Here is a 576,716-nt window from a genome sequence, read left to right on the forward strand (position 1 = left end):
TGACCTAATTAGGTGAGTCCTTTTAGGGTTTGAAATTTGATGTAGAGAGAAATTCTCTTGCTAACCTTGAAGAGTATATTGTGAACTGTCTATGGTGGTAAGGACAGTGTTCTAGTGTTGAAAGCAGTCCTTTTTCATCAGTTGCCAAGAAAATGGGAACTAACTTTCTTTCTACTGGGAAAATGGAAACTTCAGTCATATAAAAGCAAGGGAATGAATATGCCAACATACCAAAGGAGCTTAGAAGCCAGAACTTTCCCTAGCTGAGCCTCTAGATGAGGGTCCAGCTGTCCCTACATTACAGTCTTGTGGGTTCCTGAACTGAGAACCTGGTTTAGTCCATTTTGGACTCCTAACCCTGTGCTGTTTTAAGCTGCTAGATTGGTGATGATTTATTAAAATGAACATTGGGGCTAATCCAAAATGCAGTAAGTCATGGATGGAGAAATTATATCTAGAAAAATCTGTGAAAACATGTTTTCTCTTACTGGTGGGGTTTTCACAGGTGTCAAAATCTTTTCCAACACAATCTGATGAATGGAGGTAGGTGCGCCAATATGAAAACTGCCTGGGATATAGATTCATCTCCAGAGAAAATGTATTGATGAGTAGTCTTCCCCTCTTACCTTGATACCCAGCAGTACTGCCAAGGACATTTCCTAATGCCTTGCAAAGTTTGTCTTTAGGATGTGATGATGTTGATGCAAAACAATGAAAAAAATTAAATCAGTGGTGATGATTTGGGTTTGTTCTCCAATGTGTGCTCATTCCTGTTGGAACCATATGTAATACAATATTTCATCTGTTTCTTTGCATTTCAGTTTGGATTTTTATTAAAGGTGAACTGAATTTCCCAAGGGCCATACTGTGTTATGAGTCTTAATAACTGAAGTGGTATGGATTTTTTCTTTATTTTTTACCAGAAGGAACTCTTCTGAAATTACATTCTGGATCAGGTTGCTAAGAAACTGGTTTCTTATTCAAAGCCTAAACCAATGCTTTGTCCAACCCCTAGGTCAGAAGTTCCTAGAAAGAAGTGATTCCTTTTCTCTGATATCTTAGAGAATACCAGCTAATTAAAGTTATTTGTGCATAACTGGAAAGGCAGTGGTGTTGAGGATGAAGCTCAAGGTCTGTCCTCATCTTCTCTACATGTCTTCCCTTCTTTGACACTGTTGGCTGTTGGGGGCTGCAGACCCCATCCTAGCCTGGCTTTCAGGATTTCAGTGTGGCCCTAATGCCGAGACAGTGGATTGCAACATCAAGGACTTCAGTGCGGAGTCTGGCACTAAGCCGGGGCAACCTGGCGCTGAGCCGGGGCGGCCTGGTTTGCAACATCAAGGACTTCAGTGCGGAACCTGGCACTAAGCGGGGGCAACCTGGTTTGCAACAAACAGCTGACAAGGACTTCCACACTGGCACTAAGCCGGGGCAACCTGGTTTGCAACAAACTGCTAACACTGCTTAAGGAAGTTGCCCCGGCACTAAGCCAGTACCAAAAAGAATTGCTCTGATTGGACGAGGTGACCCATGCCCATCATGAACTCTCTTGATACATTAAATTGAAATCTTGTTCTTCCGTGTACCCTCTTTTTACCCCGTTTTATACTACATTGTAATCTTGCTCTCCCCACATCCTCTGTAACCTGATTGGCTCATGATTCATATAAATATGACTGAAACTGCCTTGTAAGATCATCAGAGGATGATCAGAGGAGGAAGAGAGAAGAATAAAGAGCTCTGATGAACAACTGATGTGTCGTGTCTCTCTCTGCGGGCAGAAGGAACGCGACAGTTGGCCAGCCCTACTGTGCTCAGCCTCTTCTGGACCAGTGGATACTGATGTACCTGGCCGTGTGCTGACCATCATTTTACAGTGATGACTCAGCTGCTCTTGTGAGGTGCTGGGTCATTATTATGGACTCTGTAATAGTTCTCTAACAACTATTAATAATGGCTATTACCAAGGTATATAAAAGTTATTATATAACTTGTAATAAAATGGTACTGGTGACATCCAGTGGTATACTAATCAAAGCAGTTTCTTCAACAGTTCTGCAATTTTTAAAAATATTTTTAGGTGTAGAGGGACACAATACCTTTATTTTACTTTATTTATTTGGTGCTGAGGGTCAAACCCAGGTCCTCACACGAATGAGGCAAGTGCTCCATCACTAAACCACAACCCCAGCCCAACAGCACTGTAATTTTAGAAAGAATTTCAGGGCAACATAGTTGAAAGTATAAGAAATGTTGCCTAAGCCACATTTGGGATTTCTTGAGATCTGGCAGCCATTGCCGATGTTATAATATTATCGCCTCTGACTTGAGTCATATCTCTTTGAAAGAAGTGACTGAACTTAGCACTTCTGTAGAACAGTGCCAGGGAGTCCCCCTTCAACGTATTCAGTGTACAGTGCACCCCTGCCCCACCCCACCTTCATTTTTGATCATCTCCCCGTTAGACGTCTCCTGGTCTGCTTTGCTGAATGTATACTCTGTCAAATGTAACTTCCACAAGCTGTGTCAGATTGCTTATTTTCTCTAAGCCTCTACCCAGGTCACTGTTGAGCTATTTTGTCAATTTAAAACCGTTTTTTTTTTTTTTGAGGCCAAGGAAGTATCAGAAATGCACTGATTCTCAACTCAGCCAGGAAGGGGTTCGTGCTGATGCAGGATCAGAGTGGGTCTCTTGGTTCCAGGGAGAGGGGACTTATTCTTCTGAGTAGAGGAAGATTTGGACTCCAGACTCCATGGTTTTGAGAGAGCTGAAACAGGTCTGGGGATATGTATCATGTACTGTCCTGAGAGTTGTGAGGAGGGGGCTTGGCCCCTAGCCCATTGGAAGGCAGATCACAAAGTGCTATTTTTTAATTTTTGAGTACTGGGGATTAAAACCAGGGGCAGTTTATCACTGAGCCAGTGACATAGGAAATAGCTAGTTTCTGTAGCAGCCAGTGATTGGGGAAGTGGTCAGGAGCCCTCCAACCTCAAGGGAACATGTTAAAAAGCCAAAGGAATAGTGGAGGTCACCATGCCTTGCTTCCTCTGTGTGACTCCAGCTTTCACACAACTGCCTCCATCTTTTCTTCAGTTTCAGCAACTGTTAGTGTATTACGTTTGAAGCTGTTGAAAGGGTGCCCCTTTGGAAGAATGTGGTGATGGGCCAATTACCCCTCAGTACCTCTGGTGAGTGGGTACTGGTGGGAGGGCCATTTTGGGGAGAACTGCTTTCACAAACTAGCCCATAAGCAGAGTTGGTAAGGCTCCTCTCTAGGGGTCTAGTGAAGAGTGTGAGGGCTGTGGATTGGGCAAAGTGACCTTACACTTAGGGCTTTCAGCTGCAAGGTCCCCTCCAAATTCAGATTCTGACTCAGTAGATCTGGGGTGGGGCCTGAGGTCTTGCCTTCCTGAGAGTCTCCAGGTGATGCTATGCAGCAGGTCCATGGGCCTTTCTAAGAGGTGAGGAGGCTCAGGGCTTTTGGCTTTTGGACTATCAGATTGCTTCTCCATGAAGCCAGGAACAGCATCATCAGGAACTTGTCAGGAATGAAAATTCTCTAACCCTATCCTATCAGACCCTCTGAGAGTGAGGCCCAGGAGTTTCTGATAGATACTGAAACTGGAGAACCATTGGTTTTACACAAACTCTGTATTTACTGGTCATAGTGTTTGTTTGACTAGCAAATACAGATTATTGGTTAGTATAGTCTTTGCTCAGTTAACTGGGAAAATCTGTCATTTAGGTCATTGCCTTCAGACCTATTAGTGATATATTTAGTGTTTATAACAATGAATCGTTCATTAAGGATAGATCTGTGTTTACAAGCACTGTAGAAAACGCTTAGTTTGGTACTAGCTGTAAGTATTGTGCACTGGGCTTAGGGTTTGTGGGGAGGTAAAAAAAAAAAAAGTATTAGAGTGTCCACTCACTAAAAAGCATCTCCAGCAGGTGGAGGGGTTTATCAAAAGACAGATTGCTGGGCTGCACCCCTCAGATTATAACTCAGTCGGTCTAGAGTGGGGAATGAGAATGTGAATCTTCAATAAATCTCCAGGTGCTGCTGCTGCTGGTGGTGGTCCAGGGACATTTGAGAGACCCACTTCTTTTGAGCATTCATCCCCCAGTGGCCATCTGCTTTCACACCTCCTCCCTCTCTTGCAGGGAGAGCTGCAGAGGATGAGAAGTGGGAGGAGGTGGAGGCAGAAGGTCCCTTAGTCAAAGGTGTGTGTGCAGAAGCAAGTCTGCTCCAGGGCCAGTCTTTTTTTTTTTTTTACATATTTTTTTAAAGATGTTGATAGACCTTTATTTTATTAACTTATTTATATGTGGTGCTGAGAATCGAACCCAGGGCCTCACACATGCCAGGCAAGTGCTCTACCACTGAGCCACAACCCCAGCCCCTCCAGGGCCAGTCTTTAACGATCTTTATTTCAACACGTGGCACACTGACAGGTAGGTGGTCTATGAATACATACTGCAAGACCCTGGGGAAGAGGTGGCTGTGGAGTCAGGTCTCTGCGCTGAGACACGTCCCAGGACTCGTTGGAAGTGGAGCTTCCAGAGTAGTGCTGGAGAAAGGCACTGGCCTACATGGTCAGACACACAGAAAAGTTTCGTTTTCAACACATCTACCTGGGATGTGGTCCTTCCCCTGGATGGAATTCCTGACTCAGTTGTAGCACAAATGATTGGGGGCATGTTGCTCAGGATCCCTGGTGCTCAACTCTGCAGTACAAGTTACATATATAAAAAGAGGTGCCCGTGGGTCTCCACAGAGCAATGAAGTTGGAATTTGGGGAGGGTTGGATTCTGGGTGGGAATTAAATGACTCGAGGTGCAGATAGCTGAAGAACCACTGCCTTCCAGTTAATTGCTGTGTCCAGGGCTGGGGAAGGGTTGGGGAGCTAGATTTCTGGTAGGACATGGCCTCCAGCAAAACCTTTCTGCAAGGCAACAGGAAATTCAGAGGCTGATATATAAAAATCTAAGAGAAAACGTGAATGAGAGCATTCCTAGGTTGCCTTCATGTTGTCTGCTCATCACTTTGAAAAGAGTTGCTTCTTTGGCTTTTATGTGCAAGCAGAATAAAACATCACATCAAAATAGAATCAGATCTATGGACCTTTAGTTTTTTAGAAGAAACTCCAGTGCCCTCGTGTCAGACACTGTGAAGTGTTGTGTGGCGAGTGTGACACCGTATCTTGTTAAAATGGGGATCCTTACAGAGTGCTTGAGCCAAGAAACAGAATTCAGGGAATTGCAAGGATTTACTTATCTCAAGTGTAGGTCTTTTGAACATGGCTATAGAGTTTAATATGGAATATATATTTCATGTCTACATTTGGAAAACATAAGATACAGAAATAACTGCCCCTATAATTAAATGAGAACAATTCCTTTAGAATTCCTATTTTCTTCTCTATTCTGTATCAGGCTAGGACAATGTGTGACTCTTCAGACTGAGATGATAGCTTTTGGTTGGTGCAGGGAACCCTGGATGTCACTAAGGGGTGATCCCCTTCAGATAATAGACCCATTTAATTCCAGTTTCATTGCCTTCACTGGGAGGGCAGGACACAGTCAGCTTGGTGGTGATGGGGATTTTGCTGCCTGATGGGTTTCCTTCAAAGAAAACTGTGATGTTGTTGATCTTCTTGGGCCGCACGGAGTCTAGAGCCCGGACAATGAAGGCCGGGCTGTCCACGATGTAGGAGAAGCTCACCGTGTGGAAGAAGACATTCTTGAAGGGAATGATCATGCTGTAGCCAGCTCGGATCAGGAAGGGGCCTTGGGGCTTGGGGTACAGGGCCATCCCAAAGAGTGGGATGGTGTATTCCCCGCCCATCAGTGACGCTAGCATCAGGATGCACTTGGTCTCACCCAGGTGACTGGGCTCAAAGTATACTTCCACACTGACTTCGGTGCCCCCCTGGGCTCCTGGGGGTGCGGTGACCACTCTCTCCGTGTGGAAGTCTGAACAGTCTGTCTGAAAGGGGAACAAATAAACTCAGCTCACAGAGGATTCTAAAGAGCATCCCAGGACCCACGCCCACCCCCACCCCTCCACTCACAAACATTGAGCAACTAATGCTTGTGTGAGGATGGGCAGGCTCTAAAACAGTGTCCTCATAACCTGTAGAGCTGAGGTCTTTGCAGGGTAGGTATACCTATTATTATTCCTATTTTGCTACCAAGAAATGGAGGTAAAGAGACACTAGCGACATGCCGTAATATACACACTAGATCACGTTGGCGGTGCAGTCATTGAGATAGTCAGGACCACCATGGTGGGACAAAAGGCTGGGACTATGGTCTAGATATTAGGTGTACCCAAATCTCATGTGCGAGGCAATGCAAGATAATTCAGAGGTGAAATGAATGGGTGATACGAGTTTTAACCTAATCAGTGTATTAATCCACTTGAATGGATTAACTGGGTGGTAACTGTAGGCAGGTTGGGTGTGACTGGACGGGGTAGGTCACAGGGAACCTGCCTTTGGGGTATATATTTTGTTCCTGGTGAGCAGAATCTCTCTCCCTGCTTCCTGATGACCATGTTCTGAGTTACTCTTCATCTCCATGCCCTTCCACCATGATGTCCTGCCTTACCTTAGGCCCAGAGCAAAAGGGTCAGCCATCTATGGATAGAGACCTCTGAAATTATGAGCCCCAGGTAAACTTTTCCTCCTCTAAGTTTTTCTTGTTGGGTCTTTTAGTCTCATCAGTGAGACGCTTACTACACAGTCCCTGCCCCTGGGGTGCAGTAACCTCTGACCCTTTGTACCCTGGCCTGCTGCTTCCTTGATCTTGTGCTCTTCTCAAAAGGTCTTTCATGAGACCCCGATGAAACCACAAAAGCAGAATGTTTATACAAGATGAAACTGTTATGGGGAAAACCCTAAATAAACCCTGTAGTTTCACCTGTTCTTAGTCAACTTAAAGATCATTAATTTGGGAGGTCACACAGCTGGGTAGTATGTTATCGGTTTCTCACTAGCTCTGCTGTAGATAACATCTCTGATGTGTGGGTTATGATGATAACCGGTTGCCTAGGTTACTTTGCAGGGACTTGAAGGCTATTTTTGCTGGAAACACTAACTTCCCACTTGGGCCTGCAGGTATCTGATGGGTGACTGGAATGGGATGAAAAGGCTCTGTCTTCGTGTTACATCTGTCCCCTTTGCAGCCTGAACTTTTGGGTCAGATTCTCCTCAGCTCTGCGTGTCGACACCTTGATTGCCAGTGGGAGCTGTTACATGTTTTCTTCTGCTGCACCCTCGTGCTGTCAGCAGCCGCAGCAGCTCAAGCACCTACAGTCTTTCAGCACAGGGTGATGGCAACCAGCACCAACAGTAACTGAGCAGTCCCCAGAGCAAGTTGACCATGGCCATCGGGGGTCCAAGACTCATGCAAGAAGAAACATCTTTTGGAACTTGCCCCTGGTCAGTGGAAAATTACTAGACTTTAGCCCATCCCCAAATTAATAAAAGCGTACATCTCTCTTTGTTGGGAGAGCCACCTGATTTCCCTCTCCCTCAGTGTTGTCTCCCTTCAGCTCCATTCCCAGTGAAAGCCTTGCCTGTGTGTATGTTTGTGCTCAATCCGCTCAATTCCATTTCTACCATCACTAAGTCAGAAGTTGCCATCTTTGGTAACAATTGTGGCTGTTCCCCCATATCCAGTTTTTCTTTCCTTCCATGCACATTGAGGATGATACATTCTGGCTCTTTGTGAATGGGTGGAACTGCTTTGGGGACTATTAGCTGTGAGCGGAAGTGAAAGGCGTCACTTCCGCCCTGCAGCATTTAATTGCTCATCTAAGTCCTGACAGGGTCTTTCAACCCTCTGGTTCTTTAACTGGAAACATTTGAGAGTGTGGTTTTTCTTCAGTTAGATCCCCCAAACCCCCGTAGACCCTCATGGGATGACAGTATAAGTGAGAAACAAACCTCTGTTCTTTTAAGTGATGAAATCTCAGGGTTATTTCAGCATAACCCAACCTCTCTTGACTGATACAATTGATCAATAGCACATGCATCTTGACAATAGCCATGTCACCCCTGGTTTTCACTAGGCATGTGACCACTTAGTGTAAAGGCTACTTTTCCTAGTTCCTCTTGTTGGTAGGGGTGGTCCTGTGAAGCTTTGTTCAATAGAATACTAGCAGAAGTTATATAAGCAACTCCCCCTCTACATCCTTGTTGCTGACTAGACTGTGGATGTCATGGTCCACATGACTCATGTGGACCAAAGCAACTCTCTGCAGAGGACACAATATCAGCACAGAAGGAATCTGGGTACCTGTTGTCATGGAGCTACAATTCTTCTGACTCACACTGCTCATGCCTAGACTGTTATTTGTGCAAGGAAAAAGCTTCTATTTTGCTGTTATTGTGGGTTTCAGTTTTTAGCCCTATATTCCAATTGCTATAATAGCTAATGTATGTGGAGTAATTACTGAAGGCTAGGCACTAAGAAAATGGCTTTATATACATAACTTAAAGTGCTTATAGCAGCTGTGAAGTTGGGGTTTGCTATGGTTTGAATATCTCACTAAAATTCAGGTTGAGATTTAATTCCCATTGTGAGGTAGAAAGAGTTGGGACCAGGTGGGATAAGAGGTAACTGAGTCTTTAAGGCAGTCCTCATGAATGGATCAGACCAATTATGGATTAAAAGACTGCTAGAAAAGCCAGTTTAACTCTTTCCCTTAGATACACTTGTCTCACCATGGATGCCCACCTCAGGATTGCAGAGTACTCACCAGCAAGAGGTCTTCACCAGCCCCAGGCCCTTGACCTTGGAGCATTCAGCCTCCAGAATCATGGGCTGAATAAACCTATATTATTTAGAAATTACCAATTCTTGCTGGGCGTGGTGGCACATGCCTGTAATCTCAGTGACTCAGGAGGCTGAGGCAGGAGGATCGCAAGTTCAAAGCCAGCCTCAGCAACTTAGTGGGGCCCTATGCAACCTAGTGAGACTCTGGGCTCAAAGTAAAAAATAAAAAGGACTGGGAGGTAGCTCAGGGGTAAAGCATCATTCCTGGATCACTGGGTTCAATCTTAGTACCAAAAAAAAAAAAAAAATTACCCAGGGGTAATTGCAGCAATAAAAGCAATAAAAATATACTAAGCAATAAAAAATGTATTAAGGGGGTATCTTCTCAATTTATAATTTAGAGAACTTAAGTAAATTATTTATACAATGAGTAAGTGGTGAAGCCAGGATTCAAATCCATGTCTGTTGGTCTACAGACTAGACTCATGACCACCAAGTGATACTGTTTCCCTTTATTGATCCCTGGGCATGATATAGGAATCAACTACTCTGCCACAAACCCAGCTTGTTAAGATAGAAAGTCTGTAAAGGAATCACCTAACCTGGTGCTATTTGTTTCTAGCTGGGAGTTTCCAGGCTAGATTCAGGCCTCCAAGATGGGGGTTGCTATGACAGCAAAGCATTGGACTGTCTCTGAGTTTCATCTTTCTACCCCCTTGGTGTCCTCCTCATTATTGTTTTTGAACCCAGACTTCTGGCAAGGGAAGAGTCTGCTCACCCTGCAGTAGTACTCTGTTTTCAGCCGTGTATAGTTGGTGAACTTCACGAACATGCTTTGGCTGCTGCCGAGAACTGCCTGGAAGTGGACGGGTTTTTCAGGAGGTGCTGGCACGGCCTTCAGATTGAGCTCATATTGATAGTAACCCAGATCAAATTGGTGCAAGGTTAGTTTCCCAATGGTTTCTCCAGCTTTCAGGGGCTGGAATTCAAATGAGAATGTACCCTGGAAGAGAAGATGGAGGCTCTTGTCATACAGGAAGTCTGACCCACTCTTTGCCACCCAGGGACCTGCCCAAGACCTCACAAGAAGGCTGGTGGCAGAAATGGTGCTTCATATGAAAATGCTGTGAATACACTGATCCTGAGTCCAGTGTAATACTGAGTTGATGCCAACCAGTAGAACCCTCATACCAAAGTTCAACAGGGGTAAGGGGAGAAAGAGAAATTGAATGCCAGACTCTGGCCAAGTCAGCCCATGCTCCCTCCTCTGTACCCCTTTCTAGCTTTCTTTAGCCCTAGTATTTCCATATCTGAAATATCTTTGAACTAAAAAATGAGTGCTGGATCCTCTCTGGAGAAGGACATTTATGGAGACTGTGGTGTAAGCTGAAGGGTGAGGTCAGGCAGTTCCTTCTTTGCACAAAGTCAATCTCAGAACAGCTTCCTGGGTTCTGCCTTTACTGGAGGGAGATTTCTCCTTCCTCCATGGTTACCCATAGCAAAACAAAACGAGAAGTGAAGAGTATTACTTGTAATAACAAAACAGGGAGAATAATTCAAATGTTCCAGCAGTAGGAGGTTGGTTAAATAATGTGGTTTTCCCACTTCAAAGGAATATCAGGTAGCCATAAAAAGCCTGAAATAGCACTATAGGCATTGAAATGAAAGGTGTTGATAATATTGTTATGTGACTAAGGAAGTTCCAAACATGCATACAAAGTTTAAGTTCATTTTTGTGGAGAATATGTCTAGTGTATATAGAAAAGAGCTTGTATGGATATATGCCTAATTGCCACTGGCAGCTATATAAGGGTGGGAGAGATGGGATTGTGTGAACTTTTACTATTTCCTATACTTCTGTAGAGTTGAAAATTTGTTTTTTTTTGAGTAGGTATTTTTTAAACTACCTTTTGGTGAAAAACAGGATAAAAAGAGGATCTCACTAAAGTTGTAGATGTTAAACAGAAAAGAACATAAAATAAAAATTTAGATGGTTTTTCAATCAAATTAGATAAGATAGACAATTCTACTTAAAATATAACTTAAAAAAAAGACTAAAGAAGACAGAAAACCTCTGTCATCCTATAACCATTAAAGAAATTGAATCAGTAGTAAAAAACATTTTCCTTAGAGAAATTTCATGATCATAAAGTTTTATTTGTAAATTATTCCAAAAAATCAAGAATGAAAGAATTCTAGTATTCCACAAATTTTTTTCTAGAGAAAACACAACCAGTATCACCTGATACCAAAGTTCAGCAGGAGTAAGAGGAAAAAGAAATTGAATGCCAGACTCCCTCCTAAACATAGATATAAAATGCGCAGTAAAAATACTCTCTAACAATATTAGAAGTAGATACTACAGGACAAAGTTGGGTTTATTCCATGAATGCAAAGATGGTTTAACTTTAGAAAACCAATCAATCACCACATTGATAGATTAAAAGGAGAATAATCACATAGGCATCTCAATTGGTGCAGAAAAAAAAGAGAGGAGAAGATCCTTTCTTCTCCAGAGAGGATCCAGCACTCATTTTTTAATTCAAAGACATTTCATGTATTTTTTTTCCCTATTCTTTTTTTTTTATTGTAAACAAATGGGATACATGTTGTTTCTCTGTCTGTACATGGCGTAAAGGCATACCATTTGTGTAATCATAAATTTACATAGGGTAATGTTGTTTGATTCAGACATTTCATGTATTAAAAAATCTCCTAGCAAACTAGGAATAGAAGGGGAAATCCTCAATCTGATAAATGGTATCTATAAAAAAATCTGAGAAAAATAACAGTGATACTTTGAATGCTTTCCTTTCAAGATCAGGAACAAAAGAAAGATACTTTCTATCACCATTTCTATTCAGCATTGTTCTGAACATCCTAGATGGTGATACAGAGCATGAAAAAGAAATGAAGGAAAAGGTTTAGAAAGGAAAAAAGTAAAATTATAATTATTTTCATATTATATGATTGCATGTATAGAAAATAAAAAATCTATGCTTAAAACAATTATTAATGAGTGAATTTTATAAGATGATTAGATATTGAGGCAATATACATAAACTATATTTCTTTATGCTTGTGACAAATAGTGACATTTTAAAGATACAATTTATAATAACATTATAATAGGAGCTCCCTTGAACTTGTCCTTCACTACCCCCCTTACCTCTCCCTAATTCTTTGGCCAAAGAGAAGCCCTACCTAGATGTTAACTGCCAAACCTTTGTTCAGGTTCACAGAACCTAGGTGGCCTTTGCAACACCCTCCCTTAGTAACTAACAGCAGGAAGTGGGAATCCATTGAGATGTTCTAGAAAATGACTCATGCCCTTGCTGAGGAAGAACCCATCCAGTCTGCAGCCTCATTGCCGGCTCCCGTAGCCTAAGAGCCCTTCATGTGTCTGAGTCCAGGAAGACAAAGCTCTGAGGAGCTCTCTCCTTTTCTCTTCAGGGTTGGCCTTGAATAATCCTGATTCCTTCCTACTAAGACCTGTCTCTGGAATATTGGTCCTAGAGTGATGGGCAGCCTGGATACTTGACATTTGAGGTTTCAAATGTATGAAACCTAAAAATAAATCTAGTGAACGATGAATAAATTTCTACGTAGCCAAAAAAACAGTATTGAGAGAAATAAAAAAGCCTTAATTATGTGGAGACTTGCCAATGGATTGGAAACCTCAATATTGTAAAGATTTGAATCCTCCTTAATGGTAGATAGGTTCTAGACGGTCACAAATATTCCCCACCTCCCGGTATCCATACCCTCTCCCACAATGCTCCAGGGTTGGTCTGTGTGACCACTGCTACATGGCAGAAGAGATGGCATTGTCATTCCTGAGAGTAAGTTGTAAAAGACTACTTCTGTACACTTCTGTCTTGTGAACTCTTTTCTCCTTCGTGGTCTCTTTTTCTCTTAGATCTCTCATTGTAGGGGAAGTGAGCAGCCATGTTGTAGTGAGCTCTAGGGAGAAGTTCAGATGGGGAGGAACTGAAGCCTCCAGTCAAGAGAGAGTAAAGAGCTAAACCCCTTCTGGCAAACACGTGCCTGAGTTTAGAAGTGCATTACTTGGCCCCTGTCATCTTGGGATGACTACAGTCCTGGCTGACTGCTTGACTCAGTCACACGAGAGACTCTGAGCTGAAACCACTCAGTCAAGCTGCTGCTCTTGGATTCTTGATCCTCAGAACAGTGCAGAAAGCAAATGTATGCAGTTTTAAGTTCCTAAATTGGGGCTAATTTGTTATGGATCAACAGATAACCAATATATTCTTAGAATAATCTATAGATTCAATGTAATTTCATTTGAAATCCCAACAAGTTCTTTTATTTATTTATTTTTTTGAGGAAGCTGACAAGGTGGTTTCAAAATTTATATAGAAATGCAAAGAGCCAGATGGGTGTGTTGGATCACACGCCTGTGATCCCAGCCATTGGGGAGACCGAGGCAGGAGGATCACAAGTTTGCTGTTACTGTTGGCAATTTAGGGAGACCGTGTATCAAAATAAAATAATTAAAGGGTTGGGGATGTAGCTCAGTGGTAGAACATCCCTGGGTTCAATCCCCAGTACCAAAAAAACCAAAAAACCAGAAAACCAAAAACAAAACCCCCCAAACAACAACAACAACGACAAAGCAAAGAGCCAAGAATAGCAAAGATACTTTTGAAGAGCAAAAATATAAGAGGTTAGCTAGGTGTGGTGGTGCATGCCTATAATCCTAGTAGCTTGAGAAACTGAGGCAGGAGGATCATGAGTTCAAAGCCAGCCTCAGCAACTTAGCAAGGCCCTAAGCAACTTAAGTAGAATAGTCTGAGGTGATTTTTACAGACTTGGAATAAAAGGAATTGACTTCTTACACTATACATAAAAACCAATTCCAGGCTTTGGGCAAGATGATAGCAGCAAGCTGGGCAAGGTGGTGCATGCCTGTAATCCCAGTGGCTCAGGAGGCTGAGGCAGGAGGATCGTGAGTTCAGTCAGCCTCAGCAATGGCGAGGCACTAAGCAACAGTGAAACCCTGTCTCTAAATAAAATACAAAACAGGGCTGGGGATGTGGCTCAGTGGTTGGGTGCCCCTGAGTTCAATCCCTGGTACAAAAAAAAAAAAAAAAAGATAGCAGCAGTTACAGCATGGTTTGAAATCTGCCTCAAACCCCCACAAAACACCTAGACCACTAACAATAACAACAAGAACACATGGCCGACATGACATCTACAGCAAAACTAAGTGGAAAGGTAACCCCTAAATCCACACAATAAGAGTGGGCTGGGCCAAGCTACTAATAGCCACAAGACTGGTGCAGTACTAACCCCATGTGGGAGGAAGTGGAAGGAAAGGAAAGGAACATCAGATCCGAGGGTCAGAGGATCCAAAAACCACCCGAGTTGAAGCGTCCCACTTGACCTGGAAAACGTGATGTGCAATCTGACATCAGCAGCCTAAGCTGGAGGGGTGGCTTCAGGCTGGTTTATTTTTGTTGCTAGCCTCTGCAGTACTGTCGGAACTTGTGGGGGCTGTAGGCCATTTGAATGTTCAAAGCCAAGTGACCGAAGTGCCTTTCTAAGACAAGATCTGGTGCTGAGAGAAATCTGTGCGAGTACAATCGACTTGATCATTTAAGAGACACTAAAGGCGAAGGACAGGTAAAACCCAGATAAAAATGGGTAAGAGAGCAGAGAAAACAAATCTGGACTCTCGAGTCTTCCTGTGAAGGAAGAGCTTGGGTTGGAGGGAAGGGATTTTGATGACGTCTGGGCAGTAAGAGTCAAGAGGGATACATTGATGGGAAGGGTCAACATGAAAGCTGGTCTTCCTCCTGGTGCATAATTCTGGGTCATGTCCTCCCAATCCCTGTGAAAGGTTTTTTGGGCCTCTGTCCTGCATTGGTCTGTGCATAGACAAACATAGGCATAACAACATCTGTGTTGGACTAGGAGTGTAGTTCAGTGGTAGAGCACTTGCTAGCAATTCCTGGCATTGCAAAAAAGGAAAAAAAAAATGTGTCTGTTGATGTGCTATTATGTGTCTTGCTTTTCACCACAGATAGTCCATGCCACTACAGCTCCTCCTCCTCCCCTCCTCCTCCTCCTTCTCCTCCTCCTCCTCTTCCCCCTCCTCCTCCTCCTCCCTCTCCTCCTCCTCCTCCTCCTCCTCCTCCTCCTCCTCCTCCTCCTCTTCCCTCTCCTCCTCCTCCTCCTCCTCCTCCTCCTCCTCCTCCTCCTTTTCCTCCTCCTCCTCTTCCCTCTCCTCCTCCTCCTCCTCCTCCTCCTCCTCCTCCTCCTCCTCCTTTTCCTCCTCTTCCCTCTCCTCCTCCTCCTCCTCCTCCTCCTCCTCCTCCTCCTCCTTTTCCTCCTCCTCCTCTTCCCTCTCTTCCTCCTCCTCCTCCTCCTCCTCCTCCTCCTCCTCCTCCTCCTCCTCCTCCTCCTCTTCCCTCTCCTCCTCCTCCTCCTCCTCCTCCTCCTCCTCCTCCTCCTCCTTTTCCTCCTCTTCCCTCTCCTCCTCCTCCTCCTCCTCCTCCTCCTCCTCCTCCTCCTTTTCCTCCTCCTCCTCTTCCCTCTCTTCCTCCTCCTCCTCCTCTTCCCTCTCCTCCTCCTCCTCCTCCTCCTCCTCCTCCTCCTCCTCTTCCCTCTCCTCCTCCTCCTCCTCCTCCTCCTCCTCCTCCTCCTCCTTTTCCTCCTCCTCCTCTTCCCCCTCCTCCTCCTCCTCCCTCTCCTCTTCCTCCTCTTCCTCCTCCTCCTCCTCTTCCTCCTCCTCCTCTTCCCTCTCCTCCTCCTCCTCCTCCTCCTCCTCCTCCTCCTTTTCCTCCTCTTCCCTCTCCTCCTCCTCCTCCTCCTCCTCCTCCTCCTCCTTTTCCTCCTCTTCCCTCTCTTCCTCCTCCTTTACAGAGCTGGTGATTGAATCCAGTGCCTTACATATCATCCTAGACACTCTATCACTGAGTCACAACCCAGCCCTATACTACCTTTACAATTCGCTAAATAAATACATAAATAAATGTTTATCCTGAACAAGGCCAACAAAAAATAAAGGTGAGGTTCACGACAAAGAAGTCCTTTACTTGTCCAAACCAAACCTAAGTAAGGACTTTGGCAGTCGAGGAAAGGAACTTGAAGGTGATCGTCCTCTGCTTTCCTGACCACTGCTAGGGCTGGCCCACCCTCAGGGACCCTGTGGGCGGAAGCCTGTGTGACAGCCCTCGAGAGGCCCCTGGCAGCCAGGGTTGTACCTCAGAGTTGGCAGGCACGACAAACTGGGAAGGCAGGCTGATGTCCGGCACCCTGCATTCTGCGGAGAAGGTCACTGAGTAGGGCAAGGGGTTTTCCACCTTGATGGAGGCTGACGTACTCTGCCGGACCAGGCTCGTCATGTCGATGGTTTTGATGACGCCGGAGGGGGTGACCTTGAAACTCACCATGTAGTACAGGAACTCATTGGTGGACTCGTTCCTGAAGATCACCTGCGTTCACAGGGAGGAAGCAGGGCAGAGTAGGGGTCAGCCAAAGGTCCTGGTGAGAGGGCTCCCATTCTCTGTTAGCCTGGCCTGGGCACAGGAGGCACAGGTGGTGGGGCCTGCAGCCTGTCTGGATCCCAGCCAGCCTACCTTCCTCTTTAAGCATCCTGGTCTTAACTAGCCTGGGCTTGCTTTAGAAGAGGCCAGAGCAGCTCGTTCCAGTGCCCGCACCTCTCTAGTGCCTTGTCACTGCACTGCACTGTCCCCTTACTCCTGGGATCACCATTTAAAGTTCTTTCTCCAGGTGAGTGAGGATGTTGACCTTGTGTGCTTATCGGTCATTCACGTAGCTCCTTCAGGGAAATCTTTTACCCATTTTAATACATTGTGTTTTTTTATATTTTAATTTTTATTTGTTCTAATTAGTTATACGTGACAGTAGAATGTATTTATGCATTTTGAGAGATCATACATAGAGTATAATTTCTCATTTTCTCTGATAGTACATACTGTAGGATCACATCAGTCATGCAGTTATATATATACATGAGGTAATAATGTCTGTTTCACTCTACAATCCTTCCTAGCCCCATACTCCTTCACCTCCCTTCACTCCCCTCTACCTAATCTAAAGTAACTCTATTCTTCCTTAGTACTCCCTGCCTTATTGTGAATTAACATTTGCATATCAGAGAAAGCAGTTGGCCTTTGGTTTTTTGGGTTTGGCTTATTTCGCTTAGCATGATATTCTCCAACTCCATCCATTTACCAGCAAATGCCATAATTTCATTCTTCTTTAAGGAAGAGTAATATTCCATTGTATACATATACCACATAATTTCATTCTTCTTTAAAGCTGAATAATATTCCATTTTATAAATATACCACATTTTCTTTATCTATTCATCTGTTGAAGGGCACCTAGGTTGGTTCTATAGTTTAGCTATTGTGAGTTGAACTGCTATAATTATTGATGTGACTGTGTCACTGTAATATGCTGATTTACAGTCCTTTGGGTATAAACCAAGGAGTGGGATAGCTGGGTCAAATGATGGTTCCATTCGGAAGTTTCTGAGGAATCTCCACACTGCTTTCTGTAATGGTTGCACCAATTTGCAGCCCCACCAGCAACATATACCTTTTTCCCCACATCCTTGCCAACATTTATTGTTGCTTGTATTCTTGGTCATTGCCATTCTGACTGGAGTGAGATAAAATCTTAGAGTACTTTTGATTTGCATTTCTCTAATTGCTAGAGATGTTGAACATTTTTTTCATATATTTGTTGATCAATTGTATTTCTTTTTCTGTAAAGTGTCTGTTCAGTTCCTTTACCCATTTATTGATTGGGCTTTTTTTTTAGTGTTAAGTTTCTTTGAGTTCCTTATACATCCTACAGATTAATGCTTTATCTGAGATGCATGTGGTAAAGATTTTCTCCCATACTGTAAGTTCTCTCTTCACATCATTGATTGTTTCTTTTGCTGAGAAGAAGCTTTTTAGTTTGAATTCATCTCATTTATTGGTTCTTGATTTAACTTCTTGTGCTTTAGGTGTCTTGTTAAGGAAGTCAGATCCTAGGCCAACATGGTGAAGATTTGGGCCTACTTTTTCTTCTAGTAGGTACAGGGTCTCTGTTCTAAATGCCTAAGAGTTTGGTATCTTATTATTTGGAGACACTAGTTATTATATAGTCTGGCTTTTATATATGTTCTCTTAAAATATTGTCTTTACACTTTAAAAATCCTTCTCTTGGTGATTCCATCACCTATTATAGCTTTAGCTACTACGTATAAATGGATAACTCCCAAATATTACCTTCCATCCCTGACCTCTCCCACGATCCATACATGCTCCTTTTCTTCAAAGCACTTATCTCATTCTGTAACAATACATTCACGGTGCAGTTATTTGAATAGTGTCCACCTCCTACCAGTAGAAGGTGCATTCATTGAGAAGGAAGACTGTGCCTGTATTTGACCACTGCTGTGTTGCCAGCACTTAGTACAGAGTATGTTCGATAGACACTCATTAAACAAATGAATGAATTAGGCAAAATAGCTCCTGTGTGAAAGACTTCATGGCATCTTGGATTAGTGACTCTGGGAGGACACCTGACACTTCCTAATACCAGGATTGTCAACCTCAGGGTCAAACCTCCAGAGTTTCAGGGTGGTACCTTCCGTGTGCAGATACCTTTGCATTGTACAGCCCCTCCTTGTGGGAAAAGAAGTTGAGCTTGTAGTCCTTCTTGGAGCCAGATAGTACGTCAATGTAATCAAGGCCTTTCATGGTGATGCTGGGGTCTGGCTTCTCTGGCTTCAGCATTTCCACAATGGCCCGGAACCTGGAGCAGCAGAAGAGCATGGGAGGAGAGGAGAGAGAGAATGAGACTGCTTGTCCAAAGGAAAGAAGGGAAGGCACTATGTCTACTCTTGGTTTTTTGGAGAGCATGTGGGTCTAGGGTTACAGTCTTATTCTGTTACTAGCAGTAACAATGACTGTCATTTATTGACCACCTATTACATACCAGATACTGAGTCCTGTGTCATAGGCATTTAATTTCTGTACTGTCTATAGGAGATGTATATCACTAACATCTCCACTTTACTAATGAGGAGATAGAACTCAAAAGAAGCAAGGTTACATGCTCAGGTAACATGACTAGTTATTGGCAAGATGGGGTCTTTATCCCCATGCAAAGCAGGTGGCCTCCAGCAAGTTACACCTCTTATCCCAGTCTTTAGTTCTTCTCTGTAAGAGGAGGGGACCATGTTGGTTGACCTTGAGTGCCTCTACTCCTTGCATTCCATTCTACTTCTACAACGGACTTCCTTCTCTGGCCAGTGGCTTTGGTAATAAGACAGAGTGGTCAATAATAACAGAGGTGATTATCATTATGATAGTAACAGAACATTTGTGGGGATTTATTTTGTGCTAGGCATTGTTCTAGGAGATTTATAAGAAACAGCACTGAACAGGAGAATCTCTCTAGAAGTTTAGAGTTCAGGATGCCTGGCCACATCAGGCAAGTGTGTGTTTGACTCCTTGGGTCCCATCCATTCTCTACAGGCACTGAGCAAGGGCCAAACTGGATGGTGGAAGTTGTCCCTCCATCTTCCCAGCCTGACCCCTTGCTCCATTCCCTCACCTCTGGGGCTTGTTCAGCCAGTTGGTGACCGGCAGGAGCTCTGTGTAGGGTGTCTTACATGGCACTTCACGGCTGATATTGGCTACAGCTTTGGGAATGTCAGAAGTCCCATGCAAAGCATAGAGCCAGCCAGTCCCATCCGGGAGGGGAAAGAAGAGAGTGCCCTGGGGAGAAGCAGAAGTGTGATCAGAATGACACAGAGGGTCCTTCAGAGAGCTCAATCAGGCATGGTGGGAACACAGGATGAACGGAGGCCCTGCAAAGAAACACGACACTTGCGGAAAGCAGCTTGGCAATATGTTCAAAGAAATACAGAAATGTTCACATGCATTTGAACTGGGAATCCTACTCCAGGGAGAGCACAAGAAAAATCCCTGCAAAGGAAAAAGTCACGTACACGTCACACACACAAGAGGCACTTAAATGTTGATGGGAATATAGAGATAAATGTTCAACGAAAGGGAAATGTTAAATAAATTATGGGACTTTCATGCAATGAAATATTAGGCAGCCATTAAAATGGCTATCACAAAACTGCACAGTTAAATAGGAAAAAATGCTCTAAGTGAAAATAAATCAAATACAAGATCAGGTATGCTATGGTGACATGGTGGCTGCATCTGCATGGGCCTTGGTAGCAAAGATAGAAGAAAAATTCCATTTTTTATAGGGTGGAAGATTGTGGTTACTTTCCTTTTCTTTTTCGATTTTTCTACAGTCATCAGGATGCTATTTGTGCAATTAAGCTAAAAAGTTATTGCTCAGGGCTCAGTCTAGGACTTCATTTCAGAACGGAGCCCTTGGCTCTGAGAGCATCCCCTCCATATGAAAGGTGGACCCAAAGAGAAGCCAAAGCTCTACAATCTGCATGACTTCCCCTCTGGTCTGATCTGGAGACTCTGTCTTGTCTCTGAGCTCTGGGCTCTGAGCTCCAAACCTCTCTCCTTCCTGCAACTACGCCAGGGATCTGATGGAGGGGCCTCGGTCTACCTGGTGCTTGCGATTTTCCACGTTCATGGTGCGGGGCCGGTAGGTGATCTCATAGGGCTTGTTCTGCTGATGGGCCTCCAAGGTGATGAACTCAGGCCCCTCCCAGTGCTCACCCTCAAAGATGGGGTGCAGATGCCAGGTCTGGTTGGTGCGATTTGACAGCAGGATGGTCTGCGTGTGCTTGGAGCGTACCTGGCAGTTGAAATTCACTACCTGGAAGAAAGCAGGCAGCTCACCTTCCATGGCACTTGCCCCTGGTCTGTGTGCAGGTGTTGGGGGAGCAGAATGAATGCAGGGGAAGACTGAGTTTAACAGTGCTTCCCATCAGCAGATTTTGTGGATCATTTTTTTCTTTCATTTTTTTTCCCAACAAATATTTATTTTGTTCCACAAAATGTGCCAGGCATTGGTTTTGGTTGTGGAGTTAAAGCAATGAACAAAAGAACAAAAGACCTCTATCCTGGAAGAGATCACACTCTGGTGTGTAGGTAGGGGAGGGGGCTGGAGGGTGGGAGTGAGTGCCGGGGGTGGGGCAGATGAAGCCAAGCAAGGGTGTAGGGAAGAGGGCACAGGATTAAAGATCAGTAAGGACAAGATCAGGGGAGAACCGAGGGAAAAGAGCCTCCAAGCAGAAGAAACATTGACTGTACAGGTCCTGAATTTTGACAAATGACAAGGGGGCCTTTCTGGCAAATGTGGGATAAGGAGGAGATAGTTGGGGAAGAAGAGCGTTGTAGGGCCTTGGGAGTCCTGGAAGAGACTTTTACTTCTGTTGAAGTAGTACTTTATTTTGAAACCTGGTCTCAGTTGCCCAGACTGACCTTGAACTTGTGATCTTCCTGCCTCACTCTACCAAACTGCTGAGACTACAGGAGTGAACCGTCAAGTCCAGCTAGTATTTTCTGATGTATGGGATCTTAAGTAAAAGTGGAAGAAGGTTCAGGAATGATCCTCATTTTTTTTTAACCCGAGCAACAAGAAGAATGGTGATGTTGACTGTGGGAGGAGCAGGTTTGGGGGGAGAGATTCAGGAACTCAGTTCTGTCCATGTTACATTTGAGAAGATTATTTGTCGAGCAGGAAGTGGAATTTACAAACATGGAGTTAAAGGGAAAAGTCCAGGTGGGAGATGTAGATTTGGGAGTTGTCAGTATGGCAATGTTATTTTTAAGACCAAGAAACTGGATGAGATCAAAGAGGAAGAAATGTCTTTCCAAAAAAGAAGGAATCTAAGGATTGACTCCTGATGGAAACACTCCAGTGTTAAGAAGAATCAGAGAAAATGTGAAGTGGCAGCCAGTGAGGTGGGAAGAAACCAGGAGAGGGTGGTGTCCTGGACTTAAGAGAAGGAGTGTTTGAAGGATGAGGAACTGGTTTATGGTGTCACGCACTAGCTACAGGTCAAGTCAGAAAATGGGTGAGCATCAGTCACTGCGTTTATCAGCATGGAGAGTGTGATACTGGAATAAAGATAGATTACATGAATGGTGTGACTCTACGTCGTGTACAAGCATAGAAATGAAAGGTTGTACCCCTTTGTGTACAATGAATCAAAATGCAATCGTAAAAATTAAAAAAAAGATAGATCGAGGGATAAGTATAGAGCTCAGCAACAGACCTACACATACCTGATCAACTGATTTTTGTCAAATTCAATGGAGAAAGGACCATCTTAACAAATGGTGGTAGAATAATCAGATATTTGTATACAAATATGAGTTTTGATCCATATCTTGCACTATGTACAAAAATTAACTCCAAACAGATTGAAGACCTAAATGGAAACCTTGTGCCCAGAATATATAAAGAGTTCTTGAAACTTTGAGAACCAACGATCTAATTAAAAACAGAAGATTTGAAAAGATGCTTCAACAAAAAGACATATGGATGGTAAATGAGTACCTGAAAAGATGCTCCATATCTTTAGTCATTAGGGAAATGCAAATTAAAGCCTTAATGAGATACTACTACCTACCTAGTAGAGTGGCCAAAACTGGGAAAAAAAAAAAAAAAAACTGAGCACATCAAATATTGACAAGGATGTGGAGCAAGTGGCAATGTCAGACCTTGGTGGTGGGAACATAACCGGTCACGAGAGGAAAACTGGAACAGGAAAAGGATATAGAAGGGAAACGGTTTGACAGCTTCTTAGAGGGTGAACAAGGACCCAGCCATTCCATGACTAGGTATTTACCCAAGAGAGAAAAGAATTGGTTCTTGCTGAGACTTGTTGATAGCATTCTGTATGATTCCATCCATAGAATATTCTTGAAATAACAAAATTGTGTCATCTTTACTGTAAGCGATATTGTCAGAAACAGATTTGAAAGCAGCTGGGTTCACCCAAGGCCATTTTTTTAAACCATAGAGAAGGTGTTATAACAGAATTCGATCTAGAAGGGGCATCAATGCAAGGTTCCTTGAGAATGTGATTTTGGAGTCTAGAGCCAAGGGATGAACAGGAGTTAACTAAATGGAAGGGAAGAAAAGAACATTCTAGCAGTGGGCATGGCTTGTTCAAAGCCCCTGTGGTGGTGAGGGAGCAGGTCGAAGGGTGGACATGTGTGCTGAGGACTGAGTTCCCTTGTGGGGCTCACTTCTACCCCTGGGGAGCACCTACTCACCTCTTTCACTGAAGGTAGTCCCACACAGACTCCAGACAGGGTGAGGCACAGAGGATGGCCTCCCTGGATGAAGCACGGAATGTTTTTATAGAGACTCTCCTTTCCCACCTCTGTGGGATGGTAGGTCACTTCGAAAGAGACCTCCATGCCCGAGGTGATATAGCCTTCTTCTGGGATGATGGAGAAATGAGGCTCATATTTCTTCACATCCCATTTAAACCTTTTAAGACAAAAGAAGACAAGGAAGACAGTTTGCTAGTACTCCAAGGGTGTTCTCAGTGCACCCGATTTTGCCTGGGCTTTTGGTGGCTGGGTTTCTCTCTCTGGCCTGTTCCCTGGGACCTAGGAGGAGAAAGATCTGCCAGACAGAGCAGTTTGGGGACATAGGGCAAGATCATGCCCTGAGTAAGGCAACTGGACTCCTTATGAGCTGAGTCAAGAGGGGAAGTGGCCACATCTTATCTTAATATCCACAATTGACACATCAGCAGTCATGTGCACGATCATGTGTACACGTGTTCCCAAGGTCAGAGAGCTGGCAAGAGGCTGGGCTAGTGAAGCCCTCCTGAGGTCATGGTCTTTACCATTTCCGGCACTGCCTCTCAGTTTAGATCCAGCAGGGTGCTGACAATCTCTTTATATCAGATCGTGCCTGTCGTTGGTGGTGCTGGAATCTGATGGCCCTGTGTGGTCAGGTGCTTGGTCCGGGCAGGAGCCAGGAGGGATGGTGCAGATCAGTGCCTCCAGGGCCAGGACCGTCAATCACATCACACCTCTCAGGGTCTGAGTGTCTCTGTGATGGGTGCCCCTGGGGTGTGTGGCATGAAGCCTGCACTGCTATGTCAGCATTGGCAAGAGACAAGAGGGAACAATCTGGAAAGAAAAACTGTCACAGATATACTTGGATTCCATGCCTGGCTGTGTGATCCTGGGCAAGTTACTGACCATTTTAGGCTTCACTTCACCTGTGAAATTGAGACACTGTGGTACCCTTGAGGGTCCTGGGATAATTAAATGGGAGATTATATGCATGAATGCTCAGCACTCAGCATTGCACCTGGACTTAGTAACTTTTTGCTACATGCAATCTCTTTGTACCTCAGTTTCCTCATCTGTAAAACAGATTAATTGTTGAGATTGGATCCAAGATGGCAGACTAGAGGGCGGCTATGTTCCTTGTTGCTCCATAACTCGGGTAGGGAGGGGTCTCTTAGGCTTGTGGCTGGGATTAAATGAGATGAGCCATGTCAAAAGGGCATTTAACAGGACAGAGCAGATGTTCTCCGTCATGTCAACTTCAGAGATCATGGCAGCAGCAGCCACTGGTGAGCCACTGCTGTCACATCCTGAGGTAAGAGTGTGTCTAGAAGGGAGAGGACAGAAATGAGAAGTAGCTGCACTCACAAAAAGACAATGTCTGGCAATCTAGGCACAGAGCTGTCTGCTGCAGCCTCGGGTAGGAGGCCCTGTTCCCTACCTTGCACCCACATCACCCGAGTTCAACATGAGGATGCGGCGTGTGACTTGCGTCTGATACACGACTGGTCCAAATGCAAGATGTTCCTGGTCCAGGGAGATCTCCAGGGCCTGGCAGCTCCCACTGAGGAGGAAGAGGGGGCGCAGGAGTCCCATGCATTCCATGAGCACCTCTTCGGAGAAGGCAGGGACACGCTTCTTTGGGGCGAAGGTGACTTCCACTTTACAGACTTCTTTGGGCTTCAGGGTGATGTTCTGGAAGGGCACCAAGGTGATGACCTGGACAAAGTGACACTTGGACTCAGTAGCTGAAGGCGGTAGGGAGGTTCCTGAGGCCTCCGTTTCCTGAGCTCCCAGCCCAGGCGTCAAAGCTCACATCTGCTCTTAGCAGCCGTGTACTCTGGTAAATTACTTAAAACTCCTGTGACTTGCCCTAGGGTGAAGGTTAAGATCATGTACATAAAATGTGTGGCACAGAATAGGCATCCGATAAATGCCAGTTCCCTTTTCTGTTTCCTTTGCAACTTATCTTGGGCATTTCAATTGTTTCCTCCCCCTGGGGAGGAAAAGAAGAAATAGTAATGGGAAAGAGGAAATAGCACTCTGGTGTTTCCCAGTGCTCCCTGGGATTATTATTGTTATTACTGGTACTGGGGACTGAACCAGGGGTGCTTTACCATGGAGCTACGTCCCCAGTCCTTTTGTCCTTTGTATTTTTTATTTTTAAATTTTTTTGAGATGAGGTCTTACCAGGCTGCCCTGGCTGAACTTGAACTTGTGATCCTTCTGTCTCAGTCTCCCAAGATGCTGGGATTACAGATGTGTACCACTGTGCCTCACAGTCCCTGGGATTATGAAAATGCACATTCTGCCCCAGGTCAACAAAATCAGTGTTCCTGGGAGAGCTTGAAACCTGCATTTTCAAAGTTGCCCAGGTGCCTCCTGTATTCTAAAGTTCAAGAGCCACTGCACAAATTTGGAAGACTTTCACATTCCCCTCAGTCCTGGTGAAAAACAAATTCAAATGAGCCTTAAGGAAGTCAATTCCCTTTGGATCCTTAAGCTCCCTTGGGTAGGGTGTTGAGCAGTCACCCACAAGGGGACTGTGGCCACAGGGAGTGAGGTGAGAGGTGGAGGAGCAATTACTGGAAAGTAATCCTAGAGACCTCTCAAACAAGATGGTGTTGGGAGTTAGACTCAGGGTGGTGGGACCAGCACAGGTAATTCTGACAGCTTTGGTCTGACCACCCATGAGGCAGAATTGGGATGGCCAAACTGTTTGGGGCCCCACCCCACTGGTACTCTAATTTGAATTAGTGGAGTAGTGGGTGACGTGTGGTCCTGGGAGGAGAAGCCCACTGGGTCTCTTGTTCTGGCTGGTCTCTTACAGCCCATTTTTCTGTGTCCTGACACCCCTGGGTAGTCTGTGGCACTTGTTCTACACTGATTCAGACCTGTTTTTCCAGAAGCATGGCGCCATTGGAGCGTATACACCTTTGCCCTCCTATGGCCACCCCTCCCCAGCCCATCAGACTGGGAGACAGCTGTTCATCCTATAAACCACTGCAGGCCCCTGAACTCTGAGGCCTTCTGTAGTCCCCTGAACCCTTCTTTGAGCAGCCCTGTTTCTGATTCCCATGCTGCTTCTGCAGTTTCCATGATGTCCTGGTGGTGTTTATGTATCTGTGACCCCCAAAGACTGAATTTCACCAGACCAAGGTCTATCATAGTCATCTTTATATTCCCCACACCTAGCCTGTATTCATTGAGCAAATATAAGAAAGAACTGAATGAAGGAATGAATGCAGTCCATCCTCAGAATGAACACATTGGTCCATGTCTGAAGGGCCATCCAAATACTGATGATGGTAAACTGTGCAGCAGGCCGCCTGAGCTGGAAGTTCCTCTATCCAGAGACCTAGTGGGAGTGGATTTAATAACAAGCATGCTATTTTTCCCACCGCTGAGGAGAGAGAGTTGGCCAGGCTTTCAGGGAGCAGATCGGCAACACTTATTCAAATACACTTTGCCTTTTGACCCAACAAGCCCACGTGTAGGAACTTGTCCTAAGCAGAAAATCATGACTGCACACAAAAGTCTTAGATACATGGGCATTTCAATGTTAATAATATAAAAAAGCTGAAACACCTCTAATGAACAGAAAGAGAGAATTGGTTCATACCTAGTACAGGCACAGATGAACAATGATACTGAATGATGTGGAAAATGATATGAAAATGTAAAATGAGACTAATAAGAGCGCTAATCCCACACTGTTTTGGGGAAATGATCAGAGATAGCACATGAAAATGCTTCATACGGTCTGGCACATTTTAGGTGCACAAGAAATATGAGCTGCTGGTGTGGCTGGCATGGTCGTTCTGACCATCAGGAAACAGGAAGAGGCCCCTGGAAGTCCACTGAGCACCAACCTTGGGTTCCTGGAGTTCTGGAACAGAGAACAGGATTGACTGGTTAAATGTGAGCTGGGCAAGGCTGTTGTTTATGATGGAAACGGTTTTTCTCACAACATTTCCTGGCAAGACAGCTCCTAACTTCACCATCTTATTGGCTGGATCTAGGACTGAAAGCTGTGGAATGAGAAAGAGGGTAGGAGAGAGGGCTCACTGGTTAATGGGAATATCCATAAAATACGTCGGTCCTGTTTCAGTGCTCTAACTTCTTGATATGGTGAGGCATTCATTCACTCCCTCAATATTTACAAGCATAAAATGTGCACTACACTCATCACAAAATCATATAATGCAACTGGGTTAAGAGAGATGGAGGAAAAGCACATGGCAGGGAGTTGACACTAGACTGGGGCCGAGGGAGGCCTTCCGGAAGTGAGCGTGTGTGCACTGAGTGCTAAAGCGGAGCAGGGTCTAGTCAGTGTGGGCCGAGGAGCACTCGGGGAAGGCGATGGGCTGTGCAAGGCCCTGGGCCTGAGAACATGGCCTCGCCAAGGCCTGTGGAGCTGCCAGACTAGAGCAGTCTGGAGAAGTGGTCAGGTCTTGCCAGGCCTTGTAGGATATTGTAGGTGGTGAAAGGAGAGTGGGCTTTATGCTGGAAGAAATGGGAAGCCAGAGAAGCATGTGGTGACCGACCCAATGTGTGTCTGTGAGAGTGCTCTGGCTTGCTCCTCTGTGGAGAATGGACTTAGGAAGGGGAGAGAGAAAGCTTGAGGGGCACAGGATGGTGATTTGGCTAGAATGGTGGCAGCAGAGTTGTAGAGAAGCTGATACACTTCAAAGTCCTCCTCTAAGGCATCGATCAAAATGTTGACCTGGGGCTGGGGAGATAGCTCAGTCGGTAGAGTGCTTGCCTTGCAAGCACAAGGCTCTGGGTTCGATCCCCAGCACCACACACACACACACAAAATGTTGATCTGGATCAGGCCCAGTCTTGCCCTCCAGGAGGACATTGAGCCACAGTAAGTACCAACTACTGGCTACTCTCACTTGATCAGTTACTAAACTGTGTCCCTCCCTCCAAATATCTTTATCTTTCAGTTCACATGTTTCCATTTTGTCTAAAAAGGCAAGAGGATCCCCCTGACTGACCAGTCAGCACCTGGTGGTCTGAGAACATGTTTAGGTTACCAGCATCCAGTGGGTGCTGAATAAGCAAATGAAAGGACCAGGGAATGAAGAAGCCAGTGGATTAGGAAGAGATCCTGTCTCTGTCCTGGGTTCAGATACACCAGGTGACAACATGCTGCTTCTCCCATGGCTTCAGGGGAAGGCTACTGGGATCATATCCCCTCCCAATTCCCTGTTGATTAAATGCACCATACATTCTTAAGACTCTTGGAAGGTTTCCATCTTCCCAAACGCTCCCACCAGACAAGCACCTTAAACTTTACCAACACACTGAGAAGAAATGAATGGGCAGCAGGACAGACAATTTCCTTTCTATCTGGGAAGCCTGAATAGAAGGAATCCTTGACCACAGGTAATCCTAGGACCCATGACTCGCTGAAGAATGTTAATCAATGGGGGTGTTAAAGATACTTCATAACTGAAACGTATGTTTGCATATGTTGCCTAAAAATGTTGTCTATTAAGCCTAAAAGAAAACACACTCCAAGGTGGGTGCTTGGGATGCAGCATCTGATAATCTCCAAGAAGATAAAGAGAGTTTCTCTAGTATCTGTGATTACCAGAATCCTTTGATACAGTGATGTTTGGAATTAAGTAGGAGGTATGATTCCTCTTTGTGTGATTAGGGACATTATCTCAGTGGGACAGGTAGACCTCTGAGAGAGCAACCCTGGGGGCTCCCCCAGAGATGTGGAAGGGGAGGAGAGATGTGTGGAATCAGGTGGGCAAAGGAGGCTGTGGAGGGTGGAAGGCGGGGTGAAGCCCAAGGACCCCCCTCAGCATCTCTTACCTTCATTTCAGTGCCTTTCCCTTTGATTTCCACAATTTGCTGGGAGAGCCCATTGATCTCGAAGGGGATGTGTTCCCGATAGCTGATACTTTCTCGAGGATAAAAGATAATTGGAATCTCCAGAATATTTCCTGGCTTCATCACATCCACACGGAAGTTCACCTCCAGGTGGGGGGTGTTGGTGTACAAACAGTCTATGCTGGTGAAAACCAAGAGGAAGGGGTGCCAGCTCTGAGAAGGCTGACCGAGAGGGACTGGCATGTCTCTGTGTCTCTGGGTTGGATGCTGATGCATTTTCTACCCTGCTGTCCTAGAGTCAGAGATGTGATTAGAGAACTGGAAGTGACCACAGCAACTACCAGCCCACAATCTCAAAGTTGCATTCTGAGACGCTGCAGAACCAAGCCTCAGACTCAGAGACTCATGACCCCTTGCCCAGCACCCTTTAACTCTGCTGAGCCCCTGTTTGGTGATAATGCATCTCAAGGCTGGAGGGGAGTATACAGTTCTAGAGTCAGACAGATAAGAGTTTGGATCTGGGCTCTATCACTAGTTAGCCATGTGACCTAGAAAAAGTTACTTAGATTTCTTGGATCTAAGTTACTTGGATAACTGTTACTGTCTCCTTATCTGTACAATGGGGGAAGTGATAGCTATTTCATAGGACTGTTGTGAGGATTAAATGAGATAAAGTGGCTAAAGTAGTCACTAAACTGGACACAGAGGCAATATATCCCATAAAGATGAGCTATTATTATTATAACTCATTGATCAAGTTGAAGGGATCCTGAAAGATCATGTCTACCCACTCCACCTGTGAGTAGGAAGGCACTTAGACCTGACCATTACAGTCCCTCCTCATCTGCCTGACTGGCATTTAGAGAAGGTGACTAGTGAGGCCAATGTATAGAGCTCAATGCTTTAAACAAAGCAAGAGTGAGATTACATTAAATGACATTAGTAGCATATAGGTAGTTAAGTTTTAAATTGATATTTAAATAAACTATATGAAACTCTTGTAATTTAATATTCTGGATATTAATTACAACATCATCATCAGCAACAGTAATGGCAGCAGCAACTAATGAGAACTGAATACTTTCTACACTTTGGGCACTGTTATAAGTACTATCTCCAGAAGGACTTTTTTAGTCTTCCTAATAGTCCTATATAGTTGCTACTGATTACTCCATTTCAGGTAAGGAGACAGAGACACAAATAGTTAAAAAAATTTGGCCTTAAGCTGGTGGTGTAGCTCAGTGATATAGTGCTTGCCTAGTATATGCAAGGTCCTGGGATCAAGTCCAGAACCACACACACACACACACACACACAAAATGTGGCCAAGGTCACACAAGCTAAGGAACAGTTGAAACTTGAACTTATATCTGTGCTATTCAGTATGGTAGCCTCTAGACACATATGACTATTGAAATTAAAATTAATTAAAATTAAATTAAATAACATTCAGTTTTATTTAATTTATAAATGTTACACTAGCCACATTTCAAGTGCTTTAGAGCCACATCTAGCTCTAGGTCACCACATTGAATGGTGCAGATAAGAAGTATTTTCATCACTGTGTAAAGTTCTCTAAAATTCTGATTTAGAGAACTTTGAGTGACCACAGGTCTCTGGGCCTGATGAGATTCTGTCTAGGTCTGAAATGGGGCCTAGAAATCTGCACTGGAATGTTCCACTGGGATTCTTCAGAGAGGTTGGATTTGAATCAGAAGACTTAGGCTCAGTACAGCTCTGCTCTGTTCTGCAGAGAGACTCACTATTTAACTCTCTAAACCTCCGTTTCTACATCTATTACATTAAGAAAATAAACAGATGTCCCAAATCTTCTCACTGGGTCATTTGGCATTGACCTCTGCACAGGAAGAGGGTTTTGAGCAGAGTGGTTCATAGCTACCCAGGGACCAGCATTAGTGGTGGGGATGGGGACCTAGGATTCATATCTACCTGAAAGGGTTCGACTCTGACCCATAATGGTTCCTTTTTGGTCTTGGCAAGACTATATCAGCATGGAGTCTGTAGGACCCACAAGGAGCTTAGGAATCATTTGGATGCTCTGGGAAGCCCTACTCACCTCACGGATGTTTCTTCCTTGTTGGTGACAACCAGGGTTTGTTTGTATGGGGGCATCCCAGCTTGGTAGATGAAGCAAGTCCCAAAGTTATAGCTGGTAAAGGAGAAATGGATGGCTGGACTCACAGCAGAGCCTGAGATGCTACATGTAAATGTTGGGCCATGGATGATCTGTGGAGAGGGAAGATAGGGGGATTACCGTTAGGAGAAACTGGAAGAGAGCGTACTTATATCCTCAGGGTAAGGAGCAAAGTGGTTGGTGTTTTAAAAAAATACAAGTCTCAGGGCTCCAACTACAGAGATTCTGATTCAGTAAGCTAGAGTTTGTATTTAGACAAGCTCCTCTGTAACCAGACTCTACACTGACTCTTTAAAAAATTTTTTAATTTGTTCTAATTTGTTATATATGACAGTAGAATGCATTTTGACATATTGTATATAAATAGAATATAACTTCTCCTTTTTCTAGTTGAACTGATGTAGATTCACACCAGATGTATAGTCATAGATGCACATATGTCTGATTAATTCTACTGTCCTTCTTACCCCCTTACCCACTCCTCTCCCTTCACTACCCTCTGCCTAATCCAAAGTACTTTATTCTTCTCTAGCCACCCCACCCTCACTGTAAGTTAGCATCCACATATCAGAGAAAACATATGACCTTTGGTTTTTTTTGGGATTGGCTTACTTTGCCTGGCATGATGTTCTCCAGTTCCATCCATTTATGGGCAAATACCATGATATCATTCTTTAAGGCTGAATAATATTTCATTGTGAATAGACACCACATTAAAAAAATCTATTCATCTGTTGAGGGGTACCTATGTTGGTTCCATAGTTTAGCAATTGTGAGTTGAGTTGAACTGCTATAAACATTGATGTGGCTGTGTCACTGTAGCATGCTGATTTTAAGTCCTTTGGGTATAACAAGGAGTGGGATAACTGGGTCAAATGGTGGATCCATTCCAAGTTTTCTGAGGAATCTCCTTACTGCTTTCCATAATGGTTGCACCAATTTGCAGTCCCACTAGCAATGTATGAGTGTACCATTTTCCCCATATCCTTGCCAACATTTATTTTTATTTTTCACTTTTTTTTTTATTATTGTACACAAATGGGATACATGTTGTTTCTCTGTTTGTACATGGCGTAAAGGCATACCATTTGTGTAATCATAAATTTACATAGGGTAATGTTTGATTCATTCTGTTATTTTTTTCCCTTCCCCCCACCCCTCCCACCCCTCTTTTCCCTCTATACAGTCCTTCCTTCCTCCATTCTTGCCCCCCTCCCTAAACCTAACTCTAAACCTAACACTAACTCTTCCCACCCCACATTATGTGTCCTCATCCACTTATTAGCGATATCATTCTTCCTTTGGTTTTTTGAGATTGGCTTATCTCACTTAGCATGATATTCTCCAGTTTCATCCATTTGCCTGCAAATGCCATAATTTTATCATTCTTTATGGCAGAGTAATATTCCATTGTATATATATACCACAGTTTCTTTATCCATTCATCAATTGAAGGACATCTAGGTTGGTTCCACAATCTGGCTATTGTGAACTGAGCAGCTATGAACATTGATGTGGCTGTATCTCTGTAATATGCTGATTTTAAATCCTTTTGGTATAGGCCAAGGAGTGGGATAGCTGGGTCAAATGGTGGTTCCATTCCAAGTTTTCTAAGGAGTCTCCATACTGCTTTCCAGAGTGGCTGCACTAATTTGCAGCCCCACCAGCAATGTATGAGTGTACCTTTCTCCCCACACCCTCGCCAACACCTGTTGTTGCTTGTATTCTTGATAATTGCCATTCTAATTGGGGTGAGATGGAATCGTAGGGTGGTTTTGATTTGCATTTCTCTTATTACTAGAGATGTTGAACATTTTTCCATATGTTTGTTGATTGCTTGTAGATCTTCTTCTGTGAAGTGTCTATTCATTTCCTTAGCCCATTTGTCGATTGGATTACTTGCATTCTTGGTGTAGAGTTTTTTGAGTTCTTTATAGATTCTGGAGATTAGCGCTCTATCTGAAGTATGATTGGCAAAGATTTTCTCCCACTCTGTAGGCTCTTTCTTCGCATTGCTGATAGTTTCCTTTGCTGAGAGGAAGCTTTTTAGTTTGAATCTATCCCAGTTATTAATTCTTGCTTTTATTTCTTGTGCTATGGGAGTCCTGTTGAGGAAGTCTGGTCCTAAGCCGACATGTTGAAGCTCTGGACCTACTTTTTCTTCTATAAGATGCAAGGTCTCTGGTCTGATTCCGAGATCCTTAATCCATTTTGAGTTTAGTTTCGTGCATGGTGAGAGATATGGGTTTAGTTTCATTCTGTTATATATGGATTTCCAATTCTCCCAGCACCATTTGTTGAAGAGGCTATCTTTTCTCCATTGCATATTTTTGGCCCCTTTGTCTAGTATGAGAAAATTGTATTTATTTGGGTTTGTGTCTGTGTCCTCTATTCTGTACCATTGATCCACCTTTCTATTTTGGTACCAATACCATGCCGTTTTTGTTACTATTGCTTTGTAGTAGAATTGAAGATCTGGTATTGCGGTACCCCCTGCTTCACTCTTTCTGCCAAGGATTGCTTTAGCTATTCTGGGTTTTTTATTCTTCCAGATGAATTTCATAATTTCTTGCTCTATTTCTGTAAGGTACATCATTGGGATTTTAATTGGAATTGCATTGAATCTGTATAGCACTTTTGGTAGTATGGCCATTTTGACAATATTAATTCTTCCTATCCAAGAACATGGGAGATCTTTCCATCTTCTAAGGTTTTCTTTAATTTCTTTCTTTAGTGTTCTGTAGTTCTCATTGTGGAGGTCTTCCACCTCTTTTGTGAGATTGATTCCCAAGTATTTTATTTTTTTCGAAGCTATTGCGAATGGGGTAGTTTTCCTAATTTCTCTTTCTGAAGATTCATCGCTTATGTATAGAAATGCCTTAGATTTATGTGCATTGATCTTATATCCCGCTACTTTACTGAATTCACTTATGAGATCTAACAGTTTTCTGGTGGAATTTCCTGGTTCCTCTAAGTATACAATCATATCATCAGCAAATAGGGATAGTTTGAGTTCTTCTTTTCCTATTTGTATCCCTTTAATTTCTTTGGTTTGTCTAATTGCTCTGGCTAGAGTTTCAAGGACGATATTGAATAGAAGTGGTGAAAGAGGGCATCCCTGCCTTGTTCCAGTTTTTAGAGGGAATGCTTTCAGTTTTTCACCATTTAGAATAATATTAGCCATGGGCTTAGCGTAGATGGCCTTTACAATGTTAAGGAATGTTCCCACTATCCCTATTTTTTCTAGTGTTTTGAGCATGAAGGGATGCTGTATTTTATCAAATGCTTTTTCTGCATCTATCAAAATAATCATGTGATTCTTGACTTTAAGTCTATTGATATGGTGAATGACATTTATTGATTTCCTGATGTTGAACCAACCTTGCAACCCTGGGATGAAACCCACTTGATCATGGTGCACTATCTTTTTAATATGTTTTTGTATGCGATTTGCTAAAATTTTGTTGAGAATTTTTGCGTCGATGTTCATTAAGGATATTGGTCTGAAATTTTCTTTCCTCGATGTGTCTCTGTCTGGTTTAGGTATCAGGGTAATATTGGCTTCATAGAATGAGTTTGGGAGGGTTCCCTCCTCTTCTATTTTATGGAATACTTTGAGAAGTATTGGAATGAGCTCTTCTTTAAAAGTTTTGTAGAACTCGGCTGAGAACCCATCTGGTCCTGGACTTTTCTTTGTTGGTAGGCTTTTGATGATTTCTTCTATTTCATTACTTGAAATTGGTCTATTTAAATTGTGTATGTCCTCCTCGTTTAGTTTAGGCAATTCATATGTCTCTAGAAACCTGTTGATGTCTTCGAAATTTTCTATTTTGTTGGAGTATAGATTTTCAAAATAGCTTCTAATTATGTTTTATATTTCAGTCATGTCTGTTGTGATATTTCCTTGTTCATTCCGAATTTTAGTGATTTGGGTTTTCTCTTGTCTTCTCTTTGTTAGTGTGGCTAAAGGTTTATCAATTTTGTTTATTTTTTCGAAGAACCAACTATTTATTTTGTCAATTTTTTGTATTGTTTCTTTTGTTTCAATTTCGTTGATTTCAGCTCTGAATTTGACTATTTCCTGTCTTCTACTACTTTTGGTGTTGGTCTGTTCTTCTTTTTCTAGGGCTTTGAGCTGTAGTGTTAGGTCGTTTATTTTTTGAGTTTTACTTCTTTTATTAAATGCGCTCCATGAAATAAATCTTCCTCTAAGTACCGCTTTCATAGTGTCCCAGAGATTTTGATATGATGTTTCTTTGTTCTTGTTTACCTCTAAGAATTTTTTAATTTCCAACCTAATATCTTCTGTTATCCATTCATCATATAATAGCATATTGTTTAATCTCCAGGTGTTGGAGTAGTTTCTGTTTTTTACTCTTTCATTTATTTCTAACTTCAATCCATTATGATCTGATAGAATACAAGGTAGTGTCTCTATCTTCTTGTATTTGCTGACATTAGCTTTGTTTGCCAACATTTATTGTTGCCTGTATTCTTGATAATTGCCATTCTGATTGGAGTGAGATGAAATCTTAGAGTAGTTTTGATTTGCATTTCTTTAATTGCTGGAGATATTGAACATTTTTCACATATTTGTTCATTGATTGTATTTCTTATTCTGTGAAGTGTCTGTTCAGTTCCTTTGCCCATTTATTGATTGGGTTATTTGTTCTTTTGCTGTTACGTTTTTGAGTTCTTTAGATATCCTGGAGATTAATGCTCTTTCTGAAGTGCATGTGGTAAAGATTTTCTCCCATACGTAGATTCTTTCTTCACATTATTGATTGTTTCTTTTGCTGAGAAGAAGATTTTTAGTTTGAACCCATCCTATTTATTGATTCTTGATTTTACTTCTTGCACTTTAGGAATCTTGCTAAGGAAGTCAAATCCTAAGCTGATAGGGTGAAGATTTGGGCCTACTTTTCTATTAGGTGCAGAGTCTCTGTTCTAGTGCCTAAGTTTTTGATCCACTTTGAGTTGTTTCATGCAGGATGAGAAACAGGGGTTTAATTTCATTTTGCTACATATGGATTTCCAGTTTTCCCAGTACCATTTGTTGAAGAGGCTATCTTTTCTCCAATGAATGTTTTAGGTGCCTTTGTCTAGTATGAGATAACTGTATTTAATGAGGGTTTGTCTCTGTGTCTTCTATTCTGTACCATTGGTCTACATGTCTGTTTTGGTGCCAATACCATGCTGTTTTTATTACTATGGTTCTCTAGTAAAGTTTACGATCTGGGGTTGTGATGCTTCCTGCTTCACTTTTCTTGCTAAGGATTGCCTTGGCTATTCTGGGTCTCTTATTTTTCCAAATGAATTTCATTTCATAATTGCCTTTTCTAGTTCTGCGAAGACTGTCATTGGGATTTTAATAGGAATTGCATTAAAACTATATGATGCTTTTGGTAGTATGGCCATTTTGACAATATTAATTCTTCCTATCCAGGAGCATGGGAGATCTTTTCATATTCTAAGATCCTCTTCAGTTTTTTTTCTTTAGTGTTCTGTAGTTTTCATCATAGAGTTCTTTCACCTCTTTTGTTAGGTTGATTCGCAAGTATTTTATTTTTTTGAGGCGATTGTGAATGGGGTGGTTTTCCTAATTTCTTTTAGTAGATTTGTTGTTACTCTTTGTTTAGTAACTTTTTTGGTAAAGTCTATACAGTAGTCTTTATCTGCACCATATAGTAGTTTGTATCAAGAGTCTCTGAGGGATGTCTGAAACCACAGAGAATACTGAACACTGTTTACCCTGTTTTTTTCATATAATAATGTTTGATTTAAAAATTAGGCACACTAAATTAACAATAACTCATAATAAAATAGAACAATTTAACAATACACTAAAATAATGTTATGTGAGAGTGGTCTCTCTCAAGGTATTTTTCTATACCATATTCAACCTTCTTGTGGTGTGTGAGAGGATACTAAAATGAAGCACTTTAAGGCTTTTCATTGGTATGACTGAATTGCAAGTATCACTACCCTTGTGTTTTGGAGCCATTATTAAGTAAAATAGGGCTACTTAAATATAAGCACTGCATGACTCAACCATGAATCTGATAACTAAAAAAGCAACTAAGTGACTAATTGTTGGGTAATGTATACAGTGTGGATACACTAGACAAAGGGCGGATTCATTGCCTGGGAAAGATGAAATGAGATAATATGAGATTTCTTCACATTGCTCAAAATAACACATCATTTAAAATTTATCAGTTGTTTATTTCTGGAATTTTCCATTAAGTATTTTCAGGCTGTGGTAGAACATGGGTAACTAAAACCATGGAAACCAAATTGTGAATAAGTGAGGAGGTGCTGCTGTATTTATACTTGTACATGGCCACTGAATTCTCTGCTGAGTTATGTCAGTGGTACGTTAATGGTTGGACAGAGGTTTCCTTAAATGCCTGTACAGTAAGTCTCTGATCATTCACCAAGGGGCTGTGTGTGTGTGTGATTGCAGCCTGACATCCAGGTGGGCAGCTGCCAATTCTACTTTATCTTTTACTTTTTGCTTTCACAGCCTAAATGTTAGCTAGAGGTAAGAACTTAAGGCCTTCTCAACAGTATCACAAGCCTGAGATACTCATGTGTTGCATGTGCAATACATGGCTGTCTAGATTCCAGGGAATATATTGGAACTTTTCAAGTCCCCTATGAACATCTCCTTCTCTAGCTTTTCCTTTTCCATTTTTGGGTCAGCATCTCGTTTGCTCAGGTAGCCACAATGTTAAACAATTGCTACTGATTATTTTTGACAAATATCTCATGAGAAAAGGCTGCTCACATTGGGCAAGCTCTGAGTCAGGTCGAATAAAAGAAAACTCTATCAGTGGACTTGCTTGACTGGAAGTTTCCACTGAAATTCTAGACAGGGAAAATGAGGACAGTTGTTTTACAATGGGACCTTTGGGGAGTTAAGAAGCTAGTCTGCCCTCTTCAGTGGCTGACAGGTTGTGGTTTGCACTTGGATTTCAGAATGGTGGGTTTTCAAGGCTCCTGCAGAGCTGGGGTAGAGACTAGGAATTGGGCAAAAAGTTCTCAACGCTCACTATTCTTATGGATATTCAGTCATTTTTCTTGAATAAATGTTCCTAGGATTACTGCAAATTTATGGTTTGTGAGTGCTTTCAGAATTTGGGTAGTGTTAAATGGTCACCTTAATTCTGAGTTCCAGGCCCTTCAAGACACACTTCTGAAGTGGATGGAAAGACAGGAAGGCGTGTTCACTCTGCCCCACATCCACAGTGCTGTCAGTAGGCAAAAATTCAAAGTATTTCAACAGGGTTTTGGGCCCAGAAAGCTCTGCCTGGAAGCTGAAGTTGAACTTTCCAGTGTTGATAAAGTTGAATTCACACTGGACACATTCATTTAAATCCACCTGCAAGACAGAAAACAGAGCAATGAATGAAGATCTTAGTTCCCCTCTCTGAGAAAATATCCTTTTGGAAATAGGGATGGCAGATGATGCTGTCAAGCTGACGATTATTAGCTTAATGAAGTCAGGTATTCCAACAAGTGCTACTAGGTTTGGGTTCCCTTTTTTTTTTGATGGTGCTAGAGATGGAACCCAGGGCCTCATGCATGCTAGGCAAGTACTTTATCATTGAGATACATCCTCAATACTTTAAAATTTCTTATTTTGAAATGGGGTCTTGTTAAGTTGCTTAGGCTTGCCTCAAAGTTGTAGTCCTCATGGCTCAGTCTCCCAAGTGTCTGGGATTATAGGCATGTGCCATATGGCTTGTGGTCCTCTCATATCTCAAATGTAAGTTGTCAATTTAATTTTCCCTTAGAACTCAAACATCTTTCTTTTTATCCCTCCCCATTGCCTGAAAAAGAAAAGCATTCTGAAAGAAAAAGCATTCTCATAATAACTACGTACATTCTGAGGATGCAGCTGTTTCTGGCATGTTTTTGTTCTTCTGGTCTCTTGGCATTTGAGACAGGCTCAGCTCATATTCTCTTTTTAAAATTTATTTTTAATTTTTATTTTATTTGTTCTTTTTAGTTACACATGACAGTAGGATATATTTTGACACATCATACATATATGGAGTACAACGTCCCATTCTTCTGGTTGTACATGATGTGGAATTACATTGGTCATGAATATATATGAACATAGGAAAGTAAGGTCTGATTCATTCTACTGTCTTTCCTATTTCCATCCTCCCTTCCCCTCCCTTCATTCCCCTTTGTGTAATCTAAAGTACTTCTATTCTCCCTATACCCCCCACCCACTTATTGTGAGTTAGCATCTGCATATCAGAGAGAACATTTGGCCTTTGGTTTTTGGGGATTGGCTTATTTCGTGTAGCCTGATAGTCTCCACTTCCATCCATTTACCAGCAAATGCCTTAATTTCATTCTTCTTTTTGGACAGTAATAGTCCCTTGTTTATATATACCACGTTTCTTTATCCATTCATCTGTTAAGGGCACCTAGGCTGGTCCTATAGTTTAGCTATTGTGAATTGTCAGCTCATATTCTCTTGGACCACTTTCCTGCATTAATCGTGGAGACTGAGAGTGATGGTTAGGCCCTCGCACACCTTTACCTCATAGAAGTTGATGATGTTGGTCTGGTTGGGTGTCAAGAGAGTGATGGAGCCAGTCCTGTCCTTGCACTTGACCTCTGCATTCATAGTGTATCCCTCAGCTTTGACATTTAATGTCAGAGGGTGGACTTTCTTGTTCACATTGCAGATCAAATTAAAGTTCACATCTCCTTCATTCTTTGGTGTGAAGAAAATTTCAACTGATACCCTGGATGGAAAATAAGACAGAAGATTTGTCAACAAAGTCAACCAGTTAAAACTTGCTAAAAATATGAGCAGTGGATTAGCAGATACTATAAGCAAAAGGCACCAAGAAGTCACTCCAAATCACAATGAAGTTTTACGATTTTCCAGGCAAGTCTAGACATTTCTCTGTAGATTCATAAGTGTAAGACAGCAAGGAAACAATTGCAAACGTGAGTGAAAATATTGAGGACTAGGACTTAAAATTCTCAATGCTCCTTAATTCATCAGGAAAACAAATGCCAGGGAGTCAGTAGGACACAGATGGAATTGTTAATATCTAAATCTTAGAGTTGGAAGAGGTTTTATAAATGGGAATCTCTAATGCATTCTCCTGGCTGTCAGGCCCTAATCCCTGCCATGCTGGGAGGGTGCAGCCCGAGGTATTAATTTTTCTTTACCTGGACAGTGGTGGAATCCAGCCTTCCGTGGGACAAACGACCAGGCTGTTGCTGAAACCTTCAGAATATCGGGAGTTGTCCTGAAAGGCAAAATTGAAGCCCTGCTCCTCCTTGTTGATGATCTGCACAGTCTCCCGGGCTTCTCTGCCTGGGGAGGAAACGACAAACCTCAGGGGAGGCCTCCTGTCTGCTTGCTGAAGTATCTCAGCAGACAGTGCCCTGCAGGCAGGATAGACCCTTTTTAGAAGGAATCCCCAAGTACTATTCCCCCACCCTCCTGCCACTGTCTCAATTCCTCATCCCTGACTACTACTCTTTCCTTTTGCCCTTCAAGTGACCTTCCTACCTTGGGGGATTCCATGATTTCCTTCTAGAACTTCACTTCATCAGTCCCCTGGGCCTGCTGGGGGCTCCGCTGACCTGGATGCAGCTGTCCTGGGATTCTGGCAACACCATTTTCTTCCTTTGCTCCCTCAGTCCCAGGAGTTGCAATCCTTCCTGAATCTGCTAACGGGACCTCACTCTCTCTTATCAGCCCCTAACTGTCCATATCTCTGTGAGTAATTCCTGAAATGAATTCTTTTGAATTAGACTTTGGGTGTGGCAGGAGTTTCCTTTCCAGGGCCCCGACTAATATATCCCCTCTCATTATTTTTGCCCCTTGGCTATTGTTGAAAATTTGTTTTCCTGCATAAACTTCAGGATCATTTTATCTAATTCCCTTCCCTCCCCAATCCTTCTGGGGCTAAACTGTTAGAGTTAGAAACCATTTTTTAGTATAAGTATGTCCCAAATATTGCATGGGATATACTTACACTAAAATATTTATTATCTGAAAGTAAAATTTAACTGCATCCTGTATTTTATGTGGAACTGAAATTGTGATTCTAAGAGAATTTAATGAGATTTGCATTTAATTTTGGGAGAGTTGATAAATATTTAGATCTTGTTTGGAAACATTTTGATTTAATCATTTTATTCATATGGATCTGGTGCTTTTCTTGTATTTATCCTTAGATATTTTATGTTTGGTCAGTATTTTATGGAATTTTTTTGTTTCTTTTTATAAGGTGCTTTTTGCTAAAAGGGAAGAAACTATTGATTTTTGCATGTTTGTCTTGCATCCACCCACCTTATCAAATTATCTTGATTCTAGTAGTTTTCCTTTTCTTTTTGCTTTTATTGGTGCATTATAGTTGTATATAAAAGTTGGGTTCGTTCATTTTGACATAATCATGCATGAATAGAATTTATATTACTACACTTCAGTTCCCAGTTTGCACTTCTTCTTTCCCTCCTGTCTCCCCCTATTCTTTTTTTACTCCACTGGTCTAACTTCCATTCATTTTTATATTTTTAATTGGTACTTTATATATATATAAACATATATATACAAAGGTGGAATTTACTGTGATGTATTTATACATGCACATAGTATAATTTGTCAAATTAATTCTGCATATTCTGCATTTCCATCCCTCTCCTGTCCTCTCTCCCTGTCAATCTTCTTCTACTCCACTGATCTACCCTCTGTCTTTATGATATACAATCCTTTTCCTTTATCCCTAAATTTGTTCTGGTTTCCACAAATGAAAGAGAACATTCGATCCGTGATTTTGAGTCTGGCTTATTTCACTTAGCATCATGTTCTCCAGTTCCATCTATTTACCAGAAAATGTCAAAATGCCTTTCTTCTTTGTGGCTGAGTAAAACTCCATTCATATATACCACACTTTCTTAATCCATTCATCTACTGATAGGCACCTGGTTCATAACTTGGCTATTGTGAGATGCACTGCTACAAACATTGGTGTGGCTGTACCACTACAGTATGCTTACTTTAGTTCTTTTGGATAGATACTGAGTGGGATAGCTGGGACATATGATGGTTCCATTCCTAGCATATTGAAGAACCTCCATACTGCTTTCCAGAGTGGTTGTACTAATTTACAGCCCTATTAGCAATATATGAGTGCATCTTTCCCCCCACATCCTCACCAGCATTTGTTATTATTTGTATTCTTGATATAATTGCCATTCTAATTGGAGTGAGAGGAAATTTCAGTTTGTTTTGATTTTTCATTTCCTTGATTGCTAGGGATTTTGAATATTTTTTCATGTATTTGTTGGCCATTTGTGTTTCTTCTTTTGAGAAATAGCTGTTTAGTTCTTTTGCCCATTTTAAATTGGGTTATTTGATTTTTTGGTGTAAAATGTTTTGAACTCTTTATATATATTTTATAGATATTAATCCTCTGTTAGAAGGGTAGCTAGCAAATATTTTACAAATATTACATAGGTTTTCTCTTCCTATTCCTAATTGTTTCCTTTGCTATGCAGAAGCTTTAAAATTCAATCATGTCCCATTTATTCATTCTTGGCTTTATTTCCTGAGCTTTAAGGGTCTAATCGAGAAAATCATTGCCTGTGTCTAAAAGCTGGAGTGTTGACTCTATGTTTTCTTCTAGGAGTTGCACTTCTCTGGTTTTGGTATGAGTGTGGTACTAGCTTCATAGAATAAATTTGGAAGTCTTCCATCCCTTTCTATTTCATGGAATAATTTGAGGAGTATTGGTATCAGTTCTTCTCAAAAAGTTTGGTAGAGTTCAGCTCAGAATCCATCTGGTCCTGGGCTTTTCTTTGTTGCAAGGCTTTTTATTACTGCTTGTATCTCATTACCAGTTATTGGTATGTTTAGGTTTTTTATTTCCTCTTGGTTCAGTTTTGTCAGATCACATTTGTCTAGAAATGAATCTGATTCTTCTAGATTTTCCAATTTAATCCAGTATGAGTTTTCAAAATAGCCTCTAATGATCTGCTGGGTTTCTGTCTGTGGTGATTTCTCCTTTTCCACATCTAATTTTATTGATTTGGTGTCCTCTCTTTTTCTTTTGGTTATTTTGGCTAAGGGCTTATCAATGTGGTTAATATTATCAAATAACCAACTGTTTGTTTCATTGATCCTTTGAATTGTTTTTAATTCTCAAGTTCATTGATTTTGGCTCTGATTTTAATTATCTCCTTCCTTCTACTGGTTTTGGAATTAGTTCATTCTTCATTTTCAAGGACTTTGAAATGCATCATTAGGTGTTTATTTGGGATCTTTCTGATTTCCTCATAGGCACTCACAGTTATAAACTTTCCTCTTAGAACTGCCTTCATAGTGTCCCAGAGGTTCTGGTATATTGTATCACTATTCTCACTTGAGTATAAGAATTTTAAAATTTCTCCTTTGATTTCTTCTATCATCCATTCATCATTCAAAAGAGCTTTGTTCCATCTCCATGTGTTTATATAGTTCCTGTAGGGTTTTGTTGTGTTGATTTCTAATTTCACTCCATTATGATCTGATAAGATGCAAGGTATTACATCATTTATTTTTGTATTTGCTAAGAGTTGCTTTGTATCTTAAAATATGGTCTATTTTGGAGATGGTTCCATGAGCTACTGAGAAGAAAGTGTATTCAGCTGTTGTTGGGTGAAATATTGTATAGATGTCTATTAGGTCCATTTGATTTATAATATTTTTCAGGCCCAAAGAGACTTTACTGAGTTTATGTCTGAATGACCTATCTAATGATGACAAAGGTGTGTTGAAATCATCCAGTATTATTGTACTGGGGTCTATATCTGAGGCTTAAATTTGAGTAGTGTCTCTTTTATGTAATTATTTGTACCTACACTTGGGGCATAAAATTTATTGTTATATCTTCTTGTTGGATTGTTCCCTTTACCAAGTTGAAGTATCATTCTTTGTCTCTTTTAATTTTCATGGGAAATCTGCTTTGTCAGTTATGAAGAGTAGCTACTCCTGCTTGTTTTTATGCTCCATTCACATGGTATATCAATTTCCACCTGTTCACTTTCAGTCCATGGCTGTCTTTGCCTGTAGGTCTCTTGTAAACAACATGTAGTTGGGTCTTGATTTTAAATCCATTCTGGCAGCCTATGTCTTTTTTTTTTTTTTTTGGTACTGGAGATTGAACCCAGGGGCACTTCACTACTGGGTCATATTCCCAGCCCTTTTTTATATTTTATTTAGAGTCAGGGTCTTGCTAAGTTTCTTAGGGTCTTGCTAAGTTGCTGAGACTGGTTTTGAATTTGCAATCCTTTTGCCTAAGCCTCCTAAGCTCTGGGGTTACAGGCACTGGTTGGTCTATGTCTTTCAATTGGAGAGTTGAGATCATTTACATGCAATGTTATTATAGAGGGATGTTTATTAATTCTTGCCACTGATTTATTTATTATGCTTAATTTGGTCCTGTTTCTCATTTGCTTAGCTGCTCTTCAAATGTTTTGTTCTTTTGTGAGTTCTGAGGTTTGTTTCTTTGCGTATGCTAGGTGAGTGCTTTCCAAGAGGAGCCACCGCTTCAGCTTCTGAGGTTTGTTTCTTATTTCTTCTGTGTGCAGTATTTCTTTAAGTAGATTCTTTAGTGCCAGTCTAGTAGTCATGAATTCTTTTTGTTTGGCTTATCTTGGAAGGTTTTATATTTCATCTTCAATTTTGAATGATAGTTTTGCTGGATATAGCAGTTTTGGTTGACAGTTATTTTCTTTCAGAACTTGGAACACATCATCCCAAGCCCGACTTGTAGAGTTTGTCCTGAGAAATCAGAAGTGATTCTGATTGGCTTGCCTCTAGATGTGACCTGGTGCTTTTCCTCTAGAGGCTTTTAAAATTCTATCCTCGTTCTTTATGTTAACATTTTAACTATAATGTATCATAAAGAGGTTCTTTTTTGATCTGGTCTATTTTGGTGTGTGAATGCCTCCTGTATCTGGATGTTCATCTCATTCTGAAGGTTTGGAAAATTTTGTTATTTCCCTGAAGAGTTTATCCATTCCATTAGCCTGCATCTCACAGTGCTTCTTAATTCCAATGGTTCTTAAATTTGATTTCTTCATGTTGTCCCAGAGGTTTTTTTTTTTTTTTTTTTTTTTGTACTGGGGATTGAACTCAGGGGCATTTGACCACTGAGTCACATCCCCAGACATATTCTGTATTTTATTTAGAGACAGGGTCTCACTGAGTTGCTTTGCAACTCACTTTTTGCTGAGGCTGACTTTGAACTTATGATCCTCCTGTCTCAGCCTCTGAGCTGCTGGGAGTACAGGCATGCACCACCACATCCGGCTCAGAGTTTTTGCATATTCTGATCATGGTTACTTTTTTCTTCAATACCTAAATGTTCAAAGTTGGTCACTTTGTCTTTCAGCTCTGGGATTCTGTCTTCAACATTATCTAGGCTATCAGAGAGACTTTCAACTGAACATTTTATTGATTTATTGTGTCTTTCATTCCCAAGATTTCTGTTTGGTCTTTTTTTAATATTTCTATCTCCTTAACAAATTTATCATTCATATTCTGTATGAACTTCCTTAATTAATTCAGTTGTTTTTCTGTGTTCTCTTGGAATTCATTGATCATTTTTATAATGATTTTTAAAAATTTCATCCCAAAAATTTCAACATTTTTGGGGTCATTATGAATGGTGAATTATGAATTTTAGGAGGTGTTGTGTTAGCTTGTTTTTTCATATTTCTTATATTACTGTGTTGGGTTTTATGTATCTGTCGGAAGGGAGTTTTCTTCCACTCTATGTGTAAGGCCTTTTTAGGGCACAACCTTCATTTGCCAAAGTGTCGAAGTGTGATTGCCTCATTGGTGTGGTGTCCATAGCCTTTGTATTGTATCTCTATGTTTTTGCTATAGCAATGGATGTCTATAGGTAGGGCCTGGGTGCCCACCCCTAGCCATTTCTACTTGAAGCCTGGTTATTAGTTTGGGGTTTTGTCTCTTCTTTTCTTTGTATTAAAGTAAAGTTGAAGATTAAGTCTCATTAATTTATGTGTGGAGCAAGGTATACTGTGTTCTGGTTGAGTTTTGTTTAGTAGCAGAGTTTCTACTCTGTGAACTTGTAGTATCCCTGTAGCTTCCCAGCACCTCACGGAACAGGGAAGGAACACAATAGCAATAAGCAATGTAAATGATATAAATCATTAAATTAAATATTTGGTTTCTACTATGACATGTACAAGGTTAGTTGCCAAAAAACCCCAAAATGGTAGGGTCAGCAATTGCCAACAGCAAAAACAATGAGTAACTATGAACTAAATCTGGCACTAAAGCAAACAACAGGTGTCAATTATGTCATCCACAGCAGTAATAATTGCAACAGCATTAATGGTGGGAGCAAGAATTATATAAATCAATTAGTGCTATAAGATGATAAGAATACAGTTAATTAAGAGAAAAGAAGGGCTGGGGAGATAGCTCAGTCAGTAGAGTGCTTGCCTTGCAAGCACAAGGCCCTGGGTTCAATCCCCAGCATGAAAAAAAAAAAAAAAAAAAAAAAAGAGAGAGAAAAGAAAATATGATAGGAAGGTAGAAATGAGTTTACAATTTCAAAAAGTGATCAGAGAGATGTAACATATGATGGTTATAAGGAAGGAAGAGAAAAATCGAAAGTAACAAGTAGAGGGAGAGTGAAAGCAAGAACAAGAGAATTTGGCTGTTAGCAGGAGAAGAAAAGAAAAACGAGAGAAATAGACAAATGAAAAAATATAAACTAAAACCAAAGTATAGTAATAAAAATTTCTAACCCTCAAAAGAAAGACAAGGCAAGGAAAAGTAACTATGTTAAAAATGCTAAAAGTGAGAAAAAAAGAATCTGTGTGTACATATGTATGTCTATAAGCCAATCAGCACAGAAAACACACACACACACACACACACACAAGACCAAAAAACAAACCAATGGCAACAAAATAGAGTATTAATGAAAAATGAAAGAATTGTCTCCACTGAGGCAGTCAAAATAGTCAATGAGAATAGATGATCACTGTCTTTACCCAACAGTCTTTCTATTTCTTCCTGAGCTCTGTACTGAGAGTGAGAGCAAGGGCTGGGGTTTGTTAACACATTCCCCTTCATGTGTTGTTCACCAAGCTGCCAATTGGAGTGCCTAAGACTGAAGCTGGTTCAAATAATTCTCAGCTTCTTTTCTCAGCAGTATGAGGTAGAATGGGATGGGAAGTACTGTCAGTGGAGTTTTGTCTGTAAAGACCAGGTGGATGCACTCCCAGGGTGGGGCCACTGCAGAGTTCTATGGGTGTAGTTCCAGCAGGTGGGGTTTAGGTCTAATCAGCCCTCGGGAGATTTGGTGGGTGGTGTCTGCTCTGGGGAGATTAGATCAACACACCCCGAGGGTCTGGCACTTGCTGATCTTTGGAGCCTCTCAAAGATTCTACTCATGGGACAGGGGAGCCAATCCTTCACGCCCTCTGCTGCCCACGAGCACAGACTTCCCAGGCTTCCCAGGCTTAGTCCCTGAGTGTATTCACATCTTCCTGTTCAGATTCCCGACCTGCTTCGGCTAGTTGTGAGAGCTGCCAGACTCAAAGGGGAAAGAAAGTAGGGCTCTCCTTCTCTTTTCTAACTTTAATCCCCCTGGATAAAATATTTTGTGTGCCTGTTTTACTCCTATTCTTCTGGGTGCGCCCAAGGCCACATGGTAGGCTCTTGCTGGGACAGAGTGGCAGTGTTTGCTCTGCTCTGGCTGTGCGGCAGCAGTGGCAGTACGGCCACTTCAAGATGGTTCCCTCCTCAGCGCTCCATGGCCAATTGGGAAACGTGGGGCATTTTTCAAGCACCAGTGTGCAGTGCAGCCTCTGGGTCAACTAAGGTTAGCTGCTTTCCTGTACTTATTTCTGAGTCTCCACGACATTCTGTATGATATTGAGTTTTAGTGAAGGCCCTCTTTTACCCACCTTGCAGAGAAGTAGTATTCCTGCTGCTTGGATCCTGAGCCATAGAGCAACTAGGAATGCAGTCTTATTCTAACCTGCCATCTTGAATCTCATCCTAATTCCTAAATCTATCCACCTTGATTTGATTTTTGTGCAGAATGAAACATAGGGATTATAGTTTTATTTTTCTATATGTGGACATCCAGTTTTCCTAGTACCATTTGTTATAAGGACATCTTTTCTCCAATATATATTTTTGGCAACTTGTCAAGTATCAGATGACTATATATATATATATACTTGGTCTCTGTGTTGTCTATTCTGTTTCACTGGTCTTCTTTTCTATTTTTAATGTCAATGGAATGCTATTTTATTACCATAGTTCTGTAATATTTGAGATCAGGTATTTTGATGCCTCCAGCATCACTCTTCTTGCTCAAGATTTCTTTGTCCATTTTGGGTCTTTTATTCTTCAAAATGAATTTTGACACTTTTTATTCTAGTGAAGAACATCATCATTATTTTGAACAAGTTTGCATCGAATCTGTATATTGTTTTTAGTAGCATGGTCATTTGATAATATTAATTCTGCCTATCCATGAACATGGGAGTTCTTTCCATTTTCTAAGATCTTCTTCAATTTCTTTCCTCAGTGTTCTATAGCTTTCATTGTAGAGGTCTTTCACTTCCCTGGTCAGATTAATTACCAGGTTCTTTATTTTTTGAGTTTATTGTTAATGAGATAGTTTTCCTGGTTTCTTTTTCAGCAAAACCTCTACTGGAGTATAGGAAAGCTATTGATTTGTGAATGTTAATTTGTATCCTGATACTTTATTTATCAGCTCTAGAAATCTTCTAGTGGAGTTTTTTGGGTCTTCTAGATATAGGATCATGTCATTAGCAAACAGAGATAATTTGGCTTCTTCTTTTTCTATTACTATCCCTTTAGTTTCCTTTGCTTTCCTGATTGCTCTGCTAGATTTTCAAGGACTATACTGAATAGGAGTATTAAGAGTGGATATCTTGGCGGTGGCCCTCGGTCCCGGCCGCGGCGGGGCTGGAGGTCGTCCTGGGTAGGTTTATCTCAGCGCCCGGGTGGAGGAGGCGGCTGGCACTGCAGCAGCCCCGGATGCTCGCACTTCCCACTGGACGGCGACGGTGGCCGCGCGAGCGCTGGAGGGAGCGGCCTGTGTTGGGGTGTGAGCCAAGGTTCCTGGGGCCGAATCGCCGAGGGGAAGTGGCGCAGCCCGCGTGCCGGCTGGGGCTGAAGTACTCTGCCAGTAAAGTTTAAAACTTTAAATGGGAATAAAGGGTTGTATTTACGAGGAAATGAGAATGAATAAATCATCCCTGGTTTTCCAGAGAGAGACCATATTAAACTTACATATGTGAAGACTGCATCCTCTTGCCTCAGTACCAGCAGTTTCTCTGTTCTGTGATCAATGTGATTCACAGGAGCTTCTTAAGTGACAAACGAAATGAGCCCAGGGCGTGGAAAATATGATTTCTATATTGGTTTGGGATTGGCTATGACCTCCAGCATTTTCATAGGAGGGAGTTTCATTTTGAAAAAAAAAGGCCTTCTGCGACTTGCCAGAAAAGTCTCCATGAGAGCAGGTCAAGGTGGCCATGCATATCTTAAAGAATGGTTGTGGTGGGCTGGACTACTGTCAATGGGGGCAGGCGAGGTGGCCAACTTTGCTGCATATGCCTTTGCACCAGCCACACTAGTGACGCCACTGGGAACTCTCAGCGTCCTCGTAAGTGCCATTCTGTCTTCATACTTTCTAAATGAAAGACTTAATCTTCATGGGAAAATTGGATGTTTGCTAAGCATTCTAGGGTCTACAGTTATGGTCATCCATGCTCCAAAGGAAGAGGAGATTGAGACCTTAAATGAAATGTCACACAAGTTAAGTGATCCAGGTTTTGTGGTATTTGCAACACTTGTGGTCATTGTGTTCTTGATATTAATCTTTGTGGTGGGACCTCGCCACGGACAGACAAATATTCTTGTGTACATAACAATCTGCTCTGTGATTGGAGCATTTTCAGTCTCCTGTGTGAAGGGCTTGGGTATCGCCATCAAAGAACTGTTGGCTGGAAAGCCTGTGCTGCGGCATCCCCTGGCCTGGATTCTGCTGCTGAGCCTCGTAGTCTGTGTGAGCACACAGATCAATTACCTAAACCGGGCCCTGGACATATTCAACACTTCCATCGTGACGCCAATATATTACGTTTTCTTTACAACCTCAGTTTTAACTTGTTCAGATATTCTTTTTAAGAAGTGGCAAGATATGCCTGCTGATGATATCATTGGGACTCTGAGTGGCTTCTTCACAATCATTGTGGGGATATTCTTGTTGCATGCCTTTAAAGACGTCAGCTTTAGTCTAGCAAGTCTGCCTGTGTCTTTTCGAAAAGATGATAAAGCAATGAATGGCAATCTCTCTACTATGTATGAAGTTCTTAATAATAACGAAGAAAGCTTATCCTGTGGAATTGAACAACACACTGGTGAGAATATCTCCCGGAGAAATGGAAATCTGACGGCTTTTTAAAAAGAAAGACGCGACTTAAAGGTTAATTCATAATTATGTTATAAAGTGATTTTGAATATCAGAATCTGTCTGAAAAAGCATTGTCCTCAAATAATGTTCTCTAAAGACAATCTTTTTTAAGTTTTCACTAATTTGAACCAAGAAGTTACTTTTCTTATATTTAAACAATGGTAGCTCACTAAAATGGCCTCAGTATGTGGCCGATTTCTATTAACATTGTATTATTGTAGAGGTATTTTACATTTTGATTCTTCAAAATCTAAATGCACTAATGACAAGTTTTAAGTCTATAAAAATGCTTTATTTTTTCATTGGTGATGAAGGTCTGAAATGTACATTTGTCATGCCCACTCCCGTCAATCCCTGATCATATAAGGCTTTTTGATTGTAAACAAGAACAAAACTATCCCAATACATTATCCTCTGATTTACCTTACCTATAAAAGTGGCTTCTGTTTGGATGAAAAAAAAAAAAAAGAGTGGATATCTTTACCTTGTTTCTGATTTTAGAAGAAGTGCTTTCAGTTTTTCTCCATTCAGTATGACATTTGCTTTGGGTTTGTCATATATAGCTTTTAAAATGTTGAGATAAGTTCCTTACATTCCTAGTTTCTCAGACGTTTTTAAACATGAATGGGTGTTGGATTCTATCAAAGGTCTTTTCTGTATCTATCGAGATGGTTATATTATTCTTGTCCTTGATTTTGTTTAAGTGGTGATTTAGGTTTATTGATTTGCATATGTTCAACTAACCTTGCATTCCTGGGATGACACTCACTTGATCATGATATACTTTCCGAATGTGTTTTTGAGTGTGATTTGTTAACATTTTGTTAGGGAGTTTTGCATCTATGTTCATCAGTGATATTGGTCTGTCATTTTCTTCTGTTGATGTGTCTTTCTCTGGTTTTGGTATTAGGGTTATATTGGCTTCATAGAATGTTTTTGGGAGTGTTACTGCCCTTTAAATTTCTTGAAATAATTTCAGGAAGAATGGTGTTAGTTCTTATTTAAAGGTCTCAGAGAACTCAGCTGAGCATCCATTCAGTTCTGGGCTTTTCTTTGTTGGAAGGCTTTTAATTGCTGTTTCAATTTCATTGCTTGATATGAGTTTATGTAGATTTTCTCAATCTTACTTGTTCAATCAAGTAAGCAAGGTTACATGTGTTTAGAAATCTGTCAATGTATTCTAGGTTTTCCAGTTTATTGAAGTCTAAATTTTTGGAATAATTTCTAATGATCCTCTGGATTTCAGAAGTGTCTGTGGTGATATTTCCCTTTTCATCTCTAATTTTGTTAATGTGAATTATCTCTTTCTTTTGATGAGTTCGGCTGGGGGTTTATCAATCTTAAATATTTTCAAAGAACTAACTATGTTATATTGATTCTGTATATTTTCTATTCCAAATTTCATTAATTTTGGCTCTGATCTTATTTCCTGTCTTCTACTGATCTTGGTATTAGTATGTTTTTTCTTTTCTAAGACCTTTAAGTATAGATTTTTATTATTTGGGATTTTCCTATTTTTTAACATAGACACTCTATGAACTTTCCTACTATAACTGTCTTCATGCTGTTCCAGAGATTTTGACATGTTGTATCTCTGTTCTCATTTGTTTCTAAGAATTTCTTGATTTCTGCTCATATCTTCTTTGATCCATTCCTCATTTAAAAGAGTGTTGTTCATTCTCCATGTGGTTTTCTTTTCTTTTGGTATTGAGGATTGAACCCAGGGAGTGTTACCACTGACCTATATCCCCAGTACTTTATATTTTTAATTTCAGATAGCATCTCACTAAGTTGCTTAGGGCCTCACTATGTTGCTGAGTCTGGCCTTGCACTTGCAATCTTTCTGCCTCACCCTCCCAATTCACTGGGATTTCAGGTTTGTGCCACCATGTCTGACTGTTTATGTGGTTTCTCTAATTTTTCTTGTTGCTGTTTTCTAGTTTCATGCCATCATGATCTGATAGGATACATGGCATTATATCAATTTTTTGGTGTTCACAAGACTTGCACTTGTAACCTAGCACATGGTCTATTTTTGAAAAGGTTCCACGAACTGTTGAGAAGGAAGTATATTCAGATGTTTTTGTATAAAAATATCCTGTAGATGTAGATGTTTGATAGGTTCATTTGATTTTATTGGTATTTAGGTCAGCAATCTCTTTATAGATTTTATGTTATGATTATCTGTCTATTGGTGAGAGGTGTGTATTGAAATTGGCCACTATTATTGTATTGAGGACTAGCTGGGATTTAATGTCAAGTTTTTTAAAAAACTGTTATTAGGTGCACTGAAATTTGGGACATAAATATTCACTACTGCCATATCTTCTTGTTGGATTCTTCCCTTTACCAATATGCAGTGAACTTTGTCTCTTCAAATTAATTTTTGCTTGAAATCTACTTTGTCAGAAGTGTGAATAGTTATTCCTGCTGGTCTTTGGACTTCATCTGCATGGAATATTTTTCCATCCTTTAAATTTTAGTCTATGACTAAATATCTTTGCCTATGAGATGAGTCTCTTGCAAACAGTATATGGTTGGGTCTTGTTTTTAAATCCATTTTATCAATCTTGTCTTTTTTTAAAATTTATTTTTATTGTAAACAAATGTGATACATGTTGTTTCTGTTTGTACATGAAGTAAAGACATACCATATATTTAATCATACATTTACATAGGGTAATGGTGTTTGATTCATTCTGTTATTTTTTCCTTCCCCCCACCCCTCCCAACCCCTCTTTTCCCTCTATACAGTCCCTCCTTCCTCCATTCTTGCCCCCCTCCCACCCCCCATTATGTGTCATCATCCGCTTATCAGTGAGATCATTCATCCTTTGGTTTTTTGAGATTGGCTTATCTCACTTAGCCTGATATTTTCCAATTTCATCCATTTGCCTGCAAATGCCATAATTTTATTCTTCTTCTTTATGGCTGAGTAATATTCCATTGTGTGTGTGTGTGTGTATATATATATATATATATATATATATATATATATATATATACATACAAATACCACAGTTTCTTTATTCATTCATCAATTGAAGGACATCTAGGTTGGTTCCACAGTCTGGCTATTGTGAATTGAGCAGCTATGAACATTGATGTGGCTGTATCTCTGTAGTATACTGATTTTAAGTCCTTTGGGTATAGGCCAAGGAGTGGGATAGCTGGGTCAAATGGCGGTTCCTTTCCAAGCTTTCTGAGGAATCTCCACACTGCTTTCCAGAGTGGCTGCACTAATTTGCAACCCCACCAGCAATGTATTAGTGTACCTTTTCCCCCAATCCTCACCAACACCTACTGTTGTTAGTATTCTTGATAATCGTCATTCTAATTGGGGTGAGATGGAATCTTAGGGTAGTTTTGATTTGCATTTCTCTTATTACTAAAGATGTTGAACATTTTTTCATATATCTGTTGATTGCTTGTAGATCTTCTGTGAAGTGTCTATTCATTTCCTTAGCACATTTGTTGATTGGATTATTTATGTTCTTGGTGTAGAGTTTTTTTTATATATTCTGGAAATTAGTGCTCTATCTGAAGTATGAGTGGCAAAGATTTTCTCCTAGTTTGTAGGTCCTCTCTTCACATTGTTGATAGTTTCCTTTGCTGAGAGAAAGCTTTTTAGTTTGAATCTATCCCAGTTATTTATTCTTGCTTTTATTTCTTGTGCTATGGGAGACCTGTTAAGGAAGTCTGATCCTAAACTGACATGTTGAAGATTTGGACCTACTTTTTATTCTATAAGATAAGATGAAGGCTCTCTGGTCTGATTCCGAGGTCCCTGATCCGTTTTGAGTTGAGTTTTGTGCAGGGTGAGAGATAGGGGTTTAGTTTCATTCTGTTGCATATGGATTTCCAGTTTTCCCAGCACCATTTGTTGAAGAAGCTATCTTTTCTCCATTGCATATTTTTGGCACCTTTGTCTAGTATTAGAAAATTGTATTTATTTGGGTTTGTGTCCATGTCCTCTATTCTGTACCATTGATCTACCTGTCTATTTTGGTACCAATACCATGTCATTTTTGTTACTATTGCTTTGTAGTATAGTTGAAGTTCTGGTATTGCGATACCCCCTGTTTCACTCTTCCTGCTAAGGATTGCTTTAGCTATTCTGGGTTTCTTATTCTTCCAGATGAATTTCATGATTGCTTGCTCTATTTATGTAAGGTACATCATTGGGATTTTAATTGGAATTGCATTGAATCTGTATAGCACTTTTGGTAGTATGACCATTTTGACAATATTAATTCTGCCTATCCAAGAACATGGGAGGTCTTTCCATCTTCTAAGGTCTTCCTCAATTTCTTTCTTCAATGTTTGGTAGTTTTCATTGTAGAGATCTTTTACCTCTTTGGTTAGATTGATTCCCAAGTATTTTATTTTATTTTTTTTTTGAGGCTATTGCAAATGGAGTTGTTTTCCTCATTTTCCTTTTAGCTGTTTCGTCACTTGCATATAAAAATGCTTTAGATTTATGCATGTTGATTTTATAGCCTGCTATTTTGCTGAATTCATTGATGAGGTCTAGAAGTTTTCTGGAGGAGGTTTTTGTATCCTCTAAATATAGAATCATGTCATCAGCAAAAAGTGACAGCTTAAGTTTGTCTTTTCCTATTTGTATCCCTTTAATTTCTTTAGTCTGCCTAATTGCTCTGGCTAGAGTTCGAGGACAATGTTGAATAAAAGTAGTGTAAGAGGGCATCCCTGTCTTGTTCCTGATTTTAAAGGGAATGGTTTCAGTTTTTCTCCATTAAGAATGATGTTGGCCATGGGCTTCGTATAAATAGCCTTTACAATGTTCAGGTATGTTCCTATTATCCCTATTTTTTCTAGTGTTTTGAGCATGAAGGGGTGTTGTATTTTGTCAAACGCTTTTTCTGCATCAATTGAAATAACCATATGATTCTTATCCTTAAATCTATTGACATGATGGATTATGTTTATTGATTTAGGGATGTTAAACTATCCTTGCATTCCAGGAATGAACCCCACTTGATCATGGTGCACGATTTTCTTAATATGCTTTTTGATACTGTTTGCCAGTATTTTGTTAAGGATCTTTGCATCTATAATCATCGAGGATATTGGTCTAAAATTTTCTTTCCTTGATGTGTCTTTGCCTAGTTTTGGTATGAGGGTGATATTAGCTTCATAGAATGAGTTTGGTAGGGTACCCTCCTTTTCTATTTCCTGGAATACTTTGAGAAGTATTGGAATGAGTTCTTCTTTGAAGGTATTATAGAACTCAGCTGAGAATCTGTCTGGTCCTGGGCTTTTCTTGGACGTTAGGTTTTTAATGACTTCTTCTATTTCATTGCTTGATATTGATCTGTTTAAATTGTGTATGTCCTCCTGGTTCAGTTTGGGAGGAGCATATGTCTCTAGAAATTTGTCAATGTCTTCAGTAGTTTGTATTTTGTTGAAATACAGATTTTCAAAGTAGCTTCTCATTATGTTCTGTATCTCAGTGGTGTCTGTCATGATATTTCCTTTTTCATCATGAATTTTAGTAATTTGAGTTTTCTCTCTTCTTCTCTTTGTTAGAGTGGCTAAGGGTTTGTCTATTTTGTTTACTTTCTCAGAGTTTCTCAAAGTTTTGTTTACTTTCTCAAACAAAAACTTTTTGTTTGGTCAATTTTTTGAATTGTTTCTTTTGTTTCAATTTCATTGATTTCAGCTCTGATTTTAATTATTTCCTGTCTTCTACTACTTTTGCTGTTATTCTGTTCTTCTTTTTCTAGGGCTTTGAGCTGTAATGTTAGGTCATTTAGTTGTTGACTTTTCATTCTTTTCTTGAATGCGCTCCATGAAATGAATTTTCCTCTGATTACCACTTTCATAGTGTCCCAGAGATTTTGATATGTTATATCATCATTCTCATTGACCTCTAAGAACTTTTTTTTATCTCCTCCCTGATGTTTTCTGTTATCCATGTTTCATTCAATAGCATATTATTTAGTCTCCAGGTGTTGGAGTAATTTCTGTTTTTTATCTTGTCATTGATTTCTACTCTCGTTCCATTATGATCTGATAGAACACAAGGCAGTGTCTCTATTTTTTTGCATTTCCTAAGGGCTGCTTTGTGGCATAACATATAGTCTATTTTCGAGAAGGTTCCATGTGCTGCTGAGAAGAAAGTGAATCCGCTCGTTGATGGATGGAATATTCTATATATGTCTATTAAGTCTAGGTTATTGATTGTGTTATTGAGTTCTATGGTTTCTTTGTTTGGTTTTTGTTTGGAAGATCTATCCAGTGGTGACAGCGGTATGTTAAAGTCACCCAAAATTATTGTGTTGTGGTCTATATGATTCCTGAGATTGATAAGGATTTGTTTGATGCACCATTGTTTGGGGCATAAATATTTACGATTGTTATGTCTTCCTGATTTATGGTTCCCTTAAGCAGTATGAAATGTCCTTCATTATCCCTTCTGACTAACTTTGGCTTGAAGTCCACTTTATCTGATATAAGGATGGAAATCCTCACTTCTTTACTGAGTTCATGTGCATGGTAGGTTTTTTCCCATCCTTTCACCTTAAGTCTGTGGATGTCTTTTTCTATGAGATGAGTCTCTTGCAGGCAGCATATTGTTGGTTCTTTCTTTTTAATCCATTCTGCCAGTCTATGTCTTTTGATTGATGAGTTTAGGGCCATTAATGTTCAGGATTGTTATTATTATTATTATTATTATTATTATTATTATTATTATTATTATTATTTTGCAGTGCTGGGGATTGAACCCAGGGCCTTGGTTGTGAGGCAAGCACTCTACCAACTGAGCTAACTCCCCAGCCCCAGGGTTATTATTGAGATATGATTTGTATTCCCAGTCATTTGGGCTTATTTTTGGTTTTTAACTTGGCTTGGTTTCTCCTTTGAGTGGTTTTTCCTAAGGTAGTTCCTCCCTTTGCTGACCTACATTGTTGTTTTTCATTTCCTCCTCATGGAATATTTTGTTGAGACATTATGTAGCACAGGCTTTCTATTTGTAAATTCTTTTAACTTTTGTTTATCATGGAAGGAATTTATTTCATCTTCAAATCTGAAGGTTAGTTTTGCTGGGTATAGGATTCTTGGTTGGCAACCATGTTCTTTCAGAGCTTGAAATATGTTGTTCCAGGCCCTTCTAGCTTTTAGAGTCTGGGTTGAGAAGTCTGCTGCTATTCATATTGGTTTCCCCCTATGTGTAATCTGATGCTTTTCTCTCACAGCCTTCAAAATCCTATCTTTATTTTGAATGTTAGGCATTTTCATTATAATGTGCCTTCGTGTGGATCTGTTGTGATTTTGTGCATTTGGTGTTCTGTAAGCCTCTTGTATTTGATTTTCTATTTCATTCTTCAGGTTTGGGAAATTTTCTGATATTATTTCATTGAATAGGTTGTTCATTCCTTTGGTTTGTTTCTCTGTGCCTTCCTCAATTCCAATAATTCTTAAATTTGGTCTTTTCATGATGTCCCATAGTTCTTGGAGATTCTGTTCATGATTTGTTACCATCTTCTCTATTTGGGCAACTTTATTTTCAAGATTAAATATTTTGTCTTCATTGTCTGAGATTCTGTCTTCCAAGTGTTCTAGTCTTTTGGTGATGCTTTCCATTGAGTTTTTTATTTGGTTTCTTGTTTCCTTCATTTCAAGGATTTCCATTTTTTTTTGAGAATCTCTATCTCTTTTTTGAAATGATCTTTTGCTTCCTGCAGTTGTTCTTTCAACTGCTTATTGGTATGATCATTCACTGCCTGCATTTGCTCTCTTATCTCATCCTTTGCTTTGCGAATCGTCTTAATCATGTATAATCTAAAGTTCTTTTCTGACATTTCTTCTACCACACTGTCATTGGATTCTACTAATTCATTTTCTTCCCTTGTTTTTTCATGTTGTTCCTATATCTTCACCTCTAGCAGTGCAGATCTGGGGTATTGCAGATTCTCCCCTTATAGTGGCCCTATAGGTTTCCAAAATCTTTTCTTTGAGGGGAGATCAATATTAGCAGTGCCCAATTCAGACAGTATGCAATCCTAGACCAAATAGCCCCTATGTGGACATTAACAATATTGTCATAATAAAAAGAATGAGTTCAAATATTATCTTCACTATAACAAACTGATTTGCAATAAGGTCTGCAGTTTCTAATGGAGGACAAAGAGGATGCAGAGGGATGTAGGATGTAGCTGTTAATGGGATAAGAAAAGAATACACAGAAGTTCTAGATAATAGAAAGGGTGAGAGTATAATCAAAAGAAATTGGATGTTAGCATGCAAAAAGGGAGAAAGAAACTCTGAGAGAACAGGTAAACAAAAGGAAAAGAGAGCAAGAAATGTAAAGAAATAAAAACTTAAAATTGTTCAATAAGGAGAAAAAAGAAAATCTACACTAAAACAGTCATATAGTATTCAAACCTCCCAGTCTTCAGTAGCCTGATGCATGAGAGGTACCTGACAATAAGCTTCAAGTCTCCAGCGGCATCTCAGGATGGGATTTACCCCACCTAAAGATTGGAGCTATGGCTTCCAGGATTATCCAAGATAGCCTCTCTGGTTTCCAAATGTGTTGGCAAATGGGGAGCTGCAGGTCGGAGAGTGGATGTAGTTGGTTGGAGGTCCTGGAGGCAGGGTGCAGTTGGTCAGGCAGGGGTCCTGTAGGTCAGGTGTGTTTGGTGTGGTTGTGGGATCCTGGAGGCGGGGTGCAATCAGTTGGTCTGGGGACCCAGTGATAGGGCTCAGTCAGTCCAGCCTGGAGTCCTACAGGGCCTGGTTGTTGTCTCAAAATGGTGGCAGCCAAGTGTAATCAAACCTGCAGGTACTGTTACAGTGAACTTCCAAGCAACAGCAGGCAGCTGGTGCTCCACTGGTGGTTGGCGATCAGTTTGCTGACTGTTGTTGGAGGATCGGGAAGTGAACCTCATGCAGTGGGTGATGGAAAGGTGTAAGGCAAGCGATGGACAGGCCAGAGGCAGGCAAATGGTGGATGATAGGTGCCTGACAGTGAGCAATCTGCACTCAAAAAAAACGTCGATATGCTGGAAGACTGCAGGTGCTCACAGTAGACAAATGGGGTGAACAGCAGGGGATCAATAAGCAGCAAAAACTGCCTCACCAAGAAACAGATATCCTCCACTTGAAACCGGAGTTACGGAGTGACAAAGAATGCAACCTCCCTCTAGTCTGCCATCTTGGATCCTCAATCTTGTCTTTTAATTGAGGAATTGAGACCATTTACATTCAGTATTATTATGGATAGATGATTGTTATTTCATGACAATTTGGTTAGTTCCCATATTTAATTCTGTCCTGATTTTCATTTTATTAGTTGCTGTTCTAGTTAGTTCCACCTATTTGGAAACTTTAGGGTTTGTTTTTGGGATTCCTCTGTGCAATATATCTTTATGTTTTGCTTTTCTCTAGAGCCTCTTGAGGTTTTAAGTGTATAAAGTCATCAGCAACATGAAATGAGATCATTTTGTTTTATTTCCCCTAATACTTGTGTAAATTATTTAATTTTCTTATTTTATCACATTTACTAAAATTTCTAAGAATATGTTCAGTAGCAATAATGCTAAGTATTCTTGCCTAATTCCTCATTTTGATAGAAATATTTTTAGTGGTTTACTATAGGATAATATTTGGCTCTTGATTTTGGTTAATCTATGTTTTTCCATCAATTCCTATATTGAAATTTTTTTCTTTTGGGTGGGTGAATGCTGAATTTTAGCTAAATTTTAGCAATGCTTTATATTAACATGATCAGATGGTGGTTGTTCTTCATTTTACTGATGTAATGATTGTATGGAAATGCACATCATTGCATCCATGGGTTAAATTCTTTGTCTTACTGTTATTATTCTTGTGTTACATGGTTAATTCATTTCTTCAAAACCTTAATAAATGACACTCCCACCTACTTGTGTCTATCAGTATAAGAAGTGTTTAGAAATAGTACATCTATTATACTAACTAGTATACATTGGTTTCCTTTGGTGAAAAGGGAAGGATAAAAAGAAGATGGGGAGATATTAAAATGTTTCTCATATGACTTACTATAAAGAGCATATTTTATAAATAAAAATCTAATAAAGTAATTAAAAAGCATATAGTTGTCAGAATCAGAAAGTTAAGGGCCAAATATTTTCCCTCATTTGTAGAAGCTAGAGAGAAAGAAGGAAAAAATGGGGAGGGATATCACAAAAATAAAAATGAGAACAATGGAACAGAGGAAGGGAATTCAAGGGGAGGAGAGAATGAGTAAGGGGAGCAACTGAGTCATGAAATCGACCAATGTGTGGGGTATGCTTGTATGAATACATGACAGTGATTTCCACTTTTATGTTTATCTATAATGCACAGTTCATAACGATAAATAAATAGAAGAAAAAGTTGAAGAAGTAGAGTTGAGGAAGTGGATCAGGGGAGGGAGGAGAGGAGGAAGAAAAGGTAAGACTGGGAATTGAGAATGAGTAAACGGTTACATGCATTTATAATTATGCCAAAATGAAGCCCACTATTATGCACATCTATGATGCACTAATAAAAGCATTTAAAAGCTAGAAAAAATCATCAGACTTTAGTATATTTTACACATACACCCCCCACCATATTTATGTGAAAGCTGAACAGGGTTATATAAGAGACCCAACAATTACTTTCATATTCTTTGGGTCTCTGTTCAAGGCCACCTTCCCACTGCCGACTGCATTATTCTCTGAATTCTTCTTGAAAGTACACACCTGACATGCTCTACATTTTGCTAGATTTATTTATTTGGTAGTCCACTTCATATTACTAGAAATAAAAACAGCATGAGGGCAAGGACTTTTTGCTACATCGAAGGGCATTCCCAGTCCATAGAAGAGTGTATGGGCCAGACGAGGGGTTCCATAGTATTTGTTAAAACCATGAAAGGAGGGCAGAGAAATCTGACCTCTGTGGCACAGACCAAGAAACAAACAACTACAAGGAGGATGGGCTGACTCGAGGCTCTGCAGCTGAAGAGAATCAGTCCAGGCCCTAAGGAGTCTGCCCAGCAGGACTTTTGTTTCCTTAGGTTATTAGTGTGTGACTTTAAAAGATATTTGATGGAAATGAGATAGGTAAATATTTTGTGGCTTTCTGAAAACTGATTAATGTTCCTGACATGTTTCTAGAAGATGCCAGGAGAAGTTCCCCAAAGTCTACTCCTTGATGGCCTTGCCCAGGTCAAACCAACTCTAAATATAACAATAAGGCATCCTTACCAATGAGGAGAGAACTGAAGTTGATGTGTGACTGGTCCAGAAAGATGAGAGGGTCAGTAGCTTTGCCCACCAGAAGGAAGGGGACTGAGATATTGTGTTCAGGGATTAGGAAAGTCCAGAATGCTTCCGTGATATCCAGATGGGAAGGTGTGAACTGGAACACAATCTAAGAAGACAAGTGAGAACACAGTGGTGAAAGGCACTTCCGTTTGCTTACTCCTCTGCCCTTGGAGATTTCTTGGCACCAAAGTCATGACAGTTAACATTCTCAGGTCATCTCTACCTTTCTACAATCTCTGAGAGGACTTGTAGGTCTGGCTGTACCAGTGACATCAATGTCTTTGCCCTACCCATGTGTCCTTAAGGGAATGTATCCTATCCGCAGCTTCTTCTGGTTAAGTTGTTACACTTTGTCCTGTCTTTGGATGGCATGGTTGTACCTTGGTTGACTGGACCAAAGAGCTGACACCCATTTCAAAGAAAGAGAATATATGTATTTATTGATAGCCTGCCACATAGCCCAACTCTAATTGCAGGGACAACCATATTTTTCTCTCCGAAGTTCAGAATTAGAAGACAAGCGACTAGGCTAGCTGGCAATGGAACTGATGGTAAAAGATGCTGTGAGGGTGAAGTGGGCCATGACATGCCATAGGGGAAGAAACTAGTTGTGGAGAGAGAATGGATTAGATGGATAAGGAGAAGAAAAAAGACCTAGAAGGAAAGTTCGATCTCAAAACCTGACCTGGTCCTTTTATTCTTTAACTTAACTTGAGCGAGTCTCTTTGCAATTGATTAGTCAGGAGTAAATGGGAGAACGATGGAATGTGGCCAGAAAGGAAACAGACAGGTTAATGTGCATGGTTCATGCCAATGCCAGGACAGTACAGAGGAAGTGTTCTATAGACGTGTCACTTCAGTGACACTACTGTCATCCAGAGGCCAGAATGACTCTGTATGATGGATTCTACAACTTGCCTCTCCAGGAATTGGGCAGCATCTTTGACATATTTCTAGGTTGTAGTTGGGGCTATCCAAGTAGGACCATGTCCAAGGTGGACCCAGCTCTTGGATCCTGTCATGCTGATGGCTGGGTATTGACAATATGCAAGGACAAAACCAGTTAGAGTCAACAAATACATTTCATTTAGTTTGGGAAGTGTTAAAAATATTGAACTAGCTACCAACATGTAGAACAGGGACATTTACATAGCAAAATATAGAATTCTGACTTCTCCAGAAAAATTCTGGGAAAATAGGCTGCCCTGGGTCTGCTTGTCTATGTGGTGGTCATCTACCATAGAAGAGCTGGGGCCAGCAGGCATTGGTGTCTGGCATGTCCTGTTATTGTCCTCTTGACCTGTTTCATTCATTTGAGTGACCTTCCTGAAGGTATTTTAACTTGTAATGTTTGTTCCACAGATTTATTTCTGCCTCTAAGATTCTCTACAGAACTTCTTGGGTAGGGCCCCACAGTGAGTTCATATTTATGCCTGACACCTGACCTATGTCACTGTGGAGTTATTTAGGACTAAGCCCCAGGATATGCCTCCACTTTTCTGTTTTTTCCTTTGACCTGACTTAGTAAAAACACATCATCGTCCTTTCACTATTATCAGACCCTCGGTCAGTGACAACTTTTCTTCCTGCTACTGTATGAGTTTTGGAGTCCCTAGTTATTTGTGTCTGGTTCCCTTTTGCTGCTTGAATATTCTCAATTAAACAACAACAACAACAAACTACAAATAATGAGAGCTCTTTCTTTCACTCTGGTTAGACAAGAGAGTTCAACTTTGTCTTGTTCATTAGGCCCAATGTGCATGGTAGCCACTCAATAAACGCTCGTTGACTGACGCCCCTTAGGTGGTCCTCCCTAACACTACCTAACCTCTACGCACGCTTGCTATTCACAGATGGCTGCAATGATCTAAGCTCTCTGTTGAGGGTTCCCCATCCACACACACCTCAGCTTTCTTTTCAGGGTGGATGCAGCCCTTCTCTGTAAGGCATGTGAAGGCTGGAGGGTTCTGGAGACTTTCAATTTCTTCAGATTTCCAGGAGTAGGAGTAGGCACTATTGGTCGGGTTCAGGATTGTAAAGGTCCTGATCAAAGGGAAAAATTGACAGCAGAAAGTGAGGGAGGGGATTGAAAATTAAGAGAACTTTCCTAGAACCTGGCCCTAGTACAGTCTCCATTGGGATCCTAACTGTTCTGAGCACTTAATTATTATAGAAATAAAAACTCCATCTCATCTAGGGATCCAAAGTGAGGCTAGGGTTCTGGACTTGGAGTAAAAATGCTGCCAATGCCACATCTGTGATGTTCTGTGGTCAAGGTGGTGGTCAGGGATCATACCTTTATATAGATAGATATAAGCCAACTTCCCTTCACTGTCAAAGCTAAGGAGACAGAATTTAGCTTCCTTCTTGTAACAGTTCTCTAAAGTCAAACTTCGAAAACTCAGGTCAAACCCCAGGATATCAGGACTGCTTCTAGAAGTCAGTCTAGCTAGTTTCTCTGAATTCTTTTTCTGAGTTCTTCAGAAGAAAAGACTGATATAAATTCAACCAATGCAAACAAAAGCAACTCACTGGAGATTCTTTCCTCCTATGCCCACACTGCTGAACTCGATCACCCGGGTGTTTTTATCCAGCGGTCCTGAATCTGACCCTCGGAGCTCTGGGTTGCGCCGATGACCACTGATATAGTCCGAGTCTTTCAGGTCAAAATGGCAGAAGGGCAAGAAGCTCCGTCCTTTCACTACCAGGACTGGAGCGTGCTCTCCAGCTGGCAGGTTGGGAATCCTAAGAGGATAAGGTTATTTTTATTCATGTTTTATTTTGTAATTAGCTGTTGCTTTCTTCGTTGGTTGGAAACGAATATTTTATCCATGAGAATGTGAGTTATGTGAAAGCAGAGGGTAGGTTGGTTTTGGTGTTGATTAGTACATGATACATAGTATTCATTCATTAAATGTTAAATGGATGAATGGGCTGAGTATGAGGAGCCTGATTTGGGGTTCCTTCTGTTTACTTAGATATGGCTGCAAGTTATTACTCTATCAGTGGTAAGAAAATCTTCCTGCTGAAAAAGTAGCAATCTTACCCTTTGGGCCCTCTCATAGACATTTAGTGGGGTACAAAGAAGGACCTGGAACTTCTTAAAAAGTATCTTGAGCTTCTTGAAGAAGGTTAAATCCATGTGAACAGACTCTCAGCCCCAGGATCAAGCTGAGGTGGCCTTAGTGTGGGCAGGGTCTCTGTGGTGGGACTGCAGAGGCTCCAGGAGGCTCTAGTGGCTCACATAAGTCTCTGCCACGCTAGACCATGATTCATAGAATTCCTCTGTAAGGTAGGTGTTCTCCTCGAAGCTTTTCTGGATGTGGCACCACACCAGGGACTTTCATTGTCAGATGCATCTGGGCACCATGTTTTCCTCAACTACAATGTAACAAAATTACCAACTGCAGGACCCCCTTTCACCACCTAGGGTTTACTGTGTGCCAGGCACTGTTCTAAGTTCTTTGCCTAAATTAACTCATTTAATCTTCCCAATCATTCTACAAGGTGGACATTGTTATTTGCATGTTATATGAGAGGAAACTGAGACTCAGAGAAGGTATGAGAAAACTTGCCCAGTTCATGATTGCCCAAAGGCTGAAACCCACCTGGCTGCCAGTCATTCTGTTACTTAGTGGGATACTATATGCGGCTGGGAAGGGGGAAGTAGATAGAGGGAAGCATCTGGAGAGGGTTGATGCGCAGGACCAAGACCAAATTCTCCTTGCTCTCCAAACGTTGGTCCCTTTCAATTCTTCCATAAGGAAAAGTGGTAATGTGGAACTGTGAAGGGGTCAGGGTTGGAAAGAACGGTGGCAGTAGTGGGATGCAAGGGGACATAAGAGCCAGAGAGACACAGAGGTGCACCCCTGCAAAGATGGAGGTTCTGGACAGCACATTTCCTTACTGGCAGAAAAGGTTGCTCTCGAAGTCTCCAATGTCCAGTGGGGAGAATTTCACTTTGAGCTTTTGAGTCTTTCCCACAGGCACGATGCCGGAGGAGGGCTCCACAGAGAAGGCAGAGGGGGAGCCTTCATTCCAGTGGTCTATGCCGCTGTCCAGGGTGCTGCCCGTGCCCTGACTAAGTTGATCTTTTAGAGCGGAACCTGCGGGCAGAGAGGGTGGGCGGCAGTCCTCAGTTGCAGTGAGACGTAGCTCATTCACTAGTCTTTCGGGACCCTCTGTGAAGTCTGAGGGATCCACCTCCTGTAGCAGGTATACTTAACCTTGAGCACTAAAGCTAAGGAGCCAGCTCATTTATCTCCCAGAGTACATGTGAGAAATAGTTATATTAATTCCATAATGTTTTCAAATTTTCCTTTTAGTGCAAGAGGGGGTGGGTGGGTCAAGAAGGTGTCTGTGGGTTTTTTGCCCTAGAGTAATGGACTGTGAACATAATTTCAGGGGTGGATTAGTGTCCTAAAGTAGAGGTTTACAATCTAGGGACCCATTTGAAATGTCTGTTAATCTCCAAAATTGAAATGATAATGAATTCCATATTTGCCTACAAAGTGTTGGGGCCTTTTCTAGTACTTCATATATAACAACTATAAACTTGGGCATGGGTGTGTATTTTCCTGGGACAGCAGGTCACAGCTCTCATTGGTTTCTCTAAGGGGTATGTAATCTCCCAGAAGGACAAATACTAAAAGACAAGATTCTTAGTGACCTATAAGATGGGGCATTGTCCTAGTGAGGGGTCAGGGAGGAGTCCAAGAAGGCAGAGATCAGCTCTTCAGTGTCTCAGGACCATTTGGTGTTTGCTCTGATTTTCCTCAGCTACTTAGAAGGCTGTCTGAATAGTGCTGGTTTCTCTGTGCACAGGCTTTTATACTAACTGGTAACTCAGATCAGGCCCTGGGTTTGGCGTGTTATTGCATTTACCTTGCTGTCCTGGCATAATGAAGCTGACAGCCTTTGCAGTATCTTCTGAGGTCCAGCTGAATTCAAGCTGCACATGTCCTGAATTAACCAGGTCGAACCTATGTATTGATAAGGGACAGATTTCAGAAATATGCTGCAGATAATTTTTGTTCTGCCTTCATATCATCTATACTGCTTCTTAAAAGCAAAGACTCTATTTCTTAAATACTTTTAATGGTAGAATAATATTCCATTGTGTATATTTGCCACTTTATTTTTAGCCATTCATCTGCTTGTGGACACCTAGGTTGATTCTATATCTAGGCTATTGTGAATAGCACCTGAATAAATATGGAAATACAAGTATTTCCTTAATATGCCGATTTCATTTCTTTTGGATAAATACCTAGAAGTGGGATAACTGGATCTATTTTTAGGTTTTTGAGGAATCTCCACACAGGTCGAGGTTTTGAGGACTCCATTGTCCCGTCATTTGTGGTAAAAGGGATGGAACTGGAGGACATGTGTTAAGTGATAGAAGTCAAGTGTAGGCAAATACTGAATGTCCTCTCTCATATACAGAAGCTAAAAAAAGTTCAGCTCAAAATAGAAGACAGTAGAATAGTAATTACTAGAGGCTGGGAAAGGTAGAGGGGAAGTCGGAGGTCGGATGACAGGTACCAAAAACCCAGTTAGCTAGGAGGAATACGTTCTAGTGTTTTATACCACAGTGGGGTGACTGGTTCACAAGGACCTAGTAGATATTTTATGAAGAACTAGAAGAGAGGCATTTGGAGTCTCTGTACACATGGAAATGTCAATTATCTTGATCTTATCGTTCCACATTGTATCATGTACTGAAATAACCACACTGTACCTCATGTATCTGCACCAGGATTACATGTTAACGAAAAAGAAAAAAAAAATACGAAGATAAAGAATAAAAACTATTTTAAAAGGAAAGTTTTAATCAATTTACCTGAACTCATACATTTGATATACTAGTTTTATTTCTTTCTAAAGTATGTAAAAATAAAACTCTTAAAAATAAAAATGCAAACATTCAGTCCTTAAGATCAAAATGTTTAAATGCGTTCTACAGTCATGTACAACTAATTAGAACAAAAAAAAAATTTTGCATTGTTGGTAAACACCCTATGCGATGAACTCTCAGTCCCATCATAGTAATGAAAATTCCCACGAGAGGAAACAAAACCTACCTCACAGGAAGTACCTCTCTCAGGAACAAATTCCACACACCCTCCTTTGTCCATCATCTCCCACTAGAAATGGTGTCTCTGTGGGCAGACGCCATTTGACCCCTGCCTGTGACACCTTCCCAGACTGAGATACAAATTAGAATTTCAGTTGTTTTGAACTCAAATTCTGAATCAGCAGAGACTTTTCTTGCCTCAGTTTCCCTGCTCTAAAACAAAATCGGAGAGCAGAAGCTTTTTTTCTGGAATCACTATTAGATTTGATCACCATTACTGTTGGAAGACTTTGATACAAGAAAATGGGACTGGGGATATAGCTCAGTGGGTAGAGTGCTTGCCTTGCAAGCACAAGGCCCTGGGTTCAATCCCCAGCACCACAAAAAAAACAAAAACAACAACAACAACAAAAAACCAACCAAACAAAAAAATAAGAAATCAGTAGTGTCTGAGAAATAAAATCACATGCTTTTCTTAGTTTTAGGGAATTAATAAGAGTAGGAGTTTGGGGCCAGGGTTGTGGCTCAGTGGTTGAGGGCTTGCCTAGCACATATGAGGCACTGGGTTCCATCTTCAGCACCACATGAAAAATAAATAAATAAATAAAATAAAGTTAAAAAAAAGATTCCTGTTAAAAAAAAGAGTTGAAGTTTGAATGGGAGTGGTAGGTCTGGGGTGAGGTTATTCAACCCAAGTAGACCATGCAGGTGTGCTCAAAATCAAGTTGACCCCAAGGGCCTGTGTTTATTGTGTGAATTCATGACACAGGTTTTTATCCTAAAGATAATTTTTATACAGTGGAGAAATCTCAGGGGCACAGAGAACTTTTCACAACAAGAGATCTTGATTTAGGTTGAGTTGGCAACCATTTTTACAGAAGGCCTGGTAGTAAGATTTTCTTGCGCTGTGTGCCACATGGTCTCTGCAGCAACCCCTCAGTTCTGCTTTGGTAGTGAAGAAGCAGCTGTAGACAATATATAAATGCATGGGCATGGTTGTGTGCCAGTAAAACTTTTTTTAAAACAAAAATTGGCACTGGGTCATTGTTATCTCTGTTTTAGGTGAAATGGCCATTAGGTGATTATACTCCTGCTTTCTATGTTTGGGATCTATAATAATTTGAGAAGACATTTAAAGTGCAATTAATGCAAAATGAGTTGAATGAGTTAGTTGCTAATTTCTACACAGTAGGAATATCAGAAGTTTATATTTTTGTCTTTGTATATGTTGATCTCTCTGCTTTGAAGACCTTTTATTCCCTCTTCTTCACCTGGCTATCCTGTTTGTCCTCCAAAATTTAGCTGGGCACCACCTTATCTGGGAAGTCTTCCTGACATTCTGTCTCTTGAGCCTTGGGGTGCTCTTTGCTACATGCACTTGACACTATGCTGCAAAAGATAATTCACCTGGTTCTAGCCTTCCTCCACCCCCACCTCCAGACTGTGAGCTTTTGGAGGGCAGGGCTGATGCTGTCCTTGGATCCCTGCAGTTGAGTGTGGGTGAAGATTTCAAATAATCTTTTCTCCTTCTCAAAGACAAATTTGACCCTGAATTAACTTTCTAGTTCTCCTCCCCTAGAAACCTGATAAAAGAGAAAGATCAACTGTACTATTAGGCAACATTGTTTGCCTAATCACATAGGAACTAGGAGAAACCATGACTGGAAAGAAGCCATAGCTTCAGGGTTCTCTGAGTGTAGAGATTCTTGGAACTGGGCATCTTCCCTGCAGGGATCCTAGAAGCTAATTTTAGTTTAAGAGAAAAGTTGACCTCTGTTGGGCATGGGGCTTCTAAACTAGGATGAATCCATACCCACTAGTGCGGATATTATCTGAGGTGTCACCTGAGGGGTCAATAGCATAGGAACCCAGGGTGACTGTGTAGACTGCTGTAAGGACAATTCTCACTGAAGTGGATTGCTGGATGCCACCTTTCTGGCAGACTGTTTTCTGATCTATATCTTGATTTCAAGTGTGAATGTCAACAGCTTTGTGGGTCTGAACATTTCATTGGACCTCGGATAGTACTCTGGTGCATACTACAGATAGGATGCCTGGTATCAATTGTTGCAGATGCTACATAAATGTACAATAAATGAGCGAATGATGGAATGAAAGGCTTTCTCTATGAGGTGTTATGAGGCTTTGGATGACTCACTCAAACACTCGGGTCTGGTAAACCAGTGTATCCTTAAAGTTCACATCATTCGTTTGGCACTGGTATGAAGCGTAGTTCACGTTGGCACTGATCTGAATCTGTAGTTCTCGGTAGTTTTCTTCTAGCACTGAGTGGGCAGGCTCAGGATCCGTCTCTATCACCTGTAACAAAAGGCAGCTGTGTCCTCAGTGATTCAAAGCCAGCTGACCTGCAGGAATAATGGGAGGATAGCACAGCACTGGATTCTACCCACACCAGTCAACACCAATCCGCAAACTCAGGTTCCAGAGTAAACAATAAGGTGCACCTACAAAGAACTGTAGAATGAAAAGGAAGAAACTGAAAAATGAGGAATTACTAAAAACATCAGGGGTGTAGGGGAATGAGTTTATCAGATGGATGCCAAAGAAGGTAGAAGAAAGAGAATCACAGAGACCCAAACACAGGTAGATCAATGGTACAGAATGGAGGACACAGAGACAAACCCACATAAATACAGTTTTCTCATACTAGACAAAGGTGCCAAAAACAAACAATGGAGAAAAGATAGCCTCTTCAACAAATGGTGCTGGGAAAACTGGAAATCCATATGCAGCAAAATTAAACTAAACCCCTATCTCTCACCCTGCACAAAACTCAACTCAAAATGGATCAAGGACCTTGGAATCTGACAAGAGACCCTGTACTTTATAGAAGAAAAAGTAGGTCCAAATCTTCATCATGTTGGTTTAGGACCAGGCTCCCTTAACATGACTCCCAAAGCACAAGAAATAAAAGCAGAAATCAATAAAAACCTAGGAAGTTTTTTCTCAGCAAAGGAAACTATCAACATTGTGAAGAGAGAGCCTACAGAGTGGGAGAAAATCTTTGCCACACATATTTCAGATAGAGCACTAATTTCCAGAATCTATAAAGAAAAACTTTACACCAAGAATACAAATAACCCAATCAATAAATGGGCTAAGGAAATGAGCAGACACTTCAAAGAAGAAGATCTACAAGCAATCAACAGATATATGAAAAAAATGTTCAACATCTCTAGTAATAAGAGAAATGCAAATCAAAACTACCCTAAGATTCCATCTCACCCCAATTAGAATGCTATTAACAAGAACAAAAGCAACAATAGGTGTTGGCAAGGATGTGGGGAAAAAGGCACACTCACACATTGCTGGTGGAGTTGCAAATTAGTGCAGCCACTCTGGAAAGCAGTGTGGAGATTCCTTAGAAAACTTGGCATGGAACCATCATTTGACCCAGCTAATCCACTCCTGGCCTATACCCAAAGGACTTAAAATCAGCATACTACAGTGATGCAGCCATATTAATGTTCATATCTGCTCAATTCACAATAGCTAGATTGTGGAACCAACCTAGATGCCCTTCAACTGAATGGATAAAGAAACTGTGGTATATATACACAATGGAATACTACTCAACCATAGAGAAGAATAAAATTATGGCATTTGCAGGTAAATGGATGCAGTTAGAGAATATCATGCTAAGTGAGATAAGCCAATCCCCAAAAACCAGGGGCCAAATGATTTCTCTGATAAGCTAATGATGATACATAATGGAGGGGGGAGGGAGGGAGGCAAGAATGGAGGAAGGATGGATTGTATAGAGGAAAAAGAGGGGTGGGGCAGGGATAGGGGGAAGGAAAAATAACAGAATGAGTCAAACTTCATTACTCAATGTACATGTATGATTACACAAATGGTATAACTCTACTTCGTGTACAACCAGAGAAACAATAGTTGTACCCTAATTGTGTACAATGAATCAAAATAAATAATTAATTAATTAAAAAAAACAAAGACCAGAACAGAATAACAGAATGAATCAAACATCACTACCCTATGTAAATGTATGATTACACACATGGTATGCTTCTACTTCATGTACAACCAGAGAAATAAGTTGTACCCCATTTGTTTACAATTAAAAAAAGAAATAAAAAAGGGTATCATTACCAGTCCTACATATTTAAAAATGATCAGGAAATATTGTCAATTATTCCATGAAATTACAAATGAAAACATAGGTAGATGGTAAATTTCTAGAAAAATGATTTAATAAAATCAATGCAAAAACAAATAAAAATCTTGAAGAATCCTATTAATATCAAAAAATAGTAAAACAAGTCTTGAAAACCTGAAGAGCCTTATTATTATAAAGAACTGAACAGTAAAAAATGTTTAAAAAAACCTAAATAGAGAAATATACCTTGTTAATGGAAAGGACAAGTTAACATAAAATTGTCAGTTTTTCCTGAACTGACTTAAAGCTTCGATCCCAATCAAGTTTCCATCAGGGGTTTTCAAACATTTCAGAACTTTTCTACAGATAGAGGCTGATTATGAAGATACAGAAATTTAGGCAGTGTAAACTGGCACAGAGATAGACAAAGTGACAGAGGAATTATACAGAGAGTCCTGAGATGATGTGGGCATAATATGTTTTAGATATCAACAGAATCCTGGGAGATCACTAGATGAAAAAAAAAAAAAGGAATTGATGAGACTGTTATCCAGATTATGAAATTGGATCCTTGCCTCAAATCATATATAAATCCAAGTGTGCCAAAGAATTTTAAATTTAAGCACATATGTGTGTGTACACGTTCGTGTGCGCATGCACACGCACACACACGAGAGGTGGGCATGGTGGGGGAAAGGGAGGGAAAGAGGGAGGGAGAGAGTGAGCGAGCGAGCACGTGGGAGGGAGGGAGGGGGTAATATCTTTCTGGGAAGGAAGGGTTATTAAAAATAAGACACAAGTAATATACAAGACTTATACATTTGAGTGGATCTTGCACATGTCTAGGAGCAGAAGGCCCACACACAGAAAAGGGCTTCCTGCAACCAAGCCTTTCTCACCAAGGCCATATGTACACAAGGGGAAAAATGCAGAGTCAATGCCCCAGGGCCCTTGAATTCTGTTACCTTCAGTTTTCTTTATGACAGGAAGAGCCATGGGTTCATACAGCCCAACAGAATAATAGAGGCACAAACTGAGAATCCACAAAAGAAAAAATACGAATGGTATACACATACAAAAAAATACAAATGGGTGAAAATATATTCATCCATGAATCAAATGAATATAAATTATAACCATAGTAAGATACTATGTTTCAGAAGGAGAGATGCTGGGGGCTGAATTAGAACAAGATGTATTCCATGCTTTTATAATTATGTCAAAATGGACTCGACTGTCATGTATAACTATAAAGAACCAATAAAATATTTTTTTAAATTGCAAAAAAAAGATAAAATAAAAATTAAGTTATAAATTTGGTGAGGATATTTGCAGACAAATGATATATACAGGAGAGTTTATTAAAAATAAAACAGTTCATACAAAGGACGAGCATCATAATTGAAAAATGGGTGAAAGGCGTGAGAAGGCATTCATGTAAGAGAGAACTTGCATGGTCAATAATCACATGGACAAATAAATACTCAGTCTTATTAGTGACTAGAGGAATGCAAGTTAGGCCCATAACTAGGCTACTTCCATTTCCCACTCATTCAATGATGAACATAAAAATGTCAGATAATGCCAAGTGTTGGAGAAGATGTGGATCCTTAAGACCTCTTTGTTGTAAGAATATAAATTGGTACTTTGGAAGACATTTGGAGATTATCCTGGAAATTTTACCATTCACGTACCCTATCACTTAATTCCATTTCTAGAAATAGAAACTCATGCAAGTGAACAAACACAGGACATGAACATTAATGCTCATAGAAACACTATCTGTAACAGTGATATTCCAAATAATTTTCAAAAGAATAAATAATAATGGGATTTTATGTAACAGTGAAATGAATATACTAGAGCCATATACAACAATACAGATGATCACATCAATAACCTTTAAAAAAATAGAAAGTTAAAAACTACAACTGAACCAGACAAGATTCAAGACAGTGATTACCTCTGGGAGGGAAGCAGAGAGAGAGAATGACTAGAACCACAAAGGTAGTTGGGTTCTATTTCCTTCATTGGGTAAGTGCTCATTTCTTAAGGACATTATTGAAAAAAATAGCTGAGAATAAATGAAAGAGGGGCATGCATAGACCAAAGATGAGATCCTCCACGAGGGAGAGATTATGACTACCTTAATTCTGGGCACCTGATGGAAAAAGGAAGCAACTAAAAAACCAGTGATTGCATTTTTGAAGAAGAAAAAGATGGGTGAACTTGCCTAACTTGCCAAGACTTAAGCTATATCTCTAACGGTGAAGATGTGTGGTGTGTGTAGTATGGATGGCAGGTGGGTGTGTGGAAGTGCAGATTGTCTCCTGAAATCAAGGTCAAGTAGAATGGGAAACTTCTCTGTTTCCATGAAAGAAGGAAATGATGGGACGCTGAGCTGGAGAACAGCAACCCTCCAAGCAGGCAGGCCAAGTCAGATCTGAGCTTGATGTCCCTGCTCACCTTTCGCTTTGTAGTCAAAGTTCCAGGAGTGTTTCTAGATGCGTCCACCCACTTGACAGTGCGCATGCGGTCATCCCAGTCAGGGACCTGCTCTGCAGGTAGCTGAAACATGATCCTAGAAAGCTTGCACTTGACCCCCATCTTTTTCAGGTGGATGGGCACATCTGACTTCATGGTCACCACTATGTCCTTGGTACAGCCAGGATGGAGGTGGCCTATCTAGGGAAGAGCATGGCATTAGTGTTTTGGGGGAACTCAAACTTGAGGACTCTTGATGCCTTGTGGTGAGATTCTAGAGAAGGGGTAGAGAGCCACAAGACTTGGCAAAAATGAATCATCCAGGGCAAGGATTGTGGCTCCAGGTAGAGCACTTGCCTAGCCTATGGGTTTGATCCTTAGCACCACTTAAAATACATAAATAAAATAAAGTTATTATGTCCATCTATAACTAAAAAATAAAAAAGTACATCATCCAAGTCTGTGTAGGTAGATTGACTTCAATAGGTACAAAGGTGCTTAGAAATGTAATCACAATAACAAAGCAACCAGTATTTATCCAACTGTTACTTGCAGTGCTATTGTAAACTCTTACACAGGCTCTTCTACCAGACTTCACAATAACCCCAGGAGAGGTGTAGCTATTACTCCCTTTTTACAGACAATGAAACTTGCAAATTGCTAAAGGTCATTAACAATGGGAGAGTTGGGTTTAAACCCAGGGAGCGTGACTTCAAACGCTATAAGCAAACCACCTTATACTTTCAATCAATATGATCCATATAAATATAGAGTGATGAATTCAGTATGCTAGCAGTTGTCAGAATGTGGTCTAGTGACCCTGGGGATCCCCAAGACCTTTTCAGGGAGTCCACGTGGTAATCACTTCATCATAACACAAAGATGTTCTTTGACTTTTTCACTCTCCTTTTCTCACGAGCGAATGATGGAACTTTCTAAAGACTGCATGTGATATTACATTAGATTGAAGGTAAAAGCGGATAGGAGAAGCCACATGACTTCTATTAAGCCAGATTTTAGAAAGATTTATAAAAATGTAAAATAATGCCACCCTTCTCACTTAATTTTTTGAAAATACAAATACTTTCGTAAAATATGGTATTTATATTAACATGTAGTAGGTTTATTATTATGTTTTAAAATGAAAAAAATACTTTTCCCAAAATATTCTGTTTTAATTTATAATATGGTAAATATTGATAGCTATAATTCAATGAACAAAAATTCTTTTGAGGGTTCTCAATAATATTTAATAATATAAAGAAGTCCTGAGACCAAGAAACTGGATTGCTGAACTATACTATTTACAAGGGAAATCCAATGTGATCTAAAACAAAATACATTATGAATGATCATACACAAGCACACACATATATACCACATATATACCAGGTATACTTCCACATATGTGCCAGTTTTATGTTTCTGGCAGGTAAAACATTCTCCCACTTCTGGAGAGTGAAGGGAACAGGCTTAGTATTTCCCCAGGAATGTGTGTGTGCCTGTGTGTGTGTGTGTGTGTGTGTGTGTGTGTACATAAATGGACAGTTAGATTATCTCTGCCTTCTTTGACTAACCCATTGTTAACACAGACAATGCTCCGTATTAGATTATACTGTGTCCATTTCCTCATAAGTCAAATGCAGATGATAGTAGCATTTGCCTTGTAGCGTTATGGTGACAATTAGGTAAATTAACCAGGGTCTTGGAGCTGGGACTGGAATATAGTATGCACTCAGTTTACAGAGGCTTCTATTCAGGCCTCTGTAAACTGGGCCATGCTGGGGCTGGAATCTGTTAGGAGGATTTGATTAAATTTTATGTTCCTCCAGGAAATAAAGCTTATTCCTGATAGCACTCAAAGATTTAAAGGGGATAAGGATGAGTCCCCAAACCTCCAGCTCTATCCTCCTAGAGTTCTAGGCTTGAGCAGACTCAGAGGTTGCAGTGCATACACCTGGGTGTCCCCGTCGCCTTGGAACTGAGGAGTGAACTGTCTCTGAAAAGCAACTGCTGGCCAGAGGCAAGAACCTGTGACAGTACTGTCCTGAGTCTCATTCAATGTTGAGCTTGGGTCAGCATTTCACAAAATGTGCACTGTAAGATACTAAAAGAATTTTAAAAATTCCAAGAAAAGTAAAGTTAACTAGGTTAACTTTATTCCTGAAGGACTCTAGGAATCTTTAAGAGACAGATTAACTTGCAACATTTCCTAAATCTCAGTTGTCCACAGGACCCACTTAGCTTTTGATGAACCACTTCTGAGGGACTAATGTGCTACAGAACACACATGTGGGGATGTAGTCCACAAAGTGGGGTGAGAAGGGAAGGCTGTGACCCGTATCCATCCATTCAAGCCTCCACAGGTTCTTCGTCTTTAGCAACAGTCCTGTTAGACTGCATCTCTGCTCTTCTCCTTTTAGACCATGGTGCCGTGGTGGATGTGATGAATACAGCGTGTCCTATGGGACCAGGTCTGAGTGTAGGATGGCTAGTGAGCACTCTCCCAGCTTGAGATACCTCCATCCCATTCCATGTATCCATGGAAATGGGCTGATCATCAGACTGGGGTTGGTTTAGACCTAAGGTAGTCCCGAACACAATGAATTGCTTTCACTTACCTGTGGGGAGAAAGATATTGTAGCTAAGAGGGGCCATTCGAACCGTATCACATTCACTTGGCTGTGATTAGTGATTGTGAAGCTCACGTTATAGCTGTTTCCAATGTGACAGTCTCCAAACTGGATGTGGTCCATCAGTGCAGCTAGGGGTTAGAAGCAGAGAGCAGTGAGTCCTCCCTAGAGGCCGGTTTCCTGTTGCAGGCAGGGCCTGACAGACTGCTTCACTCTCTCAGGCAACTCTTTCCTACTTGGATAATTATATTTGAGAAACTGGGAATCCCTGGGTAGCAAGACCCCCTCTTCCAGGGGAATCCATCCATCTATCCATCCATCCATCTGTCCATCCATTTATCTACCCATCCATTCACCCACATGCATTGGCCCTCACCTCCACTGGATGGGAGAAAACATAGGTCTCCAACTCCATTTCTTTGGTGAGACAATACAATTCAGGGTTAGATTGCCATGTAAAATAGGGAGACCCAGTTAAATTTGAATTACAGATAAACAATGAGTAATTGCTAAGATTAACATGTCCTATGCAATATTTTAGGGCACACTTATGCTAAAAACTATTTACTATTTATCTGAAATTTAAATTTGTTGGGAGCTCCTGTATCCTGATATATTAAATCTGGCAACCCTACAATTGGTATGAAATTTAATTTCTGAACTTGTGTTTGCTGCTGGCTCCTGTTTGACTCCTGACAAGTGAGAGGCCACCACGTAGTTTCAAAGACAGGTGAAAGACCAAATACGTATGGAGTGCCAATTTCAATATATATTGTATAGACTCCCTAATTGTACATTCCAGGAATAATTAAGCTCCTGGGAAAACATTGAAACTGTGCCTATAACTCACTCTACAACCTTCAACCACATAATGAGGGTGCTGAACAAAGACTTTTTGGTAATAATCATGAAGTCATTTTTTCCCTACTCCAAAGAATATGGCCACTAACTGGAAGGTTCAGTACTTGAGAGACTTCAGAGTGGCCTGAAACCTTAACATACTAACATACTAATAAATCCTCTGGGGATCTGGTTAAAATGCAGATTCTGATTCAGTAGGTCAGGGTGGGCCTGAAAATCCCATTTCTAGTGATACTGATGCTGTAGGTTCTTGGGTCACTCACTGAGGAGTGAGGCTGTGGAAAATAATGTTCTAGAGGTGGCGCAAACCTCTAGGATTCACGTTTCAGATGAAACAGACAGTGCCAACACAAGCCAGCCGAAAGATAAACGGAAAACTGCAAGGAGGCATTTGTTCACTTATTGCTGAACCGGAATTTGAATATCAAACTATCAGTTCTCTAAAAGCTGGAATCTTTCTTACTGATCTTGGCAACACCCGGGCTCATTATGGTGCCTAGCATGAGCACACCGATGCTTGGTAAAGGATCACTGATTGAATATGAATACGGGGAAAGGCAGAGGAAGTGACTGAGCTAGGCATGAAAGAACACATGGTAATAAAGAGGAGATTCATTCCTAAATCCTCAATCTGTTGTTTAAATGTCATTCTCATTTAAAATGACCAAGTACACAATTCTCGACACCTCACTGTTGCTGCTCCCACCTGCCACCAAGTCTTCCGTGGCATTGTTCTCAGCCATCTCTAAGACCTCTGGGACAGGCAAGGCCTCCTGGCGCGCGGAAGGCACCAGCCCATGGATGTTGTCCAAGGTGATGTCATCCTCATAGCCTTCTCCCACCATGTGGATGAGGATCTCCTCATACTGGTTGTTGATGACTGACAAGTGGATGATGCCGGTCATTCTCCCAGCCTTCTGGGAGTGGAAAAAGACGTCAAATTCAGCTGTCTCTCCAGGAGAAACAACCAGGGAGGCTGTGTGGGGTTTTTTTGCTGCAAAGAGAAGAAAGAAAATACAATTTAGAATCTGTTCAGAGAAATATGTACCCATAAAGACCCTGGAAGCAACCCTATGGTGGGAATGAACTTCGGCTGGAGGCTCTTGGTGACAAGACTGGGCATCCAATTCTGGCTGGGTCCTAAGAAGTTCCCAACAACCCTGCCACTGAAATCCATTGCCCTCCAGAGGCACGGGACCCCACTTACCCTTTTCATTTGGTTTGTTTTCCTCTGTGATGTAGATGAAAGAGGTGTTGGGCCTCCCTTTTAGGGAGAAGACGCCTAGCTGATCCCGCAGGTCCACATGCAGCTGGAAGGAGGAAGGCAGGGTTGAGTGCTGAACTTATAAGAAGGCTGCTCACGAGTTTTGATCTGAGGTGTGATACTGTGCTGTGGATGGGCAGGACAGCAAAAGGTGCCATATTCACTTTTTCTGAGTTTCTTATTAATAGAGAGATATGATCAATGTTAGGCCCCAAGGGAACACAATAAATTCAGTCAGGTCAGACCTTATTGTGTAAGTGAGGAACTGGAGGACCAGAGAGTATAGGTGACCTTTAGATCACAATGGCTAGATGGTAACAAAATGGCATTGCTCACACTGGTGTTCCAGGGAGTGGCAGTTGTAAGGTCTGTACTAGACTGATAAAATGGAAACGAACATGCAGAAGTCTGTGAGGGCCTGTACGAATGTGAATTCCTAGAAGCCAGCACCTCTAAGGCACTATGCTTTTGTTGCCTGGAGTCATGGTGAGCATCGTGCCAGAGGAAGACAAGATGGGCCCCTGACCTACTCTGGGAAAATAAGTAGTTTCCAGCCTAGTGGAAGCAAAATTAGATAAAAGTCACATATCTGATTTTGGGTATGAGAAATCAGTGACATTTTTAGAAGACAGTAATATGGACACCATCATAAGCAAGACCGAGCGCTAGAAAAAAATGTGGCATGTAGAAGGAAGACATAGAGACATGGTCTGGGAAGCTTCTGAGATGAGAGGTTCTCTGTTCAGAAATAAATTACCAAGAAAGTATGTGGAGGAATTGTTTGGAAAATTATTGACATGAAAGACTGGAATACATGGGTGGGAATCCTGAACGTTGCTCTTGGTGGAGAGTCTACTCTGAAAAAGTAGAGATTCTTCCCCAAGTTTTTCTGTGAGATTAATAAACAAAAATTGTTACAAATAATTACAGAAACAGGGAGTAAGTGGGCAGGAATACCCTGAACTAGATGCTATACTTTTAAGAACCCACAATAATGGAAACAATGCAGGGTAATGGCAAACCTGGTAGACTAAACTCAAGATGACTAAAAAATCCTAGACTAAATATAAAAAAATTGAAAGCATCAGAGAGCTAAGAAGACAATGAAGAGAAACCAGATGAAGACCTGTGGCAGAATGAGAATCCAGAATGTTCTACTCAACTCCCTGTGCTGTTTTTGACCTGAGGCATCTGTCAATCTGGAAGGGGTAGATGGGTGGGGCACTTATCTGCACTTCTGACAGTCTGTTGGTCTTTGCAAAGAGGGCAAAGGTCCAAAGTCTGTGAAAGTTGGGGTTTTATCTTTGGGCTGGGACTTCAAAGGTTATCACCATACGACAAAAGGTGAGCTGGGTATAAGCCAGCTCTCCTAACAATAGCAATCCTGCTCTGAGTCCTCCGGGCAATCCAAAAAAAATCTCAAGTCCTAAAACTAGTTTTAGGTGATCTTGAATTTTTAGTGCCCCCAACTACTAGGCAAAAGCAAATAAAATTTGTTTCCGAAGAAAAAGAACAGAACACCATTCTTAAGTCTAGTTATTTTAAAATAATTTTATAAATATAATACCAAATATTTCCATTCAAAAGATAACCAGGTATGTGAGACAGGACAATATGGGCAAGATTGAGCAGAAATAGCAGATCAAGAAACCTGCATAGGGACTTTGAATTTTGGAAGTATCACATACAGACTGTAAAACTGCTATAATTACTGTATTCAAGAAATAAAAGCCAAGTCTGACAATTTCAGCATGAAACTGGAAATCATAACAGCTGATTATACAGATTGGAAAAAACCCCCAATAGAAATTCTAGAGCTGGAATATAAGATCATTAAAGAACTTGATGTAAAGGTTTAACAGAAGGATTGGAATAGCTCAAGGGAGAGTTAATGAACTGAAGATAGATGTGCTAGTCATCTTTCCATCACTATAATATAATACCTGACATAGGAGACTTGTGAAATGAAGAGAGGTTTATTTTGACTCATAGTTCTGAAGGCTCAAGTCCAAGATTAGATGGCCACATTTATTTGGGCCTGTGGAGAGGGGTAGCACATCATGATCAGAGAGCATGTCAGAGCAGGCAGTTATATCTCAAGTCAGAAAAGAGAGAGAGGGAGGGAGGGAGCACGAGAGAGAGAGAGAGAGAGAGAGAGAGAGAGAGAGAGATAGAAAGAGAGAGAGAGGACTGGAAGGGTCTCACAGTCCCTTTTGAGGATATCCCCAATAACCTGAGGACCCCCGACTAGGCTAGGTCTATAGCACCTCCTCTACCACCACCCTGGCCCAAACCTTTACATATTCAACCATAGCAACAGATCAAAAGAAATCATGCAGAATGAAGCCTAGAGAAAAATGAATGAAAAATTCAATAAGGATGAGAGACATGGAAGATGAGCGAGAAGGTCCTCAATGCATTTAACTCGCATCCCAGAAGGAGTGATGAGAGAGAATGGAATAGAAACACTGGAAGTTTCCCAAGTTAATTTGACAACAAGTCACAGAATCAAGAAGCCTGGTGAATTAAAAGAAAGGTTAAATGAAAAGAAACTCATTGGGCTGGGGTTGTGGCTCAGTGGTAGAGCACTTGCCTAGCATGTGTGAGGCATTGGGTTTGATTCTCAGCACCACATATAAATAGATGAATAAAATAAAGGTTCATCAACATCTAAAAAAGATTTAAAAAATAAACTCATAGCTGGACATATCATAGTGGAACTGTAGAAAACAAATGAAAAGTGAAAATGTTAAAGGCAGTTGGAGAGAGTTGCCTTAAAAGAAATTTTCAACTCTTGGTTGACCTTTTCAGCACAAACAACAGAAATCAGAATGTGTTGGCGAAAGAAGACAATGACTAAACCAAAATTACACAGTCATTAAAAATTCCATTAAAAGTGAAAGAAACTGACTGGGGTGGCACACATCTCTAATCCCAACAGCTAGGAAGGCTGAAGCAGGAGGATCACAAGTTCAAGTCAAGCCTGAGCAACTTCAGAGAGACCCTGTCTCAAAATAGAAAATAAAAAGATGAGGAGATAGTTCAGTGGTAAAGCATCTCTGGTTCAATTCCTAAAATTATCCCCGAAGTCCTTTAGATATTGCATCTCTCACCCTAATAAAGTTTCCTTTCTTGTTTTTTCTCATTACAAATGCAATATTCATTACAGAAAAAATGAAAACATAAAGAAGACAATAAGGATGTGCCTAATCCCACCTCTTCAACTTGGTGGACATCATCATGTACTACCTAACCCAGTAGTTATTAGTGTCCTGTGTCATTTGATTTCCTATGTGCCATGAGGGCAGAGAACATGGCAGATTCCCCTCTGTATGCCCCATGTCTCACGCACAGGTTAATGCTCGGGGACTGTCAGAGAAGCAGATGGCAGAGACCCCAATGTCTAAAGTCTAACTTCTGAATGACTCTTCCCCTTTCCACCCCTCACTTCACCCTCAAGTATTACCTGGGCAGGGATGGTGCCGTTGTTCTTGAGGATGAGAGGCAGTTTCTCTGAATGCCCCAGCAGCAGCCTCTTAAAGAGGAGCAAGGGGTTTCCATATTGGTTGTAGAGAACTGGCCGCACAACGGTCACTCGTGGGAGGGTTCCCTCGCCAACAACATCAAACGTGAGGCCTCGGTTCCTCGCCAGATGGCTGCAGGAAACAGGAAGATCAAGGACTGGCATCCAGGCCTGGCAAGAATGACACTTCACAGAGCATGTGGGCTACAGGTCTGCTGCAGGAAGGGACCTGGGAGCCGTACCTGGGCAAGCCATCCAAGGTAGCCTCAAAGATGCACTGGTAGGTCTGCATGGTCTGTGGGGTGAAGAACACTGTGGCAAAGGCATGTGAGCGACTGGCAACGCACATCTTGTTGGGTTCCACTTCAAAGATGTCGGTGATGCGTGCGGTGACCTGGTGAGGGGGAGCAGAGGCCAGAGTGTGTTGGCTGCTCTGCATTTACATTGGGGCTTGCTGCTCATGTCTCCCACCTTGCTGTGCACTCCCCCTCATCAAAGCTCGGTGCTCACAAAGCTCCATTGCCTACAGCGTCATGGGCCCTGGAAGGAGCCACCTAAGACATTGGGTCCTCTCCTAAGCAATATCTAGTTGCATTCAAGTTTTGACTCAAATAAATGAACCAAGTCAGTCAAGCAGATATTCTTCCACCACCCTACCCTCTGTCACCTACATCAAGATGCCTCAAGATTGTTGTTAGTGGCTACTGAGCTGGAACCACATACAGGATGAGGAAACCAGACTATAGGAAGGAGCAACGGAAACAACCTGAGAGACATGTGGCCTTTAAAAGATGGATGGAGTATCTGCTGGTCTTCTGAAGGGTGGATTTTGAATGCTAGTTCCAGTCCCAATGAGTTATGGTTCTATGACATGTTCTGACCCATGTCTGAGGTCTTGGGTTCATTGCTGTAAATCTTGCACTATTTGGGTTAACTCGTGTGGGGTTCTGCTTCTCGTAACTCCAAGGGTCTTGGCTAGAGCAACCCCGCACAGCATTTCATCTGTTCTAACCTCTGGTGGTGTTTGGGGGGCTGTGGGAACTTCTGTCATGGCTTTGAACCAATTTTTCATTCTCATGGGAAGTAGGTGGGAACTACTCCTTATTCTTAAGCTGAGGACATTAAGGTGTCTTTGGTCTTTGCGGGGATTCCCTTCAGATCTGTACACTGGGGAGGAGGAGAACGGTCTCCTCCTCCTGCAAATCCCCCGTTACAGTCTCTGGATAGAAACCAGGCTTGTACATTTTTAGAACAGATAAGGAGAAAGCTGTCCCTTAGGATTACAACTAAGATGGGAGAATAAAGGCTGGATGTCATCAGTGCCTGAGGGAAGTCATAAAGAAGATTAGATGGTCTTCCTGACTCTCCCTCTCGGGTCAGGGAGTCCTCTGAGAATGCACACTATCTATGAGGCGCTAAGTAGAGACCCCTTGGAGACGTCCCCACTCCCATTAGCCACAAACAATGCTAATTCTGGGGCATGAGGACCACTTGGGCGCACAGTCCACTTTTGGGCAGAGAACTGAGGTAGCCTAAGACTAGGCAGTATTTGCAGTACATGTAATTGGAAACCAGTGGTGGCAGAAACCCTTCGCTTAAGTCCTTCTTGATGCCTGCTGTCCTAGATTTTTTGTTCCTCTGTGAGGAAAAGGAACTCAGTACACTCCCCCTTAGAGAGAGCAGGCAGTTTAGAGTCTAACAGACCCTGAGATGGGCAATTATTATTTGCTTGAACAAGGGTAAAGTTGGACTCTAAGTCTAGCTGTGCATTTCTAGGCCCTGTAACCCAGGGGGATAATTTAGCTTTTCTGAGCCTCAATTTCCCTAACTAAATAAGGGATAATAACACAAAGTCTGGAAGAGTCACGGTGAGTGTGAAATGAGGTAAATCTTTCAGTATAGTTGCTGTCACAAGGCGCTGGGGGCAGGGGGCTCAGTAAACGTTTGCCACTTCACCTTATCCTTAAGAACTGACACCCTCCAAATCTCTCTGACCAGGAGAACATGCAGTTTGAGGCAGACCTATCTCAAGCTTGGACTCCCTTAATGCTCTGTCTGTCTCAGGCACACAGTGTGAGTTTTATGGATAAATGAACTGCTCATTAGTGTATCTCAGTTTATCCCAGAGGTGCCAAGTGGACACACACCTGCTGGGACAAAAGTATGGCCCTTGGCCAAGGAGAGGTGACTCTGTGACCTCAGAGAACTTCTAGCAGGGCTTAGAGCCATCCAGATACAGAGGCTCTAGAGCAGGAGCTTCCCAGAGCCCCTTCCCTGACTCTGCCAACATGGTGGGCCAGGCCTTTGGAGCCCTTTACCTTATTGGAGGTGGGCTTAACTACGATGTTGACATCACAGGCGATCTTTCCCAGGTTGCTGATCTTGAACCGAGCCTTGGCCTGATGGCCCACCAGGACATTGCAAAAAATGAACTTGTTCTCATCCTCCACAAACAGTCCCCCGCTCTCTATGGTCTGCAGGATGTGGTATAGGTTGGGGCTGGTACAGATCTGGTGCTCTTCAAATATCAAAGCACTGTTGTCTGTCACAAAGGCTGGGAAAGGGAGGAAGACTGTTAGATGATGCCTGGGTGCAGATTCCTGGCTCTCTGTCATGTCTGGATGTTCTGGTTCTGACAAAGGCAAGTCGCAGAGGAGATGTAGGGAAATCTACACAAGGGCTGAGTGATGGGACAAATTCTACCATCTCTTCCTCTTTTGTTCTGTCCTTGCTGGTCGCCACATCTTGATCAGTCTTTTCCTGCCAATGGCAAGGAGGGGTGAGACCGAGGTCTGGGGTGGGCCTGGGAAGAAGGAGGCACTTGGGCCACTTGGGCTCAAGGCTCCAGCAAAGAGGAATTCTCTCAATTCTCTCTGTGCTTACTCTGAGCTCTTGCTGGGTTGGAATTTTAGCATTATTCTCTGGGCATGTGTCACATGCAGGGAGGGAGTGACCCAAGCAGAGTGGCACTTGTGTTCCCAGGAGTCACCCTTCGTCACCATGATTCTCAGATAACGATACTTACTTGAGAATCCGGGGCTAGACTCGGGGAGGCAAGAGCTGAAGCATTATGTCCTCTCCCATCTATGCACACACTTGTGAGGCTTTAAGGGAAAGAAAGTATGACTTCCTAGAGGAAGTGCTGAGGTCCCAAAGAAGGTGGTCCTGCCTCATCTGCTGGGCATCTTAAAGGAATTTTCCTGAAGAGGGAGGGGGTTGTCCAATCCAAGTGGCGGTACCTGGCATACATGCTTCGGCAAGCAGCGTGTAAGGAATGCCACCCGGATATTCTCGAGGGTCTCGGTCGGTGATATCAATGGCTATGAACTCCTCGCACCTTCCCACGGGGTCAGCCACGCAATCAACGGTGATGACCTGCTGCCCTCCAGGAGGAACAGAGCCGTACCCCGGGTACACAGTGAACATGCCATGAGAGAAGCGGGCCTGCTGTACAGGGTGGGAGGGACAGAGGCAGAGTGGGGGACAGAGCCTGAGGTCTTCCACCAGAGTCAGGAGGGGTGGAAGGCCTCGTCTCTCCCTGTGGTCACTGCTTGGTCCCCACCCCTCTCCTCGTGGAGGAATGGACGGCCAGGGGCTCCTCACGGATGGGCTCCCAGTGCCTTCTCCTCTGCACATTCCTCCCAACCAGCCATGCCCAAAGCAAAGGCTTAATGAAGCAGACCATCCACGTCATATAACACTTATCTGGGCGGGGGTCTCAAAGCAGAGGGGTACGGAATGGAGCAGGGGTTAAGCTTAGGAGGTTTGAGTCGGATACACCTGGGTCAGAACCCCAGCCTTGCTATGTATTAACTATTTGACCTTGGACAAGTGACTTCTCTGTTTTTCAGTTTATGGATGTATGAAATGGGGCAAAACTCCCTCTATCCCCTGGGGATCACTGTAGGTTGAGGCGAAAAGAATATGTTTGAAGCAAACAACATAGCATCTGGCATAGAATTAGGGCTCACAAAAGGGGGGATGTTAGTTGAGGAGGAGTCCCTGGATGACCTTGGGGTGCCCAGCGCTCCCCTGCCCTGTCACGGCTCTCAGGAGGACTGTAGACTGTGCTGAGACTGCAGTGCCCTAAGATAAGGGACAGCCCTGGCTTGGTCCTCGATCCTCCTAGAAGAGGGTGTCCTGCAATGTGTAGCTCAGAGATCCAAGTTTCTCCAGGGGTATAAGACCTACAGCAGAATGCTTTTGGGGTCCCTCAGCCTGGGAGCGGGGCAGGCTGGCACACGGGACTCCTTTGGTGGGTGCTCTTCACACAGGGTGTCTGTAGGGACGAGGCCCCCGGTTTGGAGAGGTGGGACTGTATTGTGATATGTGGAGGCTGCTGTTGGCCTGACTTGGTCCCTGCCTTGAACCTGAGCTGTGTGCTGGGCTTCCCCATTGAGGTAGAGAAGCACTTCTTTCCAGGCTTCCATTTCTTGTAAACAAATGATTCTCGATTAAACTACATAAGAAAAGTTGGAGTAGGTTTAAGACACCGGCAAGCCAACAAAGGCTTTAAAGCAAAAGAGGATATCCAAAGGAAAGGCTGTCCACCATTGCTTAAGATGAAAGTGAGATTTTAAAACTTAATATTCCTGCCATGGTGGATTCAAATCCCATTCTCTTAGGCAGGTGTTCTGTGGCAAGAACTGGTTGAAAGAAGGCCTTACCTGGCTTCTGTGGACAAGGAAGGTCACTTACCTGGTTTGTGAGGGTCACGTCTTTCTGAAGTGAGTCTGAGAACTTGGCTGTTTTGGAAGCGCCAGTCTTGAAGAAACTCTCACTTTCCCGGGTTCTTGTATGTCGACTGTGGCCGGCTCTGAATGAGGAGGAAGAGTGCACTCTCAGGTTTGGGGGTGGCATTGTAAGATCTTTCCTCCTAGGCATGTAGGGTGGTGTTTCTTTGCCCAAGAGGGTAGCAGAGTGGCATGGTTAGCTTGGTATGCACGGACCAAACTCATGGACAATTTTAAGGAAACTATGTAGTAATCACACTTATTCATAAGAACACTGGAAATTACTGTAAAGAAAAGTGCTATTGTCCTCAGAAAACTTGGAATGGACCCACCATTTGACCCAGTTATCCCACTCCTCGTTTTATACGCAAAGGACTTAAAATTAGCACACTACAGTGACACAATCACATCAATGTTTATAACTGTTCAATTCACAATAGATAGATTGTGGAACCAACCTAGATGCCCTTCAATTGATGAATGGATAAAGAAACTGTGGTATAAATACACAATGGACTACAACTCAGTGATAAAGAATAATAAAATTAGGGCATTTACAGGTAAATGCTAAGTGAAATAAGCCAAGCCCAAAAAACCCAAGGCTGAATGTTTTCTCTGATAAATGGATATGATGATACATAATGGGGGGTGGGGTGGGGGCAGGTAAGAGAAGAATGGAGGTACTTTGGATTGTGTAGAGGCAAATGGGGCGAGAGTGGGTGGGGGAAGGAAAGATAGTGGACTGATACAGGTATTATGACCCTATGCACATGTATGATTAAAAAAAATAAATCTAAAAAAAAGAAAAATAAAAGTGCTATTGTTTGGATAAATGTCCCCTAAAGGTCCATGTCTTAAAGACCTTGTCCCCAGAGTGGTGCTTTTGGGAGTTATTTAGGTCATTGGAGATGTGCCCTTGAAGAGGATTGGGGGACCCAGGCCCCTTTCTCTTCCTCTCTCTTTTGCTTCCTGACTTTAAGGGGAGAAGTTTTGCTCTGTCACATGCACAGGCCCAAAGCAACAGGGCCAACTGATTCTAGACGGGAACCTACAAAACTGTGAGCCAAAATGAACTTTTTCTCTTTATAATTTGATTATCCAAGGTATTTTTTCATAGTGGTGGAAAGCTGACTACCAAAGACAAAAAAGAATAATTTTTAAAAATGCTTAAATTAACTGGAAAGCAGTATGTGGGAAATTATTTGTGCACATCAGATATTTTACCTGATCTCATTAAACAATATCATTTAAAAATGAAGAGACATGGGCTGGGGTTGTAGCTCAGTGGTAGAGCACTTGCTTAGCCTGTGTGAGGCACTGGGTTTGACTCTCAGTACTTCATATAAATAAATAAAAATGAAGGTCCACCGACAACCAAAAAAGTATTTTAAATAAAATGAAAAGACATATATAAAGAAGTCAAAAAACACCAAAAAACTAAATAACCCAATCAATAAGTGGGCAAAGGAACTGAACAGACACTTCACAGAAGACAAAATACAATCGATTAATAGATACACGAAAAAAATGTTCAACTTCTCTAGCAATTAGAGAAATGCAAATCAAAACTGCACTAGATTCCATTTCATTCCAGTCAGAATAGCAGTTATCAAGAATACAAGCAACAATAAATGTTGGTGGGGATGTGGGGAAAAAGCACACTCACACATTGCTGGTGGGACTGCAAATTGGAGCAACCACTCTGGAAAGCTGTATGGAGATTCCTTAGAAAACTTAGAATGGAACCACCATTTGGCTCCTGCAGTTCCACGGCTCCTTGGTTATCCCACTCCTTGGTTTATACGCGAAGGACTTAAAAGCAGCATACTACAGTGACGTAGTCACATCAATGTTTATAGCAGCTCAATTCACAATATCTAAACTATGGAACCAACCTTCAACAGAAGAATAGGTACTGAAAAGGTGGTATAAATACCCAATGAAATATTACTTGGACTTGAAGAAGAATGAAATTATGACATTTGCCAGTAAATGGATGGAGCTGGAGAATATCATGCTAAGTGAAATAAACTAATCCCAAAGAACCAAAGGTCGAATGTTTTCTCTGATATGTGAATGCTAATTCACAATGCGGGGGTGGCTACAGGAGAATAAAGTCACTTTGGATTAGAAGGGGGAGTGAAGTGAGGAGAGGGGGTGTGGGGATAGAAGGATAGTAGGATGAACTGGACACTATTACCCTGTGTGCATATATGCATGTAAATCTACACCATGTACACCAGAAGAATGAGAAGTTATACTCCACTTATGTATGATGTGTCAAAATGCATTCTACTGTCATGTATAACTAATTAGAACAAAAAATGAAGAGAGAACTAGATTGTTTTGTCTCCTTTCTTCACATTTCAAAGTCTGTAAGGCTTAGTATAACTAACAGTTTCAATATGCCCCCCATTATGAAGTACAGTTACAATTTCTTTTGAGTTAGCTTGTTGTTACAGTAGTCCCCTGACATTCTATAGAGTGATAAGGCAATAACTTCGTAGTAAGTCTTTCAGCACACCAGAAGCACCAGGACAACAAAATCCCACCTTAATACTTCACCTTAATACTTCTTTGACAGTAGTTGGGACATGTGTGAAATCTGGCATTGGGTGACATGTGACATCACTTTGTAAAACATAAAGCTCTAACTACTGGAATGGCCTGAGTTAAGTGAATACTTGTCTTACATTTTCTTCTGGTGCATGTGGCTTTCCCCCGTCAGCCTGTAGAGGGCGTACTTAAAGTCGATAATGCCTTGGTTTTCTATGGTGAAGGTGGTACTCCTGCGAGTGCCGCAGATCAAAGCCCCAAAGTTGATGATGGAGGAGGGGCTGATGTGGTATTTGGAATGCACTGCATTCACAGAACACTTAATTGGGATGCTGGCAATGATCTCACTTCCTTCTGCAAGATTGGGCTCAATGATCTGGAAAGGGAAGAAGGTTGGGTTGATGTCAGCCATCTGCGTAGCTACAGAACCCCCTCCATTGTCTTTTTCATTCCCCGCTCTTGGCATTTCACTCTGTATTATTGTGTTGACTGTAATATCAACAGACACCAGCGTGGGGCTTGCTGTGTACTGGCCAGAGGTCAACAGGGAGCAACTGTGACTTCCGTGTTCAGTTCCCCACTCTTGTGCTTGAGGGTAGAATGCAGCTTCCTTGTCTCTCATGCTCCCCAAAGACTTGGAGACACATTTTTCTCTCTTGTTCCATTTTGATGACTCTGTACATCTCCTGCTACCCTGCCACTGCCCCGTGCCTACGGTTGGGACCAAACTCTGTTGCATTCTACCTGGTTGCCATCCAGACACTCTCCCTTCACCTCTGGGGCATGGATTAGATCACCCACGTACCCATTTTTCAGCAAGACACATCCTGTCACTGAGCAGCCCCCACTCTAAGCTTTCTCACCTGACAGCGCAGAATGGGCTGGTGCTCGACCTTCACTTCCCTTCTGGCTCGAAAGAACACTTGGACATTTGTGGGCTTTTCTGATGCAGTCAGTGAGCCCTTTTTGGGCTGGACTGTGATCAAGGAATTCATATTGACGGAAGAAATCCCTACGGAGTCCACAGTAAAGCTGGAAGACAGATTAGAGAGTCAGTTTAAGTCATTACCAGGAAACTGAAAATACTAGAGAGGAGAATATAGGCTGCTAAGGACCCTGTCATGTCTTTGGCCCTGTTTAACTGCTATGCCAGGAATGTCAACGGTGCTTTGTGCAGTAGATTGCAGGATTGACTGGACCAGGGATTGATGCATGAGGCAAAGAGTGCTATCCTTTCTCCCGTGGTCAATAGGTGCCCTTGCAGGAGATCTCTGTTCAATAGGGACACTTGCTATCGGAAAGTATCAGCTAAATTAACTCTCTTCTCCTTCCTGTCTGTCTGTCTTTGTCTCTTTTTACTTCTCTCTCTTAGAGTGGATACAGCACACACAGATGGAAGCCAGGGGACCTAAGGGGAGAAGGCAGAGGCAGAAGTCATGCAACAGAGGAACAGAGAGCAAAGTCCATGGCCCAACAGGGATGAGGTGAGGACCAGAGAGAGGAGCTGACTCAGAACAATGGTGCAGGGACTGGACAGATACAAGGAACTTAGGTAAAAGTGGGACACCTGGAGTTGCTGTGGGGGTCTGATTGTCACTCCATGCTTCAGGGACCAACTGGCTCAATTGCCTCATGCGCAGTGTCTCTGCTTTCTATTCCCTGCATTGCAGGAAGCCACCCATGGCTTGTATGCAAACCAAGCTTGGTTGAGCTGTTAGACAGGAGGATCTGGCCTCAGGAACTGCTTGAGTCATGTGGTAATCCTGCGTTGGTTCACTGCCGAAGTTCAAATGCAAGCCCTCTATGTGGGAGTGACCTGCTAGAGTCAAATGGCTTGCTTACCTCTACCCCCCACCCTGTTTTTCTCAAAGAAGCTCCTACCAGTTCCTTTAGATCTGTACTGCTATAAATAAACCAAGTGTGGGCTCCTTCCTTTGTTAGAGCCAGACCTTTATGGATGGCTCAATCGGTCATGCCCCTGCCTTTAAGATAATTCTGTCTTCTGTTGTTATTTCTGATAAATAAATTTCATAGCTTTTATTTCACAGCCAGCCCATCCCTCCTACAGGAACCTTTCCCTTGCCCACAAGGGACATGTGGTGAGACTGCATATTCAACGAATCCTGATCATCTTTCCAAACAAAGGGTGACTCTGTTCCATGCAATAAAAAAGAGCAGAGCTAAAGTCCCTCTCATGATCTAATCTGGAACTCATAATCAGGCAAGAGCCATCCTGTACTAATTCCAAGCTGACAAAGGCTTTCCTCTAGGTTTGTTTGGCTTTGATTTATATTCATTAAATCCAGTTTGTTCACTGCTTCTAATGGATGGTGCACTGAGGCTGGACCTCTCTACTTTCAGTGTTATTTTAGCTGAAATGAAATGATTGTAAATGATCATGAACATGCTGAATTTCTCCCAATTCTGCAAGGGAAGTCCTTCTGACAGATGTGAGTTCCTCTGGGAGAAGGATACCTTTCCATAGCCATTGCCTGGCTTGAGTGCTGGCACGACCTGCCTGAGCAACCTCTTTCCTTTCCCTCACCCCAAGCCACCTTTCTTCTCTGAGACCTGCCCTACCCAGTGTTTCCTTGTCAATCTCAGGGGATGAGCACAGCCTGGAGCTGTATTCTCCCAAGCCAGTATTTGGATTCGATAATACAGTGGTTCTTAAAACTTTGAAAAAGTTGGAAAAACCTATCTTCACATGAAATCTTAGGTAGAGGGCCACCCCGCAGAGCAGATGGGAGCTGGAAGTCAGGTAGGACAGCTTGAAGCTGGGCTCTAGTCTCCACCCTCAGGACTCCTGCCCAGATCTCCCTCTCCCATTCTCTTCCTTCCTCCATCCCCAGACCCTTGTGGATCCAGGTGCACTCAGAGGCCCTGAAGGTCCCTTTTAAACTGCAGAGTTAAGAACAGGGTAAATATCTCTGCTCTCATGTTGGAATTCCATTCATTTGAAGCCAATGGAGGCAAAAAGCAGAGATGGTTCTTCCAATTTCCTTGATTCACCTTTTTTTAAAAAAAAATTCCTAGACAATACCCTTCTTGCCACGCGTGTACATGATGGCCACATACCCAATGTGGTTCAGATTACCTGAACATGATCTCGTATTTCCCACGGTTCTTCAGTTGAAGGGGCTGCTTTGTCTCCTCCATGACCCTCACGGTCCCAAAGTCGAGGCCTCCTTCAGCACCTGCAGAGAGGCAGGGACCCAGGTTGGGGTAAGTGGGCATGGGAGCCAGAGCAGGGGAACTTCCCACTGAAATTCACATGGGAAACCATGGTGACGAGCCTTGGCAAACAAAGAATTGGTGCTGTCCTTGCCCTCAGTTCATCTGGGCACCTCCTTCTGGATTCCACCCTAGTGCACTGTCTCTTCATGTCTACCATCAGCTAAAACTCAAGTATTTTTAAAAATTTTATACAACTTACAGAGTTGTGATATTACACATACATTTGTGTTGTTTTACTTAGCATTACATCATAAGCATTTCCCCAAATTAGTCAAACTCCTCAGATGTGATCCTAGAGGCTGCATGAACTTCTGTGTCATAATTGACGAACTTACTCCTACAGGAACATCATTCCATTATTCATAGGCTCTTAGGTTCCCTGCAACTTCTCACAATTATAAATAATGCTGCAGTAGAGATCTTTGCACATAGGACTAATGATGTCTAGGGTAAGGTGTAGTTCCAGTATTCTATAATGTTCTCTGAATCTTGTTAAGAGATTTAGCAGAGAGAGGAGGGATAACGGAGCATTCCATGCTTGAGGGAGAGACATAACTCAGGCATTAGACAGCATGGTGTGCAGAACAATACTCCTCTTTCCCAAGATATCCGTCCTGATCCCTGGAATCTGGGAACATGCTACTTTCCATGGTAAAGGGGAATAAGGTAGCAGATGTAATAAAGGCTACTAATCAACTATCTTCAGAATATGGAGATTAACATCATGGCACAGTGTAATCACGCAGGTCCTTAAAAGTAGAAGAGCATTGCAGAAGTGGGGGAACAAGAAAGATAGCAGCCTGAGAAGGACTTGGCTCAACACTGCTGGATTTGAAGATTTAAGAAGGGGACATGAGTTGAGGAATGTGGGCAGCCTCTGGAAGCTGCATAAGCTTAGGAAATAGATTCTTACAAGAGTTTTCAGGGACACAGTCCAATTGACACCTTGATGACAGCTTAGTAAGACCCATTTTGAACTTCTGACCTCAGAACTGTAAGATAATAAATTTGTGTTGTCTGAAACCAGGAGTTTGTGGTCACTCTGTTGTGGCAGTAATAGAAAACTAATGTGGACAGGAAGAGATGTGTTTACTGCAAAGTGCTCAGAAAAGAGTTCTGCAAATTTTATATTTATGACTACTCCTTGCTCTCTGTGGTTGGAGAAATCAGAATTTGTAGTAATATTGCTAACGTTGCTCAAGACATGCTTTACCAATTACCCAGAACTGCCCCTCTGGCACCAAAGACCACCAGGATACTAACAACACAACAGCTTTCCTCTACACGGGACTATGCCACATAGAAAAAGGTAACTTCCAAACATATTTTCCTTGAAGGGCTCAACAGACCTTTGGGGAAGGTGATGTCCAAGGCAATGTCATATGCTTCTGCAAAGATCAGAATGTTTTCAATCTGAACAACACCAACAAGATTTTCTGCATCTAAAACCTGTTGGAATAAGAGACAGTTTTCAGTAAAAGCAAGACATGCGAGGTGCTGAGAGCCTGGCTATGTACCACGCAAATGGGAATCCCGAAGGGCAGATGGGTGGGGATGGTCTTGAGATGTATTTAACCAGAGTCTTTCATTGTCTCTAAGCACTTGGTAGGACAAGTCCTTTCAAAACACTCTCTGGACAATTCTGGTGTGAACAATGCAGGGATGGGGAGCTCTGTCTTTACCTGCCCTTTTGTGATGTTTAAATTAACTGGATTATCATGGCTACATTCCTGTAGTTTGGGCTGAGAGGACATTGCAGGAAGGTGCTTTCTGGAACTTTTAAATCAAATAAACCAGAAGAGCATTTCCCAGTACTTGCTATGGAAGGCCTCCATGTTTTATCATCCTGTCACTTAGAGATCTGAATTACGCTGGGCATGGTGGCCACACCTGTAATCCCAATGGCCTGGGAGGGTGAGGTAGGAGGATCAGGAGTTCAAAGCCAGCCTCAGTCTCAACCTCAGCAACTTAGTGAGGTTTGTTCTCATCATAAAATATAAAAAAGGGACTGGGGATGTAGCTCAGTGGTTAAATGCCCCTGGGTTCAACCTCTAGTCCAAAAGAAAAAAGAAATCTGAATGATTCTGTTCTCAAACTATGGAGAAGGGCTAGATTTTTATACCAAATAAGAGTGTTTAATGTTTCTCTATTAGAAACTTCAAGTGTTTTATTGATGTGAACATGGTTGCCACTGGCTCCAGTTGCTCACTGACCCTGCTATTGCCTTACCTGTTGGGAATCCCTCTCTCGTTGTCCTAAGGAGCCTCTGACCTGTGGCAGGCTGTCAGCCCCACCTGCCGTCGACCCCAGAGACTAACCAGGAGGTGAACGAGGGTTCAGCTGCCAGGGAGAGAGCTGCTGGGTGGTAGGCAGAGTTCCTGCGTCTGCATGGAGACCACCTGCTCCCTGTGGAAACCTCCAACTGGTAAACTAACTGGCCAGCTTGCCATTCTGTGTGCTTTGGGTGCCAAGGGGAAGTTGAGGACTGTCCCCAAACTCAGGTTTTAAATTAGAATTTTCATCTTTTCTTTCAACACACATTGCCGACATTGCACTGAGCAAACTGGATCGCCCTGAGTTTTGCCTCCTTTTCGCTGCTCACCCTGACAGAGCTGTGAGGGGGATGACAGAGTGCACTCAGGGCGTCATCTGATAGATATCCAGTTCCCTGAGCATTCTGAATGCTTTGCTTCTCCACTGGGGGAAGTAAGATTAAATTTTGCAATTGAGGACAACAGGAAGGAATTTAAGAGTTACACAAATAAAGCCAATCTGCCAGACTATTTTCCAAAGGGATGAGAAAGTAAGGCATTTTCTTTTCTAGAAGTTGGAGGGTGCAAGGGAGACCCCGCTCTCCCTTGTACTGGGCCCCGATCCAGCTGCTATTTGGCTGGGATACACAGGGATTGTCACAAGAGTCATAAGGATACAGAAGTGTTTCTGTACCACTTGGTGAAAAGCTGACATAACCTTTCTGAAGTCCTTACTGCTGCCTCCTGCACCCCCTGGTCATGGGAGTCCCTGGACTCCCCATGACCCAGCAACTACAGGATAAAGCTGACACAGCCAGGGGACACTGGGCTTTTACACTGGCCATGTGGCCTGCACAGAGACCTGATAAAAATGTTGACAATCACTGCTGGGCTTCATGTATTTTGGGGGATTGAATGAATCTGTCAATGCCTGTTCTTAATGATCTGAAAAGCTGTCACAGGAAGGGGTTAGGAGAGGAGTAGTAGATCCATTGACTGGCTCCAAAAGGTAGAAAGAGAATTAATTTATGTAAGTTATAGAGAGAAGCTGGAGCTCAACTTGAGGAAGAATTAGCACATCTGTTTAAAGGGAGATCAGGCTGTTGGAATGGCAGGAGGTTTTCCATCCCTGGAGGTATTCATAGAGAAGTCACCCTTTGAAAGCCACAGAATAAACTCAGAATTAAAAGTCAGTGGCATTCATTCATTCATCAGATTCTACTGAGCATCCACTACTCCCAGGCCTGTGTGAGACACTGGCAATATGATGGAAAGGCAGACAGAAGGATGACTTCCCCAAAGGTATGTCTTCTTAATCCTGGGACCTGTTAACATGACCTTATTTGGAAAAAAAGGAGAGGTCTTTGCAGATGAAATTAAGTCAAAGATCTCAAGATGAGGTCATCCTGAATTATCTGGATCTTAAACTTAGTGACATCGTCCCTTGGTATCCACAGAGGATTGGTTTTAGGACCACTCTCCACTTCTGTCATTCGCAGATGACAAAATCTGTGAACATACATAATGTACATGCCCCTTATATAAAAGGCTGTAGCATGTGTATAAAATCTAAAAATTCTCCCATATATTTGAAATCATCTGTAAATTACTGATAATACCTAGTATGATGTAAATGCAGTATAAATAGTTGTTATACTACAGAGATTAGGGAATAATGACAAGAGAAAAGGTCTGTCTATGTTCAGTACATAAACAAATTTTTCTCCAAATGTTTTCAAAAATAGTTGGTTGAATCCATGGATGCAGACGCCATGGATACAGAGGGTCGACTATCCTTATAAGAGAGGACAGGAGAAGACAGGAGAAGGCCTTGTGAAGATAGGGGCAAGATTAGAGCCACGCAGTCACAGCTGAGAAGCACCAGCAGACACCAGCGGCTGGAGGAGGTGAGGAAGGATCCCTCCCTAGACCCGTAGAGGGAGCACCACCCTGCAGACATCTTTATTTCTGATTTCCAGTCTTTAGAACTGTGAGAGAGTAAGGTCTGTCCTTCCAAGTCACCCAGTTTGTGGCAAATTGTTACAGGAACCCTTGAAAACCAACACAGATGGGGAATAAGTCAGGTGAAATTCTGCCCTGATGGAATTCATATAACAAAACAGAGAAATAGAATAATGTCAGATAGGGGTCACCACCATCTGAAGGATACATGCTCGGTGGGATGATTAGGGAAGCCCAGCTGAAGCAGCAGTGTTCAGATCTTAGAGCAGGTATCAACTCCCCGTAGGGCACAGGAACAGAATCCCATCAAAGTTGCAGCAATGTCAGGGTCTGAGGCAGGAAAGAGCTTCAACAGCAAGATGGGAGCCAATGAGCAAGGACCAGGGTGGAGCAAGATGTGGCCCAAGTCAGGTCGGGTCTCAGGAGCAGGTGAGGACACAGGGCTTTATTCTTACTACAGTGGGAAGCCGGTGAAATGCTTTAGGAAGGTAGGAGTGGGTAACCCGATCTGAAGGATGTTGTGAAGATACCTCTGGACATTCTGGAATTCCAAGAGGGAGATAAGTTAGGAAGCCTCTGCTGCAGTCTAGGTGAGATGCCATAAGTGGCCGGGATGAGGGTGGTGGCAGCAGTGTAGACAGAGAAGTGGGTGGAAGGAGATACACTGAGGGGCAAAGTTGGATTGGAGGGGGGAATCTGTCAGGAGAAATGGGGGATTAAGGATGATTCCCGGGTGTTTGCTGAGATAGGAATCTGATAGGTGACTGGGCTTGGGGTATGAAATTGGGACTCTAATGCTCACCTGGCAATGGTAACTCCATCCATTCATTCATTCCACATTGATTGAGTACTCTGCTCTTGGCAGTAAGAAATCATCTCTGGGCAGTACTGCATTTATGGAGCTTGCAGTTGTGTGCAGAGCAAGATATTGTGGGCTGGGGATACCAGTCAAGGATCAAATGGGGGCATGCAACAGGGAGATCTGTCTTTTGTGTGTATACCCAACATGCACGTAGTTTGGTACCCAAGCACATGGCTGTGTGATGCCTCACCTCCAACCGAATGGCCTTCTTGAGGTTGACAGGCTTGGAGGGCTGGAAGTGCACGTGCAGGCTGTACTTCCCCTTGGGTGGGATGGTGCCCTGCATCATGGACACGGAGAAGTCGTCACCCAGGTGCTCCAGGCTGGTAATCCGCCAGGCCACAGACAGGGGCGTGACATTGTGGAGAAGAACTACCTTGGATTCTTTTCTGCAGAGACCAAAAGAAATGTCAGTTTAAAACGAATTTTTAAAAATCACTGTTTTTCTTTTTTAGTGTAGGTGTTTAAAAATTTCCTTAACCCCTCTTTTCCTGCTCGTTTTATTTAAGTCTCTTAGCTTATGGGGCTCGGTTAATTTGCATGGCTTTAATTTTTTTTTTTCATGTATAAATCAGTCCAAATTATCCCAAGTCAAAGCTCATAGGAAACCCTGTAAGAATTGCTCTCTACCCTTTATCCAGATTCACCAGTGGTTTTCATTTTACACTCTTTGCTTTGTGTTCACATTCTCACTCTTGCATCTATATTATTTTTGTCAGAACCCTCTGAAATTAAAAATTGGAAATAAATGTGTTCCCTTATCTTTATACAGTTTGGTATATATTTCCTAAGGACAAGAACATTTATTAAACCAAGAGGATCTGAAGTTGATATAAGATGGTTACTTAATCCATAGTCCATATTCAAATTTTATCCTTGTTCTAATAATGTCTTATAGCTGTTTATATTTTTTCCCAGTCAAGGATTCAATCTAGGGTCAGGTATTGTATTTACTTGTCAAATCTCTTTAGATTCCTTTAATTTGGAAACTTTCTTTTGCCTTTCTTTGTATTTCTTGACACTGGCATTTTGAAGAGCAAAGAGCCAGTTTATTTGTAGTCTCTCTCTCTCTCTCTCTCTCTCCCCTCCCCTCTCCTCCCCTCCCCTCCTCTTCCCCGCTGCCACACTAGGAATTGAACCCAGGGGTGATGTACCACTGAGCTACATCCCAGCCCTTTTCATGTTTTATTTTGAGACAGGGTCTCACTACGTTGTTGATGCTGGCCTTGAACTTGCAATCCCCTTGCCTCAGCCTCCTGAGTCTCTGGGATTACAGGAGTGTGCTACCTCAACTGGCCTTTGTAGGCTGTTTCTTAATTTGAGTTTATGTGATGCTTCTTCATGTTTGGATCTAGGATACTCATTTTTGGCAGGTACTGCAAAGTTGCTAATGTGTATCCTCAGTGCATCTTATTAGGAGTCCCATGATATCAGTTTGTCTTAATATTAATGATGTTAAGTTTGATGACTTGGTTAAGATAATGCCCACCAGATTTCTCCATTGTCAATTTACTACTTTTTCCTTTATAAGTAATAGGTAGTTTGTGGGGAGATACTTTGAGACTATGCAAATATCCTATTCCTGGTCAAACATCCACCCACTAGTTTAAGCATTCACTGATTGTTATCTAACTTCAGCAATCTTCCCATGTTTATTAGTTGGTATTCTGTTGTCAAGAACATTCCATTCTCTGTCATATATTTATTTATTCATCTACTTATTTATAGTAGTAGCTTCATGAGTCTTAGTTGATACGCTACAATCCATTACCATCATTATTTGTCTTGACACTCAAATTGTCTCATAGTTAGCTGGTCAGAGTTCCTTTGAGTTGGCTCTTCTGCCCTTCTGCTGTATCTCCATGATTCTTTAAGTACTTCTTTACCTTCTGGTGCAACAAAAAGTTTCCAGCTCATCTGGTGCTTCCTGTACTTTCCCTGCCCTAGCCTGGGAAGACATCTTTTCCCATGGAGCCCCTGTTTGGAGGAGAATGATGGTAGAAACCAGGATCTGGATGTTTGTGTACTCCTTGCACTGAGAGAGCTAGGAAGTTTGTGTGTGTGCACGTGTGCTTGTGTGTGTGTGTGTGTGTGTATCTGTGTATTAAAAATCATGACTTCACACTGAGAACTTCAATTCTAATTCAATACCACAAGGTACATTTTAGTCTCCCTTTCTATATCCGTAGCGCCTTCTGATTACAATTTAAATATATGGTGGTCAGAAAACATATTAGGTTTTGATCAACTGAAATTTAATGAGACATGTTTTATGGCTCAGTACTCTATTGCTTATCTAGGGATGCTTGAAATAAATATAGTTGATGGGTGTAATGTTACTTAAATTTTAATTAGGTCAAGATAATTAACAGTGTTGTTTAGACCTTTTTTCTGTGCTGATCTTTTCGACTAGTTTTTCTCTTAGTCTTTCAGAGAAGGGTATTCATATTTCCAACCGTGATTATGGAATTCCTAATTGTCCCCTTAGTTCTATTGGTTTTTGCCTCAAGTGTTTTGAAGCTCTGTTATTAGATACACATACTTCTTTTCAATGTACTTTTTGGTTGTAGATGGACACAATACCTCTCTCTTATTTATTTTTATGTGGTGCTGAGGATCAAACCCAGAGCCTCACATGTGCTAGGCAAGTGCTTTACCACTGAGCTACAACCCCACCCCATATACATACATTTTTGATAATTATGTCTGCTTTATGAATTTATCTTTTTTACCATTGTTAAATGTATCTCTTTTTATCAGTGACAACATTTCTCAACATCTCAATCTGTTCTGTCTGGTATTTTCTTTTGTCTCTCTGCTTTCATTTCATTCTTCCTTCTTGCCTGTATTCTTTTGTTTCATTTTCTTTGGTTTAATATACTATTTTAATTATTTTAATTGATCTTTAGGTATACTGCTGGGGTGACTTTTAGGTATACTGCTGGTTTCTGATCCATTTCTTTCCTGAGGAGATGATCCTGGGAAAAGAAAGAAGACAGGCAACCAGCTCTAATCTCCTTGTAAACCTGTTAGCTGGATCCCATGGTAAATGGACCAATGACATTTTCTAGGAAAATAATCCTTATGTTTGGAATATGAGCAGATGTTTCTGGTTTAGGATTGCTTGTGCAAATAAATTTGGAATCTGTCTTTATGGAAATGGACTCCCTGGATAATGTCACATAAGCTAGGTGACCACCTAACATACACAATTGCACGTTTCATAATTAATTATTCCTACGGACAGAAGTTATCCCCAGACCTCACTTCTAGTTTGAGTTGTTAATTTGGGTCAGAAAGCACAGGCCTGATGTGGAAAGGAAAGACCTGGGGAGTCATAAGAGGTGCCCTAGACATCTTTATTCTTCATCTGAAACTTTGGATTGTTTGAATCTTTGAAATTGCTAGAAAAACTTGATACCAGATAGGATCTCTTGTTTCTGTGGGTCTGATTTACTAATCTAATCCTTTCTTTTAGCTAAACTGCTTTGCATTATTTTTATTTTACTGGTTGCTCTAGTGATTATCATATATTTATTTTTATATAGGTATATATATTTAATTTCTCAATTTTCAGAGTCTACTTGGAATTAATATTATGCCTTTTAATATGAAATGGTGGATCCTTGCAATACTATCAATTTCTTTAATCCTCACCACACATTGTATGTGGTATTATTGATGCACATCTATATCTACATACACATTTTTATCTATGTACTTTGTAAGTCCTACAACACAGTGTTAAGATTTTTGTTTGTCATTAAATTGTCTTTTAATTAAATCAAGAAAAGTAAAATGTTTTATATTTAGTCACATATTTAAAAATTTCTGTATTCTTCATTACTTCCTTTAGCTCTGAGTTTCTCTGATGTCATTTTTATTCCAACTTGAAAATCTTCCTTTAGAACTTCTGGCAATATAGGAATGGTGGCAACAAGTGATCTCAATTTTATTTACCCAGAAACGTGTTTACTTTTCACTTTTGAAGGATATGTTTGTTATAGATTTTTGGCTTGATAATATTTTCTTTGAAAATAACATTTTAAAAATTGTTATTCCATAGTCTGCCAGTTTCCATCTTTAAGATGAGAAGTCAGTCATAATGTATCTCTTCCCTTGGCTGCTTTTAAGATTTTCTCTTTATCTCTGATTTTAAGGAGCTGTTCTATACTTTGCTGTGGCTTGGTTTTCTTTTCTGGTTACTAATCTATCATGGGAAGTAGATGAAGTTGATATTATTAACCCCAAGTGACTCCTAAAGAAATGGAAGCTTAGGTTAATTGATGTCTCCAAAGTCACAGATTTAGAGGCAACACTTGGCTATAACTATGTTTACCCATCTTAGAGTTGGCTGAACTTCTTAGAACTGTGAAGTTTATGCTTTTCCATGAAAATATGGGGAAGTTTCATCTACTTTTCAATTTTTTTCTGCCCCATTATTTCTTTCTTTTCCTTCTGAGACTCCAATTATAAAAATTTTAGACTGCTTGACCCACCATTTACTGGGATCCTGGTTATGTTTTCTATTTTTCTCTCTATCCGTAAATTGAATAATTATATTGAATTTATCTTAAAATTCATTGATTCTTCTGCTGTTCCATCAGCTGATTAGCTCATTCTGTAAACTTTTCAGTTCACACATTGTACTTTACAAATCTAAAATATTCACTTTATGCTTTTAAACAATTGTTTCCATTCCTCTGATGAGATTCTCAAACTATTCATTCATCGAGTCCATGTTTCACCATGAACTTGAACATATTTATAATAGTTGGTTTCACTATGAACTTGAATATATTTATAATAGTTGTTTTAATGTCATTGTGTTTGCTAATTGCAATGTTCTGGTTATCTTTGGGTCAGTTTCTATTGATTGCTGGACTTTAATATGCCTAAAATGGTTTGCTTTGTATTATATTCTTACTTGTTCTTAGTTGTTTACCTGCTTTTTCTATTTACCAGACTAGAAACACCTGGCTGAGATGGTTCCCTCAACACTGTGACAGGTGTGCCCCCAAAACCCACAGAAAAGGACTGAATCAAAGCCAAGCATTTCTGATTTTATCCAGAAAAAGCAGCATTCTCTTTCCTCATTCTTTTCTAGAAGATAGGGCCCTATTTTGACCATCTGCTCTTCCTGCTTGCCTTTCTGTTGAAGCTTCACTCTCAGCAGTCACACACTCCTGCTAAATATCAACTTTTATACTTCAAAAGGGAAATATGCCTTAAAGGGGTGGGGCTTTGCAATGTGTAAACCTAAAATCACTAATAGTGGAGTTTCAGGTGGGATTCTGTACTAGGCTGGTTAGGTGGTTGGCAGAAAACTCTTACCCACTCAGAGTTGCCACAATTAAGACTGTCATTTGGTTTCTGAATATGACCTAATAATCATCCTTTTTAAGAGGGAGACACTGAGGCAATTGGCTGCAATTTCCTGATAATAATGTTATATTACTAAAATGTAATAGTAATTATTGTTAATCTCATGTGAGCTATGAAGAAACTGAAACATAGAGAAATTAATTGTTGGCCTCACAGCCACAGATATACTGCCAATCTTGGACTATGATTTAGGCTACCTATTTGACAGTCAGAATTATGAACTTCTAATATGGACTTCTCTTTGGGGATTAGAAACGTACTTCTTGTCACTTCAGTTCTTATTTAGTTCAACAGTCAATATTTATCAGGAAAATGAAATATATATCAGGAATACTTCAACAGTTTTCCTTGGTCTTCACCAAGTAATGCAGGATACACAACAATATTATCTTTCCCAGAAATAAACATTTTTTACTTAGAATAATACAATTCCAATAAATGAAGATGTAAGTTCTAGATTTGCTCTAGTGTTCTCTGTTTGAGCCCTAATTTCTTGAACGAAGAATTGTATTTAGGTACACCTTGAGAAGGTGGAAAAAAGCTAGTCCTTCTGAGAAAAATGAAAATATGAACATACTTTGTCAGTTGATCTTAAGGGAGTCCAGTTCATCTTAGGGGAATTTTGTTGAAGCCAATCTACTCAACCCAAGTTACCCTGTGACCTAAATAGGGTTTCTGGCCATTCTGACTTGCACAGGATCAAGGAGTTTCCCAGGATACAGGACTTTCAGTGCTGAAGCCGGGAAAGTCCAGAGTAAATTAGGATGAGTTGACCACTCTAGAACTAAATGTTTAAAAAATTCCATTCCAGTCTTGGCATCATTTAGAGCTCTGACCTGTGAAGCAAGAGCCGGTCAAAATGTATTTGCTTGGGGTCTAGCTCGAGTTCTGGACGGATCCCCTGGCAGGTTAATTTGAAGACAGCTGGTTCTGGGTTCTCCTTGATGCAGCAGACAATACTGTCTTCAATGGTGCCAACCGAAGTAGGGTAGGCCCACACATTCAGCATCTGACAGAAGAGTCAAAAGAAAGTACGTTTATACTGAGGATGCCAAGGTCTCAAACTTCCCAAGAAAGCCTTGTCATGGTGGACTTTATCTAGGTGATTCTACCTGTTTCTCATTGGGTTTCAGAGTCATGTTGACAGGCTCCAGAAAGTAGGTGCTTGCTTTGGTATCATTCTGAAAACAGAAGAACGCCTCCACCACCATTGGGGAACTATTCAGGATGGTCAGGATCTCCATGTTGCCTGGGAACAAGGATGACTTGTATCTGGAAACAAACAGGAATGGGGATGAGATTGTGAGGATGGAATGAGAATTCAGGTGGAGAAGGAGCCTGTGTAGCGCAAGACAATTCAAAAGGACAGTATGATCTGCGGGGGCAGCGGCACGGTGACTGAGAACACAAGCTCTACTGTGCACACTTGCTTTTGAGAACACTATGCTTCAATCAGATGCCCCCTAAGCCTTGGAATCCTGATCTCTGAGATGGGATGATAATGCCTCTTAAGACTGCTGAATATTAAGTGAGATTGTATACTTGAAGCTTTTAGGAGAGCTGGAGAGATCAAATGCCCATCAAACAGTAGTTATTATTCCAAAGAATTCTGAGAAATATGCTGATCTACCCTTCCATGTGCTTTATCCCCAGGAGAGATTATTTGAGTCACTTGCTATTTCACTTCTGTCTTAGAGATAACCTCATTCACCTCCTTTTACCACACCCTCACAGAATGTTATTGTTTTGGCATGGATTCATCTGGTTTTGTTTACTGTTACCAGGCTGTTTCTGTGCCTTTGTGTTTTAAGGAGTGATCCAAAGAGTTGAGTACCCTTGACCACTGGAAGATGTTATGCTAATGGTAAGGAGCAGAAAAGGAACCATAAGAGAAGGTTCAAGAAATAAAGATGTACATCATCAGATCAGAGCATAGACCAGGAAAACAAAAACGGCTATAAAACTATTTGGGCAGGCTATCATGGAAGATGGCTGAAGAGAATGACAGAAACCAAATCGGTGTCAGAGAGAGAAAGAGAGAGTTCTCTGTGTGAATAACTGCAAAAGGGGCAGTGGCCTGCATCTAACTGATCATCACCACTACCCAGCACTGAGCTGAAAGGTTTCATGTGCATTACCCAGTTCAGTTTCCCAAAATCTGTGAGGTGGTGCTATAATATTCTCATTTTGCAGAGAAAGACATTCAGGTATTATTGAACAGCGCCATTTGCACTGGGCTTTGTTTTGGACCTCTGTAATCACATTCTTCCTAGACTACTGTTGTCTGGCTCAACATCCTGGCTAATGTCAATGCTGCCTCAAACACATGAATAGTCAGAATTCCCCTGATTCCCACTCCTGGACTTCTCTATGTTATGCTCATCAACCTTCCCAAATCTTCCCACTGGGCCTCGAATGCCCTCTCTTTCGTCAGTAAACCCTCTTCACCTTCACTTCCTAGTCCGGCATCTCAGGAAGTAAACCAGAGGTAGAAAGGGAACAGAGGGCAAAAATGGTCCCTCAGCTCTACCAAGGAAACACAAAGCCAATGCTCTCTACTTGCCACAGCAAATAACTGACTGAATGGAGAGTTAAGTTCCATTTCCCATCTCGCCTCCTTGCCTACATAAGAAATGTGCATAAACTAAAAAAAAAAAAAACTAGTATCATTACAAATTTATTATAACTAGGCCCCTGGAAATTTTAATCTATTTCTCTAATCTGCTCTCTCTTTCCACAAAAATGCTTTTCTTATCTTCTCCATTTCCTCAACATGTTTAAACTTCCTCCAATTTCTTTACTTTTGGGAGGGTGACCTCACATCATTCGTTATGTTGAAAATAGACACAGTTGCATAGGAACCTCCTCACCATTCTCACCAAATCTGCGACCACCCTTTCTCCCAAAGCCATCTCACCTTTCTCCTTCCTACTATGAGATGATGGTGCCTCCTCCTGGCAAAGGCCAGCATCCCCCATTCTGTTGTGCTATGTCATTGAGGGTCATGACATTCCCCTGAAACTCCAGCTTGTTCCTGCCTACCTACCCTCTGCAGACAGCCACCAGGAGAACAAAAGTCCATAACCAGACTTCCCTAGCCTCATCTCTCTCTCTCTCCACCTTGACTCTCTCCTATCTCCTCTCACAGCCAAGTTATTCCAAAGAGTTTTCTTCACACCCTGTCTTCCTTCTTTCAATGTTCACTGATTCCTCATCCTACTTAACTTGGGCTTCATTTTCAAAAGTCCCCCAAAAGGACTCTTACTACAGGCCTTGGTGATCTCCATGTTGTTAAACACTGTGAATGTCTATGCCTTCATCTTTCTGTCCTCTCTGTGCATTCAGCATAAATGACCCTTCTCTCTTCTCAAGGATCCATGACACTACCCTTTCCTGGTCTCTCCTAATATTTCTGACCCTCTTTCTTATCTCCTTTGTGGCTCCTTTTGTGCATGGTGAGGTTCTCTGGGGTTCCATCTTTGGTCCTTCTCTTCTAATATGCTCTCTTCTTAGGCCATCTCACCTACGCCTATGGCTTTTGCTGTCTTGAAGACTGAGCTCTCCTTTGAGAATCCAAATCATATATCCTATTCTCTGCTTTATGTGACTTCTAGAGATATCTTCCAAGCACCTCAAACTTGACAGATCCCAAAGCAAACTCTTGATCCTACCCTTCAAAACTTGGTGCTCTCTCAGAATTTCTCATTTGGGAAAGTGGTGTTCAATCAGGAGAACTGGGTGTTTAAGCAAAACCCAGTTCTCCTGATTTGTGATTTGGTTCTAACTGAGGCAGCATCAGTTAAAGCTATGTCTACATAAAAAATCTTCTTGTACTATTTGTAAGCCCAACCCAGGAGTCTGAAATCTATTTTGAAATAAGGGAAGACTTACTTATCTCTTGATTTTCCACAAAGGAGTGGTCCAAAGGAAAACTTCCCCAAGCTCGTAACATACTTCTTAAAGATGACCTCATTTGGTTTCATGTCCTTCTTCAGCTGAGGGAATACCACTCTGAACACAGGGGAGGAAGAAATAAGGTGAGCTGCTTGAACTGAAGTTCAACACCACCACTTGATATGTGCAGAACCTAGCGCTCCCTGTTCTACAAAGGGTTCAAGAGTCTGAAGACCGTACAGGTAATTTGAGGAACTTTGTCAAGGCTTTCTTTCCACCCTCCCACCCCAAGGGAGGAAAGTAAGGTTTGAACTTCAGAAAAAAGATTCCAGTGGTATCTGCCATAATAAGGGCTGATGATAGAGCTGAACTGGACATTCTGTTCCAGTGAGTCCAACTAGAGAAATTCCCAAGAATCTTTATGGAAAACTAGTTCTGGTGGATATTCTGAGTTCCTTGGTTCAAGGGGGCACTTTGGTGAGAATTGCAAAAAAGCTCCTCTGGATGGACATGTATAAAGGTCCCTTATCTCCAGGGGAGTAGCCCTGTGAGTTTGCTCAGCCAGGTGCCTCTATGTGGTCCATAAACTGCACAGAAAACATCTGGCCCATGGAGATTCGCATGCATGTTTGCATTATAAGATGAAAAACTCTAGAGCAAATATGAAATCAGTTTAAATTTTCTTAACAATTAAATAAACAAACTAATTTGCCCTTCCCTTTTACGCTTGATCTGCCTCAGTCTGGAACTACCCTGTGGCATCAGGGCATCTCTGATGCTCTTGGTCAATGTGTGAGACCCTGAAGGCTTAGACAACAAGAGGGTCAGGAATGCTGTCCCAATTCCACATTGTTATTAAGAGCTACCTTGTGTAAAGTACCATGGAGGAGAACTAAAATGTACCTCTCAAACTTTTCTTTTGAAATAAAAGACACTTACTTTGGGTCTTGGCAAATGTATGGGTAAGTGCAGACACCTCGGCAATAGAGCTGGTATTGGCGGCGGGTTCCGAGTATCTCAAAGTTAAAGGTTTGGTCAAAGTTCCCAAGATCATTAGAAGAGAAGTGCACTCGTATTGTCACCTCTCCATTGGCTGGCACGATCCACCGGAAGTGATTCAGCCTGAAATGACCACACAGGCTTTAAAGTGAGAAAGCTTCCTTCTGGCAAGAGAGGGTAGGAGAGCTACCTGGGGGGAACCCTGTCCTGCTGGGGTCAGCACGGTGGGTCACAGGGCCCCACAGCCAGCACAGCCCTGCTCCCCTCTGGTGCTGTGATGGCCGCACCCTCAAGGTGGGGCTTCGGCATCCCCATCCCTTGGGTAGCTGGGAGGCCCACCTGACGAACTTCTCCTGAGAGTGCTGCCCACTGAAGCTGTTCTGGTCTATGTCGGTCAGGGGAGTGATGATTCCAGCAGGCCCCCCAGGAAGGCCCTTCTTGTTGAGGGCTGTGCGACGTTTTTCCTTCTGAGTCTCACGGGTTTGTTCTGGTTTTTCTTTCGTCTTCTGTCTTCCCCCCTTAGAGGAGGTGGGCTGCTCCTCCTGGACCTTCATTGAACATGAGCACAGGGTCTTAAGTTTGCATCTCAGGCACACGCCAGCAAAGGCAGAGGGTCCCCACGCGCGTCTGCAGACTGGGGCAGTGGTGCTGCGGGCGCCTCTGCTGCAAAGGTGGGGTCCAGTCTGCCTGCCAGTAATAAGGCCATGCTCCCCGAAGAGGAGGGAAACCCCAGAGAAAACCTGAAGTTGGCAGGGGGTGTGTGGCAGCAGGATCTCAGCTCCGGGCAGTACTCACCCCACCACAGCCAGCTTCCTCGGCATCGTGAGGCCAGTCGCCCTGTCCACTCGACATTTCATCTCCAATATTTTGTTGGCATATTTTAGTCCCCATCATCTCCTTTCCCCTTCTCTTTGTTTTTAGGATTTATGATCTTTTAAAAAATCTCTTACTATTTTTGGGAAGTAGTAGAATAAACACGTTTGCTATGTCATGTTTAATAAGAAGTTTCTATTTTTCTAGGGGTATTTTCATGTTTCTTGACTGATTTTTTTTTCTTTTATTTTTGGCCTTTTAATTTATTTATCATTTCTACCTTTTTATTTTAGAAAACTTTCAAAGTTGAAGGCCTAGTACAGTAATAAACTAGTTTTAATAATTGGTAATTTACTTATCTATCTATCTATCTATCTATCTATTTATTTATTTATTTTTGGTGCTGGGGATTGAACTCAGGGGCACTCGATCACTGAGCCACATCCCCAGTCCTATTTTGTATTTTATTTAGAGACGGGGGCTCACTGAGTTGCTTAGCGCCTTGCTTTTGCTGAGGCTGGCTTTGAACTTGCAATCTTTCTGCCTCAGCTTCCTGAGCTGCTAGGATTACAGGTGTGCACCACTGCACCTGGCTGTTAATATTTATTTATCTTTTTTCATTCATTGTTTTTCCCTCGAAACCAATGAAGGTGAGCTGCAGATGGTAACTCTGCCTCTATTTAGACTGTGCCTCAGAGCAACGACTTGCCCTAGACTAACACAATACTGTCACAACACCTAAGAAAGTGAACAACAATTCCATACTATCATTCTGTACACACCTCATATTAAAATTTTCCTATTTGTCCCAGGCATTTCTTTTCATAACCGTTTGTTCCTGTTATGGTTTGGATCTGAGGTGTCCCCCAAAAGCTCACGTGTGAGACAATGCAAGAATGTTCAGTGGAGAAATGATTGGGTTGTAAGAGCTTTAACCCAAACAGTGATTTAATCCCCTGATAGGGATTAACTGGTGGTAACTGAAGTGGTGGGGTGTGGATGGAGGAGGCAGGAATTGGGGCATAACTTTGGGTATATATTTATATCTGACAAGTGGAGTCTCTCTCTACTTTCTGATCATGATGTGAGTTCCACCACACTGTCCCACCATGATGTTCAGCCTCACCTCCAGCCCCAGGAAATGGAGCCGGCCTTCTATGGAACTGTGAACCCATGAGTCCTCAAATAAATTTTCCTCCTCTATAGTTGTTCTGGAAGGGTCCTTTAGTCACAACAGTGAAAAAGCTGACTAAAACAGTTCCTATATTGTTTTTGGTATTATATCTATTTAGTATCTTTTTTTGTTTGTTTGTTTTTGTGTTAGAGATTGAACCTGAAGTTTAGTGTCTTTTACTCTCCAGCCTCCTACCTTGTCCCAAGCGCATTGACTCTTTGGAGAGACCAGATCTATGTTCTTATGGCATATTCCATACTCTGAATTGTTCTGACTTTTCTCACAGTGCCACTGAACTTACTCCTTTCCTCCTTGTATTTCCTTTAAATTGAAAATTAGGCTTAAAAGCTTGATTTGACTCATAGATGGTACAGGCACTTCATGCATTGACACGAGGGACACATAATGGCGGGCTGACCCCTGGTTATAGATGCACAACCTGTTCACCTGGCTAGGATGGTGCTGCCCCATCTGTTCTCTGTAAAGAACAGTGTCCCTTTGCAGTTGGCCCTCACCTGTGTGATGATGTCTTGGCTGGTGTGTCTTATCCTCCAGCGACCTTTCTGCTCACTGCTTCCCATCATTTCCATTGATGATCCTTAATCAATTATTTTACTGGGGATAGTAAAGTAGTGATTTCCTAGTTCTACCATTATTTCTACAATTTCGAGATGCTATTTTTTCTCAAATGAAAAGCTTTCCTTTGTCAGTTGCAGAACTAGCATGCCTACTAAAATGACAGGTTAAAGTTGCTTCATTCTTTTCTTTACCTGAACAATTTTCAGAATAAGAGGTTGGTGCAGTGGTGGCCTCTGATGATGGGGACAGATTTTTCCTCTTTGTCTTTTTATTTGGAATTTCACTATGGGTGCTGTACTCTGGTGAGATGCATATATCCACCCATGCAGCTGGCCTTGGGTGCCAATTTCCCACTTACCTTTATGTTAAAGTTGGGGTGATCTGTACTGCCTCTGAGTGAGGCAGAGTCTACAGGTAATTTATTTGTTCTTTTTGCAAAGGTACAAGGTTTGTGGGAGCATGTGTGGAGGGATTAAAATTTTGGGTCAGTGTTTTCTAGGTATAAAAAACACCCTTTATGATTTTGATGGCATATTATTGCTCAACTTTATTTCTCTTTATGATTTATTCTAGTAATTGCATATAACTTTCTCCTATTTTTACATGATTCTATTTTGATTACATCTATTTTTAGTCCAACTAGAATTTATTTTACTAGAGTGTTAGGTAAGGAGATAAAAAGTAACTTTACTCAAAATATCCAATCTTCCTATCTTAATCTCTTTAATAACCAATTCTTTTCCTGGCTGTGTTCCCTGAACTGACTCTGTGGATCCTTGTATTTTTATGCACTATGTGAATCACCTTAGCTTCATAATATATTCTTTGTATCTTTTTAAAAGAGCTAGTTTTGCTTTTTTCTTGCAGCTGAGCTTCAGAGTGATGTGACCAGTTCCTTAGACCCACCCCTGGGGACTGGAAAGGTTGGAAGGTGAGAAGCCATCGTTTTCAGCCTCCTCTTGGGAAGCAGAGTGAGTCATGTGCAGGGAAGGTGCAGCCTGGGGAGGTTTGCACAGGATGGCAGAGGGGAGAGGGAGGGTCAGGTTTTGGCGACCTTCCTTCTGCCCTCTGAAGCCCTGCCAAGGCCAGGAGGACCAGCAGCAGATACTTTACCTTCGTAGAGATGGTGCTGGTGCCAAGTTCAGATTCTACGTCCACGTCTTTCTTTTCTTCTGTCACGGAGAGCTCATCCGTTGGTGGGATCACAAACACAAAGTGTTTCAGGATGTCTGTGGGGGTGATGGGCAGCCTCTTCACAGGGTAGGAGATGACAGAGAACAAGGCAGAAGGTGGGATGGGTGGTCCAGAGGACCCCAGACCCAAGTTGTCCAGGATCTAAAAGAAAGGCTAGGAGTTAATTTCCTGTGCAGAGGCCAGGTGAACCCCAAGCACCTCCTTGAGAGAGCTGACACCCTCCACACCCCACGTCCAACATTCTTGATGAACACTCCTGCAACAAGAATGTTTCAAGAAAGGGTGTCAAGGGCCTCTGACCAGCTCTGCAGGGCTTTACAGACTGCTGCACCCTAGACAGACTGTGGGCTCCCTGTACTTCCTATAGTCTTTCATGCTGTTGTGACTTTTTAATGGTCTGTCTTTGCAATTTGACTGTAAATTCCATTAGAACAAGAACCAGGTTGATATGGCACAAAGCCTAGCACTCCACAAATCTGTTTAAACACACCAGTTAGTCAGGTTCTAATGTCCATAGTGTAGAGTTGTTCCAGCCTTTTTTTTTGCTTTAAATTCTCTTTTCTTTCAAAGGTGAAAGAAAGTTAGATGGGAGCAGGTCAAATACAGCAAAAAACAAAGCAAAACAAAACAAAAATGAAAAACGAAAACCCCCAAGGATTCTAAGAATGGGATAAAAAATGGGAATGGAGAGGGAAGTCAAGAAGAACCTCAAGAGAGAAAATTTACTCCTACTGCATCCCATTCAGCTCTGATACATAACATACGAGCAATGTCCAGAGTGGATGAGTTGAACTGCCTTCTCAGCAAGCAAAGATCATCAGAATAAGCATGCTACACCCATACCAATTGTTTCAGTCCCAATAATAAATGCTATTGAGTGCCCAATCTGTGGACCAAGTGGCCTGTCAGGCCTAGCAAGTACCCACTGTTATATAATCATCTGCGTCTCTCATCCAATGGGCCAGCAGATAGAGGCATTATGACAGGTAGCTGGAATTACCCCCCAGCATTTAGAATGTCGGTGAGGAAAGAGTTGAATTGTTGGTACCAGTTATTAAACTACCAGAGCCAGGAGGTTCTTCAAGCAATAGTCTAACCTATGCCTTGGGATGTTAAGGGTACAAAGAAAGACAAGGAGATGTTCTTGGCTGCAGGTATTTTAAAAAAAGCATGTTTTTGCAAAAAAAAAAAAAAAAAATCACAATTCTTTACATAAGACCGGCTTTACATAGCTGTGAACAGAGTAGAGCTGCGAGGGTTTGTCCTCTGCTGCCCTCTCCTCTTTCAGCCCTACCCTGGAGCACTATGGTGAGACTCATGGTGAGGCGATATCACTTCCAAGTCTGCCCTCCTGGGAATTTCCCACCACCAGCCCTTACTGTGCATGTAACCCTCACAGGCTCCATTCTCTACTTCGAAACGTTTTGCCTAGTTTCTGATAAACTAACCGGAGGTCAGCCAAGTATAGGCTCTTCCTCCCCACAGCCAACTCTGGCCTGCTACTTGTTTTTTTAAATAAAGTTATCTTGGAACATTGCTACACTCTTCTGGTTACATATTGTTGATGGTTATTTTCACCATCCCAAGGCTCAGGTGAATGGTTGTGATATAGAGCATGTGACCTACACCCTAAAATTTTGCTTCTTGGTCCTTTCCAGAAGAAAGTCCATCCCTATGAGATAGGGATTAGGATAAAGAGGGAGATATACTGAATCTTAAAGAAACAGTCCATGAGCCATTGAGATGCAGAAAGTACAGGTGGAAATCTAGAGCAACAGGCCCTTGGCCCACGCTCTTGTAAAATGAGGGAAGCACAGGTGTTCAGGGAAAATTGACATGAACTTGTGCAGCTCCAGCCTGGACTCATCTCCAGTCTGGTCCCTGATACAGCCCTTCTATAAATATTGGATCCCCAGCCCAAGGGGGCTTCTCACTCTCTAGACAGCCTGCATTCTCTCTTGAATGTGTATCTATGTTCCTAAATAAACCTCTGTCTATGCCTTTGTCTGGCTCGTGCTGAAATTCTTTTCTATCACGTATTGTCAAGAACTGCTGGTCCTACCTTGAATTTCCTAACCCCTCTGGGAACTCCTTAGGTCCTTGTTCAGAGACATCTCTTCTCCCAGGACACCTGCCTCTGCCCTCCATTGACCAGGGTGGCTTTCCCAAGTGCAAGAGGGAAAGGGTATCTAATAGGATAATTTCTGCCACTGTGGGAGGCTTGTGGGAAAGATATTTTGGAGTAAACAAGTCACTTGCCTTGCCAACCCATAACACTAGCTCAAAGAATAGCTGTTCGGGTGGCTATTTATGAGGTTTGATAGAATACTAAGATTGGTGGAACTTTCTATGGATTTTATTTTGCCAAGTGCACAAAGGTCCCTCTAGTCATTATTGTCTTTTATCCCAAGGGGCATCGGAAATTAATCAAATTAAGGGATGTGGATTTACAATAGAAAGGAGGTCTCAGTGGTGAGAGAGGCAGGGCGGCTGCCTCCTTTGTTTCCACTCCACCCTGGAGAGCGGCTCCTACCTGGTCTCCTTTGGGAAGCCTGTCGTTCTCCAGGGCCTGCTTCCAGTTCAAGCCTTCTAGGTCCGGAGTCTGGATGTTGATGAAGGGCACCCCCAGATCCTTCTTGCCCTCGTGTTCCTCCTCCCCCTCCCCCTCCCCGTCGCTCCGCTCCTCCAGGGCCCGCAGCTTCTCCAGCCGCTCCCTCTCGGCCTTCTCCCTCTCCAGGCGCTCCTTCTCCGCCCGCTCCTTCTCCAGCCGCTCCCTCTCCCGGTCCTTGCGGCCCCGCCGCCCAGAGGGAGCCTGGCGCTGGTCATCGGGCTCGTGCGGCACCTCCTCCATCCCTCCGTGAGGCAGCTGAACTCCTTGCTTCCGATCCCAGTACAGCAGGATGGCCTGGATATCCTTCAAGGTCAACTCGTAGGCCTTGAACTTCAGGGCCAATTGCTTGTCAGTGTCCTTTGGGAAGTCCCCTTCACTGTCCTCTTGCTCCTGGGTAAAAGGAACCCCAGACAAGTTGATATCGGTCATGTTTTTCTTTTTCTTGCTTGGGTCTTCCTTCTCAAGCGTTAGTTGCTCCCTGACAGAAATTTTCCTTTCCAGCGACTCCAGCTTGATATCTGGTTTGCTGGAAGTAACACCCTAGAAGGTAAAACACAGAAGTTAGGCTTTAAAAGCTTACTAAGCATGAGAACAGCAAGAAGAGAGACATTTTGTTTCAAAAGGTTGCCTCATAGGATCCAGGCACAACCGGGTCCAAGGACCACTGTGGGGGGATTTTATTTAAATACCGGTCCCATGGCTCTTTCCCCACTGTAGATTTGGCTGGGATCTGGCTGTCTGCACTTTGAGAAGGGTACATAGTGACTTGAATGTGCGCTCCTGGCTGACAGCTGCTGTTCTGAAGGATCAACAGGAAAAGACCTGCAAACTAAGCCTTCTGCATCTGCTACAGGTGCTCTGGAATAGGCCGGAGAGGGTTCTGTCGAGTCCTAGTTGTACTGCCTGCTAGCCGTGTTCAGTCTCAGTTGTATTCCCAGGCAAGGACTTAACTTCTCTCTGCCTCATCCATATAATGGGGAGAGTAGTATTGATCTTAATAACCATGCCAGAGAATTGTTGAAGATTAAATGTGTGAATCCATATGAGCAGCTTGTCAGTGCCTGCCATGGAGTGAGGATTCTATTTAGCATGAAGTTATTAAAATTACACAGGTCTTGTGTATGATGGGTATCGTTGGGAACAAATGGGAGTTTAGAATCTGGCTATACCCCAGGCTTTTGTAAAACATTTATTTATTTAATGAACTGGGAATATAGAAACCAACTTTAACCTTTTTCTTACTGCCCTTTCAAATTTGTTTTGTGGGCTCTGATTTTTTTCATCCCTGGGGTCATTATTTGGTGATGTCCAGTCTAGTCCAGTCTACTGGTCATGACCTGCAGTATAACCCAGTGTCCCCCTTCCCAGTTACAGCCCTTCTCCCTCTAAGTTCAGGCCTGTTGCAGGCTTCAGTCCTGCATGTCCTGGGGCTGGCTTTGCACCTCCTCCTACTCTACTTCTCTGCCATGAACACAGCCCAGCAACACAGCAGTGCTGGCAAAGCCATCTTGGGGAATAAGAGCTCTGGCACCTTACGGCAGCTTGCGTCAGGATGGGAAGGGTGTGGCTTCTACTGCATCCATTTTGGTCTGGAGAACCACCGCCAAGACATGGGTTGGTACACAGGGTGGTGCCCAGTGAGGGTAGGACCTGTACTTGGAAAATTGTAGGAGCCCAGCATAGAGCAGCAGGAGGCTGACAATAAATTACTTCAGAATAGGGAAGAATTTAATAACATGATTAATGAACTTGAATGAATGGGTGTAGAAAACATACACATTATTCCAACACATGGAATATCGACAAAAACTAATCACATGTCAGAGCTCAACAAATGTGAAGAACCAACACGACACAGAACATGTTCTATGAGGATGCTATTCTAGAAGCAGAAATTTAAGTAATCCAAAATGAAGCCATTCACTTGGAAATTAGAAAATACGCTTTGAAATAGTCCATGGGTTGAAGAAGCAGCCATAAAGAATTGTAGAACATGTCTTTAGAAAGGAAGAGCAATGAAAACACTGGATATCAACCATGGAGGAGTATGTCTAAAAATGATATTTGGAAGTTTACATATATCTTTAAATGCTTTTACAACTTTTAATAAATTAGAAAATCAAAATGATTCAAAATTAATAAGATAAGCATCCATCTTAAGAAGTGAGAAAAGGAACTGAAAATAACCAAGTGGAAAAGAAGAAAATTATAAAAAAGTCAGAACTAGAAACTACTTAGATAGAAAACAAACATATAATGGGGTACTTTGAGTTCCAGGCAAAAGCTGTTACTTTGGAAAGATCATAAAAATGACAAAGTCCCAGCAAGATTGGTCAAGAAAAAAGAGAGAAGGGTCCAAATAAGCATCAAGAGAGGGTGACAACAAGATGTAACCACAGATACAGAATAGATTAGAAGGAGAGTAAGATAGCACCATGAATTACCCTACACCAACAAACTTGAAAATATGATAAGGTGGCTAGTTTTTAAGAAAATTATGAAAGACCAAATTGACTCTGAAAGTAAAGCCTAAATGAACCTTTGGTCCTAAAGCAAATTAATTTGATAATTAGTATGTAACCTACTGTGTGAATTGATTGAAGAAGAAGAACAAACATGTCATATAATTCAACACCCAGGAGTAGGAAATCTGCATAAAACATTTAAAAATCTCAAGTGCCTAAAGGCATGGGCAGCCAGGCAGGCAGTCAAGAGCCGCAGGCCACGTTCTGAGAGAGGAACGTGTTTGTAGCTGGAAGAGTGGCTGAGAAGCTGACCAAAGCTTCTTTTGCCTTTTTGGTGGTGCTGGGGATTGAACCCAGGGCCCATTTCATGTGAGGCAAGCACTCTACCAACTGAGTTATATCCCCAGCCTGACCAAAACTTTTGACAGACTCATGGAGCTGGGGTTCAGGAATTAGCCAAGGAAAAGAGATCTTGGTAGATCCCCTACCCTTTGGGTTAGGACTCTGAAAGGCTCCATCTTAGGAGTAAGTCTGGACCAGAGTAAGCCCAGCCCTGCCAGAGAACGAAGCTCGGTTCCAGATGATCCGAATCCTGGTTGAAATAAGATGGCTAGTGCTCCTCGGCGAGCTGTCAGTCAGAATCAAAGAGCGTTTCTCTCTGGAGGTAGACAGCATCATCCAGGGCCTTGAATTATTTCTATTTTCCTGTTCCGTAAAAAATAACCTGGTGCCCAAAGAGAAAAGACCACATAACCAGAAACCAAAAACAAATGACAGACGACAGGAGAGACTACCCATGGCTGTGCATTGGCACTGTTGGAAAGGACCTCCAAAAACATGTTGAATACGTTGGGGGGATTACAAGATAAGATGGAGAATTCTGAAGAGGACTAGAAGAGACAAGAGTTAGTGGCTTTCTAAAACAAAATCAAAATTAAGAACTGAAAGGAGGTTTAAGCCACAGAGCCGATCTCATTGAGGAAAGTGAACTAGATGATATGTCAGAAGGACATGTCCAGGGGAAGCAGAAGGAGACAAAGCATGCTGAACACAGACAGCACGAGAGACAAAAGGGAATACTGTGGAAAGGTCCCAAGAGATGGAGCACGTGTGCACCTGGAGGGAGCCCAGAGAAAATGGAGGAGAAGCAAGTGGTTTGAGAGTTGCCTGCCCACAGATTCAAGAATCATTAGCAGCGCTATGCAGGATCAAATATTTGGAAAACCACAAGTAGGAAAATCATAGTGAATTATTGAACAAAAGAGACAACCTCTTAAAAACGAAGCAAAGGCATCTTAGAGACAGAAGAGTCAGGCTAACATCGGAGGATCAGGGTGATGCTGCAAATTACATTTGACAGTCACAGGAGACAGAAGGCACCTGCCTTCTTCTCCACTCCATCCAGAGCACCCATCCTTTCCCTTCAGAACCTGCAGGTTCTTCCTGACTCCCTCCCTCTCCCCCACCACATCAGGTGAGGCCAGTAAATAGCACTGAAGCCACGTGTGGGGTGGGACCAAAGTGCCTAATGGCTAGAGAAGGCTAGGATTGGAAATCTGCAGAATGACTAAGGATGGATGGAGGTAGAAGCCAGAAAGAAGCTGAGGAGACGGAGAAAGGAAACCAGAAAACAGGGCTTTCAGTGGAAACAAGAGTTCAAAGGATGGTAGTCAACTGTGTAAGTTCCCCCAGAGAAGGAAGCTGAGCAAGCCAAGGACGGGGCTGTGAGCCTTGAGCTGGACGTGAAGAGGCTGCCAGAGCCTTTGATGGAAGGGAGTGATGGTGATCCAGTCAGCTTAGGAAAGGCTGGGCATGCATGGGAGGCCAGCGGGGGGAGCCGGCGAGTCAGGCAGTTCTTAATTCTTGTGGAGGAAAGAGAGGAACAGGGTGCTGGTTAGTGGGCTACGAGGTTAAAGGAGATTTTTTTTTTCTTTTTAAAGGAAGATGATTCTTGAACGTGAGAAATCTTAAATCAAGAGGCCTGTGAGAAGAAAGACTGAGGCCAGAGCAGAGAGGGAACTGGACAGTGCTGATGACCTGAGACCTGGAGCAATCCTTTTGATGAGGAAGCAGGAAAGTCTTCAGTTCTTCCTTTTCACCTGGGATCTTCTCTCACTTCGTGAGGACAAATCCAGTCTCAGCGGACTTTCCTGAGCTACTGTTTTCATGCCAGGCAACTGTGTTAGTCCAAGAAGGGGCTCCAGAAGTTCCCCCGGGGAGTATGGTCAATTGTGTTTTGAGCTAAGCTCAGATGATACCCAGGCTTGCCCCCAAATGAATGGCTGTGACGCTGCCCCTCCCACCCCACCCAAGGTCAGCAAAGCATATGCAAAGGACATGCCCTGTACCTGGTAGTGGGGACATGAGCAGGGGTGCTCAAGACGTAGTCACTTGAGCTGAGAGGAAGACGGGAAACCCACATACCCTTATTGAAGTTCCAACAGATTCTAGATGGAGAGACTGGCAATGAAGTTAGTGGGCATAATTTGAGGTTAACTCTTTTCTAAATAGTTTTTCTTTTAATAATGAATTAAATGCTGCCTTTTATAAGCAAGTTTAGGAAGATAACTTCTGCACAGTTAATGCTTAACTTTTTTCAAATAAAAAAAATGGGCATTGTTAATTCCAAAAAGAATGACTGACAAGACACAGTGACTAAATTCTTCCACCCGGCTTCACGAGCAACATCATGCAAGAGAGGTCGGAGTCTGTCCCTGGAATTCTCCCCTGGGAACCCTGTTTTGTCCTCAACCTGAGAGGTCGTGTGCTTCTCTCCTGTGAGTGACATCCAGCTTCCTGGATCTGTGCCCACTGTGCTTCCTCCTCAGCTCTGGGTCTGAGAGCCACATGCCTCTCCTCCTCTCTCTTCCCCTTTCTGCTGTGCATTCTGTGTGTTCGGCCACGCCTGCCCTGCTGCTCACCCCTGGACGCTGACTCTTCTGCCCTGGGTCTGCCGGGCTGTGCTCACTGCTCGCACTCATCCTCTTGGCAGACCGACAGCCCGGTGGCTGTCGCCTGCAAGGCATGTGCTGGAATATCTTCCTTGACTGTTGTCAAGGGACACACGGGCCTTGTGGGCTTCCTCAAGGCAGATCTTGACTGCAAGCCTGTTTAGCCCCACTCAGGGTCCCCTCGGGCAGCGGAAAGAGCAGGGCTGTGGTCAGACATAAGTGCCAGGTCCCGGGACTGGGACTTCACCTCGGAACTGGGGACGGAGTTCATCCCTCTGACCCTTGCAGGGTGGGTGGGATGCAAAAATGGAGGGACAAGGTGAAGTACAAGCCCAGTGGTCCCCCAGCCTCTGTCTGCCAAGCCAGACATGGGTGGTCTGCTTTCCAGAGGGCTGGGCTGGGCGGAGGGTCACACGCTGCTGCTCTGGCTAGGAGCAGGGAGGCCACTACCTGCTTGTTTGCTGCTGGCAGTTTCTTCAGCGGGGGCTCTTCCTTCCCTGGGGCGCCCGGCTTGGGCTTCTTGATCTTCCGCTTCAGCTCGTCCTCCTCCTTTTGTCGCTCAAGCTCCTGCTGTAGCTTCTTTTCCTGCATCTCCTTGGCCAGCCTCTCCAGCTCCCTTCACGGAACCAGGCAGAGGAAACAGAGTTTAGGGTCACCTGCCAGGTGGAGGGTCCCTGGGCAGAGCTTTCTTGGGCATGAGAAGAAAGAATGAACAAAAATTGCTGGGCAAATAGGAAGGAAGGGAGGGAGGAAGAGAGGAGGGAGGGAAAGAAAGGCTCACATCTACCTTTGAATGCTCACGTGGTAAATCTCTGATCAATTAAACACAACTGGGAGGAATGTTTGATTAATCTGTTTTCTATTTCAATCTCCTTTCATAGGAGAGTGAGGCAAGAACTGGATTAAACTAGACATTATTATTTTTAAGTTTTGAGAGGGAGGGCCTTACTTAGTTGCCCATGTTGGCCTCAAACTCACGATCCTCCTGCTTCAGCTTCCTGAGTAGCTGGATTACCCGGTGCCCTCCACTGTGCCTGGGCGAGCTTGGTCTTTGAAAACAACTTTCGAGGATCATTCTGGCATTGGTATGGCTGTGGCCTGGCCTCCTATACTGTTGCATTTGATGTTGACACCACAGGAATGGTGCTTTTTATGGCAGTCCCTGCCATGGCTAACTTGGAGCCATGCTGCTGGGTCTGAAAGCCACATTCCTCTCCTCCTCTTTCTTTGACTTCCTGCTGTGCATTCTATGTGTCAATCTTGCCTGTCCCCTTGGCTAAGCACCACGGAGAGGACACCACACACACACAAGTGGGGGGACAGCACTTCGGACAGTATCTAACCCTTCTCTTTTCATTTCCAGGAATCTCTAGTTGTTCCTGGTTGCTGTGGCTCTCTGCCCACTAAGGCGTCCTCCATAGTGTGTATGGGGGGTGGGGAGGGGAAACTCATTGCTGAGCTTTGCAGATCAAATTTGCATTTCCCAAGTTCCCCATAAGATGACTCTCTGAAAGCAGCAGCCCTGTGAGCTGGAGAGTTTCCTTTGGAGTGGGCTTGTCATTTCTCTGGAGGCCTGGCATTTCTACAATGGACCATGCGAGAGAAAGGAGAAGGGTATACTGAAGCGGCAGGGGGCCACAGCAGCTCTTCGGGAGTTATGGGAGGAGGTGGAGGGAGAGGAGAGGAGAGTTATACTGAATCTTGGCTCTGCCCCTCCATCGTTAGAAACCCCTGGGAGTAGGTAGAATCACCTCGCCTTGCAGCTTTTGAAGATCTGAGGGCAGAAATGACATGTGTCCTTGTGTCCGCCTATTCTGGGATACTGTGAGCTGGCAGCCCTGAGTCTCATAGGTGGTATGAAGGGATCTAGTTATTCCCCTGTGGTCCCCAGTGAGGGGCACAGAAGGTGGCTGAGCTCACTGGCTGTGAGCTGCTGGGCTTCAGGGGAGGATCATGTGGGGAGGCAGCTAGACCTCAAGGATGGGCAGCAGAACTGTAGGCCAAGACGGGGGTGTAGGAAGTAGGAGAAACGACTGAGTTCTGGGGAGCAGCCACCGTGCTCACAGAGAATCCTGGGTTAACTGCTAGGGACACCTAGGCTCAAGGCTGATAAACCACACCCAGAACTGCCAGGGGAGCTAGCAGGGGCCCTGAGATGGCACAGGGGCCAGAAGCCCCTCCACCAGGACATTACAGAAACTTTCTGCTGACCCCAAACATACCCAGGAGAGTAGAAGAAGGAAAGAGAGGAGAGCGGGAGAGACCCCAAAAGGCTGCAGCAACCAGTGTCCCCAAGGGCCAGATGGACTCCCCTGCTTCTCCCAGTCTCCTCCCGGGTCTTCTGTGGTAGCTGCTGCACTCCCAGAAAATGACCCAGAACTGAGAAGGTACCACAGCAGCCCTGTTCTCCCTACGAGTTCATCCCTGGGGACAGCCAGCCCTGATTCCCACCTCTTCTTTCTCTCCCGAAGTGCGTTCAGAATCTCTCTGTCAAACGCGATTTTCTCCTCCTCTGTCAAGGCGTCATATTCTTCCTCATCCATGTTTTGGAGACGCTCCTTCTCTTTCTCAAGAGCTTCCCTGCGTTTGTTTTCTGTGGGGGACGGGCAGAGAGAAGAGGGAGGTCAAGTTCTTTAGCAGCTCAGGTCCTGGTCTACACAGGTGGTGTACAGTGACGGGTGGCAGGTGCTATGGCTGGCACTCCTGATCCCTGCTGGGACTTCATTCCCACAGTGTCAAATTTAGGTCCCACCTGGGGGGGGGGTAGAAAAGTGGCCCCCAAAGATGCCTTGTCCTGATTCTAGGAATCGGCTCTCCAAAACAGAAGGGATTTTGCAGATGTGATTGAATTAAGACTCTTGAGATAGGTGAGTTATCTTGGGTTTTCTGGGTGGGCCCAAACTAACACGAGGGTCATATCACCTCCAGAGCTGGAGGTGACATGACAGCCGAAGGAGAATGAGATATAGCAATGGAAGCAGCAGTCAGAGGGCTACAAGGAAGGGACCTTCTCCCAAGACATGGAAAAGGTTCTTCCGTACCATAGCCTCTGAAGGAACATAGTTCTGCTACACCTTGACTTTAGGACTTTTGACCCCAGAACTGTAAGGTAATAAATCCGTGTTGTTTTATGTCACCAAGTTTGTGGTTGCTATGGCTTGATATTTGCATTCCCCCATGTTCATGTGCGGAAAGCTAATCCCCAAGGGGGCAGTGTTGAGAGATGGGGTCTTTAGGAGGTGATGAGGTCATGAGAGTAGAACCCTAACAAATGGATTTAGCATCCTTATAAAAGAGACCGGGGGAGCTTGTTTGTCCTGCTACCCTGTGAGGACTCAGCAAGAAGACACCTTCTGTGGCCAGAAGATGGCCTTCTCCAGACATTGAATCTGCTAGCACCTTCATCTTGGACTTCCCAGACTCCAGAAATGTAAAAAATAAGCTACCCAGTCTATGGTATTTTGTCATTGCAGCCTGAATGGACTAAGACAGTGTCATCTGTCACAGCAGGGATGGGAAACTAATGAACCCCCCATTGACTGCACCTACTCTGAGCATATGCCACCAAAGTGCTCAGAGTGACATGGCTATTTGCGAACCAAGAGCCAGGCCCAGGACTCCACAGGGCACGGGAAGGCACTTGGCTCCTGTCACACTTTCCTAGCACAGGATTTCACCTTATGCCTGTGCAGTTTTGAGCTTTGGCCCCTGAGACCTGCATTTGAGTTCTTTTCTCTGCAACTTACCAAGGGATAAAAACATATATGAATAATAATTCCTCGTTCCTAAGGCTGTGGGCGATTAAACAAGCTAGTCTAGTGCCTAGCCCATTCATAAGTGTTCGATAAACACTCAATTTTAATAATATTGTTATGTAAGCAGCCTTAGGGCTTTTTCAAATGTCAATACTGCAGGGAGAGGATTAGGTTGAAATGCTGCTCAGGGCTGCCTGGTCACTGTTCCTGGTTTTTCTCTGATGAAAATATGAGGAACAGACTTGGAGTTCTGTTTGAGAACTAAGACAGCCCCATGTTTGTAAATATTTCCTTAGTCAGAAAAGCATTATGATTTGTGTAGATTGTGCCAGAAGAAAGAGGAAGGCCCAAGTGAAGGGCAGTAGTGTGGCAGGAAGAAAGTCTTTTGGGGGCAGGGCCCTGCCTCCGGGGCTGTGTTGCTAATAGCGGTCCCCAAGCCCTTCCCACACCGCAAAGCTTTGCTGGGTCTTCTTCAGGCTGAAGTGGGAATTTAAGCTAACTTCACTGTGTGTGTGTATCAGGTCCTGGGTTTAATGACAGAAAAAGTAGAGTTACCGGGATCTGGTTTTCCTATTGACATGCAATGTGATTTCACAGTGTTGGGCACTCAGAGGGCTAATATGTAGAGGTTGTTTTGTAAACATTAGCAACCCCCACCATTTTAAAGGAAAGACACAATTGGTTTTGACCAAAGCAGCAAACAAATTGCCACCTGATGTCCCAGGGGTGCTTGCCTCCAGCTGTTTGAGGTTAGAGGGGAGGTGACAGGGTGTGGTGTGATATGGAGGGGAGAGAAAGGCGCCAGGGAGTGGGTTCAGCCTTCTCCACATACCCTCCGCCAGGGTGCTTCTGCCTTAGTCCCCTCGTATTGAAGGACAAATATGAGCCCCAGGTCACCCTGAGGTGCCCCTGTGAGACTGCGATGTAAACATTTCATTTCAAACCTAGCAGATTATCACATCAGGGGAAAGGCTGGAAAAGCCTCAAGCCCTCTGGCAAGGAAAGACCCTCTGGGGCTGGGAAGGACGGCCCTGGAAGGCCGGCGGTCTTGCCTTCTAGCTCCTTTTTGGCCTTCTCCTGGGCCTTCATGGCGGTGTAATCCTGGGCCATGTTGAGAACGTATATGTGCTCCCGGCTGCCGAGGGCCTTCAGCAGGCAGAGGAGGGCGGCAGGCGCGCTGCGAGCGAAGAGCGTGTCCAGGCCATCGAACACCACCCCTCGGAAGCAGTCACTCAGCTGAAACCAGAGAGAGCCAGACAGTTACCGCGGCCTGGAGATGCCTGCTCCACGTGGAGAAAGCTGCTGTGCTTTGGCTGGTGTTTCCCTGGTGCCTCCGGGCTCTGCAGACCCACTAGGCCCCGAGGAAACACCAGGAGCCACTCTCTGTTCACTAAATCCAAGGTGCTGTCTAATCAGTCACAAAAGATCTTTGCAGCACACTACTGTAGAGAGCAAAGGATTTATTCTGTCTCTATAGAATAAAAGAACAAACAAGATGTTAAAGTAAGGGTCTGGGAAGATCCATGAGGTGTATGAAAATAAGACCCAAAGGACAGATGTTCCCATGCACCCAACGAACAACAGGCAGCAAAAGCAGCAGCAGGTGGGCTCTTCCTGTTTTTCTCAGAGGTCTCACTGCCTTGGGGTACAATTTTTGTGATACTAACTTTTTTTTTTTTTTTTCCGTATCAGGGATTGAACCCAGGGGTCTTAACCACTGAGCCACATCCCCAGTCCTTTTTAATTTTTGGAGACAGGGTCTCACTAGGTTGCTTAGGGCCTTGCTACGTTGTTAAGGCTGGCCTTGAACTTGAGATCTTCCTGCCTCAGTTTCCTGAGCCAAAGGGATAACAGACATGAGCCACCATGCCCTGTGGTAATTACTGACCTTTGAAGGACAGCCTCTACTGCACTGCAGTGTTACTCAAAGTGTGGCCCAGAGACTGGCCACCACTGTCTAGGAACTGAACTTTATACTTTTGATGAGACAAAAAGCTTGTGTCACAACATAAATCAATTATATCATTGAAAACATGAGTTCAGCTGGCAGTTTTTTCTTTATAGCAAGACTCTGTTGATGAGGTGTGATCTCCACGTCTTATCAAAGACCAGCTCTCTGAGCAGTGCAGTGCCACTGGGTTCACCATTTCTCACCTCTAATCTGGGTGCACAAAGCACTTGCACACCTATTAGAGCACTTTGCTCAAACCAGTGGAGGGAAAAAGGAAACTTGAATGCAGTAGCAGCCCAAACCTTGGCATGCACCGTTTCTGGTGTGTGATGTTCTTATTCTGTTATGTTTAAATGTGCAGTTAGTACAGTGGCCCAGTTGAGAAACCAAGGCAAACACAACTCCAGGGCCTGGTGAGCAATTTAGCTCTCTGCCTAAAAACCATGGAGCATCAAACCAGCTAAAGTGCCTCCCTCTCAAATCCTGATGATCTTGTTTTCTTTCACTGCAAACACTTATGGAAAACATTAAAAAAAAAATGGAAATAGTGCTGGGTTCCCAATTTTCAAAGCAATATATCATTGTAAAACAATTCATAAATGTGAAAGACTGCAAATCTGGAATTCTGCTACCCAAAGATAACCACTTAACATGTACTTCGAGAGTTTTTACTAGGTGTGAGATATACATTTATAAATACTTATACAGAAATGCAATTTCTGTTTATATACTATCTCATAATCTACTTTTTTCACTTAATAACATTGAAAATGTATTTTCACAGCAATTAGCATAGCTCCAAATTCTAACTTTTAAGGGTGTCACATCATAATGGTGCCGAATTACAATTTGTAACACATCACTCTTAAGTGTGTAATTTTTTTGCTCTCTGGTTCTAAAGGAGAGGGGCTTCAGGCTGTACCCTGGCTGTGGACACGAGCTGACGAGACCTGTCAGAAGGTCCAGTAAATGACTGTTGGGGGTCGAAGAAACTTATCTTTCCTCCTCAAGGTCCCTGGGTTCTGAGCTGCTGCAGGTGGCTGGTGGCCCAGATTCTCAGCTCCTAGGGAGAGTGTGTGCGTGGTAAGTCTTGCAGTGTGATGCGGGTGGGCACGGACCCACCTGCATCCGCTCGGCCAGGATCTGCGTGAGAAGTTCATCAGGGAGCGTGCAGCTCATCAGCCCGGTCTCACCTCCGATGCTGGCGCTGACGCTGAGCCGGCGCTGGATGGGCCCCAGGAGAGGGCTGGAGGAAATCTGTTGAGTGGCAGAGGGGCAGGAGTCAGAATCCAGCCTGGTGTCTCGGCAGGTCCTGCAGTGGCAAGCCATACGACCCCAAGAAAATCATGATCTCTCCAGGCTCCTCATCTGTAAAATGGGGCTTGCTGTGCAGGCTCCTATCTTCCTTAAAGAATTGCTGGCAGCTTTGAGTGGGAGTATTGTGAGAGGGTCTGATGTGTGTGCTGAACTGCATCCACTTGTTTATTCACTCAGTTGATATTTACTGAACACCCGTCATGCACCAGGCCCTCTGCAGGTACCAGGGTTCCAACAAGAAGCCTGGCTGGCAACAGTGCTGCCATTCTCCTGGGAGTGAGAGAACACTGCAGGAATTTAGCCCTTGATGAGGGAGTAGGGGTGGGGACCAGCTCTGGATGACAGCGGGGGCAGGCGCACAGCTGCAGGGCAGCGCGGGCACCGGGTGAGGGAGGAGGTGGGCTGGGGGGTCGGTGGTGGCCGACGAGGTATCAGCCCTGCGCTTGCTGCTGCTGCTGCTTTCCCCAGGAAATCAGCAGAGATCATAAGCTGGGAAGGAGGAAGAAGAAACCTATCTGAGAGGTCAGGAGAGTGAGGACAGCCATGGATTAGTCATCTTGAATGGAGGACACGTTTACTAGGGCAGACCAAAGAGGCCACTTGAGATTTGTGGTCTTCAATTTAAATTAGACCATTTAGGGAAGGTGTTTTCTCCATCTATATTCAGCTGCTCTGGTAGAGTAGGAGGAGAATTGGATTAAGCAGGGATGGGGTTCTGCCTGGAGGGTGTGATGAAGGGGAAGGCCCAGGGAGTGCCCACGGCGACTGACCAAGGCATCCAAATGCGGGAAGGTGGTGGTAAGCAGAGAGAATGTGGATTGGAGGTTTTGGTGGGGTGGCTTACTTACCAGAGCAAATCATCTGGAAAGTTAGTTAGAAGAAGGTTGTCAGAAAGTAGGATGTGCAACATAGGGACCTTGGAGTTAATGGGTATTGACGAACAATGTCTAGGAATGTGATCGTGGGGGCAAGTAGCTGAGGGGGCCGTGGGATTGAGAGGCAAGAATGTTGGATTAAATATGGTTCAAAACCTCAGGATTTCTAACTGGTGCTTTCCAGGAAAAAAGGTGACATAAATAAAGTCCATATCTTCATTAAATGCCATATCACACATTTCTCCACATCTGTGACATGACTAAACTTGCAGTTGTTGGAGGGTTCGTGCTTTACGAGAGCCTCAGGAAGGCCAAGCAGCCACATCCCTGGGTAAAGCACTCTGATGGGGAATTTTGTTGTCCAAATTCTTTGAGTCCTGTCACCTTAGAGCAGTGCAGGCAGTCATTTGTCAGGGGCTGGAGTTGGGGAGGGTTGTTTATGAGCTCTGATTTCTGTTCTGGCCTTTAAGTTTCCTATTTATCGAAAGGTGACTGGAGTCAGAATTGGGATTTTCTACTACCTTTGAAGTATTCTAAAAAGCCTTATTTTACTTCTAGATAGATAGAACAAAACCAAAGAAAAACCAAAGAAAATGACTCACCATCTTACCCTATTTGTACCAGATACATGAGTTTTAGATCCTGGAATAGAGTGTTAAAGAGACGGTGCTCGGAAAGAAAATGAGAAAATGGTTTTGGTTTTCAAGGTGTTAGAAGAAGGTGAAATTGAAGTGAAGATCAGGGACACTATCTGGCACAAATTCAGCCCTGTGGGATGCTCCTCCAACCTGCAGGTCACTTCTCCCACGAAGACCTTCACTGGGGCTCCATCCCCTCACCCCCACTAACATTCAGGCCTCCTCTCTCTGCCTCTGAATCAGAGCTGCCAGGGCCACGTGGAGAAATCTTACAATGGTGGAGATCCAGTCTCCGGTCTTGGGTGGGCCATTATCATTCTCACCTACACTCTCTTTGCCCATCACCCATTTCTGGTTCTATTCACCACAGAAGAGACTCTGGAGCTTTGTCGCTCCTTTCAGCATGCTCTACAACCCTGGCCTCCTTCGTGCTTCCTGCAAAAGTCCTCGCCTCCTGCACAAATAACAGAGTCATCACAAGATCATCTCCAACCTCCAGTCTTCACCTTGCTTCACCTGCCCTTAGCTGTGTCTGTTTTTTACCCTTGCTGGCCCCAAAAGAGGCTAGCTCCCTTCTCCTTAGCTGCTTAATCTGGCCCTCCTACCTTCTCCGGGAATTCCATCCCCTATCAGGTGTGTGACCATCTTATACCTCCCCAGAAGCTCTTTTCTTTGGAGACTGTTGTGCCTCTACTTCTTTATTGACCTTGTTTGCTCCTCTTGTAATGACAACTCTTTTTCTTCTTTCTGTCAAACATCTTAAACTTGACTTCACTTTATCCATAACTCGTTAACTCATCTCACCCCACTCTAACTGGCTTTGGCACCTGCAGGTTGCCAAGAATGTTCTCTAAGTCTTTTGGCATGTCGATCAAACTCTGTGACATCTTTGTGACTTTCCAAGACTCCTTCTGCAGCAATTCCATCACTTCAATGGTTTCATCCTTAATATTTATTTGGTACTCGGTTAAACCATAGGGAATTGCTGTTATGGGTTTAAAAATGATTCCTTTAATCAGGGTTCAACCTGATTCCTTTTATGCTCCTCTTTTGTCACTAATCTCTTTTTATTGAAAATATTTGCAAGTGCGATTGCCTCCCTCATCAGACTCTTCATTGGTGCAAACTGAGTGCAGGGACTTTGCTTTATCTTTATCAACACCCAACCCAGTGCCTCTAATGTAAATGGTCCTTGCTGGGCACTATTCCTATTTCAGAAGAAGTGGTGCCGGAAAAGACAGTGTTCAGGGTGACCTACCAAGGACCCCCATAGAAATGAAGGGTGGCAGTCTGGATGCAGCGTGCTGAGGAGGAGGAGAAGGAAGGACCCCACCCCTCCTTGCAGAGAGCCCTGATTCGTACCTGTGGTGTTTCGGACTGGTGCTGGTGATGCTGCTTCTGCGACGCAGAGCCGTGACTCTCCGCCTTGCTTTTGGGGAGCAGCAGACTCCCACGCACGCTCTTTGCAGGTTTAAATTCTGGGTTCGCCAGCATGATTTCTGAAGTAAGTTTCCCCAGGTTCTCACTGCTCAGTCGTGCTGCTAAGGCATTCTGGTTTACAGAAGCCTCCTGGGCTGTAAGGAGAAGGTGAGTTTTTATTAAAAGCCACCTTAGGATTAGAAGTAATTGACGGTGGGGATGGCACCCTGGAATTCGCCATTCTCTTGGGAATGCAAAGCCATCGCTGTATACAGCCGACCAGGCTGGGAGAAGAAGCTGTGCCCACCAAGGACTGGAGGATGAGTGAGTGGAGAGCTGGTCCCGGGACCCATGCTCTTTACTGCTCATCCTGATGACAGGTCCAGCTCTGTGCCCACTTCCCCTTCCAGCCTAGAGGGTAATAATTTCCCAAACGGCTGACATACTTCAGCATTGCTGGGAATCATGACACCTGACCTTTTGAGGTTTTAGGCAATGGTGATGTCAACTGATAGTGAGGGTAAGGCATTCTCTGACCTCCTTCCCAGCAGAACCACCCAAATGAACACATGATAATAAAATAACAAACATGTGACTATTGGCAGTCAAGGCTTCAAGATTAATTTCTTCCTTTCACTCAGTCCTCCTTCCAACCAGACTGCCACTCTTCCAAACCTCCACCACCAAGAACCTCCCTTGCCAAATTCCAAGGTTTAAAAAGCTATTTGGAAAAACTCTTGCTGGAGTACCTTTGACCTTTGATAAGCTCCTGTCACCTCTGAGTCTCCAAGTCTCTAGACACCCATTACCTGCCATTACCCTGGTCTTCTCATTGTGTCTCTTAAGCTTCCAACTTCAAGGATGGCTGTATGTCCCCGAGGGAGAACAGGAGTGCAGTGCGGCAGACGCTCTTGCCCTCCCTAGGTGGGGCAGTGGAGGTGTTGCCAGGGGGCATCTGCATTTCAGCAGCTCTGAAGTGCAGTAGACATGTTAAGATTCATCTCGGCTGTTGACCATTTCAGCAAATACCTCTCCAGAGTTCCCTTGAGATTTGTCACTGCAATTAACTCTGCCTTTTCTTTCTGGGCCACTCCCTCCATCCTTCCCCCAGGAGCTGATCGCAGGTACAAGGACTCTATTGCATCTGGGGTGGGGGTGGGGCACTAAGGAAGCTGAAGCCCCCACTGAAGCAGCTGCACCAAAACACTGCCCAATTGTAGGTCCCATGTGTGCGCATGCCCCGTCGCCCCCACGCCCCCCAGGCTCTGCCTGCCTCCTTCAGAAGGCAAGACTGCCCAGCCTCCTGCATCCTGGCACCTGCCACTTCACTGTGTTTCTGCTCCTCCCTGCCCAGCCCTGCCTTTCTCCAACTGCTGTGCAATCTCTTCTGTGGTCTCCATATGCCTTTAGCCTTCCCCTGTCCACAGCATCCTTCAGGACAAAAAGCAGTTCCAATATAATTCTAATAAAATTTCTCATTCGATGCTGGATTTCTCGCACGCCATCGTCATTTGCCTCTTTTTCCTTCACTGCTCAGCTTCTCAAAACGGCAGTCTAGACCAGCTCTGTCTAATAGACAAATCAAGTGAGCCACACACGTATTTTTTAGTGTGGTTAAAATTTTCTAGTAGCTCCATAAGAGTAAAAATTAATTTTAATGATATATTTTATTTAACTCAATATATGGGGAAAAAAAACCCCTGACTATTTCAATGTGTGAACATGTAAAAACTCTCATGGCGTTACCTCCCAGTCACACTACTTCTTCAGAGTCCCAGTGTGTTCTGCACGCCTGGGTTTGAACTAGCCACGCTCAAGTGCTCAGCAGCCCCTATGGCTGGTGGCTTGTTTGTCACAGGCAGGTCTGGACTTGCCACTTCATTATGGCCTGTTGACTCTACAGCAGTGAATGTCGGGTAGAGCCCAACCTCCCCACTGAAGGGACTCCCAGAGGCACCAGGGACCTCCAGACCGTCAAGTCCAGTGGGTTCTACTCTGGGTTCCTGGCATTGGAGCTTTTGGTGGTTTCTGACTCTGTTCCTTTGTTGATTCCATACCTTTTCGTAAATCTTAGTTCTATGTTGATTGTTGATTGTGTGCCTGGCCCTGGCCCTGGTGCTGGGAACATAGCAGGGAGGAAAATTAACACAAATCCCTGCCCTGCAACCCTGCAAAGTGGATTCTTTTTTGGGGGTAGTGGGAACAGATAATAACATAAAATAAGTAAAATAAATTGTGTTACTAGAGATAAGGGCTGTGAGAACAATAAAACAGGAAGCTGTAGGAGCCCCTTCTGCTCGCCCTCTGAAGCTCTAGGGCTGTCTCCTTCACTTCCCTGGTGTGCTTCAGAGACCTCTGCTGCTTGGAACTTCACTCTGCCATCTCAGCCTCCCCTGGATTTCCCCCAGGGTCCTCCTCTCGTTCTGGGCTGATTCCATCCACTCCAGAGCTGTGCCTCTTACGTCCCTCAAGAGGCTCCCTCAACTCTGTCTCTGGCTTGATGTTATTTTTGCAGATCAGGAGCTCAAATTTGCTATTTGGCCCCAGACGTTCACACAGCCCCACAGATCATGACCAAGTGTAATTTATTTCACAGAAAAGAAAACAAAACTGAAACTAGAATCATGACATAGCTGGGGATTCCCACTAAGAGCTATTTCTTTTATGTTCCCAGCAGGGAAACTTCCATTTCCATGAGCATCCCAAGCAGAGGAGTTGCAGGAGAAGACACCACTGAAAGCCCAGCCACGGGTTGGGGCACAATGGAACACGTTGTTCGCATATTGAAATAGTCACACTCTTCACGTTCTTTCCAATCTGCGGGTGTGGCAGCACTATTAGGGATCACGTCATGTTGCTGTGACCGTATAAAGGGTCCACTCCAAGCAGGTGCTCTTGCTTCATTGTCAATATATTTTCCCATTGAGCAGCTGCTTTCTTGCCCTGCAGGTCCCTAGATGACCTGATACGCCAGGCTTCACTACCATGGGATCCAAAATCTCAATTCGTGTCCTGTCCAGCAAACTTCCTCTTCCTCCCACGTTCCCTATCTTGGTAAATGACATCACTGTCCTGCTAGCTCCTGTGACTAGGAGTCTAGTGTCACCATCTTGCCTCCCGCTCCTCGGATTCTCCACCAGGCAGCTAGACATCAGGCCAGCTGCCAGGGCCTGCTCGTCTTCAGCTTCACTTCATAAGACATGATAACAACAACGTTCCTTTATGACTTTCTGACTGCTGGGAGACTCTAGGGCAAAAACCTCCCCGGTCCCTCTTTTCCTTCAATAAAGTCCAAATTCTCAATTAAGGTCAGTTATGATTGGCCTCGACCAGCCTCCCCACCCTCGATTTATCACTTTCCCTGTTTTCTTGTCATGAATGTTCTCGTCCCTATGTTTGCCTACTAAGAACTTCTTGTTTCTTCAAAGCCCATTTCCATGAAATCACCCATGTTGGAACCCACTCATCCCAAACTTGCTCCTCCAGAGAAGCTGAAACTTCTGTTGCAACATTATTTCCTCTGTCCTGAACAAGGGAAGAGTGGTTCCCTTCCAGGCCTTGTTCTCTTCCCTATAATGCCGGGTGCACAGCTGTGTGGGGCAGGCCAGGAGACCTGTACGTGCTTGGTGGAGAGAGAATTCTCCTCTGGGCTGAGTGACCAGCTGTGGGAGGAAAGCTCAGTGGAGGGGTGCACAGTGAAGACAGGCATTGCCTGGAGGGTGCCACAGAGAAGGGGGTCTTACCAGAGTCCTCTCCTTCCTTCATGGACTGCTCGATGGCAGCCCTGATACACAGCTCCCGGGCCCGGATGCCTGGGATGTTGTTGCCATCAGATATGGCCTCCAGCACAATGGAGTCGATGTTCAAGTAGGCCGCGTTGTAGTATTTGGCTATGTTGACAGCGTTGGCTGTCTTTCCTATAAAGAGAAAAAGAGGAAAAAAAAAAAAAAAAAAAGGACACTGAATTTCATGGTTCTCATTTGTTCTATGTCCTAGACCCCTCTGTAAAGTGATCTGAGTACTCCGCCTCCCAGTCTTTTGGGTGGCCAGAGGGGGCAGCAGCAAAAAGAGGGAAGATCAGAGCCAGGCCTAAGGGCAGTGGGTCTGATCCTAATCCTATGACTAAGGTACCGTGCATGGCAACTCATGTCCTCTCTGGGGTTTCTCCTCTGTTTAAAAAAGGTTCTACCAGATATCTTCAAATACCTTGTAGCTCCTACTGTCTCTAACAGGAAGACTTTTTTTTTTTTTTTTGGTTTAAAGAATAACCTGTGTTGACTATTTTTTCTGATTTTCAAGTAGTTTTCTTAAAAAGTAAGCAGAAAATTCAAAAATAACAGATAAGAGCAAAGAAAAATAATCCATAATCCAATCATGTAGAGATATTATAGTTAACCTATGGTTGCTACATTTGCCTATGTAACTGTGTTATTAATGTTTCTTATAAAAAATAAATATGTCACACAGGAGGCAGAATAATAACCCCCACAAAGATGTCTGTGTCCTAATCCCTGGAACCTGCAAATATGTTGCCTAACATGGCAAAAGAGTCTTTGCAAATGTGATCAGTTTACAGATCTAAATATTATCCTGGATTATCAGCGTGGGCTCAGTCTAATCACCAGAGTCCTTATGAGACAACAGGAGAGTTGGATTTGGAGCAGGTGATGTGGTGACAGAAGCAGAGACTGGAAGACACTATGCTGTGAAGATGGAGGCAAGGGCCCTGAGCCAGGAATGCAGGTGACATTTCTAGAAGCTTCAAAAGACAAGGGAACGAATTGTCACCTAGAGCCTCCAGAAGAAAAGTGGCCCTGCTGACCCATTTCAGACCTATGACTCAAGGACTGTAAGAGTATAAATCTCTGTTGTTTTAAGTCACTAAGTTTGTGGCTATTGTCACAGAAGACAGAGCAAATGCATTCAAATTATAAATCAGAAGCATGACATTTCTTCTCATATAAAATGATAGATACATCATGAATATCTTTCTATTCATTGGCGACACCTGTATGACACCATTTTTTAAAAATTGTGGTAAAATGAGCACAAGAAAACATCATTTTAAGTGCACAGTTCATTACCCATGTTTAAATGTGGAGAGTTCATCTACTGTTCATCTCCAGTGCCTTTTCATGTTCCCAAAGTGCAGCTGGACGCACTAACCCCTAACTCTCCACCCCCCTTGCTCTGGTCATTCCCACTGTACTTCCTGTTTCTATGGATTTGACTACAGCTGGAACTTCACATAAGTGAAAGCATAATATTTGTTCATTTGTGTCTGATTTATTTCACTTAGCATAAGGTCTTCAGGGTTTATCCATGTTGAGGGATATGTCAGAATTTAATTTCTTTTTGAGGTTGAATAATATCCCATATTTTGTTTATTTGTGCATTTATCAATGATGTTTGGATAATTTCCACCTTTTGGCTATTGTGAACAGGGACGTAAAAGACATTTTTTTTTTTTTGTGGTGCTGGGGATTGAATCCAGGGCCTTGTGCTTGACACTCTATGAACTGAGCTATATTCCCAGCTCCAAGACATTGTTTTTAATGGCAAGATAGTTCACTGCACTAATGTACCATGACTTAATTAACCAGTACCCCATAGTGAATGATTCAATTGGCCCCAATTTTTATGAAGGTACACAGTACTGCAGTGAACACTGATGCAGCTAAACTTTGTCCACACTGATAACTGTTTTCCTAGGAAATGCTTAGAAGTAACAATGCCAAAGGGTTTGCACATATTATTCTCTCTCTTATATAATACTCTAATGTCCTGGATTTTTCTCTAGTATCTTAAAATTATTAAAATAATAAAGGCTCAAACAATTCAGAGATGTATCAATTCAAAATGAGGTGTCTTTCCTCTCCTTCTTAACCTCATGTCTCTGAGACCAGCAATTTAAGAGTTTGGGGTTAATTCTTTAGTATATAAATGATAAGCTAAAGAGTCTTTCATTGCCTTCAAAAATTACATTGGCTAATCTTACCATACACACCAAAGGGGCAAAATCCCCAACACTGAACAATCTGCAACTAAAACTATTTTGCTTGAAGATTTTTTGAAAACTGTAACACTCTATGAAACGTGAGAATTGCTGTTGCTGTGGTTGACATTCCCCCTAATAGTGCTTGTCTCTCTAGATGGAGATGTGCCTGGACCCTCCTCTGGAAGGAGGCTAATGTCTCCTTCCAGGTCTGTGCATTTTCAGGATTGACTCTTCAGCTGTCTTGGATTTCTTCATCATCTCTCCCCCAACACTTCTTCCAGAGCAACACAAAAATGGCCACAAGTGGCTCTGGGCAGTGGAGTCTTCAAAACATTTTCAATCACATTCTTAATTGTCTTGTTCTACCTGTTGCTCCCAAATCTGGCCTCAGAACTTTTAAACTCTGGGTTGTGATGTCTCAAGGAAAGGTTCTTCAAAGGAAGGGGTAATGGACTGTTACTGTTTGTAAATATTCCTGGAGCATCTCACTGTTGAGAACAAAGATGTTCCAGAAACATAGTTTGAGTGACAATAATTAGATCATGAAATGTAACCTCGTTCTCCCCTTTAAGGGAGCTGAAGCTAAGAGAGCTTCCAGGACCATCCTCCCAAGGTCCTACTACTCTGCCATTACTAGCTGGGGGATCTTGGGAGGATGTCCTAAAGTTTCTTTGAACATTAACTTCTTGTGAGGTAGAGGCAATCTAACTCTCTTCTCCAGGTGATTGTGAAGTTATGTAGAGAAATGAATGGGAAGGAGCTCTGCAAACTGGAATCCACTACCCGAGTTTAAGATCTTGTTCAATGTAGGTGATTTTGCTCACTTGGGTTTATAGTGACGTCGTCATGTGTAATTTGGAGGCAATAAAGGATCCTTGTTAAAGAATGGCTCACTCTTTGATGGTGTTATGATTAATAAAATATTCCTCGAGATTATTTAGTGTGTGAGTGGAGTGTTTTTTCAGTGGTGATTTAAACTCCAGATAGAGTGATAGTTATGGATGATAACAATCATTGTAGTAATAGTAATGGTAATATCATCAATTCTTTCAGTATTTATTATGTGCTAAATGCTAAGATAAGCATTTTATATAAATGCTCTCCTTTCTTCTCCCAATCATCCTATAAAAGAAATTCTACTAACACCATTTTATAGATGAAGACACTGAGCACAGGGAACTTCAGGAACATGCTAAAGGCACACAGCTATAAATGGCAGGACTGAACATAGGGCTGTTTGGCTCTGGGGTACATCTAGTAATTACTCTGGTAAACTGTTCCTCAAATGACATTGTTAGTATTCACCCTAACCACACAGTGGACATCGCCATCCTGGAAGCCACCAGGTTTATGGAGGAGACGTGGCTTCCTTGGTCTTCACCTCCCTTCAGAGTTGTCACATACCTGACAAGGGTGTCCCATGGATGATAATGGCAATGCCTTTCCGGTTCTTGCCCAGGCGGCCTTCGGCAGAAATGTCAATGCCCAGGTGACGTGCGATCGCCTTGTTCACTGGGTTGTTTTCCACCTCTCCGACTTCTTCTGCAGAGTGACTGTCAATGCTCTGAATCTTTTCATCTGCAAAATAAAAATACATGTGGTATCTGCACATGTGTATGCAAGTATAATACACCCAGAATGTACATGGGGGTAGGAGGCAGTGGGATGAATTTTTCTTTTTAAATGCTGTTGTTTTAAGATGGCACACATTACAGCAGTCCCCACCTGGAATGTAAGAGAACATGCTTTCTGGCTTATAATTTGCCCATACCTATTAAAATTTAAAAACACAGACACTCTCTGATTTGAATTCTATATCTGGGAATCTCCCCTGCTGAAAAATAACAAGCATATTTATATGAAGAGAAGGACTGTTTATTGTGACAAAATATTAGAGACTAGCTAAATTTCCAACATCAAGGGACATTAAATGATAGTATATTCATAGCATAGCATTAATAAGTAGTAGTTGTAGCAGTAATGACCTAGACAACAGAGATTTGTCAACTATAGCCCCTAGGCCAAATCTGTCCTGATCCTTGTTTTTGTAAACAAAGATCCCCTGGAACAAGGCCACAGCCCTCTGGGTTGTGCTGTCTCAGGCTACTTCCATGCTCAGAGGCAGAGCTGAAAGCTGCAGCAGAGACTGCATGACCTACAGAACCCAGGATATTACAGTCAAACCAAACCCTGATTTAGATCAAAAACATTGGTCTGGAGGGACATCTACAATGGAGAAAAGCAAGCTGCAGATCCATACATATGGTATGCAGGGCAGTATGTAGCCAAATACTTGTAGTTACCCAAACATACTCAGTGTTTTAATGACAACTAGGATTGTACTCTAAATTTTGTTCTGTGGCTTGTTTTTTCACATAATATATCTTTAATATTTTTCTATTTATTAAAATACAGATCTTATTCTTTTAAAATAGCCTCTAAATACATTCCATTGTATGGATTTATCATAATTTAACTATTTCCCTACTGACAAGCATCTAGATGGTTTCCAGGTTTTTCCACCCTGAGCACGGTGGTGTGCTTCTGTCTCCACTGGGTACCTGGCATGGCCTCTGGAAGAACCAGGTGTGGAAGATGGGGGCACAGCCAGGATGTGTGGGGTGGGGAAAAGCTGCCAAGGGAGGCTGGGAGGCACTTAGGGGCAGGTCAGCTGGTCCTGGTGGGATTAATCATGAGGCATGGAGCCAAGAACTTCGGTCTTTATCCATTTCGCCACTGCATTTTTCCACTTTAATTTATTCACCTTGCAAATTTGATGAGGGCCAAGAATAACAATTTAACTCTTTCAAGATCTTATGAGCCATGCTCATGGTTCCTATTCCCTGAGGTAGGCAGCTGACAAAGTGGTGTGTGCTTCATCCTGGCTTACCGTGACAGGCGACAGACAGCCCTCATGAACCCAGTTTTACTGAAACAAATTTTCTGAATATGGGTTCAATATCTTGTGTGCTTTGGGGAAAATAAATGCCAGAAAATGGGGCCCTCAAAGCCGGGAGGTCAAGAGGAGGGTTCCTCCATGGTCCAATTAGAGGGACTCTGGAAAGAATGTTCTCCAGTCTCCCGGAATTCTAGCATAAAGATTCAGTCCTTCACGTTAATACTTAGTCTAATTAAAATGCAATTAACTGTGGCAAGAAGAATGTACCATATGCCAGCTCTCCAGCAGACTTCTGTGCTTGTAGTACGGGGTGAGGGTGGACGGGGGCTTTTCCAGAAGGCAGGGAGCCAGTTCTAGGGGGCCCAGGGCTTAGAGAGAACAGGTTCCCCAACATTAAAATGCTCTATTACTTTGAAACACTATCTTTTCCAGGCTTTCCTCATCCTCCTCTTCATCTGGGTAGGGTTTGGAGTCGGGCAAAGGGTGCCGCTCTTCCAGGTTGGATGTGACAGAGATCCCTCTGCTAAGTGATGTCCGCTTCGTGCTGCCAGAGGTCCCCTGGTCTGACGTGGTTATATCTTCGTCTTCTGCAGGAGGACAAAGGGTGCAAACACAGGGGGAGGAGCTGGGAGGGGCCCGGGGGAGACGGGGGCCCAGAAGACCACAAAGGAGAGAATCTTTGTATTGGCCATGGTCACCCGGGGCTGTGCAGTCCCAGCAAACTGGAGCTGCAGACAGAGTTAGCGGCTTTGAAGCTTCTCTGCACATAGTGTTTCTATATTTTAACATTTGTTTAGATACCAAAATTATACGCTTGCTCAGAAAATTTGGAAAATTCAGAAGAGTCAAGAATTATGAAGTTAGCTATAAAAATATATCCAGAAAGTCAAAGAAATGGTGAAAGGAATCATAGCTGAGTTTTACAATACCAGTTACAGGAGCGCGGCAGCCTCTCAGACTTTTAATTTGTAATTCAGAAATCTACTTGGGATCATATTGTACATTCCCATCTGTGACCCGCTTTCTCCCCGGAACTTCTCATGGGCGTTTCCCATGTTGCCATTGAGTACACCTGCCATTTTGTCAGGCCAGCACCCTCCTGTCCCCTCGTTCACAGAGTCTCAGTGGGTAGGACTGTATGAAGGTGGGTCCCTTAACCCAGGGTAAGATATCTTCTTTGTTCAGAATTGAGATTTAAACCTCAGGGCCTTCTTGTGAATGAGGACGACAGGACTTGGGAGAGCTGGCCTTCCCTGGAGGGGTCAGGGAAGCAGAGAAGGATGGTCTACAGCATGAGAGCCGAGAAGTGCTGTGGGAAGCAGAGGGTGCCCCTCCCTGGAGTCACTACGGACCCCTCAGCCCTAGCTCCAGACCACTTTCCACTGGGCCAAATGGAAAACTGCACCCATAACTGTGGCATTTATAGACCATGAAAACAGGCCCTTCTCTGCCCTCCTGACGTCCTTTGTACACTGCAGCCCCTTGTAGCCCCCTGCCTCAGGCTGGGGGGCACTTCCTCTAAATTCAACTCTCTCCTTCTGTCCCCTTACTGACTGTGAGCTCTCAAAGTCAGGGGCCGTTCGTCATTGATTATTTCCCCCAGCACTTCAACTCAGTGTTTGCAAGACCGTGGGTGCCTGCTATGGGTTTGTGTCCCTCCAAATTTATGTGCTGAAGTCCTAACTCCTCAGCCCTAGCACCTCAGAACATGACTGCATTGGAAGGCAAGGCCTTCGGATAGGCCACTGAGGTAGAACGAGGCCACACGGGTGGGCCCTGGTCCAATCTGACAGATGTCAGCATGAGAAGAGGACATCAGGACACAAGCGCCCACCGTGGGAGGCCAGTGTGAGGCCAGTGTGAGGACAGGAGGATGAGAGCCACCCACAAGAATGGTTTCAGAAGAAACGGAAACTATCGATTCCTTGACCCTGGAATTTTAGCCTCCAGGATTGTGAGAAAGTCAATTTGTTGGTTAAGCCACTGGCTGGTATTTCTTAGGGCAGCTCTAGCAAACTACCACAGTGCTCAACAAACATGACCGGGTGAGGAGCAGCCTTCTTCTCTGCCAAAGGAGTATTTACTAGCCTCACTTTCCTTGAGGGACTACAGGGCAGGACAGAGGGCAGTTCATTCCCTCAAACAACACACATTTGTTGGGCACTGTAGGGTAATGGCTGCTGTTCTGTGTGCTGGGTTTACAAGTGAGGAACACATCACCGCCCACATGGGGGCTACTTCTTCTTTCTCTCTTTTTTTGACTGGGGATCAAACCCAGAGATATTTTAACCACTGAGCCACATCCCCAACCCATTTTTTGTATTTTATTTAGAGACAGGATTGCTTAGGGTTGCTGAGGCTGGCTTTGAACTTGCCATCCTCTTGCCTCAGCCTCCTGAGCTGCTGGGATTATAGGCATGTGCCACTGTATTTAGCCCATATGGGGGCTTCTTCTCTAGAGGGGAGGTATGAGGGTATGAAGGGAGTAATCACACATGTGATGGCAGTCACACAAGAGACAGCAAGTCAGAACGGGCTGGAGACGTATCCAGGATGAAGGCCAGAGAGGCAGGAAGGCCACACATCATCAGCCACAGTCCTACAAGCCAGCAAGGGAATTTCCTGCTCCAGCACACCAGAGGCCCTGAGCAGATGATGGGATGACTCAGGGTGCTGGACCAGAAAAGGCAAGATTATTAAGAGTGCAGACCACTGGCTTTGAGGACATGGGTGGGCTGGCCTCTTTCTGGTGTGAATTTCCCCACTACCTCTTTCAGGACACCAATTTCTAACTTGCTCAACACATTACTCTGTGTTACCTATACCCCTAGGAGGCAGTGGAGTGGGTATCAGTTATGGACAACACAGTCAAAAAGATGGGGCTGGTTCTGCCACTTAAAACCATGGACTTAGTCTTTCTGTACTTTAGTTTCTCATCTGTAGGTGCAAAGCCCTGAGTGGACTGTCTAGCAAATACTCTTCTATCTGTTAGCTCTTTTTAAATCTCAATACTGCACTGGACTCTAGTGAGAGCAGAATTTACCCAGTCTTTGCATCCGTGACATGGGGATGACAGGACCCATTTTGTAAGGGTTAGAAAAAAGATACAGAAGGCACCTGGCAGGTACTCCGTAATTGGTTGTCCCACAGCAGCGGAATTCAGAAGGGCCACGGCAGTGGTTGGGGCCATTCTCCACAGTGAGTGCTCACCGATCTCCTGTGTCTTCATCTGCTCTTCCTTTGACTTCTTCACCTCCTTAAAGTATTCATACACTTCTGGGGGCAGCTTCTCCCCGGGCATGCGGGGTGGCAGCAGCAGGGTATTGTAGGAATCATAGCCCTTCAATTGTCGCAGGATCTGTTCAAGGAGAGAATGGGAGCTGCTGTTGGTGGCACTGAAATTTCCTTTCTGTTCTTTGGTCTTGTGAAATCTTTGCTCCAACCTGAGGCTGAAATTTGTAGAATTACTTCCTGGATTTCACAGGGTGGGGCCCTTTGGAGAGATCTAAAAAGTAGGGCTGAACCCTGAACCTGTGGGAATTCAAGAGCTTTATTTTGCTCCATGTCTGTCTGGACATTTCTCATGTGGAAAATAATTTTCTTCTTGCTTTGAAAATAACGAATACTGTTTTTCCTTTTTTTTTTTTTTTCCAATGACAAATGTACAGAAATCTGGTATCCACTTTGTGGACACATTCATAAAAAATAGTCATACACGGCTTAAGGATGGGGACTTGAGAAATGTGTTAGGGGATTTTGTTGTACTAATATCACACAGTGGACTCACAAACTAAGATACCAGTAGGCAATACAACCTTATGGGACCACTGATATATATGTGGTCCATTGTTGACTGAAATGTCCTTATGTGGCACATGACTACATGGGGTGAGCAATATTACACTATGGTTTTCATAAATAGAGGATCCAGGGGAAAACAGGTTAAATGGTATTAAATGGTGTGTGTGTGTGTGTGTGTGTGTGTGTGTGAACACGTATTAGGGCTGCCAGATAAAACACACAATGCCCAATTAAAGTTATATTTCAGATATACCGCAAATACTTTCTTTCAGTGTAAATATACTACTTGGTATTTGAATATGCTTATACTTTGAAAAAAACATTTGTTGTTTATCTAAAATTAAAATTTAATTGGAAAGCCTGGGTTTTTTTCCCTTATAAATCTTTTAATTCTAGTGTACATGTATATTTATAAAACACAGTAAAATGAAGTGACAAAAACATGTACTTCCTCTTCAACTTGATTTGTTGGTGTGGGAGTTTGCTTTGTTAGGTAACCCTTCTCCAAGATCACCATGTTTAGTTGTTTGAAGGTCCCTGATAAGAAGTTCATTCTAAAATTTTTATAGAAGAACAAAGGACCAAGAACAGTTAAAACACTGGTGAAGGAGAATAAAAGGGAAGGCTTGCCCTGCCAGGTACCAGAACTTATTATAAAGCCACGGTGAAAGATGGTGGCATTGATGGGCTGAAAAATGACCAGTGAGAAAGAAGAAAGAGTTCAGAGTAGATCCATTCGCACTGGAAATTTATACAGGACAGAGGTTGCATCGACCAGTGGGGGAAGGAAGGACCATGCCAGAATGGTGGGTGTAGGGATACAAAGGTGGCAGCTTGTGTCCAGTGGGTAACAAGGAGGGCTCCCCCAGTTCCAGAGATCCTGTGCAGTTATCTCAGTTCTCCACTGAAATCTCCTCATACTCATCATCTCTTTCTGTCCAATTCTGGTTTCCTATTCTCCCTGAATAGGCGTTGTTCCTGAGAGTGCACCCAGTACTTCTTCCAGAGGCAAGTCTCAGAGCCTGAGATTGGGCTTTCCATGGAACCTGACCCACCACAGAGGGTTCTGTACCCACATAAGCCACCGAGGATCTCATAAATACCTAATAAAAAGATTCCCTTCCAGAAGGGCAGATTCTGTTTCTGAGAAAACTTCTGGGGGCAAAATCCACATGAGGTAGGGTATGAACATTGGTAACGAGGCAGACAGAAGATTCAAAGGCTGAGTAGGGGGAGAGTCTACAGGAAACACAAACCCCTTCACTAAATCATCTCCAAATACTGACCCACTGGAACCATGAGATAGCAAATGCTTATCATTTTGAGATTCTGATTTTTAGGCTAATGTGTTACACAGCAAAGATAACTAGTATAACATCAGACTTCACGTACAGTCACATCTCACCAGAACGCAATGCAGAAGCATGTTTAGGATACTCAAGTGAAGAAAATGAGAGCTAAGGATATAATCAAACTGAGTTGCAACTGTGAGCTATAACAAAAGACCTGACATTAGTACTGTAGGATTCCTGGAAGGGGAGTAGAAGGAGAGTAGGACTTAAAAAGTTCTCAAATAAGTAATGGTTAAAATTTTCAAATTGGGAAGATAAAGATCTATAGATTCAAGAAAATGACAAGTCCCAAACTGAATAAACCATAATAAATATATGCCCAGATGGATTATAGTCAAACCTCTATAAATTAAGGCACAGAAAAACTCTTGAAGGCAGTGAGAGAGAAAACTTCACACATACACACACACACACACATATAAATATGTATGTATATATACATATATATAAAATAGATAGTATATATAGAATAATATGTACAACACAACTACAGAAGTTATGTAAAGAGATATACTCAAACACACTCCAGGTAAATAAAAATGGAATTTTACTGATAGGAAGGCAGGAAAAAGTAAACATAAAACAAAAACCAAAAAACGATAAACTGGGAGATTTAAGCCCTAAGATATAAATAATTTCATTAAATGTAAATGGCCTAAATAAATCAACTAAGGACAGAGATGGCAGAATATATTTTTTAAAATGTCCCAAATACAGGTTGTCTACAAATAACTCACTTCAAATATACTGACACAGGAAGGTTGCTGCATATCATTTTTTACTGTTTGAATCAGAACAATTAATATGCTTTAGTTTTTTGATTACTTGTTTAAAATGCATATTGGAATCACAAAAAAGCAATGAATTCTGCTCATACAAAGGAAACAGGTCAGGAAAAGTTACAGCAAAGTGATGAGTAAATTGACAAGAAAGTCCTCCAGGGAATGAGAGGGTAAAGATCAGGAGGAAGTTATTCCATGCAGAGAGAACACAAGTACGTGGCAGGGCCCAGCAGGTATAGGGAAATTGAGTTTGGTTGTGGGCTATGCTTACCTTTTCTTCCATGAGATATTGCTGGTCAAACTCTAAGGAGTAAAACTCGATTGGAAAGCTGCAGGGATTCTTCACTATCACCTCAGCCTCATCCCCAGAGGTATAAGGCAGCAGAGGTCCCAGTTCCAGAACGGAAGGATTAAATTCCAGGCGTGGCTCGAGACCCTGCCCGGATGTCAGCAGCGTGAGCTTCTGAGTGCTCTGACCAATCTGGAAAAACAGGGTTTGGCTGTAGAATTTCTGGAAAACAAAAACAAAACAAACATCTGAATTTTCTTTTATATGTCATGTAAAACTGAAAACTGCTAAGGGGACGAAACTTATCCTATTTAGATAAGGAGAGAAAACTTTTCATAAAGTGGCGTTATTATCACTGGGTATTTATATGTTGGTGTCTAGCACGTCAGGCACAGTACCGAGAACTTCGTCACTTGTAACAGGCCCTTGAGTGTCATCTTCATATCCCTCAGAACTTCCTACGTACTCAGACTTGCACTGCCACCATCTTCGCCTCTGGGTCCGAAGGCTGTCATTTTTGGACCCTGCTGCATACGGAGAGCAGAAGGCATGGAGGAAGTGCTAAGGACACTACATTGGTAATTCTCAGAAGTCCTGTATAAGTATCCCAGCACCCTTGCTCCCAGCGAGGGATGATTCTGAAGGGTGCACTTTGTATTTTCCCCCAGAATTTGGTGGAATGCCAGAGCTATGGCACTCAGCCCATCTGACGGAATTACAATCAGATGCCAGGTGACAGTCATACATACCTACTCACACTTTCACAAAATGGCACAGAAATCTACTTTCCATTCAGTAGTTCCTAATCTTATCACACTGGGGAACCTATTAATAATTCAGATTCATAGGGCCATCCCTAGCGATTCTGACTCCATGAGAGCAGAGCCAGGCTGGAGATTCTGCATTTTAAAACAGATACCAGGCCATTCTGACATATCTGGGCTCACGGGTTGGGTTTGGGGCTGTGAGTGGCTTCACAATTTGAAGAACACTTAACTATGTTAGCTTAAGGACAGAAATGAGAAGAAAGGAATATATACAGACTTATCTATACACTGGGGAAAAAATCCATGGAGAACGAATTGTTGGCTAAGGGGGTTTCTATGTAGTTATGAACTTAGCACCTTTTGACCCAAACTTCCATATTTTAATTGCTGTTTATGACAATCTTTCTAAAACATTTCAATCACTTCCTTGTTTTCTAACATGGAGTATTCTGAATACATGTTTCAATGCATCAGAACTGCTAGTGTGGACACCACACAATTTCTCTGTGCTTTTGGTGGTGATGGAGATGCAGATGTAGATTATACTGGTTTCAAGGTCAACTGATTCCTTGACTGCACCCAAAAAGTTCTCCCAATCAGTAGAAACACTTTATTAATTTTGACCAATTCCAATTCAACATTTATGAAACTGCCTAAACAAATCTATTTTTTACAGTTACTGATATTTCCCTCATTCAGGATTGAGAAAAAAAATCCAAAATCTTGAATAAATTCCTTTACAATTTTAAGACTCTCTGAGATAATAAGCATATTATTCATTTTCTTCTAGAAGGGCTAGAAGAATTTTGATAATGACAGGAATCTAGGCTTCATATTCTTTATTTATTTAAAAAAATTTTTTTAGTTGTCAATGGACCTTTATTTTATTCATTTATTTATATGTGGTGCCAAGAATCAAACCCAGTGCCTCACACATGCTGGGCAAGCTCTCCACCACTGAGCCACCACCCCTGCTCTGGTCTTCATTTTAGAATGAGATATGAAGTCACATCCTTTTCTTCTTTCTCACTGTAGATCATTAAGCATTTCCTTAAAGCCACTACCAAGAATGAGCGTTCACATAGGTGTTCACACTGATTTGTCTTTTAAAAGAATAGAATAGAGGAAAACATCTCTCAAATGCCTTGGACTTTGAATGAGTCTTTACAGTGTAACTTCTTGAGACTATTTCTGGTTCTAGGATTTTATTACTTTTCTGTATTCTTGGTCAGGAGTAGTTTTGTGCTGATGGTCTTTATGAAAGAAATGTTTGTGAGGCTCAGGGAGACTATTCACCAGGACGGTCTTACTATCATGATTGCTGATGGTAAGAGTTAATAGTTACGAAGACTTTTACTGTTGTTTTAGTCAGTTTTTTCACTGCTGTGACTATAGGGCCTGACCAGAACAACTGTAGAGGAAGAAAAGTTTATTTGGGGGCTCATGGTTTCAGAGGTCTCAGTGCATAGACAGCAGACTCCATTCCTTGGGCTCAAGGTGAGGTTGAACATCATGGAGGAAGAGTGGCAGAGGGAAGCAGCTCGCAAGATGATCAGGAAGCAGAAAGAGACTCCACTCTCCAGATACAAAGTATATATCCCTCAGTCATTCCCCCAATGCCCACTTCCTCCAGCCACACTGGAGAAAATCCCATCAGGGATCAATCCACCAATTAGGTTAAGCTATAATCCAATCGTTTCTCCTTCAAACCTTCTTGCATTGTCTCACACTTGAGCTTTTGGGAGACACCACATCTGAACCATAAGAACTGTATATAGAGTACTTTGATGCCTATTTCATTCAATCTGTTAGTCTTTGAATTAACCCTAAGAGAGAGCTGTTGCAGGTCAGTAATAACTTATTGGGAACCCCAGGGGCCAGATGCTTTCAAATTCAGCTTTTAAAAAGTTAAACACAGTACACAGACACGGTGTCACCCAGCGCCCTCAGCAGAGTGCCAGGAAAGTCCTCTGTAACCAAACAGTAATATTTCTGTAATGTTTGACTCTGAAAACTAAGTGAGAAAAATCAAATCAAATCAAAATAGTCTTCTGTCACTTCAGATGAGTTTTTTTTTTTTCCCAAATAAGTTTTGATATGAAACTAATGAAACCACCCTCCACCTTGCTTTTTGGAGCTTATTGGATTTCAGAATTGCATTTTTTTTTTTTAACCATTGAGCTATATCCCCAGATCTTTTTAGTTTTGCTTTAAGACAAGTTCTCACTAAATTGCTTAGAGCCTCGCTAAGTTGCTGAGGCTGGTCTCAAACTTGTGATCCTCCTGCCTCAGCCTCTGGAGTCACTGGGATTGCAGGTATGTGCCACAGTGCCCAGCAGCAATAAAGGATTTTTTTTTTCTTTTTTTTTTTTAATTGTAAACAAATGGGATACATGTTGTTTCTCTGTTTGTACATGGAGTCAAGGCTTACCATTTGTGTAATCATAAATTTACATAGGGTAATGCTGTTTGAGTTATTCTGTTACTTTTTCCCTTCCCCCCACCCCTCCCACCCCTCTTTCCCCTCTATACAGTCCTTCCTTCCTCCATTCTTGCCCCCCTTCCTAACCCTAACTCTAACCCTAACCCCTCCCACCTCCCATTATGTGTCATCATCCACTTATTAGCGATATCATTCATCCTTTGGTTTTTTGAGATTGGCTTATCTCGCTTAGCATGATATTCTCCAATTTCATCCATTTGCCTGCAAATGCCATAATTTTATCCTTCTTTATGGCTGAGTAATATTCCATTGTATATATATACCACAGTTTCTTTATCCATTCATCAATTGAAGGACATCTAGGTTGGTTCCACAATTTGGCTATTGTGAATTGAGCAGCTATGAACAAGGATTTTTTGATATGTAATAGTATTACTTTTTATTTTATCTATGAACAAACTGAGGTTTAGTAAGGCTATGTGATTGGCTCAAGACTCACAGCCTATAAGGGCAAAGGCAGAAGTCCACTAGCCACGTCTTCTGATAAAAGTTGATATGTTGGTTCGATCTGCCAATTCCAGACCACCAAGCCATACAGCTCCTATGTGAATCAGAAGCACTTGAGAAGCCAATCAGAAAAATGAGGCACGAGTCAGTTTCCCTTGAGACTCAAGCAAGCATGGGCTCTGAGTAAAGCTCAAAAAGCTCCAGAAAATCTCAGTGAAGGCACATTTCTTTCCAGCTCACCTCTTCTTTCGGCATGAATTTCACCTGCACGTTGAACTTCTCACCAGGAACCAAGACCCCAGAGATGGGCTGTATTTCAAAGATCCGAGACTTTGGCTTTAATTCAGCATGCAGTTTCCTTCTTAAGTACTTTGGCATGTGTCTCTCCAGCTGGTTTATAAATATTAGATAATTAGATAATCTTTCATGGAAAAGGACTCATTCTGTTATCTACTCACTCAACCTACATTTCCCAAGTACCTCCCAGGTGTTGGAGAACGTGTCAACTCCAGAAGTACAAAGATGAATAGAACATCTGACCTGATATCATGGTCTGATGGAGCCTTCAATGCAGGGCTTAGGGCCCAGGCACTGGCGACCACAGAATGTCTCTGAGCAGGAGATTGAAATTAGCAGAAGAAGGGCTGAGAATTACAAATCTGGCTATGATGGAGATGGAGAAAAGGGGACCAATGGTCACAACTCATTTACCTTGCTTATAGGATATTGGCTCTGGATGAACCATTCACAAGGGACTTGGAGATGATTGGAAAGCTGAACAGTTTCTATGATGCACTGTCCACACTGAACTGTGGCAAACTCCACTTTTCCGCAAGACAGTGTCATAGTTGGAATGGTCACCTTGGCTCGGAGACAGATGTGAACTGTTGGCCCTCCAACCACCTGGAGTGGACAAAAGATTGCTGTTTGCCATGTGGCATGGGGTTGGGGAAAGAATCACAGCTTTGCTATAATAACTGGATCATCCAGAGCAGGAAGTGTGGAGGGTCAGGTGGGCCCATTTTACCTTGATGGGCAGAAGGACCTCTTTGTTTCCCACAGGAAGATTAGCCCCTTGTGGGTCAAATCTCACTTCAAATGTTTCCGTTTCACAATAAGGCAGATTTTTTATACGATCTAGCTGAGTACTGAAGCCTGGACCAAGACAAACAAAATTTCTTTGTGAGAAAGGGAAATGACAAACAGTCCGTACTCTAGAGACACCCCTCTGGGGCAGAATGACCACTCCAAGTATCACAGAGTGGCCCAGCCAGTCCTTCTGCCGATCCCAGAAGGAGCATATGTGCCGCTCCAGAAGGACAGGGCAGACCGGGTGGGTTCCTTTTTGGAAATGACAAAGTGCAGCAAGAGAGGGTCTCCCCAGCCTGGTTACCTGTGTCATGAAGGACACGCTTTTCTGCATGGAAGGACACTGGAAAATGACTGGTGTTGGTGATCTTGATGATGTGGGTTCGGATGTCACCAATGACAATGTAGCCAAAGTCCAGGATATACTCCGGCAGCTGGACTCTGAAACAGTAAACATGCTCTCCTTACCAGTCACTTTCAAAGTGAGAGGTTCTCTCCTATCTCCTGTGCACAGTTCTGTTTTCCAGGGTGGAGAACAACTGAAGGACTCTAGAATGGAAACTAGAAACACCACAGTTCCTCCAGAACTCCACGCTGGTTAGCCATTACCTCAGGACACGTTCGGCATGGCTCCTCATGGTCTGGAACAGGGCCTGTCTACGAGACATGGCTGGAGTCTTTTGGCTTGAGGAGGCAGGAACCTGCCGGATCGACTTGATGCAAGGGGACAGCAGATAACATGAGGCGAGTGGATTTCATTCCTAGATGATCACTCACTATTTCAGGGGACACTGCGTGTTTTCTCTGCCACGCTGTCCATCAGATGCAACACAGTAGGGCACTCACTTGGCTAGTTTGCGGCAACTCCAGTGGATGAAGTAGGTGTCATCTGCTGCATCGGGGGTAACCGTTTTCTGATGTTCTAGGGCATAACTTTGGACTATAAGTCGCTCTACTTCCATCTGGATTTGAGCATTTAACTGGAGCAAGAGAGAAGAGCAATTCAGAAAGTTGTTCTAGAACATGCATATTCTCTCTCTTTCTCTTTCTCACTCTTTTTTGGTGGTGCCCCAACCTGATCCTAGCAAGCACTCTACCACCGAGCTATATCTCCAGACCTGAAGCATGCATTTTCAGTGGAGAATAAAATGGGGATTAAAATGGGTTCTTATTGGGGTTGGAAAATCTTAGTTATTACAATGGGTTGTGATCATACAAAGGGCTATAGGGCACGGATACGCAGTCAACCTAGGTTATTCAAATTTTCACTTGGGTGGGTGGGGGAGAGAAAAACAAACTGGTTCATCTATACCCTGGAATACAACTCAGCCATTAAAAGGAATGAACTAACAATGCGTACAACTCAGATGAATCTCAAGAACCAGTCTCACAAGATTACAAACAATGTGATTCCATTCATATGACATTCTTGAAATAATAACAGTATAGCAACGGGGAACAGACTGTGAGGCCAGGGGTGAGGGATGTGGGGAGAGGAGAGTGTAGGGCTTGTAATGGGCAAGCACGGATTTATAAACACGAGGCTTAGATCTACCTGTTGAAAACATAAAGGAAAAGACTGCCCTCCTGCCCCTTCTTTGTAGGGCATTTATTTTGGAAAAGTTGTAATTTTAAGTCATTTCTATCTCTTTGAAATCATACATTTTAAAAGAAGCTAAGTAAGCCTTCTGCCAGACTCTGAAAAATCCTTTCTCAGTCATGTTCTTGAACACCAGGGAGCCACATCTTTAGATGCCCATCATCAAGGAAGATGGAGACCTTACCTCCCAGGTTCTGTGGGAGGATGGCAGTCTAGCTTTAGGGGGACCCAGATAAAAGAAGTCAGTATCTCCTTTGGGTAAAGTCGATTAGCTACCACAGACGGTTACTGCAAACACCACGTTAGTTTGGGATAAACCACGTGGAATGCACGAGGACACACATGTGATGGCTTGAATCTGACTGGCTGTATAAGAAGGTAAGACCTTTTCCCACCTGTGTCACCTCTCAGCAGATGAGGTGCAGTGTGATACGAATCACATTCTGGTTTAATCCTCATTGAATAAGAAAATTGTTTTGTCTTTGTGGAGAGAATTTCTGAGTCAGAAGGAGATTTTGTTTTTAATTTTATTTCTCCAAGACGCATAAGGAATCCTTGTGGTGAAGGAATAGTTCTGAATTTTAATTGTCATGGTGGTTAAATAAATCTATGCAGGTGATGTAATTGCGTACAATTACATACACACTGTTATGGTTTGGATGTGAGGTGTCCCCCAAAAGCTCACCTGTGAGACAGTGCAAGAAGGTTCAGAGGAGAAATGATGGGGTTGTAAGAGTCTTAACCCAATAAGTGATTTAATCCCCCTGATAGGGATTAACTGAGTGGTAACTGAAGTGGTAACTGAAGTGGTAACTGAAGTGGTAGGGTGTGGCTAGAGGAGACTGGAATTTTTGGGGTATATATTTTGTATCTGGAGAGTGGAGACTGAGTCTCTCTCTCTCTCTCTCTCTCTCTCTCTCTCGTTTCTTGATGATGTGAGCTACTTCCCTCTGCCACACTCTTCCACCATGATGTTCAGCTTCGCCTCGAACCCCAAGGAATGGAGCCGGCCTTCTATGGACTAAGACCTCTGAAACCATGAGCCCTCAAATAAACTTTTCCTCCTTTAAAATTGTTCTGGTCAAATCATTTAGTCACGGCAGCGGAAAAACTGACTAAGACATACACAAACACACACGAACACATAAAACTGGTAAAATCTGAATAAGCTCTGTATCAACATCCATTTCCTGGTTTAGATATTTTACTAGAGTTATGTAAGGATGTTACTCTGGGGAATTTTTTTTTTTTTTTTTTGCAACTCCCTGTGAATCTATAATTCTATTTTTTAAAATACCAAACTATTCAAAGAGGATTTCGTTTTACATGTAATAAAAATATTTCATTGGGGAAACATTAGGAAAAAGTCTCTGAGTGATTTTTATGGGGGTGACAGTGATAAAGGCTGATAACTGCTGTCCGGGAAGGGCCCAGTTGGGAGGGGCAGCCTGCGGCTTGACCCACAATGAGACAACAGGGGAGAAGAGGAGCGCGACTGGGGACAGCGTTCCAGCTTGTCTGGATTCTAGAACAGCAAAGCCCACTCTGGGCTGGCTCAAGAGCCAGGAGTAGTCCACCCTGCCATATTCAGGAGGACCAGCTTGGCTCTGCAGATGCCATCAGATTCACAGGAAGCCCACTCCGTGGGAGAGACTGACAGAGACAACTGTCCTGGGCTTTGGTAGGGAGCAGCCCAGGAAGGCAGTTAGGAACACTGCTGTTGCCCCCTGGGGTCAGCCGGGGATCTGTCAGGGGAGGGTGGAAGCTACGAGGCCCGCCCGACTTGGCAGCTGGGCAGGCTCCATTCAAGTCTGAGCTCTGTGCTTCCCTTGGGACTGGGACTTCAGGTCTGTGAACTCCATACGGCTGTCAGATTAGGCGATGGTGGTAGCACACTCCCCGCCTCTGCTGGGAGAGGATTTAATGAGATAATAATGCAGGTTAACAGTGGCACAGGCCTCATGCAAGAGTTCAGTAAATGCCAGCAGTGATATAAATCACGATCGTCCTTGGTGCCAAGGTTCACTTTTAGCGTTTTATGCCGAACAGGATTCTGCAAAATAAGTCATCCCTGGTGGCCTTTGGGGCATCTGATCTTCCCCACAACACCCTCTCCCCCATTTTAGAACCCCTTTCAGCCAGTCTAAGGGCTTTCTAGCCAACATGTATAACCCTTCCATGGCCAATAGTCCCGTGAGCCCAGGGGAAAGCAGCCCTCCTGACCAGGAGAGGAATTTCAGGGGTGGTGAGGGAGGACCTTCAGGATTTTGCAGCCTGTTTATAAGCTGGGCCACTTCCTCCTTCGGAGGCCACTGTTGGCTTGGCTCCCTCTCTGTGACACCAGGCACGGCTGACTTTCCCGGAACCTCCGGCGGCCCTTCTCCCCGACTCGGGGGTGGTGTGCTCCAGGGCTGCATTCTTTCATTTTTCTTGAGGCACTACAGATGGAACCCAGCGGTGCTCCACCAACCAGCTACATCCCCAGTCCTGCTTTTCTATTTTAAATTTTGAGACAGGGTTTTGCCCAGTGCCCCAGGCTGCTCTTGAACTTAGTCTCCCCGGGATTACAGGTTTAATCTTGAGGTAAATCCACTTGTCTGTTTCAGGAGGGCTCCTTTCTGAATCCACCCTTTTCCCTGCTCATTCTGCACATTTCCACTACTTCCTGTGATGGGAGTGACCACCGCTGACTCTCAAATCACTTTCGCCAACCTCTCTCTCTGCCCCAGGTCCCCGGCAGTGGTTCTGACTCTCTACTGGATGATGAAGAGGAATCTCAAGCTCAGTAATGGACCATCGTCCAAGCGAGATAGCTGGATGTCACGCTCACCTCACTCCATATCCAATTAGTTCCTAATCCCTGACTATTCTGGAATATTCCTTGCACTTAGTTCTCCCTATCCCTATTCTCATCACTACTATCTCTTAACTCAAAATGCCAGCTTTTAGAAAAGCCTCCTGTATCTACCCTCATCCTCTCAAGCCCCAGCCCCTTGGAGTTCCAAAAGGCAGCCAGAGGCAGCTTTTAAAGACGCAAACCCAACTCTGCCACCCACCTGGCTGGAACGCTTCAGTGGCTTCCTGGGGCCCTCAGGATACAGTCCGAACCCTCACCATGTTCTCCAGGAGACGGCTCCACTCTGGGGGCTCATCCCATCTTCCCTGCCCACCTGCTTCACCTCGGCTCTTATCTTTCTTCTCTCTGTTCCCAGAGATGCCCCTGAACCTGTGCACACCCACGCTCCCTCTCTGCACACCTCCTGCGCAGGGTGCAGCCAGCCTTACCTCCGAAGATTCGTCCTCAGGTATTTCATCAGTTACCGTCTCAAGGTGATCCAGAGTTTCATATTTGTTGAACTCTTTTTCCAGGTTTTTTCTAGCCTGATCCAAGAAGATTTCATACTTTTCATTGCCTGTGGAGGTTGGAAGGGGAAGGGAATTAGGATGGTCAGAAAAACATGACTTAAGCCCCCAACACAGGCTGTCAGCTCAGGGTGAAGTGAGAAAAGAAGGGAACTTTCTGATACTGCACCTGCCATGTTTTCCTCTACTTCGGAGGGCGAGGTAATTTGAGTTGGTTGAATTTGTACCTGACTTCTCTAAGTTTAATGAGACTGGACATGAGTGAGTTACTAGCTGGTTCTCAAGAACTTCTAGCACTGAAATCCCTATATTCTGGAACCCCCTTCAGAGCTGGATGATGGGGATAGCTGGTCACTCAAGTCAATTTTCATGTGTATTAAGTCTTCGGTTAATAAGAAGAATATATTTAGGTCAGGTTGCTGTAACTAAATCTAAGTAAGTCATAATATCCTGAATAAGGGAGGCTAGGCAACTGGTGGAGAAATTTCAGGCTCCCAAATTCACTATTAAGCCAGTGCAAATTCAAATGCTTTGAGGGGTAAGGCAGCAGAGTAATTAAAGTGCCTACTGTAAGAAAACAGGAAATGCTGAGACCGTGGTGAACTGTAGCACAACTAATGACATTCAAATTTAAATCACTTAAAGCCCTTAGGGTCAAACCGTGTCTACTGCCCTGATGAATATAGCTGGGTGCCCAGTCTTCCAGGTGGCAAAGGCTTTCTTTCCTGACAATTACAGTTTGTCCTCTGCATTTGCAGTCTCTGCATCTGCAGATTCAAAAAACTATGGATCAAAAATATTTGAAAAAAACTTGCGTCTGTACTGAACATGTACAGAACGTCCTTTCTTCTTGTCATTATCCCTTAGACAACACAGTTCAATAGCCATTTAGATGGCATGTGCACTGTATTAGGTATTAAAATAAATCTAGAGAGAGTTAAAAGCATACGGGAAGATGTGCATGGGTTATACAGAATTACTGTGCCTTTTTATATAAGGGTCTTGAGCAACCATGGATTTTGGCATCCAAAGGAGATCCTGGAGCCAATACCCCCTGGATGCTCGGGGACAACGATATATGTGCTGCTGCAGTTTTGTTCCCTGAGCTGGAACTCTAGATATTAGAGTATAATGTAGTCTTAGCTTTATTAACACTTATGTTCATGTTTTCAGAGAGCAGACATTTAGAATTCAATGAAGGATCATAAACAGGGGTACTAGTGACTTTAGGGAATGGGGTAGGAGGAAAGCTGGGGAATGAGGACTTAGTCTGAAACTTTATAGGGAAAGTGGATTCCAAGGATTCCAAGGAAAGTGAATTCTCCCAGTTTATGACAGTGAGAGGCTTCTCTGACCCCTGGTCCTGTACCCGGTGTCAGGAAGACAGAGCGGGACAGAGTCCACGGATAAGAGAACAGTTCAGCTGAGTTTTGGGATCTACCAGGACTGAATTATCAGTCTTCTTACAGAAGGGTAGCTCTGGGGGTCACATATGACCAGAAAAGTCTGGGTCAGGCACGTGGGCAAACAACTAATAATGTCTAATCTAGCCTTCAAACCATGTAATGTCAAAATAAGGCCGTGGTTGCTGCCTTCCTGTGCTGTTTCTGTTTTGAGGCTTCTATACCTGGCGGGACCTCGGCCACCCCCTCAATCCAGAAGACACCTGTGCACATGCTTTTGGGAAAGGAAATTCAAGGAGAGGTCATGGCTGGAAGGGATACGTATTGGACTGCCAGGCCTTTGAAGGTGATTTCCTGATTCTTCTGTAAGTAATTCAGCGATGGCCAGATCGTCCAGGGGTCTTTGTTTGGAACTGCCAGAGGCTATATCTTGTCTCATTAAACTCAGGTCACCAAGTCGGACTCAACTGTCATGCTCCCCCTTGTCTGGACATTGAATAACACATAAGGGAACTAAGGGGGAGTGCCATGCAAATAACGTGAGCAGTCACCAACCTTCGAGGAAGCAGAGCTCATATGTACCTTTAGTCCCCACTGTGGGGGAAATACCATAATGGGCAGTAGTACCTTGAATATTCCTGGGGAGATCCAGGCAGATCCGGGGAAAGATGCCCTCTCCACTCAGGGTAATATTTTCTGGGACCAGGTGAGCGATCTGTATCTGGAAGCTCCTTTCGAAGATCTCGGGTATTCCAGGTAAGTAGTAAACCTTCAGCACCTGCTCCTTACTCGAACCGATAAAACCCTGTGTAGCAGGAAGAGCAGAGGGAACTTTCAAAGACGCGAGTGGACTTCTGCTTCTGGAGGTGTGAGCTACTAGAGTCCCAGAGGCTGACTGTGCTGGTTATTCTGTGCTCACACGCCTCCCCTAAGATCTGTTCCAGGGATGCCCTAAGAAATCGTCAAGAAAGCCAAGCAAAATAGGCAGCAGACATATCATGAAGGGGAAACAGTGAGTGAATAAAAATAGCAAAAAAAAAAACCAAAAAAAAAAAAAAAACCTCGAAAAAACAACAGAAACAAACTCATTTTTCTCAGACATCAGGGAAATTCCAGCAAAAATCAGATAAAAAAGTCTTAAACTAGTCTTGATGAGAATGTATATCACAGGAAACTTACTTTATAAACCTGTGGTGGGGTGATCAATGGGGTAAGCACCCAGAAAACCACTTTAACACCATCTTATGAAGTTGGACATATACACAGGCCATGACCCAGCGATTCCACCCTGGAAAAAATTCCCTAGGAAAACTCTTCCACCTGTGGACCAGGAGACATGGGAATATTCATGGCAGGATTATTTCTAATAGCAAATTGTTGGGGGAAAATGTGCTTCCTGTCTCCCACATTTTATGGAACATTGTGTGTGCGCCTGTGTGTGTGTGTGCGTGTGTGCACATGTATGCGTAAGGGAACACAGGACATAGTCAAATTGCAAAGTAGACTGGGTTTTCTGTCTCCAGGATTCACCTTCACGTCCCCATTCTCTCTTCTTTCCCATCCTTGGGTAATCCACAAAATTCTCGTTTCCCACGGGCAGTTCTTCCTGCACTCAGTGTCCTGGGGTGAGGGGGCGTCTCAGCTTTTATGTCAAGCTCTCAGCAATGAATTTCTCCAACAAAAGCAGTTCTGTCATGGAATTCTGGTGGGGAGACCTCCCCCGCCCATTTTGTTCTGTCACACATACTGTTGAGCTCTGTGAATGTTTGTCTGCATGATAAGAATTTGACTTCACGATAGGAAAGCTGGTATACAGAAGAGGAAAAGCATGCTGAGAAAAATCCCACTTGGACTCATAAAAAGAAGACCCAGTTCAAAAGCAGGAGACTGCAGACGAGTTCACAAGGCGGCCCTGGACTGCTGTTCTCAGGAAGGCCTGCTGGCAAGGGAGGTGCTGGGTTGGCATCTGGCATCTGACTGTCTCACTGTGCCTACGCTGCAACAGGATGGTTTATGTCGAATAGCTGCTTTCTTTTCTTTTGGGTTCTTTCTAGTTACACACGACCGTAGAATCCATTTTTGACATGATTATCCAAGTGTGCCATGCATCTTGTTCTGATTCGGACCCCAGGACCTCCCGTCCCTTTCCCTCTCCTCACCCCTGCTCCCCTGGAATGCTGCTTTCTTTCTGGGTGTCTGGAATTGGTATGTGCCAGGCTGAGTGCCCACTGTGACTGGCCCCAGTGAGAGTCCTGGGCAGGAGTTAATGAGCTTCCCTGGCAGCCCTCACATGTGGTCACGACTCATGGGGGTGCTTCGGAGTGCTCCCAGGGAGCCACCAGGAGGAGACCCTTGGCAGCTCGAGCCTGGTTTCCTCTGGACTTTGCCCCATGAGCCTTCCCCTTTGCTGATTTTACTTTGTGTCCTTTGGCTATAATAAATCATAGCTGTGAGTGTAACTTATTGCTGAGTCCCAAGAATCCTCCTGGAGAAAAAGGAACATATGACATTAGGACAAGCTCTGCTGACCTTCAAAAAATAAATAACCATGTTAGTTAACAAACCATTTCAGAAAACAGAAATGAGAAATTCTCCTTTCTTCTTGTGATATCCAAATTGGCCAAGCACGGTATGAAAGAGTAAGTTTATGGGCCATTTATCACTTATAAACGAAGATGCAAAAATAGCAAATAAAATATTAGTTAACTGAATCCAGATTTTATACACACACACAAATTTAAAATGCAGATGACAGCAAGTAATACACAATGTTTTTCGCATTTTCTTTCCATTTTACTTAACAATATATTTTAGAATTAATTGAATATTAGTACATCTAGAGCTGTTTCATCCTTTTAAACTGCTGTATATTATTCCACTACATAGCTTTAATACATTTTAAAAACTAGTTCCCCACTGATAGACATTTAATTGGTTTCTGGTCTTTTGCTATTGCCATTACAGCTATGTAGGAAATACTCTATTATATATAATATTTTGCAAATGTAGGAACTTGTATGTATGACAATTAGAAATGAAATAAAATTTCTGATTCAAAGAGTAATTTTAAGAGATATTGCCAAATTGTTCTCTACAGAGTTGTATAAATTGTACTAATAGCAGCAGTATAAATGTGAATGCTTAAAAAGAAAAACAGAGGATTAAAGGCAAGGAAAGGGTAGCAACTGTGATAAAAAGATAGAACAAAAAGAAATCATTACAGAAACTTTTATAATAGGGAAAATAATAATGAATTACTTCCAGTCTACTGATGATAAGGTTTTTGTCAAATCTCCCTACCAAAACCTAAGACATTCTGGTAAGTTTAAAAAATAAAATCCAACCATCATGTTTCATGAATGATAAACCTAAGACGAAATCAAATAGATGTAAGGCGGAGGGAAGCAGGAAGCACAACCCGGAGATCAAAGTGGAGTTCAGAGCAAACTCATTAAAAGGGAACAAAAATGCAATTTAAAATAGGAAGCAAGGGCTGGGGAGATAGCTCAGTTGGTAGAGTGCTTGCCTTGTAAGCCTGAGGCCGTGGGTTCAATCCCCAGCACCGCAAAAAAAAAAAAGTTAGGAAGTAACACAGTCCACAATAGACACCTAGTAGTCACAAAGTCCACACAGAAAATGTATAAATGCAATTTTTTCTGCAGACCTTGCTTTAGCTGACATTTCTGCTGACCAGATGATCTCAGAAGGCTGAGCTGACTGTCCCAGCCGCCCATCTCCTGGGGTGTTACCTCACTGCCACGGCCCTGAAAACTGGAGCACCTCTTAATTCCTAATTTTCTAGTGGGGCTTAAAGCACAATTTTTTTTATATATTTGTAGAGAACAAAAGATGGAGTAATGCATAAGGCTTTCTATACCACTCCTACCCTTAGAAAAATGAGACAGAAAACGATGGAGGAGATTTGAATGCTGTAAGTATTCAGGTAATTTAATAGAGTTTCATGATAATCTGCGTTCTGTAGCCTTGGAAACATTAATTTCAAGCATTGACAAGTACTGAAGATCATTTTAGCCACTAAATCACATGAATGAATTCACTCAGTAGGAACTGAGAGAGCCATAGTATCTGGCCATGTTACAAAAAACTCAATGTGAACATTAATGAGTTTAAATGACAAAAGCAAAAATCTTAGTCATTTGAAAATAAAAATATACTTTAAAATTATGCTTGTAAATAAAACTAATTTTAAGAGAACTCAGAAATGATGAGAATTATGATATTCATTTGTATGAAATATACAAAATTGACTTCTACTTTTTAATCTGTCATTTTCTTAACATCTATGGGGTGAGGCAAGGTATACTCAACCAGATAAACAGCCTTACATTTTTACACTATTAGTTAGAAAGAAAAGTAGCCATTTATTTTGAGAAGTTAGAGAGCCTGGCACAGTGGCACATGCCTGTAATCCCAGCGGCTCGGGAGGCTGAGGCAGGAGGATCACAAGTTCAAAGCCAACTTCAGCAACTTAGTGAGGCACTAAGCAACTCAGTGAGACCCTGCCTCTAAATAAAATACAAAACAGGGCTGGGGATGTGGCTCAGTGGTTAAGCACCCCTGGGCTTAATCTCCGATACTAAAATAGAAGTCAGAGAAACAAAATGTAAGAATAAGTTCAAAAGAATAGCTAAGATAAATTGGAAAAAGAAGAAGAAAACGGGGTTGACCTAACAGGTATTAAGATTTATTTTAAAGAAATGGTAATTATTTTTCACTGCATTTTCTTTTCTTTTTTTTTTTTTGCGGTGCTGGGGATCGAACCCAGGGCCTTGTGCTTGCAAGGCAAGCACTCTACCGACTGAGCTATCTCCCCAGCCCACTTACCTCAGATAGAGCGCTAATTTCCAGAATCTATAAAGAACTCAAAAAACTCTACACCAAGAATACAAATAATCCAATCAACAAATGGGCTAAGGAAATGAACAGACACTTCACAGAAGAAGATGTACAAGTAATCAACAGATATATGAAAAAATGTTCAACATCCCTAGTAATAAGGGAAATGCAAATCAAAACTACCCTAAGATTTCATCTCACCCCAATTAGAATGGCGATTATCAAGAACACAAGCAACAATAGGTGTTGGCGAGGATGTGGTGAAAAAGGAACACTCATACATTGCTGGTGGGGTTGCAAATTAGTGCAGCCACTCTGGAAAGCAGTGTGGAGATTCCTCAGAAAGCTTGGAATGGAAACACCATTTGACCCAGCTATCCCACTCCTTGGCCTATACCCAAAGGACTTAAAATCAGCATACTACAGAGATACAGCCACATCAATGTTCATTGCTGCTCAATTCACCATAGCCAGATTGTGGAACCAACCTAGATGCCCTTCAGTTGATGAATGGATAAAGAAACTGTGGCATATTTATACAATGGAATATTACTCCGCAATGAAGAATGATAAAATTATGGCATTTGTAGGCAAATGGTCGAAATTGGAGAATATCATGCTAAGTGAGATAAGCCAATCTCAAAAAACTAAAGGACGAATGATCTCGCTGATAAGCGGATGAGGACATATATTGGGGGTTGGGAGGGGTTAGCATTAGGTTTAGGGTTAGGTTTAGAGTTAGGCTAAGGAGAGCGGTAAGAATGAAGGAAAGAAGGACTGTATAGAGGGAAAAGAGGGGTGGGAGGGGTGGGAGGGGTGGGGGGGAGGGAAAAAATAAACATCATTACCCTATGTAAATGTAAAAAATAAAAAAAGAAAAAAAAAGAAATGGTAATTAAAATAGTGTAATATTAATATAGAGACAGGCAAATAGATCCATGAGGACTAGGGAGCTTAGCAATAACCTGAGTAATCTAGGGGAAGGACAAGATGAAAATACTCATTATTTGTGGAATGTAAGTTTGTTAGTATATCACTTATGCTGTTTAAAATTTTATAATTTTTATAACAATGATGTGCAATTTCATAATGAGAAACATTCAAAGTTCCTGACAACTCGTGGATCAACATAATAGGGACAAGGAACCACATCCCTGTTTGCTTTCTTTCTAAAATCTACATGGTTCGTTACCATCTGCAGGAGTTTTCGAGACTGCTAGTGAGAAACCGCCACTATTTGGTGTAGTCAGTGGAGAGGAAGCTCTTGGAAAGGACAGGGTGAGTGTGAAGACGTCCATGGAAATAAAGTTGATTTTATTATCACGGGGAAGAAATTCCACGGGTGGTAGCTGTCTGGTTCCCAGCTGCATCTTCCTGCCTGGAAACTGGCTAAAGTTGGGCTCACTCGATAAATACTTGTTTGATAAATAGGCGACCTGGATTTCTTTATCTTTCTGCATTCTGAGAGTTCTTTAGTTTTAATTTTAAAAAAGAAGTCACCCCCCACCACCCCAATCCTGGTAATGAATGCTAACCCGACTGGGGTGTGGGCAGGGGTTGGAACGTGGGTCCCTCCCACCGTCTGCTCACCGAGAGGGGCACAATCAGTGGAACCCCGGGGAGAAGGTTGTCCGGTGAAGTCAGGGGGTCAGCCAGGACCTTGAACTCGAAGCCAACTTTCCCGGTGTTCTTCAGTGTGATTTCACGCTCCGTGATGTGGTTGAACAGCTTGAGAGGAGGAGAAGGAAGAGTGACCCTCCTTCCCAGACCATGGGGTGCTGCTCTCACCCTGAGGAAGGGGAAGGGCCAGCTTGCCTCACAGACCCAGACTTTACTTTGTTTGAAAGAGACACTGCTCAATCCCTATATCCGCATCTCAAAAGGGTGCCTCTTGGGGCAGGCGGACTGCGACCCCCTGGATACCTGGCTTAGTTCTTCTTGCTACCAGCTCAGTCAGCTTGGACTGTGGGCATGAGCACCCAATCTCCGTGCCTCAGTTTCTTTATCAGCAGGAACTTAGCAGATCTTGAAGTAAGTTTTCTATACTGAGAAGATTTGCCTTCTGGATTCTGTCTCATAAGAAAACTGTAAGATTTGAATTCAGAATATTCTGGAATAAATTTTCCATTTGTTTAAGGAACCATGGCTATAATGGACCAGCCAGTTCTTTTTTCCTGAGATTTTGATAACATAATTCACCAGCTGATAAAGTAGGCCTAATAACCACAAATGGAGGTCACTTTGGGGGTTTTTAGGACAAATTAGGACAAGGTCCGGCTGCTTCAAAGAATACATTCAGAGATGAGCCGAAACCAATTGCCCAGAGGACTCTGAAGATAAGAAAGGAAGTGGGGGGAATTCTATCTGGGCAACACAGTGGAGGAAGTCGCAATCAGTGCTGGGTAATATGATTTCAGATACAATGTTTAATCTATAAACACACAATTCAGTCGTTAACACATGCAGAAGCTAATCATTAAAATTTGGTTGAAGATATGATCTCTGAGTGTATAATACAGATTCTAATTGGGGATAGGAGAACAGAATTAACTAACAATTATTCCAAAATAAAAATTAGAAAGTATATTATATCCTGGCAAAGGCTTTACCTAAGTGCCAAGGGAATATCGAGTAAGAAAAGGTAACTGTGGGATGGAGCTGAGCTGAATCTTGCAGGATGCATGGTCTGGGGTTGGCAGAGTGGAGGAAGAGGGGACATTGTGTGGGAAGATGTGGCGGCAGGAGGGGCTGGGGTGCATTGGGGCCAGTGGGAAAACCAGCTTGGCCACAATTATATGAGTGGGTTATAAAGGGGAATTACGGACAACGAACCCTCTGTGTAAGGAGTACGTTAATAGAGGGGCTCACCATATCCTCACCCAGGTGGAGGAACCCAGCCCTGGTTGACTGGGGGACAGAGGAAGGAGCTCACAAAGACTGAGGTTCTACTCTGACCCATGCACAGCACTGGCCAGACGCTTCACTTATGTAACCACAGCCTCCTGGTGAGACAGGCACTTGCTCTCCCACTTGCATATCAGGAATACTGAGGCCTGGAGAAGTTAGGTGGTGTGCCTGTGGTAACACAGTCAGGAGGAAGCAACACAGGATATAAAACCATGCTCTCAGTGCTACGTTGCTTTTCCAAATGCTGCTGGGATTAGCTGGTCACAGACCAATGGGATGAAAGTGAAATTTGTGGAAAATTTATCTGGCAACGATGTTTAGGTGGGTTAATGACAGGAGCCATGAATGTACTGTGACCCCTTGCAGCAGTGTTGGCATCACCTGGGAACTTGCTGGACAAGTGAATTCTCAGGCCACCTCCCGACCTACTGAATGCAGAAGGCAGTGAGGAAGGAGCAGCTGCCATCATTTAGGCTCGGCTTGATGAGGCCTTGTAGTGTGATCGCAGTGTGGGGGACAGGAAAAGGGACGCGGAGCAGGACCCTGGTGAGTGAAGTAGCAACCACTGGAGGCTGAAAGGATGTGGGTGCGGGGGAGATTGTAAGCCTGGGAGATTGTAAGCTGAGGGCATGAGGAAATGGTAGTGCCCACGAAAGAAACAGGTCGGAAGAGACTTGTGATTCCGGCGGGTGTCTAGCATACTGAGTTTCAGGAGATGGTGAGAAAAGTAAGTGGAAATGTCAGGCACACGGTTGGGAGCAGGAGAATGACTGACTGGGGTCAGAGAAGCAGATTAGGGACCCGGGACAGGGATGATGGTGAAGTTTGGGAGAGATTCAAGGACAAGAACTAAGATTCATGCATAAGGAAAAACCAGGAAATCTCCACCCGGGGCTTGTAGTACCTGTAATCCGTAGTTAATATCCTTGGTGTCAAAGGAGTAGTTGACCAGGGAGGCCTCTCCCTTCAGGATTATTTCATAGGTGGGCCCTCCTTCCACTTCACACAGTGCTTTGGCTTGGGCAGCGATGTCAGTGTGTCCAAAGAAGGTGAACGATACCTGGTGGTGGCTGTGTGGCTGCAGAACTCCATAGAGGGGCAAAATGTCAAACACCTGTGGAAAGAGTCATCCTTCCTGAGGACGCGCTCAGGACGAGGGGCCTGCGTGGATGGTAGAGTCCCGCCAACTGGACAAACTCCCAACTTTTCACTTGCTTGACTCCGTGAGAGGTGACTAAGCCAGCACCCTGAACACATATGATGGTAACGGTGGGAAAAGTGCTCTGGTGAGACCCAGGAGGTAGCAAAGCCAAGCCATTGTCCTGGAGCAAGATCAGATGAGCTGGAGTGTGGGTACATCCCTGTGAAGCCCACCACGCCGGCAGGCCTGAGGCACGGCGAGCCAGGGCTCACTGACCTGGTGCTCTGCAGCAGCCCAACCTGAGCCCGCTGCAGATGCCCACTCCACACAGTGCATGGCCCAACCCGGGGCACCCGTGATCCACTGACCTCAATCTCCTGCTTCCCAGAATGTGGGAAAATGGAAGTCAGGAAGACTTGAATGGAGATTAGCAAAAATTTGAACCAATGGTGTGGGTACTTTGCCAAACCCTGATTAGCATAAATTTGGACTAATAGTGGTTGATCCAAGTGCTGTATAAACTCCTAGACTAGCACACTCAAGTGGCAACCCCTATTGGGTCCCCTCTCATCCTGTTAGAGGTCTCTTCTCTTCCCACGTGAATAAATCTTACTCTTTTACACTCACTCTTCTTTGCCTGTAGATTTTATTTGAATTTGCAAGACAAGGACCCAGAAGAAGAACTGGTAGTGAGCTGGCTGGGTTTGCTGCAGCATTGGAGGGCATGGCCTGCCATTGAGAGCTTCAACACGCCACCCTCCAGCTTTGCCAACCGCAATCCTCAGAGCTGACATCTGTGGGCATTCCCTTCCTTGATTAGCTGTGAACATTGAGATGGGATTTTTCTGCTGCAGAGGCCTACAGCTTACACAGACCCCACCTGCCAGCAGAAACAAAGAATCTAGTTTCATCCCAAACTCTGTTTTCAGTAGGACTTACTTCTTCTATCCCAATGGTAAGCATTTCCTCCTGTTCAAAGATCCACGGGGATTCCCGAAACTCCACCTGACTCTGACTTCTTTCTGTTTCAGTAGAATTATTTTTTATTCCCTATAAATTAAAGATATGGGAAAAATCTAGTAAGTGATCATAATGGAGCATAGATATGCACCTCCTCATCACTGACAGAGAAAGGAAACATGTTGTATATGATTATAAAAATAGTATGTTTTCCCCAGGGAGATAACTGGACAGTGTCCAAAATGTGCATAATGTACATAACACTGATGTTTACTTCAGTGTTATTTATAATCGCATAACTCTGGAAGCAAACTAGCTGCCCATCAATAGAAGTTCATCTTAAATAAAGTGTATGTGGTCCCTCTCTCTATGGAAAGGGTACAGAGTATATTTATGGACCAAGAGTGATGTGCACAACATATTATGGAGTAGAACATCAGTTCCATTCATATTAAATCACGTAGGCTCCATGGGTCTGAAGGTGTGAGTGGGTGTAAATGCATTTTGAGACTTGCATATGCAAACAGATATCTGGGAGTTTGTTTGCTAGAAATTACAGTAGTATTTTTCCATAAATGATGGGATTTTGAGAATTTTTTTCTTTAACTTTTTTGTGTTTTTAAATTTCCTGTGGCAAACATCTTTAAAAATAGAAAAAAACATTTAAAAGACAAGTGTTCTATATACGCATACTAAAAAATATACTAAAAGCTCCAAGAAAGAAAAATCAAGCAATAGGTTATACTATAAATACAGGTATGTGTGTATTTATATTCTGTATATATATCTATATCTATATTTGCATTCTGATTTTTTTAGTTGAAATTATGAGTGGTACCTTCCTGTGTGACTGAATATTCTTCACAAGCATCATTTAAAATATTAAAAAATAGCTATTCTGGGCCTCTTATTTTTCTAAATGAATTTCACAACTGCCTTTTCTATTGCTATGAAGAACATCACTGGAATTTTAATAGGAATTGCATTAAATCTGTATAGCACCTTTGGCACTATAGCCATTTTGACAATATGAATTCTGCTAAGAGGCATATCTAGAGAATCATGTTTTAGACAAGGAACTATACAATTTAAATTTTGCCACACTTGCCAAGCTGCATGCTGTAGAGGGTATGCCAATCCAAATTCCTACTTGCCAGGTACAAAAATGCCTGCTCATGTCCACTCTTCACCATGACTGCTACAAACACTATTTTAAAAGATTGTATGTCATCCTGGACACATAGTCATTTATTTCATTATTTTTTCAATGCTTTGCTCTTTCTAAAGTTCTATGACAAACATGTTTGTATGCAAATCTTTGTGTGTCTGATGCATATATATGCGTGTGTGTGTGTGTGTGTGTGTGTGTGTGTATGTGTGTGTATAATTTTTTTTTTTTGGAACTGGAGATTATTTTATCCAGTAACCACTGAGCCATACCCCCAGTCTGTTAAAATTTTCTTTTTTAAGTTTTGAAACAGGATCTTACTGAGTTGCTGAGGGCCTCACTAAGTTACTGAGGCTGGCCTAGAACTTGCAATCCTCCTGTCTCAGTCTCTTAAGTTGCTGGGATTATAGGCATGTGCCACTGTACCTGGCTAGGGGTATGCATCTTTAAAATCTCTCAGTCTTTGCTTTGTTTTTTCTATGAGATCACTGAGAATATTACTCCTTTGGGAACCTCTATCCCAGGGGTAGGAAGAGCATAAGATCACCAGGTGCGGAGGTAACTGGCTTCTCCATTTTAGAGCTCTCTGTCCTGAGGTATCCTGGGGTGTTGGCTCTGGGGTGTGATTGGAGAGTGATCCGGATAAAGCCACAAAGCCTCATCCCAGCTCGACCCCTGCTCCTGCTTTGTTTTATGGGAAAGACCTTCTATTTATCAACTCTCTTCAGGGCAAAGGAACCTTACATCTGAGATCATAGTGGATGCTGTCATTTTTTTGGCTTCTCGATCTTCAAACCCCATATCTTCATCCATAATGATAGTCCTGGGAAATTTAATAAAATGGAGAGAATCACTGAGTCTGCAGTCATCACCACATAGACTCATTTGCATCTTTCCTCTACTGTCTTTCTCTTCCCCTCTGCCACACCCCAGAAAGTAAGGAGAAGGTCTTACTCAAGGGTCTTAAGAAGTCAGTGAGCCCTCTGTCCCCAAATGTGAAGTCTAGGTCACTAAACTGGTGAGTTTTTTCCTAGGGCCCAACCTCTCTTTCCTGGAGCATGGAACCCATGCCTGACAAAAAGTCCTAGGAAGCTACAGAAATTCTTCAGACAACTTGAATGTGTCCTCAGTGCTCAATGTTAAGTTTCGTAATTGTTGGAGCATTTTATTATGAGGATAAAATGTTTGGCATATTCTTATACCCTTTTGCTACCCTGGACCCAGTCCTGGCTGCAAGCCTTAGCCCTATAGAAGGACTCAGTCTCCCAGGGCTCAGGACTTTAATGGCGTTCTGAGAGCAGAGATAACTCTCAGCTCCAAAAAGTGCCATCCAGGGTCTAGCACAAAGACTGGTGAATGACTGAATGAAGAAATAAGGAATGAGTATAGAGTATGTAAGTCAGATTAGAGATAGGAATGCTGTTAGAGACAAATCCATGCTGGTTTTGCATTTGTGCTTACTTAACAGAATCACTAAAATCCATCTCAGGAGACTCTACTATAGCTGGGACTGCTGGAGAGCTGGCAGATGCTGAGGTTGCTGGAATAGACTCCATCTGGGACATGGGGGTACTTTCAGGCTTCTTTGCCCATGTCTCAAACCTACAAAGGCATAGAAGGGAGAGGGGTGATACAAATGCACATCAGTTTTTGAAAATTGGTGCCCTGTGGCCATGTTCCAAATCCTAGACCAGGCAGTTCTGGAAGGACCACCCTGTACGCTCCCTTGGACTTGCCTTCTTCAAGTCTTAGCTAAGGTTTCATTTGCTCCTAAAGTCTTCTGACCATCTGTTCTAGTCTGGGTCCAGTATCTCTACTCTGAGTGTCCACAGGTCTCTGGATTTCTCCTATCATACCTGCCTTTAGCTTTTTGAGGACTTGTCTCAACAGGGTACCTGATATAGTGCCTGGCCAGGAGTACACAGGCAGGCCCGGCTACAGATGAGTGGGGGATCTGCTCCCAGATAATCAGAAAGCAGGATCAGGACTAGGGTGAGGTAGGCAAGGAACTCATCTTCAGGGTCCTGGAAGTGCAGGCTCAGGCTTTTTGCATGACTTTGCTTCCTATAATGTGGCATCCCTAGTGCCTTGCTTGCCATACCTCAGTCCTGGTCCCACTGGTGAGTTTGCTGCCATTTAAGTTCTCTGCGCAAGGGGAAAATCGGTGGCTGCTCAGCTAGTGCTGAGCCTGTATGTCCAGGTTTCACTGATTAGAAAGACCTTTGAATGCCAAGGTGGTGGGTTAACCCCTATTCTTCCTTCCTTTCAAGGTGCAGGTGACTTTTTCTGAACTTTTCCCTTTCCATTCCTGTCCCATCTCAAGCCCTCAATATTAATTTCAGCCCAAATTCACTTATATATTCATTTTGGCCTCATATGCACTCCGAGGTTCAGCAGAGCTGTCATCTGCTCTCTGAAGCTCCCATTACTGTCCCATTATTCCTTGCAAGTGCCACAGCATTTCATTATCACTTCTTGCAGGGTGTTGTCCACTGTTTACCATGTCCTGGAGTACCATTTCCTAAGTTTCAGGCACTCCATGCCACTTTCATAATTTTTGCCATATGGGGTATTACCTAATAAAGCAATTTATTGAGGAATAACTTATGCACAAATTGGATCCACAGCATACAGTTTGATGAATTTTTTACAAAATATGTACCTGAGTAACTAACTACTACTGCATTAACAGAGACAATGCCAATCATCCTAAAAAGTACCCTTGTGTAAACTCATTTGCTTTATGTCTCTATGGATTAGCTTTGCCGACAGTTTCAGAGAAATGTACTCTTACATGACTGATTTCTTTTGTTCAGCATGATGTTTCTGAGAGTTATCATGTCATATGGACTGGTAGTTTTTTTCTCAACTGAACAGTACTCTGGAGTATGGATCCTTGTCCATCTTGTGGATGGACACCTAGACTGTTTCCAGATTTTGGATACTATTAGTGAAGCTGCTATAGATATTTGTGTATGTCTTTAAAGTGAGGACACATGTTTTCATTGGGATCTGGATTGCCCCTCAGGGACCCATATGGTTAAAGACTTGGACCCCAGGTTGTTGCTATTGGAGGTGGGACCTAAGTGGGAGGTCTTAAGGTCATGGCAGGCATGTCCTCAAAAGGGATAGTGGGACCCTGGCTCCTTTTACTTCCTCTCTCCATCCTGCTTCACGATGAGGTGAGTGGTTGTTTTAAAAAAACTATTTACTTATTTATTTTTTCATTATAAATATTAACTCATATTAATTGTACATACTAATGGGTTTCACTGTGACATTTTCATAATGCATATATTGTGTTTTATTCATATTCACCTTCCCTACAACCCTCTCTTGCTTTTACATCTTTCCCTCTTCCCACCTGATCCCATTCCCTTCCCTTTCCCTCATAGCTCCTATTTTACTTTCATCTCACTTTCTCTCTCCTGCCTTCCTTCCCTCTCCCTCCCTTTCTCCCTCTCTCCCTAGTTTCCACATGACAGAAAACATGTGATACTTGTCTTTCCATGTCTGACTTGTTTCGTTTAACATGATGATCCCAAGTTCTATCCATTTTTCTGCAAATGACATGATTTCAATTTCCTGGCTGAAGAATATTCCATTGTGTATATAAACTACATCTATCCATTCATCTGTTGATGGGCACCTGGGTCAATTCCATAACTGGCTATTGTGAACAGTGCTGCAATATGCAGGCATCTCTTTTGTATGCTGCCTTCATTTCCTTGGGGTATGATTGGATCATATGGTAGTTCTACTTTAAGTTTTTGGAGGAACCTCCATATTGTTTTCCATAGTGGCTGTACTATTTTACATTCCTATCAACAGTCTATAAGGGTTCCCTTTTCTCTACATCCTTGCCAGCATTTGTCTTTTTTTTTTTTTTTTTTTAATAGCAGACTTTCTGACTGGGGTGAGGAAGAATCTCAATGTTGTTTTAATTTGCAATTCCCTGATGGCTAAAAATGTCGTACACTTGCTTGTGTATTTATTGACCATTTGTACTTCTTCTTTTGAGAACTGGATATTCAGATCACTTGTCCATTTTGATTGGATTACTGCCTCTTTGGATGTTAAGTTGTTTTTTTGAGTTCTTTATATATTCTGGCACTTAATCCTCAGCTGGATGAATTATGAGCAAAGATTTTTCTCCCTCCCATTCTGTAGATTGTCTCTTCACTTTGTTTATTGTTTTCTTTCTGGTGCAGAAACTTTTTAATTGGATGTAATACCATTTGTCAGTTCTTGCTTTTATTTCCTGAGCTACTGTAATTCTATGTGGGAAATTGTTGCTGTGTCTATAACTTGAAGTGTTATCCCTACATTTCCCTCTAATAGTTTCAAAGTTTTGGTCTTATAGTACAGCATTTGACCCATTTTAGTAGATTTTTATACAGGGTGAGAGATAAAGATATAGTTTCAATCTTCTACGGGCAGATGTTCAGTCTTTTCAGCACCATTTGTTGAAGAGGCTGTCTTTTCTACAACACATGTTTTTTGCACCTTTATTAGGAATCACATGGCTGTAAATGCATGGGTTTATTTCTGGGTCTTCTATTCCTTTGGCCTATGTGTCTGTTTTTAAGTCAATACCACCCTATTTTTGTTACTATGGCTCCATAGTAGATTTTGAAATCAGGTATTGGGATGCCTCCAGCATTGCTCTTTTGGCTCAGGATTGCTTTAGCTATTTGGGGTCTTTTGTGGTTCCAAATAAAATATGAGAATAGTTTCTTTCTAGTTCTGTGAAAAATGGACACGGGTATTTTGATGGAGATTGCACTGAATCTGTAGATCACACCTGGTAGCATGGCCATTTTAACAGTATAGTTCTCCCAATCCATAAACATGGGAGTTCTTTCTATCTAGTGCCTTCAATTTCTTCCCTTGGTGTTCTATGTTTTTTATTGTTGAGATCCTTTACTTCCTTGGTTAGGATTTTTCTTGAGTCTTTCTTTTGAGGCTATTCTGAGTGAGATTGTTTTTCTGATTTTTTTCTCATCAAATTTGTTATTGATGTGTAGGAAAAATACTGATTTTTGAATGTTGATTTTGTATATTGCTACTTTGCTGAATTTGTTTATCATTCTGAATCTTTTTGTAGACTCTTTAGGGTCTTCTAAGTATAGAACCATATAATCTGTAAATAGAAAATCTGACTTGTTCCTTCCCTGTTTGTATCACTTTTATTTTTCCTGTCTGATTGCTATGGCTAAAATTTTGAAGTCTAGATTGAATAAAAGTGGTAAGAGTGAACACCCTTGTCTTGTTCCTGATTTTAGGGTAAATGCTTTCAGGTTTTTCTCATTCAGTATGATGTTGGCTGTAAGTTTGTTACATACAGCCTTTGTTATATTGTGGTATGATCCTCCTATATCTAGAGGTGAGCAGTTTTCCTCTGCCACATACCTCTGCCATATGCTGTTTTACCACAGGCCCACTCCGAAAGAAAAGGGGACAATGGATATTGTACAAAAATATCTAAGGTGAATCAAATAAACATTTTCCTTATAAGTTGAATATCTCAGGTGTTTGTTATATAATGGAAAGCTGACTAACCCATTCTTCTTGGGTAAACTCATAGGGAAAGAATTCCTGGATTGTATAATATATGTATGTTTAACATTATAGGAAACTGCCAAATGGTTTTCCAAAGTATATGTACCATTTTATACCACCATCCATAGTGTCTGAAAGTTCTACTTAGTCACATCCTCATCCATACTTAGTATTCAGTCTTTTTAAGTTTATCCATCCAATAACTATATAGTGATAGCACACTGTGGTGTTTATTAATAAGTTTGTTTTATTTATCATTTTTTAAAAGATAGCTTTATTTTTTAAGGAAAATCTTATATAATTACTATAAATGAAACCCTAGCATAACCTCCCATTGAAAAATCAATGGGGAAAAAAAAATCCATGCTAGGTTCTTGCCTGGTGAAGGCTCTGAGCTGAGCTTTGCTTGCTCTGTTTAAGAAGGAAGATCAGATCCTAGTGGCTCGGGAGGCTGAGGCAAGAGGATGGGGAATTCAAAGCCAGGCTCAGCAAAAGTGAGGTGCTAAGCAACTCAGTGAGACCCTGTCTCTAAATAAAATACAATATAGGGATGGGGATGTGGCTCAGTGGTTGAGTGCCCCTGACTTCAATTGCTGCCCTGCTCCATGTCAAAAAAAAAAAAAAAAAAAAAAAAAAAAAAAAAAAGAGAGAGAGAGAGAGAGAGAAGGAGAGTTTATTCTCCCCTTGGGAAAACATGGGGCTAGCAACATCCATGGCTAGGCTTCCTACTCCACAGAACTATGAACTCTTGAAAGGCAAGATCTGGGTCGTTTCCTCTTTACAGACCCATAGCACATGATCTAGTATACAGTGCATGAGCTCAACACACGTCTGATAGAATGGGTGTATGGAAGGGCTGGTGGGTGGTTGAATAAGGGCAGTTGAACAGCGTGTAGGTCATTTGGCTATTGTGCACCCATGCCTCCATCTGGGATGGCCTTGGAGAAGCGTGGGAAAGCTCTTTTCCTCTTCTTTCATGAGCTTCCATTTGGTTTGCTCCAGACCAGATGTCTCTAGTTGACTTTACCTTAAGCTGATGTATCATCCTGGGCAGAGGATCTATGTTGCACTTGGTGCTGGAAAATCTCCTGGGACACTTGTTACAATAAAGATTATTGTGCTTCATCCTTGGGTAGATTCTGTTCTCATCTGACAGGTCAGATTTTTGAGTTAGATATTTGAGTCTCCCTGGGTTCTCCTAATGGACAGCCAGATTGAAGAGCCACCATGGGTGGGAAGGCAACATGACAGCTCAGGAGGCAACTGATAATTAATGTGGGGTTTGCACTGTAGCCTTACCAGCTTGGGACAGGGAAAAGCACCAAGGACAATTCTGAGCACTTATTAAATCACCCCAGGTCAGGTCAGCAGAGGTGCCTGGGGGAGAACCTTTGTCTGATCACTGTGCACATCCAACATTTGCACCCCCTAGGATGTTGAGCTCAGTGAAAAGAGAACATGTGGGAATACCCGTAAAGGAAAAAGTACAAAGCTGTAGAGTCTGCGCACCTGAGGAAAAACAACACTTCAGTTAACAGTGATACCTGGCTACGTGGGAAGTGAGAGGTGTCTTTGGAAACAGAGAGGAGAGCTAACCCCAGCCCTTCTTGCTGGTAGGCAGAGCCACAGGAGACGGTGAAACCTGTAGCAGAATAAAAGCTTTAACTCATTAAAATCAGAAAACTTCCTTCAAAAAATTGAAACAAAACATGGGTAGAGGTTTTTTTTGGATCGGATTTCACTTTATCCTAAGATATAGATGATTACTTTCCCACTATGCTGACCCAAACAGGAGTAGATTCAGTTATTTTTAAAAGAGAGAGTGTAGCAAACAAGGAAAATCAATACTGCTCCAATTCCAGAGCTACGCATCTGAAAATCAGTGCCAGAGCCAGAAAGGGACAAGAAAGGAACACCTTTCCTTTGTCACTTTGGCTGTGACAGAATTGTGTGAATGTCAAGCATATGCTGATCAGCAACACCAGCTTGGGCGCAGCAGCTTCCCTCTTCGTGTTTTATTTTGAACTCTTGGGTAAGGATCAGTGCAATCTTTTGTGCTGCAAACTACAAAACCAAAACCAAAAACAACTACCATACTTATTTCTTGTTCTCCCTTCATTGCAAGCAGTATTGTGCCAAAATAAAACCCCAAAGGACAAACTTGTGTTTTAGTTAATACTCTGGGTCAGTGTCACATGAAGTTTGCAGATGGAAGGTGTATGTGGGGCATCCACTGAAGTCTGTGCAGAGTGGTCCAGGGGCTGGGCAGTCTTGTAGGGGACACACTGATTCCCTGATTCCTTAGACTTGGAATCCACGAGTGTCCATTACCAAGGGTGAAAATGGTCACTGGCTGTATAAAAACAGCTTGCAGATGTACTTTGTTTGACTGAAGAAAGAGGGCCTTCATCCCTGTTTTTCAAATTAATGACTGCAACAGATGCTGTTGGTGCACTGTCCAGATCTTTACTAGGAGGATGCACCCTCACCTGCATGCCGTGGGTGTTGGCTGCACCTTTATCTGCAGCATCACCCTGTCCTTTTGGGAACTGCTTCCCCCACCCTGAGCTGCCTGGCAGGTTACATCTTGCCCCCAGTTAGGGCCTGACATGTAAGCAAAGGGCTGGTAGATGCGGGTAGTGCTCTCAGAGTCCAGTGGACAAACTCTGAGGCAACCCACTCTCCAGGGCGCCCCCGGCATCAGGCAGAGGTTGGAAGGAAATCACACCTCCCCCAGCTCCCTGAGTCCTCTCTCGCTTCCCTTACTCTCCTACAGTTTCTCCTGAGAGCCCTCCCCTGACAAGTCACCTTGAGGGTCATCAGCTCAGGCCCTGCCTTGAGGGAACCCACTGTCACAGTGTATGACTCCAAAGATAAGGAACTCAGAAGTCAGCAGGTCAGAGCGGAGATGCAGGAGTGGTTATAGTTCAGGGGTCAAGAGAATTCAAGTGAATTTCCAATCCATGGAAATGGAAAGCATCCCGACTGGGCATAGTGGTGCACACCTGTAATTCCAGCTACTTGGGAGGCTGAGGCTGGAGGGTCATGTGTTTGAGACCAGCCAGGACAACACGGTCAAAAAAGAAGAAAAAGAAGGAAAAAAAAAAAAAAAAAAACAGAAAGAAAGAAAAAGGAAACACCTCACTGGATCTTGTTTTCCATTACTGTTCATAGCATGATTCAGAGTTTTGATCATTCTAGAGTTTTCCCTTTTTAATCCACATTCCATTCTGAAGCCCCAGTGAACTTTCCGATCATGTCACTCTCCATTTAAATTTTTTTAGAAGACGCCCCCATCTTCCTAAGGACAAATTCCAAGCTCCTTAGCAAGGCTCACAAAGACCTTCACCGACAAGCTTCCTACTCTTTCCCCATTGCCACAGGGCCTTTCTGTTCTCAACTCTTGGCTTCTCATCTGTCTACGTCTGCACTAAGCTTTTTTAAGTCCCAGGAAGGCTTGAAATACGCCGTTACTCTAAAATCTTCTCTCCATCTTCTTGGTCCTGTTAATGTCTACTTAACCTTTAAGACTTAGCTTAGTTGTTACTTTCACTGGGACATCTTTCCTGACCACTGAGTCCCGGCTAAGGGTCCATATATCTATGTTTCCACAGATCCTGTATAATAATTCACTCATCAGCAGGGTCAGGAGCCATGTCTGCCTCTTCACCACTGTCCCCAGCACCTGGTAGTATACCAAGCTTCAAGTAGATACTCAATATTTGCTGAATGAACAGTTCTAGTCAAAAGTACTGTTGTTATCTTTCTCTATTAAAAGGGTTATAAAGATCTTGTTTTGTCCAAATGTTACATTGGATGGTATTAAAATCGTCCCAATAATCTCTCCAATTCCAATGAGCATAACCCTTTGCAATACAACTTTGTCTCTCCTCCCATCAACAGGTAGAGTCTATTTTATTCCAACATTCAATCTCGGTTTGGCTTAACTTGTCTGGCCAATGGGGCATTAGAAAATATGATGCAAATAGCAACTTTATAATCTGGTGCCAGTAGATGGATTTTACATTCCTAATCTTACTCTCAGCTATCAAGCTTTCACTTCTCTCATTTTATAAATCCTTCCTTCCTTCCTTCCTTCTCTTCTTCAAGTACCTTCCCTTCATCCCTTCCTTGCTTCCATCTTCCCTCCCTTGTTCCCTCTTTCCTTCTGAACCTAATCTGTTCCAGATTATGTAGGCCCCTAGGTAACTAAAGAGTGCAGATTATAACCATTGCTTCAAAACTGAATTAAAAGTGGGCACATTCCTGAGACTCCCCCAGGCACAACACAAGGTCTCTGCCATGTTTCAACATTCATTGCCTGGATTTATGGTCTTATATTTGCTGGTTCTCTCACATTGGGAAGCAAATGACAGACAGGAACAGGTCTTTCTTGCCTTGCCTACCGGTATGTCCATTTTAGCTCTGCCACATGAGAAAGGAAAACCAACTACAGACACATACCTGTTATGGAAAGCAGTCCCCTGACATCATTATGCTCCATAATGCTTCCAGTAGGCCACCTGTGCTAAGGTGAGGTTGGTAAAAGGTAACTGAATAGCTGGAACTCAAGTTACTCAGACTTTAGGTGATGAAAACCATATTTTTGAAGGTTCTTGGGAGAAGTTGCAATTGAAGCTTCTAGAACAATGGTCCTTGCTGTTGGTTGTCCACTGGGATCACCTCAAGAAAGACAGGTGACTGAGACCCAATCAGAGATCTTGATTTAGGTGGCATCCACCTGTTTCAAATCCGACATGATTCGGAGGTGCCCTCGAGGTGGGGAACCAATGGCTAGAAGATGGTGGTGAGAAGGCTACAGGGAAAATGGTGGCGGGTCGTGCTGCTGATTAAATGCCTGCAGCCAAGCTATTCGGCATTTGCTCCACACCAGGCCCTACTAAGCACGGCCTATCTGATCATCACAACAGGATCCCTTGACAATCCACATCTCCAAGGGCAAAACCAGGGCTCGGACAGCAAGTTAGTGGCTGAGCGAAGACAGACTGACACCAAAGTTCTCACCCCCGGCAACTGTGCTGGAGACTCTGCCCCATCAACAGGTGGCAGCTCTCCTGGGTTGCCTTGTGCACGTGACAGCAACTCATAAAGCAGGCCACTTCATACCAAAAGTAACGGGGGCCCACAACACAAGGGCTGCGTGATGCACCCTCTAGGGCCTTTGCTTGAGTAGGGACCCAGTCTACTGCAGTCTGGATGTGACAAGACACTGTTGCCCTGGCCTTGAAGGGACTTCCTGGGAGCGCTGCTGTGAGGATAGTGGCAGGGGACTGTGGTCAGAATCTGCCTTGAGGCTCTGGGGTGGGATTTCTGTGTGAAATGGTCACTTCTACAAAGCTCCAGAAGGTGTCCCCACTGCTACATGCTCTTGGAAAGGCCACCAAGCAGGTAGACTGAAATCGTCCTTCTAATCTGATCAGCTTCAAAGCTCTCGAGACAGACTTTTGAAACAGGATGGTTTAAAAAGTCAATTTCTTTTAATGTCTGGCCTCCCATAGATGAAGCTTGCTTTGGGGGAATTTTAATTAATATGAACTTGTAGATAAATTGAACAGATTCTTTACAAATCACATCAGTAAGTGAACCAACCAGACAACCCTGACTCCAAGGTGCCAATAGGCATGAATGCTTTCCACTGCTTTCCTCAGAGGCCCGTTTGGCTCCTGGTGAGTCTCTAAATGGCTATGTCCTCCACTGACGTTAGAGGCAGTGGGAAAAAGCCTTTAAAAGAATTAATCTGTAATAAAGTGACCAGATTTCTTCTCTGATAATATAAGAGCAGAACAAACTTTTATAACAGTCAGAATTGAAATGGAAAAACAACCCCACTCATTTATCTACGGGGTAACTGATCTGGTATCTCAGGAAATTGGACTAAATGGAATTACAAATAGAATCAGACCACACAGACCACAGGATGAGGGTAATTTTCAAGTTCGATGTTAAGGGGCTAAAGTTCTACCTACTCTGTAGGTCTCCCTCTGCTTTGTCTTGAGTCACTTGCAGGTGGACCACCAAGGCAAGGTATTTACTTCTGGAAGCTCTGATTTGAGTGATGCTTTATAGCGCTCTCATTAGCTAATCTGATCTCCTGGTCCGATAACCTAGCTAATCTATCACAGCAGGAGAGGAGATTCTTGGTGGTTGGGCTACAGGGGGCCTGGAGGGCCCTGGGAAGGCTCTGGGGAGGGAGTGCCACGCAGTCTACTGTTCTCAAGGGGGTCTTCAACTTACTAACAACTGCATATTTGCAACAGGGGTGATGAGATAGCAACATTCATTTTATTATTAAACTAAGCACACAGGTTACACGAACTCTCGCATATATCATGTGATTTCTCACTAAAACGGGAGTGGGGTCAAGGAATATGTGGAGTCAGAAAGGGCCTCCCAGCTTAGTGAAATCATCACTGACCTCGAGGAGAGGCAGTTTCAGTTTAGTGAGGGGTCAAAAGCCAGCTGAACTTGGGGTGGGAGTTAGTAGGGGCCGTAAGTGCATTCCCTGTTCTTAGCACTGCCTGCTACAGAGCTGGCAATTAACAGGAGGGCTTTCTCCAACGCGGTGCCTTTGTGCTGAAGGTACAGGGACAGACAGCACAGCCCTATTGAGAGCTAGAGGAGATATTGATAGAAGCAGACAAGGTTTGGCTTTAAAAAGTAGTAAGATGCTATTTTCTATGAAAACATTCATGCATTTTACAAAAAGTGAAGGGCTTAGCTTCCTCTTGAGTCAGAGGGAAAGAAATGAGCTGATGAAAGCCCAGCCTAAAGAAAAGCCATCTTTGGTCTGGGCTGCAGCCAGGGGAGGCCAGAGGGAAGAAAGCTGTTCAGCCCAGTGTAGGAGGAATCCTGCAGGGAGGATCCTGGGCAGGACGAGGGTAGGGAGAGCTGGAAGGAAGGGTCAGTCCAGGAAGCACGGCTGAGCAGGACCTGGGGGATGTAGTGACCAAGTGGGTCCTGGGCAGAGGGAAGCAGAACCCAGGAAAGATGACACAAACCCAGAAAGGCCGGGAGGCAGGGCAGGGCCAGGGGACGGTCCCCATCAGCTTTGCCAGTTGCTTTCCAGAGTGACTGTGTCTAAACTCCCATCAGCAGTGACAGAGCTGCTGTTCCTCCTGTCCCCAACAGCACTTGGTACCATCATCTAATTTTATCCAATCTGGTGGGTATGTAATCGTGTCTGGTGGTTGTTTTAATTTCCATTTTCAAGATTACTAATGAGGTGGAACATCTCTTTATTCTTTATTGGTCACTCATATTTCTTCTTCTGTGAAATAACTGCGCATCATGTTCTCTCATTTTAAAAATTCAATTATGTCTTTTCTTTCAAAGGCACTCTTTATATACTATGCACACTGATCATTTGAAGATAATGCTAAAAATTTCTCTCAGTTTGTGACTCGTCTTTTCACCCTCTTTCTGGTATCTTTTGATGAATAAAAGCTCTCGGATTTAATGCTGAAGTTATGAATAGTTTCACTGTGGTTTTGTGCTTTTTGTATTTTATTTAAGAGATTCTTCCTTACTCAGAGATCATGAGGCATTATCCTACATTTTCTCCAAATTAAAAAAATTTTTGACTTTCACATTTTTATCTTTAACCCACAAGGAATTAATTTTTTTGTATCGTCCAGGTTTAGGGATCTGTTTTTGCCCTTTTTTGTATAGAAAATGGACCATTCCTGGGTCACTTACTGAATAGGTCATCCTATTTCCTTCCTTCAACAATTTCAATTTTCGTCATGTTTCCATACATTATGGGTCTGTTTCTAGGTTCTCAGTTCTGTTCCTTTGTTTTGTTTGCCAACCTGTGCACAAATGCACTTTTAACATTATATTTTTACATTTTGAAGGGGTTTGGATCGTCTCATCCCTTTCCTCTTTCATATAAATTTCAGAATCAACCTGTCAGGATTTTGATTGGAATTACATTGCAGCTATAAATCATTTGGGGAAGAAATGACATTTTTACTAAATCAAGTCTTTTAAATCAGCAAAAAAGTATGTCTTACTATTTATTAAGATGTTCTTTAGTGACTTCATGAAATTATTTTACATATAAATGCTTTGTTTTTTGGTCAGATGTACTCCTAAGTACTCTTTTTAAATTGCATTCTATTTTCTTTTCTTTTCTTTTCTTTTCTTTTTTTTTGGCTATACAGAAATGTGGTAGATTTTTATAACTTTGTTTAAATTTTTGGTGCTGAGGATCAAATCCAGGGCCTTGCACATGCTAGGCAAGCACTCTGCTACTGTGCTGAATCCCTAATCTTGATTTTTTAAAAAACTTAATATCAATCTATCCACCTTACTAAATTGTTATACTAGTTCTAATAATTTGTAGAATATTTTGGGGTTTCTATGTAGACAACCATATAAGATAGCTTCAGTTCTAACTCTCAGTAATTCAGAATACAGCTATATTTGGAGGTAGTCTATTCAGAAGTAAATTACATCCCAATGAGGCCACTTTAGAGTGGGCCCTAACCCAGTATATTCGGACCCAGGGACAAGATGCTTATCTACGGCCAGGAGACAGGCCTGGAACAGATCTTTTCTTTTTAGCCCTTAGAAGGCACCAGCCCTGCCACACCTTCATCTCAGGCTTCCAGCCTCCAGAGCTGTGAGAAAACAAATTTCTGTCATTTAAGCCACTGAATCTGTGATGCCTTGTCATGGCAGCCGGAGCAAATGAATCCAAACACTCAGATTCCTAGGAGCTTTTCTGTGAGAAACCTTGTCAGCTCATCCATGCCTTAAAAAGTGAAAAAAAAATTGTTTTTGTATATTGGTCCACCATATTACTGGAAGATGTTCCCTCTGATGTTCTCCCCCTTGAAAAAATTCCTTCTTCTCAATTTATGTGGCTGCTTTCTTCTGATTCTCTTATCATGCCTTTTTCTTGGCCTCCCTGGCTGAGTCCTCTAATTTTGCCTACCCTTTAAATAGAAGTTCCATTCTTAATCTTCTTCTTAGAATCACAGAATGCTAACACGAGAAAGCACATTATCCTGACACCTCTAACTCCTCCTCTGTGAAAAGGACCGACACTGAGGAAGCCAAGACCACACACACGGCCACTGGCTTCTCACATGTCCTCACTGGACCAAGCAGGACTCAGGTTTCCATCCTCATTGTGGCCATTTCCTGTTCCTTTCAGAAGTTCTTAAGTGAACAGGTCATGGGGCTATACTGTGTCATGAGAAGCCAAGTTGGGCCATGGAGACTTGGAAATCTATGTAAAAAATAATCAAATGCATCCCTGAAGTCCTGTTCGCTGGGAATGATTTCTATTGTTAATCTGGTGTCACACGGCACCTTCCTACACACCATGCCTCCTGCCGAAGAAGCCCAAGTTTCTATTTTCTACATTAATTCTTACTCCGTGGGGAGGGGGAGTACCAGTTATTTGTGGAGCTTTAGTGTGATCTTTTCCAGTCACAGACCTTTGTTCTCCATCTACCACCAATCCTAGTCTGTCCCCCTCCTCAACCATCACCTACCTAGTTCCTTGCACCAAAAGTCCAGGCACCAACCTTGATGCACCCTTTCCTAGCCCACCCTTTCCTAACCCACCTCCAGCCTCTCAGGAAGTCCCGTCCATTCCTCCTCTACAATACCTCCCAGCTGGTCATAGACTACAGTGATTTTCTTAAGTTACCAGGGTCACTGGTGGTCTAGAGCCTTGTCCATTCAGCCCAACTTCAGGGTCATTACTTGTTGATTTCTCCTTCACAATCCTCTTGAAGTGAACACAAGGGATATTCCAGCTTGCTTGTTCTTGCTCAGATAACTTGATTCTTAATGAGGCCAATAAGGTTCTCCTCCAGTGTTTAGAAGGGATTAAAAGTGAGGTTCTACAGTGGTTCTCTGGTAAACACTGTGGTTACCACCACCTCTGTGTGGGGCCCTCACTTTCCAAACTCAGGGAAATAGGTGGGCCATGTAGTCTGCCTCTCTTTTTCTCAGCTCATGGGACATGTTTTATTCATACATGTCCTTTCAGAGCCTTTGGTGGTGAGTGGGGATGAGAATATACAAGATAAACTGGAGAAGTTAGACCATCACCACCAACACACCACCATAAGCTTTACTACCATTTTTGAATATTAATTATGTAATGGGCATTTAATTTGATAACTCTATGAAAAGCACACATGTTCCCTGGTATCTGTGTTTCCAACAACTCCAACATCTTGCATTAATAACCACGGTAGGCAGAAAATGGCACTCCCAAAGACAATCCATGTCCTAATGCCCGGAACCTGTGAATATGTTAACTTATGTGGCAGAGCTTTTAGCAGATGTGATTAAGTTAAGAGAATTTGGATGGGGACACTATCCTGGACTATTCAGGTGGGCCCAATGCAATCAGAGATCTTAAAGGTGGCAAAGTCAGGTAGAAGAAGAGTGTCAGAGAAAGACACGATGACAGAAGCAGGGCCAGAGAGATGCTATGTTGGTGGCGCTGAGGATGAGGAATGTTGATAGCCCCGCGATGCCAGTGAGGAAATGGATTCTCTCACGTCTTCAGAAAGGAAGGCAACCCTGCCCACACCCTGTTCTCAGTCCAGTGAAGCTCATTCTGGATTTCCGATCTTGAGAACTGTAAGATGATCAGCTTGTACTGCTTTAAGCCACTAAATTTGTGGTAATCTGCTATAGCAGAAAACTAACAACAACTGACTTGCACTGAGGATTTGCTATGTGTCCAGTATTTTGTCTGCAGGAGCCCAGGACTGTCAGTGCCCAGAAGTATGGTGGATGAAACAATGACAAGATTTTTCCTGGAATTTAAGAGTCAGGTAAGGAGTTACTGACACAGTTTTTAATATAGTGTGTGCCCCAGCTCTCCATTCATATGTTGAATTCCTAATCCCCAGCACCGTGGTCTTTGGAGGGCCTTAGATGAGGTCATGAGGGCAGGGTCCTCAAAAAGGGATAAGTGCCCTTTTAAGAAAAGACAACAGTGTGTTTTCTCTTTCTCTGCTACGTGAGCACAATGAGAAATAGCTGTTTACGAGCCACAAAGACAGCCCTCTCCAGAACCCACCATGCTGATGTCCAGACCCCAGACTTCCAGCCCCCAGAAATGAGAAAATAAATGCCTATTGTTTAAGCCACCCTATGATATTTTGTTATGGCAGCTTGTGCTGGTGCTGACTAACACAGTGTGTGCTAGTGTAGGAATTTCTTTCAACACTGCTTTGTAAGCTTAAATAGACTTAATGTAAATTTAAATAGTAATTCGAGATTAGCCAACTCAGCCCCAGTCCCGAGGGTTCCTAGAGGAAGTCCAGGAACTGCTGGGGAGACAGAGAGGAGGAAGGAGGACTCTTCTGTCCCCTCTTTCACTCAGCATCTCTGCTCTTAGGTGATTTACATAGAGAGTTCTGCTGTAGAGTTTGCACACCAAGTTAAATAATATGCAGGTGTATAAATTATGCTTATTTAAAGACACTTACTAAATAGCAATCTTTATTTAATAAATCATATGTAACATAAATATTATTTTTAATTATAATCATAGGCTACATAAATTTCAAGCCTAATTAAGTAAATGGTGCTCTTAAGAAGCAAAATAACCTCTGAGATCTTAGGTTTTGTGAGCAGCCCCTCCCCTCAGTCAGGCATCATTACTTCCCTTGGTGGCAGTGAACCAAGCTGTAGGAATCATACCCAGAAGGAAAAACAATTCAGTCCCTGCATGGGGCAGAACTTGAATTTCCAAACCTGTTAACAGCAGGATGGTGTCAGAGATTCAGGCCCTTCTGAGTAGGAGCAGGATGGCTTCTTCTAGAACTTCCAAGGAAAGGGATACTGGCAGTGGTGCTGTGGGCAGGATCCCAAGACAAGACTACAGCCCCACAGTGACACTCAGTCCATGGCTGCAACTCTAGAATGCTTGGCCTTCGTGTGATGGCGTCATAGCCCAGAAGAGAGAGCGAAGGAGATCAGGAAGCCTGCTCTGCTGCCAGCGTGCTCTCTGGGGACCCTGTGTGGTACATGAGCTGAAGGGACACACAAGGTTTCTGACTCGTGTGCAGCCAGGTCAAGGAACTCCTCAGTTTCTGTCTGAAGCAGGAACCAGCTGCCTATCAGTCAGCTGGGGTGTGCGTGTCGCTAAAAAGTGGCACAGCCTCAGTGTAGGAGGTCCCACTTCTCGCAGCTCTGTCACTGAGCCAGGGGCTCAGGATCAGTCTGGGAACCTTCATCCAGAGGCTCCTTCTCTCCACTGGGCACTCGGCCCCCAGGGGCAGCAGGTGTCTCCTCATCCTGCTGGGGTCAACTGACCAACTTCTACCCGACCCCAGGAGACCTGGTGAGCATTCCCACCAGATTTCTCCACTGTGTAATATTTGAAATATGGAGAAGCAGAGGGCAGTGTGGTTTCAAATTGTGGCATGAACCAGCTGTGGGTTTTTATGAGCCTTTTGTTTTCCCATGTAGTTCATGAACTCTTCATGGGCAAAGACTGCCTTCTACTTAAACTCTCTCTTCTTCCCTCTCTCCCTCCTTCCTTCTTTACTTCTTGTCCTTTGAGCTTATTCTGGATACTTCTGTGTCTCCCTTTCCCTACTTGTAAAATCACAATAACAATAGTTTTCTAAATAAGTATTGCATATGAGGCTTGGGGAAGATGAAATGAAGCCATCTTTGAAAATGCTTGGTGTAGACTAAGTGCTTATCCATCCAACCTGAGCCCCACAAGTAGTTTCTGTGCTTATTTCTGCTGGTTCCTCAGCTCCCATAGACTAGGGTGGGTCTCAGTTATCTTTGTCAACACCACAGAACAAAGCACAAGGTCAGGAAGGTTCATTTAAGCAAAAATTGGACGTACAGTAATAAAATAGAAAAATGTGCTATGATATGTTAGAAGACAATGGTTAAGGTGGAGGCTTTGTAGTCAGTGCAGAAACAGGGTGGGGCTATTGTGTGGGCCCAGGCACTGGGGCCTCAGCTTCAAAGGGGGATGCTCACCCCCACTCTCCAAGTTAGAGTTGTGCCTAGCACATGGTAAGTACTGTTATTGTTATTGCTGCTGGTCAACTGCAGAGCCTTCTCTCATTGCTCCCCAAATCTCCATATTAAGGATTTGGCTTCGTCCACCTGTCTACAGAAAAGACTTCCTGCTTGAGAGATTTTTCTTTGTGCTCTGGAAAGCAGTTAAAAGAGCTTTTTCTCATAATAAAGATGTGAACTCGTTCGTACTGTATCGGTGGTCTTGCCCTAAGGCCTCAAAAGCAGGCATGTTACCTTTCATTTCAAAGATCAAAACTGCAGAACCAGGAAATGTAAAGGCGCCTACACAGCTGGTGCTCAGGGCTCCGTGGTGACAGGGCTTCCTTCTCCAGGGTCTGAGGCATGGGCCAGGTTGCCGAGTCTCTGGGATACGATGAAGGTGGTCTTGCCCCTCAAACACCCTTCCAAGCAGCTGGAACCCCTTTCATAATCAGAGGCCCTTCTCTTTGGCTTAAGACTAGCCAGGGAAATACCATGGGCCTTATCAGTTACTATGGGGGCATCTTTGTTCTTTGCTGCCTGGAGTCCATTCTATCCTTCTCTGGTCAGGTGCCTTCCGTATTCCTCTAGGAGCCAGCCTGTCTCAGGGATAACACTGAGCTCCAGGTTGTAGCTGGAGATACAGGAGTCCCTCAGAGCCAATGAGTTACTGCAAACCATTCATCAGGACTTACATGGAGGAAAGAGCCTCTACCTCTTCCCAGACTTAGAGAGGCATATGGAGAACTGGAGCTGCTGAGTCATCCTGAACCATGTGTGCAGGCCCTGGCTGAGAATGGAGCCAGCCTGGCAGAGGGCAGAGCCAAGAGGTGGTGGAGGAGACACCAGGTACAGGTGACATTGTCCCTGCCCTGGGTCAAGATGTGTCTGACACCTCAGTTACATGTTTTTATGTCAGTTTGAGTCAGGCTCACTATTGCTTACAAACCAAAGATTCCTTATGATACAGTAATAAAGCTGAGTTATAAAGTGAACCCAGTTTCAAAGCAGAGTTGGACTGGAAGACCATGAAGGGTACATAAGCACTCAAGTTGGCTGAGTCAGGGGTCTAGGAGATTGAATGATGGGTGTTGTCAAGATGTCCATGTTTCAATCCCTGGGACCTGTGACTGCTATCTGGTATGGCAGAAGGGACTTTACAGATGAGACTGCATGAAGGCTCTCAGGAAGTGGAGATTATCCTGGACTATCTGGGTGAGTCCACTGATAAAATAACAGAAGGAAGCAGAGGATGGTACCACTCCAGAGAAAGGAGAGAGACAGAGTGAGATCAGAAGACTCTAGGCTTTGGGCTTTGAAGATGGAGAAGAGGCTACGAGCCAAGAAATGCAGCTCTAGGAGCTGGGAAAGGCAAGGAGAGGGATTTTCCCTAGAGCTTCTGAGGGAGCAGAGGTGGCGGCCCTGGGAATACCCTGGCTTCAGGCCAGTGACACTGATTTTAGACTTTCGACCTGCAGAACTGGAAGAGAATAAATCTGTGCTGCTTTAAACTGCCCTGTTTGTAATTTGTTACAACAGCCAAAGGAAATGAATATGGGGGATGGGGTAGTCCCTGTTCCTATTGGGCTCGTTCTTCGGGCTGTGAAATCCATCATCCTGGCTGAGACACAAGCAGGGAGAGGGTTAGGCAAAACACAGGACCTGGAGGGGCAATAAAAACCTGCTTTGAGTTTTGCCTAAGGCCAATGTGGCCGCTGTCCTGATTCCGCCTGGGACTCCTCTGGTCCCTCGTCTGGGCTGCCTCTCCTCAGCCTCAGTGCTCATGCTTGTTGTTCTCTCCAATCCAGACTGTTCTCTGGGAGGTGAAAAAGAGAAAACTTTGAGGGCATAAGCTTAAAGTGTTTTAGAGGTGCAGGGCTGGTGGGAAAGGGAGGGATATTTATGGAAGGGACTTTCAGAAGAGGGGCACCTGCAGCCCTTGGATCCTGTGAGGCCTCCCCACATGCTCAAACTGATTTCAGGAGGAAATATCTCAAAACTGAATCCTGAAGCCATTCCCAAGGCTCAAGGAGGCTCAGTCACCTGTTAAGGTCATACAGGGCAGGTGGGTTTGGGTGTGATGAGTGGTGGAGTGTGTGCTTAGCATGCATGAGGCCCTGGTTTGATTCCTAGCACTGCTAAAAAAACAAAACAAAACAAAATGACAAGCCCCCCAAACTGAAACAAAACACACTGAGGAGAGGCGGGAAGTGAGACCGACTCGGTGGCCCCACCCTTAGGCAGCACACTGTAGTGTCTGGGGACAGCTGTGGTTTAGGGACACCCAGTGCCTACTCCTGTGGGATTCAGTAAAGCTATGTTTCTTTTGAAAGAAAAATAAAGAACCACATGTCCCCTAAACATTTGTTTTCTTTTTAGGTTGATGGGCAAAGCAAGGAACTACCCCCACAATGGGTCTGGGCTCATCTGGCTTTAGGGAGGAGTTGAGAGGAAGACTGGCGGCAGCCTGGACCCAATCTTCCTGAGCCACACAAGGGCCACGGCCAGCCTCTGACCTTGATGAATGAAGCCTGGTATAAGAAAGGGATTTTCTGTATTTTGTCAGAAGGAAGGGGAGTCTGGGTTGCTCATCTTGTTGTCCAAACACTCTGTAGTTCCAATACTTTAGGATTCTTGCAATGAGGGAATGAAGAAGAGCACAGGACCCCTGGAGGACCTAGAAAGAGCCATCAATTTGGGAGTGCTCAGCAAATCTTGGGGACAGCTGCACTTTACAGACATACCTCATCTAACCCTGACAACTCTTAGGCTTCCACACTGTCCACAGTTTACAGGTGAGTAAACCAGGGCACAGGGTCACGTGGACAGGAGGACAGAGCGTGGATTCCAACCTTCCACGTCTGAGTCCACCATCCAGGATCTCAACTACCACGAACACATCACCTCTTAGACAAGTTCCACTTGCGGAGCAACAGGCTGAGGGAAGATGAAGTCGCAGACTGAAGCACCAGAAAATGAGGCTCCCTCCACCCTCCTGGAGGCCCTTCCATCTCTTCTTCCAATCAACACAGGCAACTGGTGCTCATCACAGAAAAATCAATGTGAGAGCATGTTCTTTTGTTGCAGGGCTTGGCTCCCCTAGGCCTTTGCATTTAATTTATTTATAATCTGATTTGGAAATGAGGAGCTGAAGCAGTCCTTGGAGATTTCTTGGGCCCTGCATTCTGGGCTGCAGCAGCGTCTTGGTGCTGAGGCTCCCTGAGGGCTGGATCTCCAGTCTGGCCTCTTAAAGGTAAAGGCTGGTTCAAGTCCAGGCATTTCCTTGTGCTCCTCTCTTACTGAGGTGCCGTGAAGCATCATGTTCTTGTCAAGCTTCCTGGCTACACTGAAGAGACAGACCCCGTGGAGGCTGAGTCCTGTGTGACAGCTCTGCCAACAGGCATGGCCAGCCCTTGCTGTTCACACCAACATCCTTGTCACATGGTGTATGTGAGGGGGACGGACTGCCGTCTGACCACAGCCTGTCTAGAATCCTGCCTTGGACATGAACCCAACGTGGATCAGTATGTCTTTAGGGCTTTTCTCCCCTTTCTGAGGACTTCCTTAGCAGGCTTGTCCATTTAACTCTTCCGCTGTTCTTATGTGGGATATGAGGGCCAACTTGGATGTGACACATGCAGGCTGGCAGGCATATGTGTTGTGACAGGAGTACTCAGAATGTCCTGGCACCCTTTTACCCGACCAATACAAGGAAAATAAACCCCTCTCTTATGCTTTTGGTTCTTTTATGGACTGTAAGGTTTAGAAGAATTCTAACTGGAAAAGAAAGGTTAGTGTTGATGTAACTGATAAAAGTGACCTTTAGCCAGTGTTTTTATGTTTTTCTGATACACACAGAAAGAGCCTGGAGGGCACGTGGCTTTTTTCTTTTTCTTTTTTCTTTTCTTTCTTTCTTTTTTTTTTTTTTTTTGTCTATCCTAGATGCCATTTATGCCCTGAACCTTTCCATTTGGCAGATACTAGAAAGTTGACAGAAAAGAATCTTAAACTGGTTATGAAGCCACACCTTTTTCTACAAATTCCCAGAAAGGAGCAGATGATGAACTAAGAAATACTCTGGGAAGACCTAGTCTGTTCTAAGGATGGCAGTAGGTTCTGGGGCTCTGGGACTCTAGAGGTGACAGGACAGATGTGCTCCGGGCCTTACAGGAGTTGAGAGCCCACTGGGAAGATGGACAGTGAACAGTAAGTACAGGTGTGATGCACACCTCCAAGGAGGCGGAGCGGCCAGTGCCCACAGCAGGGCATCCGGCCTGGGCAAGGTCTCAGAGAAGGCCTCCCCGGAGGAAGGATGTGGAAGCTGAGACTCGAGGAGGGGGCAGGAGGTGTCTTGGAGGGAGTGGGGAAGAACTTCCAGCTCTTCCAGAGGGTGCAGCTGGACAGAAACAACACTGGATGGGACCGAGGCTGGCAGGTTAGATAAAGAGAAAGAAGATGAATGTGGTGTGTGTTGAGGAGAGAGCCAAGTAGGAAGGAACTGGAGAAGAACTCAGGCACCAGCATCTGCAAAACCTGGTAGAATGGCATCCTGTTTTGTACCTGATTCTAAGAAGCCTGGGTACTTGTTAAAGACTTAAATCAGGGCAGCCACATGCTTGTCACTTGATGTTTATGTGGAACATGTTGGACATGAATCACCTGGGAGGCATCCAAGAGAAGAATTCAGGAATGCAATGCACTTGGAAGTCTAGTGTAGGGTGGAGGGTAGATACACATTTGGAAGCCTCAGGAAGAGATTGACTAAAGCCACAGGGGCCAGTCAATCACCTGGAAGAGAAGAGGCCTAGTCCTATGACTTTGGTGCAGTTGTTACTGGCAGAGAGCTGAGAAGAAGTCAAATGGATAAAAGGAAAAGCAGGAGAAGACGGCATTCTACAGGTTGAGAAAGGAATCTGTGGTCAACTGTGCTGAAGGCTGCTGAGAGTTGTTTTGTTGAAAACCTTGACTCTTATTCTCTTGATTACAAGTCTCGCCCCTGCCTCCAACAGAGTCTAAATTCCTCATGAAATTCCAGGCCCCTCACACAGTACTGCCAAAGCACCTCCTCGCCACACTCCTCTCCCATAATGTCCTCCAGTTGAGTGAGTCTGAGTTCCCACCATGTGAATGTGCTCTCTGGTAGCACTGTGGTTAGGTAGGTACCTGGAATTTGCTCTCTAGCATCCCGTTTCTCACCTGTCAGTGTTGGCTGGAGATCTTTCCCCTCACACCTGCTCCAGCCTCAGTCCTCCAGAGACCACCATCTGTAGCCCCTGGTGTGGAGCATGTGGCCAGGCCAACGAGGATTAGTGCATCCCCTTTCCAATTAGGGGTGGGGACAGGAAATGTGATTTGTCTACTCAGAGTGAATCTCCTAGAAGTTCTGGGACAAATTGCTTATGCTCTTTCTAGAGGTTCAGGGTTTGGAAAGACATGGTCCCAATAATGCTGGCAGCCGTTTGGTGACTATGAGAGAAAAGCTAGTCTGAGAATGAGCTCAACACACCAAAGCAAGTAGAGTCTAGAGACAGAGAACCTGGCTCTGATGATGGTATTGTTAGAATTGCTTCAGGCCAGGCCAGAAGCCAGGATGAAGCTGGGCTTTTGAGTTTGGGAATCGATGCCTTTCCTTTTAATTTTCGTTTAGGGTCAGGTTTTCAGTGATTTGCAACGAAATGAATCCATGAATTCTAAATAACATGGACCTGCTGTTCTGTTCCTTAGAATACTTTTCTGCCTCTCTGGAATATGTAACCATGACTCTTAAGTGCAGACTCTACTGACTCTGCTGGGCAGGGGCACCCCCTTCCTCAGAGCCTGACATTGCAATGGTCCACCACGGTCTCTACATTGCTTCCCTCACTAGCCTCGGGACAGGGGTCATGTCTTGTTCACTTTTATGTCCCTGATGCCTCACACAATATTCAGTCCATAAGAGCTATTTATCAAATATTTTCTAAGTGAAGCTCTGATTGAATGAATGAACAAATGAATTATAAGCAGAGATATCAAGAGATAGGAAGATACTGCAGAAAGGAAAAATGGTTTCTTAAATCAACGAAAAATAAGTATATCATTTTCAGTATTGGCCAAGTAAATTTTCAAAATATCATTTTAATTATGGAAATGGTCTCTCAAAAATGAAAATAAAAAAAAGGATCTTCTTGCTCCCAGATGGAATAAATTCATTTAGCAGTGTTACATCAGAATAATTTCTTGAAATCTGGTATTTGAAGTGCATTAGGTCAGGTTGACTGATTTTTCCTTAATTATTTTAAATGTTCGCCATCTACAGAATTTCATTCCAAACCTAAACAGTCCATGGCATTTAATGAGCAGGCTCTGATGCTCAGGCCCAGGACTGGCTGCCAGCTTCAATGTTACAGTGGGTTATCATTAGATGTCTACGGAAGACATCCAGAGGAAGCCGGCGTTACCGTGGTAACAAGCACAGGAAAGAAAAGGGTGGCTGTCATATATGAGATGAGGATTATGTACAGGAAACACTGACAAGCCACCAAGGAAATAGTACAAGGTCTCCTCAGGAATGGCCAAGCAACATCCACATGCAAAACAGTGAGCTGTCAAAAAAATCCAGTAAGGAAATATATGAAGCCCATCAGTCCTGGCTGCCAACCAAGAAGAAAAGCATGGCTTACCACCGCCCATTATTTTATAACCCTGTATGTGTCTGTACATATAACGACTAGGAACCAGAACAGAAATCCACTGAACTATTCAGAACAGGCTGTATAGCTCAGAGGGGCACATACTTAATGTATGGCACTACTAAACCCATATTTTGTTTTGAAATGTTTTTTGTTTGAAATGCTTATGACAATTCTACAAGCAACAATATAAATAAATAAATAAATAGATAGATAGATAGATAGATAATCAGACCTATATCAAACTAAAGAGATTTTTCATAGCAAAGAAAATATCTACAGAGTGAAAAGGCAACCTATGGAGTGGGAGAAAACATTTGCAAACTATAAACCTGGCAAGGGGTTAATCTCCAAAATATATATAAAAAAAACTCCTACCACTCAAGAGCAAACTCAAATCCAAACCCAAACCCAAAAAACTAATTTCCCAATTAAAAAACAGCTAAGGACTGAAATGGACATTTCTTCAAAGAAGATATATGCATGGAAAATAGGTATATATTAAGAAATGCTCAGTGTCACTAATCATCAGGGCAATGCAAATCAAAAACACAACGAGCTGTCACCCTGTTAGGGTGGTGTTAGCCACCAAAAAAAAAAAAAAAAAAGAAACAAAGAAAGAAAGAAAGTGTGGAGACACTGAAGCTCTTGTACACTATTGCTTCTGAATATTTATGTAAAAGAATTGAAATTAGGATCTCAAAGAGATACTCATACTGCCATGTTTATTACAGCAATATTCACAATAGCCAAGATGTTGAAACAACCTAAATGCCCATCACCAAACAAATAGATACATAAAATGTGGCATTTAGGAACAGTAGGATAGAATAATTCAGTCTTAAAATGAAGGAAATTCTGCAATATGTGGCAACCTGGGTAAACCTTGGGGACGTTATGTTCAGGAAATAAGCCAGTCCCACAAAGACAGATACTGCATGAGTCTTGTTATTTGAGTTTTTTAAAAACAGTCAAATCCATAAATGAAAGAGTGGAAGAATGGTGGTTACAGAGGCTGAGAGGAGGGGAAATGGATTTCAGTTAAGCAAGAGAACTAAGTTCTACAGATCTTAACGTTACACCTACAAGTGAACAAAACTGTATAGTTACACTTAAAATGTGTTGAGGTAGATCTCGTGTTGTGTTCTTATCCCAACCAAATAATAAGTTAAGAAACTCTACAACTTTATTTTTAGTGATAGATTTCTCATGATCTAACCACTAGACTCAAAATGAAAAAAGGCATATGGATATTGCTTTGCTAATATGGTGGTGACTGGGACCTTCAAAGATGTCATACATGCTTTTCCTGTTTGGAAATCTAGGATGGACCATGACTTCAGATCTTGGTCACTTCTGTCAGTAATCAGTTGTTAGAGCTAAAAGTATTCATGAAAGGCCAGTATGAACACAGGAAAGAAGAACACAGGAAACCCAGTACAATGCCTGAAAGAGGAAATGAACAAACAGCAGAGGTCCAGGATTTCTGTACCTTATCTTATTTTCCTCATCGTCCACAAGGAAGAACCAGCGGAACTTCACAATCAAGGGGCTGCTGTTCGTGACTGTAATATAGCGCATGACTTCGGTGTCATTCAGGATACAGCCAAAATCTACCTCCATGGTCTCGAAGCTGAGGTTGGGGTAATGTACTTCCCCACGCAGGTTCAGGCTATCGACCTGAGGGTGTTCCAGGTACCTAATTGCCAGCACTTCTTCTGCAACCCAGTTGTTGAAATCGTTTCTGAAGAAAGGGTCGAATCTGATCAGCAGGTTTTTTTCTTCATCCGTGTTCAGTTTAATAGGCTACAATCAAGATAATGGGGAATGATCAACTTTTGTACTATGAATTTCCAATACAATACATGAAATAGGACAACTGAGGTCATTTATATATTTGTATACAAACATACATATTAGTGTATCTAACACACATGTATTACATGTAATTAAACAGCCAGTTCTATGGTTTTCTCCAAAACTCAGGTTGAGGTTTGATTGCCATTGGGGCAACGCCAGGAGGCGGGACCTAGTGGGGAGTTCAGTTCACGGGGGTGAAGCACTCAGTAATAGATTAATACCTTTCTTGCAGGAGTGAGTCCTGCTCTCCTGGGACGGGATCAATACTGGGAGAGTGCACTGTGATAAACTGAGGTTGCCTCTTGGGTCCTCTCTTCTATACATGCCCGCATGCCCTTCTGCTTACCACCAAGATTTGAAGTAACACAGGGCCTTCACTAATGTCTTGCTTTCAGACTCCCAGATTCCGAGCAGTGTACTCAAATAAATGCAACAAACCCCTATCCTTTATAAATCACCCACTTTCACTTAATTCTGTTATACCAACTGAAAGCAGACTAAGACAGCTAGTATACAGAGTTTTGGACCCACACGTACATTCGTTAAAAATGACAGCAGAGAAAATTTGGAGAGGGATTATTTGGAGGAAAAGATTTTGATAAGAGTTGTGGGATCGGAAGGATTGAGGGATTGTAAAAGGCCAAGTCTACAAAGAATAATGATTGTTAAATATTCTTAACAGAAAATAAATTAGATTGTGAAATGTTCTTGCTAGACAAGTGGGAAAGTTCTTTGCTTAAGAAATTTTAAAAAGCCTTTTGAAATCACTGGGTTGGAGGGTCTGTACAGAGTGACCCAGAAACTGACAGATTAGCTAATTTAATTCCTTTCCAATGTCTGCAATCCTGACTCTTAAGCACAGTGTTATCCACCGTTCGATGTTTTCTATTCAACACAAAGTCACACTCTGGAGAAGTAGAGTTTGTTTGGTAGGTTTTATTTGTTCTTTTCTCTTTTTGATTCAAATTTCCAAGTGTTCCTTAATGTTCCTGTCTGCAGTAACACCTTCCCACAGAAAGGCTGGCCCTGAGTTGGGTTTTTTAGACATTGCTCAATTTCCACATTTAATTGCCTCTAGAGCCACCTCATGATATGGCAGGAAGGGCCTGAGGCATGGAGAAGAATGAATGTGTCCAGTACCCCTCACCTCTCCACTGGGTTCAAACAGTTCAGGTATTTAACTGTGTACATTAGTGACAGGGTTAGATGGTTTCCACCAATAAAGTCAAACACCTGATCCAACAATGAGAGAGAGGGAGAGAAAGAGAAGCGGGGAGAGAGAGAGAGGCCCAATTCCATCTGAAAATCACACTGGCCACCTATCTTTTGATCTTACCATGGACACACAAGGCTGGGCACACTTTAGAACCTACCCTTGTAAACCATGACATCTACACATTTGGTATTGTAAAGTTCAGTGTTTAAATATCTTTGAAGATTGAAAATAAAATTTTTCCCTCAGTGGAATGATTTTGTTGTTTTACAGAAACATCTATTAAATTTATATTTTATATATAAAAATACAAAATTAAATTAGAAATTCATCAAAATTTCACCATGTATTATTTCTCAGAGTTAATATTTGGTAATATTTGGTTAATCCAGACAAGATGTATGAATAATAGAATTTTATACAACTGGCATTACATATACTCTACTACTTTTATTAAAAATACATGTTTGAATTAAAAAAGACTTAAGACATTTTTCCTAGTCAAGGAATATTAATTTCCAAGATTAAGGACTCTGGAGTCAGATTGCTTGATCCAGGTTCTGCTAGTTGCTAGCTGTGTGGCCTTGGCAAAGTATTGGGTCTTAGTTCCTCTATCTGTAAGACAGGCATAACAACAGTACCTACCACTTTTTAAGAGGATGAAATGAGTTATTATGGATGTAAGGTGACTGAGGTACAGTGCAAGTGCTATGTCACTCTTAGTTATTACTATTATCCCCTTACAATCAAGCAAAGATGGTTCAATATTAAATAGTTTTTATTGACTCCTGGCTGTAAAATGGGATGGAATCAGCACACTTATGCTTTGCCTTGCTCTCAATTTTTCCTTGGTTGCAGTGATTTTTAAAAATGGAGGTTGAAAAACCCTCTGCCCTGAAAGCCCAGCTGCCAAAGTTGTGTAATTTCAGTTAAATGGACTGAGGGCTTCCTAGCAGTCTTCCTCAGAGTCTTTTTTTAATCATCCCTCAGTGCCTTATTTGATTCTTCTGGACATTTGTGTTTCATTGGCAAATTGGTTTGTCATCAGATTGGTTATTCATCAGCATGAATGCTTTTTCAATGAGTCCTTGTATCGGGAAAGTGCCTGTTTGTTGAGTATTCTCAGAGGATACTTTGGCTGGTTATAAAACTCATGGGTCACACTTCCCCTCAAAACTGCAGTCTTTGCTTCATTGTCATTTTGCATTCAGTTATTGAAGTCTGACGTTAATATAAAATATCCCTTTGATGGGTTGTTCCTGCTTCAATGTCATAGAATTCCTTGAGTCCTGTGATTCTGCTAAGATATATCTCACTCTTGAATGTTCTATGTCATTTTGTCCCAGGCCTTAATTTTAAAAATATTTAAAACACATTTCATTTATATTTTGAATAAGAACAATGAAAAGCAAATCACTTTGTGCCCAATGCTCCACCTCTTACCTTCCTGTGAGGTTAACAAGCTTACAAGTGTCTTATCTATTGTTGTAGACATAGTCTGGGGACATAAAATCACATTTACGTGTTTCTTTTTATCTTTCACACATGAGAATATAATAGGTACCCTGTTCTGCATTTTATTTCTCTCACGGGGAGAGAGGGAGCTGCCTCAATCTTTTTAGTAGTTGCATTTAATTCCATCACATAATTCTGCCATCACTTAATAAACTAATCTCCTGCTGAAGGATGTTGGCTTCCAATCTTTTACCCTTATAATCAATTTTGCTGTGAATACCCCTGTATATATGTCATCTTGTATGTTGGGTCTATTGCACAGCATTCCATTCCTAGGTGTGGAATTACCAGTCAAAATGCATGGACATTTAAAATCTAGATACCTATTGCCATATTACCTTCCAGGGTACACTGCCCCACATTGTACAAGAGTGTCTGCTTCTACATGCTTTCCCTAACACTAAACTCTATCCAAGTTTTATTGTTTGCCAATCTGATAGGTTAGAATGTATTTCATAGTAATTTTAATTTGCATTTCCTCAAATATGAACAAAGTTGAGCATATTTGAGAGCCAGGCACAGTGGTGCATGTCTGCGATCCCAGCAACTTGGTAGGCTGAGGCAGGTGGGTCACAAGTTCAAAGACAGCCTTGGGAACTTAATGAGGCCCTAAGCAATGTAACAGGACCTTATCTCAAAGTAAAAAAAAAATACAAAGGGCTGAGGAGATGACTCATTAGTTAAACACCCCTAGATTCAATCCCTGGTACCAAAAATAAAAAAAAATCCATTTTATTTTTCTTTCTGTGAACTCTATGTTCATTTCCTTTGCCCATTTTTCTACTGAATTGTTGGTATTTTTCATCTCGATTTATAAAAGCTCTTTATTTTTTAATTACATGTGTGTTTTTATTAAGGTTATATGTGCAAATAATATGAGGCGGAATTGTATATAAGAAACTAGTTCCTGATCCACCCTGACATCTCAACAAGTCAGAGGCTTCCATTTCTTAATTTTGTCATAAAATTAGTCTACTGAAAGTTTCCTTGGTCATGATCAAGCTAGATACCAGAATGGGAAATGAGGGGGGGTCTTACTCTGGGGTACCAATGCTGATGACATCAGAGGCATGAGGTTTCCTCAAACAATTCGATCAATATCTCTGGGGAAAAACCCACTATTTTTGTCTTGGGGGTAAAAGCCCCTTTCTGGGTGGGGTCTGGTACACACAGAATCCCCGCACAAGTGTTACGTTTTCTTGTCTTCTTGCTTAGGATCATTTCCTCTTCTCTGAATCTTTCAGAGGTGTTAGCTGGCTTTCTCCTTATACTTGAACAAGACCCACTCTTTTACAGAATCTGTTGGGGGCTATGCCGTGCTGACGGCGCTGGGATGGTGCTTGGCAGCCAGCCAGAGGTTGCTTTGATCACATGATGGTGAGGAGGTTGATTGGCATAAGCACACCCAGGTTATTTGTCATTGGCTGTATCCAATTAAGTCCACGCACACAACGTGTGCACAGGTGCTCCTTCTTGTGCCTGCTCGTTTTGACCTTTACCATGATTGAGCAGCTAGCTCTCACCTAATCTTTGCATGATTGGCGTCAGCCCTACCCTTCGCCTCCTGGAGGGAATATAAGCTGGCTCTGGAGGTTTGAGGGGGTTTTTGAGAGGTTCGAGGTTGGAGGTTCCAGGTTGGAGGTTCCAGGGTTTCCTGATTCATCAATAAACCGTTCCGAATTCAAGAGCCTCGCTACTTTTTTGTCCCCCGCGTCAAATTGACTGCTGGACGGCGTCAAGAATCCCTGGGGAGGAGCAGAGGAGGGCACAGTGCCATGCAATCCACAGCCATGCAGGAGGACTGTCTGGGGCGCCCTCTCGCTAAGTGTTCTGTCCCCACTCTTCCCAAAGATCCATCTCTCATGGGGCTGCCGAAAAGTCTCCTGAAGTCTCAGGCGCCCTCTTCTGAGCTCTCTCGAGTGCGCCTGCTCGGGCCTTGCTCCTTCACACCACTTCTCCACCAGCTGACTCCCCTGAGGGCAGGGCGGAGCAAAATGGTGTGTGAGGACTGATTCCCCTTGGGTCCTCCTTTCCCACAGCTCTGCAGTGTCACTTGGCCATGGCAAACCATTCTCACTGGCGTCTGCCTGTCCCGCAAAGGACTCTGGGGACTGTCTTGCAGGACTGTTTAGAGAATGCGGCCTCTTGTCCCAGAGGAGGCAGCAGTGAGCTCACCGCCTCCTCCCTCAGCCTGGTTCTGATTTCTCAGTGTGTGGACATAGGCTTGCTGGACTGAGGACTGGGCGTGGCTACTTCTTCATTTTCTCGAGTATGGGGTTTTGGTTGGATTTGAAGGAGAACTAAAAGCTCTTTATTATCACTAGCAGGAAGTCACTGCTTTCTGTTGAATGGTTTCATTATGGCGGGGGAAGGATTATCACAGTGAGCTGAAGTTCTTGCACCATTAATGATGGCTCTCCTACTGACTGATGTTGGAGTTTATTTATTTTATTCTCTGTACCTTTCTCTGTTCATTTCCCAGATCCTTTATGTATTTTTTTTTCTGAACAAGTTAGGCAGTGTATCATTATTATTCTCTTCCTTTTCACATACACAACCCCTATCAAGTTACCTCAGAAGTTGCAGGCAACAGGGATTTATCAGTCTCACATATAAAGAAGGGTCCAGTTGTTGAAAGCAGCATGGTCACAGGCAGGGTGGAAATGTTCTTTATGGCCAAGGGCTGGTAATCAGGTTCCAGGGCAGTGTTTGGTTTCTGTGGAAAAGGAAAAAAAAAAAAGAAGCAAATCAAGTTGTGGTAAGTATGATAAGCCTCTGGCAACATTCATTGGTAAAAAGCTTAGTGTTCCCCCCTTATATATTTATGTCTTCCCTGGTAGAAGTTTAGATAAATCATGTGGAATGATACACAGTGGACCCCTGGAAGAGAGAACCTGCATAACCCAGAAAACAGGGATGAGATTTCTGACTTCTGTTGCCCACTTGAAAATACCTGGAGAAGCCCTGCTTTAGATGGAACTATTACACAGAACTTTCCACAGTGTCACAAAATAAAGTCTAACACCCTAGTGATATCTTGTGAAAGGATCCAGATATCGCTGCAGCAGCTAACCATTTTGCCCTTATGTAATTCTTTTTCAAAGCTTAAAATACCCAATCTGCAAACATACTTATCTTGCTATATTGACAAATGCTTATAACTATTTCCTGTAAAATTTTCCTGATAGCAGCAGGATAGTTGATTTAGAAGCATCTCCTCACTTTGTTCGTCTATAAAATTTATTTTATTTTTAGCCAGAGAAAGCATCTGAAATGGATCTTAAGCTAGATGTTTCTACTCAGACTGGATTGTTCTCATTCAGACGTTGCCACATTATTCCTCCTGTGCTCTGGAAAGGGGGCCCTTCAGTATCAGCTGGAGGAGACCAGAAACCTTAGTATCTGGCCTCCGAAGAGTACTTGCCTCCAACCATTCCTGCCTCTTCCTGTAACTGTATCCTGCTTTTCCAGGCCTCTGTGACTTGACTTGCCTTTTCACCTTGTTCTAATTTTAGTTAAGTCCCATTTTCTTACTGAGATCTGACTCCATCTTCCAGTGTTTGTCCAGGAAAGTCTTCCTTCTATAGTGGTTCCTGGGTCCTCTAGCCTTGGCTGAGCTTGGGTGGCTGGCATCTTCTGCCTTGAGTCTCCTTCCTCAGTGGAACCCCACTACCTCCTGTGTATACCCCGGGTTACTTCAGGGGTCTGGCCTAGCATTTGCCATGCGAGGCCAGCTGTTGATTCCTCCCTCTACTACTGTACCATGGACACCACGTGGACTCAGCATTTGCAGGTTGCATACTGCCATCTAGAGGGGGACGAAGCAGCACATTTGGGCCTACTGAGTAACAGGCTACATGGAGAACTGTCTACCCAGTGACCTTCCCTGAAGGCTGCTGTGTCACTGCAGATGGCTTTGAAGTGAAGAAGCCACACTTGGTTGGTTTGGCGAGAGGCCATTCAGAGGTTAGTGATGAGACGGAGCTGAAGCCCAGAGAAGCCGATCTATTTTAAAATGACCCCTTCTCTCTGGGTTGTTTGTCTCCCCGAATATCAGCCGACAGAATTTGCTGCTAGAACTTCATGAAGCAAACAGGGCTGAAAGTTTCAATTGACCTTTTCAATCTCACTGAGATGTGGTCTCATCTCCGTGGCTTGTGAATGGTACAGTCATTATAAAGTAGATCAGACCTGAGGAAGCAGTTATAGAAAAGCCCTTTTCTGAGACAGGGCTCAGATCATTATATTCTAAATCAGATGCCCTGCCTCAAGCCGACAACACAGAGGCAGAACAGATAATTGGGTGTTAGACAATTAAACCAGAATACCAAGGCCTAACAGGTCCCCTTGCCCACTTGGGGTAATGAAGCCGCATTTCCTCCCCATCGCTGATGTAGATTAAATCTGAGCAGGAAATGAACGATGAAAAATACGGTGGTAGGAGAGATTTCAAACGTCTGCTGTTGGGGGAAGGAGAGAAGGATCAAAACAAACAGCAGGGGGCTGTGGCTCAATTCCCTTTTTAATTCAACAAGAAGTTACTGCAGTATTCAGAATATTTGCATATTTTAATATAGCGATAAACTCAAACGATGACATTTAAGCAAAATATGCTACCCTCCCCCCCGCCAAAAGGTATAAGGATATAAAGAGAAGAAAAGGAGCATTACTCCCATTTTTTATGTTTATGGATTGAAAGTTCTAGCAGCAAGAAACTAAGCTGAATATTTAACATACACTGTCTTACACAGAATAGCTATTCAATAATATTCACTGAATTCTCTCTGAATAGCTGCATTCAGAGAAAATATGGTGCCACCAAATTCGGGGCAGTTGTTGCCAATAAATATCTTTCTTGATTACTTACACAGGAAGAATTCAACACAGAGCCGTGAAACTTCATAACCGCAGTGGGAACCTCATAGTATTCCTTCCTACGTGGCTCACGGAGCTTGTTAGCTTCATGTGTCCCTGTGCTGACACTGAGAGCCTGATTCGACTTCCTCAGTGCCCACCTTCCCCCAGGTCTGCCAAGCCAGGGTCTTTGCTGAGTCTTTCTGCCCTGTACATTGTAAGTGTCTAATACACTTGGCAAGCATTGCTGATATGAACTGAATGAGTACCTCTCAACTCTCCTATTGTCTCCTAGCAGAGCACCTCAGCCATGGTGGTGCTCAGTAGACTTTTATTTTAATGAACAAAATATCTGCTATCAGGATAACTGGCCTTGAACACCCTCCTGCAAACCTCCAGGTAATGAAGGAACCCCAGGGCATTCCCCCATGACCCGTTAGACACTGCCAAACCCAGCACTTTTGTATGACGGTGTAGAGCACATGGTGGAACGGTGGCTTCCGTAACGCGAGGTCTTCCCAGTAGGCGGGGCGCATGGTCGGGGAAGGACTATTGGCATTGCTGTCTCTCTAGCTCCTAACAAAATGTCCAACACGTGAGAGGCCTGGTAACATTCCCTCAGCCGCCAGCATGACTATCTCAATGAATAAATCTCACGGTGTCATTCTCCTCTGGGAAGCCCTCCGGTGGCCACCAGAACGAAGCCCAAAGGCCTGAGCGTGCCTCCCAGGTGCCACACACACCTGGACCCTGCCTTCCCTCCAGAGACCTCCCACCATTTTGGCATCTTCTCTGTCCAGGGTGGCCTTTCAGTTCCTCATGCTCACTAGGCCCTTTCCCAGGTCCTTCTCACGATTTGTCCCTTCTGCTCATAATTCTTTCCCCCTTCCTCGTCACCAGATGAACTTCTAGTTTTACTTCAAGTCTCAACTTGAGGCACTTGCTCAAGGAAGCTGCCATATGGACAAATAAGGCCACGTCCCTACTCCGTAGGCTCACGGCGCCTCACAGCTCTTCTGCACAGCAATGTTCATAACTAGAACCAAAACAATTACATTTTGACAATCCATTTACAGTCTATGACCTCGACAAGGCTCTTAGCTTGGGTGATGTAGTCTTGTTTAACAGATTTTCAGCACCAGCACAGTCCCTGACTCAGAACCGACATTTCATAAATGCCTGTTTTTAGTGGTAAGTTATTCTAGGGTGGAAACTTGCCTAGGAGTAGGTCAAGTGTACTGTGATATCTCCTCCACCCCTTCACCATCTGGAGCCCTGCCCTGGGCAGCAGCCATTCCCATAACTCCCCTGGCCCCTGACTCTCACGTTTATTGCCTGACCTTAATGGCCATAAGTCATGGACACACATGGCCATATAAATTGAAGAGGCTGAATCAGATAATTTAAGCTGATTGTTCTTCAGCCGTGTTAGAGGCTCCACATAGCTTAACCTGTATGAGAATGAAAATAGAGTCTACAGTGTAGGGATTCTGTGAGGGACGATTGGGAAAATACAAATAATGAACATGACTCAATGCCTGATCAAAAAGTGGTAGCTATTCTTACTGATTATTATAATTATTGATGATTATATTCCAACCCTTTCTCTACTGCGACAGTCATCTTACCCCAAGTAAAATGAACATTCATTCAACAGAAAAGCATGTTCAGTGCGTTGGAATACCCTTCACTTTAGTCTTAAGCACCAGGAACGAGGGAAGTAGGATATCCATCGCAAAGGATTGCAGGTTTAGATTCAGAATTTTTAGTTGAACACATACTGGCTTCTGAAGCTTAAAAAACATCGGACGGATAGTGGCTGGAATGGGATTCCATTAATTTAGCTTCCCAAATGAAAATGTGAACATGTTGAGCCCCGAGCGGAGCCCCCAGCCCTCCCTAGCACAGTCCTGCTGACCTTCTCCAGTCGGTATGTGAGCTGCTTGGTGGAAAACTGGATGAGAGGTGCTATAAATTCACAGATGACAGTCACGGCCATCACCAGGCTCTTCCCCTTCTGGGCTCCAATGATGGCATGGCACACCAGCTTTTCTTTGACTATCTGCAGACGAGATACACGGGCCTTTTCAGAACAACCGTAACTCAGAAAACTTAGTGACCCATCAAGAGCAAACAGATTCCAAACTATCTGCCCAAGGACACAGGGGAAGAGCACATTTCCTTGAATAGTGTATTTAGGGATTGCTCTCTGTCACATAATTATGTTCTGGTTGGTTAAATATGGCTGTGATGAATTCTGTTTATTTTTGACTACCCCTTAGGACACAATTTACATATATACATATATTATTATCACTATGATTGTCATTATTATTATGCAACAGGAGCTATTTTATGAGCTATTTGTCCAAAACAGATAAAAAATTCTTCATGGGCAGCAACTTTGTGAAGCCCAAAGCAACTCGGTGAGACTCTAAGTAAAGTATTAAAAAAGGTTGAGGATGTGACTCGGTGATTAAGCACCCCTGAGTTCAATCCCCAGTAGCAGAAAACAAAACAAAACCAAAAACAAATCTTCATGGGGCTTATAGTTCAATGGTGGTTATAAGATCTCTTACCAAACGAGTTGGAAACTGCGGTTGGATTAATTCTGCCTTTCGTACTTATGTATTTAAACATCATGCATTAGAAACTAACATTTCTTTGGACCCAAGGTGTACAGATTTTTATAAAGTAGAAGGGACCCAAATTGAATTTCAATCATGAAATTGTACCAAAGAATGCTCAGGTTTGGGATATTAATGAATTCAACTACCTGGTATGATTTGGAAGCTTTCAGCAAATCTTAAACTGAATTTAGTCCTCCAGTAGCTCAGATGTAATCCCTTTTAAAAACATGCTTAACTCTTGGCAGCCACATTGTAACCATCCTCCTGCTCCAGGCAGGAGTGTCCTGAGATAAGCGGCTGTGTTCTATTCACTTCTGCATCCTCACTGCCCAGCGCAGTGTTTGTCACATGACACGTATTCTAAACGTTGGCTGATACCCCAAACGACAGAGAGGAGGAGTGTATTACAGACTTCATGCTGACAGATAATTTTTTTTTCTTTTTTGTACCTGGGATGTAGTCTACCTGAAAATGTTCTCTGAAAAAATAATGTAAATGAAATAAAATGAAACATGTGACCCTAGCAATGGACCAAGCAAGAGACCCAGTTTTCTCATATTGTCTCTGGGAGACAAATTTCTTATTGCTTCCTATTTTATGAGGATAAAATTCAGTGTTACCTCCTACTATGGTGACACAGGCAGGAGCTTAAATAAGCATCATTTCTCATTTATAAAACCTGCATTTGTAGGACAGGAGAAACTTTTTCCCCCAGAGTTGGGGAATGAACCCAGGGCCTTGTAAATCCTAGGCAAGTGATCTATTACTGAGCTACATCTCCAGCCTGGGAGAGACTCTTAAGTGACTTCAAAATTCTTTCTTTTAAGTTTTTGGTGGTTTCTAAACCTGCTGAGGTGATATAATAAAAAGACAGAAGGTTTGGAACTGCTTGAATGTGTGGTGATAATGTAAATAAGAACAAAATATTATGAACTGCTGCAAAATAAACATGGTTGTTTCATTGATATATAAAATACTATAGTTTTAAATGTGATAGTCAGACAGGAAGGGAGAAAACCAGGGAGGTTGTCATACCTGGATAGAGGGGGCAGCCCAGAGTATCTGTGAAACTTTTTTTGAATAAATGTTAAATTCATACTGCTATGTTAATAGGAAAAAACTGCTTTGGATGAAAACTAGATATTCCTCTATCAGAGATTTTTCTGGCTATTCACTATTTACCCTGGGAATGAGAACCTGCTTTCACTGGTCCTTTGAGGTTGGGTTCATGGTAGCTATAGAAACAAGCAGAACACAGAGCAGAGCTGAACCTTGAAAGCAACAGACACTGCCTTGGTAAGCAACTTAGTGCTGGACATGATCCTTGAGGAACCACAACCTTTTTCAGATAAATGTCAAGGGATTCTCCTAAGAAATAGATACAGTATAGTCAAGGTTTATTTAGGAGAAAAACAGCTTCTGAATGTTCTGTCCTCTTACCCTGGGAGTAGCAGAGTAGCCTTCAATGATCACATCTATTGTCTGGCCTGGGTAGAGTTCCATCCGGACAGGGTGGAGCTGAAACGCTGGGCTTCCTAGATCCCTTAGCTCCTGGGAGTCCTTGGGCTGGCGACGACCACCAGTCCGTCTCTTCTTAATCTGTCCCTTCTTGTACAGCTTCTCCTGGGGACAGAAATCATCATTCATCCAAAACAACTGTTGGATCCGACGTCCCTTATTGGTCAACTTGAAGCGGTAATAGTGGGTGTCCAGGCTGAAAAAGAGGCAGGTGTTGAGGAGGCACAGTTTAGGGATGTTCTGCTCAGCTCTAAACCCTTGGGATTGACTCCTCCAGAAGTACTTAAAGAGTGAGAACCAAAAAAGACGTTCCTTTTAAATTAAATGTAGGACACTACTAGCAGCTATTGCAGTGATGGAACAAGGTGGTATCTACTAAAGGGCCCCCAGACCTCGGAATGGGAACCTTAGTCTGATCCCAGAGTTGCAACCATTAGGTGTGGGTCTGTGGGAAAGTGGCCCCACCCATCCCCGGTCTTCCGCAGCGAGCTGAGCACTCACAGGGCATGTGGAAGCAGTTCTTGTGGAAAGCACTCTAATTAATGAGAAACGGTTCTGAGGAGTGAAGGAAAATGAAATACTGACTGAAGGAGAAGCATATTTCAAAATATGTTGAGTAAATTTCCACTGAATGAGTGAAGTGTCTCATGCTGATGGGCTTATGTCCAGAGCACTTTGAAGAGAAGCAACGCATATTCTTTAGACCTTAGCAGAGGTCGGGGGGGACCGGACAAAAGTGGGCCAGTACCCTCTCTAGACAGGGCACTCTCCTCAGACTAACATACTTTCAACATGCTTTCTTTTCCTTCTTTCTTTTCTCTTCTCTCCTTCCCTCCCTCCCTCCCTCCCTCCCTTCTTTCCTTCCTTCCTTCCTTCCTTCCTTTCTTCCTTCCTTCCTTCCTTCCCTCTCTTTCTCTCTCTCTTTCATTATCTATTCCTCAACAACTTTTTTTAAAGGACCTCCTGATGGTCTGGCTCTATACAGAAACTGAGATTTCTAAGATCTTGGAGCTGATTCAAATGTGTTTTATTTGAGATTTAAAAAAATTGATGCATAGACTTCTTTACTTTTTTCAGGGAAGAAAACTCATCATAAGACTGTTTTTATTCTTTAAATTTTATTAGGCTTGGAGATTTCATCCTGTCCCCTCCTCCTTAGGAAATGACATCTAATAAGTAAGTTGAAGCATCAAATAAATAATCGGAAGAAATATTATCAGTTGTCAGGTAAAACCACGTCTCTCTCAGTATGTGTCCACGGGATATGCTCAATGGAATATGTTTACCTGGAAGTCTAACTTTGTGGGTAATGGTATAATAAGTAATATACACTGTTTATAAACTAGGTAGGGCTTCTGTTAGTTATTCACAGTATATCTTTCAATAATCACAGAAACACGGGTATTATATTAGCTCTTGTTGTATAAAGAAATAGAAGATCTGAAAATTTAAGGGAGCTGCCCCCAAAAATGCAATTAGAAGGGATAGCCTATGGGTATTTCTTTAGACCATGGGTTGGCCAAAATTTTTGGTAAAAGGGCTGAATAATCATCATAATATTTTAGACCTCTGAAGCCACATGGTCTTGATCACAATTACTCAGCTCCTACAGTGTGCAAGCTAGGAACATTTGGCTGTGTGCCAATAAAACTTTATTTATAGAAGAAGGTCGTGGGCTGCAGTTTACCCTTTTTACTTTTGAGGATTCTTTTGGCTATTGCTGGTATGATAAGTTTATGTCAAAAAAAATACAATAGGGTTTAGGCAGAGGGGAAATCAGCAGCTAACCACCACAATGTGCTTGTATATTCATAGCAAATGGTTAACTAACCCTCTGATTCCAGTCAAGTATTGGAATATCCTTTGGGGGGCTATTTGACACTATTTGTAGATTAAAAAGAACATGTAATTAGATCTAGTTTGCAGTATACTGTTTTTTGTAATTAGATTTGAGTGTACTTGAAGGGATTTAAAAACAGAAGTATGGGAATACAAGGACAAAATGCCCTAGCTTATGGCCAATAAGCAAAGAAAGAGAGAGAGCGAGAGCGAGAGAGCGAGAGAGCGAGCGAGAGAGAGCGAGAGAGCGAGCGAGAGAGAGAGAGAGAGAGAGAGAGAGAGAGAGAGAGAGAGATTTTCAAATCTACTTTACTCAAAAAATACAACTGTTCCCAGTAATGTGTTCACAGTAATGTAACAGACAGGTACCAGCCCAGGAGTCAAGTACTGATAAATGCACACACCTCCCTTGAGGAGCCAGAAATAAAATCCCCACACATACCCTCTCCCTCAGGATTCAAGCCTCATTCTTCTTGTATCCATACTAGATTGTTCTGCTTAAAGGTGTCTACACTTTACCATCTTTTACTTAGATATTTAGACCCTCTAGCTTTCCCTGGGTGAAGTCAATTGTAGCCATCTCAATCGTTGGCACTATAGTGGGGAGGCACGTGGGAGAAATAATACCAAAAAAGCTATGGCTTTGCAAACCTGATAAGATATAGTCGTAATAACTTTTTTCCTTTCCAGATATGCTTTATTTAGTTTACCACTAAGATGAATCTGTATGCAGAAGGATTAGTAGTATATTGGAATCAAAGAGGAGAAATCATGTTTGAAAGTCCAAATTCATCACAGAGTAGTCCCTTGTGAGTTTGAGAGAAGAGTGCACTTCCTACAAACAATCCCTTTCTCTAGGGTAGAGGGACACAGCTTGGAGAATAGAACCAACTTATGACTAGGAAATGCCTTCTTGTGGCCAAGGTATCCTACAGGATGGGGGAAAGTGAGGATGGGACAGAAGAGGGACCGAGGAGGTCAGTTCTAGTTACCAATTTTCCAAAGTAGGGGTGATGTTCAGCTGATGCAACAAATGTAGATCTATAAAAACTGGTTCATGATATTTCCTTACCTAAAATGTGCTCCCAAGTTGAGTTCTGGCGCAAAGGGCTTATCTGAAACAATGGTAGAGCCAATTCCTGAAGCCTGGACAGGAATCCGATACGTGCTGCTGTTTTCAATTTCCAAAATGACTGTATCTTTGAATGTCACGATGTCATTCAGGTTGGCAGTCAACGTCAGTGGAAAATCTGCTTCTGCGGGAACCGTGCCTCCTTGGGGTTCAATGGTCCAAAGGGACTTTTCGTGTGCCTGCAACACAAGACTACAAGTTAACAGGGAAGATATTCTTGGCAGTTCATTCTGCACATGTCAAAGTCCTCTGTACTTCAAATGGCTGGTACCACAGAATTCAACATCAGAGGCAAACATTATTTTTTTTTTTTGGAATCAAAGCAGCTGAATGTTTGTTGGCTTTTCTTTTTTCAAAAAGCAATATGATTCTGAGGAGTAAACCTCTGATTCTACTTTTGAATGCTCTGTGAAGATTCTTCACATCTTTTCCCCCTGATGACAACCCAGTTCACTAACAAGCTTAGATTAATTATCTGCTCTAATCTCCAAATTCTGAGACAGCAATAGAAATTTTTAAGGAATTTAGAATTTTAAAAGAAACATTTTCAAATGTAAAGCTTCTAGTATTATAGTGAAGATGAAAAGCTTTTGTTCTACTTCATAATAATTAATAGAATTTCATTCACTAAAATTCCAAACAATTTGAAATACATGGTGTGCCTGAATTGTGGAGTTGGAAGTGACACCTACCAACCTACCCCTTTTAACTGCTTGGTTCTTCAAAGCTCACTCCTTTCCTTTCTGAAGGTCATTGTTAAAACAATTCCTCTCAATAACAGTGACTGTGACCTCCACATTTTAAACTGCATACCCACCCCCAGAAAATCTGGCCACTTTCACTTCGCTCTACTTTTCTCCTTAGCACTTACCATCTTCTAACATGAATTACTTACCATGGGCACTGTCTGTCTCCTTGTACAACAATATAATCCCTACTTAGAAGGAGCTTTGAACTTTTGTTTGTGTTTACTTGCTCACAGATACATCCCCAGCAGTTATAGCTATGCCTGGTACATAATAGGTATTTAATAAATATTTGACAAAGGAATGAATGCATTAGCCTTTTAATCAAATTCTTTGATGACAGATAACTCACTTATTTATCAAGGTAATTTGACTAACAACTCAAATCATTAGATGTTTCTTTTTTATATGAGGTAGAAATGTGCTTCTTTGGACCTTCTACACACTGGGTTTTAGTCCACTTCTTTGGACCTATATAGGTTAAACTGAATCTACCCCTTTTGCTTAACAGCCTTTCAAATCCTGCATCCCACTTTTGGAAGAAAACCTCCTATATCACAAATAAGACTCCAAAGTAAGGTTGTAGTATCAAATCAGAAAAAAGACTTATGCCATAAGCATTTTATTAAATTTTAAAACAACTGCTTCATTGATGATTATCTATTTTCTCACCGTTTTAACAACATTGTCCTTGTCTTAGAATGTTTATAGTGGAGGTTCACTGCGATAGATCTAGGTCTGAATTTATTTTCATATTCTGCTTGGAATGTGCTATCTTTCCAGAGTCTTTGGTTTGAGATCTTTTGTTTCTGGAATATTATCAGTCATTGTCTGTTTAAATATTGCTTCTGACTCATTCTCTTCCTCCAATCTTCACAGGGCTCCATTTATACATGTATGTGGCTTCCTGATATTCTCTCTCCTATCTGCTTATCTGCATTTTGCTCTCTGTGCTTCATTTTGGATGGTTTCTTCTGAGCTATTTTCCAGTTCACTAATTCCTTCTTCAGCTGTGTTTATTACATTGTTAAACACATACATTATGTTCTTAATTTTGGTTTTTGTATTTTAGGGTTCATGTCTGGTATTTTACATTTCTTCTTACAAGGTTTATAGCCTTTGAGGAGATTTTACAATTATGATTGTGACATTCACCTTACTAGCTGTTCCTCCCAGTTCCTTGAGGTATCTACAGATTTAATGAGCAAATTGTTTTTAGGACTTTTCAAGTAAATAGAACAAATGCATATTCAATGACCCTGTGGTGCATTTTTGTATTTCCCACAACACAAAAATGTCCAAAGCACATCATCTTCCCTTAAGGAACTGACAGTGATGACATTCAAGGAAACCAACACCTAAACAACAAAAATACAAGCCAGAAGGAGGTTGGGGCCACAGTGCCTCTGGGACATCTAAAGAACAAGCTGCTTTTCAGAGTAGAGGATGCTGGAACCCTTTGATTATGACAAATATACCACATGCATTTTCATTTTCCACCAAATGTGAAATTAGACTTAATTACCAAGTGGTGTGTTCTAATTACATTATGCTATTGATTAAAAACTCTAATTTACTCTACTATGATTGTATATATAAACAATTATCTCAAAATTAATAAGAAACATCCTTTCCCTATTTTGATTGCTATTTTCTCTAAATCAATTCTGACAGTTCTGTTTAATTTGGGGAACACATTAATCTATGATTAATCATCATAGAAAATATTTAGTGATTACCAATTTGCATTGGGAAAAAGCTAAAAAATAAGAGCTGCAGAGATCATCTAAAAATTTCCAGGATAATGACTCAGAGGAAAATCCAAACTCTCCAGTTCACTGGAGAAGAGCTCAATGGTTGCCTGGTATATCCTCCTTGGCTTCCCATTTAGCTTAATGACTCAGAAGAAGCCCTTTAAAATAAAGCATATGGAGGAAAACAATGTATTTAAAAACAAATGTAAAATTTACTTCTGAGCTCAACTTTAGAGGACACTCCAGGCTAAAATAATCCTCCTTCCATTTAATTTCTATGGTGTATTTCTAGTGAAAGGAACTAAAGGAGAAACGTGAGACCACATGTAACTGGATGGGGGTTCAGGTGCCATGGAGGCTGTAAACCAGACACTTCCTGACAGGCGTGGGTTGGATTTCGAATAGAGCTGCATAGTGATCTCTGTGCCTGATAAGAATGCACATTGCAGATTGTAGTAACGTATTAGAGACTGCAGCTGGGCAGAATCTCACAGGGTGACATTCCAGTTGCCTTGGAACATTATCGAAATCCAGGTCTGGCTCCAGTGCAGATTCAGAAACTGAATTTGGTCAAGGGGCCCCAATCAATGGTCATTCTCTTAGGAACTGGCTCATAGATACTTATTTGAGGAGAATCTAATACTTAAATAAAAATGCCAATTTCCCAATTTGCAATGAAGGATAAATTGTATTAGACCAGAATGCTAGTTACATTTCCTTCTGGTTTGAAAGTCTACATGGGAAATAAGTAAATTGCATTTTAAAATTTAAATGAATTAAGTATAGCAAAGAAGAATTTTTCAAGATTATAAATTGTACATAATGAGGATGTTGATGAATGATGGGAGGAAATTTTATTTTAATTTCAGTAATAATGGAAATTATAGATTTAACTGTAAGTCAAGAGTCTTATTATTACTCAGGATCTTTGAATCCCTTGGGGGATAGAAATAGAGGAACACAATTAAACATCACATACTATACTAGATAAACTAGGACCTGGATGGAGGTACTTGTATGATAATTGTCCATATTTGAAGGGCACTTGTGGAAAAAATCCTAAACCTTGCATGACTCAATATGTTTTTCAAAAATTTCTCTGTGACTTTCCCACTCAAAGAAACTTAGTCCTAGCAGAGTATTAAAATATAAAGAAAGAAGTAAGCAAAGTCTATCTTTCTAGAACATGAAAATGCATTTGTTTATAACTGTATGGTAACATATGAGTAAAAGATAATAATCATCATAAATTTAATTTTCAGGAGTGTAGGTCAATTATTATTGGCAGGAGAAACTATAAGAACTAATGCTACAATATTCTTTTCATATTTAGGTTCAAAGACATAATTTCTAACATATCTTCTTAATTTATTCTCCCCAATTTTTTAAAAGTCCCAAAGTAGAAACACTAAAGTGAATTCTAAAAGAGCTATAAATGCAAATTCAATTTTCTATAGATATTTTTTAAATGGATAAAGTAGCTTCATTTCATCTAAAGTTTTTATTACAGTAGATAGGAGTTCTTGACTTCTATCATTTTCAGTCTGACCTACACAATCAAAGCAATACAGGGAAATAGATTTTTCATGCCTGAGTAACCAGCCCTTCTCCTTTCTTACTTACAGTCTTTATATTCCAAGCAGCTATTTTAGATAAGGTGATGATAGCTGCTATAACAGAAAGACCTCTGATGCTCGATGGCTTAATATAATTGAAGCTTATTTCTTATAGCTGCTCTGGAAAGAAGACCTGAAGTTGCTTTCCAGGGCTGAGTTGGTGAGTTTCCTTCTTGATGAAGTTTATTAATCAAGCTTGGCACAAAAACCGACAGTAAAATATATCACAGATTCCAAAGAACAAGACACATTAAAATGAATTCCAATTGGTGGGTGAGGATAGGCTTCTGTTCCAGTCAGTCAGTCATTCAAGGACCTCAGCTAAAAAGATTCTGACATTTTTAATTAACTTGTGGCTTCCCAGGATACTCTGGACATTGGCTCACTGCTGGCCAACGGGTAGAGAAGGAGAATGGAGGGTGATGTGCTAGGATTTGGTGTACCAAGCCTGGAAGTGGAACATATCACTTGTGTCCACTTCCACTGACCAGAACTCAGTCAAGTAGCCACACCCAACCTCCAAGGAGGATGAGAAATGTAGTCTAATTCTGGGTCCAGAGCACTCTCCCAATTCCAACTTTCCTAAATATCAACTTTTGAAAAGCAAAGGGCTCAAGTGGGAGAATAACTTGGTGTTTCAAATCTTATGAGAATCCTGGGCGCAGAGTTCACATCCATCTGTTGTTAGGACAAATAGAAGGACAGCTATGAGAAAAAATAAGAACATTCGAGGCAAAAGGAGCTCAATTCATTGGGCTTTCTCCCCAAATTTTGGGCCTGAGAGTGTTCTACATAGTTTTGCTTATTTTTGAGATTCAGCTTATAATTAATACATAACTTTCCTATGTTCATATATGAATCCACCACCAGTGAAACTCCACATCATGTGCCACCATGAGACTGGGATCCTAATTAGGATAAGTTATACTCCACGTACTTGTAATATGTCAAAATACACTCCACTGTCATGTATATCTAAAAAAGAACAAATTTTTAAAAAATGACATAAATCAATGTCATTTTCCTTCTTTTTTTAAATCAAAAATGAGGTGCATTTCAGAGAGGGTATCGTCAATGTCATTTTCCCCACTCCAACCATTTGTTTTCGTCTTCCAGTCAGTCGCACAGGTCGGTCCTCTATTCACGATGCAGCGAGGATGTCACGGCATGAGTGCCGTGTCACGTCAGGGGGTGTGTACCATTGCTATTCTGGTTCCTGCTGACACAGGTTACCGCTTTGGAAAGAAGACCTGAAGCTGCTTTCCAGGGCTGAATTGGTGAGTTTCCTTTTTGATGAAGCTTATTAATCAATGCTTGGCACAAAATCAGACAGAAAAATACATCACAGAACTCGAAGAACAAGGCACACTACGATGCTAATGCTGAGGCCCTGGGCCATCCCTACAAGTCAGGCTATAAACTTCTAGATCTGTTTGTCCATTTGGTATTTGACTTTTAGGTGTGTCCTTTGCTTTTAGGGAGGACTTATTCTACGTGACGTTTTCTGTTATCAGCAGGACATTTTAGGCTGAAGAAGACATAGATGAATGGTTGTCATCAGAGTGCTGGAGGACATTTCATAACCTTTTAAAACCCACAATACAGCAAGACAGCAACGAATGGAATTAGGTTAGAAAAGAGAGCTCTGAAAGGAGAGGGATGTGGGTTCGATCCCTGCTCTGCTGTTTCCCAGACTGGACTGTGGGCATGTCACTTAGCCACGTCCAGTTGCAGTTTTCTCCTCTGTAGCTCAGGAGACTGACTGTGTCTTCTACATGAGTTTTGGTGACAGCTAAAGGAGGAAAACTCAGCATCGTATCTGGAACGGAGCGAGTCCTCACGAATGATAGCTATCATTTTGGTGATTTTATCACCAAAGTCTAAAGTGCCCCATGTCATATCTAATGATGGGCTCAATAGTGTTTGCTGAAAAATAAAAGATTACAATATTTGTTGGATGAGAACCATGTTGGGGTGTGTGGTAGGCAGAATTCTAAGATGGCCCAGAAGATAATCCATCTCCCGGGGTACAATTGTCTTGTAGTCAAAAACACAAATCTAGGCACTGCTGGGAAGGGATTTTTAGATGTAGTTATGATCCCAAATCAGTTGGCTTTAACATGCTGACTTTAATCAGACTGGGCTATTCCTAGTGAGGCTATGCCAAGCAAAAGAAGGCCTATGGGAGGGGCCCTGTTGTAGGGAGCAGTGCGTGGCTCAGAAACAGCTGGAAACAGTCCTTGCTGAGAGCCAGCAAGAAAAGGGGCTTCCATCATTCAACTGCAAAGAAATTAATTCTGCCAGGAACCTGAAGAGGCTAGTCATGGGCCTCTCCCTAATCAAGCCTCTGGTAAAAAAATTCAGCTCAGTCAATATTCTTATTTCAGCCTTTTAAAATCCTAAGGAGAGGATCCAGCTAGTCCACACCTGGATTCCTAACGTATATAGACACACAGTAAATTAGAATTGTTTTAAGCCCCTAAATTTGTGGTAATTTGTTGTCCAGAAATAGAAAAGTAGCACAAGGTTCCATATATATTTTTTTGAAGATGATAAAAACAAGCCTTCTACAAAAGCTTCAGCAATACCTGCCTCTGTTTTTTTTTTTTTTTTTTTTTTGAGGACAGGGGCTAGAAAGCCAGTCATTTCAGCAGACCATGAATAACACACCAGGAGATGTGTGTGTGCATGCAGGTGCATGACGCTGTGAAGATGGAAAATTCGTGCTCTTTGGCAATTTAGAATTCTGTGCCCACTGGTGATTAGTGCTGAGCCCTTCCCTCTGAGGTTTCACATATCTGAAGATAACATTTGCTTTTTATTTGGCAATAGGGCATCAGCACAGTACTTAGGCAGTGCTCGGCTCCCAAGGTAAATAGGCCAGAGCTTTTATGAGTTTCCTTATTGTGTATTTAATATTTACCATGAAAGGCAGACGTGAAGGCTATTGTTTGCACATGTCACATCAACAATAACCGAGATTGTGAATATGCTCAGACGGACCTGTTTTTCTGTACTGCTAGCAACTACGAAGCCTGAACAAAGTAGCACTCTGCACTTTTCTTCAAAATAATTCATTTGCCAATTGAAATCTGCAAGAATTTCCTCCCATGGAATGAGAGGAAGCAAATAATAACAGGAACTAACATACAGAGTGAGGGATCTCTTTGGATTTATACTATTAACTCAGTGGATGATCAATTTTTTTTTTTTTCTGCGAAAGGAGAACAATGAAGAGTCACCAAGGCCTGTCTCCTTTTTGTCATCTAAATGGTATCTCTAGTCATATAGTTCTCACTGAAGTGAGTCACTTTGCTGCTTAAAATAAGTAACAGGTAATTCAGAGATGAGGTTCAGAAGAATCCATGCTAGAGCTTAACAAGGGAGGCAGTTCAGGGTCACAATTAAAAGTGTGGGTCTTAAGAGTCACATGGCCTGGTGGTCAGCTCTGGGCTCTGCCATTTGTGGTCCAAAAACTTTGAGCTAATTTTAAAAATCTAGACTTTGGTTTCCTTATCTGTTAAATGTGCTACTTGAAGATGAAATAAAGTGGGTACCAAGCATCTAGCACCTTGTTTAGCACATGTGTGTTATCTTCCGAAACTTCACGTCCAGTTCTCCTTCCTGCTGGCACCCTCCCCAGCCCACATTGTGACAGGGGTGTCCTTTACAGATCTGACTCAGTGCTCTTCTGCTGTAGATTATGGATGGCTCCCCACTATCTGGCTCAGTGGTAGTATCTTTTATCGACTTTGAGAACGCCACAAACCTCTCTACAGAAAAATGCACATATATACCCTCACTCCGAACTTTACAGACTGGTCCCAGAGTTCATAGATCTCCAAAGGGGTGGACATTTGTCACATTTTTTTGTTTGATCCATCTATGAGCTCACTTTTAATGTCTGAGGTATATATCATTTTGTGTGAATCCTGGTAGGGGAGAGAATCTTACTTCCTTTTGAGAAGTCACGCAGGCCCTCTGCAAACATGGCAGCCTGCAATCAAGACTGGTGTGCCAGATAGGCCTGATTTGGAAGATGTAGCCACAGTCTTCATACAAGGGCCCCTATGCCTTTTCCAGACTTGTTTCCCGGGACACCAGGTCATTTCCCTTCCCCAATATGCCGAGCATCATCACTGTGTCTAAAGGTGCTGCTCTGAGGAATGTGCTCCATTTCTCTGTCCTTCATAGCCTTCAAGTCACCACTCGAATGTTCTCAACGGTGATGAGTTTGCATTTGACAGAACTCATCACTTTCTCCTCTGTGCTTACACATTTTAACCTGACTATCTGTGTGCTCTTTTCTTTTGTGAGATTGTGAACTCCAAAGAAATAGACATTCTATTTACCTTTATTCTCTCCCCTTGGTCAGCACAGTACCAGGAATGGGGACAGGGCTCAAAAATAATACTTGTTGGCCAACAAATATAGGAAAAACGCCCAGCTTCACTAGAAAGCTAAAGAAACACAAACTTAAATAACAATAAAACTTTTTGAAAGTTTTGCTAGATTTGGCAAAAACAAAAATGTTGGCAATGGTCTGGGAGGGAAGGAGGACAGAGAGACTGGGGGAGATGTTCTTTAACACTGTTGGGGGTTAGGATATAAATTGGTACAGTTTTCTGGGAGATAATTCACAAGATGCACTGAGACTTTTAGTTGTGTTTGTATCCTTTGACAACAGCAATAGTGTTTCTAGGAATTTAGTCAAAGGAAACAGTTAAGGATGTGAGTTGTAATTAAGACAAACATTGTTTATAGCAAGTGAAACACTGGGATAGGGTTAGTTAAATCAATTGTGCTGGAGTAAGATGAGGCAATAAAATCAGTCAGTAAAGATGATCTGTAGAGGAACGGTCCTTAATAACTCATATTAAAAGGGATAATGATACATCTTGAGTGAAAATAGCTGACAAAAGGGTAGAAATACACACATAGACCTCGTTCACAGGAAAAATTTCAGAAGTTGCACACCAAAAATTTGACTAAGATTTTTCTTTGCTTTGCCTTTTTTCTTTATAAGGATAATATTATGTGTGTAATAAGACACATGCATACAACACACAACACACACACACACACACACACACACACACACACACACACATACACACTTAAATTTAGCAAATAAAGTATTTCTCCTAAAAGGATAAGGTCACTCTTTCTCTTTAGGGTCTATTTAATTTTAACTCTGCCCTCCTGCCTCAAAAGCATTCCAATTTTTATCTTTCTCAGAAATCCTTTTTAAAGTCAAGAATGCATGTACATGGTGTGAAACTCTTCAGAGGGCGAGGTCTCTCTCTCATGCCTGTGCGTGGTCACTGGTCCCCATCCCCAGAGGGAGCTGCGTTCATGATTTTCTATGTTGCCTTCCAGATACACTTTGTGACAGAAAGAAAAAATTAACATATCTGCATATATACCTGTCCTTCCATGAATGGTAGCACACTATGTAGACTTTAATGTTTTTGTTTTACTTTTTATCAAATGTATATATATATGTAATTCAATATGTCAAATGGTTCCAGAAAATGCACACTGTGGAAAACAGTCGTCCTTTGAACCCACTCTATTTTGCCAAGACGCTGATTCTTGGACTTGAACACAATCAGTCACTGCTAGTTCCTTGAGCATCCCCCTCCCACCAACTCCCGCCCTGGTACTGGCTGCTCTAGCTAATCTGCTTCTCCTCCTTCATTGTTTTAGTTTGGACATTAAATAGGTACTTCTCCCCTTTGGAAGATAATAGTAATTCTATTCTATTTCTCTTTGTTTTCTTTCTCTGTCCTTTACTCTCTTCCCCCTGTCCTCCAAATATAGCTAAAACTTACTTTTTGGTGAGATACATATTTGCATTTACATTATTATGAGAGTATGCAAATACTATTCATGGATGAGCCATAAAAAATGTTCTATGGCTACATTTCCTGTTTTTTCCCCCCACAATTTATGAGTTCCCAGAAATTATTATCTTCCCTTGGTTTTCAGTCTATCATGGTCTCATCCCCAGACTCCACCAAAGGGGCAAACTGCCTCTTGATATTTCTCTATCAGTTCCATTTTCCTGGAGACAGATCTACCCTGGAGCCACGTGTTCCCCAGTTCCTCTGCACAGGCTGCTCTCTGGCCCGAGACATGGCTGGCGTCCCCTAGGACGCCATGCAGGGCCATCCTGTGCCTTCCTGCAGGTCGCCTCTGTGACTCCAGCTCCCTGAATGAACCCCACGCCTTTTTCAGTGTGGTAGAGTTTTCTTCAGTAGCCTTCTGAGGGAGGAAGTGTGGATTGTAAATTTCTTGAGGACTTGTGTGTCTAAAATGTATTTTAAATGTTTTATTAGTTCATTCTAGTTACACATAATAGTAGGGCTCCTTGTGACCTAATCATACATGCATGGAATATAGTTTGCTCCACTTCAGTGCCCAGCACTTTCTCTTTCCCTCGTCCTGTTCCCCTGCCTCTACTCTACCAGTCTTCCTTCTATTTATTTATAGTTTTATTAATTGGTGCTTTATAGATACACATAAAGGTGAAATTCACTGTGGCATATTCATGTATGTACATGACAATCTTGTCAATTTTATTTTGTAGTTCTTCCCTTTCCCCATCCCTTCTCCCTCTCCTTTATTCCTGTTCTTTCTTTTCTTTCTTTTTTTTTTAAATTTTGTGGTGCTGGGAATTGAACCCAGGGCCCTGTGCATGCGAGGCAGGCACTCTACCAACTGAGCTATATCCCCAGCCCCTATTCCCTTTCTTTACTCCACTGACTTCCTTCTATGGAATCTTTTTCCCCTTATTTTGCTCTAGCTTCCAGGTATGAGAAAAAACTTCCAACCCTTGACCTTCTGAGTCTGGCTGGTTTCACTTAGCAAGATATTCCCCAGTTCTATCCATTGCCATAATTTCATTTTTCTTGATTGCCAAGTAAAATTCTATGGTGTATACATACCATATTTTCTTTATCTGTTCATCTGCTATAGGGCACTGAGGCTGGTTCTGTAGTTTGGTTATTGTGAATTGTTGTGAATGCTGATGTGGCTGCATTCCTACAGAATGCTGATTTTAGATCTTTGGGATAAATACTGAGGAGTGGGATAGCTAAGTCATATGGTGGTTCCATTCTTAGCTTTTTGAGGACTCTCCATACTGCTTTCCATTGTGGTTCTATTAAATGTTGGGAGTTTACCTTTTCCCTCATATCCTCGCCAGCATTTATTTTATTTGTAGTCCTGCTGATTGCCATTCTAACTGGAGTGAGATGAAATTTCAATGTAGTTTTGATTTGCATTTGCCTGACTGATAGGAACGTTGAACATGTTTCATGTATTTGTTGGCCATTTGTAATTTCTTCTTCTGAGAAATGTCTGTTTAGTTATTTTGCCCATTTTTTGATTGAGTTATTTGTTTTTTCTTTGGTGTTGAATTTTTTGAGTTCTTTATATATTCTGGATGTTAATCCCCTGTTGGAGGAGTTGCTGGCAAATATTTTCTACTATTCTGTAAGTTCTTTCTTCACACGCTTGTTTCCTTTGCTGTGCAGAAGTATTTTTAAATTTGATGCCATCCCACTTATTGATTCTTGATTTTATTTCTTGAGTTTTAGGGGTCTTGTTAAGGAAGTCAGTAATATTGAGCCAATAATATTAGAGGGTTGAACCCATGTTTTCTTTTAATAGTTGCAAAGTTAATTCCCACATCTTTGATCCACTTTGAGCTGATTTATGTGCAGTATGAAAGATAGGGATGAGTTTCATTCTTCTACATATGAATATCCAGTTTTCCCAGAACCATTTGTTAAAAAAGCTATCTTTTCTCCAATGTATGTTTTTGGCACATTTTTAGTATATTTTTTATTTGTTCTTTTCAGTTACACATGACAGTGTCAATTTTGACATGTTTACACAAACATGTATAAGTATATCTTATTCTAATTAAGATCCAAGTCTTGTGGATGTACATGATGTGAAGCTTCACTATGGTATATTCATATATGTACACAGGAAAGTTATGTCCGATTCATTCCACTGTCTTTCCTATTCCTATCCCCCTCTCCGTTACCCTTTGCCTAATCCATTGAACATCTACCCCCTCACCCCTTATGTGTTAGCATCCACATATTAGAGAGAACATTTGACCTCTGGTTTTGGCACCTTTGCTGAGTATCAGATGACTGTATCTATGTGGATTTATCTCTGTGTCTTCTACTCTCTCTCACTGGTCTTCACGTCTGTTTTGATGTCAATACCACATTGTTTTTGTTACTGTAGTTCTATAGTATAGTTTGAGATCAGGTATTGTGATGTCATTGGTATTACTCTTCTTGCTCATTATTGCTTTCAATATTCTTTATCTTTCTTTCTTTCAAATAGATTGTAGGACTGTTATTTTTCTAGTTCTGTACAGAACATCATGGTATTTTGATGGAGATTATGTTGAATATGTATAACACTTTGGGTAGTGTGGCATTTTTGATAATATTAATTCTGCCTTTCCAAGAACATGGGAGGTCTTTCCATCTTATAAGGATTTCTTTCTTCAGTATTCTATAGTTTTCATTGTAGTTGTCTTTTACCTCCTTGGTTAGATTCATTCCAAGCAATTTTTTTGAGGTTATTATGACTGGGATAGATTTCCTGAGTATAGGAAAGCAATTGATTTATGTTTGATGATCTTGTCTCCTGCTGCTTTCCTAAATTTTTAATATCAGCTCTGGAAATCTTCTGGTAGTTTTTGGATCGTCTGGAAATGGGATCGTGTCATCAGCAAACAGACAATTTGACTTTTTCCCCTATTTGTAACCCTTTAATTTCTTTTTCTTGCCCAGTTATTCTGGTTAGAGTTTTAAGAACTATGTTGAAAAGGAGTAGCAAGAGGGGAAAACATTTCTAGAGGAAATGCTTTCAGCTTTCCTTTGTTCAGTATGATGTTGGTCTTGGGTTTGTTGTATATAGGGTTTACAATGTTGAGGTAATTTCCTTCTATCCCTAGTTTCTCCTGTGTTTTTAACATTAATGGGTACTATATTTTGCCAAAGATTTTTTTTTTCTGTATCTATTGAGATGATCATTGGACTCTTCCTTCACTCTATTTCTGTGGTGAATTTTAGTTACTGATTTGTGTTTGCTGGGTTCACTGCTGGACACCATATGTACATATTCTAGAGATACCTTCAGGCCCAGAGTGTTTTCCTCCTCCAGTGCTGATATATGTTTGCTTCTGGGAAAGCTGTGAGGGAACTGGCCGTGCTGGATTCCCTGCATCTGGGCAGAGACTGAAATGATTTGAGTTGAAGGTTCTATTCTACTTTACCCCTTTTCCTAGTGTGTGGCCTTCTGGAGTCCTGACTTAAAGTCTGGGAGTTGTACCCCACATCCTCCTCTGGATTTCTTCACCTTTTTTAAAAAAATCACAGAGTTTCTTCACATTTAAAAAAAAATCTCCCTAGATCTTTAAGTGTTTTGGAATCTCTTTTCGACTTTGTAACCGTTTCTGGAGTCATGCAGGGAAAGTTGTCCCAAATGCTGAGCAGACTTCTCCTGGTTTCTTTTTCCTCTTGACTTGTCACTAGACTGGTTGCTCTCTGATTCCCTCAGACTCACAATTTTCACATTTTGCCCCAGTTTCCCATTGTTCCCAGAAGGAAAGAGTTTGAAATGATAGATTGAGTAGCAAAGGTTGGTCACTGATATGCTGAGAGTCCCTGCTGGTCAGACATGATCTACCTCTTGATTTTCCTGTCTATGGAGAAAAAGGTCTGCAGGAACTATAAAGCCAACTGACTTTGTGCCAGGAAAGCAGGTATATGTAATTCACATTGCTCTCAAATAGTACATATCAATAATCATTTTAGATTACTAGGTTACCACCCCCAAATAAAGACCAAAATGTTCTTTCTGAAAATCACTGCCGTCTCAGATTTAGTGAGAGGTGTCAGATCAAACACAAGGCACACAATTGTCAAATAAAGGGAAACAGGACAGCCCCTGAGCACGTGGACATGATGTACAGTGCTGGGGGCATCTGTACAAGCAAATAAGCACCAAGAAGATAATCGAAAAGACAACGAACCTAAAAACCTATTTTCTTTCATATGAAAGGACACACAGACATTCATCAACACAATTCTTTTTTTGTATTTTATAAAATGGCTTCACTGCCAAAAATTTAGGGAAACAAGGGAAAGGTGAAAAAGAGAGCATCAGAGAGCCCATTTGGGCCCCACATGGATCAGTTAGTTCAGGATCTTAGGGTCCTTCTCAGTGTCCCTCATTTCTTTTCCTTCAGAGACATTTCCACAAATAGTTATGCCTGCCTACAAGCCCTTTGACCTGGTTGTTTTCATTTGTTAACATTAATAATTCAAACTTATTGAATGCTTAGTTTTCAACAGGCACTTTCTACATGTTATCATGTTTAATCTTCTAGATACCATTTTTAGTTACATTTAAAGAGAAGGAATCAAAGGCCCCAAAAGGTTAAGTAACTTGCCTGGAGTTACGCAGAATTCGAACCTGACCCCAGAACTGTTGGAATGCAGCACCTGCACTCTTGACGGAACAGCACCCTGTCTCACGCTCACACAAACAACTCCTGGACCCTGTCTTTCCTCAGATGATGTCACCCTTTCCTCCAAGATCATCCCAGTCGAAGGTCCTAACATCTAAGAGAGTTTTTTTTTTTTCCTTCCAAAGCATAAAACTTAATGTTGTCCACAAAAATTTCATTGTAACTCACACTTTAAGAAATGAAAGAAAAGAAACACTCTAAGTGCCATCCTATGGAAAGTTCTATTGTGACAGAGAAGAGGAAATGGAACTGAGGAGGACTGTGATTTTATCCTTGGGGAACAGCATGGAATCTTGATAGGTATATGTCAGGGATTTCATACCATGAAGAACCTCTGCACCATGCTACTTTAACGCATTTCTTGTTTTTGTTCATTATACAAAAGTGGTTATTTTGTTTTCTACTGGTTTAATGTTGAATTATGACTATTATCATTCATGCACAGAACTGGCAGAGTATATGCTGTAGTTGACAATGACAGCGACTCTTGAAAGTGACATGAGCTGGGTATGGGGAAGGAGACACATGATTTTACGGAAAAAGGAAGATGAGATTTGAGGAAAAAGACATATTTGACCCATAGGAAGGAGATTTTACCTTAAACTCCTTCTGTGTTGATAGGTATTAGCTGTATGCTTGAAAAATAATTAGAAAAAAAACAATTTTCTAAAACTAATTAAGATCAGAGACAGAATAAAGATGGACAGGCTTGCAAAGCACGCAAGAAACCAAGATGCTTTTGGATTTTTGGACAGCTCCCTCGTGACAATCGAGCCAATCCCCCTCTTTTCATTTTGGCTTTAGCTTATACTCAAACTAATCATATTCGACCGGTAGAGCTGTCATTCTAGATTCAGGGAAGATGCTGACCCATCATGTTATCTGACCTTCAGTCAATAGCTTTCCTTCTCTGTACAGTTTATAATCAATGTGACCTGCTAGACTCTACCTTCTGGGTTTCATATTCAGCTCTCCCAAAGTGAAAGAGGTCTCAGGCGGGGGGAGAGGGTCTCAGGTGGGGGGAGAGGGTCTCAGTTCTCGTCAAGCACAAACCTTTGCTTCTGGAAGCCTCTTGATGTTATTGCCACTGGCATTCTCTTGTCACTAAATGGGTCACTTTGGGATGGCTCAGGAAGAGCCTAAACCATTTTGGAATGGCCATGAATTTTATGTGACAAAATATGCCCATCAGGACACAGTGGAATTTTATTCTTATTTCCTTATTCCTATTTCTTTTACAGATTTTTCACAATGAAGGCAAAGATAAAAGAACTCAGCTCTTATTTCAGTTGAAAACACATGACACCCTCCTTCTGTAAGTGCCTGTATATTAACACGTAAAAGACTAGAAAAGTAGTTAAGAAGACTGCAAGTCAATAAGCTTAAACTTTAAAACATGTTTTTCTAACACAGAGAAAATTAAGATGAATTTTGGAAAAAATGAAGAGCGAGGCACGGTTATATTCAAAAACAAGACAAGCGTCACATGGCCCACGAGGAAAACGGGAACAAGGAGAGAGGACTGACTGAAGCCGCCACCTAGGAGGCTCCAGCTTCTTAAATCAGTGGAAGTGTTTTGAGGAATAAAAATAGAAACCAAAAAGACCCTTGGGAGATTACACTCCATTTATGTGTGATCTATCAAAATGTATAACTGCATTCTACTGTCATGTACAATAAATTAGAATAAAAAATTAATTAAAAAAAAAAGATCCTGCTGGAAGCAATGCATGAGGGCCAGTCCCTAGCCATGGCAACTTTCCTGTGTGTGCAGGAAGACTGGCGGAAGCCGGAAAGTTCCGACACACACACTCATGCCAGGGAGGTGGACGTGGTCGTCATGAAATAGTGACTGACATGGAGACAGACCACAGGCTAAGCCTGGGCTGTCCAATGACCAATCTGATTCCCCAATACCCCCATGAGCAAGGAGGTTGAAGACTTGATTTTGGACTACTGAGTTGTCTAGGGTGAAGCCAAACATTAAAGTTCTAGAAAGGGAGCTGTAGGCATAGAGGATGAGAGAAAAACCATACTCTAGGCCAGACTGATTTATTATTTAAAATTCCAAATGCTCAGAAAAACAGCTGCAGACAACCAGGTCATGGATTTATTCTTGAGCAATCAATAGCTCAAACTGATGTTGATCAGAAAGTGCATCTGAGATCCTTGAAGGGATGCAGAATTGGATAATATACATAAAACAAAGATCGTGAAACAATGACAGCTAAGAATCAAAATCCCCCCCCAGCCTGAGTGGCAATTATCAAGAACACAAATCATAATAAACAAATGTTGGGGAAGATGTGGGGAAAATTCATATACTGTTTGTGGGACTGCAAATTAGTACAACCACTCTGAAAAGCAGTATGGAGATTCCTCAGAATAGGAATAAAACCACCATATGACCCAGCTATCCCACTCCTTGGTATTTATCCAAAAGATCTAAAATCAGACTACTATGGTAATATAGCCACATCAATGTTTACAGAAGTACAACTCACAATGGCCAGGTTATGGAACCAGCCTTGGTGTCTGTCAGCAGAACAATGGATAAAGAAAACGCGGTCCATATACACAATGGAGCTTTACTCAGTCATAAAGAAGAATGACATTATGGCATCTGCAGGTAAATGAGTGGAACTGGAGAACATTATGCTAAGTGAAATAAGCCAGACTTGGAAAGTTAAGGGTCAAATGTTTCCTGTCATATGTAGAAGTTAGACCAAAGTACGAAACAGGAAAATTGGCAAAGAGGAACCATTTGAAGAGATAATGGCTAAAACACTTTCCAGAATTTAAGACTCACATCCTCTGACACATTGAAGAGAAATCTAAGAAAATGAAGGATAAAAACACAGTCTTAAAAACAACTAGTGAGAAAAGACAAGTTACCCATGTAGGAACAACAATCAGGTAACAGTGGAATATTTATCTGCAACAATTGAAAATTGAAAGGAAAAAAACAATCTGTCAAATGGGATCTTATATTTGGCTGGACTGAAAGATAAAAGGGGAGTCTCATCAACTAGGAGACCGTCATCCAAGAACATAGGAGGATATATGAGTTAGCAACAAACAAACCAAGCCAGGTGTGGTGGCACATGCCTGTAGTCCCAGCTGCTCAGGAGGCTGAGGCAGAAGGATCGCTTGAGGCCATGAGTTTGACCCTGGCAACCGGGACCCTGTCTTAGATATAAAAGAAAAAAAAAAAAAAAAAAACCAGGAAGTAGAGAAATAAGAAAAGAAAAACGAGGGAGAGCAACAGTATATAGGAAATATAAAATGATAAGGTAGAAATAACCCAACACACACCATAACCACACTAGGGTTAGAAAGCTAAATTTTGATGTGAGAGGTTGATTGATGGCCCTCCCCAAACTACATCTTAATCCCTGATACCTGTGAACGTGGTGCCTCACACATCAGCAGGATTTTCAGACACGATTAATGATCTTGAGATGAAGAGATTGCCCTGGATTATGGGCCTGGGCCCAGTGGAGTCACCAAGGTCTTTTTAAGAGGGAGGCAGGAGAGTGAGTCAGAGAGAGACGAAAGAGGTACAGATGAAAGTCGAGGTCAGAGAGCGAGAAGACGCTGCTGGCTCTGAGCAGGGGGAAAACGGCCACGGGAAGGGATGCAGGTGACCTCCCGCAGCTGGGAAGGCAGGGAAACAGGCTCGTCCCGGAGTCCTAGGAAGGCGTGCAGCCTTCTAGACACACTTCCTGTTGCTCCCCGTCAGAACTTTGTGAAGAGAGGAAGTCAAGACCTTGCTTATGAAAAGATGGACTCTGTCATGAGCTTCGAAAAATCCATCCTATGATATTTAAAATAGATTCATCTGAACCAATTACGAAAAATTGAAAATAAAGGAATGAAAAGATATACCAAGTTGGTGGCAATTGGGAAAAAAAAAAAAAAAGCTGATGTGGCAATACTATTACCAGGCAAAATAGAATCTAAGTCAGAAACCGCAAAGTGGGATTAAAATAAATAATGCATTATGAAAAAAGGAATGATATACCAAGAAGTAATTAGGCTGTAGAAGTTTGAACAATATAATTAATAAGATTGATTTAACACAAACATACAGATGATTAGTCTGTTGCACTAAATAATGGGAGAATATATATTCTATTATGGTCATGTAGAATATTTATAAAAACCAATCATATGCTGTGTTTCTCCAAAATCAAATTCAGAACATGTATCATACACACCATGTGCTCCAACTTCAATATAATTAAAAGTTTTGCTATAAAGCTATAAAAGCAAAAATGCTACACATTAAACTATATACCCATATTTAAATCACATATTAAAAAGATGATCATGGTAGTCTCATATTTATAACAATAACCGAATTATTGCAAATAAAAATGTGTGTGGATTCACATACATTGTGTGTGTGTGTGCGTGTAATGTGTGTTCCACAAAGAAAATATTTATAAACTGAATGCACTAAGATGTTGAAAGTATATTAGTTCTAATGAAGGTGCTTAAAAAGGAGCAAAATAATTATTAAAATTAGAAAAAATATAAGACTAAGCGGAAGTTAGTAGATGAATTTTTTAGATCAACGAACTTTATTTTTAGGGCAGTTGAGATTCATAGGAAATTTGAATGGAAAGTCTGGAGAATTTGGCTATCATACTGTACACCATATGTGTTCTACCTCCCCCATCAGTCCATCTCCTACCAGAGGGATGCATGTGCTACAATCAGTGAACCTATGTTGATGGACCTCATTATGGCTCAATATTAACAATACTAGCAGATTAAAGGAAAAATCATAATCACCTGAATGTATGCAAGAAATGCATTATGTTTCAGCATGTGTTCATAACAGAATAGGAATGGATGAAAACTTCTGTAATGTCACATAAACCTTAAGGCTTACTTTTTGTGCTGTACAATTCTATGGTTTTGAGAAATGCAAAATGACATGTATCCATCACTGTATTACCACACAGAATGGTTTCACTGACCTAAAAATCCTCTGTGCTCCATTCCCTCCTCTGCACCCCTGGAAACCACTGATTTTTTTTTAACTTTACTGACTGCAAAGTTTTGCCTCTTCCAGAATGTAATATATTTGGAATCATACAGTAGGCAGTCACATAGTTAATATGCGCTTAAGCTTCATCTATGTCTTTTGGCATTTTAAAATCATAAGAAAATATTTTAAATAATTTTTATGTCAATATATTTATAAACAGATAAAAACATTTCTAGAAAAATTTAAATCTGAATAATCATTATAGAAAATAAATCAATACTTAAATTTTTCTTACAACTATCACCTCCCACCATCAATAAACACACCAAAGGACTTAAAATCAGCATACTGCAGTGATATAACCACCTCAATGTTTATAGCAGCTCAATTCACAATAGCCAAACTATGGAATCAACCTAGGTGCCCTACAACAGATGAATTGGTAAAGAAAATGTAGTGTGTGTGTGTGTGTGTGTATCTGTGTGTATTTCAACACGTACATATACAGTGGAATATTACTCATCCATAAAGAAGAATAAAATTATGGCATTTGCCAGTAAATGGATGGAACTGAAGAATATCATGCTAAGTGAAACAATCCAGTCCCAAAAAACCAAAGGCAGAATGTTCTCTTTAACATGTGAATGCTAACCCACAACAGGGGAGGGGAAGATTAGAAATTCATTGGACTAGACAAAGGGGAATGAAGGGAAGGGAGTGGGGATAGGAATAGAAAAGACAGTAGGATGAATCACACATATATTTCCTATCCTTACATATGAATACACGACCAATGTAACTCCACATCATATACATCCACAAAAATTGGATCCTAATTGGAACAAGTTATACTTATTATATGTGTGTATAATGTGTCAAAATACACTCTACTGTTATGTATGTCTAGAAAGAACAAAAATAAGATCCTGTGATTAAATGATTTTGTCATCAAGAAAAGGATCTTACTTTCTATAGAGATTACATAAATATCTTTGCCAAAAATTAGAAAAAATATAAAAACTAACTCATTATAAGAATGCAATGAATATTCTTAATATTAAAATCAGAAAAGTGCATTGTAAAAAATTATAAAATGACAGATGCAAAATCTAAATAAAATGATGGTCATTTTATCAGCAATGTGCTTGAATAATATTACAACTAATTGAATTAATTCAAAGAATGCAGGCGACTCACAACCACAAAATCTACTAATTTAATTCAACAACTTAACAGATTAAAGGAAAAAATCATAATCATCTGAATGTATGCAAGAAATGCACTGTATTTCAGCACATGTTCATGAAAGCAGAATAGGAGTGGATGGAAACTTCTGTAATATCACATAAATATCTACCAAAACCTCCTGTAGGAGATGCTATGTTTAGAATTAAACATTTGGAACTTTTTTAATTGAAGGGAATAAGGCAGAGATGTTCACTCTAACTTCTCCTATTCAACACTGTATATGGATCCTATTCATTGCAGTGAATTAACAAAAAGCAGCAAGATTTGAGGATTTGAAAGAAAACCAGCAACTGAGAGCCTACAATTATAACTAATTAAGAGATGTGTGGCAAGGCTAAAAGCTGATACAAGAAAATTCAATAGTGTTCCAATATGTTATTAATATGATATTAGAGAATACGATACATAAAAGTACACGTTGCACATAGTAAGTTAGGAGAGATGACAAAGGGTGCAAGACCTTTATGAAAACAATTATAATATTTTATTACAGAACGTAAAATAAATCCTAATGAATATTCGTAGTCAGCTCCAGCATTCATTTTCTAGCTGTGTAAATTTGGGCCACTTTTCATTATTCCTGTGCCTCATATTCTTGTGTAAAATAAAGGTAAAAATAAAACCCACTTAATCAGGTTATTGATGAGTATATAAAGTAATACACATAAAGGACTTAGTGCCTTGTACATAACAAGTGCTAGTTATTATTGTTATTATTAAGTTGTAGCGTTTAAGACAGTAGGGGTATTAACAGTGAGGTAGATAAACTGAATAAAACGGAAGGCTCAGAGCATACCGAGGCACATATTAGATCTGGAGAATCTAAGCCAGAGTAATAGAAGAGGCCTTAAAAACTAGTGTAAAAAGAAAAGACTATTCAATAACTGGTTATAGGACAACTGACTTTCTTTATAAGAAAAAGCAGATATTATTTGCATTGTACATAAAAATAAACTTAGCTGGACTAAAGATATGTGAAAAACACGAGTCTAAACTATTTAAATAGAATAATGAGGATAGACTTCTTAAATCATACATAGAAAACAGGTACCAGAAAGGAAAAGACTCATAAAACTGGCATCAAAATTAAGAGCATCTTTAAGAAAGATCCAAATCTTCTTTATAAACAATAGATTAGTATTATCAATACATAAAGAACATCTACAAATACATAATTGATAATAGATAATTATTACAGGAGAGGGTACCCAAATAAATCATTCTGAACCTCAAGAGTATTAAGGGAAACCAATTATAACTACAGTGAGTTACCATTTCATGTTCAGACTAGCAAGAACTTAAGAGCCCGACCATACTAAGTTTTAGTCATCAGAGAAACAGCTCAAATGCACCTAGAAGGACACATTGATATAATAACTTTGGAAAGTAATTTGGAAATGTCTAGTGAAGCTGAAGGTCCACCTGTCTTCTGTCTCACAACCCAACAATTCCCCTCTTAGATATCTGTCACCCTCTATGTACCTCAAACCCTGTTCACTGCAGCATTGTTATAATAACTCAAATGTCAACTAGTAGGCAAAGAAATAACGTAATACTGGCAAACTGAGTGCATACAGCAGCTAAGGATAGTTTACATCCATTAACATGGATAGATGTTGGAAACACAATCACGCGTCTAAAAAACAAGTTGCAAGATGTCAAAGCAAGAGCTATGACTTAGATACACTTTAAGAGCAATGAAATGCCATGATATAGTATTTATGAATACATATATTATATAATAAAATAGAAAAATGTGGCTTGGACACATCAAATTTATGATATGGTTGCCCCTGGGCAGAAAGGAAGATAATGGAACTGACTGGGAGAATATATGGACTTTAACATAAATGAAGAATGGGGGATAAATGGGGGAACAGGGTAACATGTGAGGTTCTAGTGTCAAGTATAACTCTTGAATTTTTCTGCATTAAAAATATAGTTCTTGATCTCCTAGAATCAAATAATTCTGTGGTGAAAAGGAACTAGACTAAAATTCATAAAATACAATCCCTCATGTAACCTTGGACAGATTTTTTTAACCAAGAGAAACTCAAGTTATCCGATCTTCTAAATGGGGACACTGAAAACCTAAAGGCACTGGGTATGTGTTGAGACTAAAGAAAAGTGCTATCTGTGGCATAAATCATATCCAATGCAAGAGTTTAGTTCTGAGCTGAAAAACATACATTTTATTGAAAACATATGGTCTTAGTAATCAAAGATATTATTTTGTAAAATCCATCAGCAACAAAAAAATATTAAAAGGTATAGTAACTGTGGTTGGTCTCTGATTCATGCTCATTTCTTTCTTTTTTTCCTTATGCCTATTTCCTTTCACGTTTCTTGAGCCATTTCCTTCCATAGACAGGTTGAGGACAGAGCTCATCTACCTCTTAAGAGGCCGAGAAGCAGCTCATTCTACCTTCTCTTCCATCACATATTATGGGGTGAACATCTTAATGACGTCATCTGTCAGAAGACTGTTTGCCCATTAAAATCTCTCTAGCATGAATCCCTTAACCTAGTAAATTCCACAGAGGACTAAATCCCAGGTCTAGAGAGCAAGTTCAGGTGTGCAGGGATGGGGAGGGTGTGATGCATAGCCACGGTTTTCTACAGACTTGTTTAAAACAAGCACTCTGGCAGTGGCGATAATTTTCACCACCTCCTAAAATGGACAGAGTCTAGCACCAAAAATCTCACTGGATCTAAAATGCTTGCCTGCCATTCTCCTTCTGGGTTTGTTTACTTCTTTTGTTAAAACAGGGGTCTCATTTTGAACTTTAAACCTCTTTTAAGAACTACAACAGTGAAGAATTTTTATACACATCTACATATGTGAACCTAATGTTTTATTATACATTGCAAAGGATCAAAAATGAAAGGGAAAAGATAAGTTGTGTGTCTTCATTTCAGGAATATAATGAAGGAATTATGGTTGGTAGGAAAATGACAGTGGAAATGCTTTGCATATACACATCTCTATGCATCTCTGATAAAAGAAAGCATATTCAGTTCTTTGGTCTATTTCAGATGCTCACTTATTGTTCTGCCCTTTTTAGCAAATCCTACACTTCTAAATCTAAGGTTGTTAAAGAACAGAACATAAAACCAAAATATTTTTGCCATTTCCAGGTCCATTTTCATAAACACTCATTAGGTAAAGCCAGGCAGTACAGAAGCTCAGTGGAAAAGGTCAAAAGTCTGCGGTCAGTCCACTGGGACCAGAGCAAGATCACTCTCTGCCGGAAATGGCAAGTTACTTAATCGGTCTCTACCTGTTTCCACCTCCTTATAATGGGATTACAACAGTATTTTTCTCGTGGGGTTTTATTAAATGCAATACTATATATAAAGTGGCCAAAAGAACTAAATGTTAGTAATAATCTAATAGCATCATATCGTCATTATCATAATTGCCAAGCTTGCCAATAGGTACTCAGAATTCAGTGCAAAGCTATTGTCATTAAAAGGAAACAGATATCTAAACAAAAAAATACAGAAAGGGGGTCCCTGCTGAAGTGAGGAGATGACCCAGTGGGCTGAGGTTCTGAAGATGATGTGGAAGTAAGTACAGTACTTCCCTTGCTGGCCCATCACTGTACGGTTATGGTAAGGGGTCAAAAAAAAATACCAATGTTTTAAAAGAAGAGTGCTTGAATGAGTATCAGACTTCCTGTTTCTAGGGTCCAGGGAGTCTAAATATCAAACTATAATGGCCTCTCCCTGAGATCGTGGAGGCAGAGGCCACGGCAAAGATGCTTCAGTGCCAGCCGACGCCCAGGGTACACTGGTACCTGAACACAAGGCTCTGAGCTAACTGAACCAAGTCCAAACTAACAGTACAAGGAACAGGGCTGCGGATGCTTCCAAACAAGTCCTGAGCGATGCACATCCTCCACCCGGTCAGGGACACCCACGGGAAGAAGGCATCCATCCTCCAGCCCAGCGCTGAGGTCCTCAGGGCCCCTGCCACATTCTCACCCCCATTTCTGCTCTTTACCAGAGACAGGGAGAGCTCTCTTCCTGAGAAAGCCCTCCGTGTGCAAGCAGAGACACACACTCTGCCACAAGGGTCTTTGTATGCCCTGTTCTCACATTTGGATGTGAGAGTTTTTACCCCTCCCAACCAGCGGGAGCTTAGGCCATTGTCCCCCTTACTAAGCTTCTCCCTGGGAAAGGTCAAGATGTGCTGGTGTTCCAGGCACTACCAAACTCTTGTCCTGTGCTAATCAAAATTTGTTTTTTTTTTTTTTTTTTTTTTACACTAAGGATAAGTTGGGCTTTAATGGAATACATGTGTGATATTTAATTTATATAGACAGATTTTATAATCTATACATATAATTATATATAGGTTATAGCCTATATATAATGTATATATATGTATAATCTCTATGTGCTTTACCTACATATATAATCTATCTATATAATCATATGTATAGATTATCTATGTATAATTTTCACTGTTTCTTCACTTCATTACTATATAAAGTGGACTCTTTTTTAAAAAATCTTTTTCTTTTTGGTATAGCATTTATTTCTGAGAAACTCAAAATAGATCCGAGTCCCTGATCTTCCCAACGTTACTGGAAAGGTGGGCATCCGGCCTCTCATCTCCTGACCTCTGAATGAGACAAACAGGTGTTCCTTGCTCAGGGCGAACTTAATCATAGTGGTTGCCATGATGTGTGGCCGCACATGAGGCTCAGCAGGGCAGGCGGCTGACGGTGGGGGCTGCACCTGAGGAGGGATGACATGCACAGGTGGCCAAGAGAGGAGAAAGGAAGACTTCATGTCAGGGTAGACAGCAAGAAGAGAGCAGAGCATCCAGCACCTGACTCTGTGGTCGGCTTAGTTAGGGAACAAGCAACTACCCACTGACACGTTTTCCTAATGCTTAATCATTTCTGTGAGAATTGGTACTGTACATCAAGTTGAAATTCAATAAATGGTATTTTGGTTTCTTTCTACTCTAATTTCTAAGCTAGCATAATTCAGTGTCTATAACGTTAATACACATTTATTAGAAAAGCAAACAAAACTTCCAGCTGAAATGTGAAGAGTGCAATTTTCACCTGGGAGAACTGCAGTTGAAACTACTTTTGTTCTATAACTCAATAACCATCAGTTTCCCAGAGCAATGGAGGTAAAACGCCTCCTACAGCAGATCATTTGTGTCACAGGTCTGGCTCCTTGGAACCGGAGCTCGCTGATTTAAGGAAACATTAAGGAATTGAAAGATGGAATCAGGAAATGAAAAAGTCCCGTACAAGCCAACAGGGCCTTTCAGTATAAACAACAGAGCTTTCTGCTTTTTTGAAATGTACCGAAAGTCGCCATAAGCATTGAAATCTGGAATTTGAAATTGAAAGGGATGGCGCTGCATGGGCACGTAAGCCGTGGGGGTTGCCATCTTCTCCCTGGGCAGCCCACACCGGCCCTCATGGATCCGGGACGGGGGTCGCTGACTCTTCCTCTCCCACTGTCAACTTGGCGCTGGGCACTTCCTAAGCAATGCTTGTGATGCGACCACGTGCCACAACTGGCCAACTGGACCAAGTCCAGAGAAAGTGTCCTCTCTATAGGATTTTTACCATCACTAAGCAATATCCTCTGCACAGGATCCATAAGGTTCTGGCACCAGGTTGGGGTTGTGTCTGAAGCTCAATTTGAATGGAATAGGGACTGGATGTGAAAATGCCTGCCTTTCCAGGGAGTAAGGAAAAATGAAAATCAAAACAAACCATGATAATGAGAGTGGCTGCCAGCTGGGGCCCCATGTCTGTCACGAGTCAGCAGCAAACTATAATCCTGTTCCTTCTGACTGCGGTTTTAAGAAAATTAGTAATATTCGATCCTTCAGAAGTATCTGGCAAATGCTGGAACTAAAGGTTATTCAAGTGACAATAATTTGGGGGTAGGAAGAGGGCTACACCAGATAAAAGTAATTGAGAAAACTATTTCTAAAACTAAGAACACTTTCAGTTGAAAAGTCCTAAATTCTGCAGAACAAACAAAAAAACCCCCAAACCTGCCCTACTATATGATGTCTGTTCTTGTGCAAAAAAATAAAAATCAGTTTATAGGAGGCCAGTAGGTCTAAATGTCGTTGTGACACACACTGAAACAATGCACTCATTTACAAAACATACCTCTTATTGTCTTTGCCTTGCTGTTTTCTTTAATTTCCATTTTTGGCAAATAGCAGGCTGTATTTCATACATTCTCATAAACTACCTTAAAATGCTCTCGGAAGGAAGGGAGAATAGAAAATAGAATAAACACACTAACGAATTTGTCGCAAAGGATTCAAATTAAAGGAAAGACTTCGGGTCGCAGAGACGTTTTAGGAAGAGTTTTTCCAGAGCTGGAACCAGGCTTAGGATCCTTCGCTAGGAGAGCTGGGGCCTCTAAGCCTCTTCCCAAGCTAGGATGATATGAAATGTGCTTGATTATTTGCCAAATGACTTGCATATTGTATTTCTTCATCAACAAAAGGATTATAACCAAGGGGAACTGGGGATGGGGATGACGTGGTTCGATGCAGCTTAACCCCGCAAATCCGTTTCTGTGCTCATTTTCAAAGACATGCTGCAAAAATCAGGCCACTGCCTATGAGCCGCAGCTGGGTTTTCATCACATGATGACCCAAGGCCTACTCACCATGCGTGCCCGAAACAATGCGGGAATGAAGGACTGGTTAGATAGGGTGAGGATTCTGGAAGAGTCCTTTAGGACGTAGATGTTGCCGAAATCAACTTGAGTTGGGTGTACATGAATGACAGGGCCTTCTCCGATGCTCTTTAAAAGACACACCTGGGTTTGAAGTGAGAGAAAAAAAGGACCAGCTGAAAAGGCTAGCTTTAAAAATCAGCTCATCAGAAGCTCATAACCACCCCTTTTATAAGAAGCAGGGATAAAGGAGTGCTTATGGGAACTGTCTTCCCTTCCTACTGGTCACAGGGACAGCCATGCTGGCTCAGACCTCTGGGTTCAGCCCAGAATTCCCATGCACTGAGGCAAAAGCAGACTCTTGGGCCTCTAAGACCCACGCAGCACTCCAGCCCCGAGAGCACTGAGCATGCAGCTCAGGGATGCCTCTTTAGAGCGAGGAGTGGCTGGTTTTGAGTCCCATTTGCTGTCATTTCAATAGCAGTGACAGGAAAGGGCCACTGCACATAGCTGTGCCGGTTGATGGCTGAAATCCACTTTCAATATGCCTGCCCCGTGCCTTTTTCTTTTGTAAAGCACTGGCTACCCTCTTGTGAGTCGCGTCTGTGCAGGACCACGGGGTGTCCCAGTGAGCCCAGCAGGGGACGTGGACTGGTGGCATGTTTTGGGGGTGGTCTGCCTTGGTGATGCCATTTCATAACTCAGGTTGCTTATCTATGGCATCTCTTATGGAAGGTATAAAGCAAAATCCTACTTTATTATACTCTCTAAGCAATCAGAATCACTTCAAGCAAATGTAAGCTGACATCATCTAACATCCAAGTACTCCAAATGCCTAGGGACACACAGCCTGAGCAACTTCCTTCAAGACTTATTCTTCAGTTCAGCCCAAGCAGCAGAGAGCTTTCCATGTTCTCCCTCTTACCTCCCCTGGAGAGACAACACTTCTTATTTCTTTCTTTCTTTCTTTCTTTCTTTTTTTTTTTTTTTTTTTTTTTGGTGCTGGGGTTTGAACCCAAGGGAGCTTAACCACTTAGCTGAACTATATCCCCAGTCTTTTAAAATTTATTTATTTATTTATTTTTATTTTGATACAGGATCTGTTGCTGAGACTAGTCTTGAATTTGGGATCCTCCTGCCTCAGCCTCCTGAGTTGCTGGGATTTTTTACAGGCATGTACCACGGTGCCTGGGAAGACTACTACATCTCTTAACAGCTTTAGTAGGTTAATCTGGGCTATGGTTCGTATGGTGAATATACAGGAGAAGATGTGGTGAGCAGTGAATGAAACTGATCTCTCATTTCACATATGACAAACTAGTGATGCTTGAACCCAGGTTTTTACCAAGAACAACCAAGGAGCTTATTAAATACACAGGTGTGCTGGTCTGGAGTGGGGTCATATGTGTACGTGTGCATGTACGTCAAACTTCTGTGTCTTAAAACAACTGCTGTGGAACAATACTGCTTTGTGTGTGTTGGGGGTGGGGTACTGGGAATTAAACCTAGGAGTGTTTTACACTGAGTTACATCCCCAGTCCTTTTTTTGAGACAGGGTCTCACGAAGTAGCTGAGGATCTTGCCAAGAATCTAGTCCTTGAACTTGCAAACCTTCATCCTCGGCCTCCAGAGTCACTGGGATAACAGGCATGCACCAACATGCCCGGCAAATACTACTACTTTTTGATACATCTGCAAATAGATTCCCCAAGTAATGCCACGTTTGTATTTTGCCAATGCAGAGTGAAAACGTAAAACCCTGAAACTACAAATGCCTAGAGGATGTGTGAATATGGCATGAGCCCTAAATGGAGCAGCCTGACTGTCTGACAAGAAGCACGGCGATGAAAATTTTGGTTTTGAAAACTGGCTCTCACCATAGGAGGGTTCAGGCTCCCAAAGACGGAGATGTAGACTGTGGACCTGTGTTCTCCAGTGACCTGGGTCTTCAGGCCCAGTGGCAGGTGCACAGTGCTGTGGGGGTGGATGATCCCACGGGGGTTGGGGCTGCAAAGCAGCACAGCAGGCGGGTCCTCACACACCTGGGGAGACAAGCCAGGGGGATAAGCAAGCCGTGCACGATGAGAAACAAAGAGCATAATGATTTATTTTGAAACGAATGTTGTCCTGAGTCTATGGAGGTTCTTTAGAAATGTCTCATTGCTCAGGCAAGTCAATGGGCACCATCACCCCAATTAGGCCAAAAGGAAGTTTGGCTAAGGGCAGTGTGCATATGGCCAAAAATCCAAAGTGTCCAGCACAGCAAAAATGGTCCATAACATGGAGGAGCTCAGGACAACAGTCTTCCATGACCAAGTGCCTTAACCTGGCTCCCCACCTTGCCCTGCTGCACTCCAGTGGCTGGGGCACTCCTCTGGTACTTCCTGAACACATGACGCTGCTTCTCACCGCCAACCCTTTGACCTACCTGCTATACTCTTCTTGAATTTCTCCCAGGTGCCCCCACACTCTAGGGTCATCCTATAAAGTCCTTTTCCACAGCCTACACTGGACAGCAGTAACCATCAGCATATCCATCTTCTCCAGGGGTTGAAGACCTCGAAGGGCACGGCCTGGGTCCTTACCCTCACTGTATGGCTACTTTCTGGCCCCAAGTATATACTCAGCCTGTCTTTTTAAAAAGAGGAATGAATTACTATCACCCAGCATTCACCTATATGCATTCCTTACAAGTCTTTTTACAGCAATCACTAGCTTGTATGCAACGACAAAGCTGTAAAAATCCCATGGTCAGGCAAGTTTGGGTAATTCTGAGAAATACTTCTGAGGGCCTCAGCTCCCTGGGAGGAAGAGGGCACAGGTTTCACCTTCTGAAGCATCCCATAGTCCTTCCACCTCTGGCCTGGCCTAGCACAGCCCAGTGCAGCCCACTTCCCTGTGCAGCCATGCTTGGCTGAGCCCATCGGAGTCCAGCGCAAAAGGGAAATCCTCAGTACTGTTCCTGTATTTATCCAAGTGTTGATATTTTGCTCATTTATTGGTTTTTAAAATTAATTTTGATTTCTTAGAACATGGCATAAAAACATTATGTATCTACATGTCTGTTTGGCTCCCCTTACATTTTATGCCCAAGGCTACTGTCCTACCCTACTCTCAGCCCCGCTGTGCAGAGATTGCTTCCCCGAGCCCAGGTCAGGATCTTCTCTGAGTTCTTGAGATGGCCGTACTGCACAGGGCCAGCTGTTCTGCTGCTGAATATCTCAGTGTCGATGTGTCCAATGACCCCACCCTTGGCTTCTGTTTTTGTCTCAGAGATGCCCACATAATTCTAATTCCCTCTTCTGTGTAACAGTCCAAGGGCTAGTGAGAGGTAGCTCTCTTATCCTAGCTAAGTCCTTACTGTTCCAGACTAAACACTTGAGATGGCTCCTCTCATGACTTAGATGTGCAGATGATAAGGGTCACATTTTTGATTACTCCAAACATGACACATTTTTTTCAAGTTCCCATTAAAAATACAAGGATAAGATCAAAGGCAAATTCTTGGTTGTGTTTTGACCAGTGGCTATTGACTTCCTTCAGCTGTAGCCCAAACCTGCATTGGTTTTACGGCTCCCTTACCTCTCTATTAACTCATATTGAACTGGCAGACATTAAACCCATTTGACTCTTTTGCATGAATTTATATTTGAATACTGTACTTATACTAATGAGGTACTAATGAGGGGTTTTTTGGGGGGATAGGGTGGGGTGGATACTGGGGATCGAACCCAAGGATGCTTAACCACTGAGCAACATCCGCAGCACTTTTTGTTTTTTATTTTGAGACAAGAGTCTCACTAAGTTGCTTAGGCCTTGCTAAGTTGCTGAGGCTGGGTTTGAATTTGTGATCCTCCTGCCTCAGCCTCCAGAGCCAATAGGATTACAGGTATGTGCCACCCCACCTGGCTATACTACTAAAGTCAAATGCATTCTTGATAAACTGTATGTCATTAGCAATCTTCCATTACTCTAGTCTGTACAGATCTTTCATCCATATGTGAACTGCTTAGTCAACGTGGTCAGGTGTAGTGTCATGTGAACAGACATGTTTCCTAAGTCATTAAGAGACAATTTCTCCTCCTTTATCTTCCTATATTACCTCTATTACTCCGGTTCAACAAGTCCATTTATAAATATTGCCTTGCTTTATCTCGGTGATGATGTTCAAACCACAGCCCTGGGCATAAATGAAAACTTCTAGTTCATTTCCCATGCTCAGTTAGTTTATAGGCAATTATTTGCAGGTGCACTTCTGCATGTTGGCTTAATTGACACTTTCCCTTCTTTATCAAGGGCAATTTCCCTGGGAAATTAACAACTGTTTACACCTGCAGCTGCTCACTCATGCAGATGGCAATCCAGCTGTGGCTTTATAACCCCATCCCCAACTTATCCGAGGGTTAAAAATCAGAATTACATAAGGGCATGTGCTCAGGATTATGGCTGACAGAAGGATGTCTCTTTCTCATCCAGAAATCCAGTGGAAGAAAAACAAACAACAAGGAAGGATAAAGTAACTCACCTGAGGCAGGATCTCATAGCATCCTGGGAGGTCATCAGGATTGACAAGCTGGATCACTTTCTCGTAGGGGTAATTCAGGAAGCAGCGCCCAAAGTCCACCTCTGTATTCACCAATTGGAGGTCAGGTACAACACACCTGCTTGGAAAACAACAACAACAACAACAACAACACATTAAACAATTCAAAATAGCTTGTTTACATACAGAAAATGCAGAGTCCTAAGTTAAATGCATTTGTCACTGTCACAAATGTAGTAGTTTTACTCTAATAAATACATTAATCATTTTCAAATTTTCTCTACTGTCACCCATCTCTCTTTGCTCCCAGTCACTATTTTCTAATCAAAAAAGGAATAGAAGCAGAAGTCTTTAGACTGCTGTCTTTGATGGGTAATGACTCACATTTCCATTGTTTTTCAATTTGGCCTTCCTTTGGTAAAGGCCCCATGGAACAAGTTCCAAAGAGTAGTGGGTCTGTTCCCATGTCAAGCAGGGCTAATGCCACCAGCATGGGGTCCTAACTAGCTGTGACACTTTGGACCAGGCAGAAAGTCCCCCAAGGACTAGCAACATCTCACATTATCTAAATAATGGTGATCATTTTAATTCCTATGCAGAACAGCTGTCTGGGGTGAGTAGGCTCAGGCAGCTGCTCAGCCCAGAGCAGGCGCAGTGACAGTGGTTCTGATGTGGAGGGGTTGGGCTGGGGAGGGAGGGAGGGCTGCATGTAGCAGAGAGAGGAAATGAAGCCCTGTTTTTGTAGTTGGTCTGTTATTAGGCGACCTGGGTTTATTTCGTGTCTGTAGCTCTCAGAGTCTGACGTGCCTTGTGTCATTATGGTAACACGCAGTGCGACGGTGAAGAGTGCTGGCTTCTCAACTAGACAGAGCCAGGCTCACTGCTGACCTCACTGCACACAGCCCGGCTCTCTCTCTCGTGGAGTTCCACGTCTCTCACAGGCAGAATGAAGGTCATTCGAGGGATGGACGGTGGTGTCTTTGGTGTCATGGGGAATGCGGGAGGAAATGTGAGTGGAGGGCAGAGCCCAGTGCCAGGGAAGTACGCAGTGAGGGAAGGGCACCCCTGGTATTGGCGTGGCAAGCTGCCATGCTGGCTCTCTCAGAGAGTCACTTTGGGGAACAAGTTCTGAAAGCAACTCTTCTGGCAGAGTCAGAGAGCAGTTCCTGCAGATTACACCAAAAGTAACGACATGAAAGCGCCTTTCTTTAACCCCGAAGCTTGTGATGTAGCATGAGACGAGTGTTCACTTTTAGCTGGGATGGAAGTTGTCAGGTGACCCAATGACTCTCTTAAAGTTGAGCCTTTGCACCTAAAACGCTGTGACTCAGAGGGTTGATAATATTTCACTTGGGTCACAGAGTATATGTTAGTAGGAAATTCATAACCTCTTTAGACTTTTTTTTTTTTTGATTCTGGATTTCCTATTGAGAGCTGTAGGGAAATGGATCTGGAGAGTGTGAGAACAAGCCCACACAGAAAACGAATGCAAACTGGACTAACAGGTAAACTCAAGTACAGAAAGAACCACATCAAAGAGTTTTTGCTGTTTTTAATCAATCAAACAAAAAAGGTTAGGTCTTGAAGGAATACTAAGTAGGCCAAGGCACCACAGTGGTTCCTTCTACCCAGAGGAAAAGTCTCATTCGAGTTCTTTCAGGATTGGGATTTGTCTTGAATTATGTCCAAGACACACGAAATGGTGCCACTTAATTTCTCCCCAATGACCTGTCATCCGCACCTTCTTTGTGGTGTATCTTCCAAGATATCTAAATTCTAGAGATTGACAGATTAGCATCATTGGTTTAAACTGAGTCAATTTCTCTATTCTGTATGCACAGCATTGCATTCGTATACTTAAATTCCCCAATCTGGACCCTTAGGCTTTGGGTACAGTGAAATCTCATGAGTTATTTAGAACCATGTCATCATCAGCAGGTGACACGAGCTCCCTGGAACTGGGTCAGGAAGACGGAGTCAACAAATGGCAGAGCCAGGGTTTTAACCTGACTCCAGAGCCCCTTGCTGGGAGAAGCTGGTGAAGGTCCTGAGCAGTTTCCATCTTAAGAGATGAGCTTACTGGGGGGCTCACTCACAGCCTGCAAGTCAATCATGGTTAATGATGACCTGGAGCAGGGCACGTTGGCTAAACCTATCTTCCACTGCAGGATAGAGAACGGTGCCTTCCAGCTGTCTGATTCTGGAACACTAAATTGAAAGGTGACAGTGAAACCAGCAAATCATCATCCCTTCCTGCTAAGCCCTTTTTGCTTACACTATTTTGAACCATTGGAGAGCACCGTTTATTTATTTTCTTTAACAGTGTAGAACACATGCAACTTTTGTATCCCTATCAAAGGAGCTTTAGAAACATTTACTCTTCTAAAGTTTTGCCATTTAAGTTCGGTTTTCCCTTCCTGGGAAGGCAGAACAAATCCAGCATCCGCTAGCTGGCAGGCCAGCTGCCTTCTGGGAGCCAGCCCCTTACTGGGCTAGGGGGCTCTCTGGAAGAGAGGAAGCCGTAAGTGATACCTGGCTGTAATTAAGAGGGCCAGCACTTCTTCCCCAATGCCCTCCACATCCACCACCAGCGCCAGCTCATATTTCTTCACAGTGTTGGAGCATAAGGTCACCTGGAAAGGAAAGGTGAAAAGTTGTTGCACCTCCATGGCGGCGATAGGAGCCCGGGTGGGGAGGACTATGCTCATCATGGGGGCGGGAGGGGGTTCTAAGTGCTTTATAACTGTATAGCATTTTACGTTTTTAGTCAAAAATGTTACCTTGCTGGGTCAGGGCATGATGGGTATTTTCAAAGGCCAGGTTAGAAACCACATGGCTTTCAGTACAATAGGTCTGTGCGTTTCTGAGCTGTTTTATCAAAGAAGCTGCTTATCCGTGCAAGAAAAACGATGACCATGAAGCATGAGAAACGCCAAACAAACTGATCATCGAGATCAAAAGTCTTCCTTATACCTCTTGGTTATATGGATTATGAAAATTAAATATACTGAAGTTATACAATGAAATTTCTCTTAAATCACGATAAATGAAAATATTATATAAGTTCCAGAAACTGGCATAGGAAATCAGCCCCTGCCCCTGGCAATATTCACTACAAGAGCAGAAATTGGGAAGTTCTGAAGAAAGGTCCGTGTGAGGACCATATCTGACCAGAGCATGTTACCCTATGTTTTGATTTACGGCTGTCAAACTTTATATTTAGGCTTTGAAAGCCTTGTTACAACTTCTAATTGCTTTAAAATGATTTGCCTGGAAGAGATCCTTGTACATCTAGAGGACAGCATCTTACAAGGGTTAAGGCTTTTCCATCTATAAATTATGTATCGAGTACTAATTAAAAGTTTTTCTCTTGCAGAGGGAATCAAATCTGAGTCCACACAGACCTGGCTGAAGTGCAGATCAGAAGGGAAAAGTGAAGTATAGAGAAAGCTTTTCTGGACATAAAGGAGAAATAGATGAAGATGAAGTGACTGATTGGAAAGAGAACCTGCTGGATTTGGAGAGTAACAGAGCATCGTGGGGGCGGCTATAACCCCTTGTTGATGCTTCTGGACTGTGGTGAGAAGGAAGAAGAGCAAGAGCTTGTGGCAGAGACTGCTAGAGACATGAGGCATTGTTGCATTGTTAAAAATCTTCCTGTCCATAAGGAAAGATAGGTAATACATGGGCTGAGCTTTATTAAGTAACACATAAATCAATCCATTGCAGCAATATTTTTTTTAAACCAGGAACACCATAGTTAGCGATCCTGAGAAATTACAATGATGGGTGATACCATCAAACTTTACTTGATCTGTGAAGAAGCCCATGAAAGAACTGAAAACTCCCAGAAAAGATTCAGAATGAGTAGATTTGAAGTGAGATATTTAAGAGGCATTAAAAAACAAGTGTGGTGGTGCACGTCTGTAATCCCAGCAGCTCGGGAGGCTGAGGCAGGAGGATCTCAAGTTCAAAGCCAGCCTCAGCAATTCAGTGAGGCCCTAAGCAACTCAGTGAGACCCTGTTTCTAAATAAAATATTAAAAAGGGCTGGAGATGTGACTCAGTGGTTAAGTGATTCTTGGTTTGATCCCTGGTACCAAACAAAAACAAAAACAAAAAAACCAACCAAGTTTGGGGGATAAAATGATAGTTCAATTAAATATTCAAAGGTATGAATTGAAGAGAAAATTACCATATTTAGCTGTGAAGTCTTATCTTTTTTCTTCTCAAGCAAGTATAAAATCATTTCAATTTAGCAGCCTTTAATATTTCTAGACCTCACTGGAGAAGTGACCCTGAGGGAAGACAGCTGAAACCTTTCTCAGTGACCGTGAATGAATTCTGCTGTTGGCACTGTGAGGCCACAACCAAGACACTGCGCTGTCCCGATTTCATGGGGAAATCAGGGGTGAACCACCAGCCTCCTCACTGCTCTTGCTGTGGGTCTACATCCTCAGCACTGATGGCAACATCACACACATGTTCACCGTGAAGCCCAGATTTGTGTTACGGATCTGAATAAGCTGGCTACCATCTTTGGCATAAGTCTGGATATTTATTGGTAGAAAGTCTGAAGGAAAGAAGCACCTAGCTATTGATGAGTTCTTCAAAGGTTTCTCATTAGTACTGATGGGTATGCTATCTATATAGAGCAGTGGTTTCACTAGAAATACCTAGAAGTCACTGTACTAGCAAAGGATCTAGATTAACCCCAATCTCCTGGAGCAGAGTCGATTTCTTTGCCCAAGGCATTTGTGTCTGCCTTCTTTTGTCAATGGTTCACTTCCCCAGGGCCTGCTTTCCACATGACTTGACAGGCACACCCTCCCACTGCCGCTGATACCACAGAAAGCCCTTGGTGAGGTCCTGACAGCTGCTGGAAGTTTGGCAGCTTGTCTGCGTGTGCTGGAAGGCTGTGCGCTTTACCCTGATAGCCGCAAATCCCTGGGAGCGGATGGTGCCACAGTTGGGGATGATGGTGAATTCTTTCGGTTTCACTGTGAGTATTTCTTCATCGGCCCCAGATGGTCTGTTGACTAAATCCTTCTCACAAAATGCAGTGCTTTTGGGACCAAGTCCATCTTCAGGGACACGCAGTTTGAAGGTCATGGGGATCAAAGATGTATTATTGAGGGAACATGTCAAAGTATGAGGAAATCCTGGAAAACAAAATACGAGGTAACAGATAAAAAAGACCCCAGTAGTCTCCTTTGGCTGTCCACCTCCCCTAGCAACAGCTCAATTTCTATGATGAATCAGTCACAATTCATAGCTACTTAACTCTACCTTGCCCTAAATATTGTTTTCATTCACACAATCAACATGTTTCATTCATTCATTCATTTACTCATTCATTCCTTCAACAAATATTTATTATGCATTTCCTATGTAGCCGGTTAAACAGAAGATACAAAAGAAATCCCTTGATTGGCACCCCGGCCCCTCCAAAGAGGCAACCTCTATTATTCGTTTTCTGAGCTGTCTTACAGAAGTATATTTATTTTTTGCATGAATACATACTTTTAACATAGAATCACGTTTGTTCTTTTCATTTGCAAATGTGTGAAAGGAGAAAGTGGGTCTTGCCTGCTGTGTGACCCAGAGCCTGCTAAAACATGGTAGAATCAGTTCTAGACCTGTCTGGGGAGCATGCTCTGTTAAATAATAGCCTCTCTCCAGACAGGCTCGAGGATCTGCTCTGGAGTCTGTCAGAGGCTAGCACCTGACTTGGCACTCTCCCGGACAAAGCCACTTTGTCCTGTTACACCCAGCTCTTATATGTGCAGTTCAGAGACTCAGGTCAGGAATCTTCCTCGCCAGCAAGCAATAAAGTGAGCTCTGATTCTGGATTCCCTGGTGGCCACTGTATCTGTGATCACTTTCAGAATGATATGAATTTTCTATAATCCCAGGAGAACACAGTGCTTGCCTCTACTAGATACAAACCCTGCTCTTCTACCTAGAACATGACTACCAAAAAATACAATGGGTCTCTTGAAGATCTTCTCTTGGAACTTCCAGAGGAACTGCTAGAAGTCAGTTTCACAGTGGTAATTACTACATGACCATGACTTTTCTGAACTTGCCCAGTAATGACGCTTGAAACTAGACATCCTATGTTACCTGACCAGCTAGGGGTTAAATGCTCTACAAATATAGGGTGGACTATGAAAAGAGGGTCCTATAAGGAGTCAGATGGGTCTTCCGAATCCCTACCTAGTCTATTCCTTGGAGTCAGAAGTTTTTCATAGAATAAAGCCAATTATAGCCTCCTAGTTAGAACAATTCCTGGTATTAGTATCTGGAATACCCCACACTACTGGTCAAGAATCCTAAAGAAAGGACATCAAGGACAGCATGGTTGTTAATAAGAATGCTATTGTAGGCTTCTGGTTGCACCCAATTCTAACACCATTTTATCTCTAGTTCCACCTCAGCTGTCGACTGCTAGTTAATGTCTACTAGATCAAAAGTCAATGTTTATTTGCCTATTCTCGGAGTAATTAACAACATGACTGGACAGAATGTTCAAGAATTCACAGAGGGAAATCATACTCCTCCCAGTACTTAAATAATAACTTGAAGGACAGCATTCTCAACAGGTTCAATTCTCCTACCACAGACATATTTTACCTGACTAAAAGGCCCTAAGAAGACTTCTTGAAAGAAACTAGCAGGGTTGGGGATAACTGGTAGAGTGCTTGCCTGGCATGTGTGAGGTACTGATTCTCTGCACTGAAAGTAAGTAAATAAATAAAATAAAGGTCTACTGACAATGAAAAAATATTTTAAAAAACCTAGCAGATGAAGATCATAAGGCTGCACACATACACACAAAAGAACAAAATATAATTCTTTAGGAAGATGGTACATCTTTTGGAACATGATCTCATATTCAAGAATGGATCCTATCTGAAATAAAGTATTTAACTGATGCAGCCATATGTGAGATGAAAAATTAAATCACAGTGTAGAGACTTTTGGGATCCATGGAGTATTTTGGACAATGATTCCTAATATTACTAACAAAATAAAAATCTCCACAAAGTGAAGGAAAATGTGTGGGCAGATCATTATGCAAATCAGATAGCACTAGTAGTTGCTCACTGAAATAATTCAGAATTTGGGAGATCAATAAACACATATACGCAACCCAGTTTGGACATATAAGATGCACCCCTCAGGTTTAGAAAACCAGTATTGCCAACGATGGGGATCTTCTGATCACACCTGTGGTCTCTGACACTCCAACTATGCCACCAAATCTGAGATGATCTTTGGTCAAAATGTTGTACCACACACCCCAGGATAAAAAGGATAAGATAATCTCTGCCTAAGAATCAACGGGAAACTTTCTCCTTTGGAGCTGGGGACAAAGCTTGGCAATGACTGGCTGCTACCTACCTTGCACCCTATGAAACTGTGTAAGTGAGACGTGTATTTTGAGAATGGAGATGGACAGTGCCCAAACCACAAAGTACAGAATATGCGCTTTTGTTCCTTTTTTTTTTTGCGGTGCTGGGGATTGAACCCAGGGCCTTGTGCTTGTAAGGAAGACACTCTACTGACTGAGCTATCTCCCCAGCCCCAGAATATGTGCTTTTGATTGTCTATAAATACTTCAATGGGTTTGAACCTTCCTATGCAGAAAGATGACTGCTACAACTGGGACTGAGAGATTTCAGGTTATAATTTTCCTGCCTGGGAATATCATCTTATACTAGAAGAATTACAAAGAATCTTACTGTTTGCTAACCATTTGACCCCAAATTTCACAATTTACAATCTTTGAGAAATGTAGAGCACAAAAAGAGTATTATGGATTTTAAATTAGCCAGGATCTCTGAGGCCCTTGGTGAAGTCTTGTCTTTCCTTCTGACGGGCCTTGGGTCAAGCGAACTTCCTCTGGAACTCACGGTGGTCTATTCACTTTAGGAGATCATACCAAGAATGCAAGTCTTTCACTGATTTGAGGCAATCTTGCTTCATGTGGCCATAACTAAAGATTGTAAAGTACCCACTCATCTATCAGTTCAAGAAGGCTTCCCCCCAAAACCTACCCTTAGAATCTCTCCCCTCTTTCATTCAACCTGAAGAACAAGTACTCTGAAAATTACGCTGATGAAAGTCTTTAGAGCTTTCTAACAATTGACCCTGAAGTCACTAGGTGGACTTTTGAGTAAAAGGAAGCTCACAGAAGCTCATTTATTGGCACAGAATTCTAGGCCAACCATTAGTGTCTCTCAATAACTTGAAAACCTTACTGCCCTATCTTCCAGTCCATTGCTGCTATAAGATATCTGCTGTTAGTCAAATGATTTTTTTAATAGATAATTTTTCTCTCCAGTAGCTTTTAAGATTTTATCTTTATTTTTAATGTTCTTCAGTTTCACCATGATGTTTCTATGTTTGGATTTACTGTATCTGGCTATATACTCTAAGTACAAATATTTGTCTTTAGTTTAAAATTTCTCAGCTATCAGCTCTCCAAATATTGCTTTTGGGCTATTTTCATTCTTTCTCCTAAAACTCCCATTAGATTCATGTTGGAAATTTTAAATCAATGTATTTTTCTTGTTTCCTTATTTCCCCTTCATATATGTTAACTATTTTGCTGTTAGTGCTATGTTCTGCATGAATTTCTCAACTAACCAGTGAATTGTTAATAGACAAGTTTTATGTCTGACTGCCAGAGTTTTAGGAGTTCAAGTGGAGGGGAAGGGAAGAGGGTGGAGGATTCTCAAAATTCAGTGTGTTGAGTTGTGCTTAATTCCTTGATATCTATACAATACTCCTATTCTCAGCTACACCTGATGTGCACAAATCCATAAATTCTTTTGTTCATCTACTTCAAAGGAAATTCTTATGCCAGCTGCCAAGCTGTGTGGAATGCAGTTAGGTTTGGGTGGAGGGTTTAATTGCTGCGTCTAGAATGTACTACCCATGTTGTATCTAGAACGCAAAAGGAGCATTATTGAATGTCTTTAAAAAGTGCATTTATTTTTAAATTAAAAAAAAAAAAACACCATAAAAGCCTTTGGCCAGTGATGATAATTTCTCATAAACAAAATCTGTCTCATGGGTATATTAGGGAGAACGCCTGCACTCTGCTAGAGACACACTGCTTCGAGTATCTTTACCATTCTTTATTCAGTTATTGTCTGGCTTCTGCTACCACCTGTTCCTGGGACAGACTAGTGGCCTCCACTCAACTTAGTGTACACTAACATTAATCTACCTATTCATGTTAAAAGTTACTCCATTAAAAATCACCTGTTTTGTGATGTATTTGTAGGTTTTGATACTCACTGCAAACTGTAAAGACTTGAAAGTAAATGTAGTATTTTGAGGAAGTCAGTGTGTGTGTGTGTGCGTGTGTGTGTGTGTGTGTGTGTTTTCAATATCGTTAGACCCCACTGGAGAAGCAAAAGTGAGGGAATACGGCTAAAATTTTTCTCAGTTAACCATAAAATAATCCTGCTGAGCCTATATATGCATATGTGAATGTATGTATATGTGTGTCTGTGTATATATATGCATATATTTCCCCTTTGTCATATTCTGTTGAAACGCAATATATAAGGGACCTTGGTGTTTTTAAGAATTTGAAGTCTAGATAAAAGAATTTCAGATATTCTTTGGGCTCAGTAATTGGCTTGCCATTTTAGAGCTGCACAATAGACTAGATTGCAGAGAAAGCAGCAGTGTGAGCTTTCTTGGAGTAACTGACTTGAACTGCTTGTCTGGATTCTGTTTCTTCCCTCCAGGTGACATGATACGGGGCACTTGGTGTCTCGGTGCCGTGAGGGGTGTGCTGTGTCATGCTGCAGCTTCCCTGCCCTCTCCCTGCGCACAGGAAGCACGGTTTGGAGGACAGCGGCACAGGCCTTCACGAATGCCAATGTGCCTCCCGCTGCGTACCAGTCAGCCACACCACCCCCCTAGAGACGACGCCTCTAGTCATTGGCTGCTAGATGATTTTTGAGTTGAACATCATTTTCATTTTCCTTCAGAAGAGTCTCAAATACATCATAAGCATTCACAGAAATCACATGGCCATTTTATTATGCTATAGTAATAGGCATACTATTTCATTTATACAGATTTTCCTACTATGGTGTATGGTCTATGGTGTATGCACTAAAATGTACATGGGGGAACTGAGTAATAAAGCTGTCATGACCCCCACGTGTTAAACTGATGAAGAGATTATAAAGTTTTTCTATAGAACTCTTTTTTCCTCTCGTAGACGGGTCCACTCAAAATAAAGCAAGACAAAGTGGCAGGCACCGAAGCAAAACAGGGAAGATTATGACATACGGATTAAAACTAGCACTGTTCAACCAGTTTTTTCTATTATCACTTCCTAAAAAGAAGGATAAGTTAATTTCTTAATCAAAGAAAATCAATTAATTAAATGTGATTTGAATTGGATTTAAGTTCTCCCTGATAAGAACAATTAAGCACGAAGGAATAAAATTCTGTTGAGTAGGACTGAATTTGGGAAGACTCTATGCCATTGTTAAAAGTAAGTTTTGGGGTTTTAAAAATTTTACCACCCAAGGACCAATTCTTGTATCCATCCCTGTTGATGGTGCAGGAATTTAGACAGATCTCAACTGAAATACGAGTTCTGCTCCTGCTGTGTGATCTGAGGAAGTTGTTTGTTTCAAGGTTCAGTGCTTCCTCCTCTTAATTGGAGAGATTAAGTAGTAACTCTGTGCAGGATTGCTAAAAGGTTTAAATGCCTTGCTGCATGTAATCCATTTAGCAGTGACTAAAGCTCAAGACAACCAGTAAGAGGAGCTGCTGCTGCTGCTGCTGCTGCTATCACTGTTTTTATTAGCAGGGAAGCTTAGGGAGAAACGGCTCAGTGAGGCGACTGAGTGAGACATAACACAAAAATATAGAAGAGCCTTCAACTTGGAGTGATAGGACACCTGAATCAAAACACACTGAGTTCACCTTGAACCTGAGAGCAACTCTGCAAAGAGGCTGCTGGACAGCTGGCAAGTCAGAGTCTGCATTTAAATAGAGCACAGAATGTTCAGATAAAGAGGGCACTGGCTCCCCATCATCCCACTGCTAGAAGAGGGAGACAGCGGCAGCCTGACGGCTCTCAGTGCCCAGGACACAGCTACCACTTTCACATAAGCTAGGAAATGTCACCAAAATGCCTCTGCTGCAGAGGAAGGAAGGGTCAGTTCTACAGCTTCCTGACTGTTGCCCAATTAAAAAATGGTAAGAGAGGTGCTTTCTAAGCCCCTCTTCTCCTATGTAGAGACAAAAGAAATTCTATCTAATCTCTAGGATTAAAATGGAAAATTACTCACCATAGGACACATCCCCAAAGTGTAGAGCAGGAACATTAAAATGGAAGGTGGGTCCAATGACACAGCCTCTGAAAGCAGAGGAGTAGGGAGAGAATCCAATGAATGCAAAGTAACCATTAGGCACCGCAGAGAGGACAAGTACTAAACACCATAACCTGGCGTTACATCAATTATGGAGTCCCGGGAACTATGAGATGATGGTCTGTCACAGTGGCCTTAAAATTATTATGGGTTTTAGCAAATGATGCTTGGTTAATTTATGACCCCATTCCTACCAGTGAATGGGACAGAAGCAGAGTAGACAGATCACCCAACCAATATCCCTGAATGAGGTTAATCTGGATGAGACTCATATGTAAGGTGATTAACTCATCAAGAAATATAATCATGTTTGTTAATCATGTAACAAACATCAAAGATACTACCAATCCCTGTCCCATGCTTCGTAAAACTGTTTCAATTCCATTCTTACCACCGCTTCATTGTGACCTTGGCCAGTCACTTCACCTCTATTAGCTTCGTTTCTCCGACTCCAGTAGACAAGAAAGGACTAGACTACGTGAACTTGAAGGACCCTTTTATTCCAAATGCTGATCTTTTTCTTTCAGAGCAAAGCTCCATGATCCGGGAGAGACGTTCTAGCTTCAAGTAAGTAATAAAGAGATCCTGCAATTTCTAGCTTATTTCAGGTGGTAGGTAGAATAATAGTTCCAAAAATTTAGGTTTCATGGCAAAGGGAAATCAAGGTGGCAGATGGACTTATGGTTGCTAGTGAACTGAATTTAAGGTGCAGAGATTATTCTGTGCTATCCTGGTTGGCTCAGTGTAGTCACAAGTCTTTTTTTAAGAGGAGGAAGACAGAAGAGGAGGGAAGAGTGATGCACTGTGAGAAAAACTCAGCGGCTGCTCTGCCTTTGATGACAGAGAGACCATGAGCCAAGGACAATGGGCAGCCTTGAGATGCAGGGAAAACTTTGGGAATGGATTCTCCCTTAGAGCCTCCAGAAAGAAACAGCCCTGCTGACACCTTGATTTTAGGCCCCCAAAACCCTCATTGTACTTCTAGTCTATAGAATTATAACAAATCTGTGTTAAGATACCAACTTTTGCTAATCTGTTGCAGCAGCAAAAGAAAACTAACATATCCAGTATTTATTCTTGTTTCCTTCAGAGTAATAATCATTTTTCTCCACAATCTTTATCTTTTAAAATCTCTAGATCAAAGGTAAGAACAGAAAAGCCCCCGAGTCAGATATCAAAGCTTGAAATGTTATAGCCACATGAAAGCTAGAAAGCACTCGAAGGTACGAATCTCCAAATCTGCCAAGGTCCAGATGTTGCTCACGTGGGCAGGGCACACATGGGGAATGTACTGGTCCCTTAGTGAAATCTGTGGCTGCTCCAGTTCTCATCATAATGTGGTTAGAGGCTGTTGCAAGCCTGGGAAGAGTGACCACAGCAAAGAACTCAACGCAGCAATTTCGAGTCTAAAGGACATTCTTAGGACCATCGATTCTATTTCATGCTAATGATCAGAAGTGGTTTCAAAGGAGGGACTGGTACTCTGCACGGAATTAGGATTGAGTTGAGAATGAACTAGCGGTTACATACTTGACTTGGAAAAGAAGCTTCTGGGGGCCAGAGTAACAAATAAATGATAGAGCGGTGAAATGCACAAGAGGTTGAGGAAGTAGGGAAGGAGCTCACGAAATTGCAAAAAGCAGACATGTCATCTGCACAGAAGTTGGAAGAACCAGAGATAAATCATGTTTGTTTAATGACACTTATAACTGAGGGAACTGTGGTTGAATAATACCATCTGGATTTAGATAGAGTCCCATGAATTCTAACAGGGATATTCTTTTGAATATTAAGAGTGTCTATGCCAAGATTTTGCCATATATCAATGCAAAGATCTGTTAAAATAATAAAGACTGAGAGACTGATTGATTGAACTATGATATGTCATATGAAACGAATTGATACAAAATATATCTATGATATGGTTAAAACTCTAGAAAATTACATATGCAAAAATAGGAGGGAATAAAGCTGCTCCTGGGAAATTTTTTTAAAAATTACATTAATTTTAAATGATGATGATGTTCATCCAACCACTTGAAATATTGTGTTATGTAACCAGAAGGACAAATAGAAATAGCAAAAGTATATTATTTGTTCTGATCTCACAAGGCATCCTAGCCAAGATTATGTGGTACTGGGGAAGAACACCTGGAAATAAAAGAATAAGAAACAAAATTCTAGAATACAACATTAACTTCATAGACATCTCTTGGGCCATGAGGCCCGAGAAAGTTCTTTTGATGAAGTCATAAGTAAAGTTAGTGCTAATGTGAGTATTTTTAGTCTTTATAATTAGACATTTACTCATGACATCGGATACCTACCAGGTTTTCAAAGCTGCTGTTCGAGGCATGAAGTCTTAGGACAATTTTGGACACATGAAATACTGAACCCTAAAAGAAGTGAAGTGGTGAAGGAAATCTAGGTAAGTCTATTTCTCTTGGAAATGGGTGGTTAATTTGAGGATAAAGCCTCATAAACAGCCTTTCTGCAGTCAGAGTCTCCTTCCCATTGAAGGAAAGCAGAGATGAACAACAAAAAAAAAAAAAAAGAAAAAAAAAAAGAAAAAAAAAAAGAAGTGGCATGTGAATTTGGGTAATGGTAAAGTTCAGAAGAGAGAATGGGAGATGCATTCGCCACAGAGCAACCAGAACACCACCTAGTCCACCCAGATAGTGAGATTGCTGGATCCTACTACTTACAACGGAAGGTTCAAGTGCACCTGAACCTGTTCAGACATTGCTAGATAGGCACTACTACTCTGGGAGCTTAAGAAGAGATTTTTTTTTTTAAACAAATTCATCCAGGAGATGACAGAACTATTATTCAACATTATATTTCCTGGAAATTTTTTAAATAACAGTTTCATTGAGTTATAATTCACATACAATACAATTAACTCAATTAAAGTGCACAAAATATTTGAATATTTGAATATTCACAGACGTGGGCAAGCACCACAAATTTTGAACATTTTCATTATCTAAAGAAAAAGCAAAAAACAAAAAAAAACCCCCAAACCCATGCCCTTCAGCTATCACCCTCTATCCCTTCCAACCACTAAGCCACCCCACTAATCTACTGATTTACACAGATCTGCCTGTTGTGAACGTTTCCTGTAAGTGCAATCATGTAATGTATGGGTTTTGGTGACCAGCTTCTTTCACACACCAAGATGTTCTTAAGGTTCATCCACTGTATCATGCTGGAGCATGTATCTGTGTTTCATTCTTTTTTTTTACATTTCTTTTTATGGTCAAATAACATCCAATTGTTTGAATCTACCACATTTTGTTTATCTTAGGCTACTATGAATAATGTTGCTATAACATTCATGTTCAAGTTTTTATGTGGGCATAGTGATAGGGAACAGACAGAGAGGAGTTGTGGGAATGTGAGGTTAAGTGAATCATTCTATACACTGGGCCAACCCTCACATACTTTCTTTTTTAAAATTACTTATTTATTTTTGGCACTGGGGATTAAATTCAGGGGTACTTAACCACTGAGCCACATCACCAGCTTTTTTGTTTCTTCAAGGTATGTTTTATATAGAGGCAGGTTCTTGCTAAGTTGCTTAGGGCCTTGCTAAATTCCTGAGGCTGGCTTTGAACCTGTGATCCTCCTGCCTCAGCCTCCTGAGCTGCTGGGATTACAGGCATGCGCCACTGTGCCCAACTGCCTTCTTTTTTATAAAAGCAATTTACCTGCAGCTCTGCCTGGCTTAAGTTGACAGGATATGTTACATTCCTCAGCAAGCAACCTATAATTACAGGAGAAATGCAGGCCTGAAATGCTGATAAGAAGAATACTGGTTACCCTGAAGGGGGAGACTTTTGTGACCCTTACACAAAAGGAGATAAGAATAATTCCCCCAACCATAAAATCTGTAAGAACAGGTTCTAATTAGAACCCGTTAGCACAAGTCAAAGTGACGTAGAGCTGGTATAACAGTAGGGATTTGAAAGTCTGATGTCACCTGCTGTCAGTCAAAAGTGAAGAGTGGACCAGGATGGGACTCCGGAAACTTCCCTGGCACCCCCAATAAAACTGGAGAGCAGGAGAGGTGCACTGTCCCTCTCCTCTCTGAGAGGAACCACTCTGAGTGGAATTGCTGGGTCATGTGGTAACTCAACATTTACCTGTTTGCAGTGCTGTCAGACTGTTTTCTGAAGTGGCTACAATAGCTTACATTTCCACCATCAGTATGAGTATTCTTATTCCTCCATATTTTCACCCAAAATATTTTCCATTTTGTTTTATTATAGTCACCCAAGGAGGTGTGAAGTGGTATCTCACTGTGGTTTTGATATGCCTTTCCTTGATGATTAATGATATTGAGAGCATTCAGGTTACTGGCTATTTGTACATCTTTTTTGGAGAAATGTCTGCCTAGAAACTTTGTCTATTTTTAAATTGGGTTATTTTTGTTTTTATTGTTATGTCATAACTGTTCTTTATATATTAGATACAAGTTCCTTATCAAATACATGAGTTGTAAATACCTTCTCCATTCTGTAGGTTGTCTCTTTACTTTCTTGATAGTGTCCTTTGAAGCACACATCTTTTTACATTTTAATGAAGTCCAGTCTATTTTTCTCTGGCTGCTTTATTTAAGAAATTACTACCTAATTCAGTCATATGTATGAATGGCTTTATTTTTTCTAACAACATTATAGGTTTAACTTTTATATTTAGGTCTTTGATGCTGAGGAAATTCCCTTCTATTCCTACTTTGTTGAATTTTTACATTTTAAAATCATGATGGCTGCTGAATTTGAGGGAATGATGTTTTTGTACTTATTGAGATGATCATGTGGTCTTTTACTTCATTCCATTAATACTGCATGATATTAATGTTGTATTACATTGATTGATTTTCATAAGTTGAGTCAGTTTTGCATTCCTGGGATAAATCCCAATTAGTTATAATGTACAATCCTTTTTATATGTTGTTGGATTTTGTTTGCTAGTGTTTTGTTAAGGATTTTTGTGTCTATTTCATAAAGGTTATTGTTTATTTATCTTAAATAGTCATCAGAGAAGAGATTTAAGGTTTTACCTTCCCCATTTTTGTATGGAGACTAATTTATGTGCTAAATGTTGTAGAGGGTACTCAAGATTCTGAGCAAGAAGTCAGAAAGCCTGAATGGTTTAAGAGTTGATCTGCTAGAGCTTATGGAGAACCCTTAAGGGACCAGACAAATTGCTTATCATGAAATGTCAGTTGTTATGGAGGCAGAAAGTGGGTTGACTTTCATGTAATGTGAAGGTTTACTTATGTCTTTCCCATATTGTACACATACCTGAAGGATGCCAATCAGGGGGCAGGATACATATGGTGTGCCTTCTTAAAGAGTCAATGTTATTCAAATATTTAGAAAACAACCCCAATTTTTAATATAATAACAAACACAGATGTTTTATAGAATAGAAGAGCCTATAGAATTCTTGGGTATATTTCAGATAAACCTTCAGGCTTAAAAAAATAAAAGATTATGATTGTGATGGGCTGCCTGGGCCATGCTACAGAAGCCTTAAGACATATCCATTCACTCTTCTCAGTTTTTGGGGTTGTTATTAGTCTCCTAGGGCTGCCATAACAAAATACCACAGACTGTGCAGCTTAAACAACAGAACTTTATTGCTGCTGTGTTGAAAGGTGGGTGTTGGTAGGGTTGCTTGTTTTTCCCAAGGGCTCCCTCTTCAGCTTGTAAATGGACATCTCGTGTCCTCATCTGACCTTTTTCTAGATGTGTGTGTCTGTGTCCCAATCCCTTCCTCTTGAAAGGATATCAGTCACTTGATTAGAACCCAACCATATGACCTCATATTCACTTACTTACCTACTTTCAGGCCCTCTCTCCAAGAACCACCACATTCTAAGATACTGGGTGTTGGGACTTCAGCGTTTGAGTTTTGAGGGGACACAATTCAGCCCACGACAGGGACACTTAGGTAGAATTTTAGAACAAATGAAAATCACCTTTGAACTGACCTTGAGATTCTGAATTTCCTGTAGATATCATGAAATCAATAAATTTTCTAGGATCCTTTAGGCCACAAGTGTCTGTCACTTTTCTATGTTACACCAGACCTCAAGAGGTACCTCCGCTTGCAGATGGGAGTGGAGGGAAGGGCTAGCAGCAACCACACTAAGAGGTTGTTAATGGTAATTAACAACCTGTTGCTGGGAGAATTCAAATGGAGTCATATCAATATGTCCTGAAGATATGATCTTTCTATTTGAAGATGCGGCCTTTTCAAGCACCAGGAATCAAAGTTGTGTATCTGCCTAATGGGTTGGTGACAGAGAACTTCTTTTCAAAACCTGAGGACAAACTCTGCTATTAATGACTTTCAATTATCACAAGCAGCTGGAAAAGCCATCAAAAGACTTCTAGCATAAAAGCTGGGCTGAAGGACATTGTATGTGGATTCTTTTACAATGCTTGGAGGTGTTCTAGGTAAGATCATTCAAAGATTTCCACTAAAATCAAAATGAAGATGAAGGTTTAAAGAAACTATTACAACATCCAAGCTTAGTCAAGAAGATGATTTTATCAGGTGTTACTGTAATAACTCATTTTATCTAAACATCCCAACACATAGTAACTGGACACTAGTGTTTAACTCCTTATTCTAAAAGGTTAAAATTTACAGAAAAACTAGATCTCCAAATAGGACCTGTATTCCTCTTATAATAGCTCACACATGCTCCTTAGGGAAGCATCAGGGAAATCGGACACTCTCCATTACGCTGAGGTATTTACATCGACAAGGACAGATATAGGTTTCTAAGACGTGATCTAGTTTTTAAGTTCAAGAAGGCAGAAGGTAAAAACTTCAGTTAGTTTCCACATGGTCATAAATGTAGCTTACCTAATGGTCAGTTTCACAGGCTCCAGTGACCCGTGGACATTGATCAGGAACTTCTCTTCAAAGTGCCCCAGGATGGTGGAACTGAAGCAGATCTGGATAGCTTGGACTCCTCTGGGTTGAATGATACCCTCTTTGGGACTGAAAACAAAGCAGGCCCCCAAGGGCGAAGTGGAAGGGGTCACATTGAAGAGGGCATCGATGCTGCCTTTGTTGGACAGTATCGCCTGTGTCAGTAAAAGGCAAAGGTGAAAAGGTCAGGGGACCTGAGATCAACTTTCAAGGAAGCGTGTGGCTGTATCACTTAACACCTACACAGAGAAAGTTGCAGCAATTAGAACCAAAGGAAAACTCTCAGGGGGAAAAGAAGAGTTTGATGTTTTCAATGTTTGAAGAGAGGATTCTTAGACCAGAAAGTAATTTTATGTTTTTAGTGTCCTCTTTAAAATGAAGTCATTCATATTACACTCATGCTATAAAGACGGATTATGATCACTTTTATTGATGAAGTCTTAAAATGCACCTTTTGGTTGATATTCTCCATATGTGGCCAAGGGAAGGAAGATATTTTCCTTTAAGTGCATGAGAAGGCTGAAGTCAAATGATACACTGAAAAGCAAAAAGCAAGCAGGACACCCTGAGCCTGTGCTTCTAATGCAGCTTGAAGAACATAAATCAGACCTTATGGACTCCAGACGACAGGGATTCTCTTGCACCGTCAGTGATTGCTTTGGTCTCCTATGCAAGCAATGCTTTTGCTACAGAAGAGTTTTATCCCTCTATGATAGTGTTCTTGGAACCAGGTTGCCACCCATAGTTGACTGCAAACTAGGTTTTGTGGGGCAGAAGCTCGTGCCTGGCATTCTGCATCCCCCGCAGCTAGCCTTCATCTGCTGCCACTCATCACAGCCGCAACATTCTATCCCCAGTATCCAAAGACACCAGCTCCACTCCTCGTCAATGCTGTCCTTACACCTGCAAGGGTGAACGGGCCCTCAGCCTACACCTAAGGCATTGAGGACGAAGGGCACAGAGACATTAAGAAGGTTAGCAGGAAAGTCAGGAACCTGGAGTCTAGGGAGGAGGATTCTCAGAAGAGGTCAAATGTGGACAGAGGTCAGCAGTAGAAGCTGACCTCGAAGAAGACAGTATTTGCAATGGGGTGAGTGGGTGCCGAGGAAGCAGTGGTTGACTGGTGTAGATTCCTGCTTGGGAAGATGAGTGCTGAAAAGTGAGAATGGGAGTGGCAAAGTGGTGGGAAAATATTTTAGAGGCACCTGGGTGCTTTTGTATTAAATGAGATAATGCACACTCAGTGACCAGCCTAGGAAAAGCCCCATCAAGTAAGGCCAATTGTTGTCAGCAGAGAAGAGAGCTATGTGACCAAGGCAAAGGAAGGGGCTTTGTGACCCGGGATGCGGACTGAGGAGAAAGAGTTCAGGGGCTCAAGCTGCCTCTCAAGAAGAGCAGGTAGCTTAGAAAGGGTCGGTGGTGCACACCTGTAATCCGGAGGCTTGGGAGGCTGAGGCAGGAGGATTGTTGAGTTCAAAGCCAGCCTCAGCAATTTAGCAAGGCCATAAGCAACTCAGAAAGATCCTGTCTCTAAATAAAATATTAAAAAGGGCTGGGGATGTAGCTTAGTGGATAAGTGCCCCTGGGTTCAATCCTCAGTACACCGCCCCCCCAAAAAAAAAGGGAAAAAAAAAGAAAAGGGCAGAGGCCTCTGCAGAGGGAGACGGCCACTTCTGCCAAGAGAAGGGGACAGTGTGCTAAAGCAGATCTATAACTTCTCTTTTTATGTTTGTTTCCTATCTCCCTTGCTCCAAGTTCCCTGCTAGAATATTGCTTCACCCTTCAACCCTTTCAGAGAGACCACATAGAAAAGTGATTATGGCCAGGTACTCTGAAGCCAAACTGCCTGAGTTCAAATCCCAATTTTGCCATTAACTTACTGGCTGTGTAACTTTGGACCATCTCCTTATCTTCTATGTGCCTCAGTTTCTCCATCTGTGCTATTAACTTCTCACACTGCTAGAAGATTAGATTTATTAATTTGCATAATTTGTAGACTAGTGCCTGGCAAATGATGCTTGTAAGTGATAGTGGCTATTATTTATATCCCCAGTACCAAGCACAATGGGTACAGAATTTACCTGCGCTTAAGAACTGACAGACATATGCGAGTGGTAACTTGGATACCCCCTGTTCTCTCTAAGAAAATGTACAAATTGTCTTTTTGTTTATTTCCATTTTTGTTTCATGATTTTTGGGGGGTTAAAAGTTAAAAATAAAAGTCCTATTTCACCCAGTTTTTATAGTCATAGTTCAGAATTCTTCCATTTTCAAAAATTTGCATGTCATTCTCCTACCCCTGACAAAGGAGCCCCTATTTATGAACACAGAATCCAGCAAATAGTTCAGAATGTGATTCTGGTGATACTCTTCAGCTTATGGTCCAACTCCTGGGAGAAGGGAACATTCATAAGAAAACTTCATCTCCCATTTGTTTTCCTTCTTAATTACACTGGGGAAGAGTGTATACTCTTGGGGTTACGGTTTATTCTTTATGTTTCTGCTAAGCTCAGCAATGACTAAGGGCAATAGATAGTTATTCAAATTCGTCTCTAGCAGGTAATGTAATAAATTGAAAGAGAGACGCAATGAGGTATCAGCATTAAATGCGCATAGAGTGCAAAATACTCCCATGGGAGGCACCTCACCATGTCCTTCCTGGCCCTGCTCCCCTCTCCGAGCTGTCTGATCTGATGCATCACCTCACCTAGCACTTTAGCTGGCTGTGGTTTGCTTTACTGCTAAAATCTGGCAGGCAGCGGGGCTGGTGGGGTGGGGGAGCAGCGGTCTAAAGTACACTCCTGTTAAACTTGTAAGAAATTGTCATTATGCTCAGGGAAACCCTAGCTATTCTGCATCAGAACTAAAGGTCCTTTTCTGGTCTGGTTTCTATAAAGATGAAAGGGAAATTCACACTGGAAGAATTAGGGAGGAATACCAATTAATGAGAACTATTGCACTATTTCCCCTCTACCTAAGGGACTCTTCTCTCAAGTGCAACATAGAACAATGCAGAATATAGCTGAGCCACTTTTCAGTTTTTGACACTCGAACGACCGACTTCTTCATTCAAATCATATTCCCAGGCACGCTCCATTTCCTCATGACATTAACATCTCTGCTTACCTTTTGCATCACCCCATTTAGGCTGTAATTACCCTAGAGAATGAGGAGATGAAGGACACTGTCCCCACACCAGGTTAGGGCAGGGTTTAGAGCTGAGCTGGCTGGAGGCTGGATTTTACCCAGGGTAGAGAGTGGGATGCTGAGATCCTGACAGATTGAAAGGCCAGCAAAGGGCCTTCTCTTCCCAGAACAGGACAGAGGGTGCTAGCAACATGGGGGTCACAACATTTACAAGCTGTGTGACTGGACAACTCAATGCCTCCGGCAGTCAGGTTTGCTGTGTCCTGATCCCATGTGCTCTTTTTTGCTGACAGCCTGACCACATTCCCCAGTCTCTGTGAAGTCACATACAGATAACGGAATGTGAATAAAAGTGCCACGTGTCGCCTCCTATAAATATCTCATGCACATTCCTGTATGCTCTTTCCCCTCCTGCCGGCATGATACAGGTGAGGCTGCAATCTTGCAGGCACACAGCAGGGAAGAAGAGCACCTGCTGAGCTTTGCTTTGGATCTATCCAGCATTATCTTAACCGGTAAAACTTCCCTAAACCTCAACTTACTCAACTGTAAAATAGGAACTAACTGAACCTACTCTGTAGGGTTCTGTGAGGACTAAATGCATGTCAAAGCAGGTTATGGTTTGGACATGAGGTGTCCCCCAAAAGCTAATGTGTGAGATAATGCAGGAAGGTTCAGAGGAGAAATGATTGGGTTGTAAGAGTTTTAACTGAAGGGATTAATTGAAGTGGCAGGGTGTGGCTGGAGGAGGTGGGAATTGGAGAGTGAAGGCTTGCTCTCTCTGCTTCCTAATGATGCAAGCTGCCTCCCTCTGCCACACTCTTCCACCATGATGTCCTGCCTCACCTCGAGCCCCAAGGAATGGAGCCTGCCTTCCATGGACTAGGATCTCTGAAACCCTGAGCCCTCAGATAAACTCTTCCTACTCTCTAGTTGTGCTGGTCAGATCATTTAATCACAGTGGCAAAACAGCAGACTAAAACTAAGCACTAGAACTATCTCAACACACATTAAGAGCCACATTGTTGAGGGTGTTAACCTCTACATGCCTTATATTTCTCAGTGTAAAATAGGTATGATAAAGCCTTTCTTTCATAGCTTTGTAAGGCAACTTTTAGAAATTAAACACGCACACACACACACACACACACACATTCATGGAACACTACTTACCATTCATTAAGTAACTGCTTTTATAACTTCTTTAAATATAAACACACATGATTTAGGAAATTTCTAAAACAAGTTTCAATGGGTATAGTTTAATACAGTGTAAAAATGTGCTTTGGAAACAAATTTAAAGATGAGGTGACACTGGAGTGACTTTGACCCTGAAAGACCCAGGAATCTACCTTGTAAAATTCCATTTTCTATTCAGCTGGAAAGAAAAAGCAGGGAGGTCTTCTCCAGTAACCACGATGACTGTTTTTTAAAACAAGGATTGGAGACTAGGCATTCAGAGAAACTTCTGTGTGAGAAAACAGCTAGCCTCATTAAGACATTCTGGAAAATGTAAAAAGTTCTCTCTCCTCTGATCTGTAGGATTTATGTTGTCAGGGAACAAGCATTAAACAGATGGGAAGATGTATTTATGGTTTCCCCCTTTGAAATCTACAAAACGAAGAGGATAAAACCAATTAAATGATGGGTTTGATGCTTTTTAGCTTTTAGTGAAGTTCAAGGGCATTGATGAGGCTGGGAAAGTTGCTTCCCTCAACAGGGTGAGGGGGGAGGAGTCAGCATTTTGGATCTGAGTAAGAATGAGTGGTGGATTTATATTAGGTAGAGGGGCATGAAGGGAGGGGAAGGAGTATGGGGAAAGGAATGATAGTAGAGCAAAACAGACATTATTACCTCGTGTATATGTATGACTGCATGACTGATGTGATCATGCAATATGTATAATCAGAAAAATGAGAGATTACGCTCTTTATGTATGATTTATCAAAAGGTATAAATGCATTCTACTGTCATACACAACTAATTAGAATAAATATTTTTTTAAAAAAAAAGAGTAATGGAAAAAGGATGTGACTGAACAAACTTTCTATCAAATAAAAATTTTAAAACTAAGTATTATTTGAAGTCTCAATGAAAGATTGTAGTGCTCACCTCATAACAGTGTACAGATCCAATGAAAACTTTCCCAATATCCAGCAGTTCAAAGTTGAAGTGAATTTTAGGGCCCATTCCTTCCCCTTTGATTCGGAGGGGCAGACGGATCTCTCGGCCTATAAAAATAATTTAGACTTGTTACCCCAAATGGTGCTTTATTGCCCCAAATTACCCACAACTTCTCACCTGGGTAAAAAATCACGTGTCCTGACTCCCTGCACTACACTGAGGGAACTGAAATCTAACCAATGCAGAAGGTTTATCTTTAGGAAACAGGAGTACTGCTGGCTTCTTACCTTTAGGGAACAGCCTATATTGCAATTTAGACTGACATTTTAGAAGGAAAAAGGCAATTAAAAAAATTTAACCTCCAGGTACAGCAAGATAAATATCACATTTTCACTCACGGGCAGAAGCCGAAGAATTGGATCTCATAGAAGTAGAGAGTAGAATAGTGATTATCAGAAGCTGGCAAGGTAGAGGAAGAGGCTGGGAAGGACTGGTTAACAGTACAAAGTACAACTTGGCAGGAAGATTAAATCGTAGTGTTCTGTAGCACAGCAGGGTGACGAGAGTTGGCAATAATTTATGGTATATTTAAAAATAGCTAGAAGAGAGGTTTTTAAATGTTCCCAACACAGAAAAGAGTGATAAATGTTTGAGACGATGGATATACTAAGTACCCTGATTTGATCACACCTTGCATACATATACCAAAATGCCACACTGTCACCCATACCTATGAACAATTATTATGTCAATTAAAAATAAGATAAAAAAAATTAACCCAGTTCTTAACATGATTCTGAAGTTTCTTATAAAGGATTGTACTTTGTTTAAATCAGAGAAGGGTGGCCACATACTGATGCTGCTCATAAAATGACAGCCCCATGAGGCTCCAAGGGACATTGCTCACGTTGGTCTTCCTTAGATACAGGAAGCAGAATTTGGGACTCGAGTCTGAGGGTCCCACCTGGATGCTTACTTTGCAAAGTTTCTTCCACATACAGGTAATGAAATGCACTTAACAACAGCTATAACACATCTACAATGGACCCAGGGTCAACACAGAGCATAAAACTGAGTGGTTTTGTGTTTTAGTCTTTTTTATTCATGGAAAAACTTCATTAGATAATACATGATCATTATTTGTACAAATTATATGGAAATTTGTACAAATTTTGTGGAAATTTTCTCATAATTCCATCCCCCAAAGATAACTATTACTAACATCTTGGTGCCTATACTTCTATGCTTAATTATATAAAAATACTATAATATAAATGAGAGCATATGCTATATATTATTTGGTAACCTGCTTTTTAATTTTTTTGATATTTATAAATATATTGGGGCTTAATATTTATCAAGTTTAAAAAATAAATGTATAATTAGGATAGAGAGTATGATATTTTGAGATACAATTTAAATAATAAAAAGATTATTATAATAACCTGCTTTTTTCACTTAAAATATATATTTGGAACATCTTAATATGCTATTATCTAAACATCTCACTCCAATCAGAATGGCAATTATTAAGAAAACAGGTAGCAATAAATATTGGCAAGGATGTGGGGGAAAAAGGTACCTTCATACATTGCTGGTGGGACTGAAAATTGGTGCAACCATTATGAAAGCAGTATGGAGATTCCTCAGAAAACTCGGAATGGAACCACCATTTGACCCAGCCATCCCACTCCTTGGTTTATACCCAAAGGATTTAAAATCAGCATACTACAGTGATGAAGTCACAGCAATGTTTATAGCAGCTCATCTATGGAACCAACCTAGGTGTCCTTCAACAGATGAATGGATAAAGAAAATGTGATATATATATATATATATATATATATATATATATATATATATATAATACACACACATATATACACAATAGAATATCATTTAGCTTTAAATAAGAATGAAATTATGGCATTTGCTGGTAAATGGATAGAGTTGGAGACTATCATGCTAAAGTAAAATAAGCCAAATCCAAAAAAACCAAAGGCCGAATGCTTTCTCTGCAATGTGAATGCTAATTTGCAATGGGGGAGGGGGAGTGCTAGAGAACAGTTACTTTATATTAGGTAGAGGGGAGTGAAAGGAGAGGAAGGTGTAGGGGGTAGGAAGGACAGTGAAGTGAAACAGACATTATTACCTCATGTACATATATGACTGCATGACTGATGTGATCCTACAATATGTACAATCAGAAAAATTAGAAATTACACTCCATTTATGATTTTTCAAAATGTATAAATGCATTCTACTGTCATGTATAACTAATTAGAACAAATTTAAAATTTTTAAAATATCAGGTTTTTTAACTATTAAAAAAAAGACATTTTACCCTTCTTAATAGTTACACGGTTAACTACAGGAATGTAAACATTTCTAAACCTTGTGTTGATGTGTAAGTCATTTTCAACAGTGTAATTACTGTCCCTGAACATCTATCTGTGGATAACCTTCCCATATTTTCTTCAATTACTTTGAAAATACCCTATCATTTCACCGTTTCTGCTGAGAAGTCAGCTCGTAGTCTTATTCATCCGGGATAATGTGGTCATATCTTCTGATTCACTTTTGCCTTTGGTTTTCAGCAGTTTTGCTACGTTTTCAGGCATGTTGGGCTCATCCTTCTTGGGGTTTGTAGCATTTCCTGACTATGTGACTGAATGCCTACCATCAGTTTTGGAAACTTTCCAGTCCTTACCCCACACACATGCCCTTTTGGCCACATTCCATTAGACTTTTGTTCCCTTTTATGTATTTTGCCTCTACATGCTTTAGTATTTTCTGATATTTTCTTTTGATTTTTCTGATTTCCAGTTTATAAAGAAAACTGTCTCTGGCTATACCTAACAGGCTGTCAGAGTCATCTACTAAGTTCTTAATTTGTTGTTATAATTTTTAGTTCTAGGCTTTCCATTAGATTTTTTGAAATAGTTTTCAGGTATCTGCTTACTTCTGTCTGATAAAAAATTAAAAACCTGTGTGTGATAATTACATTACCTGATTCATTGTAGGTTTGTTTTTATTGTTTATCTTAGTTTTCTATCCCATCATCTTACCTCCATATGCTTGGCTATTTATTGGCTGAATACTGATTAGGGTCTATAAAAAATTATAGAAATAATTTGAAGCCCTGAGAAGATATCTCCCTCCAGCTTCTGACTGGTAACTAGGAAAAATTTACAATCCCAGAAAATCCAATCTAACTGTTCTCAACTAAGATTTTGCTGGAGAATTCATCCATGCAGCAAATCATTTGAGTGACTTTTAATTCTCCAAAGAAGGGTATGTAGCAAGTATGATCCTTGATATAAAATAGAGGACCTAATTCCTTATAAACAGTAGATATCTTTGAACATTAGGGATTTATTATTTTTTAGAACCTCAATGGAGAACTGTCTTAATCAAGTCAACAGGTTAAACATGATTCAGAACCAAGCTTCAGTCTTGGTAAGGGCTAGTCCATCTCCAGCTCCTGCTGCACTGGGTCCTACTTGAAGGTCTGGGTGTGGGGATTACCAGGATCCTTCCTCCTTGGACATCCCATGGATGTCTATGCTTTCTCCCTTAACCCAACTTTTCTGTGTCTCTAAAGTTTCTACCAAAAAGGCAGTGTCTTTAAGAAGAAAGTAGCCCTCAAAGTCTGATGGTCTTGATTTCCTTCTGGATCTTGGCCCCATGATTCTTAATTGTCTTCTTTTGCCTTTAAAACAGATTTTAAAATATACTTGGCCTTGATTTTCTAATTGTTCTTAGAGACTGTTGATCCAAACAACCCAGCAACCATTATTGGAAGTAGGATTTCCAGAACTTGACATTTTGATAGTTACAGCCATATTGTACTACAAACCCACAAACATCAGAGGTTCCTATCTCCACATCCTCCCCAGCAGTGGGGATAACACTTGAGAGTCTGATGGTTTTCCTTAAATTTCTACCATTTAAGTTTTAAGTTATTTAGGGAAAAGGAGTCTATAACATTCAAAATACTTTTGATGCTCTGTTAGGTGTAATTTTCAGGATTAAGGTAAATATATTTAGAACCACCATGTGGTATTTCTAGTTTATTATCAACAGGATAATGCTGGGTGGAGCTTTATCCCCTACTATCTTCTGTTGCTACTTAGCTGGTTCATCTCTAAAACTTTCTACTCATGACATCTAAGACAGGAATACTGTCCTTTTGCCTCTCTCGTCCCGTGGCAACATAGTGGTCATTAAGTGAGTATTGCTTTGATTATAAGAAATAAGAGCAATCCTAGCAATATTTGGGACAGTTGATTTAGTCACAGGTTTCCCTGGAAGAGATTCCTGGTGTTAGTGACAATACTCTAGAATAGGAACAAAGCTTCCAGAAGGCCCAAACACTGTCACCCTACTCCACCAAGCTAGAGTTCTAATCTATTGGCAATAATGTGTACTCCTTGGTTGAGATCCAGCTTTCAGAATGGCAAAGAAAATTGCAAATATATCATGGAATCAACTGCAGGACTATTTATAACTGTCAGGCCCAAAACTTTCTCCATCTGTTACCTTGACTGCCTTCCTTTAAATAAATGGAGATGTGTTATAATAAAGCAGTGGGCCAATGTTTCTTTGGGAATTATTAATTACTTCAAAGGAGCTTGTCTTATTTGTGGCTGCCTTCTTCCTTCAACCAGCACAGAACAGGCATGCAAGTAATAACCAGTCTTGCATTCTAAGAGTTTATCTAAATTTTAGGGTCACATTATCAATGTTACTTTTCCACAAGATATTTTAAGTAGACATTTTTTTTGTCTTGGAAAAAGGCAGCAAAAGGGATAAACATGAAGGAGCTGGTGGTTTCAAGGACAGATTCCTTATTAAAGGAGCAAAATATTAAAGTATTTTTTTTAAAGAAGCAATTTCTCATCTATGATTACAGTGTCCTGGTTTCACATATAAGAAGAAGAGCAATGTGCTACAGAACCCCTTTAATAAACCTGAAATCACTGCATGCAGTGCACACTAATAAATGCCAGAAAATGCAAACCAGGGGCTTTTGAAAATTTGCCATCTGCTAAGATCTGTTTCTGTTCCACCCCCAACTCCTTGCCAAATTCTCATATTCAAACCCTAATCTCCAAAGTGATGGTATTAAGAAGGGGGGCTGTTGGAAAGTGATTAATAATGAGGGTGGAGCCTTCATGAACAGGATTAGGGCTTTATGAAGGAGACCTGAAAGAGCTTGTTCATCCTTTCCACTAGGACTCAGCAAAAAGGTGCTGTGTTAGTTAGTTTTCTGTTACTGTAACGAATCTGAACTGAAGCAACTTTTAAGGAGAAGAGGGTTTATCTGGCTGGTGGTTTCAGTCCAAGGCTGCTTGGCCCTGTTGCTTTGGACCTGTGGCACCAAAGTACATCATGGTGGAGCACATGGCAGAGAAGGCCTGTTACCTCATGGTGTGTGGGAAGCAGAAAGAGAAGAGGAGCAGGAGGAGGAGGAGGAAGAGAAGGAACAGGAGGAGGAGCCCTCCCCCCCCCGCAACAATATCTTCTTTAAGAGCAAGCCTGCAGAGACCTAACTTCCTCTCACTACACCCTGCCTCCTAAAGATTCTACCACCTCTCAATGGTATCACAGGTAACCAAGCCTTTAAACACATAGGCCTTTGGGAGACATTTAAAATCCAAATCATAGCAGGCGGTATGAGGAATGGACCTTCACCAGGTGCTAAATCTGCTGGTTCCTTATCTTGGACTTTCCAGCCCCGTGGACAGTGAGAAACAAATGTCTGATGTTCATAAAGTACCTGGTATATGGCATTTTGTTACAGCAGCCTGAACAGATATCTTAGCTATTCCATATTTTACTTATTCATGAGCAGTGAGATAAGACAAATAGGGGTGAGACATAACAACAGGAAGAATAAACTACCATTATTTACACAGGTTAGCATGGTCTACTTGGAAAATCCAACAGAATCTGTAAACACATTTTAAAAATTAATAAGACAGAGTAAGGTTGAGGGTTAACCAAATCAATATACAAAAGTCAACTGCATTTCTACACTCAGCAACAGTCAGAAAAATTTAATTTTCAAGATACTATTTATAATAGCAACAAAAATACAAGGTACCTAGGAATAAATCAACAAAATACACCTAACACCTTTAAGGAGAAAATTGTAAAACTTTATAAAAAGACATTCACAAAGGCCTAAATAAATGGAAAACCAGATTTACAGCATTCTTTTTTTTTTTTTTTTTCCAGTACTGGGGCCTGAACCCAGGGCCTTGTGCTCGCAAGGCAAGCACTCTACCAACTGAGCTATATCCCCAGCCCAGATTTACAGCATTCTTGAAAAGGAAGACTCAATATCATAATAAGGCTGATTTTTCCCCAAATGATCTATATCTATAAATGCACTATTCTGTTAAAGAAAACCCCAGGGGATTCTAAAATTTAAATGTAAAATTAAAGGTCCAATAATAAAGACATTTCTAAAGAAGAAAACATTGGGGACTTGCTCTTCATACACCAAAATCTAATATAAAGCTACTGTAATTAAGGTAACAGTCTGGGGGAAGAAAGTGCAAAATGGCAAAGTGAAGAGAAGAGAAAACTGAGAATAGATACACTTGTATGTGAATCTGACTTATGACAGAGCAGGTGCTGAGTATCATGAGGAGAGGTGATATATGTATTCAAGGAGGTGAAACGGCTGGATATCTCCAATAGGACCTATAGAAGACTGAATCATGGTACCCAATGACACCCTAATACCCGAGTCTGCAAATACCACCTTATATGGCAAGAGGTGTGATTAAGGTAAACATTTTGGATGGGGAAATCATCCTGGATTATCTGTGTCTTAAAAATTGTCTTGAAACCAGGTGTAGTAACTCTCCAATGTTATCATTTTTTTCAAAAGTTGTTTCAGCTAGTCTAGGTTCTCTGCATTTTCACACGAAGTTTTGTATCAGTGTGTCAATTTTTCTATTTTAAAAAGCACTAAATCTATAGATAAACTGGGGAGAGAAATAACATTTTAGCATTATTGAATTTACCAACCTATGGCCAAGGTACAGTTTTCCGTTTGTTTAGATCTTTAAATACTCTCACCAATGTTTCTCAGTTTGTGATCTTGCACACATTTTGTCAAATTTATCTCTAAGCACTTCATACTTCTTAATGCTATTGAAAATTATACGATTTTTTAAAATTCCAATTTCCCATTGTTCATTGTTAGTAAGAGAAATAGATTCACTCTATATGAATCTCATATCCTGCAACTTTGCTTTTCTAAAATCCTCATTTAAAATGAATATTCTCTAGCACCACTTCCACAGATTTTAATTCAACAAAACATAGATGAAACCCAAGAACCTACATTTTTAATGAACAGTCAGTGTAATTGTGGGGCAGATTCTCTAAGGACTTTACTTTGAAAAACATTAAAATTGTTAACTACATTAACTTCTGACTACATGGCAGAGTTAGCCCACTCAATCCATTCTTCCACTCCAAATACAAAAAGAAAAAAATGCTGATCAAAACATGATATACATTTCTAATACTTATCCAAGCTCAAAATAAAGAAAGGAAAATACCAGGTATCAGAAATCAAAAGGGAACTTAGTAATCAACTAGCCAGGTGACCCAAAGAATGTCCACACTTGTAAGGTAGATATAAACCTAATGGTCTAGTGCCTTAGGCTAGAGAGGACATGTGTCGTTCCTACCTGGGAATGGAGAATTGAACTGAGATCTCAGCATACATTCAGGACCCTGAAAAGGCTACCTCTTTCCCAAAAGGAAACTATAAAAATTCTATTATTGGCCCAGGGAAGCAACAATAAAGCTTGACTTCTAGCTAGCACTCTGAATAGGGAAAAGAGGCTCCTAGGGAAATCAAATTCCTATGCACAGGTTTGCAACTCAAATTGACACTATGTGATAGGTGTAAGAATCAGGTGAGAAAATAAAAATCATAGAACCCATGGCAGATGACATTAAAAAAAAAACACCCTCTGAGGGGGTGTTTTCATAATCCATCCCCATGCTAAAAACAGTTCATAATATGAATATCTTAAACCATCTGAAGAAACAATCCAGCATGAGGAAAATCAGTCATTACCACAAACATGTGAGTTAGCACCCCAGGAATTTGAGATAATAGAAAACTTCTGTGGAAACTCTAACAAAGTGCTCTCAAAATCTTTGTGGAGATGAATAAAGAGTTAGAAAACATAATGAAGGAAGAAAATATGAAAATACTCAAACTGCATGTAATTTCTAAAAATGAAAAGCCAAGTCAATGAAATTAAAAGCTGAATAGATGAATACATCAAAGAGTAGAGATAGCTGAAGAGCTCATTAGTCAACTAGAAGAAAGTTCTTTGGAAAATACCCAGAATGCATCACAGAGAGACAAAGAGACTGGAAAGGTAAAGAAGAGGTTAAGAGAAGCAATAACTCCAGAATGAGAAAATTGAGATAATGAGAGGAAAACAACATTAAAGAAATAATTGCTTTGATGGCAAATTCTTGATCTGAATTCATGCTTCTAAAGAAGCATGTCAAGTACCAAGTAGGATAAATAAAGGCAAATTCATCCCAATGATATTCTTAATATCAATCTGAAAGAACAGATAATACAAAGAAATTACAGTTAGATTGCAGTAAACTTCTCGTGTCAATAATATAGTTCATTGTCCACACTGTGAGAAAGCAAGCCACCACAGGAGATGCCCAGGTAGGGTTCTGGCAAACAGCTCCAGGACAGGCCCCTGTGAACAGCCAGCATTGATTGCTGGATACATAGTAAGTCAGCTATAGCTCCCTTCAGGTGGCTTCAGCTGACACCACGGGCAACAATGAGGAACAACACTTGCTGAGACCTGACCAAATTGCAGAGCTTTGATCCAAATCAATGACTGCTGATTGGTTTAAACCACTACATTTAGGGTGGTTTATTGTGCAGCAATAGATAAATGGAACAAGGTGACAAACAAATCAGGGTTTTTAATTTCACTCACATATCAAGGACATTGGGATATAGGGATTAGGACAGGATGATGCTGCTGATTTGCTAAAGATGAAGAGAAGATGAATACAATTGTATTTACTACAGCTTTTTAATAATCTTTAATACAGGACGGGCTAGTCCTTCACATTATTCTTGTTTTATGAACTTTTTAGGCAATCCTAATTCATCGATTTACCTCATAAAATATTTATAGATCAACTTGACTAATTAACAAGAATGAACATTGATATCATCACTGAGAATGCATTACATTTATAGGGAGAATTGACCTATTTATGACATTCATCTTCCTGACCAAAAACATAGTCTTCTTAAATCTGGCTTATGTATACATAGATATTAATCATTCTCTATATTTGAAATATTTGGCAACTGAAAATACAGTTTAAAGAGTAAATAATTAAGAAACAATTTGTTACTCATAGGACCAAGAAACTTCATCTTATTTTGAGTTTTGAGAAAGTGTTATTTACTTAACTGTTCTGAAAACCCCCATTTTTTTTTTTTTTTAATGAATGGGGTGATTTAGTTTTCTCTTCCCTAAATCTGGCTCAATCTTTATTCTTTATTTCAAGTAAAATAAAAATCAAAAGTCCTGAATTGTCTTGAAAATTCAGATGTCTCCCTCTTATAATGTACAGAATGGAAGTGGATCATGAGGTTTCATCTCGCTTGGGTCTTTAAAGCTGGTGGGTGTTTCTGGACTCATTCCCGCCAGGCAGCATCTTCTGCTTTTGAGTCTGCAACACCAGGGACCCTGCTACCTAGCAAAACATTTCACGGTTTAAATCAGACAGCGTTGCTTCCTGTTACATTTCCATTAGGCTGATCCTCACCCAGCAAGCGTGGTCTCCCTTTGCGTTTCAGAAAAGAGGTGATCGTTGTGTTTAAGAGTTTCCATTTTCCACTGGAAAGTCAGGATAGATGAAAGATCCGTTTCAAGGCTCAGATCAAACCATGAGCAAGTCTTTATAAATATCTAACGAACAGATTTAACAACTTCTGAGAAAAATCTGATGATTTAAAATGTAGAAAATTATCCAGTTTCAGATGAACTGACAAAATTTTAATGATGTTCTATTTGCCGTGGTCAGAGCCAAGCAGGCTCCTTCCCAGCTCTGAGCTCCTTGGTGACTCTGACCACACGCAGCATCAGGCCCAGAGTTCAGTCTGGCTTCAAGGGCAGCCCTCCACCAGCTGGATCCTTCTCTGTTTCTCCAGCAGCCACACCCCTAAGTACTTATGATTCTTTGCCATTTTATGTTCAAAGCGTTTCTCTTTTGTTTCATATAGTGTTGCCCTACTTGATAAGCCCAGTCTTTGGGGGGTTTGTTTGCTTCTTTTCCACTTGACTGTCAGTCAATACTCAAGGGTCACTTTCTCTGGGAGCCTTCCTTGACACCCAAGACAGCCTTGAACGCTCTTCTATTATTCATTCAATTGCCGTGTAGAGTTGCAATGTCACTGTTGATTTGGGTGAGTTTCCCCCACTCATTTCTATGCCTTCTGAAGGCAGGAATTGTCATTTTATACATCTCTGTATTCATAGTGCCTAGATATATATTCTCAAAAGAAAGGAGCTGCAGTTGGAGATGTGGGTTAAGTCTCATGCATCCCAAGAGGTCCCCTGACTCCAGACCAGGGCCTTCCCTGCTATTCCCGGGTCTAAACAGATGTTCACAAACTGGAACGTTGCCCAGCAGTGAAAATGCAGCACAACCAGAGCAAAAGCAGCAACAGGGAGGAGATGTGTAGAATGATCCCATTTCAAAACAGGCGATGCAAAACTGGATTGTTTAGAGGTGCCTACGTATGGATAAAAACCACAAATGAGATCAAGGAAATGATGGTCCTAAGGACAGAATGGTGATTACCCTAGGGTGTATGTGTGTGTGTGTGTGTGTGTGTGTGTGTGTGTGTGTGTAGAGGGCAGCTGGGAAGGGACACAGGGGCTTCCAGAAGGCTGAAACTGTTCCACTTTGATCTGTATGGCAATTACTTGGCGTGTGCCTACTCTGATTTGTTATGATGTATATGTATTAGTTTCCTATTGCTGCTACTACAAGTTGCCATAAACACAGTGGCTTATCATACAAATTTATTATCCTAAAGTTCTGGAAGTCAGAAGTCCAAAGTGGGTCTCGCTAGGCTAAAATCAAGGTATTGTCAGGGCTGTCTTTCTAGATGCTTTGAGGGAAAAAATTCATTTTCTTGTTTTTTCCAGTTACTACAGGCTAAATTCCTCGCCGCTTCCTTCTTCAAAGTCAGAAACAGCTCGTTGAGATTTTCTGACATAACATCACAAGGGCACTGTGATGGCTACTTAAGGACTCTCAAATATCCATTACATGGAGTATCCATTATATGATTATATGGAGTGACCCACATGAACCAGGATAATCCCCTACCTTAAGGGCAGCTCATTAGTAACCTTAGTTCATCTGCTGCTATAATTCTTCTATGCCATGTAAAGTAACATATCCATAGTTACGCATTCACAGGTTCTGAGCATTAGGACATGGGTGTTTTTAGGAGGCTCTCAATATATATTAAGAAAATTTCTGAAACTTTTTTAAATTTAATGACGCAAGGTTAAAAACTAAATTTTGGTATAGAAATACAAAATTTTTACCCAATGTGTAAAAAGAATCACACTTTTTATTGAGCATTGTGAAATAACCTCCAAGTCATACTTAAAAAGCAATGTTACAATAATGTAAAGTATGCTATCATTTATGTAAAACACTGCAGGGAGAAGCAAGCCTCTGAATTTGCTTCTGAATGCCATATATAAAAAAGCACAAGGCAAAATGAAACAAAAGAAGGGAAGGAGGGTCTTTATTTGCCTAAGAAGTATTTCTTAGTGACTTAAGACCAGGTTTTGCCAACTCACTGAAGATAACAGTAAGGAATCGTCACCAGCTCTTGAAAAGATACATAGAATTGCATGGAATTTACAGGAAAGATAATATGGAATTACTAGGCGAACAAAGCACTTTCTTGGCAATTGTATCTTTTAATAAACCACCAATGAAATAAAGAAAAATGTCATGCAGATGGAAAATTATACTATTCAGTTTACCCAGGATGTGAATTATGTGGCAGAATTCAGAATTGCAAAGGACACAATAGATGAACAGCACCAGTTGTGCAGTGTTTGGAAACCTCCTGGAGAGCAGCCAACCCCCTGGAGTACAGCCCAGCTTGATGCCCCTGGGGAGCTGCAGATGGGAGGGAGGTCCTACCACCTGTGGCATGGGGGCCACTGGCACACTTCCAACTCGTGTCTAAACACTGCTGTGCCAACATTTCCTCCAGATCCTTCAGGAAGTCTAGTTGAGGGGATGCTGGTCTGAAGTGTGGGTACGGACTTATGTCAATCCAGAAACTTCTAGTCTACTTTGCATTCACCCTGGAACTGTCTTGAGAATCTACATTAATGCTCAAGGAATAGGCAAAACTCAAACTAGGATTCTTTTATTCATTTTTTCCAATTATTTGCTCATTCATTTAATCGATTATCGCATAACTTCATGTTCTTGGTGGTAGCAATATAAGATATACTATACAATTCTAATATATAAATTTCAAAACCAGGAAAAAACTATACTATTTTGCTTAAAGATTTGTACATTGGTGGTAAAACATTATATAAAAGCAAGAAAATGACTCTTTGTAAAACCAAAGGGGTTAGTAATATCCAGGAAGGTGAGGGAAACACCATCAGGAAGGGACATATTCTGGGAGGGGGACGGTAGCACAGCCTCAGGTCAGGCAGCTTCCTTTCGCATGTTCTTAGACTGCTGCCCCTTTCTAGGCAGAAGAAAGTTACTGCGTAGATATCATCAAAAACATGCAGGACATGGTACTGGCATAAAAAGAGATACCTAGACCCATGGTACAGAATAGAAGACACAGAGATAAACCCACACAGATACAGTCATCAGATCCTTGACAAAGATACCAAAAACATCACTGGAGAAAAGACAGCCTTTTAAACAAAAGGGGCTGGGAAAACTGGTTATCCCTATGTAGAAGAATGAGACTAGATCCTTATCTCTCATGCTGCAAAAAGTCAACTCAAAATGTATCAAAGACAAAGAAATTAGACCAGAAACTATGCAAGTTCTAGGGAAAAAAAAATGTAGGGTCAATCCTCCAATATGTAGGCATACGCAACAACTTTGTCAATAGGACCCTTAAAGCTCAGGGAAAATGCCAAGAGTTAAAAAATGGATAGTATCAAATTAAAAAATCTTATGCACAGCCGAAGAAACAAGAGTGTGAAGAGAGAGCCTATAGAAGGGGAAAAATCTTTGCCAGCTACTTTTTGGACAGAAGATTAATATTCAGAATATATTAAGAATACAAAAAACACCAAGAAAACAAGTAACCCAGTTAATAAATGGGAAAATGAACTAAGTAGACATTTCTCAATGGAAGAAATACGAATGGCCAACAAATACATGAAAAAATGTTCAACATTATTAGCAATTAGGGAAATGCAAATCAAGACTATACTGAGATTTCATTTCACTCCAGATCGAATGGCAGTCATCAAGAATACAAACAATAATAAATGCCAGAGAGAATGTGGGAAAAAGGAACAATTTTTCACTCTTAGTGGGACTGTAAATTAGTACAACTGCTATGAAAATCAGAATGGAGGTTCCTTAAAAGACTAGGAATGGATGACCCAGCTATATCACCCCTGGGTTTCTATACTAAAGAATTAAAGTCATCATACTACAGTGATATGTGCATACCCACGTTTATAGCAGCACAATTCACAATAACCAAACTATGGAACCAGCCTAGGTACCCATCAATAAATGAATAGATAAAGAAAATGTGGCAAATATATACAAAGGAGTTTTATTCAGACATAAAAAGAATTAAATTATGTCATTTGCAGGAAAATGAATGGAACTTGAGACTATTATGTTAAGTGAAATAAGTCAAACTCAGGTCAAGGGTGGTATGTTTTCTCTGATATATTGAATACAGAAAAAAGTAAAAGGAAGGTGGCGGATAGGAATCTTATGAAAATCAAAGGGAGATCAATGGAGGAAAGGAATCTGGGGGAAGAAGAGGAGAGAGAAGGGGGAAATACTGGAGAATTACACTGGTCAAATTATATTGTTATATTGTGTGCATGTATGGATATATAATAAATCCCATCACTATGTACAACTATAACGCACCAATCAAAATCTGGGAAAACATGCAGGATATGACAGAATAGTGGAATTTTGGCAATTGAAGGAACTTCAATGATTGTGCAGTCTTACTACTCAACCTCTAGGTTTAAAACAACCACACACACATACTTTACTGGGAAACCTAGATGTAAGTATTATTGTACTACTTGTGAAATCAACCCCATTTTCTCACTCTTGTATATGAATTGACAACTATAGACCCAAAGGCATTGGGAGGAACCCCATAAATGAATGAAGAACAAACATAACTGACATTACAGGTAGTCCACAGAACATACAACATTCTTTTTTATGATAGATTAGAGTTCAAGTTGTTATCCCCAGATCAATGAGGACACATTGCATCCATAAAAGAACAGTTAGTTATATAAAAGGAGCAAGAACAAAGGGTCTATAAAGTTAACAATATGACTGCAGAAATAAAAGATGACTAGGAAGTATGTCAGAAAAATGAGAGCTCAGTTTCTTGCAAAGCAATTGGCAAATACTGAAGTTTAGCACTTGACCCTGCTTCATCTGACTGTGGAGTAAAGAAAAAGAAAACCAGAAATATTCTAAGTTTTTGAGTAACATGAACTTGTAACTTTGCAAAAAATTCAAGATACAGCTGACCATACATAGAAAATGGTAAGAAATCATGAATAGAACTCCAAAAATTATGGGATAGCATGAAAAGACCAAATTTAAGAAATATCAAGATAGAGGAAGGCTTGGAGATATGAACCAAAGGAATGAACAATCTATTCAATGAAATAAGATCAGAAAATTTCTTGAACTTGAAGAATGAAATGGAAAATAAAATACAAGAGGCTTACAAGACACAAAATGTACAAAATTACAACAGATCCACACCAAGGCACATTATAATGAAAATGCCCAGAAAACAAAATAAAGGTAGAATTGTAAAGGCAGCAAGAGAGAAGTATCAGATTACATATAGGGGGAAACCAATTCGGATATCAGCAGATTTCTCAACCCAGACCCTAAAAGCTAGAAGGGCCTGGAATAACCTATACCAAGCTCTAAAAGAAAATGGATGCCAACCAAGAATCTTATATCCAGCAAAACTAAGCTTCAGATTTGATGATGAAATAAAAATATTTCATAATAAACAAGATTAAAAGAATTTACAAATAGAAATCCTGCACTATAGAACATTCTCAGCAAAATATTCTATGAGGAGGAAATTGGAAAATAACAATGCAAGTCAGCAAAGGGAGGAACTACACTAAAGGAAAAGTTAATCAAAGGAGAAACCAAGTCAAGTTAAAAAGCAAAAATAAGCCAAAATGACTAGGAATACAAATTATATCTCAATAATAACCCTGAATATTAATGGCCTAACCTTATTAATCAAAAGACACAGACTGGCAGACTGGATTTTTTAAAAAGACCCAAAAATACGCTGTCACTCACCTCCCAGGAAAAGACACTCACAGACTGAAGGTGAAAGGTTGGGGAAAAACATGTCACTCACATGGACTGCATAAACAAGCAGGGGTTTCCATCCTCATATCAGACTAAGTGAACTTTGAACCAAAGTTAGTCAGAAGGGATAAAGAAGGACATTTTATACTGCTTAAGGGAATTAATACATCAGCAAGACATAATAATCGTAAATATACATGCCCCAAACAAAGGAGCATCTATGTACATCAAGCAAACCCTTCTCAATTTCAAGTATCAAATAGACCACAACGCAATAATAGTAGGTGACTTTAACAGACCTGTCTCATCATTGGATAGATCTCCCAGACAAAAACTAAACAAAGAAACTACAGAACTAAATTATATAAGCAATGATTTAGATTTTCCAAACATATATAGATTATTTCATCCATCATCGAGCAAGTATACTTTCTTCTCAGCAGCACATGAATCCTTCACTAAAATAGACCCTATCTTAGGCCACAAAGAAACTCCCAACAAATACAAAAAATAGAAATACTACCCTACATTCTATCAGATCATAATGGAATGAAACTAGAAATCAATGAAAAAATAAAATTAGAAGCTACTCCAACAACTGAAGACTAAATAATACACTATTGAATGATGCATGGATAGTAAGTAGAAGACTTCAGGGAGGAGATAAAAAAAAATCTTAGAAGTAAATGAGAACAATGATACAACATATCAAAATCTCTGGGACACTATGAAAGCAGTACTAAGAAGAAAATTCACTGCATTTCACTCATTCACTAAAAGAATAAAAAGCCAACAAATAAATGAGCTAACATTACTTCTCAAAGTCCTAGAAAAAGAAGAACAGATCAACACCAAAAGCAGTAGAAGACAGGAAATAATTAAAATCAGAGCTGAAATCAATGAAATTAAACAAAAGAAACTGAAAAAATTGACAAAACAAAAGTTGGTTCTTCAAAAACATAAATAAAATTGATAAACCCTTGGCCACACTAACAAAGAGAAGGAGAAAGAAAACTCAAATTACTAAAATTCATGATGAAAAAGGAAGTATCAAGATGGACACTATTTTAATACAAAAGATAATTAGAAACTATTTTGAAAATCTGTACTCCAACAAAATAGAAAATCTCAAAGACATTGACAAATTTCTAGAGACATATGATCTATCCAAACTGAATCAGGAGGACATACATAATTTAAACAGATCAATTTCAAGAAATGAAATGAATAGAAGATGCCATCAAAAGCCTACCAACAAAGAAAAGCCCCAGACCAAACAGAGTTCTACGAGACCTTCAAAGAAGAACTAATACCAATATTCCTCAATGTATTCTATGAAATTGAAAAGGAGGGAACCCTTCCAAACTCATTCTATGAAGCTAGTATCACCCTGATACCAAAACCAGACAAAGATGCATCAAAGAAAGAAAACTTCAGACCGATATCCCTAATGAACATAGATACAAAAATTCCTAACAAAATTCTGGCAAACTGCATACAAAAACATATTAAAAAGATAGTGCACCATGAACAGTGGGATTCATCCCTGGGATGCAAGGTTGGTTCAACATCCAGATATCGATAACTGTAATTCATTTACATCCTATCAATGACATAAAGTTGAGTATCATATGATCATTTCAATAGATGCAGAAAAAGCATTTGATAAAATATAGCACCCCTACATTCTCAAAACACTAGAAAAACTAGGTATAGCAGGAACATATGTCAACCTTGTAAAGGCTGTCTATGCTAAGCCCACAGCCAATATCATTATGCATGGAGGAAAACTAAAAACATTCCCTATAAAATATGGAACAAGATAGGGATGCCCTCTTTCACCACTTCTATTCAACATTGTCCTTGAAATTCTAGCCAGAGCAATTAGACAGATGAAAGAAATTAAAGGGATACAACTAGGAAAAGAAGAACTCAAACTATAACTATTTGCCAACATGATTCTATATTTAGAGGATGCAAAAAAATTCCACCTGAAAACTTCTAGAACTAATAAATGAATTTAGCAAAATAGCAGGATATAAAGTCAAGACCCATAAATGTAATGCATTTCTATACATAAGTGATGAATCCTCTGAAAGATAAATTAGGAAAAATACCCATTTGCAATAGCCTCAAAAAAAATACTTGGGAATCAATCTAACAAAAGAGGTAAAAGTCCTTCACAATGAAAACTACAGAACACTAAAGAAAGAAATTAAAGAAAACTTTAGAAGATGGAAAGATCTCCCATGTTCTTGGATAGGCAGAATTAATATTGTCAAAATGGCCATACTACCTAAAGCATTATACAGATTCAATGCAATTCCAATTAAAATTCCAATGACATTTGTCACAGAACTAGAAAAAGCAATCATAAAATTACTTTTGGAAAAATAAGAGATCCAGAATAGCCAAGGGATTACTTAGCAAGAAGAGTGAAGCAGGGAGCATCACAATACCAGACTTCAAACTATCCTATAGAGCTATAGTAACAAAAAAAGGCATGGTATTGGCACCAAAACAGGTACACCAAAGGTACAGAATAGAAGACACAGAGACAAACCCATATAAGAACAGTTATCTCATACTAGACAAAGGTGCCAAAAACATACAATGGAAAAAAAGAGCTTCTTCAACAAGTAGGGCTGGGAAAACTGGAAATCCATATGCAGCAAAATGAAATTAAACCCCTATCTCTCACCCTGCACAAAACTCAACTCTAAATGGATCAAGGACCTAGGAATTAGACCAGAGACCCTGCTCCAAATAGAAGAAAAAGTAGGTCCAAATCTTCATCATGTTGTCTTAGGAGCAGGCTGCCTGAACGAGACTCCTAAGCACAAGAAATTAAGAATCAATAAATGGGATGGATTCAAACTAAAAAGCTTTTTCTCAGCAAAGGAAACAATTAATAATGTGAAAGGAGAGCCTACAGAGTGGGAAAAAAATCTTTACCACATGTACTTCGGATAGAGTACTAATCTCCAAGATTTATAAAGAACTCCAAAACTTAACCAAAAAACCAAATAACTCAATCAATAAATGGGCTAAGTAACTGAGCAGACACTTCACAGAAGAAAAAATACAATCGATCAAAACGTGAAAAAAATGTTCAACATCACTAGTAATCAGAAAAATGCAAATCAAAATTAAGATTTCATTTCACTCCAGTCAGAATAGCAATTATCACGAATACAGGCAACAATATGTGTCAGCAAGGATGTGGGGAAAAAGGCACACTCAGACACTGCTAGTGGGAATGCAAATTGGTGTAACCCTCTGGAAGGCGGTATGGAGATTCCTTAGAAAACTTGGAATGGAACCACCATTTGACCCAGCCATCCCACTCCTCAGTTATACCCAAAGGACTTAAAATCACTTTGTATAGTGACACAGTCACTTGACTATTTATAGCAGCTCAATTCACAATAGCTCAACTATGGAACCAACTTGGATATCCTTCAATAGATCAATGGATACATAGATACAGAAACTATGGTATATATACACAATGGAATATTACTCAGCCTTAAAGAAGAATAAAATTATGGAATTTGCAGGTAAATGGATGGAGCTGGAGAATATCATGCTAAGCAAGATAAGCTAATCCCCAAAAACCAAAGTCTGAATGTTTTCTCTGATAAGTAGATGCTGATACATAATGGTGGTGGTGGGGTAAGGGAAGATTGGAGGAACTCTGGATTGGATGGAGGGGAGTGAAAGGGGGAGAGAGGGCAGGGGTGTGGCAAAGACAATGGAATGAGATGGACTTCATTATCCTGTGTACATGTACGATTGCAGGAATGGTGTGAATCTACATCCTGTACAACCAGGGCTCCATTTGTGTACAATGAATCAAAATGCATTCTGCTGTCATGTATAACTAAATAGAACAAATTAAAAAAATAAAAAATTATAAAAATTTTAAAAAAGGTTTGCAAATGCCACTGATTCCCATGGCAATGTCTATTCCCTGATACTTATTTTTGTTATTCAGACTAGTCCAGTATGTCCATTTAAAGTCTCTCTCTTGTGGGAAAAAGGAATAATCATGTAGTTTAAATGTCCTACTTTTATTGAAGAAATAGTCAAGCTTTTTATTTTATTTCACATTTCCACAGTGCAACCCAGAAATGCCAGCATGAACTCACATAGGTATAAGGCAAACAAGGTGAAAACGCACAATAGTCTGGTCGAGAAGCATCAAGGTGTTCCTTTATAGCCTGGTGCTGTTGCTATGTGGACATTTATGTAAACAGAAAATAATCCGAGTGTGAGACCAACTACCACCATTTGTAGGTGAAGAAAAATCCAATTTCCTGCTATATTACCACTCTTTAGCAGTCATTTCATCATGCATACAAAAATCTTACTTATAAAAATAAAATATACTGGTTTAGGGTAAAAAAAATGCAAGATGCCCCGAAACTGTTATGGCATCACGTTTTCTTGAACCTGCTCAAGACAGGCAGGGAAAGCCTCAACTGCAAAGAGAAAAAAAACTCAAGTTGAAGAATAACATGGGTTTGTGGTCATTTGTATAAAAGGGGAAATTGCCGGTGTGAATAAGCAAAGGGCAGCAATATACCAAAGGCACGACTGAGGCCGGGGGAAGAAACTCCACCACCGGACGACCCCATCCAAGGTCTGCTGGGGCTGGGGACGCTGCAGTGCCTGCCGTCCCCGCGCTTCCTGACTAGGAAACATCGGCACTTCTCCAGGCGCCCTTTTAAAGCAGCTCTGAGTCATATTTAATGTCACTTCTCGGTAGTGTTTGGTGGTTAAGATCTTCTTATGTGACGACGGATCTTTCAGGTCTAACCCTGGATGGTAAGTTTTTCTGAAGAATAAAAGGATCTCAACTTGTAATTCTATCCCCCACCCTTATTGGACAAAGGGGAATGAAGGGAAGGGAGAAGGGATGGGAAGAGGAAAGACAGTGGAATGAATAAGACACAACTTTCCTATGTTTATATATGAATATGCAACCAGTGGAACTCCATCCTAATTAGAATAAGTGATACTCCATGTATTTATAATACGTCAAAATACACTCTATTGTCATATATATCTAAAAGAACAAATAAAAAATAAATAATAACAGGAAAAAAAAATAGAAGGGAGACCAGATTAGAGGAAGGGGATTTGGGGAGGGAAGGGGGGAGAGAAAAGGGATGGTACCAGGGAACTAAATTAACCAAACTATATTATTATATTGAATGCATGTATGAATATATAACAAGGAATCCCACTATTATATATAATTACAATGCATCAATAAAAAATAAAAACGAAAAAATAAATGGAAGAAAAACTATTTAAAGAAATAAAATAGAATTCCCAGAGCTGAAGTGACATGTGAGTCATCAGACTCCAATGGCTCATAGAAAGCTGAGGAGGATGAACGAGAAAAACCCACTCCTGGTCAGGGCTCCATCACCTCTCAGGCCCCAAGTACAAAAAGAAAACTAAAAACATCCAAAGAGAAATTACAGGGCACCTAACAAAAATGAGAATTGGATGATATCCATGCCTCTGAATATTTATAATAAAGACAGCACAATGTCTTCAGTGTTCCAAGGAGAAATTGCTTTGGACTTAGGATTCTGTAGTCAGCTGAACTCTCAGGCAAGTATGAGGACCAAAGTGGACACTCTCAGGAAATTAAGGATCAGTTCCTACTGCCACACACCTTCCCCAAGGAAGTGAGTGGACCAGAGTGAGAATCAAAAGATATGATGGAACACACATATAAATAACTTGTTAAAATTCCCAGATAACCACTACTTGGGAGATGTTGAATCTGAATTAGAATAAGAAGCTGGTAGGCTCTGAGAATAATGTCTCCAAAGAGAAGAGAATGAATTCTAAATTAGATAGGAGTAAAAAATAAATACATAAGGAATTAGAAGCCACAGGGGAAGAACCCAAAAGCTGTACAAAACAGCCACGTGAATTATGAAGCAAACTACCATGAGGCATAATTATGAGCAACTGAAGGATTGCAGAGAAAGAGCATCTGTTGGATACAGACCTCAGGCATATTCTTTGCGTAACGAAGGGTCAGAACTTTGGACTAACAGGATAAAAGGTAAACAGATGACTTGGCTCATCAGCGACTAAGATTTATGTAGAGCAAACAGAAAAATGTAAGTACAGTATATAGAAGATAGCGCTATGGGTATTGATAATGATATTGTAAAGTGGAACAACTCACAGAAGCTGCTGGGAAAAGGGTAGTGGAATAGTGGTGGGCAGGATAGCCAATGTCCTTACACATCAAGAGATTCTACAAAGTTGAGGGAACTCAAGATTTGGGTGTACGTATGTTATTTAAGGCTGCAAATAAAATATATGAAGGAAAATATAATAAAAATAATTGGGTTGCCAGGGCTATGGTGGGGGATCGGGCTGCCTGCAAAGGGGCCTGAAGGAACTTTATGGGATGATGGAGATTTTATGTATCTTGAGTTTAAAAAAAAAAAAGAGGTTACATGACTGTTTGGGTTTGTCAAAATCCACAGAACTGTACTCCAAGAAAGGGTGAATTTCACTGCATGTAGTTTATAACAATAACCCAGGAGAGACAGGAAAAGAGATAAATATACTAAATACTCATCTTTCATACTAGAGGTTAAAATGAAATAAGTGAGGTTAACAAATCGACAAATAGCATAAGAGTGAATAGAAACTGGCATCCCAATAAATAGCTAAAGTGTTTCTTCTTAGAAGCGGTACTAGAGAAATAGCCCACTATCTAGCTTAACAATTTTACTCTCTACATGTTTTACTTATTTATTGGTATTGGCACTTTTTAAAATTCTGAAACATTTTTGAAAGAAGAAACATCTTTGAAATACTTCCAGAGAAGTACAAAGAACTTTCCTACATCCTTTGCCCAATAATTTCCATCACAGCAAAGGATCCAAGCCAGGATCGCATGTGCACCCAGTTGCTACCCTGGAAGCTTCCTCGGTCTAGAACAGTTCTTCTGTCCTTTCTTGACTTTCACGTGGTTGGTATTTGTGAAGATTATAGGCTGGCCATTTCATTTCGTTCTTCAGTTTGGTTAGCATGAGGTTTCCTTTTGATTAAACCCAATTAGGTAGTTTGGTCCTAACATCATTGGATTCTAGTGGGCTAATCCAAGAGATGGATGGGTTCTGTTACTGCTGGTGTTAGCTAAGCCAGCATCTACCAGGTGTCTTCATTGTGAAGTGAGTTTTCTCTACTCTGTCATTGGTAAGTATTTTGAGGGAAGATATTCTGAGCTCACACCCCACTCTCACCCCCTATGTGAAGATCCACTGATGTGTTTGAATGAATTGGTCATTCACTGTGATGATTGCCAAACGGTACATTGTAATTAAGTGGATCCCCAGGTTTCTATTCATTCAGGAGGCTATATTTATTTTGATTCTCAACTTGTTCCAGTGTTGGCAGTGGAGACCCTTTGCTGGTTTCTGTGTCATTTTGACATGTCCCCAACATTCTTTGAGCCCTTCCTTACTTTCTGGCACAAGAGGATGTTCCAGGCTCACCTTGTTCTTTCCCTGTCTCAGTCCCGGAATCAGCCTGCTCCTTTTAGTGGAGAGTGGTACTTTGAAACCAAGCAACTTTTAGGACCAGTCAGTGGGCACTGCTAGGACACATCTGTATGTATGAACATATGCACATAGATGTGCTTACGTACGAACTTACTCTGTATCTAGCTAAGTTCACCAACAGCCTGACAAATCCGCTTCCATCCCAAGAGCAAAGGATTTATCTTAGTCTTCTTTTTCATATTAGTATCTCCCTCCTCTCTAGCACCCATCATCCTCCATATATTCACTCTTTCGCTTAATTCTTCTGCATTTATCCAATTTACTGACGCTATCAGACTGTGTATTCTCCTTGTGGCCTTTGGCCTCTGCCAGACTGCCAACCCCTTGAAAAGAAGAAAATTATAACAAGGAACTAAAAAATGAACAAAAAATTGTGAGACTTTGTCACAGGTAATAATCTTACTGCTCTAAACACCAAGGGGAAACCTAAATCCATGGGTTCTCTAGTCCCCTCTCCCACCACCATGGTTGTAAGGCACTTCAAAGTCTGATCTTTTCTAGGAGGAAGTGAGCAGGGCACATCTTGAATCTAATACCCCTCCACAGATACTGTGCAGTGCTCATGGCCTGAACACACACACACACACACACACACACACACACACACAGCTGCCCCACTTCATGCTCGGGGCACCTGGTAACCTTAATTTTCCACATAGAGGAAGTCTGTACCTGAAATATCACAATAAATGGTCTGTTGATAGAACTTGGCCTCTAGAGGGTTAAAGCACACAGCGATTTCAGTTGATGAGTTTGGCCAGACATCACCTTCCTGAAAAACATGAAAGAATCGTTAAAAAAAAAAAAAAAAGCATAATACAACAAAAAGTAAGCTAATATGCTAATATTGTTATGTTAGAATTCCATGAATTTTTTTTTTTTTTTTTTTTTGTGGTGCTGGGGATTGAACCCAGGGCCTTGTGCATGCTAGGCAAGCACTCTACAAACTGAGCTATATCGCCAGCCCCCTCCATGAAAACTTTTTATAAAACTTGTACTTGAGCACATGTTTTGAGTTACATGCAGATAGTGAAATGACAACTAATGCCAGGCAAACGGACATGTCCCTCTCCTCCCAGTTACCCTTTGTGTGTCACGAGAGCACCTCAGGCCTGCTCCTCCCACATTTCCAGCATGCAGCAGTCTTTACAGTCTCCACTCTGTACGTTAGGTCTCCACAAGTTACTCACCTTGTAACAGCAAGTTTATACCCCTTGACCAATAGCTCATTTCCCCCAGCACCTGTCCCCTGGGAACCAACATTTTACTCACTTTTTCTATGAGTTCTGCCTTTAAATTCCACACATAAGTGGGATCATGCAGTTTAGTATTTGTTTTCTAAGTGTCTGTTTTATTTCACTAAATGTCCTCCAGGCTCATCCAAGTTGTTGCAAATGCCAAGATCCCCTTTTTAAGGCTGAGTAATATTCCATCACATGCATGTATCACAGTCTCTTTATCTGATTATCTGTTCACAGGCACTAGGCTGCTTCCATAGCTTAGCTATTTGAATAGTCTGCAATGAACATGGGAGTACACAAGTCTCTTCAAGGTCCTGATTTCACTTCCTTTAGGGATACCCTCATGAGAAGAATTGCTGGAATAGATGGCAGTTCTATTTTTAATTTTTTGAGGAGATTCTATGCTGTTTTCCTTAATGGCAATATCAATTTACATTCCACCAACAGCACACAAGGGTTCAATTCCAGGAAATGTGTAGAAATTACTTTTGCAACAAATAGAAGAAAGCACTACTTTACCTAGCACATAGCAAATTTATACCGTTTGTTAACTTATGAAGCGGTACAAGTGAGGAACAAGCCTCGAGGATAATTTCAGTGAGTCTATGAATACATAATGAGCTACTAAAGGAAATGAGGATGGATAGGGCATTTTCAAAATATGTATATTCAGTGAACATTTTTGGTATCTGCCTCACATGTGCTCAGCCCCAGGGTATCAAAGAAAAACAAACACAGCATGATGATAAATATGAACAAAATAGTTCATAATATATATGACAAGTGCTGGGCCCATAAAAATAAAGGGGCCACAGAGAAGAAGTACCTGACTCCCTTGGTGGAGCATCACCTCCCTCTTTGGAGGTGACAGCAAAAGGAAAGAAGCACTCTTATTCTGCAAGAACAGAACAATGGCCCAAGGCAGAACAATGGCCAGATCACACCCTGCTTCTGACCCAGTATGATAAGCTCACTTTAGCTCGAAACATGCAAGAGTCATAATAAGGAAGCCAAGTTTCCATAATGTAATGCAACAGGCTGCATATCCGAATGTCCCTGTTAGGTATAATATGCTTAAAAAATTTTTGTACTGACTGTATAACCTGAGGACTCTTCATTAACTTCTGAGCACTGCAAAAGGAGATGTTCCTAGCACCTGCCTCCAACCATTTCCCAAGGCCTGAGCAAGTCCTGCAGCCCATGCTTTGCCCCACACTCAGTGCACAGTGAGAGAATCCATTCCCTTGCCATTATTCTGCCTCTTAGACTGAGATGGATTATTGAGAAATGGCGGAGACGTGTGTGTGCTTTCCTATGGTTTTTATAAATAGGACCGGCTGAGCATAAGTGATAAACACATCCAAAATACTATAAGCAGTTCCACTAGCTCAATAGAAAACCAAGGCAAGACAAGTTGAGAAATAATTAGGCTCCAGTTTCAGACAGTCTCTAGAGCATACTCTCTTTAGTCTGGTCATATGAACATATTTCTAAAATAAAGAGTTGAGAAGAAAGTGAAGTGGCTTAAAAGTCAGACATCAAACAAGAGGGGAAGACAGAAAACTAGAGCTGATGTGGGTTTATTTACGAGAGCAACCAGTTCAATCAGAGTATACTTCTCAGGCAGCATCGTTCCGACTTCAGAATGAGGAAGGACACAGAGGCTTTAAGAAGTGTTGTGGGACTGTGAAGGTCATATGGGTCTTGGGGGCTATTTCATCCCCAGATTGGTCCCAGAGAATGATAGTTCCCTGGGGTAGGTGCCGCTCTTGCCCCTAAACCAGAGGTGTTTGTTAGATATTTGTTGAGTCAACTGCACTGAGTTTGTACACTGTGTAGCTATTATCAAGCACATGTTTATCTCTGCAACATATTTCTGCTGTTTTCTTTTCTTCTGGAACTCTCAACAGCATAAAATTTTAGAGCCAAAAGAGACCTTTGCGATTATATAAGGAATAGAGAAGTTTTAAGTACTTTCATATATTTAGGTATTTCACTGTGGTGCTTTTCTAAACCTTGAAGCAAGTGTCTTTTCCCTCCTGATAAATGGCAAATACTGGTCCCCTTTTGACTGGAGGAGTTTTCATGATATGGAGTGTGAGATACACTCACGGCTGGAACAGGCTGAGAGGTCAGACACAGAAGGTGGCTCATCCTCTCAGGCTGTCAACCAGTCAATGGAACATCAGTGGGTTTTCCATCTCAAAACTAATGAAGGCCTGGGTTCTTTCCTAATTCGCAAGACTACTGTAAGCCTGGAGGGGACAGACTGTTCCACGGGGATGGAACTAAACTACTCCTACCCAAACTGACTGCCCAGTGGGCCAGGGGCCATCTTGGATCCTGAGAGAGTCCATGCTAGAAAGGTCTCACCAGAATAGAGTGAGGTAACCCCCCAGAAGATACAGTGGAAGTCAGATAAACTCAGTACATGTGAGCAAGTCATAGGCCCTGTGGTTGGGTGGGCCAGACCCCTTTCCAACCAACAGCTGAGCAAGAGAATGTGTGGACAAGAAGGCAGCACGCTTCAGTTCTACCCAGCCATCATTAAAGGCGCATCAGAACTGGGGGGGCTGGCGAAATGACACACACACTCCAGACAGAAGAGGGGACTCTCCCTAGAGCCAGGGTATCCGTGTTCAGGTGGGATCAGAGACAGGATCACCTGATGCAGAGGCTCCCTGGGGTCGGGAAGCCCTTCTGCTTGGTGAGGGAAGGCCAGCACAAGGAAGTCTGAATCTACAGGGTTCAGACGGATTGGACGCAGCGGAAGGCTCAGTGCTTTCTTACCCAGGGCTGCAGCTGCTCTAGTATGCCTGAGGCATCCACTAGCAACTTTCAGCCTTTTCTGAGCTTAAGAGATAATTAATTCAAGGACAAACGATATTTTAAAGCCCTCTCCTGGTACTGTGTATTAAGAGGTACTGTATATTCAGAGGGCTGTATGTATCTGTAAAAACAGAAGCATAATCTGTTTCCTTTCTCAGAAGGATGCTGTCGATGTTAGGTCACTGGTAGGAGTTAGGAACACGTTAGGGGGATACTTCTAGTTTTCAGTTGGGATTCAAATAAAGTTAAAGAACTTCTACCTCTTTAGAGCAAAAGTTCAATATTAAAAAAAAAAAAACTCAATAGAGCATTTTCTAGCAAATGAGAGAACAAACCTTAGAAAAAAAGGCAATAAGCCTAAAATGACCCGATATTTACTTATAGGTCTTTGGAACATTTCACATTACTTCTCCAAGCCTGCTGAAATTAACTTCCCTGTCATTCATGTCTCTGAAAAAAATTTATTCCCTTATTGCTCAGTTCTAAAGATTCTGAAAATGAAAACGTTCAGAAATTTTCCTACGGGCTCTGACATCAACATCCTTCTTCCTGGTGCTAGGGAAGCTGCCGTCGCTCAGAGCCCCCACTGTCCTGCCCTGCTCTCCTCCTGTGGCTGGCCCTTCTCCCATCACTGCCCACCTTCCTGCTACCAACCAGCGCCTGAGCGTGCAGGGCATAGTCTGTGGCTAGTTCCTTGGCGTCAAAAATAACTGTCAAAATGCCCCTCAGTTACATTACCTTCCTTCTTGGTCTTCGTGTTTTGCTTTTCCCTCAGATTTTTAGTGAATCAAGGGATGGTGTTTTACTCACCAACCAAGTGACCCACTAGAAAAACCCGACTTTGAATTCTTAGACATAAAGCTAGTTTCCATTCTATGTTTTTTGCTCCAATATTGAATACCTCTAGATTAGGGACCTCATTTTTCCTTCTGAACAAGAACAATCAACCGTGTGGCTTGATGGCCACAAGAGAGACTTTCTGAAAGCTACCTATGAATATACAGTCACTGGATCATGATAGGTGATCAATATGACCATATATTTAACATCTTTTAAAAGTAATGGTATTTAAAGAATTATATTGGCAATGATTCAAGGGGCTTGAAAAAACTCCTTAAAAAACTCTTAAATAAAAAGAATTCTTTAAAAAAATCTTCTTCCTTTCCTCCTTCTCTCCTTCCTTCCCTCCTTTCTTTACCTTCTTCTCTTCTTTGAAGGATTTTTTCTTGAAAATGTTGCCAAATCAAAATCCAGAGTACAGAAACAGAGTGACATATGTATTTAATTTACTTGGTTTATGTGGAAAGCAATATGGCTCAAAGTTTATAATATGACCCAGTCCTACATTTATCAAATAAAATACTTGGATTTAAACTACCAGCTTATACTTACACAGTAATCCAAATTTTCTCAAATATTATAATTTCTAATCATATTTCTAATCATAGAGACTAGGGCATATATTTCCAGATCATAATTCTGCAAGTATTTACTGAAAGTTCATGTTCTTACCATTGTGTTATGTATATATATTATCTATTCAATCTTTTTTTTTTATTATTGTAAACAAATGGGATACATGTTGTTTCTCTGTTTGTACATGGAGTCAAGGCATACCATTTGTGTAATCATAAATTTACATAGGGCAATGTTGTTTGATTCATTCTGTTTTTTTTCCCTTCCCCCCCATCCCTCCCACCCCTCCCACCCTCTTTTCCCTCTATACAATCCTTCCTTCCTCCATTCTTACCACCCTCCTTATCCCTAACCCTAAACCTAACCCTAACCCTAACGCTAACCCTCCCACCCCCCATTATATGTCCTCATCTGCTTATTGGCGAGATCATTTGTCCTTTAGTTTTTTGAGATTGGCTTATCTCACTTAGCATGATATTCTCCAATTTCATCCATTTGCCTGCAAATGCCATAATTTTATCATTCTTCATGGCGGAGTAATATTCCATTGTATATATAAGCCACAGTTTCTTTATCCATTCATCAACTGAAGGGCATCTAGGTTGGTACCACAATCTGGCTATGGTGAATTGAGCAGCTATGAACATTGATATGGCTGTATCTCTGTAGTATGCTGATTTTAAGTCCTTTGGGTATAGGCCAAGGAGTGGGATAGCTGGGTCAAATGGTGGTTCCATTCCAAGTTTTCTGAGGAATCTCCATACTACTTTCCAGAGTGGCTGCACTAATTTGCAACCCCACCAGCAATGTATGAGTGTACCTTTTTCCCCACATCCTCTCCAACGCCTATTGTTGCTTGTGTTCTTGATAATCGCCATTCTAATTGGGGTGAGATGGAATCTTAGGGTAGTTTTGATTTGCATTTCTCTTATTACTAGAATGTTGAACATTTTTTCATATATCTGTTGACTGCTTGTAGATCTTCTGTGAAGTGTCTGTTCATTTCCTTAGCCCATTTGTTGATTGGATTATTTGTATTCTTGGTGTAGAGTTTTTTGAGTTCTTTATATATTCTGGAAATTAGCGCTCTATCTGAAGTATGAGTGGCAAGGATTTTCTCCCACTCTGTAGGCTCTCTCTTCACATTACTGATAGTTTCCTTTGCTGAGAGAAAGCTTTTTAGTTTGAATCTATTCCAGTTGTTGACTCTTGCTTTTATTTCTTGTGCTATGGGAGTCCTGTTAAGGAAGTCTAATCCTAAGCCAACAAGTTGAAGATTTGGACCTACTTTTTCTTCTATAAGATGCAGGGCCTCTGGTCTGATTCCAAGGTCCTTGATCCACTTTGAGTTGAGTTTTGTGCAGGGTGAGAGATAAGGGTTTAATTTCATTCTGTTGCATATGGTTTTCCAGTTTTCCCAGCACCATTTGTTGAAGAGGCTATCTTTTCTCCATTGCATGTTTTTGGCACCTTTGTCTAGTATGAGAAAATTGTATTTATTTGGGTTTGCGTCCATGTCCTCTATTCTGTACCATTGATCTACCTGTCTATTTTGGTACCAATACCATGCCATTTTTTGTTACTATTGCTTTGTAGTATAGTTGAAGATCTGGTATTGTGATACACCCTGCTTCGCTCTGTCTGCTAAGGATTGCTTTAGCTATTCTGGGTTTTTTATTCTTCCAGATGAATTTAATAATTGCTTGCTCTATTTCTGCAAGGCACATCATTGGGATTTTAATTGGAATTGCATTGAATCTGTATAGCACTTTTGGTAGTATGGCCATTTTGACAATATTAATTCTGCCTATCCAAGAACATGGGAGATCTTTCCATCTTCTAAGGTTTTCTTTAATTTCTTTCTTTAGTGTTCTCTAGTTCTCAACGTAGAGGTCTTTCACCTCTTCTGTGAGATTGATTCCCAAGTATTTTATTTTTTCGATGCTATTGTGAATGGGGTAGTTTTCCTAATTTCTCTTTCTGAAGATTCATCACTTATGTATAAAAATGCATTGGATTTATGAGCATTGATCTTGTAACCTGCTACTTTACTGAATTCACTTATGAGTTCTAAAAGTTTTCTGGTGCAATTTCCAGGTTCCTCTAAATATATAATCATGTCATCAGTGAACAGGGATAGTTTTAGTTCTTCTTTTCCAATTCGTATCCCTTTAATTTCTTTGGTTTATCTAATTGCTCTGGCTAGAGTCTCAAGGACGATGTTGAATAGAAGTGGTGAAAGAGGGCATCCCTGCCTTGTTCCAGTTTTTAGGGGGAATGCTGTCAGTTTTTCACCATTTAGAATGATATTGGCTATGGGCTTAGTGTAGATGGCCTTTATAATGTTAAGGAATGTTCCCACTACCCCAATTTTTTCTAGTGTTTTGAGCATGAAGGGATGCTATATTTTATCGAATGCTTTTTCTGCATCTATTGAAATAATCATGTGATTCTTAACTTTAAGTCTGTTGATATGGTGAATGACATTTATTGATTTCCGGACGTTGAACCAACCTTGCATCCCTGGGATAAAACCCACTTGATCGTGGTGCACTATCTTTTTAATATTTTTTTTATGTGATTTGCTAAAATTTTGTTGAGAATTTTGCGTCAATGTTCATTAAGGATATTGGTCTGAAATTTTCTTTCCTCAATGTGTCTCTGTCTGGTTTAGGTATCAGGGTAATATTGGCTTCATAGAATGAGTTTGGGAGGGTTCCCTCCTCTTCTATTTCATGGAATACTTTGAGGAGTATTGGAATGAGCTCTTCTTTAAAGGTTTTGTAGAACTCGGCTGAGAACCCATCTGGTCCCGGACTTTTCTTTGTTGGTAGACTTTTGATGACCTCTTCTATTTCATTGCTTGAAATTGATTTATTTAAGTTGTGTATGTCCTCCTCGTTCAGTTTAGGTAATTCATATGTCTCTAGAAACTTGTTGATGTCTTTGAGGTTTTCTGTTTTGTTGGAGTATAGATTTTCAAAATAGCTTCTAATTATGTTTTGTATTTCACTCGTGTCTGTTGTGATATTTCCTTGTTCATTCCAAATTTCAGTAATTTGAGTTTTCTCCCTCTTTCTCTTTTTTAGCGTGCCTAAGGGTTTATCAATTTTGTTTAGTTTTTCAAAGAACCAACTATTTATTTTGTTAATTTTTCCGATTGTTTCTTTTGTTTCAATTTCATTGATTTCGGCTCTGATTTTAACTATTTCCTGTTTTCTACTACTTTTGGTGTTGGTCTGCTCTTCTTTTTCTAGGGCTTTGAGCTGTAGTGTTAAGTCGTTTATTTGTTGATTTCTACTTCTTTTGTTGAATGCACCCCATGAAATAAATCTTCCTCGAAGTACTGCTTTCATAGTGTCCCAGAGATTTTGATATGATGTGTCTTTGTTCTCGTTTACTTCTAAGAATTTTTTTATTTCCCTCCTGATGTCTTCTGTTATCCAGTCATCATATAATAGTGTATTATTTAATCTCCAGGTATTGGAGGAGTTTCTGTTTTTATTCTGTCATTTATTTCTAATTTCAATCCATTATGATCTGATAGAGTACAAGGTAGTATCTCTATCTTCTTGTATTTGCTAACAGTAGCTTTGTGGCATAAAATATGGTCTATTTTAGAGAAGGATCCATGTGCTGCTGAGAAGAAAGTGTATTCGTTCTTTGTTGGATGGTATATTCTATATATGTCGGTTAAGTCTAAATTGTTGATTGTGTTATTGAGATCTATGGTTTCTTTATTCAATTTTTGTTTGGAAGATCTATCCAGTGGTGAGAGAGGTATGTTAAAATCGCCTAGTATTATTGTGTTGTGGTCTATATGATTTCTGGAATTGAGAAGGATTTGTTTGATGTACATGGATGAGCCAATGTTCGGGGCATAGATATTTATGATTGTTATGTCTTGCTGATTTATGCTTCCCTTAAGCAGCATGTAATGTCCTTCTTTATCCCTTCTGACTAGTTTTGCCTTGAAGTCCACATTATCTGAAATGAGGATGGATACTCCAGCTTTTTTGCTGTGTCCATGTGCATGGTATGTTTTTTCCCATCCTTTCACCTTTAGTCTATGGGAATCTCTTTCTATGAGATGAGTCTCTTGCAGGCAGCATATTGTTGGATTTTTCTTTTTAATCCAATCTGCCAGTCTATGTCTTTTGATTGATGAGTTCAGGCCATTAACATTCAGGGTTATTATTGTGATATGATTTGTATTCCCAGTCATTTGACTCATTTTTGTTTTTTGACATGATTTGTTTTCTCCTTTATTTGGCTATTCCTTTAGGCTAGTTCCTCCCGTTGCTGATTTGCATCGTTGTTTTTCATCTCTTCCTCATGGAATATTTTGCTGAGAATATTCTGTAATGCGGGCTTTCTTCTTGTAAATTCCTTTAGCTTTTATTTATCATGGAATGATCTTATCTCATTGTCAAATCTGAAAGTAAGTTTTGCTGGGTATAAGATTCTTGGTTGGCATTCGTTTTCTTTTAGAGCTTGGTAAATGTTGTTCCAGGCCCTTCTAGCTTTTAGGGTCTGGATTGAAAAATCTGCTGATATTCTTATTGGTTTCCCCCTGAATGTAATTTGATTCTTTTCTCTCGTGGCCTTTAAAATTCTGTCTTTATTTTGTATGTTAGGTATTTTCATAATAATGTGCCTTGGTGTGGGTCTGTTGTAATTTTGTATGTTTGGAGTCCTATAAGCCTCTTGTACTTGGTTTTCCATTTCATTCTTCAGAGTTGGGAAATTTTCTGATATACTTCATTGAATAGATTGTTCATTTCTTTGGTTTGTTTCTCTAAGCCTTCCTCAATCCCAATAACTCTTAAATTTGGCCTTTTCATGATATCTCATAATTCTTGTAGATTCTGTTCATGATTTCTTACCATCTTCTCTGTTTGGCCAACTTTGTTTTCAAGATTAAATATTTTTTCTTCAATGTCTGAAGTTCTGTCTTCCAGGTGTTCTATCCTATTGGTTATGCTTTCTATGGAGTTTTTAACTTGGTTTATTGTTTCCTTCATTTCAAGGGTTTCTGTTTGTTTTTTTTTTCAGTATCTCTAACTCTTTATTGAAATGATCTCTTGCTTCCCATATTTGCTCTTTTAACTGTTGATTGGTGTGATCATTTAATGCCTGCATTTGCTCTTTCATCTCCTCCTTCAATGCCTGCATTTGCTCTTTCATCTCCTTGTTTGCTTCCCTGATTGTTTTAATTATGTACATTCTGAACTCCCTTTCTGACATTTCTTCTGCTGTGCTGTCATTGGGTTTTATTGATATAGTATCTAGGTTTGTTTGGGACATTTTCTTCCCTTGTTTTCTCATATTGGTCAGATGTCAGTGGGACTGTGAGATATTGCAGATTTCCTCTATTGGCTTATAGTGTCCCTTTAGATTTCCAGTGTATCACCTCCCAACCTTCAGTAGCCTGAAGTCTTGGAGGAACCTGAAAATGCAGTGCTTCCGAAGAAAGCTGCCCCTAGACCGCTACTGGTTCCAGGGCTTGGAGCTGGCTCTGGGCGGAAAGGCTCTCACTAGGGGGCCTGCTCCGAGAAGCTAGCTGTGTGGGAGGAGCCCACCGCTGGAGTGTGCAGGGCTACCTGGGGAAGACTCTAGCTGCCCTGCCCTGCTCTGATAAGCTGCCCCTATCTGTGCCTGCCGCCCAGGCCGAGCTTCACCCGGTGGGGGAGACTCACCCTGTGGCTCTATTTTAGTCTGAGTCTCTCAATGCCTCCCCTTCTTGAATCCTGGGTTCTGGAGCGACTGGAGATGCAGTCACCCTCTAGTCCACCATCTTGGATCGCCCCGTGGAAAGAGCCTGCGGCTGGAGGGGGCAGGGCTGCCTGGAGAAGTCTCTGGCTGCCCTGCCCTGATCCCAGAAGCTGCTTGCAGGTCAGAGCTCTCCGTTGGCTCAGGGACTTGTGGCTGGCTCTGTGTAGAAAGGCTCTCACTGGGCGGTCTGCTCCGAGAAGCTAGCCTTGAAAGGCGACTCCCACGGGAGGGGGCCGGGCTGCTTGGGGAAGTCCCTGGCTGCCCTGTCTTGGTCCCTGAAGCTACTTGCGGGCTGGAGCTCACCTCACTGGCTCCGGGACTTGGAGCTGGTTCTGTTCAGAAAGTCTCTCACTGGGGGGCCTGCTCTGAGAAGCTGGAGAAGCTGGCCGTGTGGGAGGAGCCCACCACCGGAGTGTGCAGGGCTACCTGGGGAAGACTCTAGCTGCCCTGCCCTGCTCTGATAAGCTGCCCCTACCCGTACCTGCCACCCAGGCTGAGCTTCACCCGGTGGGGGAGACTCACCCATGGCTCTATTTTAGTCTGAGTCTCTCAATGCCTCCCCTTCTTGAATCCTGGGTTCTAGAGCAACTGGAGATGCAGTCACCCTCTAGTCCACCATCTTGGATCACCCCGTGGAAAGAGCCTGCGGCTGGAGGGGGCAGGGCCACCTGGAGAAGTCTCTGGCTGCCCTGCCCTGATCCCAGAAGCTGTTTGCGGGTCGGAGCTCTCTGTTGGCTTGGGGACTTGTGGCTGGCTCTGTGTAGAAAGGCTCTCACTGGGCAGTCTGCTCCGAGAAGCTAGCCTTGAAAGGCACCTCCTGCCGGAGGGGGCCAGGCTGCTTGGGGAAGTCCTATCTATTCAATCTTGACAACCTTATGAAGCAGTATTATCTGCACTTTATGGATGATAAAACCAAGGCAAAAAGAAGTTAAATATTTTATCCAAGGCCAAACCAATAGTAAATGGCAAAGCTAAGAAATATTTTCACCTAACTTCTCTTCTCCTAATTATAGCAATGGATCAGGCTCGCTTTTCTCACAAGATTATGAAAAAATTCCAGAAGAAATTTAGAATCACTATAACTGAGATGCAGGCTTAGGTGAAACCAACATGATCTGATGACACACCTGTCCCTGCATGCTCATATGTTCAGGGACCTCTGGAAGGTGACTCAGGGGGTTCTTTGGGATGACAAAGTTGACATTGTCAGTATGTAGCAGTTCCTGAGAAACGCACTGATGGATCTTTACCAAGCTATCCCTATTTGGGTGAAGGTCAGGGCCCAGTCAGTTCAGAACAGGGTAGGGGAACAATGATGTCAAGAGCAGCTACAGTACGTGATGAATTACATCACGCTTCACCCAAATGGAAATGTTCTTGATGACATAAACAAAAATTTCAGGTACCTTATTATTTCTCTTAAAGTATCAGAGAAATATCTGGATAGAGACTTTTCATGGGAAGTAAAAACATGCTCTTAAACTCAAATTTGTATCAAATAATAATAATAATAATAATAATTAGAAAAGAACCATCCATAAGAAGCTATACCTGGGGCTGGGGTGTAGCTCAGTGGTAGAGCGCTTGCCTAGTATGCATGAGGCTCTGGGTTCATTCCCCAGTACCGAATGAGAGAAGAGAGCAAATTGATACAAGACATGCAAAGAGATTTTTCTGCTTCACATTTCTGCTGGGAGAAGAAAATGTGAATCAAGTGAAGTATGATTCTCAACATAATGACCATAAAGTTTCTCAGAAGGGGCCCAGATTTGGCCATCTGTCAGAGGAAGCCTCACAAAAGGCACATTCTATCTTGATCTCTCTCCAACCCAAACATGATAATTCCATTGGAGGTTTCTTTATAGAGAGGTGGCAGCGAGTGTGACACCCCAGCCTTTCTCTCGGGATGAGAGAACTCTGTCTCCTCCAGTCAGGCAGGATGAGAACTTACCTAATGAGCCACTAGGATTCGGGCATTTCTAAGATTTCTCTAGGCCTCCCTCCACCTACACTGATTCTCCAGTACAAAGGAGAATGTTCCAGCACAACTACACAGAGTGTGGCTGAGCACAGAAACTGGAAAGGAGAGTCCTAATGATCAGAGGCTGGAGAATGGGAAAGCCATGCCGGCAGAGCGGCTGTGACTTGTCAAGGACACTCTGTGTCTCAGCAGATCCTCGTCCTCTGTACTCCCTCCTGGTGTCCATTTCCAAGGAGTCAGCTCCACGTGTTTGCAGCGTGTCACGGGACCACAAGTGCAAAGACTCTGCAGTCAAACGCTGCATCTTTCTTCTTTGGGAGCCGTCTGGGCTTCCACCCAACCTGGTTCTGCTGAGCTCACCGGCTGTGCCAATTGGGGAAAAATAAAGTCAACTAAATTTGAGCTGCGCTGTCCAAGTCTGAATTGCTAGAACAGCACGTTTGTGGCAGGCTTAGATGACAACAAAGCATGGTTTACTATTACTTACTTGGGAATGAAAAGATAATCAAGTTTCTTTCCCTTCCTAAGGCTCAGTTAAATGCAGCTTAAATGAAGTTTTCTTTGATGGAGGAGATGCTTCTTAAAAGAAGCAGAAATGTGTTCCCAGCTCACTGATGTTAGCCAATCAGTAAGGGCCAGTTTGAGCCACTACCTTCACATTTTCAGAAGTTTCCTTTCGAAAAATATCCCAGTGTTCAACATTCAGAAACTTGCTGCATCTTAAAAGTGTGACCTGAGCCAGCAGGACCACAGTTCAGAGACAAGGCAGGCAAATCTGTGCTGTGATTTCTCAGAGGGCTTCTAGATACCCATGGAAAGCAAAAACTTAATTCTTTCTTTTTGCCCTGTGATATTCCTTGGCCTGGCAATTTTCAGAACTATGATTTTGTCTTTGAATCTCTCTCTTTCAGGGTACCCAAGAGATCTGAGTAGAGGAAATAACAATGAAACCGTCAAAATTCTGTACAGCCAGGGTCCATCTAGTACAATAGAATATTATGTTTCTGAAAGTAGCCAATTCCACTTGTTTTTCTGGAAGGCACAAAACATGCATAATAGACTCAATTTTGCTGTTTCTTTCCAAAGGGGAAAACCCTGCATGGAAGCAGGTGGTTTGACAAATGATCAGAACTCTACAGAATTCAGTGTCTTCCCTAGATAAGGAGTACATGGAAAAACTTAGGCTAACAACATTAATACTCTATGACATTATCAGAAGAATTGACATGAGAAACTTTATATAAATAGTAGTAACATACCATCTGCTCTAAACACAAAACAACAATTCATATTACTTTTAGAATATCAATAAATTGCTAAGTAAAGCTGAAAAAACATTCCATCCAGCTCTCTGACCACAGTGTCCTGTGGTCACTCTGGGTCCCTGCTTCCTCCCTTTTTCCGCCAATGAGCACTTCTGCAGTCTCTCAAAAGAGAAATCTCCTCCTCCGTGCCTGTGGAGAGCTGCCAGCTGCCCTCTGTTCAGATCACAAGGAAGTGAGACAAGAAGGAGGCCAAGGACACTGGCCACATCAATAGCCAAGATGCCCAAGCCTAACTCCATAGAGTTTGAGCAACAGACCCAATGGTCACTTTAATGGCCACACTCCATGATGAAGTGTTAAGAACGTTTCCTAAGACAATGGAAGTAACCTGTATCCAAGTGGTGAGCTGTGGTGAAACAGTAAGAACCTGCAGTTCTAGGGCTTGGGGTCTGTTATTCCTACAGCAGTGAGTCCAGTTACTTTTCACATGATAATATCAGTAAAATGTGATTTAAATTCAAACCCATCACTACCCCTGGGTAACTCAGGGAAAGGATTGGTCTCTTGATCTTGAATCTCCTTGCTTCAAATTGGAAGGACTGCTAACATTGGAGCAATGTTCCCTAAAATACTTAATATTCAGAGAACACAGCCAGGGCTAAACTTTTTACTTTGGCTGATGCATTTGAAGAATGGAGCTATATAGATTGTAGGTCTGAGAAAATAAGCACATATTTCTTTTTTCTTTTCAGACCCTAAGGTAATAGTTTGCTTCTTTTTTTAGGTTTACCTCATTTAAATACAATGTTCTTCCTCAGTAGATGCTGAGACCGAGAGCAAGGTGGCCTCTAAGCCTCTGCATCAATTAGAAGTAAGAGTTCAACTTGCTATTGACTATTTGACCAGTCGGTGACACTTCTTCCTTCTAATCTTCCCTGCTTCTCCTGTGAATTCAACTCAGCAAGAAGCTGATTCAAAGGAATTGGAACCTAGGAAGACACTAATCGCTGATGCATAGCTTAACTGTCAGACATTGAGAAGTGGACATTTGGCCTAAGTGGCCCGAAATGTGAGCAAGATTCAGAAAAGACCTTCAGGACAAAATGGTGCAGAGAGGCAGGCACCGCAGGCATGGAAGAGTCTCAGCAGCATGCTCTCTTGTGACATGCTTCTTGTGAAGTTCCAGACCCTTTTCTCTTCCTTGGGCATTCAAAGGTGGGTGCTGGGAGGCCCTCTTGTGACCTTCTGCACTTCTTTTTTGCTCTGCTCTTATACTTTTAATCTATTTTTCATGACTCCAGTGAAGACCTTTGTAGGATGCTCTTAAATCTTGCCTCTAGTCTTGAATTTCCTCCCACAAATTTTAGCCCTGCATTTCCAAAGTTTTTGGGGCATCTTCATTCATTTCAAAATTAATTGATTGATATTTGTTTATTCATTCATTCATTCACTTACTAACACTGGCCTGGGTACTGGCACAGTTGAGTATAAGGTATTCCTTGGTTTTAAGGATCTCAGACTCTGATCTCAAATTGAATAATCAGAATTTATTATTCCAGAAAGAAGACAGTGAGCCCCTCACAATTCTCTTGGTCTGTGAGTATAAGACTCCTTTAAAGTCAAGGAAGTTCAAATGGCTGGTTTAAGACTTATTTGCTATTGGTAAGTCCAAAATCCTGACTTGCCAATTTCTATCAAAGACATCGAGATTTTCCCAGTCATTGCAGCTGAGGTCTGAGGACTCAGGTAATTCCTTACCATGTCTCACCCTCCATGACCAGTCGTGAAAAGCACTTAGTGTCTTCCTTCTGAACGTCTCTCACATCAACGACTTCCTTTCCTTTTTGGACGGCTCTCAGACCATTCCAGATCAGTGTCACCCTCCTACCTCCCCCTGATCATGGCTGCAGAGATGTTCACTCTCCACGCTCCTCCTGTACCCAGGCATTTCCTCTGCCTGCCCTGCACTACCCACCTCACTCGGTCCATCATCCTCCAACTCAACTCCCACAAGAGTATCAAAGTAAACATTCCCAAATCCCCTGGGCACATTGTGCTCCTCCTCTGAACCCTACAATGAGTCTCAGGTACCCTCAGCACCATCAACCAAATTAGAACACCAATACCAATGGGTGCTTTGGGGACGAGAGGTCTGTGGCCATAACAAAATGCTGCTTGCATTTTGCCATGGGGAGAGTCACCTTCCCTTGAAACAGTTTTCCCCAAATTTATTTTTCCACAAAACTCCCTTTTTGTAAAGAACACACATTACCACCTCTCAGATCCAGGGTCTCTAGAAAAACATGGTGGGAGGTGATGGACCATAGACTAAGTCTGGTAGCCTGTATTTCCTTTACTCTCCAGCCCAGTCAGAAAAACTGTTCTACTAGTTGTTATTCAACCTTATGTGAACCTAAGAGTTCCTTTTTTTTTTCCATAATTTACCCAACTGGAAACATTCTCCTCCATTTTCATTTAATTAAATCTTACCCTTCCTCCAATATTTAGGTCAGATCTCCCTCCTATAAATCCTTTCCCAAATCTCTCAGCTGAGACTACTGTAGCTTTTATTTACCTGTATCAAAAAAAACAACCAAGATCTCTCCGCAATAAAAAATACCTTGTGCTGAGAAACCAGAGAAATAGCAAAACTTTCCCATCAAACACCTTCAAAAGCAATTTACAAGGTAAGATTATATAACACTCATGAATCAGAACTGTATTTATATAAAATGATCAGGATCTTTAAGTTGGGAAAAAGGGAGCTTTAACATCAATAATGTAATTCATTACATCTGACATTGAAATCTTCAGAATAACTAGAGGAAGACATTAGGAAAATTTCATATCTTCATTTTCATTTAGCAAAAATTGTCAAAAAATAGATAATAAATATAAGAATAAAAACTGAATAATGTATAGAAAAGACAAAAATCCTTATATATGCTATAATGACCATTTATATTCGAAGTGAATTTTACACCTTTCCTATTTCTGGCAAGCTTTATTCTACACAATATAAACAAGTTAGCCTCATTCATTTAAAAATTACCATTTCTATGTATTACTATTTAAAAAACAAGTTTTTCTTCCTAATGGGGAAAAAATGGCTTGTGAAGAGAATGCCCAATTCAGTTCCTATCTGGAATTCAAAAGCACATTGAAGACCAAGTTTTAATATGCATGCATCTCCATCATGAAGCATTGGATTATGGGAGAAAGCATGAGGAGAGTAAAGTGAGATGAGTCCAGTCTTTCTACTTCTGTCTTAGAAAGGGACAGAAGCCACCTGTAGGCCTCCACCTCTCTCCTCCTGACACAGCCATCCACTCCCAGAAGGCAGCAAGAAACAGGATGAGCCAGCATCAGCCTGGTTCTCCACCATTAGCTTGGAGGAATCTCAGGCTGTGTGGACCTTGGTATGTCTGAGATTATCCTGACTGGCTGCTCTTCCCTGGCTCTGCCCAGCTCAACATTTTGCTTGCTTGCTCCAATTATTCCTCCTGATCTTTTCCATATATTTGTACTTGACCTATTTTTACTTTTGGTCCTCATCTCAATCTAACCTCTTGCTGGTCTGACTCATTATATCTGGAGATCCCTTTGTTCAGTTGAGCCCTGAAGAGTCTTCAACATGACCGAAGATTCAGCCTCAATCCATATCTCCAACCTTATCTCTCTACTTGAACCCTTTGCTTTGAGCAAACTGGTCTACTCTTAGAGCCTTAGATACACACCCACGATGCTGTTCTCCAAAAGTCCTGCCCTGAAAGACCCAGTTCAAGGCACTTCTCTCAACAAGCCTTCTCTAATGATTTAGCCTGTGAGAGTGACTTCAGCCTTTGAACTAGCGTACTATTCTTATTCTCTTCACCAGTGAGTCACACAGTGGGTTCCATAAGACATCAGTCTCAGATGATATCTCTGAGGTAAAAGCTCCCTCTTGGAGATTTACAGCACACATTAGCATACTTGAGTTTTTTTGAAGAGTTATAGTAAAGAAACCTTCCAAACGATATTGAACCTAGTGTTTCTCAAACTTACTTAGCCACAGAACCTCTTTTTCCTGTCATATGCTATAGTAACGATTTGGAAATGCAGATGTAAGTCAGTGGCGTTTCCCACAGGTGACCTTGCTACTCTAAGATGTTTAGTTGTCCAGTGCTTGGTACACACACAGTGCCGGGTACAGACCATGCAGTCAATAAGCATCTATTGAGTGAATTAAGGACAACCCAGTTCTCGACCCTGGTGATATCGCCCTCCAGGAGCCACCTAACAGAGTCTGGGGACAGTTTGGGCTATCCGCTAGGTGACATTGAAATCTTCAGAATAACTGGAGGTAAAAAGTGGTAAAAAGTAAGGGATGTGTATGAACATTCTCTGATGTACAGGATAAAGAATTATCCAGCCACAAATGTCAATAGTGCTGAGGTTGAGAACTCCTGCTGTGTGATCAGACTAATCTGGGATGACTTTCTAACTCTTGACACTAGTTGCTAAAGCTTAAGCAAGTTTTGGGATTTCTCTAAGTCTTAATTTCCTTATTTATAGACTGGGGTTTCAATGATATACTGGAGGGTTGTTGTAAGATAACATACACATATATGAGACAAACTGGGTTAATCCATATAAAGCATTTAACAGTAATTGGTGCCTAGAAGGTGTGACCTAGGAACATTCTTGCCATAGCTTTCAACCAAAGCCCCACACTGATGATGAGCACCTTCGGGCAGAATGTTTACTCTCTCAGAACTCATGATGGGAAGACTCTCGTCAAACAGGCCCTGGATTCCCACGTGGGTTTACTGGACAGTCAGTTTTATGCACTCACCAGGGGCTCGATGGTGAAAATGCTGTTAAAAATGAGCATACGGTCTCCTCGAACCAGCCTCCTCTGATGCTCGAAGGTGCGGGAGATGATGGAAAGACGCTGTCGCAGTGAAGGATCGAGGATACACTCTTCCATAAATTCGTCAGTCTCGTCTTTTTCCTCCTTGGTCAGGTCATCACAGACTCTAAAGAAGATCAGAAAATGTGAGCTGCATGTTGGTACTCCCATGAAGAACTTTTTATAGGGCTCCCCTCAGGCCCCCCTCCTGGAACTGTCCTCATTTGTCACCCTGGGATGGTCCCTCCTTGCCCTGAGTCTAACATAGTGGCTGAGTGGCCTTTCCTTCAGTTCTCAACCTTTCAGAGGCTCACTTGGCTCACCTTCAGTCACTTCCTTTGAGAAGTCCTCTTGGGATTTCTTTCCTACCCAAGACCCATTTGTTTACTTCTGAGCCCTCGTGTATCTGGACAAATACTCTCCTTTAGGTAACTGTTTTCTAAGCTGCTTTTAAAATATTTAACATCTATCCTGCCTTTCACACTGCAAGAATGATTTAGTTTCTGTTAAACTTGTTTAGCTTTACTTATTTCTTAGCTACTAGTTACCTTGGGAATAAAATCTGGAGCCAGTGAGGTCTAGGTTTGGATACCGATTTTACGATCTATTTACTAGTTCTGTGACTTTGGGATTTACCCAATTTCTCTAAGCCTTGGTGTCTGCCCCTGTGAAATACAGACAATAGAAGCAGAACTCTTTCTTCAAAGAAGTGAGGGTTAAATGTGACATAGGGCCTGGTGCAGCTCCTGGGGCGAAGCAGATGCTCCATCAATTTTAGTTTTCTCCTTGTGTCAACCATAGGCAAACCACACTGCCCAGCTTATGAAATGCTGAAGCTACACCTGCAGATAGCTCCTTTCCTCTCCTTCCAGCTCTTACCATCCATCATGGCCCGTCAGAAAAGCAACCCCAGCCTTCCACTACTCTCATCACAGCGGGCCTCACCCGCCACCTGAATTCTGCAGACTGGATCTCCTTGCTGGACACAAACCATATTCCCAAGAATGCACTGCTACTACCAGTGGCAGAGACAGATGCTTAGCAGGTGAGTGTTGAGTGGGATCCTGGGGTCACTGAAGTCCTGTCCCAATCCCAGCTTATTTTCTAAATGACTTCATGAAAACTACAGGCTCAGTATTGTCAAATAGCCCTGTTCAATAACTTCGGTGCTCAGAGTAGTTGCATAGCTTAAAGAAGCCCAAGAAATGGGTTCAGTGAGTTCTGATTCCAATCAAGAAAGCATCCTGTGCTTCCTCTGTAAAGCCAGGAGGGAAGCAGTGTCCAAGGCGACCAGCTGCAGTCCTACCATACCGCTGGGCACAGCAGGGCAAATTAAAGACAGCTCAGAAAGACAGGAATCCATTCCCTTTTATTTTGCTACTTGATACCTATCTGAGAGACATAAACTGCATACCCTTTGAAACAATAAATTCCACTTGCAGGAATAAGTCCCAAAGAAACAATCGTGGCTGTATACGAGGATACAGTTATAAAGGTGTTCATTAAAGCACTGAAATAATGCCAAGCAAAATGACTAAATTTGACATAAGATACTGAAAGATTGGTTAAACAGAGATAATGGGAATCATAAACATTACTGTTACTGAATACATGCCAAACTCTTCACAAGCATCATGTAATTTAGTACTCATAATTATTATATGAGACAATTATTACAATAATCACCATTTCCATTTTATAGATGGTGAATCTGGGGCTCAGAAAGGTTAAGAATCTTGCCTTAGGTCACACAGCTGAAAGATGAAGGCTGAAATTCAAACTGACTCTTCAGCAGTTTGAATGCCCTTGTGTTAGACAATAGTTACACTGCCTGCTATGCTATATTTTTATCAATGGAATAGTAAGCTGCTGTTAAAATAGTATTAAAGAAGACTATTTAATAGCATTTGCATAGGTTGGAACTCTATTAAAAATGAAAATGCAGGTTATAAAATGTAACATACAAAGTAATCCCAATTTCATTATAAAAGAGCACAAGAATAGAAAATGGGAACATACTGAAAAAAATAGATTTAGAGACAGTAAAATATTCATGGGGTTTATCTGTAAGATTAGAAGTGACTTTTACCTTCATTTTGTTTATCCATTTTATATTTTATTAGTTCACAATGTATTTCTTTTTAAAATACAAAAGTCATTTTTAAAATCAAATGTTAACCCTTTTGCAGGTTGAAGCACTAGACTGTTCCACGGTTGCCTAAGATGCAAACGTTGCCTGAGCCTATGCTGCCATCACCGGAAGAGGCACAGGTGACGTGCGGGGGCTGTGCAGCAGGGTCAGTCTGCAGCGTCCAGGAGCACTGGGTGGACACACTTAGCAACACGAATGGGTCTTAAAACAGAGCCTGGTGAAAAAGAAAACCTGCCTATCTTCCAAAGCAGTATATATTGTGCAAAAACGAATTCACATGAAAAGACACATTAACATACTAGAATGGTATCTTTGACTGGGGGTGGTTAATGGGAGCAGGATAGGGTATGTAAAAGAATAAACAAAATGCCTCATATAGACCAAGGCTAGTAATGCTCCATGAATACAGGAGTATGATTAACTCAACTCTCATATTAGAAAACAAAAAGCACACACACACAAAAAAATTCCCCAAAGTTGTTCTTCTCATGCCATTCAGAACTCTTAATCAGGAGCAGCCCGCATAAGGTGACAGGGAGGATAGGGAAATGTAATCCTCTTTGCCCTCTGACAGAGAATTGGAGCCGCAGCTGAGAGTCTGGAGAGGGGATGTGCAGCAACACCTTCAGTGGGCTTGACTCCAACAAGGGTTGCCACATACCTCAGTCTATGGATTTGCCATCTTGTCTGGCTGATAATCGTGGTTTCTTGCACTCAGGTGTGGTACTGATGAGGACACCTCTCATCAAGAGCATGAAAAAGACCAGCCTTATCTTTCAGTAAAATCCTAAACTTAACTATTTTACAAAAAGTAAAATGTAAAAAATGTAAAAGTACTTTTAAAAGTAAAAAATGGGTGCCACCAACACCCATAGCTTCAGGTGTCGAGTACAGGCTAGTCCTTGGACCCTTATCAATGGAGAACACTTGTGTCTTGGGGGTAGTAGGGTTGAACCAGTCATATTCCCTCATCTGGATGTGCTTGAGATGCACCTGGCTTCCTTGCAGCACCCACAAGAGGTGGTAACTGGATGTTGAGGCAATAATAAACGAAGAGCTGTAGACGTCAGAGTTGCGAAGAATATTCCCATGTCCACACTTGGCATGGAAAAAATGGAGCCATTCACCTTCCAATGGACCAGGTGAGCCTGGACCAAGAGTAACTCTATGAGACTGTTATAAACTGAGGCCTGGAGTTCCTCTTCCTGTTTACCAGGTATCACTCAGATCTTTATGTTTTTGTATAATCCTAGGGAAGTGAAGGGGCCTCCAAACAACTGAGACTGAATTTATTATGAACCGGGTAATAGACAAAGCCCAGTTAAAATTGATTAATCTAGAGAACAGTGTCATTCTCTATACCTTGATGTTGTGGAATAAATACATGTGGACACTTTGTGGGGGCTCCATTCTCCTACGGAACAAATCTAGAATTAGAGCCACCTGCTCTTAAGACAATGGCTATGACCTTGCTGCAGAAATGGGGAGCAGAAAACCCATGCTGAGTCGTGAAACACAGCAAACGTGATGAGAATGAGTGTGAAAGAATCTTGCAGAGTGTTTTTAAATCCCTCAGGACAGGTTGAGGAAGGAAGGGTGAATGCAGTCTCCATTTCTGAAGAGATTAATTTCTTTGCCAGTTCCAGAAAAACATTGAGAAAGAAAGAGGACAAAAAGGTAATTTTTATAAAAGGTCCCTATTTCTGATTCCAAAGTTAAAAAAAAAAAAAAGAATAAAGGCAATTTTAAAGCTCAGAACTTCTTCTTAGAGGGGGGACATCTCCACTGCCAGAGTCTAGAGCCTAGGAAGAGCCCCATATCCCCAAGTCTGGACATGTTTCCTAAGATTTGTACCAACACAATGAGATAGGTGGAGAGGAAGATCTTTCTTCCTAGGATGAAAATGCCAGAAAGGAATAGGCTTCTTTGGGCTAAAATTCTTCTGCTAGAGGAAGTGATACCCAAATCTTTCCTCACCAAGATGCCCATGAACCAGAAACCATGGTGGTTAGGAGTTGAGGGTGTCCATTAAAACCACTAACATGCTCCAAGTGACCTCTGAGCAAGTTTTGGTACCTGTATATGAATGCCTCAGGACAATATTTAAGCCACATCATAACTGGAGAGCAGTGGAAAGGCTCTTGAGTTTCCTCTGAACTTCTACACTGAAGTTAGATCTTAGGTCCTTGGGGTGCAGCAAAGGGAAATTTTGGTTTCTGGAAAGATGCATCAGCTCATTTATAACAGGTTCTCTCTGTTCTCAGCTCAGAACTAATGTGGACCTTTCCCTCTACACTTTTAACTACAGAAGCTGCTGAAAGAAGGGGAGAAAAGGAAGATGCTGTTTACCATCATGAACAAGAGTAACACACACAAAGGATTGTGCCAGGGATACCTGCTCAGGCCTTATCAGGGAGCTCATTCCGTTGGCTAAAAATATTGCTGCTGCTTTTCAGGGATGGACAGAGCTGTCAAAGAGCATTCTGCTTTGTGTGTTGCTGGGACACAACCTGGGAATTTGTGATGGGGAGGAAGAGAAGGCCTACAGTCACTGCGGGAGCACCCCACCACCTACAGAGGGGCAGCTACGCAGACACTCGAATCCAGTGTTCTAGGAAGGTTCAAGCCGCTCTGTATGCACCTTGCTTTGATGGAGAATGGCCATTTCATGGCAATTCCTTCAAAGACAAGAATCCATGGGCAACGATACGAAAGTTAAGGCACGCTTGGGGATGTGTCAAGGATCAAGAGAGGGAAGAGAGAAGAGGGCTTTGTTGGTCAGATAAGAGGAAGGCCAGCACATTCAATTTACTCTTTAGTTGGATAAACCAATCCAGTGCTGGGAAGCATGAGTTATGTTGCTTAAGAGAGGGACATGATCCTAGATGATAATGTTAGGTTTCCAATTATGGTTAAAAAACCTATACTAAATTGTCGCCTTGCTTCACAAAAATTACCAGAAGAAACAATAGAAAAAGCAAGAGAGATAGTAAAAGAAAATACAAGAAAAAAAAAAAAAGGAAGAATAAAAGACAATATTAAAGAGTTAGGGTGTGTTAGGGGGAGTGAAGTGAGGAAAAGGGCCCACACATATGTGGATGTGATGAAATTATACCCTCCATAGTCCAGCATCTCTGATAACAATCAGTCTTAATTTTTCTTAAGTTTAGTTGTTGAAATTTATTTCCTTAAAATACTTCTTAGAAGGAAATAGAAATGGCCAATAGCTATGTGAAAAAATGTTCAACTTCCCTAGCAAACAGGGAAATGCAAATCAAAACTGCATTGAGATTTCATCTCACTCCAGTCAGAATGGCAATATTCAAGAATACAAATAATAATAAATTCTGGCAAAAATACAGGGTAGATTCATACATTGTGGGTGGGGCTGCAAATTAGTACAACTACTTTGGAGAGCAGTGCAGAGATCCCTCAAAAGACTAGAAATGGAACCACCACATGACCCAGCTATCTAACTCCTCTGTACTTATCCAAAAGAACTAAAATCAGCATATTATATGACACAGGCACATCAATGTTTACAGCAGTACAACTCACAATAGCCAAACTATGAAACCAGCCTTGGTGTCCATCAACAGATGAATGGATAAAGAAAAAGTGTTATATATACACAAAGGAGTTTTACTCAGCCATAAAAAAGAATGAAATTATGGCATTTGCTGATAAATGGATGAAAATGGAGAACATCACGCTAAGTGAAATAAGCCAGACTCAGAAAATCAAGGGTCAAATGTTTTCTCTCATATGTGGAAGCTAGAGCAAAGTAAGGGGGCAGAGGTGGAGGGGGAATTGAATGTTATAAAGACAGAGGAAAGATCAGTGGAGTAGAAGGAGATTGGTGAGGAGGAGCCGCTGGGGAAGGACGGAAATGAGAAATGAAAATTACGCTAGGTACGTGTATAAATATGCCACAGTGAATTCCGTATATATATATATATATCACCAACTAAAAATAGATAAATAAAGAGAAGGAAGACCAGTAGAGTAGAGGAAGGGGAATAGGGAAAGGGAGAAGGAGAGGGAAAGGCAGTGGGTATCAGGTACTGAAATGGAGCTGAATTAAATTTCATGCATGTGTTATGCCAAAACGAACCCAACTGTCATGTGTAACCATAATGCGTTAAAAACACTTCTTAGACCTTGGTGTGGCATCAATCACACACTACATACACAGTCAAACGTGGTTGAAATTAAAGCTGACTTTCCCTCTTAAAATGGGCTCTCATTCTCCCCAGAAGGCTATGCCCATAGGACAAGCATGATATTAAAACACTACTTTTGCTGCTGTTTCTCTTTCTTGATTCGCACCCACTGTCTCCCTTTATCTTTAAACGTGTCTGGGCCATTCTGATTGCTGGTGAAAACAGTAAAGGAGCCGTTTCCTCCTGATTTTTAAACCACTGACGTTTCTACACCATGAGGCCAAATGGAGTTTTTAGCCAGGAAAGGCTTTTCTTTTCTCATATTTTAAAGATGGCACAGTGGCGACTCTGTGATTAAAGTCCTTTGTTTGAATGACAAAGCTTCTGGCCCACTGTGTCCTGTCATTGTCACAGCTCCTTCTGATTCAATTAGGGACAGCACACTGGGGGATTTCTGCCTGGTTTCCATGGACCTAAGACTTTTATTTTTATTCCATACTAACTTGGTTTTAAACAGAGCTTTGAAGCTTCCCAGGGCTAATCTTTAATGAAAATGGAGAGGCAAATAAAACAGGCTGAAATAAATTCCGATGAAAGCTGCAAAAGTGTTAATTCTGGGAGGTTGGAAAGAGATAAAAAATGAAAATGTAGTCTCAAAGAGGCAAGGATGGATTCAGGAAAAAGGAATATTCAAAATTTAGCAGTGATGAGATTAGTCAAAGCAGTTTGGTTGCACACTGTGTTAACATTTTCCGCTGCACAAAGTATCATTTTTTAAAAGCAGAATATTAAATAAGAAACCATTATTAAATTACATGGTTTGCAGGGGTTGAGCTATGCTACCAAAACCAAGAATATAAAAGTCCTTCTTCTTCAATCTTCCCATTTTCTGGAAATATTTTTTCACTGAAAACAAAAGTTCACATCAATGTCAACACATAATACATCATTTTTAGAAACTCTATAATGGAAACTGATCAGCTGGTTAGGGTTATGAAGAGGAATTCAGACAAGTGCAACAGTTTTGAAAGAACAGTGAAGAATGATATATTTGGTCTATAAAATCTAGGAATTTCATCACCACTAAACTATAACTAGGTTAAGATTAGCTGAGAATGGACAACATTCTGTTCCACATAGCTCAGCTCAGATTCTTTAAATGAGCAATTCCAATGCTCCAACAAAGAGCATTGCACACTGGCACACTGGAACCAAATTATAAAACTTGACATTGCTTGAGTCGGTTAAAAACTTACCACAAAAAGTCACGATTTTTCAGGACTGAGTTTTACAGCCACCCCCCCCACGACCCCCAACAGCTGCAGACAGATGAATTTTGTTACACACCTATACTTTTCTGTGTCCTCCTCTTCCTGGGTGGCAAACACCTTCCACTGGAAATGGGCAATAATGTTACTGCGATTATGGATGGTCACAGTCCGCTGATTGGCCAGAGATATGTAGGTTTTCTCAATGATCAAGGAATTTTTGTCCAGTCTTATATTCATGTCTACAGCAGCTCCATAAAGAGACACATATATCCTTTCACCTAGGATTAACAAAGCACAAACACACTCTAAGATTTATTCTAGAATGACACCACTAGCCTTTACTTTAACTGAAGTTAAGGGATATATCACAAGCATTAGACACTGCACATATCCCACCCCACCCTACTCCATCAGTCCAGAGAGTAGACATGATCAGAAAATGCAAACACTGTGCTTGGTGCAGTTAGAGAAAATCGAACCATCATTCTTGGTCATCTTAAAAAATAGATAAAACATGAATTGTTGCCATGGGCATTCCAAGACATTCTCTTTTTCAGAAATGGTTTCAGTCTGACTGGGAGGGCAACTAGGTTCTAGAATTATGATCATATGCCTCATCTTTAGTTCATGCATGAGCTGCCTTTCTGGCTCTAAGTGATCACACCAAGCACACCTGGGAAGAATTGCTCTGCAGGAGAAGTTTTAAGTGCAATCAAGAACAGGGTTAGGAAAGAAGATCTGGTAACTGCAGAAACAGAAAATTGAACATTTAAAAGGAATCTCATCCCTAAACAACAGCAATGAAAACTAAACACACACACATAAACACACACACACACATACACTTGCCTTATCTGGTACTGGTTATATAGAAAATAAAAAATTAACAAAAGCAATACTTAATTTTCAGTATTAATTTTTAAGTATTAGGAATACTATCTTTCAGCACAGCAGTAAATCTGACTTCATTCAAGATGCACCAATATCACCTTGATTCTAGTGTACAAGTGAGACCCCTGGGCTTTCAAGAAGATACCAACCTACAAACTACATTGTGTTTGACCTCTGCAATGGGACAGCAGGTATATCACTCTATGTCAAATAGAAAAAGGAAGAAAATACTGTCAATGGTCTGTTGGCCTCTGCTGCTAAAGTTTTAATTAGAACCAGAGAACACCTTCACTTTCAGCAAACATTTCTGCTTTGTTTATTATGGTATAAATCAAATGCCCATTCAGTGGCCCTTTGTGCATTTTGAAGTGTTTTGGACTCTATCACTTTGAATATGGTAAAACACCCTAAGGTTTAAAGAAAAAGAAAGTATTAAGGCTTTGATGCTAAAAGTTTAAAAAGAAATTTACTAAAAAAGGTATACATGAAGTCTAAATTTCAGATACTACAAAAATCATATACAATGAAACTAAAATGTTTTCTCCCCTTCATGAAATCCCAGGTGAATACTGTTTAGAGGTTAAAAACCACCAATATTTTCAAGCACAGCCTTCCCCAAAAACACTTTTACATTTATAATGAGTGAAATTTAATGATCTTATAAGTGAAAACTCATTGTTGCTTTAATTTGCATGCTCTTAATTATGAAAGCTATTGAATACCTTTTTCATAAAATAAATGACTTGAGCCAAAAAGAAGACTCTCCCCAAACAGACTGACACTCAAAGGGTTATGCCTTCAAGATAATTGGAAGTACATTAACCTTAAATATCAGAGTTAACTATCATTCTGGAATTGCCTATATTGCAGAGAATTTTAAGCTCTGAGTTTGGCAGTCATTGGCTAGTTATTCCCCAAACTACCTGGAAAAAGAAACTCATTTCTCTTCAGAGGGAAATATCTGCATTCAAAGTTTCAAAATTGTCAACCTTTTTTTTTTTTTCTCAAATCAGATAGCCAAACATAATGAGACATGCAAAGAATTAAAACTCCATGTGTTAGAATCAGTGACACAAGACAAACAAATAGGCTCACAAAGAACCAGATACCAGAAGTTATCAGATATAGACCATGCACAAGTTCTTAGGTTGAATTTGTTTAAAGAAACAATTGGATGTGCTTGATGCTATATTCAGGGAACAGGAAATCAAATAAACTAAAAACATTTGAAAAGAACCATACTCTAGGACTTATAGGGGAAAATGAAAAATTCTAAATTTAAAAAAGAAAAACTACAAAGGAAAAACTCAAAGGCATACTTAATATGAGAATTTTATTAATCTTAATGAAAAAATAATAAAATGGAAAATAGCCCAAAAAATATAAAATGAAATATGAGGAAATAAAAGCATATGGAAAATAAACATGAATGGATAAGACAACATGAGAATGTCTAAAAAGTACCTAAGTGGAAACTAAGAGGGAGAGAGGAAAGATAATGAAGCAAAGGCAGTATTTCAAGAGATGATGGCTAAGAATTTTCTAGAATCAACTAAAAACATCAATTCACAATTCAAAAAGCCAAATGAAAGTCCATGGGATAAATTTTTAATTCATACCTAAACACATTGCAGTAAAACTAAAGAAGAGCAAAGACAGAGAAAATCCTGAAAGTAGTGAGAGAAAAGAGAAATGATCTTGAAAGGATCCACAGTTGGCATTATGTCTGACTTTTCAACTGAAACCAGGAAAACTAAGACAACAGAATAACATTATGTTGCCTTTGATGAAGGTGAAAAAATGACAACCAACAATTCTACAAAAATGTCTATCTTTTTTGTCTACAAGTGTCTTGGGTTAAAATATTCTTTTTAAGAATATTTTGAATGATAAAAGATTCTAAATTAGCATTGTTTTCTTTAAGCATTTAATAATTCCATTTTGTTATCTTCTTTCATAATTTCAGCTGGAAAGTTTGCCATTAGTATTATTGGAGTTTCTCTTAGGGTGATATGCCTTTTTTTTCCTCTGGGTGTTTTTATAATGTTCTTTGCTTTCATTTTCAGCATTTTAACATTAAGTTTGGTTTTCTTTGTTTTTGTACCACTGCAGGTTTGCTCAGTTTTATGAACATGTGCATTAATGTCATTGTCATTTTGGGAAAATTCTCAGTCCATATCTCAAAATATTCTTTTAGTTCTGTTCATTCTCTCCTCTACTTCTGAGACTAGTGATAGTTATATTGACTTTCTGACTATGTCCCACATGGTCTTTGCTTTCTGGGTTTTTTTTTTTCTTCTTCTTCTTCCATTCACATTTGTTTCTCTCTCTGTACTTCAGTTTGAGTATATTTATTGACCGTCTTCAGGTTCATAAGTCATATCCTACTGTATCTATTCTTCTGTTAAATTTATATAATTAACAGTTAATTTTCAACACTATTTTCCAGCATAAAATTGTTATTAAATTCTGAGGACCATAAAACACGTAGGCCAATCTGTAAGCTAACTGCTCTTCTGAATATCAATGTAAAAATTCTAAATACAATCGGATATCATAATTCATGACCCCATTAAAAGAACCATACTTCATAACCATGTGGAGCTTATTTAGGAATGCAATAGTGACTCACTATTAAAAAGTGTATCTTCATTGATGCTGAAAAGAATTTGACAAAATTCAAAGCATATTTTTAAAAGTCTGTAAAAGAGGAACTGATAGAATGAAATAAAATATAGTAAGTCTCAGTAACTAAAACAGCCTGGTACAGTGCAACACAAAGATATAGACCAATGGACTAGAATAAAAAATCAAAATGGACCCAAATTCATAATGAAATTTAGTTCATTAGAAAGGCAGCATCTTAAATCACTGGTGTAAATATAAACTTTGTTTGGAAATTTTCCATTGGAACAACTTTTTAGACAAAGTCGAGGAAAAATTTATCTCGTATATGGGAATAAATGTCAAGTAACTCAAATATTTAAATGTTCACTATGAAGCCATAAAAGTAGAACAATACACAAGAGAATTTCCTTATACCTTCAGAGAGGGGAAATCTTTCTAACTTTGACTCCAAATACAGATCCCTCTAAAAATGATTGAGAAATCTGATTACCTAAAAATGAAAGAAAGGAATTCTGCATGACTCAAAACACCGTAATCAAAGACATATTCAAGACATATCCCTATTTACAACTCATATCCAAGACAAAGGGATTAAATCCCTGACTATATAAACAACTCTCAGAAATCAGTAAGGCAGTCTAACACAAATAAAAATACCTATTCAAATCACAAAACTATTTGCTTCCAGGAATTTATTCCATAGATGAGCCAGGAAAATATCAGTGGTATTATTCTTAAAAATAGTAGAATGGAAAAAGCCAAAGTACCCACCAAGAGAAGGCTAGTTAAATAATTTGTGCTTCATCTAAAAGCAGATATGGTATAAGTAAGTGTGAAAGGTACACAGTTAGGAAAGATCTCCAGGATTCAGGACTAAGTGGAAAAGGGAATGCATAGAGCAATTTATGTAGAAGGTTATTTTGTACCAGGAAAATAAGTGTATGTATTCATGTTTGCATCTATTTGCCATAAACCATTGGAGGGACACCCAAGAAACTAATGAAATGAGAGTGGGATTGGGTGAATGCCAGTGTGGAAGCAAGATCTTTCAATATGTAATTTTAAACATTGTTTTATTTTTGAACATCACCCATCCAAAAACTAAAACAAAAAAGGATTGAAAGTCCACCAATAAACATGTAAAACTGCTAAACAGCACTAGCAGTGCAAGAAGTATAGAGTAAATTAATATGCTGTCTCATAACCATCAAATTAACAAACAAAAAAAATATCAAGCAATTTGACAATACAGTTTTGGCAACATATCAGCAAGGATATATAAAAATAAGAATGTTCATATACTGCTGCTAATAGCATAAATTGGTATAGTCACTTGACAAAACAACTTAGTATTCAGTAAATCTCAGGATAAATTTTCCCTGTAACTCAACAATAGCCCTTGTAGGTATTTACCCCAAGAGAAACTCTCACACAACTGCAGAAGGATATTGTACAAGGATGCGCAATGCAGTGTTGTTAAGAGAACAAAACAAAACATAACAAAAAACCAGCAACAGCCTATGTAGTTAATGGGAGAATAGAAAATTGTAGTATTTTTGCATCTTGTAATGTGGCACTTAGTCAAAATAAATCAGAACAATGTGTATCTGTGTATTTAAATTTAAAACATGATGTTCAGTGAAAAAAAAAAAGCAAGTCAGAGAATGGTGTCTGCAGTATAATACCATTTATGTGAAGTTTAAAAATGATCAAGACAATACTACTTATTGTTTATGGATAAGTAAACTTATAGAAATAGCATAAAAATGCATCCAATGCAGCTCTTCTAAGGAGTATTCGGAACTGGATCAGGAAAGAGTAACATTAGCTTCAACTCAATAATCGGTTGAATTATCCCCCAAAATGAAAACCCTGAAAGAACTGTGTACGGCAAAGCGTTGACACGAGTGAAATAAAACAGGTGTCGATTTTATTATTCTCTATACTTTTGAGATTATTTGAAATATTTTATTGTTTGAAAATTTAATCAAGAGGGAAAAAAGATCCAAGGGCTTATTTCACAAATCTAGGGGTCAGAGAGACTAATGTCATCAATTTGAGTTGGTCATAGCAAGAATACTCCTTCCCAGAAATACAGCAAGAGCTATTATATTTTTTTCAAGAACCATCTAATATCAATTTTTCCGCTGCTATTTCCCCTAAATCATCAGATCCACCAAGAGAAGGAAGCAATGACTCTTCTCCTGTCCCCAAAGCTGTTGAGGTACTTGCTTTTTACAACTACTTGCATAAAGACAACCTTAAAAAGGGCACCCCATCCCCAGCTACGTGGAAGAATAATAGGATGGAGACTGAGTTGCACCTGTGGGAATGGAGAGACCTGCAGTGCCTCAGTATTATCATTTTTTTGAGCCCTTGGAGAGCTGTTCCCATTCTGGTTTGGTTTCTGGAGTTGAATGCTACAATCACTGTAGATGGGGTTAGCCGCAGTCATTTATTATGTCCCAGTAAAGATACATTTTGTGGAAGGTCTCATTACCTTCTTGCCGGTTTTGCTACTATCAATCAAGCAAAAACAAATATGAACAAAACTAAATTTTACAAAAATAAATGTGAAGCTGGCAATATACACGATATATCTCATACTGTAGTCTCAGGACTTTCAGACAACAGAGGACACTAAATAAAATGTATGAGTGGAGCCACAGATTCTCTAGGGAACAGGTTCATGGAAAGAGTGCTTCTCATCTCTTGGTTGCGGCAGGGTCAAATTCACCACCGCAGTGTATTGCTGAACCAAATTTCCTTGGTAGTGCTCTTTTCCTTGTTCAGGAAACTGAAATTAAGCAACTGGACTGAGTTCACACAGTACATCATTGGCAAAGCCAAAATCGGTATCTGCAGAGGCAATGTAGATCTGTAAGGAGTACATGAGCTTCAGAGGATCCCGAATACTTGGGTCATTGAACTCAGTATACTCATCTCAAAAAATGGAGTTTAAAAATTGTACTTTAATGTCCCTCTAAATACTTACACCTAATGATTGGACAGTCTTGCCTTGTTAAGTAATTCACAGAAACTCCATCCTACCTCCTAAACAGTGCCCAACAACCAGAGATTGTCCTAACTTCTAGTCCCTACCCTAAGACATGGAATAAGGAATGAAGAAAAGAAAACTAGGTCAAGGAAGGTTTCCACAGTCTCTAAAGCTGTGTTAAAACATTTGCTTCTTTTACAACTATGTTTTGCTAGATTTTTTCTAATTATAATGGCACACATTCATAATTAATTTTAATAACCACATAATTGAAACAAAGTTCATGCAGGCAATTTTACACAGATATATTTAGATATTATTTAGTAGTTTCAACTTGCAAAGTATATCACACTCAATTAGTTACTATGGTATGCTTTATTATTCCTTTTATTGGCCTTTACGAGGAAAAAAAAAGAAATTCTTTATGGTTTTAGAAAGTATTCTAAAATAAAATGCATAAATGACCATAAAGCTACCCTGTGAAGTAGTAATATTATGATTGCTTATATATTTAATAATAACACATCACACCTTTGGTGGAAAAAGCCAACCAGCCAGCTTCTGATTCCTAAACTGAAATATCTCCTCTTCAGTAAGAGGCATAATACCTTAAAAAGTGCTGAATAAGCACATCAGCTCTATTTCCCGATTATGCCAGTGGTTAATGTCCTCTAAGGGGACAGTAACCTCACCAGGCACTGAAGAAAAAACTGCTGCACTATTTCCTTAGTACTCATTCAAGTCACCAAACGTTCGGGAAGAATGCCACTTTCAAAGCTTGCTCTGAATACTAATATCTGCATGAACTCTTAAAATTATGTAGTTCCTCAATGCTCATTTGAAAATCGAAAGACTTAAGCGATTAACCATTTGTTTAAGAGTCAAATGCCTTCCCTTTTCTGTTTTACTGAAGGACAGAGCTATGCACATGTTCTGTTTTTGTTTTCACTGTGTTGTCACCGACATAGCCTAGAGTAGTTGTAGCTTTAATCTCTTCTGGGGATGGATTTGCTAAAGGTACCACATTGCTTCAGTTCTTTCACGGTTTTAGACTATAATTCAAAGGTAACAGAATCATGTCTGGGGCAAACTTCGTGGCCTAAACGAACTTGACTATACCACACAGGCACCCACAGGGAGAAAGAGGGAAGAATTCTAGTTAATGAGTGAAGAATTAGATATTAATGGAGACCTTAAGTGCTCAGGCACTGGTTTGAACTCTTATCAGAAAAAGCAAAGAAATCTCCCAGCTGATTTTATCAGGTGTATATTCAGAGAAGGACATGATGGAACAGACACAGCTGTTAGAAACGTGCCTGACTACTTCTTGCTGCTGAGTACATCAAGGAAGTCTGAAGAAGAAACATTCAACAATAATCCATATCAAATTTCCCTCCTCCAATCAATTCATACTTCTAACAGTGGCAGAAAGTTCAATCGATGCTTATTTAATGAAATGGGAAGCCGATGATCATGGCTGCTTGGAAAAGCTCCACAATTAATTGCGTTGAGGCATTCATTACTGTTTTTCACTAACAGAAGGTTATAGGCTCTGGTCATTGATGACCCACAACACGGACCAAAAAGTATATTCTTATTAGTGGTTCACTTCATGTAAGGAAAAATGCTACAGGGCAATTCACCTCTGTCTTCAACCTTCAGGGGAAAAAAAAATTCATTCATTTACCAAACTTAACATCAGAACCTAAGGGTGAGGAGACCAATTTCTGCAAGCAATTAAATTTTAATATACAAGTATTCATTGTTGTTAACCTACCTTTCCTTTAGCAGGAGACTATAAAAAGTGTGATTCCAAATACTTATTTAAAAGTAAAATTCAGATCCAGGACCTCTGGGAGAATACAACTGTCTTTCAAAGTCAACAGACAGAGGGAGTAAAAATATAGACCAGGGAGACATCCGGGACAGTGGCAAGGGCAGCGCCCAGGAGTGAAGAGCCAGTCGGAGCTCTAACTGTGCTTTGGACTAGTCCTGTGACCTTGGGCAAGCTGCTTAATTTCACAGGGTTTCAGTTTTTCATCTGTAAAATCTAAGGACTGAATTCGACATATCATTGGAGTTCTCTCTCAAGATTTCATGAGCTAAGCTCTAACCTATTTGGTCTCAAAAATCTAACCAAATAAAATTTCTTAAAATTATATCCCCAGCATATGAAGATTTATTTATAAATTATATCCAACCATATGTCAAATGTATTAAAATACACTGAAACTATTCAAAAGGATGAGATAAAGAGGAAATAAAGAATAGTTTAAAGGTGATTTGTTTAATATATTTTTCAACAATTATTTTAGTAAAAGGGTTGACTGTTCTTTTTCAAGCTCCTGCTTTGCAACCTGTGATATAATGACTCAAGGTGATTCACATTTTTTTCTGATACTTAGTTTTAGGGGACTGACATAAACAAGTTTTTCCTCACAAAGATGTGGAGATACAGATGGAAAAAAATTTTATCACTGACTGAGTTTATTAACACTCATTATTTTTCAACTTCATACACTATCAACACTAATAACACAAAGCTCCTAGTTGGAACTCACCTAATACTCTTCCCATTGTGGTAACAATTCCTTAATAGTCCGTTAGAAACTTCAAACTTCAAACTTTTTATTCAACATAAAAGGACTGGTTGAATGGTGCAATTATAAGGATAAAGATTTTTTTAGAATGGATTAAAAAAAAACCACCTGGTGATACTTCCAAATGTCAGACTTTAAATATGAAGACACAGAGGAGTTGAAAGTAAAAGGATGAACAGAATATACTATGTCCACACTAATCAAAAGAGAGTTCTACACTACGAAAATGTCAGATCAAGTAGACTTTACTGTCAGAAATGTTACTGAAGATTAAGAGATATTTCACAATGGTAAATGGCTAATTCAACAGGAAGTCCTACTAATCCTAAATGTGTACATACCAATTATCATAGTCTCCAAGTATATTAAATGGAAATTAATAGCAAGAAAGAGACACACTAGACCCATTATCATAGTTGTGGATTTTAATAGCATATTCTAGTAATAGGTAAAACAAGGAGACAGAAGTTTAGTGCAGATATTATGAATGGCTATTTTGAAATTATTTTATGCTGAGGAATTTAAGATTTTTAGATTATATGGACATTTCCTTGGAAAAATAGTATAAGAATTTGAATTAAGGAAGTCTGATCCTAAGCTGACATGTTGAAGATTTGGACCTACTTTTTCTTCTATAAGATGAAGGGTCTCTGGTCTGATTCCGAGGTCCTTGATCCATTTTGAGTTGTTTTGTGTAGAGTGAGAGATAGGGGTTTAGTTTCATTCTGTTGCATATGGATTTCCAGTTTTCCCAGCACCATTTGTTGAAGAGGCTATCTTTTCTCCATTGCATGTTTTTGGCACCTTTGTCTAGTATGAGAAAATTTTATTTATTTGGGTTTGTGTCTGTGTCCTCTATTCTGTACCATTGATCTACCTGTCTATTTTGGTGCCAATACCATGCTGTTTTTGTTACTATTGCTTTGTAGTATAGTTGAAGTTCTGGTATTGTGATACCCCCTGCTTCACTCTGTCTGCTAAGGATTGCTTTAGCTATTCTGGGTTTCTTATTCTTCCAGATGAATTTCATGATTCCTTGCTCTATTTCTGTAAGGTATATCATTGAGATTTTAATTGGAATTGCATTGAATCTGTATAGCACTTTTGGTAGTATGACCATTTTGACAATATTAATTCTGCCTATCCAGGAACATGGGGGATCTTTCCATCTTCTAAGATTTTCTTTAATTTCTTTCTTTAGTAGTTCTCATTGTAGCGGTCTTTCACCTCTTTTGTTAGATTAATTCCGAAGTATTTTATTTTTTTCGAGGCTATTGTGAATGGGGTAGTTTTCCTAACTTCTCTTTCTGAAGATTCATCACTTATGTATAAAAATGCATTGGATTTATGAGCATTGATCTTGTAACCTGCTACTTTACTGAATTCACTTATGAGTTCTAAAAGTTTTCTGGTGCAATTTCCAGGTTCCTCTAAATATATAATCATGTCATCAGTGAACAGGGATAGTTTTAGTTCTTCTTTTCCAATTCGTATCCCTTTAATTTCTTTGGTTTGTCTAATTGCTCTGGCTAGAGTTTCAAGGACGATGTTGAATAGAAGTGGTGAAAGAGGGCATCCCTGCCTTGTTCCAGTTTTTAGGGGGAATGCTTTCAGTTTTTCTCCATTTAGAATGATATTGGCCATGGGCTTAGCATAGATGGCCTTTAAAATGTTTAGACTTCCTTAACAGGACTCCCATAGCATAAGAAATAAAAGCAAGAATCAACAACTGGGATAGATTCAAACTAAAAAGCTTTCTCTCAGCAAAGGAAACTATCAGTAATGTGAAGAGAGAGCCTACAGAGTGGAGAAAATCTTTGCCACTCATACTTCAGATAGAGCACTAATTTCCAGAATATATAAAGAACTCAAAAAACTCTACACCAAGAATACAAATAATCCAATCAACAAATGGGCTAAGGAAATGAACAGACACTTCACAGAAGATCTATAAGCAATCAACAGATATATGAAAAAATGTTCAACATCTCTAGTAATAAGAGAAATGCAAATCAAAACTACCCTAAGATTTCATCTCACCCCAATTAGAATATCAATTATCAAGAACACAAGCAACAATAGGTGTTGGAGAGGATGTGGGGAAAAAGGTACACTCATACATTGCTGGTGGGGTTGCAAATTAGTGCAGCCACTCTGGAAAGCAGTATGGAGATTCCTCAGAAAGCTTGGAATGGAACCACCAGCTATCCTACTCCTTGGCCTATACCCAAAATCAGCATACTACAGAGATACAGCCACATCAATGTTCATAGCTGCTCAATTCACCATAGCCAGATTGTGGAACTAACCTAAATGCCCTTCAGTTGATGAATGGATAAAGAAACTGTGGTATATATATACAATGGAATATTAGTCATAAAGAATGACAAAATTATGGCATTTGCAGGCAAATGGATGAAATTGGAGAATATCATGCTAAGTGAGATAGGTCAATCTCAAAAAACCAAAGGATGAATGATCTCACTGATAAGCGGATGATGACACATAATGGGGGGTGGGAAGGTAGTGTTAGGGTTAGGGTTAGGGAGGGGGCAAGAATGGAGGAAGGAAAGACTGTATAGAGGGAAAAGAGGGGTAGGAGGGGTGGGGGGGAGGGAAAAATAACAGAATGAATCAAACGACATTACCCGATGTAAATTTATGATTACACAAATGGAAATGGTATGCCTTTACTCCATATACAGAGAAACACCATGTATCCCATTTGTTTACAAGAAAAAAAGAAAAAAAAAGAATTTGAATTAATTATTAAATCCTGCGCTTCTTAAGAAAAAAGGTGGTTTGAGCAATGAATATTTCAATCATTTAAAAAGTAATAACACAAATCTTTAAAAAAAAAAAAAGTTTTCCCAGAGAATAAAATCAGAGACTAACTCCCAGCTTCTTGTTTTATAAGACCAATTTGTTTGTCAGACCAAAATCTGACAAGGTCATTACATGAAAAGAAAATTATAGGTCAATTTTTCTCATGGATGCCACGTTCTCAAATAAAATGTTAGCAAATATAATCCAGTGATTTGTTAAGTAATAATAATATTTAAAAATTGAGTTCATCCCATAATGTAGCATTTCAAAACCAGTCAGTGAGTTAGAAGAATAAAAGTGTAACAATGTATGACAATGTCAACAAAAAAAGTATTTGGTAAAACTTCAATACCCATCCAAGATTAAAAGATTTAGAAACCTAGAGAGTGAAGGGAATTTTCTAATCTGATACAGAATCTACTAAAAATCCCAACATCAAATATCAAACTGGAATAAACTCTAGTCAGTATTCCAGAACCAGATAATGGGAACCGAGAAGAGCCAGTAACATATGTGAGGAAAAAGAAAAAAAGACATATGCCCCCTCCTCATGCAGGCACATCAGGCAGTCAGACTGATGACTGACTTAAATACAGACACTAAAACTATAACTTTTGAAGAAGTAAACACAAAAGAAAATGTTCATGATCTTGGAGAAGGCAAACCCATTTTAACAAGGAAGCAAAAAGCGTTAATCTGAAAAGAAAAAAATTGACAACATGGATTTAGTCAAAATTTAAAAGTTAGTGATCATCAAGAAATATCATTAAGGAAATGAAAAGGCAAGCTACAGACTGGGAGAAAAGATTAATAATACATATATCTAACAAATGACTAGTACCCAATTATACCGGACACTTAGAAATTATTAGCAGAGGGAAAAAAGGAGGAGTCTTACATGGACACTTAAAAAGATGCAGGAATATGTTTCCTTCCTGTGCTCAGAAGCACATAGAAAGGTGTTCGACATCATTAATCACTGGGAAAATGAAAATTAAAACCACTGTTAGACATCACTTCACATCCCTAGTACGCCTAAAGTTAAGAAAACACCAATGTTTGTCGGCAAGAATGGGAAGCAGCTGAAACACTCACACTTCATTGGTGGAAATGCAAAATGACCCAAGTACCTTGGACAACTGCTATCCCTGATGTGTTATGAGCTGTGCTTTTATATGTCTACAAGGGTCAAAAGTGTCCTCTTTCATCTGAGTTAGTTTAAATCAGCTCCTCTCACTGGCAGCCAGTGAACGGTGGCTAACACCAGCAGGTGAAAACAGACTGTGCCACAGGTTACATGCTGTGATACTGGGCCACCAGCAGCCAGGACCACTGAGGCAGGGGCTTGAGCTGTCCTGCTCAGATGTGCACCACAAAACCAACCACTCTGAACTGTCGCCTAGATGTCATTTGTAACTTTTTCCTTGACTGTGTACTTCTGTTTTCTCTCTACAAAGCAGATGCTCTGCATAGATCAACAACAAATGTTAAGGAAATGAGAAACAAATGAGAAAAATCATAAAGTAAGAAAAGGTAGCGACAAAATATTAATTTGAAAACCAGGTTTTATAAAAAATATTTTTTAGTTGTAGATGGATGCGATACCTTTATTTATTTTCATGTGGTGCTGAGGATCGAATCCAGTGCCTCGCACGTGCCAGGCAAGCGCTCTACCACTGAGCCACAACCTAACCGCAAATCAGGTTTTCAGATGGCACAGTACCCATGCAGGCTACATGATTATAAGTTAAACAATTTCAAAAATAATGTGGAATTTCATGGTCACACAGGGTCTGGGCCTCAAGAAAATGCTAGTTGTGATGGTTACTGTCCTACATTCCTGTTAAGTAAGATTATTTGCATGTTCTAAAGATTAAAGTAACTGGATCTTACATAGGTGACTAGTGGGCGTATAAAACATTCTGAGCTTGGAGATATATTTTTTAAATGTTAGACAAATACAACCGTCAGTCAAATGGAAAACCCATGGGGGTATTCATTACTTCCAGTGTTCATTCCCATGTAAATAACCCCGGCCCACCTGTGTAACTTCTGGGTCTAGTTTCCTTCCTGGGCACAGTCTCCCTTGGCTTTCAAGCACTGGGGAAGGCAGCCAGGTGAGAGTTACATCCAGCTCAACATCTTTTCCAATGAAGGCATTCGTTCTGTTCTTTACCTCGTGGATCTTAGCTTACTCTGACACAGTCAAAACACCATTTCTGACGGATCTTCATCATACCTCCCAACTGACCTTTCTTAATGTGTTGAATTCTAAACAGAGAATAAAACATACCTGTGTCGTAAGACACGATAAACCTCCCACTGTGATTGCCAGTGGTCTGTGGCTCAAACTCTACTTCCAGTTGCATGGACTCCCCCATGTTAAGAGTTCCATCCGTGGGCTTCACAGAGAAAGGCCTGCAACAGGTATGGAGATACAGCATGAGAGCACACATCTAACCAGCCTGAGAGGAGGAGGAGAGGGGACCCACGTCAGACCTGATGCAGCAGCTTCATGGTCCAGGAGCGAAGTATGCTCTTCTCCCTAAAGTGGAAGAACTTCAGTTTTAATGTTAAAACAACAGTAATAGATCAGCGAACGTAAGAGAAACTTAAATGATGCGATAGTATTCTCGATTGCATCCTTGCTGTTCAGACCTTCTTTTAACATTCATTGAGTATTCCTGCTGGGCTCTCGCACGGGGTTAGGGTGACAGCAAACGAATAAAATCCAGTCTATGTCCTCAAGACCCTGAGATTTCATTAGGGGACAGATTTAAAATGTGTATGCAAAGTTGTGGCTTCCTAGGGGTAAAACATCAAGTTTCATGAAGTCCTGTGGAATGAGGGTATCGAAGTGTAAAACTAGATCAGAGACCCAAAAGGAAAGTGGTGGTCTACTCACATTAGGAAATTCCAAGGACAGTTTAACAAAGATCTATTTTAAGGAGGTGAGAGAAGTAGAGGGAACTACGAGCCCAAGGTTAGTAGCAGTTGAGTTGTTACCATCTCTAGGCCCAAAGAACCATGGAGAAGCAGTGGTTTTGAAACCCACATAGAGTTCTTAAGTGAAGCTGCCTTGTGAGGAGCAAGGAACCTTAGTCAAAAGAGATGGCCAGCCCGGGTGGTCACACAGACAACACAGTGGGGTAGCAAACAGCCTGCCCAAATGCCTGTGGGGACTCACTGGCTGAGCCCATCCAGAAGCCAGAAGGCACCTGGGCCTGCTGACCCTGCCTCAGAGGTCAGCTTCGGGGATAAGAGCAGGCAGCGGGAAGGCAGAGAAGAGAACCTTGGAAAGACAGCAGGATGAGGTGTATGTTTTCAAAATAGAATATGGGGACGCATTGTGGGGGGTGCGTGTGGTTTGGGGAACAGCAGATGGTTTCGTCTAATTGTCCTGGAAGGGACGATCAAGAGAGGAGCCGGATCTGATCGTGAAGTACCTTAAATAACTTATGGAGTTCTTCCTTCTAAATAGGAAACTCGGGCCATTTAATTATTTTCACGGTCCATTTCACTTCTTTAAATTGCTAGTTTTTCAAAGTAATGTGTTGTACGATCTATCTGGCAGGCAAGGCTGTTTCTGATTATTTACTTCTATCACAACAGTTTTCAGAGTCATCCTTCCTTAAATATTCGCTTAGATAATGAACTCAACTCCAGAAAACCTAGGCTTTCTGCTATGAGGTACAGAGCTTCTGGCCAAGGTAGCGCTGGGTGGTCCCTGAGATCACTCTTGCAGGACCCCTGGAGCCTCTTGGCACTGGCACCTCAGGGGCAGCTTTGTACTTTCTCTGGAGCTCTCTACTCCAATTTCCTTCCCTTTCGCTTCTTGACACCCCCCTTCTTTTTCCTGTAATCACTACGCCAAGTCTCCAGCGGGCTCTGGGCTTTGCTGTAGAGGCCCCTTGGAGGGGTGGTTCCAGCCTGGCCTCTGGAACCAGTGCTGAGAGTTCCCGACCCTGTTCTGCCATGACCTTCAACTTCTTCATCTGCAGAGCGAGGCTGATGATGCGCCTACTTCATAGGGTCATGGTGGGACTGAAGGGACCAGCAAGGTAAAGCGCTTGGAATGATGCCTGGCGTTTAGGAGACGCTGCGTAAGGGCTTATTATTACTTTTGTTATTGCTCTTTTATCTCCCTCGCTGGCAGCCCTGAGGTGCTGGAAGACAAGCCCGAGGATGAATTTGGGTGTTAAGGCAAGTTCAGGCTTATCATTCTCCCCTCTGTCCTTCACACAGCTCTAGAGACGCTGTGAACCACGCCTACAACACATCAGTCTGCTCAGCCACCTTCAGTAGTCCCCACAGTCCTTGATATCCACTTAGATAAATACACCTTTAATAACAACTTTATTGTTTTATAATAAAGTTCAAATCCTAGGCTTCCAAGGTCCCACACAATCTGCTCTGGACCAGATGGCGCGTTCTGATTACATCTGCCCGATATCCCAGGCAGCTGCGGTGGGATGAGTGGGAGGCCGTGGCCTCTCTGTCCACAAGCTCCCCTGGCACTGCACCTGTTCTGCTGTCCAAGTAGATTGTGCCCCTTGTAACAACCCAGAACCGCTAGGGTCGAATCAGAACACCCAGTCCTTCCCCATGCCATCCTCCTTCCAAAGTGGCCGACCACATTCCAGACTCAGTCCCCTCTTCAACGGAACCCTGCTTCTGTAAAGCACCTGGTGCGGCGCACACAGCATTCCTTCTCATGGAATTCTGGGTTTTCTCTCCTCTTCTTCCAATAGCTTTTAGCCACTGCACAAGGCAGGCACGGAAGGTAACATGAGAAACTAACACAGGGGCTGGGGTTGTGGCTCAGTGGTAGAGCACTTGACTAGCAGTGTGAGGCACTGGGTTCGATTCTCAGCACCACATATTTACAAGTAAAGTAAAGGTCCATTGACGATTTAAGAATACTGTATAGAGGGATAAAAGGGGTGGGAGAGGTGGGGGGAAGAAAAAAAACCCAACAGAATGAATCAAAAACTATTACCCTAGGTAAATGTATGATTACGAAAACGGTACGCCTCTACTCCATGTACAAACAGAGAAACAAGATGTATCCCATTCGTTTACAATAAAAATGAATTAAAAAAAAAGAAACTAACACAGAAGTTAGAAGAAACATAGCCTCTGAGAGGAAGGAGACCTGATTCACGAGCACAGACTCTATTCTGGGGGCTATTTTACATATGTCAGTTTATTTTAATCCTCCAGAATATCTTTATAAAGCAGGTATTGGTGTTTGTGTTTTAGACATGAATATATAGATGAACTCAAAGTCGGGCAACTTTCTCAGGGTTGCTCAGCCAGAGCTGGGAGGGAAGCTGCCTTCAGGTCCCTGTCCTGTCTGCCCACCCCAGCCACCCCTGAACATGGAACTCATAATTGTACCCCACACACACTTCTTTATTCCCAGGAGCCTCTCAGGAGAGGTTGTTGAATTGAATTACAATCAAATCTTAAAGGGAAATAAAAATATTTCCATTCATTCTTTAACTTTTATAACATCTTGGTGAAACAGAAAAGGACTAAATTCTCAGTAGCTCCAGAATCTCTGCTTCATGGAGCTGGTGAGTCTCCCAGTGTCAACGTTCTGTCCTTCCTTCTGGCCTCAGTAAGAATCTGAAGAGCTGAGAGCAGGGCCAGTTTCCTGGCTTGGGGAACACATGGCAGTCGCTTCCTCTTTCTTTGCCTCTCCACTTCCTGAAACTTTCCTTCCAGCACTGTGGTTACACTTTACTTTTCAAGTATTTCTTGGTAGCAAAAGAGCAGATTTGAAGTGACTTGGATATTATTACATAGCAGAACCCAAGGTGATTTTCCACAGAGAAGGTGACGCTTAACATCATGCCTCCAGGACCTGACGGAGTCCAAATTCCAAAGAGTGGGAATGGATCCTTTCCTTTGTGCTAATTGTTAGGCTTAGATTATGCTCAACTTCTTAAGTGGTTAGAAAATTGCCTGGGATCTCCGTTGCCGCTTGGAGCTGCCTAAGCTTTCTCAATAAATCAGTGTTAATTGGGTACAGTGTGTTAAGTTCGGGTGCCTAAACGCTGTCTGTAATTTGATTTGGTACTTTGTTTTATTTGCAATGGACTGAACCAGCTAGAAAATATCAAGTTTCAGAAAATGCACTTACAAAGATGTTACAAGTATCGTTCCTCAAGGGCATAAGGCTGGCTCTATCAAAATGTCTGGTCTTGATATCAGCCCTCATTAATACCAAATACTCAATTATGGAGGGAATTCAGTCTTATGAAAAATCATGAGTCACGATGAGAAAGATGTTTTGTTCCATCATGAGCTGTTCTTAAGAACTGAAACTATTCCATACAAATATATTCGATATTATAACAGAAGTCTAAATATTGGTCCTACTATATGAAACATTAGTATTTTTCTTCAGGTAATCTTTCTTATTTAATTCCTAACTTGAGGCTTTAGAGTTTGAAATTGCTTCTTAATACTCACTCTGTCACCTTCTGATATTAATCCTACTTTAATAGTCAAAGTTATTCTGGGATCTACTAGAGTTTTAGGTCAAATTTGTAATAAAGTTGAATGGTAATTGTTTATGTTCTCCGTATATTTTATAGAACACTGCTGCTCCTTTTATTAGTGTAAAAAGCATCATGCCCATTTTATAGTACTTGGAGCATGTCTTTTTTTATTTTGAATTATTGTAGAGCTTTATAGTTGTGCTTTGCCCTTGTGATATATTGTTGGTTGGGAATCCTATAAACATTTATTGAACACTTATTTATTCTCGACACTTTGCTAGATGCTGGGGAATACAAATGAAAAGATATACAATCCTTGCATTTGAGAAGCTCACATTCTAATGGGGTCAACAGATGTATAAAGAAAGTTTTATTTTTACAATTTATATAATAAACCTAACCACCATATCAACTTAACCATTAATTAAATCATCGTCATTCCAGTCAATATATCAACCTTACAAGTGGAAGGACCAAGAACAGACCCTGAGTTTTTGACTCCAAATTCCCAAACTATAACCACTGCTCTACCAAGTCTATTAATAATCACAATAATCTAAGAACACTCTCTAGGAAACAGAATGGCCCGTGCAGTTTTTAGAACATTATTAGGGAAATCTCCCCAGAGATTCCGATTCAATATGTTCTGACCACAAATGCAGCCACATTCTTCCTCTTTGTAACTATTAGGGATCTCAGTTGCAAACAACAAAACCCAACTGAGGCTAATTCAGAAAGGGGACTGATTGAAAGGGTTTGAGGCAGCTCACAGAACTAATGAATTGGTTGGAAAATATGCATTTTGTGGAAAAAGCATAAAATACTATTTCATGAAAAATCTAAACAGGAAAACAAAAATATTTGAAAATGGCAATTTAATTGAGCGACTTGGTTATACAGAAAATGTGAGAGATGAGAAGCCCAACTTAAGATGGTGAAGTAACTCTTGGATTGTTAACAGCGTTGAGCCATTTCCACCCCTAGACTGGAGATTAAAGGAAAGGAGGAAGTGTCATCACATCCTGGGGACTAGAGTTACCTGGAATAATTTGGAACCAGGGCAGGCCAGTCTGACGGCACCTTAGAAATTAGAAGATGCATCTTCTCCGTGGTCTTTGCTGCAGCTACCGCTGGGGACTCTGCTAAAGATTGAGAGGAAGGAGGAGAAATATCCCATCTCTTTTCTTTCTTCTTTCTTTCCTCCTATTCTCCAGTCTCTTCTCAGTGTCCCCACTGGTCCAACTCAGTTGGAATCCTGCTGCAGCAGTGGGTGGGGGAAGGTTAACTCAACCCCACAGTGATACTGGGCAGAGCAGGGACAGGGCAAAAAGTGGATCTGACAGCAAATAATCCCAGAACTGGCTCACGATTTTTCTAATCCAGGTTTTGACATTAGTTTACTGGAGAGGCCTGGGTAGGTTATTTCTGTCTTCCTGCCTTCCTTCCTTTACCTATAAAATGGGAATGTTGAATGAGAGTATCCAATGTCATTATGGTATCTGGCTAGTCTTTGAGTTGGCTCTCCATTTTACCTTAGAATTATTTCTATATTAAGAAAATATGATTTACATTCATTGTCAAATGGATAGAATAATTTTAGATTGCTTCCTGACACTTCACATTATTAAATGTAATTTTGCTTCACTTTTACATGAATCTACTATGTAAGAAATTGCCATTTATGTGTAATTTTTAATATTCAGAAAAACAGTCCAGGAAGATATATTTTCTGCATTTTTCTTTCAAATTAGATGGATTATTTTTTTCAAACATAAAAATATCAGTGCAATAGAAAAATTTTAATGTATATTATGGATGGTGGTTGTGTTTTGTTTAGTTGAAAAAAAAAAGATGGGTTCTTCCTAAGTCATGGCAAGACTATTGTACAATCTGCTTCCTTCCCTCTCAATCAAAATATGTGAGGCTTGCCATGAGATCACAAAGCCTTTACAAGTTTGATGAATGATGTCCAAAAGAACTTTGCCTTTGATTTATTTAAGATAGTTCAGAGAGTCTTGCTGTCCTCTAAGATGCAGAAAGGAGAAAAGTGTTTCTCTCACACTAATGATGGGAAAAAACAAAACAAAACGGGGAGAACAACAAAATCCCAACTTTTCTAGAACCTATCAGAAAGCTGAAGTTGCAGAGCAAACTGCCTGGAATCTAAAGACAGGCAAACCCCCTTCTCCCTGGGAGATGGAACATGTGCAGATTGTTTCACCAGTAATTTTCACCTGTGGCAGACAGAACTTCCCTCTCCAAGTGGAAGAAAAGGTGAGATGAGATGGAGCAGAAGGAATATTTGAAGAGGTAATGACTGAGGACCTCAACAGGATTAAATAAAAACAAAACTAAAGCAAAACAAAATCCTTAAAACAAAAAGCCAAATGAAAACAAAACCAAAATTTATACATCATATTTATAGTTACATCATATTCAAACTACTAAAAACCAAATATAAAGTCAAAATCTTCAAAACAGCCCAAGGGAAAAACAACTACCTGTGGAGGAACAAAGATAAGAATGACAACAGACATATTAGGAAAATATAAAACAACAGACAATTGAGTGGCTTCTTTAAAATACTGGGAAGATATGTGTGTATATAATTGTTGGCCAAAAATTCTATATAGTAGAGAAAGTGTCTTACAGAAATAAAGGAAAAATACTTTTTTTCCAGATAGACATAAACAGAATTTATAGTAAACTTATTCTACAAGAAATATTAAAGGTAGCTTTTATGACAGGAGAAATGGGATCTACATGAAATGATTCAGTGATACTCTTTGGAAGAAAAAAAAATACAAATTTCCTCCCAAAGGATGTGTCCTCAATCTGCACTATGGCAACAGTACTACCTACAATATGCAGACTGGTAGCTTGAAAACTCCTCCACCAGAAAATATCTAGGAAGATTGGATAAAATAAAACATAAATGTAGAGCTGAGGTTGAACAAAAATAAGGAAAACTCACAGTCTTCCAAAACAAAGAGGAAACTAAGAACCAGAGGAGTAAGTCACTGAGCCAAAGCTAGGTCAGTCCTGGTTCCCCCAAATGTAGAAGCCTAGGTTTTTAACAGCCCTGCTGGAATAGGAGACAAGACTTTAAGATGGTCGAGTCAGAGGACTGGTACCAAATCCCTGCATAAACCTGGAAAACTTGGAGACCCACAAACATATTCTCCCATCAATAAGAGGAAAAATGTCTATCTTAGTTTTGGGTGAGGGAAATAAAGTTTCCCTAGGAAATTCATAACTTTGGGTTTTGCATCTTATTCAGGTTTGGAGTTCAAATATACTCCACCAGTCCAGAAAACCATCAGGCAAGAAATTGCCAGAAGAGTGCTCTATAGCGATCTAAACTTTGGGAACCAGAGAAGCAGATGCTAATCCTTTCTGGAGAGATGTGTCCTTAACCAGCAAAGGATTCCCCGAAAAAGAGCAGTCTGGAAAATGAACTCATAATCTAGATCAATATACACACCATTTTTTTTTAAAAGACAAAGAAAAAAATTTGACTCCCTGGCTCCTTTTCCCAAGCTGGTTGCTCTTGTTAAGGCCCCACCCATCGACCACCATTCTCACATCCCATTAAAAACTGTCCTTTTCCATCTTATAAGAGAGTTCCTTTATAGCAGATATTGTCTTACCAGACTTTATATCATCCCAAGGTGTCTACATTATAGCTACTCCATCCAAGCGCTTCACTTACTACCCCCTTGATACACCCTCTTAATCTCACGGTATTCTCATCATCAAAGCCAGCAACAGCAGGCTGAATCCTTCTCAAATCTCATCACTCTGAAATTCTCTTCTTCCCTGTTCTGTTATTAAGAAATCTTGTGATTACTTTGGGCTCACCCAGAGAATCCAGTATAATCTCCCCGTTCTAAGGTCAGCCGGTTAGCAAACTCACTCATACCTGCAACTTTAGCCCCCTTTTACCATCTAACATTACACACAGGTTCTGGGGATTATAATGCTGACATATTTGGGAAACTATTATTCTGCCTGCCAAATGGCTTTGGCTCATTTTAAGAAAAAAATAAATAAAAGAGCAAACACTATTATGGCACTTACTTTTTTTCTCATAATGACCCCATGTTATGAGGTCACTATACTTTCCCGTATTTTTCAGATGGGAAAACTGAGGGCCTTGAGCCAAGGAAGGTAGACAGCCCCTAGAAGCTGGAAAAGGCAAGGAAATAGAGTCTTCCATGATTCCAAAAGGACCACAGCCCTACCGACATTTTGGTTTTAGCCCAATGGGGGATATGCCCTACTGAAATGTAAAATGATGATCTTGTGTTGCTCTAAGTTTGTGATGATTTATTATAATAGAAACAATCCAGTCAATTACAAAACTTCTCAATCAAAATAAATATGTTTACTTATAAATTCCCATGGGTCATTCTTTATATTCAAAGGACTTTTATCCAGCATTTCAAAAAAACAAACAGGTGAGAGGTTTGGCTAGAAATGGATATAAATAAGAATTTTAGTTTCCTCTTAGGTTGAAGAGGAAGTCTAATCTATATTGGTGAGGTTTCCCAGCTTTGCAGTTGGAGATAACAAGCAGCTCCGTCCCAAATGTTAGTCTAGCAAATTACTTGTGCTGACCTGCTTTAGCTATACTCAAAAACAGAGCCAAAGGAATACATACCTATGAGTTGTGATGTGAAACACAGCGTCTCTGTTGCCAATGTTTCGTACCAGTAGAATCTTCTGGGTGCTGTATTTGACAGGGCAATTGGAAAAATTCAGCTCATCAGGAAAATCCAGGATGGCCCGAGCACCTCTAGCTTTGATGGGTACAATAAACTTTTCTCTTTCGGTAACACAGGTCAACATATGGGAATAATCCTACAAGGGAAGAGTACATTCATCATTTGTGGATAAACCAACATGATCAAGAAAAACAGTGGTCATATGCAAAGAGCAACTTGGTGTATTGCCATGAAAATGTCCCCCAGACAATTACAGATGTGTTTTCAATGAGATTCTCTTTTCTGAGAAGAGTACAGTTCAAGCGTCATAACCTACAAACCAATAGAGAAGCTCAGGCTTCAAGGCACATTTTTCTTTAGATCAAAGGAGATTCACACCAGTTCCTTCACATCCTCCTTGTAACCCCGGTATATCCTTCTAGCCCATGTATTGGATTGACAATTCTAAAGAATGATCTTCATACCTACACTTTGCAGATTCTCCATCAGAGGTAGGGTTCGTTTCTCTACTTCTTGCTGCTTTGAGCAATAGACGGAGGCAGAAGTTAGGCTCAAGTTCAAAATGAGGCCTCCAAAGGCTTTTGGCCTTTCTAGTCCTGGTCTTGGAACACTGCCGCTGCCATGTGAACAAGTTTAGTGTGACCTGCCACAGGGTCAAAGTCCAGATGTTCCAGTAAGGGTCACACCAGACTAGCTTCCGCCAGACAATCCCCAGATATCAGAGAGAGCCAGCCAAGCTGAGCAGAGCTGTTGCTCCAACATGAAAGTAGGCTCAATCAACACCGGAAGAGTCACACAGCTTAACCATGGTCTTGTTAATTACAATAAATTCTTATTACTTAAGCAACTAAATTCTGGGATGCTCTATTGTTATGCAGCAATAACTAACTGGTACACACCCCAAGTCCGAAACACCCCTCTTGGGCAAAGCCATTACTGACCATTCCAAACAAAAATGCTGAGGCCCTAGGCACCCATCTTTCCCACTCTTGGATCTCAATGCAACAGAAACACTGAACTCTTCATGTCGTCTCATTAGTTAGAAATAGAATTCTTGTCGGCTACACAGCAATGTAAAAAGTGAACCCTCAGCAATAAGCAAGGTTAAGTGTAAGGGGAAAATTAACAGTCCCCTCAAGAATTGGCCAGAAGCTTAGAAGTCCACCGTGAAAGGAATGTATTATCTAATTCGAGTTTATTTTTCTTCATTTTCAGTTTCCCCATCATGTTGGTGTGTTTTAGCTGCAAGGCAATCTTAATAAATGGAAAATCATTTTGAACTTAAATCTCCTTTCAGTAGTCATGTATAAATGGTGCTAACTGGTGGAGGGTTTTCTGGTTTGTTTATTTTGTGGTACTGGGAATTAAACCCAGGGCTTTGTGCACACTAGGCAACTACTCTACCACACTCTATGTACCCAGACTGGACAACCAAAACAAAACTCTCCTTGGGCTTTAGGAGAAGAGTAGAAACAGGAACAAAGGACATAGATGGACATGTAGACCTGCCATGCACTCAGCTTCATGAAGCCACAGAACAGTAGGAAACTGTGATATTCCCAATTAATCTATTCAGTTAATTGTGTTTATTAAGTGTCCAGGTGCCAGGCATTCGGCCAGACCTAGGAATACAATGACTAGGAAACAGACGTGGCCACAGCCCACTTCCTCTTACATGAGGATGGATGAGACAATGAACAAGTGAAAAAAAAAGATATGTAATACGCAATGCCATCCATGTATAAATGAGGGTAAAGGAAAGATTTGTGTGAAGGCTCTGTAGCCTTAACACCTGCAGTTCTCTCTGCAAACCCCAGACTTCAAACTCACACCCAGCTACCCAGATGGCATATCACTGGCTGTGAACATATCATGTCTCAAACCAAAGCCCTTGATTAATGCTTCTGCCTGCAATCGTGCATAAAGATGTCCTGCTGAGGGGCAGAATTGGGGCTTGACATCCAGCCCATTCTGCTGTCCCCAACTGCATCAGGCCAGAGCGGGGATCTCTGGTTAGCACTCAAAAGGCTCCACAAAGCCATTCAAGGTCATCTTCTTCTCTCCATACCAAACCCATCCCTGAACAGCCTTCTGGTCTCAGTACTGGGATCTTTGTCCTTCCAATGGCCTGTATTTAAAACCTTGGAATAACAGGGTAAGATAGGTTCAGAAAGTGAGAGGGGCTTTGAAGAAAATAACACATGGTCAAGTGATACTATGGGAAGGGGTTTTAGGTTGGAACAACCAAGATGACCTCCCTTAGGAGGTAACCTCTGCATGGAGACCTGAACAGGAGACGGAGCCAGCCAGGAGAGATCCAGGAACAGAGTGTTCCTGGCAATGGGACTTGTAAACATAAAAGCACCGTGGTAGGAGCAAGCAATAAAAATTAATGAACAGACTCATGAAATTTATTAAAATTGAGTTGTTGCACTCTTAGCTTTATAGTTGATTCTGGTTTCTAAATGGTAATGCCAGACTCAGAAATTATGGCATCCAAACAAAAGGAAGTACAAATTACACTAAGATATTTGATCTTAGGAAACCCCACAGAATTCAACACTATAGTCTAGTCTGATTACAACAGAATCCTAAAGAAATAAGCACTGTTTTCATTTTTTCTGAGGAGATCAAACCCAGCCAGCAAAGAATTTGTGGAGAATTATAAACTGGAGAGCAGCTGGCACATGTGGAAACTTAATATTAATTGAGGCTTTGAGAAAAAAACAAAACAACGAAAACAAAAGATGCTGCTGAAGCCAGGATTAGAGGAGATCCTGAAGTGTTCTGTCTCATTTTATTCCATATCCACAAATCTTCTTCCTTGTTCCATAAGGAATTTAAGACCATGGGGAAAAGTTTACAAAGCTGGTTGGGATATTAAAGGGAATATTTTCAAATCTTTTCAAGTTCCCAAATGAGGAATGTTTGAAATTGGATCAGAATTATTCGTTTTTCAAAATCAATTCATACATCCATAAAAGAACATGGAGAAAGTTCTTTAAGAAATTCCTTTAAGGGGAAGACTGACGCAAGGGTTAGAGTGAAAATAGATTGATGCCTCATTTTCCAGGTGAGGAGGTCTAAGTGTAATAATGTCTCCAATATGTAAATCAAGCAAGGCAGGCAGCACTGGGGTTGTGGCTCAGCAGCAGAGCGCTCACCTCGCATGTATGAAGGCACTGGCTTTGATCCTCAGCTCCACATAAAAATAAATAAAATATTTATTTAAAAAAAAAAGAAGGAAACAGAGTTAAAAGCATATTACTTAGAGAAATGGAGCTCACCCCAGAAGAACTAAACTAAAACAATTTTCTTGTTTTAATTATAAGTTGTTCTCTAAGGAAACAGGACTGGGAGAGGGGAGACATGGGAAAGAAGACTACTGCTATCAAATACAAAATAATTTCAGTACTATTTCCTTTTATATGTATTCAGTTGTAGATGGGCACTACACCTTCATTTTGTTTGTTTATTTTTTTAATATGGTGCTGAGGATTGTACCCAGGGCCTCACACACGCTAGGCAAGTGTTCTACCACTGAGCTACAACCCCACGCCCACCATTTCCATTTTTAACTAAAAAAAAAAAAAAAAAGAAAAGAAATTCCTTTAAAACGTATTTCAATACTGAAGTTATGCATTTAGTATGACTGTGTCAAATTATGTAATATACTCTTATGTATTGCTTTGCTGGTTTAGAATTAATTCAGACGTGATGACTTGGGCGGCTCTGTCAGCCTGCAAGCTAAGCAATCGCTTCAGTTGATGTACTCCCTTTCACCGTACTTAGATCCAGAGCAATCAGGCCACCATTCAGAGTCAAAATATTTATTCTGAGCTCTTTCCCCTCTACTATGAGAGACTTAGCCACAAATTACTCTATATCCTAAAGTGCTATCCTATATAACAATGCTCTCCAGATGAAACTTCCAAATCACTTTTTATCGTTAGTCTTCCTTCCAACCTGCCCAGCCTCTGCACTTAAAAAAAAAAAAAAAAAGCAGACTATGAAAATGGCAGATATGACTTTTCCAGAAATGAAGAGAATGAGTTGTGTTTTCTATCAGTCCCATGACAGAATGCAGACATGGCAATAATTCTTTCAAGGTTTCAGCAAAGGGAAATGATGTCTTCTACTGCAGTGAGTGCCTGTGAGGCGGCAGGGCCGGCGTGGCTACGACCCCGCCTCCTGCTCTGGCCTTTTCTCTACTCCAGCACTGGACGGAGGGATGGCAACACAGCAGAGCCAGGCCTGACCAGGCCTCAGTGGACGTCCCATGCTGTATCCCCTGGAGAACGTTCTACATTCTTTAGTCAGTTAGAAGTCCTTGTCATATGGTATCTTCTCAACCCGAAACTCATCCCTCAAAACAAAAGAATCAGTTCCGAAGCCTCAGTCAGTTCAAAACGGAGATGGATGGCGTATCCTGGGCTCTAGCTCTAGGGTCTCAGCCTCCTGGGGTCATCCTCATTCCCCCAACTCTTAGAATGACTTCTGACCTTTCACTTGAAAAGAGACCTGGGGTTTACCAATTTATCTGCACTATTTTGTGCTTATCATGCAATGATAACGTGGCTTACTTCAGGACTCAGGAATAAATCGTCCACTTGGGGTAACTGAGTCCCTCTTCAGCTTCTCTGCTTGGGGTAACCGAGTCCCTCTTCTGCTTCTCTGCTCGCCTCGGTGCCCTTACGTCTACCAGCGCGCCGGCCTCTGTAGTGTGCTCTGCCTCCCACTCCCTCTCTGGTCTAAGACCAACTCCGCACCTAGGTACTGGGTACGTACCCCGCTTTTCGGTTACTCCAGACTTTCCTGAATCATCAGGTTTCCTTCCTTGCTGAACACTCACACGTCAGCTCATAACTCATGCTTGAATGGACTCATCTTAACTATGAAAAAACCCACCTGTGACTCCAACGTCCACCTCCAGCCACTTCATTTTTCCAATCACCTTCCAGAGCAAAACAGGTGTTATTTACGTTGCCTTTTGCCCTCCCCTCGTTTCCATTCCCTCTTTAACCCACCCAATCAGGCTTCCACACCCAGCATTCCACAGAGACTCTTCACGCCAATGTCACTAAAATGGCTTTGCCAAATCCAATGGTCAAGCCCACGTTCTCATTTTATTCCTGATTCCCCGCTCTCCCCACACAGGGCCCTTGCAAACCTGCTTCCTCCCCTCTTCCCTATCTCAGTAATGACAGCGGCCACATTTTCAGTTGCTGACCAAACTCCAACACTAGACTCCTTTCTTTCTCACACCCCCTCACCCAGTCCATCAACAATCCTGACAGCTTACTCTTTCCCTGCCACTTCCCCCGTGCAAAGCCTCTTTTTCCTATCTTCATCAGGGTTCAGTTCAGTTACACACAGTGGGGAAAGAACAAAAAAGAGCAGCTTTCGCCAGATAGGAGTTCATTTCTCTTACATAAGGAAGTTCAGAATTATGAGAGCGAGGCTGGTAAGGTGGCCAGCACTGTGATCCAGCACCCACATTCCCAACTCCTGCTGTGCTGCTCTAGCACACAGCTCTGTCCTCAATCATCTCAGGAGTGAGGAAGTCCAGGGACACCACTCTCTCTCACAGCCAAGCCTGAGGCCAGGAGGAGGAAGGCAGAAGGACCAAACAGGGGCCTTCCTGCCGGGGCAGCTCCCTGAAGTAGGAACCTCATCTCACAGGCCAGCCTTCAGGTAGACGCAGCTGCAAAGCAGGCTGGGAAAGGTAACGATCTCTTCTTTTAGGCAGCAATGAGTCCAGTCAAAATCTATGCTTCTCCCTGTACATTGTTGGTAGGAATGTAAATTAGTACAGCTGTTGTGGAAAACAGCATGGAGGTGCATACGCTGTGTTTCTCTTACCAATGAGGAGAGAGAAAACAGATGTCAAGAGTAGACAACTAGCTGTTAGGTCAGAGTGAACCTGAACCTAAGCCAGATGACACAATTCGTAATCAAAATCCACCAGCAGAGGTAAAGGGGGAGGATCAAGCATGATTACATCTGTCCTGTGTGGACTGTACTTCTGCTAAAAAGTTGATGAGGGAAGGTTTTGTTATTGTTTTTAGAAGAATTCCAACCAATAAATGCAAACCAATTGTAGAATTAGGAACCTAAACCTCAATGATCTAAATAATGATCCTCACTGTATCATTATTAAAACAAAACGTAACAGACCTTTTACATCTCTTGGTGTGATACAATAGGAAGTACCGCATCATCTATGAAAGAGTCTTGCCAAAAAAAAAAAAAATTAAACATTTATCTAACCAAGGCTCTATACCTAACCACCAGTGTGCAAGCAACAGGGGTCAAAAGATCATTGTAAGCAATCTGCAGAGGATCAATCAGCAAATCTTATCTGCATCCCAATTTAAGCAAACCAACTTAAAAAAATTATGACTCAAATGGTGAAACCTAAATACGGACTGAATATCTGATGCTATTAAGGAACTATGGTTATTTTTTAGGTGTGCTTATGGTATTGTGGTTAACTTTTAAAGAGGTTCTTATGATTTTGAGACAAACAATAAAGTATTTACAGTTGAAATAATCCGATGTATGGGTTCCAAACCCACCAAGGACAAGGGCAGACTGATGGATCGTGCGCTGAGAATGGGAAAGCCCGGGCAATGACAGTTCACCTCACTACACTCTCAACTTTTACATGACAGTAAAAGCTTTCATAATAAAAATATTTTAAGTGCTTCATGGTGACTTCCTATCCCTTTATGAATGACTTCTGAGACTCTCCATGGTCTCACCTTCTGCAACCTCATCCTCTGCCTTTTTCCAAAGGCTTCCTCTGCTTCAGCCCCCCTGGTCATTATGCACCCCACTGAGCCTGCGGCCAAGCATGTTTCTGCCACAGGGTCTTTGTACTTACTGTTCCCTCTCCCAGGGGCTCCTCCCTCTAATGTTTGTATGCCTTAAGTTAGTTTTTTGCTCCAATGTTATCTCAACAGAGAGGTCTTTCCTGGTCCTCCTATGGAAGGGGAAAGATCTTCATTTATCATACTCTTCCTTTTATCAAAGAGTATCATTTATCATGTCACCACCTGACATTAATTATATATTTGTCAATTTACTGTGTACCATAAGTTTTGTGAAGGCCAAAGTGTTGGATTGTAGCTCAAAGAATGCACACAGTGAGTCAAAGAATATTGGTCCTTCGTAATATCTTCACCGGGGTACAAAAGTATCAGGAGTTCTTCATAAAGAGAATTCCTAAGATCCTCATTAGCCCAATTATCCAATTATATTTATCAAGTTCAGAAAGCTAAAAAGTAGTGGAATGACTCACTGAAGACATGAAGGAAAATGGAAACATCTTTCCTAGACAAGACTTCCTAGACATCTTTCTCCTGTTAAAATGAGAAAGAAAGTTAACTTTGAAAACATTTAGGACGCAAAAAAGATAATCGTGTCCTTTCATATGCTTTTCCTATTATTATCCGTAGGCAGTGTTCCAAGTTGAAGAAACTTTATTATGTCTTACTGGGAATAACTTTTTACTTATTTTTCTCACTCAACAAATATTTACTGTGTACTTCCTAAGTGCCAGGCACTGTGCTAGGCCCTAGGATTACAAGGGGGTCCAGACAGAACTGGGCAGGGCTCATTCCATGCAGGAAGGAAATAAAATCCCTACTATTATTTTTGCCAACAAGAATTATTGATTGTGGAAAATTTTGTGACATCTACACTTTGATTCAAAATGCTGGCAACGTAGTTTATGATTATTATACACCTAGAACACATAAAATATGTTAAGATTTTCTATTCTCCTTGGGACATGGATTTTATATTTCATAGTAACAAAGAAGGAAAACCATTCTGACAACAAATTAGACATTTTCTTAAAATGTAACTGCATAAGAAAATTGTGTCCCTGGATACTCTCTTCAAACACTGTGGCCATTTCCATGTGATGCTTGTATAAACAGATACAACTTGTATCAACAGAGGCTTTATTTAAGTTTGAAGAAGTGCTGTTTTGCTTTCTGACAAAATCTTAATATTTTTCACACCCTTTTTAAATACTGAAGATTCAAATTTAAGAGATCAAGAAAAATGCCAGGTTCCAGAATTTTATAATGTTATTTTATGATAACATTGACTATTATGTTTTAACAGTACATGATATATACTCTAGGATTATTAGACTAATAACAAATCCAATGGTTTATTTTTTTTTTTTTAATCTGTGTGGGGAGAGATAAAGAAGGTCAAAGTGAATCTGCTGCACCTGTTATCTGGATTTTTGGCATTCTTAACAAGTTCTATCCCCCAGAAGTCAGATTAATAGATGAGAGGAAAAAAAATGTAAATTGCATTATCATCTTCAAGTGCTAATATACATGGGGACTGAAAATCCAATTGAAAGGGGACTGGCTTATTAACTGTGGCATGCTGCAATTTATATATCTCACACTCCAGATGTGAGGAGGGTAAATGAGAATGGAGAGGCTGCAGATCGGCAGGGGATAAGGAGGAAAAATACATATGCACGCTGGCTATCAATGTGACCAACTGAAGAAACAGTGACACTCAGTGAAATGATTGACTCTCTCCTAAAATAAATCTGGCTCTAGTTACTCCTCGGCTGCATTCTGGAACAACCTAAAAGACAGCGACCCTAAACCTAGCTAGTCATTCCAAGCACGCCCGTCACTTTCCAGCTGCGAGGGTGGATGGAGATACTAAATACACATCATCAACCTGAGCCCCGGCGACAGGAGAAAACAACTCTGTCTTTAGAAAAATGAGTTCTGTAAACTATGCGATTTTTTAGAGTCCAAGTCCAGCACAAAATCTCAATGTATCCAAAAGTCGATAGTTAAATATCACACAGGTAACCATTAGTCTATGTCTTGTCATGCACGCATGTAGCCTTTGACGACTTTTAAATATTTAGAAGAAAAACAGCAATAACAACATTCAACTTGTTAATTTTTTTTTAATTAGGAGTTTCCCAATACCATGTGATATTGGATGAATTGAATGGTATAAGGGTATGAGAGCTAGGAGTAAGATAAGTGGCCACCAATAGCCAAGTATACTAATCTTCAATGAGAATATTAGCATTTAATATTTATAAAGAACCAATAAGCTTAAAATGTTTCAACTATTATGTACTGTATAGGTAAGCAGTATAAGCAGTAACAAAATCTCTTTTCTTTTAGCTTTTGAATATGGAAATTTTCAAACATGCACAAAGAAAACAGAAGAGTATAAGAAACCCCAATGTACCCATCACTCATATTTCACAGTTATTGACATTCTGTTACTCTGGTCTCACCTATACCCCCGCCCACTCCCCTCTATTATTGTAATATAGCTTCCACGGTAAAATCCATAGATCTATTTGAAAGCACAAATATTAAATGTACAGATTTAACAAAAGAAATCATCAAGTAATTCACATGCCCATCACAGTATAGAACATTCCACCTCCTCAAAGGGTCCCATTGTCCCCTTCTCAGTCAGACAACCTGCAGGTGGAATACCACTTACACAACAGAAGACATTTTCTCCAACATGAAAACCTTTAAGGAAAGCTTTGTATTTCAAGCCCCACAAAGGCTTTTACAACCAGCTTCCTGCAGAAATGACCCGAGTGGGAAGCTGACACCTAAACTAAATCCGGGCTGTGTTCTCTTCACAGATAGCATTCAGATAGAAAACAAAATCAAATAAACAACAGTAATATATAGCAAAAAGCCCGACAGCTGGGGTTATTTATCTTTCCATTTATTTTAATAGCACTCCAAACAAAAATTATAGCTCCATAAACACAACCCAAGAAGTAACAGTAACACTACAAAGTAGTAAAGTAGCAACAGCACAATTATTATAAGGGAATTTTGAACCACGAACCATGCACTATAGCCAGCACACGCTTGGCAGACCACATGAAATTTTCTATCCCTGCTCTCCAAAAAAGCAGTAATAATCATATTAGCAGGAGGGATACTGGTAATGACATTAGCAATTTACAGTAAGTGTGAGTGGTGGAGAAGCAGAGGTTCAGAGCTAGCTCTGCTCAATTCCCTGGGCCCCACTGCTTCCAACCACAATGGCACCGTACAGATAAGTATGTATGCTGTTAGCATCACATGTAACTCAGCATTTCACTACACCTGCTTAAGTCTTGTTTTCAGTCCTTGTTCTTTCAGTCATGCTGGCAAAACCCCTTTCCTCCTCCCCAAGAGTCTCCACTTAGACTCACAGGGAAGAAAACTTCCCAACAGTTCTGCGCTGTTGGAGAAGGGCTGAGGAGGAGGCTGGCATGCTCAGTCCTGCTTACCTGCTCCTTCCCTTCCAGGAGGAACTAGCGTTTCCTCTGTGACTGAGGAAAGGCTGACCAAAGAGGAGAGTCTGGTGATGAGCTGATGGCTGGTAGCTGGGGGTCGGGTGGTCCTCCTTTTGAATGCAAAGTTCCAGCCTGCCTATGGGCCAACGGGGTAGGCAGACCAGGTCTCTGCTCTTAGCTGTAGCTTGTCTGCTTGTGTTTGGGTGGGAACATGGCATAGATCATACCTTTACTGAGGATCAGTTATCTACTAGTCACTGGGGAGTAGCAAACACCCTTGGGGCAACATTCTTTACCAGGTTGCTAACTGTGATGGACATTTGGCTCTCGTGTCTCTGTCCTGAACAAGTTAGAATCTGGAGAGGAGAGCTATTACCAACTAGGATCACAAACTTCCAAAAAGGCATAATCTATATGCTTTGTCTCTACTCAGTGCCTCTTGTCTACATCTTTTCTCTTTGGTGTCCTGCTACCTATAGAGTCAAGTATAAATATGCTGGGTTAGGGGCTGTGGGGAGGCACATCCAGCAGGATTAACCATCCTTACGCCCTACTTACAGCTCACGTAAGCCCTCCATACTGTGTGGCAATTATTTTCTCATCCCCAGGGGTACTCTACCCCCTCCTCTCATCATCGCCACCATCAGCAACAGTTCCATCCGTACCACCATTGCCAACACCAACGTCACTGCTATGGTTTGGATGTGGTTTGTCCCCTGAGTTCATGTGTTGGAGCATGGTCTTCAACACATTGGGAGGGTGTGGACCTTCAAGAGATGGAGTCTCTCTAAGCTCTGGCTTCCCATCTCATCATTCCATCTCTAACTTCCATACATGCTCTCTCCATAACACCATCCACCATGAAGTGGTGGCCCTTACTAGAATTGAAGCTACGCTGTTTAGAGTTCAGCCTCCAAAACTGTGAACTAAAGAAATCTCTTTCTTATATGTACCTACCATCAGGTATTTCATTATAGTAGCAAAAAACTGATTAATACAACTACCCTCAATGACAAATATACCACCACCAAACACCAAAATCACTACCAATGCCCACCAATACCAACACCAGTTCTACCAACTCCACCAATAACACGGCACTCACCTCCATGAGTGTCTGAAACTGAATTGCAAACTTCTAGTGACAGGTATTCTGTTTCCTGTCAGTGTTGCTATTACCTTGTTTTCTTCTGGAGTGAAGAGGATTCGGAATATGGATGGCACTCCTGGTGCTACCTTGTAGCCAGTGTCTTTGGGGCCGATTACTTTAAAGTAAGGTGAACTTTCCTCAACAATTTTCACCATCCTTGGAATCTGCAGGAAAAACACATGATGAAGGACATTGTACATGTAAAAAACAAGAAAAAGCACAAAACCTGGAGTCAAGGGTAGACTGAAATTTCCATCCACTACTTATGAGGCATGTGCCCTTGGTCTGGTCTGAACTTTCATTTCTTCAACTGCAAAGAGATGACAGTACTTACCTTATCCCAATACCTCACACAAAACAAGCCCTTGATACATTTTAACTTTAATTTTTATTAACATCACTGTTACTTGTTTTTATTATTATTGCAAGTCTATGTTTGCTTTATTATTTAACTGCTTAATCAGCTAAGACCTCACCACACAGCAGAGGGAAGCTGGATCTCCCAGCACTGCAGAGCGACTCCAGAGGAAATCCCATTTACTGGATTCCCTCTGTGGACCATCCAAGGGACATGACATGACTGGTCGCTCCATCCTCACAATAGCCTTGTGCTTCCTCATGGGGCTTGCGTTCTACAGATGAATCCCTGCAGGACTGACCCAAGAAAAGCACCACTAGGAAGCAAGAGCAAACAGCACAGCAGTGCCCCAAACCAGCTGCAGCAGCTTCAAACAGCTAGACTCTTCAGAGGTTTGCTCCTTTGCTTGGTCAGCCTGGCCCAGAGCTACATCTCTACCTCAGTCAGCCCTAGCAATCAAAGAAATGAAATCAGAGGAGAATGGGTGGTCAAGGCTGAGAACTCTGTACATCAAAAAAAAAAAAAAAAAAAAAAAAAAAAAAAAAAAAACAGAAAGGCAGTCAACAGCAGCACTATCAATAATAATATCTCCATACAGGGTTAGTACTATTTTGGTTTGGGGCACTGCTGTGCTGTTTGCTCTTGTTTCCTAGTGGTGCTTTTCTTGGGACAGTCCCGCAGGGATTCATCTGTAGAATGCAAGCCCCATGAGGAAGCACAAGGCTATTGTGAGGATGGAGTGACCAGTCATGTAATGTCCCTTGGATGGTCCACAGAGGGAACCCAGTAAATGGCATTTCCTCTGGAGTCGCTCTGCAGTGACAATGTGACAACCACTTGGCCAAATGCATTTATTATCTCATTTAATATTCAAAACACTCTACTGAAATAGGTACTGTTATTATCCCCACAGCTTGGAGAAGTGAGGTGATGCGCCCCAGGTCTCCAGCTAGAGAAAACGCAGCTGGAATGTGAGCTCAGATTAGTTCTGGAGTCTGGGTGCTTATAACTGTATCCCTAATAGAATCGTGTTTTATAGTGTTTACAGCTTACTCTCACTCAGGCGTATATATAAGAGACAAAGAAATAATGTACAAACAGGCTCTGTTTTTTTGCACTCCCTGTCAATAAGAAAGCAAAGGGTAAATGGGGCACATTTCTCTGGGTCTGAAGTCTCTCCCAGTGGCTCCTTATAAGACCATGAACTGAAGAAGCAGAGAAGCGGCTAACATCAGCCACTCTGTTCAAAGGTTCTGATGTAGCCTGCCCAGCCTGAAGAAGTCTGCTTGTTGGGAGCTGTTTTCCCTGCGTGGGGACCCTTTTTATGTGGGGCCTACACTGGCTGCACCCTACCAAGAGGTGTTGGATTATCCACGAGAATTGAGTTCTGACAAAACTTACACAGTCCCTTCCCCCTTGACTTGCTTATATATAAACCCACTGATAATCATTTATTATTTAGAGCCAAGGAGGATTGCCCAATGGACCCTTTGAACTAGCTCCTCGCTGCCTTTAATAGCCTAAGAATAACTGAGAAAGAATTTTAAAAGTAATAAAGGAAAAAGAGAAGTCAAAGTGAGAAACTGAATTGGTTGGAAGCCCTACATGAAAAGAAAAGTCTCGGTGTCTGTGTAACGTTCCTCTTATCGAGGTCTAGGGACACAACCCAGAGTACCTCAGATTCTTTTTCATCTCTTAGCTTACTCTTTTAGTTTCTGTCCCATGAGCTTTTCTTGCTAACAATACTTGCAGCAAAGAACTAAATATACCATTTTCTTTGGAGTCGGACTTCGCTGTCGCTAAATCACCCTATTGATCTCTGAAAGGCATCACTGATTCCTTTAATGAGCTACTGTACCAAATATAACTGCAAGTCTTCCCACTTGATTTGGATTCCTACATAGACTTATTTCTCATTTTTCTTATTGCTCAAATGTTTTTGTCTCCACATTCTTGGGCACTTGAGGTCAGCCATGTCTCACCTGCCTTCCTCCCACTCTGATCGCTTTTCATTCTTCACTGTGCTTCATGCTGAACTTCCACATTATTCCTTCTTGCCCTATAGTCAGATGTCAAGGAAATCCTCAGGCATTTCATGCCTTTTCTTGAAATAAACCCTAATTTACCTCCGAAGACAAAGACATAAGACTGGAGAAGAAATCCTCAGTCGCAATCACACAGAGACAAGACCTAGACAGCAAGAGAAGCCTTCCCAAACTATCTGTAGACAAAAATCTGAAACCTATTTGAAATAGAAGGGAATATGCAAGAAACTTTTTAGACATATAAGTCAAAGAATAAAAATGCATTATAGAATATAAATATAAATGCTCAATAGTTTTAATCCATATGTGTCTATGCATAGAGTCTACACGTTGAACTGAGAAAATGGTGTCTATCATGCAGAATACATGAACACTAACAATCACTGCTCTGTCTGAAATGAAAATTCAGCCCAGATGAGTTCTCAGACGTGAGAACTCCACGCCATTCACCAAATCAATCCTTCTTTCAACAAGTTAGTTCACTTGCTGGGAGTTCATTATTCTTTTGGCATTGCACTGGGACTGAAAGTATAGCAGCACTTGAACAGACCTAGCCTTGTCCCCATTAAGCTTACAGCCAAAAGGCACATCTTCCTAAGTCTGTCCAATTAAAGAACTCATCCAAGATCCTACAGGATCCAAGTTTACTGAAACCCTATTCATATGTCCTGGAGAAGTTCACGTACCGCAGCAGACATACTTACCTTGTCATTGTTCCTCAGTACCAGTGGGACCTCATAGACTTCACAGGGAGTGTAGTTCTGGAATACAATCTCTGATGGAAAGGGCTGGAATAATGCCTGATCCAGGTCAATTCCTGAAAACTGCAGTCGAAACAATAAATTATTCATGCAGTCACACGGTGGCAAAAATTACTGGGAAAGATAAGAAAATACCAAATAGACCTTCGGATACTAAAACTAATAACATGGTAAACACTAAAAAAGGGGTAACCACTATAAACATTCATGGTTATAATTTGTGAGGTTATTGTCATCAACTCCTGTGATACGAAAGAAGGTAAAAATTTGGGTTCTCAGTTAAAGAAAACAGGCTAATAAGAATTAGATTTCCATGTCTAGTAATGGTGAATGAGGTCACTTGAACTAACTGCCCCCTGAGAATAACCCAAAAAGTTATTTCAACAAATATCTGTTTGGAAGCACTGGAGAGCTAACAAGATAGTAAAGAATTACTGATCATATTCCAGGAGAAAACAGATAAATGGGGGTAAAGGTTGGAGTAAATAGAGAACATCTGGCTGTTTTTCCTCCTACATTAGAATGGGCAGCTGATATATGCACAGTACTTCGGAACATGAATCAGGGCTAGAGAGACTGAGAAAAGAATTCTAAGGCTTGTCAAGGTAAGGACCCTGATAGTCTTTCGCTTCATTGAGGTGCAACACAAAATAAGGAGGAACTATGGTCTCTCCATCCTTCAACATGAATGAAGGCAGTGATTCTGGATTGCTGGTGCTTATAGATGTCTGGAGGAAGAGAACATTATCACAGGGCAGAAATAATTTCTATGATTTCTAATTATGGAAGCTTCCATTTTCCAAGAAAAATGTTTCACAACTTCAAAAAAGTGCAGCTTATAAAATGACCAAAAACATGAGGAAGTAAAATGTCATTAATGAAAACCAGCAGAAATATGAGACAAAAGGGACAGGATATGATTCATGATTATTCTTTATGAGAAATTTTTTTAATAAATTGGCAGAGAACTGGACATGATAAAAATAATCAAATGTAAATTATACAACTTAAAGTTATAACAGCTGATATTAAGAATTCAATGTAAGTGCTGAATGCAGATCAGTGTTAACTGAAGTAAGAGTGACTGAAATGGGAAATAGGTTAGAAGAATATTCAGAACTAAGAAGACTGATTAAAATGATAAAACATTCAGAAGATAGAGTAAAATATATAGTTAATATAGCAAAAAAACATGAAAGAGGTATAATTGGAGTCCCAAAAAGAGAGAATAAGGCAAAAACAATATTGATAAAATAATGATAGAGAATTCTCTATGATTGAAAAAAAGAGGAGCCTTATAAACTCAAGCAGCATTTTGAAAATGGCCCATAAGAAGGTACATAATTTTTAAACCACTGAAAACAAAGTCCAAAAATGTGCAAAAGAAACTGAAGGGGAAAAAAGAAAATGTAACTTTCAAGAACAAAACACAAACAAAAAACTGTTGACTTTTCAACTTAACACAAATCAAAAGACAGAATAACAAAATCTTTTAATCCTGAGGGGCTGGGGGCAGAGCTCAGTGGTAGAGTGCTTCTTGGTACACAGGAGGCCCTGAATTTGATTTCTAGAACTGTAAACCAAGCAAACAAAAATGGAAGTAAATTCTTTTTTTTTTTTTTATTATAAAATTGTAAACAAATGGGATACATGTTGTTTCTCTGTCTGTACATGGCGTAAAGGCATACCATTTGTGTAATCATAAATCTACATAGGGTAATGTTGTTTGATTCATTCTGCCATTTTTTCCCTTCCCCCCCTCCCCTCCCACCCTTCCCCTCCATCTATACAGTCCTTCCTTCCTCCATTCCTGCCCCCCTCCCTAAACCCAACTCCAACCCCAACACTAACCCTTCCCACCCCCCATTATGTGTCATCATCCACTTATTAGCGATATCATTCTTCCTTTGGTTTTTTGAGATTGGCTTATCTCACTTAGCATGATATTCTCCAGTTTAAAAAAAAAAAAAAAAAAAAACCCTACAGACATATTATTGTCTACCCTGGAAAATTCCCTTCAAGAATGAAGATCACACAGGGACATTTTCACAGAGATAAAAAATGCAAGCTGTTGTCAAAAACTTCTAAAGGAAATACCAAAATGTATTCTTTATGGAGAAGGAATTTATCTTGGAACTTCAGAAACATAGGAAGAAAAGAAAAGCAATAAATATGTGGTAAATATGTGGTTAGTCCAGATGAATTCTGGTCATAAAAGACAATGATAATAACTTGCTTACTAATGAGGTAAAAGTGGTTACAAAATAGAAAAGGACCAAGAATAGACAAGATACATTTAAAAAACAATAGAGGAGGACTAGCTACATCAGGTAGGAGGGCATTATAATGATGTTACTATAAATCATACACTGTTTCTTATCATAGTAATTAAGATAACAAGATATTAGGACCAGATTGACCATAAAAGCAAATGTAACATATTTGAAAGCTCATAAATTGATGGTTAAATATATGGTCACTTGATTATTGACAAAAACAACAATAAAAAGCATCAGGAAAGGGGACAGTCTCTTCAATATGTGGTGTTAACTGGATAATCACTATGAAAAAATTAACTCCTATTAATACCATTCCAGGATACAAAAGCACTGAGCTTACCAAAGCACCCAAAGGTTAAAAAGACAAAACTTTTAAAGAAAATCTAGAAGAATTTTTTATCATGTCTTTTTTATCATGATCTTAGAGAATAAAAAGTTTCCTCTAATGGGACACAAAAAATAAAAACATAAAGCCAAGATATATTAAGCCATATTGAAATATAAAACATATTCATCAAAAGTTACCTTCTGGGAAATAAAAGAAAGTCAAGAAGTGGTAGATTATTTATAATACATATAACTGATAAAGGATTAGTCTCCAGAATATAGGAAGAACTGCCATGAATTAGTAATAAATGTACAAAAAAATCAAGAAATGTATAAAAAGAGGATAGCCAAGTGGTTAATAGACATGAAAAGATGCTCAATCTCATTATAAAGAAATTGCAAATTAAAGCACAGGGTAACAGCACCACATTCCCAATAAAACAATTCAAATTAAAGACATTGACAATACTAGGTTTTATCAAGGAAGTAGTGCAACTGAAATTCTCAAACACAGCTAGTGAGAATGTAAATTGGTATACTTTGGAAAACTGACCATTACCTACAAAAACCAAACCATATGCTTCACCTGTGACCTAGAAATTCCACTTCTATATATATGCCCAATGGCAATATGTACATGTGCATTAAAATGTATGTATGAGTGGTCATAACAGCATCATTTATAACAGTCAAAAGGTGAAAACAGCCAAATGCTTATCAGCAGTAAAACATGTAAACAAATTGTGTTATTGTCATATATGGAATATATTACAGCAAAAAATGAACAAATCACTGCTAAACACAATAAATAAATCTCAAACCATAATATTAAGTGAAGTGAGTCAGAAATTAAAGAGAATATACAGTATTATTTTACTTATGTAAAGGAAAAATTAACTTATAAAGTAAGAAGTAGATCAACATTCCTTTTTGGGAATAGGGAGAGATGTGCTCAAGGAGGCCAATAATGTTACATTACTTTTCTTAATATGTCAAGTAGATATATGAGCACATTTATTTTGTTAAATTCATCAAACTGTATGTTCATATTACACAGAAATGCAATAGTTTTTAAAAAATAAAATCATCCTCCTTACAAATAAGTACACATACACTCAGTGCTCTTTCATAAAAAGTTACACTGTGAATCATGGAGAATCCCTGCTGGTCTGGGACAGTACTCAACATTAACTGCCTTCAAACCAGCAAGTCCCAGAATAATTCCCTTCTTTCAAAAAGTAGTAGTAGTAATAGTAGTAGTAGTAATAGTAACAATATTCATGAAAAATAAAGCCAAGATATATTAAAATAATTAAGAAAACAATATTGTCAGATAAACCAATGAGGCTCATTTCTGACTTCTCAACTCAGATACTAAACTCAAGGAGACTCTGGAATGAGACATTCCAGGTTCTAAAAGAAAACAATTGCAAGTCACAATTGCAAGTCACGATCCATCAAATATCTTGCAAAATTTAAGAAGAAACAAAACTTTCCATGACAATAATAAACTAAAATAATTCATGACTAAGCTAGCGCTACAGAGTATACTCAACAATATACTATACACAGAGGAAACTAAAAACAAACTCCAAAGTTCCCAAATAGAAGACAATCACTAGAAGAGCAATTAACTAAATGAAAATCAAGACAGAATTAAACATAGCAAACAAACCAAAAATGGCAGGAAACAAGAAAATATCTATGAATAATAACACTGAATGTAAATGGTATCAACTCCCCAATTAAAAGATATAGACTGGCAGAATGGATTAAAAAATAATATCCAACTGTATACTGTTTGAAAAAGACTCATCTAATAGGCAAAGACACTATAGGCTAAAAGTAAAAGGATAGAAAAAATATTCCACATAAAAGGAGTCTGAAAAAAAGCAGGAGTAGCTATTCACTTATCTGATAAAGCAATTTCAAGTAAAAATTAATCAGAAGAGACAAAGATGGTCACTACATAGTGGTAACAGGAACAATCCAACAAGAAAATATAACAATAGTAAAGATATATACCACAAATGTAAGTGCACCTAATAACATAAAAAAAAAAAAAAAAACTTCTTGATATTGAAGCCTAGATAGACCCCAGTACAATAACTGGGTAATTTCAACACACCCCTATCAACAGACAGGTCATTCAAATATAAAATCAATAAGGATATTTCTTATTTGGGCTATAAACTGAATGAACCTAATAGACATATACATAATATTTCATCCCAAAACAGCAGAATTTACTTTCTTTTCAGCAGTTCATGGAACCTTTTCCAAAATAGACCACATTCTAGGTCACAATGCAAGTCTTATTAAATACCAAAAAATGTATATAATCCTGTGCATTCTATCAGATCATAATGGAATGAAAGTAGAAATCAAAAGGAAGAAAAATCATAAAACCTACCTAAAAACATAGAAATGTAATAATATTCTTTTAAATGAAGAATGGATCATAAATGAAATGAAAAAAGAAATCAAGAAATTCTTGAAAACAAATGAGACCAGAGATACAGTAAATCAAAATCTCTGGGAAAGTAGGAAGGCAGTTCTAAGAGGAAAATTTATAGTATTGAGTGCCTCCATTAAAAAAATAGATTCCAAATAAATAATCTAATGAGTCACCTCAAGGCCGTAGAAAAGAACAAACTAATTACAAAATCAGTAGAACCAAATTGAACCAGGAAGATACAGAAAACCTAAACAAATCAGTATAAAGTAATAAAATTGAAATAGAAATTTAGAGCATTCCAACAAAGAAAACAGCAGTTTTTTCTCAAATTATTCCACAAAATTGAAAGGGAGGGACCATCTAAACACATTCTATGAAGTTAGTATAACCCTGATGCTAAAACCAGACAAGACTCATCAAAGAACAAATACTACAGACCAATATCCCCTATAAATACTTAATACAATATTAACAAACTGCCTTCAAAACACATCAAGTAGATAGCATATGCCATGATCAAGGGAGTTTCATCCCAGGGATGCCAGGTCAGTTCAACATATGTAAATCAAATGTAATTCACCACTTAAATAAAATTAAGGATAAGAACCAAATGATCATCTCAATATTCAGAAAAGGTCTTTAATAAAACCCAACACCCATTCATATTAAAATACAGGAGAAACTAGAGATGGAAGGAACTTACCTCAACATTATAAAGACCATTATAAAACCATATGCAACAAACCCAAAGTCAACATCATAATGAAAAGAAAAAACTGAAAGCATTTCCTCTAAAATCAGGAACAAGGCAAGGATGTCCACTCCTACCATGTCCATTCAATATAGTTCTTGAGCAAGCAGACAAGAGAAGGAAATTAAAGAGGTACAAATATGAAAAGTCAATCTGTTTGCTGATGACACAATCCTTTATCTAGAAGACACCCCCTTCAAAAAAAATACCAGAAGACTTCCAGAGTTGATAAATGAATTCATAAAGTAAAAGGACACAAGATCAAAATTCATAAATCAATAGCTCTCCTATACCCTATACTCCAACACTGATTCTGCAGAGAAAAAAATCAGGAAAACTATCCCGTTCACGACACACACACACACACACACACACACACGCACACACAAAATTAATCTAATCAAGGAGACAAAATATCACTACAATTAAAATTAAAGAACAATAAAGAAAGAAATTGAAGAAAACCTTAGAAAATGGTAAGATCGTCCATGTTCTTGGATAGGTAGAAATAACATTGTCCAAATGACCATATTATTAAAAGTGTTATAGATTTAATGCAATCCCCATCAAAATACCAATGGCATTCTTTGTAGAACTAGAAAATACATCCTAAAATTCATTTGGAAGAATAAGAGACCCAGAAGAGTCAAAGCAACCCTGAGTGAGAAGAATGATGCAGGAGGTTTCACAATACCGAATCTCAAATTATACTACAGAGTGATAGTAACAAAACAGCATAGTATTGGCATCAAAATAGACATGAAAACCAATGGAATAGAAGACATAGAGACAAATTCACATACTTACATACCATGACCAGCACGGCCAAACTTGCAGTTCCAGTGAGGGGTGAAGGGGGATTAGAAAATAAAGACTCATAAACACAGATTTTCAAGATTAAGCTGGGATCAGGTGGAGTTCTGCTCTCTGATGGAGCTGCAGATCTAAAGAGTTAAGACAGCAATCTTTATTTATATATGTCTCACTATCAGGTTAAAGACTATGCAAGCATTATTCTTTGTAGTCAGGAAAGTTACATGAACTAGGACATCTATGTAGCTTTTCCACAGTTGTAATCCACAGTTGCAAAGTGCAATGTTAGGAGCTTTGTGTAGCTCTCAAGGAAGTCCATTGTTCAAAGTTACTGTAAAGCAGGCAGGAACAGGAAAAGTGGAGCTGGCGAAACATTGTGTTTGTCTAGCGTAACAGTTCCTTCAATCCCAGGAGCTGTGTGCCTGAGATCAAGGTCAGAGCTGATAGGACTCTTGCACAGAGCCTCCTCAAACAGGGCATTGCCACAGCAGCTAAGCATCCTGTGCCCTCTGCATAGAAACATTCCCAGGCACCCGGCAAGCCACAGCCATGAGGTCATCAGAGACCCCAATCTCAGTCACTGCTCTCCCATCCTCTGCCACCACTCTCCACACTTATAGTAATCTGATACTTGACAAAGGTACCAAAAATATAAGTTGGAGAACAGAAAGCCTTTTAAACAAATGGTGCTGGGAAAACTGAATATCCATATGTAGAAGAATGAAACTAGGCCCCTATCTCTTGCCCTGTACAAAAATCAAAGTGGATCAGACTTAGGAATTAGACCAGAGATTTTGTAATTGCTAGAGGAAAATATAGGGCCAATACTCAACCATATTGGTTTCTTCACAAGATCTCTTAAGCTCAAGAAATAAAACCAAGAATTAGTAAGTGGAATGCAATAAAATTTAAAAACCTTCTATATAGCAAAGAAAATGATTAAAAGTGTGAAGAGAGAGCCTACAAAAGGGGAAAAATCTTTGCCAGCCAGTCCCCTGACAGGGAATTAATATCTAGAATATATAAAGAACTTAAAAAACTTAACCCAAAAAACAAATAACCCAATAAATAAATGGGCAAAAGAATAAAACAGAAATTTCTGAAGGAGGAGGAACAGAAGAAGGAGGAGGAGGAGGAGGAGAAACAGTACAATGGCCTATAAGTAAATGAAAAAATGTTCAACATCTCTAGCAATCGGGGAAATGCAAAACAAAATTACACTAATATTTCATCTCACTCCAGTCAGAATGGCAATGATCAAGAAAATAAACTATAATAAATGTTGGTGAGGATGTGGGGAAAAGGGACACTCATACATCGTTGGTGGACTGCAGATTAGTACAGTTTGAAAAGCAGTATGGAGATTCCTCAAAAGAATAGGAATGGATCCACCATATGACCCAGTCCTTCCACTCCTCAGTGTTTATGCAAAAGAACTAAAGTCAGCACACTACAGTATATAGCCACATCAATATTTATAGCAGCACAACTCACAACAGACAAACTATGGTAACAGACCTTGGTGCCCTTCAATAAATGAATGGATAAAGAAAAGTGGTATATATACACAATGGAGTTTTACTCAGCCATAAATAAGTATGAAATTATGACATTCACTGGCAAATGGATGGAACTGGAGAATCATGCTAAGTGAAATAAGCCAGACTCAGAAAAATCAAGGGATGAAGGGGGGTTGAATATCATAAATATATAGGGAAGATCAGTGGAGTAGAAGGAGATTGAGGGGTGGGGAGCAGGGATAAGAAGAGGAGAAAATGTGTAATGAATTCATCAAAATCACACTATGTGTATGTATAAAAGTACCAAAGAGAATTCCACTTTTATGTATATGTAAAAAGCACCAAACAAATAAATAAATAAACAAGTGAAATGAAGAGCAGTAGAGTAAAGGAAGAATATGGGGAGAGTGGGGAATTGGGGTGGGGCAGTGGTGGCACCAGGGACGGAAATGGAGTAAAACAAATTCCATGCATGTATGACTTTGTCAAAATGAACCCAAATATTACGTATAAATATAATGCGCCAGTAAAAGAGAAAAAAGAATATTTGTGAGAAAATTGTTGCAATTGTTGCAACAAAGCAATGAAAATCTTAACTGCACCATTTCACCATAGATTCAAATGCAAAGAATATAATGGGAAAATAAATCAAAGAACACAAAGCAAATATTCAAGAATGTAGGAAGGATATAAGCAGTTAGAAGAGTAAATCAGTGGTTTTAGTCAATAAATACTGAATTTCCAAGATGTGCCAGGTTCCTTCCCAGGTGCTGAACATAAGGCAGGAATCAAGCCCAGGAAGCTCCCACCCTCTTGGAGCAGATGTCCTCACCCCAAGGACTGTGCACTTGCTCTTCCTCCTGACTGGAATGCTCTTCCCTCAGATCTCTGCTAGGCGTCCACTCCTCAGATAGGCTTTCCCTTGGCTACCTGTCTTAAAGAGCAACCACCCCTCCTTCACTCAGGGGAGTTATCGTCACATTGTAAGGAGCAACAAGAGGCAAGTGCAGTTAGTAGACAAGGAGCTGGACACAGCAGTGGATGGAAGGGGTCCCGTGAAGGAGGCCAGGTTATGAGACACGGCACTTGAGAGTCCTGGGTACTGAGTTCAGATATTGTTTATGATAGGAATGGGAGGTTACCGGGTGGTTTTAGACATGTTTTAGACATGTTTTGATTTAATGGTTACAAATCGCTCTGTTTTGTGGAGAATTGATAAAGGAGTGTTGGACAAAAGCAGGGAGGGAGTTTCTGTGGTCTAGATGGTGGCTTGAACTGGAATGGTGGTGGGGGAGGTGGAGAAAAGTGGTTTGATTAAAGATATATTTGCAAAGGCAGAATTTATGGCACTTGCTACTGAACTATAAGATGGGAAAGACCATATTCCCTCCCCTCAGATGTGGAAGGTGGTTGTAGGAAAGAGGTGACACAACTAATAATTAAAGTTAGCAATACTCAGAACAGCAAGTTGTATCTGAACTCTAGATGGGGAGTCAATGGTGTGCAAAATTCTTGGAGCAGCAAGAGCAAAGGAACTTCAGAGACTCCTTTCCATGTGGCATACAGCTCAAAACTCTCAGGAAGAGCTGGGGAATCCTTCTAAAAGAGGCTGATCTCCAGAATTCCAATTGATGGAATTCAACCACAATTCGTGCATAAATTATGCTTAAAATGAAGCATTTAACTTAAGAAATTAATTAAAAAGTAGGAAATGAGAACTTATTTTATAATTCTAAACTCCTAAAACCTAGTGCATATGGCTTGCATTAGAATACACTAACAAGTTAAATACTATTTTTAGACTAAAATGATATAATTGTTATTGGAAATAAACCAAAATAGACAATAAGTGCCTACTTTAATAAACAAGACCAACAACTTCTTTCCTACTAGACAGTCACCACAAAAGAGAATGGTTGATTTTGCATTTCTAATTGGAATACAACTTGAGATTAATTTTTAAATGTAGTGAATACTATTCCCAACACTTTGTTTTTATTAATATTTTCTATACTGTGCAGTTCATAATTCAGTTCTCAACAAATCATTACTACTAGACATTCCTACTAGACAGTTTGTTATCCTAAAAGGATAACTTAATTGGGCTTGGCTAACATAGTTCTTGGAATAACTCCTAACCTGTAAGCAATAGTTTCAAACAGTGTCCAGAAGTATCTAAAGAAGGACTAATCAAAAAAAGTTATATATTTATTATTACACATATTAATTGTGGCTCTCACCACACCAAATCAAGAAATCAGGATAACCCAAAGGACTGGGTAGCCAGAGATAATCATTTTCATTTAGTCGCTGTTCTGGAATGTTCACAAGATCTAGGTGCAGGCTCATCTACCTTTTGATGCGTGGTCTCCCCCATGTCTAAGAGTTCCACGATCTGTGGCCGGTACATCACACGTGTATTTGCCAGTCTCTGCTCTGTGGTGAGGGACATTTCCTTCAGGAACTCTGAGGGTGTCAGCTAGGATTCAAAACAACAAGCGCCAAAGAGTCATAAGTGGTTACAGTAGAGAAGAGTTTCCATAAGTGCCAGCAATGAATAATTTGTATTTGCAGCTCTCAGGATAATTCTGGAATGCCACTAAGTTCCCTTATAAAATATTTAAAATAACTGAATTATACAAGAGAGTGCCCTATGCACTTTTGAGGTCTTTGCACAATAATTTAAAGTGACATGTGGTTGCCTTTCCCTTACAATTTTGAAGGAATTGCACAAAGCAACCCTCGAGAAAAGAAAGTCAAGAAATTGTACAGGAACCTGTCCAAAGAACTTAACGTTTTATGCTCAGAAAAAGCATCTGAGTGTAAAACTCTTAGTTTGTAAAATCACTTACAGGCTTCAGAGCTAAGGAGTTTGAAGTACTTCTATTTCTCAGCTGAAGATACATGCAAGCAAAGCTTTTGGGGGGTGTTTAACTATCATGTTATATCATCTTAAAGGGAAACCTTATAAAATGTGAAGAATCTTGAAGTGTGGTTCCACTATTTAGAAAGGAGTTTGAACTTTTTAGAAATCACAAGAGCCCATTTAGACTAATTAGAAAGAGCTCTGAGTCAATCACCAGACCCATCACCAGTCAAATTCACACACCCCAAAAAACAACACTAATATTGTGAGAAGGAAGTGTAGCCTCTTATTTAATAAAAATAACTTTTTTAAATCATGGATTGGTTAGTCAGAACCAACTAATATTACTCAGTTGTTTTTGTTCTGAAATGTTCACATGGTTCCAGGGCCTACTTGATATGCAAGGAGATTTGCAATCCCTGGCAGCAACCTAATGCCAAAGTGTATGCCAAGGCTTTTGAAAATATTCCGGAGAATATAATTAAGCTGATTAATTTTGCCCTGGGTTAAAGTCAGTGCTCTTCAAAAGTGCCTGTCTTCTTACAAATTTGATTTCTGTGATTGAATTCACTTAAATGGAGGCATATTTCTAACACAGTTTTTAACTTGGTTTTTAAGTTCTTTTTGATTGGAACACAGATTAGAGTAATAGAGTGTTGAGGTATCAGCTATATTGCGATTCAAATTAAAATAATGAAGACTTAAAAGCAGAGTCAGAAGTTTCTATAAATATGTACCAACAGTCACCACAAAAGAGAATGGTTGATTTTGCATTTCTAATTGGAATACAACTTGAGATTAATTTTTAAATGTAGTGAATACTATTCCCAACACTTTGTTTTTATTAATATTTTCTATACTGTGCAGTTCATAATTCAGTTCTCAACAAATCATTATACTTAAAGTTATAATTTTTTTATTTTAAAAGACAGAAAAATTATGCATTTTTCCTAGATATCATTTAGTCATTATTTTAATGTTCAGTGTTCTACAAATATGTAAACAAAAATAATTCTTGCCAACGTAGAAATAATAAATTATGAGCTTGAATCCTGTGAAATTCTGATATTTGACTGCTACTGAATTAAACAAAAGACAATTTTATCTAGTTACACCTGATATTAAGAAAATCTTAAGTTTGTGTATACAGAGCTATGGTTTGAGTGTGTCCTCCAAATTCATGTGTTAGAACCTTCCTTCATCATGTTAGCGGCCTCGTGAATAAAATAACACTTTTCTCAGAGTCCACTTCCCTTTTCTCATTTCTGTACATGCCTGCTTGTTTTTCCAGTTTCCTGCCATGCTATGATGCAACACAAGGCCCTCACCAGATTCAGCCACCCAATCTTGGACTTTCTAGGCTCCAGAACCATAAGCTGAAATAAACCTCTTTTCTTTATAAATTATCTAATTTTAGGTGTTCTGTTAGAGCAATAGAAAATGGACTAAGACAGACAGTCTTAACCCCAACTGATGAATTTAAGCAATTCAAGCCTGCACTTTGAAGTCTGTATGTAATTTCAAAATTTCTCAAGTTTTAAAAGATAATTAAGCTCTGCAACGAGCTACTATTCTAACTAAATGAATACTAGTCAGTCAGTAACTCTGTTTGATAGTCTGAGAATGCCATGACCTGAAGAGGCTGCATTAACTACTTTATATACAATTTCTCTGATACGTTACCATTTGGTTTACTTCCTCTTCTGTGACCACCCTGGGATTCAGGGGTGGCAAAACCTTGCTGTGGAACCCTTTGAACATTTTGACTAAGCCCAGCTGAACAGCCCCCATGGGCTCCTCAAGTCTTCTACTTGTCATTTTTAGATCTTTTCTTTGATCACCTAAGAGTGAAAAACAAATTTTAGAAAAAATACAGTTAATTCCTGAATGTAGGTCACAATTTCCTAAAGAATTTTCAAATACAGGAAGGTTTAGAAAATACTGACCTTCAAAAAAAAAAAATACATTCAGTGCTTGAACCAAATATTTTAACTAAAGGCTTTTACTCTACGTGACTAGTCTCTATTTATCCTTATCCCAAAGTCTAGAATCCACGTTAGGCTCCAAGGGATTCTAAACGAAGCTCAGGAAGACATGGGAACACAAGCTGCTCCTACATGTTGCCACTTTTTGCTTCCCAATGTGATAAACAAGCACTGCCCAATAAATACACTAAATCATTTGCTATTTATCGGCTTATTTGAAAGTTCTTTCTCATGACAAGAAACCCTTCAAACAGACCAACATAAGTCTGTAGGTCTTGGTAGTTTTGCAGAGATTCAAAAACAAACATCAGCATAAGATACACAGGGAAGAGGAAATTTCAAAGTTAAAGTTTATAGTCATAAATAAACTATTAAGCAGTCACTCAGTCTCTCCAAATCAAAGACATATGACACCTCCTTATTGTATATCCTTCCTTAGACTTTTGGGAAGATATTTGGAAATTTAGGAATACATCTCTGATTGAGTAAGGTTGCTGTTTTTATTAACAGCAGGCTAGGTTATTCAACCCTGTGCTAAATGACAAAAACAAAACGAAAAACAGCCTAAAATTTCTTAGTGATATGTCAAATTAAAAAAAAACTTAAAACCATTTAAAAGCTCACGAGACATTAAGGCATACAGTAAGGCAGTCCCACACCAAAACACAGGGGAGAGAGATACACACAGGAAAACAGATATGAATGAAAATATAATAAATTACACTGAAATAAAGCAGTAAAACTCCCAAGAAAATGAATATAAAACTTTCAAAAGGGAAAATCATTCATTTTGATAGAAAGCCTCCAAAATGGCAGCCAATGCCATCACAGATATCCACTGTGTAATATTTTCATCAATGATGCACCACATTTACAAAAGATTCTAAAGCCTAGTGATATGTCAGCCATCTTAATTTGTGTAATAAAGCTGTATGATGCTTACAAGATGACACAATTGCCTAACAATGCATTGAGAATGTGACTCTCAAAGGCAGTCAAAGAAGGCCCAATGCGTTATAATTGGAGCTTATGAAGAAGAAAAGTAGCCTCTTCAACAAATGGTGCTGAGAAAACTAGAAATTCATATGTAATAAAATGAAATTAAACCTCTATCTCTCACCCTGCACAAAAATCAACTTAAAGTGGATCAAAGACTTGGGCACTAGAACAGAGACCCTGTACTCAATAGAAAAAAAAGTAGGCCCAAATCTCCACCATGTCGGCTTTGGAATTCACTTCCTAAACAAGACTCCTAAGGTGCAAGAATTAAAATCAAGGATCAATAAATGGGATAGATTCAAACTAAAAATCTTCTTCTCAGACGCAATTAAAATACAAAACATAATTAGAAGCTATTTTTAAAATCTATGCTCCAACAAAATAGAAAATCTCGAAGACATCAACAGGTTTCTAGAGACATATGATTTACCCAAACTGAACCAGGAGGACATACGCAATTTAAATAGATCAATTTCAAGTAATGAAATAGAAGAAGTCATCAAAAGCCCAGCAACAAAGAAAAGTCCAGGACCAGATGGATTCTCAGCCGAGTTCTACAAAACCTTTAAAGAAGAGCTCATCCCAATACTCCTCAAAGTAGTCCATGAAATAGAAGAGGGAACCCTTCCAAACTCATTCCATGAAGCCAATATCACCCTGATACCTAAACCAGACAGAGACACATTGAAGAAAGAAAATTTCAGACCAATATCCTTAATAAGCATCAATGCAAAAATTCTCAACAAAATCTTAGCAAATCACATACAAAAATATATTGAAAGGAGTGCACCACAATCAAGTGGGTTTTATCCCGGGGATGCAAGGTTGGATTAACATCCAGAAATCAATAAATGTAATTCACCATATCAACAGACTTAAAGTCAAGAATCACATGATTATTTTGATAGATGCAGAAAAAGCATTTGATAAAATACAGCACCCCTTCATGCTCAAAACACTAGAAAAAATAGGGATAGTGGAACATTCCTTAACATTGTAAAGGCCATCTACGCTAAGCCCATGGCTAATATCATTCTAAATGGTGAAAAACTGAAAGCATTCCCCCTAAAAACTGGAACAAGGCAGGGATGACCTCTTTCACCACTTCTATTCAACACTGACCTTGAAACTTTAGGCAGAGCAATAAGACAGACCAAAGAAATTAAAGGGATATGAACAGGAAAAGAAGAACTCAAACTATCCCTATTTGCTGATGATATGATTATATACTTAGAGGAACCAGGAAATTCCACCAGAAAACTTTTAGAACTCATAAGTGAATTCAGTAAAGTAGCAGGTTACAAGATCAATGCTCATAAATCTAATGCATTTTTATTCATAAGTGATGAATCATCAGAGAGAGAAGTTAGGAAAACTACCCCACTCACAATAGCCTCAAAAAAAATAAAATACTTGGGAATTGATCTAACAAAAGAGGTGAAAGACCTCTACAATGAGAACTACAGAACATTAAAGAAAGAAATTAAAGAAAATCTTAGAAGATGGAAAGATCTCCCATGTTCTTGGATAGGCAGAATTAATATTGTCAAAATGGCCATACTACCAAAAGTGCTATACAGATTCAATGCAATTCCAATTAAAATCCCAATGATGTACCTTATGGAAATAGAGCAAGCAATCATGAAATTCATCTGGAAGAATAAGAAACCCAGAATACCTAAAGCAATCCTTAGCAGGAAGAGTGAAGCAGGAGGTATCACAATACCAGAACTTCAACCATACTACAAAGCAATAGTAACAAAAACAGCATGGTATTGGCACCAAAATAGAAAGGTAGATCAATGGTACAGAATAGAGGACATGGACAGAAACCCAAATAAATACAGTTTTCTTATAATAGACAAAGGGGCCAAAAATATGCAATGGAGAAAAGATAGCCTCTTCAACAAATGGTGCTGGGAAAACTGGAAATCCATATGCAACAGAATGAAACTGAACCCCTATCTCTCACCTTGCACAAAAATCAACTCAAAATGGATCAAGGACCTTGGAATCAGACCAGAGACCCTGCACCTTATAGAAGAAAAAGTAGGTCCAAATCTTCATCATGTCAGCTTAGGATCAGACTTCCTTAACAGGACTCCCATAGCACAAGAAATAAAAGCAAGAATCAATAACTGGGATAGATTCAAACTAAAAAACTTTCTCTCAGCAAAGGAAACTATCGGCAATGTGAAGAGAGAGCCTACAGAGTGGGAGAAAATCTTTGCCATTCATACTTCAGATAGAGCACTAATTTCCAGAATATATAAAGAACTCAAAAAACTTTACACCAAGAATACAAATAACCCAATCAACAAATGGGTTAAGGAAATGAACAGACACTTCACAGAAGAAGATCTACAAGCAATCAACAGATATATGAAAAAATGTTCAACATTCTAGTAATAAGAGAAATGCAAATCAAAACTACCCTAAGATTCCATCTCACCCCAATTAGAATGGCGATTATCAAGAATAAAAGCAACAATAGGTGTTGGAGAGGATGTGGGGAAAAAGGAATACTCATACATTGCTGGTGGGGTTGCAAATTAGTGCAGCCACTCTGGAAAGCAGTGTGGAGATTCCTTAGAAAACTTGTAATGGACCCACCATTTGACCCAGCTATCTCACTCCTTGGCCTATACCCAAAGAACTTAAAATCAGCATACTACAGTGACACAGTTACATCAATGTTCATAGCTGCTCAATTCACAATAGCCAGATTGTGGAACCAACCTAGATGCCCTTCTGTTGATGAATGGATCAAGAAACTGTGGTATATATATATATACAATGGAATATTACTCAGCTATAAAGAATAATAAAATTATGGCATTTGCAGGCATATGGATGAAATTGGAGAATATCATGCTAAGTGAGATAAGCCAATCCCAAAAACCAAAGGACGAATGATCTCGCTGATAAGCGGATGATGATACATAATGGGGGGTGGGAAGGAGGCAAGAATGGAGGAAGGAGGGACTTTATAGAGGGAAAAGAGGGGTGGGCGGGGTGGGGGGAAGGATAAACAACAGAATGAATCAAACACCATTACCCTATGTGAATGTATGATTACACAAATGGTATGCCTCTACTTCATGTACAACCAGAGAAACAAGTTGTACTCCATTTGTTTACAATAAAAAAAATCATCTTCTCAGCAAAGGAAACAATCAATAATGTGAAAAGAGAGCCTATGGAATGGGAGAAAATCTTTACCACGTGCACATCAGCTAGAGCATTAATCTCCAGGATATATAAAGAACTCAAAAAACTTAACACCAAAAAAAAAAAAACAAATAACCCAATCAATCAATAAATGGGCTAAGGAACCAAACAGACACTTCACAGAAGAGAAAATACAGTCAATCAGCAAAAAAATGTTCAACATCTGTAGCAATTAGAGAAATGCAAATCAAGACTTAGATTTCATCTCACTCCAGTCAGAATGGTAATTATCAAGAATACAAGCAACAATAAGTATTAGCAAGGATATGGGGAAAAAGGTACACTCACACATTGCTGGTGGGACTGCAAATTGGTGCAACCATTATGGAAAGTAGTATAGAGATTCCTCAGAAAACTTGGAATGGAACAACCATTTGACCCAGTTATCCCACTCCTCAGTTTATACCCAAAGGACTTAAAATCAGCATATTACAGTGATACAGCTACATCAATGTTGATAGCAGTTCAATTTACATTTGCTAAACTATGAAATTAACCTAGGTGCTCTTCAGCAGATGAATGGATAAAGAAAATGTGGCATATATCACAATGGAATATTACTCAGTCTTAAAGAAGAATGAAATTATGGCATTTGCAGGTAAATGAATGGAGCTGGAGAATATCATGCTAAGCGAAATAAGCTAATTCCCCAAAACCATGTTTTCTCTGATATGCAGACACTAATTCACAAAAAGGGGTGGTGGCTAGTGAAGAATAGAGGTATTTTAGACTAGGCACAGGGGAATGAAGGGCGGGGAAGGAGTAGGGGGAAAGGAAAGATAGTAGAGTGAATCAGACATTATTACTTTGAGTGCCTGTATGACTACATGACTGGCATGTTTCTACATCATGTACAACCAGAAGAATGAGAACTTATTACACTCCATTTACATATGATGTGTCAAAATGCATTCTACTGTCATATATAACTAAACAGAAAAAATTTTAAAATTAAATACAAAAGAAGAAAAGTAATGGAATGGAACAGAACTGATATTTAAATATAATCCAAGAAAAATTTTCCAGAAATAAAATAAAACACAAAGGGGCTAGAAAGTTACCTAGGAAAATTGACTCAGGATGATCAACTATGAGTCATATCTTAGCAGAACTTACAGACTTTAAAGTTTTAGAAATCCTCATAGTCTTCAGGCAAAAAAGGTAAAATTATTTACAAAGGCCAGAGAATTAGACATCACTGGATTTTTAAAAAGCACAATAGTGCAGCAGCACATTCCAAAAACATAAGAATGTAAGCCAAGGATTTTATATGCAGTAAGCTCTTGTTCATTTATCAAGGCTACAGAAAAAGGGTTGAACTCGCAAAAAGTGTAGGGATGTTATGAACATGTTCTCTTCCTAAGGAATCTATTAGAGGGTGGACGTCATCCAATCAAAAGATGCCTGGGAATTTCAGCCAAAGAACTGACAATGAACATTTCTTGAGTTTAATTGTATAGCTAAGAACAAAACGAAGTTGAGGACATGAGGATCATAGTATTTAAACATAGTTTCTGAGACAGTAGAATGAATGCAATTTTAAAATGAAAGGAAATAAGAGAAAGAAAGCAAAAAGGAGAATAAGACCCTGGGAGTCAAACTGGATTGCGGGGATTATTATAGGAAGTCTCTGAGGAGGCAGGCAATAATTCCTGCTTCATGGCATTCATGTATTTGTGTAAACCACTTCCTTTGAGCAGGGGCTCTACTTAAATAATCACTTCTATTGAATATAACACAGTGTAAGTGATAAGATGTTATTCTGAGATTAGGTTATAAAGACTCCATTTAAAAACTATGGTTTTCCATCTTGGGCTTCCTCTAGCTTTCTCTAGGATCACCAGTTGCCACACTGTGAAGGTGCATGGGAAACCTCTAGAGAGGCCCACGTCATGAGGACCAAGGTCTACCAGACGCAGAGTGAGCAAGCCTGCAAGTGAATCTTCTGAGCCTGCCAACAGTCACATGAGTGGACTAACAGCAGAGTTTTCAGCCCCAGCTGAGCCTTGGGATGACTTAAATCCTGGCTAAGAGCTTGACTGGAGCTTCATTAGAGACCTGCTAGATAGGAGGCTCCCAGTTACACTACACCAAAATTCTTGACCCATAGAAATTGTGATAAAATAATATCATTGTTTTAGACTACTGTTTTAGGTACTTGGTTACAAAGCAAGAGATAACTAATACAGGCATTGTAAAGGGCTTATATACGAAGAAAACTACTGAGACATAAAGAAAAACTTTGTAAATGCCAAAATGAATTTTGAAAAATCAAAGAAGACACAGTAAATGGAGAAAAACAAACAACAGATTAAATGTAATAGAAAATTATTATAAAATGCCATGACTGAGTTGAGATCAAATATATCAAGCATGCCAAAAGCAGAAGTGAATGAGCTTATCTAGTACAAAATATTTCAAATTCAGGCATAAAGAAAAATCCTACCTTATCATATATGCAATAGAAAATAAAATTAAAGTAATCAGAAGGCAAGTGTCTATCCAAGAACATGGGAGGTGCGGTTGTAAATTAGTGCAGTCACTCTGGAAAGCAGTGTGGAGATTCCTTAGAAAACTTGGAATGGACCCACCATTTGACCCAGTTATCCCACTCCTTGGCCTATACCCAAAGGACTTAAAATCAGCATACTACAGTGACACAGACACATCAATGTTCAGAGCTGCTCAATTCACAATAGCCAGACTGTGGAACCAACCTAGATGCCCTTCTGTTGATGAATGGATCAAGAAACTGTGATTATATATATATATGGAATATATATATATATATACACATATATATATATATATATGGAATATTACTCAGTCATAAAGAAGAATAAAATTATGGCATTTGCAGGCATATGGATGAAGTTGGAGAATATCATGCTAAGTGAGATAAGCCAATCCCAAAAAACCAAAGGATGAATGATCTCGGTGATAAGCGGATGATGATACATAATGGGGGGTGGGAAGGAGGCAAGAATGGAGGAAGGAGGGACTTTATAGAGGGAAAAGAGGGGTGGGCGGGGTGGGGGGAAGGATAAACAACAGAATGAATCAAACACCATTACCCTATGTGAATGTATGATTACACAAATGGTACGCCTCTACTTCATATACAACCAGAGAAACAAGTTGTACCCCATTTGTTTACAATTAAAAAAAAAAAAAGAGGGCAAGTGTCTGATTCCATTTTTGATGTCTGAGTGCTTAGAGTGTCAAGTCCCCCTATGACCCTCCCCTTCTTCCCGACTCTGGGAAGCTGATAAGAAAGCCCTGGTGCTCCCTCCTTTGGCATCATGGGAAGTTCAAACAACACAAGGCACAGACTACACAGCGCCCTCGTTGTAGCTTCGTTAAACACCATGAACGCAAAGCAGCATCCTTCGTGCTCAGTTTTGAGCCTGCGTGAGGGCTGCCCTGCCCTCCTGGAAAGAACCATGATGTGAGTAACGACCTGTCCCTGTCTTCCAGGTGCTCAAGTGGCATTGTCAGTCTTGACATCTGAGCCAGATTTTGGTCAAGGGGCCGGTTCTGTCTGTGAGTGGTGATAACAACAGAAATGGTCAAAAAGCAGGAAGGGGAGATTCAAGATGGTGGACTAGAGGGAGGCTGCGCTCCTTGTCGCTCCCTAACTCTGGTTTCAAGCAGAGGATATCTGTTTTTTGGTGAGGCAGTTTTTGTTGCTTATCGATCCCCTGCTGTTTACCCCATTTGTCTGCTGTGATGACCTGCAGTCTGCCAGCATATTGACGCGTTTTTTGAGTGCAGATTGCTCACTGTCAGGTGCCTATTATCTGCCATTTGCCTGCCTCTCCCCTGTCCATCGCCTGCCTTACAACTATCCATCACCCAACGCACGAGGTTCACCTCCTGATCGTCCGACAACAGTCAGCAAATTGATCACCGATCACCAGTGGAGCACCAGGTGCCTGCTGTTGCCTGAAGTTCACTGTTTCAGTACCTGCAGGTTTGATGACACGTGGCTGCCACCATTTTGAGACAACAGCCAGGCTCCACAGGACCCCTGGCCAGACTGACTGAGCCCCGTCTCCAGGATCCCTCAGCCTGACCCATCACTCCCTGCCTCTGGGGCCCTCACATCGACTGACTGCTCCCTGCTGCCAGGACCCCCAGACCAACTGACTGCGCCCTATCACCGGGACCCCAGACCGACTGATTGCACCCGACCTCCAGGATCCCACAACCACACCAAACATACCCAACATCCAGGACCCCTGCCTGACCAACCGCATCCCGCCTCCAGGACCTCCAACTGACCACGTCCACACCCTGAGCTGCAGCTCCCCACTTGCCAACACATTTGGAAGCCAGAGCGGCCATCTTGGATAATCCTGGAAGCCATAGCTCCGATCTTTAGGTGGGGCAAATCCCATCCTGAGACGCCTGCTAGAGGCTTGAAACTCATTGTCAGGTACCTCTCATACATCAGGTTACTGAACACTGGGAGGTTTCATTACTATATGACTGTTATACTGTAGATATTCTTTTTTTCTCCTTATTGAAAAAATTTAAGTTTTTATTTCTTTACTTTTCTTGCTCTCTTTTCCTTTTGTTTACCTGTTCCCTCAGAGTCTCTTTCTCCCTTTTTTGCATGCTAACATCCAATTTCTTTTGATTACACTCTCACTCTTTCTATTATCTAGAATTTCTATATATTCTTTTCTTATCCCATTAACAGTCACATTCTACATCCCTCTGCATCCTCTTTGTCCTCCATTAGAAACTGCAGACCATATTGCAAATCTGTTTGTTTTACCGAAGATAATATTTGAACTCATTCTGTTTATTATGACAATTTTGTTATTGTCCTCATATGGGTTATTTGGTCTATGATTGCATAGTGTCTGAATTGGGCACTGCTAATATTGATCTCCCCTTAAAGAAAAGGTTTTGGAAACCTATAGGGCCACTATAAGCCTATAGGGGGAAAATCTGCAATACCCCAGATCTGCACTGCTAGAGGGGAAGATACAAGAACAACATGAAAAAACAAGGGAAGAAAATGATCCAAACAAATCTAGATTCTATAGTAATAGAATCCAATGACAGTATGTTAGAAGAAATGTCAGAAAAGGACTTCAGATTATACATGATTAAGATGATTCGCGAAGCAAAGGATGAGATAAGAGAGCAAATGCAGGCAATGAATGATAATACCAATAAGCTGAAAGAGCATCTGCAGGAAGCAAAAGATCATTTCAACAAAGAGATAGAGATTCTCAAAAAAACCCAAATGGAAATCCTTGAAATGAAGGAGACAATAAACCAAATAAAAAACTCAATGGAAAGCATCACCAAAAGACTAGACCACTTGGAAGACAGAACCTCAGACAATGAAGACAAAATATTTAATCTTGAAAATAAAGTTGCCCAGAGAAGATGGTAAGAAATCATGAACAGAATCTCTAAGAACTATGGACATCATGAAAAGACCAAATTTAAGAATTATTGGGATTGAGGAAGGCACAGAGAAACAAACCAAAGGAATGAACAACCTATTCAATGAAATAATATCAGAAAATTTCCCAAGCCTGAAGAATGAAATGGAAAATCAAATAAAAGAGGTTTACAGAACACCAAACGCACAAAATCACAACAGATCCACACCCAAGCACATTATAATGAAAATGCCTAACATTCAAAATAAAGATAGGATTTTGAAGGCCGCAAGAGAAAAGCATCAGATTACATATAGGGGGAGACCAATATGGATATCAGCCGACTCCTCAACCCAGACCCTAAAAGCTAGAAGGGCCTGGAACAACATATTTCAAGCTCTGAAAGAACATGGTTGCCAACCAAGAATCCTATAGGCAGCAAAACTAACCTTTAGATTGAAGATGAAATAAAATCCTTCCATGATAAACAAAAGTTAAAAGAATTTACAAATAGAAAGCCTGCACTACAGAATGTTCTCAATAAAATATTCCATGAGGAGGAAATGAAAAACAACAATGTAGGTCAGCAAAGGGAGGAACTACCTTAGAGAAAAACCATTCAAAGGAGAAACCAAGCCAAATTAAAAACCAAAAATAAGCCAAATGACTGGGAATACAAATCATATCTCAATAATAACCCTGAACATTAATGACCTTTCATCAATCAAAAGACATACACTGGCAGAATGGATTAAAAAGAAAGACCCAACAATATGCTGCCTGCAAGAGACTCATCTCATAGAAAAAGACATCCACAGACTAAAGGTGAAAGGATAGGAAAAAAACTACCACGCATGTGGACTCAGTAAAATAGCGGGGGTTTCCATCCTTATATCAGATAAAGTGGACTTCAAACCAAAGTTAGCCAGAAGGGAAAAAGAAGAACATTTCATACTGCTTAAGAGAAACTTAAATCAGGAAGATATAACGATAGTAAATATTTATGCCCCAAACAATGGTGCATCCCTGTACATTAAACAAATCCTTCTCAATTTCAGGAATCACATAGACCACAACACAATAATTCTGGGTGACTTTAACGTACCACTGTCACCACTAGATAGATCTTCCAAACAAAAACCAACCAAAGAAACCATAGAATTCAATAACACAATCAATAACCTAGACTTAATAGACATATATAGAATATTCCATCCATCAACGAGCGGATTCACTTTCTTCTCAGCAGCACATGGAATCTTCTCAAAAATAGACCATATGTTATGCCACAAAGCAGCACTTAGGAAATGCAAAAAAATAGAGATACTGCCTTGTGTTCTATCAGATCATAATGAACTGAGAATAGCAATCAATGACAAAATAAAAAAACAGAAATAACTCCAACACCTGGAGACTAAATAATATGCTATTGAATGATGAAACATGGATAACAAAAAACATCAGGGAGGAGATAAAAAAATTCTTAGAGGTCAATGAGAATGACGATACAACATATCAAATCTCTGGGACACTATGAAAGCAGTACTAAGAGGAAAATTCATTGCATGGAGCACATTCCAGAAAAGAATGAAAAGTCAACAACTAAATGACCAAACATTACAGCTCAGAGCCCTAGAAAAAGAAGAACAGAATAACAGCAAAAGTAGTAGAAGACAGGAAATAATTAAAATCAGAGCTGAAATCAATGAAACTGAAACAAAAGAAACAAATCAAAAAATTGACCAAACAAAAAGTTGGTTCTTTGAGAAAAGTAAACAAAATAGACAAACTCTTAGCCACACTAACAAAGAAGAGAGAGAAAATTCAGATCACTAAAATTCGTGATGAAAAAGTAAATATCATGACAGATACCACTGAGATACAGAACATAATGAGAAGCTACTTTGAAAATCTATATTCCAACAAAATAGAAACTACCAAAGACATTGACAAATTTCTAGAGACATATGCTCCTCCCAAACTGAACCAGGAGGACAAACACAATTTAAACAGATCAATATCAAGCAATGAAATAGAAGAAGCCATTAAAAACCTACCATCCAAGAAAAGCCCAGGACCAGACGGATTCTCAGCTGAGTTCTACAAGACCTTCAAAGAAGAACTCATTCCAATACTTCTCAAAGTATTCCAGAAATAGAAAAGGAGGGTACCCTACCAAACTCATTCTATGAAGCTAATATCACCCTCATACCCAAACCAGGCAAAGACATATCAAGGAAAGAATATTTTAGACCAATATCCTTGATGAATATAGATGCAAAGATCTTTAACAAAATATTGGCAAACCGTATCCAAAAACATATTAAGAAAATTGTGCACTACGATCAAGTGGGGTTCATCCCTGGAATGCAAGGATAGTTTAACATCTGTAAATCAATAAACGTAATCCATCATGTCAACAGACTTAAGGATAAGAATCATATGGTTATTTCAATTGACGCAGAAAAAGCGTTCGACAAAATACAACACCCCTTCATGCTCAAAACACTAGAAAAAATAGGGATAGTAGGAACATACCTGAACATTGTAAAGGCTATTTATGCTAAGCCCATAGCCAACATCATTCTTAATGGAGAAAAACTGAAACCATTCCCTTTAAAAACAGGAACAAGACAGGGATGTCCTCTTTCACCACTTCTATTCAACATTGTCCTCGAAACTCTAGCCAGAGCCATTAGGCAGTAAAAGAAAGGGATACAAATAGGAAAAGAGGAACTTAAGCTGTCACTATTTGCTGATGACATGATTCTATATTTAAAGGATCCCAAAACCTCCTCCAGAAAACTTCTAGACCTCATCAATGAATTCGGCAAAATAGCAGGCTATAAAATCAACACGCATAAATCTAAAGCATTTTTATACGCAAGCGATGAAACAGTTGACAGGGAAATGAGGAAAACAACTCCATTTGCAATAGCCTAAAAAAAAAAAATACTTGGGAATCAATCTAACCAAAGAGGTAAAAGATCTCTACAATGAAAACTACAAAACATTGAAGAAAGAAATTGAGGAAGACCTTAGAAGATGGAAAGAGCTCCCAGGTTCTTGGGTAGGCAGAATTAATATTGTCAAAATGGCCATACTACCAAAAGTGCTATACAGATTCAATGCAATTCCAATTAAAATCCCAATGACGTACCTTACAGAAATAGAGCAAGGAATCATGAAATTCCTCTGGAAGAATAAGAAACCCAGAATACCTAAAGCAATCCTTAGCAGGAAGAGTAAAACAGGGGTTACCACAATACCAGAACTTGAACTATACTACAGAGCAATAGTAACAAAAACGGTATGGTATTGGCACCAAAATAGACAGGTAGATCAATGGTACAGAATAGAGGACACAGACACAAACCCAAATAAGTACAATTTTCTCATACTAGACAAAGGTGCCAAAAATATGCAATGGAGAAAAGATAGCCTCTTCAACACATGGTGCTGGGAAAACTGGAAATCCATATGCAACAGAATGAAATTAAACCTCTATCTCTCACCCTGCACAAAAATCAACTCACAATGGATCAAGGACCTTGAAATCAGACCAGAGACCCTTCATCTTACAGAAGAAAAAGTAGGTCCAAATCTTCAAATTGTTGGCTTAGGATCAGACTCCCTTAACAGGACTCCCATAGCACAAGAAATAAAAGCAGGAATCAATAACTGGGATAGATTCAAACTAAATAGCTTTCTCTCAGCAAAGGAAACTATCGGCAATGCGAAGAGAGAGCCTACAGAGTGGGAGAAAATCTTTGCCAATCATACTTCAGATAGAGCACTAATTTCCAGAATGTATAAAGAACTCAAAAAACTCTACACCAAGAATGCAAATAATCCAATCGACAAATGGGCTAAGGATATGAACAGATGCTTCACAGAAGAAGATCTACAAGTAATCAACAAACATATGAAAAATGTTCACCATCTTTAGTAATAAGAGAAATGCAAATCAAAACTACACTAAGATTCCATCTCACCCCAATTAGAATGGCAATTATCAAGAATACAAGCAACAATAGGTGTTGGAGAGGATGTGGGGAAAAAGTTACACTCATACATTGCTGGTGGGGCTGCAAATTAGTGCAGCCACTCTGGAAAGCAGTGTGGAGATTCCTTAGAAAACTTGGAATGGACCTACCATTTGACCCAGCTATCCCACTCCTTGGCCTATACCCAAAGGGCTTAAAATCAGCATACTACAGAGATACAGCCACATCAATGTTCATAACTGCTCAGTTCACAATAGCCAGATTGTGGAACCAACCTAGATGTCCTTCAGTTGATGAATGGATAAAGAAACTGTGGTATATATATATACAATGGAATATTACTCAGCTATAAAGAATGATAAAATTATGGCATTTGCAGGCAAATGGATGAAATTGGAGACTATCATGCTAAGTGAGATAAGCCAATCTCAAAAAACCAAAGGACGAATGATATCGCTAATAAGTGTATGATGACACATAATGGGGGGTGAGAGGGGCTAGTGTTAGGGTTAGAGTTAGGGTTAGGGAGGGGGCAAGAATGGAGGAAGGAGGAACTGTATAGAGGGAAAAGAGGGGTGGGAGGGGTGGGTGGGGAAGGAAAAAATAACAGAATGAATCAAACATCATTACCCTATGTAAATATATGATTATGCAAATGGTATGCTGTTACTCCATGTACAAACAGAAACAACATGTATCCCATTTGTTTACAATAAAAATAAATTTTAATGAAGCAGGAATTGAGATCATGACTTAAAAACTAAATTTTTAAAAAAGATTAAATGAGACAATATTTTATAGTGCTAAAAGCAATAATTCAAAATAAAGAAGAAATAAAGATAGTACTAATTATTCATCGAATACCATAAAACTTATTAATATGCAGCAGAAATTATAGGACATATGTGGAGATGTAGATGCACAAATGACAGGAGCTCTTAATATGCTACCAAACATGAGTTACGTCAGGTGGACAAAAACTGAGACCTTAGAAGACTTGAGCAACATAATGCATTAAGTCGGTTTAGGGATGTATTCAGATACATCCTCAGAGTGGAAAATACACCTCCGCAAGAGCAAATGGAATGGTCACAAAAATTTGGATATTGTTGAGAGCAGGGTGGTATCTGTGCTGCTAACTGTCTCAAGGACAAACAGGACTGCTGGGCCCTTATGCTCACCAAGGTTGTTAAGAGATATTTGTCCAAGGAATGTGCGGTTGCCTGGAGACCTTATCCATCAAGGACGGGAGCGGGGCTTAGCCCCGACTCATCTCCTGCATAGTTCACCCCTTCCCTCCTCCCTTCTTCCACTAGGACCGTTCAGTTCTGGCAGGACCCAAAGAAAATCAAATAGATTGGCCGGACCCAACCAGAGGAGGACTAATGTTTAGCTGTTCAAATGTTAACCAATTAAAAGAACACTGTAAAACTGCTTGCCTTTCATTATAAAAACCCTGCTAACGAGGGCTCGGGGCCTCTCTTAGCGTCACTGGTTAAGGACACAGAGGACCAGGTTCGAACTTGCTAATAAATGACTCTTTGCTGCTTGCATTGATCGTGGTCTCTGGTGGTCCTTGTGGGGTCTCGAGCCTTTGGGCACAACAATATATGTTAGGAAATTAAGAAAAAAACATAGGTTCTATGACATAGAAGTATTGCAAACAATTCTCTGATCACAATACACTAAAAGTAGAATTAAAAAAAAAAAACACAAAACAAAAACTGGAACGCCCTATTCACTTGAAACTTTTTAACCTTCTATTAACAAACATGTTGAGTTTAAAAATCCATGACAGTACCAGAAGTGGTGGTGCAAACTGTTACCCCAGATACTAAGGAAGCTGAGGCAGAAGGATTGCAAATTTAAGGCCAGCCTGGACAACTTAGCAAGACCCAGCCTTAAAATAAAAAACAAAAAGGGCTGGGGACATAGCTCCCTGGCAGAGTATTTGCCTAGCCTGTATAAGGCCTTGGGTTTGATTCCCAGCACCAAAAAAGAAAAAAAAATCCATCAAGAAAAGAAAAATGATCACTTCTGCTTATGTGATTATAGTTACAAAGAGCTAAGAGTAAAGCCAGGGTGGTATAAATATCTAGTAAAATTACATATAAATGTACATTTGACTCAGAATCCCTATCTTAGATATCTACCCAAGTGATATTCTAGCTAAAATATGAAATGATACATAAACCAATACAACTGGTTATCCAGTGGGGAAGTAAAGGAATGGGGTAGAGGAGATGGAAGGGAAAGAAAGATTTCTCTGGATGTACTTCACTATAGTTTTGACTTTTGAACCATGTAAATGTTTTATACATTAAAACTCAAAAAGACCCAAGAGGAAAAAAAATCAATTCTTAAAAATTGAAAATGAACTGAAACAAATGAACCTTGCTGTATATCAGGTTGGAATTATAACCACCGAGAAAACAATGATCCCAACTGACCTTAGAATCCTCCATGGGATACAGAGAAGGGCAGCGAAATCTTACCATTTATTCAGCAATCTTAGTGTTGGCTATAAAATTAGTAATAACATTTTAAATAAATAATCTTATCAATAGTTATGAACCAAGTTTTTCAGCATTTAAAAGATACACACACACACACACACACACACACACACACACACACACACCAAGGAATTTCTTAAAACAAGCAGCCCTATAATCTTTTTTTTTTTTCTTTTTTCTTTTTGGTGCTGAGGACCAACTCAGAGTCTTGTACATGCTAAACCTGTGCTCTTTCACTGAGCTGTACTCCCAGCCCTGGAATTTCCATATTCTTAAATTTAAATTGAGTACATGAGTGCAAGTTCATGATCATTCTCTTTTTAAAATGGTTATTTAAAAAAAAAAAAAACCTAGAAAAAGAGCCTAGAAGGAATGGGAGCCCAGTAGAGTAGCAATGATGGTCCAGAGAACACGGTGGTCTCCAAATACCACTTAGCACTAAAAGAAATCAAATTCCTTGGAGAAATTGATAATTTGAGGTCAAGGGCACAAAATACATAAAATGAACTGAAAAGAGTCTATTGTATCATAAAATCAGGAAGTCATCAAAGGCTACTAGGATTGGTCAAGGGTCCAGAGCAAACTGAAAGAGTTCTCATTCAACAGAGATCAGACAATCTGAGCATAAAAAAAAAGTCTACAATGAATTCCTTTTTTAAAATCTTAAGTGATACTGAAAAATAACATTGATTATCTTTGGAAGTCTAAGACATCAAACTAAATATCTTGGAAATAATAAATGGAGAGAAACCATTTATTCTGCACCTTTTTGTATAAATTGCATTGTAAGTTAACCAAATAGTTGATGAAAGAAAACTATTCTTCATAAAAGAATTCCAGTTGATAAATTCAGAAAAAAATGACAGAAAAATAACCACCATTTTGCAGCCTTTAATGAAACAAAGGATCATTATTGCTAAAACAATTAGGGAAGATGTTGCTGAAGAACTTTATAATGGCTCAATCAGGCTGACAACACCTGAGCCCTCTAAATCAATCTTAACATTAGAAGAGTAAAAAACAAACAGTGTGCTTCCTGACACAATGCAGTACACACTACCACCTGAGAAGTACTACTAGCAAAAATCTAGACCCAACTAAGCTTCTGGACCTACCAGCCAGGTTGCAGGATATGGCAGAATAGAGAAACAAGGACATTCTACAAGAACACAATTCAGCCAAATCCAGAATAAGGGAAATGTTTCAGAAAAATGACTTAGTCTATTCAACTAACAACAGCATAAGAGAGGTAACTACTATGAACTGAAAGAGTCTCTAACACAACAGTGCAAGGGTGGATCTTGTTCAGATTATGATTCAAACACCGAATAATAAAGGATAAAAGTAATTATTTCTTGAATTAAATATTTTTTATTTTTCAACTCATTGAGTTATACATCAAACTATATCCTTCCATCCCTGATAAGAAGTGTTGAATCTTGGTTTCTTTTTCAATTGTGCATGAGGAAAAAACTTGAATTTTCAGAACTTCTAGTCATTTCTTCCCTCCTTCCATCTTGACTCAATGACTGGCCTGCCTATTAATAAGATAATACCTATGGGAGATCTCAATTTAACAAGAATTTAATGGAGAGGAGCTAACCCTACAGCCGATCTGCTTTAACCACGGGGAATGTGGTCATTCCCTCCATGGCCTCTCTGATGCTGATATAATTCCAACTGCTGCTCCAAAATTTCCTCTCTAGTGAGACCTTGGGCCCAAGGGCACCTTGAAGCTGGGTGAATTATGGAGACTCCACCTCAGGCCCATGCTCTAGCATCTCCTATCCTGATGTAGCCTGCCTATAATTAGGTAGTTACATGTGGATTGACTTCAAAGTTCAAACGTGCCTTATATCTTCCTGCCCTAGTTGATTCAATCTGCTGTCTTTCTGGGGGTGGAGAGGAATACATATATCTCCATTCCAAAAGATCAGTAATGCTAGTGTAATTATTATTTGCTAAATATGTCACAAACTTAAAATACTTCAAAAACTATTGTTCATTTTGTAGGGTAGGAAAATGGGATGATGAGTATGATTTTTTAAAGGAAGCTCTTATCTGTTAGATATTTAGGAAGTATTTACAGGTAAAGAGAAATCATGTCTGAGATTTACTTTAAAATACTTCAGGAATGTGTGTGTGTGTGTGTGTGTGTGTGTGTGTGTGTGTGTGTGATATAAAATAAGAATGGGAGAATGCTGGGAATTGTTGAAGCTGGATTATAAGATTTCTGAGTCTTGCATGTTTTAAAATTTTCATAATTAAAAGTAAAACACTAAATCTATTTATTAAACTGGAAAGGTATTTTCACTACTGATAAAAATAGAGTAGAAATACTACTCCCATTCCTTCTACTAAATATAGCTAACAATTCTGAACATTATACATACAATACCCAAATTGATACCCTAAATAGATAATGCCACACACTTACTAGAACAGCTGACATAAACATAGGGACAATACCAAATGCTGACTGTGAGACAGAGGAACTGGTTCTCTCCTCGTTGATGGTGTAAAGGGGTATAGACACTCTGGAAAAATATGCAATCAATTTCTTAGAAAACCACACACATACTTAGCCAGATGACCCAACGTTCACATTCCTGGGCATTTGTTCCAGAGAAAACTTATGTCCACATAAAAGTGTGTGTATGATAATTCATAGTAGCTTCATCTGTAATAGCCAAAAACCATAAACAACCAAAATGTCTCTTGACAGGTGAATAATGAAACAAACTGTGGTCCATCCCAACCACAGAATATTACTCAGCAATCAGAACAGAACAGAACAGAACAAACAAACGAAACACCCTCATACCAGTTGATGGATCTCAGGGACAAAAAAAAAAAAAAAACAGAAAAAAAAACCATGGAAAAACAACCTCAAAAGGTCACATATAGTGAATCCATTTATTAAAAATACAGAGATGAGGGACAAATTAGTGGTTGTCAGGGGCTAGGAATGGTGATGGGTGAGGGGAGAAGGCAATTACACAGGGGTAGCAATAAGCATCTGTTTATGGTAATGAAACAGATGCATAAAAAAAGAAATAAAATAATAGGTAAAATCTTCAGGCATATAGACTTGGAGTAAAGAGAAATTTTGCTAGTAATAAGTTTTTCACTTCTTATAGACCATGAGTTTATTTCCAAATAATATCACTAAAACTTATAAAGGATTTTTTTTGTATCTTGATTGGTAGCTATGCAAATCTATACTTGTGATAAAATCACATAGCATTGTACAAATGACAGTTTTCTGATTTTGATACTGTACCACAGTTAATACAAAATGTAGCCACTGAAGGAATTGGGAGCTCAAGGGTGTGAGGAAACTCTCAGTACTTTCTTTGCTGCTTCCTGGGCAGCAATAATTGTTTCAAAATAATTTTTTTAGTTTTTTAAGAAAGAAAGATTAGCAAAATTCATTGTCTATGAGGATGTTGTGAAGGTAGGCACTCTCAAACACTAAGAGGCAGAATGTAAATCAGTAATTACATGGCAATTTTTAAAAACTGCACATCCTTTGATGCACAGATATTATTTGCTAGGATTTATTCCAAGTTTGAAACATGTATTCACAAGTTATGCTGAAATTTAAATTGATAGTCTAATTCAACAAAATATCCTTTCATCAAACCAAAGTAGTTATCTTAGTAAAATCTAATGACCCAAGTCTTTGATCAAAACTCACTTATGTGTATAACTGATTTTCTTAACTTCACAAATTCTTAGAATTCTATTTTCATTAAATAGCCATCTGATTCCTTCTGGTCCCTTTCCTGCTGTGCACACCTGCACATACACACGTATGTGCTCTCCCTCTTGCTGTTTCTCATCTCACGCACCATCATTTCTCAAGCCAGAAGTCTGAGAAAATCCCCCTCACCCCCCTCCTGCTTCCTCACCTCACCCCATCAGAGCTGCTGTCCAGTGGGCCTCTTGAACCTCTCTCTTATTCCTGTCTCATTTTTCTAAAGCCAGTACAACGGCCTCCCAAATGGGCTGGGATGCCTCCAGTCTTTCACGCCCTTACCTAAAGTCTTCAAAGGATATAAATTTCAGACAGGTGTGGTAGTGCATGCCTGTAATCCCAGCTACTTACTTGGGAGGCTGAGGCAGAAGGACCACAAGTTCTAAGGCCAGCCTCAGCAATTCAGTGAAGCTCCAAGCAACTTAGCTAGACCCTGTTTCAAAATTAAAAATAGAAGTGCTGGGGATGTGGCTCACTGGTAAAGCACCCCTGGGTTAAATCCCTAGAACAAAGTTCATATTTTGATGCCCCCCTCCAACAGGATGAATCTCCTTCCTGTTGTCTGCAGCCCCCCCCCCATGCTGCTCCAGGGGCTCCCCACCCACCTCTGCCTCCCGCTTCCCTGCCCTCCTCTCTCCTGTCCTCGAGTTCCCACTTAGGATGGTCCTGCCCCTGGGTCACAGTCCTCTCTTCCTTTCCAACTCCTGCAGCGTCTGGGGAGCTGAAACCCCATTTGAAACACTTCGACCTCCATTATAATTCAACCTGCATCCCCATCCACACCTGCTAGGCCTCAGCATCACCACGTGCTGCTCTGGATCCAAAGACAGCTTTCACTTAGATATCCCTCTCTCAAAGGTTTATGGGTAACAGGAAATTTTTATACCCAAGATAGTTTAGAAAAAAAAGCAAATTGCAGAACAGCATGTGTGATAGGATTTCATTTTTGAAAGAGTACTATGAAATGATGCATAGAAAAATATGGAAGAATATATACCCAACTACTAGCAGTACAGTTAAAATAATGACAGCATTATTAAAATTATGAGGGACTTTTACTTCCGAAGTGAATTTGACTTTCCTAAAACATTTGAAGTTTTTACTAAAATCAGTGGTACTTTTTAAAGTTAAAAATGCTCATGATTAAAAACTGTGCTGAGGAGTGGGGAGGGCACGTCCCTCTCTCCACATTCCCGCACTTTCTCTCTAGGACTTCCCAGAAACTGGCTTCAGCCTCCTGGTTCCCATTCATTTCCAGGGCCATTCTTGCCTCTCTCAACCCTCTTCCTTCTCCTCCCTCTCCAGTCGAGATCTCAGAGTTAATTTTGTGGCCCAGCCTATTCCCTCTGTAAAGGGGGATCATCAGCCACACAATAGCCCAGGCCCTGATCTTCGGGTGTCCTCTCTGACTTCACTCCTCCAACTAAACATAACTGCTCATTCACACTTCATATACACCAGTGTTCCTGAGAGCAAAAGCTTGGTCCTTGTCCCTGTTGCCAATCCAAATTTTTAAGAAAAAAGAAATAAGGAGTTTTATTGCTTTGCTAGCAGAAGAGAAAGGCAATGGACCCACGTCACAGAGGCCGCCATTCCCAAGGCCCGTGGGGAACTGAGGGCTGTAAAAAGGGGGATACGAGGACTATTTTCCAAGTATCGTCATCAGTAGATCTAAAAAATTATATCCTTGCAAGAGCTGTTGTTCCAGTTTCCAGGTCCGGAGTTTCTGTATTCTTGTAGATAGTGAGTAGAAGGACAGATAACTAGGGTCATGACAGGAAGAGTGCTAACCTTGCTTCCCCCATGGTTGGGGAGGAGAAGAGGAAGGAGAGGGAGGGGGAAAATGTCAACCAGTGGTTGAGCAGCAACTTTTATACTCAAAGCATGAAGTGGATCCCCCTTTACAGGAAAGGGACTCCTCTTACAGTCTAAGTCCTATATGTGTTAATTAATCCCCACAGCCACCTGGATGAAGATACTATTACTCCCCCATACCACAGATAAGGAAACTGAGGCACAGAGAAGGTAAGAAACATGCCCCAGTGCACACACCAGGAGAGGGAATAGCTGGCTGCCGAGTCTACACTCGGGTCACATGATTTTGCTCTTCCTTGTTACACTAGCTCCTTGGTATCTCACAGACTCATCCATCCTTTCTGTTCCTGCTGTACCTCTTTTTAAGCATCACTACCACATCTTCCCTGGGTGACTGTGATGACTTTCCTAACTGACCTCCCTGACTCCGGAACAGCACCTCCACTCCCAGCTCAGCCTGCACACCCTGGACATTCTCCACTCTGCAGCCAGAGTGACCTTTCTAAAGGGCAGGTCTGGTTGTGCCATTTCCATCCTGATATCTTGAATCCAGAATACTCTTAGAGCTCCTAACCATGGCATTCATCCCTGGAACCTGCCCTTCTTGCACTTTATGCTCAAACTGGAGTCTGGAACGTGCCATGTGCTCATACACTTGGGATGCTTTTACCAGTGCCCCTCCCCACCACACCCCAGCTGATTCCCACTGGCCTTTCTGGAGTCGGATATAACCTTTCTGGACTCAAAAGTCCCCTCTTATGGAAAGCCTTCCCTGAGTCCCCAAGGCTGCCCCTTCTTTGTGCTTCTTTATTCATCTCCTCCTCACTGGACTGGAAGTGGCTTGAGGACAGGAATTTTTTGTTTTCCATTTCCTGTACTCCCAGCACCCAGTACCAGTACAAGACCTCATACACATGCTGATTTAATAAATGTAAAATTAATTAACCCATAAAATGACTTTCCACAGTACATAATTGTGCCAGGCTATTTTGCATCTCTATACCTTTATACAGGCTTTTCCTTTCTCACATCCCAGCCCCCATCTGCCTAGCAAGACTCTACTCATCCTATAGGACCCATCCCAAGGATCCCCAGAAGCAAGACTTTCTCTGGTGCATTTAAAGAGTACCAATTGCTCCTTTGCACATACCTCTATTGAGTGCCCTAAATTTTGCACTGTATTGCAATTATTTGCTTATGAGCCTATCTCTACCTCCGGAAGGTAAACTTCTTGACTGTGGGGACCATGTGTCATTGGCATAAAAAGGGGGCTTAGTAAATAATTGTTGAATTGGATAATTATTAAATTGTACTTATTAAAGAGAATTTTTACTGGGTCAAAACATTTATCAGAGAAACTGTTTCCTTCATTTGTTTTGTTTTGTTTTTTCAATATTTAAACATCAACCTCCAACATCTTCTAGTGTTTCAAGTATCCATGACCTAGTATATTCTTTCAGAGAATACAGAACATAGAGGAAAATGTCTTCTCAACTAAGTCTTAGTAAGGATAACCAGGTAGGATGAGATTTGCCATTAAAGCTCTGCCTTGATATATTTGCATCACTGAATTCTCTTTTTTTAAATGTTTGAGAATAAATACTCTTAGGCAAAAAATTTGTTGTCAGTAGGGAGTTGTGATCTGTTCACCTCTAGAAATTCATAAGGGAAAACTGGGTTAAAAGAGTTAAAATTCAGAGTGGGACTGATGCCTGGTGTAGCAGAATTTCGTGATGCTACAGGGATGTGCACATGTCACAGTAATAACTATCATAATCACCATAATCATATCCCTATTCCCATCTCTATGGTTTCCTTTCATTCTAAATATCTCAAAACTTAAGTTTTTCTTCTACCATCTTCTATTCCCAACCCTCCCCTTCTTTGCAGAAAAGCCAACACCCCCTATACACAAAATGATATATTTGCTTTCAGTTAAATCTCAGAAAAGCAAAATTTCTTTCTACCCAGTGAACAATGGGTAAAATGTAAAAAAAAAAAAATCTCAAAGAAATTCAGTGCCAAACATAGAATTTCGTATTTATACGTGCATTTCAGTAGCCTATATACCTTTAATACATTTAACTAAATATAAACTTTGATTGATGAAATGCTATTCTCCTGTTTAAAAATGTTTTATTTTCAGAAAGAACTGTCAGCAATAATAAACCAAAACCCTGAGAAAGTATCTTGTTTCAACTAGGACCAAAGATTTTGGAATCATAAGACCTGGTTTAATCTTCCTGAGCTTTGATTTCCTCATCTGAATAATGGTAATAATAATAGAGAGCCTACCCTAATAGTTACACAACAAATTAACCCAAAACTTACTGGCTAACACCCACAATGTTTAAATAATAAATTAAAAATGTTATTCAAAACTTTGGAAGAAGTTTGGGTGATTCTACCTTGGGGTCTCTCGTGTTAAAGTCAAAGGTGGCAGTCAGGGCTGCAGTTTCTGAAGACTGACTAGTGTTGGGAAATCCTCCAAGGTGGCTCACTTGCAAGGTTAGCAAGTTGGTCCTGGCTGTTGGTGGGAGGGCTCAGTTCTTCCCCTCAGGAACCTCTCAACAGGACTGCTTGGGTGCCTTCAAAGTGTAACGACTGGCTACCTCCAGCGTAAGCAACCAAGAGACCAAAGAAGAAGTTGCAATGTCCCTTTTGTCCCAGAAATCACACACTGTCATTTACACAACATCTATTGGTCACACAAATCATCCCAATTCAATGAGGAAGAGGTCACACAAGGATGTAAGTGCCACAAGTGAGGATAACTGGGGACCATCTTAGAAACCTTCTACCACATCCACCTTAGACCTTTATCATGAAGACTGAATGAGACAGTATCTATAAAGTATTTCACTTTGCATAGTACCTGATATAAAATTGTTCTTGGTGTTATCATTAGCATAAAATTTGGTTCAAATCACCACCACCAAACAACAAAAATTAAGAGAAGGGAATTCAATTCAATTAACCTTGCTTGCTGGAAGTAACTGAGTATATAAACCTTCACACATCTTTAACTTCTGTTACTGCTATGGTGGGGGCAGAGGCTATTATACTTTGGAATGCTGAACAGCATTTTATCAAGAAAATGTCAAATTAAAAATAAGGAAAAATAGCCAGACTGTGAAACCAAACTAGATGCCCTTCAATTGATGAATGGATAAAGAAACTGTGGTATATATATACAATGGAATATTACTCAGCTATGAAGAATAATAAAATTATGGCATTTGTAGGCAAATGGATGAAATTGGAGAATATCATGTTAAGTGAGATAAGCCAATCTCAAAAATCCAAAAGACGAATGATCTCACTGATAAGCAGATGATGACACATAATGGGGGGTGGGAGCGGGGCAAGAATGGAGGAAGGAGGGACTGTATTGAGGGAAAAGAGAGGTGGGAGGGGTGGGGGGGAGGAAAAAAATAACAGAATGAATCAAACATCATTACCCTATGTAAATGTATGAATATGCAAATGGTATGCTGTTACTCCATGTACAAACAGAAACAAGATGTATCCCATTTGTTTACAATAAAAATAAATTTTAAAAAATTTAAAAAGAAAAAAAAATAAGGAAAATACTCAAGTCAATACAACCTGACTTTTGTTGTCAATGGTGGTGGTGGTGGGGTTCTCCAGGCACTTGCTGAGTAAAAAGATTGATTTTCATTTTATAATCCTGCTTCATCTTCTGGTTTTCTACAATCTCTAAAGCTGTTATGCTCCTTCACTTTCTATTCGTTTGATCTCTTTTATATTGGATTACTTCAGATTTCATAGGTTTCACATTGGCCTCTGCTCTCTTCCCCTTGAAATATTTCTTAAAAACAACGTGTCTCTGCAGGATGTGTGACTTCTTATATCTGAGGTAGATCAAAAACAGACATATTTCAGAAAGAATCCTCTTATTTGACCCATGTCGAAGAAAAGGAAATTCAGATGTACAAGGAAAAGTAACTTTCCCAAGGTCTTAAGTTACAAAAAGAACTCCTTCTCCATAGGAAATATCAAGTGAAGCTGTAGGAGCTATCAGGCCCGACAGAGACAGGGGGAAGACAGAGAGCCAACGAAGAGTCACATGGGAAGAAGGTGACAACAGGAACAGCAAGAGTCACAGCTGCAAAAGGTGCTTATTATGGTTTGTGAGCCCCAATTCACATCATTTTTCTGACTATTACCAAGAATTATATATTATAGTTCCAAAGTATTTTTTCTCACATGGGATTTCAATGATCTTATCTTTCAATTTAATATAGAGCAGATGCCATAGTTAATTTTATGTGTCAACTTGTCTGGATCATAGGATGCCTGGATATACGGCTTAACGTTATTTCTGAGGGTGTCTCTGTGGCTGTTTCTAGAGGAGATTAGCATTTGAGCTGGTGGACTACGTAGAGTGCATAGACCTTCTCAATGTGAGTGGACAGCAGCTGATTTATTGAAGGCCTAAACAGAGTAAAAAAGGTGGAAGAAGAGAGAATTCGCCCTCTCCTTAGCTGCTTGAGCTGGGACATCAGTCTTCTCCTGCCATAGGAGTTCCTGGCTTTCAGGTCTTCAGATGTGGGCTGGAATCTACACCATCACCTTTCCAATGCTCAGTCTTCCTGGTCTCTACCTTGCAGATGGCAGATTGTGGGACTTCTCAGCTTCCATAATCCCATGAGTCAACATCTCAGAGTAAATCTCTTCCTAGATGTAGATAACAGTAAAGCTATATAGATATGCTATTGTTTCTCTCGCCCTATTCAACCCTAGTACTGTATTCACTATGTGTGAGGCACTGTATTAATTGTAAGTAGAATCATACTGTTTTTGAAGAGTAAAGCTGAAACTTAATGATATAGCTACTACCATATGGTAATAAGCATCCAGAAATCTAACTGGATTTTGACCTTGACTACTTATGTGCTCATATTCAGGCTTGGCTCACATCTGTAAATGAAAAATCACCACTAAAACTTGATTGACCAAGTGATAAATTCTGATTTTCATTTCAATGAGATGGATAAAAGATAAATAACTCTTAAACAATTTTATTGTGAGATATAATATGCATACAGAATAGTATCTAACAAATGTACAGTTTAATGAATTATTACAAAGTGGACCCCCGTGTAATAACTGTCCAGCACCTGGAGAGCCCCTTGTGCCCTTTCCCCTCACTAGGCCCTTTCTCCCCGCTGAAGGCAACCACTGTCCTCACCTTCATAGACTCACTTCCTTGACTCCCTTTCATGATGTAAGCATGCATCCCTGAACATTACAGTTTTGCCTGGTATTTAATATTTAGAAGGCTGAAGTCACACGGTTCATATTCTTCGGTGTCTAGTTTCTGTTACTCTGTACCTCTATTTTGTTGACTGCAGCTATAATCTGTTCATTTTAAATTATGAATAACAGTCCACTGTTTGAACATACTGCAATTTATTTATCTGTTCTACCACTGATTAACATTTGGGTTGTTGCCAACTTGAGGCTATCGTGAATAATGGTGCCATAAACAGTTTTGTAACTCTCTCCGTGCACAAAGGCAAACAGAGCATATATCTGGGAGAGGAACTGACAGATCGGAAGGTACACGCAGGACAGTGCTCTGGGTGGCCTTGGACTGACTCAGTTCTCTCCACTTTTTCACTTGTAGTCCTCAAGAATAACCACTGAGTATGCTGGGAAAGCAGTCCGAGACAGGGAGGGAGTGGATGGAACAGCCTGCACTCTGTTCCAGCACCTCCTAAAACAGGATGTCCTTCAGTGCTTTAGCCCAGCAACTCATGTGATCCTGGTGCATAACACCCAGGGTGGGCTGCTTTACAGGTCCCTCATCTGTGATGCAAGATCAGATTTCATCTACTCTGGGCATATTTCCTGAGCCTAGGGGAAATTGATTGGCAATGAATCCTAGCTTCTGCTGAACCCCGATGCCTATCTGTAAGTAATAAACTCACTTCTTATAACTTGTTAAGTTAGTAGCCATTACACAAGAGAAAATGCTTCACAGTATGCATATCTCAAACTATGGTAGACGATGCTAAACAGTTTTCCGAGGTGGCCGTATCTGTTTATAATCCCACCAACAGTATTCAAGTATTCAGCATTCTCAATCTTGCAAACACTTGGCTATTAGTGTCTAATTTTAGCTAGTTATGCTTTTAATTGCATTTCTCTGATTATTAATGAGACCGAGTATTTTTTACAGTTCTATTCGGGTATCTCCTTTGGTGAAATGTACAACTCTCCAGACTTTTTACTGTTGGGTTATCTTTTTTCTTACTGACTCGTGGAAGTCTTTTATATGTTCTGGGTAGAAACCCCTTGTCAGTTACGTGGTTTTGTAAATATCTTTGCTCATTTTATAGCTTATTTTTGCATTTCAAGCGGCTTTGTGGACCTACCTCCAATTTATCCCTACTCCTTTGAGTCAGGTCCTTTAAGTTCAAACCCAAACATGAGGGGGTATATCAGGCCCCCTCTGTCCTTGGCAGGCCCTGATCTTAGACAGGTCTCAGTTGAAACATCACTTAATCTGAAAGTTGGTCTTGACATCCCAGAAGTCTCAATGTTGCACATTCTCAAAGCAAATGTACTTTTTACATACTCACTCCTTTTTTGTATCCAGTTAGATTTTATATCTGCCTTCCTCATCAAAAGGCAAGCTCCATAAGGTCAGAGATCTCAACCATCTTGTTTATCCCTGGGTAGGTGCCTAGCTTGGTGATTGGCATGGAGTCACTAAATATTTGTTGAATGATTAAAATGGCAGCTGAATTACTCTTCATTACATTTTACTTCTCAAAGATATCTCCATTTTTAAAAGGTCGTCTGGCAGATATTTATTGTTTTTCACTGTTCTGCATTCATCTTCCTCCCCCTTTCTGGGAATGAAGCTATGATTTTCCTTAAGGAAACATCTCATCCCTTATTTCAATCCAGTGGTGGCCCATTATTATACATCACTAGCCACAGTGATTGGTTCAGAGCACCTGAACCAAGTCAAACAAGTCAAAACTAATGAAGCTTAATCCAGATTTAACTGGAACTGCTGCAAAAGAGGCATGCTTGCTTTCTACTCAGGTGCTGAATAGATGTGGTCTGTGACCTGAACCTGTGGGCAGCCTTTTTGCCCTACGACGGGCAAGGCTGTCTGAGAAGTCACACAAATGCAAGCAGTGCTGAGAGACTGAGTTCTGATGACATCACCTGAATCCTTACATCCAGCCAGGGACTTCTGAGTTGTCTGAGCCAATTAAGGTTCTTTGACACAAGTATCATTTGAGCTGTCTGCTGTGACCACAGTCTCTAGACAAAGTGAATTCTTTATAAATAATTGTGGTCTGCCTATTATTTGCAATGTATTACCATGGCATGAATAACTTGAATAGGCATCGAGACCATAACTTGCAAAAGCAGTTTTTGATGTTCTTGTTCTATTTGTCAAATATGCTAATTTAAATATGGTAGACAGGCTATTTTAAAGCCATGTTTGCCTTACAAAAATAAAATAACTTCTATTTTATATGCTATTGATTCTGTCAGCAGCAGAGTCTGAAAGACTGGTAGGCTTTCAAAAACATGCAGTGAGAATAGCTCTGGTTTCTACAGCTATTGCACATTATGAATGCTCATTTGGAGGGCTTGCTTCAGTTTATACAGACACATGCACACACCACTCAAGGTTAATCTATTTTATAAACTTCTTATGAATGCTAGGCAATTCATATTATTTTCACTGAAAATTAAATCTACATTAAAGAAGGGATCCTGAAAACACCATTCATTGATAATCACCATTTCTCACCTTGGATCTAACCATGAAAGCAATGAGGGCTTATGTATATTTTATATAAACAAAAGATATAATGATCCCTTTCTGCTAAGTTAATAATAAGTAAGTAAATAAGCTGTAGTCTATCATTTCTTAGTGACTTCTTTGTGCATGAAGTCTAAATAAAAGAAATCTCAGGCATATTCATTTCTTTTTCTAACACTTGAAACAATCCCCAATACAAGTGCTCTTTCATCCAGTTGCTGTGTCAATTCTTCTAATCTATGGAATTTTCTTATGTGAGGAATTATCTTCTCCTATGCCAGAATGAATTCAGTAGATCATTTTTTCAATTGTATTTATCCTGCTTGGATTCAATACTGTGTTCTCAATCAGAAATATAATAAACAGCTTTCTCCCCATTTAACAATGTACGTGTGGGAAGGATTTCTTACAGCTGTCCAGTGTAACACCCTCCTCTTCCTTCTCCTTATGGTAAGAACCTACTGCACTGTCCAGATGGGTAAGCAGACATGACCAATCAGGGAGTCCTATTCTCCTCTGTGCTGTTGACCTTGGGGAAAAACATGTGACTCTAAAAATGCCAGTCGGAATCCTTAGCTTGAGTGATAGCTGGACATTGGGAAAGAGTTGACTCATTGGACTTGCTGGGCTAAGAATGAATTTAAAGCTACTGTCAGTCATCTTCCCCAACTCTGTAAAACTCTGAAAAACTCTGTAGAACAAAGTTAAGCAGAAAAAAGCAGAAGTGTGAGCAGAATGGACACATCTACAAAAGAAAGACTAGTATGAGTGACTATAGCAGGCTCTGAGAGCAGCTCTCCACTTCAAGGCCCTGGGGTCCATGGCGTATCTCTTGTATTGAAGTGGGTTTATTGCTTGAAATCAAGCACTGCCCATGATAAATACTATTATTTATATATTGCAAACATTTATCTGAAATGTAACCACAGAAAACCACTATGCAATAGTGTAAGCTGCTATTTCCAAACAAGCTGAAAAAACTTAATTTCTATTAGGAGAGACTAAGCTTACAGCACTTGCACCTATATACAGAGCAATTAATAATGTGTAGACCAATTAATCTGTGCCAAGGATGGCAAAAGTGTTTCACAATACCTTGAAATCTGAAAATTATGAAAAAAAATCACTGGATATCTGAAAGAGATAACCCAGGACAGTTAATTCAATACAAAAATTATTCTGCTCTTATGAAGCCCACATTTGAATGTAACTAACACATGGCAGTCTTTGCAGAAGCTCATACAGATCCAAAGATTCCTGGTATTCGGATGTGTGAGTCCAAACTCACAGAATCTGTGCTTAGAAGAAAATATTTCATTTTCAGATTCTAAAGATCTGATGCATAAAGATGTAAAATGGATACATTTTACATGCATTTTCTCAAAGTACTAACAACTTCCTTTGCAAACATTACAAAGTGGTTTTATCTGTTAACCAAAAAAAGAAAAATAGTGCCTGAGAACCAGGTTTCCTTCCACAGAAGATATCTAGAATCCCTCTAATAAAGCTGGCTGTACACATGAGAGCAAAGTTGGATTTACTCACTGACCCTGCCATGGTGCCCGCTGACATCAGTAAAGAAGAGACCAGTGTTTTCATCTGCCTCACCAGTCATTAGGGATGTGGCAATTCCCCAAAGCAAGTGAACAGTGAGCTTCTGTGACCCTCATCAATCGAGAGTTTCAACCCTGATCACTGGTTTGTACATCCTTACTAGTAGCTACTTGTTAAGTGCTGCATGTCTACCTGTGATTAAAATGTCAAATGCAATTCCTTTAATTTCTATTGGATGGCTGTCATAACAGAATTCAGTAATGAAAACTAGTGACAGAGATTGGTTATATACTATAACACTGCATTTGAGCTGTCAGGCACATAACAGGATCATATTTCTTCTTTCAGTTATATTGGTAAATACTGACTAGGAAATTCTTAGTGCGTCACTTTCACGGGGTTTAGACAGATTATGATTAAAAACATGAAAAATATTTGTATCTAGCCGACTTCTGTAATAAGCACAATAATAAGATCTCTTCTAAAATTTAAGAGGACTTCCATTCCCAAGAACGGCAAATTCACTGGACCAACCACCCACTTGAATGCAACTAAGAGTCCTAGGTGAAAAAATCCAATCTTAAAAGCATTAAAGGGCTGTCAAGATAGTGAGAAATTGCCAGACCAAACCCTTAAGGAAATTGAGCACCAGAGAAGTAAGCAAAGCTCTAGAATAGCACAGCTGCTTCTGCCCTGGGGACACTTGCCAGTCCAGAAAAAAATGGGGCTTGGATTTTGGTGGCTTCGCTGGGCAAAGCTGTAGAAGTCAATGATCAAGGCCTGCTCAAGATGGGAAGTGTAATGAGAGGCCTGCTGTACCTTAGGCAGGACCCAGAATTAAGGTTGGCCATCACCAACCCCAGCAAGCCACAGTGAAGCCTGCCATGGTGCTAAGCAGAAAGAGAGAGTAAAAAGAAACACAGAGAAATGTTCAGAGAATTGGGTTTACTTCTGACTCAAATTTTCAGTGAAATCCATACCACTTAAATTGTCCAGAGAGTTTCAAGCCACGATCTAGGTTTAGGGTAGTCCCAGACTAAAAGATACTGAGGGGCCTGGAACAAGCAAATATAAATCTTCTATGAAGGAAGTCATCATTGTCCCAGACCTCAGAGAGTAAGAAGCCTTCCATACACATTTCAAGGACAAAGGGGAGCACCCAGTCAGACATAAGCAAACACAAGACCACAAGACAGGAGGCACAAAACTGGCAGACACTCGAGATGGTAGAAACACTGTCAAAGGTTTAATTTACGAACTTATTAGATAGAGACTATATAAAGGTACACGCACTAAGGGCTTGACACAAGTTTGACAGTTACCATATGCAGGGCACAGGAATCTACAGAAAAAATTATACAGCAATTCTTAACTTACAGCAAAGCTTAACTACTCCATGCGGTACGCAATCCTTGACTGGATCCTTAATATTATTTTCAAAACATCACATGACCACCACTGGGAAATTGGAGAAATATAAATATGGACTGTACATTAGATCCTACTACATCAATTTTAAGTTCATGAACTGCAATAACCTCATTGTGGCTCTATAATATTCTTGAACTTAAGAGATATATTTTAATGTGTACAAAGAAATGTCATGATATTTCTCTACTAAAATCATAAACTTACTTTCAAGTGGTTCAAGAAAAAAAAAAGAGGAGGAAAAAGAAAACAAAAGTAAATATAGCAAAATGTTAAAATCCAATAACTTTAAATAAAGGATATATGAATTTTCATTGTGCTCTTATTTCAGTTTTCCTTAGATTTAAAACTTTTTAAGCAAAGCATCATAAAGGTAAGTTACATAGCATATTTTAAAAATTCCAAACACAATACTGAACAATGATAGATACAAAATTCAAATTTAGATATTCTATGTAAGGGTAAATGGCATATTTTAAATGACTGAAAATAAAATTACTTAACAAGAAAATGTATCAGAAGAATTATGCAGGACAGTTCATGGAGTGAGAAGTAGAGAAGATAAATAAGTGAAGTTACGAAACATGAAGAAAACCAAAACCAAAGAGAAAGATCATTAAAAGAGTCAGTAAAAGAGACATCTTATCTCCAAAGGAGCCATAGTTAGGTTGAGCGCTAACTTCTCAGAATAAATAATGGAAGCCAAAAGTAGGTAGGAAGATGCATTGAAAGATGCTGAAAGAAAACTCCATTGTCTTTTAATTCTACAACCAGCAAAAAATACCTTTCAAGAGTAAGGGAACATTAAAGGCAATTTTGGACAAGTCTAGAAAGATTAACCCTAACAAACTCTCACTAAAGAAAAGCCTGGTCAGGTGCAATGGTGCATACCTGTAATCCCAGCTACTCAGGAGGCTGAGACAGGAAGATCACAAGTTCAAGGCCAGCCTGGGCAACTTAGTGAGATCTTATCTCAAAATTAAAAATAAAAAAAAGGGTTGAGGATGTAGTTCAGTGGTAGAGCACCCCATACTTAATCTCATCTAGGAAGAGCATAAAAGTATTTATTAATTTTTATGGGACTACCTCAGTGGTAGAACACTCACCTAGCATGATGAGGCACTGGGTTCAATCCTCAGTACCACATAAAAATAAAATAAAAGTATTGTGTCCACCCACAACTAAAAAATACATATTAAAAAAGTACTTATTAATTTTGGGGTTAGTTAAGTATATATACAGATTGGATTCATAAGGAAGTACTAAATGAACAGGATGGGAATAAGAATGACCAGAGGGAAAAATTGTAAAGCAAAAATAATAGTTAATACAGTGAAAATATATTGAACTATGTTGAGTTCAACCCAAAAATTTAAAGTTGAATTCATAGTATCAAATCATTGAATGTAGTACACAACATTGACATATTGAAGGAGGAAAATCATGTTAATGATAAAAGATGCAGAAAAAGTATAAATTGTTATTCATGATCTTTAAAGTTATGAGCAAATTAAAAATTGAAATGACTTCTTCAATCTAAAAATGGGGGAGATCCAAGATGGCGGACTAGAGGGAGGCTGCATTCCTTGTCACTCCATGACTTAGAATTCAAGGAGAGGAAATATTGTTTCTCTGTGAGGCAGTGTTGCTGCCTACCAATCCCCTACAGTTTACCCCCAATTAGTCCATCACAATCACCACCCTCTACCAGCATATTGCCTGCCTTTTGAGTGCAGATCAATGGTCACTAAATGCCACCTAATATCTGCCATTTACCCATTTGCCTGCCTCTTATCTACCCATTGCCAACCTTTCACCCACCCATCACCCATTGCCTGATATCCATCTGCTGTTCACCTGCAGACCACCCACAGACTATCCTCAGATCACCTGCTGCCCACTGTTGCCTTAAATTCTATTGTCACAGTACCTGCAGGTTTGGTTACATGTGATCACCACCATCTTGGGACACCAGCCAGGGCCTACAGGTTTGCCACTGCCACTGCTGCCATCTCAGGGTGCAGCCACCTCTGGGGACACAGGACAGGACCTGGAGACATATTGGGATAACTGCAGGTCTGACTGCACCTGAGTTTTTTCTCCTGGGTGTGGTAGTAGCTTCCATCTAGCTTCCTCTATGCAGGGTCCCTCCTTTATGTGAGCGCATCCCTGTTGATCTCTCTGCAAGTTGAAAGGGCACTGAGATCTTGGGACTAGAGCAAGACAGGGCCTGGGGGAGCTGAAGCCCAGGTCCATCAGATTGCAGCTGGGTTTATGTGGGTCAGTCTGTGTCTGGCAAGCCTGTGGAAAGCCAGAGACTAAGGGCAGTTCCCTGGGGAGAGCACAGGTTGAAGAAACTGGAGAAAACTTGGCTCTCTCCATCTCAGTGAGTCCTGAGTGCGCAGGGATGGTAGTAGGGAGCCTACTATAACAGGTTAGGAAGACTGGAAGAGGGTGTGAGGGCATCTTGCTATTGGCTCACCCACCCAACCAGTCCAGCACATACTGAACTGGAGCTAACATCAAACTTCAGACAACCCCACCTTTTTGTGGAGAACAGAAACCAAGAAAATTTTTGAAAGTCAACAAAAGCATTCATTCAATTTTCCATTGAGATTTTCCTGTCTTTTTTTTTCACCACTTAAGTATAGAAATGCATTTGATTTATGGGTATTGATTTTATATCCTGCTACTTTGCTGAATTCAATTATGAGTTCTACAAGTTTTCTGGTGGAATTTTTTGGATCTTCTAAATACAGAATCATGTCATCAGAAAATAGCGATGTATTTTGGTTTGTAACTTGATTAGTTTCTCCTTTGATTGACCATTCCTTTAGTGTAGGTCCTCCCTTTGTTGGTTTTCATTGGATTTTTTTTTTAGGGAAACAGGATAAGATATTGGAGAGATCTGCTCTATCGGACATCAACACTTATTATAAGGCCAAGACTGGGTCAGGAAATAGGTAAGATCAGTCAGAAATGCCTGGTCCCACCTTTGAGTAAGAAAACTACCAAAGACCGTTCAAAACAAAAAGGCATGAAGACCAACCTCAAGGGCTCTGCCATTGGCCAAAGATAGGAACATCAAATGTATACAAATCTATTAATTCATAATGAAACTAAACTAAACTCATTAGTCATTTTTGAAGGTCACTAGAGCACTGACGTATTATTCGAGAGATAGGTAGATGGAATAGTCATGAATTTGTCATTCCTGTCCTGTATGAATGTATTTAACAGTAGCAAAATAGTAAATTAGGAAAAAATTGCTTCTATATAGAAAAAGGCTGGCTGATGATCACACAAGAAATGATAGCATTGGGAAATCATCACATGGTCAACCCCCTACTGGAAGGATTTAAAGCCCTATGCCAAAACTATTAGGTGAAGCCTTGATGAAGAAAATGATAATCAATCAATGAGGCTGACAACACCTGAACCCTATACAATCTTAATATTATTAAAAGAAAAACAAGACCGTCTTCCTCCTCATGTGATGGAATAGAAGGTACACCCACCAAGAACTATTGTTTGGAGAAAGGGTCAATCTTGAAATCTGATTAAGCCTTCGGATGTAATTCCAGTTTTCAAGAAATGTGGAGAAATGTTAAATTACCAATTATACCTCAAGGATATAAAAATCAGAATGTGGAAATTCTATAGGATAAATGACCTGAATTCTTCTACAATTGAAAGAAAAATTATGAAAAAAGAAAAAGAGAGGTTTCTAGAGACATATGAATTGCCTAAACTGAACGAGGAGGACATACACAATTTAAATAGACCAATTTCAAGTAATGAAATAGAAGAGGTCATCAAAAGCCTACCAACAAAGAAAAGTCCAGGACCAGATGGGTTCTCAGCTGAGTTCTACAAAACCTTTAAAGAAGAGCTCATTCCAATACTTCTCAAAGTATTCCATAAAATAGAAGAGGAGGGAACCCTCCCAAATTCATTCTATGAAACCAATATTACCCTGATACCTAAACCAGACAGAGACACATCGAGGAAAGAAAATTTCAGGCCAATATCCTTAATGAACATCAACGCAAAAATTCTAAACAAAATTTTAGCAAATCGCATACAAAAACATATTAAAAAGGTAGTGCATCATGATCTAGTGGGTTTCATCCCAGGGATGCAAGGTTGGTTCAACATCAGGAAATCAATAAATGTAATTCACCATATCAATAGACTTAAAGTCAAGAATCACATGATTATTTCAATAGATGCAGAAAAAGCATTTGATAAAATACAGCACCCCTTCATGCTCAAAACACTAGAAAAAATAGGGATAGTGGGAACATTCCTTAACATTGTAAAGGCCATCTACACTAAGCCCATGGCTAATATCATTCTAAATGGTGAAAAACTGAAAGCATTCCCCCTAAAAACTGGAACAAGGCAGGGATGCCCTCTTTCACCACTTCTTTTCAATATCATCCTTGAAACTCCAGCCAGAGCAATTAGACAGACCAAAGAAATTAAAGGGATACGAATAGGAAAAGAAGAACTCAAACTATCCCTATTTGCTGATGATATGATTATATACTTAGAGGAACCAGGAAATTCCACCAGAAAACTTTTAGATCTCATAAGTGAATTCAGTAAAGTAGCGGAATATAAGATCAATGCACATAAATCTAAGGCATTTTTATACATAAGTGATGAATCTTCAGAAAGAGAAATTAGGAAAACTACCCCATTCACAATAGCATCAAAAAAAATAAAATACTTGGGAATCAATCTCACAAAAGAGGTGAAAGATCTCTACAATGAGAACTACAGAACACTAAAGAAAGAAATTAAAGAAAACCTGAGAAGATGGAAAGATCTCCCATGTTCTTGGATAGGAAGAATTAATATTGTCAAAATGGCCATACTACCTAAAGTGCTATACAGATTCAATGCAATTCCAATTAAAATCCCAATGATGTACCTTACAGAAATAGAGCAAGAAATTATGAAATTCATCTGGAAGAATAAAAAACCCAGAATAGCTAAAGCAATCCTTGGCAGAAAGAGTGAAGCAGGGGGTATCGCAATACCAGATCTTCAACTCTACTACAAAGCAATAGTAACAAAAACGGCATGGTATTGACACCAAAATAGACAGGTAGATCAATGGTACAGAATAGAGGACACGGACACAAACCCAAATAAATACAATTTTCTCATACTAGACAAAGGGACCAAGAATATGCAATGGAGAAAAGATAGCCTCTTCAACAAATGGTGCTGGGAGAATTGGAAATCCATATGCAACAGAATGAAACTAAACCCATATCTCTCACCATGCACGAAACTAAACTCAAAATGGATTAAGGACCTTGGAATCAGACCAGAGACCTTGCATCTTATAGAAGAAAAAGTAGGTCCAGATCTTCAACATGTCGGCTTAGGACCAGACTTCCTCAACAGGACTCCCATAGCACAAGAAATAAAAGCAAGAATCAATAACTGGGATAGATTCAAACTAAAAAGCTTTCTCTCAGCAAAGGAAACTATCAGCAATGCGAAGAAAGAGCCTACAGAATGGGAGAAAATCTTTGCCAACCATACCTCAGATAGAGCGCTAATTTCCAGAATCTATAAAGAACTCAAAAAACTCTACACGAAGAATACAAATAATCCAATCAACAAATGGGCTAAGGAAATGAATAGACATTTCACAGAAGAAGATCTACAAGCAATCAACAAACATATGGAAAAATGTTCAACATCTCTAGTAATAAGAGAAATGCAAATCGAAACCACCCTAAGATTCTATCTCACCCCAATTAGAATGGCGATTATCAAGAATACAAGCAACAATAGGTGTTGGCGAGGATGTGGGGAGAAAGGTACACTCATACATTGCTGGTGGGGTTGCAAATTAGTGCAGCCACTCTGGAAAGCAGTGTGGAGACTCCTTAGAAAACTTGGAATGGAACCACCATTTGACCCAGCTATCCCACTCCTTGGCCTATACCCAAAGGACTTAAAATCAGCATATTACAGAGATACAGCCACATCAATGTTCATAGCTGCTCAGTTCACAATAGCCAGATTGTGGAACCAACCTAGATGCCCTTCAATTGATGAATGGATAAAGAAAATGTGGTATATATATACAATGGAATATTACTCCACCATGAAGAATGATAAAATTATGGCATTTGCAGGCAAATGGATGAAATTGGAGAATATCATGCTAAGTGAGATAAGCCAATCTCAAAAAACCAAAGGACGAATGATATCGCTAATAAGTGGATGATGACACATAATGGGGGGTGGGAGGGGTTAGTGTTAGGGTTAGAGTTAGGGTTAGGGAGGGGGGCAAGAATGGAGGAAGGAAGGACTGTATAGAGGGAAAAGAGGGGTGGGAGGGGTTGGGGGGGAAGGGGAAAAAATAACAGAATGAATCAAACAACATTACCCTATGTAAATTTATGATTACACAAATGGTATGCCTTTACGCCATGTACAGAGAAACAACATGTATCTCATTTGTTTACAATAAATAAATAAAATTTAAAAAAAATTAAAAAAAGAAAAAGAGAGAGGGAAAAACCAATGAACTCAAAGAGACATGCCAACCAAATGTAACATGTGAACCTTATTTTGGATCATTCTTTGTATAGCACCAACTGTTGAAAAAAATATGAGAAAAAAATATGAGAAATGTAAATAATGACTAGAAATTTGACAGTGCTAAGGAATTATTTTTCACTTTTAGGTGTGCTCATGGTCTTGTGGTTGTGTTTTAAAATGGTCCTTAGCTGTTTTAATCTTTGAAGTCGCATGATAGGACATATGAACAAATTATAACACTCTTCTACTTTGGTAAATAGTTAAAACTTTCCATAATAAGTTAAAGACAAAGAAAACTTAAGGGAAATACAAACTAAGTAATTTTGAGACCTTTTTGAATACTGCTTTGAACAAAACAAGACTATTTTTAAAAAGTAAAAAATGGCATGTGGTTATATTAGATGATATTAAGAAATTACTTTTAATTTTGTAAGAGTACAAATGAAATTTTAATTATTAGAAAATCCTTTCTTATAAAAAGATAGGCAATCTGTAACTTTCCACAAAATGCCTGAGCAAAATTTCAAAAGTGGGTGAAGGATGAGGTCAGGACAGGATGAAGCCACAATGTCAAAACTGCTCAAGAGGTTATGGGTATGTGGGCATTTTTTAATATCAATTAAAAAAATGATATTTTTTATCAATAAAAAATTTTTTTGTTAATATCAATTCCCTAATTATAGGTGTGGGTCTATATACGTTTACATGCAGTGTCAGCACAGGTTTGGACAAATAATGAAAAGAAAACAACACTCAAAATTTGTAAATACTTGCTTTATGACTGAAGTGAACTAGAACAGTAAGAAAATAATATGCTTTCCAGTAAATAATGCTGGGACAACTAGGTATTCATGTAAGAAAAAGTCAGGGTGGCAGGTGGGGCTCCCAGCCCTATCTTATATAAGACACATAATTCCAGGCAAAATGTAAATGTAAGTGGCAAATCAGTAACCAGAAGGTGATTTGGAAGAAGATCTATTTATTAAAGAAAGGATCTCTTAAACATGAAAAGTATTAACTACAAGAGTTCTGATTACATTCAGTTAGAAATTAGTATTAAAACTAAAATTATGTTTTATCAAATGACACTATATTTAAAAAAATGAAAGTCAAGCATCAAATGGAAGAAAGTACTTGCAACAAAACTCTAGTGCCAATCAATAAGCTTAAAGAATTCCTACAACACTATTTGAAAAAGCAGATAACCCAATAGGAACAACAATTAAAAAAAAAAAAAAGTAAAGACAAGAAAAAACAAGGAACAGGCACTTTACCAGGGAATATCTGAATGGCCAGTAAATATATGAAGTATGCTCAAAGTTATCAAAAATCAGGGAAATGCAATTAAAATCAGAACATAACTACACATCTACTAGATGGGCAAAATTTGAGTCTGATAATTGTGAATATGGGCTCTTTTGTGTTGTGAAAGGAAATTGTAACAGTTGCTGGTGGGATAGCACCTGAGTAAAACCATATCAGAAAGCAAGTTTTCATTATCTAGTAAACCTAAAGACATGTATGTCCCACGGCCAACAGTTTTGCCCTTGTATACAGTTTGAAGAAATGTAAGCATGCACGTGCTACAGATGCATGAGCAAATCTGTCCAGTGTCACTCATGATAGCAAAACATCAGAAACAACTTGTATTTCATCAACATATATAGATTGTGTATTCCTATTACAAAAAATCACAGGTCAATAAAGATGATGCACAGCCAGACCAACCAATGGAAGCATTTTATGTTAAGTTCAAAGAAATGAGCAACATAAAACATGAGTGCATACAGTGTGGTTCAATTTGTATGAAGCTCAGACACAGGAATCACTGGACTGTTTTTAGGGATGCATACAAAATAGTGAAACTATAAAACTACTGAAAGTCAGGATAGCAATATCTCTGAAACTGAGAAAGGAGGGGGAAAGGTTTATGGGATGCTCACATTTTAATCCTGGCTCAGGTAAAGGTTATACCTCATTATAATTATTTGTTAAGTGGTTTATTTATAAGAGAGAGAGAGAGAGAGAGTACGTGTGTGTGTGTGTGTGTGTGAGAGAGAGAGAGAAAGAGAGAGAGGGAACACATGAGCAAAAGATACCTTTAGATGGGTATGCTATATTTTACAATTAAAACTCTAAGGAGTATTCATTTTAAAGATTAAACATTTCCTAAAACTGAGAAAAACTGAGAAAGCATCCTATCTCAGGACCACCCTGACCTACTTGAGACATGCAGATTCAATAGGTCCACAGTCTCTATGTAGGTCCCCAGGCACTATGATTTTCAAATACGTGTGCTGGTTTGAAAGTCCTGGCACCTGGACTCCATGGCAGGTTAAGGCATTTGTCCTGGGAGTGCACTGTGATACGACTAGAACCGGCTCATAGTTCCTTCAAGCCCCATCCTCGGCCTCTCCCCTATGTCCTTGGGGACTGGATATTCCTTGCCTTTTGTCTCAGTTACTGTCCTACATAGTTCTATAGGCATCAAGCTTACAGATTTGGCACATGAAGTGATAGCAGTAGGTACATCACTGGACAGATTCCTGTAACTCTCTAATTAGATGATGCTTAAAGTCCAGTGGATTAGCCTTGACCCTTAATTTGACCCACACTAAAATTTGAGATTCTCCTTTCAAGTATTCTTCTGTTATTCTCTCAATCCATCTGATAAAATACAAGAGTAATATACAATTGCTGGAAATAATTTCAAACTGTTTAATACACACATTTACCTCAGTTTAAGTCTCACTGAGGCTCCAAGTTGTCATTCTGACAAGTTCATGAATACATATACGCCTATATTGATGTACCGCTCTCTGAAATGAGGAAACAAAATAATTTGAACGAAGCAGGGACTGCCTTTGTTCCTGGCCAATAATAATGTATCTGCCCTACAGTTGTGTATTAATTATTTTACCCACACAGAAATACCACTACCCACTCATGAATTTCTCTTATGAACAAAATGAAAATCTGAGTGGTGACCTCAAAATGAACTGGTTAAATTTAAGGACTTGTTTTTAAAGATCAGTGTCCTCTGCTGCAAATACAATTCCTATGCAGATGAGGAGTTGAACCTGCCCTATGGCACTGAGCATAATTAGCCAGCTGCACTCTCATAATAAGGTGCAGATGGTTAATTGCACCAGCAAATAACTGCTTACTTGTGGGCACAAAAGCCTGTACCTAAAATCATTGAAAGTATACTTGGGCCTGTTTACACTCATGCAAACAAAACAGATTCCCAAGGTTTCATCTGTGAGCCAACCACAGCAGCTCCAAGTCCAGTGCTCTGGGGACAGCCCTTCACAATGCTGAGGTCGGGAAGGGACCTCTGGTTCAAAAAAGGAACCGTGGGTCACAAAGTCACATTTCAACTGGTGGAATACTTCTTGGGGTGCTGGATCTTTGTTGAAAAAAAAATCCCCTAATTTGTTATAATAGAAATCAATAAATAAGGTGAGATTTTGGTTTCCCTAGAACCCAAAGTAAATTCTATATTTTTAAAATAAAAACTCTGGGCTGAAGTGTGGATCTTGAATGTCCCTCAAGACTCATGTGTTAAATAAAGGCTTAGCCCCCAGAAAATGGCATTACTGGGAGATGGTGGAGGCTCTAGGAGGTGGGGCCCCCTGGGTGGTTTCAGGTGACTGGTGGGGGACATGCACCTGAAGAGGATTATGGAACACCGGACTCTTCCTCTGTCTTGCACATCTCACCATGGGCAAATGGGCCTCCTCTGTCATCCATTTCAGCTATGACCACAGACCCAAAGCAATGGGTCATGGACTCAGTCATGGACTGAAACCTCTAAAACTGTGAGCCAAAATAAACCTTTCCTCTTTATAAGTTGATTTTTCTCAGGTATTTAATATAGTAATGGAAAGCTGATTAACATATCCTGAAATGAAAGAATTTTTTTTCACAAGAAAATCTGTCAACATTAGTATTCTGAATAAAAAAAAAGACAATTTTCCTGAGCCTTTGAGGAATTTAATGCACCACTAGTTGAACTCCTATAATTTAGTCAGTCGTATCATCATATTCAATGATTTTGAGAGACTCTTCCAAAGATCCCATTTTAAAACATATTCTATTAATCCCTGTATGGCAAAAATAGAATTCTGGGAGAAAGTAGAGAAGGGGTAACTATTTCATAAAACCTGTGTTTGTTTGGAAGCCCACTGCCAGCTGCAAAACTCTCAGTTTGGCAAGGGGTCAAGATGACAGGGCTGACAAATGGAATACTAATCTATTGAAATCTACACAGATCCTTTCTTCTGAAGAACCCCATGGGTTATGTGATTCTGTTCAGTTTAATTGTATGTTGGGGAGGAGAAAAAGCTGCTTGCCATGGTTTTAATTGCTGAGAACACACTATCTTTTTCGGAACCATCTGTTTAATTGTAATTACAAACAGCGATGTAAAAACAGGATGATTAACAAGTACAAAATTCCCTACCACCAACAGCTCTAACATAGCAAGCCATATTGTAAAAGAGTATGTTGCCTTTTCTCTCTCTGCAATATTTCATGATTTAGCAACTGACAACCTACCATTTATTACAGACTTTCATTCTGGTAGAGCTAAAATTATTAATTAGTATTCTTAGATTACATCCTCCTGTTATTCCTTTTTATTAAACCTTAATTCCTTCTGGTAGTGAAAGGGATTATGTTAGAAATGAAATATGTAAGGGCCCTTTCTCTCCACCTCCCACCAAAATCTTTGAGGTTTCATATAATGCCCATCAACTATAATTAATTACCAGGCACAATCCAAAGCATTGCAAGACTAATTTTTTGGCTTTCATAAACACAAATTTCTGCCTTCCTGGTTTTGAAATATGCTTACCACACTGTTATTATTTTAAAAGCTACAAGTATTTGGTAAGTGTTTTCAGGCATGAATAAAAATAGCTTAACCTTGAAATCTATTTTAATTAGGGATTTTTCAGAGCCACTGCTGCAAATTTGGGTGGATTGTTTATAATAAAAACAAGCATCAACAGCATAGTTGTAAAGAACATGGAATTAAGCAAAGTTGTTTAACTTGGGCTTACAATAACAGTTTAAATAAATAAAAACAGACACAGATGCAGCCAGATCATAATGCAATTAAAGCAACCTTACGTTCAGAACATTTTAGATAGCTTATTAAAGCAAGGAAATGCCATTTTAAAATAAAATATGGGGGATTTATGGACTTCCAGTGAAATTGCAAGAAATTTCCTTAGTCATTTTACACTAATTTTTCTTTAAAGTCAACCAAGTTGACATTGGTACTTGCTTTAAGATGAAGATCACCACATCAATAATATCATACACCTTCCAACAAGCTTTTCAATTAAGTACAGAATGTTTTTTTAAGTCCACTTTTCCTCCCTACCACCTCTCAAAGGATAAATATGACCCTTTAAAAAAAATTACAGAACCAAAGCACATTACATTCTAAAAGAAATGAAAAGACTGTACGTTTTTCCAATTAAATTGCACTATAGGCATTCTGCAATTATCAATTCCTCACTTATCTTCTCTGCCCAACCTGAAATTCTTCCAGCCATGATCCTACAACTATTTTTGCCTTATTTCAAGCCCCAAATCCCATAGAAAGACATTTTGTATGAAGACCAGCCAAATGCTAAGTGCCTCTGCAGTGTTAATGAGGAAACAGATATTGGAAGGAGTTGTTTGAGAGGAAGAGTTTGCCCTAAGGAAAGGCTGCTGCTTCTCACTCTTCAAGATGGTAACTGTGATGGGCTTATTATGGTCCCGTGTGTTCTGAAATGTGCTTATCCCCAGCCAGCAACCTTAGACTGAGTTCCACTGGGAATCTCATAAAGATGTCCCTGCCCTCCAAAGATGAACCTAAAGTTAGAATCTGAGGGTCCACATACCCAGGGTGGAGAATCTCCACACCTCCTAAGTGCATATCAGTTAAAACCACCTTTCCATACTAGCAGGCTATGTGGGTTTCTCTCAAACTTGAGGAGGGTTTTCAGGTTCTACATGTTTTCGCTGCTAAAGTGGAGAAATGTTCTCAAAACTATTCGCAAAGCTTTAAAAATTATACTACTCATTAATGACAGGTGACTTCCCTCTTCCTGTTGGCTCCATGAAACTTTCTCACACTCAGGCCAGAGGAATTATTGTGCCTCCCCCCAATATCTCTACCTTGCCCTCATAACAAGACATGAAATTAAACAATACTGTCCAAGTGCCATTTTCTGAAGAGCTTTTCAGACAGGCATTCATGTTCATATATCCAAATGTAATAAAGAATAAAATTATTATGCCCACATTACATAAAAACAAATTATTTAAATTCCTAGTCTCAATGTCTACATTCCCCAGTGTCATTTGCTAAACCTGAATTTTTTCATTTTTGTCACACATGTAGGCAGTCAATACATCCAAATTTCATATATATAAGATTTATTCTGAAACTCTCAATAAATAAGGCAATACACAACAATGAATTCCACTGTTATGTATAATTATAAAACACTAATATTTTATAAAGTTTTATTCTAAAATAAAACAAAATAAATGATTTCACTTTAAATGTTTTCATCAAAAAAAAAAAAAAGGCAAGAGACAAATTATTAGGAATGGTTACCTCTGAGGAATGAAATTGGGAGAGGGCAATAAATAAGGAGGCATGTTTTATCTTTAATTTTTCTATAAGGGATCCATAAGTTATTGTACAAAAATGTCAAGACTAAAAAGTAATACAATGCTTTCTAAAACAACTAAAATTACTGGTTAAAATATTCTCAAAAGCATCAAAGAGCTAACAAGACCATAAGGAACTGCTGACCAACACCTATCTAAAAACATAAAACCAAGACAGGTTAGTGGGTCACTGAAACAGATTTTGCTATGAGATCATTAGTTAGACGTGAGCACATTGAGCTCTGCTTGTGGCTGCCTTGCAGGGGTTGAAGGAGAGACTTCAAAGCCCAAGGCCCACCCAAGATGGGAAGACTGGTAGGAGACCTCAATTCAAAGATGAATATTGGATCAAAAAAAAGGCCCCTTTCTACACTCCATCTCCACCTGAATGCAAGGGAAGTTTCCTTGGCATTGAACAGAAAAGAGAGATTTTAAAGAAAAACTGGAATCACAAGTCAACTTTCTAATAGATTTGCAGCCAAAATTCACATCATCTGTGACCTCCAAATGTCTCCAAGTGTGATTCTACTTTAAATGAGCCTGGACAGGTAGTTTCCCCAGCAGAGGCAAAGGCAGATCCTCTCTGGAGGGCTGCTCCTTCATCTCAGTCATCTAAGAACCTCCCATACTAATCACCCAAGGACGATAAGCCGTTCACATTCGAAATAAACATGCACGCTAAGAAAATAGAAAAAAGCACTTTGAAAAGAAGCAGCAAAAACTTCCTATAGAAAAAGAAATTCATAAAATGAAAATTAACTTTCACCACTTCTATTCCATGTAGTTCTTGAAACTCTAACCAGAGCAATTAGGCACAAGAAGGAAGTTGAAAGGATATTAATAGGAAAAGAAGAGTTTAAATTATCTATTTGTCAATGACATGATCCTATATTTAGAAGACTCAAAAAACTCCACCAGAAGACTTCTAGAACTCTTGAATGAATTTAGCAAAAGTAGCAGAATACAAATATCAATACCCATAAATCAATCATGTTTCTATACTCTAATAATGAATACACTGAAAAAAGAAATTAGGAAAATTATCCCATTCACAATAGCCTCAAAAAAAATACTTTGGAATCTATCTAACAGCAAAAGGACTGTACAATGAAAACTACAGAACACTAAAGAAATAAATTGAAGAAGACCTCCCATGTTCTTGGATAGGCAGAATTAATATTGTCAAAATGGTCATACTACCAAAAGTGCTGTACAGATTCAATGCAATTTCCATCAAAATTCCAATGATGTTCTTCATAGAAATAAAAAAGCAATCATGAAATTCTTTTGGAAAAGTAAGAGATTCAGAATATCCACAGCAACCCTTAGGGAGAAAAGCAAAGCATCACAGTACCAGACCTTAAATTATATGACAGAGCTACAGTAACAAGTATAGCATGGTATTGGCACCCAAACAGGCATGAAGACCAGTGAAATAGAAGACACAGAGACAAACCCAGGTAAGTACAGTTATCTCATACCCAACACAGGTGCCAAAAACATACATTGGAGAAAAGATAGCCTTTTAACAAATAGTTCTGGGAAAACTGGAAATCAGTATGTAGTAGAATAAAATTTAACCCCTATCTCTCACCCTGTATGAAGCATAAAGTGGATCAAAGACCTAAGAATTAGACCAGAAACCCTGCACCTGCTACAAGAAAATGTAGGCCCAACACTTCAACATCTCAGCTCAGGAACTGACTTCCTTAACAAGACTCCTTAAATGCAAGAAAATAAAAAATCAATAAATGAGATGGCATCAAACTAAAAAACTTCTTCACAGCAAAGGAAACAATCAAGAGTGTGAAGAGAGAGCCTACAGAATGGGAGAAAATCTTTGCCATCTACAGCTCAGATAGGGCATTAGTATCCAGGATATACAAAGAACTCAAAAAACTTGACAAATAACACAATTAATAAATGGGCAAAGGAACTGAACAGACACTTCACAAAGAAATACCATCAGTCAACAAACACATGAAAAAAAGATTCAACATCTCTAGCTATTAGAAAAATGCAAATTAAAACACACTGAGTTTTTTATCACTCTAATCAGGATGAGAATTATCAAGAATAAAATTAACAATAAATATTGGTAATGATGGGGGGAAAAGCATACATATATACATTATTGATAGGACCGCAAATTGCTATAACCATTCTAGGAAGCAGTATGGAGATTCCTTAAAAAACTAGGAATGGAACCATCTTTGGCCCAGTTATCCCAGTCCCTGGTATATGTTTTAATCAGCTTTTTTGCAGCTGTGGCTAAAAGGGTCTGACCAGCACAATTACAGAAGAGGAAAGGTTTATTTGAGGGCTCACGGTTTCAGAGGTCTTAGTCCATAGAAGGCCAGCTCCATTCCTGGGGGCTCAAGGTGAGGCAGAACATCATGGTGGAAGAGTTTGGCAAAGGGAAGCTCTGCAGAGCATCTTTCCACTGTCTGGTGGAAAAGAGGGAGAGAGAGAGAGAGAGAGAGAGAGAGAGAGGGAGAGAGAGAGAGAGAGAGAGACTCCACTCTCCAGATACAAAATATACCCCAAAGCCATGCTCCAATTCCCACCTCCTCCAGCCACACCCTACCATTTCAATTAATTCCATCAAGGATTAATTCACTGATTGGGTTAAGACTCTTACAATCCAATCATTTCTCCTCTGAACATTCCTGCATTGTCTCATATGTGAGCTTTTGGGGGACATCTCACAACCAAACCATAACATTATATATTCAAAGGACTTAAAATCAGCCTACCTACTACAGTGATGCAACTACATCAATGTTTATAAAGCACAACTCACAATAGCTAAGCTATGAAGCCAAACTAGGTGCCCTTCAATGGATGAACAGATAAAGAAAATGTGACAATACACACACATACACACACACACACATACACATACACACACACACACACACACACACACACAAAATGGAGTATTACTCAGTCATTAAGAAGAATGATTTTATGATATTTGCCAGTAAATGGATGGATCTGGAGACTATTCATGCTAAGTAAAATAAGTCAGTCCCTAAAAACCAAAGGCTGAATGTTTTCTCTGATAAGCGGAAGTTAATCCACAAGAGTGGGGTGGAGTGGGGGATTAAAAAAAAAAGAATAGCAGTTTGGTAGAGTAGACAAAGGGGAAAGACAGTGGAATGAATCTGACATAACATTCCTCCATACATATATGAATATACCACAACTAACCTCACCATCATGCACATCCCCAACGAAGTAATTTTAAAAATAACTACAGGTAAATGGCAGAAAGATCAGTAGAGTACAGGGAAGGGAGCAGGGGGTGGAGGGGGAGGGGAGGGGGAGGTACTGGGGGCTGAGTCCACTTTGGTATAAATATATAAGCATGGAATACATCTTACTCTAGAGTCCCATTCTTATGGATGTACATGATGGTGGGATTCACTGTGTACATAGAAAAATTATGTCAGATTCATTACCCTGTCTTTCCTTGGCCTATCCCCCCTCCCTTCTCTCCATTCCCCATTTTCCAGTTTACTGCATTTCTATTCTTCCCCTCACCGCCCCGTCACCGCCCCCTCACCCGCCACACCTTATTATGGGTTAGCTTCCACCTATCAGAAAGAACATTCGACCTTTGGCTTTTTTGGGACTGACTTACTTCACATAGCAAGATAGTCTTGTCTGCTTGTTTTTAAAGACACTGGGGAGCTACAGGACCAACACGGGCTAGAAGAACTACAGTTCCAGAAGGGGAATGGCCCGTCAGCAGTGAGTGGAGGTCACCACCCATGATTTGGTCTGGGACATTTGCTATTTATGGGCACAGATGGAGGATCTAGCGTGGCAGAGGCATTCTTAAGTTCAGAGGGAAACCAACAGAATACCTGATGGCTGTGACGTTGGCCTGGCTGGAGTGAACTTGAACACTGTGGCCGGATTTCCCTATAGGTGATTCTCTGAGAGGTGGGGCAGCATGTGAGCTCTGGAGCTGGATGAGAAAAGCAAATGTGCTCATCTCTGGGCACTCAGAGTTGGGGGTCCAGGTAGAAGGAGAGGCCTGCAACAACCACACAGTCCTCTCCCACCAGACAGCGGAAAGACGCTCTGCAGCAGAGCGGCCCTGCAGGCAAAGCCCTGACCTCAAAATCTTCAAGGGACAGAACTTTGAAGACAGGACACAAAGCTGGAAAACTCTGAATTGAAAGGCTTGAGAAAGCCAGGCCTATGGGAGAAACTGGGCTGAAAAACAGGGTGAAATGGCCATCCACCTTGCAGGCCTAGGAAACAAAGACCTGCTGAGGGAGGAAGGAAGCCTCCAAGCCAAGGTGTTTGCCAGTTTTTGAAGCAGCGTGGAGTGGGAAGCTAAAGAACTAAACTCAGAACTCAAGGCAAAAGCAGCCTCTCCGTGAAATTTAAGGACTAGGAAGACAAAGACTCTCTAAGTTTATAACAAAAAGCCAAGGTGTCCCTACGCAAGGGCAGGGACAACCAGAGGTGAACTCCCTCTAACCAGAACCATCACTTAGCAATGACACAGGTTGATTCCTAAGGAATTCAGGTGTCAGCTCTGCACCCATCTGCCTGGCCCAGTAAAGGGCAAATCTCTCTGGAGAGGCCCTGTGAAATGTCTGGCATACAATGAAAACCTACATGATGAGCAGAAGAAGAAAATGCGACTGATAATCAAAGAAAAGTGGCACACAGATAATGCGAGTGCTGGAGGCAGGTCTTAGCTATTTTAAACTATTTTAAATATGACAACAGGAAAAGATGGACAAAATAAGTGAAAAATGGAGAATTTCAACAGACATGAAATTTATGGTAAATATTCTAGAATCGAACAATCCTAGAGCATTCTAGAACCAAAAAATACAATATCTGAAATTAAGAATACATTGGATGGGTTTACCTGCAGATTGGGCTCAGGAGACAAAATGAGAACCAACTTAAAGATAAGTCAATAGAAAATGTTTAAAATAAAACATGAGGGAAAACAGAAGAAAATAAAAGAATGAAGTTTAAGAGACGTGTGGGACATGCCAAAATGGTCTAACAAACCTGTAACCAGCTTCCCAGAAAGAACAGGGAGAGACAACATGACAGAGCAGAATTTGAAAATAATAGCAGCATCTTCCAAAACTAACAAGAGACGCCAGCCCAAGCTTAAGATAACTCCTAAAAGAATTATCCAAAATAGATATGAAAATAAATTAATAAAGACTATAAAACAATAATAAGTGACCTAAGAAGCTCCAAGAATTCCTGAGTCACATCCCAGGAAACAGCTGAAAAACCAAAGAAAAAGAAAAATATCCTAAAATCAGTCAGAAAAAAAAAATACACATTTTCCTTCCATAAGAGAACTGAAATCATACAAAGTATTTTCAACTGACCATATAGAATTGAACTGGATATCAAAAGCAAAAGATGCCTGGGAAACTCCCAAATACTCAGAATTTCAAATACACCTCTAAATAACTCATTAGTAAGGAATGAAGTTACAGTAGAAATTGGAAAATATATAGAATTGAAGGAATATAAAATAGACATATTAAAATTTGTGGGGTACAGTTAATGCAGTGCTTACAGGGAAATACATAGTACTAAATGCTTAAAGAAATAACAACTTCACATTTTCCAGATTTGATAGAAAACACACAGGTAAAGATAAAACTAAACACCAAGCAGAATGTATAAAAAGAAATATACATCTAGATGCATCACAGTGAGACTGTAGAACAGCAAAGTAAGAACCCCTAAAAGAACTGAGAGGTGAGAGTGGACAGAAAAAGGTTATTTTCAACATAGCAAGAGTGAGGCTTAACAGCAAACTTCTTTTTTTCCCATGTTTTTTAATTGGTGCATTTTACTTGTACATAACGGTGGGATTTGTTGTTACATATTCGTACACGCACCCAATATCACAGTAGAGTTAGGCCAGTATTATTCCCAGCATTTCCCAGTTCCTTCCCCTTCTCCATTCCCCTGTCCCTTTCCTCCACTGATCTCCCTTCAGCAGGTTTCTTAAAGACCAAAGTGGAAGGAAAAAGAAATCATTAGTATGTTGATAGCCTCAATGTTAAACTAGTAAAATGATTTCAGATAAAAGAAATGTGATCCCAGGTGGAAAGACCAAGAAACAAGAAGGAATGCAGAGCATGGGAAATGACTGGTATGAAGGTCTAAACCAGCACTGACTGTACTGAACCAAAAAATAGTACGTATTGCTTTAACATAAATTAAAAATTCAATTCATGAAACATGGTCATCCATTTGGAGACATTTGATTTATGACAGTGATAGCCCTAAAAAAAACACTGGAGAGAGAATGGACCTTTCAGTTAAGAATGCTGAAAAATTGGGTACCCAATGTAAATAACCAAGATACACCCCCATGCTAGACCACAGGTAAAAATAAAAAATTATTTAACTCCACTGGAAAAAAATGAATAAAACTAATAAGACAAATAACGTGGTTTCAACATACAAGATTGAAACACAAAAATCATTTATATTTCTATATGCTAGCAAAGAACAACCAAAAACCAAAAATTGAAAACTCACATTAATAAAAAGCATCAAAAAACATGAAATAGATACAGAGCTAATAAAATATGTATGGAAGTTGTATGCTAAAAACTATAAAATATTACTGAAAATAATTAAAGAGCACTGAAATAAAAGTAGATACACTGTGTGTTGGAAGATTCACTATTGCTTAAAGACATGAATTACCTGCAATCCAAATGATGAATGAAATCCAATCGATGTCCCAAAAGGATTTTTTATAGACATCAACAATGTATTTCCAAAATTTATATGAAAAGGTACAGCAACCAGAAAAAGCTAAGTCAATTTTGAAAGATAAGAACAAAATAGGACTCAAACTACCTTATTTCAAAACTCACTGTAAAGTCACAGAAATATATACACATATTTTTTCTAGATAAATATTCTAGATAAAAATTATACTTATATAGATAATTATCACACATAACTCTTGTCCTACAAATTAGCAAAAGGAAAACTGAATGACTTAATATGGGCAGAAGATACAAACTTTACCAAAAACGTTCACCAAACTTCTTCACCAAAGAAACACATGTTGTTTAATGTCATTAATCATTAGGGAAATGCAAATTAAAATCAGAAATCTGATACCACTACACACCTACAAGGATAGATAAAATGAGCCAAATTATTACATGCTGGCACATTGTAGCCAGTGAACTATGTGGGCAGAAATGCACAGTCCACCAAATCACTTTGAAAAACAGTATGACAGTTTCTTAAAAAAGTAAATAAAAATTTACCATGTAACCTTGCAATTTTATTTCCACTTATTTATCAAAAAAATTAAAATATGTCAATACAAAAACCTGTGCATGAATGCAGCCAACTTATTTATTCATAACCACCAAATCCCAGAAGCAACCCTAATGTTTATCATCTATTCAATGGAATAATTCTCAGCAATAAAAAGGAATAATTCCCACACAATAACATGGATAAATCTCAGAGGCAAAATGCTATACTAAAACATACCAGACAAATGGTTTATGTGTTTTACAACTCCATTTATATGACATTCTGGAAAACATGAAAGCAAAAATCAGATTATTGGTTGCTGTGGGCAGGAGGTGAGGAAAGAGACACCAGGAATTAGTCAACTTTCTGAGCCAGTGGAATCATTCTATGTGCTTATTGTGGTGGTAAGTACATGACTTCAAATTTTCAAAACCGCCTCACAGACGGGGTGTGAATTTTATTGTATGTAAATTACATATCAATAGATCTCACTATAAAAATAAGAAAATACTGGGAGAAAATGTCAAGATTAATCGTATCTCAATATAACATACTAAGTGTCAAAAACCAGGTATGTACAGTACTCCTACAAATAAACACAAAAAGAGCAGCCAAGTTTACAATTGGGCAAAGATGGGAAATCCACATTAGAGCAATTATCAATAGCCAACAATCATAAACTGCTCACCCTGACACATAACCAGTGAAATACCAATTACAACAGAGTGATAACCATTATTTTTCCATCAGAGGATCAAACTTTCAATGGCTGACAATACCAGGCATTGATGAGTGTACAGGGCAAGCTCCATCTCTGCAGTAACACCCAAATGAGTTGCCCAAATGTTGATGATGGAATTTGAACTATATCCATACTTGGCTCAATCAGAAGACAGAAAAATAATCTTTTAAGTAGTTGGGTGATTGTCTTTACTGTTAGGTTGCCCTGGCGCATAGAATGAGGTAAGATGGCCCTAAATATACTGATGATTTTGATGTGGGAACAACCGGTGGACTGGAGAACCCTCAGGAGGTGTGCAGAAATGATTCTAAGGATTTACTACCACCAAGCAAAGAGTGATGTCCAGCCACATCAGTGGTAGAGCCTCCTCAACATTCTCAGGAAAGAAAGATCAAATTGTGAAGTCAAGACCAGGACAAAATTTAGAAGAACAAAGATATAATGGAACTGATCAGTGTATCCTTCTACTAACTTATGGTGACAAATGGGGAAAGTCTATACATCAGAACTTAATGAAATGTGCTGAAATATTCCCAGGATTAAAGTTTTTCAATGGTTCTGCTTCCAGGCCATTATTATTAATTTCCAGATTTTTTTTTTTTACTGTTTTCACCTCTGACCTTAATCAAGCTCTGACTTCCAAAGCAAACACAGAGTAAAACATGAATCCATGGTATAAGCTCATCAAAGACACAGTTCTTGTCTTACAATATTTTTTTTTCCTGAAAAACACCTAGGTTCGCACTAGACTTTAAGTAGAATTTCAACTGCTTTAAGGAGTTAAGAAAAGGAGAATGGGAAAGAATCATCCAGATAAAATACACACTGACTGTAGAATCCTGAAATGAAAAAAGACAAACCTTCATAGAAGCAGGGAACAAGAAACACAAGATAAACAGGAGAGCTCACATAGAAGAGAGGATACTTCAGCCAGCATAGGTCATCCTTCAAAGGGCCACTCACTAGCCTTGACCATGGGGCATTTGCTGGGCAGAAACTACACAAGTGGAAAGGTTGGTTCATCATTAGTCACTTCACAGGACCACGGGGCTATGAAACGAGACTATACATCTGAGGCAAAGTACATCTGAGGATGTACTGCATGCAGCTGATCCTCGCACTCATTTTTAGAAGGAAGCCTGGGAGGGAGGTGAAGGGGGGCTGGATATGCGTGACCCCTTTTTCCTGGTGAGGAAAAGCAGAAAATAATTTGCCGAAGGTGTCGGGGCTAATTCGAAGTTATAAGCACGGTAACCGCCAGGTCTTATGCCCCTCATGCAAAACACCTGCCCCTGCTACCTGCCCGGCTGGAGAGTCCCAGGTGTGGAAATCCAAGATCCCGTAACTGTAGAGAAGTGAGGAGAAGGGGCCACGGGGAAGAGTGGGGAGGGGTCTGAAAAGACTGGGGAGCCCAGCGGATGCAGGGCGGGCAAGAGAAGTGACAACTTCGGCGGTCCCCGTGCCCGGCGCACTTTGACCCCAGGGTCACTGGGGGAACTCGGACCGCGGTGCACCCGGGATCCCAGGTCAATTCCACACCCCGTTCCCTGCCGAGACCCAGCGTCCAACTCACAGGCACCTCAGCAAAGGGGCTGCCTACCGAGGTCCAAGCTGCCAGCTTTCTTCGGGCGCCGCCAGGGTCTGGAGCTGTTGCCATCCGTTGCCACAGCAACCGCGGAGTGCTGCACAGTCTAGCAAGCCGAGCGATGATTGGAGAAGAAGAGCGTCCCTAGCAACCGCCAGGCAGCGCGGCTTGAAGCGAAGGAATTGAGTTTCCAGGGATCCTTGGGACACCGGCTCACACCAAAGCCACCCTTGACCAGGAACCTGTCCTAGTTCTTTAAAGGAACTTTGTGCATTATCTCCTTGGATACCTGCCCCTCTGTGTGGCTGCAGGGACCCCCATTTCCACAGGAATTTTTAACCTTGGGTCCTTTGACCTCTTCTGGAGGTCCCTGCACCCTTTTAAGTTAGACACAAAAGTTGTGTCCATTTGCCCGGTAAGATGGTCCATAGCTGATGATTCTCAGAGGAGTTGGAAGAAAACCCTGGTTGCCTAGTGTCCAAGACCGTCCAAGAAACCAGTAACTTCCACATGTGTGAACCCCATCTTCTTTTTCAGAGACAGAAAACAAATAGTGGTTCTTTCCACACTTCATTTAAGTCATGCCTTTAGACATCTTCCAAACACATTAACTCTTGATCTTCCTTCATTTATTTAACAAATGTCTATTGCTCTGTAAGTATGGGTCATACATTTGACATAAAAGCATTTTTCTGAACACTGGAAGATTGCAACAGTCAAGACAGTCTCACATTTCTTAGAGCTCAACTTCTGGTGTGAGAGAAAGGAGAGGCATAGACAAGACCACAGACTGCGATAATAAGTAAAAAGTGGTGATATGTCAGAGTGGCAAGGTGATGAGCTGGAGGCTTGGTGGTCAGGGATGGCCTCTGAGGAGATGGCATATGAGCTAAGAGAGGACACTAGCTATAGAGGGCACGACAGGCAAAGTACACACTTAACAACAGAAATGAGTTTGGTATGTTCAAGAAAATGAAAGCCCAAGGTGGTTGCCACAGAGGGCAGGAAGGACTGTGGTAAGACAGAGTCAGGCGGCTCTTCCCTGGACCTTCACAGGACTGACTCCTCCTCCATACTCCCTTGCTCCTCTATTCCCTCTCTGGTTCTATCATGTCAGTCTGTTTATTTCCCCATAGCCCTTGTTACTTTTTACTATGACAACAGAGACTATGTTATTTGTATCCCAGCAGCTAAACCAATAACTGGCCCAGGATGGCAACTAAATAAATATTTGTGAGCTGCATGAATCTGTACATCACAATACCAATTGTGGGAAATTGAAGGGCTACAGTGGCGAACAAGATGAAAACACTGCTGTCTTCAGGGAGATTGAATGTCTGTGGAATAAATGAATTACAAGCTATATGGGCAAACTGTGTGCAGAATTGAATGATTTATACTGCATATGCTATGAGGAGCCATTCAACAATTCCCTTGATCATTTCTTTAATCTTACATTTATATTTCAGTTCAATTTCACAAGTATTGAATACCTACTATATATGTATATATACATATATATCCAAGCATATATATTACATAGATCAATGAGATAAATATATACGTATCGAGACAGACACCAACTACCTATGGAATATTAGTCAACTGCCAAGCTGTCCATCACAGTTGCCACTAGTTACTTGTGACCATTGAGTTCTCCATACATAGCTGGTCCTAACTGCCCTAGAGCAAAAGAAGAATGAAAAAAATCTCATTACTAATGTTTAAATATTGATTTCATATTGAAATGATGTTTCACATATATAGTTTAAAAAGATCTATTATTTAAATTAATTTTTTCCTTCTTTTTAATCTGACTTTGATCAAATGTTCAATTGCATATGAGGCATGCTTCATATTTCTATTAGATAGTGCTGATCCAGGGGCTTAATACGAGTTGAATAAACAAATGAAATCTTGTTACAGATGCTAAAATAGACATTTTGGTTTTAGTGTACTAAACAGCACATTTCATATAGAAGAAGTAAATGTACAAAGAAAGTCAGGCAACACTTAAACCTTTCACACAATGAAGGTATAAAAGGGTCAGGAGTAGGTGATGAGAAGGGATTTCTTCAGAGAGAGCTGAGCTGAGTCCCTCCTTCAAACCTCCAGACAAAAGAAAGGGGCTTTGAGGAAGCCCATGCAGGAGTTTAAAATGTGACACCAGTGGTTGGGTGAGCTGTGTCCGAATCCCCATTGGGAAATTCCTCACCCATAGGGCAGGAGATGATCTACTAATCGTCACACGTCTTGGTTAGGAACAACCCAGTTCCTTCACCCAGAATTTATCAAGGTGAAAAACACGTGAGTGTTCTATGGGGTACAGATGTGGGCCAAGCAAGAGAGATTGCAGGGTCACTTTAGGTCCTTTCTAGGAGGGAATACAGATAGGACAAAGAGAGCTCAGCAAAGGGAAGCTGAGGGCTGTGGTTTACATGTCCCCTTCAAAACCCATGTGTTGAAACTTAAGGGCCAATGTGAGGCCTGTTCGAGGTGAGTAGGTCATGAGAGCTCCTCCCTCATGAGAGGGATTAGGTGCCCTCAGAAAGGGACTTGTCAGAGGGAGTTCACCCTCTTGGCCTTCAGTCTTCCATCACAAGAGGACAGCATTCCCCACTCCACAGGAGCAGCATTCAAGCTGCCATCTAGTGGGCTCATTTCTTGCCTTTTTGGGTAAGTGATTTCCAGGTGGGGATTCAGACACAAGCTCACTCTGCCCCTTGAACTATAGTGTTGTCTGGTCCTCACTATACAGTGAACCAGCCAGCACCTTGATCTTGGAACTGAGAGAAATAAAATTTCTGTTCTTTATAAATTACCTCATCTCAGGAATTTTGTTATATCAGCACAAACAGCTTAAGACATTGAAGGTATTGTTAGATTCCCAAGGACCAAGGGAAAGCAAAGAAGCAGCCAAAAGAGAGGTATATTTGACACTTTCATGGAGGTATAGAGTCCCAGTGATGAGGGTAAGTTCTCTGGCTCTTTGAAAGCGTCCCATGAGAGGACACATCACTTAATCACAAAAGTATCAGACCAGTAACAATTTTCTTACTCTCTTTTTTGCTTCTCCTCCTTATGCCCCAATTCCAGAAGGAGCAGAAAACAATTCTCCAGCTGAAGGGTTCAGGTGTAGAGACATCAATGAATCCAAATAGAAGGAACAGAAAGAAGAGAGGAATGCAACTATGTTTCCATTCCCCAATTATAGAGCTGCTGCCTGCAGTAGGCTCAGGCTAAAAGAGGAGAGAAGCTGCAGCTCTGATTTAAATGAAAAGTATTGACTATCACCTTGGATAGAACATTTGATGACTACATTAAGACTGTGTTTTGACAATGAAGAGGGCACATAAAAGTCTTGGTATTTCACTGAGTTTACCTATGGGCAGGGAAAAATTCGCCCCACAGAGAAAGTTTAAAGAAACTAGAAAACAAAAATTAAGCTGCTTGTTTGACTTAAGGATCACATAAAAAAAATACGAGATAGGCTGTAAATATGGACAGAAACGTGTTAATCCCCAAGTGTACATAGCAATAGATGAAGTATAATATTAAAGATGAAAGTGCATGTTATGATGGTGAGGAGCATGGGTTAAGGTCATCTAAAGTCACACCACACCTCAGCCTCAGCTCAGATCTCCACCTGCAGGGGCCTCATGGGAGCAGCAGTCAGCGGTGATAGCCGCTGCTGCTCAGGGCCCACCCGAGCTGCTGCACAAGGATGGAAAACTGAACATCTGAGGTTCTTATGCCAGACAGACAGACTGGCAGGTGGGCAGGTAGGCAGTTCTTCCCAGGAAAACCAAACAGAAAAGAAATCCACTCAGCTGGAAATGGATATTTCACGGAAGGCCGACTTTAGAACAACAACAAAAAAAAAAAAAAAAAAAAAAAAAAAACAGATGAAATTTGAGGATCATTTTTGTTAACTTACATTTCCCCTAAAGCACAGAGCCTAAGGGAAAGGATGAAGACTTCTCCATTCTTAACCAGAGCTGCCGGTCTCCTCAGGAATGTCACACTTGGATTGGACAGAAGACATGAGGTCAGGGCCTTGTTCTTTCTAAGGTGCAAGTGAATAATTGAGTCAATAAGCAGTGAAGAACATGAAAAGTGAGCCATTTTTATGACTTCAGAGTGATCAAGTACGCTAGTTACCAGGAGAGCCCACGCCACCGAACCTAACCAAAGCAGAGGAGGGTCCTGGACAAGGACAGGGGAAGCAAAATCCAGAAATTATGGATTAATCATTGTAGAGCATCTTAGATACCAATATGTATAAAACTCTTAGAATGTAGTAGTTACTTAATACGTAAGCAATAACTTTTCCTTTCTTTGTTTCTTCGTCTTCTCCTCCTCCTCCTCCTCCATCTTCTTTCTCTCTTCCCCTGCCTTTCCCTCCCTCTGCCTCTCCCTCCCTCCCTCCCTCTCTCCCTCCCTTCCTTCCTTCCTTCCTTCCTTTTCAGTGCTGGGGTGGAACCCAGAAGGCCTTGCACATACTAGGAAAGCACTGTACCATTTATGTGCATTTCCAGTACTGGTTTTTCTTAGTACTAGGAAGTGACTGAAGTTCTGCCACTTACTTACTCCATGTGTAGAGTTTGCTCCTTAACTTCTCTGTGCTACAGTTTCTACTTCTACAAAATAGGGGCAACCACCAAAAAGATTGTTGAAGAAGACAGTTTCCCAAAATTGAGGATAACACCCCTATTTTTCTACTGTTCCATTTTGTGTTAACCAAGGCTCTTGGATTTAAAACAGAAATTTGTACACCCTAACAAATGAGAATCTGCTGAAGAATTAAAAGAAATGGTGAAAGCTGAAGGCAGCTAGGTTCCTTGGGAGAAGGACATCAAGAACCAGAAAGCTAAACAGAGTACGTCTCCACTAAGGCCTAAATGTCCCTTCATTTCTGCATCTCCCTCTACATCTACTTCACTTTTCTCCTTGCTTTAGACCTCTTTTTTTACTTCTCTGCCTGAATCTCCAAGTCATCTCAGTCCCTCCCCCCACATTCATCCTATCATGTGCATCTCTGCCTTTGAGTACAGAGGGTTGAACAGAGGCCCTAAAAAAGATATCTCTGTTTTAATATCCAGACTCTGAACGTTAGAGTCACCTTATTTGCAGATGAAATTCAATTAAGAGTCTTGAGATGAGATCATCCTGAATTACCCATATGGTGGACCCTAAATCCAACAACCTTGTAAAAGACAGAAGAGGACACCAGCATGTAAAGAGAAGGAGACAATGTGACTAGAGAGGCAAGCCACTAGCTCAAGGCATTTTACATAGATTATTATGCTATTCCCAATGGCATCAATTCTGTTCAAAACTGAGATTTCACCAGTTGCTGTGACGAAAGGCATGTTATCCCTAGAAAAATCAATATGGAACAAGGATGATCGTGTCCAATAAAAGTGGCCAGTGTGCACTCCATTATACATAAATACTTGTAAGCTATTTAAAACTGATGACTTAATAAATGGAATTATTATTTTGTTTAGCCTTAATGTACTGTGAAGCAATTACTAAGACACTAAAAATATTGCTCACCTTTTCACCCTTGTCTTTACCAAGAATAGGAGATGGAACTGACTCCCGTTTTTAAGGGGAGCCACGTGTAACACATCAGCAGTGCCCTCTGGGGAAGAAGATTTGCTGGATTCTTCTGAACAGAATGACTTCCTGAGATAATTTGCTGTGATGCCTAGATAATAAGTTCCCTTTGCTTCCTCCTGTGGAAATGTCTAAAATGTTCAAGTCAATACAAAAGCATGTGTTGAGCATTTAATGGCTGGCATTGAGATAAAAAACACAAGACCCAGGAAACAGTCTGGAGATTCCGTTTCACTGTTTATTAATTTTATGCCCTTATACCAGCTACTTTAACTCTCTGTAGCTTTTAAAAGGTATGCTGCAGTTATTAGATGTTATTTATGAGCCTACTATATGGTTGGTACTGTTTTATAGTGTAAGACTGTGTTTCAACCTGTTGTTTTTCCAAAGTTACTCCCTAATGTGACTTTTTAGAGATTTTTGTTCTCATGATGCCCCCCAAATTTTAATAGCATGTATACATTCTATGCCTCCTCATGTACCATGTGTATATCTTCTCTTTTTATTTAAAGAGTAAGATTGTTTTCACCCTCAAGAACAAGTCCCTGCCCCAGGAGACAAAGTAGACAGCATCTCTGCCTTGACAAAGCTTATTTTCTACAGCAAGAATGTATATAGTAAATAAATAAAGTCAAATATCAGACAGTGAAAGTGCTGTGAAATCATTAGATAGGATACTGTTATGGAGAAGGATGCTGGAGATGAGACTGAAGCCTCTCTGATGTGACTCTGAGCCAGTGGCCAGCTATGCACCTGTGAAAGGGAGGCTTGCAGATCAGGGAGCCCCCAGCAGGGAGACCACCTGCTGGGCAAGATCTTGGGGAGAGGTGACATAGAGGCAGAGCCCAGTATGAGATGACACTGCCATCATAAGTCATTTTGAAGAAGAACATAACATAGAAAAACACCTTATATAACTAGTGGACTGCTCAGTAATTGAGAGGGATTGTTACATGCACAATGCTCCTCTTAGGTATGCAGCAGAAAGTATGAAACTCTGGCCACAGGTGCGAAAAAGAATTGTCTTTGGAAAACAGCTAAAGAGGCTGAATTCTGGGAAAGATTAATACAACCAGTGATATTAGATTATCTAGATAGATGTAGAAAGTAAAGAAATGATGCCTAGCATTTCTGAAGTGCTTCCCAGTTGCTTCTATGCTGAGAGCTTTTGCAAATTAATCCTCATAACCTCAAGGGGCTGCACTCTTCATTTCACAACTGAAGAACAGAGACTCAGAAAACACAAGGGGCTTGCCCCAAACCATGCAGGTAGCAAACAGCAGGGTTTAGGGCTTGGATGGCTTGGATTGGCATCCAAGGTCTTCACCAAGGTGACACAACTCTGGTTTTCCCCAGAAGCCTCTAGTTCTTTGTAGCATTCCATCTTCTACACCTGCCCTGCTATCAGTTAGCTTGTGCAACTGGACATCAGACTTAAGCTCAGCAATAAGACCAATTATAAGGCTTTTATGGGGCCTAGGAGCAAAAGCTGTGGGCACCATGTTTAGCTACCCATTGTCTGGCTTGTGGTGAGAAAATATATCTTACTTTATATCATAAGGATCAATCAATATGTTGTTACATATGCCTGGTTGGAAGAGAATTGAAAAGCAGATTTCACTGTTTTAGACTTCCTAAAAATGCAAATGGAGGGACTGCCAGCAAAACTATACTGCCAGTGATTAACTGTCAAGAGGGAGAAACATTTGTCAAGAGGAAGCACTGGCTGTGGGTGTAATTTAGAGAGCAATAGACATAAATACCCAGGGTCAGGGATTGATTCATGAAGGTGTCACAGGGTACTGGGACTAGAAGCATGTGGTAGAAAAGACCTAAGGCTAAAAGTGGGTGGAGCCAAAGGCTTACCTAAAAAATCATCCCTATCAATCATCAAGTGTGTATAACCGTAGTAGGAGAATTCAGTTCTGTCAATGCCTGGACAAAGCAAATTGTCTCCTGTAAATAAAACACTTGATAATGCAGAATAACAATTATAGATGTATTCTTGTTTCTTCCCCCAAATTTTATAAGCTTCAACCCCCAAGAAATCTCAATTAGCCACTGGATAGAGCTTAAAAGTATTCATACACATGTAAATATTGATGTGTGATATATCATAGAATAAATGATGCTGCAATAACATGCGATAAACACGAGAGAAGTTAGGAAGGGAAAGACTGTGGTTGACTGAAGTTGTCAGGTAGACTTCTATGGAAGTCAACCTCAAAGTGGTTGTTGAAGGACCTAGCTGAAGGACCTCTGATTGATTCACCAGATGTTCTTGTTATATTCGAACTTTCTGCTAGAAAAGATTGTGCCAGCCACTGCAGGACCACTGAGAGCCCTCAATCCCCTTCATTTATTTATTTGGCATATTCAACAGCTATTCAGCAAGCACTTACTCCTTGGCAGAGTTTGAGAGAGGAGAGGAAAAAGAGAAGTGAGACTTCTAGCTTGGGGCGCAACGTTCCCATAAACAGCTCATCCTGGTTTACTCATGGTGAAGATGATGATTTCTGAGATACAAATTAGGTTTAGATATTTGGGAAAAAAAGACTAGTTAATTACAAAGTTAAGAACATCAAGGAGAAAATGGAAATAGGCTACATCTTTAAGTTCAGAGGTGCAATGAATTTATTCCTTTTTTTCTCTTTCTCGAAAAATGAAGAATGATTTGTGAAATACCCAGACCAGGTGACCTAAAAATGAAGGAAAAAAATTTATTTGAGTTCACATAATTTATTTTTTCTCTGATGATTTCAATTTCTGTCACAGCAATGGAGGAAAATATGCAAGAAATCACTTGTGTTCATTTACGCATACCAGTCTCAGACACCAGGCATTCGAGATGGTATCAACTGTGTCAAATACCAGGGACAGAGAAGAAACTTCTCAGTTACTATTCTCCAGCTAGACTGAATGTCTACGTAACAGGAGTGTAACCATGGTTCCTGAGAAGTTCATCTTTATTCCATCTCATTTATAGCTGTCACAAAGTAGGTCATCCCTACAATTCACTTGAGAAGTACTGCATAGCGAGTGGGGACAGTTCCAGTTTAAAGGTGGAGAAACTGAGGATCAAGGACTTGGCCAAATTCCAGCATTATTTAATAAGAGAGTTCAAAATGGAATTTGATGCCTGTGGGTCAAAAGATCAGCCTCCTCATTGTTCCCTTATCTTTAAATAACACATCATGTTCAGGAAGGCCTTGAGGCCACAAAAGGACTCTAACAGTCTGATTAATGGAGCTGCTTATAACTTATTGAACACAGCCCTGTCCCATGTGAGGTTCAGCACCCGATCTGTCTTCTCAGTGGAATCTAATGGGAGTCCCAAGAATTATGGCCTTCCCTCATTGACAGCATCAAAAATAGTTTTTAAAAAGTTACTAGGGAAAAAGTCATCAAGAATTGAGATGAAAAGATGAGCAAAGCACTCTAGAGAAAGTCAGGTGATTGAGCTCCCTGCACAACTGAATTAGAGGGGCCGAACCTGCCCTGACAGGTAACAATGGCGAGGGCAACGCTCTGTCTACAGAGGGTGCACTCCTGCACAAACAGAGGTGCTCTGAGGGCCCTGTTCTCCCTTCAACCTAGAGAAAAAGGAAGAGTGGTCATAACTGCCTTTCTGTGGTGCTTTATGGTTTATAATGGCAGGTTCTGATAACTGTCTTTGTTAACGGCAGTGGAAAAGCCCTGAGTTATCAGAAGTTCTGTTCATTCCCTCATAGTCACCCAGTATTGTAGGAGTATCTGTGAGTCTTGAGCACTATACAAGGTACTGGAAACACAAAGATTAATAAGATATAGGCCCTGCCCCAAGGGCCATGATATAATGGAATCAGCCCTAAACCTTGAAGCCCTGTTCTGCTCCTTTACTAACCAAATTATTCTGGAGAAGGCATCTGTCCTCTTTGACCGTGAGTCTGGAAGTCTATAAAATGGGTCTAATAATGTCTCTTTCCTATTCCAAAAATCCTGTGAGTTGAAGGGAGGTCATGGCATGTAAGTACTTTTGCCCCATGCTGACACTGACTGGGAATAGGTGTCCACAGATTCATTATCTAGATGTGGTTACAACTGTGCAGGAGTCGAGTCTTTAAGAGGAATGGGGCCAGAAGATGAGTAGAGCCATGAGTCTTCTATAGCTGACTGGGCTGAATATCAAGAGGAAACCAGAAAGCCAAGCTTTAAAGCACCTCATTTCCCTCATCTTGCCATTAGAACAACCCCAAGGCTTTGGAGACCTCTCAGCCACTGACCTCATTAGAAAAGCAGATGGACATATCAGAGGGGTTAATGGCAGCCAGTGATGACCCTGATATGATTTGGTCCCAGTTGCTGACCCTCTGGAGATGGTGATGACTTTGAAAACAGAAGGATTGACTTTTGGTAGGGCATGAACAACAAAGTAAATCTCAAACTATGTTAGGATTTAAGAAAATGACTCCCCTTTATAGGGATAGGGAGAAAGTGAAAAATTAAAATTAGTAGCAACATTGCAGACTTTTAAGTCAATTACTGTCTACCTGCACTAATACATATTTGGATAATATGCTAAAAAGAAGCACTTCAAAATATTCTTAGCTGTTCCATTAATGAAGGCAAAACTGGCAGTCTGAACAGAGGAACAAAGTACCTGGCATATGCATGGGTGGACACTGTAGGAGTGTGTGTGTACATGTGTACATGCATGAGCATATGCACATGTGCATGTATGTTTCCTGATAACTAAGATGAAGATGAGTACTTAACCCTAAACCCATGTGATAAAGTGGAATTGCATCACAATTTTGTCTCTGTTCTTCCTAGTTTGGACCAACTGCCTTACTCTGTCAATGTCTGACCTCGCCACTAAACCCTTTAATAAACCATCTATACTTCTGCTACTGGAAACTCAAACCACCAAAGTTATCAATGTTCTATGCCATGGATAAATGGAATTCCCAAAGAGGGGGAAATACCAGTGGTTTGATTACAGTTGCTGCTTTTATCAGATGATCTGTGAGTGTTTCCCATCTCAGGATAACAGTTCTTGTTCCATGCTCAGAAAACAGTTTCGTTATTTAGGAGCTCAGGAAAGGAGACAGTTTCAAAATCAGTGGTAACTATCTCTGCAGTCTCTGCTTTCTCCCATAGCTAGCACAGTGTCACTGAGTTAATGACTCAATATTCATAAATCTGCAAATATAGCATTAATCTTCCTGATTAATCCAGTGACTTATCCAAGCTCTTGCTCATGAACACTCTTGAGCCCAAGGTTCCTGCTTCCCTGCCTCTGTTAGCCCTTCTCTGTCCTGCATCGGGCAGCAGATAATACAAAGGGCCCTGGGTATAGACTGCTCCTGCATTCCTCAGCAGACTGCCTATGGGAATTTCACAAATTTATCATGCACTTTTAAACTTTAATAATGGAGATTGTGGACTTATGTGAACAAGTGGCAGATGGAATTTGAAAGTCAATTTATTTTGTTCATTAAAATTTAGGACATCCATATTACACAATCAAGCACAAGGGATGCTTTTCACATCTAATGAAATAGGCAACTGGCTACTTCATGCAAGAAAGAATTCAATTTTACATTTAAATGCCATCCCTGGAGTATGACAAGGGCTCTCGGTGTTATAAAAGTTTAAAGAAGGTGAGGTTTAGCTGGCGAATTTTTAAAAGTACTTGTGATCAAAGTGAAAAAATAAATGAATGGAGAAGCTGACATCTTGATGAGGAGGAACCAGGTAAGCTGCACCAGGTTTCCTGACCCACAGAAACAATGAGATAAAAGATGTTCTTGTGTTAAGCCACTAAAAACAGAAAAATGAATAGAGATTTTGTCAAGCACCTGCATATACTTCTAGGCAAGTACATTTTCTCCTTATCTTCTTTTTTCCTGTTTTCTAACTTGATACAAACTATGCAGCAAATAGATAGGGTCTGGTGATTAGACTCTGGGCCATGGATAGCTTTTTTCCCATCAAAATCCACTACCTGAAGAGAGATATACATCCCCAATAAGGTCTGCACATCACACACATACACAGTTTCATTGATTCTTCTGGAGGAAAAAAAAAGGTTTTTTGTAAAAAAATTCCAATTTATTCTTGAAATAAATTCCCATAAACCATTAAATGTAGAGTAAGGGAACTAACACTGACCACAGGAAATGAGAGCATTTGCAACTATCACCAGAGGAGCCTTGAATTCCACACTCAGAAATTTGAACTTCATTCTGTAAGTGATAAGGAGCCATTCTGAAATTTTTTGAAGATGGAGCTGATGTTAAACCAATAGTTAGCTGATAGTACTGGGAAGAATAAGGAGGTGAGGTAAGAAAGTGGGATCAGGAAGACCAGGTAGGAAACTAAGATAACTGTTCATGGGAAAAAAATAATCTAGGGTTAACTAGGGGGGTGCGGGGGATACCAAAGCCATTGGGGCAATGGCATCTTAGAAACTGATGACTAATTGGATGGATGGTGGGGAAGAAAGTATATGCAATTTTAGCCAGTAATCCAGATATGAAATACAGAATGAAACACAGAGTTGAGCAAGAGAAAGGTGATCAGACTCTCACATTAAAAAAAGGTTCCTTATTCCCCAATAGGATGTGATAAAAATGGCACTTACCCTCTGTGATTTTCCTCCCACAAACCCATTACCCCACTCTAATCATGAGAAATACAGCAATATACCTGACTAGTACCTATATCTCAAAGCTGCCCAGGTCAACAAGAAAAGTCTGAGAAATTATCACATCAAAGAGGAGCCTAAGGAGACCTAACCACCAACTCTCATGTGGGATCCTAGGATAGAAAAGGACATTAGGTAAAAGTAAGGAAATCAAAATAGATAATAAACTGAATACATACCTAATAATATATCATTGTTTCATTAATTATCACAAATGTACCACAATAAAGTAAGATGGTAGTAATAAGAGAAATGAGGGTAGAGATAGAGGAAGAGGGAACTTTGTACTATCTGCTCAACTTCTCTGTAAACCTTAAACTATTCAGAAAAATAGTCTGTCTTTTAAAAGTTTGCTTACTAAAGTTTTTGGTCTGTACTGACTGATCAAGAGTTGGGGGCACAGAGAGCAAATAAGCTATTGTTCCCTTCCCAGAATTAACTCCATTGTGTCTTAGACCATATCACTGTTAACACCATCTCCTCTACCTACCTGGAGGACAAAGCTGAGATGCAGAAAAAGCATCTTATTGCCTACTTTTAAAAGCCAAAGTTTCTGGTGCTGATGTTGATGGAGAGAAAGGGCACATATGGATGAGATAGTAAAGGGACAAGGCAGGGGAAGGCTGGCCCAAGGAGAGCCTGGTATTTTCAATGGCCGCACTGAGGTGGCAAAAATGCTGTGAGCTCAGACATCTGTGCTTTTGCACTTCATCCCCAAAACATTTACTCGACACCTGGACAGACTGGGCACAGCTAGACATGAGGGATATGAAGATGACTGTGTCATAGCTCCTGCCCATAAGAAGCTGGCAGTCTACTCTGAAGATAGGATGGCAAATAATCACATTGTGACAACAGGGATATTAAGTGATACAGAGAATAAAAGTGTCTGGGGAGCCCTGGAAAGGGAACAATGAATTAGGGAGGTGATCAGAGAGGGTAGCCTCAAGCTGAGAGCCTTTTGAACTGGGTCACTGAAGGTAAGTAACCTCTTGCCATGGTAAGTGGAAAAGAGATTTTCCAGACAGATGATTTAACAATTGCAAAAACATGGCGACATTCAGCAGCACAACATGTTTGGGGCAGTGGCAGCCAGAGCATCAGGCAAAGACTCATTCCCTGGGAGCTGTAAGAAAGGTCCACTGAAGAGAAGGGCTAGAGCTAAAAGAGGCTGTTGTAATGATTTGAGCAACAGATGATGAAGCTCTATAATCACGAGGGAATACTAAACAATGCCCCAAATCTCCTTCCTTCTCATTCCTACACCAAAACATTCACACCAAAAACACTCGAGTCCCCATGGTCCTCTGCCCTTAGCAATGCAGGAAGCAACAGCGGCCAGAGGATGGCAGTACCCAGGCCTCCTGTCCTGAGAGAGCATTAAGGTCCTGGTCCATGCCCATTTCAGAGTTCACTGGGGAATTCTGCATGCATACCCACAATCTACCAGGCCACATACACACACACACACACACTCTCACTCTCTGTCCCCCACTCTTCTCTGCTCTCTCCCCCTCTCCTTCTCTCTCTCCATGCCACCCTGCCTCTTCCCCAAGTACCAGTCCACTCAGTTCCAGGTGTTGTAAGGAGGCTGTGCTCACAGCCTGTCTGGGAGTGCTGTGATATAGCTTCTGACGTGGGAATTGAGAAGCTGCAGACACTACTGGTTAACAATGTATTTTGTTTCCAGGAATATGTGTCAAGTCCATGGACACGCAGGCTTCCTCTTCCTTTAAAAATGGTCAAGACAACTTATGGCAGATGGTTTGCTCAGAAGCCAGTTGGCCACACAAAACCCAGAGGTTTGGTCTCAAATTCTTGTTGTTCTTGACAAGGCACATAGGTGGAGGAATGCAGATCTGTGACCAGGAACAGTCTTCTGTGGCTTGGCAGCTTTGGTTGGCACTTAGAAGAGGCAGGTGAAGGGCACAGACTCTGGAGCACCCAGACCTGACTCTGAATTCTAGCTCCACATCATAGTAGAGGTAAAGTGACTTCACCTCTCTGTTTCCCCAATTGTAAAAATTGGCATAAAAGTAGCTATTGCAAAGGGCTGTTGTGATGATTAAACATTATACTTTATGTAATGTTAACATACATAGCCAGGCACGCGGTAATCAAAGTTAGCCAGTAGGCTCATCTTCACGGACTTCCTTCACCAGTTGCACCCTGTGCCTCTGGGAGTTTTACATCACAACAACACATCACCCCCAAAGGCCTGTTGCTCCTATGGCTAGAAGCTGGGGACAGGGGTTTGTAGTAGTGAAGGGTTGGAACTCAGCTGTCAAGGTTTGAATCCCAGCTTCAGAGTTTTCTTGTTTTTATGGTCTTAGGCAAATAATTTATCCTCTTTAGGCTTGGTTTCATTTGTAAAGTGGAAATAATAATAGAAGCTGCCTCCGAGGTTTACTGTGGGGAGTGAATGAAATTTATCAATAAGGTTACATGTAATTGGAGTCCATTCATTCTTAATGTTGGATAATAGTCTATGTTACAAATACACTATGATTTACTTATTCATTCTACTGTTGATAGCTTGGAGCTATTACAAAGAGTGCTGCTATATGTTTGGTGAACATATAGATATACTTTCTGGGTAAAGTGAAATTTCTGGGTCAAATTTAGTAGACAACTGCCAACCAGTTTCCCAAAGTGGTTGTTTCAGTTGAGACCCCAACTAGCAGTGTATGAGAATCCAGTTGCTCCATATCCCCACTAGCACTCGGTATTTTCTGATGTTCTTGCTTTAGCCATTCTAGTGGCTTTGAAGTGCTACCCTAGGGTGCTTTCCATTTGCATTTCCCTGGTGTCTAACAAAGTTTAGCACCTTTCTATACACCGACTAAACACAGGGTCTGGCATGTAGTCAGCATCCAATAAGTGTTAGCCATCATCATTATTATTGTTGTTCTCTGGGCACTAAACTATAATTTTCAAGTAGGGACACATGCAGAGAATTCTGGGAGATTTTAAACTTTTTTTTTTTTTGTGGTGGTTGGGATTAAACCCAGTCCTAAATTTTAGACTCTCTTGGCCACATGTACTGCTACTTGTACTTTTCCCCAATCCCACTTCTTCCCTTGGCCACCTTCCTTATAGGTAGCTTGGCTCCTGTCTCCCACAGTCCAGACATGCTGATTAAGAAGGACTGAAAGTCAAGTGAGACTTCTGACCTTCACTCCAAACAGGTTTGCACCTCTGTTCAGATGTGTCACTTCCAAAGACTCTACACTCAGACTAAATCACCCTGAGTCTCATCCATTTGACCCCATCTTCCTGTGGTTTCTTCCTGATGAATGGCTTGGACAATTTTCTCATTATTATGGCCTCTGGTCCAAGTCCAACTTGAATCTTTAATGCATTCTGTTAAGGAAAGATGCATCACTGCATCACTTTTTTTTTAAGATGCACATACCAGTCCCCTTGCAAAGCCAGTTTCCTGAGGGGTTTATTAATGCATCAAGCCACAGAGCTCTGAGGAAAATTCCATGATGTCCCCAAAAGAAGAAGACAGTTAAACTCTACCCTCCACCTCAGTTTGACTCCTATTGGTGAGTTCCAGGAGAAAAGGAAAAAATATGGCATTGTGTAACTGGGGCTGAAGATGTGTCTTGCAGGTTCTTGGGAAAGAAAGAAAAGGAAACTGCTTAATAATTACCACACCAGGTCAAACATTTTCATCCATGTTTATAAAAAACAGTTTCCATAGTGTAATAGACATAATTTTATTCTCTAAGTTGCTGGGTTAGAAATTCTTCTTAGATAAGATCCAATTCTGTTGAGAAAATTTCTTGGTTTATTCACATGAGACCCCTGCCCCAAGGAACATTGAGGGGTACAAATACTCTGGATAAGAATAAGAATTGAAAACAAATATGCCTATTGCAACAGAGATTGAAAGAAGAGGAAAGAAATGTGGGTGAGGATATGCTAAAAGCTGAATAGCTGACTAAAGGCTGTTCACTGGAATTTGTGACCCCTCAAGACTTGGAAAAAGCTGCTTATTTCATTAAATGCATAGTGCAAATGCATCTTTGGAAAAATCCTGTGAAGGATCTAAGCTTAGCATGCAAGTCTCCCTGAGGTAGAATTGAGAATGCATGAATACAGGAGGCATAAAGGATGGGATAGAAAAAAAACTAAGGTGCTTAGATTTAGCAAAAATTGTGGTGAGAGCTAACTTCAAGGTGATCAACTCATTGTGGCTTGTCCAGAACCTTTCCAGTGTTAGTATTGAAAGTCTTGCATCTCAGGAAACCCCTCTCTCCCAGGCAAACCCCAATTAGGCTGTGCAATACAGTTTCAGTTACGTTTACCCAAATTACCTAGGACCATTGAGGTCCCAGGTGACAGACAAATTATAATTAAACTAGCACATACACTGTTCAGCTTCCCCCACACAAACATGCACACAGACACACACATACTGAAGCATATGCTAAAATGCTATGTACTTTCTGACAGGTTAAATCCTCCTCAGCATCAAGAATTTCAACTTTTCACCATGATTTACTTGAAAGTTGCTTTCCTTTGTACACTAAGGAAGAATCACAGCATTACCAGTTCCTGCCTAAGCCCTCAAGCCCAGCAACCTATGCAATGGAAGACACACAATCCAATCCTGGGCCTTAAAGAGGAAGAGAGTAAGCAGCACATCAAGAGGCTCCCTCTGAGACTCCTCAACACACCTCTGTTTGCTTATCATGTGGGAGAACTAAAGAAGACTTGGATCAAGAATCTGGATCTACTGACCTCAGTTAGAATTAAATAATGTTTTGAATAAATTTAACTCCAATTTTTAATTTTTATATCTTAGAAAAATAATTTTTTTATATATGAGTAGAAGTAAATTTATTAAGATTGTGATCATGAACTGGGGGTGTAGCTCAGTGGTAGACACTTGTGTAGCATGCACAAGAACCTGAGTTCAATTCCCAGCACAGGAAAAAAAAATAATAATGTGGCATCATCTCTAAACATTCTGTCCTTCCATGGATTCCTAAATTAGAGTACACACTCAAAGGGTCAGATCAGAAGTATATTTTCAGGCTAATAGGTTTAGAATAAGGCAGTATAGTCTAGGTGTGTTTCAGAACATGATGTGCTTAGATTTTAATTCCTTACAGGGCAGAAATTGGCAGTGTGGCCTTAGACATATTCCCTGTGAATGAGGGTTATGAGAGAGAAAGGAATAAAGAATTGGACCTGAAGAACTAAGAGGATGTAGTAACCAAGATGATGAAAGTTGTAGGTAGAGCAGGCTTAGGGGAAAAGATCAACAGTTGAGTGTAGAGTATATTAAGGAGAGTCTTTTCAACGGGAGATATGTTTGGGGTCACCGACACACACATGGTGTGTAAAGCCATGACTGGATGAGATAATGCAGGCGGGACAGCAGAGAAAGAATCCTGTGTATGATCATGTAGTGCTACACTAGCAGGCGGGCTAACGTTCCCTCCCCTACCCTACGTTCAATCACTCTATCACAGCAGCAGGTTTTGCACTCCTTCAAGAGGAGGTGGTAGATACAGGACGAAACATTTCAGACTCAGGGACAGAAGAGGGACTGGGGCTGAGCTGTGCAATTTCCAAGCTCTGTTACTCTGTTACTTTCTATCTTAGCTCATTTGGGCTGTTAAAATAAAAATGCAATGGCCTGGGTACCTACCTTTACTTCCCACAGTCTGGAGACTGGGAAGTGGAAGATCCAGCTCCAGCAGATTCAGTGTCTGGTGGGGACCCACTGGTTCATAGACATCCATCTTCTCATTATGTCTTCATTGGAGGAGCAAGGAAGCTCTCTGGAGTCCCTTTTATAAGGGCATAGTGGAATTTATGAAAGCTTCACCCTCATAAACTAATCACCTCCCATGAAGTTTCACTTTTTAATACCATCACAGTGGGGCTGAGATCTCCATATATGACTGGAGGGAGGCAGTCAGACCATAACACTGCCTTACAGAATACCTGTAAGTGTTAAGTGAGTTGAATGAAACTACTTTGTAAAATACTTCACACATCCTTATCATTTCTATCTCATTATAATCTATGATAATTGCAGGAACAAAACACTGTGCTACTATTAGTTATTAGGTATAAAGTTTAGCAAAGTATCTACCAATGTTTAAAATGTACTCACCACACCCTCTGAAGCAGCAATTTCAACTTTCCCACAAGTAAAAAGATAAATATGTTAGGTATTGGTAATGGTAAAGAAAAATAGTAATCAATGTATAACAGTAACGGACTAGGTAAACAAACCATGTGGTACATTCATACTGTTGAATACCAGTTATTAAATGTAATGATAAAATGTTATCATTTTATAATTTAATGATATCCTGTTGTCCAGGATATTTACTTAAAATAATAAACAAGGTGCAGACAGTGTGTGTGTGTGTGTGTGTGTGTGTATTTATATCCAATTTATCTAAATTTTCTATATATTCATATGACATAGCAAAAAGACTAAAATAATATATACCCCACACAGTTGAGAATAGTGTGCGGCTGCAGGGTTCACTTACCTCTGGGGAATGCAACTGGTGTTGGAGAGAATGATACTAGCTTTCTTTTATATACACCTTGGAATTCTCTGAAGTTTAATAACAACAAAAAAATATTTTAAAGGCAAGCTACACCCCAATCCCTGGGCCCTGAGGTTCATAAGTGAGCAGGTGTACCAGAACAGAAAGGATACATCCAAATTCAGAAAAATGTCTCTTTTGAGTTCCAGCTCTATTTTGATTCTGCAAGCCATGGCTGCCTTCCTACCAATCCAAGGAGTAACTTAGCAGCAGTCTGGTGAGGGGAAATATAGCCCCCAAAGAAGGGCCACTTTGGGAAGGAAAAAGAAAATGCAAATGTGTTCTGAAAGCAGATGGTGTCTGGAAGGGAAAGTGTGTTTGGCAACAAGAAGGGAATCACAGGGGAAAGAGAGAAAAGCAGCAAAAGAGAAACAGCCAAAGGAGGTGGTAATTAAGTGCAAAGCTGAAGATTTCCAAGGGATTTTTCAGCTTTGGCAAGAGTCAGCCTCTGGACAATTCTGTGGAAGTATGCAGACATTGTTTTTCACTTCTTTTCTTTATTAAAAGTATTCCACTAGAGCAGCAGTTCTGAACCATGATATTCGGACACTGGTTTGTTAGCAATGTTCCAAATCTTGAAGTTTTCAAATCATTTTAGTTTTCTTTAGCTAGAGGACCTAAGGTCAGCCTTCTTGCTCACTGGCATTCTGGTATGTTTCCTGGAGTGGGAAACAAGATCGCTGCCAATGTTAGAGGAGCTGTGTGTAACCAGCAGACTATCTTTCTCAACAACTCCCAACGTTCCCACTCTTCTCTGGATTATGGAGCTTCCTGCAGCTCACTGGAGGGGTAGGCAGGACAACCATAATGTTAAGAAATGCTTGTAACAAGTGCCATGCCATTTCCCAATTCCTTTATAGCATCAATCAAAGCAAAGCATCTGAAAAACCAATAACAAAGGGATTAATTGATGGATTATTTTGCACTAAATAGCTTGCTGTGCAGCTGCTCAGGATATTAACAAGCACCACTGAACTATGGCTGCTCCAGGAGGGAACAGCTATAGAGACTGGAGGCCCACTCCCCTACCCAGTCAGGGACAGGCTGCCTTATGTCTCTATCAATTCCTCTAGTCATACCCAGCAGCAGTTCATAGAGAGGACCATGAAGGACAGGTTTTGCATTTGGTTCTAAATGCCCTTTGATGTCACATGAACTGAGCCAATGCCAAGAATACATTACAATGTCCCAATTACCAGATCTATTGTTGGGGTAAGACATATACCAGGCACCAAACTGAAGGCCAGGAGACAAGTATACTCCAGATGTGATCAAATTTTTTCTGTCTTATAAAATGAGGCTTGTGAAACAAGCTAACCTTAACAAGGAGCTTTTGGATTAAATGAACTCTAAACACCGCATGCAGGCAACTGACATTTCAGATACTTACATACAAACCTTGAGTCTAATCTCAAATTAGGCAGAATATGTGTATGCATATGAATACTAAATTAGGCCTTTCTACTACACTATATCTATTCTAACCTCCAGGAAGATAGAATTCATTTATAAATATGTCAATTGCCTCTCTCAGAAAGGAGTTTTTTAAAATATATTTGTAAAGTCTTTATTACACATAACAAAATTAGCAAGTCCTTGATGTCATCTAATCCTCAGTTCATATCAATTTTCCCCAATTATCTCAAAGTGTGTTTTCATAATTGGTTCATCTGAACCAGAATACAAACAAGATCCACATATTGCATTACACATACACATGTGCAGACACACACACTTAACACTTATTTTCTCTACTCTGTCCTTTGAGAACATCAAAGGGCCGGGAACAGTAAAACTCCAATGGCAGTAACACCTGTTTGATTTCCAAATCCTATTTTCTACTGTCAGGGACCCTTGAAGAAATGGCTTATTCTAGAGTTGGGGCAAGGAAAGTACCATATGTGTTTGAAACATTGAACCAGAAAGCAAGGAAGTACTCAAAGAAAGATGGGTATACCAAATAGACACAGAATGTGTGGGTCAGACCTGGGGTTCCCAGGTTTCTAAGATGAGAAATTTGAGCACCAAAATAAATAAGATAGTAATAGTTTATATATAATTCATTGAATAAAATGAGAATCCATGAATCTAACTGATATAAATAAATGAATGTTTGATGAGGAACAAGATATTCAAATATTCTCAAAATACTGTCTCATAAAATACCAATTACAAAGAGGAAAAAGTAACTTCACAATGAAGAAGGCTAACAGACACTACCTTAAGTGATCAAAGTGAACATTGAGGGATTCATCAAAATGATGTACCACTTGACAATAAGATGCAAAAGGCCTCAGCTCAATTCTGGGATATTCTAATCACAAGGAAACATTGAAATAATCAAAATTGGTGGACATCTACAAAATAACTAACCTGAAATCATCAAAAGTGTCAACATCATGAAAGTCAAAGATTGAGGAAATTTCCAGAATGAAACAGTAAAGAAACTTAACAAAATACGTGATTCTAAACAAGATTCTTTCACTGTAAAAGGATGTTATTAGTACAACTGGAGTTAATTTCCTAATTTTGATGATTGCTGAGGCTATCTAAGAGTCTTCTTTTTGTAGGAAATTCACATTAAACTCTATAGAGGTCGATGGGACCTCAGGTAGGAAACTTACTCTCAATGACTCAAGAGGAGGGGGGATATATTTCTGATGCCTGGTATGTTCAATAAGATTAAGGTTGTTTCAAAATAAGAAAAAAAACATAATAAAAAGAACTTTTTCCATTTGTTATTTTCCCTAGAAATAATTCATGTAGAAGAACTGCTTGATTCTGAGTCTGTATTAATTTTCAGAGTAATGGTTGATGCCACAGAAATTTCCAATGGTGACAATTTTTAAAGTATCAGTGAACTCAGATACTTTTATATTTGATATGCTTTAATCAATTCTTGTGATTTTTTTCATCTTGATTTCCAAACTGTTTCTGCATCCATTTAGCACAGTTCTGGTAGTCAAGAGTTTTCTTCCCTTTCTTCCCTTCTTTCTCTCCTTTCCTTCCTCCCTTCCTTCCTTCCCCCTTTCCTTTCCTTTATTTTCCTCCTCCTTTTCTTTGCACAACAAAAAGTTCCACGTTCATTGTTTACATTTCCCCAAATCTGCAATCAAACCTAAAACCCAAGTTCACTGAATTAATTCCTTTTAAAAATAGAACAAAATTCAGGATACCTTGTTTCCTCAATTCTCTTGTTGAAGTTTGTCTCCTCTCCTCAGCTATGGATTCCTAAAAATGGCAAAACAAATATAACATACCCCAAGTCACATTGTTGGCATTATAACAGCTTGCTTCTTAGTGTGGGGACAAGGTGGTTGAAGAGGAATAATCTAATCCTTTTATTAACTTCCTTGAATCAGAAATGGGACAGTGATTACATTTTTATTTCAACTTTTCATATTATAGGCACTGAGGGACAGATACATGAGTTTACTTGTTCCAGTAGAAATATTTACAAGTGGAAAATGAGTCAATTTCCAGAATTCTTTTAACCATAAAATTAGAGCCCGATGATATTGTTTGAGCGAACATTTTGGGAAGAGGTGAGAGAGGAAGTCATGTGGTTTTTTTTAGGGGGGTAGATTTCTGGGCAGAGGAAACAGCTTGTGTGAAGATCTTGAGGTGAGAATATGCTTTGAGTATTTGTGAAATTGTAAGGCTACTGTGGCCGAGTGAAATCAGCAAGGTGAAGGGAGGAGAGAATATCAAAGACATAAGGTGAATGTCTGCAAGACAAAGTACCCTGGGGCTTACAGGACATTTTCAGTGCTTACTTTGAGTTGATACAGGAAATAAACTCTGGGTTTGGGACAGAGAAATGACTTTATCCAGCTTATATTTTACAAAATTGTTCTGGCTGCTATGTGAGTGCAGAATGAAGGGGAGCAAGCATGAGACACAGAGAGACCAGTTAGGAAGCTACTGTAATGGAAGATGATATTCACTAAGACAAGGTAATAGCAGTGATGGATATGCAGAGTCATCAGGTTATGGATATCATTTAAAAGTAGTGCCAACAGAATCTGCTAAACGTGCAAAGGATGGAGAAGCAGGTATCTCTCCCCAGATACAGGTGCAAAAGTCAGAGAAAAGTCAAATCTTTAGAGTTTTGATTTGAGCCACTTAAAGGACAGAGATTTCATTACTATTGCTTTGTAGTATAGTTGAAGTTCTGGTATTGTGATACCCCCTGTTTCACTCTTCCTGCTAAGAATTACTTTAGCTATTCTGGTTTTCTTATTCTTCCAGATGAATTTCATGATTCCTTGCTCTATTTCTGTAAGGTACGTCACTGGGATTTTAATTGGAATTGCATTGAATCTGTATAGCACTTTTGGTAGTATGGCCATTTTGACAATATTAATTCTGCCTATCCAAGAACATGGGAGATCTTTCCATCTTCTAAGGTCTTCCTCAATTTCTTTCTTCAATGTTTTCTAGTTTTCATTGTAGAGATCTTTTACCTCTTTGGTTAGATTGATTCCCAAGTATTTTATTTTTTTTGAGGCTATTGCAAATGGAGTTGTTTTCCTCATTTCCCTTTCAGATGTTTCATCACTTGCGTATAAAAATGCTTTAGATTTATGCATGTTGATTTTATAGCCTGCTATTTTGCCAAATTCATTGATGAGGTCTAGAAGTTTTCTGGAAGAGTTTTTTGGATCCTCTAAATATAGAATCATGTCATCAGCAAATAGTGACAGCTTAAGTTCCTCTTTTCCTATTCGTATCCCTTTAATTTCTTTAGTCTGCCTAATTGCTCTGGCTAGAGTTTCGAGGACAATGTTGAATAGAAGGGGTGAAAGAGGACATCCCTGTCTTGTTCCCATTTTTAAAGGGAATGGTTTCAGTTTTTTGCCATTAAGAATGATGTTGGCCATGGGCTTAGCATAAATAGCCTTTACAATGTTCAGGTGTGTTCCTACTATCCCTATTTTTTCCAGTGTTTACAGCATAAAGCGGTGTTGTATTTTGTCGAACGCTTTTTCTGTGTCAATTGCAATAACCATATGATTCTTATCCTTAAGTCTATCGACATGATGGATTACGTTTATTGATTTACGGATATTAAACCATCCTTGCATTCCAGGAATGAACCCCACTTGATCGTGGTGCACAATTTTCCTAATGTTTTTGGATATGGTTTGCCAATATTTTGTTAAGAATCTTTGCATCTATATTCATCAAGGATATTGGTCTAAAATTTTCTTTCCTTGATATGTCTTTTCCTGGTTTGGTTATGAGGGTGATAGTAGCTTCATAGAATGAGTTTGGTAGGGTACCCTCCTTTTCTATTTCTTGGATGGTAGGTTTTTAATGACTTCTTCTATTTCATTGCTTGATATTGATCTGTTTAAATTGTGTATGTCCTCCTGGTTCAGTTTGGGAGGAGCATATGTCTCTAGAAACGACATGGTATTGGCACCAAAATAGACAGGTAGATCAATGGTACAGAATAGAGGACATGGACACAAACCCAAATAAATACAATTTTCTCATACTAGACAAAGGGGCCAAAAATATGCAATGAAGAAAAGATAGCCTCTTCAACAAATGGTGGTGGGAAAACTGGAAATCCATATGCAGCAGAGTGAAACTGAACCCCTATCTCTCGCCCTGCACAAAACTCAACTCAATGGATCAAGGACCTTGAAATCAGACCAGAGACTCTGCATCTTATAGAAGAAAAAGTAGGTCTAAATCTTCAACTTGTTGGTTTAGGATCAGACTTCCTTAACAGGACTCCCATAGCACAAGAAATAAAAGCAAGAATCAATAACTGGGACAGATTCAAACTAAATAGCTTTCTCTCAGCAAAGGAAACTATCAGCAATGCAAAGAGAGAGCCTACAGAGTAGGAGAAAATCTTTGCCACTCATACTTCAGATAGAGCACTAATTTCCAGAATATATAAAGAACTCAAAAAACTCTACACCAAGAATACAAATAACCCAATGAACAAATGGGCTAAGGATATGAACAGACGCTTCACAGAAGAAGATCTACAAGCAATCAACAAACACATGAAAAATGTTCACCATATTTAGTAATAAGAGAAATGCAAATCAAAACTACACTAAGATTCCATCTCACCCCAATTAGAATGGCGATCATCAAGAATACAAGAAACAATAGGTGTTGGAGAGGATGTGGGGAAAAAGGAACACTCATACATTGCTGGTGGGGCTGCAAATTAGTGCAGTCACACTGGAAAGCAGTGTGGAGATTCCTTAGAAAACTTGGAATGGACCCACCCTTTGACCCAGCTATCCCACTCCTTGGCCTATATCCAAAGGACTTAAAATCAGCATACTACAGAGATACAGCCACATCAATATTCATAAGTGCTCAATTCACAATAGTCAGACTATGGAACAAACCTAGATTTCCTTCAATTGATGAATGGATAAAGAAAATGTGGTATATATATACAATGGAATATTACTCAGCTATAAAGAAGAATAAAATTATGGCATTTGCAGGCAAATGGATGAAATTGGAGAATATCATGCTAAGTGAGATAAGTCAATCTCAAAAAAAACAAAGGATGAATGATATCGCTGATAAGCGGATGATGACACATAATGTGGGGTGGGAGGGGGGCAAGAATGGAGGAAGGAGGGACTGTATAGAGGGATAAGAGGGGTGGGAGGGATGGGGGAAAGGAAAAAGTAAGAGAATAAATCAAACATCATTACCCTATGTAAATTTATGATTACACAAATGGTATGCTGTTACTCCATGTACAAACAGAAAAAAATGTATCCCATTTGTTTACAGTAAAAATAAATATAAAAAAGAAGGACAGAGATTTCATCAGCTGACATAATAACGAATTTTGAGAGAAACACGTTTTGAAGAAGTTTCTCAGGACCTCAGTTTTGGACAAAGTATGTTGATATGTCTATTAAATATTCAAATGGAGAGCTAAGTATGTGGTTGAATATATAGTTCTAGAGTTCAGGAGAATGGTCTAGGCAGGAGATATATACTTAAGCATTGTGATGGGTATGTTAATGTCCCCCAAGATGTACACGTTCTGATCCTCAGAGCCTGTGAATACACTACATTACAGATGTGAAGGACTCTGCAGATGTGATTAAGTGTCTGAACCTTGAAACAGTGAGATTATCCTTGATTCTCAGGATGGACCTAACCTGATCAGAAGGGTCCGGAAAAGCAAAGAACTTTTCCCTGTTGTGGTCAGGGGAAGGTCAGAGAAAGAAGATTTTTCCGGCTTGGAAAATAGAGAAAGGGGTCACAAGCTTGGGGAATGTAGGTTGATTCTAAAAGTTGGAAAAGGCAAGGAAATAGGATTTTCCCCAACAGCCTCCAGAAGGAAATGAAGCCCTGTTGACAGGTTGATTTTAACCCACTGCGAGCTGTGCCAGACTTCTGACCTACAAAACTAGAAGATCATACAGTTATGTTTTCTTAAGTCTCTAAGGTTGTGATAACCTGTTACGGCAGCAAAATAAAATGAATGCAGGCATCATCAACACATAGGAGATATTTAAATCCATAAAACCACAATGATTTGAGACAGCAGAATTCTTGGGACTGGGCCCTGAGGTATTTGAATAGTAAGTCAGGGGAATGGGAAGACCCAGCAAAGTTAACTCAGCAGCATATATTAGTTAGCTCTTTGTCACTGTGACCAAAATACCTAAGGAGAACAATTTAGAGAGGGGAAAGTCCGAGGTCATAGATCAGAGATTTAGTCCATGGTGAGCCAACTCTATTACTCTGGGCCCAAGGTGAAGTAGAACGTCATGAGAAGGGCATGGTAGAAGTATGCTGCTCCAATCGCAGTGGTCAGGAAGCAGAAAGAGAAAGAGAGAGGGGATAAGAGACCTCAGGGAAGATGAACCCTCCCGGGCATACCCCCAGTGACCCATTTCTCCATCCGGGCCCCACCTTCTTACAGTTATCACCCAGTTAGTCCATCCAAACCAGGATGGACCAATTAGGTGACAGCTCTCATAATCTAATCATTTTACCTCTGAACATTCCTGCATTAACACCGGAGCTTTTGAGGATGCCTCATATCCAAACCATAACAAAGCAGTAGGCATGAGGACAAAGTAGTGTTCTAGACATAAGTAAGGAATCTGTGTTACATGCTGCTACAGGGCTAGGTAGAGTGAGTATCAAATTAGGAAACAGGACAGAAAAGGGAGAACATGTGCTCAGGCCAGCTGCTCCAAGAAAGACAAAAGTGGACCCTGCCCCTCGAATCTCAAGCCACATGGACAGGAGAGACACTGCATGACACCCAAAGTGTTGACTTTTGCATATGTAGTAAGACTGGACACGCATAAACATGGGCCAGCTAACATACTGGAATGCTTCCCATCAGATTGACTCTCTTCCCTTGGAGGAGGGAGAGAGTATGTGAGTCAGAAAAAGAGGAGAAAAGGAAGAGAGAGGAACAGGATGAACTCTAGACTTCCTCTTACATTATTGTTTTTCCTTTTACCATCCAGTACAGTTTTAGCCCTCCAAGGACCTAACTTGTTAAATGACATATGCTCTAAGTCCAAGAGTGTTAACATAATATCTCGTGTCCAGGAAATTGTTTTTTCTTAAAGACACGAAATTAAAATACACAAACTTCTGGTACTTGGCATTTCATGCCAGTCATAACTTCAGACAAACTTTTGTGTCCTGCCTTCTTTCACCTTAAAACTCAAGTATTAGGTAATCATCTATAAAAGACAGAAGTCATAAGAAGAGAACTGTTGTGGCCTGAGACAAATATAGCCCTTAGCACACTGCCTCCCACTGACATAGTTATTTGTTTACCTGTTCATCTTCTCCCCTATATTTGGAAATCCTCAAAAGGTGAGATTGTGCCTTTTTAACACTGAATAAAAGAAACAATAATTCACAAATTTCCCATTCATTGAACTTGTCCTATGTGTCAGACATGGTGCTAATTGTTTTCAAGCACTTAATCTTTACATATCTCTATGAGATGAATATTACTTACTCCATTTTGCAGATAAGAAGATTGAGACCCAGAAAGGTTAAGACATTTACTTAAATAGTCATATTAAGTTGGAGAGTTTTAGAGCAATCCAATGCTCAAATCTATGCTGAATAAAAATTTCCCCCTCGAAAATGTTCACCCTCATTCCTGGAACCTGTGACTGTTACCTTCTATGGAAATGGATCTTTGAAAGTGCAGAGTAAGGATTTTGAGGTGGGACAATTATCCTGGATTATCCAAGTGGGCTCAATATCATCACATGGATCTGTACAAGAGGGAGGCAGATCAGATTGAGTAGGAGGATATGTGACAGAAGAAGCAAGAGTTGAAGTGATGGTGACAGGGCCCTGAGCCAAGACAGGCAGATGGTTTCTAAAGTTTGGAAAGGATAAGGAAGCAGATTCTCCCTAGACCCTCCAGAAGGGAACACAGACAGCCCTGGCAACCCTTGACCTCAGATTTATGGTCTTCAGAACAGTAAGATACTCAATTTGTATTTTTTAAGCTGTGAGTCCATGGGAACTAGTTGCGGTAGCAATGGAAAATTGTGCAGCGCTCTCTGCCTCTACCCTTCATGGTGTTTACACTACAGTGTTTACATCTGGGACCTAAGGCAGTGCCTGACACACGGAGCACTCAGGGGATGTTTGCTAAGTGAATTACTGAAGGAGGAGATTTTCCTTTGAGCCTTTTGTCACTTGGATCACTTGAACTCCTGACCAACAGAATCCAGCCAACCTCGGACACAGGCAGCAGGAGCAGATGTGTTAATGATATGTATTTTCCTTATTGTTAAGTTGGCTGGATGAGCAAGTCATGGTCTGAGGTTTATCCTATGCCAGTCAGTGCACCTCTGAATACATGACCAAATGCAAACCTAACTTACAGCTGTGATTTAGAGCCATGTGGGTTGGAGGGCTGGGGTGGGGCAAACTGGCTATTTTTATGTCAACAACTTAGGATCTTTGTCCTTTCCCTTTGGAAGTGACTTAGGCATCATAAATGATTCAACTGAAATTTTAAGTAGCATTAGTAAAAGGTTGAGCACAGACCACATTTTACAATCTAATTCCTTATATGAATTATTTCATGACAAACTAAAGCAATAAATACACATACAAATACTATGAATTTATATAACTCTATCTGTCCCTTTTTCTGAAACCATCATGGCCCATTCTTTAAACAAGGAAGATGATCTTTCATATATCAGCACCAATAAAGGAAATGTTTTCCAAATTAATAAAGTCAATGGACCCCAAAGCTCAGCTGCTTAGGAAGTGAAGAGTTGGAAATCTGAAAATTGTTTAGATTTCACAAATGACTCATCATACCATGAAAGGTGATTTCCCCTTCTGGTATCCTGCTTTCTCTAAGTAGTTAAAATCCTCAACTTCAAGATTAGAAATTTCTAAACAGCTTCAGATCTCTTAAGAACAAGTACTACAAAAGCAGAAAGATAATTAAAACCCAAACAAAAACAACTATTAAGAGCTGAATCTCAGGTTCATATGTTTGTGGTCTATACTCTATTTGTAGCTGACCGTGAAGGTAAAATAAATTATTGAGTAGATCTAAGCTCAGTCACTGCCTTCAGTGTAGACCTCTGATTAGATTGGCAATTACCATGGCATTCCCAGCTTGACAGCAAAGGCTCCCAGTGGTCCTGAATGGCTTTCGAACTGAATAAATCACACACACTAGAGTTCTATTGAGACCACCAGAAAGTCAATTTATTTGTGACCTGAGAGAGGATTTTATTACTTCTCAGATTAACAGTTTAAAATGTTTTGCTTTTTTGCCTCAAGGGTATTAGTTTGATGTATGAGGCAGGAAGATTATTAAATCTTTGGTGTCTTCCAAAGATGTAAATTAAACCACAGCACCTCCTTAGCCACCTTCCTGGTACAAGCTGGAGATTTATTATGAACTTGTCACTCTTGCATGCTCATCAAAATAAGCAGCATCATGATTAATTACTCCTGTTTATTTAAGGGTACCTGTCATTTCAGCTTTTTGTGGACAGGATGTTACAAAATTTTCCAATTTCTTTGCAGAAGTATGGGACGAGGACTTCTAGAGGACTAATAATTTCTATGGACATATTTGAAAGAAAAGTGACATGTGTGTCATTCTGTTTTGTTCTATCAGCTTTAAATGAAGCTGAATTTCATTTATTTCCCTTTCCTAGTCATAGACATCACGTTGGCTGATTCTGTTCATCTGGACAGCTTCCAAAGATTTTGAAGAGCTCCAACATTAAATGGATATGAACTGTAAAATGCTCTTCTCAATTCTGTTATAATTCAATTCAACAAAGAGTATTCATTAGGTTCCTTCTATCTGGCAAGCAGCAAATGTGAATGCTTTCATTCATTTAGTCATACAATATTCAAATAATGTCTTTTGTGTGCCAGTAATGGTATGAGGTCAAAAGAGTGAACAGTCCTCTTCCCAACGGGGTTTATAACCTTGTTCTTCTCAAGGCATTTGTCTCCCATATTATAAATAGGAGAGAATGAAGAGACAGTGAGGGCCTGGGTCAAAGGGAAAAAAGCACAGTGTCTTCCTTCTAAGATAAGTTTGTACAAAAGAGGCATTGAGCTGAGGCAGGCTGAATGGGTCAACTGCAGGTGCTTTACCCCTGCTCATCCAGTGTGCATCTGCAAGACTGAACTCACTGAAACCATGGCAATTCACCTGTTTCCTTCCTGTCCCTGTTATATCACAGATCATCCGGGTTACCCCACAATCACTGAAACAGGGAGGTTTCAAATGAATTTTGCAGGCATTACTGCCTATCTTCTGATCGACCACAACAAAAAGTCACCTGACCTGTTTAGATTATAGAATCATCAACCTATTTTTTAAGACATAGGTTTCTAATCACATCCTTATCTTTTATGTCTTTACTATAGAAACTGTCAAACACACAAAAACGATAAATAAAATAACGAACTCCATGTACCTGTCATCTTGCTCCAATGATTATCAACATCTTGCCATTCTTGTTCATATCTATCACATTTCTCTCTCTTCACCTTTTTAGTTTTAAAATAAATCCCTGTCATCATACCACTTCATTTCCAAATATATAAGACTCTACCTTCAACAAATAAAGTTTCTAAAATAAATATCATTATAATATCTAACAAAATAACAATGATTCTTTAATATCTTCTAATCTGTAGCTGACGTTCAAATATCTCTGATGTTCTAAAAACATTCTTTTGAATATACACGATAAAGTGGTGTACACCTGTTACTCCAGCAACTTGGGGGGCTGAGGCAGGAGGATCACAAGTTCACAGCTAGCCTCAGCAATTTAGTGAGGGTCCTCAGCTACTTAGTGAGACCCTGTCTCAAATTAAAAACTAAAAAGGACTGGGAATATAGTTCAGTGCAGAAGTTGGTAGAGTACCCTGAGTTCAATTCCAAGTACTCCCCACAAAAAAACTTTCAGATTGAAAAAGGATCCAAAGTATATACATTAAATTTTGTTGATGTGTCTTTCACATACTTTTACTCCTGATGTCATTTTAAATATCACCAAAATTATCTCCAACGTTTGATTTTTTAATCCAAGATAAATAACTGCCCAAACTTGATATGTGCTCCTGGTTGAACTTTATTATGTAATATTTTCAAGGACAAATGACCTGCAGACAGGGTGATCAAATGATCTATCATTCAAACAGAAAAACTACTGAGTCAAAGGGGATGTTATTAATAATTACACCACTGTGAAACAGGACAATACTCACCCTACATTAGAATATTGTAGGGGTGAAAAGAAGGATCAGGCTTCAGGATTCCACTTAGGAACTAAAGAGCTGGAAAGAATGTTCTGCCCATACTTACAAGTTTTAAAAAATGCTGACAAAATTGCACGTTAAAAACTTCTCCTGGATCCACCAAAGAGTTGAAGTTGAAGAAACACCAACTGGCATAAATCTGAGAGTCAAGTACCTGTAGGGAGACACTGAATGCAAGACCTTGTTTACTTGGGGCAGTTGAACACTGGTAAGCATTCACCTAGAAGTGTGAACAAATTGGTAAAAGACTCAGCATTAGCTGGTGACAGAATATGGCTGAAGATCCAGAGGAGTGCTATGGAGACAACTTGTGAGAAAATGCAGGAAGGTTCAGAGGAGAAGTGATTTGGTTGTAAAACTCTTAACCCAATCAGTGATTTAATACCCTGGTAGGGATTAACTGAGTGGTAACTGAAGTGGTAGGGTGTGGCTAGAGGAGACTGGAATTGAGGCGTGGTTTGAGGGTACATATTTTGTATCTGGAGAGTGGAGACTCTCTCTCTCTCTCTCTCTCTCTCTCTCTCTCTCTCTCTCTCCTTCCTGGCAACATGAGCTGCTTCCCTTTGCCACACTCTTTCACCATGATGTCCTGCCTCACCTCGAGCCCCAAGGAATGGAGCCCACCTTCTGTGGACTAAGACCTCTGAAACCGTGAGCCCTCAAATAAACTCTTCCTCCTCTACAGTTGTGCTGGTCGGGTCATTTAGTCACAGCAGCAAAAAAAAGTTGACTAAAACAGGGAGTTCACACCACTCACAAGCTTTTCTCTACAGACTCCAGTGAGTACTCACCGGCACAGTGGGAATCCTGAGAAAACATCCGTGGGGAGGGGTGGACTTCTACCTGCAGGTTTGGGAAGAAAATAGCAGAAACCCTTCACACCTTAGGAAGGGGCAAGAACATGTGCCAGGCACAGAACTAGCAATGGGGAGAGACAGGAGCCTTAGAAGTGTCACACCCCAGAGATCCAGAGACACAGAACAGAGACTTAATCAGAACAACAGAGAAAACCTCTTTCATGTGCCACCACCAGGGTAAGAAGCTTCATATAATAAGGGACAATTGCTGAGAGGAACCACATGGAAGCAAGAGCAGAGAAAGTCTGAGTCATTGCAAAGGAGAAGGTATAAAGGTAGGTTGAACATTGAAAGAATCCCTATCAGTGGATAAAGCCACCTCCGTTCTAAACACAACATTGTGATTGAGAAATCTGAAGCCTCTGGTATACTGAGGATAGTCCTAGGTACAACAAACCCCAACCCACCTCAACTCCAGTTCAGATTGACTCGCATCCCACATTAAAAGTTTAGAAAAATGAAGGAAGTGCTTATTTACAGAAATAATCTATTTACCTCAATCTATGCTGCCTTACACAAGATGTCCAGCTTTCAACAAGACAAGTATACAGTACACAACACACACACATACCACACAAAATTCCACAAAGCAACCAACAGAATCATATTCATAGATGACACTAACATTGGAACTATCAGGTCTCTGAGAATTTAAAATTGCTTTGAAAAATGTGTCCAAGTCTCTAATGAAATTACAAGGTAGCACTCATTGTCAGATGGGTAATATCGGTAGAGAGACAAAAACTGTATTTTAAAAAAATCAAATGCAGATGCACTTGACTGTGAAATGAAGACTACAGAGTAAAAGAACAGAATGAAAATATTACATGTTCTGTAAAGGCCAATATGTACAACTGTCCAGGGAAAGTGAAAGAAGGAAAAGGGCATACAGAAAGCAGAAAACCTTGCTGATTGCTTTTCAGGAGATATTTAGGAATAAAATGATAGAATTTTAAATTAAGAACCAGAGGAGGAAGAAGGAAGATGGAATAAGCATTACTATGTAATTTCAATACTAAGAAATCAATAGATAGTATTCAAAAACTTGGGAGTCTAAATATATATGTAAAGATACTAGTAAATGATAACTATTAGGATAGTTTGTACATTTGTTCTAAGTACCAAAATTAATGAGAAGGGGTCAAAGAGGAGAGAGAAAATATAAGTGCAAAAAGATAAAACAAAAAACCCAGACATACCTATCAGCATGACAGAATTAAGATCAACTAAATAAAAATGTGAATTAGCTTAACTCACCCATTAAAATATTTGTCAGATAAGTTTCAAAGTAAAATCCAACTCTATGCTGTGTATATGACATCTAAAACAAATGAAATTGAGTAAAATTTTTAAATGAACAAAGTCATATCAAATAAACATGTAATAAGAACAAAGGTTATAATCTTGATTCTTCATGCACACACACACACACACAAGCATTAAAATAAGAAGATTTTATAATGTTAGAGACTACAATTCATGATTAAGAATAACAGCTACTAGCATCTATGCATCCAATATGATACCAATAACTTCCAAAAGCAGAAACTTTAATGGGAAAAGAAATAGACCTACACACATGAACATGTGAGAATTTAACACACTTCTCTGAGTCTAAGACCAATCAAGTAGATTAAAAAAAAAGTTTAAGAAAAAATACAGGAGACCAAAACAACAAAAACAATATAGATTTTACAGATATAATTCTAAATACTCATGGAACATTGGCCAAAGGGGAAAAAATAATTTATTATGTCAAAAGACAAATGTTAAGAAATTCTTGAAAATAGATAGTATAAACTGGATTCTCAGGCCACCATACAACAAAATCAAGATGATAAAAAAAAAAAATCAACAGGCACTCCCACCAAGAAGTATAATTTTTTTTTAACTAGGGATTGAACCCAGGAGTCACTTTACCACTGAGCAACATCCCCAATACTTTTTAAAAAAAAATTTTTATAGAGGGTCTCCCTAAGTTGCTAAGGTCAGTTTCAAACTTGCAATCCCCCTGCCTCATCCTCTGGAGTCACCAGGATTACAGGTGAGCACCACTGGTCAGATGGCATGCTCTTCCCCCGTCCGCACCCCCATAATAGAGTTAATTAATTCTTGGGTCCAAGGATTTTTCTCTTTGACCAGACAAAGGTGCAGAAGACTTTGAAAATAACAATAAATACATGATGAATCATAATCTATGGATAATACAACTGGAGTAATTCAAATACTTTATTAACAAAAAGTAAAAATAATTGAATTAAGTATCTCACTTGAAAATTCTAGAGAAAGAGAGCAAAGCAAACTAAAGTAGTAGAAAGTAATAAAATAAAAGCAGAAATTAGTGAATTAGAAAACAGAAAAACTAATAAACAAACCAAAATGCTGATCCTTTGGAAATTAATCAATGAAGCTTAATTTAAACACATTAAACAAAATAAATAAGCTCAAAACAAAAAAAAAACCTTTTAAAATCATGAGATGATTTCATAAAACTCTATGGAAAAAACAAACAAAAAGAAAATAAAATCAAGTTTAATAAATAACATTCCAAGAATATATGCCAAAACTGATACTAACAAGGACAAAAGCTCTAAACAGATGAATTTTATAGAAGGAAATAACAGGAAATCACAAAAAATACTCTCCTGCCAAAAAGACTTGACTATTTTCACATACAAGTCTACTAAACCTTTAAAAATCAGATGATGTGAATACTTAACTATTTCAGGATACTGGGAAAAAAGTGTCCAAGTTATTTTTTAACATTGATTCTAAACCCAAATGTTGCAACACACATATACATAAAAAACCATAGATCAATCTCACGAATACCAGTACAAAAATTGTAAACAAAATATTAGCCACAGCTGGATGTAGTGGTGTATACCTATAATCCCAGCTACTCGGGAGGCTGAGGCAGGAGGATCACCAAGTTCAAGACCAGCCTCAGCAATTTAGCAAGACCCTGTCTCAAAATTAAAAAGAGTTAAAAGGATTTAACTAAGTGATAGAGCACCCCTAGGTTCAATCCCCAGTAACACACACACAAATTAGCAAACAGAACCCAATAGCACATAACAATCAAGTACTACTTATTTAATATTAGGACATCCATTAATACAATTAAACATAATAGAACTAAAAAGAAAAAATATGTTTATCTCTACAGATCAAACAATAGAAAAATTTAAATACCCATTTATATTTTTTAAATCTTAAAAAAACTAGGGATTAATACCCCCTTAATATAATAAAAGTAAGTAAACTTTTAAACAAAATCAGTAGTTGCTCTAATGGGGAAACACTAAAGCAGCAGTTTTTTAGACTTTGGCCCATGAATTCTTTCAAGGGTCTGAATATTTTCAACATAAAAGCAAGACATTATTCTTTCCTTTTCCACAATGCTTTATCTTTCCCCTTCCCCTAGCCGGGAATCCACACAGGGTCCCACATGTGCTAGGCAAGTGTTCTATCACTGAGTACATTGGTACTTTTACAATGTTAATAGGAGCATGGCACAAAAGCGGTGGTGGGCAAAATGTTGACATCTTAGCACAAATCGAGGTAATGGCCCCAGACTATACTGGTAGATGTGCTGTTTTTCATCACACATACTCATGGTGAGGGATAAACCATTTTTACTTGAAAGGGTCCTTGGTGAATTTGTTTTAAAAATGTTATTTTTGTTGTCTTTTTGTCTTGCAGTACTGGGGATCGAATCCAGGGCTGTGTGCATATTAGGCAACCACTCTACCTGTGAGTTGCACCCCCAGCCCCAACAGGTCTTGACCATGGGACACATCTTTAATAATCTTGGGAGAGAAGCGGAAAGCACACATGCAGCTTCTGCTGCACACTGAAGCAAATCGACTGCCTCCAGGAAAAGCAGTTGTGTGATCTGAGTCCCAAACTCAAAATGTGCACTTTTCATGGAACACTATTTCTACTTAAAAGTACAACTGGCAGACAAATTTATTCAGACTTGAGCATTTGGCAGACATTTTCTCAAAAACGAATAAAGTGAGCTGTTGCTTCAAAGAAAACTACTGTCAGCACTCGTCATGATAAAATTTGAGCATTCAAGTGGAAATTAAAATTTTAGAAAACTTTTTACCATCCTGAACAATACTTATGATTTTTCTACTGAGATCAGTAGTGATGTTTAAAATCTGAGTTTTTGATACTGTGTAATCAAATACGTCAACATTTGCAAGATCTGTATTACTCAGTGAACCGATATCTTCAAAATGACAATTTGTAGTATTAAAAAATCACATGGATAAATGATCCAAAGTGCAAGACAGACCAATGGATTTTAGTGTAGCAGAGCAGAAAAAGTTCATTTATATAAAGATTCTCCAATGCAACCAATTTTTAGGAAGCTACCATCTGTCAAGTTTTGACACAGCATCAGAGAATATCCATAATTATCTTAAAAGGTTATTAAAATTACTCTTCCCTTTTCCAACGACTTACTATGTGAGGACAGATCTTAAACTCTTCAACTAAAACAATATAGTGCCACAGATTGAGTGTGAAATCACATGAGAGTCCATCTGTCTGCTTTTATCAAGACATAAAAAAGATTTGCAAAGATGTAAACACTGCCACACGTCTTACTAAACTTTTATTTTAAGCTATTTTCATAAAAATGTTAATTATGATATTGTAATAGTTTTGTCATTATTTTAAACTAATAAAACAAAATTGTCCTCAGTTAATTTCTGATATGAAAAATATCAAGGGATATAATTCCCATAGGTAAAAGCTCTCTGGGGTCCTCATTGTTTATGAGAGTAAAAGTATTTCAAGACCAAAAGTTTCTGAGATATCCTGCACTACAGACATTCCCTCTAAAGCCAGGATGTGTTGACTCTGGGCAGAAAATATACAATATGAAACTAGCACATAAAGTGGTATGGTATGGGAGTTATCAAAAACTGAATATTTTTAAAATAGCAGTAATCAACATGAAGAAGCCCTTCCTCTATGCACCTAAGCCAAAAGTGCATAATTCAAGTATCAAGAACAATAGTTGTAACTGATTAAAATATATCAAATATATAGAAACCCCTAAGTTCCTAGATAATTTTTAAAAACAACCACAACCACAAAATCTCATTGGTTACCTTTCAAGGTTGCTAATAGACCAATTTACTTTTCTGAAAATTGATAAATGGCTTTTAAAAATTAAGCATTTGTCCAGCTTTCCCTGAACCAACTATTTCAGAATAGTTGATACTTTCAATATATCTCCATAAGTCACTTACTACAGGGAAAAAAAGGGGGGGACTTAGAAAAACACTACTCTGTAAACCCTAATAATGGAGCTAGTTATCAATATTCAATGGATATGATACCTATTAAGAAAGAAAATAATTGGTGGATCCAGTTGACACCTAAACTGACTAAACTTAATATCACTTAGGGCCACTAGCCATTTTGTGCTTTGCAAAGTGATAAAAAGTACAGAGCACCAAAACTAATTAACCCTCTATGTCCAACTACCATTCTATAGAAAATCTGCAGCATAGAGTTACCATTAAAAAGTAAGCCTAGGTCAGGCATGGGAGCACACACCTGTAATCCCAGCAGCTCAGGAGGCTGAGGCAGGAGGATTACAATTTCTAAGCAATTTAGGAGGTCCTGAGCAGTTTATTGAGAACCTGTCTCAAATTTTTAATAAGGGGGATGGGGAGACCAGGGATGTGGCTCTGTGGTTAAGCAACCCTGGGTTCAATCCCTGGTAAAAAAAAAAAAAAAAAAATAAGCCCAGGTAAATAACCAGTCAAAGACACAACGTAGAAAAGGTTGGAAGACAAGTTCTTCAGCAGCTAAAATGTCAAGGAAAGTGTTGGGGGCAGAGCATAATGAGGGGACCTCTTCACTTAGAAACATGTCAAGTAAATACAATGTGTAAAACTTACTTGGGTCCTTATTTGAACAAAACAACTGTAAAAAGGGCAGTTGTTGAGACAACATGGACAACTGGAACATGAACTGGGTACTGAGTGATAACTGTGATTTTGCAAGGTGCAATAAAGTGCTTATTTGTTCTCTATAGTATGCATGTCAAGAAATGCAAATACTACAAGGAAAAAAGCACAGGAAGATCAATTCAGCTAAACACAGAGTTATGAAACCCAAGTGAGAGCATATGGGTGTTTGTTAGATCATTTTTATTTTGTACATGTTTAAAAGTTTTCCACAATAAAAAACAATAGAGTAGCTTTCTGTAAAACCTATACTGATGATATAGTAAATACATAAAATAAATATATGTCAAGTGCTTGATGAATTCATAATCCTGAAAAGAAAATGGAAGAATGAAAAAATTAAAGATCTGTGTAAGATCACTTCAAGTATTTCTCAGCAGTTAAGTGCAATAGCCCAGGAAGAGATTAATATTACTAGTTACCACGTAGTTGCAGGGATGATGGTACTCTGATTAAAAAAAAAAAAAAGAAACATACAAAGAAATATTTACATTTATTTTAAATTTTCTAAGCTAATCTAATAAAGAAACTGATTTTCTAATTCTGGGAGTCACTAGAAACAGAAGAGAAGTTCTTGAGAGTATAGACAGAAAAACACATCTGTCTCTCCCAGTAAAATAACTTGGTGTTAAAATAATCTTAAATAGCAAAAAGATACAGAAGCACATGAAATACAGGCTTTTCCATAAAGATCTGTAGAATCTTTTCACAAAAGAATGTAATGAATGCAAAAAGGACAACCTCTACAAATTTTTTCCTTAAACTATAATCAAAGCCATAAAATTTAAAAAAACATGGCTACACTAAGTATTAAGTGTCTATAACAAGCTAAACTGCTGCACTTGGTGTAAAGGAACACAGAATAATTATGCCTGGTTGACCTATTAAGAAACTCTGGAAGACACAATGATTAAGATCTCAAGAAAATTAGAGACACATTATTATGGGTGTAATTTGTGAGTATACAACCTATATGTAAACATAGGCAGACGTTGACTTTTAAATAAAATTCTCAATTGAGTGAAATTAAATGCTAAGCATACTTATGAAAGATAATTTCTAAACCTTTTCACTAATAAAGAATGGCTGTCGTCTTTCTGTTGTCTATGGTCATAAAGCTCCACCACTTTCCAACTCCTTCCAGTATAATCCTGTACTTACCCAAAGATAAGTTATTTTCAATTTCTGTATTGGCCAAAAATAAGAAAAGGCAAATATTAAAGATATTTAATAACAAGAGAATGGGAGGAAAGAATGTATTCATTAGAAATTCAAAATACGAAATACCTCATTTTTTTTGTCATGATTGTTTTAATCATGTTCCCAAACATACCTATATACTATGAATTATTAAATGCAGTATCAAGCTTTTACTTTACTTGCTACTTGGCCCAATAGTCAACTTATAAAAAAATCTACCATCCAAATAGAAATTCATCCTCAATTTCAATATTAAATATTAAGTATTTTTATTTCATTTCCACATCATAAAATTGTTCTGTATTTAGTTCTACTCCTAAGAACACTCTGAAATGAGTTTTCTCCAATAAAGAAAGAGGTAAGAGAGGCCTGTTACCAAATAATTGAATCTTTTTTTCAATAGTAACTATGTAATAAACAATTTTTTAGCTAGGTATATCTATATCATTTATACATAATAATTTGTCATAATTTTAATAAGAGGTATTTACAATTTGTTCAAATTAAAAGATTACCAAGAAAACTTAAGGCCTAAACGTATCAAAATACTTAATGTCTCTACTTTTTAGAACATAAAAATGAACAGAAAATATTTTATGCTTTCTTAAAATCTTTATAAGCATGTACCATTTTAGAAAAAATGCTAATCATTTGTTGTTTAAAACAATTTTAGAAACTGAAACAAAACTAAAAATATTTTATTTCTTACTTTCATCTAAGCAAAAATGAACACTAAATTTCAGTGTTACCCTTTTTCTAAAGTAAATGAACATGGATTTTAGTTGGGTTTATAACATTAGATTCGTTTCCAAAAATGTAAGGGATTAGATTTCATATACACATGCAATATAATTTTGCGTTAAGTACCTCTATAACATTCACTTGACAAAATGGCCTCACTATATTTATCAGAATGTAGCCCTATTGTTAAACAACACAACTGCATTTTAAAAACCTGCTATTCTCACCAAAGTAAAATAATGTAATAATGCAAAAATTATTCAAATCATGAATAAACACTTCTTTTCATCTCTTCTAATATTTTAACCTTGCTTCTTTCATTCAAGATCTTTAGAACAGAAAAAAAGCACTTAAAACAAATCCCTTTTAAACAAACATGCAAACAACTGAAAACAAATTTATAGGAGTTAAATTCACAAACTTGGATTTTAAATTTATTTTAGAAGATATTTTCAGTGCATTTAAAAAATTAAATGGCATTACACCAAAAGCCCCCACTAAAATAAAAACTTTTTCCAAGGGATAACAATACATTGAAGAAATTAAACTTGTAAGACCTCTTTCATCCGAGCTCTTGGGAAACATTTGTGGAGTTAAAATTTTCTGAATGCTAAAATTCTTCTCAAAAAGCATCACAATTAAGTTGAAAATCTCATGACCCAAGAAAAATAGTTTTTAAGGAACTATAACTACACTGATCAACTTTACAAACAATCTCTCACATCTTACTATCCATTAGACTTTGTCATTCCTTTTTTGGATAGCATTTGTCCTCCATCCCCTTTGGTCAAAAAGAAATTCCTATAAATACTGGTACCTATCATCTACATCCAATTCAACTTGAACCTCCCTCAAGTTATTAACTCACCTCTAAAGGAATTTGAATCCAATAAATCAGATGAACAACTAATTCCAAAAGCCTTAAGAAACAAAATGTATTCTAATATATTCCAATGTTATAGATTTCAATATAGGTAAGTGTGTAAAAAAACTTAAGCATTCAATACTTACCTGAAGGGCTTAGAAGAAAGTTCTAATATCAGCATCTGGACTAGGCTTTCAACTTACCCTAATCAAATGGTTAAAGTAAAATAAATTGATTACAAGCAGGGCATCAAGACTACTAAGTGCAAAATGATTTTACAGGGTTTTTCTCTCTTCTATTAGACTTCCATTATCATAAAACTGCTCCCCATAAAGTCACCAGTAGGAAAGAAATCTACCTCCAGGTCTTCAATACTCCTTCTCACCACCACCCTTGAGTACTTGATGTTTCTTGTGCAGTTTTCATAAATATTAGAATATTCAAGAATAAATGTTTTATTTTTATTTTCATTGTATACAAATGAAGCACGACTTTTCACTTATCTGGTTATACATGATGCAGAGTCACACCATTCGTGCAATCACACGTTCACAAGGTAATAATGTCCGTCTCATTCCACCATCTTTCCCACCTGCTACCCTCTCACTACTCTGCCCATTCCAAGGTTCCTTCATTCTTCCCTTGCCCCCCTCCATTATGGATCAGCATCCACATATTATAATATTAAGGAATAAATTGTAATGAATACAAATCAAAGGAAATGAAGGAACATTAACTCTCATTCAAACCTTCTTTTAGTCTGTTTCCAATTATATTAACTTTTCCCATGATTCTGTTTAAAAAAGATGAACACAAAATCTGTGTGTCAAAGACTTTATTCATGAATCTATAATGGAACTCAAAATAGCAAAGAACTTGAACATTTTTCACATCAGTATTTATCAACCAAATACATCAGAGAATACTTCTATTTTTCATATAACAAAAAATACCTAAAAATGCACATGTGAGAATATAAATACTGTCTAGTTTGTGGAACTTCAAGGTAATGAAGAATTGCTTAAAGCAGTTTGCCAGAAAAGTTCATTATACCATTAAATACATATAATTCAAAAGAATCAAATGTAACTGGTGAAATAACCATTTCATGGCTAATCTTTTTGTAAAGTGCTATTTTCATACTAAAAAAAGAAACTAGTAAACATATTAAAAATTAAGACTTCATTAAGAATAAAAATTTTTCTTCAGTACTATGTTCGTAACATTTATATATTTCCAACATTTAAGACTACAAATGATTACCTTAAAATTTAATAAAAACCTTTTCATTCACTGATAATTTTCTGGAAATTAAAAATTACTACTACATTATTAAATGAAGCTTTTCATGATACAGGAGTATACTAGACAGAATTATCCATTCTTTTTAACATGATCTTTGGTTTAAAGCTGCCTTATTATTTTTATTAGTTGCATGGTTGGAGTAAAATATTTGTAAATAGCACATAGTTTCACTTGAAACATAAAAGACAATCCAGTCAATGGTCTAAAGGCAATGAATGGCATATACCAAGATATCTGGCACAGTGAGTTTCCCTGAAATCTGTAACTGGCAAGAGCTAAAGGAAGTCCTGTTGCTAAGGAGTGATTCCTCCTTTGACTGCTATCAACTCATTAATATCATTAGTCAATGAGTAGTTAGTTGGAAAAAGCACTGAGTGAAGGCACAGAGGTGCAGATCTTAAGTAGATAAATAAGATCAAATCAACTGCATGTGTAAGCATAGCATATCCTCTCCAAACACACACACTCTCAAGGTAAGAGGCTGAATACCATCCCTGAATAGATTCTGCCAAGGAAGAACTCTATGCCTATGGATGCATATATCCTAGAGATCAGAACTAGCTGATGGTTTTCTAGAATTAAAACCTTGGATGATGCAAAAGTTGGCCTTTCCCCAAACTGAAAGATATTAAACTGACATAGCAAACAGATGCAATAAGACTGGAAAGTATGTCACAAAATTGAATCTCAGAAAGGACATGTTCAATTTCATAAATGAAGGCTGCTGCTGATTTTGTCTCTCTCTCCTTGAATAATCAAATGTAAATGCCTTTTGGCAATGGCAGCATTTAAATCCCACAAAAAATCAAGCAGTGCCCCATTAAGGAGCACTTCCATTGGCACAAACTGTAAAACCTGCTGGGGTGCATCAGAGTTAAGCAAAGTACTCAACAATTCATTCACATTCTGCAGATACTGGAAAACTGGATTTGGAAGATTCTGATAACCAACACATAGCAGCACTGCACAGGTTTGCAGGGGCTCAGAGGATGTGGGACAAGAAAATGTGATGAATCTAAAACAACTGTGGAGTACAAAGATCAAGCCAGCCATAAATCTTGTTAAGCAAGAAAGTACAGGCAAAATCATCATATCCCCAGCATGAAGCTGCTGTAATGATTGTAGAAGGCAGTCTAAAAACAAATGCTGGTACGCTGGGTCTCCATCATGAAGCAAGGAACAGTTAAAAGTCATGAGTTCAGCTGATTCCAGGAATCGAACTTCCACTGGTATGTGCATTTTGACATCACAGAGTGCTGGTACACCAACAAGCAGGCACTTTATCTGGCTGCTGGGTTCTAAAACCTGCTCATCCTGAAGGCACTTAGTAAGGCTAAACAACTCAGAAAATATAAGTTCTTGTGAAAAAATGTGACAAGAACAATAATATTGCTGTTTTGGCCTAAACCTGGAATCCAAATTTAAAGGTTCCCCTAAGGACTTTTCAATTGCTTCATTAAGAGTCTTTAAAATTTCACCATCACAGAATGGAGAACACTTTACTTTTGGCAGTTTCTTTCCTTCTAAAACATGCCATAAGTGACACTCAAGATTGGAAGCTGTTCCTTCTAAAAGAGAATTTTGCCCAGGATGATATACAGCATGTTCTTCAGCCCAACTATTAAAGTATCCTTTGGCTATTTTATCTTTCCATGAAAGAGTTTCCAGCATCTTTCTTTCATTATAGGTTTTAAAATATCTGTTCCTCTGCCCAAACCATTTTGTATTTGTACTACAACCAATGTTAGATTTTTTTACTAGCCAGTTATTTCTGGAAAGAGGCTTCACTTGAAATTTTTGCATGAAATATTGTACAGCACAATCCCTTAAATTATTTAGCTTTGTCTGTTCCTCTTCTCCCATGTACTCAAACAGACGTATATTCTCAGAAATTGTCTCGAGCTGATACTTATGAAAGAATGCACAACATTCTTCATGTCTTTTAAGAAATGATTCAGGAATCACATTATGGGGAAAGAGTGCTTTCCTGGTCATTTCTGTTCCAAAATTCAGTACCATCTTAGATAACAGAGGATGGATAGCTTCTCTTCCCTTATAGTGGAGACACACCACATAGACTTCTGAGTTGCCTGCCTTGCTAGTAGCAGGTTTGAAAACATGGACTTGGTCAAAGGAACAGTTCAGCAGGTACATTAGGTTTATGGAACAATGTTCAAACAAAGTAAACATCTTCAGAACAAAAGAGCCACCATTTCCAAGAGTGGTCAGAGCAGTGACAACTTCACAGTAATGCAAAGAAGAGACTAAAGCTTCTTGTTCACCTGGGTTTCCTTGGCAATCAAAACTCCCATCTGCAGTGATCAAATGAATGGTTGCCATGCTGCTTATGAAATTCTGAAGTCCGGTCAGATATTTCAGGGTCATGATATCACCAGTGTTATCTGGACCAAAGTACCACCAATGCAAGGTATTTGCAATGAGCCGGTCATCCATAATCATCATAAGATTATCATTTGCTTCATGGTATGGATTCAGGGTATTAGCCACCCAACTCCAATCACAAGGAAACCGATGGGATTTTAAGTAGTGGTTGAGACTAGCTATAAAAGCTCCAGGGGCTTCACAAAGGTGTAGAGAATTCAGTTTTCCATTCTGAAAAGCTTCCTGTGGAATAAGTGGAAAGCTGCACAAAATCTCATGGAATTTACACCATGCTTGAGTGCAAAGTTCAGCATTCACAGATTTTCTTACATGAGAAATGATTTTTCCTGCTTTATTAGTGAAAGCAGTGTGCTCATGCCACTCATCCAGTTTCTTATCACTCAAGAGGTTTTTTACTTCATTCAGGGAGTTCTTCAAATCAAGAAATGCATTTAATTCTGCATGGTCACAGGTGAAAATCTCACTGGGATCTGGTAACTGCCATTCATTATTCACTGGCTTGCAATAAGAAAAGTTCTTGGCAAAGAGTTCAAAAATGTCAGCAAGAACATCTGGGCTGAATGTCTCAGGACTTGCTAACTGCTGAACTGGTGGCTTTCTGCACTTACTCATTTTCAAATCAAATCTAGGAAGAGAAAACACAAAATAAAATTAATCAGATTTATTAGCAAGTAAAATTTCATCAGTAGTAAATCTGATCACACCTATAACAAACCCCATAAAATGCGAAGGCTAGTGTCAGCACATACTATTATAAAACAAAGCAATAAGGAATAAAGAATAAAGGCTTTGACGGATGCAGTGGCACACACCTGTAATCCCAGTGGCTCGGAAAACTGAGAAAGAAGGAGTCCAAGTTCAAAGCTAGCCTCAGCAAAAGTGAGGTGCTAAGTAACTCAGAGAGACCCTGTCTCTATAGAAAATAGGGCTGGGGATGTGGCTTAGTGGTCAGGTTTCCCTGAGTTCAATCCCCAGTACCAAAAAAAGGAGAAGAAGAAGAAAGGCTTTGCTATCCAATAGACCAGGGTTCAAATTCCTGCTCTGCTACTTACAGCTTAATAAGTGGCCTGGAAAAAGTACTTCACATCTTGGGATTCAGATTCTTATCAAAAAAATTGACTTATCATTGTTTAGAAGAGAATAAAACACACTGGCATATAAAAAGAATATACCAAAGAATATTTATCAGTGAATGACAGCACTTATTATCATAATAAGCTATCTAGCTTCTCCCCAGAGTTCTCTACCCATGGTTGTAACAGTACCCACAAGGCCTCAAACACACACACATCCATGAACATGACTTCTGATAAGTTCTAACAAGTGACTTTAGACTTTTTTAGTTCCCATTACACTTTACCTCCTTCTAAGAAGTGATGCTGAATGTGAATCTGGTACTGGTCCCACTAACAAGCCTTTCGGCCATCACCAACTACTATTGCTGAATATATCCTCTGCCAGATTTCAATGACATGCACTTTGGTGGTACCAATCATTTCTACAGGTCACCAGCAAAAACTCATTGCTCTAGTTCAGATCTGAAATGTCCCACCAAAGCCCATGTGTTACAGGCTTCTTTCCCAGCCATGCTGCTACTGGAATGTGGTGGAACCTTAAAGAGCTGGGGCCATGTGGAAGGAAGTTAGGTTATTAGGGCATGCCCTTGAAGGGGCTATTGGAATCCCAGTCCCTTCCTCTCCTTTTTGCATCCTGGGTACAAAGTATAAAGGTCTTTTTCTCCATGTACTCCCAGCCATGATATTCTGCCTCACCACAGGTCCAAAGGCAATGGGCCAATGGTCTATTTCCAGAAACCTCTGAAACTATGAGCCAAAACAAACCTTTCCTCTTTATAAAGTTGTTTATGTCAGGTATCTTGCCACAGCATGCTAACTACACACTCTTTATACTGATTGCAAACTAGGTTGTACTTGAATGGTTAGTCTCCTTCTGCTTCATGTTGAAATTGACCAATACCCTCTTTGATATGTCTCTATAAACTACACATTACTGCCTATCATATGATCAGACAGCTCCACACTTACATTATAAAATTTCATTATCTCTTCTTGCCACTAAAACCTCACATACTTCGTTAGTAGAATTTGAAATCATCAAATTTCAATTTTTAAAATATCCTTACTGAATATAATTACAGTCACTCTATAGCCTGTGTTATAATACTAAGGAGCCAAAACCATCTGTCCCTGGGGAAGGAAAAGGATATAAGAGAAAGAGGCATGGTTTAATGGTAGTGATGGAAAGGTTCTAAATTCTAACAGATAGGGCAATGAGTATTATATGGCACCTGTCAGTACAAATTAACAGGTGTGTTAGTTCATGAACTCTGCACTTATTTAGCACATTCAGTGTATTCTACAACTGCTGTTTTTTAAATCTCAATTTGTTAGATGTAAAAAAATTGGCAACCAAATCATCATCCCAAAAGAGGCTGATGTTTAAGGATTACAATAGGAAATAAAGGTGAGCTTCCATAATAAATGCAATATTCAGTTGACTCCATTCTATTTGTTTTTGTATTGTTCTTTTATTACACTTTTTTATTCTTTTTCATTTGTTTTACAAGTTCATCCATCAGTCTGTAGGCTCCTTAAAGTAAGGTACCTTCATAGTCATTTCTGTTTGCTACACTGTATTCACAAATTACATGGAAATAAAGACTAATAAGTCACAAATACACACCAACATTTTTTCTTACCTTAGATCAAATGTGTTTATAATGTTAAACTGTATTTAGACAGTTTTCTGAAAGAAGGCATTTCTGCATTTACTAAAATCCTAAAGAGGGCAAATACAAGTTTATTACAACAAGCTCTTCTCTCTTAATTCACATAGTACTTACTGGCAAGTATAACCAAATGTATTCTATTTTGGAAAAAGTCTCATTTTAGCCATTAACTTCACGTACTAATTAACGGTTGTAATTAAGTTGTGAAATCTTACCTAAATTAAATAGGTAATTACTTTAATCCGAGAACAACTAACAGGTTTCAAACACCTCCACTGTTCTGCTATGCTTTATCGGTGTAGCCACTTAATTTTTATTAGTACTCCCCTAACTCATTCCACTCCAGCCACAAGTCTTCCTGCTGTTCAAAGACACCAGACACATTCCAAGACAAAAACCTTTGCAGTGGCTGACCCCTCTAGCTGGAATGGTCTTCCCCAGATACCTGCACAGCTAATCCCCTTACCTCCTTCCAGTATTTGTTTACATGCAATTTTCTCTATGAAGGCTACCCTCGACATACTTTTTTAAAATTGCATCTTGCATTCCCAATTTCCTTTACCTTACTTTCTTTTCCCATGGCACTCATTTTCTTCTAACTTATTTATCTTTACTGATTATTGTTTGTCCTCCTCGAATTAGAATATAAGCTCCACAGGTCAGGATCTTTGTTCTGTTTACTTATATGTCATCCCAAGAGATTAGAACAGTGCCAACTAGGACACAGTAAAGCAGCAACAAGTATTACTGAACAAATGGATGCATAACATACTTAGCATAAGAATCACTTCTCTAATCACGTTCTGAATACGAATCATAATAATGCATTTTAACTTCACTTCAGGACTTTTCATGCATGACCCCACCCCCCACCCCCCAAAAAAAACTGCGGTTTCCAGAGTGCATGGAAAAATTTTCCAGCATGTGATCCTCAATCCCTTTCATTAAGCACTTCATAGAGCTTTGTGGCATCACAATTCTGCTAGGTGGGTCTGTATTACCATTCTTATAATGCAGACTCAAGTAAGAAATTAAGTATCTTCCTGCCCAAAGCCACAAAGGGGACACCTGCATGATTCGTGAGCCTAGTGAACCTAACTCTAACCCCACAGATCTCAACAGTTGTTACCTCTCCAATTAATACAAAGGAGTTTTACAAGTGTTTTCCTCCAACTCCTCTTGCCAGGAACTGTGAAAACGTAAGTGTGTACCCAGCGCTGACTTTGGGCCTGGGGCACCCAGGATCTCACCTCAAGGGTCCCAAGCCCTCCCCAGCGGTCCCGCCCCTGCCTCGCCCACTGAAAGTCCAAGGAGGACCCAGGCTCACAGGCCGGCCTGGATTACCTTCGCTCACGCCCACCTGGAACCCCAGGGTCCGAAGAGACTGCTCGTCACTCTCTGTCCTCATTCGAGGGAGCCATTCTCCACTTCCGCTCAGGCACTGCTTCCTGGGGTGGTCGCTCCTTTGGGACCGCGATACCCTCAGTCGCTGGGCAGGAAGGCTGCGCGCCGGGACCCGCCCTCTAGGCACCCGGAGGCAGAACCCTCCTCCAGGCCGCGCCCCCGCCAAACGCAGGCCGAGGTCGGCTCGAGGGCCCTGACAGTCACGCTGCGCACGCGCCCTCTCGGCTAGGCTTGCGTCACGTGCGTAGATGATACGCACGCCGGGGACTTTGGCAGCACTGAGGCCCCGGCCCCCTAGGTTTCGTTTCTCTGGAAGGTACTTAACTGGAAAGGGCCATCCTCCCACCCTGGAGCCGCTATGGCAACTGAAGCTGCGCGCGCAGGAGCGTCCTTTGGCCCCGCCCATGAGGGAGTTTAGGGGTGGGATGGGGCGGGGCCGACTTGCCCAGGTCGCGCTGGCTCCGCCCACCTGACTGCTGGGTCCTAGGTTTTCTAGGGCTGTAATATTAGTTCCTAGTACAGAGCTTAATAAAACTGGAGCTCGAGAGACAACATGAGTTTAAAAACCAACTAGGAAAACTGCTAGATAATCCTGTTATTATATGTTTGTGTGCATTTATAAGCCAATAAAGAAAAGACAAACCTCAGGAAAAAAAAAAAAAATGTGCGAAGATTTGAGTAGGAAGTCCCAAAAAATTGAAACAAATAGCCAGCAAGGACATACAAAGTTTTTTAACTTATTATTAAAAATTAGAAATGAAAATAATAAATGCATTGAGAACTACACAGTTAGCAAAGATTTAAAAGACTGATAGTGGCCACTGTGGGTGAGAATATGGGGAAATAGGTTCATATATGTGGGTGGGAGTAAAAATTAGTATAACCTTGACAGAAGGCAGACTTTAAAATAGGTGTGTACTTTAACACAAAACTTACCACTCCAAGCAGTTTGCCATTAGGAAAAATTCAACAACTGACACTCGATTTGGACAAAATGTTGATTTCAGCACTTTAATAACAACAACAAAAAAATGGTAACACTCTGCCTAAGGGAATTAATTTAATTATTTGTGGTATGTTTATATAACGTCCATGTGCATTATATGCAGCAATTATATGTGTCAAAAGTATTGCATGAAAATAGGACAGTATAGAAATGTGTGTAGAGTTTGAACCATTTATATAAATATTATTTATGCATTATAAATATAAAATGCACTTTTTATATAATACTTGCCTAGCATGCAGAGGCCCTGGGTTCTAGCCTCAGCACTGATAAAAGAGAAACAGTGCTAGGTCATTTGCATATCAATATGGAAGCAAATTTATTTGGACTCTTTCCTCACATCATAAACAAAAATACATTTCATTTGGATTGTCAATTTATATTTTAAAAGTCAAAGAATAAGAAAACATATGAGAACATGTTTGTGACATGTTTGTAGACTAAAACTTTGTAACAGGACACAAAAAGCATTAACTATAAGGGGGAAATATATAAATTGAACTATATTAAAATGTATAAATTGAACTATATTAAAATTAAGAATGTGTTAAGAATGCCACCAATGTGAAAAGGAAACCTATAAGGTAGGAGAAGTTATATGCATATATAGAGAGACATAGATATAGATATTTCAGAATATAGAACTTCCACAATTAAACAAGGATAAGATATCCCAATAGAAAAATAGACAATTCCAAAGGAGAATATCTAAGAGGCCAATAAACATGAAAAAGTGTCCAGTTTCATTAATCTTTGGGGAAATGCAAACTGAAACCATAAAAAGATACCATTATCCATCCACAAGAATGGCTAAAATGAAAAAGACTGAAAACAGCTGTTGGAGAGAATGAACCAATGGAAAACTGAAAGAAAATGATCTTGCAAACTCACCGGATGGTTTGGCTACTGACTTCTTCCTTACATCCTTATCTTTTTCTTTGAATTTCAATTTTTTTTTAGATACAGTGAAATGCTCACATCATAAGTGTTCTATTCAACCACTTTTGCCAAAATGCCTAGTGAATATTTTAGGAAGTGCCATCGAGCTCCTTCCCAGTTTCCACCCTCAAGAACTAACTATGATCTGTCTCCTTTCAAATTGGTAAGACCAAGGGATCCTGCCAAGTAGTTGGTACTACAGATGCACACTACCACACCTGAACTACTAATCTATTCTCTATCACTACTAATCTATTCTCTATTCTAGAACCACCTACTAGAATATGCAGAACTAAAAGGTATAAATGTTTATGCCTTTTTATTTTCAGCCCCTTTCTATTCATTGTGATTTTTAAGAATATATCAAACCATGTTTCTTTTTGTATCTGTAGTTTGTCCCTTTTTTTGCTAAGTGGTATGCCATTATATGGATGGACTTTAACCATTCTCCTGTAGATGGATATCTAAGTTGTTTCCAGTTTGGTGATACTATGAATAAACCTGCTGTGAATATGCCATTGTGAGACTTTTTTGTAAGCATTTGTTTTCTTCTTGGGTAAATAACCTAGGTGTGAAGAGGCCAAGTAATTGAATAAATTAAAGTTTCTCAACCTCAACACTAATTGACACTTTGAGAATCACTGAAACAGATGTATGTGTAACTTTTTAAGAAATCCAGTTTTCCAAAATGATGACACTATTTTGCATCCCCAGCCACAATGAATTCTGATTGTTCAACTCGGTTGTTCATCAAAATAGAAATGAAGATATTGTTTTTATAAAATGAGATAATTTCATGATAAAAAAAATTAGATCTGGTTGTTCATCAAAATAGACAAGAAGACCAATGGAATAAACAGAGACAGACCCACAAACTTATAGTCAATCTGATACTGGACAAAGGTGCCAAAAATATATGTTGGAGAAGGGATAGCCTTTTTAACAAATGGTGCTGGGGAAATTGGATATCCATATGTAGAAGAATGAAACTAGGCCCCTATCTCACCCTGTCCAAAAGTCAAATCAAAGTGAACCAAAGACTTAGAAATTAGACCAGAAACCTTGCAACTGCTAGAAGAAAACATAGGGTCAACATTCCAACATAATGATGCAGCACTAATTCCATAACAAGACACCCTAAAGCTCAAGAAATAAAAACCAAGAATCAGTAAGTGGAATGGCATCAAATTAAAAAAACTTCTGCACAGCAAATGATTAAGAACATGAAGAGAGGGCCTATGGAAAGGGAGAAAATTTTCATCAGCTACTCCTCCAACAGAATTAATATCCAGAATATATGGAGAACTCAAAGAAACGCCAAAACAGCCCAGATAACCAATCAGTAAATGGACAAAAGAACTAAACAGACATTTCTCAAAAGAAGAAATACAAATGACCAACATATACATGAAAAAAATGTTCAACTTTGCTTGCAATCAGGGCACTGTAAACCAAAACTACTTTTGAGATGTCATATCACTCCAGTCAGAATGGCAATTATCAAGAGTACAAATAATTATAAATGCTGGTGAGGATGTGGAGGGGAAAAGGTACACTCATACATTGTTGATGGGACTACAAATTAGTACTACCACTTTGGAAAGCAATATAAAGATTCCTCAATAGAATAGGAATGACACCACCATATGACCCAGCTATCCCACTCCTTGCTATATATCCAGGAGAACTAAAATCAGCATTCTATAGTGATACAGGTACATTGGTGTTTACAGCTGTGCAATTCATAATAGCCAAGTTATAGAACCAGCCAAGGTGCTGGTTCATCATCAACAGATGAATGGATAAAGAAGATGTGTAGTATATTACATAATGGAGTTTTACTCAGTTATAAAGAATGAAACTGTGGCATTTTCAGTTGGAAATGAAATGGATGAAACTAGGTAATATCATGCTAAGCAAAATAAGCCACACTCAGAAAGTAAAGGGTCCAGTGTTTTCTCTCATATGTGGTAGCTACACCAATTAAGGGGAAGAGTGGGGGTGGCTCCCAGGAAATTAGAGGGAAGGTCAGTGGAGTAGAGGAAGGAGATTGAGGAAGAGGAAGGAGGGAGGAAATGCAGAATGAACTAGACAAAATTACTCCATGTACAAGTATAAATATACCACAGTGGATTCCACCTGTATGTATATCTATGAAGCACCAATTGAATATTTTTAGAAGGAAGACCAGTAGAGAAGAGGAAGGGGAATAGTGGGAGGGAGGAGGAAAGGGATCAGGGAAGCATGGAGGTTTGAATGGATCAAATTAAATTTCATGTATTATGATATGTCAATGAACCCCACTGTTATGTGTAACTATAATGCACTGATAAAGAATAAAAACTAATTCTGGTTGTTTCACATTCTTGTCAACATCTGGCCTTGTGTATCTTTGTCATTTTAGCCATTAGTGTGAATCAGTTGCTTTCAAATGTACTTCTTAATAAATATTAATAAAAAAGTAAGTATGTGAATATTATTCTTTTGTGGGACTAAGGAGTAGGTAAAGGATACATAATGTCCTAAAATCATTGTGTTCCCCAAGGTTTATAAATACTATCACTAATATTCCCAACAGTTAAGCTTTTAGTGAGTCTGCTCTGACTAAAATAATCACAACATTTAGTAGATATAAAATGTGTGACAAGAACTGTACTTCTTTTTAAAATTTTAATTACCTCCATTCACGAAGGATATATATGTATTGCCCCATTTTGTAAATAGAAACTAAGGATCAAGATGACTAAACAATGTACCAAAGTTCATCTAGTCAGTAGTAGACTTGGGTCTGCATGATTCCAAGGTCCATTTATTATGCAGAGAACTCCTAGAAATTACTTTTAATAATTAAAAAAGCTTTATTGTTCATATTCATGGCCCAAAATGTATATAGTAGACCAGTAGTATTTTCAAAAAAGAGATGAATTTCATTTTTTGTTCATAAAAGTAGGAGTGTAAGTTGTTGTAAAGTTTTTGGAAAAGATGAATGCGTTAGTACCCAACACTTTAAAAAGTCGAAGAAAATAACCAAGCACTAACAGATTTGCAAATTCAGATGAACATACAGAGTTAGGTGAATGCATTACATATTTTAACAAACATTTTAATTAATATACACTATTACTGTCTGGCAGTTAGCTACAAATTCTTGTGCTTAGCTGGCATGACCATGAGTAGGTAAACAGCATACAAGAATTAAAACAACTAGCTCCCAGCCTCTGCTCTGATTCTGTTTCTCTGTTTACAACAAACTAAACTGCTTCTGCAGTTACCGACAATTAACTTGCTGAGTCTTTAGTTATATCCTGAGATACATATCATAAGGTGGCATTGTAAAAATTGCAGTTCTAAAATCCAGTAGTTTTCTGGAGTGATGGAAACTTATATATCTTGATGGGGATTTGGGTTAACAGGTACTATATATGAATTCATTAGAACTCATGAAATAGTAACTTCGATTTGAATGTTTCACTCTGTATAAATTAACTCCCCCCCAAAAAGAACCATGAACTAGTACTGAACTCTAGTTAATGAAATGCATGCCAAAGTGTTAGAAGACATGGACATGTGCACCACACATAAAATTGATAAATTCATCTGTATCCATGATAAAACAGGAATAGCAACAAATATATGAAAAAATGTTCAACATCTTTAGTAATAAGAGAAATGCAAATCAAAACTACACTAAGATTCCATTTCGCCCCAATTAGAATGGCGATTATCAAGAATACTAGCAACAATAGGTGTTGGAGAGGATGTAGAGAAAAAGGAACACTCATACATTGCTGGTGGGGTTGCAAATTAGTGTAGCCACTCTGGAAAGCAGTGTGGAGATTACTTAGAAAACTTGGAAAGGAACCACCATTTGACCCAGCTATCCCACTCCTTGGCCTATACCCCAAGGACTTAAAATCAGCATACTACAGAGATACAGCCACAACAATATTCATAGCTGCTCAATTCGCAATACCCAGATTGTGGAATCAACCTAGATGTCCTTCAATTGATGAATGGATAAAGCAACTGTGATTGATATATATATATATATATATATATATATATATATATATATATATAAAATAGAATATTACTCAGCCATAAAAATTAATAAAATTATGGTATTTGCAGGCAAATGGATGAAATTGGAGAATATCATGCTAAGTGAGATAAGTCAATCTCAAAAAACCAAAGGACAAATGATCTTGCTGATAAGCAGATGATGACACATTTAGGGGGGTGGGAGGGGGGCAAGAATGGAGGAAGGAGGGACTGTATAGAGGGATAAGAGGGGTGGGAGGGGTGGGGGGGAAGAAAAAAATGACAGAATGAATCAAAAACTATTACCCTAGGTAAATGTATGATTACACAAATGGTATGCCTCTACTTCATGTACAAACAGAGAAACAAGATGTACCCCATTTATTTATAATAAAAATGAAAAAAAAAAACAGGAATAGCAAAACATCCATTATTGCAGATACTAGGTTTGGACACATGACAGTTCATTGTGCATCTCTTTCAGCTTTTCACTTTGTTGACAATTTTTCATAATTAAATGTTGGAGAAAATAAATAGATTCACACCATGAAAGGCAGGAATGGCATTTCCTTTCATTTAAAAAAAATGAATACATACAATGAGTACCTAGGATTTCTCATCTGAGTGAGTTTTTAGTGAACAATGTTGGAATTGGTGGGGACAAAGCAAATGTTCTCATGGCTCAGCCCTTTCAATCTATTTATCTGATTCAGTGGAACACCACTCATTCTTGGTTTGGACCACTACACAATCTACTTGTTCCTACTCTTTGTCACCTGTGTTCCACTTACTTTCCTTTAGCCATCTGAAAGGGACCTTTGTTTAAAGGCAGTAACCTGAGGAAACATTGATGTTGAAATTCCACACATTGACAAGGATTTTATGCCTGATAATAATTCTTCCATCTTCTCTCAAGAGTTTCACTAGATTTTATAAAGGGCATTCTTTTCAAAACTCATACAGAACTTTATGATGTCAAAATACAGTGTGAAAAAGGGAAAGTACAGTACAAGTTATAACTAATTTGGTTGGCTATTATATTGGGTAGAATATCTACATTGAGGTATTTGTGATGCTTGCAAACAATAGCCTGAATCTTTTTGCATATTGTTTAGAAACAAAAATTATAAAAATTGAGTTTTATGCATAAATGTAAGAATTCTAAACATGAGGTCATGAAACCATTTTTGTCCATTTTGATGCTATAACATAGAGTTAAACTTCCTTGTGCATTTTAATAAACATTCAGGACTAAAACTCAGTATGAAATCTCTTTCTTAAAAGTCATTTCTTGGAAATTCATGGTTTTGTACTAGTTATTTAAAGTTAATGAAATAGTGTAACTTACTAAATGGGGAGAAATCAAGATGAATTTTGTATATCATTAGAAATGGTATTTTAAACCTAAAATAAGATTTATAGTATCATTAATTTGCTGACCTAAAATGTTTTAGTTAAAATAACTTTGTTATGGACTAAATTATGTCCCCTCGAATTCATATGTTGAAACCCCCTTCACTGTGACTGGATTTAGAAACTGGCTTTTATGGGAGTAAGTAAGGTTAAATGAAGTCATAAGGTTGGGGCTCTAACTCAAAAGGACTGACGTTCTTACAAGAAGAGGAAGAGAGGGACTGGGGAGATAGCTTGGTTGGTAGAGTGCTTGCCTTGCAAGTACAAGGCCCTGGGTTCAATCCCCAGCACTGCAAAAAAAAAAAAAAAAAAAAAAAAGAGGAAGAGATATCATAAACCTCTGTCAGCATACACAAAGGCCACATGAAGACATGCGAGATGGTGACTGTCTACAAGCCAGGAAGAGAGGACTCACTCTGCCAGCACCTTGATCTCGGATTTCTAGCCTCCAGAAATGTTAAAGTTCTGTTGTTTAAGCCACCCAGTCTATCATATGTTGTTATAGCAGCCTAAGCAGACTAATACATACTACTTTAGTTTCTTCCATGTAAGAATAATGAATATGACTTTAAAAAATCATAAGTTCCTACAAGAATGTATATTACTTTGAGATGAGCTCAGGAGTTTAAAAATAAAATGTTGGTGTTACTGATACAAGGGCAGGGGTCCCCAGAAGTTCCCAGCTCCAGGTTATTGGTATCCTGAGCAAAGAATTGAGCCAGTCTCTAGAGGTTGGAAGGCAAGATAGAAGTTCATTGAAAGCAAACATAACACTCTGGGAAAGGAGGATGGGCTGAGCTGCAAAGTAGCTCAAAGCCCCATCTACACAGTAGAGCTTGTTTTAAATGGGCTATCCTAGCTTTCCCCCTTCTCCCCCGGTTGGATCTGGGGTTGACTGGCACCTTGATTGACAGCTGAATGTTATGTAATTTCTTTTCTACTGCCCATGTATAAGTTCCTCCACCGGCAAAAATGCACAGAGTGGGAGCAAACCACGTGGCTAATGATATGTTAACTAGTAACAAGATAACTCTAGGTCAGTCTCTTGAGATACTGCACATGCCTAAGATTAGGGACTTTTCCCTTCATAATCTTGAATTCCCCTTGTCAACCTCTAGCTTCCTCCCTTTAACCGAAATATGACCCATTTCCCCTCACAGGAAGGGGCTTCGGGTGGAGTCTTATGAGGGTCCTGGGTGGAGAGGTAAGAGCCCCAAGGGATGGTCCCTTCCCCATGCCCTATCTCCTACCTAACATTGGGAAACACCAACACATGGAATAGAGTACAAGATATGGTCCACCTCTGAAGAGTTAACCATGTCATTGCAAGATGTTTAAAAATAAATAACACCATACAATTGATTCTATATTTTGATTCTACAGATTAAATATATGATTCTATAGATTAAATATATGATTCCAAAGATAAAATTAGTAGGAAATATATGGGAAAGAACTAGGGGAAAGGGGAACTTTAAATTTTGTCCTAAAGATTGATATTAACTGGGGAGGGGAAGTACCGGCCTAGCTCAGGAAAATAACATGGGTGAAAAAAACAGGCAAGAGGAAGTATAAGGTAGAATGCACAAAAGGGATGGAAAGTGAACAAGATCAAAATGCTATAAAGGTAGAGTCTCAGTCAGCTTGGGCTGCTATAACAAAACACTGTAGAGTGTGGTTTAAACAACAGAGATTTATTTTCTCACAGTTCCAGGGTCTAGAAGTCCAAGAGCAGGGCCCTCTTCCTGGCTTGAAGATGGTTATCTTCTACTGTATCCTCACATGGCAGAGAAAGAAAACTCTCTGATCTCTTCTTAGAAGGGCACTAAACCCATCATGAGGAGCCCACCATCCTGACCTCATCTAAGCCTGGTGATTAATTTACAAATGCTCCATCTTCAAATACCACCACATGGGAGGTTAGGACTTCAACATATGAACTTGGGGGTGGGGAGAAAAAAATTGATCCATAGCAGGTAGTAAGGAACTGGAATATATAGGACCATGGAAACCAGACTTTGACACCAGATCTGCTGTAATAGGAAATGATCAAGAGGGAAATAAGTTTGGTTCTTACAGAGCTAGAGACAATAGTGGAATAGTCTAACAGAAATATCAAGGAGGGAACTGGATATCAATGAGGCTAAAGTTAGGTGAGAAAACCAAAGTAGCATTCAACCCTGTGAATTTTTAAGTACCTGCTTTATTAGTATTTATTATTAGCAATCATTATGATACTTAATTTCAAAGTGAAATCAATACTCACGTTGTTAAAGCACTACCCTGGGAACTCTTACTGTTAAGAGCTCACTTAACACTGTGCCCCAATGGGATCAATAATGGCTTCTCTTTTTGAATGGCAAAGCACACCAGTTCTGGCATATAAGTGTCTGGACTCAACTCTCCACCTACTAGCTATGTGACCTGGGGCAAGAAAGACCTCGAAGGTGGTATTGAGGACTACTAAGTGACAGTAAATTACTTAGCAGAGCTCCTTAAGCTTAGCTGGTATCTGATGTTAACTGCTCCTGAAAAATGTCTGGATTTTGGTTTGAGGGGGTGTTTCTTTGTTTTGTTGGAAAATAGCAGGCTAAATTCATACCTTCCATGCAGAGTTTTCTCTCTACTGCTGTCTCTTTTTATATTAAAAATTCTTTAATAGAGCAGAAGAGGAACAGAGGAAGGGAGACAAAGGAGAAGACAGGGGAAAAAGACCATTGAGGCCAAATGATTTCATATCTGCACTGAGAAGCTGTCAGATATATCTGCTGTCTTCAATAATTTGGGCCAGTTTCAAAGAGTAGAATTTAGACAGACTTCAAAATGAATGAATACATGCAAGGGATGCATTTCAAAAACAGTTCAAAATGATAAAGGCAAGTTGCAGAGTAGTTTTCCATTGCCTTACATTTATGCAATGTTTAAAACCATGAAACGGTTCTGCTTCAAGTGAACTGATACAAACATAGAATATTAAAACATGGGTGAGGAAGATACGCACCAGCCTCTGGAGAGTGGTATTCTCTAGAGAAGTTGAGGGAATTAGGGGTGGGGAAGAGGCACAAAGGGACATCAACTCTATCTACCATGTTTTTATTCTTTTTATTATGTTCTAAAGCAATGGAAAAATGTTAGTACTTTTTAAATGTAAGTGGTGGATATTCAGGTGTTATATTTTTTTCCTTTACTAAATGTTTGAAGTATCTCCTAAAATTTTTAAACATGAAAAAGGTATCCTAAATCCATCCAAACTGCCACACATTTTAGAAATTCCCTATTTGCTCAGCTAAATCACACATGGTCTTCAGGAATGAGCACATACCTCCGATTCAATTTGAACCAAGTATTATGAATCTATTAAAAATAGGTTATGTACTTGTATTATATTTACATTTACCAAAATATATTTCAAAATTTGAAACTTCTGGATTGAATGAGTAGGTTTTAATTTCATATAATCTTATTAATGATCAATTAGTAATACCACATTACACTTTGGGGGGAATTTTTTAGTTAATGAATTGCTGGCATATATATTAAAATAGGGGAAATCAGTAGGTTTCATCTCAGGGGCCAACTCCAGCTGATGGATGGTGGCTGCCCACAGAGGTCTGCTGAGACATACTATAAAACCACATCTTGATTCAGCAGAGGACTGTGTCTGACTACGGACCAGTGTTAAGGGCAGGGTGGTGAAGCAGTACCTTATGTGTTCTACAAATATTCCCAGCACATCCCTGAGTCTTCTACCTCTCTCACTGCTTGTTTTCTATCTCCCTTCACTTATCAAAGACTGATTTCACTCTCAGCCATGCTAATGAGCATGCACCCCCCATCCAAGCCAGGTGCACATAGCATTTATCTCTAAGTATTCCAACAATTTGTTTACCCATCTATCTCTCTATTGAACTGTGGGTTTTGAAAGGACAAGGCGAGATGATATTGATCTGCACACTCTCAGATTCTGGCACATAGTAAGCAATCAATAAATGTTTGTTAAATGAAAGAATGATTTAATAATGGTGTCCTTGATTTGCAAAAAAGGAAACAGACTGAGAAATCGAGATTTTTCTCAAGGTTACTGTTCCTCCAAAAACTTCCCTCTTTCCTCCGGAACAGGGATTGGCATTTTCTATAAAGGGCCATGCTATGGTTTGGATGTGGTTTGTTCCCCAAGGTTCATGTGTTAGAAGCTTGGTACCCAATGTGGTGATATTAGAGGTTGTGGGACATTTAAGAGATGAGGGCTGGTGGAAAGTTGTTAGGTTACTGGTGAAAGTGCCCCTAGAAGGGATTAAGGTAGTTCTCATGGAACCCTGAGTTAGTTCATTATAATAGCAAGTCCAATCCCTCAATCCTGCTCTAGCTTCCTGCCATACCATATGATCTCACCTTGTCATATGCATTTCCACCATGATGTAATGAAGCCAAGGGGGCCCCTGCAAGATCCAGTGCTATGCTGTTAAACTTTTTGCCTCCTAAAGTGTGATCTAAATAATTTTCTCTTTATAAGTTCCCAGCCTTAGGTATTTCATTATAAGAGAGTAAATATTTTCAGTTTTTCAGACCATAAGGTCTCTGTCACCGTCACTCAACTCTGATGTTGCTGGAAAGTAGCCAAAGATAATATACGAGTCGGTATAGATGTGATACAATAAGACATTGCTATGAAAATATGCAGTGGGCTGGATTTGGCCTGTAGGCCACAACTTGTTGATTCTTGATGTAGAAAATGGTACATAGACATGCCTGCATGTCCAGTTTCTTCATTGACTATCCTCTCTGCCTCCATCCAAATCCCAGGAAACTGATTCCAATGTTTCCACAATTTTGTTGTTTTAAAATAAAAAATCTCTTCATAACACTAAGCCAAGGAGTTGAGGGGTCACAAAAGAACTGGCCTGTAAGATGAGATCTGAAGGGATAAAATAAGATGGTTGACAAGGACTTCTAAGAGTCCTAGAGAAATTCAAGTCCAGTTTATCCACATCCCCCTCCATCACGCATTTTGAACTCTCGATGATAAAAAAAAAGGTCCATTTCCTGGGTGCAGTGGATAAAGAAGAAAGTAGAATAACTAACTTCCTTTCATTCCATTTAAACCTCCCTACACGTCTAAATGATTCACCTCATTTTCCTTCCTGGGGACAATCTGAAAGTTTTCCATATAGTTCTCACACCATCATTCTTTCACTTGCTGTCAGGAAATGACCTCACCTTCCACCTCACAAAGGAATAGAAGTCATCAGAAGAATTCAGAATTCTGCCACATACTCACTGTGTCTCTACCCATTTCCTTGTTCTTCCTGTCTTAATGGAATAGGTGTCTTAAGACTAATCTCACTTTTTGTTCTTTGGATCCCAGGTCTGTGTTTTCATCTTAGAGAACCTGCCTATATCAATGGTCCTGTATCCTTCACATTTCTGTGCTTCTCTCTCATTCTTTCTTATAAACTTTCCATCAACACTTAGACATGCATGTCCTGATCTTGAAAATAAGTCTTTCAAACCAGCATCTTCTTCCAGTCATTGCTCTGACCCCCCTGTACCTCCTGCCCAGCCATATAGCTCTTGTGTGTGGTCTCTCTATCATCTCCTAATAATTCCTCAACTAATCATGAATCTATTGCTCCTCCCTTATACCCCTGAAACTCTCTCACTGAAGATTCCAAATAAACTTCCTTATTCCATCTTCCAACCTACATTCTTTGTTCTTTTCTTCATTGAATTTCTGGCACTATTCAACCCTGTGCTCATTCTCCTTGCAACACATTCTTCCCATGGATTTGGTGACAATGTGATCTCTGATTTTCCTCCCATGGCCATGCTTCCTTAGACTTCAATACTTCTATCTATTAAGTATCAGTGTCCTCAGAGTTCCCTACTAGGCTGCCTACTCTTAGTCTCCTTGCTCCCCTAATCTTGTTTAATCTCTAGGCAAACTAAAGTATATTGATAATTCCCGTATTTACTTCTCCAAGCCAGAGCTCACTAGTAGGGCTAAAGCAGCCTGGATGAATGCTGATAAAATTAGAAATCAAGTCAGGCGTGGTGGCACGCACCTGTAATCCCAGCTACTTGGGAGGTGGAGGCAGGAGGATTGCAAATTTGAGATCAGCCTAGGCAACTTAGCAAGACTCTGTCTCAAAATAAAATAAGAAGGGCTGGGGATATAGCCTAATGGAAGATCACCCCTGGATTCAATCCCTAGAACTGGAAGAAGGAGGAGGAGAAAGCAGAAGTGGAGAGAAATCACCAAAATTAGAATTCACCTATCTTCTCCTTTACTGGCCAAATACAGTCCCATCTTAAAAACAAAATCTTGACCCCACCACCCCAGTCAGCTACCACCCCATTTCTTTGCAAATTCACAGCAAAACTTCTTGAAGAGTTTTGTACTTGGTGTTACATTTGTTCTCCAACTGTCTTCCTTAAACTTCCTCCCCTCAGACTTCACATAGCTCATCAAGGTTACCCATGACGTCTGCATTGCCAAAGGCAGCAGATGATCCTCAGGATTAATCTTATTTAGATCTTTCAGTCACATTTGACACACTGATCTCTTAGTTGTTCTAGATACCAGTCCTTCACCTGGATTCTCAGATAGCACCCTCTCCTGGTTTTCTTCCTGCCTTGCTGACTTTCTGTCGCAGTCTTCCTTTTCTCCCTGATTTCTTCTTATTAGAGTGAATGAGGGCTCATTTCCTGCCCTTCTCTGTGCTCACTCCCTGCATGATCTCATCTAAAACACCATCTATACACTTATGACCCTTCAAGGTGTATATCTTCATTCCAGATGTCCTCCAACAGCAAGTACCCAATTGTCTACTCGATATCTTCACTAGGATGCGGTCTCAGTCTGTTTTGTGCTGCTATAACAGAATACCTGAGTCGGTATAATTTATAAAGAATGGATATTTAATTTGAAAATCATGATTCTTGAGGGTGGGATTTCCAAGAGCATGGCATTGGTAACTGTTCTGCTTCCAGTGAAGGCCTAACATTTCTTTAATGCCCCTTGGAAAGCAGGAGGGCAGGTGGGAGCACATGAAAGAGAATGGGAGAGAGAGAGAAAGAGCACATGAGGAACAACCTTGCTTTATAACAACCCACTCAAGAGCAAGAAATCCCTCATGAAAGAAAAACATTAATCCATTCGTGAGGGTTCTACCCCCATGACCCACATAACTTCCACTCGGCACTCATAACCTAACACTGCAGCATAGAAAAATTGAGGCTAAACCTGAGTCTTGGTAGAGACAAACCATATTCAAACTCTAGCAAATGCTTAACAGGCATCTCAAATTGAACTAAAATTGAATGTCAGTCACACATAGCTCTTCCGCCCACAGCCTCTGCCATCAACTATTTGGGACTAGAAAGAGATGGCAACTGGTTCTCCCAGTTTCATAGCTCACATCTTGTTATCATTACATATAAGTGGATTCATTTTGAGTTCTTTTATCATAGTTTCTTCACTTGTAGCTTTTTTACCATGGTTTCAAGACATTTTTAGTTTCAAAAGGTACCAAGTTTGTACAAGCTTAAAAATGTGCATGTGATCAGTGCACACTGCATGCATATACTGAAATATCATACCAGACCCCACTAATATGTACAATTAATACAAATTAGTTGAATTTTTTTTAAAAAATTAAATGCATCCGATTGGTTTTATGATCAAAGAAAATTTATGCTTTCTTTCCCTCATAAGTTATAGCAATCGTTCCGAGATCAGCTGGAAGTGTATACTACATTAGAGATCTTTCCTTGACCTCTTCATATTTTGGCTGGTTGAATTTCATCACTGAGGTATTTTGTGTTTGTTTTGTTTTGCTTTTGGTTTTGTCTCACTGCATTCATGCTCTTAGTAATTTCCTCCGTAGCTTGAAGCAATGGCAGGGAGCTCTTCCCAGGTTTCTTGGGTTATTTTTTCTTGCAGTCTTTCATCTCTTTTTATGCCTGCAATGCTTGTTTAAGTCTTCCCTTTCATTTTGTTCTCCTGCAGAATACTTACTTCGTTACCACGTTGCATCTTTTAATCTTGCTCCTGCTTCAACTGGACAGATGTGCTCAGTTCTTTTTTCCCTGACAAAAAGAAATGAGTTCTTATTGACACTTTCCCAACCTTATCTAAAATCTTTTCTCCCTACATTTTGAGGCCAGGTGATTATGTTCCTTCCATTTTCCTAACAACCTGAGGTCAGGAACTTGGAAAAAGCTTTGAAAACGCCCTGAAGCCTCGGTTTGAGACAGGCTTACCATCTCTTCTAAGATTTTGTTAAGATCCCACTTGAGGTATTTCCTCTTCCATGGGTGTTGTCCACAGGCTTCAGATCATTCCCCAGACTCAACACGGAGTCCTGGTGGCTTTTCTCAGTTCCACTGTGATATTAAAATCATAGATAGAGAACTCTGCTCTTGGAGAGATTTCCTTGACTTTTCTCTAAGTTCTCAACTCTGTTTCTATCCAAATCAAGGGTAATGGTGAAAAATTTCAAGGTTTTGCAACTTGCTTCCTTCCCTGAGTCACTTCTGGGGAGAGAGGTGATGTAGGATCTGCAGTAAATCACATCTTTTGGTTTTCAACTTGAATTCTTTTCAATTTACGAAACAGGCACAACCTGTTTTCCTTGTTTGTTACCAGTAATTTCTTTATCGGTTTATTGAGTTTCGGGAAGGGTGGGAGGATTGGAAGCAAACACACACACACACACACACACACACACACACACACACAATGTGCCACATAATCCTTCAGACGGTACTGGACCACATATATGATGGTGGTCACCTAAGATTATATTGCCTAGTACTGTTGTGGCTATCTTAGTTTGTATAAGTACGCTCTATGATGTTCACACAGTGATGAAATCATTGAACAATGCATTTTTAAGAATGCATCCCATTGGTAAGGGACACATGACTGTATTAATATACATAATATGTGTACAAATATGTATTATATGTATGCATATGTCTGACATATATATATGTGTGTGTGTGTATGTATGTGTGTGTGTATATACATATATATATATATATATATATATATATATATATATATATATATGGAAATTGGTAGTTTCCCCCTAGATGGGCGTTGGGTAGGGAAGGAGATGAAGTTTGATGACCCCAGGTGACCCCAGCTTCACACTGTGGCAGGCCTTACTCAGTGTGCCTGGGATTTTTCCATGAGTAATACCTGGTCACCAAAATTCTCATTTACTCTTTCTGCTACCCTTTGTTTTCTCAGAAAGGAGTAGTGTCATCTTCATCCCAAAAAGGGCATCTGTTTGGCTTGACTTTAGGACAGTAAAAGTGGGGGAGCTCAGGAAGCTGTCCCCAACTCAGCAGCCAGATGCAGGAAGGGAGAAACTCAGTGGTACCAATGAATGAAGAAGCATGGATATGCTGAGTTCCTGGCACCTGAAATAAAAACACAGCAATGACAGGCAGGAAATTTGGGCTTGAGCTACGGCCTTGAGGTGGAGGGAGGAAAGATGGAGAGGAGGTGGGATGAGGGATCTGCAAATCTAACATCTCCCATTCTCATACCCATCCACAACTCCTGGAGGGAGAAAAACCACCCAGAGAGGAATGAAGACAGTCAGTGAGCATCTGTGCTTGGAATTAATAAGCAAATTCCATCAAACCTTTGACATCATGGGCTTTGGTCTCAGAAGGCAGACACCTTTAAAGCATCAATAATTATCCCTGTGTGCTTCATCTTCAGGCTCCATCTCTGTGATAGATTGCCACCTGCATAGTGCCCTGGCATTTCCCGGCACAAAATAATTGGCTGCAGAAGATTGTTAGATGCCTTTCTGTGGAAGGAAACTGCAAAACAAATTCTATCAATGTAAATATTTGTTGATATTTTGAACCGGAGAGCTCTGATTCTGTTTTTATTTGAATTCTTCTTGATATAAAATTGTTCTTTACTATATGACCAAAATGAATTAAATGAAAAGAATTCTCTGCTTTGTGGTTAAGGAGTCATTTACTCCAAGGACATTTCTTAATATTTTATGTTCCTTTCTATATCAGTTCTGTGAGGAGTAGAATTCTCCAGTATAGAATTCTCCAGACTTCTTTGAATAAGAAACTGGGGTACCAATGACCCACGCATGCAGGGTTAACAGGTGTGAAAACTCAGTCACACTAACTAATCCTTATTGATATTGTTATTATTAATATTTATTAATATTAGTTAATTGGTTGATTGACTTTATATAGCTAAACACTGCAGACGCTGGGCTTACATTACCTCATTTAATCCTCACAACAACCATATTATATATTATTTCCATTTTACAGATGAGAATGTGGCTGGTGTAGGTTCCATAACTTACACAAAACTACACAGCTGGTATGTGGTGAAGTAAAGACACACAGCCTCCCTGATCATGAAATGCCTGTATTATCTATCTGGATGCATGACTACCCTGAAATTCAGTAGCTTAGGGGTGGGACTTCGGGAATGATGGAGTAAAAGTGTCTTAAAACACCATCTTCTGTCTGGTGGCTTCTGTGGGTCAGGAATCTGTGAAGAGCTTAGCAGGGTGCCTCTGCCTCCAGCTCCCCCCACCCAGGCTGCAGTCAAGATGCCAGCCAGGGCTGACTGTGGGCAGGACTTCATTCCTCACTGGCACTTGACCAGTGGACACCCTCTGTCCTTTGCCACACAGAACTCACACTCATGGCGGTTTGCTTCATCACAATGAGTAAAGAGAGGAATCAGGAAGAATTTGAGCAGGACAGAAGTCAGTCTGATAACCTAATTTTGGAAGTGGCAGCTTATCACTCTGGGCAAAGGCTACTCACTAGAAGTAAGTCCAGCCTTATGCAAGGTGAGGGTACCGCACAGAGGTGTAAACATCAGGAAGCAGGGAGCATTAGGGCCACTTCAGAAGCCAGGGGCCAGGGTACCCTTTTCAGATAACTCTCCACTCCCTCACTCACAGGGCAGGCTAAATGCTACACCTATATTATATGACCATCACCCATTAGCCACCGCTAACTGGACCAGAAATGGACACTCATCCACCCTAAGCCAAAAAGATTCTCTCCCTCAGGAATTCTAAATTGCAATTCAGAGAACCTAGTTGATTTCTACTCCAGGCTGGAAATGAAATGCTATTTATTCATTGGAGTCATCTTCTGCTGTGCTATGATAAGTTGAGAGAGTCAGATATGAAAGACAGACAGAGAGAAACAGACAGATATTGGTTATGGCTCCTCTTCTAGGTTGAAGAAGGACAAGAAAAATGTTAGGATTCTGTCACTTATCTCCAGGGGTGAAATTCATATTGAACAACCCCTATGACCCCAGTACCAACCAATCCAGAGGGAACCTCCCATAAAAATCTGGGGTGGCCCCATTGCAGGACACTGGGTTCCCACCAGCTGTCTGCCATCCTGAGATGCCCCAGACCATGTTGCTGCACTCGGGCAGGAAGGTTACAGGAGGGCTGGGCCTGACAACCTCAGAATCCAGAGTGGAGGTTACAGCCGCAGCCTGACACCTCTACGTGATCACACATCATCACAGATCTTCTTTCTGTAGCTCACTGGGGAATCAGTATCTCTGGCAGACAACTCACAGGTGAGGATTTTGTGATAACATCCTGTGCTTTTCTGGCTCAGTCACTGTGATGCCTGGAAGAACATATGCAAGTGCCCTAGAAAAAGATGAAAAGTCTTCATCTGATCCGCTTGAGAAGGAGCTAGAAAAATCCACTTCTGAGTAAGGGGATTTGGGAAACATGCTATTTCTTCTAACACAGAACCTGAGATTGTGCCCCCCGAGCTCTTAGTGGGGCTTCAGGTCCTGCGAATATTTTGATATTATATTCAGAGATTTAGGGGCATCTACAGATATAAGCTGATAACACATAGTCCAGTGACATGGTCAAGATAAAACCAAAGGCCTACCTACAAGTCACTGTTTGGGGAAAGGGTCAAGTTGATTTTTATTACTTTTTAAATAAATCAACTGAAAATCAACAAAATGAGGGAATGCTCACACAGCCCAATTCTACCTGGGAACAAAGAGTTGAGACAGCATTCCTCTCTAAACTGGGCACAGTTCCCACCTGAGTCCCAGTCCCCTCCACAGGGCACCTCCATTAGGAACAGACACCCATGTCTGTTCCATGCATGTGCTCTGGAAGCCAGGGAGGATCTGATTCCCGAAGTTTCCCCTGAACACCAAACCTGCATCTGGTTTCCTTATGAGATCTTCTGTTGAATTAAACCTTCCATGAGAACTATATGGATTTTTTTTTCTCACTTTAGATATTGTAGACTATTTCACTGCTTCCTGGTTCAACAAAATATAAGGGAAGTCGTTACAACTCACAACAAAAGAGATTTATGCCCCTGTCTCATGAGAGTGCACAGTGTGCACGTTTTCTTTCTTAGGAAACGAGGCCAAACTCAAGGCACCAAAGCAGAGTTCAATACGCAGAAGTCATAACTCAAAACCCCAATTTTTTTTGAATCAGGAGTTTTGCCATAGGAGAGATTTGGGGATACAGTGTACAAGTTTATGCCACTTTTTTATTTAAAGAAAGAAGGGAAAGTATATGTTAGTGTAATTAGCTTTTCAAAGTTTTGAATGAATTCATTGCGAAATGCTGTCCTAGATTCCCAACTAGAACTGTAGCAAACACAGAGATCTGATTCATCATTGTTAGTAAAAATGCTTAACATTTATTGAGCACTCATTATGTGCTCCCACCAGCTATTGCTACCCTGAGGTACAAACATACTAAATTCTCTACATATATTATCCCATTTACTCTCACCACACCTCTCCCATCAAATATTAGTATTTCCATTTTACAGAAAGGGAAATTGACACACAGGTTAAGAAATTTGGCCAAGGACAGGACAGGAATTTGGAACAAGGTCTGTTTTCGTTATGTTTACTATGAACAGCCATGTACCAACTGCTAAATTTAAGACTCTAAAAATATCACTACTGCTTTAACTATTTGGTGAAGCAGTTAGTAATGTTCCAGATTATTCTACCCTCCCTCAATTAGCCTAGGTAAACTTTAAGTAGTGTAGCTGACAGCCATTGATGCATAATAGCCTCTCACCAAACTCAGTGGCATTGAACAATAAGTATTTGCAATTGCTCTTGAGTCTCTAAGGGTCAGCTGAGCAGTTCTAGTCTCAGATGGGCTTACTCATGGACTGAGGGAAGCTGTGGGTCAGGTGGGCAGTTTTGCTGATCTTAGTTGGACTCCCCCACATGATCAGGAGTCTGCTTGCTGACCCTGGCCTGGTGGCCTCGTGAGGAAACTGGGACTCTTTTGACTCCATGTGATTCTTATCCTGCAGTAGGCTAGCCTGGGCTTTATCATACAATGGTTGCTGCATTTCAAAAGAAAGTAAGAGAGAACAAAAGAGTACAAAGCCCTGGAAGCCAGACTTGAAACTAACACAGAGTCATTTTGGCCACATTTTATTGTCCAAAGCAAGACCCAATGCCAGTCTGGAATCAGCCTGGGTGGGGACTAGAACTTCTTGTCACAAAGGCTGTGGCTACAAGGTGTCATCAATTGGGAACACGAGTGTAATTAGTCTTCCCCAAGGAGTAGTAGCACATTATTATTTTCACAAATAGTAATTCTCCTGTTTTGATGCCAATAGCAATATTGTTTTAATTCAGAATACACAGTGGACTCTCATGCTGCTTTATGGGGTACACACTGTCACCGTCATCCCTTGCATGAGAGAAAACAGGTTTAATGAGATGAAGAAACTTGCTCATAACCAGACAAATTTGAATGAAGAATGTGATCTTACCTTTTTCTGTTTCAGTCAAACTGGGCCCAGAGCACTGATGGCTTCTTTTCTAAAAAAGCATACAGAAAGCTCTCTCTCCACCTGGTCCCCAGTGTGTATTCAGAAGGTTTAGCCCTTTGACTTTTCATTCTTGCAGTGGAGGACCTAATGAAATTGAGAGAACCCCAGAGTCCAGGTCTCGGAAGGGCCCCTTCTCAGTTTATTGCTTTGACAGCTCTGGCTGTAATTCCAAAGGGTCTGTGGAACCCTGGTGGTACACTAACCTCTGCAGTGATAAACAGGGTAAGCCTCGGCTACTGGCTTGCACATTCTGTAAGCACGTTGGAGAAAAGGAAAGCGGAGCCAGGCTCCTCCCTAGGCCCCTGTTTTTTCATCTGCAAAATTATCGATATTTAACCTGACTCGGCCTGTCTCATAAAATATTTGGGAAGACCCACGGAGGACCCATGGATCAGAGACGTGGGGATGCAAGGCAGAGCAGAGGAGGCAAGGAAGCAGACTAGAACTAGAGACGCAGGGAAAGAGAATATGACCCCAGAGAAGAGAAAAAGTGAAACGGTGGAGTAATCTCCTCGGAACCTGCGTGGATAAGTGCAGTTTTCAGTGCATAAATTCTTCCGCAGACCCTTACAGGAAAAGCAGACAGCCCCTCACTCACGCGTAATACATTGGCCACACTGCCCCCTGCTGACCGTCATGTGCAAGAGCACAAAGGCTGAAGAGCCCGTAAAAAGAACAAACTTGGGTTTCAGAGACTTTATGAGGCCTTTCTGCCTGCCCAGTCCCAAGAGGGCTTATTAGGCCTGGTCCAGCAACACCACCCCTGCCATCTTTTCCTATTTCCAGGGATCCAGGGGATAATCAGCATCTTTTCCTTTCCCTAGGCACTGCTACCATCCATTCTATAAACTGTGACTGTAACATGTGTTCCCATCTTTCCAGCTTCTATGTTCTTTATAGACAAATCCCAAGGATCATATTTTTTTCAGAGTTTTATTACTATTATTTATTACTATTTATTCCATGGGGAAATGGGGATGGGGAATGGGTACAACATGGAGAAAAACTGTAGCCCCATAATCTCAAGTCCTTGGGTCTTCATCTTGGTTCTTAGTGTCTGGCCCTCCCTGAAATGTTACTGGGAAGTCAAAGTGCTTTACTATTTGCCCCTCAAACTACTCCCTCCACCACCACCTCTTGACCCATTTTCCTGGGACTCACTTGCTCCTTTGTGGCTCCTTTCCTCAGTCCTTGCTCTAATGAACCTGGCAGGTACCGAGTTGCCCTCTAGTTGAACTGGAGCCTCCAAGTAGGACATGCCATGCCTTGGGAACTCCACCTGACCACAGATCCTTCCCATCAGCTCATTTGGAATTAGAATGAGTAAGAATTCATCTGGCTTTCGGTAAAGATACCTTCCAGCAAGCCCCTCTTGAGCACGGCTCTGGGCTAAGCATCTCCATCATACAAAAGACGAAGACAGGAGCCTGCCTTTGTTGCAGTATCATTCAAAATGTGGCTCACATTCACACAGTGTTTCAAATAAAAATGATAATATCTAAATGTTTACTATATGCCAGGTACTGTGCTAAACTCTGTAAATATATTGTCAGTAACCCTATGAAATATAACCTGTTATTTTTATTCTCACTTTATGGATGAGGAAACAGAGGCAATGAGAAGCTAATGAAGTGACTTGCCAAAAGTCACAGAGTCCATAAGCAAGGGAACCAGCATTTGAATGTAGGCTTCCTGGTGCCAACATGTGCTTCCATAGCCACTGAACTACACTGTCCTTCACTACAAGTAACAAGACTGATTTTTGCAGATTATGGGCTCTGGGAGTTGGACTAGTTTGGGTTTTAATCCCAATTCTGCCACTCTGTCACTTGCTATTTGTGTGAAAGAAGGTGATATACTTAAGTTCTTAAAGTTTCAATTTCCTCATCTGCAAAACAGGAGAGTAGAACCTACCTCAGATAATGATGTCAAAATGATGCCTACATATAATAAAATGTAGTACATGAACAAATATATTTAATACATGACAATCACCCTTTAATCTTTACATTTTTCTCCAACTGTACCAAATCCAGTTGTTGTTGTAAGAAACCTGACATTTTGCCCCTGGATCTGCCATTAACTCACTACACAACTGAGGATTTCTCTCTAATTTGGATGATCATATAACCTTTCTTTCCTGTATTCCTTGCTACCCTCCAATAGACTATTTTCCTTAGACAGATAGAGTAGTCCTTTACAAAGAAATGTATCACTTTATTTCCTTCCTTAAATCTTTCCAGTGGTTTCCCATTGTACACTGAAATCCAAAACACCTGCCATGACTTATAAAAGTCCTTTTGATATCCTGCTGCTCATCCCTCTCACCCTACCTTTCTCTTCCTCCTTACTGTCCCTCATGTGATTCAGTCACATTGGCCTCCTTCCTGTCTTCAATATAACAACTTATTCCCACCTTGTGGTATTTACTAAAGAAATGGCCAGAAAGTTCTTCACCGTGAACTTGCAAGACTGACTCCCTCTTGTCAGAGCTCAACTCAAATATCATTCTTTATAGACGTGTATTTCCTTGTTCTTGGGTCCAGCCCCTTCCAGTCACTGTAACGTCTTCTTCACTGTATTCACCACTATCTCAAACTATCTCATTCATTCATCTGTTGGCTGATTTCCTCTTGCAGGTATCTCACCAGAATCCAAACTATGTAAGAGCAGAGTGTAGTTAGGAGAACTTATAGGCATGGTATTAAAGTCCCACAAATTCAGCACCAGGCATCCAGTGAAGATCTAGGATCTTCAACACCAGATGTTGAATTAATGAATAAATGGAGAAATTCAATTAGCCCAGGATGCATTTATAAAATGGTAATTTGTATTTGGCAATATCAAAATTTTTCCAGCTCAATTCTAAGAATCTTGGGAGCATCTTGGGGTCCTGAGCTAATATAGAGATGAGAGAAAGTTCTGAATTGTGAAATTTCAGAATATGTTATTGATAATTAATATTTTTCAGATCAAGGCAACAAGGCTGTAGTCAACTTCCATGTAACTAAAAAGGATGCATTTTGCCCAAATGTCCCCAAAACTTCTCTCCCTGTAACATCTGCAACTCTTTCTTAGATTTAGCTTTCCCCAGGACCACAAGCCAGTACATGGAGAAAGGCACTATCAGAAAAGATGGTGGTGATCAACCAACTAATGTGACTCTGCCGTGATTTAGAGATGTTTGTTGACTCTTAAATATTTTCTCTTGAGAATGTTCCATCTCACATCACCCAGGATCACTGAAAGTTTTCTAGATGAACTCGGGATTTGCCCAACCTCTTCGCACAAGATTTTCACTTGGGTACTTACCCACATAAACTTTTTTAGATAAACTAATTGAACAAACATGTACTTAGCCCCCACCAGGAGCAGTCAAAGGATAATCAAAAGAAATGTCAGTACTTACTCCTGTGGAGTATCAATTGGTCAAACACCAAAATGATGTGTTAGTTATCAACTCTAATAAAGATGATGGCCAGATATTCTCAGGGAAAAATGTATTGATTATTAGCCCATGTAGTAGGTAAAGGAACACAGGTTGGGAGAGCAAAACAATGCTTATTGATAAGGAACAAAAGATAAGTAGCAACAATATAAGCAGAGTTCAGAATAGCTTTCTGCACTTATCCTGCTTGAAACCACCCTCTTCTGAACCTTCACTTGTTTATGAGGCTCTAATTAGCATGTTTGATTAGAAGTCGAGGAACCATGGGGAGCTGAACCTATCATTTCTACACAGAGAAAATTGACTCCCTTAAAATCCTGATATCACCAGGCACTGGTCTCCACTATACATATTAATTTGGGTTTATCCTTGGGGAGAGCAAGGAGGAGTTTACAGAAAGAAAATAGAAGAACAGAAAGATAGAGGTGAACCCTTGGGCTACACACAAAGCCCTATGCAACGCAGTTCTGGAAGGGAGGAGATTGCATCAGCTTCAATAGCAGGTGAACTTTGTCTGGTTTTTCTTTGCTCATATAACCAGGTACTCCATAAATGTCAGATGGAGAATGAAAAGAAGTAAACACATTATTAAGAAAGAATAAGGGGGGCCATTTAGTCCCTGTCAGTTGTCTGGATTGTAAAATATTGCAATGTCCAAGTGACCTTGCAAATGCATATTATACACTGGTATAATATGGACCATTTTCCAGATGTGTTAAACTTTGATTTAAAATAGAGAGTGTATTTTGGGGGATTGCAAATGTAGGTGCCCTTTGGACGTGTGTGCTCTCCTTCTACTCTCTTGAATTGACTGGATTTGTTCTAAGCCAACCTATGTGATGCACAAGGTCTGTTTGCTGCTGTAGAGGGTCTTCTGGGTTTAACCATACCTCAAAACATAAGAGGAGCATCTCTCCAGATGGCAGAGCCCTTGAGGTTCAGGGGAATGTGTTTTGGGCTGTCTGCAGGGCTTAGCTGTCAGTGTTGGCCAGTCATCCACACTGAACATCATGTTTTGAGCACTGTGATGATCCACCAATGGTTCTGACATTGATCTAAATTATTCAGCCCCCAAACTTACATGTCTGATGGAGAAACTGTTATTAAAAGTTTTTTGAAGTCAGAAGATCTCTGGATGTAAATTTCAACCACCTCTAAGGAACTATGTCATCTTGAGCAAGTAACACATTCTCCTTAAGCATCAAATTACTTATCTTAAAAGCTGGGGGTAAGAATGCTGCCTACACTCTTCAAGAGGAGGACAGGTTTTTTGGAAGCTAGTTCAGGAAGCACTGTTGCAGGAAGAGATCAATTTCAGCTAATGTTCAACAATCAGCTAAACGTGTGACCATTCACTTGAGATGTGGTTTACTATTAAGAGTGCATAAAACCAAGTTGTCAATACATCTTCACTTACATAGTTGTAGCAATACTGGTTAACTTTATGAACTTGTACACATCAAATAAAACTATGGTGCAGAAAAAAAATGTTGTCTACCTCTGATGAATAGGGTTATTGAAAGGATCGAGAGATGATACATGCAAAGTGGCTAATAGCTAGCAAGGGCCACTTTAGTTGTACATAATTCTACATTGACAAATCTAGCACTATAACCAGAGAATATTTTTCAGGATGAGAAAAAGGAAAAAACAGTATAAGAGCACATCTTCTGGTGGCTAATTCAAGAGAGCTTAGGATGCTTTTTCTTATACACTCGTCAATTTAGTGGGCAAAAATCAGCACTTTGGACAGTTCCATGGATGGCAAACATGGAGGAAGAAGCTGGCTTTGAACTTGGACTATCTATGTTAGTGTTTTAAAACTCTGGGTCTATGCAAAATCAAAACTAGAGTGTTGTCGCCAGCATTTTTAAAATAAACTAAAGAACAATGGAATAAAATGCAGAGTGTATTTGTATATCGTCAGCATGAGTATTATTTTATGAACTTTTGTTCTGTCTTGCTCCTGCTGTTGTCTGAAATGTATGTGGATGTGTGTGTCATGAGGTTTAATTTTACTACATCTCATATAACCAAAAGTTGGGAACCACTAATCCATTAGATCATTTTTCTTTAGAAAAATCCATTCTTCAAATTAGTTCTGGCTTCACTGAGAGTTAGTGTCTCCCTCTGGTTCTACATACCACTTCTCCTGGCCTTAGCCACAATGCATAAAGCAGTTCCAATAGCCCAGAAAATTACACTTTCAGGGAACTTAAGCTAGTATTCCAAATATCAAAAATTAAGCTAAAATATATTTCAGATGTTTAACTATATATTAAAAAATATAAAATGTGTATAGTTAAGCATCTGAAATTTTATCCGCTTGATGCTAAATAATCAACTGAAATATTTCTGTTGACCAAACTGGTAATTAGGGATTTATATCTAAAACTTGACTCATTTTCAGACTTCAGTAGAACTGCTTATGAAATGAGGAAGCTTTTATAGGGTCCTTCTACTTTAGAATACCAATCTGGGTGCCAAGAACTCAGAAGAGATACCAGGAGGCTTGTCTTGACCTCAGAACACAGGAAAGGTGCCTAGAAAGCCTGTCACCAAAGATCTCACAAGTTACTCAAAGAACGAGTTGGAACTTTGAGATGAATATTCTGTTCGTTATATCCCAAGTTCTATGTGTAAGTATCTACACATGTGTTCCTTATGTTAAGCTCAGCATTGAACAGAGAGACAAAATGGGAACCAAGTAAATGATCCTCCTCATTAGATACAGAAACTCAGTTGATACAATCTGGTCATATAGAGATATAAGACCACTTTAAGATAAAAAGACAGTTCTTTCTCATAAATGGCTAAAGGGCAAATAAGGCAAACTTGATTGCTTTTGGTAAAACTCATCTTCATTTCATCCCACAATTATTCTACTAATTAGGAAGGGACCTAAGTTTTTCCCCCAGATCTGAAAAGCAATATATTTAGGTATTTGCTGCCTTCTGACTATAAGAACGCCCTTCTATCTTCTCAAAGAAGACGTTCTCCTTCCTTTGGAGAACTTGCCTCTTCTCTTTAAGATGTAATCTGGGTTTTTCCCTTTTGCCACTCACTGTATATCCCTGTGACCAAATACTGTAGCAGTCAGGCATTCCTTCCCTAGAACCTTATTCATGAGCAGAGGGCCAAAGAGACTGGCCCTACTGAGTCCCTTCCTGACAAGCACTGAGGTCCTAATTTTGCTATGATTCCTGCACCATGGCTCTCCAGATTGCCCTTGGTTTTTTTTTTTTTTTTTTTTTGCATTACCAAACTGGTTCTTCAGTCTCCAGAGAAACCTGTGGGCTCTCAGCTCCTTCCATTGCATTCCCCTTTGCATAAATTAATTCAGATCCATTCCTATTGCCTGCCACTGATAGGGATATTCAAAATATTCAACAACCAACCAGTGTGAATCAAATTCACTGAACAGTCAGAACAGGTCCTAGTGATAGAATGTTATGATTGTTCTGATGTGTTCTGGTGAAGATCAGCCCAGAGTACAGCCACAAAGGCTCAATAAAAACCCAAGCCAAAAAAACAAACAAACAAAAAAATGAAAAACAGCATCCATGACCCACAGAAGTACTATCAGAAGAAATCACAGGGATAGAGACCTCTCCTGGATTTAAAATAGTGATTTAGTCAATTTGAGTGAATCAATGAAATAATGAACTAAGAACTTTCCAGAAAAAGATATAGAAGAATAATGAGCTTACCCTGCCACCAATGTATAATCCAGAACTAGAAATACTCTTCTTTCTTCACAGAGGGATTTAGACCTAATATATTCCACTAACGGTATCCAAGATAAGGGTAATTTATGTGGATAAATATCAATAAAACTATAATAGTTTTGTGATTTATCATACCTTCTGATTACTTTCTGTTTATAGAAAGCAGTATTGGTCTTTGTCTAATGGTGATGAGATAAATTTTCCTTATAAAATTAATTAATTAAGTGAAACTGTGCATCAATCTTTTAATTGTGCAAATAAGAGGATACGAAGATGTCTTAAGAATCATTATGGCACCATGAGAACTCCTGGCATTTAGGAAGCATCATATTACATACACATGGTAGACAAAGAACCCAGACTCATGGCAAATACTCCAGTGTTGGCTTCTTCTTGGACCATCTAAACATTGACCCCCTCCCTCCTCCATCTCTGTCTCTACATTCTCTAGTCAGCAATGACAGCATTTACAGAATTGTTATGAAGGGTGGCACCTAAGCACAATGGCAAAGTGGCATAAAAATCCCAACTATGACAGTGCACTGAGATCCCAAGTCCCTTGCACATGGTCCACTGAGCAGCTGGTGATGCTTACACATTTCAGACAGTTTTGCCTTGGGCTGGATTCAACTCAGTGACCTAGACGTGAAAGACTGTCTGTGTCCCAGTTCCAATTTTCTGAGTTGTGTGTCCTGTCCTTCTGCTCTTACTGTTGCTATCAAAGGGGACTCCAAAAGACCTAAGAGTTTTCCCATAATACATTTCTTTGTTTTTCTTTAGCAAGGTGGCTTTTAAAAATTAAAGTTAACATTTAAAAATTAACATCCACATAGCTAAATGCATGTTTATGCATAGATTCTCTAGGCACACATCAGTAATCTCACCAACCAGGAAGCATATTTCAGAGAAATTGTTTTTAAGGGGTAATACTTGCAGGACTAAAGTTCCCATCTTGAATTTTTTTAAAGACCAAAGAGCAACAAGAATAAAATAATATCTGTTTAACAGGAACTTCCATGTTTACCCAATTAACTGGACTACTCTAAAGCAAAATTTGCAAACTAATACCCCATAGATTGGGTCAGACTCATAAATGAGGGAAGAGAGAGTGTAGGAAGGAAGGCAGAGAAGTATTTATTAAAATTAATTGCCCAAATCTTAAAATTGGGAACTCACACATAAAAGCATTAATTTCCATCTTCTTCTGAAAAAGCACAATTATCTAACACAGGTTCAGCTTGATTTGAGAAGTGGTGGTTCTGTTTAGGTGGGACATGAGCTTGAGTTAACCATAGTACCTATTACCTCCATTGTACTATACCCAAATCCTTTGCCTTCCTTGTATTACCTGCCTAAGACCAGAGGACAGTAAAAGGTCACTTTACTTCCCATCATGGAATTGACCATCTCTGTCCAAAAGTACTCAAGAAGAGGACTATAAATTTCATGCACTATGTCCATTTTGTCCATCACATCTTCAGCACCTAGCACACATCAGGCACTCAGTCTATTTCTGAAATGGATGGATGAGGGGAGGGAGGGAGAGGGGGATAGAAAGATCTTGGGCCCTTCATTGGAGGAAAAAAAAACATGTGAAGCACCTCAAAATCATCAGAGACTATTGTTAGTGTGGTTCTAGAAAAATGTGAGGGCTTCAAAGACCAAAGAGGTTATCAACCTACACTACATCCATTGTTTCAAAGATTCTTTCAGCTGAAGACAAAAGAAACAAAGAAAGGAAAAAGAAGAGGGAATTTCCCAAGGATTTAAAAAAGAGCACAGTGACTAAGACCACAGGCTTTGGTGTAAGAAGAATCTCTATTTGAATCTTGGATCTTCTATTCACTAGATGTTTGACTTTGGCTAAGTTACTTTATCTCTCTGGGTCTCAGATTCCTAATATTTAATATGGGGATAATGCTTACCTTGTAGAATTATGTGAGTATTTAATGAGATAATTCATATAAAGCACTTAACAGAATAAGGGGAAATAGTAATATCTTAAACAATATAGTTATTGGTTCCTCTTTCTACTGAATCATCAATTTTTTTCCTCCACTGGATTATTCCCATAAGCATAAAAGTATACTATAATAGCTCCATTTTAAAAGAAAGTTTAAGTACAATCAGAGAAATGAAAAGATGTACCCCATTTGTGTACAATGAATCAAAAAATAAAATAGAATAAGTAAATAAAATAAAAGAAGATTAATTAGAAATCCTTCTCTTGAACCATATGCCTCTATAACTACTGTCCCATATTTTCAGTCCCCTTTAGAAGAAGGGGACTCCAAAGAAGTTATCTAAGCTCAATGTCTCCAGATCCTCTCTTCCCATTCTCATTTTTGTCTCCATGACTTCCCTGAGAGAGCACTGGTTGGGATTGCCAAGAACCTCCCCATGGATAAGCCCACTTCACCAAATCATCAGTCCTTGACACAGATGATCTCTGTCTCTCTGGAAAATCTTTCTTCCGTTGGCTTTTGGGATCTACTCTCCCTATCTCGCTGATCACCCCTCCATGTTGTCTTTTTCACTCCTCATCCCTCACGTCTCACCAGTCTTATAACTTCCATGCCATCTTCATTATGATGACTCTCAAGTGCCTACCGCTCCCTGAGCTCCAGACACCCATGTAGAACTGCCACACGTGTGTCTCTACCTATACATCAAATGAGAGGTTTGAACTTAACGTTACCAAAATTAGATTCCTGGATTAGAAGAAATAGCTCCCCACTAGCAACAAGCACACTCAAGTATCCTGATCATAGTTTTTTTATATACCATCCTTCAAGAAAGGAGCCAGGGCTTCTTAGAGAAATGACTAAGTCTAGGGCTGGGACAGAAAAATGCATAAGACAAGCCTGGGAAATCCAAGATGGCGGACTAGAGGGAGGCTGGTTCCTTGTCGCTCCATAACTCCGGTTTTAAGCAGAGGATATCTGTTTCTTGATTGCTCAATGTCAGGCACCTATCATCTGCCATTTGCCTGCCTGTCCCCTGTCCATTGTTGGCCTTACAACTGTCCATCACCCAACGCATGAGGTTCACCTCTCGATCGTCCGACAACAGTTAGCAACCTGATCAATGACGGCCAGTGGAGCACCAGCTGCCTGATGTTTCGCCTGGAAGTTCACTGTGACAGTACCTGCAGGTTTGATTACACATGGCTGCCGCCATTTTGAGACAACAGCCAGGCCCCATAGGACCCCTGGCCAGACTGACTGAGCTCCATCTCCAGGATCCCTCAGCCCGACCGATCACTCCCTGCCTCTGGGGCCCTCACATCAATTGACTGCTCCCTGCTCTCAGGACCCCCAGACCAACTGACTGCACCCTATCCCCGGGACCCCCAGACTGATGGCACCTGGCTTCCAGGATTCCGCAACCACACCAAACACACACGACCTCCAGGACCCCTGCCTGACCAACTGCATCCCCGCCTCCAGGACCTCCAGCTGACCACGTCCACACCCTGAGCTGCAGCTCCCCATTGCCAACACATTTAGAAGCCAGAGTGGCCATCATGGATAATCCTGGAAGCCAGAGCTCTGATCTTTAGGTGGGGCAAATCCCATCCTGGGACACCTGCTGGAGACTTGAAGCTCATTGTCAAGTACCTCTCATGCATCAGGCTACTGAACAGTGGGAGGTTTTATTACTATATGACTGTTATACTGAAGATTTTCTTTTTTCTCCTTATAGAAAAAATTTAAGTTTTTATTTCTTTACTTTTCTTGTTCTCTTTTCCTTTTGTTTACCTGTTCCCTCAGAGTCTCTTTCTCCCTTTTTTGAATGCTAACATCCAATTTCTTTTGATTACACTCTCACCCTTTCTATTATCTAGAACTTCTGTATAATCTTTTCTTATCCCATTAACAGCCACATTCTACATCCCTCTGCATCCTCTTTGTCCTCCATTAGAAACTGCAGACCTTATTGCAAATCTGTTTGTTTTACTGCAGATAATATTTGAACTCATTCTGTTTATTATGACAATTTTGTTATTGTCCTCATAGGGGCTATTTGGTCTAGGATTGCATAGCATCTGAATTGGGCACTGCTAATACTGATCTCCCCTTAAAGAAAGGGTTTTGGAAATCTACAGGGCCACTACAAGCCGATAGGGGGAAATCTGCAATACCCCAGATCTGCACTGCTAGAGGGGAAGATACGTGAACAACATGAAAAAACAAAGGAAGAAAATGATCCAAACAAATCTAGATTCTATATTAATAGAATCCGATGACAGTACGTTAGAAGAAATGTCAGAAAAGGACTTCAGATTATACATGATTAAGATGATTCACGAAGCAAAGGATGAGATAAGAGAGCAAATGCAGGCAATGAATGATAATACCAAAAAGCTGACAAAGCATGTGCAGGAAGCAAAAGATCATTTCAACAAAGAGATAGAGATTCTCAAAAAAAAAAAAAAAAAAAAAAACAAATCATTGAAATGAAGGAAACAATAAACCAAATAAAAAACTCAATAGAAAGCATCACCAAAAGACTAGACCACTTGGAAGACAGAACCTCAGACAATGAAGACAAAATATTTAATCTTGAAAATAAAGTTGCCCAAACAGAGAAGATGGTAAGAAATCATGAACAGAATCTCCAAGAGCTATGGGACATCATGAAAAGACCAAACATAAGAATTATTGAGATTGAGGAAGGCACAGAGATACAAACCAAAGGAATAAACAACCTATTCCATGAAATAATATCAGAAAATTTCCCAAACCTGAAGAATGAAATGGAAAATCAAATATAAGAGGCTTACAGAACACCAAATGCACAAAATCACAACAGATCCACACCAAGACACATTATAATGAAAATGCCTAAGATTCAAAATAAAGATAGGATTTTGAAGGCTGTGAGAGAAAAGCATCAGATTACATATAGGGGGAGACCAATATGGATAGCAGCCGACTTCTCAACCTAGACTCTAAAAGCTAGAAGGGCCTGGAATGACATAGTTCAAGTTCTGAAAGAACATGGTTGTCAACCAAGAATCCTATACCCAGCAAAACTAACCTTCAGATTTGAAGATGAAATAAAATCTTTCCATGATAAACAAAAGTTAAAAGAATTTACAAATAGAAAGCCTGCGCTACAGAATGTTCTCAACAAAATATTCCATGAGGAGGAAATGAAAAACAACAATGGAGGTCAGCAAAGGGAGGAACTACCTTAGAGAAAAACCACTCGAAGGAGAAACCAAGTCAACTTAAAAACCAAAATAAGCCCAAATGACTGGGAATATGAATCATATCTCAATAATAACCCTGAACGTTAATGGCCTAAAACCATCAATCAAAAGACATACACTGGCAGAATGGATTAAAAAGAAAGACCCAACAATATGCTGCCTGCAAGAGACTCATCTCATAGAAAAAGAAATCCACAGACTAAAGGTGAAAGGATGGGAAAAAACCTACCACGCGCGTGGATACAGTAAAAAAGCGGGGGTTTCCATCCTTATATCAGATAAAGTGGACTTCAAGCCAAAGTTAGTCAGAAGGGATAAAGAAGGACATTTCATACTGCTTAAGGGAACCATAAATCAGGAAGACATAACGATAGTAAATATTTATGCCCCAAACCATGGTGCATCCCTGTACATCAAACAAATCCTTCTCAATTTCAGGAATCACATAGACCACAACACAATAATTCTGGGGGACTTTAATGCACTGCTGTCACCACTAGATAGATCTTCCAAACAAAAACCAACTAAAGAAAACATAGAACTCAATAACACAATCAATAAACTAGACTTAATAGATATATATAGAATATTCCATCCATCAACGAGCAGATTCACTTTCTTCTCAGCAGCACATGGAACCTTCTCAAAAATAGACCATATGTTATGCCACAAAGCGGCACTTAGGAAATGCAAAAAAATCGAGATACGGCCTTGTGTTCTATCAGATCATAATGGACTGAGAATAGAAATCAATGACAAAATAAAAACCAGAAATTACTCCAACACCTGGAGACTAAATAATATGCTATTGAATGAAACATGGATAACAGAAAACATCAGGGAGTGGATAAAAAATTCTTAGAGGTCAATGAGAATGATGATATAACATATCAAAATCTCTGGGACACTATGAAAGCAGTACTAAGAGGAAAATTCAGTGCATGGAGCGCATTACAGGAAAGAATGAAAAGTCAACAACTAAATGACCTAACATTACAGCTCAGAGCCCTAGAAAAAGAAGAACATAATAACAGCAAAAGTAGAAGAAGACAGGAAATAATTAAAATCAGAGCTGAAATCAATGAAATTGAAACAAAAGAAACAATTCAAAAAATTGACAAAACAAGTTAGTTCTTTGAAAAAGTAAACAAAATAGACAAACCCTTAGCCACACTAACAAAGAGAAGGAGAGAGAAAATTCAAATTACTAAAATTCGTGATGAAAAAGGAAATATCATGACAGACACCACTGAGATACAGAACATAATGAGAAGCTACTTGAAAATCTGTATTCCAACAAAATAGAAACTACCGAAGACATTGACAAATTTCTAGAGACATATGCTCCTCCCAAACTGAACCAGGAGGACATACACAATTTAAACAGATCAATATCAAGCAATGAAATAGAAGAAGCCATTAAAAACCTACCATCCAGAAAAGCCCAAGACCAGACTAATTCTCAGCCGAGTTCTACAAGACCTTCAAAGAAGAACTCATTCCAATATTTCTTAAAGTATTCCAGGAAATAGAAAAGGAGGGTACCCTACCGAACTCATTCTATGAAGCTAGTATCACCCTCATACCCAAACCAGGAAAAGACACATCAAGGAAAGAAAATTTTAGACCAATATCCTTGATGAATATAGATGCAAAGATCCTTAAGAAAATATTGGCAAACCGTATCCAAAAATATATTAAGAAAATTGTGCACCATGATCAAGTGGGGTTCATCCCTGGAGTGCAAGAATGGTTTAACATCCATAAATCAATAAACGTAATCCATCATGTCAATAGACTTAAGGATAAGAATCATATGGTTACATCAATTGATGCAGAAAAAGCGTTTGACAAAATACAACACCCTTCATGCTCCTAATACTAGAAAAAATAGGGATAGTAGGAACATACCTGAACATTGTAAAAGCTATTTATGCTAAGCCCATGGCCAACATAATTCTTAATGGAGAAAAACTGAAACCATTCCCTTTAAAAACAGGAACAAGACAGGGATGTCCTCTTTCACCACTTCCATTCAACATTGTCCTCAAGAGTCTAGCCAGAGCAATTAGGCAGACTAAAGAAATTAAAGGGATATGAATAGGAAAAGAGGAACTTAAGCTGTCACTATTTGCTGATGACATGATTCTATATTTAGAGGATCCAAAAAACTCCTCCAGAAAACTTCTAGACCTCATCAATGAATTTGGCAAAACAGCAGGCTATAAAATCAACACACATAAATCTAAAGCATTTTTATACACAAGTGATGAAACATCTGAAAGGGAAATGAGGAAAACAACTCCATTTGCAATAGCCTCAAAAAAAAAATAAAACACTTGGGAATCAATCTAACCAAAGAGGTAAAAGATCGCTGCAATGAAAACTAGAAAACATTGAAGAAAGAAATTGAGGAAGACCTTAGAAGATGGAAAGATCTCCCATGTTCTTGGATAGGCAGAATTAATATTGTCAAAATGGCCATACTACCAAAAGTGCTATACAGATTCAATGCAATTCCAATTAAAATCCCAATGATGTGCCTTACAGAAATAGAGCAAGCAATTATGAAATTCATCTGGAAGAATAAGAAACCCAGAATAGCTAAAACAATCCTTAGCAGGAAGAATGAAACAGGGGGTATCGCAATACCAGAACTTCAACTATACTACAAAGCAATAGTAACAAAAATGGCATGGTATTGGCACCAAAATAGACAGGTAGATCAATGGTACAGAATAGAGGACATGGACACAAACCCAAATAAGTACAATTTTCTCATACTAGACAAAGGTGCCAAAAATATGCAATGGAGAAAAGATAGCCTCTTCAACATATGGTGCTGGGAAAATTGGAAATCCATATGCAACAGAATGAAACTAAACCCCTAACTCTCACCCTGCACAAAAATCAACTCACAATGGATCAAGGACCTTGAAATCAGACCAGAGACCCTGCATCTTATAGAAGAAAAAGTAGGTCCAAATCTTCAACTTGTTGGCTTAGGATCAGACATCCTTAACATGACTTCCATAGCACAAGAAATAAAAGCAAGAATCAATAACTGGGACAGATTCAAACTAAATAGCTTTCTCTCAGCAAGGGAAACTATCAGCAATGTGAAGAGAGAACCTACAGAGTGGGAAAATATCTTTGCCAATCATACTTCAGATAGAGTACTAATTTCCAGACTATATAAAGAACTCAAAAAACTCTACACGAAGAATACAAATAACCCAATCAACAAATGGGCTAAGGATATGAACAGATGCTTCACAGAAGAAGATCTACAAGCAATCAACAAACATATGAAAAATGTTCACCATCTTAGTAATAAGAGAAATGCAAATCAAAACTACACTAAGATTCCATCTCACCCCAATTAGAATGGCGATTATCAAGAATACAAGCAACAATAGGTGTTGGAGAGGATGTGGGGAAAAAGGAACACTCATACATTGCTGGTGGGGCTGCAAATTAGTGCAGCCACTCTGGAAAGCAGTGTGGAGATTCCTTAGAAAACTTGGAATGGAACCACCATTTGACCCAGCTATCCCACTCCTCGGCCTATACCCAAAGGACTTAAAATCAGCATACTACAGAGATACAGCCACATCAATGTTCATAGCTGCTCAATTCACAATAGCCTGAATGTGGAACCAACCTAGATGTCCTTCAGTGGATGAATGGATAAAGAAACTGTGGTATATATATATACAATGGAATATTACTCAGCTATAAAGAATAATAAAATTATGGCATTTGCAGGCATACGGATGAAATTGGAGAATATATCATGCTAAGTGAGATAAGCCAATCTCAAAAAACCAAAGGACGAATGATATCGCTGATAAGCAGATGATGACACATAATGGGGAGTGGGGGGGGGCAAGAATGGAAGAAGGAGGGACTGTATAGAGGGAAAAGAGGAGTGGGAGGGGTGGGGGAGGGATAAAATAACAGAATGATTCAAACATCATTACCCTATGTAAATGTATGACTATGCAAATGGTATGCTGTTACTCCATGTACAAATAGAAACAAGATGTATCCCATTTGTTTACAATAAAAATAAATTTGCAAAAAAAAAAGAATACAGTTAGAACCAGTTAGCATGGGCCAAAGTGACCTAGAGTTGGATTCAAAGTCTGATGTCATCTTGCTGTAGGTCAAAAGTCAAAAGGTGAACCTGAGAGGGACTTTCCAGAAACTTCTCTGGGATCCCCAATAAAACTAGAGTGTAAGAGAGGCATGCCGTCCCTCTCCTCTCTGAGAGGACTCCATTGTCTCCCTTGAGTGTGTCCCCTTTCCCTTTTCCTATCCCTTTAAGAAACTCAAGCTTACTACACAAAAAAATGAAATAAAATAAAATAACTCTTAAAAAAAAAAAGACAAGCCTGGAACTAGCAAGTTACTATAGTATCAGTAAGGATACCACACAGAGTGGCAGTGGTATGTCAAAAAGACATGGGGGCAAATGAAACAGCTCCCAGTTGTCAAAGCTGAAATAATTTGTGCATTGAATTACAACCAAAGTATAAAATAAAAACCCATGAGCCCATGCTGCTATGAATGCTGATCAATGAGTAAATGAAGAATACTAGATAAATGCAGAAGATTTCCAAATAATTTGTGTGGATCCTCTGCTTTCACGGAGGTATAGCATCAGAATCCTGAAGTCAGGAGACTAATGATTTTCTTTCAAAGAGTATAGCATTGAAATGGGTCACAGTGAGTCATTTACAGCAAAACAAAACAAAACAAAAACCATGACCTTACCCAGGTGCTCCAGGTCCACACCAACATGATCAGTCAGGTTGATAGCATATACCTGTGATGGGATATGACAAGAAGGGCACTTAAGCTCTGGGATCTTCCTCCCTGAAATATATAACCCCAGTCTGATCATGAGAAAAAGATCAAGCAAATCCTAATTGAAGGATAGTCAACAAAATATTTGGTCAGTGCTTCTCAAAACTCTCAAGAATATCAAAAAACAAAGCAGGTCTGAGCTGGGCGTGGTGAGTGCATACCTGTTATCCCAGCTAGAGGGAGACTGAGGCAAGAGGATCACAAGTTTGAAGTCAGACTCAAAAACTCTGCAAGACCCTGTCTCAAAAAGGGTTGGGGGAGCAGTTTGCTGGGGATGTAGCTCAGTGGTAGAGCACCCCTGGATTCAATCCCACCACTGCAATAAACAAATGAATACCCCAAGGCTGAGGCAGGAGGATCACAAGTTTGAGGTCAGCCTCAAAAACTCAGCAAGACCCTGTCTCAAAAAGGGTGGGGGGAGCGGTTTGCTGGGGATGTAGCTCAGTGGTAGAGCACCCCTGGATTCAATCCCACCACTGCAATAAACAAATGAATACCCCAAAACAATAACCAAAAAATCAAGAAGTGTCTGAGATGCTGTCACACCTAAGAGAAGCTTAAAGAGACATGACAACTAAGGTAAAACGGCATCCTGAATGGGATCCTAAAGTGGAAAAGGGACATTAGGTAAAAACCAAGGAAAATCAATAATGTATGGACTTCAGTGAATAATACTCTAGCAATATTCATTCATTCATTGTGACAAATATAATAGATATTGAAAGTGGGGAAACTGAATGTGAGATCTATGGAAACTATAATGTTCACAAACTTTCTATAAATCTTAAGTTATTCTACATAAAATGTCTATTAAAAAATCTAAGCCCTCCTGCAAAGAAATGTAGTCTTCCTGCCTCAATAAATGGAAACTCCATTCTTCCTGTTGCTCAGGCCAAAACTTTTGTGCATGTCACATACTCCAGTGCCTTTTTCACATGCCCAACCCAACATGCAGCCACATGCCCATCTTGGGGCTTTTCACCTGATGATCCCTCTGCCTGGAATTCTCTTCCCCTCAGGATCACACAGCCTCCCTTTTACATCTTTCAAGTCTCTGCTAAAATGTCAAGTGCCTCCGTGAGGCTTTCCCTAACTGTGTCTGCAAAATAAGAGCACACTACACCACAGTACGTCTACCCCCCTCAGACTGTCTTACGATTCTTCAAAGAATTTGTCACCAGGGGAAGTAACTAAAGCCACCCCTGACAGCCAAGAGCTGGCCTGTCTCCCTCAACTTGGCTGCAGAGTTCTGTCAAATACAAATCATTTCAAAGAAAAACAACATCAGTCAAATTCCACTCTGTCTCTGATGAATTGAGACAATCTAAACCCCTCCAAAATCATGTTTAAACAGACAAAAATATGAGCATTGTCCAAAACATGACAACGACCTAATATCCCCACAGTTTGGCTAATATGAGTGACCACGGCTGTCTTAATGACAGCTTGGCACCTTCTCTGTCCTCCTTGCCTTCTAGATAAGAATTGATGAGTTACCTGGTAGACCAAATAATGTCCTCACCAAAGGTGAGGTGAACACCTCCTAATCCCAAGAACTTGTGAATATAGCTCTTGATATCACAAAGGAGAATTTGCAGATGTGATTAAGTTGAAGACTTTGAGGTGGAGAGACTATCCTGAACTATCCAGGTGGCCCGATATAAATGCAGTGGTCCTGGTAACAGAGACAGAGTCAGCGAGGGAGACTTGACAACACCACGCTGCTGGTTTTGAAGATTAAGGGGGGGGCCACAAACCACAGGATATAGGCAAACTTCTAGATGTTGCCTACAGGAGAGGAGTCTCCAGAGGAACCAGTTCTGCTGATACCTTGACTTTTAACTCAGTGGGATTGATTTTGGACTTCTTCCCCCAAAACTGTACAACTTTTGTAGTTTTCAACCACTAGGTTTAGGGGAATTTATTACAGTAGCAATAGTTAATGAATATAGGTATGCAGGTAGAGAATGGTCCCTATTTCCTGGCAATCCCTAACCTAGAGCGAAGCTTTACTTCCTTGAATCCTCCCCCATCTCATTCCACAAATCTTCCCTTCTAACATCTTACTGAGATGTGGACATTCTCCCTCATTGTCATGAACCCAACTCAGTTCAGTTCTGAGCGCACCACTACTGGACTTCGGTAATAGAGCATGAACAACTGTCTGATGCTCCCTATATGATTTATCCATTATCATATGTCTGACTCCCCCACCTGCAATCCCAGGTGATCACAGGCATACAATAAGTAAATAATGAGCCAATCCATGATTAATAAATCAGTACTATTAAGGACCCTCAGACAAGGATATGATGAAATAGAGGTATTCTAGAATTGCACATCAGGCAAGCTAAGGCAACCAAACCAATTTATATGAGCGAGCATGTATGTACTTAACCCTCAACCCATCTTTTCTTATTGAAGTGCCACCAGAAATATTCTAGCTTTAGAAAAATGAAAAAGTGTAGGTTTGTACTGAAGCCAGGAGAACCCAACTAGATTTAGGGGTAGGTGGGCAAGAAAGAATGGCCCAGAGACCTGTCCTGGAGGTAATGTGTTAACCATTACTACTTGTTGACCCGCTTCCTGATTTTGTACTTCTATCTCCAGAACTGTACAATGATAATTTTTTTATAGTTTTAATGCCCCTATATTTATGGTAATTTGTTATAGCACCAATAGAGTGCATTGTCTCAGATGACCCTGTAAAAAGACCAAGAGTTAGATAAAATTATTGCTTCATTCTGCTGATAAGAAAAGTGGGTCTCAAAGAAAAGATGAAACCATTTGCCTAAGATCAAACAACTAATAGTTGGAAAAGTGTGGACTTGAACCCAGATTTACCAGGTACTAAAGTTGATGGTCTACACCATCAGGCTGCTACCACCAGAGTCCAGGAACCTGCTGCAATGGGGCAGGGGCTAGGGTCGCAGCTTGGTGTTCAGGAGGAAGAGTGCTGGGAACACCTAGCACTAGTTTTCTAGCTCCTGCAGTTCTCAGCTCCTCTACAGCTGCTGACCAAATATGAGTTCAGAGAGGTCCCTGCAGGACTTCCTGGCTCTAACATCTTTAGTTACCACAGCAATGTATTCATTCAATCGGTGCTGCTTGTAGCCGCAGTGCCTAGGATGTGCCCAGCACTAAGGCAGGATGCTAAACCCTCTACTGAATTATTTAAAACTGGAAAATATCCCCAATAGATCTGGTTTGCATTGGTTCAGCCAGGAGTGGACAAGAAGACTGTAATGTTCCCTTCCAGCTTTGGGTCTGGTCATCCTGGGTGCTCCTGAAGCTGTTCAGGTGGCCAATGAATGCCTCACCAGCTGCCCACCTTATAATTTCTGCTCCGAGTGATTGGCAGAAGAGACAACAAGCTCCAGGGCTGAACTGCAGCCCTGCAGCCCATGCATCCTAAATGCCCAAGTCAGTCGACAGGGCTGAGGACTCTTGAAATAGCCCCCTGGTGTTCCCTGTGGAGTCTCCAGGCAGCTTCAGTAGGGTCCAGTTGACATTTGCTGTAAAGACCTATTAAATCCAGGCCTTTTTCCTATAGCTGAGATCCCAGAACAGCTGCCCCTGCCAAACAGCAGGGAAGAGACATTGAAATCACACTAAGAACTGAGACCAGAAAAAAAAAAAAATCCCTGTCTGGCACTGTCAAAATGATAACTCTGTCTGATGCGGACCTTTCCATGGGGGTCTCTGGGGGAGCATTCTGGAGGGAGTCATGAAGCTGGAGGACAGCGGCAAGGTCAAGCGCTCCTGCAGCAGGGCATGGCAGGGAAAGACTTCCCTGGGTCTAACCAATTTACTCCTATTGATTTTCAGATCAAAGGGGTTCAGCTCACAAATCAAAAGATGCTTCTGGTTCCCTCCCACTAAGTCTGCAGCCTCTCTCAGACACCTCACAAATCCTCCTTTGGTCTTGATTAATCTGGATCCCTCCAGATTGGAAACTGTTTGGAGTGGGCAGGGACCAAAGGATAATCTGGGCCATCAGTCAGCTGGTCATGTGAGTGCTCAGGACCTTGCAGTCCAGTGGTCAGAGGGCTGGGAGCTTGGGTCAGGCATCACCACCCACTTGGTTTATAATATTTTACAGGTCACCTGACCTGTGTTAGGGTATTTTTTTCTAAATTATCAAATGGAAGTAAGAGTCATTATCAACCCTATGGTTAAGGAGCAGGGACTTCAGAATAAAACAGAACTGGGTTCAAATCCCAACTGCATCCTGTGTAACCTCAGGCAAGACACCTCTCTGAGTCTCCATTTCTTTAACTGAAAAAAAAAAATGACTTCCAACACTCCTGGGTGATTGTGAGAATGAAGTTAGGTGATACACATACAAGTGTTCAGCACTCACACAGCTGACAGAGGGATCAGTAACTACCACCTCTCACTCTCCAGTACGGCTTTGCTAAGAATAACACAGTGTCGCATGTGCAAACACCTTCAAAACATACAGAGGATGGAAAACACTCAGAAGGGTTCTGGAAACCAGTCTCTCACATTTGGGGCTGGAGTTTGAAGGTCACCTTCAACAAGGTCCAAAGAATACTCCAGAGGCAGGTGTAGGAGATCCAAGGAAATGACTGCAGTGCAGGATAAGTGACATTCCAGGATGACAGGATGTGTTCCATGCGGCTGTAACAATGACCCTTCTCACTTCCTCCTGTTGTCACCCTCTGTCACCCCGAGAAAGGCCTGTCCTCTACCAGCACCCCCTACAAGTGAAAGCCATGCCAGCAGCACTGCCTATCCTGTCCACAGAGCCTTCTGACTATGGCAAGGAGCTTAAGCTAACAATATTCCTGCTTTATAACAGGATGCCAACCATGGTGGGGCAGTATAGGTATGGCCAAGAGAGGAGGTAAGGTCAACGAGATATAAATGGAAGTGTTGTATGGAAAGACTCTTTTACAAAGGAAAGAATTCCTCCCTTTAATCTTCCTCTATGACTTGGCCTATGGCCTGGCATGGATACCTAATGGTTGGTGCACCTGCATCCATTTTAGACTATGAGGTGACTTAAGGATAACTACACTGTGAGGGTAGGAAAGTAGAGACAAGAGTCTGCCTGATAACACTCCAACAACCTCTTGACTTTCTCTATGAATGAGGATACACCCTTGTATGTTTAAACTAACAAATTTTTTCATCTTTCAGATGAGAGGTAGAAGTCCTACTAGTTTCAATTGTTTAAGATTCTGTTCAGGGACCTAGCACCTAGTTGTTTATTCCCAGCCTGAGCCCTGACCTGAGACTCATAATCAGTGGCTTTCAAATCAACATGAAAGAATTTGGGGACTTATTCATCATCCATATTAGTAAATATTGATTAAGTTTCCACCTGTGCTTTGGAGGTAGGAGGTAGTGTAAGTATCTCTACTGAGGCTTCTGTAACACAAAAATCCCCACGTGAAGGGTTTCTTTTCTCTCTCCTGCTCCAAATTGAAGACTCAGGGAAGATTTTATTTTTAGGATTAGGTCCCAAACAATGAATAGAATTACAATCAGCAATGGAACATTCTTTTCATGAGGCTAGTGTCACCCTGACATCCAAACCAGACAAAGGTAACACAGGAAAAGAAAAGTCAACATCCCTGATGCACATGGATGCAAAAGTACTCAACATCATACTAGGCAAACAAATTCAACATCACATTAAAAAGATCATGTGCTGTGACTAAGTAGCATATATCCCTGGCAGGCAAGGATGGTTTAACATATGCAAGTCAATGGTGATACATTGAAAATGAAGAGTGAAAATTATATGTAGACAGAAGCAAAAAAATTTCTATAAAATTCAACATTTTTTCACAATAAATATGCTCAACATGTTAGGTATGGAAGGACTTTGTCCAAACACAATAAAGAGCAGATATGAAAAGCTCATAAGATCATACTCACAATGAAAGACTGCAAGCATTTCCTCTAAGACCTGGAATAAGACAGGGATGCCCACTCTGGCCATTTCTATTCAACATAGTACTGGGTGTCCTAACAAAGCAATAGTATGAGAAAAAGGAAAGAGAAGACATTCAACTCAGAAGGAAGAAGTAAAATGATTTCTGTTTGCAAGTTACCTGATTTATGTGTAGAAAGCCCCAGAGATACAACCAAAAAGAAAAAAATTTATTAGAACTAGTGAACAAATTCAGCAAAGTTGCAGGATACAAAATAATATGCAAAAATCAGCATGTTTCTAGACACTAACAATGAATTATCCCAAAAGGAAATTAAGAAAACAATTCCATTTACAATAATATCAAGAAAGATACAACAGGACTAAAGTTAATCAAGGAGGTAAGAGACTTGCTATTTTTTAAATTTTTATTTAGTTGTAAATGGACACAATATCTTTTTATGTGTTTATTTTTATGTTGTGCTGAGGATCGAACCAGTGCCTCATACATTTGAAGCAAGTGCTCTTCTACAGTCCCAGTCTCAAGAGACTCACTATCTTTAAGAGACTTCTACACTTAAAATTATAAAACATTAATGAAAGAAATTTAAGGAGACACAAATAAATGGAAAGATATCCTATGTTCAGGCATTGGAAGAATTTTAAAATTCCCATCCTTCCTAAAAGCAACTTGCAGATTTAATGCAATCCATATCAATGGGATTTTTTAAGAAATAGAAAAAAAATCCTAAAATTCATATGAAGTCACAAAAGGCTCTGAATAGTCAAAGCAATTTTGAGCAAAAGAAACAAAACTAAAGGCATCATACTTCAAAATATATTACAAATCTATAGTAATCAAAATGGTATAGTGCTGGCATTGAAACAAGATACATAGACCAGTGGAATGGAATGGACTTCCCAGATATAAACCTACACATTTATGGTCAAATATCTTAGACAAGCATGCCAAGAATACAAAATGGGGAAAAGTTAGTCTCTGCAATAAATAGTGTGGGAAAACTGTATGTATCGTCATGTGAGTTAAACTGAACACTAATCTTACACTATAAACAAAAAAAATCAGCTCAAAAATGGATCAAAGATTTATACATAATATCTGAAGCCATAAAACTCCTGAAAGAGTAGGTAAAAAGTTTCTAATATTGGTCTTGGCCAAAAAAATACAAGTAGGGGGCTAGAGTTATAGCTCAGTGGGTAGAGTGCTTGCCTCACATTCACAAGCCCCTGGGTTAAATCCCCAGCATCACCAAAAAAAAAAAAAAAAAAAAAAAAGAAAGTATTGGCAACAAAAGAAAAAATTAAATTGGATTATATCAGACTAAAAAGTTTCTGCACAAAAAATGAAGCAATCAACAAAATGGGTGAAAATATTTTTAAACCACATATCTGATAAAAGATTAATATTCAAAATATATAAGTTAACTTCTACAACTCAACATCAAAAAAATCAAAGAACCCAATTTCTAAAAATGGACTAAGAAATTAAACAGACATTTTTCAGAAGATACACAAGCAGCCAACAGGTGTATGAAAGGTGCTCAACGTTGCTAATCATCAAGGAAATGCAAATCAAAACCACAATGAGCCTGGCACAGTGGTGCACATCTATAATCCCAGCGGCTCAGGAAGCTGAGCTAGAAGTATTGCAAGTTCAAGGTCACCCTCAGCATCTTAGCAAGACCCTAAGCAACTTAGCAAGAACCTGACTCAAAATTTTTTTTGTAAAGTGGCACTGGGGATGTAACTCAGTGGTAGAGCACCTCTGTGTTAAAATTCCCAGTACAAACACACACACCCCTCTGTTAGGATGGCTAATATAATAAAAATGATAACTATCAGTAAGGATGTGCAAAAAAAGGAAATCCTTGTACAGTGTTGCTGGGGACACAAATTAGTACAACCATTGTGAAAACACTATAGATGTTCTCATAAATCAACAACAGAACTTCTATATGATCCAGCAACTCCATTTATGGGGATCCATCCAAAGGAAATGCAATCAGTGTGTCAGAGATAACTGGGCTCCCCTGTTCAGGAAAGCACCAGTCACACTAGCCAAGGCAGGAAGCAACTGAAATACCCACTGAAAGATGAATAGCCAAAGAAAATGTGGGGTAGATCCACAATGGAATAGTATTCCATCTTTGAAAAGAAGGAAATCCTATCATGTACAGCAATGTGGGTGAACATGGAGGACATTACACAGAGTGAAATCAGTCAGAGACAGACGAATACTTGAAATGTTTACATAAGGGTCAGTCACACAGAAGATGAATCTCAAATAGTCAAACTCAAAGGAAGCAGAGAATGGAATGGTAGTTGTCAGGTGCTGGTGGGAAGAAGAAATGGGAAACTGTCAGTCCAAGGGTATAAAGTTTCAGGTATACAAAATGAGTAAGTCTAGAGAGCTACTGCAAGGAATAGTGCCTAGAGTTCAAAACAATTTATTGTAAACATTAAAACCTTTGAAGGAAGAGGAACTCTTTGAAGATGATGGATGAATGGATTTGTGGTATCATTGTAACAATGATTCACAGCTACTACTTACCTGCAAAACTCATCGAGTTGCATACATTAGGTATGTATGAGTTCTTACATGTCAATCACACCTTAACAAAGGGTTTGTTGTTGTTGTTTGTTTGTTCATTTTGTTAGGTTTTTGCTGGTACGGGGGACTGAACTCAGGGGCACTCGACCACTGAGTCACATCCTCAGACCTATTTTGCACTTTATTTAGAAACGGGGTCTCGCTGAGTTGCTTAGCACCTCACTTTTGCTGAGGCTGGCTTTGAACTCACGATCCTCCTGCCTCAGCCTCCAGAGCTGCTGGGATTACAGGCATGTGCCATCACACCCAGCAACAAAGGGGTTTCAAAAAAGAATTTCAAGCAGGAGAAAGGGGAAGGGACACCAGGCAAAGCAAAGGCACCAACAGAGATCATCCAACTTTAGCAAATGAAAGGGTGGTGTAAGTTACAGGCTGCTTGGGACGTTATACCACTTTATTCAGGCTTTATGAGATAGAACTGTATCTCCGAGGAGTTCAATTTCAAAAGGCATCATTACTTTTTAAAAATTGTCTCAAGTCAGAATTGTTAAGAACTACAGTCACAATTTCATAAAAACATATGCATGATATATACATATTTAATACACAGATAAAATACACACACATAGCTTTTTTAAAGAGTGGAATGAGTTAAAAATGAATGGCTGACACTGAGTGAAGATTGGGTGTTTCTCATGCATGATGTTCTGTCATCCCCATGACAACCCTTAAGACAAGTACTGTCACCATCCTTATTTTGCAGAAGAGGATTGTAGTAATTTGCCTGCATTCTCACGTTTGTATGTGGGCCATGCCAGGATTTGAAACCTGCTTGGATCTGTTTAACACCAAAGTTCTTAATCAACAAACCAGATCTCTTCCAAAATGATCTACATGGAAAGGTCAGGGTGGGTACTTTAAGGGGGAGTGATCACAGGGGACTATTTTCTATTTGTACTTTATTGTACCATGTTGTATTTTTCCCCTATTTTCCTAATATTCTGCCAACTATATTATTTTACATTTACATGGTATAATATAGCACATTTAGAAAGACGAGCATAAGACATGACTCTCTTTTCTTTTTTTTCTTTTTTTGGCAGTGCTGGGGATTCGAACCCAGGGCTTTGTGCTTGCAAGGCAGACACTCTATCAACTGAGCTATATCTCCAAACCAGAGTGTGTGACTTACTAAGCTGTAGGAGGAGCCCCATGTGACCAGCACTCATCTCAGCCCTGGGAAGCCCTGTGTGACCCTCTCACTTTCCTCCTCGCCATCCATAGGTGACTGACCATCAACACCATCAAGTTGTCACGCCCTTGTCTTTCTTTAACATCAGCACCTAAACACGTCTCTCTAAACGAAGTTTGATTTTGCCATTTTCGAAGTCTACATAAATAGATCAATAGTCTGCATTCTGATGGGTCTGACTCACTCAACATTATGTTTTTAAGATACAGTATTTTCATCTTCTGAAAGTTACAAGGTATTTTAAATACCAGGCATCACACAAGGGCCTCCGGAGGCTGACTCAGTTGATGGCATACTGGCTGATACCCTCTAAACAGCATTGACCCACCTTAAAAAGGAGGATGTGTTCCCTTTAAGAGCCATGATCAGAGAAAAGGGGTCAGAGCCCATAGCTGGTCCCCTGGCCCTGTCCTGTCCACCTGTGCCAGGCTCACGGCCACCCTTCCATCAGGCAGCTCAGCCAGCTGCCTCTAAATGGATTATCCAATTCACTGCCGTGTTTTCCGAGTCACTGCCTGGGTCACCATCCCGCGTTTCTCTGTCCCATTGGCTCTGTGACCTTTGGGGCAGAGGGAAGTGGCTGTGCTCCTTGGTGCTACCTGGGCTTCCATCTTTGTGACAACCTGGGATCCCTTCAACTTGGGAGAGCTATGGACTGTCCCTCTGCTTTCTTCTCGTACTCCCTTTTCTCCTCCTAGTTCTCCTCCTCCGTTGTTTCTTCTCATTTCTACTTGAACATTTTTGACTGAAGTTTTCAAATATAAACTGAATTACAGAAGACAGTGCAGTGGACCCCATGTGACCATGTCCAGCTTCAACAAAGACCAGCACGTGACCATCTTTTATCTTCTATACTCCACCCGATTTTTTCCCCTTCCTACCAGCTTATTTTGAAGCAAATCCAAGATTTGTCGCCTGTGAATACTTCAGTATATATCTTAAAAATAGGAGGTATCTTTAAAAACATAGTCAAAATATAACTATCATAATCCCTTAATTTCATCAAATATCAAATTGGTCTTCAAACTTTTCCCACCATTTCATAAATGCTTCTTTATAGTTATTCTGTTCAAATCAGGATCAAAATGAGGTCCACACACTGCATTCTGTTGACATGTTCTCCTTTTGTGGGGAATGGTGTCTGGAAACTAAATTCTGGGCTTAAAAGATACGACATAAGCAGACGTTTCCAAAGTTTAAATTTCAGAAATTTTCCTTGAACTCTTTAATTTCATATTTGCTAAAAATCTTGATTTCTAGTAACATTAGTACTTGCCTTATTTTACTTTATGTGCACATGAAATACTTGTGGCCTAGTAACACTGCAATGGTTTGGATGTGGTTTGTCCCCCCACAGAGGTTCATGTTAGAAGCATGGTCCTCGTGTGGGGTGTTACGGTGCCCAGTTTCAGGTATTTTGTTATTGTAACAGAAAACTAACATTATTTCTAATGGTATTTTTACTGAAAAGTTTATTTTTAGTTCTTTTGTCCTTGGGACATAGTCCACTACACGTGTACAATTAAAATACTGTGTCTTAAAAGTCCTTTGAAATAATTTCTCTTTGAGTACCTACAACTAGACACACAATTAGATTCACTTGTTTCACATTTCTTCCATGTTTCAGGGGTTGTTATTTTCATTTTTGAGTGAGTTATGTTTTGTAATAGTGTAAAACGTACGTGACTCTGAAGCTGAATCTACAGAAAAGGTACATTCCTAGAGGTCTAGCTTCTCTCCCTGTCCCCTCCGCTTGTTCCTTCCCACCCCCTAGCTAGTAGATAACTAGCTTTCAAAAAATTATCATATCATTATTTGTTAATATATTCACAAGTAAAATATAATAAATATAAATAAAACATAATAAGATAAAAATACATTTCTAAGTGGTAAAGAAAGACTCCACTCTTAATAATAATGGAATGCTTTTAAATAAGCAGCATTGCCCTGATTAAGATCTTTGAGCATTTCTGAATGTTCACAAGAAGAGAGGGGTCTTCCAAATTCACTGGATACGAAAATAAGAAAAAGAGAGAGAAGAAGAATAGAGAAACCTTTTATCACGTAGAGGGAAATGAGAGGGAGGTCCACACACTGCATTCTGTTGACATGTTCTCCTTTTGTGGGGAATGGTGTCTGGAAACTAAATTCTGGGCTTAAAAAATACGACATAAGCAGACGTTTCCAAAGTTTAAATTTCAGAAATTTTCCTTGAACTCTTTAATTTCATATTAAAGTGGGGGTATGAAAAATGGTGGACTGAGGCAGACGTCAGTACCCTATGTACATGTATGATTACACAAATGGTATGAATCTACATCATGCACAACCATAGAGATGAAAAGATGCACCCCATTTGTGTTAATGAATCAAAATGCAGTCTGCAAAAATAAAAAAAAAGAAGAAAAAAGAAATTTTAAAAAAGGAAGAAATTTTCCTAAGAGCACATAGCTAATTCAGTTAATTTTCTCAGGCATCCAACAGGAGGTCTAGGCCAGCTCCTCTCTGAGAACACTGATCCTCCAAGCCTGAAATGGGACCCAGCCCTGTGTGTTTTGGCAAAACTTCCAAGGGACTTGAGGTAGCAGTGCTGGTGAACAAGCCCCTATCAAAGCCAGCAACACCCAATCGGGCTTACTTTTAAGACTCTCAAATAATTTGTTTCTGTTAGAATAAATCTTGCACCCATGACTTAGGACTACAAGGAATAGGACCTTATTTTTCTATAATACAACATGATCTCTATTCTGCCCTCTCATTGAACCAGAGGAAGGACAGTAAATCCTGACCAAAATGAGGACATCCAATTCTACTTCCCCACACATGTGAGTGTAAGTTCCCAGGAGTGTCAAGGGGTGGGGATACTAGGAGATATGATCCTTGCTGCCCCCTGTCCCCTCAGGTCTTCTTGGACTCAGCCATCACATGACCCGCACTCCCCCTTGTTGGTTCTTATAGGAGCCCGCTAAGCCATGGCTCATCCATGAACCAAACCCAGGGCTGTTCAGTTTCAGCAGCTCCCTGGACCCACAGCACTGAAGTCATTCTGCTGCCCCATGAGTCACTGTGACTTGGGCTGAAGACTTTTGCCACACCTGCTGCCCTTAGCCAACTTGGCCCTGGCAGCAGAGTGCAGGCTCCTTTTTCAATGAGCCACCAATTTCCATGCACTTGTGGCTTCCCTCCAGGAGCCAAGGAATCTTTATTTAGATTGGGCTGAAGAAATCCTTAGTCTCAGTTATTCAGTATCCTCTCGTCCCTTTTACCTGTGAGTTCCTGGGGCCAAGGTGAGTTCCTGGAAGCATTAGCCTTTTCCTGTGTTGTTACAGCCCTCATTGAGGCCACTGCCATGCACAGTTCCAGGGAGCCCTGTGCATACAGCCTGGGGGGCCTTAGACAGAGCGTGACCTGCACAGTCTGAATGGTGATGTGGGAATGGAAGAAGCAACGTTAGTTAGTGCTTCAAAGAAACCATCCTGCACTTAATAAAGCTCCAGAGGGGGAACCTGGATGGTTGCTGGAAAGTTTGACTAAAGAAAGAATATAAAAGTGAAATGATCTTCCTCTCCCTGCTTTACTTTGTTCCCACTCCAACCTTACCACGTTGGAATGCCAAAGAAAACCTCAGCCCGTGTCATGGTTTGGATACGCTCATGTGTGAGAATGCAGGAATGTTCAGAGGTGAGATGATTAGATTATGAGAGTTGTAACCTCATAGGTGGATGGATCCATTTGATGGGTTAATAATCTGAGTGGATTGATGGGTGGTAACTGTAGGCAGGTAGGGAGTGGCTGGAGGAGGCAGGTCACTGAGGACATGCCCTTGGGGGTTAGCTATCCCTGGCTTCTTGTACTCAAGTTGTCTGCTCCCTGGCTGTCATAAGCTGAGCAACTTCCCTCCTCCACACCCTTCTGCCATGATGTTCTGCCTCACCTTGGGCCCAGAGCTATGGAGTCAGTGGACCATGGACTGAACCTCTGAAACCAAGAGCCAAAATAAACTTTTCCTCCTCTAACTTGTTCTTGTTGGGTATATTAGTCACAGCAACTCAAAGTTAACAAAGCCTGCCTTGTCTAGGCCCCAAACAACCCAAAATTCAAGAGGAAAAGCTGGAAATACCCCAAAAATGAGCAACGAAACCCCTTACGATTTCTTCTCAGAGAGAGGGAAGCACTGTGAGCTCTTGTCATCAGGCACCTGGGAAAAGTCACTTCTTACCGATGGGCTTTCAGACATCATGATTGGAAAAGAGCCTCTTAAAAGTTACCAGGTCCCTGACTGTCCCCAGTTCTAAAATTCAAGCAGTTACCATGGCAGCTGCTGCCCAACTGAAATGTCCTCATTTATAGAAACTAGGTGAAAGCATTTGAAGGTGATAGAGCCTGGTCACAGAAGGGAGGCCGTCACTCCCTCAGACACCTGGGATGCTCTATCCAGAAAACAGATAGTGCCTGGCCTGAGAGGCAGAGCCCACGCCCTGGCATCAAGGAACCACATGACAGTGAACACGTGTCCCCCCCAGACATTTCCACGGATGCTTCTGGTGCCAAGTTCACCACCACTGATCACTCACTCAACAATATCAAGCACCTTTTCTGTGTCAGGCAAGGTGCCGAGGATACGTGATGAGCCATGCCAAGGCATTTAGTTAGGGGAGCTGATAAGAAAGCAGAAGTATACGTCAGTGTAAGAAAAGAACAAAAGCAGGCACGAGAGGGCTGCAGAGGCACCAGCCTCGGGAGGAGGACGTGGGTATTTTCCAGGTGAGATCTAAGCTGAGTCTTGAAGGATGTGCAGGAGTTATCTGGGGTGGGGCAGGAGATGGGTAAGGAGGAGGACAAGCATCCCAAGCAGGGAGAATAGCAGGTGTAAATGTCCAGAGATGGAGAGAGCTTTCAGGGGATCCACGGGTCCAACAGCTGGGGCATGGACGAGCTGGGGAAGAATTAGCTAGGACGTCTCCCACCTCGTGTCTCCAGGAGCACCACTGCATGCCACCAGAGCATGCCGTTTCAACCTCCCAGTCCCCCAACTCAGCCCTGCTAGAAGGTGAGTAGCTACTTCCTGCACCCCTACCAGGGCTTGGCACTGCAGTTGGTACTCCCATGCAAGATTCATTCATTTCAAAAACGATGCTTGACAACAATGAATGATGGTGAGGATGTGGGGAAAAGGCACACTCATACATTGCTGGTAGGACAGCAAATTGGTGCAATCACTATGGAAATTCCTCGGAATTTATGTGGAGATTCCTCGGAAAACTTGGAATGGAACCACCATTTGACCCAGTTATCCCACTCCTCAGCTTAATCCCAAAGGACTTAAAATCAGCATGCTACAGTGCCGCAGCCACATCAATGTTCATAGCAGCTCAATTCACAATAGCTAAACTATGGAACCAACCTAGGTGCCCTTCAACAGATGAATGGATAAAGAAAATGTGGCATAAATCACGATGGAATATTACTCAGCCTTAAAGAAGAATGAAATTATTCTTTGCAGGTAAATGGATGGAACTAAGCAAAATAAGCCAATCCCCAAAAACCAAAGACCAAGAGCTTTCTCTGATATGTGGATGCTAATTCACAATAAGGGGTGGGGTGGCTAGGGAAGAATAGAGGTACTTTGGATTAGACAGGGGAGTAAAGGGAGGGGAGGGGGCATGGGAATAGGAAGGATAATAGAATGAATCTGACATTATTACTCTCTGTGCATATATGATTACACGACTGGTGTAACTCTACACCATGTACAGCAGAAGAATGAGAACTTCTACTCCATTTATGTAGGAGGTGTCAAAATGCATTCTACTGTCATGTATAACTAATTAGAACAAATTTTTTTTTAAAATTGTAGGTTCCATAAATAAAAATAGTGCTTCAGTACCTTCTATGTGACCATTGGTATAATTCAGATACTGGGGACATGGCCATGAACAAAATAACAAACTCCTTGTTCTCAAGGAACTTATATTCTTGGGATGCTGGGGCAGGAGGCGGGGGGCGGGGAGAGACAAAACAAAGAGATGTGAAATGTCTCAGGAGGTCCTAAGTGTTCTAAGAAAAATAAATCCCACTGAAGGGACAGAGAATGATGGAGAAGGGATGGTCAGAGGGGAATTATCTGAGCCAAGACCTGAGGGTAGTGAGAAAGAGGACCTTGTGGAAATTTAGAGGAAGAATGTATCACACTGAGAGAGCAGAGGGTGCAGAGGTCCTGTGTGGGGCACACCACTGGTGTGTCCCCTCAGTGAGGCTGGGGAGCAAGGGCAAGGACAGCTAGGGAGGGAACCAGGTCAAGGAAGTGACGGGAGTCACATCATTATCATGCTATTGTAATGACAGTGGGGTACTATTGTTCTCACACTGCAGAGGTTAAACAGTATGCCCCAGCCTCCCAACCCAAACCTTTTCTTTTTCTTATCATTTTTTCTTTTTCTTTCCTTCTTCTTTTTTTTTTTATACTCGGGATGGAACCCAGGGACACTCTACCACTGAGCTATATCCCGCAGTCCTTTGATTATTTTTTATGTTGAGACAAGGGCCTTGCTAATTGCCAAGCCTGGTCTTGAACTTGCAATCCTCCTGCCTCAGGCTCCCAAGTAGCTGAGCGTACAGGTGTGTGCCCCTGTTCCCAAACCTTTTCTAAACCAAACAGATTGAAACCCAGCCCCTGAAGCTTCTGTACACGTGCCCTTACTTGCTTCCTCATAGTGTCTCTTGTCAAGAGTTGTAGGTAACTTAGATAAAAAATAAATTATTAATTAAAAAATTCCAGTCTTTCCAAAGTCTACACTAAGCCCCAGTGATTCCACTCTGGAAAATGTAAAGGAATCATCAATGGCTGGAGCAAAGAATTAGCTGCTTGGTTTATAATAGAGAAGGGTTGGAATCGCTAGTTTTTCCCTAATAATAGGGAAAAAGCAAATGAAGTTAGAATGCGCATGTGCAAAGCTCTTTAAAAAGCCTTTGCAGAAGAATGTGCGGCCACATGGGGAAATGGTCAAAATATGTCACTGAATCTAAGAAATATGCACAGTTGGATTCCATTTTTGCTATGAACACATAATACGTATATATAACCAGAGGCAAGAGACTGGAAGAAAATAAACCAAGATGTTAATAATGGCTAACTCAAGGCGTGGGCTTGTGGTTTTTCTTTTTGTCCAGCAGCATTTACTATAATACATATAAAGAATTTTTGTAAGAAAACGTTTGCATGGGCGTGCATGCACGTGGGATGGCACACATGCACACTCAGCTGGCCAGAGCTTTCCCAGCTGACCAGCCTCTGGACCTGGGGTCTGGGTTCCTCGCCCCTGATTCACTTCCTGGCACGTACAGAAAGCAAGGTTTTGCTTTTGAAAGCCCATCAGAGACGCACTCAGGTTGGAGATTGCTATAATGAGGCAGGTCCCGGGCCAGACTAGGAAAATTCAAGGCATCCCAGCAGTGTCTCCTCCTTCTCAAAGACGACCTCACGACACAAAACTGGAGGTGGTGGGCACTTGCTGCAGAAGCGGCACAGCGGCCAGGGTGCCAGAGCATCGGGGTAATTAGCACTCGACTTGTCAAAAGGACGGCTATTTTTAAAAACCCTTCCAACACGTCTCTTTCACATGGGATTCTAGGAGTCCTTCTCAGTCCACCCAAAGCTCTCAGAAGGCAAATGAACCAATTAAGAACTTAATGGAAGTCATCCTGAACTTCAGTGGTAGGCAGACAGACATCTGCTGCCCTTCCTTCTGGATGTTTATTAAACCAACCAGAACTTTCTCACCTGCACCTCCGTTTTCTTTCACCCGCGGAGACACCTGGACTGGAGACACTGACCCAAAGTGATTGAACCCTAATGCAGGGGGCATTTCAACTGAGGACGCCAGAGCCCTGGACTGCCACTCACCAGTGTGTAGCTTTTCTGTACCTCAGTTTCCTCATTTGTAAAACTAGGAATAGAATAGTGGACCCAGGGTGTCTTCAGTCTACGGTCAGCAAATCATGGCACTCAGACTAAATCTGGGCTAGCTTCTATTTCTATAAATAAAGTTTTATTGGAACACAGCCATGCACATTCACTTACATACCATCAGTGATGGCCTTTGTGCTGCAGTAGCCAAACTGAGTCACTGTGACAGAGACAACATGGCCCACAAAGCCTAAAATATTTAGCTGGCCCGTCTCAGAAAGTTTGCCAATCCCACATCTTCAAGTTCAGAAGCAGAACTTGAGATGAGGATTTGCATATCAGGGAAATGCTGCCAGGAAAAACCAGTAAGGGAGTGGAGGAAGCAGAATGGCCAAGGAAAAGGGGCCAAGTAAGGGCACAGTGTCAGGCCAAGTCCCCAGCCTGGTCCCCGGGAGCACTTCCAGATCCCTCGCAGGTAAAGTGGCTCAGGCAGTCCCTGGAGAAGGCAGCAGGTGCGAGCTGGCAAAGCAAAGCTCACAGATGCTGATAGGGGTACCCAGGGCCTGTGACGGGGCTTTGAGGGGTTCTGGGGGGAGCTCTGATGCACTTTGTCCTGGACATTCACTGTTGTTCCCGCGTATCAAGCCTCCACTGGCAGGTGTCCTGTTCTGCACCTGTCACGGGCATTGCCATTGAACTGCTTGCCACACTCCCAGAGGCAGGAAGCAGGTGGCGCCCACTTGCAGCTGAGAATTAAATGAGATCATGCCACCCAGGTGCTCAGCGCAACCCCATGGAAAGCGGTAAGAGGGAGCTACATGGATCACGATTTTGGTCGTGGGTTGAGTTCTGGGGACACGAGGGTCATTGGGGAATCCAGCATGTAACACCGGAAGGACATTCACCAGAGCCCTAGTGGGTGCTCCTATCAGGGAGGGAGGGTGGAGGGGGAGCCTCGGGAGGAGACTTGGAGGAGCAGGGGGAGTTTCCAGACTAGGGAAAGAGCTTCCTAAGACGGGTCACAGCACACGACAGCTGGCAATGGGGAACAGCCAGTCACATCCTGGTGACCTCAAGGTGTTTGGTATGGACAGAGCGCAGGCCAAGAGAGGTGGGGAGGAGAGGGGCTGCAGGGTGGGAAGCCCGCGATGAGGGCGAGCCGTGAGTGTGGTTCCGCCTGGAGGTCTCCATGGGGGCTCTGAGGTCCTGCTGCTCTAGTGGAAAGCTTGCCCTGGTTTTGGTTGGAGAGTCACTTGAAGAACAGAGACTAGAGGTGGGCAGGCAGGGGAGGCCCATGCAGCTGCCCACACAATTAAAGCCTGAGGTGTGGGTGGCCGATGCCACAGCCTGCGATGTTGAGCAGCGGTCATGGGACTGAAATGACCCCTCTCTGACTGGGACTGACCTTCAGTTCCAGGCCGCAGGGAGAAGAGGAGGAGAAAGGTAGAACTGTTAGACAAAGCAGGCAGCTGGTAGCCAGAGCCCCAGAGGCCGGCAGGGCCAGCATGGAAGCTGGCAGATGCGTAAGCCAGCTGTCCCCTGTCCTTGGGCCAACTCAGGGGGGATTGGCCTCCTGAACTCCGCCTCGAGGAGCAGTGATGCCCCCATTGTTCTGACATGTTCACAGAGTCCCTGTCCTTTCAGTGCTGTCTGGTTTATCAAAGGGGCCTGGTACGTAGAGACTGAGTCACAGCAGGAAGAACAGCACCTTCTCCAGCTTTCCTGGGGGTTCAGTCCCCAGAGAACCTGTGTCTCTGTTCCCTTTGGTCCTGGGCTATGGAGCATCCAAGCTTCTATCCTTTGTAATTGCAAATCAACCTCCCCCCCCCACTCTCTCTCTCTCTCACACACACACACACATACACACACACACTCCACAGTTCTTCAAGTTCCACCAAAAATTCATTCCTTTAGTCCTCCTGGGAGAAGGAGGGTGCAATACATTAAGTCACCAACACCTTAGTGTGAATTTATTAAACAGATTCTTCCCCCTGCATTAGCCAGGTGTTAAGAAAGAACCAAGTATTTAAAGGGAAAGGTTGCTGTAAAGAGATGGGATAGTGGGGGTGGGAGATAAGCAGAGGGGAAGCCAATCCTGGTCAGCCTGGTGCTCTTAGCGGGGGATCAGCAAACTTCATCTGGAAAGGGCTGGACAGCCAGGTGCATTGGCGCACACCTGTAATCCCAGCAACTTGAGAGGCTGAGACAGGAGGATCACAAGTTTCATGCCAGCCTGAGCAAGACTCTATCTGAAAAATAAAATAAAAAGGGCTGGGGATGTAGCTCAGGGGTAGAGCACCCTCAAGTTCAATCCCCAGTATAAAAATAAATAAGCATATATGGAAAGGGTGAAAGAGTCAAACTTTGCAGCCTTGGGGGGCCACCTGATCTCTTATACAACCTCTCCACTCTGCCATCATAGCACAAACAGCCAGACAATAAGGACAGGAGGGGTGTTGCCCATAAAACTTGACTTACAGATGCTAAATTGTGAATTTCACACAAAATTTCCACAAAACATGCTTTCTAAATCTTTTCCCACCATTTACAAATATAAAAGCGGCAGGCAGCCGCACGCACCCAGGAGAAGTCTGAATGTGCCTACTAGCTGAGACTTGCTAACCCCTGGTCCTTTTCCATGTTGTCCAGAGGTCCTCTCCTCAAGGACAAGCCCTGGGTCTTTCTTTGCTGTGCACCATCCTCGCTTCCCCTTCTCCAGACCTTGTCCTGCGTGCTTTGTTCACACTCCCTGGGGATCCGCTCTCAAGTGTGGATGCGATGACAGGGTGACAAACGGGCTGGTGTGCAGGCAAGGCACTGGCGGCAGGCTGCTGCAGAGCGCTGGCCTTAGGTTCATGCCAGCTGACTGAGAAGCAAGCCTAGGTGGTTCCATCTGTCTGCCCATCCTGAGCCCACATCTGACGTATCAGCCCTGTGGGTCCATCTGTCACATTCCTGGGACACTCTATCAAATTACCAGGGGTATTATTATCATTATCACCATCTGACTTTAGGCATATTGTTCCCATTACTAAAACAACACTCACTTCCTCATGAGTACCTGTTCTGCACCAGGCGCTGTGTAGACACTCCGGCTAATATTCACCAAGCAGGCCGGCTCAGGTGAGACGCCTGATGTGCAGCGAGCCTGCTCAGGAAGCCCCGGCTGTAGTGCAATGACCATCTTAAATTTATGCACAAGAAAACAGAGGCTGGAGAAGTTGATGACACACGAGGCCACCAGGTCCATCTGGCTCTAAAACTGGGTTCTCTGCCGCCCACCAGGCTCCCCTGCCTCTCCCTGTCTCACAGCCACCAGCGAGGTTGGATTCAGATGCCAATTCTTCAGATGCAGAAAGAGAAACTCTGAGGAAAGGTCTCGGTCCACATTCATGCAGCTGATACATATGGGGCCGGAACGCTCTGCAGGCACACCACTGACACAGAGGAGCCGCACCGGGCTCCCAAGAAAATGCACGTTTCTGGTGGCTTCAGGAACCAGGGTCCTACATTGGAGGACTGGACCCCCAAGTGGTGAGAGACAAATTTTGGTCTAAGAGCATGCCTTACATCAACTTTAAAAGCAGGCCTGAGATGAGGACCGTCATGCAGAAGGAGGCTCCCCGGGCGCCTGTACGGAGTGAGGGAGAAGGCTCTTCCGGGGCAGAAGTAAGCAAGGGTTTGGGTCCAGCAGGAGTCTGGCCTCAGCCTGATCCCCAAGGGCACTCCACAACATAGGGCCCTGGCCAGGCCTGCATCTCGGCTATTTGTCAGACATTGGCTCCGGGCTGTCCCATAGTGGCGGTGGGAAGAACATTTCTGGGCTCAGTGACAATTCTCCAGAAAATGGTGCAGCTGTGAGCCTCAGCACCCAACACTCGCAGCAGCTGGGAGATGGCACAGTGCTATTAGAGGGGACCTGGGCAGGGTGCCATTGGCATCTACAGGAGCGAGAGACCTGGGAAGCCCGGATATCACTAACCAGCTTTGCAACTGCTGGAAAACCACATGGCCTTCCCTTTCCTGTCCTGGGCTGGGCCCAGGCTTCTGGCTTTCGTGTCTCATCAGCAGCAACCAGAGCCAGAACTGAAGACACCAGGAGGCGCCCCGCTTGGCTTCTTCCGGGCGAGGCCTGCTCACCCTGACCCCTGCCTGTGGCCTGCCTGTGCGGGGATCCCCAGTGATGCCATCAGGAAGGCAGAGGGGAAGAGCTCCAAGCCAGGCCTGGGGGATAATGAATGAGGTTGGGGGACAGAGCCAGGCCACTCCTCCTCACCAGACGGCACTGCGGCCCCCAGCAGGGCTAGCAGCTGCCCTCCTGAGGGAGCCCAAGCGGGCTCACTGCCTGTGCTTGATTGGCAGGAGCTGAGCTGCCAGGTCCATGCAAGGGGTCATTGCTAGAGCTTCCAGAGGGGTCCTGACTACTCATGGAGACATCCTTGCTCCCCGCTTCATTCAGTCTTTCATTCATTCAACCATTATTCACTGAGCGCGGAGGAGCGCCAACTGTGCTGAAGAGCTGGGAAAGGCCATGAGTCAAATAGACAAGGCCCCTACCTGTTTCTAGAGGGGGAAAGAAAAAAGGGCTGGACACAGCCGGGTCACAAATCTACTCAGATGGATGCAGGAGGAAGATAAAGTGTCTGTTTCCTCACAGGTGGTCTGCTCTTCTGCCAGCGCCCCTGCCCTGCTGGAGAGGGAGGGTGGGGGAGGAAATACTTTGAACTTGCCACTTATGGTCCCTGCCAGCTTGTCCACCTTAGCAAGTGCTCCTTTTTCCCCCCGAGTGAGGTGAGGGGTGTGGGACTTGAAGAGTGAGGTCACAGAGGCCTTCGACCTTGGTGGATGGCCCCTCCTGATGGCTACAGGGCAGGGAGGCAGCAGGGCAGGGGGAGGGCACCAGGAGCCCCTGAGGCAAAAAGCAGCCGAGGGCAGGAGGCGAGGCCCAGTGCAGTGGTGCAGGGCCCTCCCTCCGCACCCACAGTCCCACACTCACCTCTCCCACCCAGAGCTCTGCTCCAAGCTCTGCGTCTATGAACCCACCCGCCTGGTCCACGCCTTCCCTTAGATAGTGTTTTAGTTTCCAACAAATAGCCATTGTTATATTTGGGTGGATTAAACAGCAGAAATTCATTTCTCCCAATTCTGGAGGCTGGGAAGTCCAAGATCAAGGTGCCAATCTGCTCATATCCTCATATGGCGGAGGAAGGAGGAAGGGGGAGGGAGGGGGAGGGAGGGGGAGGGAGGGGTGCATCTGTGTCTTCTCTGCATTTTATAATCGTGGGGATCCACCCTCTTGATCTCATCACCTCCCAAAGACCTCGCCTCCAATACCATCACATTAGGGATTAGGCCTCACTCTCACCGGATGAATTTTTTTTTTCTGTTATTTTTTCCTCCCCCTCCCACTCCTCCCACCCCTCTTTTCCCTCTATACAGTCCCTCCTTCCTCCATTCTTGCCCCCCTCCCACCCCCCATTATGTGTCATCATCCGCTTATCAGCGAGATCATTCGTCCTTCGTTTTTTTGAGATTGGTTCATCTCACTTAGCATGGTATTCTCCAATTTTTGAAGGGACACAAACGTATAAGATCGATTCAAAGCAAAATGAAACTCAACTGATCCAACAAAACTGGGGGTCCGCTCCCAGCATCCCCCATCCCAAGCACCCACACCGATGAGGGCGTTTCCTGCCCCCTCTCCTTCTGTCTCCAGCTCATCACCAAATCCTATCTGCTGCCTCAATAGCTCCTGACCACTTCTGTCCACAGGTGCTGGCCCTCCCCAAGCCCCAGGCATGCCGTCTCTCCTGGACAGCTGCAACAGTCACACAGTGGGTCTCCCTGTATCCGCTTAGCTTCCTCTGTAGTTACACTCCCACCGGAGAGCCAGAGGAAGCCTGCACCAAGGCAACTGTGGTCACCTTTCTTCCCCAAAGAAAATGCTTTGATAGCTCTCAATTCCCTGGGCTCTGACCCGCCATCTCTCTAGGTCACCCCTGCCACATGCCCCCAACCCCATTGCACTTCCAGTCCCTCTGGCTTCCCTATGGGCCCTCCTCCACGGAGCCTCTCTAGACCTGTTCAAATGCCTGGTGTGTCCACTCTCAGGGGTCCTTATTAATGCTAGCTAAGATCAGATCCCTGTAATACCTTCAGTTGCTGCTTATTTATTGATTGTCTAGTTGGATCAATGTCTGCCTTCCCCACTGGACCTTTAAACTCCTGAAGGGAGGGACCATTTCTGTTTTGCTAACCACAGAATCTCTAGGGCCTAGTACAGTACCTGGCACAAAGTAAATGATTAGCAAATATTTTGGAGACAAAATAAATGAATATAATTTTTAAAGAAATCATGAATGCAGCCCTTATCTTTTAGCATCTCATTCTAATACTCTGCCATATCCTGGAGAATCCTGGAAGTGGGACACTGCCCCTCTAGGGACACTTATTCCATCCTGGGTATAAGGATCCAAATTCCTGGCCACCAGGAAGTTCTGTTCTGGCAGGAAGTGAAGCAAATTTGTTTGCAAATCAAGCCCAGGGCTCCCTGCCAAGTCCCTAAGCAAAGCCAAGCCTCATACTGAGGCCCGGCAGATTTGGATTCATTTGCTGCCATACTTCCTTTAGTTCTTCTTGTCTGGACCTTGTCTTTCTCGATCTCCTCCACCCCCTTTATTTTTTTAAATTTATTTATTGGTGCATCTTAATTACACAGAATAGTAGGTTTCCTCATGGCCTATTATGTCACATGTTTATAACATAATCTGGTCAATTTTACTCCACCCCTTCCTTTACTGCCCTGTCCCGCTGCATGGAAAAAGAATATCAGCTTCCATCTCAGAGAAGATTGAGAGACTTGTGCATTTATGAAGCAAGTTCGTGGATCAAGAACCCAGCAGCCTAAGACCCCACCCAAGAATAAGGAGCAGAAAGGCAGCCAACGTCCCCTGCTCCGTGCCCGGCCCTGTGCTAAGGAGCCTCACGCATCACGTTCCTGAGTCATTACCATAGTCTTTCTGTGCCAGCTCTGTGAGGGTGCTCCTTTCACGAAGGAAGAAACTATAGCTTGGGGAGGTGACAGAGAACCTAGGATTCCTGCCTGATGCAGTGACACTAGAGTCCCAGTGACTCAGGAGACTGAGGCAGGAGGAATGCAAACTCTAGACCAGCCACAGCCACCAATCAAGACCCTATGTCGAAATAAAAACGAAAAGGGCCGGGATGCCACTCAGCAGTAGATCGTCTGTACCCAAAATATAAGGGGGTGGGGAGACCTAAGATTCCCTTATCAAATTAGGGATCACAGGCCCCACAGGTCCAATCTGGCCCAGCATACAGTTTTCTAAAGGACATTTATTAAAGCAGAGCCAGGTCCCCTTGCTTACTCATTGTCTGTGGTTGCTCTTCTGCTACAATGGCAGAGCCCCCGTGGCCTGCAAAGTCAAAAAAGAACATCACATCTGAGACTTTACAAAGGAATGTGTACCAACCCCTGTCTGGGGCTCCCCCTTTTACATGTGGACCCACTGGTTGGAGTGGTTTTTCACCCAATTTACAGCAAATACGTCTGGTCACCTGCTCGAGTTGTCCGAGTTGAGCACCCAGCAGAAGTGTCAATAATGCTGCCACACCCACAGCTGCCTCTGAGGGAAATCTGTCCCTCCCTGCACTGTCCACCACTCCCCTGATCCCTGGGTCCAGCCACAGCTGGCCAGAGCAAGGAGTCAGCGCCTGACCCTTGGTGGCATGCACAGCTGGACAGTAGCCCATGATGTGGACTCTAGACCAATCACATTCTTCTCTTGGGAATCTGGAATAGAGCAACAGAGAGGCCACCACTGTTAGGGGAAATGGCAGCTGGGATCTTGAGGATAGTCTGAGGCTGGGGACTGTGAAAGGCAAGATTGAGAGAGAAGCTGGTTGAGGGAGCGGTAAAATCACTGTGCGGAGGGATGGGATCTGTGAAGGAGTGGTCCCGCCTCGTGTGCTAAGAGGAGAAAAAGAGAGAGCAGCTTTGGTTCCTGAAGTTTTCCCAATTCTAGTTCCCGTGAGGACAACTGTCCTCTTTGTGGATTATCAGGATTGCAAACAAAATGAAAGCAAATTACCAGAAGTGGGTTTAAACACTAGTGAGTATATACTGACTCATCTAACTGTGAAGTCCTGATGTACTACTTCAGGCTCAGCTTGATCCAGCAATTCGAATGTCACTTCTGACCCCATGTCTTATAGTCTCTCCGCCAGGTCTTTTGCAATATTGGTTTCATCCTCAGTCTCCACTCTGCCCTCTCCTGTCTCTGCCACACTGGATTCTTCACTCACTGCTAAGATGACTACAGAAATTCCAGATCTAATAGCTTCATCCTAGACTGTCTGCAGATAGAGAGGGAACCTCAGTAGCTCTTTCATGTTTGGGGATGTGATCTCTCATTACCTATCCCTGAACCAGTGGCTTTGGCGGGTGGGGATGGGCTGCACAGGTTACATTAGACTTCCTGCAACTTGCCTTCAGTTGCAGTAGCATTTGTTGATTTTGTTCTGGGTCCTGCATCGCTCTTCACATGCACAACCTCTCTTAATGTTCACAAATGCCTCCAAGGAGTTACAAGGGTACTCTCCATTCTACCAATGAGGAACTCGAAGTTCAGGGGGGCACCTTGCCCAGAGTCTCACAGCCAACACAAAACAGAACTGCTAGTAAGCAGCAGATCCAGGAGCTAAAAAGGACCTGTGCGATTCTGGAGCCTGAACTCTCACCCCTGGGTCCCCGCCTATTGAGGGAGGGGTGATCCATAGCCACCACTGCCAGTGTTCTACCTCAGTTGCTGCCCAGAGGTATTTGGTCCACAGATCTCAGGCTTCAGACTGAGTTACTCAAAAGTTCTGCTCCTACCTCTGGGTTCCTCTGGACTCTCTCTTCTCCCCACCACCTCCATCTGTTTCCATGGAAACTGCTAGGCTCCTGCATCTCTTTCATCCTCCCTTCTGGGAAGCGAGGCCAGCTCTCTGCACCCTGGTAGCCAGGCCCGACCATTATAAAGACCAAAGAAGCAATATCTGAAAGAAACATTTGCAGGAAGAGGGAGGTACCAGGTTCTGTTTTGCTTTTTTTCTTTGATGTGCTCCAAAATAACACCAGGTGCTCTGAGGAGCTCTGCCAATTACCACATCCCAGTGGATACCGGCTGACGGTTGTATGTCACGCTCTCCAGTATCTCACCTTCTCACAGTCGGCACACCTCCCTCCCTTTCTGGGGAAGTCTGGGGGCCTAAGGCAGAGGGTCAGCGGGGTCAGCTTCTTGCCAACCCTCGGAGTCAGATAGCAGCATTCCCAGTGCAGTTGGTGGGTTGGGGATGCAGAGAGGAGAGGAGCCCATCCAGCCTATCTAGAGAGGGGACAAACCAGCCCCGGGGGGAACTGGTGGACACCCTGGAAACAGGGCATGTGGTGTCACTCCTCGCCACTGGAGGGTTCTGTGGCACTGGTGGCCAGGGTCTGCAAAGAACTTTATAGATATTGCCCAGGAACTTGACACCTGGTCCACAAGGATGCCATAAACCCTGGGATCTGGAGGAGCCAGAGTCTTCTTGATGTTTCTCACTGCCAGGCCTTGGCTGGGTGTCACTCTCTCTGACCCTTGGCTTCCTCATCTTTAAAATGGGCCTCATTCTTGCATTGCATATCGAGAGTGTGGGGATGACAAAGCAGGACACTCAACAGCCCCGGGAAAGGCATCCTCCTGGTCACCACCACTGTGCCATCATCGAGTTGTCAGGGTTATAAAAGGGAAGTCCGAGAAGAGGAGCAAAACCTCAGGCATCTGAAAATACTTACAAGAGTCCAATTCCTTGACCTGTAAACACAAAGTTTTTTTGGTTTGTTTGTGTTTTTTTTTTTTAATCATCTTTGCTTTAAAAAATATCTCCCCTTCCTGCCATTAATGAATTCTTCATCCACGTCCATGTTTTCCCTCTCACATTTGGTCATTTATCTGCCTTGGCTTAAAACTCCAGGCTCTTCTCTGTGCAAAGCTCTCCCCTCCCCCACTGCAAACAGGAAAAGGGGCTAAGCCTGGAGAGGAGGGCTCTGGCTACCAGATGCCCCTCCAGGTGGGAGGGCCCGGGCTTTGGGGAGAAATGGAGGAGATTTTCTCACCTAGCAGAACACCTGTGGTTAATAGGGGTGTCCCCATTTCTGGCTACCATTAGAGGTGGGGGGGGGTGCTAGGGTTTAAATGTGTTATCTCAGAATTCATGTGCTGAAATTTTGTTACCATCCTGACACTACGGAGAGGGTGGGAAATGGACTAGAATTCATATGTTGATGGTATTTGGAGGTGGGGTCTTTAGGAGGTAATCAGGGTTAGGTGATGTTATAAGGGTGGGGCCCAATGGCAGAATTAGTGGCTTAATAAGAAAAGGAAGAGAGACCCAAGTCGTCATGCTTGCTCTGTATCCTCAAGTGATGCCCTTGGTCATGATATGGTGCCACAAGAGGGTCCCCACCAGATGCCAGAGCCATGTTCTTGGACTTCCCAGCTTCCAGGACCACGAGCTATGTAAAGCTCTCCTTCAAGAGTGCCCTGGTCTCTATGCATTGTACTACAGCAGCAGACAATGGACACTGTCGGGGGCTGAGGCCTCTGCATAGTGGAGGACAGGTTTCCTTGGAGCAGATCTCAGCTCCACCTCACACCTGACTCCACCAGCAGTGGAGTGCTGGCTTCGCTTCCTCCTCTGCACTCCGTGCACCTTTCCCAGCAGCCACTGCAACTCCGAGGGCTGCAGAGCACTGTGGTCACTCCATCTCAGTTCTAGACACAGCCAGGACAGTCTGGGCTCCCTCAGGCCTCTGGACAGTGGTAAGTCAGGAACAAGCATGTCTGCCTTCACTTGTGGCCCAAACCCGAGTCCTGCTCAGCCCAGGCTGCCTAGAACCAAGCAGGCTCATGGGGTCCCCTCTTTGCAGTAACCCCAGGACCTCGAGAGGTTTGCTGGCTTCATAGAAGCCAGAAAGAAAGTCCTCTCTGCACTGAGGCTTCTCCTTTTACCATCCATGGCCTCAGCTGGAGGTTGGAGGAGGAGGAGTGCTGAGCTAGAAGCAGAAGGCGGCGTCTGCCTCTGGCTTCCCAGGTGTGGCCTAAGCGCCACCCTCTCAGAGCAACAATAGAAAGCCCTCCTGTGGGCCTGCTTTCATAACAATACCCATCTTTCCATTAAGCATCCACTGCCACCAGGAGTCTTGCTAGTTATCTCCTTAACTACATTATTTTTGGTCCTTCCATGACTTTGTAAGACTAGCATTATTATTATTACGTCTCTCTTTACTAATGTTCAGAGGTCACATAGCTTGTCCCAAGTCTCATAACCTGTGAGTTTTAAAACCACAGCCATCTGACTCCAGGGTATGGATTTGTAACTTCTAAATGTGACTGCTTCTGCAGGACTCAGCTTTAGGGACATAGGGGCTTGCTGGGGCTCAGGTCCTGGCGGGGCATGTGTCTGGAAGAGCTAGGATGGGCCCCCAGCAACGACTCCAGTGATGCGTTCACCATGAATGATGCAGGTCTATCTCAGTGAAGAGTTTGCAGGTCACAGTGGCCACCCTGAAGGGATACACAGGACCGTTTTTCCCTAGTCAGGAGCAGGGCACTGGTTTTGGTCCTTAGAGAACCAGGGGTAAGGTCTCTAACCCAGGGACCTGGGCAGGGAAGGGGACTGGAGGTGATTGAGAGGAACCTGAATGACAGATGTCAAAGCCCAGAGGCTGCAGCCTGGCCTCTTGAGGAACTGTACTGCATAGTGGTTAAGAGCTTGCATTCTGGAGAAATTATCTGTCTCAGCCTCCCCACAGGGCCTTGCTTTAGTGTTAGCCCTTCCTTGGAATTTCTTGCTAAGCTCACCACCAATCACTGGTTCCATGAAGGGCAGCAGGAGCACAAACATATTTAATCCTCAGAACAATTCTAAGAGGTAAACACCCGTGTTCCCCTTTTGTAGAAGAGAAAACTTTAGGCACAGTTTGTATAATTCATCCAAGGTCACACAGCACATTCCGGTATTCAGACCAAGCAACCTGATTCTAGAGCACTTACTAGTAGCCACTGAACCATCCTGCCACCCTCCCCCCCAGGCAAAGCAAGGAGCCCATGACTGGTGAATTTCTCAGTCTAGGCTCCCCTGGCCCAAGAGGGCAGTGGTGGGGGCATACATTTAGACCCCTCCGAACCTGTATCTGCAAGTAACTCTAAACACCTGCATCCTGGGCAAACGCTGAAGCTTTAGAAACTGCACTCTGTATTTCCCTTTGAGGCTCCCTGTGGGCTCACCCCCAAAGGTCAACTTCCCATGCTCTCTCCTCCTGGGTTCCCCCTTCCCTAGCGACCTGCTTTTGATTCTCACCTTCTTCCAGGTGTCCCCCTTGCACAGGGGGAGTTCAGCTAACACTCATTAGCACATGTTAATGAGCACCAATTCATGTCTCCTCACTCTGTGGGAGGAGAAGGGAGAGGAAGGGATGATACTGTCCCTCTGAAGGTAAGGCGGGCCGCAAGGCCAGCACAGATCATCAGAGAGAATGGAAGGGAACCCCCTTCCCTGCTTGGGGAGTCCGATTTGCCCTCTGCAGGATACGCTGTCAATAGCTGCTTCTATTTTGTCTGATGTTCAGAGAATCCCTAGGTCAGAGTTAGACCTTGCTGCCTACTGAAGTAGGCAGATCCTCAGCATGTCCATTGGTGGGTGTGGTTAAGATGTGGTCTTGTAGGGTCTAGTTCTGCCACCCCATGGACAAATGTCTGAAAGTCCCAGAGCATGTCAGGCTGAGGTAGGTAACAGGGAAGGAGTGAGGTACCCAGAGGAGGGACAGACCAAGCCCCAGGGACTTGAATGCCCCTCCCCACTCCCAGAACCCTCCGTGGACCTTGCTGGTCCCAGCTCTCTTCCGGTAAAGTCTTAACTCTGCCCTTCCTCAAATCTGGACCCCCGCTTAAGGGGCTAGGGGGTGTGAAGAGTGCTGGGCACATCCTTTAATCATTTTATGTCTCAAGTTCTTCATCAGAAAAGTGGACCCGACTCTTCCTGCTGTGAAAGCCTCAGGAGAGAGGAAGCGTGAGAGACCTAGTGAACTCCAAAGTTTGCTGAACATGTGATCCAATTTATATCAGTATTATTGTGTGTCGTGATTGTTACTACTGTTATTGTTGTTGCTGCTGTTAACAATAATTGGTGGTTGTATTCAAGATGGTCAGAGAGAGAGGGAAAGCAAGAGCAACCTCTGCCCATTTCCGCTGAAATGGCTCTGGGCGTCCCTAGTCGGCGCCGGGGGTCTCAGCGCGGACTGCGGCCCCAAGGCACCAGGATGACCCGCCCCGCCACCCCCGCCGCGCCGCGCCCCAGAGCGATTCCCTGAGCGCGCGCGCCCCCTGCCGGCGGCCCGGCGCGGCGCAGCCCAAGACCGCATATAAAGGCAGCGTGGCGCGCAGCACCAGCGCGAGTGCCTGAGCCCAGCCGCGCAGAGCCACAGCGCTGTGCTGCCTGAGGTCCGAGCGGCTCGCCATGGCTGGCCCGCAGCAGCAGCCCCCTTACCTGCACCTGGCGGAGCTGACAGCATCCCAGTTCCTGGAAATCTGGAAGCACTTTGACGCAGACGGTCAGTAGAGCTCCCAACTTCTGATGCCTCTTGGCCCCCAGGGGACCTGCGGTGGAAGGGCAGGGGGCATGGGTCAGTGCGGGTAGGTGTGCATTTGCCCCCAGGGCTGCAGGGATCGGGGGCTCGAGTTTGGGAGGCATTCAGATGCTCTGGGAACAACTGTCAGTAACTTTTCCTCCCTGACCGTAGTGGACACAGAGCCCACCGCTTTTGCCTTCTCATTCTGGGCAACTTGGACCTTGCCCAGAGAGGAGGCCAGGGCAGGAAGAGCCCCATGGTTCCCCCTGACATCCCCACCACCTTTCCCTTAAAGGTAACTTCCTGCCTCCAGCTGCTTCGGCCACAGGTCTCAGAAGCCCACTCAGTTCTTCCCTCGTGTTCCCCTTCCTGAGTGCTGCTAGCCCTATCACCGTTCTGGAAGCTGGGGCAGTCTGGGCATCCTGACGGGAAAGCCTTGTCCCCTCCAGCCTGGTTGGCCAGGAGCAGCAGCGGAGGAGAATGGCACCTGAGCCTCTGAACGCCCCCCACCCCCGGCCTTCTTTTGTCCATTTTCCAGCCCCTTGGGCGTGTGGATTTCCCAACCAGAGCAGCAGTGGGTGTGTTGGAACAGGATTGGGGTGCCAACCTCCCTGTTCTCTCCTAGTGATCATCCTGGGTGCTTTTGGTGACTCCATCTCTGGATGCAGTCTTAAACACCATGGTGTGGTCTTGACGTTGACCAACCCAAAAAGTGTGGGCCAGACCAAATAGCCTTTGGAGATAATTTCCAGCACTGGAACTCCAAGCACCTATGGTGGTGAATTCAGGCACACAGGGAAGCCCCACCGTAGAGGCTTCTGATGTCGCTGGAGACTTTTGCTCCATCACTTCAAAAAAAAAAAAAAAGAGCCATCTGATTTCCCTTTCCAAGGTCCTGGCATCCAAGATGTGCTGGCATCTCAGACCCGTTGGCAGGGTGGTGGCTCAGGGTGTTTATCCTGGAATTGAGAGCAAGGGGGATGGGAAGCACTACCAGGTGGTGGCTCATTCAGTTCTTCACTCCTCCTGGCCTCACCTTGGCAGGGTGTGGAGGTGGCTAAACAGAGATCCTCTGCTCAGAGTGCTGTGGGGAGGCAGGGGTTAAGGTCTAGGGACTTAATGGGTGAAGTTTTGTTTCCTTGGAGGCAACTGAAAAAGTGGAAGCAGCGAACTGGGCATCCGGATACCTGGCTAGGACTGTGACCTGTCTGTGCATTACTGCAGGAGGTGGGTAGATTGTTCAATCTGAAAAATGGGGCTAAGGGGAGGTTGTATTTCCGTAAAACCCCCTTGGTGAAAAGAGCCATAATAGGATTGCCGGCTCAGTATTCCACATGGCTTGCACATCCCCTGAGGATGCTCCTGCCAGTTTATCTGCACCCATACTTACATGATTCAAGGAAAGTTACCAAGCGGCCAAGGTTATACCATTGGCCTCCTGCTAGATGAGTCAGCTATAAACAGAGGACTCCACAATCCTACCTTCCCCTTTCTCTTGGGGAAAATCAGTAGCCCTCTCCGTAATCATGCAAAGCCTTATGCTTATGCACAATCTGTGATATTGTACTTTTCAAAACAGTCACACCCTATTGAGTCCTGCTATGAAGCTTCTGGGCAGATTCCCCTCATGCGGATGAGAAGGCAGACAGAAGGCCTGAGCTGGGCCAGGCTGTGGAGCAAGTTAGTGGAGGTGCCGGTGCCTGGCCAGTGTTTGTTTCCCCACCCAGGTGGGGTCTGATCACCTGCTGGGGTTGAAAGAGAGATTTTTCTACCATGATAGGTAACAAGTCTCCTCCCACTTGCCCACAGAAGAGCCCCCAACCCAGCCTCGGAGGCAGTGGGCACTTCCTTTTACCCCAGAAAGGGATCAAAGGGGTCCTCAGCCAGACTGGAGCATAGCTAAATTACAGTGAGACCCAAGAGTTTGCAAAGAGTTCCCAGAGACTCTGTGCCCCTGCCCCCACCCATTCCTGTGTGAAGGGGAGATCAAAGTTGGCATCTTGCTTCCTCGCCCACCAGGGTTCCCATTGCCCTGTCTGGGTCACAGCCCTAGGGAAGTCCCAGGGTGGCACCCTGGATCTAATAGAGGCAAATAGGGTTAGGATGGCGGAGATGCAGGTTGAGGTGGGTATGGAAAAGGCACATGCAGTCAAACTGGAACTCCACTGAAGGATCCAGAAGCAGCTTTGGGGCCATCTTGCTCTGTTCCTTCACTTCTGACCTTCTCTGTGCCCATCCCTCCCCTCTTAAATACCCCAAGGCTGAGGCTACAGGTGAGCCCAACAGCTCACCAGGTCTGGCCAACTCTGGCTTCTGTTTGCAACGTAGGCTTTCTTCCCAACTCAGAGTTTTGCTGCTCATCACCTTAAAGACCTCTGGGAGGACCCTCCTTTGAAGCTCACCAGGTCCCTGGAGTGAGCTCACTGGAGCCCAGTTAATCACAGCCACCAGGGAGAGGGAGCTACCTCTGCACACCTTCTGGCCTGTCTGCTAAACAAAGATAAGACCACCTTAGGAAATAGTGGGATCCCAGGGAGAGTGGGTTTGGGAGGCACTGGCCAATTCCAAAATTCAGCCCATTCCAAAACAGAGGAAGAGACATCATTCTAGCATCCTTGCCCAGAGAGATTACTTTCAAAATTCCCATTAACTTTGTGGTGGAGCAGGTATTTGGAGAGAGATGAGCTGGGGCTCAGAGAAGCAAAGTTCCTCACGAGATCACACAGCAAAGCAGGAGGGGGCCGGGGATCTCGTTGCCTAGTCCCATATGCCACCTGCGACTCTTCCTCAGTGGTCACAAAGGCCAGGCACTGGGAGGGTTCAGATGTTATCACTTGAAGTCAACTTCAGGGGTCAGAAAGGGACAGCCAACCACCCTATGAACCAGGTGGGGCCTGGGGCCCTTCTACCTGTCACCTCCATGGTGGGTGACCCTCACATGTCTGAGGCCATTGTTCTGTTGCTTCCTGGTCATTCTTTGCCACAACACCCAGGCAGCTGAGAGTTCACATGCCCTCTCTGTGTGGTTCTGACTGACGCCACCATTCCACTGCTGATCAAGTTGTGGCTCAGAAGAGAAATGCCTTAGATCTTGCTCGCCCTCTGGGAGCAGTAGGAATGTGGGGAGGAGATGGGTTCCTTCCTAGGGGCAAGCAGACATCCACAGGACCAAGTAAGGAATCCCACTCCAGTAATCGACCCTACATGGTGAAAATAGCTATCCTACACATGCCAAATACTATATGAATGAGGGAACCTATTAACAAGTTCTTTGAAATAATGAAGATTTGGGGGGAGGGGAATCAGAAAAATAAATGATGATCATCTCTAGAGTGGAATATTATACAACCAAAAATACTAAAGTGGAGCTTTTGCGCTGGTATGGAAAGATGTCCAAGGTGTGCGTATGTGTTTTAACTACAGCAGAAGAATCATAAGTTCAAAGCCAACCTCAGCAATTTCATGAGGCCCTGAGCAATTAAATTTTTTAAAAAATGGGGATGTTGCACAGTGGCTAAGTACCCCTGGGTTAAATATCTGGTACCAAAAAAAAAAAAAAAAAAAAAAAAGCCTCTAGCAGAATACTGTCATGAGGTCAATTTATTATTAATGATGTAAGTCCACTGGAGAATAGTGGGGGGGTGGGGAGATATACCAGACAATAGTGGTTCTCCCTGAAGAGATGAGATCAAATTAAAATAAATAAATAAAATAACTTTCTAAGTTAATTTTTGTAACATTTGAAAATTTCACAAGAGGGTGTTTTCTTATACAGACAGCAAAACAATAAAGATGTAAAAAGAAAATAATTTTATGGATACCTCCCTAAAAGAATATATACATACACCTTTGCAGACTCTTGTGGGCTTTGTCCACCTCTGAGTGGCCCCAGTGAAGCAGGGGTTCTCAAAGCCACTCACAGGGACTTAGCCTGGTTCCTTAACTGCTGGGCCTCTGAGCCCCACTACACTCTAGGACTTTGAAAATTAGGAAGGATCGTGCAGGGCTAAGGAGTGATGCCCCATCTCTTCTCCTCTTCCTCCAAGCCCAGTGGTCCCAACAGAAGTGCCCTGCAGCTGGGGGGTGGCGGGGTGCATGCCTGTAATCCCAGTAGCTCAGGAGGCTGAGGTGGGAGAATCACGAGTTCAAAGCCAGCCTCAGCAACTTAGCGAGGCCCTAAGCAACTCAGTGAGACCTTGTCTCTTAAAAAAATATATAAAAAGGGACTGAGGATGTAGCTCAATGGTCAAGCACCCCTGGGTTCAACCCCTGGTACCAACAACAAAACAAAACAAAACAAAAGGTGTGTCCTGCAAACCCACACAACACCAAGGACCACCAGCCAGAACCCAGTGTCCAGGTCGGCCCTCCCAGAGTGCTGGCCACCACTCCCTTTTGTCCCTTCAAGGGGAAAGGGAAGGAAAACTAGAATAACAGCACCTCTCAGGGTGGGGAGACCTGGGTAACTGGCTTTGGAATACCAAATAAGACCCCTGAAATCCTGCCAGGGAAGGCTTGCCAAAAAGGCTTACAGACGCATGGCAGGTATTAAGTGTTTACACAGATTCTACTGTATTTTCAAGGTAATATAACCATTATTCATAATATAGTCACAGGACTAAAAACAGCTTTGCCATTAAGGTCAGTGGGCTTGGTGCTGGGAACCAAGACTAAAGTCGTCTGAGCAAGGCTTTCTTCTCACTCTGTGGTATCTCTAGACCCCTCAGCCCAGCATGACGCCAGGGTCTGAGGCTCTTTGGAAGAGCCTCCTGCCCCCACCCCCAGGGGAGCCCTGGAGCCACATCCCCTGCACCCCTTTTCCTTCACCCCCAACCTCACAACCCTTCCACTAACTGTGCCCTTTGGTGTGGGGTGTCCACAATGTGCCAGCTCTGCCCTGGGCACCCTGTGGACAATCATGGTCTTGCCTCTCAGACTATGACTGCACCAGCCAGGGGGAGGTGCTGGGTCCGGGAAGAGCTGGGGATCCCCGGGGAGGCTGCCCAGGGGACAGGTTTTCACAAACAAGACACTTCAGCCCGCCTTGCCAGGGCAGCCACCGGCCTGCTGGCGTCCCTGCCCACTCGTCTTGTTTATTCCTCTTCCATCTTTGAGGCTTTTGCTAGCTGAGCCCTTCAGGGAGGTTTCCAGGGCTCAGGAGACCCCTCCGGGAAATCTTTTCCAATACCTAGGGGGCCCGAATTAATAGAGCAGGCACAAGGCTCTTCAAGAACACAGCCTCCCGGCGCAGCCCGGCTGGCGTGGCTCCTGGCAGATTGCATCAGATGCCCTCCTCTCGGAGCCAGCCCCATCTGGGGCCTCCGGCTCCAGCCCTCTCCCCCTCCACTTTGGCTTTCTGCTGTCTCCCCTCTCACCCAGTCTGCCCCATCCTTCCGGCCTCCTCCATGTCTGGGACTCAACCCAGCATTCTGCTGCCCACTGTCCACAGGTTCAGGGGACCCACCCCAGTTCTGGAGTCATGGTCCAGAAGTAGCAGAGCCTAGGAATAGACTGAAATCCAAGCATCCAAACATTCATCCCATAGCTGGTGCCCTGGGACTTGTTCTTCCAGGAGCCGCTGGGAGATAGGGGTGGGTGTGTGCATGTGTGTGCGTGCGCGCATGCACCCGCACACACACATGCACATATATGTGATTAACAGAGAGAAAAATCCAGACAAATACAGACATGGACAGAGGTTATGGCTAAGCTGAACAGAAAGCAAATAGGTTAGTCTGGGTTTTCTGCTAGTCCAGTGACCAAACTCCTTTCCCCTCCAAGTTTCCTTTATGAAGTGGGATTGTTGATGTTTACCTGACAGGGTTGTGAAGACCAGGTGAGTGGGAAGGAGAACTCTTTACTACTGGTGTGTACTAGGCAAAGTAATACTAATATTGGGAGTCAATTTCTTGCCCTAAGGGGTGGGATTCAACTATTCCAAAGAATGCTCAGGCTGGAAGTTATAGGGATATTAGTATTTTATAGGGATATTAGCTTTTCAATAAATTTTAACTGACTGTCTGTAAAGACATCCAACAAGCGACCTGACCTCAGAGGCACTTTCTGATGTAGGTTGACTAGAAGTACAAACTGTGTAACTTACCTCCTCCCACCTCTCTACCCTACTACACATTATGGGGTACTTAGCAGACTGATGAACTGGAAGACAGTGGTTACAACAGCCACGCCACTGGCTCTCAAATCTAACACACAGGAGGGCTTATTAAAATACAGGTCTCAGGGCCACAGCCCCCAGAGAGATTCAGTAGGTCATGGGTGGGACCTAATGATTGGCATTTCTCACAAACTCTCAAGTGACCCCATGTTGATGCTCAGTACAATTTGAGAACTACAGACATCTCAGATGTTAGCATGTTAAAGAATCACCTGAACCAGGTGATAAAACAGATTACTGAACATCACTGCTCAGGGGAGAGGAGTCCAATTCAGAAGCATCGGGAAGGGCCTTGGGCTCTACCTTTCTAACTGGCTTCCAGGTAATTCTGATGTTACTGGTCCACAGACCACACTTGAACAGCAAGCTCTTAGGCATTATTCTAAAGTGATCGAATTAGAATCTTCATTTTAATAAGGTCCCCAGGTAATTTTCTGCACCTTACAGGTGAGGCCCTGCTGCTCCACAGGAGTTCTTAACCTTAACTGCACGTGAGAATCACCCCGAGAGCTTGGAAAACACCCCCACACCACCAATTAAGTCAGAAGGCCTGGGGAGGGGCAGGCAATGGTGTGCTGTAAACCCTTCCCAGGTGATTCCAGTAACCAGCCTGGACTGAGAACTGGTACTCTGATAAAAGCAATACTGGTGGAAGCCCCCGGGCTGAAGGGTTTTCAGAGGGCTATAAGAGGAGAGGGTATAAAACCACAACTTGGGTTCAAGCAAGATTTTACAGTTTCTAGAATGCTTTCACCACGTTATGTTGTATGGCTCTCACGATTACTCTGTGAAGTAGAGAGGACATGAGTAGTTACTCCCACTCTGAAGAAACCGAGGCTCAGAGCAGCTGACTTGCTGAACGTGGATAGGCATAGAGCTGGTGGCAGAATTAGACTTCCCACTCAGGAACCTCTTACCTGTTCAACTCTTAGAAAGTCTGCGTATACAAACGTCAGGGAGAAACAAGCAAACTTTTATGGGGTGGAGCATCCTCTGGTCAAGGTTTGCCAAAGTCAAGAAGTGTCGTCTCCCTCTAAATTTGGGGAAACTGAGGCACGTGGTGGTGAAGAATGGAAGCAAGAGGTAGGCTCAGAAAGGATGCAGGCTCCCAGGCTCCCACCCTGCCCCCTCGCCCTCCTGTTCACAGGATGCGGTGTGATAAGGAGGTTAGGAGTGTTGGTTACTATGGTAACCACATTCTTATCAATGCTCATCTTTGTGAGATTTGCTTGGTGGCCAGTAACCCAAACCCCCTGTAAGAGGGTCACAGAAAAACCAAACCACCTACCCCATGCTTAAGTCCTCCCTAAGAGGATGTCGGCCTCTCCTCTACTCCAGCCTCCCACAGCAGGGCCTCCGAGGAGATGGATGGGCGTGGCTTTGAGGGAAGTCAGACCAGGAAGACCTTTTTACGGCTATGGTGGGGAACGCCTCTTCCGGGCCCTGCCTACCTGCCTACCACTCTCAGCTTCTCAACCTGTCTTCAGGGGCTTGTCTGCCGTCTAAAGCCTGGTAGAGCTCCCAAGCCCCGGCAGCAAGCAGAACTGCTGTTCAGTTCAAAACACGAAGGCTTGTTGTGCTAAACCGCATTTCCATCCCTTGGCGGGGCACACGGAAGCGGGGTGCGGGGGTCCCAGCTTGGAGCCAGGGACTCGCCTGGAACCTCCTGCTGCAGGGGCTTCCTTCTTCCATGCCACCATCCCAGCCAGTCCCTGGTCCCCTCACCTGCCTCTAACTTCACTCCTCGCCTTTCCTTCCCTCTTCCCCGGGCCTGGGGCTTCTCAGGGAGGTCTGCACTGCCCCCCCGCCCCAGCAGCCCTGGAAGTCACCTCCGTGACATCACCAGCCTTCACTGCACTCCCCACTCTCTCAGGCACCACGTGTACATTCCTTTCCTTGCTGAGGGTCGGCCCTTCCCCCACCCCACCCAATCAGAAACGAGCTTCAGGATGTCGAGCGTGCTCACCTTTGCACCAGCAGCACCTAGCATATGGCCTGCACAAAAGGCGTGCCCAATAGATGCTTAGCAAGGATCCAATGAGTCAGGGAAGCCCCAGTCAGGAATCAGGACACTTCAGTTCTGGTTCTGCCTCACTGTGTGATCCTGAGCAAGTTGCTTACCTTCTCTGTGCCTCAGTTTCTTCAGTCAACAGGAAGATGCTGTCAGGGCTACCCCTGTGCATCGCCATGGTCCCCACGGCAACCTGCACAGCCCATACACATAGTCAGGCCTCAAATTGTCTGCTTGAAGCAAAGAAGAGGCCAAAGGTGCTCTGAAAAATGAAAGACTTTGATCCATACCAGGGGTCGTTGACATTCAGAGGTGTCCCGGGGCATGATGCGGCACTGGCTGGTTGAGTTCCTTGAGGTCGTTAAACCACCTCCCGGCCTTCAAATGAGATAGTAAAAATAAATGCTTATTGTATCGTAAGTTGTGACAAGGTCCAGGAAGCCCCCGAGGAGAAGGTGACTTCTTTCGGTCTGTGGCTTTTTGCTTTTCTCCTTTGGGATGGAATTGGTCAGCAGAACCTGCTCTACATCCTTCTCACCCTGCAAATCTTCACAGCCTCAAGCAAGCAGCCCAAGGCCAAGACCTTCCCAGAACCAGACGCTGGCTGAGACTCCTGCCCACCAGGGCAATGACTGGAGGCATTTTTGAGGCTCACGTTGGGCCAGCACTTTAGGTATACTGTTATTATGATCCTGCTACATCTTCACAGCAGCCATATGAGGGAAACACTGTCATGATCCCCATTTTATAGGTGAAGAAACTGAGGCTTAGAGAGGTGATACCCACAGCCTGGGTGTGATAGAGGTAGGAGAAGAACCAGGGGCCTTGCCAGGAAGGGCCAGGAACTTTGCCAACCCCTGACATAGTAGGTGAATGGGGCTGGAGAGGAAATGGCAGAGCATCAAGTGTTAAGAGGTGGCTGGAAGGAACTGGAAGGAGGGGCAGCCCCACAGAGCAGCATGACGCATTTTGTCGGCTCTGAAGAACGCCTCCAGATACACTCCCAAAACAGACAGGCACACCCTCACCCACATGTGCGCCTGGCTCAGGGTCCAAGCCCTGTGGCCTCTGCTTCATTGAACCGTGACACATGCTCATGGTGCCGGCTCCAAGCCCCCTGCACCTCCTACTGCAGCCTCAGGCTTCCGGAAACAGCAGATGGACCCAGAGCCCAGCTCAGCTTCCTACCTCCCTGTGTGACTCTGCACAGTCTTGGAGGCAAGGACAGGACTTGGCCCTCTCAGTCCAGAGGAAGCTGCACCCAAGCAACGGGAGAAAGGCCTGGTCACTGCAGCAAGTGACCAAGGAGACAAAAGTGACTTCCTCCTCCAACCCAGCACATCATCCACTGGATGGCTGCCCCTTTGCTGAGAAAGCCCCTCTCCCTGCCCTTCCTCTCTCCCTCCCCAACTCTAGCAGGACTCACAGACCATTAGGCACCACGCGCTGTGAAATGCCTACTCCCCCAAGAAGTTTGTCAGAAGAAAGACGACTACCCAGTCCTAACTGGGGACTTAGGTCTTTCCCTCCACACACTGAAATCACCTCTTTTCCCTGCAGACAAAAATGCATAATTCATCTCATGTGATTCTCTCCATACCGTGTTCATTGTGCATTTTCACTAGAGGGTGCCTCTGTTGATTATTTGGGATTTAAGTTCTCGGGTGCACTAGGAAGAGAGGCTGGGCTGAACCTCCCGCCCCACCCAGAGGCCAGGGCAAATGCCCCTTCTTGGGTTATTTGTTTGTTCCGTCTGTAATTCCAGTCGCTCTTGAAGAAGCCCACCACCCGTCTCTGTTCAAGCTGAACCTCGTCCACGGGAACCTTGCTCACAGGCTTTAGATCAGATTTGGAACTTGACTTAGTCCAGTGGTTTCCTAAATTTGCTGCACAGGAAAAATCATCTAGGAGTTTAAAAAAAAAAAATCACAATGCTTAGTTCACACCCCAGCCAATTACATCAGAATGTCTGAAGGTGCGAGTCATATTTTTTAAAAGATCCCCAGGAGATTCCAATCTGCAGTAAAGCCTGGGAAGCCCTGTTTTAGCCCTGTCTGATTTCCCTTCCCCAGAAGCCTCCACCCCAACACAGCGCACTGACCGTCGTCATGGCCCCTGGTGCCTGGGCCATCTGGGCTCAGGTGTAGGAGCCGGCAGGACCTGTCACCTCTTGCAATCTCTGGCAGACCAGGCTTTGACCCCGCCACCTCGTTCTAATCAGTTCACTTCTTCCTCAGGTTCAGTCCCATCTTGCACACAGGTTCTGGTAATTGAATTCTAACAACACCAACGTTTTTGCACACTCCTAATGGACTGTGTGATTTACACACAAAATCCCATTTTGTGATGATAATCCATTCTGCCGATGAGACGGGTTCAATAATTTTCTTTCACCGTGTCCTTCCGTAGTCAAGTCTGAGGACTGCCGTCACACAGTGCCACAAACTAGATGACCTACACCAGAGAAATATATCCTGTCACTGTTCTGGACTCTGCAGATCTGAAGTTGAGGCGTGTGTCTGCAGGCTGGTTCCTGCTCGAGGCTCTGAGGGAGAGCCGTTCGTTCCAAGTGTCCCCCAGCTTCTGAGCTGTTGGCAATCTGCTACTTTTCTTGGCTTATAGACACAGCATTTGAATCTCTGTCTCCATCTTCACTTGATCCTCTTCCCTGTGTCTGTGTCTTTACCTGGCCTTCTTATAAGGACACCCGTCACTGGGCTTAGGGCCCACCCTAACCCAGTGTGGTCGCATGATAATTAATGACATCTGCAAAGAGCCTACTTTCAAATAAGGTCACATTCTGAGATTCCAGGTAAACATGGATTCTGGGAGAATACCTTTCGACCCCATATACCTTTCCAACTCCAGGGACCCAACTTCTGCCTCTGACCAGGGCCTGCCACCTGCTGACAAACCCCGATGCAGATGGCTGACTTCCACCACCGAGCCAGCTAGTGCTTGCCCTGAAGGTTATGGACTGAGTGGACAATTCCCAGTCTCTCTCCACCTCTGCCAGCTTGGGCCAGATGCTAGTTTCTCCAGTTCTCCAGCTGCTGACTGAATATCCCAAGGAACCCTGTCAATCTCAGCATGGAAATGCCCTGAGGGCAAGACCCATATCCCTAACACTGCTGGCTAAGACACCTGTTGGGGGATGGTGGGGAGAAGTTCTACGGAAGCCCCAGCTTTCCCACCCCACTCCTGTTGCACCAACCCCCCCCCTTTAGTCTTACTATTTAGCTGAAGGTACTTATTATTTTTTCTTTTTTCTATCTTTACAGGAAATGGATATATTGAAGGTAAAGAGCTAGAAAATTTTTTCCAAGAGTTGGAGAAGGCAAGAAAAGGCTCTGGCATGGTAAGCCCAGCCCCTTTCCTGTCATTTCAGGTTGTCGGTGTCCTGACATGACATGACCTGCTCCATTGTGTGAGCATGGTCTGCTCCATTGTGCATCCACTCAGCAGGACTGGGGTCTCTGGCCTTGACACTTCAAGTTTTTCTTTTATCTGTAAGGATAAGAAGAAAAATTAAAAACACTCCCTAAGAGTACTTTATCTGCATATCTTAGATGTCTGGGATTAAGGGGTGACCATAAGGGATCCAGGGTTGGTAACCTCCCCAAAACTACACAGCTGTATTTCTGTGTATGCATGTAGAGTGTAAACTTTTTTTTCCTAGGGAGAGAATCCACAGCCTTCCTAAGATGCTTCAGAGGGGTAAGGACTTGAGACTGGATGCTCAGGGGACCAGGGTCTGCAGCCTAGATCAGAGTTTCTCAGTCTCATCACTATTGACATTTGGAGCTAGTTTTGTTGTGGGGTGGGGGCGTCCTGTGTGTTGTGGGATGTCCAGCAGCATGCCTGGGCCTACCCAGAAGATTCCAGTAGCGCCCTCCTTCAAATTCCCCTAGGTGGGGACAGAATGGTCCTCAGTAGAGAACCACCCTTGTAGACCAACAGAGTCTGGGACCCTCGGCAAGGACCTGGAGGGAAATGGAGGATTGTTCTGAAGCAGTTCTAGCTAGCCTCGTGTGTGAAGGGGTCACAGACTTCTGAACCTGAGCACAGAGACTCCAGAGCACAGCCTGGCCTTTAGTCAAAGCAATGCCATTGCTGTGGGAAGGGCCTGTGATGTTGGAAAGCTAAGGAGATCGGAACCAGCCTCTTGTGATTCCCATGACTGGTTCTGGAATGTAGGGAGCCCACTCCCTCCCACCAGCTGCTTCAGGTCCTTTGAGGGTCTTTCTCCTCTCCCCTCTTCCATGTCTGTTGGACTATCCACTGCTTATTCACAACTCTTCAGGAAGCAGTTGGCAGGTGAGTCACAAGTCACCCAGGAACTCCTGGTTCAAGGCTCGGCAGAGCACCCCAGTGAGAAGGGCAAAACTGTGGGCTTAGAGGATTGGGGATGATTCATGGGCTGGTGTATCAACAGTTCCCTCAATGACCCTTGTTACTACAATAATGAAGCCTGGATTACAGAAGTTGGGGCTTCAAAACTGACTCAGATCATGGACTAGGCAGAGGAATGTGTTTTAAGGGAACGTTTCAAATCTGAAATCCTTCTCTTAGTCATTCCCTTCCTCAGAAGGCACTGGGGTGATTTTCAAGTCTGTCAACAACAATCCCAATTGCTATTAACCCACAACTGAGTCGCAGAGCAGTTTGTTAAATGGTAGAAAGAATATTGGCCTTCGAAGCAGGAGCCCTGAGTTCAAATTCTGGCTGTACTTAACTGGTTGACCTTGAGAGATGTCATTTCACCTTAGAGTGTAAGAAGGAGAGTCCACTAACCTGAAAGGGCATGGTAAAACTTAAGTCATTTGACCACATTTGTGATAAATGCCTGACATCACACCATGCACAGGTGCAAATGTGAATAAAGAAATATTGACCAACAAAAAAGATTGGCAAATTGAAACCAGTTCCAAAGGTAAAAGGTGGTAGAAGGGATTTAGGAAAGACCCTTGGAATGGGTATAATCTCCCTTTGCCCAGTCCTAGGAAGCACACAACCCAGGAAATCATCAGCTAAGTGAAGCAAAGGCATCAGGTGCCCTGGGGCTTCATTGCTGATAGTGATGAGGAAGAGCTCCTTCGTGCAAATAATCCACAGCATCCCAAACCAGGGGAAGAGGTGAGAGCTTCAGGACAGCCTTCATTTAAGACCGGAAGTAATGGGCTAAAGGAACTTAAGTTGTTTTTCTATAGTCAGAATAATTGAATGGACAATTTAAATTGTCCTTCACCATGTAATGACTTCTCATATTCCACCTAGCATAAAACCAGAGTAAGAAATATTGTAGAATTGCTAGTTAGTCTTTAAAGAAAGAAATGAACAATGAACTATTTGGGGGGCACTGGTATAACTAAGGTCCTATTACAAGTTGCCTCAGTAAAATGTTGGAGCCTCCAAAAGTATAGGAATATATGTTCAACATCATTAGCAATTAGGGAAATGAAAATCAAAACTGCACTTGGATTTCATGTCATACCAGTCAGAATGGCAACCATCAAGAATACAAGTGATATTAAATGCTGGAGAGGAGGTAGAGGAAAAGGAACAATTCACACTGTTGGTGAGATTGTAAATTAGTACAAGCACTATGGAAATCAGTGTGGAGGTTCCTCAGAAGACTAGGCATGGAACAACATATGACCATATCACTCCTTGCTATGCAGCCTAAAGAATTAAAGCCATCTTACTACAGGGATACATGCACACCTATGTTTATAGCAGCACAATTCACAATAGTCAAACTATGGAACCATTCATCAACGGATGATGGATGAAGAAAATGTCACACACACACACACACACACACACACACACACACACACAAACAATGAAGTTTGATTCAGTCATAAAGAAAGTGAAATTATGTCATTTTCAGGAAAATGGATGGAACTTGAGGCCATTATGTTTAAAGAAAAAAAAAAAAAAGCCAAACTCAGAAGATCAGTAGAATAGAGGAAAGGGACCAGAGGTTGAGAGGTAGGGAGGGAGGGGGTAAGTGCTGGGAGTGACATTGGCCAAACTGTACTGTCATGTCATGTGCATATGCAAACAATAAATCCCGTCATTATGTACAACTACAATGCACCAATAAAAATGTGGAAAAATAAAATAAAAAATGTTGGGGCCTCAGTGCTCACATCTGAATAATGGGAAAACGACTAAGTCCTTCTGATGGAGTTGTGGTTTAATCCATTTTGAAGGCAGCGAGGCATATTTGATTACATGGTACAGAGCATGCCCACATGTCCCCTCCCACTTTGAGAATTACATAACTGGCCTTGAATAAAAGATGACTTGGTTGGGAGGGATGGTGACAAGGAAAGGGTCACGGCCCTGATCCCTCAGAGCACTGGCTCCTCCAGCAGCTCACAGAGCGATTCCTACCCTGCTGCACTGAGATTCACGACACCCACGCGAGGTGGCCACAGAGTCAGCCCCCTTCCTCTTTCCACAGATGTCAAAGAGTGACAACTTTGGGGAGAAGATGAAGGAGTTCATGCAGAAGTATGACAAGAACTCAGATGGGAAAATCGAGATGGCGGAGGTGAGTGCCCGTCCTGGCGAAGAACTGTGTGGAAGGCCTGAGTGACCCCTGTGCCGCTCCCGGGCATGTGCATCCTGCTGGGGACCTCAATGAGGGGGTGGCCCTAACAATATCCACCCCCAGTGCTCGGGACTCACCAAAGAGAACAGAGGGTATCCCCCCAGGGAAAGAGGAACAGTGACCTAAGGTAGGGGTGGAGACTTTAACGTGTGCTGGGACCTGGATCCTCAGGGTCAGTGCACCAATGTGGACAGGAAACTGAAGACACGTGGACAGGAAAGCTCATCCAAAGGCACGACTATGAAAGATTTATATAGATACTTAATCCACACATAGAGGACTTACATATATAAGCATAATTTATATATTATGTATAATTTGTACATACATATGTATGCTTACATTCATATATGTGTACCTATGTACACACATATGCTTACATACAAACATGTATCAAATACTCTGGTGACCAGTGTGCTGTTCGTGGTCAAGGGGTCAGGCGTGATCATGGTGGCATGTGAATGAGGGTACAGCTCCTCCCAGGTAAACTGTTTCAGGTGCTGCTTTAGGCCCGGTGCCTTTGAAGCCAAGTCTGAGACAGCCATTCAAGTGCGGTTGCAGAAGAACTCTTAAGAGAAGGGAAGAAAGGGCGTCAGGAAAGGGCAGGGGGCGACTAAGCCCCAGGTGGTGTCTGCCGGAACCGGCCCAGCCTACCCTCATGGGGAACTCTGGAGTGTGGCTTGTGCCACAGAGTGGAGGCCACTGTGTTGGTCAGTGGGTGGAAGCTCTTTCTGGGGATTGAAGAGCCCAGGAACCTCCCTGGTGGGGCAGCTCTGGTTTGGCTAAGGGCAGCTCTCCTGCAGGGGGCAGCTAGGAGCTGTGAGCGATCAAATTTCAGGGCCACGGAGGGATGGTGCTGCAGCCCAAAGAGGATGAGGAGGAGCACCAGGAATAGCTGCTGTAGAGGCCCATGCTGCAGGGGGAGGATCCTCAGTCACAAGGACTTAAACCAGGAGTCAGCAGACTGTCTGTAAAGAACACAAATCATTGTAAGTGTTTTAGGGTTTGTAGGCCATGCATCCTTTGTCCAGAACTCTCCTAGTCTCCCATGCTGCAGATACCTGGGCATGGTTATGTACCAGTGAATCTTTACAAACAAGTCTTGGGCCATAGTTTACTGACTCCTAGTTTAAGCCAAGAGAGGCTCCTCATGAGAAAGGCCACTGGCAGGCTTGGTGCTAGGTGAAGGAGGCCAGGCCTCCAGCTCTGCTTCTCTGCAGTTCCCTTGGTTCTGCTCTCTGCCTCCAAAACTCCTTCCGGGTAGCAAGATGGCTGCAGCAGTTCCAGGTACCACATCTAGATACCACCGTGTCCAGCAGAGAGGGCCCCTCTTAGGTGCAAGGAAGCCCTTCCCAGTCCCCTCAGTAGTCCTCCCCTCACATTTTATTGGTCAGAACTGGGTCACATGCCGACCCATGAGCCAATCACAGGCAAGGGGAATGGAATTAATCACATTTATCTAACTTAGATGATTTGCTAGTGGACAGAGAAGCAGAAGGGGGAAGGCCAGTTGGTGGGCAGCCATCAGTGTTTGCTGCATGAACGTACTTGCAATTTTTGAGAATCAAACGGTTGAGGTATTATTTTACATACTGTAAGAAATCCCATGAAAACCACGCCGGACATGGGAAATCACATAAGGGAGTTTATTAAGCAAACAGAGTGTCTCCCTGCAGGGTAAGAGAGGAAAAGAGAAAGGAAAGAGAAAGGCCGTGTGCTAGAGAGAGTGGAAAAGTGAGGAGGAGAAAGAAAGTGAGTCAGGGGGAGAGAAAGCAAGAGAAAAGATGGCGGGGTAGCTACCGTGAAGCAGTTGAATTCCGCTGGGCTAACAGGGACCAATAACAGAGAAGGATACTTGCAAGCTGACTGATGAACCAATAGCTAGCTACGATGTTCACAGACTGACAGTAGTTGGGAGGCGGGGAAATGGCTGCAGCGGAAAGGGCGGGGAGAGCAGCTTTCAGACTGACAAGGTAGGTGTGATGCAACAGAAAGGGCGGGAAGAAGCTTTGTATTACACATACAACAAATTGCACCCATTTAGAGCATAAAAATTCTTGAGTTTAGATCTTGAGTTTAGACTATGAAATCATCATCACAATGGATCAAGAGACACTCATTCTGTCACCCCCAAATGTTCCTCCTACCTAAAGCAGGCCATCTCACCCCAGGCAATCACCAATCTACCTAGATTAGTTTGCATTCTTTAGAGTTTTGTATACGTGGAATCATCTACTGAGTATTCTTTTTTGAGTTTGGGTGCTTGTCTTCATTCATTCCTTCTTTCAGGTACTGGAGACTGAAGCCAGGGATGCCTTACCACTGAGATACGTCCCCAGTCCTTTTTATTTTTTGAGACAGGCTCTCACTAAGTTGCTGAGGCTGGCCGTAAACTTGCAATCCTCCTACATAACTGGGGTTACAGGCGTACACTACTGCACAGGCTCTGGGTGCTAGCTTGTTATCACTTCCTGTCTGTTCCAGAAGCACTTCTCAGAACAACCTTCTTCCCCTTTGAAGGGCTGTCAGCCCCTGTTCTCCAGGAAGGCAGCAAAAATGTGGCCTCCACACTGCCCCTCCACTGGTCCCTTCCACCCTTCCTATGGTAAAGTCTACTTCACTCCCTGAGGTCCCTCTTTAATGTCGGTGTTGCTCTCTCTGTGTGTCTCCAGCTGGCGCAGATCCTGCCAACCGAAGAGAATTTCCTTCTGTGCTTCAGGCAGCACGTGGGCTCCAGCGCTGAGTTTATGGAGGTGAGACCTTCTCCCCGTGCACTGGGACCAGCCTTCCTCCTGGGTTCAAAGCCAGGCCCACATTCATGCCCAGGGGTGGTCCCTGGGAGATGCTAAAGGCCTTAGAACTCTGCTACTCAGGGTGTGGTGTGTGGCCTGGCCCCGCAGCATCAGTACCACCTGGGTGCCTGTCAGAGGGACAGACTCCCTGCCCCGCTGAATCAGAACTGACATTTTTAATAAGATTGCCTGGGTGGCATGTGCCTATGAAAGTTTGGGGATCAAGATGAAAGTTTGGGTCAAAGACAATTGGGCATGCTGTGTCCCTGCATCTCCCCTTTGGGGATTTGTGGTGGCATTTGCAAATGACATGGGAAACTGCAGTGAAGACTCTTGGCTCCAGCTCCTCCCAACACCACTAACATTCCTGTCCCATGAAGTCAGAGTTCCAAGGAGCAGGTTTGGGAAGGATAGACTTAGGTGCTGGTCTAAAACTGGAAAACCCCAGTGAGAACTCCAGTTTCCAGGGTCTTCTGGATTTGATCTTTGACTGCAGTCTGGGCTTGAGCATCCCCCTTAAAAATGGGTAATGCCCTTTACAATAAGAATTCTTTGTTATCTTCACATCCACACTTTTGACATCAAAACTCAGATGTCTTTTGAATAATGTTTAATGGATAGATTGAACCATATAACATTACTGATATTGAACTGGGTTTATTTTTGACATGCAAAAATTGGAAGTTCTGGATGGGTCAATCCATATTACTAATCCTGATATCCAGCAAATTACCAATAATTTTTTTTTTTTTTTTTTTTGCTATTTTTCTGGGACTCTGCACCCAAGCCATTCAGAGAGTATGTCTCTCAGAGTGAAACCTAACCCGTACCCACCATGAAAACTATGTGCCCTGATGCTTAATGACGGCCTTCAACACGACTCAGTGGCCATTCACTAGGTTAAATCCATCCCCAGTCACCAGTAACCCCCTCCCCATGTGTGGGCAGAGCCAGTCCAGAAACCCACACAGGGGTGCCCTCTCCTCAAGGATACAAAGTCAGTTAGAAAGGACCAATTATCAGGGTGGAAGAGTCATTTTTTAAGAGCAGTTTGCCTAAGCATCAGATATGGGTTTAATTTTATGGTGCTTTAAAGGATTTTCTCCAGTTTTTCTGAGATGGAAAGATTCCATAAGCTGGTAATTGACATTCTGGATTCTGTCTTGGTTGTTCTCTTGACTTTCTGGGGGAGAAGTATAACTTATTCTTGTAATTTTGGGGGGGTGCTCTTTTTATGAGTGTTCATTTTTCTGTTCACAGAAAAATGTGTCTGAGCACTCCTTTCCCTGTAAAGAAGGAGACAAAAATTGACCTCTTCATCTGTGGTCTGGATAGGGATGAAGATAGCTTTCAGGGGGCAGAGATGCTTACAGAGGAACAAAGAGCATCTCTCTCTCTCTCTCTCAAAATTAGCATTTTCTCTCTGTGTGGTTGGCATGATTCCATATTCTTACACGCTTTTATCCTCCTAAACCCCAGCATAACTGTAGAACAAGCACCCTCCACCACCGCACCTCCTGAGACCCCACCCTCCTATGGTACCAGCCCCTTCTGGGGTATCCATTCCTTCTGTTTTTATCAGTCAGAAGCATGAAATGATCCCTCCAGAGTTCTGAAAGTCTTGTGCTCAGCACCACATTTTGACTTCTAATTTTAGGGACACCTCAGGACTTCTTTGAGATTTTTACAAAGCCTGGTTTCTTGAACTCTTTTCCTCGAATGAGAAGAGAATAAGGACACCTTGATAGATGGGCATGGCATGCTGGTGGGGAAGAGGAGAGTGAGAGCCCAGAGCCAGCTGCAGTGGGGGTGGGCCCAGGGAGGAGGGTCAGGCCTGCTGACAGGATCAATCAGAAAAGCAGCCTGTGGAGGATTGGGGTCCCCGCAGGTTACCTGCCTTTTCAGCATCTTGGAGAGTGTCTGCCTCATTTCTCAGTCGAGACTCCACTTGAGAGCTGGATTCTAATGCTCTAAAGACCTGCAGGTGGTTGGTGAAGTCATACTTGGAAGCCCGCACATCTCTCTTAGTGCCTTCTCAAGGGTGGGTTGTCTGGGCACAGGCAGGCATGTTTTGGTGGAATATAAGGTATTTTTTCTCCGGAGAAAAAAACATTTGCCTCATCAAATACCATCTACCAAAGTTGTCTACAGTATATCGACTCTTTTGCTGGAATTTGTCTCATAACTTTGAAAAATCAGGACCAAATTTCCTGAGCCCTGGTGCTAATGCACCATGAAAATCACACTGCCATGTTTGATGTAAAAGAAATAAATTATCCATGAACTCGAACACTCCAGTTAACATGGGGAGCGTGTGTGGAGAAATGGGGGAAGCCAGAGACAAAATTCAGGGAACAGGATTGGTGCTTGCTGGCTGTCAGAAAACCAAGTCCAGCTGGTGTTCGGTGTGCAGTTTGGAGCCAACGGGGGATAAAAGGAAGAAAAGTCAAGAGAACAAAACTTGAGAGAAAATCTAAGAAATAAGAAATCCAAGGCACCAAAATAATCCCAAGATTCAGGGGAACAGAGCTCTCTGACCTCTTTGCCAGACATGAGTAGCAGCCTCTCCTGCCCTGCACCCCCACCCCAAGGCATTCACACTCATCTCCACCAGAGAGAGGACTTGGGGAAAAGGCTGGGGTTTCCCCACATTTGCATACAGGACTGTATTTTCATAGGATATTGTATTAGTCATCTATTGCTGTGTAACAAATTTCCCCCCAAACTTAGCAGCCTTAAATAAACATTTATTATATCACAGTTTCTATGGTTGGGAATTTAGGGACAACTTAGCTGGGTGGCTCTGACCCGGAGTCACTCACAAACTCCTGGTCAGGATGTCAGCTGTGCTGCTGTCTCCTGAAGACTTGACTGGGGTTAGGAAATATGGCGTCTCCACAGTGGTTCTCTCACATGACTGTTGGCCAGAGGCCTCAGTTCCTTTCTGGCTGTTGACAGAAGGCTTGGTTACTTACTGCATGGGCCTTTCTGTAGTGCTGAATGTCCTCATGACACAGCAGCTGGCTTCCTCCAGAGCAAGTGACCCAAGAGCGAGAGAGAAGGAAGCCACCATACCTACCTTTTATGGCCTATTCTCAGAAGACATACACTCTCATCTCTGCCATATTCTATTCATTAGAGGTGAGTCACTAAGTCAAGTCCACATCCAGAGGAAAAGAATTAGGTTCTACCTTTGGAAGGGAGGTGAAGAACTTGTGAACATCTTAAAAACTATGGCAACTATATTTGTTTCTCCTGTGTAATGTCTGCTCCTGCTCCAGTGGACAGAACAGAGGAGGTGGTCAATCCCATGTTGCCCACCGAAACTGCCACCTCTCTGAAGAATACAGTTTCTGTGCTTAGAAAACTGTGCCCTGGTTCCAATATACGCACCAAATTGGGACTCAGATCAGAACCCACAATCAGTATGGGATGGGATCCACCCAGAGAGGCAACTGATTGGGTAGGCATTTGTCACGCGCCCACTTGTGGAGATGAGGTCAATCTCCCTGAACCATATGGATTGATAGGTGGTTTCCTATTTTAAAAGGATGGTTTGTTTTGTTTTTATCAGAAGGTAGGGGAGTGACTTTAGTAATACAAAAGAAACGGGTTACCAATTCTGCTTCACCATCAGACACGGCTGCCGTGTGGTGGAGGGATGGAGGAGGGAGCATAGCAAAGAGTAACCTAAGCCCGTTCCTTCTCCTTCTGGGGGGTTCTTCTCCTTCCCTCTAGCCCTCACCTGGTATGAGAAGCCTTCAGAGCAGAAAAATGATACCCCATATTCCCAGAACAAAACTAAGATCCACTAGATCCCCATTCTAGCCCTGGTAGAAACTACTTGGTTTAACTCCTTAGAAAACATCAACACTGGTTACACATTGATCCAGAAAAAGATCCAGGCCTGCATTAAGTTAGAGAAGGGTGGCCTTGTTCAAGCCATTTTCCTCCTTCTCTGTGTGAACTTGACCAAGACACTTCCCCTCATTTCTTTCTCTGTAACTGGGCTAGACCATCCCCATGTCCCCATTCTGCTCTAATATTCTTCAGTAAGACTCTGCCTGGTCCATTAAGGAGAATGGAAGGAGGCATGCAGATTTTGCTACATCTTTATGAACAGGCTGACATTCCTCTTGCAGGCTTGGCGGAAGTATGACACAGATAGAAGTGGCTACATCGAAGCCAATGAGCTCAAGGTAGGATGAGCCCTGGGGAAGGTATGGAGGCTGTGGAGAATGAGACAGAGGCCAAGTGACCATGGGTTTAAGGAACCTGGAAAGGGAGGATACGTTGGATGAGGAGCTTGGATTCATGGTATGCTTAGGAATACTCAAGCCTGGCACTGGATTGTTGGACTTGTTCAGAGAAGCCCTGTAAATTCAGTAATGTGGAGCTGCAGGGCCACAGAGTTCAACCAACCGTACTCCTCTGCACCCCAGGGCCTAGGACAAGCATCCTGAGGCAATTTCAGAAGATTGACCTTCTGGCTTGCACATCCACCCCCAAATTCCTATTCCTATTGCATGAGAAAAGGCTATAGCCAGAAGCCACCTAAGGTCTTTAAGTTCACTGCACAGGTGTTAAGGGTTTAGGAAATTATGAGGGACATAAGCTACATAACTGGTAGACCTCAAAAAGCAATGGCAACTGTCTGAATGAACACATAAGTAAATGAATGAGGGACTGAATGAGTGAGTCAAGCTCTGACGAGGCCTTCTCTGTTCCAGGGATTCCTGTCAGACCTGCTGAAGAAGGCCAACCGGCCATACGATGAACCCAAGCTCCAGGAATACACCCAAACCATAGTGAGTGAATAGGAGGGTCCCTCCTCCCAGGGGTGCAGGCCACTGGGGTCCTGGTGTGTAGGGTCTTTGCTGATTCTTCCAGCCTGGGTGAAGCAACTCATAGTGGCAGTTGGCAACAGGGATGTGAGTTCATGGCCCCACATATCCTTCAAGGTCCCTACTAAGCTGAGTCCTGGGCCAGTGTGAGCTGGTGGGGTGAAGGCAGGGGGAGTCTGTTTCCCTGGCAAGCTCTGCAGCCCAGGAGAGGATAAACCTAGAGAGGCTGGGCCTTTGTGCTGGCCTGCGATGCCGCCACCAACCCTCTTCCTGAGAAGGGGAGAGAAGAGCAGGAACCAAGGCCCTGCTGTCTCATCCAGTGACTGATGGAGACTGTGTTGGTCCCTGGCCTCCAGGTGACCTGAGAGGAGGCCTGAGCACACTCAGTCTTCCTCCTTTTCCCCTTAAGCGGACAGAGGTGGCAGGTCAAGGCCCCATGTGAGAGAAGGTCAAAGCAAATAACACCCACACCTCTTTCTGTCCCCAACAGCTACGGATGTTTGACTTGAATGGGGATGGCAAACTGGGCCTCTCCGAAATGTCCCGGTAAGTGCCTGCCCTCACCTTGGGTATCATCTTGAATAAGACTCCTGTTCTTCCACTCCCATTGCCAAGAAGAGTGGGTGGGGAAAGTGGCAGGTCTGGGTGTCAAGAAGCCCAAGACAAAGCCAAAACTCACTTTGTCCCTCTCCTGCTCTCATTTTCCACCAACCCCTAATTACAAAGTGCTCAGAGACGATTTCCACTGCTGCACTTGCAGCCCCAACAGCCCCCAGCTGCATGGATGACCCTTCCCTGTGCTCCATCTCCTAATCTCTGCTCTGACATTTTCTTTGCAGACTCTTGCCTGTCCAGGAAAACTTTCTGCTTAAGTTTCAGGTAAAAGAGTCACTTTGCTTTTCTTCCTTTCCTCCCTTTCCCTCACCTCTCTGAGCTCCGGGGCCTCCCACCCTCCTTTGCCCCAATCCACTGCCCACCTCACACCTCACCTACATGCTCATGTTCACACCCTCCAGCACTTTGGCTTCTGTCTTTAATACCTTGGTCCTTACAGGGCATGAAGCTGACCTCAGAGGAGTTCAACGCCATCTTCACATTCTATGACAAGGTGAGAGAAGCAAGTCCACACAGGAAGAAAAGCAGGACCCTGCCCCCCGGAAGCCCTGGCCAGGAGGGCTCAACTTCATCTGTGGGAAGAGATCAGCTCTCCAGAGGGGCACTGGGCCATGCCGTTCCTTCCTGCAGCATCTTCTGCTCTGTGATTAGACAAGTGTCACCCTCTATCCATGGCCTATGGAGCCCAAGGGTTTGGCTTCTTTAAAGAGCAGCAAAGAATAATTAGTAGAGGAGACTGATGCAGCTAAGTGTGATCACATTGGTGCCAGAGCCAGTTGGTTGCATTAGAGTCAGTGCTGGGAGTGTGATGAACCCCCACACACACACCCCACCCCATGCCATGTGACTCTAATGGTCTTATCCATAACCAAAGGGCTGGAGGTAGACTATTTATGTTTGCAGTGCCTAGGATGGAACCCAGGCCCGTGCACATGGTAGGCAAGTGCTCTGCCATTAAGCTACATACCAGTCTAGGAAGTTGACTTGAAATAATCCCAGACTCAAGGAGCTAATTAGATGCTTCTGGAACCTCATTTATATTTTCAATGCAATGGAAAAACACCCTGAGAAAAGGCCTGTACTGAACTGTCCAGTTCCTGCATTGACTGGTGGACCGAAGTGACACATTATTCTATCATTACATGGTCTGAACACCTCTTTTGCACAAAGTAACAGGAAGGGATAGGCCCTCAGGGCTCCCTGGAATGGGTCAGAGGTGGAGGAAGCAAAAGGCAAGGTTGGGAGGCAGGGGCCTGGGTTTCAGAGCTCTGAGCTGACTCTCTGCTGCCACCTGCAGGATGGAAGCGGCTACATTGATGAGAATGAGTTGGATGCCCTCTTGAAGGATCTATATGAGAAGAACAAGAAGGTGAGCAAGTGAGCCAGAGGCCAGCGCTAGGTGCCCTGCGTGGGGAGAGTGATTTAGCCTCAGTGGGTACCTCATAGAAGGGGAGTCAAGCAATCTCTCCATGACTCACTTATTTCACTCAGTGTAATGTCCTCGAGGTTCATCCGTGCTGTAATAAGTCAGAATCTCCTTCCTTTTTAAAGATGAATAACTTTGCCTTGCATGTGGAAGCTACATTTCGTCTGCCCATTCCTTATCTATGGACACTGGGGTTTGCTTCCACCTGTGGGCTCTCGCTAATGATTACAAGGCAATGACAGTTTTGACACAGCCCAGCTTGTGGCAGTGTTAACCAAATCGCCCACAAAAAAGACTTTCGATATAGAGATTTTGGAGGGCGGGGGCCACGGGGGTAGAGAGCAGCTATTCTGAATTGATTCACTGAGGAATCTGGAGCTGGGAAAGGGGTTAAAAGGAATCCCCATCAGGGAGTTTGTCTCAAAGAAAAGACTGAGAAGTGAAGTTCGCTCTTTTGCCTGGGATTGGCTCTTGGGCACCCTCCAGGGACCCCAGTGGGCTTACCCTGGTGCCCTGGTGGAGGGATCAGATGGAACTGCATCCAGGAGACTGGGCCTTTGCAGTCGTCTTTCTTCACCCCCTGGAAAATGTCTTTCACAGAGCAAATGGTTTTGCTGCTTTCCTTAATTAGACGTTGAAAGCTCTATGATTCCTTGAGTTGTCTGACTGCCTTGGCTGCCAAGCAAGAGCTAAATTTAATGCTTAATTTCAGGGGAAAAAAATTTTTCTGCAGCCTTTGAGTCTATCTGTCTCTCTTTCCAAGTGCTTTCTGATCTCTTTGTCTTCATCTTGAATATCATCCTTCATTTATTTCATCCTACATTTTGTGTATGTGTGTGCGCGCACGCACGCGCATACATTACCTCCAAGTGCTTTTAGAAAGAGGCAAAAAACATAAGTAATCAAAGACTTCCTAGGTAGAAGGAAGTCCTCACTAGGTATTTGAACTGAAAAAACTTTTTCCTGGCTCCATAACCCAGTAGAAAATTATGCACCCCTACGGGCCCAAGGAATGTTGGCACCTTAATGGAAAATGTCTTTATAATTGAATTAATGGGGCATAATTATTCTTCATAAGGCCCTGTCTGACACCTGAGGTTGATAAACCCTGAGGCATGCATTAAATCTCAGAGTGACCTGAATTTCCTGGTCATCAACTCACTAGGCTTTTGCTTGACTAGGAACCAGGCATAAGCCTGCACAGATTGACCCCACATACAGAACCAAGGCAAAGATTCAAGTATTGGGATTCAGAAACAACTCTGAAGGTTATAGAACAGGATATTAATGAAGCTGTTTACCTGAGAGCCTTCCACCTGGACCAGGCCCCAGATTTGGCACCTGGGGATTGAGGGAATGAATCAGTAGAGTGAGCGGCATGACTAAATAACAGCACCTGAGTTGGAAAGGGAAAGGCCATTTTTGGTGAGCTCACATGGCAAATGCAGTTCCATTTTGACGGTGCCTGCAGGGACGATGATAAGGCTTCCGAGCTGATTAATGTTGGAGGCTCCTAAAGGGACAGGCTGATGAGATGGAACTTCAATATTTCTTAGCACACCTCAGGTCACGGCAACTAACATCTTCCCAGTTTCAAGTGAAACTTGGAGACACTAAGTCTCTCCCCTGCCACATTTCACCATGGGAGTTTTCTCATGTGTGGGATTGATGTGCAGGGTCCCTTCCTTGGTTCCTGAGTGGTAGATAGCCCAGGCACACTCCAGGACTCTGTCATTTATAGGGACTTTACAACTTTAGGAGAAACTAGACTAGAAATGCTTGTGAAGTGCCCGTGGACTAGGTGGTGGTACAAGAAATCAGTTGTGTGGGGGGATGTCCCTAAAGAACAATGAAAAAGACTGACCTTTGGAAACTGAAAAAAAGAGGTGATCGAGGCCAGGTGAGCCAGGTAAATAATTAGGCTCAGAGGGATTGACTAAGGATATTTATGACAAGTTGGTCCAACCTTTTAGTGAGTGTCCTAGTCTTTATGCCTCAGTTTTCTTATAGCAGAATGGAGAGAGGGGTATTTTTAAAAATGTATCTGACAATGTTTTTAATGCGAAAGGAGAAAAATACCAGAAAGAGAAGGGAGGCAGGATAAGGAAGAAAGGGGTATAGACAGGAGGAAGGGGAAGTAGGGTTTAAGTGATATTTCCAGTGTTGATGGTGACCTTGCTATAGTTCACACCCATTAGCTGTTTGTATTCAAAGCAATTATTATACAGCATATAGTCAACATAAGGCATCTCAGGTGTCAGTATTGTTTAATTTTGGCCTCCATCTTCTGAGTGTATGTTCATGAATCACCTTAGGGGCCCACAAGAAGCCAGTGAACAAGAAATGGGCTGGTGAGTTTTATCTGTGGAGGAGACGTGGGAGAGGCTTAGAGAATTATAGTCCAGGAGACCTGGAATAGACCAGGCAGCTTTCCTGGCCATCCCTCCATCACCTGTGGGAACCTGATTGGGTCTGAGTAAATGCAGCCCTGTGAGATGGAGGAACATGTACAAGTTATGCCCAGATAACTGGCATCTAATAGCTACCCTTTTGGGGAGTGTTTGGCACAGATTCTGTACCAAGCGTTCACATTCACTCCTCCCTCTAATCATGTAACACTTCAATGAGGCACCCCTTTCACAGGTGAGGCAGCCCAGTCTCAGAGGCTGACTAAAGTCCCCAAAGGATTGCAGCCCGTGAGCCACAGGGTTTTAACCCAGGTCTGTCTGGCTCCAAAGCCCGGGCTTTGCGTCCCTCTGAGCCAGTTGCCCTGGGATGGGAAGAAATGTTCAGGTCAGCGTGTTTATGAATGTACAGGAGGGCTTCTTGGGTGGGTCCATCCACCGAGCCTGCTCTCACCCTCTCCCTCCCTCTCCTAGGAAATGAATATCCAACAACTCACCAACTACAGAAAGAGCGTCATGTCCTTGGCTGAGGCGGGGAAGCTCTACCGAAAGGACCTGGAGATTGTGCTCTGCAGCGAGCCCCCCATGTAAAGGGGAGGCAGGGGCTGCTTCTCCACCTCCCCCAAACCCTGCCCTGGCTGCCCTGATACTGCTCCCCAGACCCAGAGATCGTGAGCGCCCCTCCCCCCGCCCCTGCAACCTACACACACCAGCCTGCAGAGCAGGAGAGGAGAGATGGAGGCTGGGCGGCTGAGGGGCCTCCTTTGAGCCTGCCTCCAGCCCAACCCTGGCCTGGCCGAGCGCTCTGCCCGGTGGATCACCACCTGTATGGAAGGCGGGTGCGGGCAGGGGGAGCTTCCCTAGTTCTCTTCGCCGTGATGCATGAGCTCATTCGCTGTATGATTTAGGCTTCTCGGTCCAACAGAGTGCGCTCGCCCCCTCGCTGCCCCTGCCTTTCCCGGTGCCGCGCCCACCCAGACTTCCGGCTCCACCCGCCTCCCTGCTAATGGTGTAGCTGTCGTCGGAGCTCCCGTTGCGGAGGGCCTCTGCGCTCTCCTTGCCTTCCTTTCGTGCGTGCTCCCTTTCTCTTGGGTTTCTTGTCTTCTTGTTTACCAAAGAAGAGTTTACAGACAATAAAGTGGAAACATTCTGCTGTGGAGGCCTCGTGGTTCTGGCTGAGGGGTCCCCACCTCTCAGCCGCTCTCCTCTCCAGTGGGTGGGGAAGGCCGCTGGGACCACCTAGCTGGCAAGTAGGACCCCAAGATCCCGGGGCTGTCACTGGCCAAGCCCTGCCCTGTCTCTGCACCAACCTGAGTCACTTCTTTGTTCCATGCTTGTTTCTACATCTCAGGTGAGGACAGCAGCTACCAGTCCACCGAAAGGTGACCAAGCCCTGGTATTATGCCAAGTAGCTGACCTGGCTGATGGTCTTGACCATATAAGAGAGGTGCTGTGGTTGTCACCACAATCAAGGACACTGAAGATTTTGTACAAAAGTTGAGTTATGGCCAACTGGGTACAGGGCCAGGCTATGAATCCAGCAGATGGTTTAAAATGTGAATCCACTGTGTGGGTCACTGCCTCCCTTCCTAGTAAGAATACCAAGTGGGTGTGGCAGTGCTGGGACTAACTGATCATCCCGCAAGCACAGGAAACCGCTAGCCAGGAGTTCCAAGTGCAAATTACCCAGCAACACCTGATCGGATGCCCCTTGGTTTAGGGCCAGATTGGCTTTCAGATTGGCCTTTGGGTCCACAAAGCGGTTTCAGATCCTAGAAGATCTGAATTACCAAATAACTGGTAATTAAAAAAAAAAAAACTCATTTATTGTCCACAAGATGCATTTTGAGCTGGGGTTATAGCTCAGTGGCAGAGCGCTTGCCTAGCACGTGTGAGGCACTGGGTTCGATCCTCAGCACCACATAAAAATAAATAAGTAAGATAAAGGTATCATGTCCATCTACAACTAAAAATATTTTTTAAAAAAAGATGCATTTTGACAGAACTACCTCATTTAGTTTCACAACAATCCCATGAAATGGATACTATTTTCAGATGAAGAAAATAAGATTCAAAATAACTTGTTCAAGGTACTGTAACTCCTAAGTGGCATGACTAGGATTCAAACATGGGCTGGTCTGACTCCAAAGTCACCTGTGGGAATGTTACTTGATTTGATATCCAGGAACCCACCTGGAGCAAGAAACCACCAAGGATCCTGGGCACCTGGATCAGATCTCAGCTTTCTTCCCCAGCCACACCAGTTTCTGAGAGATTCCAGCCCACTCACAGGCTGGATGGCACTACCCAGGGGGCCGTCTGACCTCTGCCAGCCCAGCCACCACTGGCTGGGCAAGAGTAGACATATAGGATTGGGGAGATAGCTCAGTCAGTAGAGAGCTTGCCTTGCAAGCACAAGTCCCTGGGTTCGATCCCCAGCACTGCAAAAAAAAAAAAAAAAAAAAAAGAGTAGATATATAGTCCCAGATGGACTGAGGCCTAGGCTGTCAGGCAAGGTGTGGGGCTAAAATGTGGTGGAAATGTGACTTTGAGACTAGAGGTGGCACCACGGCCACCAGACACTTGGATCCGAATGCTGGCAAGGACAGACAGACCGACCCTGGGAAGAGGGAGCCGGTCAGATAATAGTGGAGAAGATATGTACAGGAAACACAGATGGGAAGCCAAAACCTGAGAAGAACTGAAGAGAGGAGGAGGAAGAGGAGAAGAGGAAGAAAGAGACAAAAACACAGAAGGGGTGGGTAGAGGAGCCATCTGACAGCATCCAGACTCCCCTGGTCTTCAGCCAATGCTCCCTAGATGGAGGAAGATGGGAGGGCACTTCCCAGGGTAGGTGCAGAGCTGGGTCCTTTCTACCTATTGTGGCTCTGGGATGCAATTTTGCTGGCACCCACCTCCGGGTATGCTTTTCCCTTCAAAGGAGGGGAAACTCGTGCTCTTACGAAGAAATGGTCTTTTTTTAAATGAGCCATTTGGTTCATTCTGAGCACACGTTATTAGGACAAAGGAGCAAACTCACAGGCCACCAGTTAGTGGTCTGCAGACTCCTGTGTTAAGACCACACCAAGAGAACAAGGGCTGAGGAGGCAGGGGGCGTGGGTGACGTGATTCACCTTAATGCTCCTCTCGCTCCTTTTTGCAGTTGCCTAACTCACAGATGCCCTTGGAGCTGGGGCGCAGGCTTATCTGTACCTTGAACTCCAAGTACAAGCCTTTGGAGGAAAATCCTTGTCCAGCTCCAATCCCTTGAGAGGCCAGGATCCCAACATTTCCCACTCCAGACAGAAGCTTGGAACCTGACACTGGAAGTAGACAACTACAGCAGCCCCGTTGAGAGAGTTCAGCTAAAGGTGATGACTCCAGGCACATTCTGGATTCATACAATTTCCTTCTGGAAGATTATCGAAAGCCAGGCACCAATCCTTATAACCCTATATTCTGGAGGGGAGCCCCAATCTCTTGGCCCACTGCAGGAATGGCCCAGTGCCTGGGGCATAAAGGTTCTCCCACCTTGTTTAAGAGCTTACCTTGGCTATGATTTGGGATACATGTGTTGGAAACATAACCCCCAAAGTCACATGTCAACGGTATTTGGAGGTAGGATCTTCGGGAGGTATTAGGGTTAGACGAGGCCGTGAGGCCAGGGCCTCCATGATGGTATTCGTGGCATTATAAGAAGAGGATGAGAGACCCAAGCTAGCTGCTTGCTCTGTCTCACCAGCTGAAGCCCTCCACCATGTTAGGATGCAGAAGGCAGGCCCTCGCCAGATGCATCTTGTGCGTGGACCTTCCCAGCGTTCGGAATCCTGCGTTACGTTAAATAAGCCTCTGTTCTTTATAAAATTTCCCAGTCTGTGGTATTCGATGTAGAAACAGAAAATCGATTAATGCTTTCTCCAGGCAACCCCATCGACTGCCCTAGCTTCTAACACAGAGAAATGAGAGAAATACTCTATATTAAGAGAAAGGAGAGTGTCTAGGGGCTTCAACTCTGCTGAGAGCTGACAGGGAAGACAGTTCTCAGAACCCTAACTCTGTAAACTAGAGTTAGCTGCATCCTCTAGAACCCGAGGCCAAGGTGGGAATAGCCCTGGAGGGGCTGGTCCAACCCACAGGATGCCAGGTCCCTGGAGGAACTTTAAAGAGTTTTGACCACCAGTTCTTTTTCCAAGGAAAGTGCTAATGGTAGCTCTTCCTGGCAAGTGCTTTCTACTATATGCTGCATAGGGGACAGGTCTGGTGGCACTGAGAGGCCATGTCCTTGGCCACTCAGGGAACATGTGATCCCATGGGAGGACACCCTTTGGTGTACACTCCAGCACCCTTAAAAGTGTGGCCCATGACCCCCTTTGCAGTGGTAAGAAAGGGTTCCTTGGGGAACCCTGGGCTGCCTTCCCAATGCCTGGGTTGGCTGTCACTCCCACAGACCCCTGTACTTGGTTCCATTGTCTTCATTCAATAACAAATACCACATACCTTCACGAAGCTTACACTCTAAAAAGACAAGCACAGATTTTAAAATGTAAATAATGTAAAGGAGCCATAGTGCTAAAAGGAAAAGGTAAACAAGGGTTAGAAAAGTGGGAGGTGCTGCTTGAGATTCTCTGAAAGGGGGGTATATTCAAGCAAGACCTGAATCGAGTGAGGGAATGGATTCTACCACCATCTGGAAGGAGAGAAGCCACACAGAGAATAGCTAGTGCAAAGACCCTGAGGTGGAAGAGTCCTTGGCATGCTCAGAGAGTGGACTGTAGATGAAGTTGGGGAAATAGATGAAGCCCAGCCACATGGTTACCTTGGAGGCTGTGATTAAAAGGACAATTGTGTTCTTTTAACAGAAGCCTCCAAGGAGGTGACATCAGAGAGGTGACACAATTTTAAAGGTCACTCTGGCTTCTGTGTGGACACTAAACTATAGGAGGCAAGAAAGCGAGCAGGGGGAGGAGCTAGGAAGCTGGAGTACTGATGCAGCCAAGAAAAGATTGCAGGGGGGGCAATATAAGTATCAGCTTCTGAATCGATTTCTAAGATTGAATGAAAAGGGCTTGCTAGGGATCAGATGAGCCAGGTGGGAGAGATGCAGAAGTCAAGAATGCCTGCAAGGGAGCTGGCTTGAGAACCTGGGTACCAACTGCTGAGACGGGAAGCCTGCAAGAGGAGCAGGTTTGGAGAGAGTTGGCGGGGAATTCAGATTCTGAACACGTTGCTTGTCTCCGCTGGGATGCCAACAGGAAATGGAGGGCACAAAGGTCCTGGGATAATTTGAGGTGCGCCTGTTGACAGGGCAACTGTCTGTCAAAGTGTGAATGAGGAGCGGGGTGGGGTGGGGAGAAGGTGGTGCCAAGTCCAGGGGTCATCGGCCTATAATTGGTCGACTCACCTACAGCTGCTTCAAGGCTGTTACAAGAGGAGGGCTGGTTCCTATGGGGGCCAGGGAAACCTGTCAGGGAAGGGGCTACCTCTGGGGGTAAAGTGGGAGGTTCAAGATAAACGGAGGCTTCAAACCTCCGTCTGTGAGACAATGCCACCCCACGTCTTAGGTCCACTCTCCCAGCCTTGGCGTAGGACACTCACCTCTGCAGACATGCAGCACATGTCATGTCACCTGGGGTTGGTCCTCCACCACATCTGGCCTTCCACCACTGGAGATGACTCTCCAAGAGCACCCCAGAGGTCTTGTTCATGCACTCTTGATTATATGTTTGCGGTTTCTTAATTCTTTTCCCTGTGTGCTTTCTATAGGCTGTAAGAAGAATCCAGGTGACTCCAAAATCTTTAAATCCCCTCTTGTTGCCATAGAAACTAAGTGCCACAACCATTTGAAATCTCTGTGCTTCACCCTCTACCTGCCTATCAGCCCTATTGCTACCAAGGATAACTCTCTAAGGATTTGGAATGTCACCATCTGCTATGGAGGATCCATGTTCCTTTTTCTCTCTGTTGGGAAGGATATCTCAGCCCCACTGGAAAAATGGACCAACCCAATCCCAGAATATCCAGTTTCCTCAGGCCATCTCTAGTGCCAATTACTAATAGTCTCACTCAGGGAGGATCTGTTCGCAAAGGTCTTTGACAAACATGTGGGTGAATCAGGAGGGTCAGTGAATAACCAGAGACTAGTTACAGTGGGGTTACTATTACCACCTCAGGCCCAAAGGAAAGAGAAGAGTGAGAAGCAACCAGGATACCCCCACACACCAGTCAGAGTGTCATTTTTACATGTTTTATTTCCCTTTACAAACGCAAAGTTCACTAAATCACTGTGGGTTACAAGGAGCTAAAGAAGAGAGCCTACAGATAGAACAGTAAACAACATTAACAAAAGTCTAAACAAATAGCCACACAGCATTCCCACATCCCTTCCTGCAGCCTGTGTGGCCTCTTCTGGTTCCACAAGAGCTTGCATTAGCAGCCTGTGCTCAGGAAGCCGTCCTCTTCTGGATTAAGAAGTTTTCTGGATTAAGAAGTGTCCTGATTCCATCTACTAGGACAATCTGAAAGTCGCTTGAGTGACATCATCTTGGGAACCCATACCCACAAGTCTGTTCTTTAAAGGGGGTCAGTTCGAGGTACCCCTGACACAGCATTTACCCTAAGGCTCCAGTCGTTTATCACTGAAGACACAGGCTGAAGAGCCATCAGGTAAACATCGAGGCCATCAAGAGACAGGCTGTAAACTGAGGAAACTGTGCACTTTGTGGCTGTAGTTAATCTATGACCATAGCAGTAATATCAGAATGAAGCTCGGCACATTTCTCTATCAGTGTGTCCCTTGAGAGTAAAAGTATCCTGGGCGGCACAGGCCTTGACCAATCTCCAAGGGTTTCCCACAATTCCTAAAACACTTAAGAGTTTATGAATAACGTTTTGTCTGTGTAAGTGTAACCTGGGGCAGGCTGAGCATTTCTTTTGACAACTCTTCTCATGCAGGTCTTACAACAAAAACACACTGAACAAACCTGATTGTTTCTAGAATCTCTTTTTATAAGCTGAAAGAACAAATCTTTGTGATTTTCCAAGACCCCAATGGAAAATCTCAAAGATCATTGCCAAGGTGAAAGATATGCTGCTAGGTACGCCCCGCCCCCCCCCCCTTCATTTCTTTCTATCTGATTTGGGAAGGCAAAAAGATCTGAAAAGCTGTCAGAGGAGAGTTAGACATACAGTCATGGGCACCTGAGAAACGAGCCTCCGTTACCCATTTGGTTGCTAAGAAAACATGTCAAAAGAAACAGACTCAGGGGGATCAAAGATACGTGTCCACATAACAACTTGCACACAAATGTTTGCAGTCTTATTCATAAGAGGCAGAAAAAGTGGAAACGATCCAAACGTGCATCAACTGATGAATGGAGAAATACAACACGGTATATCCACACAACGGAATATTATTCATCCATAAATGGAACAAAGTACTGATGCATGCATCGACATGGACAAACCTCGAAAACACTATGCTAAGAGGAACCACATACTGCATAAAATACGTGGCATGAAAGGTGCGTTAATTCCATTTATATGAAATGTCCAGAAGAGGCAAACCCATAGAAGACAAAGTAGATTAGGGGCTGGCTTTGGCAGAGAGAGGGGAGGGAGCATCAAGATTTCATTTTGGAAAATGTTCTGGAGTTAAAATTAGGTAGTGGTAATGTTTTCACAGTGCAACAATACACTAAAAATCATTGACCTGCACTCTTTTAAAAAGGCAAATAATATCTCCATCTTAAAAATAAAGGTCTATGGATGCATGGACTGCAAAATAAGTAAAATAAGCAGAGATCTATAAATATAGCTTGTTCATATGTAAAGATTCTTTGTTCTAGATGTTCTTAAATAATCTGTTCCAGGATATTATAAACTCTACATACAACACCAAAAAGTACTCTGGTAAGAAACAGAATCTCTGCCATCCAGAATGATCTTTCATCGTATAGGCCATGGTATCAATCAATAACCAAGGAGGTAATTCCACCAAACCTGAGCAGATTTCACTAAAATTGAATACATTTCATAGCTTCTTGACACAGGTGATATGCAGCAACACAAATAAAATTCACTTTCCAAGTTTAGTCCTTCATGGTGTCCTTTCATATTGTGGAACAAAAAGACACCTAACTGGGACAAGGAATCTGCAAGGTCAAAACTATTTTCATAATAATGCTGAAGTGTCATTTACGTTCACTTGCTGTGTTACCATCGTTGCTATATTCAAATGAACTGGTAAGTATTTTTTAACTGTTTCTCTTTTAATGTCTAATGCAGCAAATACCAATAGTTTTAACCCACATAAACAAAAGCTCTTTGGGCAATCTCAGTAAGTTTTCAATGTGCAGAGGGGAAGGGCAAATCTTAAAACACAATGCTGAGAAAGAAAAGAGAATAAGAACTGGTAAGACGATGCCATCTGCGTGAATCACAAGCGACCACACAAACAACGCTCTCTGTCAGACCATTCAAGACAGGCACCACTGACACACTGGAAGTTACCCACAGTGGCTGGGGAATGAGAAATCTGATTCAAAGGAAAGATTCAAAGGAAATAAAACAAGAGAGACCCCACCCAGACCACAAATGGCGATCTGCCGTGAACCATGGAGCATGCTGAGCTCACCCCTCAGCACGAGCCCTCTCCCAAAGAAAAATTCCACTGGCTCCCCTGCAAAGTCACCCAGGAAGGAGCTGCCACAGTACAGAGTCCCTCTCCTGGGTTCCCAGCACCACCACCTTCCAGAAGATGCCTCAGCCTGAATGTAGGGTTTTCTCCAGCAAGTCCACACAGAATGAGGCACCAAGGGAGCAGCACCCCAGGAAGGCAGCCCAGGAAGGCAGGCTGGTCATTTACA

At 41.3% G+C, this 576,716-nt stretch overlaps 4 protein-coding genes across 6 annotated transcripts; 2 read left to right on the forward strand and 2 right to left on the reverse strand.

Moving 5' to 3' along the window:
* Positions 1-4,433: 4,433 nt before the first annotated feature.
* On the reverse strand, positions 4,434-366,322 carry Hydin (HYDIN axonemal central pair apparatus protein). Of its 2 annotated transcripts, none has more exons than XM_047529238.1 (85): positions 366,173-366,322; positions 363,977-364,102; positions 353,419-353,538; positions 350,341-350,475; positions 338,783-338,982; positions 329,904-330,028; positions 315,744-315,945; positions 308,025-308,208; positions 289,356-289,455; positions 265,393-265,511; positions 260,065-260,288; positions 253,099-253,166; positions 246,692-246,924; positions 244,296-244,396; positions 241,746-241,881; positions 239,098-239,262; positions 237,212-237,364; positions 209,553-209,791; positions 206,564-206,837; positions 204,412-204,555; positions 200,212-200,355; positions 194,544-194,857; positions 169,260-169,400; positions 168,543-168,621; positions 166,610-166,720; positions 165,434-165,643; positions 163,213-163,350; positions 157,393-157,570; positions 155,285-155,412; positions 151,246-151,379; positions 150,704-150,840; positions 150,338-150,465; positions 150,022-150,213; positions 149,551-149,700; positions 145,576-145,815; positions 142,580-142,727; positions 139,780-139,956; positions 137,875-138,048; positions 134,216-134,389; positions 130,416-130,627; positions 127,346-127,480; positions 125,325-125,508; positions 122,969-123,110; positions 120,968-121,133; positions 115,024-115,641; positions 112,410-112,631; positions 109,070-109,278; positions 108,671-108,853; positions 107,729-107,848; positions 104,950-105,109; positions 104,674-104,846; positions 98,643-98,841; positions 94,726-94,825; positions 93,237-93,336; positions 91,003-91,171; positions 90,277-90,515; positions 87,549-87,666; positions 86,090-86,294; positions 85,169-85,404; positions 83,093-83,244; positions 82,794-82,983; positions 79,271-79,373; positions 78,770-79,057; positions 77,191-77,333; positions 74,552-74,770; positions 70,106-70,266; positions 66,756-66,853; positions 65,779-65,977; positions 64,404-64,616; positions 63,776-63,914; positions 61,812-61,977; positions 40,253-40,400; positions 39,609-39,816; positions 38,208-38,429; positions 30,968-31,137; positions 28,873-29,071; positions 26,913-27,071; positions 24,482-24,759; positions 23,005-23,224; positions 20,381-20,593; positions 19,391-19,554; positions 18,436-18,586; positions 16,015-16,245; positions 9,564-9,788; positions 4,434-5,990 (listed from the first exon to the last, which is right to left on the reverse strand). In XM_047529238.1, exons 1-85 carry the CDS (start codon positions 366,305-366,307, stop codon positions 5,508-5,510), a joined length of 15,312 nt encoding a protein of 5,103 aa, XP_047385194.1. In that variant the 5' UTR covers positions 366,308-366,322; the 3' UTR covers positions 4,434-5,507. The 2 variants fall into 2 exon arrangements, with proteins under 2 accessions (XP_047385194.1, XP_047385193.1); XM_047529237.1 differs by having other exon boundaries at positions 86,090-86,297.
* On the forward strand, positions 49,245-50,772 carry LOC124967161 (magnesium transporter NIPA2-like). The gene has a single exon (XM_047529239.1). It carries the CDS (start codon positions 49,480-49,482, stop codon positions 50,560-50,562), a length of 1,083 nt encoding a protein of 360 aa, XP_047385195.1. The 5' UTR covers positions 49,245-49,479; the 3' UTR covers positions 50,563-50,772.
* A 97,728-nt stretch (positions 366,323-464,050) lies between the features above and the next one.
* Cmtr2 (cap methyltransferase 2) lies at positions 464,051-471,396 on the reverse strand. 2 transcript variants are annotated; one of them, XM_047528602.1, is made up of 2 exons: positions 471,050-471,396; positions 464,051-467,581 (listed from the first exon to the last, which is right to left on the reverse strand). In XM_047528602.1, exon 2 carries the CDS (start codon positions 467,566-467,568, stop codon positions 465,262-465,264), a length of 2,307 nt encoding a protein of 768 aa, XP_047384558.1. In that variant the 5' UTR covers positions 467,569-467,581; positions 471,050-471,396; the 3' UTR covers positions 464,051-465,261. The 2 variants fall into 2 exon arrangements, with proteins under 2 accessions (XP_047384558.1, XP_047384559.1); XM_047528603.1 differs by having other exon boundaries at positions 471,066-471,203.
* A 69,401-nt stretch (positions 471,397-540,797) lies between these two features.
* On the forward strand, positions 540,798-569,002 carry Calb2 (calbindin 2). Its single transcript, XM_047529365.1, has 11 exons — positions 540,798-540,944; positions 552,430-552,506; positions 555,621-555,710; positions 558,443-558,523; positions 562,705-562,761; positions 563,293-563,370; positions 563,897-563,952; positions 564,246-564,285; positions 564,461-564,514; positions 565,319-565,390; positions 568,327-569,002. The coding sequence occupies exons 1-11, from the start codon at positions 540,851-540,853 to the stop codon at positions 568,441-568,443; spliced, it is 816 nt and encodes a 271-aa protein (XP_047385321.1). The 5' UTR covers positions 540,798-540,850; the 3' UTR covers positions 568,444-569,002.
* Positions 569,003-576,716: the final 7,714 nt, after the last annotated feature.

The sequence above is a fragment of the Sciurus carolinensis genome, chromosome 16 (assembly GCF_902686445.1).
Source record: "Sciurus carolinensis chromosome 16, mSciCar1.2, whole genome shotgun sequence".
Taxonomy (NCBI): Eukaryota; Metazoa; Chordata; class Mammalia; order Rodentia; family Sciuridae; genus Sciurus; species Sciurus carolinensis.

Excerpts from the sequence above, each read along its gene's own strand:
- Hydin (XM_047529237.1), bottom strand. The coding sequence starts at position 366,307 with ATGACAAGTAGAAGACTTGAGGAGCCCATGGGGGCTGTTCAGCTGGGC. Across the intron at positions 289,456-308,024 it reads TTTTCACCATCGAGCCCCTG|GAAGGTGATGTCTGGCCAAA; the intron begins GTGAGTGCATAA and ends CATGTTTTTCAG. Across the intron at positions 19,555-20,380 it reads TGGAAAATCGCAAGCACCAG|GGCACTCTCTTCTTTCCCCT; the intron begins GTAGACCGAGGC and ends GCTTCTCCCCAG.
- Calb2 (XM_047529365.1), top strand. The coding sequence starts at position 540,851 with ATGGCTGGCCCGCAGCAGCAGCCCCCTTACCTGCACCTGGCGGAGCTG. Across the intron at positions 555,711-558,442 it reads GGAAAATCGAGATGGCGGAG|CTGGCGCAGATCCTGCCAAC; the intron begins GTGAGTGCCCGT and ends GTGTGTCTCCAG. Across the intron at positions 563,371-563,896 it reads AGGAATACACCCAAACCATA|CTACGGATGTTTGACTTGAA; the intron begins GTGAGTGAATAG and ends TGTCCCCAACAG.
- LOC124967161 (XM_047529239.1), top strand. The coding sequence starts at position 49,480 with ATGAGCCCAGGGCGTGGAAAATATGATTTCTATATTGGTTTGGGATTG.
- Cmtr2 (XM_047528602.1), bottom strand. The coding sequence starts at position 467,568 with ATGAGTAAGTGCAGAAAGCCACCAGTTCAGCAGTTAGCAAGTCCTGAG.